The sequence below is a fragment of the Aedes aegypti genome, chromosome 3 (assembly GCF_002204515.2).
Source record: "Aedes aegypti strain LVP_AGWG chromosome 3, AaegL5.0 Primary Assembly, whole genome shotgun sequence".
Lineage (NCBI taxonomy): Eukaryota > Metazoa > Arthropoda > Insecta > Diptera > Culicidae > Aedes > Aedes aegypti.
The window spans coordinates 272478781-273055496 of record NC_035109.1 but is presented as its reverse complement, the minus strand read 5'-3'; the positions used below and the strand labels follow the sequence as shown (position 1 = coordinate 273055496).

Sequence of the window (576716 nt, the reverse complement as noted above, 5' to 3'; positions counted from 1 at the left end):
TGATGAGTCCGGGTAGTGGATCCACTCTCAAATGTCGGTAGGGGCCTTCGTTGATCTTTTTCGCCATTTGTTCGTCGTAATCCGTCTTGTCCATGATGACGACTGCGTTGCCTTTATCCGCCTTGATGTAGAATACTGGTTTATCCTTGAGTTCTTTCACGATCCTCGTCTCGTCCTTGTCTGCCTTGCTTCGTTGTCCTGTTGTAATGGCCTTTGCTACGATGTTCCTCGTTGTGTTCTGGTCCTTTATTGGTATGTTTTGGATGATTGCTGTTTCCATGTCTACGATTATTTTCTCCACATCAGGCTTCGTAGTCACCGCATATCCTAACCCCTTGTTGAGGTGTGTCAATTGCTCTACTGTGAACTGCTGCGTCGAACGGTTAACTACGAAATCTTCAATGGGTTCTATAATCGGAGCAGGAACGCAGTTAACTTCCGTCGTCTTGGATCGCATGGAGGCTAGTTTTTTCCGATGTAGCCTGTTCTTCCTGTCGGCTTCGCATTCTTCCGCTCGTTTAACCTTGGTCAGGAATAATGGGAATCCTTCCGGATATTCCTGAGCCAATTTTAAATGCAGAAAATAACACCTCGTCGTCAGCTTGTCCAGTTTCGCATAGTGCGAATTAATCGATGCCCTGATGTACTCTTTCTCTGCTGTCTTCTTGATATGTTGTGGGATATGGGGGCCCATCTTAATCCTATGGCTAACGGGTGTTAGCTTTTCCTTCAGACATTTCTTCAGAAATGCCACGTCCTTTTGGGTGCTTACGATAGATCTCTTCAGGTCGATGAATATACTGTGCTCCGTCCGCTTGGTAGCCATGATGATAATAAATCTTCGAGCTGTTTAGTAGAATACCTATAAGTAGATGAAAAAACCGAATTTAGTACTATACCATTTAATTCCACTAGAGTTTGTATCCTTTGACAGATACGCGTATTTCGACCTCAACTGTAAGGCCGTCTTCAGTGTCGTGTACTAGACTCGACTTGAAGAAAACCATCGTATGCACACATTATATATTAACACTACGTTTATACCTAGTGTTAATATATAATGTGTGCATACGATGGTTTTCTTCAAGTCGAGTCTAGTACACGACACTGAAGACGGCCTTACAGTTGAGGTCGAAATACGCGTATCTGTCAAAGGATACAAACTCTAGTGGAATTAAATGGTATAGTACTAAATTCGGTTTTTTCATCTACTTATAGGTATTCTACTAAACAGCTCGAAGATTTATTATCAAAATGTGTGGCCTTTTCATGATTCTTATTCCGGACGCTTCATCACTTTTGCCTCATATTCGGACACTTTGAATCGAATTCCGGACAGCTCATGATAATCATTAATGGAACAGTCAAATCATCAATCGAAAAGGTTAAACCACCAAAGAGACATCTAAGGTAGTTGGGCATTATAAATTTTCAAAGATATTTATGGAAAAAGTTTACTAAAACGAGCCTCGAAATTGAGAACTTTTGAACAGCAAAAATTGAAACATTTCGCGTGAAATGTTTCCCATACAAAGTAGAGTGTCCGTAATATGAATCAAAACGGTATACAGTTGCGACATCCGTTTGCTTAAGCCACTTTAGGTCATATCGGGCGGCCGCTAGTACCGTACGTTGTTAACGACGGATAGTTTAACCATCACCAGATACTTAGTGGTCAGATTCGATGTAAGCGGCACGATAAGTCCTGACGTCGATAACACAGCGCAACAAAAATGACATCTTTGCGTGTCCCAAGAATCAAATTTTGTGTCTCTAGTAGATTTGGGGTTGCTGAATTTGAAGCCGTTCTCATAAATTTTCCAGCACGTCACAATTTTTAGCTACAGGTCGCCAAAGTTGTATGAAATATTGGTTTTATTGATGTTTACCTAAAATTTAAAGTATATTCTATCAAACTTTTTTGTGCTCTTATCCACCAAGCATGCAAAAGAGGACTCAAACTTTTGTTTTAGATATACTTTGGTTGAAATTTAACGATTTAGTTTGGATTAAACCGATTTTTTCAACATGCTTGCAGTCTCCATACAAAATTATATGACAAATTACAATACTTCTCTAGACCATCAAAAAATAACTTTTTCGCATCAAAAGTTTTATAAACTTCGATAATAAGTATTGTTATACACATAAAGTTTGAATTCTGTGGCAAATTAAGCAAATAAATTGCCTTACAAGCTGGCAAACTTGCATGCAAGTTGGCTGAAATAGTAAATTTTTGCATTTTCAACAACCAATATCTCAAAAACTAGACGTGCTATGATATATCTGCAAACGGCAATGGATTCAGCAACCCTTAATTAAGTAAATAGAGGTATTTTCATGCTGGAGACAAAAACGTGTTCCGCAGTGTAATGTCGGAGAAGTGCCGTCCATCAATCAGAACGTGGTCGATTTGCGATTCTGTCTGCTGGGGTGATCTCCAGGTGTATCGGTATGGAAGGCTGTGCTGGAAGGAGGTGCTACTAATGGCCATATTCTTGGAGACGGTGAAATCAATTAGTCATAAGCCATTTTCGTTCGTCAGCCGGTGGGCGCCGAACTTTCCAATAGTCGGTTTGAACTCCTCCTACACAGTGTGTTCCGTAGAGCAATTTCAAAACAAAAAATTCGGCATGTCTAAAATTTTGACACAAGAAAGCCATGATTGTCCCCTTTCATTTCGCAACCAAAACGAAAATAATCGGTCGTTATTGAGTTTGGGATATAACTTAACCTTAGTAAGAACTTTGGGTCCCATTTCAAAATTCAAATCATTGATTAAAATAACCTAGCAATTTGAGGTTTGCTGACAATTAGGTGTTTTTTTTGTGGGAACATTCATTTTTGCGGAAGCATAAGTTTTGAATGGCCTCTTAAGGAGCTTTCATGAAAAAAAAAGTTACAAATTGTGACTTAGGGTCGTTTTCGACCCGAAAATTCAAACAGCTCGAAAAAAATAATCTGTTGACCGAATTTAGTTCTGTTGGACTTAAATGAAAGGTACACATGTCGATTTTCGGAAACTCTTCCGGAGATCCGGAATTGCGTCAATGTGGCCACCGAGAACCTGCTACATCTGAAAAAGTACCTTTGGAGACCCTTACTTTGACAACCTGTAGTTTCGTAACTAAACAAGTAATCTAAACCGACTTCGTATTGTTGAATAGGTATTCACGTGGACTATGAATAGAGATTCTCAAATCATTTAGTTATTCATACCCGGTGCCGGAAATCCGGAACATCCGAAAAGTTGGTTTCCATCGCAGTTTCGTATATGTAATTCACATCGGTATTATTCGGTTGATGGATATTTTGGCATACAATTTCTCTGTAATAAGGAACCAATTACAGGTGCAAATCCCTTGAAAAAATCGGTCCAGTATGGTCCATGCGGAACCGGTTCCTGGAGTCCTGGAAGCTGGCCAATCTGGACAATTCAATGAAATTACTCGGATTCCTGCTTAAAAACTAAATGAATTGTGTCCAACTCATAACGATTTATTATGTTTAAATGTATTTTGACAAAATAATGAGTTGATGGTTATTCTGGTCCTTTTGGAGCACCGAAACGACCACCTGAAAACCCGTAATATGGAACCACTAAGTTTTAGCACCAAAAACTAGACATGCGACGGCTCAAACTTTATGATTTTGAATCCCTGTGATTCTTCTAATTCAATTATAGCGCCAACTCGAACGTCTTTCGATGGAAGATTAGCAACAAAAGTCGTTCAAGTTGGCGCTTTTTTAAGTTTTGAGCACAACACAGCTATACGGAACATACACACTTAAAGAATTTTACGGATTCCTGTAAAATCTTAACAGGTGAGCAGTTCGGTAAAATAATAATTTTTACAGTAAAAGTTTCGACGGATTTGCGGTGTTTTATTTCACCGAACTGTTCAGCTGTTGAGACTATGGTGAAATTCACCGATTTCCGGTAAAATGAGCTTGGTGTGTAGTATCTGAGATCGCAAACAAAAGCAATGTTCTGTCAATTCTCACAACAAACACATGGACAATAGTGTCAACATTGCACAGCTATTGCAATTGGGTTGGAATATTGGATTTATGAAATGTTAAACTGCTTCTATCATTGGAATAAATGTGAACTTGTCAATATTCTGGAATCTATGACCTAAGGTCGATAGGGCAAAAGATCGAAGAAGAATAAAGAGGGCATAAAAGGTCAAAAATCGTCGTTCAAAGATGATTTAATTTCCCATAATGCAAATTACTTTCAACCTTTTGTCCTTTTGACCATTTTTGACCATTTGTCTTGTCTTCCTTTTGTCTTTCGACTTATTGTCATTTCGACATTTTGTCTTTCTATCGATTGTTCCTAAACTAAGTCAGAAAGATGAATGTTGCTCCTGAGTTACAAACCAAAATTGAATAGAAGTTGTTTGACATACTTAGTTGTAAAAGCAATGCAAATTTCAACAATGGATGAAACCAAGAGAGAGGCAACTTGAAAATTTAAATTTCGGCCTCGGCCTGTCAATTTAAGGTCTAGAGCTATCTTGAATATAGTCTACAAGATATTGACACTAGATTTTTGCAACATTTTCATCTAAATCCGTTTCATCAGTTCACCTCACCAAAATTTATTAATTTATGGTGCATTTAAAATGATATTACAAACAACAAAATAAAAAAAAAGTTGCACTAGACCCCCCGATGGATTATTTTCATTTTAGCAGCAAATGAAAAAGGAAGGTCTTGTCTTTCGTTGGTCCAAATTTGAGACCTGCCGAATTTTTTGTTATAAAGTTACATGAAAAAGACACCGTGCCTATGATGATGATGCCTTGGACAGCTGTCGTAGTCGCGTTCGAGCTGCACGTAAAAAGCGTCCTTATCATCATCAGTGCTTCCGGAGTGAAGGCTGTGTTCGTTTATTATGCTGAAGTTGTAGAACCGGCCTTTGAGCCTCAACTTGCACAATCTATCATTGATTGGTCACCACCCGATTACGCGCCTCTGCATACAACCCATCACTATAAAAGCTGTTCCCAGCTCATGTGTGTTACCGCAGCTCAAACGTTCGCAGCTAAACGTTCGCACCAACTCTGCGATGACGCTACGATGTCGAATCCGCAGTCCTTCAGCACGTCGCACAGTGGTTCCATTTGTTCTACGAAGCGGTCATAAATCGTTTTACTCAATATCCGATGATAAATACCATCAGAAATTGCCAAATTAATTATTTTTGACTGTTAAAACTTCATCGAGGTTGATGCCGTTATTAATATCACTTCAAAAATTCTAATTAGGATGCAGAGATAATATTAATGCTCTGTTATATGAATTATTATTTTTGTGCAAAAAAATTACTTGCAATCATCCGTGTCAAAGATTAACAAAAGTATTTAATATTTTATTGATAACTATCAGAAAATCTATAGTTTGAAAGTAATACATTAGGATTGATAATGTCGAACTTGAGAAAATTCCACTCACAGGGTTGCTTCACATGCTCAGAAGCTTACTTTTTTGGTATGTGGATGTAAAAAGCTAATGAACACTTTTCTAAGTGCCGAAGATGTACATACCAAACAAATACTTGACATACTTATTAATTAATAATGCCAATTTCACATCAAATCTCTACCAAAACCAAATAACGAACATGTCACTTAATGTAATTAACCTTAAGTTTCAAATATTTACAACTGAAAAATAACTAATGAATTATTTGGTAATATTTTGTTGCTTCTTAATATTTTTTATCCTCACAATTTTATTTTTTAGCACTGTATATAAAGATGCTGGAATGTCGTTGAATATCTTTTTGTATGCTCAAAATAAATACAAGAACAATTTCATGTCATTCCTCCCATACTTTGGGAAGTCATATCATACATATTAGAATGGCTGTTGTACCAATACTAATATAATAGGATTTTATTGTCTCAGCGTTCTCACTAAAACTACTTGTTTAATCAATATACTATGTTGCATGTGCATTCATATTGAATTGAAGTATGAGTAGTGAAAAATCAATTATTTTGTATATTCATTCTAGTTAGCTACAAATATACTGGTATGCAATCAATTCTATGAATATTTTTACCATTGCCTTTATTGGTAAAAACTCTAAACTTTGAAGGCACGCTGCTAACTTATTTGCAAATATTTGCAGCTAGGACCTTCACAGGTTCATTTTCCTACTCAAACATGATCATTTGGTGGCGGAAGTTTGATTAAATGTGATTAAGAACATATTTAAAAACGTACTTCAAATAAAGTGATGTAGTTACTAAGTGAGTATATTTCTATCGTCATTACTCACATGAATACTGACTCCTAAATGTCAAATAACACTCTAAAACGCATCGGAAGTGATAGATATAAATCTGTACTAATGTTCTGTAACCTTAACTGATTAAAAAATCATTTGATTCTGATTTGTGAAGACAATGAACAAAGTGCTGAAATTGCTTAATTTTTAACGTATTTATCACATACGAAAAATACACTCAATCATTCATAGCCTTACTATGCATATTATACAGGAACGTCTATAATATTCCTGTTTTTACATTCTTGAGATCATAATTGATCCATGAAAAGGTAAAGGAATGAAAACCAAGACATTTTGTTTTTCGATTTATGACCTATGGGCGGTACCACTGTGCGTCGGTGAGTAGGCGTATGTTCCCGATAAGTTGAGAGATTTACAGTTCCACGTACTGAGCTTCCAATCGCTTGTCCCTTTATTTCACTGTGGTCTTCGCCGATTGTTCCGGTTCGTATTCTCTCGTTGATTATGCGTTGCTTGATTTGTTTTACGGCTGGCTTGCAAGGCCTGACACCAACCCCCTAGATTTCCGGATGGTTCAGAAATCTAAATGGGACGGTAATATTGTTTGAAAAGTGCTACTTACAAGTTAGAAACGAACGATATTTTCTTTACGTAATATTTGTATGGATGTAAATATTGTATCAACGATATTGTTCTTGTGGCCACGACGGGAGGTAGCTCATACAAAAATATGATTCTTGACACCCAGCGAACAGTATATTTTTCTCTTGAAAGTGGCAATAGCAAAAGGGTTTCTGCAACAATGAAAATTTAAAATGTTTCATACTAGTCCAAAGCTCTGTTAAGGTGAAGATGCATCGAATCCAACCCTCGGATTCCCAAGAGCCGAACTCTAGAGAACATAAAACCGTTTGCGCTGAAAATTTGATCGTATGGTTATCACCAACGAGTGACCAGTGAGGTAAATTTGCAGCACAAACGGTTATCTGGTTCTCTAGATTGCACACTGGTCCAGGGAGCTAATTTAGGCGGACATGAGGTTTTCGTCAAGATTTATTGATTTTAGAGTCATAGTTTATTCTGAGAATATGTTCAGAATTTTCAGTACTACAAAATGTACGGAACAAAAATTTTTTTACGGTGATCGCAATAGTGACGTATACGCCAACTTTTTTATTTTAACGAATCGAAAGTTGGTATGTTCAGCAAAGTTGTAGCAAATGATCATAGAAACAACTTTGCCGAACAAACTTTTTCTCGGTTTCGCTTCAGAGTTGAGATAATTAAGTATTTTTAATAAAAAATCGTTTTTTGCTCTTAAGTGTTTTATTTTTTAGTTTTATTGGCCTACTATGTTCTACAAGGTTTTTATACTTATCATTTGCCACAACTTTGCTGAACATACCAAAGTTGTATTTCTTATGGTTTTCATGTTATTTGAGTTTTTCATCTTAAAATTAGCTATTTTATATGCCTTGTATCTCAACTATGAGCACCTCAAAAAAATATATCTTTCCACCAAATGATTTTGCAGTCTTTCAAGTACTTGTGAGCAAAATTTGGAGAAGATGATATTTTTCTATCTCGTTTAAAATCGATTTTACTAATAGACAATATGAGATAAATCCATATTTATTGAATATTAATACATGCTCAACTCACAAAAGTCATGGCTACCTAAGCATATCAAACCAAAGGTAACACGTGTATTTATATAGAAATATAAAGTACATCGTTTTTCAGCTGTTTTCGATTAACTTGGAAGCTTCTGCAAGAAATTCATCGTCTTTTCCTCTACCAGTATTTAATCTATTCCTAAGCAAGATCACCGGGTTGGAAGTCAACATAAGCCGTATAAAATACATATACAAAATTTACAGTCCGATTGAATTCTGTGGCATGATTTTCCCAGAATCTTCTGATGGATTCCACGTTTCAAGTTTTTCTTTGGTAATGCGGCATGCCGGACAACACCACTTCCGTGCAATAGTTGTAGACGTATCAGTAAGTGTAACAGCATTCTAAAGGATCGCCACGAAAAGCCCTCAAAGGAAGGTCAGGGCTGAGATTGTACGAACCTCTTCCAGCTGGTAGGAACTCAAATGGCCGTAACACGGCATGCCGTGGGAAGTAGATATTGTGTATTTCTTTCACTACTGGACTGCGAAGTGCGGCCTCATAAGTCCGAAAGTGTGAATAAAAGTGAGGGATTGCATTGAATCAGCAATGAGCACTTATTCTTCGATTTACGAAGAATAAGTCCCCCGAAGACACCTACCCGATTTGATTCAATTGCGCACTTTTATTAGCGTTTCCGTACTTGTAATAACTTTTTTTCGCGGATCTCAATCATTTTAAAAGTAGTCAACTTTAATCGGAAGATTAACGAGGAGGCATTTGAACAGTTTTTCTCAGAAACGTACTGTTAGTATCGCCAGTTCTACGATTGGTACGGTGCAAAAACTACTTTCGCATGTAGTAATGTTGTCCGGCATGCCGCCGAAGAAGCATAAAAAATGCGGAATAAATCCATCAGAAGATTCTGGGAAAATCATGCCACATAATTCTATCGGACTGTAAATTTTGTATGTGCACTTTATACGGCTTATGTTGACTTCCAACCTGGTGATTTTGCTTAGGAATAGATTAAATACTGGTAGAGGAAAAGACGATGAATTTCTTGCAGAAACTTCCAATTTAATCGAAAACAACTGAAAAACGATGTACTTTATATTTATATATAAATACACGTGTATCCTTTGGTTTGAAATGCTTAGGTAGCCATGACTTTTGTGAGTTGAGCATGTATGAATATTCAATAAATATGGATTTATCTCATAACGTCTATTAGTAAAATCGATTTTAAACGAGATAGAAAAATATCATCTTCTCCAAATTTTGCTCACAGGTACTTGAAAGACTGCAAAATCATTTGGTGGAAAGATATATTTTTTTGAGGTGCTCATAGTTGAGATACAAGGCATACAAAATAGCTAATTTTAAGATGAAAAACTCAAATAACATGAAAACCATAAGAAATACAACTTTGGTATGTTCAGCAAAGTTGTAGCAAATGATAAGTATGAAAACTTTGTAAAACATAGTAGGCCAATAAAACGAAAAAATAAAACACTTAAGAGCAAAAAACGATTTTTTTATTAAAAATACTTAATTATCTCAGCTCTGAAGCAAAACCGAGAAAAAGTTTGTTCGGCAAAGTTGTTTCTATGATCATTTGCTACAACTTTGCTGAACATACCAACTTTCGATTCGTTAAAATAAAAAAGTTGGCGTATACGTCACGCTTGCGATCACCGTAAAAAAATTTTTGTTCCGTACATTTTGTAGTACTGAAAATTCTGAACATATTCTCAGAATAAACTATGGCTCTAAAATCAATAAATCTAGACGAAAACCTCATGTCCGCCTAAATTAGCTTCCTGGACCAGTGTGGATTGGTGCTCTTGAAAACTCGAGTATTGGCTTCTAAATTACTCTGTACAATAAAACCACTATATCTTGTTCCATAAGCAAAGAATATTAATAATTTATTATATTCGTCTGTTATCAGCAAAACATTGGATCGATGAAGAGGTAACAGTGTCGACATTATCTCGCCTTTTCCATTTTTCAGGACGATGCTACTTTACTCTAAAGTCAAAAGTGACTCTCAAGGGCATGGTATTCGATAGAAAGTCCTCCTGAAGGACTGTTGCACTTAATAAGTAATCGTAACAATGTGATGAAATTTGGGCCCATATAGCAGTAGCGGTAAACGTGCAGTCATTCAGCAAGACCAAGCTGAGGGTCGTAGATTCGAATCGCACCGGACTGTTTTTTCGTAATTCGAATATTCTTTACCTCTCAAGGCATAGAGCATCTTCGTACCTGCCACACGACATACAGATGCAAAAATGGTAAATTGGCAAAGAAATCTCTCATGTAATAACGATGGAAGTGCTCATAAGAACACGAAACTGAGGAGCAGGCTCTGTTTTAGTTGGGACTATTGTATAGTACATTATCGTATTGCATAATTATTGTTTAGTATTTTTGTGGTGCATTAAATCAGCTACCAATGATGAAGAAGAGCGTTGGTTGCTTTTTACAATCTGTGGCTATGGTGAAGGTGCGATGCAAGCATTGCAATTGTAATAGTACAAAGCATGAAAAGCATTTGAAACAAGTTGGAATACCTTTCCGCATTGTGTTTCAATGAACAGCATTCAGTGGGTCATTATGAGGTTATGCTTTTCATACCTTTTCAAAGTATCTTCTTTGTTCTTTAATAGCTTTAACTCCGTTCAAGTATAGAGCAGAAAATGTAACAAACAATGATCTGCAAGCATTGCTGTGATGCTTGATTATTAATGAAGGACGAAATAATTGAACACTGCATAGATTTGAACGCTAAACATACTAAGATTCTACGGCTGAGCCTAATGTGTTTTATGTATATTGGTCTTGGCCACAGACCCTTTTCGCAGCGGAACCACCTTGCGGTATTTCTTCGGGGAGGGGCCAGTGCATATAGCACTTAACACATATAGCAGAAGTAACAACTTGACTTTCGATGTTATATTGGAAGCTGTACGAAGTCATGAGCTATCTATAATGATTTCCAATTGAATTAATCAAATGCTTAAAAAGTGAGATCTCTTTTTGATATTGCGTCAAATATTTAATGTTTGCGGATGCCCCCAGAGGGGAGTCTGATCACCACTTTTGTGTAATCTCGTGGCAGTTACCAAGGTATACTGAAGAAAGGTACAGCAATCTAAGCAGTCAGTGGATGCGGGGAGTGGGGGTTGAAATAGACAGCTGGCCAATCGGCGAGCTGGCGAGTTCGTTGATGTGATTTTCCCCTCTAGTAATTGCCTGTGGTTGCTGTCGTTTCCATAGGATTGTTTAATATTGATATTAGTGCTTTGGTAATTAGATGAAAATCTCAAAGCATTTTCAAACATGTCAAATGCAAACTTCCAATCTATATTGTGTATGTGAAATATCGAAATAAAGCTAAAACCATTTTTTCGCTTTGAAAATCTCGTTGGTCAATATAGACCACCAGAACCAGTTTTGGCCAGAGATTGAACTGCGGTTCCTAAATTGACCAATCGCATTGATTTCTTATGATATTGGCCAAATCAGGTTTACCCTGGCCAAATTAGGTGCATTGGAATTAAAATTATAAGGGAAATGAATTGTTTTTCTTACGTTTCGAATCAATTTGGACGATCAAATGAATGTAGCTCTATCATGTGAGTTATCTACTGAACACAAAAGGTTTCATGCTAATTGACTATGTAAAACGGTGTATAATCCACTATGGCTACAACTGGCGTATGGCCAAAACCGGTGCTTCTGCCCTACATGGCGAAGGTTTACGATAGTAAGAGAAAGTTCACCGAAATTTGACGGTATGGCGTTTGATCGGTTGATCGACGGAATCCCAAGGACGAGAAGAGTTATGAAATTATTGACGATACCATTTACTAACCATTATTTTTATTCTTAGCAAACAACACTAATCGTAACAGATAGATTGCAATGTAATACCGATTGAGCTGTCGAATGCGCTAGTTCTCTCTCTAAACGGATGCCGCATACATGGATGCCGTTTGACTGTAAAATTAAATGAAAGCTTTTCTAATCTTGAATATGTTTCTTTGTTTCAGAAATTTGGTTTAAATAAAAGGCTTTGACCTGTAATACAGATGCACCTCAATCAAATGCAATCAAATTATGTATGAAGTTGTTTGGATTTTTGAATGCATTCCGGTTGTTTATTCATTAACATTCCATTTGTCGTTGTCACCCCGGTGGTGGATGTTTATTTTTTTGTGTGATACCGTTTTGATTCATATTACGGACACTTAAAGCCTCAGTGAAGTGTAACTCATCAGAAAGCATATTAAATGAATCCTTCTGTATGATTTCTCCGCGTTATCGAGCCTTTAAAACAATTAACTTTCGAATGGTGGAAGAAGATTTTGATTCTGCAGCATGAATAATTTTAAATAAATCGAAATGTGTGGACTTTTCATGATTCTTATTCCGGACGCTTCCTTACTTTTGCCTCATATTCCGGACACTTCGATTCGAATTCCGGACAACTCATGACAATCATAGACACAAAAGTCAAATAATTAATTGAGATTGGCAAACCACTAAAGATGCGTCTAAAACAACTGAGCATTATAAATTTTTATAGATATCTAAGGAAAATGTTCACTAAAACGAGCCTCGAAAATGAGAGCTTTTGAACGACAAAAATTGAAACATTTCGTGTGAAATGTTTCCCATACAAAGTACAGTGTCCGGAATTTGAAGCTGTCCGTAATATGAATCAAAACGGTATTTCTACTGTTTTTGTATGAGCCGAAACTTGAGGACACCCCCACCCCCTTCAGCGTTATGGGATTTGTGAATCGGCTCTTGTATTTTTTTCAACTCTGTATTTTCCAGTACAGCACCTGCGTGGTGAAAATCCACTGTCAGTCGCAGTTATTTTGTAATTCGAGATTGGCATGATGTTGAGTGTATACTTTGGAAGCATTCCAGAAAATTTCAAACATAACTGACATTTTCGAAAGCAAAATGAATTGAGGGGAATTTTTTTTTTTTCGTTTCATGGCTTGCTGGCCTACTCGAGCATAACAAACCAGTTAGCTGTCATCTTTTTCTCCAATGGACCGATGCACGAGTTCACTAATTTGACGTTTCAGCGGTGCCAAGTTCATTCGTTACCATGGCGACATAAATAACACGGCACCGCTCAAACGTCAAATAGTGAACTCGTGCATTGGTCCATATGGCAGAATACTCTATTTTACGCCTCTAACTACCTCTCTTCTAAATACATTGGCAGTTACGCAATTGAGAAAATTAATAACAGCGGTTGTCCAACTGTGGTCTCACAATTGATTTATTTTTCCTTACAGGAACATTTTTACACTATTCCTTTCTCGAAGAATGTGTACGTTTGGTTTTTGGAAAGGAGTACAGAAATCAATATTGTGTCTTTAACTGGTAGCTTTATTCTTGAAGTTAGGCGCTGGTGCTGGTGTACATTCTTGTAAGCTTGAACTGTATTACTCACTTGGTGGAGAATTGCTTCAATTTTGAGCAAAAAAACTGGTTTTGAGCATGTCGTAAAACGATAATGGTTATTTTCCTCTTAACCCATACAACATCTTAATTTTTTTCGGTCTTCAAATTCGTCGGAATACTGAACTATTAGTCTATAGCTCTTCAATCAGTGGACACCACTTTCTGAAAAATAGCTCTTCCCGGGATCACACAATGTTATTATTTCCAAGAAAAAATTATTATAAATTCAGAATAACCAACCTCAAATTACGTTACTGAACACAAATAATCAGGTATGAAACAGAAGTTTCATTATATGGACCAATGCATGAGTTCATTATTTGACGTTTGAGCGGTGCCGTGTTATTTATGTGGCCATGGCAACGGGTGAATGCGGCACCGCTCAAACGTCAAATTCGTGAACTCGTGCATCGGTCCATTGTCATTGAACTGTCAAGATAATCAAGATGAGTTCATTTCAATGCACTCTTCGATTAGGGATAATATCTTAGGATCATACGGAGATGATCTCTTTGATCAGATGTGATTGCAATGCCTGCGCAAAACAGAAGCAAACCGTGGATAGAAGTTGGAAAGAAGAAAATAAAGACCCGGAAACGGCGACCAAGGAGAAATCTGGACCTAAGATCCTGAATCGTAGAAACTTAGACGAGGCCCTCGTTATCAAAATGGAGGAGACGAAATACGATGTAGCCTATAAGCAACTAGCACAAGAAGTACTAGGTGATGAGGTTGTTGTGAGATTCATGTCTGTGAAGCTGTCCTAAATAGCAAACATCTGGTTGAGATCACCGATACAGCGGAAGTCTCGGCTGCCATCAAAAAGCAGTATGATATCGACGTAGCCAGTAAGACCATCCACCTTAGAAAGGGCCTGCAAGGCACCCAGGTTGCGGCGGTTAGGCTTCCAGTTGCAGAGCCCAACAAAGCGAAGAACTTGGGCATACTCAAGATGGGCTGGTCGGATTACTGGACAGACGAAAAATGCAACGCACACACACACACACACACACACACACACACACACACACACACACACACACACACACACACACACACACACACACTCGGCGGCACTGAAGACAGGACGAAATCGTGCCCAGTTGAACCGTACGTTTAGGCTGATGGCAATGCGTGTAGCGAGTGCGTATCGAACGATATCATCGCACGCCGTGCACGTAATAGCCGGAATGATTCCTATCTGCCTTCTACTGGAGGAGGATAGCGAGTGCTACAGGGATCGAGCCACAGGGAGAGGCCGGAACAGAGCGAGAGCCAACACGCTTAGTAAATGGCAGCAGCAATGGAACAACGCAGAGAAGGGCAGGTGGACTTACCGACTGATTCCAAACGTGTCGATATGGACCACTAGAGCGCACGGCGAGATTAATTTTCAACTGACGCAATTCCTGTCTGGTCATGGCTGCTTTAAGCAGTACTTGCACAGGTTCGGCCACGCAAGGTCACCGTTGTGCCCTGAATGCCGAGACATAGAAGAAACACCAGAGCACGTAGTCTTTACTTGCCCACGGTTTGCACAGCAGCGAAGCGAAATGACTGCCATCGTCGGAGACGACGTGAACGTGGAAAATATCGTCCTAAAGATGTGTAGTAATGAAGATAAGTGGAACGCGGTGAACCGATCTGTTGTTCAGATTATGTCAACACTACAGCGGACATGGCGAGAGGAGCAGCGTCAGATGACGTAGGCAGCCCTGCCGAACGAAGAAGGGCGCCGGACTGTTTTCGACACTCTAAAAGAGCGGACGAAGGGAAAGTGATACTGCTCGGTTCCGGGAGATATTCCTTTGCCGGGGAACTCTCCGCCGGAGTAGGCTAGATCCACCGCCGGGGACTAGCTGAGTAGACGCGACGTAGCACCGGTCCCGGGTCGTAGGAGCACCAGTGAACCGGAAGTTAGCCTCCACCGGAATCGCTGGACTGACTCCGGCACCCTACCGGTCGGCCCGTAAAAAATTGAAGAGCAGCAGTAGCAGCAGCAGAAGAAGAATCGGTATCGGAAGAACTTCCATCGCCGGGGAATTCTTCGTCGGTGTAGGCTAGGTTCACCGCCGGGGACTAGTTGAGTAGACGTGTCATAGCGACGGTTGAGGGTCGTCGGGGCGCCAGTGAACCGGAAGCTAGGCTCCACCGGAATCGCTGGACTGACTTCGGCACCCCTCCGGTCGGCTCGTATCGTAGAAGTAGAAGAATCGGTGTCGGGAGAAATTCCACCGCCGGGGAACTCTCCGTCGGTGTAGATTAGGTCCACCGTCGGGGACTGGTCGAGTAGAATACGTCGGAACGCTGGTATTGAATAGTCGGGGCGCCTACGAACCGGAAGTTATGCTCAACCGGAATCGTTGGACCGACCTCGGCATCTTACCAGCTGAACTATGGAAAGGAGATGGTCGCCGTAACCGTACGAGTGCGGGCTTTGTATGAGCTCAGAGTGGTGCACAAACTGGAGCCGAAGGGCTCAGAATGTTGCATGTAGGTACTAACAAATTGACGGGTCGCCAAAGGGCGAAAATAGGTATTAACAAATTACTAACGAGTGGAGCCGAAGGGCTCAGCATGAGGCACGTCGTTGAACGGTTTTAAAACTGCTAACAGGAGTCGAAGGGCTCAGGAGCCAAAGGGCTCAGGAGCCGAAGGGCTCAGGAGCCGAAGGGCTCAGGAGCCGAAGGGCTCAGGAGCCGAAGGGCTCAGCATGTAGAATAACAAATTGAAGTGGTGCGCTCAGCACGTCGTCCTCCCCTTCGAAGTAATACCGGAAGGTAGTTCCGGAGGGTGATGGTGATGGTACTAAACCTAGGAGAGTGTTTTTAGTGGGGAAGGCACTAAGTGGATCCCACACCGCGCCAAAAATTACACTGGCATGAGCATGAACATATACAGGCCAGTCTATGAAGATTTTTAAACTCCTAGTTGCATGAAAAAAAAAAAAAAAAAAAAAAAAAAAAACACACACACACACACAGAAGAAAGTGATGCAGCATCCAAAGAGGCAAAGTTATCTCTCTATAAGGAAAGCAACAGTCGTAAACGGGCATGCTTTGATAGTCTATGCCAGAGTGCCAACTCGAGTCGTTGGGATGACACCTACAGAGTGTTAATGGCCCAGACCAGAGGGACCATGGCACCCCAATAGAACAAGTACAGTGCATGGGCTGGTTAAAGTGGGTCGTCGTTGAAGCGGTAGGCGTCTTTTTGCCGATTTCCCTCTTGTAAAAAAGGGGTGCATAACTACTTGAGTGCTTCCATGATTCACTTTGGCCAATGGTGCGGGAAGTGGATAGGACAGGTAAGACATATACTACGCACGGAAACACCTATTTATTGTAGATTCTGAGCGATAAAACATTTTTCAAGCATCTTCAGATTTTTCTGAAAACTTCTGCAATAGGGTCCTAAAGCCCTGACCCAATTTTAGTGCCAAACGCTGAAGTTTAGGTCAAAAACACATGTTTACTCAATTTTCTAATGTTTTCCATTTGTTTAAGTCCAAGTTATTTAAGATTTTGTCACACCCTTTGGCTTAAACTCAAATTTTGAGTGAATTTTGTTTTCCGTGTCTCTTCCGAAATGTCAGATAGGAACCACCCCAGTGTTATAACTAAATCCCCTGTGTTGTTTTTGTCGACTAAGCGAACGTCAAACATGATCAGCCCTGTCGTCCTGCTTAGTCGCGCTTAGTCGACGACTAAGAAGCTTTTTCTCAGATTTTTGTTAAAGAAATGTCCATCCAAAGTAATAAAAAAAAAATGATGGTAATGTGATAGAGCTTAATCAACAACAATCTAACGCCCCATAAGATATCAATCGAAATTTCCAACCTGTACCATCATTCTGGAGAAAACTTACCTTATTTCATATAGAAATTTGTGAGGATCGTCCTGTAGGATATCAATCAAAATTTACGTATCAACGCCCCAGTATAATTTGATCTTATCTTCTTTAGATCAGTTGTATTTTGACGCTCTGTAGAACATCAATTGAAAACTCCAGGCTTAACAACGCCCTGGAGTAAATTGCCCTTATTCCACGTAGATCAGGTGCATATCAATCGGGATTGTCAAGCTATATCAACGCCCCGGAGTAATTTAACCTTGTAATGTAGATCAGCTGCAAGTTAACGCCCTGTACGACATCAATTGAAAATTCCAAGCTGTATCAACGCCCTTGAGTAATTTGACCCTGCCTTACATGTAGGACATCAGTTGAAAATTCCAAACTAAATCAACGTCCTGGAGTAATTTGACCTTGTCCCATTTAAATCAGCTTCCTCTTAACGCCCTGTGGGACAAAGAATGGAAATTGTCAAGATGTATAAACACTCTAGACTAATTGACCTTGTCTCACGTAGATCATTAGCCCTGTATCGTTTAAAAATTCCAAGCTGTGTCGACGCCCTGGAGTAATTTGAACTTGTTCCATATATATCAACTGCATCTTAACGCCCTTTAGGACAGGGTTTCTCAACCGGTGGTCCGCGGACCCCCAGAGGTCCGTGACGACTTCTCAGGGGGTCCGCGAAGCCATGGACAATAAGTATAGTTTTTTTTTCTAGATTGATGTATAAATGTCAGGAATCTCTTACCTATCTTTTGTTTTTTAAGTTAGAATTATTACTGGGCTGTAGATGTTTGATATTCCAAATATTTTTAAATTGTAACTCACTTTGTTTATATTAACCATACAAATACTGATAAAATACTTCCAATATTATTTTGTGAATGAGACTTTGAAGGCCAGGTTTACCTAATGCGCGTCCCAAGATGGTTGAAGGAGGTAGTCATACATAATTTCTTAAATGTCTGTGGTTTGTCTTTGGTTTAACCCTTGGCAGATTCAATTACCTTCCTATCGAGATCTAAAAACAATTCTCGGGATCCTGGTGATAATTGACAGGATTAAAAACAAAACGAAATGTTAGCCTGTTTCATCAGGATTTTTTACGAGATTTTCGATTGATAACGACGTAGTGATTTTTGCGAAGATTCTTAACGGATATCCGACAAAATAATCGGATAGTTCTAGATGAAAATTATATACGAATTCCTCACAACGCCGATAATTTACTCTTAAGAAACTTATTCTTAAGTGGTTTAAAATATTCAGCAGCTTTCAGAGGTGATTTTTGAAGAATACCTGGCAATATCTGGTACTTTGATTGATAAGATTTTCTTGGATGGTGGAATCTTTGAGAAATACTTTGAGATTATCTTCAATTAACTCCTGAGAATTTGTTTGCCGAATTGCTGGCGGTATTTTTGATAGAGTTTTTTCAAGTAGGGAAGCGTATTTTATTCCAGGCACTTTGACTCATTTTGGCAGTATACAGTCGACTCTCCCTTAATCGATATCGATTTAGAGAACCAGAGTAAAAGTTGGTTTTCTTGGCTAACTTGATGGTTCCTGCATATGCACTGGTTTTTGTGTTCTAACAATCTACCGATGATACCTTCAGTATTGAGCGTATTGAGTAATGGAGGGTTGATTTTAATTTATTTCGTTCTTCATTGAACAGGAAACTACATGTCTCAATGGTAATAAATCAGTTAGTACCGTTGTTTTTTTCGTTATCTGGACATCAACGCCTTCCATACACAACGTAGGCCTCCTTTCTTGGACGAAACATTAGTGCCGTGATCAGGATTAACGCACCATTCCTTCTTCGCTCAAACATTTTATTCTGAATATTTTCCAAAAAAATTGTCTCGTAAAGCGCATATTCCGTCCAAGTTCAATCAATTTTACCTAGAAACAGACCATAGAGCTGCCAAAGTGTTTTTAAGGAAGGTTTTCATCGCAATTCTGGCTCAATTCTCAATGGACGCATCCAAGTGATTACAGTGATTTTTAAACTCTGCATGCATAGGATATCTATTGAATCGTCGTGTGATCTTCTACAGATTTCCATGAACAATGATTTCAAGATCTTTAGGGGTTAGATTTTAGGTAAGATTTTTGGGGTCCACGAGATGTTTGTAGATCCTCAAAGGGGGTCGCAGCTTCAAAAAGGTTGGGAACCACTGCTTTAGGACATCATTTGAAAAATCAAACTATATAAACGCCCTGGATTCATTTGACCTTATCCTATGTAAATCAGATGTATATTACGCGCTGTGCGACATCAATAGATTTTCCAAGCTCTATGATTGCCCTGCAGTAATTTAACATAACCCTATGTCAGGTGCATCTTAACGTCCTGTAGGACATCAATGGTAAACTCCGAACTGTATCAACATACTGAAGTTATTTGACCTCATTGCATGTAGATCAGAGCAGTATCAACGCACTGGAGTAATTTTACTTTCTTCCCCATGTAGATCCGTTGCATCTTACGCCTTGTAGGACATCAATTCAAAGATTCTACCCCATTACCCCGAATGCTTTTTCCTCGAATCCCATCACCCCGAATTCCATTACCCCGAATGTACCATTACCCCGAATTCCATCACCCCGAATGCTATTTTCCCGAATTCACAATTATTTTGACATGATGATATTGATGACATTTCCCCATGATTTTGATAGTGATGGGTCGTTCGGGGTTTTGGAATTCGGGGTAATGGCGTTCGGGTTAATGGCATTCGGGGTAATGGGATTCGGGGTAATGGGGTAGAATCCAATTCAAAATAAAAGCTTCATCAACGCCCTGGAGTAATTTGATCTTATCTTATGTAAAGCTGGAGTGATTTGACCTTGCCCCATGTAAATCAGTTGCAACTGAACGCCCTGTGGGGCATCAAAAGAAATTGGCAAGATGCATGACACATTAATACCCTATGTCGATTCAAATTCTAAGCTGCATCGAAGGCCTGGATTAATTTGAATTTATTTCATATATATCAGCTGCATCTTAACGCTACTATATCCTATGTGAATCAGGTACATCTAACGCCTTCTACGACATCAATAGAAATTCCAAGCTTTATCAACGCGCTGGAAATTTTGACATAATCCTATGTTGATCAATGCATCTTAACGATTCTACAGGACGGAGGTTCAAATGTCAATTCCAAGTTGTATCAACACCCTGCATCTTAATGCCCTGTAGGACATCAATGAAAAATTTCAAGCTCTAACAACGCCCTTAAGTAATTTGGCCCTATGTTACGTAGTTCAGACACATCTTAACACTTTGTGTAACATTAATCGATCATGCTTTATTAACGCCCTTGAGTAATTTTACTTTTTCACATTGATCTTTGCTAGATCTGAAGCATATCAACGCTCTGTTGAAAAGCTATTGATATTTTCTAGCTGTTTAGACGCCCTGGAGTTATTTGATTATCCTATGTACATCAGGTGCACCTTAACGCCGTGTATGACAATAATAAAAATTGTTGATATGTATCAATTTCCTGGAGTGATTTGACATCGTCTCACGAAGATAAGCTGCATCTTGATGCCCTGTTAACACACCACCCCCCTGGAATGTTTCAAACTGTATCTACGCTCTGGAGTAATTTCACCTTTTCCTATGTAGATCAGTTGGATCTTGATGTCTTGTATGACATCAATAAACACTGTGAAGCTGTATAGTTTTTCGGCAGACAATTAATCGTCCCATAAAAAATTATAAAATTTCCATAAAAAATGCAAAATTTGCCAGTAAAGAAACAAGGGTAAAATCAACAGAAAAGTTAAAAAATTCCATAAAAAAATAAAGAAGTGCATAGAAAAAACAAAATTTTCCATAAATAAAACAATTTTGAGCAATAAATAGATTCAAAAGTGCAGTAGAATCGACAATAATATCACTAAAATATATCAAATTTTACATTTAAAAATCTCAAAATGTCCCTATTTTCTTCACAAAAAGCAAGAAATAATTATAAATTTTCCACAAAAAAAGTCAAAATTTGCAATAAATAAATAATAATTCACCCACAATATATCAAAAATTTCCATTCAAAAAATCAAAAAGAGCAATAGCAGTAAATGCAAAGTTGCAATAAACAAACCCAACTGAGCAATTCAAAATGACAATCAATACATGAAAATGTTGTAGAAAATTCCAATATTTGAGTAAAACTTTCCATAAAAATAACGTAATTTTCCAGTAACACAGCGTAACAAAAATGACATTTTTGCGTGTCTCAAGGATCAAATTAAGTGTCTCTAGTAGATTTGGGGTTGCTGAATCTGGTGCCATTCTCAGAAATGTTCCAGCACGTCACAATTTTTAGCTACAGGTCGCCAAAGTTGTATAAAACACTAGTTTTATTAATGTTAACATGAAATTTAAAGTACAATTAATCATACTTTTTTGTAATCTAATCCACCAAACATGCAAAATAGAACTTGAACTTTCATTTCAGACATAATTTGATTGAAATTGCGCGATTAAATTTCGATTAAACCGATTTTTTCAACATGCTTGCAGTCTCCATACGAAATTCTTCGTTTCTTCTATATGGCAAAATACAACAATTCTCTAAACCATCAAAAAATAACTTTTTCGTATCGAAAGTAATACAAACTTTGATGATAAGTATTGTTATACACATAAAGTTTGAATTCTGTGGCAAATTATGCCAATATATTACCTTACAAGCTGGCAAACTTGCATGCAAGTTGGCTGAAATAGTCATTTTTTGCATTTTCAACAGTCAATATCTCAAAAACTAGACGTGCTATGATATTTCTGAAAACGGCAATGGATTCAGCAACCCTTAATTAAGTGAATAGCGGTATTTTGGTGCTGGAGACAAAAACGTGTTCCGCAGTGTAATGTAAATAATGTGTGTAATGGATTTCATAAATTTTTAGTCAAACTGAAGCATCGTTTTCACAATTGGAGCTAATTAGTCATCGTATGTAGATGTATTAATTGCATTTTAGAGTTCGATAATTAATTACGTAAGAATTTAAGGGAGGGGAGAGCGGGGAGATTAACCGTTTTTGAAAAAATATTTCTTGTCATATAGAAAAAAATAATGTTTCATACAAAAAATCATACATGGAGAGGTGGCGAGGTTTCGAAAAATCACAAAAAATGCTTTTTAATACACCCCATCGTTTGGCGCTACAATTTTAATTGTTTCGGCAAAGTTGAAATGAAACATGGAACATGGGATATCTTATCTTCCAATATTAGGAACACTAATGCCACTGCTTGAGTTATGTCCAACTACATTGATGGTAGAAGCTTATGCTCTCATGCCCCACCAGCCAGGGAACTGGTGTTTACAAAACTAAGCATCATTTGTGGCAACACTTTATGCGGCATGATGGAACTCTGCCGAGCGCGCTAAGTGTTGTTAGACCACTGACGTAATTGCATGAAGTGGGTGATGAGGTACAAAAATAGCGTTACAGCATGCTTAACCATATTTGTAGTACTGAGACAACCCATTAGATCTAAAAATGAACCTATTAGAAAATACTTTAAAAAGCGTTATGTTCGTATGCAAATGAAAAACATATTTAGGAAAAAACTCATCAATCGAAGTATACACATTTCTGCAACTGCTGTGGGCAGTTACACCAAAGATGAAAGTGAATTTCCGTATTATGAGTCCGTATTATGTTTAAAATCACTCGCCACTAGCTCAGTAGAGAAACCTATCGAAGAACAGAGACTTACCTTACCTAACTCGTCTTACGTACCTTCGCCAACTCTGGTTTCTGAATCGGGAATCGTTAATCAACGCATCTACATACGACGACTAATTAGCTCCAATTGCGAAAACAATGCTTCAGTTTGACTGACAATTTATGAAATACATTACACACATTATTACATATTATTGGAAAATTACTTTATTTTTATGGAAAGTTTTACTTAAATATTGGAATTTTCTACAACATTTTCATGTATTGATTGTCATTTTGAATTGCTCAGTTGGGTTTGTTTATTGCAACTTTGCATTTACTGCTATTGATCTTTTTGATTTTTTGAATGGAAATTTTTGATTTATTGTGGGCGAATTATTATTTATTTATTGCAAATTTTGGCTTTTTTTGTGGAAAATTTATAATTATTTCTTGCTTTTTGTGAAGAAAATAGGGACATTTTGAGGTTTTTAAATGTAAAATTCGATATTTTTTAGTGAGATCATTGTCGATTCTACTGTACTTTTAAATCTATTTATTGCTCAAAATTGTTTTATTTATGTAAAGTTTTGTTTTTTCTATGCACTTCTTTATTTTTTTATGGAAATTTATAACTTTTCTGTTGATTTTACCCTTGTTTTTTTACTGGCAAATTTTGCATTTTTTATGGACATTTTATATTTTTTTATGGGACGTTAATATTTTAGCCATAGTTTTTCTAAAATAATTTTACATTGTCTCACGTAGATCAGCTGCATCTTCACGCCCTGTATAACATCAACCGACATTATCAAAATATATCAACGCCCTGAATTAATTGATCTTGTCTCATAAAGTTCATCGTAACGCCTCGTTGGACATCAATTGCACATTCTGAGCAATAGCCTGCTGGAGTATATCAACCTTATCATATATAGATCAGGTACATCTCAACGCTCAGTACGACATTAAATGAAAATTCAAAGCTTTATCAACACCCTGCAGCAATTGAACCTTAGTCCACATAGATGACGTTAATCTTAACGCCCCGTAAAGAATCAATCAAAATTTTCAATCTGTTTCACAACGCCCTGGAGTAATTTAACTTGGTTTCACGTAGATCATGTGCATTTTAACGCCCTGTAGATAAGATGTAGATTTTTTTTTGCTTCATTATCTAATGTAAATCAAGTTAAGATCTTACTTGAGGTGTGTTTGATCCTTCAATTATGTCATCTGATCTTGCGGGAACGAACGATGAAATCAGGCTCAATAGTGATCAGCGTATTGTGTATGCCGATAAAATTATTTATTATAATGGTGAGTTAATTCTGGTTGAAGAGTGTTTTATATATTGTTTTATAATATCTATATTTAGTTGCATATTATTTTAGCGTATTTTACACCAAATAATTGTGGAACTTTTCTTCGAATTTTGACTCCGTAAACGACAATTCCCCGAATACCTCTATTTTAGAATATCTCGTTTCTCCAAAAAGTGATTCAGTTCATAAAGGTACAGGAATAGTTCTCAGTGAAAGGGTGGTGAACTAGAAAGAATGATTAGCAATCAATATAAGGAGATGTTTGATAATTCTTGACCATTTGCCAAGGACGGTGAAACTGAAACTGGAAAGAACCGCCAATCGAATGAATAAAAGTACGTGAACACCAAATGACTGATCCGTTTAACTGCTCTGAAATGTATGAAGTTGTGATAATAAGGCGATAAGAACTGAAAAGGCAATAGATGGCTCTTTTTCAATGATAGTAAAAACGAAATCCTGAAGCAAAGAAAGCATCACGGAAGATGAACTAAACACAAAAAGCTATGTATTCACTTTACACTTGATTTCTAATCACTACTTTTTTGATCCAGTTTCCTAATTGCAAGCAATTTACGTTTTTCATTATTTTTCATACATTTTGACAGTTTTCCGACTACCATTCTTCCATGCGCTTGTGTTGAAAGCTTGAGAAATCTGAGAATCCAGCGTAGCGCAATCAATGAGTGGAATACAAACATCAGTGTCGCCGCTCGGTGGCCAGTAAGAGAAACTAAATGTTCGAAAGGTTGTTGTCTGTTATTTTTGCCGCTGGCGCCAACTGTTAGCGTTTGAGAACAAAATAAACAGTCATTACCCTATTATGAATATCAATTTTTTTTCGGGAATCGGACTTTTCGGGGAAACTGGGTATACGGAGAACTGACATTCGGGGAACTGGCGTTCGAGGAAATTTCGGGGAAAAGTAGCACAACTCGTAAAGTAAATGGATATTACGATATTGAAGAATTTGCCTGCAGGGCGTTAACAGTATGCACCAGATCTTTTGAAAAATATTTTAACAAATAGAACGTTGCCTGAATTTACACAAGAACGCAGCAGACCAGTGTTTCCCTTTTTTTCGGACTATCGCTCCATTGTCACCAATAACTTCCGGAATCGCCCCTGGATATGTAAATCACCTTTTTAGTGCGGAAAGCTAAATTATGTTCAATTTATCACGTACACTTGGCATGAGTGAAACAATATCAATCGAATTGTATCAAGCAATTCTAGAGTTTTGATATTCTTAAGACAGTCAGTTCAAACCTTTGTTCATTTTTAACCAATAATGAACATTTGATAGTGATAAAATATTCATTAACAAGTATGCACAAAAAGCAGAACTTTCGTGTTCTCTAAAATTGATAACCTTTGGTAATATGTAGTTGGCAATTCCAAGATTCTCTTATAATTCTAACGCAAAACTACAATAGATAAAACTATATAAAGAAATAAATTTAAATCCAGACCAATTGTCAACTATTTTTTTTCATTTTGACAGCACCTGAATAGCGACATTTTGTTTCAAATTGAGCCATATATTTGGATGAAATTTGAACACCTTTTTGAAGACAAAAAAAAATCAAACGTTCCGTTTTGTCTCAAATTCCGAAAAGACTCATATTCCGAGCACTCGGTTTTTGTATGGCGATTTGGTTGAAATGTTTCGTTGAAATATGTCATCAAATTACTAGGAAATGGCAGTCAACTGTAAATCAATTTTAACGTTTTTCGATTTATTTTAAACTACCGAAGTAGTGGTGGTTCTCTAGTTCGAGATCAGTACAACTAGCTCAGATGGATTTATTTGCGAAATTATTCATTTGAGTACGATTTATTCGTGCTGTTCGGAATTTGAATCAAGGTGTTTGGAATATGAGACAGAATGCACACAGTGTTCGGCATTTGAATCAAATAATTGTTTCACACTTTTACGTAAAAAGAATACTAAACAAGTTTAAATTAACATTTTTATTGGCACACCCAACCGATAACAGTTAGACTTGGCGAAGGAAATAAAATTTTCACAAATATCATCTAATTTATGCCAATCAGATGCATTTGAAGTCACTGTTGGCCTGAAGTGTTCGGAATATGAGTCAAAACTTTTAGAAAAGTCAAAAAAAAATTGAAAACTACATTTTTTGATTCCATTATTTTTTGGAAGAGAAAATATCATATACTTCTCCAAGTATGCTTTATATATTACTTCACTTTCAAACACAATCAAACGTTCGTACATCGAATCTCATAAAATAAGATTTTGTTTTTTTTTGCATACTTTTATAAATTTTCTTTCTACATATTTTCCTAGTGTGAAAGGACTGAGAACACGCATAATATTTTGTTAAAAAATGTGTTTTGTTAGTTATGGTTAAAAAATTCGCTGATACCATGTAATCATCGGTATAGGGTAGGTGTACCTGTTATGGACATAGTGGTTCCCTATATCGCCATACGGCCATGTGTGTTAAAATAGTTTGATATTAAATATATCTTGATGTTGAAACAAACAAAAATATTCAAAATGTGAAAGTTTTCGAGAAAACACATATGGCCAAATAGGGAACCACTATAGCCATAACTGGTACACTTTCCCTATATCATGAGAATTACATTTTTGTTGTAGTTTGCTTGAATTTTCCAAAACTAGAAGAGAAGCGTTTTGGTTAACTCAGATTAGTCGACCCCTCATACGCAAGCTTGCTCAACAGTTCGTTATCATATTTGCATTTTTTTTTCGAATAATGTTATGTATTTCTTCACGTATCTCATATATCTCTTCAAATATCCCCTGAAAAACAAAGCAAATTCAGTGGCATATAAAAGAAAAAGGCAGTAGCATATAATAGATCTGACTTAGATCAGATGCTTAAACTGAGCAATGATATTTACCGAATGAACGATTTTTGAAATCATTGCTAAACATCATATTTCACAATAAAGTAACAAGTATTCAATCGCTGGTTCTTTCGTAGGATCTTAACTGGGATTATATTTTTAAGTGAAACAAACAATTTGGTGGCAATCTTCAGTTTTGAATAAGTTTCTTAAAACTAATATAAGGTACCGTGGGGGAAGTGTAGCAGTAGGGTAAGTGGATCATTTGTCAGAATAATACTTTAATATTTCGAATCAGAATCAGAATAAATACTTTAATATTTCGAATGTTTTCACACCTTTGCTTAATGAAAGATTATATTCTCACGTACACACTGATACTACTGCAAAACTGGTACTACACGTGCACTAACACAAGCAAACTTGCTGAATGCAAAAATCAATTCATTTAAAAGTTGTTTTCTGTCGATATAAAATCCATTGTATCGCTGCCTAAAATCGAAAACTAATAGTTTTTTCAACACATGATGAACAATTCAGTTCTAATTGTATGAATCACAATGAAAAAATGTAATTTTTGTAAATAAATACAGATATATTGGTCATGGTACACTTACCCGCACTTTTTAACGGGATGGGGTAAGTGGATCAACTATTGTTATCGAATATTGGAAGACTACTTACGCGGATTTCAATAATCTTTAGTGTCATCAAGTGTTGTTTTCCTTTTACATTTTTTATTCCTAGCCTAAATTTGCCAAATTGACCTGAGAAAATTTAAGTTAATCCACCTAAGAGTGTTGTACAATCTTTCTGGTACATAAAAATGAAAATTGAAAAATTCTAACAAAATTTTTCGTGGTTTTCTTAAGCTGAAATGCATAAGAGCAAAATATACAAATTATCCAGCGAAAGCATATTATCGTACGTTTTTTGACCATATCAATTGTTCTAGACAGATGATATAAATATTTCCATAAATAGAATAAAAAGATTTCAGTATGTTGAACAAAAGTAAATGTAATTAATATTTTCAAACTACGAGTGTCTTTCGAAAACATCGTTTGAATAATCCTCAATTATTTTGTATAACTCATGTGTATAAAATGGATGAATTCTCTCCAAAATATTCTAGTTACATCGTTTGTTTTTGTTCGAATAAGTGTAAACTAATATACAAATATTTCACATGATATTTCGATAAAATTAAGATTTTTTTTTTAATTTTAAAGCCATCAAAATATATAACATAGCACTTATAACAAGAATGACAGTAATATCATTTTTACTATACATGATTACATCACATTTGTTTTGAGAATAGAGTTTTTTTTTATAGGTGATCCACTTACCCCACCATGGTGGAGGAAGTTGATCATTTGACGCATTTTCAAGTACCTCATGCTCAATACATAACAATCAGAAAAATCAAAATAATTGACGATTTGATGTATAATAGTCCCTCATTTGTCATCCACAGAAAATTATTATTAACGTTAGCTGTACATAAAAATGAAGTTGACTATTGGTTTTTCTGTATCCACTTACCCCACGGTACCTTAGTACTCATCATGTTGAATTGAAATTGGGATTGAATTAAAACAAGTACACCTTTTTATTCTGAGAATCTACATTAAAATTGTTGTTATTTTTTGTGAGACGATATCATTGACGCCTGGGAGTCGAAACGCCCTCTGGACTATAGCAATAGCCCCCTCAAAAAGGGACGACTAAGAAGCTCACATTTTACGACGACAGGGCTGAACATGATCAAAAGTGTCAAGGTTCATTTATGGACCCAATTTTTAAATTAAAGTTTAGACATGATATAGCCGTTATTAGAGCGGGAAAAATTGCTAAAGTAATGGCAATTACATGCTTTTTCGTGTTATTAAATAAAAAAACAAGATTTCATTACAAATTTTAGGACTCTATTAGCGCAAAAATAACAAAAACTACACGAAATCACAGAATTTTTTTTGGTTCATCCATTTGTTACCTAAAAATAGATGAGGAAATTATAAGCCTGACAGGTTGTAAGGGCAAGCAGTTTGGTCGATTTTTATTTTCATTATTTTATTTAATAAAGTTGATTTAAAATATATATAAAAATAAAGAATATTCTTTTTTAAATGAATGATATTAAAAATTGATCCGATGAATAATGCCAAAGGCAGCACTGGTATAAGGTTTCTTTTTAGAGACTTGGTCTCTGTTTAATTGCAAGTCTCTAAATAGTCTTTTTTTTTAATGGAGAGTCTCTCAAGTATCTATTTTATCCAAAATGGTCTCTGAAGTCTCTCTTTCCTTATCCTGCTTGCATTAAATCCTGATGCAAAATTGTAAAGGCTTCAAGAAACCTTCGGAGGCTATAACGAGTTCAATAGGCTCTTCAAGAATTGCGTCTTAGATTCCCCAAAGAAACGCTTCAGAAATTATCATAGTGATTTTATTTAGTATACTTTCAGGGTTTCCTACAGGAATCTCTCCAGAAATACTTCTAGAAATTTATCTACCGATTCTCCCAGAAATTCTTCCAGCGATTTTTCAAAGGATGCTTCAAATTTTTTTTCTCTTTTTTTGATCCAGGAAATTCAGAACTGAAAGGCAACTACCAAGAGTAGTATGCCTTCGCCTGTTCATGTAGAGTCCTTCAAAAATTTATCTACTTTTTCCCTCAAAAATCAAAAATTCCTTGACGGGCTCTTCAAATAACATGTTTCAACAAGCATTAATTAAAAAAATATCTCAAAACATTTCCATACAATGTTCATAACTTTGTTTAAGTTTTCCCAGCAATTTATACTATAGAAATTTTCCCAAGGTTTTTTTTAGATTATTCCTACACAAATTCCAGTAGGGATTCTGTCCACTGTTTTTCGAGAATTTTTGTTTTTAATCCTGAGGAATACTATCCCGAGACTCGGTTATTTTTGTTTTTGATTATCTTGGCAAACTATCTAGGAAATATTCCTCAAGAACCCAAAAGATATTTTAGAGAACCGTGTTCATCATGGATGACTTTAAAATTTACCCCAGTTTTACCAGAGGTTACTCTAGGATTTACTATAAAATACCACACAGATGAATTTTCAGAAAAAAAAATCCGAGGCTTTTCCCTAATGACATTCCTGGAAGAATTCCTGAAAAAAAAAACTCTCAAGACTTAAGCAAAGTATACTGTTTCGTTTAAGAAAAGTAAAAAAAAATCCTTTGACTGAATGGGTCAAGAAATTTCCTCATGAGAGGCCTATTTGAAATAACATTTCTTCTAAACTGTTCTTACTTTTATTGTTATCAGAAAACCAGCTTTTACTTGAGAAAATCTCAATGAATTGCTCTGGAGCAATTGCTGAAGGTATCTTTAGAGAAATTAATAGTTGAAATCTTAAATAAACCCTGAAAAACAACTTTAAAAGAAATACCTAGAAATTTGAATTTTAGAAAATGTTCTGATCGGGAATATTGGAGGATATCCTAGGGAAATCGATGGATAAAATCAAAGATAGGTTAGGACTTTCGATTGATAAAATCTTGGAGGAGTTAGGAATTTTTGGGGAATTCAGATGATTTGATGATCCTTGTTGAATTCTTGAGGTATCCAAAACAAAAATTTTGGGAGAAATCCCCTAGTAAAATTCGCGGAGAAATTCAATGGAAATTCAATCCGGAGTAATAACTGAACATTTAGTTGGTGAACGATTTCTGATGAAATTCCTAGAAAAAATCATGAGAAAACATAATACTTGTCGTAATGTCACAAGGAATACAAAAAATAAAATGATCTATGGCTGCTCTGATGCTATGAAGAATTAAGCTCTCATCTCCTGGCTCCCATTAAGCTTTGTTAAAAAAAACTAGTCAGTGTACAAAGAATTATGTGTTTTTTTTTCTGTTGAACGCTGAAAATATCGTTAGAACGCTTGGAAACAGTACAATTGAATCAAATCAACTCTAAGCTGACCAAAATGTTACTTACACTCTGTGCGTTTGAGCCCCTCAAATATAGTCACTTTCAATTTCCAGTCTATTGTTAATTTCTTTTTTTGCTTTATCGTGCAAAAATAATTGTCAATGTTTGTCCTACCCATGGTTACGAACGTGGACGCGCCTCTGACTTTGGCATAGAGGACCGAGAAAAAGGTTGAATTATATGTTACTTTTCATTAAAAGCATTTCAATACGACGCATATTGTGGCTAAATATTATCTCAGTAGTTTTCGAAAAAAAACCCCTCTGCCGAAGTGAATCATAACTGCAAAGAATAGGATCCGGCTCCCTACGATGATTTTCGTTTTTTTTGGGCATGCTTTGCTTTTTTCCCCTGTTCAAGGGACTCCACCCGTATTTACTCCCCTTTTTCCTTTTCCTTACCTTTCCCATCCGGTGGATGATGGAATAGGCTCAAATATGACGATGTCACAAATCTCCCAATTGGCGGGGAATGCTCTTCTGGAGCCGGACTTCCGAAACTTTATACCCAAACACGAATCATACTTACCTACCAATGCTTTTCATGATTTCGGATATTGACAATGAATTCCCAACAGACCAGCTTAGTTTTATTATTCAACTGAAGTTTCTATATAGTTTTATTTATACTCAATTCATTTATTACATGCTCTATTTACACTTCTTTATCGGTCTAAGCATTCCATTCAATATATACACAATTCGGTATTAAATATACTGCCATCTCTTTGTTTCTCGCGTTCGGAGTATTTTCTGTTACAATGTCGCTATTTGCTGATGAATTTCGGTGCCGGTTTCACACATTGAGATTCACAACTGTAGTTTACATACATTATACATTGCGCTGATTGTATGTATTCTTCACTGTCCCCCGGGAATCACGCAATTTACTCTTCAGCCGTCAACGAATTGCAGTTTCGGAAACCGAGAGGATGATTTTCGCATTATTTTGTTTTTCTGCGTCCGATTGTGCCGCAGTATGAACGAGTTTGTATGTGGGTTACGTGTACGATGCGTTACAATTATGGCATTTTTTTTGTGTTACTCTTCAGTATGGCCCGTATTCGTGTCAGTATATTTGTCGGTGAAACGGAGTGTTGAAAAAGTTGAACAACATTCGTCTGCTTGGCCCGGGTTTGGTCCTCCGTGAACGAACACGTGCCGTATTCCCCCAGGGGGCTACGGTTTCCAATATGTATTCGATTTTACTTTCGCCTCCAGTGGTCAACAATGGGGGATCGTTTGTTTGCGGAAAATGTTGAAACTGAAATTGTGTTACTTTGCAATTGTGTTCATCGTTTATTGGGAAATATTTTGCAACGGAGAGGAAATTCAGTGGCACAGTGGAGGTAGAAGAAGTTCAATGGGTTGAACTATTTCAGCAATGCAGCATCACGGAGATTGCTCAACGAGCGAATTGATCAAATATATTTTGCATTTCTCCCATGTATACAAAATCACTATATTGTTCAGATATCGGTTAAAAGACACTTACGTTTAATTTCATACTTCATTCCCTGGCTGTGGGCTTCAACGGGTTTTACGAATTTTTCGAAGTTGTTGGTACCAATTGCAGAAGCCAATCGTTTTTAAGATGTTGTAACGAGAATCTGCAGAAGTATAAAATATTGTACGCTGTCAGATAGACGTCGCATTCATTCATGCTTTGGGCTCAGTATTTATATATAAAGTTAAAAAATATTTAAGTAGGCTGAAACACAGTACTACTACTGGGAAAAACGAAAAACCAATATGAGACATCGAGAAATGCCCATCATGATAGAATAGACTCATAACTCATAAAAAAAAACAATTCTATTCAAGTACTTTGCGACGGAATGGCCATGCTGAATCGCTATACAAAAATATATCCCATGCACAGATGATACATAGATATGGAGATCTCTGCAATGGGTAGCAACAAACGGTTCAAAGTGGAAGAACCGTATACTGTCAACGGACTAGAACTACCCAAGCAATACTTAGACTTCGAGAGACTTAATGATCAGTTCTAATACCTAATAAAGACACCAGAACAAAGCTTTTAATCAGCAACTCCAGGAATATTGATTTTCATGACGTTCAAACTACGAGAAGGTCGTATGCGAGAGCCAATCGTCACAAAAACTCGCATTGTGGTTGGGCAGTTTTTGGTCGAATTGAAGCAAAATATCAACTAGAACAGGGATTCTCAACCGGTGGTCCGCGGACCCCTAGGGGGCCGTGACGAGCTCTCAGGGGGTCCGTGAAGCAATTAAGAATAAGTGTCGTTTCTCTTGATATGAGGAATCTGTTCCTAATATATTAGGCACCATCTACACATTACGTAACTCTCTAGGAGGAGAGGCTCAAATGTTATGGCTCATACAAAAACTTGAAATTTTTCAAACAAAAAGCGTTACGGACGAGGGTATTAAATTTCGAATTTTAGCATTACGTAAGAAATGAACGCTGCCTTATTACCCAGTTGCAAATTTTGCGTCTTTCAAATATTTTTAAGTCGTAACCTTTTATGTTTTTTTCAATTGTGATAATGCTGGGATATTACCTTCAATGTCATTCTGTCGGCTTACATAGCAAGCCAGAGATGGTCACTTAACGCTGATCCGATCCAGTTCAATTCAGTGTGATCTTGAAAATAGTATATTCTTGGCAGATTTTACCAGCTTCCTGGCAAGATCCTCCAAAAATTTCTCAGAACTTTGTTTATTATTGGAAGTAGTAAACAAAGCAAGTTTTTAACAGCTTTTTCAAATACCATTAGCGGAAGTCTTATGAATCTTTCATTAAATTTTCAAGTAAAATTTTCAATCGATTTTTGACGCAAAGATCTTTCGTAGATTTCTGTGAAGATTCCTAACGGATATCTGACAAAGCTTCCAAAGATTTCCTGGCGAAACTTTTGACAACTTCTCCCCACAGCAGAATAAAGCAGAACATATAAGCATTTGCAAGTCTCTTAAGCTCTTAAGCTGATGAAATCTTCAATTGGGTCCTAAAATTTTTGAAAAAACTCATTTTTATTAAAACACGGTAGGGTGGGCTCTTGTTACTGTTTTCACAAATTTTCCCGCGCAAATAACAGCTATATCATATTTAAACTTGAATCAAATAAATGGGTTCAAATTTGAACCTTGACCGTTTTGATCATGTTTGACGTTCGCTTAGTTAACACACACTTAGTTTAACACTGGGGTTGTTCCTATCTGACACTTCAGAAGGGACAGGGGAAACAAAATATATCCAAAATTTAAGTATAAACCAAGGGGTGTGTTAAAATCTCATTAATCAGGAAAAAGGGTTTTTTGACCGTAAACCAACGAAATGCATTTAAATATTGAGTAAATGGTTTATGGACAAAAGGTCGAAAGACAAAAGGTCGAAAGGACAAAAGGTCGAAAGACAAAAGGTCGAAAGGACAAAAGGTCGAAATCGATTTGCATGGTGGGAAATTTTTCCTTCTTTGAAAAAAGATATTCGACCTTTTGTCCCTTATTTTTTGTTCTTCGACCTTTTGTCCTTTCGACCTTTTGTCATTCGACCTTTTGTCCTTTCGACCTTTTGTCTTTCGACCATTTGTCATAGATTCCCATCTTTAAGTGAATCGTTGTTGTCCCATGTTTTTCTTTACTATATTCTGAAACCTGACATAAATGCGATTTACTGCAGAGTTTCAGACCTTCGGATGGATAAAAATCCACAATGTTTAAGTGAATATGAAGGTTCCCAAGAAGTTTATCTTACTTTCCCTGCTTTTTTTTGTTGGATTTAGTCAACATTGTTTATGGAGGCTCCTTGTTATACTTTTGAAAAGATGGAGTGCTTCGTGAAGCCCAAGCAGGACAGTTCGGTTTTGCGTCGTCCGATAGATTTAGCTCACAATTTCGCGCATGTTTTCGTCGCCGGAGATTTTTTTTCCTGTTTTGGAGCGTCTTGCTGGGTAGTGCTTCGTGAAGCCCAAGCAGGACAGTTCGGTTTTGCGTAGTCCGATAGATTTAGCTCACGTTTTCGCGCATGTTTTCGTCGCCGGAGGTTTTTATTTTGTTTTTTCCTGTTTTGGAGCGTCTTGCTGGGTAGTGCTTCGTAAAGCCCAAGCAGGACAGTTTTTACATTTAGAAATGGAATAGTGAAAAGTGAAAAATGAAAAAGTGATTTGTTTGATTTGTGTCCTCAGTACTGTTGGTTTTTGGCTGCCCTAAGTTCACCGAACCATCCGGAAGTGACAGGCAGCACATAAATTTAGTGAATCAATCCGGTGAGTTTGTTCCAGTATGATACTTTTTCTTTTGTGAGCCTTCCGGATCGTTTTTGTCCGCGTCGTGGAACTTCTGATCGTTTCTTGAACGGAAAATGTTATTTTCGGAGTTTGATAATTATGTTCAGATTGCGCATTCTGTTCGGGCGGGTGTTACGCGACTAACAATCGGTTGTGGATGCTTTTTAACCGTTCGATGACCCTGGATCGATTCTGCTTTTCGTATAATTTTGAGCAGAAAAACCGACTGTGTTATCCCAGGGTGTTTAGTTCGAACGCGCTTCCTTTCGTTTTTCGATTATCTAAAAATACAGTACCACCCAGTACAGTTTTTCAATGGGCACAGTACAGTTTTTCAATAGGCGTGATTTTTTTTACGCGTATCGTTATTTTATACAATCCGATGACCCTGGAGGGATCGGTTTTGCTTTTTACTGGTTATTGAGCAAAAATATTACTGCACAATCGACAAGCATTTCGCGAAATACTATTTATACTATAAATAAGCTATTGTTTTCTCTTTTGATTGCCGGCATTCAAAAGATTAATTTGAAAACGCTTAAACAACAAATATTTATGGTCTATCGCCAGCTTTCTAGGCGAATCCTGACAATATACCTTCCCCAACCTCCAACTCCGTAGCACTTATGAGGGTGTCGCTGAGTCGGTGGCCTCTCATTAAGTAAGTGCTACATCAACATTTCCTTCCCCTATCCCAAGTTACGGTAAAGATGGGCGTGGCCGGGAATAGCGATATTCATGCTTTTAGTATTCTTGTTTATGATTTGAACAAGGTATACTCCCCTGCCTTGTTCTTGAAAGTAGTCAGGACGAGATTATTAAAAAGAAACATGAATGTTGCTAGTATCCAATCTACGAAGTATACCGTAACTACGCTAACGCTAACGCTAACGCTAACGCTTGTTATACTTTTGAAAAGATGCTAGAAGTCAGAAATCTACATTCCTGGCTCAATTATAAGTAAACTCCTCCAAGAATCATAGTAGGATTCTTGCATTTGGTTGATTGCATTTGATTTCAAGAAAATTCACCTTTAAGGGTCCGCGAGACGTTTATATAGCTTCAAAGGGGGTCGCAATCCATTAAGCTGTGGCAACAATTCCAGTGGATGATAAGCTCGACAAATGGATGAGTCACTGGAAATACTTTTCGCTAAAGCAGAGTTAATGATCAACACTCGACAACTTACATTCGTATCTTTGCAGACAACAGATGTAGAAGTTATAAGCCCCAACCATTTCCTATGATTGAGCTCCATTGAAGTGCAACAACTAATTAAAAGCCCGATAACGAGATAAGTTGGACCATAATGTAGACAATCTTGGACAAAATATGGAAGAGATGGGTTATTGAATAACTTCCCATGATTACAAGAAGAACGAAGTGGTTCCACCATGTTCGTCCGATAAGCGAAGGTAAGTTTGTGATCATTGCACATTAGAAGGCGAGGAATAGATGGATAAGAGGTCGAGAAGTGCGCACCTACCCTGGGAAAATGGCATAGTACGTCAAGCATGTTGGTTGGTAAATATCTGGGCATGGCGTACCATTGGTACTTTGAGTACCTGAAGGAATAAAATAGACCCTTCTGTGCGGTCCTTAGCCTCCTGCTCAGCAATTCCTATTCACACCTCCTTGCGGTACTGGCCGGGGTACAAGTAACCTTAGGGAAGATCTGGTAACCAACACCGGTGAGAACTTTGGTCGTATACTGACAAGAAAGCGGTAGTTTGCTTCAGCAAACCTGGAGCGTCTGTACTCTATGTTAGAAACGGCTCACAACAGCGTCTGTTCCCCATGTTAGAGGCGTCTGATCATCGTCCGAGTGCCAGAGAGGGACTCGAAGCTAAACTCTGCACTATGGCCCTCCGAACATTTAGGGAGAATGGTCCTCTGGAAATCTAGGGGTTGGTGTCAGGCCGTGCAAATCAGCCGTAGAAATCAAGCAACGATCTGGGGAAATTGGCGAAGACCACTGCGACATGGAGGACTATCGATTCGAAGCTCTCTCTACTTCATCGGGAGCACACGCATTCTTACCGACGTGCTGAAGGAGTGCATCGTAGCGTTGCAGGAGGTGTGTTGGAAGGGATCAATGGTGCGAACGTTTAGAGGTAACCATACCATCAACCAGAGCTGCGACAATACACACGAGCTGGGAACAGCTTTTATAGTGATGGGTGATATGTAGAGGCGCGTGATCGGGTGGTGGCCGATCAATGAGAGAATGTGCAAGTTGAGGATCAAACGCCGGTTCTTCAACTTCAGCATAATAAACGTGCACAGCCCTCACTCCGCAAGCACTGATGAAAATAAAGACGCTTTTTACGCGCAACTCGAACACGAATCCGACAGTTGCCCAAGCCATGACGTTAAAATCATCATAGGAAATCTAAACGCTCAGGTTGGCCAGGAGGAGGAATTCAGATCGACTATTGGAAAGTTCAACGCCCACCGGCTGACGAACGCAAAACGGCTTATGACTAATTGACTTCGCCACCTCCAAGAATATGACCATTCGTAGCACCTACTTCCAGCACAGCCTTCCATACCAATACACCTGGAGATCACCACAGCAGACAGAATCACAAATCGACCAGGTTCAGATTGATGGACGGTACTTCTCCGACATTGTCGACGTCAGGACCTATCGTGGCACTAACATCGGCTCTGACCACTATCTGGTGATGGTCAAACTGCGCCTAAAACTCTCCGTCGTTAACAACGTACGGTACCGACGGCCACCCCGGTATGACCAAGAGCGGCTTAAGCAACCGGATGTCGCAGTGGCATACGCGCAGCACCTCGAGGCTGCATAACCGGAAGAGGATGAGCTGGATGAAGCCCCTCTTGAGGACTACTGGAAAACAGTGAAAGCAGCCATCAACGATGCAGCCGAGAGCAATGTTGGGTACGTGAGACAGAGTCAACGTAACGATTGGTTCGACGAGGAATGCTGCATGCTACAGCAAAGGACCCGGCAGAACGTGGAACGTTATGGACGGAAATAGCAACAGCAGACCCGTATATTTCGGGAGAAAAAACGTCATCTGGAGGAGACGGAGTGCGAGGAGATGGAACTGTTGTGCCGGTTTGAAGAAACACGTAGGTTCTATCAGAAGCTCAACGCATCCCGCAACGGCTTCGTGCCGCTGAAAGAGAAGGATGGGAATATCTTGAAGGACGAGCGTGAGGTGATTTAAAGGTGGAAGCGCACTTCGACAAACACCTGAATTGCGCTGAAAACACAGGCAATGAACAACGGAGCAAATACCACTATTCGCCAGTACTGCGGGCGAAGAAAACCAACCAACCCACACTTTGAGGGAAGTTAAGGATGCCGTTCACCATCTCGAGAACAATAAAGCTGCTGGTAAGGATGGTATCGTTACTGAACACATAAAGATGGGCCCGGAGAGGCTGGCCTTTTGTATGCATCGGCTGATAGGCACAATCTGGGTAACAGAACAGCTACCGTTGGAGTGGAAGGAAGGTGTAACATGCCCCATCTACAAGAAAGGCGACAAGTTAGATTGTGAGAACTTTCGAGCGATCACCATTCTAAATGCAGCCTACAAACTATTATTCCAGATCATCTTCCGTCGTCTATAACCTATAGTAAGCGACTTCGTGGGAAATTATCAAGCCTGCTTCGTTGACGGCCGATCAACAACGGACCAGATCTTTAATGTACGGCAAATCCTCCAAAAATATCGTGAATACCAGGTCCCAACGCATCACCTTTCAATCGATTTTAAGGCGGCATACGATAGTATCGACCGCGTAGAGCTATGGACAATCATGGACAAGAACAGCTTTCCCGGGAAGCTCACGAGACTGATAAGAGCGACGATGGAAGGTGTGCAAAATTGTGTGAAGGTTTCAGGCGAACATTCCAGTTCGTTTGGATTCCGCCGGAGACTACGCCAAGGTGATGGACTTTCGTGTCTGTTGTTCAATATTGCGCTAGAAGGTGTTATGCGGAGAGCTTGTTGAGTCCGGATCGAGTTTTACGAGATCCAGTCAATTTGTTTGCTTCGTGGGTGATATGGACATTGTCGACCGAACATTTGAAAAAGTGGCAGACCTGTACACCCGCCTGAAACGCAAGGCAGCAAAAGTTGGACTGGACCAAGACAAAGTACATGCAAGCTGGTGGGGCCGAGCGCGACAGGGCTCGCCTAGGTAGCAGTGTTACGATAGACGGGGATATGATCGTGGTGGTCGACGAATTCATCTACCTTGGATCGACGATCCAGTGGAAATCGAGCCCACTATGGCTTCCAGAAGAAGCTGCAGTCAAAAAATATTCACACCTGCACCAATGTACCATGTACCATGTACAAAACGCTCATAAGGCCGGTAGTCCTCTACGGGCATGAATCGTGGACGATGCTCGGAGAAGGACTTGCAAGCACTTGGAATCTTCGAACATCGGGTGCTTAGGACGATCTTTGTCGGTGTGCAGGAGAATGGTCTGTGGCGGCGAAGGATGAATCAAGAGCTCGCCCAACTCTACGGTGAACCCAGTATCCAGAAGGTGGCCAGAGCTGGAAGGATACGACGGGCAGGGTATGTTGCAAGAATGCCGAACAGCAACCCTGCAAAGATTGTGTTCGTTTCGGATACGGTTGGTACAAGAAGGCGTGGAGCGCAGTGAGATAGGTGGGTTGATCAAGTACGCTTCGAATTGGCGAGCGTGGGGCAAACCGATGATAGAGAGATGCGGCCTCGAACCGAGTATTATGGCGTGAAATTGTTGATTCAGTGTTATCTGTTTAGATGTTAACTAAATGAATGAAATAACGTCAAGAACATGGGTCTACAGCAGGAAGAGTTTCAAGAAGAGCTGTCGCTTATCTTGCATTGTTGGATGTAGTAGCAGATCATGGTGGGTCCAAAGAGGATGACGTACTCGGTTAACCCCACTATTGGCAGCTTCATTTTTAACCGCTAAAAATATTCAAATCGCGATAACTTTTTTGTACCTCGATATTTTTGCACATTATTTTTGAACGCATGCTCCAACAGTCGAGAACGTTCGGTAAACGTTTTGGCTAACAAATGGTTACTATGTTTGCATTGACTGTCGATGGGAACAAACTATAAAATCTAGTAGCATTTGAACAAAATTTATTAAAATATCTTAAATATATTTGTAGCACTATAGTTTTAAGAGAATTAGTGGAAATTTTCCATGATTGATAATGGCCTTCGGTTAGTAACCTTTGCTGCTGCTAGAGGGATGGCAATCAGCAGTATCTACTTCGCACGCAAGGTCACGATGGTGTTACACGGGGTTTCCAACCGGACTATTTTTGTTAGATTCTACATGTCAAAATATGAAAAACCCCAAAGCCTTTCGGGTGATGGACCAGTGGTGTAGCCATGAGGGGCTCTGAAAGGGTCGATTTTGTACGAATATTATATTATTGAGTCGATTGAAAATGTTTCAAAAAGATTTTTCTCAGTATTTAGTACAATAGTAATGAACAGAACTGACATTAATGTATGTTTATTGGCGTCACTAACATGGAACGGACACCAAAACAAATTTGGTTTCATTAGAATAGTATATCAATAAGGAACCCATCTCGATTGCACCTGTGGCATGGAAAAAATACATTTTAAACATACAATAATGTCAATTCTGTTCTCTACCATCATAATAAACACTAAAAAAAATTTTTTGTCAAATTTCTAATTAGCTTAATAATATAATAAACGTACCAAATTGCCACTTTTAGAGCCCCTCCTGGCTACACCACTGGTCCATCACCCGAAAGGCTTTGGGGTTTTTCATATTTCGACATGTAAGATCTAACAAAAATAATCCTGTTGAAAATCCCGTATAACACTATCGTGACCTTCCCTCGTCCACCCTAGACATACATTTCCATATAAACTAACTCCGCTAGCCAAAGGGAATATGTTGTACCTGGCGAAATTTTTCAAAAGTTTTCCTACGGACGGTGATGGCAGATAAAAGAACTTTCGGATTCGAAAGAATATTTCGTTCTTAATGGCGTAGATTTTACTTCTAAAGCATGATTGGTTTAACGAGACTACAATATTCTGTTATCGATTCATTCCTTCGTAGTATGTTTGAAAGATTATCCAGGCTACATGAATGCACACACATTCATGAGCGTGATAGCGTTCAATCACTCTACGCCCTCTAAATACGTTTCCAAGTTTTTCAACAAACATTATGATCTTCAAGTGCAATAGGTTGTAATGAGACGAAAGTTTGTGATTTTTCAGCTTAGGATCGGAACCGCTCTCTACTCTAATTTCTCTCAGAGTTTTTAATTGTAATCATTAAAAACTACCCAGCAAACCAAAATGTACGCATAACGAAATCACCTGGAGGCTTTGTATGTGCAACATTTCACTTATAAGATGTCGCGAAAAGGCCTTCTACGTACAAAAGTGGAGGCGATATGCGTACATATATTATGTGATGATTAATAACATACAATGCGAGTGTATACATATTCTCCCGAACTAACCTGTTATCTTATGCGACTTAATTTATGATAACAAATGTTGATTTGTCAGCTGCTACAGATTGATTCGACTTACTTTGTACGAGGTACGGGACGAAACAAAATGTACAAATGAACTAAGAAAAAAAAAATTATGCGAGGAAATTCATCAAATTGACGAGTTTATCCACGGTGCTTAGCGGGTTTGATGTAATTAACATGAATAAACGAGTTACAACGTGAACTTTCATGCGATTTCTGGTTGTCTGGGTAAGGTATTGCTTTTCCTGTGATTCACGTGCTCCGAATGCTTTGAAATTCGCCTAAATGCTGAGCCACCTTTGAGATTTTTTAGGCATCGGAATTTGCATCAATCATCTGTCAATACGGTCAAACGGTCTCAATATGCATGAGAAACTTCTCGTCAAAAACCTGTTTACACCCGATTCTGTTTTTGCACGGATTTTTTTACACGGCCGTGCAAAAAAAGTTTCCATACAACATTTTTTACCAAAACCTTATTTTTGCATGAAACGTCGAGAATTGATGTTACTTTTTTTGCACGGTTTTTGAAATTTTGAACTGAAAACTTTGTTTGCACGGTACGCATCCCCCGTGCAAAAACAGAATCGGGTGTAATGCGATTTCTGACGACAGAATAATTCTTCGACATATCTTCGAATTCAGTAATAATGAATAAATAAATTCAATAAATGAAAAACGTCCAAAAACATTGATTGTATTAAACAAACATTTTTTTTTACCATATGCATTGTTGTTCATTGAATGAAGTTTAAAGATTGCGCGTCGGGACATTAGTAAGTCTTGTAGTAATATCTGTAGTTTTAACGTAAAACATTGACAAAAGTGCGTTAATTCAGAATGGAAATCTTAAATTTTGAAGCATAAACAACATCCTTGATTTTCTGAGCCATAAAGTATCGTTTTAAGTACCGCCCAACATGCATGTGAAATATAGCGAGATTGAAAGATTAGAAGTAGGTTTTGTTCTAATCTGGACGTAATGCCGAAACGCAGGTGTATTATTTTGAGGTTGTAAAATATGGTGGCCATCTTGAATTTCGACGCCATCTTGGTTTTTAGCAGTTGAATGATTTCTTACTATCTCAGTGCTCATCATGTTAAATTATGAGGCCTCCGTTAAAAAAGAACAATCAGATTCTATTTTTCTTATCTTATCTCAGCTGTTCAGCTGATTGTTCATTTCTATCAATAGTTTTAGACCAAATAAATGAAAGAAATAATGCTATTTTCAATTCGAAGATATGCAGAAGAATCTTTCAGGTAGCAAATAAGCGTTAAGGTGACATGGGAGACCGTGTTATTTCCTTATCTTTTGTCGCACTTTAACAATTATCATCAAAACTTTGTGTAAGCAAATCTCGAGTCTTAGTGAACCGATAAAGCTGAAAACTTATTGGGTTGTGCACTACATATATAGAATCACAGTGATACATTTTTCGCATCGATATATGGAGTGGTTCTTGGGATTTGCATCTTCAAATGGAAAGGGTAATTATGATGACGTCCCATGCGGCCTTAAAAAATCATATTTGATAATTTATTTTCAAAGCTAGTTAAGCTGAGGGGCTGGCTCTGTTCTAGTTGGGACGTAACATCAGGAAAAGAAAAACAAGAAGAAGAATAAGTTTAACGGTAGCATTAAAATTCAACATGTTGAGTGCTATCAAGGTGAAAACTCATTCTACTACTTAAAAACAAGATGGCGTCAAAATCCAAGATGGCCGCCAGATTTTTTCACTCAAAATAATACTCCTATTCTTCATTTGTCTCAAATAATTCACCAACGATTGAAAACTTGTTCCTTTGTAGTACGAAAAAAATATGTTTGTATTGATTGCACTCGCCATATACGTCAAAATAGTAGAACATGATTTAGAAAATCGTTCATATCATAGGGTAAATACCATTGCTCACCTAGTTTTTGTAGCCTATCTTACGCAATTTTTCCTCAGCTTTCTGATGGTGATCTCAGAATTCAAAACTAGCGGTGCGCTAATGGTGAAAAAACGATTTTTCTAACAAAATTCAAGATGGCGGCCAAATTTAAAATGGCCGCCAAATTTTTTTCGAGTTTAAATGAAAGCTATATCTTTTCTCTATACGATGCCACTTAGTTTGCTATGTGTTCCAAACGAAATATGAGACATATCCCGTGAAGAAATACCCAAGATTTATCGAAAAATGGGCTTTTTCGCAAACTGTTCAGGTAGCTGGCGTACGAGGGGTCCACCAATTTGAGAAAACAGAAAGGATCACCCTTAAGTTTTATCGAAAACTAGCGATCAGTGACATAACATTGGAATTCTAACGATGGGTGCCGATGGCGGCCTGGTTTCAGCGAGAATTGCTCATTTGGAAACAATTCTTTAAAAAAATCTGCCCTGTTAGGGGTTTTAAAAAATGGAAAAATAGGATGAACATTGCTGATGCCGATCGAGCTGTGGACCTACCAACCATAAGGGGCCGTCCATAAATGACGTAGCATTTTTTCACTGATTTTTTCCACCCCCCTCCCCCCTTGTAGCATTTCGTCACAAATGCTGGTACTCCCCTCTGGAAAATACGTAGCATATCGAGCAAACCCCCCCCCCCCCTATATTTTTTTTTGTTTTCCTTAGTGACTGGGTTGAAACAAAAAACTGGAATTCAGAAGTTCAATACAAAGTTTGACATTAATTACTGACTGAAATGAAAGGATAATCTATTCTAACAGTTTGATATACAGTAGCGCTCAAAAATAATTTGGAAAAGTTTTGAATAAACATTTTCCTTGGTTTTGGATTTCAGTTTCTTATAGACTAAATTATATTACTTTTGCTGTTCTTACCATAAAAAAAAACAAGTTTACTATAAAAAATGTGAAAAAAATTGATTGGATTGATGAATCTCGTTACTGTCGAGTTGAAGTCCAATATATTTTATAATATATTAAACAAAAATTTCGTTATATTAGAGGATTGTTTTTTTAAATTATTCGTTGTTAGGAAATAGATTTCAATGAAGATGATCAAGAAAAATATTTAATTGAAATGAATCATCGTTAATATTATCCAATTTCAAATCATTTTAGCAAATTGTGGCCAGATACATAAAAGATTACACTTGAATTATTTGGAATGTTTAGAAATTTTTTGCGATTATTATACAAATACAATAATCTCTATTGATATTTCAGTTGATTTTTATTATTGTTTCCATACTGAAATAATCTTACACAACATATAATGAAACCGTTGAATAATGAAAATTCTTCAAATTACCGAGTTATTAACAAAACTTAATGATAGGGCAACTTTGTTAACACTCGCATCTATTATCCTCATTAATGTTCAGGCTATTCCATCAAGAGCATTGATATATCAAAACAAATGATTAGTTGATTGGGTGGAGATCTCCGGCAACATTGAAGGCATAATTCACGGAATAAATATCTTGCTTTAAATGTAATGTTTGCCAAGAAGAGCATATTTTAATATGGCTATGAAAATATGGATAAAACTAAGACGGCTGACTTTATGTCATGTTAACAAATGGCTAAAATATGTACTCCAAGTAGTTAGAGCATTGATTTTTATTCAATTCATTAAACTTATTTTTTTATTTATAAATTTATTAAGTTAGACGCGAATATAATATAATATTCACATAATTATTTAAAGCTTCAAAACATCTGTTTGATTGCATTTATCAAGAAAATCTAAAGTTTCATAGATATTTTTTCAATCTTGTCATATGAATGTTTTGAAGCTTAATCATAATTTCATAACCCAAGTTTATAAGTAAAAAAAATAAGTTTCATAAAAAAATAATTGTATGCAATTTTTTTCAGCGCCTTTCTTTTACGGACTTGATTAAAAATGCTACGTCCACTAGCTAGGACCCCTCCCTCCCCCTCGTCACACTTCGTCACAAATTCGTAAAGACCCCCCTCCCCCCTAAAAAGCTACGTCATTTATGGACGACCCCTAAGAGAGGTTGAAAAGGCAATCAGCGAGCTGAAGAACTGTAAGGCTGCTGGAAAGGACGAGATCCCGGTCGAGCAGCTTTACCAATCGATCCATTGGGTACTTCTAAAGGTATGGGTGGACGAAGAAAAAAAAGAAGAAATGCCCACCGACTGGTTGGATGGCCTCAAACGCCCAATCTACAGAATAGGGCACAGGGGACTGAAGTGTGCTAATTACAGAGAGATTAATCTGCTAAATTCGGCCGCACATCATGTTTAACAAACTGAGACCGCTCGAGGAGTCCTTCGCTGGTGAATACCAAGCTGTTTTTCGTGAGGGCCGCTCGACAGCGGACCAGATTTTTACCTTGCAAATGATCCTAGATAAATTCCTAGAGTATATCACCATCTGTTTTTGATCTGAAGGCGGCGTACGACTCAGTGAAAAGAAATGAGCTGTTGCTGATAATGAATACGCTGGTTCGATTGCAAACGAGGTGTCAACCTCGTTTGTGATATTAGACGGATTGAAGTAGGGACTTCCGAATTTATTGTTCAACATTGCACTGGAGGGTGCTATCTAGCGTATAGAGAAACGGCACTACTATCAAACGGACGCTCCTTGGCTTTGCGGACTACATCAGCCTTCTTGGATTGCATCGTACGTCAGTAGATGAAACAATGATGTTCGCCCAAGACCGACGAAGATGGAGCTCTACAATACGCCTGACAATTAGTTGACGCTACGCTGTAGCTATCAAGATATCAAGGTAGGTAATGTTACATTATAATGCTGTTTAAATTTTTTTTGAATAAGACCCCAATGCCTTCAATTATAATAAAAAATAATCTCTTCTAACGTAAAGTCATAAATCAATAATATGACATCATGCATTCATTTTACTTCATTGATCAATGTTAATTAAGTAACATCAGGTCATGATCAGGATCCGCTCTGTCAAACCTACCAGCATTATACAACATAACCCATTTTACGAATCTCCTTATAGATACTCGCATAATAAGTATTGATTGTCAATTTAAAACTAGATATGCAACGGTTTGCCATAGTGTCTATTTATACTTACGTATTTGCATTGCCGTATACAACTTCTCATTCCTAGTAGAGCCTATGCTGGCCGCCTGGAGGATTTTACGTCGGCAACTTGAAGTGAGAAACCCACTTCACACCTCATTACACAAACAGTGTTATTTATTTTCCGCGCATGCCAATCGGCAGTTATGCATCTGTAGGCAGAGGATGTGTGATTCCGGACACCATTGGAAACAACGGATTTTTCGCCCATGCATAAGCTGGAGGCTACGACACTTTGCTCGGTACAGTGCCTTGGAAGAGTGCAATACAGTTAAAAGGCAATCTCATTATGGAAAATACAGTGGAATCCACTGCGTGTGAAGTAATAGTTTCGCCATATTATTTTTTTTTTTTCAATTCCAGAATGACAATTGAACCAGGCCGTACAGAAATCACTCAGGAATATGATTTCAACAAACGAATACATTTGTATGGCTTAGTTTGAATTCGAAGATGAGCTGCAAGTATTCAGACGATTGTAGTTCTCCTCCTTCTAGATCACCGTTTCACCAATGCAATTAGATTGATCGTTTCCGATTCTCTCGGTTGTGTGTCAGCGTGAGTTTACATTAAAATAACAGTTTTTAAATTTTCGTTGAATTACACTATTCTGCGCTGTAAACGTAACACTAAATGCTTTACATTTTCCATTGCATCCTCATCTTGTGCATTATTTACAGATTTTTTTTTTAAAACCAATACCAACTCCACTAACTTGACTCTTCCGTTTTCAAAAACCTTCCCAGTTCGAGCGGAACAGTTTTATATAAAATTTCCTATTTGATTTTTCTTTCATTATCCCTAATGTACAGTTTCTATACATAGGTTCTCAAAAAAAAATGTACACGGATGCAGTTTCATGAAATGTTTCGCGATCATTTATCACTAATCCAAATATCATTTCTTATTGTTTATACTTATAGGCTAAAATTTGTTTTACTTTATCTAAATTTCCATATTTTCTTTCATTTAGATGTGTACGATATCTCTGTTTGCATTCAAAAAAAAAAATATTAGTCGTTTTGTAGTGCTTTCGTGTTTCCTTACCGGTACAAGATATTTCCATTGCGTTCATAGAACATTTCGTACCATTATATGGTGACCTTTCATTTAACATTCTTCAAAGCTTATATGGTCAATATTATTCATCTCATCAATTACTCATCACAACTGCTCGATGCCAATAGTTTTTCGAAGGCATTTTCGGAAATTTAAAGGCATTCATGCGTAAGTTATCCGTCGTGCTTATGAATGGTGGTGGTTTGGACAATCTTCCTTGGCGTTTTTTATAGTGGTGATTATGTTTGAAAGAACACTCTGAATGAAAATAAATAGATAAATATTAATTGCAAAACCAACAAAAAAGACAGTTCAAAAAGTTAATATGAAAAGGCTAAAGCAAAACTATTCAATTCATCATTTGTGTGATTGGTTTAATCATATTACTACAATGAATTAATTTTTTGGTAAATTATTTGGTTAAAACTGAGTGACTCGTATCTTGCATTTGATAACATCAAATCAAAATCAGAAAACTGTCAAGCAATTCATTCAAGCATAATCTGTAACGCCATCGGAAAAAAGAAAGTCTGCTCCATTTGCCACACTCCATTCCACTATCTCCCGAGCACGTTCCAATGCACTTTGGATAACTTTATTGCACTACTCGTACCTTCATTGCATAACTCAAAACTGTGAACACAAATCGCTGTATCTCTCTTTCTCTATGCATAGCAGGTTCCTATAGAGCTTCGCACCAATTCATTTTATCTGCATCCATTCCATCTACTACACGCGGCCGTTAGTATCGACAGGAGTGGGAAAAAAGTAAACATTTTTCCTCTTCCACCTCCAAACGAACGCAAACACTTGTGAGCATATCGACACTAGGGTGTCCCTGAAAAAAAAAATCTACGTTCGAAAAGTCATGGTGCTTAACCCTAGTATGAGAAATTTGCTTTTGAAGTTTTTAGAATTTTTGTGTAACAAATCAACTATAAAAAAATTTTTTAGAGATTCTTCTAGATCGATTTATGAAAAATGATATTTTCTTATCAACTTACACGTTTTGTGCAGAAATTTTCAAACGCTATACTGTTGGCTTATTTTTTATATAAGTAATATTGATTGTTCTTGTGTTTTTAAAATCTAAAACATCTAACCAAAAGCATTATTTATAACCAGGCTTCCGAATTCTCACTCACTCTCACGATAATGGATTTATCCCTCACAGCAATTTTCAGCGATCAGCTGCCTTGTGATAATTCTCGGGAGCAGTTGGTGAGCGAAGATATGATGGAGTGAAAAACAAATTATCCACAGAGTAGAATGATTTTCGGTTATCCTCCATCGTAGCTCCAGGGAAAATTAGTGTGAGCGATAAAAGATGTTCACGCGAGGAAGCGAAAAAAGCATTCTCCTTACGTGCGAAAAATCGTAGATTTCGCATCATTGATACGAAAATTCAGAACCCTGTTTATAACGAATATTTTCATGAAAAAGATTGGAATAATATATTGACCTAAATTATTGCTGGTTGAGTATATGATATATATAGTAAGTGACAAACCATTTGTCGTTTTCCATACAAAATTCCCAAGTTTTGGACTCTAGATCTCAGCTCCTGGTAGTCCGAATCGGCTGAAATTATAATGACAGACTTTAAAAACCAAAAGTTATTTTTGTAGTAAAATTCTACGTTCCAGTTTTTTCCCAAAAAGTTCAAAAAGTTTGTTCAAAGACAAAAGTAAATAACCAAGAGATTTTTTTATTCAATTAATAAGTTGATGGCGGTTGGTATGTTCTGCAAATTTGCGTAACATCTGAAAATGAACAACTTTACAAAACAAACCAATCATCCACAACTTACCGTTTCTGAATAAATTAGAAAATCTCTAAGTGACTTACTTTTGTCTTAGAACAACCTTATTAAACTCTTTGAAACGTTGACGTAATGTAACACATCCACTGAAGGAAAAATTTTGTAGAATCTTCATTAATTCTGTTCAGGTAATGCATTATTTGTAGTTTGTCATTAAAATTTTATCCAATTTGAACTACCAGAAGCTGAGATAAAGACCCCCCAAACTTGGGAAATTTGTATAGAAAAACTGGTTACTAACTTTTGTCACTGACTCTATATACAGTATCGGACATATAAAATGCACCAACGCCGTTTTCTCAATCAAAATGTTCAACTTTAGATAGCTATATCTCCGTCGTTTCTCAACCGATTCTTTTCATTTTTTCTGTGACGAATATTTTATTAATATTGAACACATATGTGCAAAAACTATTGATTTGAAAGTTACAGATAGGTTGAATTTTAACATTAAAAATGCTCCAAGACAAAAAGTGATCTAGCAAAAAAGGTATGCTTATAACCCAGACAACCAAAATGTACGTATAATGAAATCACCTGGAGGCTTTGCACGTGCAACATTTCATTTATAAGATGTCGCGAAAAGGCCTTCTACGTACAAAAGTGGAGGCGATATACGTGCATATATTATGTGATGAATAATAGCATACAATGCGAGTGCATAAATTTTATACCGAACTAACCTGTGATCTTATGCGACTTAACATATGATAACAAATGTCAGTTTGACAGCTGCTACGGATTGATTCGACTTACTTTGTACGAGTGTACGGGACGAAACAAAATGTACAAATGAACTCAGAAAAAAAGCGTTTTATGCGAGGGAAGTCATCAATCTGACGATTTTATCCACCGTGTTTTGCGGGTTTGGACTGATTTGTATGAATAAACGAGTTATTACGTGATCTTTGATGCGACTCCTGGTTGTCTGGGAATCAACTTGGTGTCTTCAGCACATTTGTTTATTAAATGTTAAGGAAAAAAATGCGTTGAAGATACCAAATTGATTCGACGCATAGATTTCCTGCAAGATCAACTGTTGTCTTGGTGTTTTTTTTTTTGTTAAAATTCAATAGTTTTCGCACAAGTTTTTAAAAAGTTATCAAACATTTAGATAATTTGTAGTTCGTAACAGAAAACATGGAAAATGGTTGAAAAACGACGGATATCGTGAACATCAGAGTACTGATTTACTCGCAATTGTCGTGCTCACGAGTTACCGAAGAGGGATTCCACGGAGGCATGCAAGTCGATTCTGATCGACCATTTCAAAAATATCTGAAACTTTGCACAGTTTTTCAGTTCCATCTAAATCGTCATTTTCCGATATCAAATCTTCAAGTTGAGTCACGACTAACTTTTCAAAAGGGTGTATGTGAAAATGGTTCAAAAATATTCAAAAAGCTGCACAGCAAAAACGGTTCGTTCGATTGTTAGACAACTAAAGAAACAAAGTTAGACAACTAAATAAAGATTCCAAAAAAAAATACACACAGTTAAAAAAAATTTTTTTTGCTTTAAAAAACATCATTTTTGTCACAAAAACTCAAATATCTCAAAACCCTATCGGAATACCAACGTAATTTTTTGAGGGAAAACGGTCCATTATATTAGCTATCTACCATAAAAATTTGGTGATGGTAAGCCAATAAACAAAAAAGTTATGACATTTCAAATATTTCACAAATTTGTCACTTAGTGAAAATTTTATACATTTTTTTCATTGTTAATTTTTTTTAGGACCGCAGTTTGTTGCTGAATTTTTTGTTAAGGGTACCACATGAGGTTAACAAGTTGTTTTCATGATATTTTATTTAATTATTCATAACTATTATAGCATCTATTAGAAAGTTAGACGCGATCCAGTGTTGTGATCTAAAGTCTTGATAGTGTCATATTTTTTATTGTACGTAACTGAAGAAAAATTCTCTCAATAGTGTTGAAACCTTTTGATAAAAGAAACCTATAAGAAATCTAATATTGAAGACAAAAGCTACAAAAAGAGTTTTCTATACAGGTATACGACTAGTTTACCTGCAAAAAGTTTACCTCGTAGAGAACAAGGCGGGTCTATACCCAGGTGATCTAGTATACGTAAAGCAGGTCGGTTTTCTCGGCGCTGGTTTTCTCCACAAAGTTAAAATCTGATTACACCTGGGTATAGACCCGCCTTGGTAGCGAATAGACTTTGTTAATCATATTTGGGAGAAAGCGAGTAACTTCAACAACATCAAAAACATGATAGGTACATACCATGAACATACTCACGAAAAAGCTAAAAATATACTACCACTATGGTTATAAAAGATTTAATTGTAAAATTTTTCTTCAGTCAAGCAAACGACACCAAACTAGTCAGTAAAAACTTAAAAGTGATTTTGTTTATTAAAATCTAGCAACATGAGTAGTCGCTTTCTCAACTGTTGCAGGCCGTTTGCAGAAAAAAAGTGTTCGAAAGAGCTACATTTGTACGTCCTGCCGTTTAAACGTTGACAAACGGGCAATCTGTACATCATCGGTGGATCAGGTTGCAGGAAGTTCGAAAACAACAACAACTGAGGAATTACTAGATGCACCGACAACAACTGAGGAGTTACCAGAGGTACCAAGTGCAGATAGTCTTGCCACGGTACCATCAGCGACATCTGTTTCAACAAATCAATCAGAAGATGAGTGCATCCAGAAGGTCAACATCGAACGCTTCAACGAAGGGATAGCTGGAATAAAAGTGACTCCGATTAAATGGACGAAGATGGGTTACGTCAATTATCCCAAGAAAAAATACCGTGAAATCAACGAAGCTGTACGAAGAAACCTCTTCAAATTAGGACCTGAGGATGTGGGAAATACAGACTACGATGAGGTAATTATGAATATGAAGGAAAGGTTCTCGAATCTAGCCACGACAAGGAAAGAAAAATTATTGATTTTGTCGATGCTGCCAAGCTCGTGGTCTATTCAAGACGCCATTGATGAGTTCAAAACCAATAGAAATACAGCAAAAGAGGCAAAACAATTCAAAAATAACTGTCTTGCAACCAAAAATGCTAGGTCGAGTACTTCATTAACAGATGAGACAAAAGAAAAAATAATTCAATATTTTGAAGACGATGAAGTAAGTAGAGCTATGCCTGGCCAAAAAGATTATGTATCTGTAAAAAAAGATGGAAAGCGTCAAGCAATCCGAGAACGATTAATGATGACTACTTTGCAAGAAGCGTATACACGCTTCAAGGAAATTAACGAAAATATTAAGGTAGGTTTTTCCTCATTTGCAAGCCTTCGTCCAAGGCAATGCAAGCTTCTATCCAATTCAGGAACACATAATGTTTGTGTGTGCACAACACACGAAAATATTAACCTAATCTTACATAGTTTGAAAAGAATCAATTTATCAAAGGATATTAAAATGTTAACTGGTAGTCTTTTGTGTGAAAATACAATATCAAATTGCTATCTACGATCTTGTTCGGATTGTCCAGATTCTTCATCATTGGAAAATACTTTATTCGCTGAGTTTGAAGAAAATTATATTGATCAGTTATCATTTGAGCAATGGGTGACCACGGATAGGTGTGACCTAGAAACTATTGTAAAACCTGTAGATGAGTTTGTGTCATTTTTTTGCTTGAAATTAGAAAGTTTAATTCCTCACGACTTTATTAAAACAGAGCCATCCCGCTTTTTAAAAAATACGAAAAATACATTACAAGATGGTGAATTTTTAGTCATTTGTGATTTTTCTGAAAACTATAGCTTTGTATTGCAAGATGAAGTGCAGTCCCATCACTGGAACGTACAACAAGCTACAATTCATCCATTCGTTATTTATTTCAATGGAAGTACGCAAATTGAACATTTTAGTTTTATTGTAATTTCCGAAGATTTAAGACACGACTCAGTATCTGTAAATTTGTTCATTGCCAAAATGATTAACTTTTTACGCGTTGATAAGGATAAAGAAATCAGAAAGATATATTTCATGTCTGATTGGAGCAGCATCGCAGTACAAAAACCGTAAGAATTTTTCGAGCCTATGTCAATTTAAATCAAAGTACGGAATTGATGCAGAATGGCATTTCTTTGCTACGTCACATGGCAAAGGTCCTTGTGATGCTATTGGAGGAACCATAAAGCGCCTGGCCACAAGAGCAAGTTTAGCCAAAGAACGTGAGCATCCAATTAAAACTGCAAAAGAACTATTTGATTGGGCGAATCGCAGAAAAGAAGAAGATTTAACAAAATTATCATTTTGTTTTACTACTACTGAAGAGTACGAATTAACGGCATCAGAGCTCATCGAGCAATATAATAACGCGAAAACGATCCAAGGAACCCAAAAATTTCACTGTTTCATTCCATTGTCAGAAAATAAAATTAAAGCAAAACTATACTCGAACTGTACTGATAATGATGCAAAAGTGTTCGATATTGTAAAAAAATTGAATAACAATAAATAAATAAATAAGTACTAATAAAATGTTTTCATGATCTCATAACGCATACCCAAATCCAAAACTTTTAAAGTTTATATATAACATTTAGAAACTCATCGATCATACTCTAAAAAAAAATATCCTGGTAAAAAAAAATTTATTTTCGTGTAATCTGTTAATTTATTTTAATTTATACATATATACATATACATATAATATTTATACATATACATAATATTTATACATATAATATACATAATACTAATGAATACATGAAAACGACTTGTTTAATTCACGCAAGGCCCTTAACAATAAAATCAGCAACAAACTGCGGTTCCCGTAATAATTTACACCGAAAAAAATTTGTTTTTTTCTACTAAATGTGAAAATTGTGACATGTTTGAAATGTCATAACTTTTTTGTTTATTGGTTTACCATCACCAAATTTTTATGGTAGATAGCTAATATAATGGACCGTTTTCCCTCAAAAAATTACGTTGGTATTCCGATAGGGTTTTGAGATATTTGAGTTTTTGTGACAAAAATGATGTTTTTTAATGCAAAAAAAAATTTTTTTTTGCTGTGTGTATTTTTTTTGGAATCTTTATTTAGTTGTCTAACTTTGTTTCTTTAGTTGTCTAACAATCGAACAAACCGTTTTTGCTGTGCAGCTTTTTGAATATTTTTGAACCATTTTCACATACACCCTTTTGAAAAGTTAGTCGTTACTCAACTTGAAGATTTGATATCGGAAAATGACGATTTAGATGGAACTGGAAAACTGTGCAAAGTTTCAGCTCAATAGAAAAAAATGAATTAAAAAATTTACCAAATTTTGGTGCTGTTGCTTGGAATCACTCCGAAGCTAAAGTGATTCTTGAGCGCCGTCGGAACTGTTCAGAGTCAATTGCGCTTTTGGTATGAAAGCTATATCCTCTTCGAGATTTCTGATTTTCAACTACAAACTGGTAGTTTACTATCGATTTGATGGATATGAAATTATTTTATCTGTCAAAACCACAATAAATCACACCTTGTTCGGTTGTTCGCGAGTAAATGTTCGCGAACTTTTTGCTATTCCTTTTGGTGTGTTCTCCTAGCAGGTGGTACAAACTTACTCACACCAAGTCTTTTCGCAAGTCTGTCATGTTTGTTTTGCGTTGGTTTATACTCGTTAGGTGCTCCATGATGCGAAAATTTCCTCTACGGAATTCTGTTTGAGCTTTCTCTGTGCACATTCTATAACGACAACTATAATTGCGCATACTTTATTACGGAAAATATTGCTAAAATTTTCCCTGAAATTTCATCCGCTACTTATTTATATAGTTGCCCCAAGTTTCCTTCAGGTATACTGCCGTGAATCGCAAGTCAGTCCCATCTGAAAAAGTAGGCTTTTAGAAAATGGGCTGTTAAGCTTCCATACGAATATTCAAATTATTAAGCTTATTACGAATATTTAAATATTACATACGAATATTCAAATAATTCCAGAGGATTGGGATATGTTCAAATCATAATGAAACTTTCACAATGTGTTTTTTTTACTACAACATCTTTCCTAGAAAAATAAAAAGATGAAAACACGGTTCATTTTTAAGTTACAAGGTGCGAAAATCTGTAGTGGGACCGATATGCGGTTACTTTTCAGTATGGGACAATTTGACCTGCTGTTTTTTTCTCAATTTTTCCGAATAGTATCAGCTAAATTAGGTAATTTATCTTATATATTTAGTTTTTCAGAGACAAATCTATTTAATGTTCAGGTCTGGGAGGGAGAAATCAATACAAAATTTATGTACGTCATAGTGAGCCGGAATTCCGCTGTCACGAACTGTCTCTGTGAGCTCAGATCTCAAACATTGGACTAACATGGAAAAAGCGCGTAACTGATTAAAACACATATTCGCATTTCATCAAAAGCAGTCTTCAAAATCTCCTTTGCATTACGTTGCTTTGATCTATAAATCAGGGAGAAGGAAAATGCACACTCCTCTTATCCCAATCCAGCATTGCTTTGATTTGTTCCTATCATTTCGAGAAAATACTGCATCAATGATCTAGAAAAATATTAGCTCCTTCCGTTGGGCGAATATGGATAGTAGGCATAGCAACCATACAATTATCGTTTCATTGCGTGGTTGAAAAATTTGAAAACTGTCAGACTGCAGTTGTCTGCAGGTGCAAATGTCCATTGTTGGAAACTGGTGGAGTATTTTATAATGCGAAATTTTAGTTTATTTGGTTTTATTGAATTTATTTGTTGATCTTTTTTTTCTTATAGAGAACACCCAATGGATGGTACGGGCATACAAAAGCCAACGATAAACGACTCTGTCATAAAAGTCCCATTACATTTGGTCGAGGCTTGTCCGATGAGAACCTAAACCCCCAAAAACAACCGAACCCAGTGACAATCTTCATACCCAGCAAGTGCTTTTTCACTCCAAGTGTTTTTTTTACTATGAACTATAAATTTAATCTTATTGCAAAAATTTCCCTCATGTCTGTTTTTCGGTTAGCGTTTTAATCTGACTGTCCTAAATCCGACTGTCTTCGCCATTGGCCATTGGTTCTATCAGGAGCAATATGGAGCATATTTTTTTACTACCCCGCCTATACTGACAACATTGGGAATTTCGTGCAGCGAGCTTTAAGGGGGCAGAATCCGTCATCAATTTGGGAATTTTGAACTGAGAACATTCTACCTTCAACTGAATGCGACTAGACTCTGCAGCTCTTTTTGACGATTGAAAGCATCTATTCCACTACTAATCAGTTTTTTATACGTCGTTTCCGGGAACAGTTCACTTAGTTATTACATGCGACATTTTCACCTAAAACTACCCTCTTATGACATGTATCGAATCTTAAACCAAAACTCCTCCACATCCCAGAAATCTTTACGGGGCTATGTTCGATTCAGATTTCGCTACCAAGATGTCATGGGCAATTTATTGTAAGATTACATGGTGAACTCAACAAGGTGCTTCCTTATGAGCAACTACCCACTTCATTCAAATTATTCTTTCTTGATGTTCTCCCTGCTAGACACTTTCCTAAAAAAAGCGTGGTTATCACACATACTCTTCCGTCGAAAAAAGTTATTCTTTCGTATGGGATTGTTATTCGGATATCAGAAAGTTTCTGTAGCATTTATTTATTAAAGCGATCACTTTAAATCATGTGATGCTATATCCAAACGACAAAAAACGTTCTAATCCAGATCAGCTGAAATGATTTGCATCAATGATGCAATATTCTAGATCAAATGATCATAGGAGCATTGAAATGCGAGGATTGAAATTCATCATTAGGAAATGAAATTTTTCAAGGCATGCTTTTTAAATCTTTCTTGCACAATGATGGTTTTGGAAGACTGATCAAAAGTGACACAAATTGAATGAAAATCAATTCATGCACACAATGCAAGTAATGTCACGTGAGCACTTTTCAATCTGATTGAATATAAAGCATTGAAAAACGCATCGTTTTACTTATTCCAATGAAAATTAATATTTAGTGCATAGAACACTGTGGCCCTTTTTCCATGTTTGTCAGGAAAGATAAAAAGTACACAACGAAAGAAAACTAGCAATTTTCCCCAAGCCTGCCTTGATTACTGTTGGCAAGCTGGAGTTATCTTGCAGTTCAAACAAACGTTGTTATATATTTCGTGTGTAGTATCTGTGCCTCCCTCCCAGGTTCAGGTGATTCTGCTCTGAAACCAAAGTTAGTTTGCTTTAAAATTCAAACTTAATGTATATAACAATACTTATCAGCAAAGTTCATAATATTTTCGTCGATCAAAAGTTATTTTTTGATGATTTTGAAAAGTATTGTTTATTTTTCATATAAGAGAAACTAAGAAATTTGTATGGAGACGACAAGCATGTTAATAAAATCGATTTAATCTAAATTTAATCATGCAATTTCATCCAAATTATATCTAAAATTAAAGTTGAAAACTCATTCTGCATGCTTGGTTGATAAGGTCACAAAAAAGTTTTATAAATCATACTTTCATATTTATGTGAACTCCAATAAAAACAGTTTTTTTCAAAACTGTAGCTGTAGTGATCTGTAGCTGAAAATTGTGACGTGCTGAAACATTTCTGAGAACGGTATCAGATTCATCAGCCTCAAATCTAGTAGAGACACATATTTTGATCTTTGAGACAAACAAAAATGTCATTTTTTTTACGCTGTGTAATTGTCGATATTTGAGTAATCTATATAAATAAAAAATGGAATGGTGTTTGCATGTCACGAAATGACTTACGAATGGGTCAACGGATTTGAATGATTCTTTCTCAGTTTTGTTCGTCAGGGGTTCCGACGTGTTCGTGTGTATAAAAATCCCAGGATATTCACCGGGAAAGTTGAAAAAACGAGCGCGAACGAAACTGTCATTTTATATGGGATGATCAAAAGCGTTTTTCAACAGCCTACTTGATGGCAAGACGAAGTTTGCCGGGACCACTAGTAAATAATAAAAACACAATATGTAGTCGGTACTGCACAATACTGACGTTTTTCTTTTTCAATTTTCGTTAGGGTCCTTTTGAACACCTACCGTAGTTCAGTAAAATGTTCAAAACATATTCCGAAGGTCAGCAGTTTCCAACAAAAGTTCTGGATTTCTCGTATTATTTTTTATTTATATTATTAAAAAAACACCAAACACATGAATTGAGTTGTTTGGCCATGAATAGGTTACAGTTTTTTTAGCTTCATCGAAAGAACTCATTTTTCGAAATATAACACAATTGTATTGCTCTTCAATATCACGATTTTGATATTATAAACGATAAAAGAGGAATTCAATCTGTAGACAATGTAAAATTTGCCGAAGGATGATTCAAAAGTGATTTCCATACGCGTTTCAAATATAGTTCCAGGGCACGAAACATTCTGTAACTTCGGGTTCTAGTTCAATTTTCAATGTCGAATCAGAATTTGTAAAAAAAAACTAGATGCCGTTAAACAAGCCAATTGTTTATTGTGTTTTAAATTTGATACTACAAATATGACTGTGTCGGAGTTAACACTACTAAAATGGATACACTGCCAAAATCTTGAGAATGCGATATTTTTCTCAGTTATTCAATCGGATGGATCTCAGCACCTCGACAAAAAAAAGATCTTTTTCACAAAAATGGTAATGTTGATGCTGTAGTACAAAGATTTTACATGTTGGAACCAATCAAAAAATTACCTGAAAATTTATTTTTACTAGATTTTTCAATGTTTTGTCGCAAGAAAAACCAAAATTTCTAAAAACTTAGCCGCATAAACTACTAAAAATGCTCATGGTAAATACAGGCTTAATAGACTTCTGCACAAAACGTAAAATTATGACAACTTTCATTCAAAAATGACCATTTTCCATAAATCGATCTGGCGGAACATCTAAACGATTTTTTAGGTAAAGATAAATTGAAGCCAAACTTTAAATTGTCAACAGCATGAATCTGGAGAACCGAACACCCGTTTGAGCTGAAAGCTTAATCGATTGGTCACCAGCTGGGGATGAGCAATCGATTAAGTTTTCAGCTAAAACAGGTGTTCGGTTCTCCAGATTTGTGCTCTTGAAAATTTAAAGTTTGGCTTCGATTCATCTTCATCTTAAGAGAGTCCAATTGTTCTACAAACATGCTATAAATAATCATATCTTCTATTATAGGGTTGAGCACCATGACTTATTAAACATTGATTTTTTTCTGGGACACCCTAATCCACATTCTTTTCATCCCAGTCTGATTGCACATGCGACACTCACTCCATTACACTACACAAGACGATGGCGCTCTGGTTCTGCGCTTTTTTCTTCTTTGTTTATTACCCTATTTCTGTCCCCTATCCCGCGCTCTCTCTCTATCTTTGCGTAGAGCGGCGCGCTTTTGTCAAAGGACTCAACTTACGTTGTTCCGGTTGTGTTGTCGGTGTTTTTACTACTACTGGCAGCCCTCGCCTTCGCCATTGCTGCCGGTGGGGTGCTTCTTGTGAATGGATGGTTTCGAGTAGGACTTCACAACGGTCTATCATCTCCTGCAGCACCGGCACTCGATTGGACAGGTGTTGTTATCGACGGAAGGTCCAGGCCGAAGTCCTGTCGATAAACTGTGGTGCGAAGACAGGTGATTGCTGCACCGCACTAGTGAATATCCTGTCCAGACCGAACTGCCAACAGATGACGATAGCGAAGAAGAGATGCACCCGTTCTTTGTTTGCCATCGAATCAGCAGAATCCAACTGACCATGGCCGATGTGAAGCCCGCCACCAGTAAACGCCACGGTGGATTGCCGTGGCGGCTGCTGGGAGGTGCAGTTCCGGTTTGCATGGCCTCCGGATGTTCACCTGAAACAACCGCCCGAACTGATATGAGCGTTAATAAATACACGATGAAGCGTGACAGGGGGAGGAGTGCAGCGATCCTGCACCGAGGGGTTTTGTAAATGTCTGATGTGGTTTAAATGAGTGATTATCCATTTTTTTACTTCGATGAACTGACCGTAAAAGCAAACTGTCCCATATGAGTTTTTAAAATTACAATTGGTTGAAGACAAATAGTGTGACTAAGCAAAAATATATTTTACGTCAACGTGTATGATTTGAGCGAGTTATCCGATATTTAACGTCAAAGTGATCCGTAACTGTGCACAGTGGTTCCATTTGTTCTACGAAGCGGTCATAAATCATTTTTCTCAAGATCCGGTGGCAAATACCATGAGCAATTGCCAAATTAATTATTTTTGACTGTTAAAACTCCATCGAGGTTGATGTCGTTATTCATATCAGTATAAAAATTTAGATTAGGATGCGGAGATCATAATGCAAAGGCTCTGTTATGTGAATGATTGTATGTGCATAAAACCGACTTTGCAATTATCTCTCCTTCCGTGTTCAAAATTAACTCAAATATTTAATATCTTGAAAAGGACCATGAAATCTATACATTGAAAGCAATATATCTGGTTTACTTTTTTTTTTCAACTTGAGAAGATTCCCTGCTCAGAGTTGCTTCAAATGCTCAAAAGCCTACTTTTTAGTATGTGGATATAAAAAGCTATTGAACATTTTTCTGAGTGCCGGAGATGTATGTACCAAATAAATATTTGAAATATTTATTAATCAATAAAGCCAATTTCACATCAAATCTCTATCAAAATCAAATAACGAACATGTCATCTAATGTAATAACTTTATGTTCCAAATACTTACAACTAGGAAATAATTAATGAATTATTAGTTAAAATATTGCTGCTTCTTAATATGCTTTTCATTCCCACAATTTTATTTTTTTAGCTCTGGTCATATAGATACTGAAATTTCGTTGAAAATCTTGTTTTGATGTACAAAATAAATAACATTTTCATGTTGTTTCTCCCACACTTTGGGAAGCCATGTCATATATATTAGAATGGCTGTTGCACCATTACGTATATATTAGGATTTTATTATCTCAGCGCCCTCACTAAAACTACTCATAAAATCAAAATACAATGTTGCAAGTGTATTCATAGTGAATTGAAGTATTAGTAGTGAAAATTTTATTATTTTGTGCATTCATTCCAGTTAGCTACAATTATACTGGTATGTAAAAAAATCTATGAATATTTTTATCATTGCCTTTATTGGTAAAAACTAACAACTTTAAAAGCACGCTGCTAACTTATTTGCAAATATTTGCAGCTAGAACCTTCAAAGGTTCATTTTCCTACTCAAACATGATCATGTGATGGCAGACGTTTGATTAAATGTGATTAAGAACATATTCAAAAACGAACTTTAAAAAAAGTGATGTAGTTACCAAGTGAGTATATTTGTATCCTCATTACTCACATCAATACTGATTCCTAGATGTCTCAGAACACTCTAAAATGTATTGGAAGTGATAGATATACATCTTTACTAAGGTTCTGTAATCTAAACTGATTGAAAAATCAATTGATTTTGGTTTGCGAAGACAATAAACAAAGTGCTGAAATCGCTCAATTTTAAACGTATTTTTAAAACATGAAAAATACACTCCTTCATTCATAGCCCTACTATGAATATTATACAGGAACGCAATAAATGTTTATGTTTTAACAATCTTGAGATCATAATTGATCCATGAAAAGGTAAAAGATTGATTTATGACCTATGGGCGGTACCACTGTGCTGTGTGTGCATGGTATATATGAGATTTAGTGTTAAATTAAAAATGATCTCTTAGCTCATGAACAAAGCTAATTGTCTTATTGACTTTTATGATCATATTCTACTTGGTAATGTGTTAAACTAGGGGATAAAACTATCCAGCATACTTTTGAAAGATATAAAGGCATAAACAGCTATCTCTTGAAAGTTCTTTAATTGTAGCCAGTTCAATCAAAGGTAATGTCTATTAAGACAAATTAAATTGTGTTCTGCTGAGTTGGGGATTGAAGAAAAAAGTTGGAGATTATCAAAGAACTTCTGAAAAGAAAGGATTAAGTTTGAAGATCCTGAAACGTAAGCAATTATGTATCTTGGAGCTTAATGAATAATAAGGTTTATAGTTACGAAGAACCACACAGAACGGTTGTAACATTTTTTAGTTCAACGAATGTGTAGGGTCACACAAGTACTCCGTTGAGTATAGGTCGTGAGTCTATAGTTCTTCTAGAAATAAAAGAGAAATGTTTCAAATAGCTAAGTGCAATGCAATGATGAATTTTCATTAATATTGCTTCGATTTCTTGTGAAAAAAACTGGTTTACAAAATATTCCAAGAACTAAAAGACAATTATATTCAGCTTTCTAATTTGACTCATAATTGTTACGTAATATATAGTAAATAAACTATCTTCAAAATGAAAATAATTTATGTGAATGAATTTTAAATTGTGACAGGTATTCTATGAAAATTATTTTTTACATATGAGTCAATAATGATTCTATGGGCAGTTTACTCTGGATAGAACGCATTGGTCAGTTTAACGGTAAACGACAGTTGAGAAACATGAACTCCACCAAGAAAAAATAGCTCACTCTAAGTAACCCCTCGATGCAGGATACCCTCAAGGCGGTCACGAATGGAACCTACCGATTAGCACGTGCACCCGCACACTGGCCACGTCCGCATTCGATGGCGAGCAGCTGTACTTTCCCGAGTCGTCCAGGTCAGCGTTCTGAATCAGCAGGTGCGATGTGGTCACATCGCCTTTTTCGGTGATCACCGAAACGCCACCTCGGCTCGAGTCGTAGCTGATGACCTCATCGTGATGGTACCAAAAGATGTACGCCGGTGGCTCCGGGCTGTACTTGACGGCACAGGTCAGGTTGATGGTGCTGCCCTTGTCCACGTGCAGATCTGGTCCACCGATGATGGTCGCCGTGGGAACTGGAATGGGAAGCAAAACGAGAAAGAATGAGATAAGCAAGGAGTTTTTCATCCGAGGTTTTCTTTATGCGGCGGAAAATGGCACAGCACAGTTGAATCGGGTTTGGAAAATTATGATTTTGGGAATTCTGCGAGTGAGTCGTATTGAAGAGTATTGCTTTTTATTTGTAGGTACACGAAATTTACTTGCTTTTTCTAAAGCTTTAATATTATTTAGTTCTTTTTTGTTAAAGTGAACTAAATAATATTCTTGAGAAAGCCCTTTCCGAACAATGCCAGATTGGGTTCTCTTTTTCATAATGATTACTTGGACTGGGGAAAATCCAAGTAAATCATTTATTCCAGTTTTGATCTCTTCAGGTGACTTATTTTTTTTCTTATAGTCACTTGAGAGACCTTTCAAGACAGCTTTGAACAAACGTCCAGTTTTGTCGTCATATGTAAAAAAAATGTGCTTCTTCTCATCAAGATGTTTGAGAAGAAGTTCGCGATCTTTAAGAGTTTCCAGCAAAACGCGACAGTCTCCTTTCTTTGCGATTTGGAAGGAAATCTTGATTTCCCTAATAGAGTTCACGATCTCCTGCCTAAATCCCCCAAATTCAGAACAACTGACCACGATAAGCGGCACTCTTTGCTTGCTCACTTGAATCAAAAAGCCTGGGCTAGAGGCTGCTTCGATTTGGTGTTGGAAAATTTGTTTAAACAATCGAACTGATTGCTTATTTTGATGCAATGATCAACAATAATCATTTCACTCTCGGAAGAAAGTGCACATTCCAGAGAAACAACCTTTCTTCTTTTCTTGCCACATTTAGTGACAGTTTCAAACCCCACTTTTTTGGAAGGAAGCAGTGAATTCAGAGATTCACCCTTCCTTTTGTTTGTGGTTGCAACCAAAAAAAAAAATGAAATAGGAAGTGGCATATTTACTAAAAGGTTTTTTTTTCCCAAGACGGTGTCTTAAAAGGATTACCACCGCTAGCTTTCGCCAACGGGCCCAACGAAAAATCAAAGGCGCGGGTCCTAACAAGTATCGTAAAGGGATCAAAAGTAGAAAAATAGTACTGAAAAGTACTGTTTTTGTAGCACTAAAAAGTACTGTTTTTGAAGTACTGAGAAGCACTGTTATATTAATTTAGGAAGTTTTAAAAACTTCTAAGAGCCTGTGTATGCACAGCACGAAGGTACGATACGCACTGCCAGTTTGCTTTATGTAGTGAAAGCTCATGTTCAAAAGAAGTACTTACTACATGTTCGAATGTTTTTTTAATGCTCTCTAAAGAATTGTCTAAAACGTCCTGTTGTTTGAGAAAGATTTCGAAATCCTGAACGATCTGAATTTCAATTGAAATCAGACGAACTCTTAATTATCTCTTATTACAGCATTCGGATCTTATCAAATTGCAGTCGTTTTGTTTCTAGAACTGTAATCTGCATAAGACAAACAACTGGGAACCATTCTCATTTTAAACGAATCTAATTCGAGTGAAATCTTTCAACTGCAACCTGCCACGACCGCAACCAACGGAATATAATTTTCCCGGTAAAACCTAGACAACTTTCGCAGCTTTCCCCAGTAAAACAATTTGCAGTGGTTTTTCTAGCACCTTGCACATCATCGCTGTATTGCTTCCGTGGACCCAGACCCAGAAGAAAGTGATAAACCTTAGCAATGTAAGCTATGTTCCAATGAGGAGACTATGATGACGAACATTTTTCGGTGGTTGCTTCTTGCTTCTGAAACTAACGCTTGTCGAATAAATTATTCGCTGCGGTGCTGCAGAAGTTATTATACCGAAAGTGGCGCTTCACTATTGCCATCGCGGCCATTCTCTCTTCAGTTTTTGTCAGCTCATCGTGGCTTGGGTTAAACTTGGACGATGAGCGACTTCAGTAGTAACAGCAATTAACTCGCCCTTTTGAAAATTTCCCCGGTGCTACAGTGGTATCGCCCATAGGTTAAACATAAAAATAAAACTTGTTTTTAATAATACCTATATTTGAAATTAAATTTACTGCATGTAGCAACAACCTCGAAAGTGTTTTGGTGGCCAAATCATAATTGATTTTGTTTTCTCTGATGATATTTTTAATTTTGATTCATAACTGTCTGCGAAGCAGTTATACCAATGGAACCACTGTGGATCGGTGGGGTGAATGGGGAGTGGATGCCGTCCGGTGCCGTTAGTGATCTGTTGTAAAGTTTGGACCCCCCTATTACATTATTATGTAAGTTGATTGTGAATGTGACTTTACCGTGTGACCAGGAGTCCGAGGCAACGGTCCTTAACGGGCATGCGAATGGCGTTGAAACGAAGTTGATTAATTAAAAACGTGTTCCCAGTTTAGCTACAGGATGCTTGCTTGCCTGTGTGCAAAGGACCACCCAGATTGAGTGGAAAAGTTTTTTCCTCTATTAAGAGCCATTTCTTTTTCCTTTTATTTTTGCTCCCATGAGCTGACGTCGATGTTTTTCGTTTCAAAGTAATTTAATTTTCTACAACTTTTTTTGCCCTTCTTAGAACAAGAGTTGATTTTTGAAAGAGGTTCTGGACGTGCTGGGCAATAGAGCAATAACAGGTCTTAATTGAACGCCGAAGAATGCGTTTCACGAGAAGAGCTCAATAGTCACTAGATGAAAAGTAGTATCTTTGATGACTTTTATTGTTTACCTGGTTATTTTGCCCTTCAAATGCAAGAAACATGTTACTTTAATTTATTTCAGCTTGTTTTTCACAAATCATCATTTACATATATTTTATAAAATATTGTTTTTTTTTCTAAAAAGAATATCACAATTTAATTTGGAACCTCATTTGCAATAATTGTTTGATAACGTTTTGTCTCAATTTTTGAACACAACTTATGTCGACTCTAGTACACGAGCATAGTGAAATATATTTCAAAAGTCCCTTTAAAGACTTCCAGAATGGGTTCTGCAAAACTGCATAGAAGAATTGTTGAAAACAATCCTAAAGGATTTTGAAATACTTTGAGAATTTTATAGTACATATCTTTAAATTCAGATACGTGAATAGAGGCATAGGTCGGTCATTTTACGGCCGCCTTTGGATGCCGAGATGTTTTACCTTAAAGTGTTATATCTTGAGATTGAAGTCGAGATCTATAGGTTTGACCATATTTAGCATGAATCGGATATCGGTACCCGCATTACACCATTTTACTTTCACTTGTCCCACCACCTTAACCATGCTCTACTAGCCCCATCCAATGTGCCAAGCTCATTAAATATAAATTAAAGTCTTCCACGTTTAATTAAAAGAAAATCATGTGCGATGAAAACGGAGCCTACTTCATTATGGTATGTCCTTTGTTTCGCACCGCGCACACACACCGCGTACTGCACTTCACAACTAAGCTTCGAGCGCTCGTCCTAACCTAGATACAGGTGATATGGCGGCGGTTCCCAACAACTGTGACTCACACTGCACTCAACGCCAACTATGGGTCAGAAATAAAAGTTTCGCGAAAAATCAAATGAACTTTTTTTTAATGAATATCAATTACAATTATGTACCCTTAACAAGTAAAAATTAAAAAATTTAAGTGTACGCCTCGCAACGTTATTTTTTTCAAATTGGATGCAAATAAATCCATGCTGAGCAAGAACAGCAGTTATATCTTCGCTCAGGGACTTGATCAAAGTATAGATTCAACTTCCGGAATCCAAATCGCGCTTCAGTTCTACTTCTATTGAAAACAGAAGATTCAAACTTTATCATATACTTGAATGCTTACTGCAAAAAAGTAGTACTCATTCTACTGTAATTAAGTTCATCTTCAATCGAATTTTATTCATTTCTAAGCGTTAACTGATTACACACATATTGATAGAGGCTCTAAGCTTCAAGTAGGTTCACATCTAAAAGTGAACTGTTCCTTCTTGTGTGAAAGTTCATAAATTGGATTTTACAGTACATTTAAGTGTTTTTTAATTGCATCATAGCTTTATGATGTTTGTAGAACGTGTCAGATTTGTTTTACGCTGATTTCCATTGCATTCTCAGAATTTATTGGCAATTTCATAGAGTCCGGATTTCGAAGCAGAAGTGTCCGTGATTTGAAGCATGCTTTATTCAGTGTCCGGATTTCGAAGCAAGACATGTCACACAATTAGTGTGTTTTAAGTGGTTTATATCCTATCGCTCGCTATTTTTAATTCATTATATGTTTGCTTGTTTGCTAACCTGTGTGATTTAGGTCCTTGTAAGGTTCTGGCAAGATTTTTTAAGGATTTTCGCAGATTTTCAGCAAAGTTTTGTTGCTATTCTCAGGGTACGGCTTGTGAGATTCCTAATGAATTCATGGAGAGTTTTTTCATGAATAAATAAATGGTATAAATAAATTCCTAGGAAGAAGTTTCTTTGGAGTTATGTCATCATTTTTTTGCAAGAAAGTAGTAGTTTTGCAAGATATCGTTCCTGTCATAGAGATCTCTCCTTAGATCCAATGAGAGTTGGATTGGCTCAGGGACGAAACGTCGAGCGAAACAAAACTTTTAAATAACAAAACGCCGAAAGCATTACATTTACAACACCGATTTGGAGTTGTTTTACAAAAAACTTTTACCACATTTTTTTTGATTGTATATGCTATGAATAACGTTTGGGACATAAAGAATTATTTATTCTTTCGAAAAGGAATCATTCTTAATCGAATCCTCCGGATAATCGAATCACTAAAAAATAATTAAAATCTGTGATAAAAGACCTTAAATTATACCTTTTTTCCTTGTTTTTTTTTATATGATGCAGTGGCGTAGCCAGTAATTATTTCTAGGAATAGTAGGGGTCCTGAGGAGAAAAATAATTTTTTGACCGGCGTACACAAAAAAAACCTTTTTTGGACCTCCCTTTCCTACCGCTACTACTACTGCTCATTCATATTGTATATTTCAATACTAAATTTTCGCAAAATTATGCATAAAAAATGAAAAAAAAAATCCAGATAATCGAGTTTAAAATTCCAGATAATCGAATTCCGGATAATCGAGTCACCGGATAATCGAGTCTCCGGATAATCGTTTCCAACCTGTATTACACAATAAGAATAAAGTTCAAGGGTTCTTAATATATCCGCTAGTAATAGCATATCATGGCTACAAAATTCAAGTTACATACTTTATGATGCAGCAACTAAATTCTAATAAAAGCAAACATTTTTGATATCGGTTGAATAACGAAATTGTCAAGTGCGAAATATCGTCGATACCAATGTTGCAATAATCACAGTTAAAAAAATAATGTAATTTTAAATTTATTTTCATGCACATATTTGGAGCATGAAAATAAGCTCAAAATTCCATTGAGTTTTAAATTTACACGACTGTAGTGTTCAGTAGTGTAAATTTAAACGCCATTTAATTTTACACGTACACGATTTTCTTGCGTGGTTCGTTTCCGTTTCGTTTGCTCTCTTGAAATGAAGCCTCTCCCTCTCAATGTGCGATCGGCGAGTCAAAATAAATATACGATGCTGCATGTCAGGTTTCATTTCAAACATATATTTACACTTATAACACTATTATCTTCACATTTCAATCATGATCGATGCAGGGTAGACAATCGTCACCGTCAAATGGAAAAAGTCGTCGATGAAACTAAAAGAAGCATCGTCATCATCACTCCACCAGCGTTGGATGACGATTTGCTGCAGTGGTCCGCCACAAAGGCTCGACGTCATGACGAACAAATAAACCTCCTTCGTTATGGTCGAATCTTCGTTCGGGAGCTCTGAGCCGACTAAAAATATGAACCGTGGCGTCGATAGATTATGAGCCTTTTTTGAAAAAATAAAACAAAAAACAAAACGTGTCCGGAATTGAACAAACGATCTCTAAATCGTCAACATCACGCGCTTACCAACAGAGCTATTGTTGAAGCTTGAGGAGTACAGGTTAAATCGCTAATACAAGCAATTCTGGGATGGCATTCGCCGTTTTGTGCATAGCAAGCGAATATACGATAAATGCCTCCTTCGTTTGAGAAAGGGGAGCGAACCCGACCAGAACCACGTAACAAGATTATAACACATTCCTATCAGCAGCAGTTAAAAATAACAGAAATTGACATAATTTTGTTATCAAGATGGCTTTGTTCTCATCTTGTTACATTTTTTGTAACACATTTATAACAACATTTGTTATATTTTAGACATCGCATTTATAAGTTTGTTGCAAATAACATCCGATGTCATAAACAGTAACATAGTTTGCAATAATTTTGTTATTTTGTAACATCCTTGCAACACACTCTGTAATAACACAGCGGAACATGATTTTGTCTCAAAGACCAAATTATGTGTCTCTGAAGGTTTTTGATCCGCTGAATCCAAATCTGACCTCCGATTTGCTCCAGCACGTCACAATTTTTAGATATAGCTCGTTATATGTAGCAAAATTAGCGATTTCAATGATTTTTGACAATCAATCTATGAGTAGGCAAAACGAATTTTATGACAATCAATGTCAAAATTAGTTCATTTACATCTAATTTATCGATTCATGTAAAAAAGTTGTTCATTTTAATATAATTTTAAACAGTTTTTAGCATTTTGTGTAAAGTTTGCTTTTCCGAAAAACATAATATGCAAGTCAGCCTTTAAATGTTGCATGCAAGTAAGAAGGTGAACGCGTTAGTTTTAAATTGACTAAAAAAATTTAAATTACAAATGCTAGCGTTGTCTCAAGGATAAAAATGTGTGTCTCTAGTGGAACCACCACCCCTGAATCTAAATCTGTGGTTGTAATGACTCCAGCACGTCACATTTCATCGAAATTACTGTATTTTGATAGAGTAACAAACGAGAACAATGTGAAGTAAATCTATATTTCCGTTCAGCTTTGGAACTTTTATATTATTTATTTTATTCTATTACGCTAACATCAGTCTACCTTGATAAATGATCTGGTATAATAACATTTTTTTACAATAATTACTTGTAGTGTAATAAATTTCAATGGGACACAAAATCAGCGCGTTGATTTCAAATCAGTTGCATGCGACTTTGTTCGTATGCCTTTGCATACAAGTTGATAGGAATTTTGACAGCTTTGCAAGTCGCGCAAAATTGGTGAACCGGAAAATCGTTAATTGTCCGTTCTTTATCAAACTATTTTCGGTTTCAAATCCCACCAAAATGGCACGTAAGTGTCGCAACGATCCAGACTCCTTTTGTTTTATCTGTGGACAGTTTATTACCGTGAAGCAAAAGCGTAAACTCACGAGTTTCATCAAATTATGCTACGAATTATATTTCAAACGCAAGTTGATACACCAAGACAAAGAATGGGTTCCGCATGTTTGCTGCTCTACATGTGCTAGACTTCTTTCCGCTTGGTTCAAAGATATGATTTTTTCATTATTATGAATGTTGGTTTTGTATTTATGCATTGAAAATAACAAACACATATCAACTTGCTTAGGTGCAAGACACATGCATTTTGCTGTACCTATGATCTGGCGAGAGCCTACAAACCACGCCAAAGACTGTTATTTCTGCCTCGTCACTGTTCAAGGAATTTCAACAAAGAACAAGAAAATGATCTGTTATCCAAACGTACGGTCAGTTGACCAACCAACTCCACATTCAAATGATTTGCCGATACCAGTTTCACCCAATTTCCAGGGTGAAGAAATGGATGGCGTAGAAAAAATATCCGACATATTAACAGAATGTTCTTCCGTTGCAACTTACTCTTCCAACGTCGACGTTCGCTCGATGAGTCAAGCAGATTTGAATGATTTAGTGAGGGATTTGAACTTGTCCAAGAAACAATCGGAACTACTGGCTTCTCGATTGAAAGAAAGGAATTTTTTGGAACGCGATGATCAGATTACATTCTATCGACAAAGGCAAAAGGAGTTTGAAAACTTTTTTTGTGAGGAAAATGGACTTCTCTTTTGTCAAAATGTCGACGGAGTTATGGATACCTTAGGACATTCGCATGTCCCAAGTGAATGGCGACTTTTCATAGATGCGTCTAAGTCAAGTCTCAAAGCAGCATTACTTCATAATGGAAACCAATATCCTACCATTCCAGTGGCCTATTCCGTTACTATGAAGGAAACATACAGTAATCTCAAACAAGTTCTGAACAAAATACACTATGATGACCACTGTTGGCCAATTTGCGGTGATTTAAAAATTATTGCGTTACTTCTCGGCATGCAGTTGGGCTTTACAAAGCATAGCTGTTTTCTATGCGAATGGGACAGCAGAGATCGAAAGAAGCACTATGTGAAGAAAATCTGGCCAAAACGACAAGATTTCACACCAGGCAATAAGAATGTCATACATTCACCATTAGTTGATCCTCTACTCGTCTTGCTGCCTCCGTTGCATATCAAACTCGGATTGATGAAAAATTTCGTAAAAGCGATGGATCAATCTAGTTCTGGTTTTGATTACATAAAAACAAAATTCCCTGAGATTAGCGAGGTGAAGAAAAAGGAAGGAGTTTTCATCGGTCCACAAATTGCCAAGTTGATGAAGGATCAAGAATATGACAAAACTCTCAGCAAAGCTGAATTGCGAGCATGGTATGCATTCAAAACAGTTTGTCGAGATTTTTTGGGAAACCAGAAAGCGGAAAACTATCGAGAAAAATAAGCGAACTTTTGAAGGCGTATCGGTCGATGGGTTGCAATATGTCTCTCAAAATTCATTTCCTCCACTCACACCTTGAGTTTTTTCCTGATAATCTTGGAGACGTGAGCGACGAGCACGGTGAAAGATTTCACCAGGATTTAAAAATTTTTGAGAAACGCTATCAAGGACAAAACAATACAAACATGCTGGCTGACTACTTGTGGACACTACAAGCTGGTTCTTCTGAAATTCACCATCGAAAATCATATCGTAAAACATTTTAGATGTATTCATAATAGCCGATACATGTATCATGTACAAACATATAAAGAGAAAGCTCCAAAGTAAATAAAATTTTATTTGTTCTTCATTCATACAACCGAATAAAAAAACACTAATCTTTACTTCAGAGATACTGTTTCCCAATCTAAGAAAAAGGGACTGCAAGGTGATCTTTTCAGCGAGCTTTCCACATGGTCAGTGGTTCACCGTCACTCGGATGGGAAATTTTTGCTTTAGAGGGTATACCTCTCCCAACTTGTACGCAATCAATTTCGCATGCAACTGCTTTGACTGCGCTGATTCCGTTTTTCATGAACATTTTTCATCGCTGCCGGAATTATTCAAACTATGATTATATGATCGTAAGTAAGTTATGAATTTATTCCAAAGGTCTACATTGTTTTGGCTATGTAAAGATGTTCTTTAAAGGAAGTAGAAAATATATTGAGTTAGTATTAATTTCGTCTGTTTACTTTATCAAAACAAAGCTTTTTATAAAAAAAATAACGTGCTAGGGAAAATGCAATGGCAGATTCTGATTCAGCAATCTTTCTTCTACTATAGACACGCATTTTTGTCGCTGAGATAACGCCAACATATAACATTTTCGATTTATGATGTCAAAGAAGAGCCATGCTATCGCCGTTCAACTTGCATGCAACATCTTCAGGCTAGCTTGTAAGGGATTTATTTCGATAAAGTTGACTTAATCTAAAATGCTCAAAACTTTTGGAAAAAAATTTATAATTCACAAATTTTTACATAAGTAGATAGAATAAATGTTGATTAACTGATTTTGACATTGATTGCCATGAAATACAATTTGCATGCTTAATGGCTGTCAATTAAATAGCCCCCAAAATGGTAATATTGTTATATAAATCGAGCTATATCTCAAAATTGTGACGTGCTAGAGCAGATCTGAGGTAAGATTCGGATTCAGCGAGCCAAAAACTTTCAGAGACACATAAAATTATCCTTGAGACAAACCAAAGGCTATTTTTTGTTCCGCTGTGTAATTTATTATAACAGGGTTTGTTATATTTTATTTTAGTATGGTGCAAATTTTGTTAGAATTTTTGTTATTTTAACTACTAACGGTACATGTTTTATAACAACTGGTGATGCAAAAAAATCATATCACTGGAACACATTCTGTTATAATCTTGTTTCTTCCTTCTGGTCGGGAACGGAATGAAGACAAAGTTGTTCGTTGACGATTTTGGATTGACGTTCGTCGTGCATTCTTTCGTCGATGACGAGATGACGACCTGCCAGCGTTATTATACCGGATGACGATGTCTTTTTTTATTGCGTCATCGTACTGTGACGAATCTGACGATTGCCTGCCCTGGATCGATGCTTTGAATCCTGGAGAAAGGCATATTGGTGGCTGGTAATGGACGACAGTAACAACAATCAGTTTGATTGTGTGAAGCGGTAACTGAAATGAAGCAAATTGCGCTTCCTGTTATAATTGGCACAAAATGTTTGTAGGGAGTCGATGCCGGTTATGGACCCTTTGCGTTTTATGGACCCCCTACAGAAAAACATAAAATTAACACTCAAAGCAACTTTATTCCTATGAAAATCCACCGGAGGAACTTCGATTACATTGCTAGTCAGCAGTTCCAGGTAAAATATTTGGTTTGAGACGCATAAATACAGATATTTGCCCAGTTTTGTAAATGAAACCACACAAGAGGGTCCAATCCAATGTGTATTTCCAGGTGGGTCCATAATAGGCTCGTCGGCAGCGAGCCGGATTACATGGGAATCAAATGGAGGGTCCATAATAGGCATTCGGACAACAGATTTTCAAATGCATATTTCGATGGAAAAATCGAATGATTTTGTATGTTTCATAGACGTACTATGAAGTAAAGACATTGAATTTGTTGTTAGACTCCACAAAACGTATATGCGTCTGAGATATCATTGCGGAAAAGCGTCTAGAACGAATTTCAGCTACTAAGGGGTCCATTACTAGCATTGAAACCCTACTATAGGCTTTCCTGGAGATAAAATGCATTCCTTTAAGCTTTTATCTTGCACGGATCTGTGCAAAAACAGAAGTTTTCTCAACACTTAATCAGAGGCACAAATAAATCGGCACAACAGGTCGGCCATATTTATCTACTGTCAACGAATGCTTCTGTACACTCTTAAAAATAATGAAAATTACTCTGGACGTAATTCTGGTAATGACTGAATGACACATGATGTAAGTGATGGAATAACACAAAAACGTGTCCATGAAGATGTATTGAACAAAAAATGTAATTTTACATGTTAAAGGACTCAAAAACGATGGAACTGTGATCGACATTTCCCGAATCAGACACTAACGTATTTTAAATTTGAAACAATTTTACGACATTCGGCTCGCTTCTTTTATGTGCATCCCAAAAGACGCAAATCACATTATTTTTTGGTACTGTGTAAGTTAACATGGTAATTGAAATTTGTGGTTTAATAAATTGAAAAATCAGTGTTTAAAAATTTAATTTCGCGTGAAGATTGAGAAATACATTTTGCTGTAAATCCATGTGAATAAATATGTAAAATTATATGTTTTTTTTATGCTCGATATATGTGCAATGAATTTAACTCAATTTTAAATCATTTTTCAAATTCAATCAATGTCAATTAACAAGTTAATTGGTTTACATGCCGTTTAAATTTACACATTTTTTTTTCTGTGTATGCAATCAAATAATTAAACGAAAAACCAAATTTATCACTATACCATTTAATTCCAGTAGAGTTTGTATCCTTTGATGAATACGCGTATTTCGATCTCAACTGTAAGGCCGTCTTCAGTGCCGTGTCTAGTACAGGTATACGACACTGAAAACGGCCTTATATGTATTCCACTAATTAGCTCAGAGATTTATTATCAATATGAAATGGCCGACATCGATGAATATATATTATGCTCAGTCTCACTGTGAAACATCGATAAATATATCTTATAAACATTCGTCAAAATCTTCCAAGCAATTATGATCTTCTGATTTTAATATATTTTCAAAATAGTTAGATATGCTTGAGACATATTTTTGAAAATTGAAAACGTATAGTCAAATTTGGATTAACAATACCATAGTTGATTTTTTTTCTTAAATTCATCATGCTTACAAATATTTTCAAACCAATTCAAGTGCATCTTAGTTTGTACAGTGGACTCTCCATTTCTCGATATTTCTTCCCATGTTGATTTTTTCTTCGGTTTCTTCATCCTGCATAAATTTCAACTCTCCTAAACTTTATATCCCTCTTATCTCTAAATCTCCCTATCGCTGTGTGTTCTCGATGATTTTCATGCAAAATTTTCTATCTGTTTGTTGATATGCGCATCATCAAAGCTTACTGGACAAGGTTTTAGCATTTCAAAACCAATATTGTTAGATGTCACCTTACTTTGATAGTTAAATATTGCGAATAGGGCATATAGTCTAGTTACTGATCCAGATACTCGAGCTGATAATTAGCTGGTAATGGAGGATTTTCAACCTAGGGGTCATCATAAACTTGTTCTTTGTATTGATCTCTTCCTATCTCGATGATCATTTCGATATCAAAATGTGGAGAGTTATCTGTATTACTTTAGGTTGTTCATTACCAATATTCTCTGGATTTTATCGCTAAATTTGGATTTCTAGCCCACAGTGAACAGCAGGCGAGTTGGCCGAGTTGGCTTTTTCCGCAGCGCTTTTCTCTTTTGTGCACCTCACCTCGGAAAACGAATCGGTGGATACATCTGTCTTCACGCCTTGCGAGAGCTAGGAAAAGCTCTTGCACACACATACACGGACAATACAGGATAATGCACAGATATGTGCATAATTTAATTGCAGTCTCATCAGCTCCAGCGACGACGACGACAACGACGAGGACCATGGCCGTGGAGCTGCCGCGCCTTCAAGGTGTAGAGTACCATGCGATTATCGCCCCACGGATGTTGGTGTCGCACGACCCATATGTATGCTGCAGCATAGTCTACGGTTAGTCCAGGGGTTTCCGCCAGTGGTTCAAACGCTGAAAGCGTTTGCTGATGTTGCTGTTGTTGTTGTGTGTCTAATAGCGCGATGGAATAACATCGGTAATGCCATTGCTAAATGAATGAAGCTCGTATGAAATAATCACATTGTAGGAGCAGCTGTCGTACAAGGTCAATATAACCGAAGAGGAATTCAACCACCGATTGTTGCTCGTGAAAATTTAATGCAGGAAATTATAGCAATGGCAATTGCATTTGAAATTAATCTAAGGAAATAAATTATTACAAAAGATTTGAACGATTTCTGTTTATGTTATTTTTAATAATTTTATTCCATAATGGTTCCAATGTGTCTATGCTTTATATTCTAAGTAATCCAATTTCCAAAAAGGCTTAAAGCCAGCGTCCAATTGAGAAATTTAATTTTAATTTTTTTGTTTCGTAATTGAGAAAACGTGTCCTCTCATATAATTTTCATAGCAGGATCGTGAGTGCGTTGAAATTGCCCATTCCACACGTTTATAATAACGGATCCGAATTTTACTTCAGGGATTTTATCAGAATCAAAATCAGCGTGAGTAACCAGTTTGCTACAAAGGAGACTAGAGTCGGTTAAAACTAAATCAATAGTAAAAAACTTTCCAGTTGATAGAATTCTTCTTCTTTTTCTTCTTCTTGACATTAACGTCCTCCCTGGGATAGAGCCTGCTTTTCAGCTCAGTGTTCTTCAGTGTAGCACTTCCACAGTTATTAACTAAGAGCTTTTCTTTGGCAAGGTTGCCATTCTCGCATTCGTATATCGTGTGGCAGCTACGATGATACCATGCCCAGCGAAGTCAAGGAAATTTCCATTACGAAAAGGTCAAGGAACGGACCGGAAATCGAACCCAGACACCTTCAGCTTGGCTTTGTAGCGGCGGACTCTAACCACTCAGCTATGCAAGGTATTTGATAAAATCTGTCATCCGAAAATATTCTCGACCAGCGAATTAGCTGTGCGTTTACCGCTTTGGCTATTAGGGCACCTCGATTGTTTAACACGTTTGTTATAAATCGTTCCCCTTGGAATGTCTAGGATCACGACAAACGGCATGAACAGCATGAACATTGAAATATTTTCACTTTCCCAAATTGCAAATCCCAACTCCGGATAATTCAATCGCAACCGTGTTTGTGTGATTCTCGTTAAGTTATTTTCCCGCCTGACCACAGCCATTTATTGTGGTTGGATATTATACCCACTGGGGATCAACAATTGATTATCCCCGGTGCAGTAATTATTTATACCCATGTCAAACAGTTGTTCCCGGAAAATTACATTATCGCAAACCTCCATTGCACCCGACGTAACCGAACCACAATTCTATGGAAGCACGCGTTGTCGGAGCCGTGAGCAGGGCAATATGATTGGTGAACTTATCCGGCATCCTTTCAGTTGCCCGATTAGATATGGCAACGCACAGTGGTTCAGCAGTAAACATACGTCTATGTTGAGAATAGTTCTTGAAACTCGTTTCGTTTCATCTGTATGCTGGATTTCGGACATGGTGCATTTATTCAGAGTGGTCGAATAAAAGTACCATGTCCGAAAGATAAGACAAGACGGTCTTAGTTTTAGTCTATGTTTAAGCTAATTTAAAATTGTGCCTCGAATTGTTCGAAATTTTAAGAAACTAGAGAACGCTTTGAAGGCTCAACAGTGGTCTTTTTCACTGTGTTTTTGAACAAAATTCTGATTTTTTCCATCTAGAATCCATAAATCCTTCCACATTATCTTCGCATATAAGTCGTCACATGTTGCTCTACAACTCTTCTGAAGGTAAAATAACGGTTTGAGCGTTTTTTGAGTTTATAAAACACTCCTGAATAATGGACCGAATACACAAATATCATGGTCAAACCAAAAGATGAGAAAATTCAAAATCAAAAGAAGATTTTTCATTTTTTTCAATAATGCCCAGAAGAAAGCTGAGAAAAAAAATCTAGAAAAACCGCTCTTAGAAAACAATATTGATTTTGAAGGATTTTACCTCCTTGGAACCACTGTGATCGGTCGGTACGGCCAACCGTCAGCTTTTGATAGCCCTGCTAAATACAATCACACGGGCATTCGATAATTGTCTGCGGCTTCTCACCTGGCAGTCAGGGTTTGGCCCTTATCAGCCAGGCTCCATCGGGAGGTTTCGAAGCCAACACCAAGAGATGTTTCAATCCGCATGAACGGTAGCACTATCGAGTAATCAATACGGACAGCGTAAATTATTTGCACCAAACATAATTACAACTGTTGTTTACAAGGGCTACGAATCCATCTAAATAAATTCAATTTAGAGTTCGCCTGAAGCTTGGTGTGTTGCTTTGGAAACAGGTTGTTTCCTTGTTCGTTTGTTGGACGGGAAATCGAATCATGTCGCTATGGATCAAGCTGATTTTGTCTATATGTGTTCCTAACCCAATGAAGTTTTGCCTTTTAGCCTCAAAAGAAGTTGATGATCAATATAAATTTCTGTACTCAATTAGACTTGGCTGCTTAATAGCAACCACTTCTGCTTTATAGACTCGTCCCGTTCCTCGTACTTTGTACATACGTTTTTGCAATAAAAAAAATGATGAATTGTGAAGAACACATTATGGAATGCTTTTAGTTTAGAAACCACTCCTCTACGATAAGGATAGTAACTGCAAATGATCAGTTTTTGTAATCGCTCTCGAAAACACTGTGAGAAGTGTGGGAGAAGGGAGCGGAAAGTGAAGAAGAAAGTAAAGTGCCATACTAGAGGCCATTTTGGTACTCAAGCGAATATGTCCTTAAACATATTCGTTCAAAGCAATCGTTAGAACCAGAGGCGGACAAGAAACGCTTCCATTCCTTCATCATTGTAGTTCATTTCACGGAGAAATTCTCTCTCTTTCGTTCTTCAGCAAAATTTGAAAACAACGGTGCCAGTTCCTGTCAACTTTGTTGTGGAAGCGATGCGGGCATTATAGGCAAACAGTTTCAACACAAAATAAATCACACTCGCTTTGCGCGCGCGTGTGTAGGTCTCCTGCTCGATTGGAACGCGGATTTGTATGGAACTGACAGTTCGCCGCTGTTCCAATTTTGACATTGACGCCACTCTTATCTAAATCCACTCTGGTATACATGAGATGGATGGATGTGAATTATGAAAAGGGTCTGCGTGATATGTGGAGATATGAATTTGAAACTTGTAACCATCTAAGATATTGGGTCACCAAGTGGCTCGGTAGCTTAGCTGGTAAAGAGCTCGTCTAGCCTAGAAGATCCCTGGGTTCGAATCCCAGCCGAGCACGTAGATTTTTTTCATAAATTCACCCATTATTTATCCATCTTTAACACGCATAATGAGTGAATTAATTTAATAACCATGCTGATTGGGTTCCGAAAAGCTCAATATATGCGGGTCCAAAGGAGCTATTGCTGTTCTCATTTTTTCATTGAAAATTTAGAAAATTTTACATTTACTGTTAAATTTCCAGTGATGTATGTGTTTTAGTTTTTGAGATATATTTTTCTGAAAATAAAAAATCAGTCATTTTTTTATTGGTAAACACTGTAGGTCTCAGCGCATTAGATCTTTTATTTTTGAAAAATCATCACTTATGAACAGCTCAACGGATTTCCAATCTTTTTTTATGGAATAAAAGCTAAATATTAAAACTTTTCAAAAAAATAATAAACACTGAAAAAAAAAAATTGCAAGAAAATATATAAATTTTTTTAGTTGTTTCTTCTTTTTTCTTAGAGTTTTATATTTTTTCTGAAAAGTTGAAATCTTAAGCTTTCATTCCATAAAAAAGATTGGAAATCGGTTGAGCTGTTCAAAGTTATGATTTCTTTCAAAATAAAAAAATCTAATGCGCTGAGACCTACAGTGTGTGCCGATAAAAAATGACTGATTTCTTATTTTCAAACAAATATATCTCAAAAACTAAAGAATATCAATAGCTCCTTTGATCCCGAGGCCTTCAAAACACGAAAAAACGGATTTTTTTTTTTTCATGTAAAAAAAACAATTTTTGTGAAATTTTATATTATTCTTGAAAAGTTAAAATTTTTAGCTTAATTTTTAAGACCACAACATATTATTTAGCAAGCTAGATCTGTATGGAATAAGAGATGTCGTTAATAATATTATTTGTAGCAACTTGAACAATAGAAAACAGTTGGTATCAGTTGATGGGGTGAACAGTTCTTTAAAAGAAATATCTTCAGGAGTTCCACCAGGGAGCAACATTGGGCCTCTTCTATTTCTAATTTAGATAAATGATATTTGCAAAATTAATCTGAAAGGAGGCTATTTGCTGAAGATACGGCATTGTTTTACCCTTATATAAATCCCGAACTAATAACAACAAATATGTGTGAAGATCTGCGTTTACTTCAAAGTAATTTTGCCTGCAATCTCCTTTGTTTGAACCTGAAAAAAACAAAGTATATGATTTTCAGATCATCAAGAAAAGCTCAACCGAATACACCTAGCCTCATTATTGATACTGCTACTATCGAAAAAGTTGATTCCTTTAAATATTTGGGTCTTACCCTTGATTGCACATTATCTAGGGATCAACATATTAAAACGGTCTGCAATAAAATTTCAGCACTGTGTGGAGTCCTTAAACGAGTAGTATCCTACCTTCCACGCAAAGCTTTACTTCTGTTTTATTATGCCCATATTCATTCTCATCTGAATTATCTTACTCTCTCATGGGGTAGAGCATGCAAATAAAAAAACTTCAAACCCTTCAAGATCGCTGCCTCAAAATTATCTTCAATTTACCAATCCTGTTTTCAACTGTCTGTTTGTATACTGAGCTACCCCATCGCGCTTTACCAATTTTAGGAATCTGCAAAGAGCAAACGCTGCAAATGGTTCATAATGTTCTCCACAATCCGTTATTACATCATAACATAACCCTCAACATTGCTTCTCGTATTCATTATACTAGACAATTCAATACTCTCTCTCGATCTCAAGCGCATTCCAATTTTGGTCAAAAACGTTTTTCCTTCCTTGGTCCTTCGAAATATAACGTCTTACCTAGACATCTCCAACAAATTACTAACAACTTGTCCTTTAAAACTAACCTTGAAGAATTCCTGCGGCGAAGAATTCCACATTTACTTATTTGAATTGAAACTATGTCGTTAAAACAAAAGATTGTTAATCGTCTGCAAACAATTAGTTTAACTGTTTAATAATAATAATAATTCGTATTTGTTTATAATTTCGTATTTGTAGTGTAAAATTTTCTTTTTCATATATGCTTCTTTAAAAGAATTTACAATCCACTAGAAGCACTTAGGGGACATGCACAAATTACGTCACGCTCCAAGGGGGGGGGGGGGAAGGGTCAAGCCAAGCGTGACAAGCCTTACAAAATTTTCAAAGGACTCATACAAAAAACGTGACAAAGGGGGGGGGTAGGGGGTCGAAAAAGTCGAAATTTAGCGTGACATAATTTGTGTACCATCCCTTAGTTTAGTTGTTTTGTTTCAAACTCCCTGTTGTTGTCATTTTTGATTATTCTCAGCCTCTTATAAATATATGTTTTCTTAATTTAGTGTTGCCTGTGGCTGAGAATTGAGTGTCCATTACCAAGGGGCTCGTCATGAGCTTTTTGGTATGGGGGAGAGCGGAGGGTCACTCAAAAAAAAAGTGATGTAATCTATGAAATTCAATGAGATCCAATTCGCTCCCAAGACGACAATTCGTCCGGTGGGGTGTGCTGCTGTCGTCATGATGATGGTTGACGAGAGCAGTGTCAAACTCATTCATGGTTTCAAAACATTCGGAACAAAATATTTATTTTTACCGCAGTGAAATAATGTATGAAATAGAATGAAATTCAATGATAGAGAATTCATTTCTCTACCCAATGGTATTTTTAGAGGCAACGGACAATGTTTCGAAACGTGTTTTATTCAAGTGCAAAAATCGCTCAGGCTAAAGTTCCAATGAAACTAACCTCACATATTCTAGTTTTCCAACCTCAAACTAGTGCTCCTACCAGCCGGATCTCATTTTTTATGAAAGTGGTGGAATAATATAAAAAAACAAACGTATGTAGAACATAGAGAATGGATATTCCTACCTTTTCGCCTAACTGTTTCACTGTAACCGTCTTATATTGGGAAAATTAAACATTTTTCCCCACAGCGGCATGTGATGGATGCGTGAAAAATCAAATCTCTCATCATCTGACTAGTTGCGCTACCAAAGTATAGATGGCTAACAGTATGTTGCGTTTCGCGATTGGAGGCGTATGGTAGAGAATTGATTTATCTACTCAATGGTATTTTTAGGGGCAGCGGAGAATGTCCCGAAACGTGTTTTATTCTTGCGCAAAAATCGCTCAGACGGAAGTTCCAATAAAACAAACCTCACATATCCTGGTTTTCCAACCTCAAACTAGTGCTCCTACCAGCCGGATCTCAATTTTTATGTAGGTAGTGGAATAATATAAAAAACAAACGAATGTAGAACATAGAGCATGGATATTTCTATCCTTTCCACTTAGCCGTTTTACTGTTGACCGTCTTTTATCAAGAAAATAAAACTTTTTCCCCCACAGAGGCATGCGATGAATGCATAAAAAATCGAATCTCATCCACTGGCTAGTTGCGCTACCAAAGCATAGATGGCTAACAGTATGTTGCGTTTCGCGATTGGAGGCGTATGAGCTATGTTGCGGTGACAGTTAGGTAGGAAATTTTTCCACAAGGTGGCGCTAGTAACATTTTTTTGATCTTCAATATATCAAGATGATGTGATGAGCTAGCAGGTTTGTGTTTTCGTCATAGCTGTTCAGCAGGCTGTCTGATTCTGATTAAGGTTTTTCCGCTAGTTGACGCTAGGGTTTTGGTACCAGTAGTATCAAATTTTGGTACCGATATACCGGTACTGGAAATCATTGAGTACTGATATTTACGGAACTGATAAAAAAATAATTGCTTGAATCAATAGGATTCACAATAAACGGTACGTAGGTTCGTAAAGCTCATTGATGGCGAACTTCTCTGGTCGATCGAGGAACGTATTACCAAACATCATTAATCTCAATATACCCCACTTCTGCAGTTTCCATATGTAACTACCGATGACGCCCACGCGTCTATGGCATGGACGTCCTCACGTCCCGAGCTAGCTCACCTGTAATTTTGCCTCTCAGGGTCGGCACACGTGTTTGGGGAATACTCACCGTAACAGACCTCGATCGTTCTCAACCTGCGAATCTTTCTTTCGGTTTTACAAATTCTAAACACCAAGCTTTCGATTTAAAATACAATCTATCTCTATTAAATCTCTTTTGAGGAGGGGGGGGGGGGTTCAATTAAATGTGATTTTGATTATTCTAGGCCTAGCTCACTGCTCGAGTTACCTGGACATTAAGGGCTGGAACCGATGATTGCCGGATCTTTCTGGAGTGCTTCACCCGTACCAGGGCTGGGTTTTCGTTCCAAACCGTAGAACGAAGTTCCAAACCGTGGAACGAAGGCCACGATCGTTTCGTAACGTTACGACCGGCTCAACGCACCTGGGAGACACTGTTCACTGCACTGTCGTATCTTCTCGTTCGCGAACTTTGCACTTTACCTTCACGGACAGTTCGTTTAGTCGATTCACACTTACACACCGGATTTTCACTACAACTAGCCCCAACGTGGCAATAAGGGGGTCCAGTTTTCTCGAATAACAGACCGGATGGGTGATATAATCGCTACCCACGAATCCACTGTCCGGATTGTAGCACTTCTCGTTCACTGAGGATTACAGAACACTTTAGATTACGATACTTGCACCAGTCTTCTTCGTCAGCCAGGATGTTCACCAAAAGAGACCTGCTCTAGGGTGCGAGCTCCTTTTATACCCTTCCAGGTAGTTGGGATTCTATTGTGCGACGTTCATCCCATTGTCTCGCGCGAATCGGCTACAAGCTTGTTCACCTCGGCAAATGAACTTCCGCCGCTCAGGCACTTTCGAACAGTGGCAACACTGAGTTACCCTAAAGATCTACTATGCTAGTACCTCCCTTGATTTTTTTATTATGGTGTTTAATATTGGTCATGAAATTTACAATTCTATATACAAATTTTTTTTATTTTTTTTTTACAATCAGAATAAATTGCAAAATAAAAATAACCGAAACAGATTTTCCCTGTTGGAACATTTGTCACGATTGTTGACGGGTTATTGTAAAACTCTTCATATTTTTAAAGTCTCCGTGGTTACAATATGAAATGCTTATTTTAATCATTCTTTCTTTCCGAGAAAACATCTCTCTCAAGTGGAAATTCAATTCTACTCCCTCAACCTTTGGGGAACAACCTTACTTTGGTGGGTTTCTAAACTTACCTATTGATTCAACTCTCTCATACTTTCATTCACCAATCATTCAAACGGGATCCCTCTATTTCCATTCACTCATTCCATTCACTCTTTCTCTCTCTCTCTCTCTCTCTCTCTCTCTCTCTCTCTCTCTCTCTCTCTCTCTCACACACACACACACAGCCCCAAACACGTCGCAGCAGAGCAACGAAGCGTAGCAATGACAGAAGCGGTAGTAGAAACATGGCCCTGGCGCGATGCCAGCAGTACGAAGAGAGCAAGGGAAGTACAGGAGCGTAAGAAGGAGCAGTGCAGTGCTTAGCACAATAGCCTCCCCCATGAAGTAATGCCAAGAGGCAGTTCCGGGGGGAATGGCTCGTGGGCGAAGGTGGACTTTAGTCGGTATAAAGGAGTCCGACACTCTGGCGCACGATGGACGAATTCGATATGACTAGCCTCCATATCGAACGTGAAACGCTGGGTTAGTTCGTAAATGTAATTTACCACCTTCTAAAAGAAAAAAAAAAAAAGAAAAAAAAAAAAAAAAAAAAACACACACACACACACACACACATGTTAACCTAGCTTACTACTAACTGTACAACCCTAAAACAAAATATTTACAAACCATTCAATTTTCTACCCTAACAATATTTTACTCAAACAGATCTTTAAACTTTAGACGCAACTGTCTAATAGTAAAACTCAATAATACTTCAAATTAAGTTTTCCAGTTTTCCTTTTAATAAAAATGTTCACGGTATGACCGAGAATAGAAAATTATTCGATCATCGATTTGCAGACAGACTATTTAGAGCTACGCTGGTTTTAAGTGGGAACCGTGCCATATTCCTAAAGACTTCCCATTTGAGTCTTCAATCGCGTATGACGAAGATCCAAATTTGGACTTTATGCACCCAGGCAGGTATATTGGACCATACTTCGCGTTGTAATTATTTATTGCGCTGGACTGCTTCATGTTCCTGTAGTAGACGTCTTGACCGATCTCAAATTCTTTGGCGTGCTGACGATGTCTTAGGTTATAGCGATGCTTTCCTGACTCGTGAGCTAGTTTTAAATTGTGTTCCACCACATCATGAATCTTTTCAAAAAGTTGCTTTTGCTTTTCTGAACGCTGTTCAAGAGTTTGATCTTGTTCAGAAGGAAGATCCTTGTGATCAGATCCTTTCACGAACAATTCATGACCGTGTGTTATGAAGTACGGGGTCATCTTTGTAACTGAATGCCCCGAAGAATTTAATATGGTTTCGATCTCCGAAAGCTTGGAATCCCATAATCTTTGGTCTTCTCTAACATATGTCCTTATTGCGGCATTCACAGTGCGATTGACCCTTTCTACATGAGGGAACTCACGACCCCGCAGCGCAATTACCATGCGTGCGAGAAAGATACCCTTGCGGCGTTGTTGGCTATTGAGGCATTTCGCGGGTACATTAAAGGAGCCCACTTTACCTTGATAACCGACTCGTCCGCCTTATCCCACATTCAGTGTTGTGAAAAACTCAATTTCTCACAACTCACGCTTGAGATTTTTCATGCGTGAGTTGTCAATCATGCAACTCAGCAGTCAAAAAATCATGGATGAGTTGGCTCAACTTTTTGACTCGTTGTCTCGTATTTCCACAGTTTACTCACACACGGCAATAATTTCTTGTTAGTCTGGTAAAATTATAGTTATCCTTTCTAACGTAAACAACAACATTCGGGTTTCAGAAGTTCTTGCCGGGTTTTGCGACTGAATCATTTTTTACGGTTTGAGTTGATTGAGTTGATTTTGCATCAAAATCTCAAGTGTGAGATTTTCGAAGCAGATCTCTAATGAGTTTGCTCTCACGGGAGAGCGTATTGATTGAGATTTTGAGCGTGAGTCTATCAACACTGCCCACATTATGACCACTAAATGGAAAACTTCATCCCGTTGTAGTCGTTGGTGCTTAACACTGCAACAGTATGACATGACCATAATACATAGGAAAGGAAAGGACAACATAGTCCCAGATGCTTTGTCCAGAAGCATAGCGGTAATTGAAACCCGATTTTCCTCGGTTTGGTATGACAAAATTATGGAAGAAATTGAAGCCAATCCGGATGATTTCGTAGATTACCGTATTGAGAATGGAAATCTTTACAAATTTGTTTCAGTTCCTCATTTACCATATGACCATCGGTATGAATGGAAATTCGTTCCGCCAGTCCCAGATACACCCAAAAGTTGAATCCGTCATTATAGGCGTTTTCTGCGTCTATTGATGACGGAAAAGTGTTCTTCTGAGCGACATGACGTTTTTGAGCGTCTATTGATAGGCAGATAATCCGGTCATTGAGTCGAGCAGTTTTTGCGGTACAAATGGGGAAGTACAACTTGATATACTTTTTGCACCTCGAATACCAACAAGTGCGTTTAGGGCTGTGGTATAGTATTCGGCTCTCACGCTCATGATCAGGGATCGATCCTGAGTGTTATCGCATCTGTATTTTTTTTTCATGTGCGTGCATCACCAACACATGTATTAAAAAATAAAACTTCCACACATATGTCTTTTTAGTCATGTATTGGAAGTATGGAAATACGCAAAAAACAGAAAGGGTGCAAACCAGATTTGAACCATGATCATCGGATTGACTAGCACACTATGTATCTACTGCTCCAAACTTACTACTGATATTACATGTAACTAAAGTCGATCTGGTTTTACGTTTCATATGCATGATTGCTCATGCTATTGATAAACATGTGAACATGTGTTATCCCCAGCAAAATAAAGATATACAGTCAAGTCTTCTGTAAAGCGTTAATCATCGTATGTTGAACAAGTTTAATGTATATTCATAATAATTTATCACCTACCAGAGTAGCCACATTCTCTATTGTAGAACTTACTTAAGGACTGTTCATTTTATAAAGTGGACACCTTGTGCATGCTATATCTTTATAATTTATCAATAAACTTGTAATCGGTTTTCTGTGTACAGTATCATTCGACTATTATATTATTGCACGATGGTGTTATAATAAAAAAGCCATCAAAATAATTATAATTCACACGAATAAGGAACAATGTTTAGAATGGTCAACTTTAACAGAGATTGGTAGGTCTGGAGCCAAGTATAATAGTTGAGTATACCAAAACACAATTCATTCATAAAAATTGGAATTTTTGGTATGTGAAAAATATTCACGTTTAAAGAACAGCTTTTCTAAGAAGTTTTTGTAAAAACTGTTTAGTTCGTTAACCAGACATGGCTAGTCTCGTTCCATTAGAATTTTCAAGCGAAATCCTCTTCCAAAGATTAATAATGTTTATGTTCAACTGCAAAATGATGACATGGAGAGAGAAATTTCTCTGTTGATAAATATGCCATTGGTGTATGAATAATAAGCTGAGACACGCATGATATTAATGAACGCAATATTACCCAAATTCATGCTCTAACCATACTCCATAGAGCACGTTGCTATAATACCGTTGTTCTGATCTGAAATAATTACAGCCTTAAATGATGTCGTGAAATATTTCAAAAGTTCCAGAAGCTTCTATGAATAAGAGAGAAGAATCTTACTGAAAATTCTAAAATATTCTACTGAATCCCGATCAACCAGTGCTACAATTTCATTATAGATCTTTGTGCTGCGGTGGCGCTTGCCAACGATTTAAATCGAATCTAATCGTAATGAAGGGACTATCGACTAATGAATATATCTAGTCATCGAACAGGAATGCTTTGGAAAGCTGTTTTAGAAGACCATCATAGTTACCATTAGAAAAATATTTTTAGTTTGCCTTCATGAGTCGATATCGAACCATGGAACATCAACTCAAGAAGGTTTCACCGTAAATTAAAAAAAAAACTCGAATGTTCGGCCTACATTCATGTTTATCTTTCCTTTGCATGTATCTTATTTGTTTTTGAACCTTAGTTGGAAATGGCGAAACCCGTTCTGAAGCACATTTTCAACTTGAATCGGGATTCAAGTTCGGTCGTACAATTTGCATCAAGTTGGTTTGTTTACATTTTGATCACCGACCAATTTTCTAAAACCGAAAACTGCAATGATGAAAAGTTCGTGACTTTTATACGAATTAGGAAAAGCAATGTTCCAGAAAACTCTAGAACATCCTGTCAAAAAACTGTTGTAGTGATCCACAATTTGCAATTGTAATGTTGTAACATTCAAATTGACTTTTGTAATGCTCTTAATTTAATTGTTGTAGTGCTGTTAAATTGCTGTTCTATGCTGCTCAATGAAACATTTCGGTGAAACCCTTCAAAGCGTTACTGACAGACAGAAAACTCTGGGATTTCATATACATAATAAAAAAATTAGCATAAACAAGGTGTCCACTTTATTAAACGAACAGTCTTTAAGGCGAAGTAGCCCGTCATTCGTTTTGGCAGCAATGATGACTTTGCTGCGTGCACTTTCAAAGTGATAAAACTAATTCTTGATAGTTATACTTGAAAAATATCACTGTGCGCGCCAACATACATAAAGCATGCTGATACTTTTTCAGCTGCGTCTGTGCAAAAACAACTGATTTTCTTTAATTCAAAATCGTGAGATTAATTAGCAACAATATTCAACGGTGCGTACAAATTTCAATGACGGACTACTTCGCCTTAAAACATGAAAACTCTGTAGAATCTTATACCAATTATATACGCCCCATTATTTAGGTTTAAATCACCCACATATTTTTGAAATCGTTTGAAGAAACGGCAGAGATATTGACAAAAGTTATTTGCATTCGTCTCAGATGATTCCAAACTTTTGAATAATACATATATTATGATAAGGGATTACCCCAAAATTTTGCAAAATGGCTTAAATGATTTGTAATAGATTGGAGATTTTTCTGCCGAAGTTTTGCTGGTGTGAATATAAGATCACGGTTCTAATGTCACATTGATTAAAAAAAAATCTGATCGATCCAATGAATTGATCGAAGCTGATGAATGCTATCCAGAATGAGTAGAAATTATTAGAAACCGTGCCCCATTTATGGGATTACATTTTACTCATGTTTTCAGTATAATAGAAATTTTTTTTTCTATAGATCAATCATTATGTTCAATCAATAGATCATGTTACACAAAAATCCTATTTTTTTGTTTTAACCGTCTATGAATCGTGATTGGAATTAATTGTGATTAGAATTAGCACATAAGTTTTTTGAGAAATATTATTTATATATATGTGTATCAATTCCAAAAATATAGAAAATCTGGCTTAGTGCGTGCGATAATTAAGCCTTACTGTGATTGTAAACTCTAGTATCGTACTATTGTACCACTATACAAAAAAAGGTAAATGTAAATGATTGGTAATAGGGGCAGTTCAAAATTTAAAAAAATGAAATTCTAAACTACCATATCATTCTTAGGGGTCGTACATAAACCACGTGATCATTTTATCTTACTTTTCAGACCCTTCCTTCCCTCGCGTGCTTTTGCGTGGTTTTGGCCAATAAACCCCCTCTCCCAATGATCACGTGTTTTTTTTAGGAATGAAACAGAAATTTGAAAAATTAGAAAACAAAGATCAAACAACAAAATGTACTGGTAGGGTAGAGGCCAATTACCATAGCGCCAATTGTAGCCATAGTGAATTATACACCGTTTAAAACAGCAAACTAGCTTGACACATTTCGTGTTAGTTAGAACAATATTCATTTATTCGTCCAGTCTGTTACAAAAAATAAAAGAAAAAAAATGTCCTTCAGAATTAAGCTTTCTTACACCTTATTTGACCATAGTATTTGGCCACTCTCATGAGAAATCAATGTGATGAATGAACTCGAGATAAAAATGTGACCGAAACTGCTTTTGGTGGCCTATATTGACCAACGTGATTTTATGCGAAAATCAGAATTCTTCTCGTTTCCGATATTTTTCGTACTTAATTGGATTAAAAGCTCTCATTTGGCTTTTTTTCAGAACATGCAGTTTTTTCATATATTTTTTTTATTAATATTTTCCCTTAGGCTTAGGCCAAAACCGGTGCTTCTAAACTAGTTCCAATCAACACCACCACAAGATTGCACTCCTCCAATGTGTCAGGTCTCGTCTACCCATTAGACAAGTAGTATCTTCCAAAATGTTTAGCAAAATGGGAATTTTTGATAAACATTGAAATACCTTTCCTTCATTTAATAAACTGAAAACCAGACATTTTTCTGAATATTTCTCGAATAATTCTTTTTGAAATTAGTCCTGAAAAACTTCAAGCAATTCTTCCACATCATTTACAGAAATTTATCAAGATTTAAGGTACCGCGGGGGAAGTGTATCAGTGGGGTGGTATTAAAAATAAATAAACGAATAATAATTTCAAAATTTACACGAAACTTTTCGTGGTTTATCTAAGCTGAGTTGCAAAAGAACATAAAATACTTATTCTGCAATTCAAACCATAGTATCGTACCTTATTTGATCACATAAATTATTCTAGGCAGATGATACAAATATATTCATAAATTGAATAAAAGGATTTTAGTTTGTAATTCAAAAGTAAATGTAACTGATGTTTTGGAACTACGAGTGTTTTTCGAAAACATCGTTAGGGATAATCCTACAATACTTCTGTATAACTTATGTGTATAAATGGATGAATTTCCACCAAATTATTCTAGGTACAATATTTTTTTTATATTCGAATAAGTGTGAACTAATGTATACAAATTTTTCATTATATTTTCATTAAATAAAGATACTTTTGTAATTTTTAAGTATTAAAATGTGACATAACCAGCACCAATAAGAAGAACGAGAGTAATAACATTCTTACTATACATAATTACACCACATTTGTTTTGAGAACAGATTTTTTTTATTGATGGTGGGGCAAGTGGATCATTTAGCGTCATTTTTAAGTCTCTTATACTCAATACATAATATATTAGTAAGTATATTGATCCCTCGTTTGTTATCCACAGGAAAAAGTTTGAATTACATTATTCCCGTTAGCTGTACATAACAATGAAATTGACTATTGATTTTTCTGTATCCACTTACCCCACGATACCTTACCTAATTTGTTCCAAGTTTGGTTTCTATAGCGTTGGTTGAAACTTCCTTCCTTCCGGAAGGAATATTACTAAACTCTAAGATATGTTCTGAATCATTGGTGATTTCTAGCAGAACATATAGGGAAATTGAAACTGCGATAAAAAAAGCTATATTGTTGGTGGCAGCTTATGACTTGAAAAAATATCATTCAAAATAAGACTGTTGGAGGACTGACAGAAAATGCTAAAATTGTTTCAGAACTATGAACATTGTTATAAAAAGATATGTTAGCAAATATAGAAATAAAATAACCAGGCCAAATAGAACAGTGTGAAGATGACTGGAAATTACCGTTTTTTTGTGCATGTCAATCACTTTTTAGAGTAAAATAATCATCATCGTTGCACAAATTTTCAGAACCAGTTTTTTTTTGCTCAAAATCGGAGCAATGTTCATGAAAATCTATCATTGCATTGCACAAGCTATCTTTATTGCGATGATATTCTTGTATGAGGATGTTGTTAAATTTGTGGGCCTTCCTTAGCCAAGTGGTTAGAGGCCGTGGCTACAAAGCAAAGCCACGCTGAAGGTGTCTGGGTTCGATTCCCGTTCGGTCCAGGATTTTTTCGTAATGGAATTTTCTTGACTTCCCTGGTCATAGAGTATTAGTGTACATGCCACACGATATATACGAATGCGAAAATGGCAATTTTGGCAAAGAAAGTTCTCTGTTAATAACTGTGGAAATGCTTATAAGAATACTAAACTGAGAAGCAAGCTCTGTCCCAGTGAGGACGTTATACCAAGAAGAAGAAGAAGATGTCGTTAAATTTGAACAGAAAAACTGATATTTCATTTTTAATGATTGCTGATGATTGAACGATGGATTCTTGAGCCTTAAAAGAATATATACTTCAAGAAAAAAAACTGTCTGATATGAGAAATCTCTGGATTTCAAGTTAATAATTGGAGATAGCTGAAGACGTTTGTAACTGTTTGTAAATTTTGAGATTATTTCTAGACAAATGCCTTCTTTCATTGGATTTATTTTTAGAAATATCTACAGAAAATTAGTTGAATCCTCCACAATTCTTAACACAACTTTTCAATTATTCATCCACTAATATCCCCCATAAGTCTAGTGAAGATTTTTCGAGGTTTACTCACTTTTTTTCAGAAACTTCTCGAGTACTACGCTAAATTGAGATAATTGTATGTAGTGGTTTTAATCAAATCAAAACTTAGCTTTACCCACCCTATTTTACAGTTAGCTACTAAAATTCCTCTTACTTTATCGAACTTATCGACTTTATCGAAAGGATTATGTTAGAGCCAGATCGAAACATCTGAAGATGACCCCGAAGAGTTGTAGGTCGAATAATTAAACTGCATAACGAAATTAAGCTGCTATCGTCCTTTTTCCAAAGACCACGTACGCATTTGGATTTTTTTTCACGAGCTCGGCTGTGTGAATCTTTCCCAATTTTACCGAGATTCAGCTAACAAAATGGCCGGTTGCTTAGCCATGAAGCATGATTAACTGATACTCGGCTTTTATTTCCTGAGATCCAAGAAAATTTGTTTGCCGACTACTCGGCTGTGCAAATCGCGGTTAAAATTAGCCGATATTCGGCATTTTAAATTAAGTGTGTAGTTTATGGACGGCTCCTTACCATCTGCAATTTTATATTTTTCGGTAATGATTTGAGGGTGGCCCAAAGACGATAGATGTTTCAAAGGATATTACTATGAAGAAACTTGCAAAAAATTTCCACACAGTACTAACTGTAGTGTAATAGTAGTTTACGGAACAAGTTGCAGAATGATGATTTTTACAGCACCAGTCGTAAATTTATCCTACGAGGCTTGCCGAGTAGGATTATCACGACGAGTGCTGTAAAAATCGAGTTCTGCAACGAGTTACGTACAACATTTTTTGCAGTTTCGTAGAAGACCACTTGAGGGTATCAGAAATTGTATCAGAATGCATTCACCATTATTTTACAATTTCTGAAAAATTGTTGTTTTATGATTCATTACGCAACTCCAAACAGTTGCGTAATGAGAAAGCATTGGGTAATTAGGTAATGACTATTCCCGCACTGCATACTTAAGGCTAAGTAGCCCGTCATTCATTTTGGCAACAATGATGACTTTTCAGCTTGCATTTCAGAGTGATAAAACTCAGTCTTGATAGTTTGACTTGACTTGAAAAAGTATCACTGTACGCGCTAACATGCATAAAGTGTACTGATACTTTTTCAGCTGTGTCAGTGCAAAACCAACTGGTTTTCTTTGATTCGAAATCGTGAGATGAATTGGCAACAATCATCAACGATGCGTACAAATTTCAATGACGGCCTACTTCGCCTTAAGTGCAGGAAAATAGGCCGTTTCATGACAGATTGGCGTGATGAAAAACAGCCTATTACGATGAGAAATTGCAAAAACTCAGTTTTCAAACCATAATACAAAAAAGATACTGAAGAGAGTAATTCATTCCGACAGATAGGAGAAGAGATATTGATGAATTTGTTTGCTATTATTTGGTGAAATGTCTGGCAAACTACTGCAAAAATCTCAAACAAAATTAGCTCAAAAAGGATTTGTTTCTTCTGCAGTATTCCTTATTATTGTTTGAAGAATTTCACTATGAGATAAGTTGTATTTACATTACAGTACTAACATGTGTTCCAAATGTCAACACTGTTATTTCCATAGAAACCTTAATCGTCTTTGGGTCACCTTTAAATCATTTTTCACAGCGCACTGTGTTTTATCATAAAGATGAAATGGAAGATTGGATTTTATTTTTTTTTAATTTTGGACCATCCTACTGCCAATGAAAACTTTTAGGATTAGTTGATGGTGGAATTTTCTTTGGGAGAACAAAATAAAAAATTATGTCGACCGTGGTCTTTGGCTAGATACTCCCTCCCTCTAAATGACCATATAGTTTATCAACCGCCACTATTACGATTAAAAAAAATGTTAAAAGATACATGAAACACAATGTCATATATAACAGGTCCGGCCCTTAGTATGTGTTTGCTTGTATTAGTCACGAAAAAGATGTAAACAAAACGATCAGCTGATGGTGACGACAAGGCTGCGAAAAATTTTGTTCGCAGCTTTCTCAACGTGACGTCATCTTCGGCTACTTCGTGAACTTTCGGCTCGCCGAAGTTGGCATTACACAACTACCACTTAAAAACTGATGTTATCACAAATACTAATTTCGATGTTCGCCCACACCTCTGAATACCCCACATCGCATAAAACATCCATGTCGTGACAGTTGTTCCACTTCTAATAAGACAACATGTATGAATTATGGTAGTTCAGGTTGCTGCATGCACCCTTAGATGTGCGATAACATCGTCAAATTAACCCTTCTACCGGCAGCTTCATTTTTCATCGCTAAAAAAATATTCAAATTGCGATAACTTTTTTGTTTTCCAATATTTTTGCACCTTTTTTTAACAAGACCTCAAAAAACTCCTCTAATTTAAGAATCCGTGTCGATATTAATCATTGGTGATCTAGTTCTGATGATATTCCGATGTTCCTTAGGGGACCGACATTTTCCATATAAAATGTCTTTGGCGGCCATTTTGTTTTTGGTTAATTTTTCAAAAAAAAAAAAATACAATGCGTACTAAACAATGCGAGGTAATGGGGAGCTGCTCTGAAAAAATCATACAAATCGGTTCAGTATTTTTGGAGAAATCTGAAAATTACGATATGAGGTTTTTTTTAGAGTTTTCAAGATCATTATTTGTCCAGTGTGGTACCAGAAACATAAATGCTCATTACTCAAAGACGGCTGCACCAAATTGCTTCATTTTTTCACAACATACTCGCAGCAATATATCATTCCGAGGAATGAGAATCCGAATACGACAAATTTTCTGAAGCCTGAGATATTTACGTGAGTTATGGCTACGCCTCGGTCCCCCAAGGAATTTTGAAATATCTTTGGATCCAGATGACCAATGATCACTATCGACACGTATTCTAAAAAAAGAAGAGTTTTTTGAGAGCTTATGAAAAAATGGTGCAAAAATATCGAGAAATAAAAAAGTATCGCGATTTGAATATTTATTAGCGGTAAAAAATGAAGTTGCCGGTAGAAGGGTTAATAAAATCCCACAAACCCTGGGTCTACTACTACGTGGAGTCTGATACCATCCCCAACTATGCGACTAATAGGAGACCTAAATGTAAATAAATGAAAAGTTAATCAATTCACTAAACGTCAATAGCGATAAAATTCTGCTTATGAAACGCTTGACTGTTATAGTCAAATGTGTTTATTTGTATCTCCCTAATATATTACACAATCCAACACGCACGGCATGAAATGCTGTTTCCACTGCAAATGTATATATGTCAGTGTCGATAGTATAGATATAAAAACATATAGATTTAGACTCTGGTATAAGTAAGGAATTTCCGCAGCTTGGTGCTTTAAATATATTTATAGAACGTATCATCTCACCCCTTCTCGCACTTGGCTGTCCAACGGGTGTTGTATTTTGCTCCTCTTGCAGGTTGTCCTCCGTGACGAGATAGTTCCATTTTTTCTGATGTAGAGAACAGTATTAACAAGAGGCGATGATAGGCGTAAGGTGTATGCTTAAGTCTATGGATCTGAAGGTTGCGGTATCAAATCCGGTTGTCGACGTTGTTTTTTGTTTTTCATATGTTGGTGTCTGAAGGCAAATTTCTTGTGGCGGGGCCTTGGGGCAATCGAGTATATGGAGTAGCTAAGTGGAAATAACATGTGCATCGTAATGTTCTGAATAGCTTCAATGGATTACGCATGAGTTTGGAAGCTAAGTTCACATAACGACTTTTCACCGGTGAACTGAATTCAGTAGGTACAAGAATTTTGACACTAGAGCGCGCATGCTTCTGAATGCTCCCCATGTGTTTAGGCCCCACTCAAGTGTCTATCCGCTCGATAAAGGCAATAAATGCATTATTTCGAAAGGCAGCATCGGTTAAGGCCGCACGGGACGTCATCATAATCACCCTATCCATTTCAAGAAGCAAATCCTAAGAACCACTCCATATATCGATGCGAAAATGTATCACTATGATTCTGTATAAGTAGTGCACAACCCGATAAATTTTCAGCTTCATCGGTTCACTAAAACTTGAGATTTGCTTCCACAAAATTTTGATGATTATTGTTAGAGTGAGACGAAAGATAGGGAAAATAACACGGTCTCCCGTGTCCCCTTAATGACATAGCATTTTTTGGCATATTATTGGCACCCCCTCCCCAATCGTAGCCTATTTTCCCATATCTAACACATGGTTCGTCGCAAAATCGTAGACTCCCCCTTCCCCCTAAAATGATACGGCATTTATGGACGGTCCCAAAAGAGATTTCTCTCACGGATTTTTCAGATAATACACTTGACTTTTTATAAAATGAGAAGCAGAAAACCTGTAAAATAGAATGGTGTTTGCTTTTCAATGATGTTAAAAGTAACATTGTTGCTTAACTTCAATAAAAACTTAACTAAAGAAAATTGTTTTGAAAAGAACAAAATGTTTATTATTATTTCTATGTGTTATTTTTTAGTATTCCTACACTTACAAAAAGGTTATAGAAATTACAGATCTGACTGTATTTTTTTCAATTTCAGCTCAATCATTTAAAACGACAATATTTTCACTTGTCCCACTAGTTTTCAAAATTTTCAATATTTTTTTTTGAACTTTGGCACAAATATAAAATTTAAAATATAGCATAGATTTATTAGGAATCAATCTAAAAAATATAGGAGATCTTATTCATTTTAATTTTTTAAGAACCCGCTCTATACGATTTCCTTTGCCCATTTGTCTCACGGTACCTTAATTCGATGGTCACTCAAGCAAATGGACTATCAAAATACAGGGACCTGAATCTATTATGATAATTCGCCACAAGAAATCGGGTTGAATTTCCTAATTCTGCCTGAAGAACCAAAAAATAAAAATAAAATAGATACCCGCGCGCCTACTTGGAACCAAACCAAGGACCTCTCGATTGACAGACCAGTACTAACTCCACGCACCTATAAACGGCTTGATGGGTGAAGTGACAAAAGCAATATATAAAGCGTTTTATATTGCAATATTGATTCCATTCCTCTGACATGTCCACCATCCATTTGCCGCGTGACCATTTGCCTAAGTGTGCGTTTCCGATGCCATCATTCGTCTTCGGATTGATTGTGCAATTGTGTGGGTCGGGCGTAAACATTTAGATTGCTCGAATTTTCAAGTCCAATGTGCTCGATTTCAATTGACGGGTTTGCCCGTCTACGCTTAGGAGGCGAATCTTACCATCAATAGGTGGATTTAGCACCTAATACGCTAGGAGGGAAATCCGCCATCCGATTAGTTTTGGGTGTAGGGAGGACATTATCCGTGAGAATCACGATCGATCAATGCATCTTGGCGTAGATAAGACGGTTGATCGTATTAAGCAACGATACTTTTGGCCAAAGTTAGTCGCCGAAGTGCGAGTTATTTTGAATTCCGTTGCAAATGACAACAGACCCTATGCTAAAGTTAAGCTGTATGGTTTCCTACAATCAGAATAAAGTGCAAAATAAAAATAACCGAAACGGATTTTCCCTGTTGGAACATTTGTCAAATGTCACACATACAACACAAAAAAAGACACAAATGTAACGTCATCTCTTGACATAAAAGTGCGTGAGCGATTACTCTTAGCTATTTTCAAATTAGCGTGCATTGAAGAACGAAACGTGAAACATGCAAAATCAAAACAAACAGTTCCTTTATTGACGAATGAGTGAGGATAAATTTTGCAAAATCTGTTTTGAAAACTCTAAATTGGTGTTTTCCAGACAACTTTAATTGTGCTGAAAATGTAGGAAAAATGTGTTTTATTAGAATTTCGACAAATGTTTCATCGTTTTGGCGACAGCAAGTCAAAATTAGCTCATTCAATTTCCAAATTTTCAGAAACATCACCCAACTTTTATCCGTCAATAGCGCCGTCGGTGGTGTAGTGGTTAACGTGACAGTCTCCTACCCCAGTCGGTCGACGTCGACGGATTTTTTGAGACATAAAATCTCTGATCATGTCTTCCTTCGGAAGGGAAGTAAAGCAGTTGACCCCGGCCCATGAGCTGATGGGTTCGATACGTGGGGTCCTAGGTGTGTGTGAGGAGGTCTCTCTGGGCGTCCATGTTCAGGCATATTGACAGAAATGGGCAAAAGTAAAACTGCAACTGTTGCCGAAGGATGTCGGCAAGCAAGAAAAAATAAGAAGAAGAAGAACAACCATGACACAGAGTTTGTAGTGTGTTAGTATACTTTTCTGTCAGCGTGATGCTAGTGTGATGTCTTCGACGAAACGGTGAAGTGGGGTATACTGCGATTAACAGTATTTTCTTCAGGTTTATTCTAATTATCATTTTTCAGCACTAAGGGTGGTTTATCTTCGTGCATAAAAATATTAGAAGCACGCTGTTTGTTTTTTATCGTTTCATCGGTTGCGCGCAATTTGCGAGGCAGTGATTCGGAGAAGCCCAGGAGGAAATGTGTACTCCATGATATTGTTCCATGTTCCTGTGGAGCGAGTGAAGGAGTAAGGTCAAACGTATCTGGTTCACGTCGTGCGATTGCGAAAAGATGTTCGGGTTCAGTAAGCATCGAAGCGTTAGTTTTAGGTAAAAGTCGGTGACTCCCAGATCTTTTTCCTTCCTCACTAATAAACACCCTTCCTGTGATGATTGTGGAGATGCAGAGGTATTCTCGATATCTAGAAGCAACATTTATTACACCCTAACATTCCTTCCCCATACTAACTGACTGTAAGAACTTGGCCGGCGCCGTTATTGATCAATAATATGAGATCTGCTAAAATTGCACTCCGAGAGTGAGAGCGAAAACTCCCATCCTCTATTCATTTGGATCGATGTGCAATTCTTACCAGTTCCGATCAATCACGGAGAAGCAATCATTGACATGTTCAGTCAGTATGCTATGCTTAAAGGGTGGGAAACTAGGGGTGAAGTTTTTGAACGGAAATAATTCAGCGGATGTTGTGATCACCAACAGAATTGTTCAATTATTGATGATAATGAAGCTGCTGTGAGTGAGTATCAAACTTTCTAGACAACTAGGTACAAATATAAGGAAAGGTGTCAGGATATTGAAGCATTTAAAGGTGCTTCAATATTGATAGAAATTGTTCAGTAATAGGTGTATTACCGGTACTCGTTAAAAGGGGTCGGTACTAGGGACCCTAGTTGATGCTAGTAACAAATTATTTTCTAGTTTTCTAGATATGTGTCTTCGGTAGAGTTGTTCAGCAGGACAACGTTTATCTAGCGGTGGAAAATCTGATTGAGGATTTATTTTGCAGAAGGTTGGAGACTTCGGCAAATATGTGCAGACTGCTACGGTGTAGCTGATGCTCATCAATCAGATTCAAAATATTCTTGAAAAATATGGTTGCGGCACTAATCGAACAAAATTTTAACAAATTCAATCGCTTTCAGGTAGATTGTAGCCGCCTGAATATTATTTGTCGAAGATATCAACCTTAAAGCTCATGAGGATCTTGAAACAGAGATAACCCTTCCTACTTTTTCAGATTGATTTTTTTCATACAGAAGATTGAAGCTAGTTTGCTGCTTGCATTCTCGAGCAGATGATTATCTCTTCAATTTAACACCGCAAATGGCTTTTGATCTGCCGAAGACATCAACCTTCTACCACACGAGAATACCTTGAAAAAAAAATTGTAGTAATATTACTAGCACTATCTAGCGATTAAATTTCCAATCAAACTTATCAGAATCTCGAGCTACAAGAGATTCGACAGAATCTATTACTTGTGCCTCCTTGTGGACAATTACTCGCTTACTACTGCCACCAAACTTGTAGCTTATCTGGATCTCGAAAACTAGAAGATTAAAAAAAATGTTACTCTCGCTAATTAGTGGATGAATTTTCACTCAGGTGTATAACTTTTCTGAAGACACCAAACTTCTAGCTTATCAGGATCTTGAGTAGGGCTGTGCACTATGAGGATTTATCGGTATCGGCGATATCATGTTCAATCAATATCGGTATCGGCGATATATCGGATTTGACATTATCGATATCGAACCGATATTCAATAATTTTCAAAAGAGATGTTTAAAAGTGAAACCGACAATATCAGCTTCGTTTGACACCAACTGTTGCATTATGGAGTTCATTGCATGAATTTCATGATGATACTTTGCCATATGAAATGGATTTTTAAAATTTATTGAACAATTTTCAATTATGTAGTATAAACAAAAAATGTTGTTCTGATTTATCGGAACTGTTATCGGACCGATAATAGCTTTATCGATATCGGAAAATATCAGGCCGACAGATATCGGATATCGTATCGATAAAATCGATCCGATAATATCGATTTTATCGATAATATCGATATTTGCACAGCCCTAATCTTGAGATACAGAAGATAGATGACAGTTTGTTACTAGCAACACCTAGCGGATGAATTCCCAATCATTTTTACCACTATAGCTCTTTATATGCTGAACAGCTTTTCCGATGACACTAACCTTTTAACTAACTAGGAACTTCAAATAACTATTGAGTAATACTATATGCATACACTAAGGATACGAGTGATGTCATAATAGATCTAAAAACTGGTCGCAATTTTGTACCCGAACAGGAATAAAATGGTAACCAAAAAATCACTCCCCAAAAACAAACCAAAAATAACAAAATAAAAAATAAACTAGACATTTAGCAACACTCCGATATCTCAATAGCTAACGAGAAAAATGCGTGTGAAAAGTTTATTGTATGAGTAAAAAGATATTTGATGTGAACTTAGCCTTAAAAAGAAGAATCACAGCTGCAAAATTCACAAGACACAGACACCGTGTCTTCAGCCATTTAGTTGCACAGACTGTAACTTAACATTAGACAATGGACAAAAATTGTCCAGTATAACAGCCGAGAAACATTCCTGAAGAAAAGTTTCATTGGCTGAAGCGGGAATTGAACCCACACCCCATGACACGAAGCGCTGAACTACCTGACGACACTATTCGCACGGCCACGAGGCCTACACAATAAAGCGGGTAAAACCAATCCGCATTAGATTTCAAAATGAATAAAATCGTCAGTTGAAGAAACGCCCATACTGTTCACTCTTAGAAGTATTTGACGTTCCTGCATCAAGGTTATAAATTATTCAATGAAAATATGTTGCAGGAAATTCAGCAGGTATTAATTAAAATACATCGCCTAGCGAAATGAACTAAATCAAATATTGTGGAATTTTCCACGCATAATTAAAAAATGACATTCTTGCAAAGGTTATTAATTAAAGCAATGCATTCCAAGACTTTCTCCTGAACGGGTCAGCAACAATGAACGGATTCTCTTAGTCAATTCTTATCATTCGAGCCATTCAGACAACGAAGACAAAGCTGCTTAGAATCGGTAATATCCACAGAAAAGGTGGATCTTGGAAACATGGAAAGAATCCGTAAGCTGGTTGCTCAACTACAAATCTCTGTGCGAGATGACGAAAGTGATTATTTTCGCACGATGGACTACTTCCTGATCCTGGGAGGCATCCAACTGCTGTCGAAAAATCCCGTCCACCAAGTGTTGTTTCTCTGCTACCGAATGCTAATGACGGTCCAGTTCTCCGTTTGGTTTGACCGAGTATATGTGGCTTACTCGGAGTGGAACTCGACCAGCGAGCTTATTGGAGTGATTAGCTTCTTGCTGGGACTGGTAATGATCGTGGTAAGGGCAATAATTATCCGATTGTATCTAGAAGACATCTATGCGGCCAGAAAGTATTTAGGGGCACAGCTTAATGGCCTCCGTATGTCAGAAAGTCGAATCCAATCGTACCGTTTGCTGCGTCGTATTGGTCTAGTGCTGGAATACACTTTTTTCGCTGACCAGATTTTGTTCTATGCATTCGGAATCTATCAGGACAAACAGTACACGGTTCCAGATAATCTTAGCCGGTTAGGCTGGCAAATGAAGTTACTCTTCAACATCATCATTTCCACTAACCATTTCGTATTTTCGTCCGTTTATGCGACAATTTTAACAGTTCAGAACACATTGCTCATGGGCATTGGGGCTGAGCTGGATGTTATTCTGGCACAATGTGATGGGATCATGGCACGGGTGGACGAAAAATTGAAGAACGCAGTCGATCGAGATGGGGATCAGAGAATGTTATATGATGTACGGGGAAGTAGAGCGGAGTATTTTTTCTGGAAACTCATGAAGAGAGAATTGAACGTGACAGTTGCTCGACACTCTCGTCTGTTGGAACAAATTGACATTCTTGGAGGTTTCTTTAAGATGAACTTCCTGGTGATGTTCTACATGGCGATCGTGATCATCGGTTGTGCTTCATTCTATGTCAATATGCTGGGTTTAACGGTAAACACCGTCATCATTCTCAGTTACGTTGGAGCAATTCTGCTGGAGTCTTACTGGTTCTGCAAAATTGCAGACAACATGAATGACACGGTATGAATCTCATTTGAATTGCAAAAAACTTCCCTTTATTAATCAAGATTTAACATTTCAGAACAGTCAAATCGGTGAATCTCTGTACAACTTAGGTTGGTCCGAACGGATGCCGGAGATGCCTGAAGCGAGGAAAGAGTACTTTGAAATCCGGGAGACGCTGCTGATTGTGATGACCAAGGTGCAGCAAGATCTGGGCATCAGCTGTGGAGGAATGTTTGGACTGTCGATGCAGGCGTTTCATGAATTGCTCAAGATGATTTACTCGTTTTTGACGTTTTTGCTGAACACCACTTCTTAATTTAACCAAATTCACTTATCTAAGTATTTAGAGAGGCAATGGGTTAACGACAGACAGAAATATCCGTGAAAGTTTTAACTAGATTAAATGGGTCTTCGGGTAGTAAAACTTATGCTGAAACTAAAATTACGTTAGTTCTGATGAAAATGAAAAACTTGAGTTTTAAAACAAAAATTGAGGTTTTTAATGATGTATAGCTATTTAGGGTCAAAGCGTGAAGAAAAGCAATTTTCTTTTGTTATTACCTATTTAATATTGCAGATGAATGTTTGACTTTGTTTTTCAACTAAAAACAGGGTTGGAAATTGGATTTTGGACAGCTATTTTGAAAACAGGACCTATGTGCACTGTAGTCATCCAGATACCTTTAAATATGAGCAACGTTTCATATTTCCACTAACAACCGTCCTAGAAACCACATTACCCAAAAATCTTAAAGACAGCTTACTCTTTCACAAAGGTTGCATTTCACGCGTGGGATATGTGCCGCAAACTAGGATATTTTTCAACATCAACCACAATCCCTCCATCCCTTACACAATGCCCAGTGCATTCTTAACCCAGTTAGTCGCCTGATTCTTGTTTGCCATTGCGGTTTCAAATTCTGGCAAAAAAGGAGGACGAACGGAATTTAATTTTCGGCAAATTTCCAACGAGATTAAACTTAAATTGGCCAAGGCTTCTGCTGATGCTTCGTCTTCATACTCCAAATTTCAAATTATCATGACGATGGCGACAAAGACGGCACTGCCAAAGGGACGACGGCGGCGGCTTGCCAAGAGCAGAAGAGCGAAAGTCTCGTTTCGAAAAATGGCCCCGGGGTGACAAATTTCCGTTACCGGGATCCTGCAAAGGCTGTGGAAGCAGGACTGAAGGAGACCGAGTCGAAAATTCGAGAGCATTGTGAACGAGGTTTCTGATAAAAGGGCAATTTAGGCGAACCCGCAGGGCCTCTTAGAAATTGTGTATCTCTCGTCGTTGGACAGTCGTTTATTCAACGTTTGTTTAGGAGCTGCTCTGATGCTGAGCAACATGAGGAATTTGAAAGGATGATTGGAATACAACTCGGCATGTCGTCGCTTGTTTACACGATGGAGACGTTGTGCTAGGATTTATGTTTGCGGGAGGGATCGTGATTTCTGGTTTACATGTGAGAAAATGGTGCTTAATTCTTGTGGTTAGAATGAAATTCAATTAGTTGGAGAGAACCCAAGAGAATCGAGCTTCTTGTTACAAAACCGCAATTTTTGTTATCAGCTGAATACGAACATTCCACATCTGAATATAATAACTCACCAAACTTATATTTTGGAAATGTTGAGACAGTACTGGACATATGAGACGATAAATTCGTATTTCCTAATTTATTATTATCATGCAACCTTGTTATTCATTTATGATGAAGATTATCATTTTTGTAGCGTGCAAGAATCAAATTAGATATATAAACACGAAATTGGACAATGCATTTTATTGACGTATTTCAGTACCTAATTGACCAATCTCAGAATGTGGCCTCCAATGCCAGACGCAACCCAGATATGTCTTGAATATGGTAAGCTTGTACATCGTGTAATATTTTTGACTCCTGGAATAATGACATATAACTGATAATAAATCTTCGAGCTGTTTAGTGGAATATTTGTAAGTAAATGAAAAACCAAATTTAGTACTATACCGTTTAATTTCACTAGATCCTTTGATCCTTTGATACGAGATTGATTGAGATATGCGTATTTCGACCTCAACTGTAAGGCCGTCTTCAGTCGAGTCTAGTACACGACACTGAAAACGGCCTTACAGTTGAGGTCGAAATACGCGTATTTGTCAAAGGATACAACTTCTAGTGGAATTCAGTGGTATAGTACAAAATTCGGTTTTTCATTTACTGACATATAAATGTTTCAAATCATTTGCAACATTTTCATGAATAAGTTGAGTTCTACTGCACCTGCAAGATGTTAATATATGATGAAAAATAAACGCTTTTACGATGTTTTTCATAAAATTCATTCTTATTATTTTTTCTACATTTGACAACCTTGATTGTTAATATATATTATTTATATATTTATTTCAAAGTCGAGATGATAAGGGTAGCAAAGCAAAATTTATACGTAAGTAGCAGGCTTGAAAGATGTTGAATTATTAAACTAAATGTTTGAAAACTTTTGATGGAACCTTGAATTTTAAATGAATAAACCTTTTTCGGAAGCATATTCAACAAGACCAAGCCGAGGGTTGTGGGTTCAAATCTCACCAGTCGAGGATCATTTCGTAAAAGTAAATTTTCGATATACGAATGCGAAAATGGCAATTTTGACAAAGAAAGCTCTCAGTTAATAACTTTGGAAGTGCTCATAGGAACGCTTAGCTGAGAAGGCAGCATCCATTTATTACGTAACGCTAAAATTGGAAATTTTCGACCACCTCCCCCCCCCCCTCCGTAACGCTTTTTGTATGGAAAATTTGTGTATGAGCCGTAACGCTTGAGCCTACTCCCCCTCCCCTAGAGCGTTACGTTATTTGTGGTGCCGCCAAAGTAGACAGGAAGTCGAGAAAATTTCCTTTTACGAAAAGATCCTCGAACGGTGACATTCGAACCCACGACCCTTCAGTTTGGGCTTGCTGAATAGCTGTGCGTTTACCGCTAGGCTCCTGAGATGGGTTAGATGACCTGGATAATCAAGCCGTTAAATGCCTAGCTTTGCAATAGCTCTCTTATAGTAATTCTTGAGTTACTTCGGTGGCCGAACGAACTCAATCATCTTATATTGATCTAGGAGAGTCACAGGTACCTATTGAAAACCATGAAGATTGAGCCGTTGCATAGTTAGTTTTGGTGTTAAAACTTAGCGGTGCCATAATACGGGTTTTCTGTTGCCCTGCATAAAATTTGCTCAATCCTTACAAATGATTGATAAACAATCGAGTATTTCTTGACATTAAGCATAAAGAGAAGTTTTCCCCATCCATCTCGTAATCACCTCATAAAACTACTTCACTTCAGTTTATTCAATGTCTTAATGAGTCATAAATACATCCGAAAATGAAAACGAAAATATTCCTTGTGATGATGTGCACAAATATTGTTTTCACGAATTGGGAAAACACATTTCTCCGTCGACGCCGAACTTTACACGAATTGCCATTGTAAACAATCGGAAACTTCTGACACGTCATGTTCGCCATAACGAGAGTTAACAGTTCCATAATAGAATTACAGCACCGAAGTCAAATGCACACACACTCGGTCGCTCCGAAAAATACCCATTCATCTCTGCGCCAAGTGGAACCTTTTCCTAGCCCCGCATTCGACCCGACCACGCCTTCTTGCTGCAGAAGCAGTCGTCCTTCTCTACAGCTTGAAAGAGGTTTGTAATATTGGGAGGCTAGTGCACTGCCATCACACACCGTACCCACTGGCAAACGAAACTGGTCCAACTTTTCCCATAATTTAGTTTTAATTGAATTGTTTCTCGGAGATCCTTGGTGCACTCACTTTTTTCGCATTGCGACTTCTTTGCACACCATCAGAAGCAGCAGCAGCTATAGCTACTAGTTCACAAACAATCGTTGGTATAAGCTTTCGTCGACCGACATACGTCTATAGCCTAGCCTCGAGGAGTAGTCTGGTGAACCGGCCAAGTGCTTATAATTCCTTGAACTTGTGTGTAAGTGAGTGAGGGAGGCTGGGTTATGGAGTGCCACTTTAGAAACTTCTTCTTGACATATTTGCCTCCTACCTACCTACAGGGAGACATGAGCTATGAGTGAGAACGGTGGTTGATGCTGAGCAGCTAGAGTGCCGTAATATCGCCGACGTGGTACCAATTTAACATTTCGTGAAAAACAACAATAATCATCGGTACCATATTTCACATTAAAAGCCAGTTAGAATGGTTTGAAAACCGTCCAGTCTGATAGGTTGGTCTAAAATTGAAAGCAAATGCAAATTTATTTCCGCCTGTCGTTAACCCCATTAAATTCACAGCTTTTATTGTAGGGACTAAAATCAATAAAAGGTCAGCTTTTCAATGTCGTACAAATCGCTCCCCGCGGAAATATCTTGCCTAAATGCTCTTTTAAGTCTAAGGAATCGATTAGAGAAGATAATTCTTCTTGCCTAAGTTTGCCAGAGGTCGCCCATTGACCTCTATAAAAAATCTGAACACAAAACTCGATATGTATTTCTACGATAAACAACATTGCCCAAGACCGTAAGGCAATCCGATGCTTGTGAAAAAAGTTATTAAGCATAGACTATTCGGAAATTTTGCCTGATTTTGTAATTATTGTTATTCCTTTACATGTTAATCAACGTCGCCTTGCCAATATGTTTTCATTGAATTACTTTTTTCACAAGCGTCGGATTGTTTCGCGATCTTCGGCAATATTCTTCATCTTAAAAATATCTATCAAAGTCTGTGTTCAGAATTTTTATAGAGTACAATGGGCGATCTCTGGTAATATTTCTTTGCAAAAGTAAGTTTTCCCATCGTAAATGCCATACAAACTTTGAATGGCTGGCGCTAAAATATAGTTTCTCCGATCGAGCTGAACAGTATGGGACCTAAATGCAATCCAAAAAGTGGACTGGAGCGTGAATTTAATTTGTTTCCCACGCTTGTGCTCCACTTCTGAACGAAACAAAACCAAATGACAAAAAAGCTTGTCATAATCGACAGTCAATGGAATAACCTTTTCACTGAAGTCTAATGTGTACGGATCCACACCGTCGACTTTCTTAATCTTTTCACGATAACGTTTAATATTTTCAGGACACAATCTGCAAACTTTCGCCAAGAACTGGTCGGAATTGTTCCTTAAATTAAACGAATGCATGTTGAAGAATTGAAAATTTTTCAACTGTCAAAACAATTTGATAATAATATTATTTTTATTTTAAGGCTTACTTAGATGTTACCATAAAAACTGTACCCAAGGAGCATAATAATCGAATCATCCCGGATGATTTATATAGGGTGTCCCAGAAAGTATGGGCACAATTTTGATAACGAATATCACAATATTTTTCCAAACAAACGAATATTTCTATATTTTTGTGTACACACTTAAAAAATATTCGCGAGCTCGGCATTTCAAATTGCTGAACTCTCTCGGCATATATACTCTTTGCTGATAAATCAGCTAAAACCTTGTCGTAACCGAGTTTCAGAAATCCATTAAACTGATATCTCGGTTAATTTGATTTTTAACCCGTAACTCGGCAACTCCGCATGCCGAGCACCAACGTTTACTATCCTTTCACCGAATACAGTTGTCGAAAGAGCCGACATATCGGTTTACCAATAAGATTACTGAGATTATCAGTATTTTGTCAACCGCCATATTGTTTTGTCTTATGTAAACGAAAACATTCATCGGTATTAGGTTTACCATTGAAAAGTGTAAACATATTGTGATTCGGTAGCGAAAACATTGATAATTCAGAAACGGGATTATAGAGGCTTGCATCAAATTATACGTAAGTATTGTATAGGTATATTTTTATATTTTATTTTTAAAGACAATAACTTGTTCTTCTATCGCATCCGGAACAGGCAATTCAATTGGATATCAAAGTGAAGATGCATCATTTCAAGTCTATGAAATGGCATTTTAACGAACTACACCATTGGCCACTTCTTTCTGAAATACCGAGGACACTAGGATACTTAGAAGACACGGTTACCAAAAAAATAAATGATGTGGAATCAGTAGCTCAAAAAAGATTGTTTTGATTTGTTTTTGCTGATATTTCAGTTTTGAAAATACCGAGATTGTCAGTTTTCATCAGTAGTTGAACTCTTAAACGCAAACCGAGTTTATCAGTTTCAACTTGTAAACCGAGATCAATGCCGAGCGGTCGGCTGTGCGGATCTCGGTTTCAGAAAGCCGAGATTCGGCATTTAATTCTAAGTGTGTATGTCCTTGATGCATTTCTAATGCTGCTTGTGAAAACTTTGTTTTATGAAATAATTTTTCACTTTGTAATTTTTAACATTAGAAAATCAATTCTTATCTAGCCAGTACAGACCGTACTTTTGTGTTTTGTTGGAACTTAACTAATTATAAATGCTTATATCGAAATCCTTCGATGTGGTGAGTTCAAGTACATTGTATCCAAGATGATCCACAAGAATTTTTGTTTAAAGTTTTATTCGGCTTTGCTAGAAATCATTTAACAAATTGATAAAATTCTGAAAATTCACTCATTTTTCTCTCCACACAAGATAAATTCACAGAACCATAGCTCCTCAGGTATTTTCTATATAAATAAAAATAATTCATTTCATATTTACTTACGTCAAATATATATATCCTTTGGGATAGACAACAAAAATTTTAGACTTTTACATGTTTCAACGGACATTGGTTTTGATCCTTATAAAAATAGACCACTGCAGAAATCGAAATTTTAGTTTCTATCCAAATCTCATAGACTTAAGTTTAAAATTTCCAATAAAATAATTGATAGTCTAATCCTTTATCCTATCGCCAATGATGAATATTTTGTACAAATTTTGTACAACAAAGTCGCTCAGATATAACGTGGTTTGTGCAGAACTGATAAGAGGAGCTTCCAGAAATTTTACATCATAAACAAACAAGTAGCGAAAAAATCACTCAAAATTCAAAATCTGCTCTTAATAAGTGCGAGAATAAAATGTGTGAAAATCAGATTTGTATATGCATTAGTCTCGAAATGGTAGTATGGTAAAGTCGTGCCCATACTTTCTGGGACACCCTATAACTAGCGTTAAAAGCTGGATAATAAATACTCATCTACCATAAGTAACAGTAGTGCTGGTGTAACCTCTGTTTTGATTTTGCATGGCATTTTGAAGTTTACTGGCCTTGTTGTTTACTAATTTCAAGGAGGAATGAAAGAAAGCGAATGACTCTTGTTCAGAGTCCCATAGTTACCGGCTCAATGAGAGTTGAGAGAGCGTTCGTTCATGTTTACGCTCTCAATCTTGAATGATTGCTGATCACATTCATCTTCTTGGTGTCTGTTGTTAAACGCTCCGTTAGGAAAGCAGTTGTGTGAGTTTTTTTTTTTGTCTCGAGAAAATGGAGCCCAGTAGCAGCAAAATAAGAAGAGCGGCTGAAGAAGGTCGTGTTTTTTAGGAAAAGTGGTGCGAAAAGTATTTTTTCATACGCGTAAATCAGAAACCAGTTTGTTTGATATGTAACGAAGCCGTTGCAGTTAAAAAAGAGTTCAATGTGAAGCACCATTATGAATCAAAACACTCGAAAATCGACAAATATGTTAGAGAGGCTAGAACTGAGGAATTTGCTTGAAAGTTACAGATAGGTTGAATTTTGACATAAAAAATGCACCAAGACACAAAGTGATGTAGCGTTAGCGTTAATAATTTTACCCAGACTGCTTTCAGGAACAAGGCTGGGGAGTAAACCTTGGCCCAATCTTGGACAATATTACCAAAAGCATGAATATTGCTATTCCCGGCCACGCCCATCTTTACCGTAACTTGGGATAAGGGAAGGAAATGTTGATGTAGCACTTACTTAATGAGAGGCCACCGACTCAGCGACACCCTCATAAGTGCTTGGAGGAGGAGAATGGGAAAGGTTTGACGTCAGGATTCGCCTGAAAAACTAGCAATAGACAAAAAGCATCCTTTTCATCCAAAAAGCAAAAGAGAACCTTTTTTTTTCACTGGATTTATTATTAGGCACTTGTTATGATGATTCGGGTGTTTTTTTCTGCTCAGAAGTAAATACAAAGCAGAACCAATTCCTCTAGGGTCATTGGATCGTAAAAAAAAAAGAAAAGCGAAACGCGATTAAAACACTTTTGAATATACGAATAATACTCGGCCAAGCATCGTACTATCAGCAAGCTATCATCAGGGTGGAATGCGCGAACCGAACAAAAATGTTTATCTCCGAAGATAGGCGAAAAAAAAAGTTCCCGTAACGAAAACACGCAGCAAGGTCCGTCAAAGCAAACCCGTCAAAAGGCAATTATCAATACCTTCATAAAATTCATAAAATAATGGAACAAACTCACCGGATTGTTTCATTAAAACATGTGCCATCTGTAACCTCCGAATGGAAAAATGTGTTCCGGCCCGAGCACCACGGCATCCAAAATCAAGCTGGACTGGATCACGGCACCCGAAACACAATTCAAATCACTATTTATTGTTTTATATGACACTTCTTTTCACTAAAACTTTTGATAATAAAACTACAACAATTAAATACATTGAATAAAAAAATTGACATTTTTGACGGCAGCGAAAACTTTTCACGTCCGATTTTTAGCACGGCTCACTTCGATCCTTCGACGAAAACACGCGCGAAACCGTGAGCAAATCTATCGGACGACGCAAAACCGAACTGTCCCGCTTGGGCTTCACGAAGCACTCCACCAAGACACAAAGTGATGTAGCAGTGTGTTCATTGCGTGATAAGGACCAAGTGCGCTGAAGAGACCGAGTGGATACGACGCATAGTTTGTCTGATACATTACTTTTCGTCTTGGTACATTTTTTATGTCAAAATTCAAACTATCTGTAACTTTTAAACCAATAGTTCTTACACAGCTTTTTCAATAGTTATCAAAATTGAGGTTATTTGTAGTTCGTCACAGAAAAAATGAGAAAAATCGGTTGAGAAACAGCGGAGATATAGCTCTCTGAAGTTGACTATTTTGTTTGTCCGATACTGTAGATTTATAAAAAAGCTTTTGAATGGTAGGCTTTTACTATATGACACAATGAAAGGACAGAAGAGCGTTGGACTTATCTCGGGACTACCTCAAGGTTCAATGACATCACCCTACTGGTATGTATATGACGAATCGATGTAGGAAGTGGAGTTGACCATACCGCACTATATCTGTACTGCCGTGGAATGGGTAAGGTCAAGGAAACTGAGACTTTACTAGTACTAGTACTAGTCAGCCACCACAAGTCTAAGCATAGGGCGCTTATCTCGGTAGGTGGTACATCACCGAGTTCAAGCGATCCCTTAGGCATCTTGGGGTAATGATCGACAACACGTTGAATATACTTTTTTGGTACAATATACAGTTGACATTTAGTTCTCATAGCGATCAGACGTGTTTGAGCATCCTGCTAAGTGAAAACAATTGCTATTGTTTATACTATTTTGTCACGAGTCGGCGCGTTTGTCGATACCACGTTCCCCGTGGAAGTGGCCAATCCATCGTCAAGATGAACGACCATCGCAAGGATTCCCTCTTCTTGGACTTTAGTGCCATGCCAGCCCGCCCCAAGCTAAAAAAAAGTCAATGAGCTCATCAGCAACAAAATCAAGTTAGACATGTCCAAGGTCAACTGTATTCAACCGAGCATCTCCAAAGAACGAGTCATCATCGAGCTCAAGTCGCAGACTTATGTGGAAGAGCTTGTCACTGAGCATAGCCTGAAGCATACTATTGACCTCAACAACAAACAGTATGCCATTCCGCTAGTACCCTACGACAATGTAATCGAGGTTAAGGTAGCTGATATGCCGTCATACATATCGACCGAGATTATTGCAAAACACCTAGCGCCCTACGGCGAAGTGTTTTCCACTCAGGACGAGCTGTGGAAAGACTTTTGACCTGGCTTACCCACTGGGGTAAGACTAGTACGGATGAGAATACAGAAACCCATTCCATTTTACATCTCTATCGGAACATACACTGCCTATATCGCATATCGCAACCAGGTTCGCACCTGTCGTTATTGCGTCCGACCTCTCCATATTGGTCGTACCTGCAATGAGGTGCGGAAAGAGATGGGCCTCGACATCAACAGCCGACTAACTGCTGCCCAAGTGGTACAAGGAATGCTGCCACCACTGGCATCATCCAGTACTAATGAGCAGTCGCCATCTTCCAAGGACACAATCAACGAAATCGAAACATCATCCGGAAGCGAAAGAAACACCAACGTTCTCAAAAATGCAATTTCTACGGATCGAATCATGGCGACGGCTGAACAACAATCAATCAGGACCAGATCTTCTTCCCGTCCTCTACTAGGAAACTCGCGAGTAGGACCAGCTCACCATTCGTTAATAAAGAAATTGAAGAAGACCCATCATCCCGATCTGTCGATTCGGATTTCGTTATCTCGGATGATGGCGAGGAAGCAACAACTCAAGCGTGTGCTAGAATAAGGGCGTAAGTCGCATGATCGATTTCTCTTCATCGATCCTCTCTTCTGTGAATAAAGGTGACAAGATGCGGGTTTGTTAGCATTTTTTCACTTCAGGACGTTAGACAGCGATGCAAGCTTGCGTCCTGAGGTGAAAAAATGCTAACAAACCCGCATCTTGTCACCTTTATTCACAGAAGAGAGGATCGATGAAGAGAAATCGATCATGCGACTTACGCCCTTATTCTAGCACACGCTTGAACTAACACAGCTGCCCCGAAACGTCAACGGTCACCAAAATCAACTACTGCACTCGAAACACCCTTCCTAGAGGTAAAGCGCAAGAGCAGGAGCCGGACGAACAACACTTCCTCTTCTCGGTAAGCTATACAATGGGTGTATGTCACGCCGAAGCTATACAAGATACTACCACTCGTCTCAAAAAAATTCCACCTCTATCTTCTGCAACATCAATTCATCACTTACCTCAACAACCGAATCCATCAATGGAACCTTGTCGGAAGAACAACACATCGCAAACAATCAACAACCCATTCATGTACTCCATCGAGCGCCTTATTCATGATCAGCGGAAAAATCAACCAGCTACCACGTTCTTCGAATATGAAACACATCTCATCACTACAACAAAGTCGCACAACTCATTCACCTTCAGCAATCGCATCACTATCATCGCGGGCTATACTCTCTGCGAGGTAAGCAACATTGGATCTACCGAAGCAACATCGGATACTGCCACACTAGAAAAACGATCACTTTTTGCAGAATGCACACTGCACATCTTGCGGAAGAACTCCAGGTCGAACCTATATCGGTCACTGGGATCATCGTCTTTCCTAACGACGATTTCAACACCGCAACTGGTTCAACTCACTGCTCTTCACTGGTACAGCACCAAAGGCAACACTATGAAATCCGAGATCACAAACACCAGGTGAGCGAAAACGAAATCTGCTTGCAAAAACAAAAACAATGTTATGGTTTAAGAGGCGGCATGACCAAGGGTGGAGGGCGGCTGTCAACTGGGAGTAAAATTGAAAAGCCGCCAACCTAAATCCAGGACCAGTTTTAAGGCTTAACGCGGAAAAATAAAAATCATTCTTCGCAAAATTACAGGTAATCAATGCGCTTGAAAGAAATTATTTGCAAGCAGTTATTTGCTACATGCTACTGCAGTGCGCTGTTGGCAATTTAATCAGAAAATTCGGCTAAATTCCCAAAAAATATGTTTGCGAGAAAATTGATTACGCCGTCACCATTGTTTGGTCGTTATTTTGTATGATTGTTTACATTTAAAAAAAGACACGGACACCGTCTTCAGCCATTTAGCTGCACAGACTGTAACTTAACACTAGACAACGGACAAGCATGCTCCAATGGTACAGCCGAGAAACATTCCTCACGAAAAGTTTCAATAGCTGCAGCGGGAATCGAACCCACACCCCATGATACGATACGCTCATTGCCTGACGACACTAACCGCACGGCCACGAAGCTCAGAACCAGCGACACGTCGGGGTAGCAATAAAGAGCCGCCAGTTCCACCCTTGGGCATGACAAATATCTCTCACACTCGCATGTCTTTACGACTGCCAGAGACAGAGAACGCAGCCAAGGTTTGCATAGTTTGCAAGGTAGCTTTCTTCTAACTTTAGGGTGATGGATTTGTTAAGTTATAAAGTAGCTCAATATTTGCAACATTTCCAATCAGACTAAACTGGACGCATTGAGGTCATTTATTCGTGCTTAGGAACTAGACGTTACCTATTACAAGAAGTATCTGGTGAAGAATTAGAAATACCAGGATATTTGATCATGTTCAACGTTGATGCTCACGAGCGTGGTACAGCGGTGGCAGTTAGAAATCAGTACAACGTTCATAATGTAGAGAAAAGCCTAGACAATCGGGTAATTTCACTGAGGATAGGATCTACTACTTTTATTGACCTCTATGCTCCTTCTGGCGCTTTGATGAGAAATGCAAGAGAGGAGTTTTTCAATTCAACTGTGGCACATTATCTACATCACTCAACTGATCATGTAGTGCTAGGAGGTGACTTTAATGCAGTTGTAAATCCAAAAGATGCAACAGGTAGTAGCAGCATCAGCCCAATGTGCAAGCGACTAATGACTGCAGCGAAATTAGTAGACTCGTGGGATACATTAAATGGTAGCAGAATCGAATTCTCCTATGTTAGATCAAACACTGCATCACGTCTTGATCGCATACTGATCTCAAACGCAATGAAAGCTCAGCTACGTAGTGCACACTTTGCAGCTACGGCCTTCTCGGACCACAAAGCGTATATAGTGCGGATTGTTCTTCCCAATCTGGGCACTCCTGTTGGACGGGGTATTTGACGGTTTCAACTTCATATCCTCGATGATGTGGAAGTGATGAATGAGTTTGGATAGAATGGTGGCTCTCCCATACCAAACCAAAGCTTATCTCTTTTTTGAACGTGGAAAACGTCAATCGTTCATTGTGACTTCAGGGACATGATGGAATTATATCGTCGGTTGTTAAAAGAAGCCTACGACAACTATTTTGGGAATTCAGAACAGCTTGGAACAGAGTAGTGTTTGATCCTTCGACCTTGACACTTGCTCCTGCTGGGGCGGGTGATTAGGGCAGGATCAAACATGTCGCGCGTCGGTAGTGAAGCGGTGAAAAAGTGATCGGTTCGTTAGTAGTGTTTGATCCTTCGACCTTGACGCTTGCTCCTGCGGGGGCGGGTGATGAGGGCAGGATCAAACTTGTCGCGCGAAGTTCGCTCAGAGCAATGAAAAAGCGCCGCGGATCGTTAGTAGTGTTTGATCTATTGATCGCGTCGCTTGCTCTTGCGTGGGTGAGTGACGAACACTTGTTCGGCGTTTAATGCGATTATCGAATTATTTCGCGAATCCGGTTAGGCGTGATTATATCATGGATCGCATCACCAAACATTGGTGACTCCCAGATCTTTACCTTATCCCACTAACCCAATATCCTCTCCATGACAACCGTGGAGATGCAGAGGTGATCTCGGTCTCTAGTAACAACGGTAGTCACACTAACATTCCTTCCCTTCCCCGATGACCGTAAGGACGTGGCCGGCGCCGTTATTGACTTTTAAATTTGAGCTCTCGATTTGTGCACATTGAAGAATGGTAAGCTAATCCCAAGCCCCATTCATTAATTCCCTGTGCAACTTCGATTGTTCTGGTCAATCACGGAGTAGCAACTACGAATTGTACGGTCATCTATGCTTAAAAAAAAAAAAAAAATCAGAACAGCTTGGAACAATAAACCAAATCAAATCACAGATGCTACGTCACCAGAAAAAAATTTCGGAGTACTTCAGAAAGATCAACGAAACTTTTCTAGCAGGGGAATCAACTACACTTTTTCATGTAGCCCAAATTCATGGAAGAAAAGCTAAAAGTACGATCACTACGCTTCAAACAGAAGAGGGTAGTGAAATACATGCCCACAATCAAATTAGTGATATGATACAATTAGACTGTATTTCGAAACGCTGTACTCTTCGACTGAAGCTGGCAACTTAACAGACTTCGTACCAGCCAGAGTAATTCCACAAAACAATCAGCAGAATGAAAACCTCATGGAAGCAGTGACGCAAGATTAGGTCCTCGCCGCAATCAAAGGTAGCTGCTCTAGGATGTCACCAGGGGCCGATGGATTGCCAAAAGAGTTCTTTCTGACAACATGGCGGATCACTTGCTATGAATTTACGAATGTAATCAACGACTCTTTTCAATGAAATTCTTCGAAACAGTTTTTCGATGGAATCATTGTCCTCGTGAAAAAGAAAGAATCCGACAAAAGTGCTAAAGGGTATCGTCCAATCTCTCATCTGAATTACGACTATAAAGTCTTGGCTAGGATTCTTAAGCAAAGAATGAATGGCTTGCTCCCTCTTGTGCTCTCAGATCATCAGAAGTGTTCGAATGGCAAAAGAAGTATCTTCGAAGCAACATGTCACATCACCGATAAAATTAGTCAGCTGAAACACTACCGCAGAAGTTCTCTTTTAGTGTCCTTCGATCTGGATCACGCTTTTGGCAGAGTGAATCATCACCCAGCCAACAAATTTGTTCACATAACTGAGATTCAATTCAGTAAAGTGAACGCATATTCGGAAATAGAAGATTGTTTAAAATGCATAGATTCCCTCTATGTGCACAAAAGTGGAGGCCATATACGTATATTCCAGAAAAATCAGTGTGGTAAATACAACTTCAGAAGAGTTCGTTTGGTGCTTTCTATGATTTCGTGTATAATGATGTTTTGCATTTTATATGACTTCGTATAAGCAAACAAACGTAAAATAAAAAATGTAAAACAAGAAGGAATTAGCCTCCATGCAATGATCTTCAGATCGCTAATCATATAGGCTACCACTGTGCTGTTCAGTCGCTCTTGAATGACACGGAAATTTGGAAAATATAAATCCAACATCTGCAACACCTACTTCTACCCATCCATACTGCAAAGGTGGCAGTGCCACCCACCTTCAAGAGAATTTGTCGTTGGCTCATTTCATTAACACATCATTATCTATTTGTTCCTCATTTGACAATGATAGCAATTATAATTATTACCCAGCCTAAAATTATGTTTACAAATTGATATTAAAACTTAATAAAGTGAACGCTCATTATTAATAATTCATCATGATCAATACAACTCCTAACAAGTTGATTTGGTGTTTACTGCAAACAACGTGTATGACATTGCATTGCAGTTTGTATGATTTAATTTTTACAAACAAACCAAAGACAAGTGAAGAAAATAAAGTTATACAAGCCGCAAATTTCTGATCATCAGTTATTGAGTTATTACAACTAGAATAGCTGGCTATAAGAAGCAAGTGAAACGCTGATGGAACTTTCTGTGTAGTTTAACATATTAATCGAATAAATTTGTGCAGCTGTAACAGAACATTATAAGAGTGAGGAACAAATACGGTCCGATTCGTGACCTCAGCCGCTCCCCCAGTACGTCCGGTTCAAAGTGAAGTGATTATCATTTAGTACAGTTTGTAAAGAAATTGAATTGAAATTCGTATGCAAAGTGATTTCATTGTGTTTCGGCGAATCTTTGAAGTGAAATTATGCAGTTTTTAATTTGTTCATGAATGACTCTTGTTTCGATTTTTGCCTGGTTTAGCGAATCATCCGGCGACATGTAATCTTCCCCTGTATGATTTTACACATACATCATATGAACTTATATCTAATCTCTTATTGAAGATTGTAATATGATCAAGTCAAGCAAATTAGAAATCGTAAGGGAATGACAACTTGAAGTTATATATTTTGTCAATTGAATTTTGAATTTGATAAGATGCATATTCAAATCAGATTAAATTACTGGCTCCATAAACAATTTCAATCAACTCAGTTTTGCATCATATTCGATTACAACGTTAATTGAATATTTATACAATTTTAAATTAACATCCTTATAAGATCGCTGGTTTGCTGGGCAGTTTCTGTTAAGAACAATGTTGAGAATGAACTTCAATCCCCAATTCGTGGAATTTCTTGGATCAATCTGGAATCAATCATTTTCAAGGATTCTGGTGAATTGTCGTTTAACACCGGAATTGAAAATTGGTCGATCTGTGAGGCAAGGCGACCCATCTATGTACTTATTCGTCTTATACTTGCAACCTTTGCTAGACGCTATGTCGCGGCGATTCCCAAATGCTGTTATCAGTGCATACGCCGACGATATATCGATGTTTCTTGATAATGAAGAATCAGTTTATCAAGTTACTGCCATATTCCATGATTTTGGTTCAATATCTGGTGCAGTTCTGAATAAACACAAAACAGTTGCAGTCATGATTGGTAACATTAATCTTACAATCGACACGGAGTGGTTGAATATCGAAAATATTATAAATATTCTCGGTGTACGTTATGCAGACAATATTAGACAAGCCCAAAAACTCAATTGGCAAGCGGTGTTAAATGGTTTGCGTACTCGATTATGGCGTCATCACCCAAGGAAACTGAATCTAATCCAGAAAGTCATCCTGCCGAATACCTACATCAATTCCAAGCTGTGGTATATGGCCTCAAATATTCCACTCACCAAGGGGTTCTGCAATGCAATAAAGACGGAGAGTGGTAAATTCGTATGGCATGGGCAAACTCTCCAACGAGTAGCGTTTACTAATTTTTTGCAATTTCTCATCGTAATAGGCTGTTTTTCATCACGCCGATCTGTCATGAAACGGCCTACTTTCCTGCACTGAACTATGGAGTGCGGGAATAGTCATTACCTAACTGAAACCAGTGCTGTAATGATTCATTACGCAACGCTTTCTCATTACGCAACTGTTTTGAGTTGAGTAATGAATCATTACCCAACAATTTTTCAGATATTGTAAAATAAAGGTGAATGCATGCTGATATAATTTATGATACCCTCAAGTGGTCTTCTACGAAATTGCAAAAAATGTTGTACGTAACTCGTTGCAGAACTCGATTTTTACAGCACTCGACGTAATTATCCTACTCGGCAAGCCTCGTAGGATAAATTTACGACTCGTGTTGTAAAAATCATCATTCTGCAACTTGTTCCGTAAACTACTATAACACTTCCAAAAAATCGTGGGGGCCTGAACTTACATTGTCCTGAAAATAAAACAAAAGCTTTTTTGATGAATCGTATAATAAGCATGGCACATCAACTACCGTTCTTGAGCAGCCTTTTGGAAAATCCAAATCAACCGATCCCGCCAATGTTCAATCACATAGTGCTTCTGAATGCAGAACTACATGATTTGCCGGATCCACTTCAGAACACTCCATCATCATAAAGAATTTATCAACACTTCTTATCGCTGAAACCAGATCCAGGATTAGTGTCAGCAGCTCAACGAGACTGGAAAGCTGTTTTCAAACAGATTCATAGCAAAGTATTACCTTCTTCACAACAATCTAACTGGTACATGATAATCCACAAGAAGATTAAACATCGAAAATTATTGTTTCAACGGGGCGTTGTTGATAATTTTTATTGCGAATTGTGTCCAGGCGAACCAATTACTGCCATGCACAAGCAGTTCCGTTGTAAACGAGTAACTGAAATGTGGAGGTATTTACGAAGGCAGATTTTGCAACACGAATCTAGCTTGCGTAGACTAGAACCTGAGGCATTCATGTATCAAATTTTTTACAGTTTAAATCGTATTGTTAGGCGTTGCATAAACTCTTAGGCAAATACTATAGCTATATAACAGAAACCCAAGAAAATGATCTAAGCGTAGAGAGTTTTATATTTTATCTCAATGTAAATACTAATTAATGGACAAAATATAATTTAACAAAAAAATATACCTGATGGCATTCATAGCTATTGCGGAGCTTTCGAAGATTATGTCGAACAGTTCTGCAGTCAGTGTCAGCAACGTATTTACAAAACGGTTACCTGTAACAACCCAGGTATTCAAGTAAATTTTGCATGTTTGAAGTAAATTAAAGATAAAATTGTTCATGTTGAACGATTTGCAAGAAATTAATATTTCCACATATTAAACTAGAATGCGAAACGCTCAAGCCCAGAACACTGCAGAAGAACTCAACACCAGATTCGCATAGGGAAAACAATGTAAAAGAACGTAAAATATATGCTTCAGCACAGCGTTCGCTACCGGCTAACATTGCCGGTTTCATTGAAACAGTTGCTTTGTAGTTGAATAGAAAACCCCGCAAGCGAAAAATAAAAGCGAACGGGAACCGGGCAAGAAATTGATTAAATCTAAACTGCATAATTTACACCTGCTGCAACCGCACAGCAGCTTCGTACTACCCAGAGAAAGCAAGTTTCCATCCAACAACAAGAGTGAAGTATGTGTGACAAAACCCTGCCGGTGGAATCTAGAGCCTTTCGGACTACGGATCTCGCCGCATATTATGCACAAAAGGTGCTGAATTATGCATCCCCTCAAGACGTCCGTTGGTTGTCGTCGTCGCGGTATACAGCATTCCAGTCCAGCTGCTTCCGGATGACGTGCGGTGCTCGGCTTTATGGCCCAATGTGTAAGAATTAAAATGCAATTAAACATGATGATTAAGCATGCCTCTCTGGTTGCAGGGCCGTAGGGTGCGGTTTGCCTGGAAAGATCTCGACAAGGGCACCCGTGTTTGAGGGGTCCTGAAATGAGTTATGCATTTTGCCATTTGTTTTTATCTAAATGTAACACTATTTTATAGTGCTGCAATAGATTTGTTGCGGCAAAGGATGAATCATGAGTTTTCCCAACCCTACGGCGAACCTAGTATCCTGAAGGAGAGTTAAGCTGGAAGGATACGCTGGGCAGGGCATGTTGTAAGAATGACGAAGTATAGAGTATACATACCAAAATTCGGGGTGTAGTGTGGATCAAAAATTTGTGTTTTTCTTTACAATTTTCTTTTTAAATGTTATATTTTCCTTGAAATGTTGATTACATCCCGTAAGTTCAAACTTTTGCCCCTTATTCTACAATTTAAATCTGTTTTTAGTGTACGGACGTTGTTGGGCCTATCATAAGGATGCTCTGATGTGTATTATTTGATGCAAAAACATATGGAAACCAGCGGAAATTTGCCACCAATGTGGCTCTTGCTTCACCGAAGGATTAAGTTTTGCTCAAGACAATAAACTTAAAAATTGTTCAAGCTGAATATGCTGTTTCGCCCACGAAAAGTAGAAATATTTCTTGTCTGAATTGGTGAAGATATTTCCTACAGAAAGCTCTATTTAAAATGTCATATATTTTTAACTGCGTACAGCGTTCAAAGAAAACCGATTGTCTTGAGCATTTCTGGCAAGAAATTTCCCATGCATCGAGATAGGCGATTATTTTTCTGTTTAAGTGCATACTTCCCATTAAGATAAAAGTTGATTGAGAAACTAAACATACTGATGCCACCCACTCGAACCACCCAAGAGCGCCGGCAAAACATAAATCATCATGTTCCATGTATGGACGGAAGTCCACAAAATGAAGTAGGCATATTACTTGTAAGTGTTGCAAACAAAGGTATCATTGCCGATATGAATTCATCTACACATACAGACAAGCTCAAAATCATTTATTTATTTTACTTTGTAGTGGAACTATGTTTTTTGATGATTTTGAGCATTTCTCACACCATGCGAGTTTTGTTTACATTTTTGTTTTATACTCTCTTCTCTCTTCTCTTGTACGATCAATTGTAGTGTATGATATCTAATATTCATTTTTGCTGTTTTTTGCTTTATTGTTTTTCTCTAAATATGTCACAATAAAACAATTGTACACCTTTTGAGTGTTGTGAAATTGTGGAGTAAGTTGTTGAAGCAAGCGTATGAATATCCAAATATTTTAAATTCCATACATAAAAACTGACATCTCTTCCAATCAGTGAAAGTTGCACACCAATAAAATTATTTATTCAAACTTGTTAGGTATTGTTTTTGCATAAAAGTGTAGAACAACATTTTGATTCAAATGCCGAACACAGTGTTCATTCAATCTCATATACCAAACACCTTGTTTCAAATTCCGAACAGCACGGATGAATCGTATTCAAATGAACAATTTCACAAATAAATTTATCTGGGCTAGTGGAACTCACCTTGAACTAGAGAATGATAACTACTTACTAAGCATAAAAATGATTAGAAGACGTATAAAATGAATTGCAACTAACTGCCATTTCATGATAATTTGATGACATATTTAAGCGAAACATTTCAACCTAGTCGCCATACAAAAACCTAGTGATCGAAATATGAGTCTGTTCGGAATTTGGGACAAAACGATACTATGGAATAATTTACTAAGTACGGTTCGAGGCATCGAAACAAACCGCTAGATCGGACGAAAAATCGTTAACCGTTGTAGGTACTGTCAAACGCTGAATACAAATGCAATGCGAAAACCTCTGCTGGCAGCTATTACCCCTAACAGAGAAGTGAATAATTGCTTTTATTTAGGATATTCTTCTTTCAGCACTGACTGTTTCTTGAACTAACACTAAAGGGCTCTCTATTTCTCCTTCCTTAAGAATAAGCTGTTCTTTTAAATTCATTACAAATACAACAACATTCAGCCAAATGACCCTTTCGGTCCAATGGTGTTTAGCCAAACGGCATTCGACCAAATGGAATTCCGCCAAATGACCCGGAACCATAGTTTACATCACAAATCACAGCAATGACTAAGTTTTTGCATCCAAAAACTAAAAAATTGTGAAAAAAATAGAATGCTTTCAGTTAAGAAACTGCCCCTCAATATAAGTAGGTAACTGCAAATAATCATTTCTTGTGATCGCTCTCGAAAACACTGTGAAAAGTATGGGAGAGAGAACGGGGAAGTGAGTTGTCATAACAGAGGCCATTTTGGAAGAGAAAATATGTCCTCAACTATGTATAGGTAAATATTATGAAAAAAGTTTGTTCTGCAAAATTTTAGCCATTATATTGAAGGTTCAGTGAGTGGTATCGATTTCTTCTCAACTATTTTTTTTTTTCTAGGAGAAATGATTTTTTAACTAAGATCAAACTTTTGCATCAACGTTCTCTAATTTCTTTCAAAATATAGGACTATGAGAAATTCAAACTTATTGCGACCAATAGTTAATTTTATTTTAAATTTTAGTTAATACTAATGCTTCATCATGATACCTTTGAGGATTTGCTTCAAGACAACCGAAGGAAAGCATTAGCTTTGACTAGAGGGTGTACAAATAGAGGTTCACCAAGGACGCCATGAGGCAACGCTACGGCCCTGGTTGCATGCTTCGTGGCACAATGTAAGGGCTGCTGCTCCACAAATAGGATGTAGATTCAACGGAAGTTGATGCAAATGGATGAATAATTTGTTCGGGTAGAAACAGAGCAATCCTTATTTTTTTTACCGTGGAGGGCTGTTATGTAGCTCCTGACACAATGAATGGGAAATATGGAAGGGAGCAGGCTGAACACTGACTGCGTTTACAGGATAGACGGGCGTGTGAAGCATGGCAACAGTAATTAAAGTTTGTATGCAATTTAGATTCAATCGATGGTAGGTTTAACGTGGGAGGGAATAACATGAAAAGGTCGCGATTTGAAAAACATGAGCTGAATATAGAAGGGGCCTTACTTAGCTGAGTGGTGAGAGTCCGCGGATACAAAGCAAAGCCATGCTGAAGGTGTCTAGGTTCGATTCCCGGTCGATCCATAATCTTTGGTTTTCTAGTTTTTAGTAATCTCAGTTTTTAGCTGTGAAAAAGCTCATTGAACAATTTAGCTGACAAGAAGACTCTGGCTCAGTGAGGACGTAGTAGTTATTTATACTAGGTAGTGCAAAAAACATAGAAAACATATGGTCTTCCTTTGCATAATGTAATCGTCCGCGACTATGAAGCAAAACCGCTAAAGGTATTTAGGTTCAATTCCTGGATGATCCACACAGTAAAAAAAATTGTATTATCATGTCATTCAAACTGCACATCAGGCGCGTTGCAAATATGATGTAAAATTACATTTATTAAATTAATAGAACCAGCCCACTGCTTGAACCGGGGTTTAGCAATCGATTGAACCGGTATGAGAAGTTAGTAAACGCGTCTAGCGACGCGTCATCTCGTTTATCTCACTAGTGAGTTCAATTTGCTAGTTTATGATGGATTTGTCGATATAATCTTTGGATCATTCATCTCTTAAGTCAATCAAGTTAATACCACATTTTGAACGTCAGTACTTCACATCGACCCGGATTAAACTTTCCGTTATGCCTGCCTGTTATCGAAACTAGCACCAACAACAAGCACTCAAATCGAGAGTAATCCGGTTTAGCGATTCTCATTTCAACACACCCACACACACACACACACACTCAGGTTGCCACTCTATAGGTACCACAACAACGCGCAGTGCACCTGCGAACTTCAACCGCAAGAGCATAACGTCAAGAGCAAGTTTCTATTGACGACATCCGATTCCGTTCGCGACTCAAGAACCATACGGTGGGCTTGTGGGATTATGGGGGGAAATATTATTATGTCCTAGGAAGGAGATAACAAGTCACTAAGTTATCTAACAACTGTCAATGAAATGATTCGAAACAAGTAATAATATTGAGCATAAATTAGCAAATACCACAGATAAGCATTTAAAATAAATTATTGGCAAAAATCGAGAAAAATCAGCAAAAAAATAAAATAAAATTAGTGTTTAAGAACTAAAAATCCTCTAAAAAATAAGGAAAATTAGCACAAAAATTCCCAGATTTGACTAAAAATTTTTTGACTTTTACAGGCATATTTTTATTTCATTTTCGACGTTTTTAGAATTTTTAAGTACTTAGTTTTAATTTTAATTGGAAATTGTTGGATTATTGAGTGCCTATTTCAATTTATTTTGAGTGTTATTTTTTTAATTTTTCAGTGCTGATTTTCATTTCGTATTGCTTATTTTTATTTTTTCATAGGAACATCGATATATTATTGCTAGTTTGCATTTTATCATTGCTTAGTTTTATCTTATACAAGGTAAAACATATTTCTTTTATAGCTACATTTATTTTTTATCGCTAAGACTTTTGAAATTATTACTTATGTCTAATAATTTTGTTGGCTACTTTTTGGTACGACAAAGCATGTTCCCCTCCTTTGAATGCTTGTTAACTTGGCTGCCTAGGGCTTAAAGGGCTCATGGGAAATTCCGCCGAACTATCAGTCAGCGATGTGCCGTCAAGTGGGTACCCACTTGGGATGCAACATTAATGAAGGTGTAAATTACTGCCACTGCGCTTTCTCGCTACTCAATGCATTGATTTTCTCGAGCCTTCTGGGAGAAAGAAGGAGGCGCCTGGTGGGGTGGGATTTTGTGGTTCGCTCGCACATAATCCTGTACTTACGGCAGCGCTAGGAAAATGCAACGATTCCATGGGGAAAGTTATGATAAGTTACCTATCGGAAGCTGTGAGTGATACACGTCAGTGAAGCACGTTCGGGTTTGATATGACGATATTCTGATAGCTATTGAAATATGTAAATTAGTATTAGTGGCGTTTAATCGTCGGTTAGAATGTGATGTAATCGCATTTGGTTGCCCAGATCAAGGTTTCCGAGGACGTGTATTTATTGAACGATATACTTTTAATTACATTCTGAGTGCAATAAACATAAGCTTTTGATTGGAATTCCAATGGCTCCCTTCTAGACAAATGCATTGGAACAATAGCTACAATCTATTTGGCTCGAATTGGTAATGACATTTCCATTACTATTGGAAGTAATGAATTTTTTTTAAGAGGGAAGGGAGTGAGGAACTTTTAAGCTTGTCCACATATTTTACGCAAAATAATCATTTCGACACGACTGTGAACTTGGGTATCGATCTATTTCGTCGCAAGCGCCAATTCCCGTCGTATCAAACTCTCAAATAATATCCACTACGGCGGACATTCGAACATCATTTTCCAAGTATAATTTTGTGAAAGTTGTATTTTTCCCTACACAGCGAAAATACAATCAAAGTAATGTATTTTATTTTATTTTTCGCATGGACTAAAACGAACCGAGCGAAATCAGATAAGCGATTCATATTTTTTACCGCCCCCTGTATTACTTACTACACCTGGCATTTAATTACACTATGGAAAACCTTAGTACAACTTCACTGAAAGATTTCATTCCAACCAACGCCGTACAACTACTTCAATTCACGAAATTTGAGAAATTTCCACTATTGAGAACGTAAACAGAGTTTTTCATCGTCCGTACAGTACATACTGCCGATAACATAACCTGTAGGCAACGTGCATAAATTCCAGGGTGATAAGTTAGGTTCTGATAGGTTCCTAATCCTGCCATTGGTTGAACGTCTGCCGAACATCTCGTGCAACAAAGTTTACAGCTCCCGGCAGTGCCCTAAAGAAAGCTTGTTTTTCTTCCCAAAGCCAAAGAGAGATTCCGAAGAGTAGCGCAGTAAATCTAGGCACTAGGGGAAACTTTCCACTCGATTCGGCACAGCTTACCATCAGGCAAGGTAGTCACGCGGCGGAGGATAGTCCTGGCGCCAGGTTGTGTCCCTCGTTGTCGTCGTCCTCGCCTTGCTCACTCCAGGGATAGAGATCGAAAGCACTAAATTTTCTTCGCATCGTTGGTATGGAACACCAGTTGGTAGGGTGGGTGTACCGGTATTCGCCAACTTACTAACAAGCATTTTTAACAAATCAACCATGGGGTTTTATTCAGCCGAGTGGTCAGAATCCGCAGCTACAAAGCAAAGCCATGCGGAAGGTGTCTGGGCTTGATTCCCGTCGGTACAAGATATTTTCGTAATGGACGTTTTCTTGACTTCTCTGCCACACGATATACGAATGTGAGAATGGCAACTTTGGCAAAGAAAGCTTTCAATTAATAACTGTGGGAGTGCTCATAAGAGCACTAATCTGAGAAGAAGTCTTTATCCCAGTGAGGACTTAATGCCAAGAAGAAGAGTAATAACAAATCAATCAAGAGACTTTTGAATTCTGGCAATACGTAAGTTCACGATAAGCGGGAAAAATATAAACACTGGTCAGAAACTATATTTTGTATTGAAAATTGGGATGACCAATGCTGGAACACCTTCAAAAGAATTCCTCATTTTTAAAATAACGGTTTATGAACGGTATATAATTCGAAGTGAAGAATACTGGTACACCCACCCTAACAGCAGAGCAGACCACACTAGCGTAAACATCGGCCAAGCTCAGCGAGAAAGAGCAGAACGTGTGACGAGAAAAAAAAAACCGGTCAAAATCACGATAAACACAATTTATCATAATAATTCAAGTGAAATTGCTGGTGATATATTTTGGCACGGAAAGAGCGTGTCCACTTGCGCTGCGGTTTGTGTCTATTTGTATGGCTAGGTAGGAGCGTGATAAAGAGCAGAGCAATGAGATACGCGCATTTTGGACAACAGGAGTATCACATGTAAGGGGTTATGATTGAAGAAGGTTTATCGGATGAAAACCTAAAATAACTTGTTATGAGTATTCAAGAACAATTTCAAGTTGAAAGTTTTCCGTGGGAAGTTAGTAGGTACCGTAATCCGGGGTAACATTGATCAGCGGGGCAACATTGATCGGGATGACTCATCTCGTTGAAAGTTCAAATAAAGATTTATCGATGACAGATTTTGGAATCATGAATGGTGTCTCTCTTTCGTATATTCATAAGCTAATGGAAATTAAGGTTTTTGTCAAAATTGCGTTTGAATCATGCGTAAATTTGTCAACACTACCAAAAATGTATGTCTCACATGAGTTCTGCAGACGATGTGATCAAGAAAAATTCGGTTGTTACTAAATATGGTATCGCCGAAAACGATTCCGTTGTCAAATCTTTTATAAGTTTATTCAATTAGGCAACATTAACTAATTACTATTAAGAATGTAGAATTTTCTTAGGAAATTGCCTACTTTTAGGCGTATTCCGCGGTTCAAGGTGTTTTTAAATTTGAAATAACTCAAAAACCAAATGACTTGTGAGAGTTTGGTCTTCATATTCGGCTTCAGGGGCTATGATTTTAGTAAGAAACGACATTTCCAATATTACCGAACGTTGTTTACTTAAGTGATCAATGTTACCCCATATCAGCTGAATCAAAAAATCACTTAAAACATTTATTTAAACATGTTTAAATCTTTAGAAAAACTAAATAAAGTATATAGTTAGGAGAGGTGGGTGCCAGTACTTGTTTTAAAAATATAAAACTTCTAACATTTATACTGTGAAATGAAAAATTTAAGAAAAACTAAAAAAAAATGATCAATGTTACCCCGGATTACGGTAACTATAATTCTTAAATTCCGTATTCAGGAACAAGTATTCAAGAATATGGATGAGTCTTACGGAGTTTATATGTATATAAAATTACAAATATAGATCCGAGCATGTGCGTAGCCAAAAGGAGGTAGATATTCTGAGAATATCTGGAAACTATAAAAAAACGATCAATTGATGGAACATACACTTCACAGTTGCTACTCCGCAATCAAACGGGATGGTGATATTGCACAAATAACCACTCAGATGGAGCTTGGGTTTTTACTTTTTACCATTTTTAATGTACAATCATACTACTCTTCTTATTTTTAGATTGATAACGGCGCCGGCCACATCCTTATGTCCATCGGGGATAGTAAGGAATGTTAATTAGACAACCCTTGATACTAGAGATGGGCAAACAGAATCGAAACCGTCCAAAAGATCCGGATCACTCAAAAGAACGAGTGATCCGTGGCACTTTTATGGCGAGAGTCGGTTTATATGATCAGCACGGATCAGACAAAAAGTGACCCAGTAAAAGAAAGTACCGATTATTTTCCCCTATGCTTCTTCATTCATTTTCCGGCTTTATTATAAAGCTTGACAGGTGCCTTGCTTTGCGCGCCACGGCGCACATGCGAAAACAGTTTGCTGCAGCTCAGCACTCACAACATATACAGACAAACAACTAATCTGCCCGCCCACTTGCATGCAAGTTAAATGGCAGATGGAAGATAGAGAGAAAAAGTGCACATTTGAATGGCAAAGCACATTTTGCTTCTTCCTTTTGGTTCGGGTAGGGCGGAGTATATCGTGAGTTTCTGAGAAAGAATGAGAGAGCGAAAGATACGGAAGGTGCGACGCATTTCGCGCAACAGTGAGTGGACCGCTTTTTCTTCCGTTTGCTCAGTTCACATTCGCTCTTTCTTGGCGAGCCGTTGAGCCACTAAACCGTTAAAAGATCCGGTTAACTGAAATGAGTGATTCGGATCGGACCCGTTCACTGAAATAAGCCGTTTAGCCCATCTCTAGTTGATACTAGGAAACCGGAGAATTTCCTGCATTTTCCACAGCTACCTCGGAAGTAGTAGTGTTTTGTTAGTGAAGGATGAGGTAATCGACCATATCGATTCCACTGTGATAAGGGGTTAAGTCGATTTATTCAATTCTATCGATACATAAAACTGAATACGTTTGCGCTATTTTTACTGACTGATTATGTTTGCGCTGTAAGCTTCTATGAAGAATGTTACAAATGTGATAAAGGGACGGGTCTGGGATTGAACCCACGGATGCAGAAGCGATAGCCATTATTTCTTTTTTTATCTATTTCATTTATTTGGGGCTCAATCGCGTTTAACGCTCTACGGAGCCGAAACTCATTTTTTGTACTTTTACAATTTATTTACTTTTTAGTACCAAAATTAGTAAGGAATGGAGCCAGGGTACTCGTGGCAACTCGAGGTTAGTGGTCACAATTTTTTAAGGAAGGACATGGTAGGGATTGGGATCAGGGTTCTCTGCTGCTCATCCGGGAGGTATATTGTGGTAGCTCGATTAACGTATCATGGAGTTGGTACCAAATTCATGCCGGTCTTCGTCTGCCGGATGGCCAGGATCCTCAATCCAACACAAAAGGGACAACACAAAAAAAAAAAAAAATCTGGAGAAGAGAACACAAGAGAATTAAACTTTTATACAAGACAGGCGAAGGAAATCGTAAATTGCGACCATATAAATGAAATCGCGGGTGTCCAACACATCTCTAACTGAAACATAGGGTTGTCTACCTCGGGCCACAAGGGTATCCAAAAGTTGCGCTCTGGAGGCGTCCATATCCGGGCACTGCCAAACTACGTGGTCGATGTCATCATAACCGGAACCACACCTATTACAAACATTGCTCAGCGCGAGGTTAATTCTGTGTAGATGTGCATCTAGCGAGTAATGGTTGGACATAAGTCTTGACATCACGCGAATGAAATCTCGACTTACGTCCAAACCTTTCCACCAGGCTCGCAAGGAAACTCTAGGAATTATGGAATGTAACCACCGTCCCAGTTGGCCATTTAGCCAATCGCTTTGCCAACCGTGAAGAGAACTTTGACGTACTAAATGAAACAATTCATCGTGTGAAATTCGTCTATCATAAATCTCACCTTCCTCAGCGCCCACCTTTGCGAGAGAGTCCGCCTTCTCATTGCCATAAATTAGGCAATGTGAGGGGACCCATACAAAGGTAATCTTATATGATCTTTCGACCAGTGCACACATCTGCTCTCTTATTTTTGTAAGAAAGTAAGATGCATGCTTAACAGGTTTCATCGATCGGAGTGCCTCAATAGAACTGAGACTATCCGAGAAGATGAAGAAGTGGTCTGCGGGCATATTTGAGATCATCCCCAAAGCGAAGTTGATTGCTGCCAGCTCAGCAACATAAACCGTGCAAGGTTCCTGAAGTTTTCGGAAGGCGGAAGAGTTTTCATTGAAGACACCGAAGCCAGTGGATCCATTGATACGGGACCCGTCAGTGAAATATCTCCTGTAGGAATCGACATTCTGGTACTTTGCATTAAAAATACGTGGGATAGTTATACATCGAAGTTGATCTGGAATTCCATGAATAGCTTGTTTCATGGTCAGATCGTATTCAACAGAGGAACTGTCATTGGTGAAGCGTACACGTGGAGGGTTATAACACGGAAGGCTAATGTCAGACGACATATAGTAGAGATATACTCTCATGAATTTCGACTGAGTATTCAGTTTAAGCAATTCTTCGAAGTTTTCGATGACGAGTGTGTTGCTCACTCCACACTTAATAAGTATTCTTTGCGAGAGCTCCCAGAATCGGTTCTGTAGTGGTAAAACCCCTGCCAGAACCTCTAAGCTCGCATTATGTGTCGAGTGCATACACCCTAAGGCGATACGCAAACAACGATATTGAAGTCGTTCCAATTTAATCAGGTGGCAGTTTGCTGCTGAGAGAAAACAGAAAGAGCCATACTCTAGAACAGAGAGAATGGTTGTTTTATAGAGTTTTATGAGGTCATCCGGGTGAGCACCCCACCATGTTCCGGTAATTGTTCGTAGAAAATTGATTCTTTGTTGGCATTTTTCCGTTAAATACCCAATATGGGTTCGCCAAGTGCCTTTTGAATCAAACCAGACCCCAAGGTATTTTGTAGTCAAAGATTGGTCGATGTCTGTTCCCAAAAGCTTAAGCTTCAGTTGGGCTGGATTCCGCTTCCTAGAAAATACAACCAGTTGAGTTTTTTGCGGCGCAAACTCGATCCCTAAATTTCTAGCCCAAATGGATAGATTATCAAGGGAATTTTGCAATGGTCTTTGCAGGATTTCCGCTCGTGGGCCCTTCATAGAGACCACAGCATCATCTGCAAGTTGTCTAAGCGTGCATGGTTCTTCCAAACAGTTGTCAATATCTTTAACATAAAAATTATAAAGCAAGGGACTTAGACATGAGCCTTGGGGAAGGCCCATATAGCTAATTCTGGAAGTTGTCAGTTGACCGAGAGTGAAGCTCATGTGTTTTTCTGACAACAGATTGTACAAGAAATTATTCAATGTTCCAGGAAGTCCACTATTGTGCAAGTTTTCTGACAATATTTCTATGGAAACTGAATCAAAAGCGCCCTTAATATCCAAGAAAACCGAAGCCAATTGCTCCTTGTCAGCAAAGGCTAGTTGAATATCTGATGAAAGCAACGCTAGACAATCATTTGTTCCTTTGCCCTTGCGAAAGCCAAATTGAGTACTGGAAAGCATATTGTTTGATTCGACCCAGTGGTCAAGTCGCGAAAGGATCATTTTTTCTAACAATTTCCTTAAACATGATAACATAGCAATCGGGCGGTATGAGTTGTGATCGGACGCTGGTTTCCCAGGCTTTTGAATAGCTATTACTTTGACCTGTCGCCATTCAGGTGGAACAATGTTGTGTTCCATGAATGAGTTGAACAGGTCAAGCAACCGTCTTTTAGCGATATCGGGGAGATTTTTAAGAAGATTGAACTTAATCATATCGCGTCCCGGAGAGGAGTTGTTTGATGAAAGAAGAGCCATAGAAAATTCCAGCATAGTGAATGGTCTGTCCAACGCATCGTCTCTCTGGGTTTCCCAGAATGGCGGTTGAGCTGGAACTGAGTCTGGACAGACCTTTTTTGCGAAGTTGAATATCCAACGATTGGAGTATTCGTCACTCTCATTTGAGGATGAGCGGTTTCGCATGTTGCGAGCCACTCTCCAAAGCGTCGTCATTGAAGTTTCTCGTGAGAGGCCATCGATGAAACGTCGCCAATAGCTACGCTTCTTCAGTCTTTTTTCGAGCTTCGAGTACTCTAAATAAAGTTCTGAGGTACCATATCTACGAAAAGCTTTAAAGGCATTAGATTTTTCTCGATACAACTGAGTGCATTCATCATCCCAACCAGGTGTGGCTGGTCGTCTTTTGAAGGATGCACTTGGAACTCGTTGCTTTTGGGATTCTAATGCACTTTTATAAATCAATTCTGTTAGGAATCGATACTCATCCAACGGTGGGAGAGTGTTGAATGATTCGATACCAAAGGTTACCGCTGATGCAAATTTTTGCCAATCGATATTCCTAGTGAGGTCAAAAGGAACCTGAATTGACTGTTCTGACCTTTCAAAATTATTTCTGATAGAAGTTATTATGGGCAAGTGATCACTACCATGGGGGTCATCGATCACCTTCCACATGCAATCGAATGATAGTGAACTTGATCCCAAAGACAGGTCAAGACGGCTTTCTTTGCCGTCGGATGAAATACGTGTCACTTCACCTGTGTTCAAAATGTTCAAGTTGAAATCGTCGCATAAGTCATAGAAAATAGCCGCTCTGTAATCGTCATAAGATTCGCCCCATCCAGTACCGTGTGAATTCATATCACCCAGTATTAAAACCGGGAATGAGAGCATGGAGACCGCGTTCCAAAGATGACGGTGGTTTATTGAAACTCTTGGAGGAATATAAACAGAAGCTACGCAAAGATCTTTACCCTTTACGTTTATTTGGCAAGCAACGATTTCTATGCCTGGATGAGTCGGGATGGGAATTCTGTAGAATGAATGGCACTCTTTGATCCCTAAAAGCACACCCCCGTAATTATCATCTCGATCCTGGCGTATAATGTTAAAATCGTAGAAGTTGAGATTATCTTCGGAAGAAAGCCATGTTTCACAAAGTGCAAATATATCACAATCGGAATTGTGAAGCAAAAACTTAAATGAGTCTAATTTAGGTTTTATACTATGACAGTTCCACTGTAGCACAGTGATCATATCTTTTACCTCACTTGATGAATTATCCATCGAAAGATATGATCGAAGCAAGGAGGGGCCACGAGATAGTCAATTCCCTGAGATATTCTTCTATTGCGGGGAGAAAAAGGTCGAGTATGCCTCTGAATGAGTCTGAAACTCCGAGAGCATTACATATGCGATCCACAAGGGCCGTAAAAGTTATCAGTCCTCGCTTAGCCCGGGGGGTTTTCGAAGAAGAGCGAGGGACTTCAGTAGCTTTTTTCTTGCTATCTTGTCTAGAGCTTCTTTTCGAAGTGTATTTAGTCGGTGGAGGCAGGGGCGGCAGATCTTTGCTGCAACACGGGACGGAAGCATCAAAGACCTGGTTTTTCGGCAATTTCAAATTTGCCCCACTTCCTTTGGGATTAGGCAAACCTTTGAGGGAAGATTTCATTACCTTACGACGCAGTCCTGGAGAAGATGGAGACTTCCTTTTTCCGGGTGCGTGTACCTCCGAAGAATCTCCCCCATCGGTTTCGTCGTCGTTCGCTTCATCGGAAGACAACTCTTGAAAAGAGTTACCAACTGGGATGGCTGATGAAGACTCTTCTGCGGACGTTTTTAAAGATTTTACCATTTCCGCATATGTCTTCTTGGAGCGCTTCACAATGGAGCGACTCTCATTTCGAATGCGCCTTTTGTATGCCGGGCACTTCTGCAAGTCATGAAGATCCTCACGACAGTAGCTGCATTTTTCAGCTTCCTGTGTGCAATCATCTTCCAAATGAGCTTGGTTGCATTTGCCACAACGGGGCTTGTTGTCGCAAAAGCTAGCACTATGACCAAGCTGTTTGCAGTTGGTACAATTGAATACCTTCGGCACGTAAAGGCGCACTGGGTAAAAAACACTATCAATGCAAACAAATTTCGGGAGAACGGAACCAGGAAAAGTTACACGAAACGAGGCTGACGGCGAAAACACTTTCTTATTTCCTTCCATGGAAACTGATTGTAATTGTTTACAATCCAGTATAGCCACATTAGGAATGGACCGGTTCTCAAAAAGGCCTTTGCCAGTCTTAATGTCTTCGCATGTCAGACTCGCGTCGATGATTTTCCCTTCCACCTCAACCTCTCTGGCCAAAATATACACATAATATTCCACAGTAAAAGCTTCATGCTGAGCAATCTCATTCGCTGCTTTGTAACTAGGTGCAGTTACACGCAGCTTGGATTGCTTCACTTGGTGAATAACGGTCCCAGGATATTTACGCGTCAGCTCTCTAGAGATCGAGAGCACATTCAAAATCTTATTTTTGCGCCGGAAATAGACAACCCAAGGCCCAGCCGAATATGGTTGATAAAACCGCGTTCGAGCAACGAGATCTTTAGGAGGCGTATCGCCTCCATCCGATTCATCCATGCGGGATAAAAATCAACCGCAACCAAATAAACAAAAACAAAAACAAAACAAAAATAACGTTAAAAAAAACAGAAAAAATATGTGAGAAAAAAAAAACTTAATTGATTAGTGGACTATTTTGTACACACCTCCCCTATTTGGTCGAAAGAATCACAACACCGGGAGAGAGACAAAGGCGAAGCGAAAAACAACCTTGAACTTAACAATCTTTGTTCGGTGATGCAAAAGGAATATGTGGATTATTGAATTCAAAATAAATAAAAATAACCACAAAAAAAATAAATAAAAAAAATATATATATAAAAATAAACCGAAGAAAAAAAAAAAAAATAAAGCGAAAAAATAAGTTGATCACCTTGGTCCGTAAACCTTAGTTTGGAAACCACTGGGAATTTAGGCAGAAAAACAACAACCACGTGATACACGAGGAATGGGGGAAACAATAGAGCGAATCGAATATACTTAACGAAACTACTGGCGTGCTTGGATGCTCTGGCTGCTGTTGTTGCTACTGTTCGTCGCACCCGTTGCCGCCGCCGCCGCCACCACCACCTTCGGTCTCGCTGTAGTGTGGTTGGTTTGGCTCAGAATTGGCGATGATTGATTCTGATGATGATGATGCTACGTTGAAAAGTACACCTGTAACCCTTGTTACAAGTGTCTCCTTCCTTCACGGCGATCACGAATATCGTTTTGTCCTCGGTGGGATGACTTGGGATATAAAAACCCACTAATTACACTATTAAGTGGGGAAAAAACTCCACCAGCTACAAAGCGATGCGGTAAACACAACCGGCTGCTGTAAGCGATCGGTAAGGAATGAAGCGATAGCCATTAAACCAGTCCGTCTCTAAAACTGCCAATATCAATTGACTGTTTAACTCTTCCATGGAACATAAGGGATTTTGCTAAGAATATCATCAGCAGAACAACTCGATATTATTCGATTTGGCTGCAGAGATACCTTTACGTATTCCCTCGGAATTCAAGAATTGCGTCGAGGATTGTTTCAGGATTTATTTCAGGAAGTACCTTGAATTTCTCCAATAGTTTTTCAGCGATATATTAAAACCTCAATTTACGAAGTATTTTATCACGTGAGCTCAATTTACGTATTTTTCACTAAATTGATTTTATACATTCAGTTGAAAATTTATGTATTGGAAAGATGAGTATCATGTAAAAAATCTTATTTGTTTTCAGCTTATGGTTGGTAGTGTAGATGTAGTTGTAGTCAGATGGGTTAAATCTATGCATTATTATTACATATCATTAGTCATATCTGCCATAAACTTCAGAAAACTCTGGAATATAGTCTCCAGATCTACAAGCGTGATCTATGAACCTTTGAAATCTTTGAATATGTAGAGAAGTTCAGAACAACATGTTGCTTCGATTTTATTGTTGTATTGATGTGCTGCATTTAAGAAATGTTCTGAGTCATCCAAGAACTTCTTGGAATATAGGTTTTAGATTCTATATTCGTAATAAGGTACATAGTGAACGATTATTGATGCAGTATTCGCTACTAATAATTCAGTAAAGTATGTTTCATTAAATCCTAAACGGATAAAAATCTGATTCCCACTACATGATTTCCAAGTCATGAAATTCACAACTTGATTAGGCCATGATATCAGGACGACAAATCATGGTTCCTGGAGTCAAATCATGATTCTTCATAAAACGTCAAGAGCGACAACACAAAGTGGTGCACTTTGCTTCCACTCATTCGCATCGATCACCCGTCATTCATCACGATAATTTGGTACTGTGGTAAAGAACGTGGCTCTCAATCGGAAGGTTCTTGATTCGAATCTTGCTACATCAAATTGTGTTTTTTTTGTTTTGATTTTATCGGGTTGACTGACATAAATATAAATAGATCCGAAATGGATGCGCGAATCATGATTTTCGAGCATTTGATGCATGAATTCAAACACTCAGCTGCAACATGTGTCGCGTTACGACAATTTGACTCATGATATCGTGAGTCCAAATCATGGTGTATTTTCATAAGATGAAAACACACTGGAATCATGATATCCGAGTGCATAATCATGATTTTGGATTCTAATTTCTACCCGTGTAATAGAGCTTCTTAAAAAAATTTGCAGACAATCACGGTCATCCGAGAACTTCCTGAAATATAGTTCTTCCATTTTACGAGCATAATTTGTTACTTGTTGAAGACACAGTCTACTTTGCGCTTTGATCGTGAGTGGTGGCATAAAGCGTTGCTGCGGTGGTTACGTTTTTAATCGCGGATTTTTCAATCTAGTATGCAGTGATTCAGCATATATTTCGAAAAAATGTGAATAAGGTTCAATTTTTGCAGATTTCGATTAAATTTGTATGTAATTTGTTAAAATGAATGAACGGTGACGAAGTGATGATTGAAAAGAAAAGATTCGTAATGGCCGAGGAGAAGCTATTGAGGAGGGTTTGTTGTAGTGACCCGTTGAAGGACGTGAAAGATTGCTTGTGTGAATGAATTAATCCTAGAAAATCGTAGTGAATACAAATGCTTACAAATTAAAAGTGATTGATGTGATTTGGAAAGAAAATGTTTGGATGGGCGAAAGAAGATTGCATTTTGAAAGTGAAAAATGTGAACGCGTGTGTGTGAGTGTAAGTAAAAAATAAGTGCTTGTGGTACAGCATTCACACACCACATAATCACTGATACCATACGAAGTTTCGCCGGGCTGCCAGTTTCTTTCAAAATTCAAAGCTAAGTATCTTTTTAATTTTTTATTATATTCATTTGTAGTGCATGCTAGACTAAGCAATGTATGATATAATTTATGAACATCAAATAATTACTTTAAAACTTTCAATGTTTATCAAACTCTATTGTAGATACCCCCATAGTATTGAATTTGTCCGAATGTAATTTAAATTGCTTTATGTGTTATTGTATCATCGTTTAGCAATATTCGGCAACACTGACTGCTACAATTAAACTGCAACATGTGACATTGTAGTGCAACATAATCAACATCAGTCTTGTCACATATGGCTGTATTCTTCCACCCTCCTCTCTCTTCCTCTGTTGAAACCATTATTATTGTTGCAGAGATAGCGGGAGACAAGCTGCTCGAGCATTTCGAGTTGATGATGTGTCAATGGGACAGCGAATGTTGCAGTGATTTGATATGGTAATCTAGAGTGATCAATGATTTTTTCCATTATTTGTATAGATTAGTATTCAAATAAGTATAATGACTGTTCCTTAGGAGTATTATATCTTCATCGCATTTGTATGAAAAAAAAAGATAGTAATAATTACGGTGATTTGGTTGGCAAAGGAGGGGAGGGTTATTCCATAATTAGTTCCTATGTGTGCATGCAGAAAATGAAAATCTAGCATTCCTTGGGACCTGTCGTTATACTTGTTGTAAAAAACTCGTACGGCATCATGGTCATTTCGATAAATAATGCTTGTTTTCCTATGAACTCCATTGCAAATCTGATTCTTGATGAATATATTGCAGCGCTTATTTAAATCCACAATCGGCGGTAACATGCAGATATTAGGCGCGCTTCAAACGCATCGTCAAAATTCAAGTAGAAGCTGGATTTTTTCCTTCATCAAGGACACGAAAGTTCCAAAATTGCTTATTACTAAACATTTGATGATTTTTATTGTCATTGCGACGTTATATCGACATTTTCAAATAATCGCATTCTGTAAAATTTCCTTGCAGAGAACAGTAATACTCATAAAAAACCGTTTCCTCTGGAACAAGCTCCCAAACAGCTTACAGTAAATTTGCATGTATATATTCAGTAGTTAAACCATGTTTGTTTTTATGAATCATCATTAAGTGCATGCTGATTATTGAAAATAACCATTGATTTCAGATATAAAGACCGAAGTGAAATGCAATGCGGATACGTTTTAAATAATTTGTTCTTTATTTTCCTTTGCGGACGCTTTTCATATAATATTGGGTTTTCAATTGATTCAATAATTCGACTTTAGCCCATTTTTTCCAGGTGATATGTGTGCCACATGCAGGTTTGTTGTGGTTGAGCTTAATGGTACTCCCCATATCTTGATATTCTATATCCCGTTTGGTTCCCATGGCTCTTCCGATGATTCTTTAAACTTTTACCACTACGATCATGATCAGATTGACTTCTTTCTATTATTTCTAAATTGAATGTTTCATACCAGACTTTTTCTATGGTTTTACTTATTTTCCTAGTTAGATTTAAAACAGATAAAATCACGATAATGCACCTTATTGTACGTATAATTTTATATAAATATTAGGAACGCATTTTTTTATTCATTTATATATTAATAAACTTTTTAATGGTCTTAACTTCTAGGAGCATCATGGAGCCTGCATATCGTAGATTCTAACTTAATTATTGCTTTTCATATTTCAGCTAGTCATTCGTCTGATAGCATCAGGGCAGCATTGAAGTTACAACAGGAGAAAAATGTTTATTGTTCGCGACGTTATTAAATGGTACATTTATAATCAACAATTATATTACTTATAATATCTTTCTTCAGGATAAGCTCATGGGCTAATAGATTACCAAACGAATACCATAATTTCTTTTTTTTTAAGTTTATGAAAAATGGACCATGTTAAATTTAAAAGTTGTCTATGATAAACATTCAACCGCAGGACGCTGGTTAGATGGACACCCATGATACTGGAGTTTCTACAATGTATCACGTTGATTAATGTTACATTTTATTGTGATTATATCATATAATATTGTGTTATATTATATTCTACTGTGTTATATCATATTGTTGTATAATCAACTCTCCTTTAGTCGATATCCCCTTAACTTAATTTGACGAATCAATCAAGCATGCTTTCAACTCATAATAAGTCGATACTTCCGAATTTCAGTATTAATCGATTGAGGGAGAACTGATTATATTGTATTACATTTTATTATATTATTTAATATCGTGCTATATTATATTGTATTATAATTTATTACTCTTTATTCTTCATTTTATTGTATCATGTTGTATCATATTACATCATATTGTTATAAATGAACCATATATTGGGAAGGGAGGGAGCATCAGGGCATCATTGAAGTTACAACTGGACAATGAAGTGGAGTGCCAATCGGAGTCAGGAGGAAAAATGTTAATCGTTCGCGACTAATACTTTTCTCTCCAACAGTTGTAAAAGATTTGACGCGCCCTTCTTCTAACAAACCATCCCGTGGAAAGCTCGACAAGTAATGCAAACTTCAATATTCAATCTGTAGGATCATACTGTTGGAAGGAGATTCTCTTCTTCCCGCGGGTTTCGCGTAAGTGTCTCTGCTTACGGGTCCGCCACCCCCCTTTTGGCCCTTCATACAATGGTATGTTGAATTCAGATCGGTAATGAAATTTGACTTTACTGTTGAGTGGAGCCGCAAGCAGAGCAAGACTCAAGCAAGGATGGTGGCTATCTACATACATACATACATACATAATTTGTTACTTGTTGAAGAACTTTGAATTTGGTACATGCTCATGTACATATGAAGAAACAATATACAACTGCTTATACATATATGTAGATCTCATGGCCTGTACTTCACGGAGTCCTAGTAGGACCAAGATCCTCGGTATGATTAAAATCGATACCGTAAAACGGGGTAACTTTGATAATGCGGATAACTTTGATAGTTTGAGACCCACAACATATCAAACGAAATAACGAAGTTTCTGTTAATCAGTTAAGCAAAACGAATGCAAAATTATTAGTATAACACTTCATGTCAATGCTGTTTTCAATGGATTCAAGTGAGATTGAGCATTTATATGCCAATATTGAAAAAATACAAGATTTTAGCATTTTTGCACCGCTTACAAACAATCTGTTCTACGATCACTATTTGATGAGGTCATAATGAATTTGTCACTTATCCTTGACAGCCTAGTTATAGTAGAACATGAATTCGGTCTCAAATCTCTTAGCGGAACCCATTTTTACAAACTGGGACCATTTTTGTACTCTGTAGTCACAAATTTCCATATAGCGTTAAACGCCTTGAGGTATGCAAAGCCCTATAAATGTTCAGAAGTTCATTCCATTTTGTTCGATTTATACTCCATTATCAAAGTTACCCCAAAACAGAAAACCGAATTTCGATTGTATGAAAAATAATATATCCATTCAGAATAAATCTTTTGGCAATCTATCAAGTGCAATCGATAGCTAGGATGTCAGTACTTGTTTTAAAAATATAAATTGTAATTCTTTGAAACAGCATGCACAAATATTGAAGTTTTCTTCGAAAAAACTATCAAAGTTACCCCGTTTTACGGTACTCTAATAACATATGTGCATGGTTAAAGGTCTGTATCATAATTAAAACCCATCAATACACAACTGGTAACTCTTATATTTCCTGAGGCCTATATAGGATGTTGCCCTTGAAAGACCAAGCACATCCGTACAAATCAATTCCATACTCCGTTTAGTTATATGCAGGGTTAAACGTCTATGCCATTTATAAAATCCATCAATTTACAACTGCCTAGGCTTGTCGATCTTTAAGCCTGTATTCCACTGAGTCCTTAGAATACCAGGAACATCGATACAATTCCCTTTTTACTTATATGAATGGCTAGGGGTTTGTGAGATATTGAAAACCATCAAGAGATTGCTTACACCAGTCGATTGGAGTTTTTTTTTTTTTGAAGTTTTTGGATGAACTAGAACCCTGCTGTACTCAGTAAGTTACCATAACGAGGATCTTAATGAAACAAACGGTTTTTCAATATACTACAATTTTCTAAAATTGCGAGATATTCGTCCACTTCGAAATGATGAAGGAGTCTTCATATACTCTTGTACCGCAAACTTCAAGGAATTCTTGGAAGATCTTAACACATTCTAGTCAGGCTAAAAACCAAATAAATCAATATAATGCTTAGGATACTGAAAAGCATAATTTCTTGGAAAAAAAAGTTTCTATCAATAAGACAATTTCGTTTTACAAACTTATTCAATTAGCGACCCAATTCAATTTATGAACCCAAAATCTAGTTCGTAAATTGAGGTTACAGTGTACCTCCAAACATGTTATAAGAAATCCTCCGAACATTAAATTCACTAAGAACTTTGAACAAATTTTATCAGATATTTCATAAAATCTTCTCTTAAGATTTTTGAAAAATCATTTAAAAAACTTTTCAAAATAATTTCAACAAATCACTTCTTGAACTTTTTCAGGAGTTCATGCAAAGAAAATACCCTTGAAGACTCATCTTTGTTGAAAAATTGCTCTAATTACATATATTATTCATTGATTTTACATGGATTTCCTTCCAAATTCGTTCAGAAATTACAACTTATTAATTGGAATAATAGTATAATGCCGGCAAATCTAAGGAATCACTCTAAGATGTATTTTATTTTAATAGATGAAAAATTTTAAATAGAAAATATTTTCAGAAACTTCTTATGACATTTCCTCAGATATTTCCAAAGATATACCCAAATTTTCTCTCGAAAAAATCTCGATAAAATGAAACCTGAGACTCAAAACAAAACATCACATCTTCAAGATTTTCTCCAAAAATTCTCTTTGAGATTTTCCCACCAATTACTCTAATTATTTGTCGTAAATTGTTCCAGTAACAACATTTGCTTAAAGGGTATCCACAGAAATATCACTATTATTTTTACAAGGATACAACGGAAACATTTTCAGTAGTACAATAACTTCTTACTCACATATGTAAAAATGTTATTGAGGTTATAATAACCTTTCAACTGTTCATCTAACGACATCCTTTGATTTTGTGAAAGCACTTTGCAAGGAAATTCTTGAGATATCTCGAAAATACATCTAATATTCTGATCTTTTAGGAGTCATGCTCACAATTTGTTATTGGTTTGACAAAATATTTCATTGATTTTTCTTGTATTTTTTATATTTTGAATTCTTGCTTTAATTACTACTCCGACTTTAGTACTTTTTAAATAAAACTCAGGGTACTTGGGCATTGGTTTTTAAATGGAATTCCTTAACGAAATTGGCAGAATAACTTCGATGAATAAACTTTTCGTCGGAGAATTTTTTGGAAATTTTCTCAAGAGTTCCTCCTTGAGCACCTCCAGCCAATTTTGAAGGGATTTTAACAGATAATCTAAAGAAATAGGTAAATAACTCATTTTTAGAGTTTCGGCATGCAATATTTTAAAATTGCGATGATTAATTATTTACCATAGCCGACGTTTCGGTCCGGCTTTTGTGCTATCTTCAGGGCCCAAAATGTATTGACACAAAATAGTATCAACATATTACAAACAGACAAAAATAATATTAGGCCACTACTCAATCGATACGGAAATACACAAGTTAAAAATATTTTGTTAATATAAAAAATGTTGGGTATAGAAGGGTCACACTGCCTGGTACACTTTGGGGAATTCCGTTTTGGTAAGTTTGGGAAAAATCTAACTAGTGCTTAACACGCGAGCAGGTCCGTGGATTATTTTCTCCTATTGAATAGCCATTACATGGTCCCATGTGAAGTAGTGTTAGTCAGTGAGGTTTGTGTAGTGTTTCTTGCGTCTGTGTGTGTGTTTAATATTGGATTTGGGTAGAAGCTCGTTTCCTCTCTGGAAATCGTTGTGAGTAGGTAGTTATAAGTAGCACTTTTGCCTTCAGTATCGCTACGACTGTTCACTGTCTTTGGAGTAGTGAATATGTGACACATTTCTAAAACCGGCAAAGCCTGTGGTTTGAAACAGCAATCGACTAATTTGTGGTTGTCTATGTCGAATCTGTGCTGTTGTGTTATGCAGCCCTCAGACGCTCAGACGGTTTGACCAACATTGACTCCGCCTCAAGTTAGTCAAACCGATTTATGTTGATACAACCGTTTGACCGACTGTCAAGGTTGGTTGCAGCAACACGATATTTGTTCGCATGTTTTTAGACTTGCCGAGAGTCTAGTGAATATGTGATTGTTATTTTTTTCGAATGCTGTGGCTGTGAGGAAGAATCTTTTAGCGATTTTTTTGGCAATAATCGCAGTAAGGAAGAAAAGAATTTTCAACATTTAAGTACCGAAAGAAATAAACATTCATGAGGAATTCCAGTTATAATTCGTACGAAATATTCAGGCAAAACTCTGAAATCATGAGGGGTCTCTTTCGTGAAATATTGTGATATAATATGGGAATGGCGATGGGATTTTTTTTAACATTCTATCCAGAATCTGTTAGTGGTTTCCTCTAGTTATTCTGCTTTGAAGTTTTTCCAGGAATCCATAAGTTAAACTGAGAATTCCACCAAAAGTTCTTCCTGGGATTCTACCACGAATTTTATCAAAAATTCCTCTAGAAATTTATCCTCAAATTCAAATAGAAATTCCTCCGGAAGCATTCTTCAGGCATACCTTCAGGTGGAATTTTTCCAAGGATTCCTTCAGAGGTTCCTCTACAAATTATTGTGGATTTCCTCCACTGATTTTTCAAAGATCTGTCCAAAAAATCCTCAAGGAATTTCTCCAGTAATTCTTCAGGGATAACTTCAAGACTGTCTCCTAGAATTCCTCCAGAGATTGTTGAAACATTTTTTTCATAGATTTCTTCAGAAATTTCTCTAGAAGTTAGTTCCAAAGACCCAAGAATCACATCACGTACTCTTTCAGATACTTCTCAAGGGATTTCTCAAGAAATTTATCACCAGAAATTCCCTCAAGGATTTAACCAGGACTTTTTCAAGGGCTTGCTCCTAGGACTCCTCCTTAAATTCCACAAGGAGTTAGTTCAGAAAATCCACCAGGAATTTCTTCAGCGATTCTTTCTAGTAATTTTTCAACAGATTTCTCCAGGGATCTATACAAATACTTCCCAAGGGATTTCTCCAGTTGTTCCTCCAATGCTTCCTTCAAGAATTCCACCAAAAAATCCTCCAAATATTTATTTAAGAATTCCTTCAGCGATACTTCAGGCATTTCTATACAAATACTACCCACATTTTATCCAAGGATTCATCAAGTTCCTCCAGAGATTCCACCAAGAACTCCTCCAAGGATTTCACCAGAAAGCCTTCAAAGATGCCAAGAGAAATACTGCAAAAGAATTCATTAAAGCTTTGTACACGGGATATCAGCAGGAATTCCTTTAGAGATTCCACTCGCAATTTTTTGAGAGGATATCCCAGGTTATCCTTCGGTATTCCTCTAGGGAGTGTTCCATAAATTCTATTATAAACTCCACCAGTGTTTCCTCCAAAGATTCTTCCTTGTATTTCTGAAGGGACCCTACGAGGCATTCGTCCTGGGATTTCTGCAAAAATTACTTCAATTAGCTAATATAAATTTCTCCGAGGATTCCTTAAGGAAATTATCCATCAATTCCGTTCAGAGGAAATACGATTTTTTCTAATGAATCTACCAGGAATTACCCTAGAGAATCTTTCAGAAACTCCTTCAGGGATTGCTTTAAAAGTTCTTCTAGATATATATATTAAGGAATCTATCCAAGAAATTCTCTGGGAACTTTTTCATTGATGCCCCCAGGTGATACTCTATTTGTAAGGATTTGTAAAGAAATTTCTTCATGGATTTTAATCAAAAATTAAAAAAAAAAATCTTCTAGGTCCACTTTAGAGGCATTCAGAGAAATTTGTTGTTTGATCCTCTGAGTAAATATCAGTTAACTCCCTGGATGAGTTTCTGATAATCCTGAAGCACAATCCTAGTAAAACCTTTGATGTATTTTATGGTTGAACTTCTGGCAATTTTTCTGGTGGTACTTATAGCAAAACTCTGGTGCTATTCCCAGTGTTAACTCTAGAAGAACTCCTTGTAACATTCTTTAAAAAACTTCCTTTGCGAAAAATTACAGGTGAAATAATTAGGGAAAATACTGTTGAAATATATGAAGGCATTACTAGTGGACAAGGATGGAGAAAAAAACGTCTCTAGCGACAAACAACACGGTATACGAACGATCTAAGGGGGCCGCCGCTCTTCCAGCAAGCATGATTTGAACACCTCACCACGCGCGCACTCTATCGACATATGGAGCATCCGATGCATTGTTTGTCGTGGGACAAAGAGTTTATCGGATGTTGTTACAAGTAGCGATCAACCTGAATCATGGCACATTCGTGCCATTATTTTTCACTAAAACAATGGCCGAATGATTTTAGAATCACAAACAATATATCTAAAGATAAAAATGGAACAATCCTCGGAATGATAAAACTCTGACTCGCGAACACTTAATCGCTAGTATACAGGGTGATTACTATATCCTGTCAGTAAATAAGTAATCATAGAAAAAAAAATGATTAAATGAATTTTAATTACCAGTGCATATCCAGTTTAGGACATCTATAACATTTGTCTTTGCTATACATGGATAACAAATTAATTTTTTTACCTCAATTTCCAGCCACAAGCATTGTTTCAGAAGCATTACAGTTAACACGCACGTTATTCAAAAGCATATTTTTAACCAAAAAATACATATTTTTTCGCTAAAATTTTCCATAATCAGTCTCATTCTAATCCCTAGTAAGTTTAAAAGATTGTGGTAACATGCTGTTTCAATCAGGCAATTTTTTCAGCGAAGTTTAGTCAAAAATACATATCTGTGGAAAACGTGCGTGCCAGGTGCAATGCCTTTAAAACAACACAAATGACTAAAAACTAAGGTAAATGAAAAAAGATTTTATCTTTACTTTGTCAAAACAAACTTTATTGATGTGCAAAACAGGATGTACACCGGAAATTAAAATTCATACACACATCTTTTATCTACGAACATTTACTTTACTGACAGGAATTAGTAATCACCCTGTACATGCAGAACGATGCATTAAGGCCCAAGTAAAAATGGTGCAAAAGTCAAAACTGAAAAAGCAGTTTTCTCTTTTTAAATAGACAAATCGAAGAAAATAAAAGTACACAGCTCTTTTATTTGCCAAATAAAAAGGCTGTGTGTTTTTATTTTTATCAATCTATTGTTTTTAAAGGAGAAAACTGCTTTTTCAGTTCTGACTTTTGAGTCATTTTTTCTTGCACCTTAATCGCAGAGCGTAGTTTGTTGTGATATCTTAACGACATAACCTTTTGTCGTTAAGATATCACGAGATATCACAAGATATCGTTATTGCTATGATCGAACGATAAAGAACAACCGCGATGCATCGTGGATTTTGTCATGACCACTAGATTTCCATCCTTGCTTTTTCGTTATTGGATCATTGGACTTCATCTGGGCGGCATCCACGACGGAACCTCTAGTGAAATTCCCAGAGGAACACCTAAAGGAATTCCTGTATTGCATCCCAGGAGGAACTTCTGATAGTCACTGGATGATATACTGGTGGATTCCAAAATTACAGGTAAAACTATTATAATAAATTTCTGGTAAAATCGCTGGAGAGTTTCCTGAAAGCCCCCAAGAATCCCTGGAGTTATTCCGCGAAAAATTCCTTGAAAAATCCGGAGGAATCCCTTGAGGATTTCCGGGATTGATTCCTTAAGAAAATTTGGGGGGAACCCTAGAGGGATTCTTGAAGGAACCTTTGAAGAATTCCTGATAGAATCCCTGACAGTACTTCTGATGGAATCCCAGAAGGATTTTATAATAAATTCTTATAAGTTTTTCAAATATTATCCATGAAAGAACTTCCGATGGAATCCCTGCAGAAACTCCCAATGAAATCTATTGAAGAACTCGTTTGGATGGAATACTTGGAAAAACTTGTGATGTAATCCCTGGAGTAATTCTTGACGGAATCATTAGAGAACCTCTTGATAGAATTCCTGTAGAAATTCCAGTGCTGTTAAATATAAGTTTGGAAAAATTAAAATGCTTATAGGACCCTCGCATGCGAGGGTCACATCAGCAAATATTGGCAATCGATAGTAATTCGGAAAAAGTCACCGGGAAAACCATTTTACGATGACCTTTTCCACTTACAGCGATGATATTAGTAATATTCAAATGTCAAAGTCACGTGAAATTCATGACATTTAGCAGCCCTGGTAGAATCTCTGATGGAACTTCTAATGTAAATCCTAGAGGAACTCCTGATAAAGTCCATAGAAGAACTCCTGATGGAATCCCTTGAGAACCCCTGATGAACTTTCAAAAAGGACTTCTGTTGTTTTCCCAGTAGGAATTCTTAATTGAATCCCTTTAGGAACTCCTGATAAAGTTCTTAGAAGAACTCCTGATGAAATCCCTTGGGAACTTCTATTGAAAAACCCAGGGGAACTCTTGATGGAATCTTAGAAGGAATTCCAGGTGGGATGTCTAAAGGAAATGCTAATGAAAACCTCGGAAGGAACTCTTTTTGAAATCCCCAGAAGAACTCCTGATGTAATTTTCTGAAGAGTTCCTGATGTTATCTTATTCTTTATTCTTTTTGAATTAATTCAACGGACTTATTGTAGTCTAATTGAATATAAACTTATAACTAAAACACAGCGATTTGAATACATATAACATCATTGATAATATACAAAATCAACAAATAACATAGAATAAAAAGACAAAATCCTTCAATTCAACTCATATGCAGATGGCAATAATTCACGATAACAAAACTACAACGTATCAGGCTTCCATGTGCATTGTCTTCTTCTAAACTCTCGGAACTTAATATTCCTTGGCTATGTAGATGATTCCATAGCAACAGTCTTATATTAGCGGTTCAAAACAATTTTGAAAGATATGTAGTCAAAAGTACTGGTATCAGCCCACTGTGGAACGAGCTTCTTCACTTGTTGGCATTCAGCATCACAGGCGCCCAAACATCGAGAAACCATCGTTTGCACTTCATGTTCAGAAGCGCTGCTATTGATGTTTGACAACAACAAAGCAAAGCTCTCATTTCGGTCTATTGTATTAGAAAACAGTTCCGAACGTTCTAATTCACTGGCTACGCATGAGGTTTCACTGCGAGGATTTGCTTCCCGTATCACGTCATCAAATTGCTGTGAAGAACTTGGCGTTGAATGATGTATCACAGCGTCCAAGGAGCGGGTTGAATTCGTGGCTAATACAGTCAATATGGAGTCAACTTTTGCCTTCAGCTCATCGACATCACGTTGGAGTGTGGAATTTGGCTCAACGTCTTCTGGGATGATCGATGCCTTTTTGTTTCGTTTAGCTCTCCAATGCACGAATTCAGTCAAACAACCATCGCACAACCATAAGCTGTTACGTTTAGGAGGTGACACAGCAGCAAGGTCAGTTTTGTTCAGCCCAACGCAATTTGCATGGAAAAGCGCAGTACACAGTCCGTTGCAATAGATGAAAGGCTCTTCCTTTGTTCGAGCTAAGCACTTCTTGCACTCCATGGCGGTTTCGTTGATCTAAAAATTAATTAATCTCTAGTAGTAACTTCTGATGTAATCCCTGGAGGATCCAGGTGAAATATCTGAAGATACTTCTCATCTCTAGAGCGAACTCCTGTTAAAATTTTTGAAAAATTTAATGATGATTCCTGAAGGAATTCCTGATGGAATCCGGAGGAACTCCTGATGGAACTCTTGTAGGAATTCCTAAAGATATTCTTGCAGGAACTTCAGATGAAATCCCTTGAAGAACTCCCTATGGTATCACTATAGGAACTCCTGATGAAATCCCTTGAGGAATTCCTGATAAGATTCCTGTTGGAACTCCTGATAGAAATCATGATAGAATTCGTAGGGGAACTCCTGATATAAACTCTGGAAGAACTCCTAATAAAATCTCGGAAGAAATGCTAGTTGGAATCTCTGAAGGAGCTCCTGATTAAATCCTTAGAAGAACTCTAATGGTAACCCTAAAGGTACTCCTGATAGCATCCCTATTGGAATTCCTGATAGAATCCCTGGAGGAACTCCTGATGGAATCCTTAGAGGAATATAAAGCTGCTGATGGAGGAATTCCTGATAGAGTCATTGAAAGCACTCCTCTAGATGAACTCCTCATGAAATTTCAGGAGGGATTCCTGATAAGTTTCCTGAAGAAACTCCGGCTAGAATCTATAGAAGAATTCTTTATGATATTCCTAGAAGAAGTATTGATAGAATTCCTCTAAGAACTCCTGATATGATCTCTAGAGAAACTCATGATAGAATCTCTTGCGGAATTCCGTGTTAATTCTCAGAAGACACTCTTGATGGAATCCCGTGAGGAACTCCTGATGAAATCCTTGGAGGAAATCCTAAATATATTGTTGAAGGAGCTTCTGGTGGAATCAATGGAGGAATTTCTGATTCAATTCATAGCATAATTAGTAATGGAATCCCTAGAGGAACCCTTGATAGAATCTCTGGAAGAATTCCAGGACCCATTGGAGAATTCCTTATGATATCACTAGAAGAAGTCCTGATGGAAGCCCTAAAGGTATTGCTGATAGTATCCCTATAGGAATTCCTGATGGAATCCTTGGAGGTACTTCTAATGGAATCCTTGAAAGAATATCTATAGATATTCTTGAAGGAACTCCTAATCATTGGAGGGACTTCTGATGAAATCCCTAGATGAACTCCTGATGGAATCCTTACAGGAGCTCCTAGTGAAATTCTTGGGGAACTCCTGAAGAAATCCTTGGAAGAATTTGTAAGAATATTCTTGAAGGAACTCTTGATGGAATCATTGGAGGAATTCCTGATGAAATCTCGAGAAGAACTCCTGATGGTATTCCTACCGACAGAGTACATGGAAAAATTACAGGTGAAATCTCTGAAACATCTCCTGATATAATCCCTGGAGAAACTTCTGATGAAATCTGAAATCCCTAGATGAGTTTTAGATGCAACCCCTGAAAAAAACTCCTGATCGAATCTCTGGAGGAATTCCTGATGAAATCCCTAGACAAACATCTTATGAAATCCCTAGAAGAACTCCTGATGGAATTCCTAGAGGAAGTTCCGTGGAATCCCTAGAGGGAGTCCTGATGATGATTCGTGAAATTTATGATTGAATATTTAGAAGTTCTCCTGATGGAATGCCTGCATGAAAAAGGCCTAAAGGCCTTCCTTAGCCAACCACACTCCAATGGCTCCACGGAGTCCGCGGCTACCAAGTAAAGCCGTTCTGAAGGTGTCTGGGTTCACCAGGATCTTTTGATGAAATGAAAATTTCCTTGACTTCACTGGGCATAGAGTATCATCATACCTGCCACACGATATACGAATGCGAAAATGGCAACTTTGGTGAAGAAAGCTAAGCTGAGAAGCAGGCTCTGCCCCAGTGAGGACGTAACACCAAGAAGAAGAAGAACTCCTGATTCTCAGAGAAATCACTGATGGAATCCCTGTAGGAACTCCCGATGAAATCCCATGAGGAATTCCAGGTGAACTTTCGGAAGGAATATATAAAGAAATTCTTACATAAATTTCTTGTTATATTACTGGACAAAATCTTGAAATTTATGGAATCATGAAGGATATATGATAGAATTCCTAAAGATATTCCAAGAGGATCACCTGGAGAAATTCCTGGTCAAATTCCTGATGGAATCCCTGTAGTACAAATCCTGGTACAATCCCTGGATGGATTTTTTGTTTAATTTTTGATAGAATCACAGGTAAAACTGCTCACGGGTTCTCTGAAGATATTTTTGGGAAAATTGGTTGAGGAATAATTAAAGAATCCCTGGTGAATTTGCTAAAGAAAATGGTTAGAGATTGTTGGAAACTATAGTGAAATATATAGAAACAACTCAACATCGCGCATTTGATAGATCACTATGGCACCGACGCTGCGTAAATTCACGCATTTTGACTTTCCACCCATCTGCATCGACAGTTCATGGGACGTTAGGGTGGGGCTTATTTCCAAAAATCTTCCGTAGTCAGGATTTACAAAGTGGAAAATGATCATCGGTCCCAAAATAACATCCTGTGAAAAAATGAGAATTTTTGGTGAAGGTTTAGAGGTGGCGCAAAGGGCGTAAGTGCAGTTTTCCCATTTTAGTGAACTCTGAAAAATTTAGGTATGCTTTTCAGCTTGTTTTGGTGATTTTAGGACCCTTAAGGGCAAAAAATCACCTCAAAATTGCGATATCTCCACTCCTTTAGATGATATTTGACGAAATATATTTTATGCATGGGATTTTTGGCCCTTGAATAGGTTACGCTGACTGATTACTATGGACCCAAATAAGCATATCAATAGCTGGGGAGGATTCGTATGCTAGAAGAATGGAACAAAGAGCAAAGAAGAATGAGAGAAAGAACAAAGAACACAGAAAAATGTATGGTGGAGTGGGTTAAACAGGTGGGAGGGTGTAACTGATGATATTATATTAGAATCAATTACGGAACTGTGAAAATATCTCGGTTGGATGTATGAGATGAGATTATATGCAAGTTTAACACTAATTTAGTATTTTAGAATGTCCGTTTGATATAACTCCTGCAATTGCTTCTGTAATCTGAAAGAAATAACAGAGGAGGCTGAAATCCATACAGGCTCAAAATTCGTACACTTCATACAAATAGAAGGAGTTTTTTATGAAGTGGAATGGCTCAGATTCATTTCTTAGGTGTTCGGATTTGGATCCCGCACAGTATATCCTTATTAGGTAAATCCATAAACGATTTCCGCTTTCAAGCAATAACCCTTCCTCTTAGAATTTCTGAATGAATGAATGAATTGTCTTTATTAACGAGACTTTCAGCCCTAGGAATTTCTGGATTAGGATGCCATTTCAGCAATTATTTGCGTTTGGGCTTCCAATACATCACTTTCGCCACAACACCTTCAACACAACTCCAGACAAACGAAAATGCAGTTGAAGTTCAATACAGTGTTCTACATCTGTATTTGAAATCGATGTATATAAGTGCACGAACTTCTAAAGGGTGCAAGAGATAAAGCACTTCAGGTTGAAAACCTTTTGAATAAAACCAAAATAAAGTCTTCACAGTTCTGAAACATTTTTTTTTTAGGAATTGCGACAGAGCTACATGAAGGAATTTTCACAGGATGTCCTAAGTATATATAAATAATTATATAAATTAGTTATGAACTTAATAGATACTGCGTGAGGCTGAATTTCCAGGATGTATAATTTTCTACGTTCGCTTTCGATAAATGCTATCATCAAAAAAAACATAATCAAACGATTATTGAACTAAAGCAGTAAAGTGGATATGCATTGATCTACCATGAAAATAGTGATGAAAATTCGCATGGAGTTGAGGACATTTTAGCCGTTACTGCAATGTTTCCATAAGGAGTAATCTAAAATCGTATGCATGGGTCGAAAACTAGAGATGGTTCAAAAATTGGTGCTCTTCCGCTACTTGAAGAAAAATTGATCAAAATATTTCTGAACTAGATAATAATAAAAAGAAGTCAATATAATCATCGTTTTCTACTGGAACTTTTATCCATTGCGTAAAATCGAGATTTTTTCAAGATTCCTCAGTTACACTCAAGATATCACTAGTTTCACCTTCCCACCTGTTTAACCCACCCCGCCTTACATTTTTCTGTGTTCTTCGTTCTCATTCTTCTTTGCTCTTTATTTCATTCTACTAGCATAGGAATTCTCCCCAGCTATTAATATGCTTATTCGGGTTCATAGTAATCAGCCAGCGTATCCTGTTCAAGGGCCAAAAATCGCAAGCATAAAATATATTTCGTCAAATATCATCTAAAGGAGTGGAGATATCGCAATTTTGAAGTGATTTTTTGCCCTCAAGGGTCCTAAAATCACCAAAACAAGCTGAAAAGCATACCTAAATTTTTCAGAGTTCACTAAAATGGGAAAACTGCACTTGCGCCACCTCTAAACCTTCACCAAAAATTCTCATTTTTTCACAGGATGTTATTTTGGGACCGATGAACATTTTCCACTTTGTAAATCCTGACTACGGAAGATTTTTGGAAATAAGCCCCACCCTAATGGGACGTCGAAGCTTCAATTTGACATGATGACGTCGATGTTCGTGCAACATCCCTACAGACGGTACGATCGGTTCGTCAAATATTTGGCGCCGTCCACCGGTGGTTTGAGCAAAATCAAACTCCTTTGATTTTGGCCGACCGATTTGTCCATATAAACCTACATTTCCTTTGGGCCACCTTTAAATCACCACCTAGAAAGCTGAAAATTTCACAGAACACTATTTTTATGGTAAGGATGGTAAGGAGCATATGGGATACCGGATGTTCAAACATTTTTAAAATTTGAATCGCCCTAATGAGCATCAACATGAGGGGCGGAGTCAATGTTGGTCAAACCGTCTGAGCGTCTGTGGGGTGCATTATGAAACGCGATGTTCTTCTTCTTCTTGGCATTAACGTCCCCACTAGGACAGAGCCAGCTACTCAGCGTAATGTTCTAAGAGAACTTTCCTCTATGCCCAGGGAAGTCAAGAAAATTTCCATTACGAAAGATCCTCCACCGACCGGGAATCGAAACCAGACACCTTCAGCATGGCTTCGCTTTGTAGCCACGGACTCTAACCACTCGGCTAAGGAAGACGATGCACAGTGGCCCAAAGCTGGCCAAAAGTCAAAAAAATTAAGTTTGCAAATTCCTTCTCGAATATTTTTTCTTGATTTCTTCAGTATTGAATAACAATTTCCCAAAGTTTCAGATCAATCGGTGTATATTTCGATTTTTCACAGCATGTGACCTGGAGAGATGTTAGCTGAAATTGACCCTCTTGAATTCTTCAAATTTCGTGAAGGTTGTTCTATAGAAATTGCAGTTTCTGTACTAAATCATGACCAAACCTTTCTCAACCGGTCTCATTCGAAAAAATATACCTTAAGCTTTGTTTCGAAGATATTTTAAACCATATTTGACATGTTTACCATTTGAGAATGTCAAGAAGTGTATAACATAGAGCTCCTTCATATATAAGGCATTTTTTCAAAGGTAGTGCAAGATATCTGGGAAACGCTCTGAAATGATCATTTACCCCTCAATGTGTGGCAAATATTCCATAGTATTCGATGTACTATGGCTTCACTTGCGCTTTTTTGCGCCAAGATAGGAAAAAATATTTTTTATTTACACTACGAATCAGCCCATTAGAACATCATACTTGATATAAATATCGCATTTTTTACCTTTATAAGCTCCCGAATAGATTCAAAAACCACCTCGAGCTTGCCCACGATATTTAACTTCAAATTGGCATCAAAAGAATGACGTTTCATTTGATTCTGATCTGGATACGGATTTCATTGATTGAATTACAAAAATGTGCTATTTTAAACAAATTCTGTCAAATGTACCGAAAATATCGATTTTCTGTTTCAGCGACTATTTCTATCAAATTACCTCTAAAAATCATGTTTTGTCAAATAATTTGCATTTTTGAACGTTTTGAGTGAGAATTGTACTTTTGGCCAGCATTTGTATAGGATGCGGCCACTGTGCGATGTATGGTGATGTACTTAAGCTGCCCGTTCCGACGGGTGCTAAGAATTAATGTGAAAAGTCGTTTTTGCAATTCCAATATTACAATGGCCTACTTTTCCTGTCAAAAGAATCAGTACTGAAAAGTGCTACATTTCAGCACTCTTATAGGTGCTGAAAAGTAGCACTTTTCAGTACTATTTCCGAAAGTCTGAGTCTCTTCAAACGCCATCGTTACGTTGGGTGGTCCGGATGCGACTCAGGAGATTTATATTTGTAAGCGGAACATTTAGCGGGCGAAGAAGAAGCAGAGTCAGCTTTTTGACTTATAAGTAAACCCGATGTTTTATGCTACAGTTTGCGCAGTTTGGCACATTAATAGCAACAAAATAATTGGAAATTAGTCGTGGCAACTCACCTGGTCTGTCGTTCCATGAGAATTTCGATCAGTATACCGTTTTGACTCATATTCCGAACACTTAAGGCCAACAGTGACTTCAAATGCATCTCATGGGCATAAATTAGACGGTATTTGAGAAAATTTCAATTTCTTCACAAAGTCTGACTGTTAGCTGTTGAGTGTTACAAAGTCTGACTGTTAGCCGATAAAAATGTTCACTTGAACTTGTTTCGTAATGTTATTATGCTTGCTGAAAAAATCATACTTTTACAACTTGTTGCATAAATAAATATTAATTATGCGATTAATATCACACTCGCAAAAAACGGTGGTTCAAATCGTTTGAGTGACGAGTTTCCTCGCATAAAACTCTATTAGTGCATTTTGTTTCGTTCCGTATACACGTACAATGGTATACGAATCATTCCCCAGCAGTTGTCAAATCAACTTTGTTATTATCAATTAAATCACATAAGATTACAGATTTATTGGCAATAAAATCTATACAGTCGCATTGTATGCACATATATCGCCTCCACTTTTGTACGCATAAGACCTTTTGACGACATCTTCTTCTTCTTATTCTTCTTCTTCTTCTTCCTCTTTTTCTTATTCTTCTTCTTCCTCTTCTTCTTCTTCTTCTTCTTCTTTCTGGCGTTACGTCCTAACTGGGACAAAGCCTGCTTCTCAGCTTAGTGTTCTGCAGAGACGAACCAGCTCAGGGCTAAAAGTCTCTATAATAAAGCAAAAAAATAAAGCTTAGTGTTCTTATGAGCACTTTCACAGTTATTAACTGAGAGCTTTCTTTGCCAATTGACCATTTTTTTGCATTCGTATATTGTGTGGCAGGTACGAAGATACGCTATGCCCTGGGAATCGAGAAAATTTTCTTTACGAAAAGATCCTCGACCAGCGGGGTTCGAACCCACGACCCTCAGCATGGTCATGCTGAATAGCTACGCGTTTACCGCTACGGCTATCTGGGCCAGTTTTGGCGACAGCTTATATGGAACCTCGACACATGAAAGCATCGCATAACTTGAAAGGTGATTTCGTAGTACGTACACTGGCCCTTCCCCGAAGAAATACCGTAAGGTGGTTCCTGTGAGATGAGGGTCTTAGGCCAAAGGTAATATCGGTGCACACTATACACCACCTGAGCAGTTCATCGAGAATTGTTCATGTGCAGTGCATACGTTGGTTTTAGTGGGTCGTCATTGGTGCGGCATCCCCACAACTCCCTGAGTTACCTTCTCAGGCGTCTGATTGCAGATTTCCCCCTTTTTAAAATAAAAACAGTTATTAACTGAGAGCGTTCTTTGCCAAAGTTGCTATTTTCGCATTCATATACCATGTGGCAGATACGATGATAATTTTTGCCCAGGGAAGCCAACAAAAATTCCATTACGAAAAAGTTTTGGACCGACCGGGAATCGAACATAGATACCATTAGCAAGGTTTTGATTTATAGCCAGTTTTGCTTTATAGTATAACCACTCGGCTGTGGAAGCCCCTTATTTGCTTACGTCTCGGAAATTAACTGTGGAAATGTTCTAAAAGCACTGAGTTGAGAAGCAGGCTCTGTCTCAATCGATATGTTTTGCCAAGAAGAAAAATATTGGTGTATCAATTACCTAGTTCATGCTATCAGTAATAAACTGTTCGATTTTATTTAATCAACTTTCACAAATTTCAGAAATTTGTTTGTGACATTCTTCATCAAATATGCATGCAAACCCGTAACATATGAAAGTTATCAATTTTGGTAGAATGAAGGAGATGTGCAGCTTCTGTACCAAAGCTCTGACGTTATCCTCAAATGTTAATTAAATGTATGCCATCGCTTCGGTTCATCGAGCCTGGATAGCCATAACTAAGACCGCATCACATGTCAACATCGCTCGCAGGACATGGAACTCGATTCAAACGACGACCAGTGCAGTCAAACAATCAAACATCAGATACACTAAAACCTCCATTTATGATGCCTTTATTCACCTGATTCCATTTACGTAATATTACTTAAATGGAATATGTGTTTTAAATATTTTATTAATTTTGCTTCAATTTTCCGTGCATAACCAAAAGAACATCTTGAAGAAAACTGTATCCTTCATGATTATCTAAGACCAAACCAACTTTGTGAACGCTGTCACATCCAAAGACAAGATTTTTGTAATGTGTGCTTTTTCTTATTACTTTTTATCTTCTTCCCTTGCTTTGCATCGAAATGTATTAACTATCTAGCGAACGTAAATCGTGTGTTCGCTAAATTTTACTTAATTTTTTTTAGTGAAATTTGGCATCAATTTATTTATTTAATCCGATTGCAAATTAAAAGTAATGCTTAGTTTTTCGGTTAACGTCTCATTTGATACCTTCTATTAAATTTTATGCAAACTGAAATTCGACGACGAGAATTAAATTTACGTAACATTTCGTAAATAGATGCTTCAATGTACCTACAGTTGATGGGTTCATCCCCAATACATCCGTACTTACCGACAACGCTCAGCGTAACGAAATAGCTGCGCACCGGTTGCGTCGAAATCTGGCACTCGTAGATACCGGCATCCCGCTTCTGGGCCCATTTGATCTGTAGCGTCCAGTCGTCGGTATTTTTATGATGCGTCGCCTGGAAGCGCTGGTCCGAGGTGTAAGTGTAACTCCCGACGGTCAGGATGTGGATGTCGCGATGCCGTATCCAGGAAACCTATGGTCGAACGAGAAACAGAGCGAGAGATAGAATGTTGAACGTGGGATGCTGATGGGAATCAAACTGTCGTCGGTGGAAAATAGGGTTTCGATTTTTTGGCTAGTGGAGGCAGGAGTAGCAACTTGTTGTGGTTTGTATATTTTGCAACAGAAAATGGAAAATACCGTTATTCGCATTCCCGCTCCTAGACGTCATCCGGGGTATACCGTTTTTTAGCAATGCTGTTACCGAAAATATTTCCCATATGAGGCTGAAATAAAAAAAGGCAAATAATTGGAACGACGGGCAGAACTTCATTGCAAAGCCAACCAACGAGATCGCTTGTTAGTTGTTCTAGTGGAATATATTTTCGGATGATTTTTTTTCTCTACATTCTACTTTGCTTTGTGCCGGTCAGATGTTGACAAGATACGATGAGTGTTTTGTGAAATCATTTTTCATATCGCCAATCAGGTCGAAAACGTTTTTAAGGTTGTTGACAATGGCAATTTACGTTATTTACGTGAATTTTGATCACAATACATTATAAATAACCTTTTGCATTTTTTTTTCTACGCGATAAACTGTTTTTCATTTCACATCTGTTAAAATTTGGCAGAATCTCCGGCCTAAATACTTTTTTGAGTGGTGAATCAATCCTACATCTACATCTGAGAATCCGCAAGCTGCAGTCGTTTCTTCGTAGATCCGAATAAACATCGGCCAGTCTTCCGGGCTACCGTATTGTGGAATGTGAAGAATTCAAAGCAAAAAGCATTGATGATCGCCTGAAAATAGTACGACAGAACAACTTGTGCCGTACCTGCTTAAATTTCCACCAGAAGTGGCCCTGTCGAACATGGAATGGCTGTAACATCGAAGGCTGTCGCGAAAAACATCACTCCCTGCTACATTCACCAATTTCTTCTAACTGTGTACACCTTTCGACAAACCACAACTATATATTGGACGATGACTGTGTTCGTTATCCATATTTTCGCATACTCCCAGTGGTTGTATCCATGGACAATAAGCGACTGAACTCGTTGATATTTGCGTTCATTGATGAAGGATCCTCATCTACACTTTTGGACCGATCTGTGGCAGAACAACTGGGATTAGAAGGACCAACAGAGCCTGTGAAGTTGCAATGGACGGCCAACGTCTCTCGACAAGAATCGAAATCGAAAAGGGTGAACTTACAAATTTCGGCGGCTGGAAATACTAGTACATTCCAGATCAATGGAGCTCATACGGTTGAGCAGCTTCTATTGCCGAAGCAATCAGTCCCATATAGCGCATTAGTAAAGCAATATCCACATTTGGGCGGATTACCCATCGCTGATTATGAGCAGGCCGAGCCGAAAATGTTGATTGGACTTGATAACCTTAGTCTGTGCGTACCCCTTAAAATACGCGAAGGGCGTTATAACGAACCTATTGCTGCGAAATGTAGGCTAGGCTGGGCGATTTATGGGTTCAGAACTGGTGCACCGATGCCTACGGTGTCGATTAATTTCCATGTACCAGCCGCCCAAGACGCAGACCACGAATTGAATGAGCAACTGAATGACTTCTTCTCATTGGATAAATTGGGGTCTACATCTACGTTCGAGATACCTGAGTCCGAAGCTGTTAAAAGAGCTAGAAAGTTGTTGCAGGAAACGACGCGTAGAGTTTCCACTAGATTCGAAACCGGTTTATTATGGAAATCTGACACCATTGAGTTTCCTGATAGTTTTCCGATGGCAAGCAAACGCCTTGAATTGTTAGAGAGAAAGTTGTCTAGAAATTCATCTCTTCAAGGTCAAGTTCATCAGAAAATAGCGGAGTATGTGGCGAAAGGATACTGTCATCGGGCTAGTCTTGAGGAACTGAACTCGTCGGACAGTAAGCGTGTATGGTATCTCCCGTTGTGCGTTGTTGTAAACCCAAAAAAGCCAAATAAGGTTCGTGTTGTGTGGGACGCTGCGGCAAAAGTAAACGGTGTATCGTTCAATTCCGCGTTGCTAAAAGGCCCAGACCTATTGACGAGCCTTACCTCTATTCTATACCATTTTCGTGAATACAGAATTGCCGTGACCGGGGACATTGAAGAAATGTTTCTCCGAATTCTCATCCGACCAGAAGACAGTAGTTCGCAACGGTTTCTATGGAGGGAGAATCCTGGCGACAATCCTTCGGTATACATTATCGACGTGGCGACCTTTGGGTCGACTTGTTCCCCAAGCTCGGCGCAATTTGTTAAAAATGCGAATGCAAAAGACTATCAAGAGAAATTTCCCCGGGCTTCCTCAGCAATCATCAAATATCATTACGTAGATGATTACCTTGATAGTTTTGATACGGTAGAAGAAGCCATCGAGGTAGTTAAGCAGGTGAAGTCAATTCACTCCGAGGGAGGTTTCAACCTGCGCCATTTTTTGTCCAACTCCAATGATGTTGTATTGGCAGTCAGCGAAGCAATTGGCAATGATAGCGACGAAGATACTAAGCAATTCAACATAGTACGAGATGAGAAGATAGAATCCGTACTAGGAATGAAGTGGAATCCATCCAGAGATGTATTTGTCTACACGTTATCGCTTCGTGACGATCTAATCGTCATTATAAATCCCTCACACACTCCTAGTAAGCGAGAAATGCTCAAGCTCGTCATGAGCCTCTTCGACCCTCTAGGTTTCTTGGCATTTTACCTGATACACGGGAGAATTTTAATTCAAGATGTTTGGGCTACTGGCGTTGATTGGGACACACCAGTAAACAGTGAATTAGCTCAAAGATGGTGGCAATGGATCAGCTTCTTGCCATCGCTCAACAAGGTGCAAATCCCCCGCTGCTATTTTCATGGTTATATGGATAATTCAAAGCAGCTTCACGTTTTAGTGGATGCGAGCGATGCTGCGTATGCTTGTGTCGCCTACCTGCGCGCAGTTGGAACAGCAGGAGTGGAGTTGGCAATTGTGGGCGCGAAAAGTAAGGTAGCGCCTCTCAAAGTTCTGTCTGTCCCTCGCTTAGAATTGATGGCAGCGGTAATCGGTGCTCGGATGGTAGAATCTGTCGTTACTTCTCATTCATACACCATAACCGACGTATTCCTCTGGTCTGACTCATCAACAGTTCTTGCCTGGATCAATTCGGATTACCGAAAGTACCATAAATTCGTAGGAGTCAGGATTGGAGAAATTCTTGCGTTGACAAAAATAAATCAATGGAGATGGTTGCCCACCAAACAAAACCCAGCTGATGAGGCAACCAAGTGGGGAGATGGACCCGAATTCAGTTCCAATAGTCGATGGTTTCGTGGGCCGCCTTTTCTCTACCAAACAGAATCTGAATGGCTCGAAAGTCGGATATCGTCTTCTACTGAAGAGGAATCAATAAATGGTCGCCATACCGTCCATCAGAACAGCCACCAAGCAATCCCCACATCAATAATAGACTTTTCGCGTTTTCATAAATGGGAACGATTGCTTAGAACGCAAGCTTACGTAATACGGTTCGTCAACAATGTTGGTAGTCGCAGAAATGGGAAACATGTTGAAAAGGGAACACTAACGCAGAATGAGTTAAAACACGCCGAACGACAGCTTTGGAAACAGGCTCAAGCAGAATTTTACTATCAGGAGCGAGGTGTACTGCTGGAAACCCAAGGGAGTCCGGCCGCTCGTCATAATGTGGTACATAAAGCAAGTCCAATCTACAAGTTGTGGCCATACATTGACGAAGACGGCGTAATGCGAATGCGAGGAAGAATAGGAGCAGCATGGTACGCTACACCCGATGCCAAGTATCCAGTTATACTTCCAAAAACCCATCCTATTTCTTCACTACTGGTAGATTGGTATCACCGACGTTATAATCATGCCAATCATGAGACGGTGGTGAATGAAATGAGACAACGCTACGAAATACCAACGCTACGAGTGCTAGTGAAACAAACTTCAAAAAGTTGCTTCAAGTGTCGAATAGCAAATGCGACTCCTTGTCCACCACCAAAGGCACCACTTCCAGAACAACGTTTAACACCCTTTGTGAGACCATTCACATTTGTCGGTTTGGATTATTTCGGTCCTTTAATAGTCAAAGTCGGTCGCTCTGAAGTCAAACGATGGGTGGCTCTATTCACGTGCCTCACGGTGCGTGCTGTACATCTCGAGGTAGTACATAGTCTATCCAGCGAATCATGTGTGATGGCTGTTCGACGCTTCATTGCCCGCCGCGGTACACCGGCGGAGTTTTTCAGCGACAACGGGACGAGCTTTGTAGGTGCAAATAAACAGTTACAGCGAGAAATAGCGTCAAGAAATGAAGTTCTTTCCAGCACTTTCACAAATACCAACACAAAATGGCATTTCAATCCGCCCGGTGCCCCCCATATGGGCGGAGCATGGGAGCGATTAGTTCGCTCTGTCAAAAGTGCCATTGGAATGATTATCGACACACCTCGTCGTCCAACAGATGAAGTGCTGGAAACGATCCTATTGGACGCCGAAGCTATGATAAATTCTCGGCCTCTTACCTACATACCTCTGGACACTGCAGACGAAGAATCTTTGACTCCTAACCATTTCCTTTTGGGGAATTCTTCTGGCGTTAAACAACCGATGATGGAAATGAAGGAGTATCGAACTAATCTGCGAAGCTGTTGGGCACTAGCTCAACATATCACCGATACTATTTGGAAGCGATGGATAAAAGAATATTTACCCGTTATAACCCGTCGTTGCAAATGGTTCGAAGAAGTCCGGGATATCCAGGAAGGCGATTTAGTGCTAATGATTGGAACAGCGATGAGGAACCAATATATAAGGGGCCGCGTGGAAAAGGTGTTTATCGGACGAGATGGTCGAGTGCGTCAGGCTTTGGTGCGGACCGCTACTGGAGTATATAGGAGACCTGTCGCTAAGCTTGCACTACTCGACGTTGAAGTATCTGGTAAACGTGGTCCAGACACATAGACCCGCCTATTCTTGACCATCCTTTACGGGTGGGGGGATGTTACGTCGCATAGCAAGCCCCTCGACTGGTCACACTGTCCGAATCGTGTGAGTGATCAGCAGAGCCCGATGACATTGTACAGTATAGAAGGAGAACACAAAAAAGGAAGAACTATATGTCAGATGATAATGATTTGCAAAAGTAAAGGTTGAAGTGAATTGAGAAGAATTGATGCTAGAATTGATTTATTATAATTATTGAAGTGCCTATTGATTACATATTATTATTAACAGATAAATACGATTCGTATTCGGTAAGATAATTTAATTGAACTTTTCTTTGTTGCATAATTAACGTGGCCATGAACTATATTTAGAGTTAGCAAGTTGCAAACATTTGCCCACATTGGATTTAGCTTTTTCGAAGATTACTAGGAGATATAAGCCCAAGAGTAAGTCAGATAGTTAGTATCCCTAAAATTAATAATAATTGAAATTAATTAACTAAACTGAATTCAATTTAACTAGGCAAAATCTAATTGCCATAAGGATCGTGCCGTACGCAACGGAGAAGTGTATCACCTAACCTGTTTTTCGCGGTAGAACACCAAAATTGTAAGCACAATATAAATGTAACTTACTTGAATGTAACCACTAATATAATCAAAATATATTGCAGCTTAAAGCGGTTAACTTCCAAGACTGAGTTTCGCTAAAAAGATTGGTGATCTTCTGAACACAATCCCTACAAATGATTGACGACGCCTTCCAAAACGCCTTCCGCTAATTGTTATCCGAGCTTCAAATGCTCGACATCTGGAGCAAATAGTAATTCGAGAGGCTATCTTCTGATATAAAACTCAATAAAAACAGATATTTGGATTGTGTTAGACATCAACGTCTTCTAGAACAAAATCAGTTATGAGTTAACGAATTGGCATATAAAGGATGAGAACTTTCAAAATGACCACCGCGACACCTATTTTGAACACTTAAATATAACTTCGCACCCTTGCGTTTTAGGAATCTAAGGTCAAAAAACTGGAAATCTTATACTGAAATAGTATGAGCCACATTCATACTCTCATTAATTAAACCTTCAAATGAACTTGGCCGTTGATATCGCATATGATCGTTGATGATTTTACATCCTGCAGGGCGGTGCAAATCGATTGTCCTCGTTCCGAACGGAGCAATCGATAGTGAACCACCTGTAGATTCGCTTGTGCGGGCGATGATCAGTTTGAAGGTTTCCAATTTTTTTTTGCGATGATACCGTGGTGAATCGAAATCCGGACAGTACCAATATCCGGACACTCTGGTTATATTAGTCAATTAGAGTTAAATTAAATGGCAATATGTTTGGTTTTTATTCACTCCGTTGATTATTAACAATGCTTGTAACTTTACATTTATTTTTAATCTAGTAACCATCGTCAAATAATTAATAAAAATAAAAACAAATAATTTGTTCGTGTAGAACGTCATTTCGCCTCGGTCTGACTCCAACTCAAGGTTTTACGAGCGATGACCGCGCGAACATCGTTTGATTGAAAGAAAAGTTTGTGAACTGTATTTTATAGCAAGTTTTAACCATAAGTGTTTAAGAAAAGATATTTCAAAAGTTTGGTGACTCCTTTGTGTGTGAATACGTCAAAAATACATATTTATCGGTGCTTTTAGAGACTGTCCGGAATTACGAGCCAGTGTTTAAAAATCCGGACATCTTCTAAAAGACCCTGGGTTAATTAGTGTAGGTGAGTTTTATGCAAGAAAAAATAAGAGAAAACTTGAAAAATAACTATTTGAAGCTTTGTGAGTATTCAAAATTTAACTCGATGTGAAATAAATAGTGTTAACTTTCATAATAACAGTTCGAGCCGCACCGAGTGCAGTTCAAGTCACACGCTCCTCGGCCCAGGTAATCAAACCACTAATATTACAAACGTGCTATTCTTTTTGGCATTATAGGGCAAACACAGACATCAAGCTTTTTAAATATCTATATTTTATTGTGTATTGATATGATGTTCATTAAAATTAAACGAATATTATGTGCTATTACACAGATGTCCGGATTTTGATTCATAAGTGTCCGGATTTGAAGACATCGTTTGCATCAGTTGTCCGGATTTAAGGACAAGACATGCTCAAGTATTTGAATGGTTTTCATGTTGAAATCATGATTTTTACCAAAAAGCTTAACAGTAGCGTGAAGATCTTGAGTGAAACACGGTTTGAATCAATTTTACATTAAAAGTATTCTAAAACAACACCTTGATATTAGCGTTTGAACATTTGTGTCGATTTAAGCGTCCGGGTATTGATGCACCACGGTAGTTGGAACCATCGTAATAGCAGCCGGTACAGTACCTTCAGCAGACCGGTACACCTCTGCTTCAGTTTGTCCGTGTAAGCGCGAAAGATCCTCTTGTCATCAAAGGTGATGCCAAGGTAGTCCACCTCGTTGGTCCACTCGACGGGGTAGCCGTTCACCCGAATGACACAGTCGGGTGGAGATTGAGCTTTCGCGATGACCAGTGCCTGAAGAGAATGGCCCGACTCTTCGCCTCGGTCATCTTGAGTCCGCCAGGTACGTCGTGACTCCTTGGCCTTGATTCCGCTGTCATCGGCATACAGAGCGAGGCTGCATCCAGCGGGGAGCTGTGGTACGTCCGAGGTGTACATCTTGAAAAGAATCGGACCGCGCAAGGTACATTAAGCGGTTGGCGAAGCTTCTTACCATCCTCCTTAGATTACTTGGGATGTTTGCCTGCTTCAAAGGCTTTCTCGACGTCTATTATGATTGACCTGTAGTTGGTTGGGGCTGTTGGATCCTTTCCAGGCTTTGGGACAGGGACGATTCTCCCCATCTTCCATCGGGTAGGAAAATAGGCTAGCTGGAAGCACCTGGGCTGGGACTGCTTGCGGTCGCGTTTTGAGGAGTTTCGCCACAGTATGGCCCTGAGTGGTCACCCATTCGCTGGATGTCGTTTGAGAACTGTTGATTCCTGATTTTTGTTATTCGCCCACTGATCATGTTGTTGAGGCCAGAGAGCTTCTTTCTGAGACATCCGGTCCTTTTGAACTGGCGCCTAACGGTGTGGATGAGACTCCTGGTGTCGGGTTCGATTGCGGAGTATTGTCTTTGCACCGGCACCCTACGGTTGCAAACAGAGGCGCGTCCACGTTCAGAACCATGGGTATGACAAACGTTGGCAAATATTTTGTGCACAGTGAAGCTAAGAAGTATTTTAACTCTATGGAGTCCTTGGCTGGTAATTAAAAATTACTTTATTAAAGAGGCTGAAACAGAAAGGGTGTTGGTCGTTACCAGTAGACTAGGCAAGCTTTTCGTCTTTACAGGACTGGTAACGACTGAGTACCTTAACAATAGGAAAGAAGTCTTTATCGCCTGAAAAAGAGATTATAAAAAATCGAAAAAAGAAAAAAGAAAAGCAACCAAAACGAGGACGAAAAAATACCAAACAGGAACCAAGAAAACAAAACGAAACCTAATAGGAGCCTTGAGATAAGAGTTTGATTCTTAATACAATCAGAGCAGATATTTATCTAAGATCCAACACATTTTTTAAGAATTCCTCGTGACAATGCGACAAGTATTACTGATCGTATATCTGTATGTGTTTTTTTCATGAAATTTTTTAGGATATTTATTAAAAAACTATTTCAGGTGTGTTTAGATAGTACTAGGGGAAGTGGTGGTAAAATGAACACCGTGCCTTTTACCGAGAAAAAACAAATTTCGATGAATTTTTATCACGCACGGACGATTAAGAACATAACAGGTACAGGTAAAATGAACATTTGCACCGTTTTTTGCCAGTAAAAAATATATGTGCAAATTTAGCTATTTTATTCTGAATTCGTGTCGCTGCTGGGGATTTTATTTATATCCGTACAAAGTGGGCGGAAGGGTCTCAGATTTTCATGAAACATTTTCCACAGGCAGGGCTCATCAATATATGAATAAAAAAAATTGAGAAAAATTCAGGGGCGCTTATTTTCCGGAAAACTCAGTTGGAATTTTTTTGTTTTCCTCTGACACTACTTACTTTGAAAAATCATAACTCAAGAACGAAGCATCGTAGAAACAAAGTTTTTTTATGAAAATGAAAGCAAATTTTCTCAGGAATAAAAAAAATATCAACTGGAAACAGTTTATCACAAAATTTTCCACCGTTGAGAAAATTCGTAAAGAAAAGTCGGAAAAGCTATGCTCCAAAAATATTTTTGAGAAGATAATTTCATAAGCTTTAATCGCTGAAATTTTTGAATTGTACTTTTTTCCGTTTTTGAGCTATGGCCAATTTTGTGGAAAATGACCATATAAGCCATTTCTTTGAAAACCCATATTTCAATCGAAGCATCGGAAAAACAAAGATTTTTTATCAAAGCAATTGCAAATTTTCTAAAACATCTGAAAAAAATATGGGATTGATTTTAATGAAGTATATGTCGGAATGGATGATATTTTTCATGAAAAATCACACCGCTAAGAAAAACTGAAAAAAAACTGTTTCTGCCTCAATATTTCATTACACTGAAAAGGGATTGTTTCTTTTCTATGTAGCAAATAAGATTATTATTATTTTTTAAATTTTATTTATTCAATTATTCAGTATATAACTTACATTTTCATCTTAATACTATTTTTTTTTCTACCGGGAAGATTGTCTTTGGTTGCTAACACCAGAAGATTTTCGTTTCTTTGTATTTTTAAGAACAAAGCATTTTGTACTTTCTTGGTTTTCATGTGCATCTGAGAATTCACAAGCAAAAATGCTTCGTTCGTCTTTTGGCATGAATGAATAATATTTTTTTGTTCCAGGAATTGGAACAAGGTTAGAAAATTTTTCCTGAAGAAATTTTTCAGCCTCTGAATAGTCATTTTCAGTTGCATAGATAAATTCCCAATTTTTTTAAATTGGTCTTTCACCTTTTGCGACACAGTCCAGTCGAAAAATTGTTTGGCGTTATTGATTTTTGCTGACTTTCTAATACTAGCATCTCTAGCCATTCGCTTAATGTTGCCACCGATACCATCACAAGGACCTTTTCCATGTGAGGTTGGGAAAAAGTGCCATTCTGCTCTAATTTTAAAATCATTTTCATGGTTGCATACTTTTTTGAAATTTGATTTATTTTAGTATTGCTCTCCGCAACCATCAGAAAGATAAATGAGTTTTTCAAGCTCCGGAAATTTGTTCTTCAATCTTGAAATTAGTTTTGTTTGAAAAGCATAAACTGATGTCGTGTTATGATTTTTAATGTCAGCAATTACAACAAAATTTAAGACTTTGATCGAAGATTTGTCTTTGTAATAAATTACAAATGGATGTATTGTTACTTGAGGTCGTACGAAGTAATGGCTTTGAATGGAATCTTGTATCACGCACGAATAATTTTCCGCGAAATCCATCTGGCACATTATTTCTTTTGTTTCTACAAGTGATTCCTTTTTAGATCTTATAAATTTATTTTGTTTATCTACTTTCAATTGATGCACAAGAAACTTCTCGGTCAGATTTTGCAAGTTTTCAATAAAATCCTCTTTGTTGATAATGTTTAAATAACGAAAAATGAGCGTATTTAAAAAAATGTTTAGGATTGGATCTAATTGATCGCTCTTTTCAAATATACTTTGTTTGTAAGCTGGAATAGCTAATCGGGTTATCATTATTTATTTTCCTTTACGGTGAAAAATGTCCTGGGAAACTTATTCCATTTCAAAAAATCTCAAAGTTTTGAGAAAATTTGATTCCGATTTGACAAAAAAATGATTCTGTGACGCTTTTATCTGCAGTTATGATTTTCGAACGAAAAGACTTGTACGAGAAATCTGGGCATTTTTCACAAAACTATGACCAAACGCAAGAATTTAAAAGCAGTACTTCTTAAAAATTTCAGTGATTGAAATTTATAAAATTCTGTTCTCAAAAATATTTCTTTGAAAATCTTACACGAGTTGGAAAATAGTTTTCCTGGCTTTTCTTTACGAATTTTCTCAACGGTGGAAAATTTTGTGGAAAACTTTTTCCAGTTTTTTTTTATTCCTGAGAAAATTTGCTTTCATTTTCATAAAAATAAACTTCGTTTCTATGATGCTTCGTTCTTGAGTTATGTTCCCGCGGATAAGATCCGGTAGGGAATAATTACTATGAGAGAGATACGTTCTAATTCACGGTTTATTTCAGACTGATGTGATACATAGAATTTCGCCCTATATATAGTCCTCTACCCTATTGTACTTGCATAGAATATTCTCGATGTGCATTGTTGTATACAATAATGAGCTGTGTCTAAACTGTTATACAATTGACGGATTGAATATTCTCGAACTGTCAGACAATGACACAATGCAAGATAGATAAACAATAACAATGCAAATTCAATGTTTGGATCTGGAATGATCTGGATGGTGAGTAAATGTTCTAATTAATATTGATTGTCTTCTAATGGTTTGTTTTTTTTCAGGTATGTTCTATGCGCGTATTCATCGGTACAGGTGGGTAGAGTGTTGCCAGAATGGCAGGGAATTTATAAAGTGTTTGTGGCTTCAACATGAGGCATGTTCGTCCACCGGTGTGGTGCGGCATGATGCACCCCGGTGGCTTGTTGTTGGCCACAACAAGTTATGATTTTTCAAAGTAAGTAGTGTCAGGGGAAAACAAAAAATTTCCAACTGAGTTTTCCGGAAAAATAGGCGAACTTTTTTCAGTTAACACTTTTTCTATTCCTTAGAAAATTTGCTTTCATTTTCATAAAAAAAATTGTTTCTACGATGCTTCTTCTTGAGCTATGATTTTTCAAAGAAAAGGCTCAAAATGGCACATTTGCACATTTTTTACAAAATTGGCCATAACTCAAAAACGAAAAAAAATACTATTTAAAAATTTCAGCCATTAAAGCTTATGAAATACCTTCTCAAAAATATTGTTTCCAAAATTTTCCTCGAGTTGGAGCATAGTTTTTCAGCTTTTCTTTACGAATTTTCTCTAGGGTGGAAAATTTTGTGGAAAACTTTTTCCAGTTAATATTTTTTTTCTGAGAAATTTTGCTTTCATTTTCATAAAAAAAAACTTTGTTTCTACGATGCTTCGTTCTTGAGTTATGATTTTTCAAAGTTAGTAGTGTCAGAGGAAAACAAAAAAAATCCAACTGAGTTTTCCTGGAAAATAAGCGACCCTGAATTTTTCTCAATTTTTTTTATTCATATATTGATAAGCCTTGCCTGTGGAAAAAGTTTCATGAAAATCTGAGACCCTTCGGCCCAGTTTGTATGGAAATAAAAAAAAATCCCCAATACAGCGATTTCAGGCAATACACGTCTCTAAATTCTTTCCCTATCCGAAAGATGAGTTCAAGATTTATTGACGCCTTCTCAGTTATGTAGGAAACATGTTGCCTGAAAGTCATTTAGAAGTTCAGTATCACACCAAGATCTTTCATATAGCTTTCTCTGCTTTAGCTTTCGGCGGACAACCTGTAATCGTAGAAAACTGGGTTCTGACTTCTAGAGAAGGAAACTACAGCGCACTCCTTAGCATTCAAAACCATCCGATTCAGATCACACCAATTTGCAAATATGAGTAGAGTAAAGTGGGGCAAATGTTCGAGTGGGGTAAGAGTTTCTTTTTAAGATTTCTAGCTCAAATCAAAACAAATCTTATAAATGTCATGGTGGTTTGAATGCTATTCAAGTAAGAGACTTTCAATCCAAATATCATAAAAATCGATTGATATTTGGAAAAATTATGGCTATTTGTTGTTTTTCGACGTGAATATTGTAATTTTTGGTCAAACTTTCGTTGCAAGGGAGCAATTGAAGATAAAATCTTTTTCAATATTTTATGTGAGGGCGTTTCTAGGCCTATCATAAGGTTGCTTTGAGGTGTATTAGTTTTTGCATAAATGCTTGAAAACAATTTTCGGCCCATAGTGGGGCAAAAGTTCGAATCAGCGGGGCAAAAGTTCGACCCATGTATAAAATCACGGAAAAATTTGCAAATTGCCTAAAATCCACATAATATCTTCAAATTTAGTTAAATTTGTCTGATCGTGTAAAAACTGTCACTAAAATTTTACATTTCCACTTAGTTTTGCGAAAAACTGATATTTTTGGGTATATTGCAATTAACCCAGTTTTGGACAATTTTTTGATGAAAATTTAGTGTGTATTTTTCGTCAAACATAAGTTAACAACTGGTGTAAAGTATGCCTGTCATAAAATGATCGATATTTTGTGTTTTAGCCAGCGAACTTTTGCCCCACACTAGATTCGAACTCTTGCCCCACCGGTGGGGCAAAAGTTCGAACAGGACAATCAATTTTGAAACTGTTATAACTAAAAATGGGTAAAAATTTTGACACAAGTTTGTTCAGCAAAATTATAGCCAATATGTTGAAGGTTCACTGTATGGTATTTGTTTTTGTTTTGTTTTAACTGCTATTGTTTTCCTGGAAACTTTGATTATACCACTAAGGTCGAACTTTAGCCCCACCTTACTCTAACTGAATTCTGCTTAAATGTATGTCCCGTTTTGCATGCGCAGTGGATATGGATACCACACCTATTATACTAGCGTTCTTATGGGCATATTGGAGCTAACGGCTTCGCATTTAAATCATTTTCAGGAAAACTATAGTTTGTTATGTGTTAATAGTGTTTTACACATATGTGTTGACTAAAATTAATAAGTTTTTTTTCATTGTGGATTCCTATTCCTACTATTAAGAAACAGTTGAAACCAATATAAAAGGGCAAATCCATCGCGTACTCTGAGAAGAACGAAAAATTTTCTAGAAATGACTCAATGGGAACAACCAGGAGAAAAAATAAGAAGAAATTCGTTTCGTACTAACATTCTAGATATACAAGAGAAAAATTCTTGAAATGCCTGATAAAATGTTCTGAAATTTCCTGCAGAAATTGCATGTGTATGTGCCTTGTACATTCTCTTAGAAATGTTATTGGAAGTTTAGCTGTCTTAGGAAAAATATTATTTAATATCATTAAAAGTGTTTTCAAATAAGCCCAAAAGAATTTCAAGTCAAATCCTCTAATGTAATTCAGAAATATGTTTTAAAGAATCACATGAGTAACTTCCCAAGAAGATTTTTCGGTTGTGCTATTCGAGCATGCTTTTTCATTATATAGTGCCAAGTTATAGTTTTTGAAGCCTCATGGCTGAGAAGATGCACGTGTTTTTTTTTCAAATACTACATAATAAAGTTTTGAGAACTTGTTCTCGAGCAAGTTTTTGAGTTGCCTTTGAATTAAATAAATTGTGCAATTTCCGAAAGTATACCAAGAGCACCTCATGAGTGATTCCTAAGGATATTCAATCGAAAATGCTACAGATGTAATTGAAGAAGCTCAAAGACAAATGTTTAAAAAATCCTTGAGAAAGTTTTGTAAACATCTTTGCAAACTTGATGAAACATCTAGAGTTTTTCTTAAAATTATCTTGAAAAGTCAAGAAAAAGTTGGAATATAGTATTTATTATCGACAGATATAGATATGATTAACAAAATCAGGTATTATTGTAACTAAAGCTATGCTATGGTGGACTGAACTATTTGAGCAATGATCACTATAGCATCTTCAAACGACACGATATTTTTGCCCAATATACCGCACTCATTTCTCACAAATAGGATACACTGTAACTTCAATTTACGAACAAGATCCGGGGTGCGCAAATTTAATTGGTGCGTAAATAAAATCAGTGCGTAAAACGAGGGAGATTAGTTCGTAAAACGAAGTTTTACCTTTTGGAGTTTAATGGAAGGAAATTTGTTCTTAAAAATTTGAAGAAATTATGCACTTTTAGTATCAATAACATATTATTGATATATCCGATCCTACATCAGGCTAGAATGTGTGAAAGTTATGATCTACCAAGAATTGTTTGGAGTTTGGAAATATGATTCTACATGAATTAATAAAGATAAATTTATCATTTCTATGTAGAAGAATATCTCACAATACTGGATTGGTGGCTCCATCCCATTACCCCGAACGCCATTACCCCGAACGCCACTACCCCGAATGCCACTACCCCGAATGGGTCACTACCCCGAAAGCCATTACCCCGAATGGGTCATTACCCCGAACGCCACTACCCCGAATGAGCCATTACCCCGAATAGTATGAGATACAGTGAAATATATTGTTTTGCGGGCAAAAATGCGTCTCTAATGAAAACTGGTAATTAATGGCGCGTAAAATTCGTCGGTAAAATGTTCATCATACATTTTCCCTTCTTTTTTATGCCAGCTCTTCTTTCGAAATATATTGTTGGCAACTCTTCTCATTCTTTCGGAGACGGTACCTTTTTATCAGCCCAGTGGGCACTTTCGCAGTTCAGGGGTTCATTTACAAATTTCATAACGCCAAAATTTACTATTTTTGACACCTACCCACCCGTTCGTACCACTTTTTGCATGGACAACATTTTTTGTCCCCTTCAGCGTTACGAAATTTGTGAATGGGCTTTTGATAAAATAAGCCGTTTAATGACTGAGAGCTCTCCTTGTTAACTTACCATTATTATACATGTTCTATTGTCCCTGGGCATAGAACGTCAAAGAAATGCTCAATGCATAAGATCCATCACCGGAGGAATTTGAACCCATAATCCTTAATATGGTCTAGCTTAACAACTGCGTGAACACAGATTTTTGAATTTCTTGGTGGTGTCCATATTTCAATTTTGTTTTAAAGCAAATATTTTCCTTTCTTGTGTATATATGTTGTGTCATAGCATGATATGACATATCATATTGTTACATATCACGTTGTTACAGTGATCATTCACGTTATAGCTGCAAACGTTTCACCAGAAATTTCTCCTTCTTTCTTAAATAGACTGTTCTTTCAAGTTTTCGTTGGACAAGCTAGTCATTAATATTTCCATATAGAACAGCTTTTTTTGAAGGAATATATCCTGAAGGCATTCACTCAAGTGAATCCTCCTATAATTCTAATCAGTAATTTTTCCTTTCTTTCATCTTCTTGTATTGAAACAGACAGGTCTCTTATGAATTTGCTTACCGCTTTACTGTCATCATCATTTCTTCATTGTGCTGAATCGGAAAAAATGTTGATTATCTCATCGAAATTCAAATTAATGATCCCACAAACCAACGAAAGTTTTTACTGTAGCGGCAATCAAAGGCCACCGTTTTTCTAACATGTACAAGTGTATTAACGTTTCCTTGCTTTAGTGGAACGGTTGTCTATCAGGTTGGTTTTTAAGCGGGTTCCATAGACGAACACTTGCAGCGATTATCTCAAAGTGATCTTCCATTACCACCGTTTACGAAACAAAATCTTTAAGGAGATCTTAATGCTAGTAGCCCGACACCTATAATAAGTAAAGGAAGTGGGTTCCGACGTCCAATAAGAAAATGTACTACATCCTAATTTTGTACATATTATAGCTATCCTTTGCATAATAAATTCACCCTTTTTTCGAAATAGGCTGTTCTTCAGAGCATTGCAATGTGGCTGTGTGAATCTCACCAAAATTAGAGGACAAATCGAAATAAAACTTAGTATTCAAAAATTATTAGCTAAAAAACTAGCTGCTTTTATATCTTCTAATGTTTGAAATATAAATTGTTGAGCCAAACTCGTTAAATACTCATAAGGAATCGTATAATTATCTCCCCACTATCTCACTAGAATAAGTTCCAAATTTTATGCATTCGGGGTAATGGCGTTCGGGGTAGTGACCCATTCGGGGTAGTGGCGTTCGGGGTAATGACCCATTCGGGGTAATGGCTTTCGGGGTAATGGCGTTCGGGGTAGTGGCATTCGGGGTAGTGGCGTTCGGGGTAGTGTCATAGAATCGGATTGGTATATTTTGAAGAATCGTCTGTTTTGTCAGATCCGTGCTTTGTTAATTAAATAAGTACAATAGGTTAGAACACCTGTTCTAGACCTATTCATTTGTCTGGGAATTTCCCAGTCAACCAATACTTTGATTTTTTATGACAAGATGAACTTCTGGTCAAAATTTCAGTCATTTTAGGGATAATTCAGATGTGCTTTATTGAAAGTCTCTATAATAAAGCAAAAAAAATTAGGTGTGCTTCAAATCAATTATGTGCTTCTGAGCTAATTTCAAGTTTTAAAAGTTCATAACTATCGATATGAACACCAAAAGTAATCGAAAATACCTCTTCATAGTAGTTGATTCAATTCTACAAACTTTTGTTGAACACCCTTTTTTGTATTTTTTTTTTGTATTTATTTATTTATTTATTTATTTCGTCAAGCATAGGTAGACTACATACAATAATTACAATACTTTCTTACATGCTATGGATTACTTCTATTGTTCTTTAGCTGTGTTTTAAGCTGCTCTTTGGACATTGTAATGCCAATGAATTCGCAATGTACATTATACTGACGCATCATACGGTTTATTGGTCCGTTTAGAGCATAATGCGTTCTGCATGATTTTTCTGAAAATAATTTTCTTGTTCTTAAATGCCGAGAGGGTTTGTAGAAGTTAAGTTGAGAAAGAAGTGCAGCAGAGTCTACACGGTTCGAAATAATGTTGTTTATAAAGAGAATCATTGCGAATTCCCGGCGTTGCTTAAGTGTTTCCAAGTTGATGAGCATGCAGCGTGCTTCATACGACGGAAGTGGCAGTACAGTCCAATTCAATTTCCGAAGGGCGTATAAAAGGAATTGCTTCTGTACTGATTCTATGCGTTCTTCGTGTACGACATGATACGGGTTCCATACTAGGTGACAGTATTCCAAAATTGGTCTTACATATGTAGTATACAATAGTTTAATAGTATATGGGTCTTGAACATTGTTGCTGAACCTCTTAATGAAGCCAAGCACGCCCAAATCCCTTACAATTTTACACTTCTGCACTACTTGATTTCCTAAAAATACTTCATTTGGTGGTGTTACATATTTTCGACTAAATGCTATTGAATTACATTTTTTGATATTGAGCTGAAGTAAACTTTTTTGGCACCAAGTGAAGAATAAGTTAATGTCATTCTGGAATTCTTCTGCTTCGCTATAATTACTTACTTCCATGAAGAGCTTCATGTCGTCTGCATATATAAGAAATTTTATTTTTCTAAGTAAAAAGGAAATGTCGTTTACATACAGAATAAAAAGAAGTGGGCATAAATGAGAACCTTGGGGTATTTCAGAGGTTACAGAAATGGGTGCTGATAATTTATTTTGAAAGCGCACAATTTGTTTCCTATGTGATAGATATGACTGGATCCAACTCAAGAGTCCTGGCTCCATTCCTATTTTTTGCAATTTGAAGATTAATAATGGTATGTCGATTCGGTCAAATGCCTTACTGAAGTCAGTGTAGAGGGCTTCTACGTGCTTGCCATTGTCCATTGCGTTGAGAATAAAAGATACAAATTCTAGCAGATTGGAAGATGTTGAGCGGCCTTTAAAAAAGCCATGCTGCATACAAGTAATTTGGTTTTTTACTTGCTGGAAAATTTTGTCGTTTACGAGAGATTCAAAGAGTTTGGGAATACATGAGATAATGGCAATTCCGCGATAGTTCCGTATGTCAGATTTTGTACCTGATTTGAAAACAGGCACCAAATATGAGGATTTCCAAGCTACTGGGAATTTTCCATTATTTAGAGACATGTTGAAAAGGCGTTCTAAGGGAAGGGTAAGTTCTTCTGAGAGATTTTTGAAGAACACGGGTGCAATGCCATCCGGTCCTGCTCCCTTAGTTGCGTTCAGGTTTTTTAGTGCCGATAAGATTTCTTGTTGTGATAGTTTTTCAATAGATATACTATTAGAAATTTCTGGGAAAAAAGAAAAGAAATTGCGGTCGCGGTCTTCTTCAGAGTAGGTGGTATACACTTCTTGAAAGAAATCTGCAAAGATGTTGCAGATATCGGAAGAGTTTTCACCTACGTTTCCGTCAAAATGCATTCGCGAAGGGAAATTGCTACTTTTTAATTTTGTGTTTACATAATTAAAAAAGTTTTTAGGACATGATTTGACTTCGGATTCGACCTTACGATTATATTCTTCATGTGCGGAGTTAATGGCAGAGTTGAGTTGGTTACATATGTCATGATAATTTTGTAAGATTGGAGCAAGTTTCAACATAGTTTGGTTGAGATTTGTGCTTCGAGGTTCTTGAAAATCACTATTTTTAGGGAGTGTTTTCTTTAAAAAAAAACAAACCTGTATGTTCATCCAAAAACTTCCTGGAATATATACCTGCAATGTTCTGGGGTATTTAGCAACCCTTTCATGTTTTTTTTTTATATGGCACAGGTTCTTATCTATTCATAGCAATAAAATAAGTATTGTTATAATTTGTACCCGTGTCCTAGGTCCTCCAAGGATTTCATCGAATATGCGTGATCAATGGTCTATTGATAGTTTTTTTTCTAATATGGTATAGACTCTTAATCGAAGATCGTAGTGTGCTGTGCTCAACATAGGAATTGAAAAAATTTCCGTCCGTCAAATTCAAGATTTTTTATGTGTTTGTAATGTTTAATATTTGATTATTTGCTACATTTATTACGTTGTCAAGTCCAATTTTGAAGTGTGTGCATCAAGCAGATTTATCAAGCGCTGCTGTTTTTCCTGCTGCCGAACTTCCTTTAATGTGCGAGCCGATTCAGTTGGAGGAAGTTGCGTTGGCTTTGTGGATCAACAAGAAGCAAAATTTAGTATGAATCTTAGCATCCGAGTACCGTTTTGTCTCAAATTCCGAACAGACTCATATTCCGAACACTCGGTTTTTGTATGGCGATTTGGTTGAAATGTTTCGCTGAAATATGTCATCAAATTACAAGGAAATGGCAGTCAATTGCAATTCAATTTTAAAGTCGTCCAATTTATATTATGCCTCGGAAGTGTTGATGATTCTCTAGCTTGAGACCAGTAAAACTAGCTCAGATAAAATTATTTGCGAAATTTTCCATTTCAATACGATTTATTCGTGCTGTTCGGAATTTGAATCAAGGTGTTCGGAATATGAGACAGAATGAGCACAGTGTTCGGCATTTGAGTCAAAATGTTGTATCATACTTTTGCGTAAAAACAAAACTAAACAAATTAAAGTAAATATTTTTATCAGCACACCCGACAGCTAACGGTTAGACTTTGCGGAGAAATCAAAATTTTCACAGATATCAATCAATTTTATACCTATCAGATGCATTTGAAGTCACTGTTCGCCTTAAGTGTTCGGAATATGAGTCAAAACGGTACATACGTAGCAGACGGAAAAATGCACCAATAGACCAATGCTCCTAGAAGTGAAAAATGCTGTTTTTGCCGACCACTACAAAGCTACTGTTGAGTGCCGCAATACAAAGTCATTGGTGGTAACAGCGGGATCCACAATCCAGGAGTACAAACACACCAGACCACTGAAATTTGGTGAGATCGTTTTTAATACTCAGTGTTACAATTTATGATTAAATTGCACACATATTTGGTAAAATGAATCAAGTATTCATATCCTAATCTATTTTTGTATCTACATTTTGAACTTATATTCTTGGTATCATGTTTATTATTTTGCACAAATGTTTTTATGATTTTTGGGAAACAGTTTTGCTTCCTTTATTGCGGGAAAGGGTCAATAAGTTTCCATCTCGTTTCAGAGAGCGAGCAAAGGCGCTTAAACCAAGGCTCTTGAGCCAGGATATGAGGAAGAAATACCTATGTCCCAACCCAGGAGAACAACAATGGAGTGTGCATTAACTTTCTTAGCAACGCCACTCCCAACGATATTACCTATAACCCTGAATCGAAACGGTTGGTACGGTTGTCCCCGTTTCTTCTTTCCTTGAATTGAAATTTTTTGTCTTTTAGTTTATTCATGCGTGAATAACCTTATCGTCATGATTTTTTTAATTGTCTCGAACCCCAAAGTCTGCACAGTGGGCCTGGCCATTTTAATATTTGTATCATATTGCTGATATTCTGCAAATATTAATACTGACAAGAAAATATCTGAAAAAATAGGTATTTCCAGGATGCTTTTCAATATTGGCTGTGCAAGCGCTTAGAATAGAATAGAATAGAATAGAATATGGTATAGACTCTTAATCATATATTTAAGTCATCGAAATATGTTTTTGGTTCGTACAGATGTTTTTGGTCTCCAAGGACTCCATTGAATATGGACCTTGGGATCTACGACCGTAGTAATTAAAGGTTAGTTTTCAAATACTCCAATGGCCCCCAACCATTGCTGTGAGTAAATAGTGTATTGTGCTAATTTGTGTGGATGTTCTTGGTCATCCAATATCTCTATCGGATATAGACCAAGCGTAACCAATAATCAATAGATAGTTTTTTTATATTTCGAAGGCCCCTAACTACTCATATTAGTAAACGAAGAATTGTATTGAGTTGAGTCGATGTTCTTGGACCTCAAAGGACTCCACGGAATATAGGCCTTTGTATGTACAAACGTGAGTAGTTGTATATTGATGATACTTAGTCATGGCATAAAATATTAATCTCTATGAGTATCTCAACTAGAGTTACAGCATCTTTTCTTAGGCATGCACGCTGTATGACCAGACCATTTGAGTATGCCGGTAGGTGATTCAGTTAATAAAAGTCAGTTCTCTTCAGATTTGGAACAGCTCGTTTGAACAAAGCAGTATTGACACAAGAAAAAAAGTCTTTGAATTCATATCGCTATTTTATTATTGTGGAATTGCATGCATCGCATATTTAGATATCAGTAGAAGCAAATCAAGCAAACATCCTGTCTCCCAACAATTTATGGAATCTCATAAAATAAATTGCGTATTTCAAGTACATTTTATAAGTATCAACATATAATCCATAACTAACTACCTAACACCTAGAGAAATAAATTACCAAACCGCTTCTTCCATACACCGTTCATAGCGCCACCATGACAGATGTGTGTCAACAAGTCTAAACTCCATTTTATTGGGGTGTTGTTGTTTTTGAAACCTTTAAAAATTATGGACGTCATACTTGAATCGTCCCTAAGGTCGCTAAACCGTGCGAAGAATATGATACATACTCTGTACGCCGTTTTAAGAAATGATCCAACATTCTATACCAATATTGCTCAGGCTGGAGTTATCAAGATTTTAATTCAAGTATGCGGCCCGCTTGAACTTATCAAAATGTGTCTTGGTGACCCATGAATGTGTCTAAGAGTTCTCTAAGTGGATTCTAGAAAATCTTTATGGGATCATATGTTTTTGAAATTGGCTTTTAAGAATTTTCAATTAATTCTTGAAAGTACTGAAAATCTGGGTATTCCTACCGAACATTATGGGTTTATTGCGAGATCCTGAGATTGTATATTGGGTATGCTGTGCAAAATCTGTCGATTCCTTGTAAACTCCTAAGATTCTAAGGTAGCCTGTGAATTTTTAGCGGAATACTGTGGGTATCTAAGTGTATTTTGAATATCTATGGCAAGATCTTGAGGATTCTGAATAGGTTTTCCAATGGAATTTTGAAATTGCTAGTGGCAGTCTGGATAGACCTGAGAATTTCGATCGAAAACTTGAGAATTTTTAGCAAAATCGCAGCGGAATCTTAAAATTCTAGGCGATATCTTCAAAATTCCTAGCAGATCTTCGATAGATTTTAATTCCTATCGGGCTCCTAAGCAAGATCCTAAGAATTCTAAGCAAAATTCTGCTGACTCCTAGCGAGCTACTTCAGAGTTCTAGCGGGTTTCTATAGTTCTCAACGGACGTTTGGAGATGCTTGTCGGGCGCTTGGAGTTTCATTGCAGGATCCTGCGAATTCCTGTTTCAAGCCCAACTTCTAAAATACAATTATAAGTAATTTCATCCTATAGTTAATATGCTGTTCTAAATCAACATAGTTTTTGTGTACAGCAATTGATTTCAGTTGCTTATTGAAGTCAATTATTTGATATTAGATGCCTTACTATGCAAGAAATGTAATTTATAAGACCCATTTTCAAACTACCGAGTATTGTCAAATTTGTCGATTGGGCTTAAAAGATAAACTATTTTTTAAGTTTATTGATCTAGAATCATTTAGTTTTGTAACACCTGAAACTTTTTTTTGTTAAAACGTTTCCAAAGAAATGTGATGCATTTCGGTTTTTTTGAGTAATTGTCCAGTTCTTGAATAAAAGTCACTTAAGCGTTTATTTTTTTTACATGACCCATGTTTGCAAATAATATTTATAACGCTTACAAAACATAAATGAAGATTACTCTTTTTAATGTATTCGAAATGAAGATTTCAGCAATAAAAAGTGTGTGGAACGCCTATCACAATCAGATGTATAACTGTATCCTACGGAAGATGTAAGATATATCCTACGGAAATTTGCTTCGAAATGGACCGTTTGGAAGTCTGGCCATCTTTTGGCTCCATAATGATGATGGAACAACGTTCAAAAGATATTCTTGAAATTAAAAAAATGGGTTCCGATTTTGGCACGGTTCCGTTTTTGGCAACTGAAAATTTCGGCTATGTTGTCAAAAACGGAATCCCACTGTATTACATTTCATTTGCCGTAGATTTTGAATCCTCTGCAGAGCTTTCTTTCTGGTATTACAATAACTAGTCCATATTGGTACAGCATACAATATGGCTGGCCTGAAAATTGGTTTGAAGATTAAAAGCTTGTTTTTCAGCAAAGTTTCGATTTTCTGTTAATAAGTGGATACAGACATTTTATAAATTTGTTACAATTTGCTTGAATGCCCTCAATGTGATTTTTGAAAGTTAAATTTCTATCTAGCATGAGCCCTAGATACTTGGCTACATCAGACCATTTTATTTGAACCCCTCTCAACATGACAACATGTCTACTTGAAGGTTTCAAATAAAGTGCTTTTGGTTTATGTGGGAATATTATTAGTTGAGTTTTGGAAGCATTAAGAGAAATTTTCCATTTTTTGAAAATATTAATAAAAAATGTCCAAACTTTTTTGTAATCTCCTACAGATGACACCCACGGTCCCAAAATGCTGCATTGAGGAACACCAGCTCTTACAGGAAGTTTTTCTGACTTGGAGTTCTGATAAGACAGATAACTTTGAATTATTCTAACAATGTATGTTGTAAAATTAAAGTTTTTTTTTATTTTACAATCAAGCCTTTATGCCAAACACTGTCGAACGCTTTTTCAGAGAAGCCTTCAGATTTGTTGGAATGGATCAATTTTGTTACACGTAAAAGTTGATGAGTGGTCGAATGTCCGGCGGAATCCAAACTGTTTATTGCCAAAAACTGAATTTTCATAGGTGTGGACCATCATTCTGTTCAAAATGACCTTCTCAAAATGTTTACTGATGGTGGAAAGCTGATAGGACTTCTGCAGGATTTTTTACGGTTTTAAAATTGGAACAACCTTTGCATATTTCCAGTTGTCAGGGAAATATGCCAACTTAAAACATTTGTTAAATACAGTCAAAGCTTGTTTTAACGACATCGCAAGGGACCGTCATAATAGAGAAATGTCACTATAGGGAAAAGTTATAACATTAAAATATTTTTCAAGGGACCAAAAAATGTCGCTATAGAGAACTTTTGTCGCTATAAAAGTTGTCGTTATAACGAGCTTCGACTGTATATCAACCAAGAATGATAAGCTACTTTCTGGAAGTTTCTTGATGAGGATATAAAAAAATCCATCATCGCCATGGGCTTTCATATATATGATTTATTTTTAATAATAGTTCTCACTTCTTCCAAATCAGTCTCCCAGAAATTTTCAAAAACGTTTTCTTGATTGAGAATGTATTCGAAGTTCTGAGAAACTTGATTTTCATTTATACTAGTAAGACCTTAAAAAAAATTGTGAGCGCATTCAAACTATTCCCTTTCCTTCTTAACCAGAAGTACAAAACGTCTTCCAAATAACATTCATTAAAAAAAATCTTTAAAATCATTCATCCCATTGAAACCGAACGAAGATCCAAATGAGCAATTCCGGAACAGAACTTAACTTTTCACCAATATTTGAACTTCAATCTGTTGAACGTCTGCTCCGTGTCGACCCATTGGACCGAAGAAAGAATAAATGGTCCCGAGTCCCATAACCCCCATATCCGGGTTCCGTAACGGTTGACAATGGCCATGCCATGAAATATCTTCAACCGTCGTCATTGCAGTCGTTGTCACACGAAGCTCCTGGACTCGACTCGGAATAGACTCTTTGGCGTTGAAAGGAAAGTGGATCTCATAAATTTTTAAAATCCATTTTAATCTAAGATTTTGATGAATGAGGTTTGCCAGCGCTGTTGGCTCGCTTCCCTGCTCCCATCGTGGCGAACAACGGAGGAGCTAGTTGGGGTTTGGGTCATCTCTCGCAATCCTGGATCCACCCACATCGTCATCGAAATTCATGGGAGTAGCCAGGGTTTCTGTCAGCGGAGATGAACGATCTTTCATGCAAAATTTATCTTGTTTTGGCACACTCTTTACTGAATCTATGAATATCTGGTGGACGGAAAAATATCGTTGGAAAGCTTGAAATCAGTAGAATTTTTTGATAAACATAACTCAAAGCCGACCAAAATGGTACACACCTTTGCGGTTTTGTCCCTTAATTATAGCTGGATTTGTATTAAATAACAAACAATCGTGCAATTATATAACAATTTTGAAAGGTCGTGATATAGTTTATCTAGATTAAAACTAAATGAGATATAATAAAAGCGAAGTTTGTTATAAACTAGATTATTGATAAAGATGTGAAGTAATGGTGCATATTACAATCATAACATACTTTGTTATAATTGTATCAGGAAAAATGGCTCAAGCGGCACGTTCCCCTCCAATTGGGAGATTTGTGCCTCGCAATCGATCTATGTAGCCATTATCATCATTTACCTGTGTCCGCACATAGCATGTGCGGCCTCCATATTGGTGTTACGAAAATAACTGTTTAGAAATAGCGCATCATTGATGGCACATGTTAGCATGTTGTTCTTCAAGTCTTCCAAAGACACTTTATAAGTACGTATATACAACGACTGGTCTACTTCAATTCAAAGCAGCTGTAAGAGCTGAACACCTTATGGTTTCATCTGGCTTTTCAGTCGCTGAAAAGTATTCACTTATAGTTTCCATTGGGTTTCCATATAGGTAAATTAAAGTCGATTCGTGATACACTTTGAAAGAATTATTGCGCATTTCAATCACCATTGAGTCATCGCAGCGGACTTATACATCGTAAATCAATGAATAAATTTACTGAAGACACCAGCCCCCTTCGAAACTCCCACGTCTACGCACGCATGAAAGCTGGTTGCGAAGTCCGTTGGTTGATTCAAAAGCTGTTATAGATTACATGTTGTTCAGTTTGTGAACCCCTGGCTAATACGGATAATACGGATCTGATAATATCTAAATAATTCAGTAACGAAACGAGACGATTTAAATTAGTTCAAAAGTGTTTTTATTCAAACGAATCCATTCATAATTATCGAACAATTGTTTTACTGTTGCTTCGGGTAAACTCTGACAAAAACTTGTGACATAGCGTAGAATATTTTGTTCTTTTGAGCTTCTATTTGTACCACCGAGTCTTCATCAACTCCCAGGACCACTGATTGTTTTCCATTTACTGGATTAAGCAAACGGAACACCTTCCAGTACTTGGTGTTGAGATTTTTATTCAATTTAGTAATGAGACGCAAAATGGTTTCCTGTGGGTGTTTTCCAAGCTTGGGTACCAGCGGAATCGAAATTATTACTCTTCGGAGTGGAACGGGTGTTGAATCTAGTAGTATCTCAAAAGAAGGCATAACAGTGTTTTCAGATATGGCTACCAGAACAGCCTTGAGCCAGTTATAACTAAAGAGGTCCTTAGCCGTAAACCAAGCGACCCCTTGAGAAATTCCTGAACCAAGAAATGTCGGTTGCTGTTGATCCGCCGGTATTTCCATTTGCTGTGTCACTAATTCGGACATTAGTTTCTCAAAGAAATCGCCGTCAACGTCCATTTCAGGTCGCTTGATGACTAATTTCATTCCATTGGCATCGTCAATACGTCCTTTTTTGTCTGCATTAGTAGCTGGAGAACTTGCCGCACGCTTCATTGCTTCAGAAGATTTCGACGTGGTCGGTTCCTGTGGAATATCATCTAGCTGCGAAAGTAACAGAAGATCTTCTTCGAGATCCATCACCCTGCATGAGAGTAATCAATTTGTAATCAAATGAAAAAGATTGAAATTTACAAAATGAATACCTACGTACCTGATTCAGCAAACAGACACTATAAAGTTATCAAAATCACTAGAGTGTATGCATTAACCGACGTCAAGCTTTCAACTGTTTGTTGAGTAAGAGAAGAATTCTTTTTCCGAAATACGTTTCAGCATTGTGCATTGTGGTATTGTGTCAAGTATTGCGAACGGCATACACATAGATGGTAAACAGATTCGTCCAAAATTATCGCTACAGATTAAAGATAGCTGATGCACAATTGAATTGCAGTAATGTAAGGCAAGGCTGTAAACTTAAATTAGTATCGGAATTTTGTAAATCATAAAATAATATCGCAAATAATTGTTGTAATACAATCTAAATAGTAGCATCTAATAGTTTGAGATAAAAATAATGTTGATACATAAATTGCGAAAATTTCACAAAATCACCCATTTTTGGATACCGCCGATTCTCTTTGAATGTGTGAAATAAAATATTTGAGGGAAAAAAAGCATGCACAGAGCAATACATATTGAATCATCTTTGTTCCTGTGGTAAAATCATTATAATTGTACACATATACGGTTCACATGGTTACTAATACTTATCCTGAAACAGAATATCCATTATGGTTCCATCTGATGTAGCTGAACAAATTGACCCCGATAAATTGTTCACCAGCTTCTAGTAGTGGCACGAAACGGTTGGTTTAAATCAAATAACGATTGATCTACTTTGATGATCAATTTCCAATGGTTTGTAATATTTAATCACATTTGTTTCACTTAGAAAAATAACATACTTCGATGATCACTAATATGCCACTGTATAGTCCACTTCCACCATCTTCCGTTTTCCGCGCTGTTGGCTCGCTTCCCTGCTCCCATCGTGGCGAACAACGGAGGAGCTAGTTGGGGTTTGGGTCATCTCTCGCAATCCTGGATCCACCCACATCGTCAACGAAATTCATGGGAGTAGCCAGGGTTTTTGTCAGCGGAGATGAACGATCTTTCATGCAAAATTTATCTTGTTTTGGCACACTCTTTACTGAATCTATGAATATCTGGTGGACGGAAAAATATCGTTGGAAAGCTTGAAATCAGTAGAATTTTTTGATAAACATAACTCAAAGCCGACCAAAATGGTACACACCTTTGCGGTTTTGTCCCTTAATTATAGCTGGATTTGTATTAAATAACAAACAATCGTGCAATTATATAACAATTTTGAAAGGTCGTGATATAGTTTATCTAGATTAAAACTAAACGAGATATAATAAAAGCGAAGTTTGTTATAAACTAGATTATTGATAAAGATGTGAAGTAATGGTGCATATTACAATCATAACATACTTTGTTATAATTGTGATATGATTAATAAGGATTCACTGATAATTATTACGCAAAATAACGGTACCGAATCTAACAAAAATGGATATAAACATTTTGCTTTGATATAACTAAGCTATTTTCTTGCCAAGCCTTTCTTTTAGGGTATTTATCGAAATAACTGAAATGAATACATGGAAGTAAACCTTGACGAATATATGAAGAAGGTAATAAAAAAAGATTATGAAAATTTAAGCCCCCTCTGGTAACGCCCATATCATCATTCATTGTCAGTGCCCAGAGTGGTGGCGGCCGGTGGAAGCATTTAACGATTGAGTGTCCGGTTTGCGCTGTTGAGTGGTTGCGAAAATCGTTTCCTCTCCAGCACGCAAAAAAAAAGAAAAAGAACGGAACACGGAACGACCCGAAATGAGTTTTCAGCGCTCGCGTGGAAAACGGGCGGTTAAAGGAAAATCCTTTCTTTTGTCATCGTCTCGTTGGGATATCCTTTCCCAGTGTCATCTATCAGCGACGACGACGTCCATGACGACGAAGGACGGAGACTAACCGAGAATGCAAGTTTATAAATGGCATCCATTTTTTTATAATTTACTAACGGAGGTTCTATTTTATTTGATAGGTAACCTTATTCCGGTTGGTATATAAAAATCTTCTCAGGAAGTGGATTAAAACCCATTACTGGGAAGATGCGCAGAGCAGGGTTTATTTCATTTGAATTTGAAATCTGAGCTGGTTAACGTGAATTATGAGTGGCTTTCCGGGATGTGGACCAGTATATTTTCAGGTAAGCATCCGATATTTGTTTTTTAATTGAACGTGAGCTTAATAAAATAAAAACTTTTGTGAGTATTTTTATTCTCCAATTGGAACTCATTGATCCACCCCTAGATCAAACACAAAATTTCAAAAAAATGAAGAGAGTGTAATATTCAAATGTTTTGAGATTCTTCATCAACAAAACCTACACTGTTGGATATGAGTTTCGGAGGCCCGGGTCAAATCTTTTGAAACGGTCCAGAACGCAAAACGAAATAGAAACATTAAACATAGGAGTGATCAATTTCCCAAACTATGTAATTGCTCTGTACTTTTGTTTAAGAATTTGCTGGGGTTTTTCCATCAATTTCATGAAGTTCAGAGTAATTTTAGAGCACATTACTTCTAGAATATTGCATTGAAAATCATCTGGAAAATCCTGCAGCGATACATAAATTACTCTTAAATTTCTAATGTTTATAATTATTCGGATAGGTCGTGAAATTCACAACAAATGTGGAATGAATTTTCATGGAACAACAATGGCTCCTTTGCACCAAAAGTCACCGCCGTGTTTTAGTAATGGATCAACTGATGGAAGCAGTTTTTCTGTATGGCGAAATTGTGTCAGAATTTACTGCTGTACCGTAAAACGAGATAAAGTTGGTCAACGGGGTAACATTGATCAGAATGTCTCTCCTCGTTAAAAGTTTCAATCAACGTTTTTCGTTAGGAGTTGTTGAAAGCACGAATGGTACTGTTTTTTAATTCATAAAAACAATGTTCTACGGAAATCTAAATTGTACATGCATTAATTTTCCAACTACTGAAACAATGATTTTCTTGATTTTGAATGACACTACAGAATTTCAAGCAAAGTATGGGTTCCTCAAAGAGTATAAGCATGGATTTCTTTTTTGTTCCAATTGTTTCAACTAAGAATGGCTTCGTCGAAACCGATTCCATTGTCAAAATTTTTAGATGCATGTTCAAATCAGCTTAATTGATGAATTCCTTTAGATAATGCAGTAATTCTATAGAAAAATACCTACCTTTATTAATATTTTGTGGTACGAAGTGTTTATAATTTTAAGATAACTTAAAAAGCGAACTATTTGTAAGAGTTTGTCTTCATATTCAGCTTCAAGGGCATGATGTTAGTGAAAAAACAGCATTTTCAATATTTTTCCCACCTCCATTTACATAGGTGATCTCATATTGGCTGCATAACAAAATCTTTTTAAACATTCTTCTCTTTATTTTTTTTTTTTGATAAACCAGTTTGAAGCTTGTATCAAAAATAAAATCGACTTTAAAGGAAAATAACCATTATCGTTTTATAAATTTTCTAATACAGTTTTTTTTTTGCTCAAAATAAAAGTAATATTCAGGAAAATATTTCATTGCAATACACTTGCTATCTGGATCAGGCATTGAAGATGCGAGCGAGCACTGTGAGCGCGATCCTGCAATCCACTGTATCCACTCCCTGTGAGCGAAATGTGCTGCTCGCTCAGACCTCAATGAATGATCACAAGGGTTCATTGCTATGATAAACAATGAGCTGAAATTTTGCAAGACCTAATCGAAATGTGCTGCTTCGAATTACAATATGACATCAGGTACATGAAAAACGGCAGCGTACGTTTTTAGTGGCTGCTTGGGCACGTCAGGAGTTAATCATCAATATTAACCTCCTTTTCCCGAGCAGCCTAGATAGCCGCGTAGTGTCGGTAGCGGTAATTTCAACTGGCTAAGAATTAACACTACGGATTGCCTGTTCCGGTGGTAAAAGTCCACCTCACAGGTGACCCCTAATTTATGGTGTGATGCGTACCGTGCCTAAGAATGAATGGTTAGGGGGGTCTAAATAAAACCTAACCGCAAACGGAGCCTGTGGGGTACCAGGGCGCCCTCCACAGTATTGAGTCCTTCCTGTGCTACCCGGAGCAATGGTGCAGGTGACCTTGTGTTTCTCCGAGATAATCGGCTGCCCTTCTTCAGTCTCTATCTTGAGGCTTAATAAGGGTGGGATTATGAATATGTTGACATCTAATTTAAATTATCACCTATATGGATTCGCATTATGCGTTTTACACAGTGTATTCTGTGCTCTTTCGCCTTTGGCGACTTTAAATAGATACCGATCTGGTTTTTTCGTTGCTGGTCTTTTTCGTGCTGAGATTGCAAAAAGCTTAATCCTGCCTAGTTTGGGTAGTGGCTACGGTTAGGTTAGCTCAGATCAATCTTCAGCATAAAAGAACAGCAACGATCAATCTTTGCAGACTCATGCAAAATGGTGCAGCCCAAGTGGCGCTAGTTCAAGAACCCTACTTTCGTAGAGGGAACTTCTATCTAGGTAACCTTGTGGACCCAGTTTTTGCTACTTTTAGCAAGCTTGAAATGTCAAACTCGCGCTCCATGCCCCGCGCATGCGTGCTCGTTAATAAAGCAATCGTTGCTACACTCATTTCTGAGTTAACTACCAGAGATGTATGTGCTGTCACAATCGATGTTTCTGTTGGTGACCTCAACAGGAAATACGTCTATTGTTCGGTATATTTACCACATGATGAACCATCCCCAACGGATGACTTCAAACGAGTTGTCGTACACTGCGTAACAAAAGGCCTTCCGCTGATTGTGGGCAGTGATGCCAATGCTCATCACATCATCTGGGGCAGCTCGGATATCAATTTGAGAGGCTCCAGTCTGATGGAATACTTAAGTAGTACAGACCTTGGATTACTTAACATAGGCAATCGCCCAACCTTCATGGTTTCTAATAGAGAAGAAGTGTTAGACATAACGCTCTGCTCGAATAGAATCAGTCACGAGTTGACGAATTGGCATGTATCAGATGAGGAATCATTATCTGTTCATCGCTACATCTTCTTTGAACATTCAAATGTAACTGCGCAGACTTTGCGTTTTAGGAATCCCCGGTCAACAAACTGGGAACTCTACATTGAATTGGTTGCGACCAAATTTCATGGATATTCTCCGTCCATTGAAAATCCAAGTGATCTGGATGATGCCGTTGATACAACAACATCCTACATTATGGAAGCTTTTGAAGAAGCATGTCCTCTGCGGTCTGTAAAGACTACAAGAGGGACCCCATGGTGGAATTCCGATCTGACTAGACTCAGGAAACAATGTAGAAGGAGTTGGAACAGACGCCGTTCAGCTGGATCAGAGTCGTTCAAGTCAGCTCGCAAGGCTTACAAGAAGGCTCTTCGTTCTGCTGAACGATCCGGCTGGAAAAACCTTTGTACAAATGTTTCCAGTTTGAGTGAAGTCAGTCGGTTGAACAAAATTCTTGCTAAATCTAAGGATTTCCAAGTGAACGAAATTCGCTTACCTAATGGTGACTTTACTTCTTCCGATGAAGAAGTTTTAGAATGTTTATTCAATACACACTTCCCCGGATGTGTGGACATAGCATCTACGGATGAACCAAATGTCTTTTCATGTAGTTACGAGTCTCTGGCCTCGGCTCGCAGTATCGTAACTACTGAATCGATTCAATGGGCACTTAATAGTTTTGCTCCTTTCAAATCTCCAGGAGCGGATGGGATTTATCCTGTTCTGCTCCAAAAGGGGTTTGAGTTTATCAAACATGTTTTGAAAAAGCTACTTGTAAGCAGTTTTGCTACCGGGTATATTCCCAAATCCTGGCGTGATATTACTGTAAAGTTTATCCCGAAAGGAGGACGTGCGTCGTATGAAGAAGCGAAGAGTTTTAGACCAATCAGTCTGACCTCTTTTCTTCTGAAATGTCTGGAACGCATTATCGATCATCACATCCGTGATGTTTATTTGGCAAACATGCCTCTTCATGTGAATCAACATGCTTACCAATCTGGAAAGTCCACTGTGACTCTTTTACACAAAGTTGTATACGATATCGAAAAAGCATTCGCTCAGAAGCAATCCTGCTTGGGTGTTTTCTTGGATATTGAGGGTGCCTTTGATAACGTGTCTTTCGATGCCATATTGGAAGCAGCACGAAACCATGGGCTACCTACAATGATTACCAATTGGATTCATCAAATGCTCAAAAACCGACATCTCTTCTCGACATTGCGTCAAGCAGCGATTCGAAAATTGAGTGTTTGCGGATGCCCCCAAGGGGGAGTCTTGTCACCACTTTTGTGGAATCTCGTAGCAGATACGCTATTGAGGCAACTCAATAATTGCGGTTTTCCAACTTATGGATTTGCCGACGACTATCTAGCTCTGATAGTTGGTATGTGCATAAGCACCCTATTCGACCTGATGCAAAGTGCTCTTCAGGTAGTCGAGAGTTGGTGTCGCCAATATGGCCTTTCGGTTAACCCGAATAAAACATCTATTGTTCTTTTTACGGAAAGACGAAACCGCGATGGAATTCGACCTTTACGTCTTTTTGGCACTGAGATTAATGTGACTGATCAAGTAAAGTATGTCGGAGTCATTCTAGATTCCAAACTTTTATGGACAGCTCACATTGATTTCAGAGTCAAAAAAGCTTGTATGGCCTTCGGTCAATGCCGGCGAACCTTTGGTAAAACTTGGGGACTCAAACCCAAATATATCAAATGGATTTACACAACAGTTGTTCGACCAATATTGGCATATGGATGTCTTGTGTGGTGGCAAAAGGGCGAAGTGAGAACAATCCAATCAAAATTGGGCCATCTCCAAAGGATGTGCTTGATGGCGATGTCTGGTGCGTTCTCTACAACTCCCACAGCAGCGCTCGAGGCCCTTTTCGACGTTGCGCCACTACACATACATCTTAAACAAGAAGCACTTTCTTGCTCTTACCGTTTATGGGTACTGGATCTACTGGAGAAAAATCCAGTGAATCGTAGATCTACACACACTTCGTTGTTTCCACTTTTGGTGAATTGGGACAAAATCGTCCTTGCTCCAAGTGATCTCACAATTGCTTGTCACTTTCCTTACAGGACATTTACCACACAATTCCCTTCACGGGAAGAGTGGACGTCTGGCTATTTGGAAAGAAGTATATCAAACAATGTAGTATGTTACACTGATGGCTCCCTTCTTGAAGGTAGAGCTGGTGCAGGAGTATATTCTCGTGAGCTAAGGCTGCATCAGTTTTACTCACTTGGTAGAAACTGCACCGTTTTTCAGGCGGAAATATTTGCTCTTATGTGTGGAGTGCAATCAGCACTTCAACAGCGCGTAATGGGTAAAGTCATATACTTCTGTTCAGATAGTCAGGCTGCTATAAAAGCTCTCGCTTCGGCCAACTCAAGGTCGAAGCTTGTTATCGCATGTCGAACTCAAATTGAGGAACTGAATTCAGTCAACTCTGTAAACCTTGTATGGGTACCTGGCCATTCTTCCATCGCTGGAAATGAATTGGCTGATGAGCTAGCTCGCGATGGAGCATCGCATGACTTCATTGGCCCTGAGCCGGCTATTCCAATTTCGAAGTGCTGGGTGAAGCTTCAGATAAACTCTTGGGCGGCAACTCAGCACAAGCAATATTGGAATAGTTTGGAGTCGTGTCGTCAAACAAAATTGTATATTACTGAGCCATCTCCAAAGGTGGCGAAGTATTTAACAAATCTGTCAAAGCAGAATTGCAGTCTCTTGGTCAGAGCGTTGACAGGCCACTGCCGACTCAACTATCACATGGCAAATATTCAGCGTGCTGACTCATTTGTGTGTGATAGTTGTGACTCCGATTATGGAACTTCGTATCACCTGATATGTAACTGTCCAGTTTTTGCGCAAATGCGATTCCAATTACTTGGTAAACACTTATTAAGTGAAACTGAATACAGAAGCCTGAATCTTCAGGATATCCTGTTATTCTTAACCCGCTGTGGTAATGAGCTATAGGCTCTCTTTACGCTCATGCGTTTTGCAGTGCCCTTTTTAGGGCGCTGTTCGAACCCATTGTGGTATGGAGCTACATGCTCTCATTTCGCTTATGCGATCTTCCCTCTTCAAGGGACCCCACTCCTATTTCCTCCCATCTTTCCCTTCCCTTTCCTCTCCCATCGGGTAGATGATGAAATAGGCTCAAATATGGCGATGGCACAAATCTCCCAACTGGTGGGGAACGTGCCTTTGGAGCCGGCCTTCTGATACCTGATACCTGAATGTGCTGCTTCGAATTACAATATGACATCAGGTACATGAAAAACGGCAGCGTACGTTGTCAAAATCGGTTTTGTTTGATGCTTAGAATTGTGCCTGCAAATGCCTGTTCGGAACGCTAGTAGTCCTAGAACCAAGTCATATGGATCGATTCAATAGGGGACGTTGGCCGGTAACCGGAACGGTACAAAAGTAATTGTGATTGTTGCCATTGCGATATTCGAACTTTCTAAAGATTGAACTTTTTTGTGGATTGCGATGATTTGATTGTGAATTTGATTGACAAAACTGGGTTTTCGTTTTTCATGATTGAATGATGCATGTTTTTCATGCATTGAATGATGATTTTTAATATTTGATGATTGCTGATGATTGAATTTCCAATCCATGATCCTTAATAAGGACTGTTCATTTTATAAAGTGGACACATTGTGCATGCTGTACCTTTTTAATTTATCATTGAAATTGCAATCGATTTTCTGTACATCGTTCGACTAATATTGTGCAAAGTTGTGATAATAAAAAATCCCCCAAAATAATTAAATTTTTCACGATAGTATAAAACAACGTTTGGAACGGTCGATTTTTGTAGGTAATCAAAATCAATGATTGTTAGAAGTTGGCTGAAAAACTCGACAATCTTTATTTTTTATTTTGAAAAGGCTTGTTATTCGAAACCGTCATCAATCAGAAAACTGCTAAAAGATATGAAGTTATTTTTGAAGCAACAATTTTACAGATTAATAAAATTATTTTTAATCGATTTTTAAGAGAACAAATATTTGAAATTTGAAGGGATCTGATATGAGTAGAATTTTTCGGATTAAAGTACCTCCTGATGGAAGTGCTAATATAGTTTTAATATGGAAAATAGCTCACGCTTTGATAGAGTTGCTTATTTAGTCCCTAAGTCACATTTAAAGCACAATAGAAAAAAATGCTGAATTTTTAGAAGACATCTCAAAGCACAATGACAATCATCAAAATTGGCAACACTGCTGTAATAAAATCGATTTTATTTTCCACATGTTATTTTCATAATATGTTATACTGAGATTTTCGATTGAAATATTTGAAGGGGGCCTTCCTTAGCCGAGTTGTTAGAGTCCGCGGCTACAAAGCAAAGCCATGCTCCATGTCTGGGTTCAATTTCCGGTCGGTCCAGGATCTTTTCGTAATGGAAATTTCCTTGACTTCCCTGGGCATACGCATAGTGTACCTTCGTACCTGCCACACGATATACGAATGCAAAAGTGTCAACTTTGGCAAAGAAAGCTCTCAGTTGATAACTGTGGAAGTGCTCATAAGAACACTAAGCTGAGAAACAGGCTCTGTCCCAGTGTGGACGTAATGCCAAGAAGAAGATTTGAAGAAAAACGTTTACAGTTTGCTGTAGATTGATAAATATGAGTTCATGATTTTAAAAGTATGAGCCTTTTTAGTAAAACGACCACACGACTGCTGTTAAAACTCAAGATTAAGCTAAACTAGTTTTGAACATGCTTTTGACTTTTCTTTTTTGTTGGGAAAAGAAGTATGGTGTAGCAGCAAATTTGGCCATAAATGGGTAAATCAATAAAATTGCCTAATATCAGAGAATGGTGAAATATTATTGATATGTTCAGAGCTATACCTTTAGTAGAATAGTAATGGATACCATACGCATACAATTTGTTCATAAAAATTTAAATTTTTGTTTTGCGAAAAACAATGTTTAGCTTTGACGAACAGCTTTTCTTACGAGTTTTGGGAAAAACTATTTAGTTCTTCAACCAAAAGCATTTTTTTAGGATCTTATATTGTCATAACATTATAAAATAATAGTTGGACGATGCACAGAGAACCGATTACGGTATTATCAACAAATAAAAATCTGTAAAGTTTACTATATTTGGTAAAAATCACTTAGCAGAGCAGTTATTGTGACCATGTACATAGTAGCATCCATAACAAAGCTTTGCACTTCGATCCGTTACACCCACCGAACAAGAAAGTGTGGTCAAAAGTATAATACCAAACTTGTCAAATGAAGAATGTTTCTAGTCATAAATACTGCAACTCTGGTTAAATAGATCGAATATATTTTATTGAATAGTGATGTAAACTATATTTTGGTAGTGTTAACAGATTAATGAAGTCGGTTGAAAATCTTGGTGCAGTTCCTAATTTTACCGTAGATTCAGTAGTTCTACATTAAAATTCATTTCAGTGTAGCAAAAACTTTCTTCTGAAGAGTTGTTCCTTGGGGCATTTTTGACATTTCTTTATGGGGCTTATTTTGCTAGAACATTTTAAGGATCGAAAAAAAAAGTTATTTCAAAATGTAATTTAAAAATAAGAGATGTATGACTAAGTCGGTTTTCAGAACTAAAGAATAATCAGATACAGAAAAAAACCATATATATGTTCTATTAATTCAGACCAATTTTATTTATTTGCATCATATAAAATGATTTGTATTAAACATAACACAATTCCCTTAATAAAAATCAAAGGGTGGTACATATATAGAACGTATGACTTTGATTTTCGTTTGAATGTTTATTGAAACATAAGTTTAGTGATGACTTCTTGAAAAATCTTTGTTAACATTCAATATGATTTTTTTTTGTACATTTGAATAATATGAAAGTTTTGTTAAGCTCTCAAAACTTGAGGACTACATATTTTTAACAATTTTTATTGTACTAAAAATGGCCAAAATCGATTTTTGGCTGTTTTTTCTAAAGTGTCATACAGCGCCATCTTCGTCAGTGATAGGGTTTAAGTGTCTTCAGAAGAAATGTCAAAAATGTCTCAATGAACAGATTTGCAGGAGAATATTTTTTGCTCTTTTCAAAAGATAAAACTGATCTAGATCGGCTTTAACTTATCTAGATCGAACCTGAAGGAGTTAAAATTATGTACAAATTATTCCAAAATACTTTGTCCAAGACGCCAAACCTCTAGGATGCATATCCAGAGTATTAGAGGTTTTGGCCTTCAAAAACAGCGATCTGCCCCAGTTTGTGCTGTAGTTATAGAATTTGTTTCATTATTCACAAAAATCGCTTTATCACGTAGTAAACTTAAAATAATACTAAACTATTCATATAGGAGTCGTACACAAATTGTTTCACGCTCTAAGTGGAAAAGGGGAAATAATAAAGCGGGCTCGTGACAAAGGAGGGACGAGGGAATCGAAAAAGCTGAAATTTAGTGTAACATAATTGGTAAAATGTGTCAATTTTCTTCCATTATTTTTCGACATTTTCCGTGAAATTCCTTTACTTTTTTATAAACAAACACGCCGGAACCAGGCATTGCAGAATTCGTTCTAATTTGATTGAATCACGATCAAAGCAAGCGATAATACACCAATAAATTGGAAACGATTAAGAGAACGGTGATCAAAACCACAGCAAGAACAAACACTTTTTCAAATTTCTGAACTGAAAGCATCGATTTTTTTCGGTTTTCCATTGTCAATCGATTGATTTGACCAGGGTTTCCCAACCGGTGGTTAGCGGACCCCTAGGGGGCTAGTTCTCAGGGGATCCGCGAAGCCATTGCACACTAGGTCAGGAGCAGAATTCAGCCAATAAAAGCCTCTAGCGCTTTAGGAGTGCATTTTTTCGAGTTGGTGTCAAAGAAGACTTATCTTGGATTTGTTTGTTCATTTATTTGACGATAAAAGTTTGTTGGAAATATCACCGCATAGGTGGCACCGAAATACAAACTATTTTATTTCACGTCTTCGGCAAAGAACGTGTAAAAAGATGAAAAAATGTTGAAAACACCAAAGTTCTAGGACTTCAAATAACAAAGTTATGATAAAAAATGTGTAAATCATTTAAATTTTACGTTTTTTATACCTTCTACGTCAAAATCGAAAAATGTTTCATTTTAAACACCATGCGGCACTGAAATTCGATTACATGCATGTATTGTTCGAAAAATATCTTGTTTTAATTTAAATATTTTAATTCATGAACAAATCATTGAAAATATATCACGCAAGAGCTCTAGGACACGAAATAAAAAAGTTTGTATTGCAGCTCCACCTATGAGGCGATATTTCCAATTAACTTTTATCGTCAAATTAAAGAACAAATAAATTCAAAATAAGTCTCCTTTGACACCATCCCGAAAAAATGCACTCCTAAAGCACTAGAGGTTTTATCTGGCCATATTCTGCTCCTGGCCCAGTGTGCATTGAGAGTAAGTGTCATAATGACTGATCAATGAACAAATGTGAGGAATCTTTTATCCAACTTGGTATCAAGAGAACATTATTGTCGATTTCAAAATTTTTGATCTTTGAAGTGTTTTTAAACTGAAACCTATTTTGTTTCTTTCAACTGTGAAAAATCCTATTAGTTAAGGATTACAATTCTACTATAATTACATTCATTCTTATTCTATCCAGTGTGATCTTGAAATTTTAAACTATGATAGTTTCTGGAGGTAGTTGCATACAATTTCAATCGGCCTTCTTAGAACGCTTCCTGGGTAGTAAGCGGTTGCATTGGTGAAAATATTATAATAAATGATTGATTATCAGCTGAGATATCGTAGTGCATAGTTTTCGGTTTCCACCGTTTTTGACCTTGTCGGTACTTAGCATGAAAATAGTACAACATTTTTCTATAATTATCCACGCATAATGCGTAGATGCTTCCAAGCGTTTGGCATTTCCAATTAGTGGTGCAAACGATTTTCCACTACTTCACCTGTATGAACAGTAGCCGAAATATCACGTTCATTTTTCTTAACAGAATACGGATCAAGATCACTGAACTTGGGGTTGATTTCCAGGTATCTTTTATTGAAAACCTCAGTAAGCGTTGCATAGCTAAGTCGCTTCATCAATCAAACAGAAATTCTCTAAGTTCTTCTTCTTCTTCTTGGTATTAACGTCCTCACTGGGGCAGGGCCTGCTTCTCAGCTTAGTGTTCAAGGAGCACTTCCACAGTTATTAACTGAGAGCTTTCTTTGCCAAAGTTGCCATTTTCGTATTCGTATATTGTGTGGCAAGTACGATGATGTTTTATGCCCAGGGAAGTAAATGAAATTTCCATTGCAAAAAGATTCTGAATCGACCGGGAATTGAACCCAGACACCTTCAGCATGGCTTTGCTTTGTAGCCGCAAACTCTAACCACACGGCTAAGGAAGGCCCCTAAATGCAAACCATAAACAACAAGGCCACGAAGAATCAAACACTTAGGAAATTTTACCTTAGCAACTGCAGTGTGCAATCTCCTATACACGGTGTACTATATTAAGAAGGTGATATATTCCGAAAACTGACAGCTACTTGACGACGCCATTCCTATCCACCTCGAACAAATTTGCGAAAAAAAAAAATGATCTAGTGGTCCGGATGGTATATGGTACGGTAGGAGTGACGTCACATGTTTACAATCAAACTTGATATTTACATCAGTAAAGACCCTGCCTTGTTAATATTTATGGCGTGTCCCCTATAGTAATCCTGTCCATTGGCGTAGCTAGGATTTTTTTCTGGAGGGGGCCTAGGGGGAGCCTAGAAAATACTTGTTTCACAGAAGTAATGTCGGTCACAATAATCACGATTTTCCCAAATTCCGTAGTTTTACCAGAATTGTATTGATTTTATTTGTTTATTATTTTGTCTCATTTCACGGCACATCAGCGATAGTTGTAAATTTCAATCTTCGCTATTGGATTCTTTTTGTAATCCAGTCAAAAATTCTTCAAGAATTTTAGCAAAAAAAAAACTTACAACGAATGTCCTTTGTGGTACTTCCACGAGCTATTCAGGTATTCAACTATGTGCTTTGAAGAGATTACTTCTAGGAGAAGAAATTCCTTCCTCAATTATTTTCGTAGTTTTTAGTTCTTTCTCCAAGAATTCCTTTACCGGTTTCCACTGAGCTCATCCTGGGATTCTCACGAAAAATCATTCCTAGACTTATTGAACACCAGAAAATTTCTCTATCAAAAAGCTAAAATATAAAAAAACACTTGAAGAATTTCTCCAGAGAATGCATTAAAAATTCTTTCAATACATTCTCCTGGAAGGCCCTCTACATACTTATTACATATAAATTCCAATTGTTAATTAAAAGTATCCTAGAGTTGTCCATTAAAAATTTGATTAGGATGTTCAGGAAAAACTGAGAATTTCATCAAAAAATAATACAAAAAAATCTATGACTCTCACTAAAAATGTCTTCAAGATCAACAAGCAAGGATTCAATCCACGAATTCTTCAGATAGTTCATCAATAGTTCTTCCCACTTTGCTTTCGATGTTCTTCCTAAATGTCTCTGCAGGATTGTTAAAAAAAACCGCACTAAAAATAATCCGGACTTCCTGCAAAACAATCTAATGATTATTCCAAACAATGCTCTAAGAATTCCTCGCAATATTTCACAAGAATTTCATGAGCCATTGTAAAAAAAAATACAATTGAGAAAATTTTATTCATTCCGAAAAATTCACCAGAGATACATCTGAATATTTTTCAGAGATTTTTTTGTTTAAACCGCACTAAGAAATTTTTCATCAGATTTACTAATATTTTGCAATTTATTCTTGAACTTTTTAAAAATTTCTCTAGAAATTCCATCAAATATTCTTTCTGGGTCTAGAATTAACTCTATTTTTTTGGTAATGGTAACCTCAGGATTTATCCATGAATAAAATTTAAAAAAAAATATCCATTCTCAATTTTTTGGTTCAAAAACTACTCCGGGAATATCACAATATTTTTAGGGATTGCTCTACATATTCCGCTACAAATCACTCCATATCAGATTTCTAGAGAAACACGTACACAAAAGGTTTGAAAGTACTTTGTTGGTAATCTTTTGAATAAACATTATTCGGAAAAAATACAAAATTCCTGTCGTAAAATTCAAGAATTGACAATGTACCTCATAGAAAAATTAAGTGGTCCTTGTAGGATTTACTACAAAAAATCTTGTTTTTTTTTCCTCGTATCTTATAATAGAAAACTATTGGTGTTTTTACTGGAGGCATTTGTAACTTAAATCTTTGATAAAATTTTGTATCAACTCCGAAGTTTTATGGTACTCTGGTGAACATATTGATGTAGAATTTTTCATACGTTCAGAATTTCAAAACAAACTTTTTGAAGGGTCTATTATTCTGTAATACTGTAAGAGTTCAACGCGAAAACATTGCCAGTATGTTTTTAGATCATAACCGTACGTATAAAAATTCAAAACTCCTATAATTCACCATTTTTTAAATTCTTTATAATATTTCATTTTTTTGGAGTGTGGACAGATTTTTGTACGAAGTTCCTTAAAGCGTCATGCGAAGGAAGGAGAAACAAAAGCAGGTTGAAAGGTTGAAGCAGGTAGAGGAAAAGATGGTTAGTGGTAAAATAAAAGTCAAGTGATTATTTACCTTATTTCTAGAGGTAAATAACAGGATAGTTAAAACCTCTCTAATTAATTGACAAATAAAATAAATTTCTCAAGAAGTTGCATCAGAATCTTCTTTAGAAATTATTCTGAAAAATATCCTTCCGGTTTTCTAGAATTCTACCAGCGAGCCAAAAGTTATTCCGCCCTAGTGGATTCTGCTAATAATTGATAACATAATTTCCAAAGAAGTGTTTTAAGGAAGATCAATACAAATTGTTTTACTCTTTTACTTCTCAGTTATTTTGTTACATATTTCTCTACAGATTCCTGAACCGCTATGCCAATTTCGGAAGCAAAACTTTTTCTGGGGTTTTCAACAAATTTCCTCTGAAGCATTCGCAAGCAAGCGACATCTAAAAACCTTTTTTTTTAATTCTAGAATAATCCGGGGATTTGAAGAGACATTCCTCGAAAAAGAAATCATAGAAGAATGTTTGACGCATTTTTTATGTATTTTGGAAATATTTGTTAAGGACTTTTATGAACTTTGCGGAAGAATTTGTAATAAAATTTATGGAACAAATAATTAAAGGGATTCGCAAAAGAATTTCTAGTAGAACAATCAGCAAAATATCTCAGTATTAGATTTGACAGAATAAACTTTTTGAGAAATTGCGAGAAAAAACTGAGCTTGAGAAAGATTTAGTAACATTTTTTAGGTAAATCCGGGAACATATTCCAAAATCAATTTGCTAATGAAAAATAGACAAACAACCCGAGGATGAAAGAATAACTCGCAATAACTTATGCATACCATATTTTGGTATCATATCATAATTAGGTATTGTTCGGTTTTCAATACCTAGTTTTGGTTAAAGGTATTCAAAAAAAATGTTTCAAAAATTTAGAAATACTTCATTTTGGTATTCGAAAGGTATTGAGGACTGCTGGAGGTGAACTATTATTGAAAAAAATTCACTTTTATATGAAAATTCATCAAGTATTATTGGGGACGGACCTGGTGTAGTGGTTAGAACACACGCCTCTCACGCCGAGGACCTGGGATCGAATCCCATCTCCGAGATAGTCACTAAAAAATTCAGTGACGACTTCCTTCGGAAGGGAAGTAAAGCCGTTGATCCCGAGATGAACTAGCCCAGGGCTAAAAATCTCGTTAAAAAGATAGGAAAAAAAATCAAGTATTATTTAGGTATTACAATACCTGATCTAATTATCAGCTTGGCATTTGTAGAATATGCTGAAAGTATTATTTGAGGTATTTTACCTCTTATGCAGGGCTCATTCATACCTCATTCAGGTTGTAAGTATTGAAAATTATCTGGTATGGAATACCTCAATTTGGTATTCAGTAGTTATTTTCTTCTGCTCGGTAAGGAATGAATGTCAACAAGGAGGAATTCACTATGAAAATATGAACAAGTCCCACAATAGTATTTGACTTATTTACAAGACATTTTCAAAAGTTCTGAAGCCACCCTTCAATATTCCTTGAGGGATTTGTTTATACTAAAATTCTTTAAAGAATAGCGAAGTTATTTAAAAAATTCTACAAATCTGTTGAAAATAATCAAATTAAAATTTATGAAGTAATAAGTTTTCTTGAAAAACACATAGCTTAAGCGACAATTGTGTTACATGTTTTCACATCATCTAAAGAAAACTTGGATACGCCAAAATTCCATGAAAGTTATTTCTTAATTTTCAACAAGAATTTTCGCTATGCATTGTCTTAAAAATTTCCTTTAGAAATTCTGTCTATATTTTTCAATTATTTTTTTCGGACATTATACGAGTTGGAGTTAATGTATGGATTTCTTTAGTGAATTCTCATTACCGGACATCTCGAGCAGGGTATCCTCCAAAAACATAATAAATCAGAATGCAGGGAACATGCTGCTTTATGCTGAAACAGTATTAATTGGATTTGGAACGAATTTTGGGAATCGAATTTCCAGGATATTGACGCTTTCATTGTTGAAAAATTGCGCTTATAGCATACAACAAAAAGTTATTTCTAACAATAACCATTCGATCGACAGCAACGGTTAAGCTATCGGTTGTTGCGCGATTCACCGAAGTCAGAACCACCACGCTGCTGCTATGTGAGACAAGCGAGGTTTCCTCACTTCAGTTGTTCAACATAAGAAAACGTAACTACTGAAGAGATTTTTGTCAATCACCATGACTCTTGTTATTGACAAAAATCTCTTCAGTAGTTGCATTGATTCTGCTACGTGTTAATTTGTTGTGTTTTTTTTTTATTATCATCAAAAATTCTGGAGGGGGGCTGGATGATTCTGGAGGGGGCCAGGCCCCCCTGGCCCCCTCTGTTCCTACACCAATGATCCTGTCACATTGTCACATTGTCGATCAAAATAACGCTATGTTACAAAAAATTCGCTTGACACGGCTCTGTCACTCGAGTTATTTAACAGAGAACTCATATTACCCAAAAAAAAGTTCTTTAAACTCAGATTTGGGTAAACTGCATTTAGTTTTTACCCACTTTTAAGTTGTTTTGCTACTCTCACAACAGCACTGTTGTCAAAAACAGATAGAGACGCACCAACCCATAGACGTCGGATGTTTGTGGAATAAGATAAATTTGGGTTCTTTCGAGTTTACCTATATCACTATGGGGCCTTCCTTAGCCGAGTGGTTAGAGTCCGCGGCTACAAAGCAAAGCCATGCTGAAGGTGTCCGGGTTCGATTCCCGGTCGGTCCAGGATCTTTTCGTAATGGAAATTTTCTTGACTTCCCTGGGCATAGAGTATAATTGTACCTCCCACACGATATACGAATACGAAAATGGCAAATTTGGCAAAAAAGCTCTCAGTTAATAACTGTGGAAGTGCTCTTAGAACACTACACTGAGTAGCCGGCTCTGTCCCAGTGAGGACGTTAATGCCAAGAAGGAAGGAGGAGGAGACTTCGAAAGCCAACGCTGGGTAGATTTTTTGTTTTGCGCTGAGTTGGTTTTTTCGCTGTAGTCAAACGAATACTACCTAATGAGAGCTATATTCCAGTCAATCCAAATTTGGGTTATTCCACGGAAGAGCCGAATTGAGTCCCCTGTAAACATAGGATCGCATACTATAGGATATAAGAGTACACATGTGGAGGCGATACACGTACATTTTGCATACAGTCTAATGGCGCATGTATCTATATAGCCTCCACATTTGTACTCTTATGAACTATACGTAATATAGTATATACGAGTTTGTGTTAACTGAGTCGAAAAAGTCAAAGTTAGGTTGATTTGTGACTCCGTGTAGGATTGTGGTCACCATGGGAGTCGACGGGTGACATCTGAAATCTGTATGTTTACGACAGTGACTACAAACGAGTCACATGAATCTGCTCGGTTTAAAACCCTTTGAAACTGGTACTCCAAAAACGTATTGGCTTTTATAAGATCATTCAGTGTGTTCTACAGGCGTGTAAAGTAAACGTAATCCAGTTATCATGATAAATTTCAGTGGTATCTTCTATTTATAGTGTGTAATGCAAATGCGCAGATAAATATATGATTCTTTTACCGATTGCGATTGTTGCCAGAATGGTAGACTATAATTCGCTTGATTGCATAAAGGCTTTGTTCAGATCAACGCCAATATCGGTACATAATTGATTATCACTGACCATGGCCGATTGGTGGGCTGTTGTGGTTGTAAACAAGGTAACACGATATGTATATCGCCATCACCCGAAAACAACCGCCGTCCGATAATCATTGATACGCTTCCATTGATACTCCCAAGGACCAATATTTGCACACCATTAGCTTGGCAAGTGGCAATCGCATTCCGTGTCACGGCACGACCAAGGAAATTGTCTCATTAATGTGGTCCGCTTGTTGCTCGCTCGATGAGAACCGCTCGCCAAGTGATAATGCTTTTGATGTGAAAAGTTTTAGCGAAGTTCGGTCATTTCCAGAGATTTATGTAAGGTGAATATGAAATTCAATCTTACGTACCTCAAGCTGAATGTTGAGATACTTTTGTGCTATTCCCCAGGCCAGGAGTCTTCTTATAAGTTTCATTAAAAATCATTCAGCTTGACGTTCGTTTGCACAACACAAGTCGCATCACCTAAAATTTGCGAATGAGCCCATCAAACATAAAAGATATGTTAATAATATTCCAACAGTATATACAATCGTACTCTCAGTATAATGAATAGAATTGCATTATTATACGAAAAAAGACTTCTGATCAGTACCTTGGTTGAACAGCGGAGTGCAAATCAAACCTTTTCTCCAAACAGCCTCGTTGGATAATCAATTATTTATTCCCAGCAGAGAAGTAGCAGCATGCTCAAAGCAAACACGAGTAGACCAACACAAAACTAGCATCTTGGAAACCCAGCATTACACACCTAATGGACCTTTCAGAAACAGTGACAACAAGCACACGATTCGACGCCTTATTCCCGGAAGGCAAATACATCTTCAGCTGTCGCTTCCGCCACTATGACCCTTAGGGCTTCCAATTCCATTTCCTATACAGTTCATTTCCCCGTTTATTCATCTGGAAGAAACAGCAGCAACGAACAGCAATGGGAAATGATGAGATGAATCTATTTGCGTTAATTAATTTGTTTGCTTTTATACACGAGAATACCCCCGCCTCTAACGACCCCTCCCAAATTATCAGCCTCTTGATAAACCCAACGCCTTTATCCAGCAGGTTATTCTGGAAGAGAATTACGCGACACTGATATAGCAAGGCTGCTAATGGTATACGATTTTTTTTTGACTCCTAGCACTCCTGAGGAATTTATGAATTGTTGAGTAAACCTCAAGGAAATAGTACTTAATTATCATTGTGGGTATTTGGAGAGAAAACGCTGACAGTTTAAAAAAAAATAAATTACACATTTTTTTTTATAAAAATAGGTTATAAAATTTTCAAGTTCATTGAGCACCGTTGATTTCGTTCAACTTTCCAAAGCAGCTTTCAGGGGTCCAAAATATTCAATAACTGAAAAAATATTTAGACTTTCTTCTCTTTACAACACTTTGCTCCATATTAATAAAGAACGTCAGAGCTCCCTATCGGTAGGTGTGGTTTGAAATTCAGATCAATATTCCGCGAAATTCCGTTTTATTTCGTTTGTAACTAAAAAAAACCTTCCGAAATTTGTTCAGTGTGGCTGATTGAAACGAAATTAGCAACCTAAATTTTCAAAATATCGCGTACCCTCAAAGAAACAGCGGCTGCTGTTGCTCCGAGTGGAAGACAATTAGATGGAAACGCCTCGCTTTGAGATGTCTGACTGTTGGACGCTTCTTGGCACTTGGCGGGGGAGAGAATGGAGAGTTTGCGGAAACGACGGAAATATTCACCCAACACGAACATCAAAGGGAGTTAGAGAAACATGCGGATTTGAAACATTCATAGACGGAGAACGAGGAGAACGATTGTGCAAATCAGCTGGAAATGATAGACGTTCATCCTTTCCACTGTCCATTTTGGGGGATGGGTTCGTGGCGAGACGCGTGGGGTTTGGGAAGGAGGGTACGTCTGAGCCTCACCGTTTGCTAAGGAGCAACAACAGAAATGTGTCAAATTAGCATTCGCTAATGGGATTTGATGTAAATTATTGGTTGATTTGTGTCCCCGCGTGCAATCGGATTATCATCATGCATAATGTATCTTTGCTCAAAATGAAATGTGTTCTCTAAGTTAGAGATGGAACCCAAGTAGCATAGTTTGTTTCAACTCAGAAATAATAATATCTCTTGAAACCTATCACAGTTTACAATTAGTCCAAAAACACGGCAAAAAAGCGCGTATCCGCCTTTCGAAGCGTCCGGCAATCCGATGCAGCACGGTATCTGTTAATTTCAATTTTTACCACGGAAAATAATTTGTTTAATCTAATAATAAAAATCCTCCCAGAATACATCCAAAGAATACAAGAGGAATATTCCTTGTGATTTTCCCACGAACTTTTCAAATATTCAACCAAGTTCTTTTGAGAGGTTTTTCTGAGAACTTTCACAGGGATTTCTTTTTTTATTATTTCAGTATTATTTCGGTGCTTTTTTCGAGAACTCCTTTAACAGTTTCCACTGAGTTCCTCCTAGGATTCCCATGGAACATTATTGCCGAGATTAGTAGTTATTATTTAACAGATTTTCACTGAAGCATGGCTTTCTGTTCCTGCCAGAAAAATTCTCGATTATTAACCCCTCTAACGGCAGCTTCATTTTTAACTGTTAAAAATATATTCAAATCGCGATAACTTTTATGTTTCTTCATATTTTTGCACCATTTTTTCACGAGATCTCAAAAAACTGTCCTAGTTTTAGAATTAGTGTTGATATTACCTGTCACGCTACTTTGAGAAAATAAAAACCGTAGACGACGGGGACCCCAAAACAGCGTTTCATGGACGTTTAAAAAAATCATAGCTTAACAAATATTTGTCCAAATGCTGAAAGTTTTTCATTAACAAAAACATTTTGGTCAAACGCTTATAGAAAAATAAAACACATGGTCGTAGCAAGGTAGACAGTCCGTGAGGTGCTGAGCAAAGATGACCAAGCTAAAAAAAAATAGCGTTACAATAGTTCAGAGCTCATATCTCAGCCATCAGACGAAAATATTATAATTTTATTTCACCGTTGGAAACATTGAAGACCAGCATTGCAGGGTAAAATATCAAACAGAGTCGTAGCAAGGCAAATGGAGAATGGAGGGCTCCCATTTGGAATGTTTACCAAACTTATAAATCCGCTATGGAATCAATTTTTGATTTTGTTTCACGATTCGACACTATTAGTGTAGATCTTCAATAGAAAAATAATAAAAATGGTCGTAGCCAAGAAAAACAGAAGTAAGGGGCTTCCATTAAAAAAATGTTCAAAATTTTCAAAATATCAAAACTTTATCATGACCAAACCGATTTTTTAGTTTATTTTACAATTTGAATGCTTAAAATTATGTCTATAATATTGTACATAGACGTAGTAAGATACAAAGGGTACGCACCATTTCTTGGTCTCATTTGCCTATAAATCAATATTCAAAGCAAAGCCATCATGATTATTTTGTCCATTAAATTGATTGTAGAAGTCAAGTTAATAAATTAGAATAGAAACAAAAACTTATGAAAGCACTCAAAATTTATTTTACCTTAAAACTAAAGAACAATCTTTTTTCCCTGGGCTTGGGATTATATTTTCCAGGGAGCGATGAATTTTGATAATTGATCGCTGTTGTTAGTAGCTTTGATTAGATGTTGGGTGAATTTCAAAGCAATGGCAACCTTTTTATTACAAAATTTAGATTTTATCTTCTGACCTTAAAATTCTGGTTAAACTACTGTACTATGCAGTTGGGCTGCACTAGGCTTTCACTCATCAAAATTACTTTCACTTCGGGAAAATATAATTTCAAACTGGCGAGAAGATTACCAACTGAGGGTGGGTTAGGAGCACAATCAGACCCTTGAATGTGCAATGTGGGGTAGTAATTGGGAATGCCATTGACGGTTTGTAATCTTCTACGAGGTTTTCGAAAACCAACAGGGCGCGTGCACCGGGTTGCGGATAGGAGCAAAGGGAGATCAATAGCATCTACCTAAAATAATAGAACAAAAAGCCGTTCCATGATTAGGTAATGTTTAGCGATCTTCTATGGTGTTCTAGTGTGTGTGTGTGATCCATCTAACTCCCACTGTCCGGCAGTGGTATTATGGAAAAAAGTTTTCAGCAAAAATGTAGTACATTTTTGCAAAAAGCTTCAGTCCGGGAGTTAGAAGGTGATAGCTCTATTGCAGATCCAGTGACCCATTTCAGAATGGCTGGAGAGACACGTCCATTCAGAAGTCACTTTCACTGACAACAAGCCCCGCATGTATATATAACCGTTATCAAATGGATAATGATAATACATACACACTTCCTGTTTCGAAGATGTTTACTTCGAAACTGGCGCGTATTTAATTTTTAAGTAGCAATAAATATGTAATCAGAACAATCTCACCAAAATCCATCCAAGGCGGCGGTGTCATCAAATCCAATCAGCAATCGATTTTCTTCTTCTTCTTTTTTCCTCTGGGTGGCATCCATTTCCTTCTCCTTGTGACGCATATACCATTTGTCGTTGCCAGATCACATTTCGAACATGTTTTATCACCACCATTTCTAATTCTTACTTTCACTTATTTTATATAACGTAACCACTTAACATCATTTGTTTTTATTCTCGGACCATCTGTCCTTGAGACGTAGTGCCGTCGGCCGCGATACAAGCGCGATGGCGAAAAAAAAACACGAGGGTGCACAATGTTAGCAAACCTTGTAAGAATCAGCCAAATAACATCACTCTGAACGCGCCTGGAAGGATTATTCACGTTGTTTTTCCAATATATACTTCCGAATTGAATCTGGATGGCGTGGCACCAGCCAAATCATCGGCCAAACCGCAGAAAAAATAAAAAAAAAAAAAAAAAAAAAACGAGAGCACGAAAAATAACGCGGAGCAAAACAAAACACGACCGTTCGCGGGTAACGCCTACTGCGATCTCTGTTTCAGCATCAAAGTTTGTCTTGCTCAAAACTGATCTGTCAGACACTCAGTGTACATTTATTGTAGACTGTGGTTCTGATATATCAGTGATCAAAGCGAAATGTGTTAAGCCCACCAAAACATACTTCCCAAATCAAAATTGTAATATAGTAGGTATAGGTGAAGGTACAATAGCCTCTCTAGGTAGTACCAAAAGTACAATAAATATTAGTGAACATATGATAGATCAAATTTTTCACATAGTTGAAAACGACTTTCCAATACCGACAGATGGTATAATAGGAAGAGATTTTTTTGTAAATTATCGTTGTACAATAGATTATGATTTATTTGCTTAATATCAGTATAAGTAACGAAGTTTTTACCATTCCCATAGAAGATAACGTAGATGGAAAATTTATTATACCTGGAAGATGTGAAATGGTGAAAAGAATTGACGTTCCAGATAATGAAGAAGATGAACTACTTGTTTGCTCACAAGAAGTTCAGCATGGAATTTTTATAGGAAACTCCATTATAAATAAGAAAAATCCTTACGTAAAATTTATTAATACATTAAATGAGCATGTAGTAGTAAAACCCTTCAAACCTACTTTAGAACAACTAAGTTGTTATAAAATAATGAACGTCTCAAATTCGAACATTAAGCATAGTAATAGGATTGAAGAATTAATTACTAAAGTGAAAATTGGGAATATTTCACACAAAACTCAGAAAAATCTTTACAAATTGATGATGAACTATAATGATGTATTTCATATATCAGAGGATAGGCTAACAGCAAATAATTTTTACGAACAATCAATAGAATTAATTGACAATACCTCCGTTTACATTCCTAACTACAAACAGATTCATTCCCAACAAACTGAAATAAATAGCCAAGTTAAGAAAATGCTCGATGATGGTATCATTGAACCATCTGTTTCGCATTTTAACTCACCCATATTATTAGTACCAAAGAAATCTGACTCTGGTAAAAAATGGCGTCTAGTTATAGATTTTCGTCAATTGAATAGAAAAATCTTACCCGATAAATTTCCACTGCCAAGGATTGAAACCATTCTTGATCAACTGGATAGAGCACGCTATTTTACTACATTAGATTTAATGTCTGGATTTCACCAGATACCTTTGGAAAATAATTCAAAAAAGTATACTGCTTTTTCCACTAGCGATGGTCATTATCAATATACAAGATTACCCTTTGGACTAAATATTTCTCCTAATAGTTTTCAAAGGATGATGACTATCGCAATGGCTGGACTATCACCGGAATGTGCATTTATTTACGTAGATGATATTGTTGTGATAGGCTGTTCAGAAAATCATCATCTTAGAAATCTAGAAAATGTCTTCGAACGTTTAAGAATGTACAATTTAAAATTAAATCCTGAAAAATGTGATTTTTTCAAAAGTGAAGTCACATATTTAGGTCACAAAATTTCAGATAAAGGTATAACACCTGATGACGCAAAATTTTCAATCATCGAAAAATATCCAGCATCACAAAATGCTGATGAAGTTAGAAGATTCGTCACGTTTTGTAACTATTATAGGAAATTCATTCAAAATTTTGCTTTAATAGCACGACCGTTAAATAAATTATTACGAAAAGATGTAAAATTTTAATGGACATCAGAATGTCAGGAGTCATTTGAAAATTTGAAGAAAAAATCTACTTTCACCTCAAATTTTACAATTTCCCGACTTTTCGAAAGATTTTACTTTAACCACTGATGCTTCATCCTTCGCATGTGGTGCAGTTTTGTCTCAAAACCACAATGGAAAAGATCTACCTATAGCATTTGCTAGTAGAACTTTTACAAAAGGTGAAGAGAACAAAGCTGTAATTGAAAAAGAATTAGCTGCTATACACTGGTCTATAAATTACTTTAAATCATATTTATATGGACGTAAATTCAAAATTAGAACAGACCACAGACCATTAGTTTATTTCTTTGGAATGAAAAATCCAACTTCTAAACTAACCAGAATCCGATTGGATCTTGAAGAATTCGATTTTACAATTGAATATATGGCAGGAAAAGAAAAAATAGTCGCTGATGCTTTATCACGAATAAAGTTGAATTCAGATGATTTAAAATCCATGTTCGTTTCAACTAGAAGCATGGTCAAAGAACAAGACAACCCAAACCCAAATCAAACAGTCACCTTGCAGCCTGATCAACTCAAGATGTATGACTCGTTGTCAAATGAGGAGGTTAGAGGTATTCCAAAGCTTGAAATCGAAGTTATAAAAAGAAACAAGAAATTCGTACAATGTGTAGTATATATTATGAATAAAAACTACAAGAAGTCTCTTCTATTAGTAGGAGAGTACAGAATTTGTCTCCAAGAACCTGTCGCATTAGAGTACATGGTTCGAGATATTGAAATAGCTGCTGAAAATAAAGGGTCTACCACAAAAGGCCGAATCACAAAAGGCCGAATCACATAAGGCCGAATCACAAAAGGCCGAAAGCACAAAAGGCCGAAACATACAAAAGGCCGAATCACAGAAGGCCGAATCACAGAAGGCCGAATCACAGAAGGCCGAATCACAAAAGGCCGAATCACAAAAGGCCGAATCACAAAAGGCCGAATCACAAAAGGCCGAATCACAGAAGGCCGAATCACAAAAGGCCGAATCACGGAAGGCCGAAATTTTAAAATAAATTTTAGTGAAAGCCACAAAACTAATAGAACAAAAAGCCGTTCCTTGATTAGGTAATGTTTAGCGATCTTCTATGGTGTTCTAGTACTATAAAATTCTTCACTCACTGGGAATTTTGTCCTTGATAATATCAATAGTGATAAAAACATAAAATAATACCTAATACATAATAAGTACAATGTAGCTTCAATGTAGTAATAAATGAAATAAAATCAATTTTCTATACTTGACAAGGTTTTGAAGACAATCAATGAGTGAAAGAACTACCTATTAGAAAAGCCACATCAGCTAAGGCTATACATATACAAATGTTGGTCATAGGGTCATGGCGAGCATTCGGTATGTATGTCTATGACTGATTCTTATCTAATAGGGGCACTAGAAGACCACGCGGACAACTTCGAAACAAACTATTTTTATACATCGGTCTTACGATCCGAAAGGCTCAGCTATGCTGCAAAGTCATTTTAAAAGCTATTCATTACTACTGTTTAATTGTTTATAATTCTAACAAAACTACATAATTAACTCATTACTAATCACTATTCCTATATTCTCTTTTTCTCTCCTTCTTATCTGTTGCATGATTATGATCATCACTAATATAATGCATGAGCATGCACAATAAGAATAATTTCAGGATTGAAAGCAGTACATGGATACCTGGATAGAATAGCTTCGAAAAGGGTGCTCAAAATATAATATTTCTGATCAGGGAAGTATTATTATAAAGGGTATGTATTTTTTTTCCATTATTAACACTTAGATCACACAAACAAATGAACTAATAATATCAAATATTTTTATATAAATCAGCATCGTCAATCAGTGCAAAAACAGATAAAGTTTGTAAAGTTATCACCATCGATTGAATTGCGCTCTGTATAGTAATTTTCAATCAGTATCAAAATCTCCTAAAGCGTCACATTGTGCCATCAGCAGCCCTTAGCATCACTCTCATATTGTTATTATTTTGTTGTTTATAAAATTTCTAGAAAGCGATCAGCATATTCTTTCTTACTTGTATAATGGCCGATCTATTTGGAATTTTAATAAGTCAAATCTAACTTCAAAACTCAAATTAAATTGCTTTCAGCACATTTACATTTTGCAGCATTAATCGCATTACCGTGTCAAGCCTTCTCCATTCCCTATACCCTACCCCAACCCTTCTTATCCTTTCCGATGGTGTTCAAGTGGTCCGCATAGACTATTACGGCCATTACCTATCCCTTCCCCCGGCTTTGGACTGACTTGCGCTCTCATTGCCCCACCAAACGCTGCAAAATGAAAATGAAAATGAAAATGAAAACTAAAGAAAAATCTTTTTTTCTCCTCTTTGTTTGTACCTTAAAATTTAATGCAATTACATGTAGAGTTGTGTTTGATCTTCCAACCTTGACGCTTGCTCCTGTGGGGCGAGCGACGAGGGCAGAATCAAACATGTCGCGCGTCGGTCGCATAATGAAATGAAGAAGCGCCGCGGATCGTTGGTAGTGTTTGATCTATTGCTCGCGTTGCTTGCTCTTGCGTGGGCGAGTGATGAACACTTGTTCGGGGTACAATACGATTATTGAATTATATCGAGAATCCGATTAGGCGTGATTATATCATGGATCGCATCACCAATCACTCTTGACTCCCAGATCTTAACCTTATCCCACTAATCCAATAGGTATACTCGGTCTCTAGTAGCAACGGTTGTCTAACTAACATTCCTTCCCTTCCCCGATGACCCTGGCCGGCGCCGTTATTGACTTTCAAATTTTGAGCTCTCGATTTGTGCACATAGAAGAATGGTAAGCTAATCCCAAGCCCCAGTCGTTAATTCCCTGTGCAAGTTCGATTGTTCTGGTCAATCACGGAGTAGCAACTACGAATTGTAAGGTCATCTATGCTCATGCTCATGCTCATAAAATTCAATGCAATTACATGTAGTTTTTAACATAAATCTGATTGTTAAAACCAAGTGAACCTATTCGAATAAGAAAAGAAAGTTATGATTACACTCAACATATATTTTACCTAAAAATCTGCCTAAAACCCCCTTTCATGAGTCTGTTTGCCTGTAACTAAATCCAATAAATTAATTTGCTTATAGAAGTTAGAAGAATATGTTTAAAAAGAAATATAAGTATCTGATTACACTCAAAATATATCTACCCTAGAAACTACGTTAACCTTTCAGTCGTCGCGCGGTTTGCTACAGCCAGAACCACCACGCTGATGCCGTGTACGATAAGCGAGGTTTTTCCACCAATGTTGTACAACTTACAACAGCGCGACGACTGAAGTGTTAAACCCTGTTTAATAAACACATTTGTCTGTGAATAAAAATTTGAACCGATAGTTAGTTATTTTCTCTACATGAAATTGATTGAGAAATTAAATTAATTAACTCATTACGCGTGGTAAAGATGGACAAATTATGAGTGAAATTATGAAAAAAAACCACATGATCGGCTGGGATTTGAACCCAGGACTCTTGTATGCTAGACGAGCGCTTTACCAACTAAGCTACCAAGACACTTGGTGACCCAATAACTGAATTGTTTACCAGTTTAGAATTCAAATCCCTACAGACCACGCGGACCCCTTTCATAACCCATATCCATCCATCTCATTTTACTACATTGCTTAGCATACATCTTCATTTGACTTTTGCAATCAATTTTATATCGAAAAAATACACATGCGATTGCTTTGAATTTTAAGCTACAGGTGAAAAAGGGGATTTCTTTTGTTTTTAGGTAATATAAATTTTGAGTGTTTCAAAAAATGTATATCTCAATAAAAAAAAATAACATGACTTCTAAAATGAATTTGATGAAGAAAAAACTACATATTATCGCTTTAAATTTTGATTTACAGGCAAACGGGACCAAGAAATAGGGTATACCCCCTTATAACTCATATCTTACTATGTGCAATATTATTTTTCCCTGGAAGCTATTATGTTAAGCAATTAAATGGCAAAAAAAAATCAAAAATCGGTTTGTTCATTGTAAAGTTATGTTTTTTTTTGAAAATATTGAATATTGAACATAAATGGAAGCCCCTTTTATCTGTTCCTCCTAGCTACGACCATGTTTAGTATTTTTCTATTAAGGCCGCACGGGACGTCATCATAATCACCCTATCCATTTCAAGAAGCAAATCCCAAGAACCACTGCATATATCGATGCAAAAATGTATCACTATGATTCTATATATGTTGTGCACAACCCGATAAATTTTCAGCTTCATCGGTTCACTAAAACTCGAGATTTGCTTCCAAAAAGTTTGATGATTATTGTTAGAGTGAGACGAGAGATAGGGAAAATAACACGGTCTCCCGTGTCCCCTTAAAGATCAATACTAGAAGTATCGAATCGTGAAACAAAATGAAAAATTGATTCCGTAGCGGCACAGAAATATTTTTTTTTTGTAGGTTTGGTAAACATTCTCCATTTGCCTTGTGACGACTCTGTTTGATATTTTCCCTGCAATGCTGGTCTCGAATATTTCCAACGGTGAAATAAAATTACAATACTTTTGTCTGATGGCTAAGATATGAGCTCTGAACCATGGTAACGCTGTTTTTTCAGGAAGACATATTTACCCTTCTTTTAAGACTTTTTGCACCTTGCTACGACTATGTAGAATATTTTTATTTATAATTTAAAGAGTAAATGAGTCATAAATGTGAAAGAAGAGTCGAAATCGAGCTCACCTTCGAAGTTCTTCCTAAAGTTTATCTTTAGATTCTTTCAACAAATCTTTCAGAATTTTTTTCGGGAATTGTTCCAGGATTGCTTGAAAAATTCGCATCAAAGTTTTGGAAAATGTATAATGAATTTTTTTTGGATAATTTCGACTTAAATTGATTTTGGAGAACATTACTAAATTCCTGTCAACAATTGCAAAAATTACAATTCAAACTGTGTCGAGAGCACAACGAGCAGCAACGGAACGAGTTTAGCCGGAGGTGGAATTCTCAGAGATAGTAGAGGTCACAGGAGCTTCAAATTGATCAGTCTCACAATAGTAATTTTACTAAACAATTCACGCACTTTTATTCAAACAAATATCACTATATTACACTAATTCAACATAACTTTATTTCAACTTATTCTCAAAATAATTTCATTAATTAACTTTAAAGATTTTTTTGGTGTGTTCAACGATTCACTTCTTGTGATGTCGCCGAGATGGAGCTTTGCGGCAAGAAAGAGAACGATATTTGTTGCTAGTTCTCCTTTTATAGAAGAGTGTCCTGGAAGATGGTTGAACGCCATAATAAACTTAAATCCTCTTTTGAGATTTTATCGCTGTAGACGAAGTTAATTGCACTGTTGACGTATAGGCTTGCGCGCTACTTCTCCTTTTCGTGTCAAGCAGAGCATACACGAACAAACTGAATGTCAAAAGTACATTTGGTCGAATGGACATTTGGTCTAAGAGAATAAAATTGCTTCATGAAGTATATAACATTTGGTCGAAAGGACACTTAGACGAAAATTTAGTTGAATGGGGATTTTTCAGATTATTTTACATATGAACATTTTGACGTTAATTATGTCATTGAATAAGTTGAAAGCATGTATGGTAGGTGCTAATGTGATTGTGTCATTGGAAAATAGGACAAAATGTATAGTAGGTACTATTACCGGGAGTTATATATGCTAGAACAACATTATATTGTGCAAGAAATCCGCATTGGTGTAATAGTATTCCTTGAACAAACTTTAAGCATTTGATATGTTACGAGCGATAGGATTTCATTTGATTACCCGGACTCACCCTCAATATTGACCCCTTGCATTGTTGCCAACACATAATGCTTCTTTTTCCGGCTAATTCGGCAGATTGAATGCATCGTGACAAACTGATCTCAAATGGAACTAAGTCAACTTTCGTCACCCAAGTCGACCTCACGTGCAACATATAATAAATTGATTCTCTTGTTGGATTATTTTCGACTGAAATTATCATCTTTTATCAATCGAAGCCATCAACTCTGCTAAGCATTTTTTTTAAAGAATGTAATTTAGCTCGAAGTCACAACAACAATTCACCATAAATAGGAGACCGTATCCTACAGCCGGAACGTTTGATGCATACCAAAAATGGCTTTTTTACGTATAAAAGTGCATTAATGTAGACAATTCAATGTGACCAAGTTGTTCTATGTTCAACCGTATGAGGTCTGGTCCCCACATATCAAATTCTTGCCCGCGGTCGTACGCTGATACTAATAAAAGTTCCGAACATTCACACTGGGAGTTGTCGTCGGATGAAGATCGGCCGTTATATATAAAGAACGATTTTATTTTGAATGAATAATACTTTCATCTTACTGAGCAACGAAGATATTTAGAAGGTTTTTGTTAAAGTATGATGATATTTTCAATGAATAATAAATTCAACATATCATTATGTTTCCAACGTCGAGCAATAAACAGACATGATTACTTTTGAACTCCTTCCTGTTTTCAAATCCAAAAATTACTGGTCTTTCGACCAAACATCCTAAAGCCCTCTTTTTTATAGGTTACAGGATAACTAACACCTCTCTCATAAATAAACTAAACTTCTCAAGAAGTTCCATCAGAATCTTCTTTAGAAATTATCCTTGAAAACTATCAGAATTCCTTCCTTGACTTCTGGATATCCTAGAATTCTACTAGAAAGCATATATGAATTGCACATGAACTATTTATAAGGAAATGATTAAATGAAGATCCTTGAAAATATTTTAAAAATATACCCGTCCCCCCTCAGTAATTTTGCTAAATGTTTCTCTACTGATTCCTTTAACGCTATGTTAATTTCAAGAACAAAAGTATTCCTGGTGGTTTCCAACAAACTTACTATGTAGATTTGAAGGAAGGCTGCCATCAAACGTAGCAGACATAAGAAATATCATCTTATGTCTTATATCTCCAAAAACCTTGAAGTCCGATGCCCATATTGATATGGTTCCGGACATGAACGAAATTGACCACTTCTCCCGGGGTTCTTCGAACCTACTATAGAGTGGTCATTAGAGTGGTTCAAAAAATCGTTTTTGCTCCACACCGCTCATTCGATTCTAGATCAAATTCTGAGTGTCCTCCCAAAATTTGAGGTTATTTGAATGGAAACTGAGACTGCACAAACCCTTTAAAGTTTATAGAGTAAAGTGGGGCAAAAGTTCGAGTGGGGTAAGAGTTTCTTTTTAAGATTTCCAGCTCAATTCAAAACAAAACTTATAAATGTCATGGTGGTTCGAATGCTATTCAAGTAAGAAACTTTCAATCCAAATATCATCAAAATCGATTGAGATTTGGAAAAGTTATGACTATTTGTTGTTGTTCGACGTGAATATTGTAATTTTTGGTCAAACTTTCGTTGCATGGAACCAATTGAAGATAAAATCTTTTTCAATATTTTATGTGAGGGCGTTTCTAGGCCTATCATAAGGTTGCTTTGAGGTGTATAAGTTTTTGCATAGATGCTTGAAAACAATTTTTGGCCCATAATGGGGCAAAAGTTCGAATCAGCGGGGCAAAAGTTCGACTCATGTATAAAATCACGGAAAAATTTTCAAATTGCCTAAAATCCACGTATTATCTTCAAACTCAGTTAAATTTGTCTGATCGTGTGAAAATTGTCACCAAAATTTTTCATTTCCACATAGTTTTGTGAAAAACTGCTATTTTTGAGTTTATTACAATAAACCCGATTTTGGGCAATTTTTTGATGAAAATTTAGTGTGTATTTTTCGTCAAACTTAAGTTTACGCCTGGTGTAAAGTATGCCTATCATAAAAATATCGATATTTTGTGTTTTAGCCAGCGAACTTTTGCCCCACACTAGATTCGAACTCTTGCCCCACCGGTGGGGCAAAAGTTCGAATAAGACAATTAATTTTGAAACTGTTATAACTAAACATGGATAAATATTTTGACACAAGTTTGTTCAGCAAAATTATAGCCAATACGTTGAAGATTCAATTTATGGTATTTGTTTTGTTTCAACTGCTATTGTTTTCCTGGAAACTTTGATTATACCACTAAGGTCGAACTTTTGCCCCACCTTACTCTATGGGAATTACTATGAGAAAAGTGACCAACTCATTCAATCGGTCATAGTCTTTGCCCATGTGCTTTTGGGGATTAGAACTACGTTGATACTGTGAGATACATTCATCAGCTACAACTTTGCCGAAGACCGTTTTCAAATCGGACGCCCCAGTAATTAGTTATTGATTTTTGAATGAGTTGTAAAACTTTGGCTATAATTACTGGGCTGTTCTGCACGCATCACATGGATATATGCAGTAAAACATAGTACACACCAAATTTTTAGTTAGCCTTCCAGCAAAATGAATTGCTGAAAGGACCTCAGCAATTCAAGTTTTACTGATAATTCAGTAAAGCAAATTTTATTTGCTGGATATTCAGTAAACTGATAGTTTACTGAAACAATCAGCAAGACATCTGTCAAAAAGGTGGTTCGTTTTTTCTCTCTCTCTGAAAAGAAGGTTCTTTCATCCACAACGGACGATCGTGAGTATAAAAAATCATCAAAATAAAGATAAATAATATAGGTAAAAACAATTGCTTCTGTTTTTCAGGCATTGTTTTAGATATAAAGCGTTTTTCGACACATCGAAGGACAAATCGGATTATTTTTTAATTGCCGGGTGTTGCGCTAAATATTCACTCCCCGTTGTCCGGCACATCATTTCCACAAAATGAGATGGGCGATTCGAAGCAGATTAATATGGATGAATTATAACGGCATGCTAGAGTTATAGAAGAACATTTTTCGCAATAAATATCCAGTTGGAAATGAAAACGTAAAGTATTTTATTAATGAAACCGAATTGACTGATTACTAGTAGTCCAGCAAACAGTGTTTATATTCAAATTACTGGTTAACCAGCAAACGGGCTGAGCCATCGGGCCTGTGTATTTCTGAATGTTTAGTAAAAGAGCTGTCATTTTCTGACGATTCGGTTTGCTGAACGATCAGCAAATTTTATATTGCTGGATGGATTGCTGGAAATACAGCACAAAAAAAATCAGCAAAAATTTTGCTGGTTACCAGCAATAAAAATTTGGTGTGTAACCATGATTCGTGCATGCTATCTTTCGCGCCAGGTGTGGCAATGTTGCCTGTTCAGAAGATAAACGATCACTGCTGAAGAATTTGTAACAAGGTATAAATCAACCACTGGTCATAGCAGCCGGTGGTTCTGAAAATGCTTCCGGAAGCCTCAGTTTCATAATTCTTGTTGTTTGTTACCTACGTTCTGAACATGTTTTGAATTGGCCACATCCCCCGGGAAAGTTTGCAAACAAATGACCATCCTGCAGTTAAAAAAAACTGCGGAGGGTTCTCAAATAATTCGGAGGATTCGAAAAAATAAGACAGATCTCCGGAATACGATTGGCGTGATGCTGGGCTGCCGTTCCGAACAACGAATCAAGAAAACATGACGATATTTACGATAAAATACAAATTTTCATTGCATTTAAAAATGTTGCCAAAAATGGACCTATTCAATACAAAATAAAAATAATGTTTCTACAGTTAGATTTTCGAACTCACTTAGCAGAGGTGAAAACCTGAATAACTAAACATGCTGTTGGTTTAATAGACTCAAGAATCATAAAAACTGAAATTTTCAACTGAAATAATTTGACAATGCCAAGTTAAGTTTTTAAGTTACTCATCAATCCCTTGGTTTGTTCGTTGGTTTGTCCTTGTCATACATAACAAAAGTTGTTTTTTTTTTATGCTAGTTTATGAGAAAATTACAGTTATTATTGTCAGATATTTGAACTTTCAATGTACCCAAATCAGGTTCAATTATCAGTAGCGTAACCAGAACTTGGTTAGGGGGAATGGGGTTTGCAAACTGGAAGGTAACGCTTTTTAAGAAGGTATTTTTTTAATATAATAAAATCAAGTTGAAGAATAGAAGGATATTTCCTGTTTTAACACGCATAGTGATAATGAATTGAAAAATATAACAATACTTTAGTGCGATACCATTCAAACGTTTTCCTTCTGTGTTGTTCGTTAGAAATGTTTTAAATATTTCAGAGAGTAACCTTGCTTTCATTGTGAAGATTTCATTGCTAATTATGTGTCAAAATCTCAATAGCAAATTTTCAATAGGACGATTTATTATTGTTTTTTGCTGATATTCCCTACTGGGACGCTCAGGCAAGCATGGGAAACATTCACTCGAATATTGCGTTTCTCTCGCCCACTTCCACAAGCAGTCAAGAGCGAGATTGCCGTTTCTCCAACCAAGCGGAGTGTTTCAATTTCCAATGCGCTTTCTTCTTGTTCGCCGAGCGACAAGTTAGACAAAAACGGCGAATGATTCACTACCGACTCCTTGCCATAATTTGTCTATCTTTACCACACGTAATGAGTTAATATTTTTAATAACCATGCAGATTGGACTACCAAACGGCTCAATATAAGTGTCAATTTAAAATTTTAAAATTTATTTTTTGAATATGAATTTTTGCATAAATGAAATGTGATTTACGATCAACGAAAAAAAAACTAGAAAACTTCTAAATTGGCTCAATGGCTAAATTCTGATCCGATTGTAAGACTTTTGATACTTTGGATGCTGCATAAGTTAGCTGTTGAAAAGTTCACAATATATATGAACATTTGTTAGACATTTCACAAAAAGCCTTCAGTTTATATATCAAAAGGTAAGAAAATTATGTAGTATCTTCAAATACTGTACCGAAAATAGTACACTTCGACCTTTTTTTATACAACATTATTATATTCAAACAGTTAGTTGAAATATTATTTTAACGTTTAGTCAAACACAAAATATACGTTAAAAATGTTAATCTTGAAAATTGTTAAAAATATTTAAGTCTCCAGCGCTTAAGATATGAGCCAGTGGCCTATTGGGCCACACTGTAAATCGATCCACTCTGTATTACGTATCGTACGACTTCAGAGATGGAAGTATGGAACGGTCAGGACTGCCTCAATATTCCCTCTATTAAATGTAATCTGCAGAAAACCCATTAAATAACATTTAGTTAATGCATTAGACAGCAGGCTCATTCCCTAGACCAACAAGCACGTGAATCAATATTCTACTCCAGCCTCCAGAAACGCGATAGGCAGGCACAAGTGTGGACGTGCAAATCCAATATAATGGTTTTTTGGCGGTCCTGCTAATTCACCTACCGTTTTGTTGCCCAGGTTCTTCACCCGGCAGCTGAGGTACGCCGACTTTCCGACCAGGGCCGTCACGTTGTGTGGCGTCGTATCGTCAAAGTAGGGTTCGTCCCACTTGCTGACCGAGCCGATACCCACACCGGTTGACTCGGGCAGGACCCCGCTGTTGGCCACCGGACTCGATGAGGACACAGACTGTGGGTTACCTCCGGACGAGGCCGCTGCTGCCGCCACGTACGCACTCAGCTGATGGGACGAACTGCTCGCCTCCAGTGGCAGTGATTTATGGCCATCGATTGGGTGGTTCTGCTGGATGCCACAACTGGTGATATCTGTAATTGGAGCACAGATGGAAGGGAAAATTGATTTCAGAAAATGTTTCGCTAGCATGTTTGGCTGGTTTAGGAAACTGAACGATGGGGAAACGTTGCACACTGGATCAGAATCCGGAAATCGTGCGTTTATTTTAGTTTTCGATGCATCTCATGAGTTTCATTCTAAAATAAGAGTATAAATTATCTAGCCACCTAGCAGCGCAGTATGAAAATCTTTTTTTACATAATACCGTCGATGGGGGTGACAATGGGTCTAGGGGGTGAGATTGGGTCAAAACGGAAAAATATGTTTTGTGAAATATTTCAGCTAATAACGCTGATATTACTAAAATTAATAATTCATATGTTAGGGAACATATTATTACACATAATTCATAACAATATACATTTTTAGAAATAGTAGTTTTTGTGTACTACATCAATAAACTTGCATGTTGAAACTAGATAAAATTTACAACATTAAATTTCTCCTGTACAAAGTATCACGCATGTACTCTAGCCTCTATCGTTGTATTAGTAGAATGTTGAAAGTCTTTTCATTACACATCACAGGTATTTTCCGGAATTTGTTTGATTTTCCCACAAAAAAAAAATCATTTTTTTCGGTACGATGTCTAAAACATTGAAAATGGGAGTGAGATTGGGTCAAGCAAGAACGATAGTAAATGAAATTCCAAGTCCACTTTTTTGACATTTTACGGTGCCGGGTGTTCTCTTTTTTCATTAAGATGTGTTTATTCTTTCTAAATACAGCATCTCTGAAACATCAAACAAGTCTACTTGAGTATTCCGTGCATTGAATAACAATACAACGCATTTTGACAACTTCTCAAACCAGCAACTGTGTTTCGTGCGCAGCAACATCGTACATTTTTATTAAAAGGGTGTTTTTTTCTAAATTTGATTATTTATCACTGTTTTCATATTATAGAAACATCTCACGGAAGTACAAATGAGTTGGATCGCTGAAATACTGGGATTATGACGTCAACTTCTGCCTGAAATTTATTGATCGTGGAATGTCGCACCGAAATTTAACTATTTGCGAAGGTTTAAAATAATCACTGTTTCAGTACACCTTTGGGGAAACTGAATGGGCTTTATAGCAATGGGGATGAGACTTTGAAGACAATTTGAGGGAAAAACCAAGAAAATTTATGTAAACTTGACGATAAATGTTGGGTTTCCATATTTTTTCTCATAGTTCTTCAATTTTCAGTATAATCTTTCTTTTAAGTGGGTTTATCATATTTGTGAAACATCTTAGATATCTTTTTGTCTTGTTTGCATCGTTTTTTGTCAATATTTTTCAGTTGTGAATGATTTTGAAATCATATTCTCAAAAACAAGTTATTTCAATTACAGTGACCCAGTGTCACCCCCTCTATGGGGTGACATTGGGTCATTTTTCATTCACTTGTGGTGCCGCTGTGAATAAATATTTGCCTTTAATTTTTTGAACAGTTGTTAATGTACCATCAAAGTACAAATACACCAAATTTGAAGTTTATTGGAGTTAAATTGCGATAGTTATTTAAAAAATAAATCGCACATATCCCTTTTTGACCCATTGTCACCCCCAACGACGGTACTCTCAAATCGGGTTACTGCTTCCAGTGGAGTTGAAGATAATGCTAATAACATTTTGTTCTGCTCAGACACCGACTTTGTACAAAAGTTTGTTCACGAGTTATAGATAACTTTGTATAAAATAACTCAAAACAAGATTTTTCAGATTTTTTTTTTTTTTTTGATATTGATTATGGCAAAAAGTTTATTCTAAAAAGTTGATATATTGCATGAGTATGGGCATGATTGACCACCGCATTTACTACAAAGTTATTGCAAGAACAGCTGTTCTTACACAGGGAAACAACAGACGCTACTCGGGGTCAGTAGCCACCGTAATGTACAAGTACTTGTGCTTTTATCATCATTATACAAATGCTGGTCAATTAGAAGGCAATATTGATGAGTTACTTACTTAACCTTCCGTCAGTCGCTCAAAAAAAAGTTACACCAGCGGTCGCATCGTGTACTGAGTACACGCGGAGCAATTTTGATTGACAATCTAAAGCTAGGCAAGATAGAGTATTGATGTCTTCGGCAAATTTCTTCAGTGCAACGGTACCAATCGGTCAATGGACAAATGAAACTTTGAAAACATCTTCACTCTTCAGTGGCCATCGGAATGTGTCCCGGGGGAACCGATGAAGTGGACATTTCGCAATGCAACATCTCGAACACAAATATCTCAGGATCTAGATTTTTTGGCAAGATGGTGTCTTCAGCAAAGTTGTTCAGTAAATCAAGGACTAACATGTGATAGGCTGCTTGTTTCGGAATTCTGTCACCAATTGGCGCTAGTGAGCATGTAATTTTTTAAACACGGATATCTCAGGATCCTGATTACCTAGAAAGATGCGGTCTTCAACAAAGTTGTTTAGTAGGTCAAGAACTATCATATCATAGGCCATCTAACATGAAATTCTGCCATCAGATGGCGCTAGTGAGCATGCAATATTTCAATCACGAATATCTCATGATCCCGATTTTTTAGAAATATGGTGTTTTTGGCAATGTTGTTCAATAGTTCAAGGAGTAATATGTGATGATCTATTTAATTCGGAATTCTTTCACCAGATGACGCTAGTGAGTATGACATTTTTTGAACACAGATATCTCAGGATCCCGATTACCTAGAAAGTTGACGTCTTCGGCAAAAGTATTGAGTACGTCAAGGTCTAGCATGTGCGCTAGTGAGCATGCTGTATATTGATCGCGGCTATCTCAGGATAGCAGTATCATACCGAAATACCGTAAGGTGGGTCTGGGGAGATAAGGGTCTGAGGCCAAGGGTTATATCGATGCACTGTACACCACTTGAGCAATTCAACAAGAATTGCTTAAGTACAGTGCATCGGCTGGTTTTAGTGGGTCGTCGTTGGTGCGGCAACCCCATACTGCCTGAGTTACCTTCTCAGGCGTTTGTTTGCAGATTTCCCTCAGGATTCTCAGGATAGCGATATTATAGCAAGATGGTGTCTTCAGCAAAGCTGTTTAGTAGATCAAGGACGCAGATATCTTTGAATCCTGATTCCTAAAAAAAATGATCCTGGGATATCCTCATTACTAAGAAATATTACATATTCGGCAAAGTTGTTCATTAGATAGAAGCCTAAATGGGAAGGACCTCAAGTTTTAAAAATCATCCAACAGGTGGCGCTAGTAAGCATGCACTGAGACGAGACTCGCGAAGATGGTCTTCTTTTTCTGTGATTGCTGAGTTTTTTTCTTATTCCATTTTGTGTTTATACCAATTATGCGCAAGCCGTTCAAACTTTCACATGAACCTCTCAGCAAAAAATGATTGAGTTTGCATCACATCGAATCATAAATCGCCGTTTGAGTGAAATTTCATGCCAGCAAACGTAGCAGACATTAGAAATAATTAATCTTCTGCTTAGATTTATCAGCAAATTTGGAAAAAACTGCTCCGCTGACTGAGGTTTTTAATAATAGTTTAATTTGTACACAATACTTTTCACTTTTTCAGCCACGAAAATGGTGGGCTGCATTTGACGTTTTGTGAGAGGGGAATCTGGGCTGCATATGACGTTGATATTTTTCCTCTTCGCGAGTCTCTCTCAGAGCATGCATATTTATGATTAATTATATATGAAGATCCCGATTACATCGAAAGATAAGGTTTCGGATAAACGGTTCTTTAAATCAAGTACAAATTTGTGATGGGCCTCACTTGGTTCGGAATTCTTCCGCTAGATGGTGATACTGAGTATGCTGTATTTCCAACCCAAATATCTAGGATCGTGATGGGATAATCATGAAAATGATGTCTTCAAAAAAGTTGTTTATTCTGTCCAAGGCTAAAGTATGTTTAACATGTTATAATCCGTTTGATTCGAAATTATGCTACCAAACGGCGCTATTCAGCATGAAAATTTTATAAGTAAATAATTCAGAATCTTAACTACAGTCAAATTTCCAGTAGATATTTAAGGGATCATCGACTAATAGAAGGGGGGTTTGCTTTTGCTTTTGCTTTTGCTTCTGCAAACCTTGAGCGTCTGTACTCCATGTTTGGAGCGGCTCACAACAGCGTCTGTTCCCCATGTCAGGGGCGGCTGATCATCGTCCGAGTGCCAGAGAAGGACTCTAAGCTAAACTGCGCACTATGGTCCTCCAAACATTTAGGGGGAATGGTCCTCCGGAAATCTAGGGGGTTGGTGTCAGGCCCTGCAAGCCAGCCGTAAAAAAATCAAGCAACAAATAATCAACGAGATAATACGAACCGGGACAATCGGCGAAGATCACAGCGACGTAAAGGGACTAGCGATTGGAAACTCGGTACGTGGAACTGTAAATCTCTCAACTTCATCGGGAGCACACGCATACTCGCCGACGTGCTGAAGGACCGTGGATTCGGCATCGCAGCGTTGCAGGAAGTCTGTTGGAAGGGATCAATGACGTGCGAACGTTTAGAGGTAACCATACCATCTACCAGAGCTGCGGCAATACACATGAGCTGGGAACAGCTTTTATAGTGATGGGTGATATGCAGAGGCGCGTGATCGGGTGGTGGCCGATCAATAAGAGAATGTGCAAGTTGAGGATCAAAGCCCGGTTCTTAAACTTCAGCATAATAAACGTGCACAGCCCTCACTCCGGAAGCACTGATGATGATAAAGACGCTTTTTACGCGCAGCTTGAACGCGAGTACGACAGTTGCCCAAGCCACGACGTCAAAATCATCATAGGAGATCTAAACGCTCAGGTTGGCCAGGAGGAGGAATTCAGACCGACGATTGGAAAGTTCAGCGTCCACCGGCTGACGAACGAAAACGGCCTACGACTAATTGATTTTGCCGCCTCCAAGAATATGGCCATTCGTAGCACCTACTTCCAGCACAGCCTTCCATACCGATACACCTGGAGATCACCACAGCAGACAGAATCGCAAATCGACCACGTTCTGATTGATGGTCGGCACTTCTCCGACATTATCGACGTCAGGACCTATCGTGGCGCTAACATCGACTCCGACCACTATCTGGTAATGGTCAAACTGCGCCCAAAACTCTCCGTCGTTAACAATGTACGGTACCGACGGCCACCCCGGTATGACCTAGAGCGGCTCAAGTAACCGGATGTCGCAGTGGCATACGCGCAGCAACTCGAGGCTGCATTACCGGAAGAGGGTGAGCTGGACGAAGCCCCTCTTGAGGACTGCTGGAGAACAGTAAAAGCAGCCATCAACGATGCAGCTGAGAGCAACGTCGGGTACGTGGGACGGAGTCGACGGAACAATTGGTTCGACGAGGAGTGCCAGGAGGTTTTGAAGGAGAAGAATGCAGCGCGGGCGGTCATGCTGCAGCAAGGGACCTGGCAGAACGTTGAACGCTATAAACGGAAACGGCTACAGCAGACCCGTCTCTTTCGGGAGAAAAAACGCCGCCTGGAGGAGACGGAGTGCGAGGAGATGGAACAGCTGTGCCGGTCTCAGGAAACGCGTAGGTTCTATCAGAAGCTCAACGCATCCCGCAACGGCTTCGCGCCGCGAGCCGAGATGTGCAGGGATTAGGATGGGAGCATTCTGACGGACGAGCGTGAGGTGATCGAAAGGTGGAAGCAGCACTTCGACGAGCACCTGAATGGTGCTGAGAGCACAGGCAATGAAGGACGGGACAACGGAGGAAATGCCTTCGTCAGTACTGCGGAAGATGGAAACCAACCAGCCCCCACTTTGAGGGAGGTTAAGGATGCCATTCACCAGCTCAAGAACAATAAAGCTGCTGGTAAGGATGGTATCGGAGCTGATAGGCACAATCTGGGAAACAGAACAGCTACCGGAGGAGTGGAAGGAAGGGGTAATCTGCCCCATCTACAAGAAAGGCGACAAGTTAGATTGTGAGAACTTTCCAGCGATCACCATTCTAAATGCGGCCTACAAAGTATTATCCCAGATCATCTACCGTCGTCTGTCACCCGTAGTAAACGAGTTCTTTTTTTCGGCAATGCAGTCTTAGGAGCAATTAAAACGATAAAATTTTGTTCTATGCCCGACGTTTCAATGGTCTATGCCATCTTTCTCAAGGGTTCTATTAACGAATTGAAAACAAATTTATACATTAAAAAGGTCACAAAGATGTACAAACAAGAAATGAAAAACTTACAGAAAAAGGTCGTTCTTCGTCAGGTGGGACGTTATACACATTCAATATCGTCAAAGTTTTACAAAATGCCATCAATTTTCTACAATTTAACAATTATATAAACAATCAAACGTACAAAAGACAATTCAAAAAAATTACTTACTATTGATTTAATCGAAAAAAAAACTAACAGGAATTTTTTTTATATGGTGGGTCACTGCTCTAACTAATTCGTCACTTACTCTCTAATCAACAGTCATTTTGTATTTACATATAAAAGTTTGAATAGAATGTTGTGTGAAAGTTATGTATGTTTATATTCTCTATTGGGCGTCGTTATCAGTAGTATTAGTGTTGTTCATTATTTGTCTATCGATATTGTTTGTTTTTGTTTTTTGATTTTAGTGTGTGTAAAATGCCTGCATATGTTGTACTAAGGCTGTCGCAATCGCTTCGCTTGTTGACCGTCTTGTCTGTGGTAATTATATGACACATTTCCAAGATAGGGAGAGCAGAGAATCGTCGATGGCAATCAAGTATCTCTGTTTTCTCTAAAGCGAAGCGGTGTTTGTTATCGGCTGTATGCTGTAGGAGAGCTGTTCTCTCTTTTAATCTGCCGAGTTCATAGCTGTTGAACTCGGCAGATTAAAAGAGAGAACAGCTCTCCTACAGCATACAGCCGATAACAAACACCGCTTCGCTTTAGAGAAAACAGAGATACTTGATTGCCATCGACGATTCTCTGCTCTCCCTATCTTGGAAATGTGTCATATAATTACCACAGACAAGACGGTCAACAAGCGAAGCGATTGCGACAGTCTTAGTACAACATATGCAGGCATTTTACACACACTAAAATCAAAAATCAAAACAAACAATATCGATAGACAAATAATGAACAACACTAATACTACTGATAACGACGCCCAATAGAGAATATAAACATACATAACTTTCACACAACATTCTATTCAAACTTTTATATGTAAATACAAAATGACTGTTGATTAGAGAGTAAGTGACGAATTAGTTAGAGCTGTGACCCACCATATAAAAAATTTTCCTGTTAGTTTTTTTTTCGATTAAATTAATAGTAAGTAATTTTTTTGAATTGTCTTTTGTACGTTTGATTGTTTATATAATTGTTAAATTGTAGAAAATTGATGGCATTTTGTAAAACTTTGACGATATTGAATGTGTATAACGTCCCACCTGACGAAGAACGACCTTTTTCTGTAAGTTTTTCATTTCTTGTTTGTACATCTTTGTGACCTTTTTAATGTATAAATTTGTTTTCAATTCGTTAATAGAACCCTTGAGAAAGATGGCATAGACCATTGAAACGTCGGGCATAGAACAAAATTTTATCGTTTTAATTGCTCCTAAGACTGCATTGCCGAAAAAATCCCCCAGTGCGAAACATACCAGTCGAAAGCATCAAAAGGGTAAACGAGTTCGTGGGAAGTTATCAAGCCGGCTTCGTTGACGGCCGATCGACAACGGACCAGATCTTTACTGTACGGCAAATCCTCCAAAAATGTCGTGAATACCAGGTCCCAACGCATCACCTTTTCATCGATTTCAAGGCGGCATACGACAGTATCGACCGCGTAGAGCTATGAAAAATCATGGACGAGAACAGCTTTCCCGGGAAGCTCACGAGACTGATAAGAGCGACAATGGAAGGTGTGCAAAATTGTGCGAAGGTTTCAGGCGAACACTCCAGTTCGTTTGGATCCCACCGGGGACTACGACAAGGTGATGGACTTTCGTGCCTGTTGTTCAATATTGCGCTAGAAGGTGTTATGCGGAGAGCCGGGCTTAACAGCCGGGGTACGATTTTTACGAGATCCAATCAATTTGTTTGCTTCGCGGATGATATGGACATCGTCAGCCGAACATTCGAAAAGGTGGCAGACCTGTACACCCGCCTGAAACGCGAGGCAGCAAAAGTTGGACTGGTGGTGAATGCGTCCAAAACAAAGTACATGCTAGCTGGTGGGGCCGAGCGCGACAGGGCTCGCCTAGGTAGCGATAGACGGGGATACGTTCGAGGTGGTCGACGAGTTCATCTACCTTGGATCCTTGATGACGGCTGACAATAACGTTAGCCGTGAAATACGGAGGCGCATCATCAGTGGAAGTCGGGCCTACTATGGCCTCCAGAAGAAGCTGCGGTCAAAAAAGATTCACGCCCGCACCAAATGTACCATGTACAAAACGCTCATAAGGCCGGTAGTCCTCTACGGGCATGAAATGTGGACGATGCTCGAGGAGGACCTGCAAGCACTTGGAGTCTTCGAATGTCGGGTGCTTAGGACGATCTTCGGCGGTGTGCAGGAGAACGGTGTGTGGCGGCGAAGGATGAACCACGAGCTCGCCCTACGGCGAACCCAGTATCCAGAAGGTGGCCAAAGCTGGAAGGATACGATGGGCAGGGCATGTTGCAAGAATGCCGGACAGCAACCCTGCAAAGATGGTATTCGCTTCGGATCCGGTTGGTACAAGAAGGCGTGGAGCGCAGCGAGCTAGGTGGGCGGATCAAGTGCGTTTCGATTTGGCGAGCGTGGGGCAGAACCGAGGATGGAGAGATGCGGCCACGAACCGAGTATTGTGGCGTGAAACTGTTGATTCAGTGTTATCTGTGTAGATGTTAACTAAATAAATGAAAATTAAATGAATGACGACTAATGGAAATATTGAGTCATGGAACAGATATGCTTTGAAAAGCTGATTGAAGGGTGCATCATAGTAACCATGATTTTTGTTTTTGTTTCAAGTATGGTTTCATGAAACGATATCGAGCTATGGAACATCGATTCATGGAGATTTGACAGTATTTAGAAATATGGCGTTTTCTGTTCTCTTTACAAATTTGTCCTCCTTTTCATTTTAACATATTTTTCTTTTATAGAATCACTATCCGAGTTGAGTTTTCGTTGAGTTTAGTACATGATATTGAAGACGGGCTTACAATGGAGATCAAAATACGCGTATCTGTCAAAGGATACACACTCTATTGGAATTAAATGATACAGTACTAAATTCGGCTTTCATTCACTTCAAGGTATTCTACTACACTACAGTGGGGATTCGTTCGTTGGGGGTCCGCTACATGGAATGACTCGATGGTTGGATGTTCGCTGGTTGGAAAATATTCCAACTAAAAAGCACTCAAATGTCAACCGAAAATGTCGAACTGACTTTGACGTCTGAGTACCGTCGCATTGCAGTCTCCATATATAGAACAAATGCGTATGTATATGTGCGTTTCGTGACGATTTGCTCTCCAGATGTGTTAGTGTGGAGCATATTCACCAGCTGTCAGTTGTTCCAACTAACGGATCGGATTCACTAGATGGAAGGCAGTCGTGTTCCAACCAGCGAATCCCCGCTGTACTTGAAATTTAAGATTATAAAGAAAGTAGGGTTTATCCACAGAATTTGTTAATATAGAGAAGCGCGAATACTGGAATCAAAGAACTGTCAAACGCGGTTCCAATCGAGCAATAGGTCTTTTCACGAGATGTTTCAAATAAACTAATTCGGAAGGTCTTTGACAGTCTTGTATGGAAATGACGATTCCGTGTATACACCAGTCCTCCACGGATAGAAACGAATGGAAACACGGACCTGTCTCGTGAAAAGGCCTATCTAATGGGCGGCAGAAAGCTGTTACATAAAAACAATTGGGTGTGAGTTAGTGCAAAGCAATATGAAAGTGACGTCATCGGCTAGCTCGGTCTATTATGGCAACTCACAGGATGACCCGCGCACTACAACGATTCACCTCGAATGTGATAGAAGAGTGCATGGTGACGTCACGAATAATTCCCCTACTCTGTCCCTTTCTCATCACGCTCAATTGACTGTCCTGCTCTTTGACATTCACTGCTGGAATTGTTTCGATTTTTTATATGTCATTGACATTCACTGCTGGAATTGTTGACATATTTTTATATGGAGTTTTGAGGTTATGTCAGACGTGCAACGATCTATTGTTATTGCCTGTGTTGTTTATAAATAAATTCAAAATGCTCTCAGCGCTTCTCTAGTATAATCACATTCTTTGGGTTTATCATTTTAGTCAACGCTCCATGATTGCTCTGATAATTGAAGCGATGATCGACTCATGGTATTATCGCTTTATGTACAGTAATACCTTGGAAAGCTGTTGTTGGGAATAATTACAATGACTCATGGAGGTTTCACAATATACCAGTGCAGAGAAAGTTCAATGTTATTTATGTTGTTATAAACCGAAGCATGTTGAAATTAAACGATCTTTTCATGACTCATTTTTGTAGTCATATTATTTAAACAATAAAATAGAAAATCATCCTTCAACATTGATTTTATTATACACTTTGTTCTTTATTGATGCTATATCATAACAAATTTAGGAAACACTTTGGCATGGTGTCGAAAACGAATCTTACCAAAATCTAACAGTAATTATGTTGTGAAAAATTCGGTTAGCCGGCATTTCGGTAGATTATGTTCCGAGATTCGATATTTTAAATTACCGAATTCTCAGCTCTTGGGTTCTTGGCGAAATGTTTCGCTGAGGTCGGAGACCTAATATAAGTGTGTATGGATCTTCATTCACCTGTATATCGCGTAGATATAGTGCGTCTTATGTGAGGAGAATTGCTTTGCGTTTTACGAAGTCTTTTCACGCTAACATAATCAATGTATTCATCAGAAGTTTGATTAATAGGCTAAATATAAAAATAAGATTGATCAATTTGAATCTAGATTTTGAACGATAATGAACCTTATATCCCTTGTATTATTTTGTGCTTGCCTATCAATTCACTGGTAGCGAAATATTTTAATATTTGACAAAACGTGCACTGATTGCCTAAATGATCAGAATCATAAGATGTTCAGAAAATAAAATGCTCACTTTCGCCGGGTTACATTATTCCAAATATAATTGCCATAACATGTCAGCACTTGCTTACTGAATTACTTTGAAGAAGACGTCAACTTTAAAATGATCGGGAACTCGAGATTCTGCATTAGAAAATTTTGAATTGGGACCTCTTGCGTAGCCTGATGGAAGTACATCTAGCATCCCATTGTATTTTACATTGAATGTGGAAGAATTTTGAGTACATTTTACCCCTTACACGTTGGCCCGTGATATACAGAATAACTTGATCAAAGACGTCATCTTTTTAATCTAATTTTATTTTCAAAATGAGAAATACAAATATGTTTGAAAATCCAATCTCCCGCATCTTCCTTATCATCCGTACCATAAAAATAGTGTTCTATGAAATTTTTAACTTTTTCGGTGGTGCTTTAAAGGTGGCCCAAAGACAATGTAGGTTTATATGGAAATAACTATGGAAAATTTTTGAGAAACACACTTAATCGTAGAATTTCATTTCGGTAAACTTAAACGACGAATGCAGTCGGTATTATTCATATTTTTACTGAAATCTCGTTCATATTTGACAGATGAACGACATTGACAGATGCAAATTAACGAAAATCGGTAGTTTACATAAATTACTAAGACTCGGTAATCTGTTTTGCCACAAAAATCAGCAAACATATTTTTTACTTAATTTCGGCAAAACGCATCTGTCAAAATCGTAAAAACAGAGCTGCAGATATCAACATGTGCTCGGATTGTATTGAAACGATCTTCGGAAGAGCGCTTACATGTAAGTATGAACATAATGTATTGTATTATGGCATATAACTTTGCCTATAAATTAATCATTCATTCGATTCAGCAATAATTAAAACGTTTTTTTTACATTTTTAGGAATATTCCTTGGATCTTCTACTCTTCACAATGAAAGTGCGCAGCGAAAATGGTCGTGTCGTTACTCGGTATTTGCTTCAAACGGAAAAGCCCAACATTCCTCATATTAAATAAAAAGTGAGATGTGTACAATGGCGGCGTTAAATATTTTTTTTACTCAATAAAACATTTAGTTCCAATAAATTTGTTTTTATTATTTAAAATTATGTGTTGCTTTTTCTTCTTGTTTTTCTTCCAATCGAAAAATAATCATTTGCCGAATTTTGGTAAAAGTGTGCCGAGATTTTCGGCAATGGATTACCGATCTCTTCGTCGAATTTTGACAGCTGGGTTGATTTAACATTTTACAGCACGATCGGCACTTTGAACTTTTACCGAGATTTTCGCCGAAATCTCAGCTGTTGGGTTCTCGGCGATTATTTTTACCGACCTCGGCAAAACATATTAAGTGTGAATGTTCCAGACACGTTAGTACTGTAATGTAAGTACACATTTATCATCCCATAGTGAAAACTCATTCTTCAAACCCTAATGAAGGATGTTGCTGAACAAAAAATCCCTTTTGAGCTAAATTGTTTGGGAATTTCTTTTTAATGTTTGCAGGGCTATAATCCCGTATGAAGCTAAATAAAAGCAAACAAACTCATGAATATCTCTTCTCCTATCCGTTGGAGTGAATTTATCTCTTCAGCAAATTATTTTATTATAGTTTGAAGAATGAGTTATTACTATGTGATGATTGTTGTTTGTACTAACAATCTAGTATTAACGTGTTTGGAACATTTTTTTAAAATTTCTCCATAGTAATTTGCATATAAACCTACATCGTCTTTTGGCCGCCTTTTAATTACCACCTAGAAAACTGAAAATTTCACAGAACATTATATGTATGGTAATTATAGTAACGAACATATACGAGATTGTATTTTCAAACTTTTTTATATTATAAACTGCTCTAATAATCATTAACACCGTGTTGTGGAAAAATTGCGAATCTAACGTCACATCACATGTTTAGTCCTTGATCTACTTTACAGCTTGCCCCGATCAAAATACAGCATGCTTACAAGCGCCATCTGGTAGTAGAATTTCAAGTTGGGTGGCCTATCACATGGCATATCACCTACTCAACACTTTTGTTGAAGACGTCAACTTTCTAAGTAATCGGGATCCTGAGATATCTGTGTTCAAAAAATGTCATACTCACTAGTGCCATCTGGTGAAAGAATTCCGACCAGCGTTAGTTAGATGGCCTATGATATGATAGTCCTTGACCTGCTAAACAACTTTGTCGAAGACCGCATCTTTCTAGGTAATCAGGATCCTGAGATATCCGTATTCAAAAAATTACATGCTCACTAGCGCCAACTGGTGACAGAATTCCGAAACAAGCAGCCTATCACATGTTAGTCCTTGATTTACTGAACAACTTTGCCGAAGACACCATCTTGCCAAAAAATCTAGATCCTGAGATATTTGTGATCGAGATGTTGCATTGCGAAATGTCCACTTCATCGGTTCCCCTGGGACACATTCCGATGGCCACTGAAGGGTGAGGATGTTTTCAAAGTTTCATTTGTCCACTGACCGATTGGTACAGTTGAACTGAAGAAATTTGCCGAAGACATCAATATTCAATCTTGCCTTGTTTTAGATTTATAATCAAAATGCTCCGCGTGTACTCAGTACACGATGCGACCGCTCGTGTGACGGGCCCGGTAAAAATAAGTTACACGAGCGGTCGCACTGGGGTACTGAGTACACGCGTAAAAACTTAGGTTAGAAACACGAAGTTTTCGAATACTTTTCGTTGAATTTTTCGAAAAATTTCTTCCCTACAAGCAAGAAGAAGTGTAGATTTTTGAATAGAATCAACACCCGGATCAATTTGAAGGGGTTTTCATCGTGTTTTTCGAGTTTTCGCAAAGTGCGTGTACTCAGTACACTAGGGCGACCGACGGTGGGTTAAAAGAAGCCTTTAAATCCTCTGCACCGCCACAAGAAAACACTAGGAGTTTGAATATGGGAATGTGAATGGGTTGTTTAAGGGATTCGTTTTGCAAAACGATAATAATATAATTTTTATTGAATGCATGAGCCTGAGTCACGATATCACACGATAAATGCTGTGCATTTGCACTTCTGTTACGCTCTTGACGTTTTCCCACCCAGAGCTCTAGCACTCTGCCTGCGTAGTCTGCCAGTGGTTTGCTCTTGCATGTTGTGCAGACTGCCTTTTCATCTTCCTTTGCTTCTCTGTCTCCTTCCGTCTCACACTCTTCTTCTCTTTTTGCTTCCTTCTCATTCTGACTTCCCCCGGTATCGGAGGTTGTCACCTGGTCACCCGGTTGGCAAGACGTCCGCACTGATAGTTTGGCATGATCCTTGTAAGTACGTTGGTCGCCTTTGCCGCCTTCTCCCATGTATAGGCGACGTGGCTGTTAAAGTCTAGCCAATCGTCTATCATCATGCCCAGGTGTCTGAGTCTGACGGCAAACTCAGCGTGTTGAACCAATTTGCGATTTCTGACTAGAAGCATTGCTGTAGTGGGCTATCTTCAGCATGACTCCATTTAACGATCTCAGCACCCATGGGTAACTCCAGTGATAGGACCTCGTCGTACATGCCATTCCACAGCGTCGGACGCAGCGGAACTGCCGCCGTTACTTCTAACTATTTAACTCCTTTCGACCAGCTGCGATTACATACACCAACACCCGATTCTCAAAGTAGTTCTAGAGAATCTGGCACAGATAGTCAGGAACCCGTCTTCTTTGCAGCGTTGCAGCGGCGTTACTACGGCGCAGTTTTCTCTTTGTTTTTGCTTCGACGCCTTCTCGGCCCTCTCCAGGACCGTCGGAATTGCGTCTACCGACGACTTACCCTTCCGTAATCCTAACTGCCTTTCTGATAATCCGTGCTGGCCCTCCGTACATTAAGTCACCCTGTTTAGGATGACCCGTTTCAGGAGCTTGTCCAGTGTATCGAGCAAGCATATAGGCCTGTATGATGATGGATCACCGGGTCGATCATGGCTTCGGTAGCAGCACAAGTTTTTGGATCTTCCATATATATGGGAAGTGACCTTCGTTCAGGCATTTCTGCATCACCTTCTGGAACATACCCGGGTAAGCTAGGATTGCCGCTTTAAGTGCCAAATTCGGTATTCCTTCCAGTCTTTCAATGCTTTCGCCGCTATTACAAGCTCGTCACTGGAGACCTGACGATCTTCGACGTTTGCTCCTTCCTCGTTGACATACGGTATGGGTGGCCACGGTGTCTGATCATGCGTTGGGAAGAGACCCTCGACAATAATCCTCAGCCTTTCAGCACCAGTTTCAACCGGCATTGATGGACCCTTGACTTTCGCTATGACCAATTGACCACAGCTCCTTGTAGAACTCAAACTTGCGCAGCGTTATCTCGCGCGTGAAAGCAACTTTGGATGCTTGAAATACGACCTTTCGCTCCTTTTTGACTTCTTCGTTCCTTGCTCTCTGGTAACGCCTCCTGGCTTTAAAGCAAGCAGCGCGGAGGGCGTTGAATGCCTCGTTCCACCAGTACGTGGGACGTCGATCGTTGCGAGTCCCCCGTTTTCGTGGCATCGTTGTATCATATGCCCTTGCCATCGCTGTTGTCAGCCCTACCGCATCCAAGTTCTGGGCATCGCTGTCGGTGCGAAGTGCCTCAACGAAGAGATCTTTGTAGAAGGCCTTCGTCTTCCACTGCCGGTCACTAATTGTGTTCCTTCACACTGGCGCAATGTTCCGTTGGCCAATCCTGTTGCGAATCGCCTGGTGATCGCTATTGGTGTACTCTTCGTTTACCCTTCAGTTCATGTCGCCCGCCGGGGATGGGCTACTGAACGTTAGGTTGACTAGTAGTAGGATCGACTCCCATCCGCCTTTCCAAAATGTGCAAACGGTGCCTTCGTTGCACAACCGTACGTCTAGCTTTGCTAAAGCCTCCAGTAGGTTGTAGCCTCTGGCATTGGTTACCCTGCTACTCCACTCTAATCAGCAGTGGTTTTCGACCAACTAGGTCGACGGTCAACTCCTCCTGCATCTGACTAAATTCTTCGATCGTCCATCTTGGAGGCGCGTAGCAGATGCAAAAGTAGAACCCCGCGTTTGCGATGGAAACCACTTCCTGGATAGCAAACTTACGCGTCACTCGTATCGCCGCTGCGCTTGTACTATCTGCCTCTAAATTAGCGTTATTGAGTGGTACTCGATACGGTTCAGATATTATCGCATCGTCGCCTTTAGTTTCTGTTGTCAACTGCAACAACAGTTGCTGTGCGGTGTCGCAGAGATTCAAGTTGATCTGCGTTACCTCCGTTACTGTTGGGCTGCCATCGCCTTTTGTTACGCATGGAAATTGAAGCTGCCCGTCGAATGAGTGTTTCCTTCCAGCAAGCACCATGATCGATTCTAGCAGTCTTTCCCAAAGGGACCCCTTTCTCTACATTTCCTACACAGTTCGGTTCTGCCCGGGCCTTCACAGCTGGCCGCCGGGTGTCCGAAGTCCATGCACTTAAAGCATCGCATTGGTGGCCTATCTCCCAGACAACCAAAATGTACGTAAAACGAAATCACCTGGAGGCTTTGTATGTGCAAAATTTCACTTATAAGATGTCGCGAAAAGGCCTTCAAAATAAAAGTGGAGGCGATATACGTGCATATATTATGTGATGAATAATAACATACAATGCGAGTGTATAAATATTTCACCGAACTAACCTGTGATCTTATGCGACTTAACATATGGAAACAAACGTTGATTTGACAGCTGCTACGGATTGATTCGACTTACTTTGTACAAGTATACGGGACGAAACAAAATGTACAAATGAACTCAGAAAAAAAGTGTTTTATGCGAGGAAACTCATCAATCTGACGATTTTATCCACGGTGTTTTGCGAGTTTGATGTAATTAGTATGATTAAACGAATTGAAACGTGATTTTTTTTTTGCGATTTCTGGTTGTTTGGGCTGCTCATGTGACGAGTCTCAGTGGGCATATCGACCAGCCAATTCTCATCTTGCCTTTCTCCATCAGTTCGTTTGACGTGTCAACAGGTAGCCGAATCGTCGCTGACAGTGTGCCGTCGTACGACTTCCTCAGATGGATTGCCATGGCCTCCTCTCCAAGACTGCATTGCTTACGCAGCTTATCGCTCACCTCGTCCACGGTTGTTATTTCGTCCAGATATCCGCACTTAACAACTGCTTCCTGAGTAAGTGCTCTTACGTCCGACTCGTTCGCCAAAGATTTCGCGACTAGTTCTTGATAGTCCGAGCTCTTGATCGCTGGGTTGCTTTTTGGCTGAAACAGCATCTCCCTTTTCTGGGTGCGTCCAACCACGTTTTCTCCGAGGTCCTTCAGGTTCGGATCGTCCTTAACTTTTCGAATGAGATCAGCTTACGTTGTTTGGTCGTTTGCCTTAACAAGTATGGCATCCCCTTTCGATCACTCACGCTGCGGGCTACGACGATTTGCCATCCGTCATCGTTCCCGTCCTTTTCCTGGTGACTCTATGTGTCGTTTCTTCGTTGATTTGTCATCTCGTGCCTCCGGGGTCCTAAGTTTGTCAGCCGCTTCTTGCAAAGTAACCTTCTTCTGTGCCTTTTCGGCTAGCTCTGCTCTCATTCTCAGCGCTTTCGGCTCGTTCATGGCAATGCCAATAGATAATTTGATGCTCGTCAGCTTGCTCTTGATCGCGGTATGCACATTGTGCCGGTCCTTGATGAACTGCATGAGTTCATCGACCTTATTCTTCACCTCCATCAACTTCGAGTTTTCAGGTTGTTGCCCTCCTTGAGCAGCGTTGTTGCTCGATTTCGATGTGTATACTGAACTCTGAATCTCTAATCCTCCATGTTGCCTTTGTATTTCACATTGCTTTGAGCTACTGCTATACGTCGATAGTTTCTCCGTGGTATGCACTGGCGATCGTGGCACCTTACCGGTTTTTCGGAACGCGCTCGCGTCCTTCTTGGCAAATCTACCAGTAGTTCTGCCTGTTATTCCATTAACAGTTTAATAAGAAATTCTTCCAGGGATTGTAACAGGAATTCCTACAAGGATTCCATCGGAAATTTCACCAGGAATTCATCCAGGTTATGGGATTGCTTTTATTGTTCTTCCAGGGATCCCATCAGGAGAGTTTCTATCAGAAGTTGTAGCAAGCATTACACTAAGAATTCTATTAGAGAACTCACGAACGCCATCAAAATACATAAAGGGATACATCTAAGGATTCAATCATGAATTCCAATGAAGGATTACATCAGGAATTTCTCTAGGGATCCTTTCGGAAGTTCCTCCACGAATTCCTGGGTATTTTAACAGGAATTTCTTCAGAGATTTCACCTGAAACTTCTCTAGGAATACCATCAGAAGTTTCTCTAACAATTCTATGAAAAGATTCTTCAGTGATTCCACCAGGAGTTCTTACATAGATTCCACCTGGAATTCTATCAGGAGTTCCTCTAAAGGTTCCATTAGAAGTGCTTCTACGGATTTCATCAGAAGGTCCTCCAATGGTTCCATCAGGAGTTCCTTCAGGAATATAGGGATTTTATCAAGAGTATCTGAAGGGCTTATATCAGAGTCCTTCAGGGGATTTCCTAAGGAGTTCTTCCAGAGATGCCATCAAAAGTTGCTTCTGAGATTTCACATGGAATTTCTCAAGAGATTCTATCAGGAGTTCCTCGAAGAACTTCATTCGGATTTTTTCCAGGGATATCATGAGGAGTTCCTCTAGGGATTTCATCAAGAGTTCCATCTGAAATCTTATCAAGAACTTCTTCAGGGATTTCATCAGGAGTTTCTATAGGATCAGGAGTTCCTCCAAGGATTCCATCAATAGTTCCTTCAGAGATTCTACCCAGACTCCCTCCAGGGATTGCATCAAGAGTTCCTCCATAGATTATATCAAGAGTTCCTCAAGGAATTCTATCAGGATTTCTTCTAAGCATATCATAAGGAATTCATCTAGGGATTCCATCAAGAGTGCCATCAGGAATCTTATCAGGAATTCCTCTAGGGATTTCATCAGGAGTTTCTAAATTCTAGTTTCTAATTCCTATAGCAATTCCAGAAAGAGTTTTTCTTGAGATTCGATAAGAAATTCGTACAGGGATTACACAGAAGTTCTCCCAAGAATTCCATCAGAAGTTTCTCTAGGGATTTGATCAGGAGTCTTTCAATATATTTCATTGGGAGTTTCTGCAGGGATTCTGTCAGAAGTTCTTCCATGGATTCCTTTTGATATACTTCTAAGATTTAATTACAAAATCTTCCTGGAAGTCCATCGTGAACACCTTCAGGGATTCCATCAGAAGTTTTGTCAGAGATTATATCAGGAATTCTTCTAAAGGTTCCTTCAAGAATTCCTCTAAGGTTTTTCTGGGTTCCATCAGACTACTCTCGGTAGCCTGATCTGGGTTCCATCATGGATTCTTCCCAGAATTTTTCAAGGGATCCTATCAAAATTTTCTTCCGGAGGTTTTTCTAGGGAATTGTTCAAGGGATTCCTCCAGAAATTCGTCAAGAGAGTAGTCCCGGAATCGATCAAGGGATGCTTCTGGAAATTCTAGAAGGAATAAATATCTCCAAGGATCCTCAAGGGATACCAGGAATTTCTCCTGGGATTTAACCATATATTTCCTATGAGAATTTAATCAGCGGAATAACTCAAGATATATTCTTCGAAATTAGGTTAAAATTCATTAATGAATTAATTTTAATAATTAAAAATATAAAAATATATTTAATAAAAAAATAATTAATAAATTATTGAAATTAGGAAATTAGCAAAATAGTTTCACAAACAATCCAGTGAATCTATAAGGAGTTTCTCCTGTGATTCGAAAATATATTTTTTTCACGAATTCTTCTGAGAATTCCTTCAGTACTTCCACCAAAAAATTTCTTCGAAAATTCTGCTAGGATTCCAACAAAAAATACCCCTAAAATTCACTAAGGATTCCAACTAAAATTTCTCCATGGATTAATCTAAGGACTCCACCAGAGGTTTTTCCATGGATTGCATCTTAAATTCTCCATGATTTAAAGCAGGAAAAACTTCAAGAAATACTGGAAGGTATTGATGGATAAATTCCTTTAGAAATCGTTGGAGAATTTTTTGGTAGATTCTTGAAGTAATTCCTTCATAAATCCCAGGTCGAATGCCTCGTAGGGTCCCTCCAGGGATACAAGGAAAAATCTTTGAAAGAAACACTAGAAGAATTTATAAAATAATTTGTTGAAAATTTCCTAACAGAATCCAACCTCTTAAAAATGCAAGCGGAATCTCTAAAGGGATTCGTGGTGCAATTCCGTGAAGGAAGTTTATTGAATTATTTTGCAGTTTTTCTTGTGGAATCCCTCTCCTCCAACTCTTCAGACAACATCGCCCTTCTAGAATCACGTTTAGATACAGCATACCAAAAACCGCATGTTTTTTGGGTTCTAGACCTGTGTGCATTGTTTAGGATGGGAAAGCCGCGGAAATTCATCCGATGCTATAGGTTTCTGATTGGTGCATTAATGGCACCGTGATCAAATCGTGCTTTATCGCTCTAAACCCTTTGGGAATGATGCAACGTTATGGTGCACTTATGACTCGTATGGAGCGATCAAATATTTATGGTTTAAATTAATGCCTTTCATAAGCTGGTGTTGACTGATTATAATAATGGATTATTAACCATTCAGAATGGTTTGTGGAGCCTTTCTTAGCTTACTGGTAACGTTCGCGGCTACAAAGCAAAGCCATGTTGAAGGTGTCTGGGTTCGATTCCCAGTCTTTCCAGGATATTTTCATTATGAAAATTAAGAAGCATGGTTTTATAACATCAATTAAATCGCAACATTATGGTGCTCTTCATTACTTCGACCTTTGAAAAATGCATTTCAAGCCATTTCAACCATCCAGCCCAGTGTATCATTTTCAATCTTCCTAATCCAATTAATTAGCACAACAAAGGCATCGCATTTTGCATTAAGTTAAGTTCAGACTGAAATCATAAACAATTTTCCCGTCGCTTTGAAATTACCGAGGAAATCTGTCCTGGAGGAAACACCGATGAAAAAATTTACATAAAGCTATTCACAAACCGTCCTTGCTTGCTAGAAGACCAGAGCAGCCCTTTCCTTCCACGACGCGTTCACTCCCAACTGCTGCTGCTGCAGTGTCTAGTGTAGAACAGGCATCATTACAAGTTAATGCACACAGCTCCACTCCGGGCATCCTTCCTAGCGCCAAACTAAAGGACGGGGAGGGGATTAACTCAAACCGTTGTTGGAAGCATTGAGATCGGCGAGATAAGCAATGGACTGTCCTTTCAAATTATGCTGATTATTTATGTCACTGTCACCCTGCGTCGTGCTTGTGGCACGGTGGTTAAAAGTTTTGAAAATATGGCCAACTCACAGAGATGATCAAAAAAATCTTTTTTTTAATTCTTTATTAGTATCATTCCAAATATTACATTCATTTCTTATATCCTGGTGTTCTGTGTTAGACAGCACTATCATCCTAAATTTAAGCTTTAATAAACATTTTGTTAACAACATATCGCATTTCATTTGCCATAGCAGTTCAGATTTTTTACAGGTGAGTTGATTTAACCTGTCCATAAGAGAAAAAAAAAATGTTTGAAGATCAAAAGCTTATTCTTAAGAGAAAGTTTTGATATTCTGTTAATAAGTGGATTAAGACATTTTACATATTTGTTACATTTGGCTTGCTTGCCCTCAGTATGATTTTTGAGCGGTAGTTGCTAGATACTTAACTTTACCGGACCAATTTATTGGAACCCCTCTAATCGTGACAACATGTCTTCTTGAAGATTCCAAGTAAAGTGCTATTGGTTTATATGGGAAAATTATTAGTTGAGCTTTGGAAGCATAAGGATAAAACTTCCATATTTGCAAGTATCAATAAAAATATTCAAACTTCTTTGCAATCTACTACAGAACACGCAGGCTTCGTTCTTTGCCGGAGAGGCCTGTGTCATTCGCCAACAAAGAATTTTGACATCCCTGAGGTAACTCAGGCAAGTCAGATGTAAAAAATATTGTATAATATTGGCCCCAAAATTCTGCCTAGAGAAACCCTAGCTCCTACAGGAAGTCTTTCTGACTTGGAGTTCTGATAATTAACCTGAAGTGATCGATTGGACAGATGACTTTGGATCATTCTAACAAGGTACATTGGAAAATTGAAGTTTATAATTTTACAATCAAGCCTGCCAAACACTGTTGAATGCTTTTTCTATGTCTAGAAGAGCAATACCAGTAGAGTAGCCTTCAGATTTGTTGGAATGAATCAAACTTGTTACACATAAAAGTTGGTGAGGAGTCACATATCCATGTCAGAATCCAAACTGGCAAATTGGCAAAAAATGAATAGGGTCCTAAAGCCCTGTCCCAATTTTAGTGCCAAACGCTTAAATTTAGGCCAATAACACATTTTACTCAATTTTGTAATGTTTTCCGTTGGTTTGAGTCCAAAAAAACATTTATTAAGATTTGTCACACCCCTTGGCTTAAACTCAAATTTTGGGTATATTTTGTTTTCCGTGTACCTTCCGAAATGTCAGATAGGAACAACCCCAGTGTTAAAACTAAAACCCCTGTGGTGTTTTTGTCGACTAAGCGAACGTCAAACATGATCTTAAGTGTCAAGGTTCATTTATGGACCCAATTTTTAAATTAACGTTTAAACATGATATAGCCGTTATTTGAGCGGGAAAAATTGCTAAAGTAGTTGCAGTAAGATGCTCTTTCGTGTTATTGAATAAAAACAAGACTTCATTTAAAATTTTAGTACCCAATTTTCGTTCATGTGAACCATCATTCTGTTCGAAATGACTTTTTCAAATAGTTTACTGATGGATTAGCTTTTCGAACTGGTAAACCTTGATTAAAACAAAAATTAAATTGAAAAGTTTTTGACAATTTTTCCAACACTTCGAACCGCTGTCCGGTGTCACTTCGGTGCATTCTTACATAGAAGTATCTCCTTGCAAACTTGTCACTTTCTCCGAGGTCGAACGCTTCTCATCTTCCTCCGCGCGAAAAGCAAGAAAGCATCCGAGCTGGCAAATTGCATTTGTATGCGCTGGTCGCAGTGTCCGTCCTTCCCAGCTCCAGATTGCAGCTCCAGATGACGACGGCGGAGAACGGATGCTTTTTCGCTTGTATTACACTAATTTAAGTGCATGTTAAACTTCGGCATTCATTATTTCCGCGCGTTCATGGCATTCTCGCTTTTAAACGCTTCCACACCGCCGCGCTTCCATGGGGGAAATTGTGCGATTCAGCTGGAACAGAAACTTTTCGACAAAGGCTAGCCTAGCTTTTGCTAAACGGAATTGACGAATATGAACCCGAACAATGTATATAGTCTGAGTTGCTCATTGTTGGAAATTTTGTACGTTTTTGAGGAATGCGGCAATGCACCTCGAATGGCAAGTAACTACGTTAGGTTACTGATTTGTGCAATTTTCATTCCACTCGGATTATTGCGACTTGGCTTGAGTGTGCAGACGAAAAAGAAATTATTCTCCAGAACGTGCTTGAGCAAAAATATTCAGTTTTAATGGCTGTGAGGTACTTTTTACTCTCCGGAACGATAATGTGCAATAATGTTAATTAAAATAATGGGTTTGTCTTGCATTTTCAACTGCATTTTTTGTTCTTTTGCAAAAGTTTTATGTTAGCCAAAAATGTCATTATAATACTTGCTTCTACTGGTTAACCCACATTTTTAATGGTTAATTCATGTATGAAATTGGTTCTAAATAATTGGCTATACTGCAATCCGGGTTTCAAATGTCGGCTGCAGTGCTATCAACAAATTGTTCAGTTCCATATTATTTTGAGATGTTTCTTTATTCAACATAAAACATGCTTAGGCAAGAAAGCAAAACTTCTAGCAACCCAGTTCTAGTTGGGTGTCTTTCATGAGCATAAATGCTTTTTCACTTATTTTACACAAATAAAATAAATGTTTTAAGAAAAGAGCAAAAATAACAACAGGTACGAAAAAGAGTATATTTTTCAGGTAAACTGATCTCTTTATAAAAACCATGGTCGCTATTTTAAAGCAATGCTCTTAAAATTTGTTTTTACGTATGGTTTCTAAAATATCTATTACACTGTTCGACAAAAAAAAGTCGATATGAATGCACAGAGACCGGACACCCCGGGCTTGAAAGCATAAAAAGGCGTTTTCAGAATGTTCGTGTCTGCCCCAGGTCATTTTTAAAATATACTTGAACTTTTTGCATTTTTTATTTAAAAATCTAATCTAATCAATAAACCGACACAGTGTTTTATATTCAGGACAGGGGAATTCATGTGCCATATAATGTTTTCAACTTTAAATACAATATGAAGAGTTGTAATAAGGCTTGCAGGGAGCCCTCCCCCCTTTTCTGTACCCTCCCCATTTTTAAAGTATCGCAAATGATGGAATATTTGATATACAGGGGGTTGTCAAAATAACTGGGACAGGCAAAAATTGGGCCAACTTTGGAATGCTGTAACTTTGACAAAAATTGACCGATTTCAATTCTTTAAGAAGTAATGGACGGGTCAACTAATCTAGTTTTGAGGTGCATCCACGGAGATGAACTATGACCACCGGATACCGGTGATAATCCGGATTTCCGGAAGCATGTCTTATGCAGTAAAATTATGACGTGTTTTCAGCAAAGGTCTCGGCTAAAAAATCAAAACTTTACTACACATAAAGATAGAAGATCTAATTCTGAAGCGATTGGTGCGCCAAGTATTAATATTGGTCCAGAAACAACCAATATATGGCCATTTCCCCGGAATCGGTGCCGGTAGTGGATCCGAATTGGGATCAAACAATTTATTCACTCAAAATATGTCGCGCAATATTGTTTTCTCCCTAGCTTATCATAAAATACCCTATTATAAGTTGAAAATGAGTCTTGTACAGATTTGGCCACTCATGGCGCCGCCCAGTGCCCCGGGGGAACCTTGAATAGGGGACATTTCGATTTTGACACCAAAGCATATCATGCGACGGCTCATTCTTCATGTCTTGTCGTAAATAGGGCAACTGTAGACTCAAAATGGATAGTTGACTACAGTGACTACTTCCGGGACCACCGGATGTCCCCGAGGGAACCTATAATTAGGGACAATTGAAATTGAACTCCAATACATATCGTGCGACAGTTCATTTTTCATGTCTCGTGCTAAATAGGGCTATTGTAGACCTAAAATGGATAATTGACTACAGTGGCCAATTTTGGGACTACCGGAATTTCCCGGAGGAACTTGTCATTGGGGACATTTCTGTTTTTACACCAAAACATATCATGCGACGGCTCTTTCTTCATGCCTTATCGTAAATAAAATAACTGTAGACTCAAAATGGGAATTTAATTGAATTGGCCACTTTTGGGACTACCGGGTGTCCCCTAGGGAACCTATGATTAGGGACAATTGGAATTGAGCTCCAATACTCATCGTGCAACGGCTCATTCTTCATGTTTAGTCATGAATAGGTCAACTTTAGACCGACAATGGATATTTAACTAGAATGGCCACTTTGGGGACCTCCTATAGTTCCCTAAAGAACCTATCACTTTTGGGACCACCGGAATTTCCCGGAGGAATCTGTCATTGAAGACATCACAGCCTCCCTCAGGGATATCCGGTGGTCACAAAAGTGGCCACTGTAGTCAAATATCCTCTTAAGGTCTACAATAGCCCTATTTAGCACGAGACATGAAAAATGAACTGTCGCACGATATGTATTGGAGTTCAATATCAATTGTCCCTAATTACAGGTTCCCTCTGGAACATCCGGTGGTCCCGGAAGTAGTCACTGTAGTCAACTATCCATTTTGAGTCTACAGTTGCCCTATTTACGACAAGACATGAAGAATGAGCCGTCGCATGATATGCTTTGGTGTCTAAATCGAAATGTCCCCTATGCAAGGTTCCCCCGGGGCACTGGGCGGCGCCATGATTGGCCAAATCTGTACAAGACTCATTTTCAACTTATAATAGGGTATTTTATGATAAGCTAGGGAGAAAACAATATTGCGCGACATATTTTGAGTGAATAAATTGTTTGATCCCAATTCGGATCCACTACCGGCACCGATTCCGGGGAAATGGCCATATATTGGTTGTTTCTGGACCAATATTAATACTTGGCGCACCAATCGCTTCAGAATTTGATCTTCTATCTTCATGTGTAGTAAAATTTTGATTTTTTAGCCGAGACCTTTGCTGAAAACACGTCATAATTTTACTGCATAAGACATGCTTCCGGAAATCCGGATTATCACCGGTATCCGGTGGTCATAGTTCATCTCCGTGGATGCACCTCAAAACTAGATTATTTGACCCGTCCATTACTTCTTAAAGAATTGAAATCGGTCAATTTTTGTCAAAGTTACAGCATTCCAAAGTTGGCCCAATTTTTGCCTGTCCCAGTTATTTTGACAACCCCCTGTATATCAAATATTCCATCATTTGCGATACTTTAAAAATGGGGAGGGTACAGAAAAGGGGGGAGGGCTCCCTGCAAGCCTTATTACAACTCTTCATATTGTATTTAAAGTTGAAAACATTATATGGCACATGAATTCCCCTGTCCTGAATATAAAACACTGTGTCGGTTTATTGATTAGATTAGATTTTTAAATAAAAAATGCAAAAAGTTCAAGTATATTTTAAAAATGACCTGGGGCAGACACGAACATTCTGAAAACGCCATTATTTTTGTTTATTTTTATACTTTCAAGCCCGGGGTGTCCGGTCTCTGTGCATTCATATCGACTTTTTTTTGTCGAACTGTGTTATAATCAAAATGGACTCCTAAGTATTTTTTTTATTTTTTTCATAATCTACTTCCAGTGAATTCTGGTGCAAAATTTTGGAAGCTCCAGAGAAACCTTCAGAGACTATTACGCGACTATTCCACAATATCTTAATGGTATTTTTCTCAGAATCCAAGGAATTCTATCCGAGAGATTCTTTCCTTTTCGGTTTTCGTTGGTTTAGCTAGACAGTGTTTTGCGATTGATCGTTTGCGATACGCATTCTCGCAGTGATTTTTTTCTTTTTGAGTTTCGTTCGATTAGCTGGGCAGTGAATATTTCGAGATGATGCAAGCAATCGTGTCGATTTTTGCGGTAGCGTGCGTTTTGCTGGACAATGATTTTGTGATTTACTATGGTTGTTTATTTTGTCCGTGTTTGCTACGAGTGTTGGTGAAGAACTCGAAAGTGATTAGCATTTCGCCTGTCAACAATGGATTATCAATTGGTAAGCTTATTGCAAGCTTTTATTTTAAATGAGAAAAATGTGTAAACACATATCTATTGTGACAACGGCATAAATGTCACATTAATGGATTTATTCAAAAACATTTTGGCCAGGAGGAGGAGTTCAGACCGACGATTGGAAAGTTCAGCGCCCACCGGCTGATGAACGAGAACGACCTACGACTAATAGATTTTGCCGCCTCCAAGAACAAGGCCATTCGTAGCACCTATTTCCAGCACAGCCAGTAGCGTAGCTAGGGGGGTGCGGTGGGTGCGGTCCGCACCGGGCCCCGAGCTGCTAGGGGCCCCAAAATCGCAGTACGGATATCTCATAGCATTAAAAGATCGACATAGCTTGTGAGAATCAGGCAATTTGTAAGATCCAAAAAAAAAAATGAGCATGATAAGCAGACTTGGATCCACGATGTTCAGGGGCCCCTTTATTATCCCTTATTTTTAATATTTTAGAGTGGGCTGAGGGCTCCGGGAGGACCGTGACTGAGGGCCCCTAAAATGTGGGGCCCACAGCCACGGTCCTACCGGGGCCCACAGCCCAACCTTAATCCCCACATTTTACACATTTTAGGGACCTCCTCCTGTATAGTTATTTTTCTTGTTGTTGTTCAATCGATAGCACGCATGAGAAATCTGAGTCTTCTAATAGCTAAACGGGGCCCTGATGTAGATACTTAAGTAGGCTGAACTACCTATGTTGAAGATGTTAAGTCTAATTTCGGCTTTGGATTCATAATTATTTATATTTATATAATACTTCATGAATTCTGATTTCCAATCAAATCTAAGTTTGTAGGCCTCCCGAATTTTGGAGCATTGGTGAAATTTTAACCTGTATATATTTTTTTACGATATTAGCTATTCTCATTGTCACTCATTTTAGAAATTTGACAGATATGTTTGAGATATTCTCAAAAGCATGAATTTTGTAGAATGAGTAAGTCAACGACTTTAGGTCAACTATTTATTTTCATTTAAATCCGAGACCACAACGGAGGGCGCGAAAAAATATTAACGTTCAACGCTCCGTCATCGTAATCATCGTGATCATCGAAACTTCAAATGCAGTTTTTCTGTTCAAAACACGAAATTAATCGATGAAAATGTGTTCACTGTGGTTCGGTTGTAGAAAAGAATACAGTAAACACATTTTCCTGATAATTTTGTTGATTTTGAATGTAAAAACTGCTGTAAAATTCCGAAATCAATGACGGATCCTGCCCCCTGGTAAGCCTACCCACCAGACGGTATCCTTTGGGAGGACATGCCCTCCTTTTTGATCATATATCCTCCCGTCCTCCTTTGCGCTGAAAATGTCCTCCTCTTAATTGAATAAATAATTTGATATCGATTAGTTTTCTAATTATTTATTTGTTAGAATCTGTAGGTATTTATTCACTTCGAATAAGGATGAAAGATCTTTCACTTTAAACCCAAACGAGTTTAGAATTGAATGTGAAATAGTATTTTGGTGTCTTATCTAAATAATGTTCGATTATTCCTTTAAAAGTATACCTTTGAAAACTCTATATTGTCCCCTCGCTGTGCATGTTGAGCGACCTTTTCCATGCTGTTTGAAAACTTATTAATGGGTTGAAATGCTTTTGGATTTTTCAATACACATTTTTTGCACTCAAATTTAAAGTATATTTCAATTATCTTATATTGGGATTGAATTCAAAAACAAACTTATCAATCATATAACCAACCTTTATTTTAACTTAAAAAGTGATATTGAAAAATGCATACCACGGGTCCAATTATTTTTTTTAAGGAGAAAAAATAATTTTGAGTCATTTTATATGAACATCTATTTCACAGAGGCACAAACCGTCTTCATCTTTTGAAAAATATATATAATGTAACAAATAAACTTTAACTCTCGTATGAAAAAAAGTTAATTTATTTTTTCAGAATTATTCACCAAAAATATATTTTTTGGAAAAAAATGCTCTATTAAATGAAATCAGATTAAATTCGGTAAAAAACAGACCAAAATTCTTTGCTTTTCTAAGCCCAGTACAAAATATTTTTCTTTAAGTTTGTTGTTGTCTTATGTTCTGTATCAGAGAAAATAGAACACTAAGGTTTGTTGCTAAGGATTTTCGTCATAAATGAGTTCACCGCTAAGATTTTTTTCGGTGCAGATACACGGCTTTTCACAGTTTCAAGGCAGCAACTTTTTAGTTTATTGGTTTTTCGAACAAATGACAAAAATGTCAATTAAAAAAAAACTGTTTCTTTTTTCTTAAAAAAAAAGCTCTGGTTTAACACGTTTTTGAAATGTCTTCCTTTTTCAGAGTCAGTGAAGCAAAATGTCCTCCTTTCTGAAATATTCTTCTGGTAAGCCTATCTTAAGGGCACAAACTTGAGTAAAACCAGATAAAATACAAAAAGTTTACAAATTTTTATTTAATTTATTATTTTAAACATTGAATATATATTGAAATTTTTCAGATTTAATTTTTAAATCATCCAAAAATACCTACCAAAAATCATCCAAACTTATTCTCAAATGACCGTGAATAACTCATCAGGGCATTTCTTAAAACATTTCTCCTGGTAATTTATATAAAACTATGCCATGGATTTTATTTTCATTAAACGTATTCAGAGATTTCTTTAATGTTACGTTGAAAAAAACGAGAAAATATTTTCAATTATTCATTTTGGAATTTTTCCAGGAATTTTTGCAGAAATTCTTTATTTTTTTTTTCAGAATAAACACAAGCAACAAATCCAGGGAACTTTTTCCAGCGCTATCATGTAGAAACTGTAAGTAATATTCTAAACAGTGCCAGTTTCTAATATTTTGCAAAAAAAAAAAAACAAAACAATATTGCTAGTAATAATAATCTATCTGGCTTTCCTATATGGTTGTAAGTTTATGAAGGTATTTTCAATTAAATTGTCACATAAAATCCGAAAATTTATACCCGGATTTTCTCAAGGATCGTTCAAGAACTCTTACAGAAATTATTCTAGAAATTTATCAAGGTTTTAACCACAAACTCCACTGAGAAGGCCTCTGAAAACCACTAGAGGGATTTCTTGACGTAGCGTTGGCCAAGAAATCCCGTGGTTTTCCTAAGTATTCCGCTACCATTAGCTTCAGGGATTCTTTGTTTTATTTATTTCAAATATACTTTCTGAAATTTATTTGAAAATTTTTCATCTGGTATAAGTAAGTTTGAATTTCTCAGATAATTTGAAATCCTTTTAGATACGTCCCTCATTTTTTCCAGGGAGCTCTTCATGGATTCATCCATTACTACAATAAGTCCTTCAAGTGATAAAAGCAGTAATATTCCCAGAAACTTCTAAGCGATTTTACCAGTTTCTTCAATATTATTTTTATATATTCTTACAAGACTTCTGTTATAAGAAGTTTCTCAAAAGTAAAAAAAAAAGAATCCAAAAATTTCAGGAATTTTGACAGAGTTCCAGGAAAATATTTTAACTTCAGCAGAATTCCTGCATGTTTTTTTAAGGTATATTCCAAAATTTTATATCAAGATACCTCTATGAGTTTCGCTGGGATTCCTCATAAAATAATATCAATAATAACATCAAACATTTCATCTTGATTGCCTCCTAGATCAGCATAAAAAAACCACAAAAAAAAATTCAATGATTTTCACAATACTAAAATAGAGCCGTTTCATCAGCTATTTTCCTATGAATTGATATATTTTTCCACGGGCCTTCAAAGCGTTCATCTAGATATAACCGTAAGCAAACTACTAAATACCGTACATCATACAGAAAGTTATCCAAGAATTCCTTCAAAGATCGAAAGAGATGATCCAGCCTCGGGCTGCAAATCTCTTAAATAAAGATGTCTATCCTTCAAAGATTCTTTTAAAACCGAAATTTATAGGAACTTCTGCAGCAATTGCTTCATATATATGTTTTTATTCCTAAATCCTCGTACGGGTTAATTTTTACTAGCAGAAAATATTTTGACCTTTGATTCACGTTTTTTTTTTTAATAATCAACGTTTTTGACAAACATTTGTAGGTATGTGTAAGCTAATAAGACATATTTTGCAAACCTCTATTTGAGGGGCCCCCAAATCTACCTCCGCACCGGGCCCCAAAAACCCTAGCTACGCCACTGAGCACAGCCTCCCGTATCGGTACACCTGGAGATCAGCTCAGCAGACAGAATCACAAATCGACCACGTGTTGATCGATGGACGGCACTTCTCCGATATTACCGACGTTAAGGGTATGCGAAATACCGAATGATTCCGTCAAATACGCTTCGAAACGAAATTCCGCGGAATTCCACGGAACTCGCACAGGCGAAATTTTTATTTTGCTATTTCGTTTCGTTTCGCCAAATTGTTAAAATATTTCCACGGAAAGTTGAAAACAAACGGAATAAAACGGAATTTCGCGAAATTCGAGTTTAATTTCGAACAAACAAAAGGCAAAGCGTTCGCTTCTACTCCTAGCTATAAGACAAAAATGTCCGCATTACGGATCAAATCGACTCATATCATGGATCAGAACATTATAACAGCAAATTATCTGCGAGGCAAACGAATGGTGTGCTAGTGAAAGCATACGTTTTGGCGTTCCTTTAGGAATCGTCTTATCTTAGATTAATAATTGTGATATGGGTTTCAATGCCCCACATATATGAATCAACGCTTCTAGGCATATGTATGACATTTTATTTCCTACGAATAGAACAAATGTGTTTAAGCATTTTTTTTGTTGATTGCGATGCTGTATAGATTTATGGTTCGCGTAGGTAAAATGGGTTCTGCGTAATTGCTACTCTATTTGATGAGATATTCTCCGTTTAATCCAACTTTGATCCATATCCGTGTGCTATCCATAACTGTGGGATGACTGTAGTATTGACTTGTCCGCAGGATAATATGATAAACTGCACTGCCGTTGTAAAGTTTCCAAAAACGCCCATTTGCCCTAAATTCCTCGTGGCGAATAGCCCAGGAAAGGAACAACTGCGTTTGATGAACTACCGCAATGTTATCTTCATTCTTCCATAAGAATGAAGAGAGCAAAACCACGATTTCCCCCGGGATCATCGCGTGTCCTTTAGAGCAAATCCGTTAATATATTGCAAAAATTGTTTGTACACAAATGTCAAAAAAGCTGCGGAGCATGAGTCCTTGATGTTCTGGATTTGCTCAGGTGGTGCAGATTATTGATGCGCGCATTAGTTTTCTCTTACTTTCCCGCTATGATGTCACTTTTAACTCTGCATAAGAACAGCGTGAGAATAGAAGAGAAAAATAATAGGACGCATCAATGATTGAATGCTCTCCCAAATCAGCGCGATTTTTTCCGCGATGGCGACGAAAAATCGCCGCGATTTTGATGTTGTGTCATAAAACTCTACAAGTAGCAGCGAAATCGCAGCGATTGTTTGTCGCTGTCGCCGTAAAAAATCGCGTTGATTTGGGTGATCCAAAGCCACACCTTAAATCTTCAAGAGCACAAATCTAAAGAAACAGACGTCCATTCAAGCTGAAAACTCTATCGATTGGTTACTCGATGGCCAATCGATCAAGTGTTCAGCTTGAACCGCTGTCGGGTTCGTTAGATTTGTGCTCTTGAAATTCTGAGGTATGCCTTCGATTTATATTCACCTTAAACAAGGAAGATGCATACATTGAATGTGTAATGTACATACATGAACATTATTTTCTATCAAAAAATGAATCTAGGTTTATTCACGCTGTACCACACCACCAACTCCTTGCTCCTCTTATAACGTGACATAATTTGTGGGCTTCGTGGCCGTGCGGTTAATGTTACCAAGCATTTAACCGCATCGAGTCAAGGGTGTGGTTTCGATTTCCGCTTCAGTCCGGAAAACTTTTCGTCAGAAATGTATTTCGACTGTGCCACTGGGCGTTGCATGCTAGTCCGTTGTCTAGTGTGGTGCTTCCTTCAAAGGGCAAATCGTCCACTGGAAGCATTAACTTGTAAATTCCTCACGACCCCCAATTAAAAGAAAAAATGCGAATATTGATTATATATCATTACAAGTACCGTTTTGATTCATATTACGGACACTTAAGGACTCAGGGAAATATAACCCAGCATAGAGCATACATAATAAATCATTCTGTATGATTCCTTAGCGCTATCGAGCGTCGGAAGCCCTTTACTTTCGAACGGTGGGTGAAGAATACGCTTCCGCAACTTCAATAATTTTAAATAAATGGAAATGTGTGGCCTTTTCATGATTCTTATTCCGGACGCTTCTTCACTTTTGCCTCATATTCCGGACACTTTGAATCGAATTCCGGACAGCTCATGATAATCATTAATGGAACAGTCAAATCATCAATCGAAATCGTTAAACCACCAAAGAGACATCTAAAGTAGTTGGGCATTATAAATTTTCAAAGATATTTATGGAAAAAGTTTACTAAAACGAGCCTTGAAATTGAGAACTTTTGAACAGCAAAAATTGAAACATTTCGCGTGAAATGTTTCCCATACAAAGTAGAGTGTCCGGAATTTGAAGCTGTCCGTAATATGAATCAAAACGGTATTGGAAGCCAAATGCCGCAAGGCAAAGATCTTAACCTTTTCAATACCGACATCAAGTTTCAAAATTCTCTAGTTTCGCCATTTTTCGATCGATTTTGATGATTTATTTTAGGAAAAATCACAATCAGTTATAAATTTGATTCACGCATTGCATGCACCATCAAAATTGGTTCCGGATTCAGATTCAAGTTTGGTGGGGTACCTAGGGTATTTCACAATGGAAAAGCGCAACAATTTTTTTTTTCGATTTTCGTACATCTAAATCTCGAGAAAAAAAAATTAGCCAAACATTAAACTTAACTCATTGAAAGACGCATTGTCTGAACTAACATGGGTGAACTTGTCAATCTTATTTGCGGTTCCTCTATGCTATGTAGTCCAGGTTCAAAACTTTTTTTATTCGAAATTTTCAAATATATATTTTTTAAAATACTCTCAAGGCTCAAAATTTAGTGAAAATTTGATTTTGTAGTCAGTTTTAAAAAAAGAATCTGAACATGAGATAATATCAACAATCCTTAATTCTTCCAGAAATTCCTTCACAGATTTTGGAATAGGATCATTTCTCCAGTATTTGCTCTACAAAATAATAGAAAAACCTTCAGTATTTTCTACAAGGTTTACTCTAAAAGTTTCCATTCATCCAGATTTGATCCCTCCAAGAATTAATTCACAGTTTATGCAAGGCTTTTCCAGAAAATTTATTTGGAACTTCTTAATTAACCCCAACAGGCAATCCTGGTTAAGTTGCTGCCGCAATATCTCTTGGAGTCTATTACTTTTGCAATTCTTTTAAATTTATCTTGATTGGTTTCTTAGGTATGTGTTGATGGATTCTTTTAAATTTAATTTAATTCAATACTCCAGCAAATACTAAAGCAAATATTCCAGTGATTCCTTTGTTCTACTTATTTTTCTTCTTCTTTCTGGCGTTATGTTCTAACTGGGGCAGAGTCTGCTTCTCAGTTTAGTATTTTCATGATCACTTATCGACTTGTGTCCCCAATCACATTCATTCAAGCCACAAAGCATAAAGTACAGCAAAAAAAATGAATATCATTATTTTATGTTTTATGGTATATATTAGCACAACATCACATCCACATGATTAAAAAAAATGTAAGGTTTTTCTAAAAATCAAATTAATTTTGGGCTCCTCTCAATATTTTTGAGATTGTTTTGAATGTTTGTAACTGCTTACACGAAACATTTTTAAATTTCGTTTCGTTTCGTCATTATCAGCGCAAGATATTCCGCGTATCGTTTCGTTTCGTATCGACAAGGAAAAAATCCATATCGCATACCCTTAACCGACGTGACGCTAACATTGACTCTGATCACTATCTAGTGACGGTGAAACTGCGCCCAAAACTATCCGTCATCAACAATGTACGGTATCGACGCCCGCCTCGGTATAACCTAGCGCGACAGGTCCAACCGAACGTCGCTGCCGAATAGTCTTTGCGGGATGTGTTGAACTTCTGATAGAACGTCTGCGTTTCTTGAGAACGGTACTGCAACTCCATCTCTTGGAGTTTTGCTGCGTACTATGCTGCAGCATTGCAGTCTGCACTGCAATCTTCTCCTCCAAAACCTCCTGGCACTTCTCGTCGAAACAATCGTTTCTTGATCTCCGTTCCACATATCCGACAGTACTTTCGTCAGCGTCGTTAATGGCTGCTTTGACTGTCTTCCAGCAGTCGTCAAGAGCGGCCCTATCGAGCTCGCCCTCACCCGGCAACGCTGCCTCAAGATGCTGCGCGTACGCATTGGCGACATCCGGTTGTTTCAGATGCGCTAGATTGTACCGAGGTGGGCGTCAGTACCGTGTATCGTGCATGACGGATAGTTTTGGGCGCAGTTTTATCATCACCAGGTAGTGGATGGAGTCAGTGTTAGCGTCACTATAGGTTCTGATGTCGGTTATTTCGGAGAAGTGCCGTCCATCGATCAAAACGTGATCGATTTGCGATTCTGTCTGCTGAGGTGATCTCCATGTGTAACGATACGGGAAACTGTGCTGAAGGTAGGTGCAACGAATGGCCTTATTCTTGGAGGCGGCGATTTCTATCGGTCGTAGACCGTACTCGTTCGTCAGCCGGTGGGCGCTGAACTTTCCAATCGTTGGTCTGAACACCTCCTCCTGGCCAACCAGAGCGTTCAAATCTCCTATGACGTTCTTGAAGTCGTGGCTTGGGCAGCGGTCGTACTCGCTTTCGAACTGCGAAAGAAATCGGTTTTTGATCCTCAACTTGCACATTCTTTCACTGATCGGCCACCACGCGCCTTTGCAAATTGTCCACCACTATAAAAACTGTTCCCAGCTCACGTGCCGCAGCTGTAGTAGATGATATAATTACCTCAAAACGTTCGCACTATTGCTCATATCCAGCACACCTCCGCGGACCTTCAGTACTTCGTACCGAGTTTCCAATCGCTAGTCCATTTCCATCGCTATAGTCTTTGCTGGTTGGTGTGGTCCGTATTCTCTCGTTGATGTTGCTGTGCTGATGTGTTTTTACGATTGGCTTGTAGCGCCTGACACCAACCCCCTAGATTTCCGGAGGACCATTCCCCCTAAATGTTCGGAGGACCATAGTGCGCAGTTTAGCTTAGAGCCCTTCTCTGGCACTCAGACGATGCTCAGCCGATGCTCAGCCGCCCCTGACATGGACAACAGGGGCTGTTGTGAGCTGCTCCTAACATGGAGTACAGACACCCGAGGTTTGCAGAAGCAAATCCCCCCTTCCTTTTACGTTTTGATGATACAATAAGATCCTTTAAATTATTCTTAATCTTAGTGAGCATCATGATCATGTCTCTAGAAGCAGATATTTTCGAGTTATCACGTGTTTAATGCAAAAAATTACTACAGTCAACTCTCTATAAGTCGATATTGAAGGGACCATCGAGTTAGGGAGGTATCGAGTTACAGAATACAAAACCAGTGCGACTGCGATCCAAGGGACCATCAAGTTAGCCATGAGAACCAACTTTTACTACGGTTCTCTAACTAGATATCTAGATACGGAATATGGAGTAAGGGAGAGTTAACTGCAATTAAGTAATGAAATGGAGTATTTTCATTTGTTAATCGTGATTCTCCATCAAGAAAAATCAGTTAGCAGAGTGATACGGCCTATACTCTCAAAATAAAAAAATGTTGTTCATAATGAAAAATCGTGAATAACAAATGAAAATCGTCTATTTTATTATATAAATAATACATCTGTGCGTTCGACTTGGAAAAACTCGAAAATGGTTACTTCTAGAGGGTTGATTATTGTAATCATTATGGTTGAAATTTTGAAAAGCGATCAAAAGTTGTTCTTAGAAAAACTATTTTATTAAAAATTACTCCACAACATATCCATCATGAAACTGACCGAGTTGACGTGGAATTCATCATGTGCTACATACTTCAGTCTGCAATAAAGCAGTGACCCTGATCCAGAGTTGTTTCAATATTGATGGTTTGAATTAATTTAAGGAAGGTTAAAGAAAACGCTGAAAGTCAGTCAATGAGAGCCATACGCTTACATAAATTAGAAACAAATAATCCTGTTCCATAAAATAACAACCAGTGATATTTGAACAATACTTAGCTTATCTACGACTTAAATATCTCCATCTCAAAAGATCCACAAGTAATACGATAATCGTCTTCAAAGCGATCAGATTTTACAAAAGCACAAAAACGCCAACGGCACACAAAGACTTGAAAATTATGTCAAACCGTGTTCATACCTCGTTCAAGATTCCATCGACTAAGCTATAAGGACCTTTAATGGCCCATTTGCTTCGGAATCAATGTAATCAACTAAGCTACTCATCCGAAGAATACATGGCTAAGAATCGTAAGAGACCGAAGCATACAACCGTATGCTTTCATCCACCAAACATTCCTATGGAGGGAAGGGAAACCATAACGACGGAATGCCAAAGGCGGCGGTACATTTATCTCGGAATAATCTTTCCGATTTCTTTCAGCATGATTGTTCAAAATCCAAAACATGCTAGTACATATGCGCACACGACAACGTACGTGCAATTCAGCAGAAACCGAAAACCGAAAGGTACACACGGCTTCTGCTCGATTTGGAGTTGGTTCTGCCGCTTTTCCAAAACGGTAGCACACAAAAGCGCGGTCACACAATTTGAATTTGTTTATGCAAATTCGGGCTCGTTTCCGACTCTATTCAATCAATTTACTTTTCAAGACCTGACTGGAATGGAACATTTGGTGATCGGGAAAAATGAACAACAGGATCGGGATTATGCACTGCATATGTGTTCGGGTGGGTGGGAGTTTACCTTGCACATGGTTGCGAACTGTATCAACGATGACGAATCAACTCTTCATTTTTTGTCTTTAACCGAGTCGCGGGGAAGTTATTTTTTGTGAGATAGGTTTTGAATATTTTCAATGATGCAGAAGACAGCATGAATTACGGAAACGACAAGAGCGGTATTGACAGAGACTCGTATATCCAAAAAACCTCTTTGGAATTTTAACAATTTCTTGACTATCGCACGCCATCCAAAATATTCACAATATCAGACCATGAAGATCTTTAGGATCCAAAAAGATTCTTATTATATCTACACTTGTATTATGAGTTAATTTCTACTTTTTCCCCGTTTAAAAGTTTGTAATGATTGCAAGCCAGCACGCAGAAGAATTTATTTTTACATCATATCTGAAGCAAGAATTGCAAACTCTAGTTCCACTTCGTTTCACCAGAGCCAAACATTTTCCCCGCAAATGTTTTTTTTTATTTCTTGGAAGTTCTATTTTAGGTGAAAATTATTCCAGTCCAAGGGCAAAGTTTCAAAACTACATTTTTGCGACAGGAAAAAGCCTCATTCAACTCGGACCGTCTGCCATTTTCCGGAAAAGTGCAAATGAGATTATTCCATTCGACTCGATGTGACTGTTTTTTTCAGCTTCTTCTTCTAGTGTGGTCTAGGTTGCTAATGGAGAGTCAGAATATGGCACTTGAGACATCAGGTCGACCACAGCAGTGACACAGCTGAGTGGTAGGATGCTTGGAAGCAAAAAAAAAGTTTTAGGATTATAGGTTCCGGTTCGAGTGGGCCTATGGAACTATGTTGTGGTTGATTAAAATTTTATGGAATTAGCTGGAAACTTGTGCTTTTGGGGTTTTGAATTGAAATTCGAAATCAGAAGCCTATTCACAGATCAGGCTCTTATGGGATTAAATCCGATTTGAAGAAAAAGGTTTTGGGGTAAGCAGTGGGATTTGTTTGTAAGCGAATTATCTGTGAGGTGGTAATAACTGGATGCCATTGTACAATTGAAAATCAATACATGGATTGGCAACTAGAACAGTACAATAATTGAAAATTTAATCAAAAACACGTTCTTAAGTTACCCAGAAAAAGTCCTACATGAAATTCTTATAAACTCTGCACATTGCAGTAGTAGAAATTCGTGATATAAATTAAACAAAATAATAAATAGCCAGAAAGTCTTGATAACACCTCTGTAAACATTTAAGGAGAAATAAATGATGAAATTCTATGCACAATGGACTGATGCAAATTTAAAGGTTTTGCTATGCTTAAACGATGTCAATTATGGTAAAAATCATTCTCCTAAAATTTGAAGTGGTTTGTAAAAAAATTGGTTGTGCACACGCCATTTGAAGTTTATATGAAAATTACTATGGAGAGGGCAAACCGTTTGTGTTCAGGTTTCTAACTGTTCGTAATAATAATCTATGGAAAAGTGAAATTACCCTTTTTATGTGAAATCTTCCCAGCTACAACTTTGCCGAAGACCACATTTTGATGGGACGTAAGGATAATTTGTTATTGTTGATAACAAAGTATATATCATGCTAGGATAATCTTTCAATTACCTTCAGAGCAACACTGCTTTTTTGCTGTAGAACATAGTAGCCTGGATTGCTTTGATCTATTCTACCCACCAGGAGCACAACTGTTGCCTGCCGGGCAGTTGGTTCAGCATGCAAAATGCATACCCAGTTTATGATAACGAATAGCAATTTTTCGTGACGTCCATTCAAAATGGAGTCTTCGGCAAAGTTTTTAAGAAAAGGACCTCACATAAGAAAAGTTTGTTCACTTTCACAAACAATATTATGACGAAGAGATAGAGTTTTCCATAGTTATCTCCATTTAAACTTAAAATGGTGTGTGCACAGTCAAATTTCTTCCAAATCATTTCAAACTTCTGGAGGATACTGTTTACTATAATAAAAATCTTTTAAGCACAGGGGAGCAGAAATTTCAAAATTTGCATCACTTTAATGCACAATCTTTTAAAGAATTAATTTCCGTTTTGAGGTGAACCCTTTTTTATTCAAAATTTCACTTTAATAGTTCATGTTTGAAGATTAACATTGAAACTTTGGAAAATGAGACTTTAATGAAATGTTGTAGTAGTTGTTACTTATGTAGCTTGACGTAATTATGTTGAGCTTTCCTATATCTTTAATAACAAGTGTCTGTCTAGGCTAATTTTGAAATATATTTCAAGGATTCTCTTAGAAATGTGAATGAAATCACATTTCTTCGCTGCAATGAGTAATCTATTATATATGCGAGGGGCATTAGAAGCAAATCGTCTTCTGCTAATTTTATGTTGAAATTTGATACTACAATTCCATCGAGATCTCCAGTTTCATAACGATGAATTACATTTCTAAGACTAAAATTATGGTGTATATCTCGTGTGCACATCGCATAGTGCGTTATTATGGAATCTGATAATCATGAATTGCGTTTATTGAAACTATATTCAAATTTGGATCATTGTCTGATGTCTGATGGAGGAATGGAAGCTTGTGTTTTTCAGTTGATTCCTGCCTACTAAGCCCTATACAGAGATACTATATTGGTAGCGGCTGTTTATGAGAGCATGGTTAACATTCAACAATACATAGGGGAACTTACGTATTGTCGGCAGCCTAAGCAGTTGAATTTTTAGGAAGGCAATTATACACAACAACAAAGCACAACAATTAACAGGAGACACCTGAACTACACTTGAGCACACTTAATTTATTAATTATTATGCACAAAACACTATTTTGTTCTCTAAATCGACTATTTTTCCTCACCAAAGTCACGAGACACTTGTTCTTTTATCGGCAATGCAATTACTATTGTCGGCAACAAAATTGTTCTCTTCGGCAATCCAAAAATGTACAAAAACTAGGTTATGTATTGGTAACTTTTCGTATTTGTTGACAATGCCTGAAATTGAACGTCACTCATTATGTTCTACTCGTTGAAAGGGCCAATGCAGAATAACACAGACTACACTGAGAACAGCATTGCACAACGCCACTAAATATGTGCAGACTAAGGCGCACAAAACACAAAATTTACTTTTTCATACAAGGACCGTTGCGGAGGGGGGAATGGTCGAACACGGTTCTCTTGATTTGTTCTTATTGCGTATCAATTCTACATGCGGCGATCTGGACTATAGAAATTCATACATTTTGCCTTAAGAAAGATGGAACGATTGCAATACGAAAGCTTAATTTATCGTTTTAGAATCACCCCACATCAAGGCGTCGATAGACGGAATCTATGACAAAAGGTCAAAAGGACAGAAGGTCGAAAGACAAATGGTCGAAAGGACAAAAGGTCGAAGAACAAAAAGGGGGAGACAAAAGCTCGAAAATCTTTTTTCAAAGAAGGAAAAATTTCCCACAAAGCAAATCATTTTCAACCTTTTGTCCTTCGACCTTTTGTCCATAAACCCGATAGACGAGGGGAGTGCGCACGAGCCTATCGATCACAAGGTTCTTGGTTCGATTTTAGGTAACATGCTTCAAATTTGTCCCTCTTATTTACCATTATAACGTCTATCTTTTGATACTATCACTATGGGTAGTGATAGGGATACTATCACTTCTTGAAAAATGATGAATAGAAGATAGACTATATTATCTCTATCAATTGATAGACGGATGGAGATACTATCAGCATTTTTTATCACTGTTGGATCAAGCATATCTTTATCATCTATCTTTGGGGAAAAATATACTACAGGTCGGACTCGATTATCCGGAGTATGGATTTTTTTTCATTCCGGATAATCGAATCCTCCGGATAATCGAATCACTTAGAAAAAAAATGGAATCTTCGATAAAAGAACTTAAATATTATGTTTTTTTTTTTTTGTTGTTTCATTTATATGATGGGGTGGTGTAGCCAGAAATTATTTCTAGGAACAGTAGGGGTCTTTACAAGAAAACAAATTTTTTGATCAGTATACACAAAAAAAAACACTTTTTCAAACCCCCCCCCCCTTTTCTTAAATACGTTCAAAACTGCAAAACCATTCATATTGTATATTGCGACATCAAAAACCAAATTCCGGATAATCGAGTCTAAAATTCCGGATAATCGAATCCCGGATAATTGAGTCCCCGGATAATCGAGTCCGACCTGTATTTGCAAAATTCTATAACTATCTCTATCTATTCTATCATTGATACAAATACTGAAACCAAAATCTTGCGCATAATGGAGAAAAGCCAATAAAAATAAATCAAGGTAAGTTCTCATGGATATTTTCGAAACGGGCGCGACGAGGGGATGACGGAAATCGATGTGCGACGCCATTTTGAAATCTAAGATGGCGGGCTCCGGTTCGGTAAATTCATTGAAAACCCATGCAATATGGGTATTTTCTGTACGAGCACGATGAGGGGCTGACGAAAATAGATCTCCAACGTTATTTTAAAATCCAAGATGGCGGCCTCCGGTTAAGGGAAATCGTTGAAAACCAATGCAATATGGGTATTTTCGGAACGGGTGCGACGAGAAGATGACAGAAATCGATGTCCGACGCCATTTTGTAATCCAAGATGGCTGCCTCCGGTTTAGTAAAATCATTGAAACCCATTCAATATGGGTATTTTTGGAACGGGCACGATGAGGGGATGACGGAAATCATGAATCATTCATAAATCATGTTTTTGTTCATGTTATATTGAGTTACGTTATAAAGAGGTTACGTTATATCGAGGTATGATTTTTCTAATCTGGAGGCCGTTATTTTGGATTTCAAAATGGCGTCGAACATCGATTTTCATCATTCCCTCGTCGCGCCCGTTCCGAAAATGCCCATGTCCAACAATTCTTACACTCCTGAAGCCGCCATATTGGATTGCTAAATATGGAATTTAGTTCATTTTCTATACCCATCGTCCAACAATTTTTATTCTATTTTTATCAATTGATAAAGAAAGAGCCTCTATCATTGTTATATGAGAGATGTTGTACTAATAGTATCATCATAGGATTTTTTTCGGATAGGGATACTATCACTCTATCTTCTATCTCTGATAGGAACCATTCTCTCAGTGATACTATCAGGATGGACAAGAAGAGATAGTATCATCTGGCTGAACTGGTAGTATCAGTTGTCTATCAGATAGATGATAGTATCATCGTCTATCTGATAATTTTGATGCCTGCCTGAGGCTACCGTGAAATATATTTTTGCAATGAGAATACATATTTTTTTAGCCGAACACATCAAGTCAAATTGCGAAATTTGTTCAAAAATAAATGAGGACTTACGCCTTTTTTGTCAAATCTCACCCCCAACGACGGTACTTGCACATTTGTTTTCAATGTTCCACGATTTTTTTCTGGGTTATGAATATTTTTGATCCATTCGGATCAAAATCCAAACTTTGCCAGAAAAATTGATTTGCGTTCCCATTATTCTCAGTGTATGAGAAAATCAGAATAGGCCCTTTGCAAATCAATTCACTTATGACTTGACACAAAAACATCATCCTCTGATTGCCCGTAGAGCAACAGGAGTGTTGCCAAAATAGTTCAACTATTAAAAGACGTATATTTTATATGTTTCTCAGTATATTGAAGATTATGCCCTACAATTTACTAATGAGAATGTATTAAAAGGCTCAGTTGTTACCAATGCATGCTTTGTTGGCTAATTCCAATAAATTGATTAGTTGTGTTCTATTTTTTCGGCGAATTTAAATCGTGAATAATAAGTACACCGCAATTGAATATGGTTTTCTGGCAACCTAGTCCAGTAATAAAAATTGATTGCCGAGGAAATCAAAGTGCATTAATTTCAATTTGTGATTTAAAGCATAAAAATTAAGTATTTTCGAGTGCTTTATATACAAATCAAAAGTTCAATAGTGCATAAGTGATCGGTGTGTAGCTTGTGTGAAAAAATTGGCATTGTAGATGAGAATTGGACCTTTTAAAGTGGTGAGTTTTTGTAAGCTGTTCTTGTGTTGTTTTATTCGGCAGCTCACGAATGACGATAATAGTGTAGAACTAGCCCTAGTGCGTTAAAATACACTCTAATAAAGAAATAAAAAAAAAAAAAAAAGAATGACGATAATTTCGTAAGCATTTATTTGATTTAATGATAAAACCCATGTTATATAATATTTCTGTGAAAGATGTGATTTACATGGAAGATTATAGTTCAAGGAATATGTTGAGTACATTGAAGTTAACTCTTGTTCCATAGATAAATTTAAACAAGGACGATAAGTTAGTGCTGCCGAAAATACCCTCAGGGTGCCGAAGCCATCATTTACCCTATAAAGGTAAGAATTAATTAAATTTTTTTAGTGGAATATAGTTATGAAATATGTGTCAAATGTCCCAAAAGTTTGAAGTTTTCAACTTGATATATTTTTGAATACTAATCAAGAATAGTTGATGCAGGTCTTCCACCATCTGGTTAATGATTTCTTGTAGATCATTGCTTGGTGTAGGAAAAGACAGTATGATCAGATAAGTCGATGGATTCCGTGAAGTTTATGTTGACTTATGTCGTTGATTTAAATAACGAATAGAAGAGGTTCAAGATTACTACCTCGTGGTACTCCGATTTTAATTTTACGATCATCGCTCCGATGACTGTTTACCAATACTGTATGTTTCCATTCGTTTAGAAAGCTTCGAAAGAGTTCTTTGGGAGTCCTCGAACACCATACCCATCCAGTTTTCTCAGAAGAAACTCACGATCAATTGCGTTGAAGGCTTTCAGGCTTGATAGTTTCAACATTAAACTGCCAAAAATTTTCTTTTATCGATCAATGGCGTCTGATAGTTCCTCAACTTATTCAAGCACTGCAGTTTTAAGAAGTTGTTCATGACAAAATAATTTAGTTCAGCAGTGTACGGAAATTGGACGATAACTGTTGGATAACTGGTAAAACTACAGCTTTTTTTTCGACAGTTAGTGTAAACTCCACTACTAATAGAGTCATTGAAAGTGTTGCATAATATAACAAACTATCAGTGCCGGGCCCCAGGTTCCTAGGGGCCCCGAAATCATGATTTTCTCATAATAGTAGAAACTAATTTTGAACTAACTAAAATGTGAACAGGAAGGGAAAATGAGGTTTGGAGGAAAACTGAATTGATAATGTGTAGGGGCCTCTGTAGCACCCAGTTATGTAGATCAATGTAGCGTTCATTTCAATCCTATGGAACAGTAGTTTTTAACAGAACATCGTGTTTCTGGATTCAAATATACATTATTATGTAAATCATTGAATATCCGGGGCCTTCTGTAACTTGAGACTGGGGAAGCCAGGAACAGATTTGATAACATTTCATTTTTGAACAATATTCTGAACAAAGCCGGTCTCCAAGCCTTTTAAAAGGTATGTTAGCTCTCCAAAGATTACAACGCGATTATCCCATAGGAAAGCTTTCTCTAGGAATACAAGCTATGCTAAGAGAAATTTCTTCCGAATTTGCCAGCTCATCAGTTCAAAAATGGGATTACTACGCTAATTCTTCCAGAAATGCTCACAAAATTTCCTAGCACGGTTCTTTCAGTTCTACCGATTTCTTTAGTAATAACCTTCTCAGAATAAAATCTAGAGAAATACAGGAATACTATCGAGAAACTATACATTGGTTTATTCTAAGGTTGAAAAAATCGTGTAGAATTAATTTTTGAGAAATCAGACAAGAATTCCTTGAAGAGCTCTAAAGATATTTTTTCACTATTATTTTGTGTTATTTTAGAACCACTCCTCACTGCCGTAATCTGATGAGGTAATGTTCGTGCCATTGTAAATTTCGGATCATTTTACAATATATCTGCAGAAATGACGAAAACGTTGTAACTCTTTGACATGAGATTTAAAAACTACTAAGTACTCATTGCCCGTTCAAGAAGATAAATTTCCACAACTGTTTAATAACCCCATAGATTATCACGGGAAAAATCCATCGAATAATTTCCGACGGTATCTTTGAAAAAGTTCCTGGATGATTTTTCAAATCCTGAACGAAAATCTAGAAGGGATTACTTGTGAAATTCTCCTGTACTCCTGTAAAAAATTTGCAAATTACTGACTAAAGGAAACTTTATGTGAACCTGAATTTTTTCAATAGACTCTCTGAGAGATGGCTGGTTGGATTCTATAGAAAATCCTTATTTTAAAGTGATTCCTGATTTATTTCTTTTTATCACGTATTTCAAGCTTGACGTCTCTAAATTCATAAAAACCCTAGCTACGCTACTGCAAACTGTTCATACCGATGATGTTTGATGCTAAATATTGGCAGACCATTATAGCCAGTGGCCTTCGCGCTGCTCAGATTAGAGATGACAATGGCTACTTCCTTCGAAGTAGCAGTTCGTTTCTTCATAATAGTACGAAGCAGGTTGATATTACCCGAAGAGAACATGTTTTTAGCTATTGCATAGATTGATGTTCAGGTAAGTTTTTGTTATTGCATAGATTGTGTGATAAATGAATTCCTAAAATAATTAAACCCAAACTTTTACACGATGACTTATTTTGAATAGTTTTCAGATTTTTCCGCCAAAATTTCGGGAGCGCTCTTCGAAGAATATACGATTACGAATCTAACGACACATTGATTTAAAATTTTGGTCAATCCAATGCTGAGTAAATCAGCCATGTTTTTAGGTGTGTTTTTTGAAAAATGTCACAACTTCAAGTAATAATTTAGTAGAGTAAGGTGAGGCAAACGTTCGACCTTAGTGGTATTATCAAAGTTTTCAGGAAAACAATAGCAGTTGAAACAAAACAAATACCATACAGTGAACCTTCAACATATTGGCTATAATTTTGCTGGACAAACTTGTGTCAAAGTATTAACCCATTTTTAGTCATAATAGTTTCCAAATTGATTGTCTTAAATAAACTTTTGCCCCACCGGTGGGGCCGGTCCGTTTATCCAGGTAAGAGTTTGAATCAAGAGTCAAGCTTTCATCAAAAAATTGCCCAAAACAGGGTTTGTCGTAATATATTCAAAAATAGCAGTTTTTCGCAAAACTCAGTAGAAATGTAAAATTTTGGTGACATTTTTCGCACGATCAGACAATTTTATCTAAATTTGAAGATAATATGTTGATTTCAGGCAATTTGCAAATTTTTTCGCGAGTTCACACCAGTGTTGACCAGACTCATTTCCCCGAAATTCGAATTGTGAAGCCATGAACTGTTATAACTGTGCTTTGTATTCCTGAGATGGAGGGGGAGGTGGTTGGGCTTGAGTGTTGCACATGGGATCCGACAGTTTCGATCTCGGTGGGCCGCAATTCAAGTTTCGGTGAAATGATTCGCACTCACTCACTCACTCATTTCATTTCATCGAAACTTGAATTGTGGCCTTCTGGGATCAAAATTGATCGATTTTGTGTGCAGTACTCAAGCTTAACCATCTGATTTTCTATCTTAGGAGGATGGAGCATGGTTGTAGTAGTTCGTGGCTTCGTAGTTCGGAAAATGTTATTTTCGGGGAAATGAGTCTGAACAACACTGGTTCATACATGGGTCGAACTTTTGCCCCGCTGATTTGAACTTTTGCCCCACCATGGGGCAAAACTTGTTTCCAAGCATTTATGCAAAAACTAATACACCTCAAAGTATCCTTAGGATAGGCCTAGAAACGCCCTTACATAAAATATTGAAAAAGATTTTATGTTCAATTATGCAATTATGCAACGGAAGTTTGACCAAAAATTACAATATTCACGTCGAATAAAAAGGCTATAACTTTTTCAAATCTCAATCGATTTTTATGATATATGGAATGAAAGTCTCTTACTTGAATAGCATTCAAACCACCATGACATTTATAAGTTTTGTTTTGAATTGAGCTTGAAATCTTAAACAGAAACTCTTACCCCACTCGAACTTTTGCCCCACTTTACTTTATATAAAATAAAGATAATTATTTTGGAAAACCACCTACGAAGTTAGATTTACTCATTGCCTTTCAAATGAGAGAGTATTAAGTGAACGTGTGATCACAGATATAGAAAACATTTTTGTATGTTTTTGAGGGGGTGAACCCAAACTTTTGCATAGGAGTGTATAATCGAAAATCATCAATTTTATGAATCAATTGTCAACTACATTACCATGTCGGCGAAAATCATTGAAGCTCGGTTGTCATATTAAGAAAGAGTGGTTCTAATAAATCAAACCAAAAATACATTCCTCATGAACGTCATGTAGAACGATCCTAGGACAATTCACCGACGCAATTAAATAGCTCCCCAATGCTCGCCATAAAGAACTTCTCTAGCGAATCGAGCAAACACCGAAACACACATCCTTTTTCCGCCTTTCGTCCAACAGTCGGATGCATGTGACTCTAGTTTTTCACTATTTTTTCACCCCCTTACCTGTACATGTTCTTGTAATTTATGGAAAACTAGCGTAATAATTCAAGAACAAACGAAAAACTTTTCCCCCGAAACTATACACCGGCTTCACCTGGGCGTAACAATAACACACACGAGTGCAACTCTCAACAACGGATCTGGAAACGAGAAAATCCGTTGGTTTCGGCGGTGGTGGTGGCGGGTAGCGTTAACTCACGAAGGATTTCCTCGGAATCAACGAATTCTACGTGTGTCCTTTTGAACACACTGCCAGTACACTGTGGGTGATCAGGTGGTCGAAAATCGAAAAATGACTTGATCTGATAAAGTTTTCTTGATCATAATAATATTGTCAATACTTCAATGAGGATTTCCATGGAACAGAACAGTAAGATCTTCTGAAATTAAGTCAATATATACAGTTGTGTTCAGAATAATAGTAGTGAAAGCCGATTTTCATACAAAATGCTCAACTTTGGCATGCTGTAACTTTGTTTCCATATGAGCAATCGGCATGAAATTTTGGCAGTGAACTACAAATATGCTCAATTTCATTATCACAAAATTTTAAAATTTTCACACTACCGGCTAAAAAGTTAAGCACCAGGTGAAATCGCTCAAAATAATAGTAGTTTTAATAATTTACATATCTGCTGTATTTTGAGTTTTAGAATTTTTCTTTACACATCGTTTTAACCATTTCCACCCAAGCTTCAAATGTATAGACAATACAATTTTTTACTAAATTGTTGCTGAACAAAAATTTACAAAAGAAAAACTACTATTATTTTGAGCGATTTCACCTGGTGCTTAACTTTTTAGCCGGTAGTGTGAAAATTTTGAAATTTTGTGATAATGAATTTGAGCATATTTGTAGTTCACTGCCAAAATTTTATGCCGCTTGCTCATATGAAAACAAAGTTACAGCACGCCAAAGTTGAGCATTTTGTATGAAAATCGGCTTTCACTACTATTATTCTGAACACAACTGTATATAAATAAGCGGAGTATTGTATTGATTTGCACAGATGTTTTTGGTCCTCCAAGGACTCCATCGAATGTAGGCCGCACCAACCAAAAGTGACTTCCCACTAACCCAATATATGTACTTTCCATGACAAATGTAGAGATGCAGAGGTATACTCGGTATCTAGTTAAAATGGTAGTCTAAATATCCTTCCCGTCCCCGAAGACCGTAAGGACGTGGATGGCACCGTTATTGAGTTTTGAATTTAGAGCTCTAGATTTGTGCACATTGAGAAAGGTTACCTACTCTCAAGTCATTAATTCATTGAATATTTGTGCAACTTCGATTGTTCTGGTCAATCACGTACTGCGAATTGTACGGCATCTATGCTTATGCTCATGCTCATACTTATATTTGGCCTTTTCTTATTTGGGTCTATTGATTTTTTTTTTCAATATTCTCAACTATGTTCCTTCGAAAAGGCTAAATATTACTTCAGAGATTAAATAAATGAAAGAAAGAACTATTTTGGCCTCCAGAATACACGAAAAATGCCCATAGTTCGGTCGAGGTCCCTACAGTTGGTGATCCCACGTGTTATTACCGGGGCCATACGAAACAACGACGATGCTGCGGGGGAAATTCGCTACGGAAAAGAAGAAAAGCTCCAGGTTTCAAGTGAACCCAACCGTTCGGGGAGTATGGGGAGAAGTTTTATTTTCACTTTTTAGAGTGGTGTATAGCACTTTCAACAAACAGGTATTCGATACGGAAGCCATTCAAGCAAACAGCGTTGAAGTGAATTTACTTCCAAGAGCGAGTATAAACACGGCTGAAGATTGTTCAACTTTGTTGCGAGGCTCAAGAGTTAGACGGTGTTGTGGGGAGTTTTGAGAAATGCTACCTGGGAATAATTATTCCAAAGAAAAAGTCTTTCACTCCTAAAATACAAATCACGAAAATAAATTCTTTGGATCTTTTTCGTCCCATTCCTAATTTTAACCACTGTATCTTTTAAAAAGAATGCTCATTTAATTTGAAGTTTTCTGGCAAACGCATCGTTTGAAGCTAGTACCAGGTAAATAAACGGCTGAATCTCCCTTAGTTCTCATTTTTCAGTTAACGATCGCTTGTTAAACATCATAGCCATCAGGTAAATTATAATCAAGCTCATTCACAGTTGTTATCTATCATCCACTCGGACCAGACGTGCGTTACTGTTTTGGCAATCATGCTGGTATCGCAAAAAAAAATGTATCGTTCTGGATACATCGGTTCTCCCGAGCCGGCCAAGTATTGCTGATATTAAAAAGTTTATCGATGAGGAGCTTGAAGTTGACATGAGTGAAGTCAAGTGTTTGCAGATGCAAAATGTTAAGAACATTGTTTACCTCACGATGCAAAATGAGGAAGCTGCATCTAACTTTACGTCGATGCACCATCAAAAACATTTTATGGAGTGCAACGGGATAAGACCAAAAATCCCGCTACCTATCTACGTCGATAGCACTGCCGTTGATGTTCGTATTCAAGACCTTCCGCAGGCTTGATAATGCTCCTCTTCATCATAAGAGTTCGGTGAAATACTCTAGAGCAGCGTGCTGCCTTTGCTTCTTTATGAGGGAGCGAATAAATGCTAAGCAGGGAGGCAACGAAAAATGAGCGAAGAAGATGCAGCACAAAATAGAACAGAGCAAAATTCCATTGAAAAGGGGGGCCCTCACAACTCCCCGAGGACTGTTTGTTCGGGCGGCAGATTCAAGAGTTCTTTTAAAGTGTGAGTTAAGGTGAGCATCGCAACAAGAGAGAGAGAGAGTACCTGAAAAAATCCTCGCGTTTTCTTGCACTCTCACTCGAATCGCTTGAGGATCTGAGTTGAAAATTTTGAGTACATAAAAACGGCAAAATCGCCTCCTCTTTGCCTCGCAGAGAAGTTTCTATCAAGCCTGACCTTCCGGAGGAAATCGACAACGTAGCTATCATAAACCATATGAGTCAATATGGTACTGTTTTCAGCATCCGAAATGAGGTCCGGAAAAATTACTTTCTAGGACTTCATAATTGTGTAGAGTAAAGTGGGGCAAAAGTTCGAGTGGGGCAAGAGTTTCTTTTTAAGATTTCTAGCTCAATTCAAAACAAAACTTATAAATGTCATGGTGGTTCGAATGCTATTCAGATAAGAGACTTTAACTCCAATTATCATAGAAATCGACTGAGATTTGGAAAAGTTATGGCTATTTGTTGTTTTTCGACGTGAATATTGTAATTTTTGGTCAAACTTTCGTTGCATGGAATCAAATAAAGATAAAATCTTTTTCAATATTTTATGTAAGGGCGTTTCTAGGCCTATCATAAGGTTGCTTTGAGGTTTATTGGTTTTTGCATAAATGTTTGAAAACAATTTTTGGCCCATAGTGAGGCAAAAGTTCGAATCAGCGGGGCAAAAGTTCTACCCATGTATAAACTCATAGAAAAATTTGCGAATTCCCTAAAATCCGCATATTATCTTCAAATTTAGCGAAATTTGCCTAATCGTGCGATAAAAGTTACCAAAATTTCACATTTCCACTTAGTTTTGCAAAAAACTGCTGTTTTTGGGTAAATTACAATTAACCCTGTTTTGGGCAATTTTTTGATACAAATTTAGTGTGTATTTTTCGACAAACATAAACTCATGGCTAGTATAAAGCATGCCTGTCATAAAAGTATCAATATTTTGCGTTTTAGGCAGCGAACTTATACCCCACACTAGATTCGAACTCTTGCCCCACCGGTGGGGCAAAAGTTCGAATAAGACAATTAGTTCTGAAACTGTTATAATTAAAAATGGGTAAATATTTTGACACAAGTTTGTTCAGCAAAATTATACCCAATATGTTGAAAGTTTACTGTGTGGTATTTATTTTGTTTCAACTGCTATTGTTTTTCTGGAAACCTTGATTATACCACTAAGGTCGAACTTTTGCCCCACCTTACTCTACGTATAGTGCGGATGCAAATCAGTAATCCGATTCCATCGTACTTGACCATTCAAGACAAGATTACTACAGTCGCACATTTTCAACAAGTAAAAACTGTAAAACTTGTAAAAACTGCGGTGGTAAATCGCACCCGAAACTCCGATGCTCGGAAACAACATCCAAAACCAACTTTCAAGCAAAGTCCAGCAGCCCACTACTCGTGCAAGAGCAACCAATTAAAACAACAGCAAATCCAGACGGCTAACATCGATGAACAATGGCCATCCCCGTAGAAGCCGGTGGCTGCTAGTGGGGTAAAGCAGCAAAACTAAGCAAAAGCGAAACAAAATGACAAAGGTCAGTCGACTCGGACATATCGTGCATCCAAACAACCAAAAACCCGCACCGTCAACTTCCACTGTTAGTGATAGCAGCGATGTTGTTGTTTCTGATGCTTCTACCGTACGCTCACGGTTTAGACCAAGGCTGGTTCATTGTACTCTGTAGCCTGTAGGAGGAACTGAATCCGCCTTGGTTTAGACGAGTTTCGTACTCGTGGATCGAGGATGCAGAGTTGCGGAATCAGTATATCGAAGAAGATGAAATCGCACCTTTGAGACTTTGTAATCAATTCACAACAAAACCGGCTCCGTTATGCCTTTCGGCGGTTGAGCCTTCTAAATAAACGATTAAGAAAAAAAAGGTCATTCACAAGCTAATTTTCCTGCTACGTTGTAATTGTTTCAAATCAAATGGAAACACCCATACTTATACCGCCGCAGGTAACTTCTATTTCGTCTTTTCATCCACGTATAATTCCAACATAGAACGTATCTTTTTCTACTAACATGTTTCTTTCTTATTTTAATTTTTATACTGCACAACATATGATTAATGCAATGTTGAAAACCACTACAATGGCTGAGTCCAATATGGTGTAAAATTTACTAATCAAATCGTTATCGGTTTACGTTCCAAATCCAAATATTGTTTTTTAATATTTAAATTGGAATGCTTGCTCTTTGATAGTAAAAAGGACGAGCTGTTAAGTTTTCTAGCAGCTAATAATATACATTTAGCAGTTATTACTGAAACTTATATGAAACCTGGATCCAAACTCAAAAGAGATACAAACTTTTTTGTTTATTTTTAGTGATTGACTGGGGGCTGTGAAACGGTGAGCCGAGTTATCGGAAGAAGCGTCCAACATAGCTCTGGTCCTCACAAGTCCCTACCTCACGCTTCCACGGGTCAAACGATGACAAAGACCGCCAGCTAAGGGTTGCGTACTTAGCTGGTAGTACAGCCTGGGCAATGTGATATAGAAAAAAATTGAATAAGCACTACAATCACAAATGCATCATCTAACGCAAAGTGTTAGTGAAACGCATGCACATCCATTATCTGTAAGTATTTTGCGGCTCAGCCTACGTCTCGTTGAAAATTCCATCCTAAAATAAAACAAAAGTTAAAACTAAATTACATGCATTACCTCGAGAGTAGAGTTTTCAAATTTCCCGGGATTTGATTTCCCGGGAAACGGGAATAAAATTATCATTTCCCGAATCAATTCTGAAAAACGTTAAAATAATGAAAATTTGGTGGAATTTTATTTCTCAAATTATTCGTATTTCGTGTAAGGTCGGTGTTCCCTTAGTAGACAGTCCCCTATTGTCGCACTAGAGCTTTTTACGGCCGTTATGCTACAAATCGTTGCAAAATATGTTTAACATGAAGCTCAGGAACCATTTACCATTTGATTGATACACAACTCGATATTGTTAAGAAAATGATAGAAATATAGTTTTGCTTATAATTTAAGCTCCCTTGAATCTATAGGAAACTTATTGTTCCTATAGTAGCACTACTAAAAAAACTATCATAAAACAAAATAATTAATTAAATTAGAACTTTTTTTATCAATGAAATCAAAAGTTTTGTAAAAACACGGTTTTGATTTGTATTTTGCTTTGTTTTATAGGCTATAGTAGCACAAGTAACAATAAATACAAAAAAAAATTGTTTTCGTATTTTTTGTGTTTTTTTCTCGCAAAACCGCTTCCAAGGAAAAATGCCTACATTAAAGCGTTTAATGTGGTTCATTCTTTAATTTATAAACTTTTATTCCAAAATTGACCAATTTATCAGCAAGATGTAGGATTTTTTAGACTTGATTCGGATTCAATGACCCCATAATGAGTGAATAGCATTTGGAAACCTATCACAATAAATGATCAAATTCACCCCGGAACCAAAAATTTCATTTTTTGATTTCAAAAAATAATTTTATTTATTATTTTAGCATTTTCTCAAAACTTCTCCTACATAATTTGATGAACATTCAAGCAGTACTGGTTTTAATATTTGGATTATAATAACTGCATTCCACCAGATTTCATTGAATAAAATCGCTCAAAAGTGATCAACTTCACCCCATTTTACAGTAACCAAATAGCACTAAAATTCTCTCTCCGTGCTGATATACGGCTTTTACAGAGCTGACATGCCCTACAGCAGCCGTATAACAGCCCTATAAGCTCCAAAAGGTGAATTAGCGGGCTAGTGGTTACTTGGGGTATCTGTGTATTGAGATTTCTGCAAACAAGTAGACCACGTTTTGTGTGGACGGCCGACATTATTCGAATTTCATCGATGTGAGAACCTTCAGAGGTCCTAAGATCGGCTGTGATCTCTATCTCGTATTCAGTAAGATTCACGCACATTTGTCTACCGTGGCGAACACATAAGCACAGCGACCGTTGCGTTTCAATATTCAGCGGTTATCAACAGACCGTGTAGCAGTTGAATACCGCCGGAAGCTTGATGAGCGGATAAGGGGAATCAACGTAGACGATAACCTAAAAAATCTGTGGGAGTGTATCCACAGAGCGGTGAGCACAGCAGCGCGATGATGAGATTAAAAAGAAATCAGAGAGTTGAAGAACAGTAAGGCTGCTGGAATCCTGTTCAACAGATTGAGGCCGCTTGAGAATGCTAAGCCGAAAAAAACGGAGGAAACGAAGTACGCCGAGGTTCTGAAGACGATGCGAAGCACGGATAAGTTATCGCTATTGGGCGCAGATGTGCGGAGCATAAGGCGGACTAGGATTGGCGAAATGATCCTAGTCTTAAAGAAGGACGCCTAACAAAAGAGTGCAGCCTATAAGCAACTGACACAAGAAGTCCTTGGCGACGAGGTTGATGTAAGTTTCCTGACTGCAGAAGTGACTCTCCAGTGTAAACATCTGGATGAGGTCACCGATGCTGGTCTTGGTTGTCCTCAAAGATCAGTGTGACATCGAGGTCATCCACCTTTGAAAGGGCTCGCAGGGCACTCAGGTGGCGGCGATCAGGCTGCTGGTTGCAGAGGCCATCAAAGCGAAGAACTTGGGCATACTCAAGGTAGGCTGGTCAGTTTGCCGGCTGAGCATACTACAGCCCCCTGAAGTTTGCTTCAAGTGTTTTGGGAAGGGCCATACATCGTGGAATTGCAATGGTCCCGATAGAAGTAACATGTGCAGAAAATGCGGCACCGAAGGCCATAGGGCAAGCGATTGTGAGCAGGTCGCTAAGTGCCTTATATGTGTCAACAGAGCAGACAACGGACACTTAAAGGGCGGACCAAAATGTCCGGGCACAAGCGGAGTATCAAAGCACCCAAAACGGAAGTAACACAGTAAAATTTAAACCACTGTAAGGTAGTCAAGCAGCTGCTTTGGCAGTCAGTTTCGGAAACCAATACTGACGTGGTGTTACTATCGGACCCATACCGCATACCAGTCAACAACGGGAACTAGGTGGCGGATAGGTCTCAACAGCTAGCAGCTATTGGGACGATAGGACGATACCCAATTCAAGAAGTAGTCTCTATCTCAAATGACGGTTTTGCGATAACCCCAACGGCGAGTTTTATTGCAGTTGTTCCGCGCCCCCAAGGAGGTCGACTGAGGATTTTTCCAAATGGTCTACTCTATAGGATGGTAGCCGAACCAGCTAATCTTTATTTATTTTTTTACTTATTTATTCTACGTCTTCAATTTAATTGTACAGACTGAAACTTATTTTAATGTCTTATCCTATTACGTCCCGACTGGGAGAGAGCCTGCTTATCAGCTTAGTGTTCTTATGAGCCCTTCCACAGTTATTAACTGAGAGCTTTTTTTGCCAATTGACAATTTTTGCATTCGTATATCGTGTGGCAGGTATACGAAGATACTCTATGCCTAGGGAAGTCGAGAAAATTTCCAACCAGTCAAATCGTTGGCATACAATAACTTTTCTGATTGAATCAGATTGCATAGGTCTGCAATAGATAACACGAATAGCAGTGATCCGAGGTGACTGCTTTGAGCGCCCCAGACAGTATTGTAAACCGAGCAGACTCACACCCATGTACTTTAACGAAAGCAAATCGTTAGGTTAGATAGGATTCTAGTCACGCAATTATACATTCCGGAAGTCCCATTTTCCATAGTTTTGCCATTGTTAGGGTATGCGGTACTTTATCGAACGCCTTGGCGAAGTCAATGTCGTCGACTTGATGTTTTTTCTCTATCTTGTTTTTCACACATGTAACAAAAGACATGAGGTTCGATGCAGTAGATCTACCTTTGACAAAGCCATTCTGAAATTCCGGAATCACTGAACGTACAGTTCTATACAATGCCTCGTAAACGAAACTCTATATTACTTTTGAAAGGCAGTTGAGGATAGAAATGCCACGGTAGTTTTCTGCGTTGTTCAGGTTTCCTGCCTTATGGATAGGAGTGATGGACGCAATCCTCCATAAAGTTGGGAAAACTCTACTTTAAAGTGATCGATTGAAAATTATTTTTGCAGGAAGAGAGAGCGCTACCGCACAATGGCGGAATTCCATCCGGTCCTGGACCTTTTGAAGCATCGATATCAGAGAAGCGCCTGAAAACTTCTTCGACGGTTACATTGAGGGATGGCATATGCATCATAGGTCACAACACCATCAAGTACCTCCTGGGTAACTGGTGTTGGTCTGTCATGGTAAACGCTCTTCAGAAAATTGGCTAATAAATTTGCTGTGATTAGCTAGCGACTTTAATGAATGGGCAGTGGACTGGGGTAGCCGTTGCATCAACCAAAGAGGCCAACTACTGTTGGAATCCCTGGCCGCATTAAATGTAGAGCTGGCAAATGTGGGTACAGTGAATACCTTTCGCAAAAATGGTGTCGAATGGATTATCAACGTGACGTTATCTAGTCCTAACGTTTTAGATACCATGAACTGGCGTGTTAATGTCGGCTATACTCAACGCGATCATCAACTGATTCGCTATAGGCGGACGGAGGGCAGTACGATGTAACTCGACCCAAGCCCGAAATTGGAAAACAGCGTTGAAGCGGCGAAGTATTCACTGAAGCCCTGAGGCGAGAACAGAGCACTCTGGACCTACACGCTTCCATGCCTAGAAAATCCCCTCTCAGAGAGAACAGGGCGTCGGTGTACTGGTGGTGTGAATAAATTGCAATCCTTCGAACAATCTGCCTTCGGGCTAGACGAACATTTCAACGTCTTGCTGTAGTTTTTATCACCGTTCTCTTAATCGTTTCCACTTTATTGGTATTTTTTGGTGACGGGTAATGATTTACGATATAGAAATTTTACGTTTCAACCTACTTTTTTGTTTCGGTCATCTTCAGAAAGCTGTTGCATTTTATTCTATGTTTGTGCAACAGTTTTCTGAAGATGACCGAAATAAAAAAGTAGGTTGAAATGTAAAATTTCGATATCGGAGATCATTACCCGTCACCGAAAAATACCAATAAAGTGGAAACGAATATTTCAACGTGCACGCATGTTATGGAATGCGATATACGATTACGTACTAAAGCTGCCGACATCACTCTAGCGGTCTTTACCGAATCGATGCAGGAAGTAAAGTTGACAGCAACGCACTCTATCCTCATTGTTCAGTAATGGATGAAGCCTAGGAAACTAAGAGTGGACCGTCACAAAACTGAGGTTGCTGGGCAAGTCAGAGCAAAGGGCGCTTATCTCGGTAGGCGATTTCGCCATAGAGTACAAGCGAACCCTTGGGAACTTTGGGGTAGTGGTCTATTACAAGTTCAGCTTCGTTAACTACGTTGAATATGCCTGTAAAAGGGCATCTACGGCTATAGCAGCGCTATCGAGGATGACAGCTTTGCTGTAATTGACAGCAAACGCAAGCTCCTGTCGAGCGTGGTGCTATCCATACTAGGGTATGGAAGACCAATCTGGTCAAAAGCGCTTAGAACGGGCAGAAACATAAAGCGGTTGGAAAGCACGTAGGGTAAGTGTACCAGTTTTGGCCACCCTAAGGAAAAATATTGTTTATTTATAAATCAAAAGACCTTTGGTTACTCTCTGGACATTAAACGAAAGCTTTCAATCCATGCTCAGCAGGGAAAATATAAAAACTAATCAGAAACTTTGTTTTTGTATTAAAAATGGTGGTGGCGAATACTGGACCACTTGCACCAGTATTCGCCACGATTTTAATTTCGGTTCCTGAATTCGCCACTTACGTTGATTTCTTATGGAGGGTGGCGAATTCAGGAACAGGTGGCGAAAAATAGGTGCAAAGGAGCAAAAAGTTTAAAGAAAATGATTTTTTTCTATTATTTTCTGAGAAAATTTTGCGGTTTCCAAGAATGTTTCCGTATCATTTCAAAGCAATTTAGCAAACACTAAACAATTGGCAACCATATATGAAGTAAAACGGTATAAAATCTGGGGTGGCGAATAACTGGTACATGGCGAATACCGGTACACCTTCCCTATAGGATTATGTGCTTAAGAGTAGCAAGCACATACCGTACGGTTTCTAAAGAGGCCGTGTGCATCATAGTCGGGATTGATCTCATCGAGCTCATCACCAAGGAAGATGTTCAATGCTAAACCAGAGGAGTCTGCAACACGTGTCAAGGTCTGCAACTCCACTGAAGGTAGATGAACCCATCGGCTTATACCAAATGTGCCAGATTGGTATAAAAGAAACCATGGGGAAGTGAACTTCCACCTGACGCAGTTTCTGTCAAGACATGGTTGCTATAGGCAGAACCTGCACGTCTCCGGACAATATAATCCAGAGAATGCGTTTGGATGCTGAGTGATCGAATGCAGTAACTATGGCCAGGCTACTTACAGTTTGCCCAGGCTACTTCTGTTACATGTATTAAGTGCTAAATGCACTGGCCCCTCTCTGAAGAAATACTGTGAGGTGGTTCCGGGGAGAATAGGGTCTGAGTCTACATTCTGTTCACCACTTGAGCAATTCAACGAGAATTGCTGGTTTTAGTGGGTTGTCGTTAGTGCGTCATCCCCACGCTCCTTGAGTTACCTTCTCAGGCGTCTGTTTTCAGATTGCCTCTTGTTTAAAATGAAAACAACAAATACTCATATGTCGTATGGCAGGCACGATGACACTTTATGCCCAGGAATATCCATCACGAGATTTCCATTACGAAAAGATCCTGAATCGGCAGGGAAACAAACCCAGACACCTTAAGCATTGCTTTGTTGTACATCTGCAGCTTTTACCACTTAGCTAAGGAAAACCTCACAGAACCCATTGTGACTGAACAGATTCAAAATAGGGTAAAGCACTGATTTTGCAAACATTGATTCAAAATTGTAACTTTTTTAAGTGACTCAAGAAAACTACACACGCAAACATTCAAGCTTCTTCATCTCATCCCAAGCAAGTAACACCCAAGCTCTCGGTAAACATTCTCATTATTAGTGTAATTCAAGTGCGGCATCCTCCAAAGTACTTGCAGCAAAAACCAATTAAAATTGCAATTTAATTCCCATGCTCACAGCTCCGCCCGCCGTGGAAGAGAAAGAGAGTATCATCTTCATCCAATTTAATTTGGATGACTTCTAGTCGGTTCGCTTTTTGACCCGTTGAGATGGTTGAGATCTCTGTCATTCTCATGCAAATCGGGCACACATACCCACTTACTCAGTCTCCCTAACCCTACCGAAAACAAGTGGAGCCTGTCAGGACAGCAGCGCGCAGCGTTGACATCACGAGCCCGCAGATGGAAATAGAATGTAGTTACGTTATCAACCCCACCCGGTACTGGAACTAATTGGAATATGTATGCGCTTTGGATATAGATATGTGTTCATTGCGCGGTGGTGTCCTAGAAAATGGTAACAGCATCAACCATTCCAGCCAACCGTGTCACTGTGGGCTCGAAAACATAATTTGTGCCGAAACTGCAAGTATTTTTATAATAAGCAGAGATAAATTTAAAAGTTATACAATCTCAAGTAAATATGGCAGCATATTGATTGAAGTGATTAAGTCCTCTACTGGCAGCTTAATTTTTTACCACATAAATAAAAAAAAATCAGAGGGACGTTAACTACGCCATGTGATTTGCTGCATTTGACCTATTGTCATAATTGCAACCTTCCTTTAGTTATAATTAAGAATGTAATGAGCATTTAAGAACAGCGAGAAGCTCTCCGTTCCGAGAAGTACCCCAGTCATTGATATCGTCATCGCCACCGTAAATTTCAATTTGCCGTATTGTCAATTATTCATGAAAAGGGCCGATTTTCGAGTAGCACTTAATTTTCAATAGTTTCTCGTCGAAAATCAATAGTTTACTCCATATGAGTAAAATATTGTATATATTTTGTATCCGACCGATTGGTGGGAAATATTGAAAATCTATCGATAAATGGCTGAGTTTAAAAATCTAACATAATTTCGTGACGGACGCAACATTTTAGATTTTCTTTTGACACCCAGTATATTGCCGTAAGACGTAGTTAACGAAAAAAAGGTTTTTTGAACTTTTGTTGCGTAATTTCCATTCTTGGTCCATAGTGCGTGCGGATATCAACCAGCACAGTGGTAGGAGCTCTCAATGTTCGCTGGAGTACGCCCTCGAGGGAACTAGAATGGGATTTTGACGATATGTTCAAAAGGTGCACGAGAAACTGCGCGAGAAAACGTCTTTAGCGTACCTTACAACACAGTTTCCAACAGCTGCAATTACTGCGAATCTGTTTGACGGGGGTCTGACGACTTCTTCGGTTTGCCAGCTCATTGTCTGAATCGTGTGCAGAGTACAACGATGTGCAATGGGTCTGACACATTTGCCTGGGACAGTTGTTTGATGTGCGAGAAACCTTTGAATTTGCTTTTTCATCTCAGCTAGTAAATTAACAGCCACCATTGTTCAACATTTTGAGCTCAGTCAGTCAGAGCAAGTCAGTCCCATCTGTATTTTTGTCAAAATTGAGTTGAGTTCAGTTTTCAACATATCTTTCAATGATCTTTCAGCTGCACTAATAAGATAACAAAATTTGTTCGGAAAAAATAGAAAAAAACAGCAAGTCAAATTGTCCCATAATGAAAAGTAATCGCATATCAGTCACACTACAGATTCCCGCACCGTGTAACACAAAAATGAACCGTGTTTTGATAATCTTTATATTTTTCTCGGAAAGATATCATAGTAAAAAGCAAAATGTGAAAGATTCATTAAGATTTGAACATGTTTGAATCTTCTGGATTTTTTTGAATATTCGTATGGGAAACGAGTTTGAAAACTTCACAGCCTATTTTCTCAATGCCTACTTTTTACAGATGGAACTGACTTGCGATTCACGGCAGTATATTGATATTAAATTGTCACCCTATTTCTTCACATTATTAGACACAACTTTCGTGATAATGCGCCTCTTCTTTTCGCTGCTTACGTTAATCAGCCGTCAGCAAGAATCCAAGATAGCCTACTGGCGGGTGTACAGATCTGCCCATTGTTTCAAATATTCAGCCGACAATGTCCATATTATTCGTGAAGCAAACAAATTGACTGAATCTGTTGAAAATCTTATCTTGGCAGTCAAATCCTGGTCACCGCTTAACACCTTTTAGGTCAATATTGAACAACAGGCAAGAAAGTCTGTGCCTTTGTTCTTCTTCTTGGCATTACGTCCCTACTGGGACAGAGCCTGCGTCTTATGTTTTTATGAGCACTTCCACAGTTATTAACTGAAAGCTTTCTTTGCCAAAATTGCCATTTTTGCATTTGCATATCGCGTGGAAGGTACGATGATACTCTATGCCCAGAGAAGTCAATAAAATTTTGCTTTGTAGCCGCGGACGTTAGCACTAGGCTAAGGAAGGCCACTTATGTTACAGAATCCAACATTCATCATACCTAATCCTCCACATATCACCATAATCACGACGTTCCACCATCATTCAGTCTCCGAACCAGATTTGGAAGAACAATTAAGCTGAGTGGTGTGTGGCAAGCTCTGATCAAATACTGCAAAGTAATGCCATTCACTTTGGAGCTTTCTTTTCTGCAGCTTGGCAATGTTGCAGCAGCTTGCCCTTATGTTTTCAACGATATTGGAATCTTTACGGATGATTGAGAAAATTTCATTTGTGGTCTTCGTCCTTCTTCTCTGGAGCTGCGCTCATCGACTTTTCATTAACCGAACAATAACCAATAGTTTTGCTTGACTGAGTTTCGAACTGATTGGCGTTATGTATGGTTGACCTTTTTTCTGGCATGGATTTTTTTTCGAATCGTCCAGCATGTGAACGTCAGTCATTCCTTAAAATCACTGAAAAAATATTTTGACATGTTCATTTTGGCATGCAATGTCCTACACAAGAGAACGATTCTGAAGTAAGGTTCGAGGCAAGGAGAAGACACTGAAGCAGATGCATTTTTTGATGAACTAGATTCCGATATGGTTGATAATGTTTCGATAAACGTCGAAAACTCTGAAGGAATTCCGGAAACATTCTAGGACCCTTGAGAAACACTCGGAGGAACTCTGGAGGATTTCTTGGAGGATCTAGGACAATTCTCGGAGCAACTCAGGAGTATTTCTGAGGATTTACTGAAGGAACTCTGAAGCATTCCTGGAGACACTCCGATAAAATTCCTGGATGAACTATAGGAAAAATTGGAAGGAATTCTCGGTGGAGCTTTAAAGGAATTTTTGGGGGAAATTTGAAGGAACTCCCAAGAAAACCCAAGTAGAAATTCTTGAAGCACGCCTAAAAAATTCCTGTGGCAACTCCGAAGGATTTTCTGGGGGTACTGCTGAATTATTTACAGAGAAAAGCCGTAGAAATTCACGAAGAAACTATGAGGGACATCCCATAGAAACTCTGCGGAAATTCCTGAATGATCTTCAAAAGGAATTCCTGGAGGAAATCCGAGGACTTGCTGGAAGAATTCTGAAAGAAGTATTGGAGAATCCATGAAAGAAATGCAAAGGAATTTCCGGTGTAGCTCCAATGGGATTCCCGTAGAAATTAATTAGTGACGGTGTTGCGACTGGGAGGACAATTGTAATTTTATGGCTTTCTCAGTCTAATAAATTAAAACGGCTTGTTTGGCTAAGCCCGACGTTTCGGTCCCGTGTATTGGACCTTTTTCAAGGGATAAGCAGTCAACCGTCTCTCGTCACCTAATGTACAAATTTTTAGGAGAGATGGAGCTTCTTGTAGTGCCATTTAACATTGGGTGTTAAAAATCTAGGGGGTGGGACTGACTACACTACGCACTACTCAACGATAACACAATTCTGCAGGAAATATCCGGAGAAACTCCTGGTTGAAATCCCCGGATGAATTCTTGAAAAAATCCCCGAAGGAGTTTCTGGAGGCAATTCCTGGAGTAATTTCAAGGAATTTCACAATGAAATCCCCGAAGGAAATCCTGGTGAAAATTCTCAAAGGAATTCCTGGACGAAATCTCTGATGCAAATCCTCAGATAAATTCCTGGGTTTCTGGGATTCCGTCGGAGAAATTTCTTAAAATACCCGGAGGAAATCTCCGGAAGGATATCTGAATGAAATCTCCGTAGGAATTGCTATTGAAAATCCAATGATTTATTCCTAGAAGAAATTATCGGAGGAGTTCTTGGGGGATATCCCCGGAGGAATCCCCGTAGAAGTTTCTGGAGAAAATCTCCGTGAAAATTCCCGGAGGAATTCTCTAAAGAACTCCCCAAAGAAAATTCCTGATGAATTGTCTGAAGAAATTTTATAATGAATTCTTCAGGGGAATTCCTTAACGAAAGTCCTGCTGTAAATTCCCAGAGAAACTTTCGGAGGAAAACACCAGATAAATCGTTTGAAAAAAAACCCTCAAAGGAATTTCGGGAAAAAATATCTGAAATCCCCGCAATAATTCCTAGAGCAAATTCTTGGAGAATTCCTGAAGGAAATCCACGGAGTTATTCTTGGTGAAAATCCTTAAAGGATTTTCTGGCGAAAATTCTGAGAGGAATTGCTGGAGTTTATCCACGGAGAAATTTCTGAAGAAAACACATACCCAAAGGGATTTCTGGAGCAAATCCCTGGAGAAATTCCTGCAGTAAATCCCAGGACGAATGTCTGAAAGAATTCCTCAGTGGGTTTTCTAGAGGAAATCGAGCTTGGCTATTTGAGTAAGAAAAATCTGAACTGGTAACCAAATATGTGTCCAACCAGATTTGGAACAGCTCGAATTTTGTGCCAAATCCGACAAAAAATTGACCAGGCAGTTAGTCTGTACAAAAAAAAACAGAAAACTGGTATAAAATAAAAAAGAACATCATTTGCAACACCGGTGCAAGCTCCAATTTGGAACATGGTCCAAAAATTTGGACCAAACCAGTGATTTGGACCACCGTGAAGTTGCCCTTACTTTGAAATAATTGTGAGCTTGAGCTTGATTGGTCGCCCGTGGTTGCTACTGCAGTATCGCCAGATCAGCTGCACTTACACAAGGAATCAACCGGATGAATTCTTGGGACTAACAAACACCCTCAGTGTATAAGTGCTGATGATCTTCTTTTAGGCAACAATGGCGCCTGCCACGTCAGAATGCTGACCAATGAGGGGAAGGGGGAGGAATTGATGATGTAATAAACTGGCTCCCACGGTAGACCGTATATACCACTGCGTCTACGCCAGTTCATGCGGGAAAGGTGTAGAGGGGCGGTAAATTGTATGGCAGAGAGGCTCGGGGCCTTCCTTAGCCGAGCAGTTAGAGTCCGCGGCTTCAAAGCAAAGCCATGCTGAAGGTGTCTGGGTTCAATTCCCGGTCGGTCCAGGATCTTTTCGTAATGGAAATTTCCTTGACTTCCCTGGGCATATAGTATAATCGTACCTGCCACACGATATACGAATGCGAAAATGGCAACTTTGGCAAAGAAAGCTCTCAGTTAATAACTGTGGAAGTGCTCATAAAGAATACTACGCTGAGAAGCAGGCTTTGTCCCAGTGAGGACGTTAATGCCAAGAAGAAGAAGAAGAGGCTCGCTGTTTGGTTAGCTATAATGATGGAAGAATGGAAGCGTAGCGAAACGGTTTTTTTTGTTCGTCCCTGGTTCTAGCAAATGCTATGAACGAATAGATCAACAAGCAAGTAAAATATACAACTACAAAGTACGGTGAAAGGGACGGGCCTGAGATTGAACCCACGACATTCCGCTTATGGAGCAGAAGCGGTAGCCATTAAACCACCAATCTCGTTTGCCCTTACATTGAAATATTTTGTGATATGAAACAAAATATTTTTCAGCATATTTTTTTCCTATAACCCAAACAGTCACTTACAGTTCATTAATCAAACGTTTTTTATTCACTCTCAAACCAATAGTTAAGAAGAAAGGAGTTTACGGACAAACCACTTTAAAAAAATCAAAGATGTTTTTCAGAAGTTAATTCTGAGTCAAAATGACCGTTTCACATATGGAAACACCTAGGGAGCCGGATCACCTATTCTTGGCACTTTTTATTCACTTCGGCAGTGGGATTTTTTGGAAGCTACTGACTTCATATTTGGTCAAAATATGCATCGCATTGAAGTGCTTCTGCTGGCAAACTGTCAGACAATTCGGCAGAAAAAAAACCCCTAATGCCAAAGTGAATCATGGAAGTGCCCAAGTAGCTCTGCACCCTTTTCTATCACACTGAAAAAGTAAAATTTAATCCTTATCGAAGATTATCGGGCACATTTTTTTATAGTTTAGACATATTCTGGATGGAATCTGCCTATATGGTTCTGAATTCGATGCATATTTATCACCTTTCTACACAAAGGCCGTGGGAGGAAATGTTCAAAGCATTTCTATAGGCCTAATTGCAATCGAGAAACATTTAAATCTCTTTCTGGAAGAACCGTTACCTATCACTGCGTGCTTTCACTTGAGCGTGATACTGGATCTGCACTTTCTTGCGAAACGAGAAACGAGACGAAAAGTTTGCTTTGCGTTCTGGCCGTCGAAGAAACTTTGTATCTTGCTGGTTCTCGGTTTCGTTACGAGATGTATGAAAAACTATCCCTTTGGAGGAAAGTTAATCCAATAATTACATTTTGCGGTTCATTTTTTCTTTCCTTTGAAAACTGGAGAAACTTGTTGAGGATGAATTTGGAGTTTTTGTCGGGCGGGTTCAGGTCTGGGATCCTTTCACAGGAATGTGTACGGAGGCGAGTCTCAGACAACTGATGTGGAACTTTTGTAAACCGAAGCAGCGAAAGCAAAGCTGCTTCTAAGAGCGTGTACAATTTGTAAATCGTTTAGTGTATGCTTGAGATGGTTTAGTAAATTGGATTCAGCAAAGGATGAAGTGGTTACTTTTTTGGTTACCGAAAACCACAACAAAACACCTGCGCGCTGGATAAGAAATCATTCTTTTTGAAGGTAACCAAAGAAAGATGTGCTTTTTTGTGTATGCTGAACGCAAAGGGAAGATCTCTTTTTAAACTTTCATCGAATTGAATTTCAGCTCTTTTTTGTCAGAGCACTTATAGCGATAGTAAACAACATCAATGAGAAGCATTACATTGAAACATCCATTTACGTAATAGGTCTGGAGTACGTGAATAGAATTTTGTGGAAATAGAATTCTCGAGTTTAAGGTGAACATGAATCGTAGCCAAAACTCCAAGTAGTGTTTGATCCTTTGGTCGCATCATGTTTTAGTTTTAAGATTTTTTGGAGATACTTCAACCGATTTGTCTGATTTTTTAGATAAGCTCCTTATTACCTAACATTACATAGCCTATATTTTATTTTTTTGATAAATTGACTAAAAACAAAATGGCTGCCAGAGAAATTATGTATGGGAAATTTCGGTCTTCCAAGGAACATCGGAATATCTTTAAAACCAGATGACCAATGACCAATAACAAAACAGATTCTGAAAATAGAGGAGCTTTTCAAATACTTGTGCAAAAATGGTGCCAAAATATCAAAAAACAAAGAAGGTTTTGGCAATATGGATATTTTTTGTGATAAAAAAAAAGCTGCTGGTAGAGGATTTAATATAAAAATATACAATTAACAATTTGTATATTATAGTAAGTAGTAGGCGAAATGGATACCTAATACCTACATATGATGAAAACAAGTGAAGAATGGTATTTTTTATATCGGTCGTCCTACAACCCGGCGCATCGAACCGCGTGAATTTAAAGCAGCCGCAAGAGAAGCAATAAATCATACCACGCAGACGAAAATAAATCGCGAATATTTGCCAATATTGATAGGCTCACTTGGGGCTTGTTTATCCAGCAAAATGGATGCAATCAATATCTGCCATTTGGGCTATTCGAAAATTTGTTTTCTGCTACTCCAAATTCCATTTTCAATCCACCATCCGAAACCCTTTTGACCCGCGGATAAAGGTATTTATTCTGGTTAAAAAACGTCGGAAAAGTCACTCTGAATAATGGGCTTTAACTCTTTACTGCCACCGCCACTACAGAACCTGAAACGGAGGCTGGCTGGCTGCCTTGGAAAGGAAAATTTCTTACACACGGCATGCAAATTTCCACTTGGTTTCCTTGCGAAAAGAAGCACCTGACGTCATTTATCATACACACACGTTTGTAATCGCCAGACTCAAGGCAGGCAGAAGAGGACAAGAAACGTGACATCTTCAAAAGGATTGTTCTGCGACCAACCAACCAACCCACGAAGGTACCGTAGACGGGGGGGTAAATTGATCTCTGTTTGTACTTTTTATTGTAAAGCTATGCTTGTAATGCTGTATGGTTTCAAAAATGAGTTCAGTAGTTCACACTTAAACTTACTAAGCATTGCAAACACTCAATGTTTGGAGGGAGGCTTAGCACTAGCGATTTTTTTAGTACTGGCTTTTCCTACTCTCTTTCTCAGACCCTAAAAAAAACCATTAACTGTAAAACAATAACATGATTGATAAAGAAAGCTAAAAAAATAAGAATCACCATTAGATATCTATGAACTTGGAAACATAGAATGTCTGTGACGTCAACGGGACATTCAACATGATTTTATATACCGATCTGATCAAAATCTGCCCTGTGATCAATTCGTCCCCGGATTACGGTACCTTTGGTGAGTGGGGCCGTGACTTGGGAAAGACTCGTTCCAAGCTGAGCGGCATTATCCGGTGTTCGTGTTTTTGCTTTGATCCATAACAAGAAGTATTTTTATCCTTTTTCCTTTGGTGCTACCGGTGACGAAACTTGAGGAATGTTGTCTAAGAAAACAAGTTTTAGCATAAATACACAGTTGTCGGTGGTGAGATGGATGTCAATGACAGCTCAGAGCAACAAATGATATTCTCGTCGCGGGTATCGTTTTCTGTCATGAGAAAGAACAAAGCATGAGTTTAATGAATTAGCAAAGAGAGAATTTAGGGTTTCAATGCTAGTAATGGACCCCTTAGTAGCTGAAATTTATTCTAGACGCTTTTCCGCAATGATATCTCAGACGCATATACGTTTTGTGGAGTCTAACAACAAATTCAATGTCTTTACTTCATAGTACGTCTATAAAACATACAAAATCATTCGATTTTTCCAGCGATATATGCATTTGAAAAACTGTTGTCCGAATGCCTATTATGGACCCTCCCGGGGTCCATAATAGGATTGTTTACAAATTTGACGTTGCGTATTATGGACCCTCCATTTGATTCCCATGTAATTCGGCTCGCTGCCGACGAGCCTATTATGGACCCACCTGGAAATGCGTATTATGGACCCTCTTGTGTGGTTTCATTTACAAAACTGTTCAAATATCTGTATTTATGCGTCTCAAACCAAATATTTTGCCTGAAACTGCTGACTAACAATGTAATCGAAGTTCCCCCGGTGGATTTTCATAGGAATAAAGTTGCTTTGAGTGTTAATTTTATGTTTCTCTGTAGGGGGTCCATAATACGCAAAGGGTCCATAACCGGCATCGACTCCCTAGGTAAATGCAAACTTTGATAAAAGTTTCAGAACAGTATTGCGTCATCCATGTGTGTAATAAGTATGAATCCCGTATTCAGTATCATAACAGTTTTTCTGAAGTAAACGATTTCTTTTAATCGATTGTATTTTTGCTAATAACTTTGCCAGACGCATGTTCTTTAATGTTAGTTTTACTTCAGTAGGAACTTCTTATCGTCCTTCTTTGTAGGGTGCAAAGCTACTTGGTCACTTCAAAGATTCACTTAGGCATGGGGGGGGTTTTCTTGGCCTAATTGCCCATTGCACGGTGACGTCATCAGAAAATCGTTCACTTTCCCTCTTTTGGGAAATCTGATGACAACGGTGCCAGTACCTGTCAAAGTTGACAGGTGGAACCATTGTTTTCAAGTTTCATTAATGAGCGAAAGAGAAAGAATTTCGCCGTGAAATGCCTAATTGTCTGAAACTTTGTAGAAGGAGCCCCTCTATATGATGCGTATTGTGGTCAACTATGAGCTCAGTAGCTTTCGGAAACCCCACTGCCGAAGTGAATCAAAGATGCCAATAATAGGATCCGGCTCCCTATTGCATTGAAAACTCAAACGAAAATTTACTACATGGCGTAAAATCTATCATGGCAGATACGCCTTTATGAAGCTGAACGCTACTCTTCTCTACAGTATCCTTTTTTTTTACCAAAAAACAAAAATCAATCAAATCACGAGAACTTTTTTTTTCGATATTGTTCTACTTTTTTTAGAAATAAAAAAAAACTCCGCCATTCTTCGAATCTATGTCGATTTTGATCATTGGTTATTTTGTTTTGTAAATATTCCGATGTAAAAATTGTTTAAGCATCTTAAAAAAATATACAAATCAGTTGCCTTGACTCCAAGAAAACTAAATATTACAAAATAACGTTTATTTTTTTTAAGTTTTCAAGAGCTTTATAAGACCAGAGTGATAATTACCGTAAACTGGGGGGAAGTTGATCACTTTTGAGCGATTCTGTGCTATAATTCCTAGCGTGATGCATGTATTAGCATCTAAATATTTTTAAAACCTGTACTGGTTGAATGTTTAACGAATTATACAAACGAAATTTTGAAGATTTATTATCATACTAACGAAAACATTTTTTAGACATCGAAAAGTGGTGTTTTTGATTCCGGGGTGAAGTTGATCAATTACTGCGATAGGTTTCCTAAAATAAAGAAATATGCTATTCACTAAATTTGGGGTCTCTGAATCTGAATCAAGACTCAAAAATCTTACAACTTATTGATAAATCGGTTAATTTTTTAATTGAAAGTTGTGGATTACAGATTACACCACATTAAACGCCTAAGGGTAGGCAATTTTCTTTGAAATTAGCAACCCACTTGCAAAAAGATCATTTTTTCTCTAAAAAAAGAATTTGTATCCTCAATACAAATTCAAAACTGGGTACACAGAACATATCTGGAATGTATGAAACAGTTTATTAAAATTGTAGATTTGTATAGTCGTGGAAATAGTCGATTGTTTGGAGAAGAACCCTTCAACAGTTCATCAAACATTTCTTAAAAAATCTGTTTTTCCATGAAACAATTACCCTGAATGCTAAACCGAATTTATGAAAATCAAGAGTAGCTATCATGTAATGCCACAACTCAGAAATTGTGATAATTGAAATCAGGTCATAGCTCTTATAACAGTCTATACATGTCGGTACAGGAATGATCAACTTCTCCCCGCTGATCAACTACACCCCGAATTACGGTACAAAAAATGGTCACTAGCGGTTGCGCTGATTTGCTTATTTTTCCATATTTTTTATAATGGTAGCTTACGCATTAAGATACGTAATCAAAAAAAAAAACAATTCTTACCTTTGAAAGCACCAGTATTCGAAATATGAGGCAGATTCGGAATTTGAAACAATTCGATATGTATCTCTTGCAGATTTCTGGCAGCTGAACCTTATGTCGTTCTCAGAGCTTTAGGACGTCAAAGTTGCATAAAATATTTTCAATCAACCAAGCGATTGTGCGATATTTGCCAGAAAACCATTCGTCTAAATGTACCGTTTACCAGATAGCCATGTGCCAGAATGTACCTTTCGCCTGAAAGTACCTGTTTAACACTTAACAACTCTTCTCGCTCCAAATGATCGTGGGAATGTTTCCCAGCGCAAAAGATGTTTCTTTCGAACCCTGTTCAATTTCATGGGGAACTTCACCCACCACTGCACTACACAAACGGGACAACGTAGGGAATTCACCCACGAGAACTATTCGGACGCCACAGAACCGAACGAACAATGTGTGTGCAAACGCGGCGGGATGACGATTTCAACTGATTTTTTATTTATCTTTCTTATGCTACTATTTACAAAAGTTATGCTGCGTTATTTGACAGTTGTCGTGTTGCACACTGGGTGCGGTGTACGTGTCAAGATGGTTATTATAATTTTCAATTGTATCTTGTAATTCAATTAGTGTTGTGTGAAAGTATTAACATGTTTGTTGTGGAAATTTCATTCTGAATTCATGTTGGTTTTAAACAGTACCATTCCCCAGAATTATTTTTCTGGTCGATTTTGATCAATTATTTTATGGTGTAACAATCCGTTATCCAAAGATGGCCGTTACAATAGTTGACTAGTGCCCCAATTCACATCTACAAGAGTACTAAATTGATAATAGTACCGCCTCATTTTAAGCTTTTTGCTAGAGCACAGAGCAGAGACAATATAACACTGTTATTTTTGCTGCCAACACTGCCTTGCCGCATTATTTTTGTATGAGATTGACTGTTCCCACGGAGCTAAACGATCTCTCACTTGGACAGTTGAAACTCATAGAATCTAGGGCTTGAATGTGCTATAAGATACTTAGTCAAATTATTGATTTTTCCCTTATTATCTAATATATTTGTGAATAGATAAAATATGTAACACGATCAATCTAAACTTTATGAACTATTGTATCACAGTAAGTCATCACAGTATGCCAATAACCCAAAAGCCTTTCCATGACATTTGTAGAGATGCAAAGGTATACTCGATCTCTAGTAACAACGGTTGTCTAACTAACATTCCTTCCCGACTAAGGGTACATAACACAATTATATCAGCATATGTTATTATGTTATAAGTTTTTTTAGAACATAGGTTGTTACAAGCTTGCAGGATGTTGTTAAAATAACTAAAATTATAACAAAAAGTGTATGAATAGTAACATAAACATAACAAAATGTGTTTTAATTCTATCAAAAACATATCAAACCAAGTTATAATGTTTGATACAAAGTATCAAAATTATAATACTGTTCGATATACGATAATATTGTATATTATTGAAATGCAAAACTATCTATTTATTTTGTTATAAAGTTGTTAAAAATGAACAAAAAAATATCGTAAAGGAAAATAAAACACATTATGTTATATTTCTGTTTTATTATGTTCTATGGATAACGGAGCCTAACAAAATTATATCATAATATGATATGCATATCATATTCTGATAAAATTTTATAATATTTTTGTTACAAGCCTCTAGTCGGGTTCCCTTCCTCGATGACCGTAAGGACGTGGGCGGCGCCATTAATGACTTTTAAGATATTTTTTCATTAAATCTCTGTGCAACTGAGATGCACAACTAAGATGAAATTGGTTTAGATTCAGATAATATACAGTTGTTTGAAGTGAGTAAAATTTAATGTACATTGATAAAATGTACATATTAAGCAAAAAAATAATCATTCGTGTTTATTCCTGAATTCTGTCAAAAATAACCAGTTTTTAACGGTGAACAGAGTCTGGTCATGCATTACAGAAAACATAGTGAATTCTAAACCATTTCCTTCCCACCCACCAAAATTTTTAATATCTAAGAGAGCATCGGTGAGCTAAGTAGATACCATGACATAATTTTCCTTTCCAATTCTAGTAACGAAAAAGATGAGCGTTGCCGGCAATTGAAGCTTTCATATCTTCTCAACTCTGAACTCAGATCGGACGACTATTCACTCCAAAATAGCTCTGCCTAAGTAACCGATTTATGATTGAGAAGGCAACACCATGAAAGCTCTCAGTATGCACTCTACGAATTACTATATAACTACGCAACGCACTTCCGGAAAAATTGATTTGTTTGAATTCCCACTGATACTTTGTGACATTATTCATGAAAATGTGTAGAGCAGATTGATAAGATTTTCTGACAGATTTTTCCCTTTTCGAAATGTTGAAGAGATTCCAGCAAACGATTTTAAAAGAGTTTCTGCGCGATGAAAAGTTTTTGAAGAATATTCTGTTAAGAAATAAATGAAGAAATCAGATCAAAATCTATTTTTGGTCAACTTCTGCCAAACTTGTGTAATAGACTTGATTATAAACATAAACGAACTTTTTTTTTCATTCTGTACAAATTAAAAAGTTGGTCGGTTTTTCAAGAATTAAGGGGAAGTAATTGGCAAAACAATGTGAAAGGTGTAAAACAGCTTCATTTTCAAAAATTTAGCCAACATGTTTGAGGAATAAATGAAAAAATTCTAGTCAATAACTTTTTTCACCATTGAATGAACAGAACTCAATTTATATCAAGTTCGAACAAATGTTGTGGACAAAAGGTGCAAAGCCATACAGAAGAACGATTACAACATATATGAAGCAGATCTAAAGGCAGATTGATAGAATATAAAATGTAATACATGTTTCCCTAATAAATTTAAGGCGACGATGAATCGAAGCCAAACCTCGTATTTTCAAGAGCACAAATCTAGAGAACCAGTCACTGGTCACTCGCTGGTGGTGACCAATCAATCAAATTTTCAGTATGAATGGTTGTCTGATTCTCTAGATTTGTGCTCTTGAAAACTCGAGGTTTGGTTTCGTTGCATCTTCACCCTAACGGCAAACTGGTACAGGATTCTTACCAAATGTAGAGCGAAATTTTACAAAGTTTCTCATATGATTACACAAAATCCTAGGCAGGTTCATTACAGAATCAAGGACATTATCCTGTGAAAGTTTCTCACACAATTCCCAGTGATCTTACAGAATCCTGAGCAGGACAGACTTCTTCATATTCTAAACGGTTTTTTGTGGTATTCTGAAGGAATCCTTAGGACAATTTTCACATCCGGAAATCCATTTTTAGAAAGCTCTGAAGAGGAGGATTATCAAATAATATTAAATGAGATCCTGACACAACTCTACGAAAATTTTTGATAGTACTCTAAGAATGTTTATTTTTTTCTATAAACTACTTTACAACATTCTCACAAGACATTTTTTACAAGAATGCTGGCTGGGCGTCATCATGAGCACAATTCTTACAGAATCTTTGGGAAGATTATCATTTTTTTTCCGTTCGGAACATAAACCACTGCGACCAATATTTGATCTATTGTAGTATATCCCGTGTCCTTTGTGTAGTGCATGTCGTTTTACTTTGTCACTATCGAGAAGTGATAAAGCATTCGGTTTTCTCACAGTTGTAATTCCTAACTTGATCACAGGAAAGGATTCTAACTGAAAGGTTCCTACCCTTCGAAGAGTGTGGTGCATGCACTCTCCACAGGCGCGCCCCTTTATCAGGCAAAATCGGATCCCTCGATAAAGCCAAGAAATTACACCGATATTGTCCATGCATCAGAATCCTAGTTCTTACTTCTTCAAACTAGAGAACAAAATAAATAAAAGATTAGAAAACAAATTGTTGAATTCGACTCATTTTTTTCCTTGTCTCAAGATCATTCTCGGCAACTGGGAAAACCGAGACTTGTCACTTTCAAAAAGGTTTAAAATGTAACAAGGACTAAAAGTGTTCCTTTGATTACTATAACATCCTGTTCTCTTCGTTTGAAGCAGTCAGGACTAGGGTTCACTGGTAGATCTTTACCCCATAACGCACCACGAAAAGGTGATCTACCCGCGTTATGGGTAGAAGTGAATACCTATTTTCAATTTCAGAAAGTTAACACTTGTATTTGATTTTGCCCAAAAAAAAAATTGTTGCATTAAAAAAAGTTTGTTCATTACCTATATATCATCCTTATATGTATAATAATATCTTTTCCCCCATCATCAACGCTTACATTATTGTTTGAGATTTCAAATAAAAAAGGTGAAATGTTCATTGTTCTCCATACATAAGTAATATTTTGTAATTTTTACTAGCTTTTTTCTTAAGGTCTAGAGAAACTTCCTGTGATAGAGGTACATGAAAGTTGCATATTAATCCTCTTTGGATATAGCGTGCATTATACATTATAAATAGGTAAGGTGAAGTTCAGGATCACGACGATAAGGCGAAGGATTCCATATTAGTCTTATAGATGAAGGGAGAGGCAACGGTATTTATCAAACTCCGAATCTTGCAAAGGAAGTTTATCCTTTCGTTACTTTTTCATTCGTTGAAATGAAACGTGTGGAAACTAACTCTCGATATTCATTTGTTCTATTGAAACGATACAATTTTCCTGTTTTCGATCATGTTGGTTTGCCTAAACCAAGTGTTCTTTCAATTATTTCATTGTCATGAACCAGCGTAAAATGACAATACCTGTTAAGCGTTTTAATGATCAGTGGAATCATTGTTACGATGTTCCCGTATGTACCTGGAAAGAAAAGAAAAAAACATCGTTGTTAATCAAATTGAATTAAAAACATGTGGTGTTTCCATAGCACAATTTAACTCCAGGAAGCTAAAAACTGTCTTGGTAAGAACATACACATGCCTCTCAGATCTCCTTTTTCATTTCGCGTTAGGTCCTAACTGGGACAGAGCCTGCTCAGTGTTCTTGTGAGCATTTTCACAGTTATTAACTGAGAGCTTTCTTTGTCGATTGACCATTTTTGCATGTGTATGTCGTGTGGCAAGTACGAAGATACTATATGCCATGGAAAGTCGAGAATATTATCAACCCAAAAAGATCTTCGACCGGCGGGATTCGAACCCACGACCCTCAGCATGATATCTGGAGCCTGGCTTCTCACCTGCGATGGAATTTTATCTCCGAAATCACACATGAGATAAACATTTGAATAGGGGAATTGTATAAGTGAAAAAGAAAACTTTAAAAAGAAGAATATTTTCAATCACTTACATGTATCGCAAATTAATGAATTCCCATCCACATTCTTTCAATAACTCACAACCCAAATCATGATAAATCGACAAACATTAAATTTATCTAACCAATCAACAGCCGCTTCTCCCACACATCACCCACAAACGCCGCGATCTCTCTTCCGGTTCAGTAACCCATGACAGCTTCGATCCATCAATAATTCATCTCTCATCTGCTGGCATTCATAACTGTCCCTTTTTCTGACATCCAGTTTTATTGTTTTTTTTTCCTTTCTCTCTCTCTCAGTTATGAATAAGATTGCTGATGTCAGTTTCGCAAGCACATTCCTTCCTCTATCTCTTGAACTTGGATTGCTGAAAAAGCGGTCCCATTTTTCCTTCCAAGTAGAACTTTAAATCTCATGCGACAATGTGAGTGTCTTCTCTCTCACCTCGTCAGCAGTAGCAGCAGCAGAATCTAGGGCAAAGAGTGATTCTCGGTCATAAAAATGACTTATTTCCTCATTCGCCATGGCAGTGAAATTGATGCTTACTGGCGAAAAAAAAAACGTAAAAAAGAAATGAGTAGGACGTTTGGATTTGTGTCACATCTTGCAAACCTTATCGTAACGGATCATGTGCGTGCGGCGCGTGTGCTTTACTGAATGGAGAAAGTCTCCACTTCTTCATGTGGGGGGTACTGTGTGTCTAGAACCGTTATTAACGAAAAAATGATCATCCATCCTGATTCCACCATCTAAATGATATGAAAATGTTTGCCAGGACATCGCAAACATTTTCATATTCATGGAAAGGATCATGAATTTGAAAATGTTTTATCGGAATTAGGAGTTGCGGTCTTTCTAATTTCTCGACATGCTTCTTCCTTAATACAGCCATATCTCATGAACTATTGGGAATTTGTTAATGTAATCTGAAAACCAACTTATAATATGTTTCTCTGAATGGTATTTTTACATGAAAATATATTTTGAAAATGGACCTTTATCTTCAAAACACTATAACTTCCATTTCTCTCTATGAAAACATTTTCAAATTAACTGAGAAGAAGCTAGAATATCATATATTTTCAATTGTCAGTGCAGAATAAACGGTATTTTTCCGATAATAACGATTTCAGACACACCGTGTGGGGCTTTGATATCATCGATGTGGGATTGCGAAAGCTCAGGCATGTCATTTTCTCCACCGAAAGCCATCATCAACAAGGGGTTAGACATTGGGGCGCCTCGGCGGCTGAGAAAGTGCTTCTCAAAAAAAGAAACGAGACTTTTAGCATGTTTATGATCTTGAAGAGTGTATGTTTTGCGCTCACATTGGACTGCAATAAAAAAGCAATTATGAGCGACTGTTTGGGGGAATTTCGGTGTTTGTAGAGTTGAGCGGCACTTTTGAGTGATGTTTTGCATGCTTCAGTCGGAACTGTTGTTGATTTCAGGTTTTATTGTATTGAGTGATAAAATCGGAATAGAACACTGAATTCGGAAGGCAATGGATATTTTTTGGATAGTTCCTCCAGCATTGAAATTGATGAGCTTCTAGAGCAGGAAATATGAGAAAAAAGTTGTCAAGTTCGATAGAATGAATTGGAGAAAAATTAGATGAAATGGTTTGAAAACAATAAAAATGTAGTTATTTGAAGTTGATACTTTTGTAGGGAGAAATGGCTAAAGTGTATTTTTTTATCGATAACAAAGCCACGAAGATAAAGAAATGAAGAAAAATCAAAAGCGTAAAAAGCTGGCTTAGAACATTGCCTTTCGATCTATAGTGAAACATTTTAGTATTGCACTGTTATAATCGGTTTCAGGTCATTAGACCGAAGTTTATTAGGTCATATCGATCATTGAGTCCAAACATTTAAAACTTAGCAGGTACCAGAAATGTTTCCTTTTTTTATTATAGGCTGTTCATATAAGTTTCGTTGCAATAGTGATTTTTGAGATTATAGCTACAATCACAAACATAGAAAATTTTTCTTCCTTCAAACATTGGCTGTTCTTGAGAGCTTTACGTTAATAGTTTAGAGCTATCTGTGGTAACTTTGGCCTTCCATTTTGCAGAACCGAAAACTGCGACACCGAATTTAACGCTTCCGTTCGCTCTAAACTTAGTTTTCCGAATGATCAGGAACGGATCAGTCCAAACACTCTCAACCGTCTTTTCTTCATCCATTACACGCACACACTCATCTGTTCATTTAACTCTATATTCACTTTTTAAGGAACGCAACTTTTTCTGACCTTGTTTTCGAATTAAGCTCCCGAAAGCGTTTTACCTTAAGTTCATATTCTAGTTTCTATGCAAGCTTTTCGAAACTTCTAAGCATTTCTAAGCAATAATCGATAATCGATTATTGAAATCGAATCGATTAATGCGGAACTATTCGTGCTGTTCGGGAAATGTCAGTTTTCATTAATTTTGTTTTGATTCAGTTTTCTTCACGTATTAATCAAAACAGTTCTTCATCGGATTGGGTTTCAGAAGTGTCAGTCATCGAATAAGTAGATTCTGGAAAGTTTAATTGACATTGTTTGTTTTTATTTATATGTGCTCTTCTTATCTACTACATTTTTTTCCATCTCTACTCATATATTAAAAAAAAAACATCAATTTCTTCAACAGTTATTCGAAAACCGCATACACAAATCTGTCCTCGAATCTGCGTGGCTTTTTGATAATTTCTCGCCGTCGCAGTCCTTTGGGTAGAGATTGTGTACATCCTGCTGCATCGTTGTTTCCAAGTGATGTATCTACGGACAATGGATATTTCGAAATGTTCATCGTTTCTCCCATACAACTTTCCGGATTAGTTGACGATTCAGTATCTGGTTGTGCACCGTCCTCGGCCGCTTCATTTGGAAATTCGACAGCCTTCTTCACGTCCTGTATGTTACGAGCGTACTGGATACCATTTCTGCTGATCACCACAACCTTTGGATCGTCTCTAGCTACAACCCTGAAATGCTCTTGCGAGAAAATAGGATCCGTTTTGGACTTTTTAAATTGTGCGGCTTGGAATGGGGGACCGTTATCGCTCTGTAAAATGAGCGGACAACCCCATTGTTGAAACACGGCACAGAGCGCTGAATTGGTGCTAAATCCATCTGCTTCATTTCAACAACAGAAATATATCTCGAGTAAATGTCAACGACCACCAAAAATTCTCCAGATCCGAATCCAGGGACACTCAGGAAATCTATCTGTAATATTTGCCACGGGCCATTGGGCAAATCTCGGCTACACAGTGGAACGGGTGGATTCTTCTTGGAAAGTCGAAGACACGTTTCGCATTTTTGAACGAAATTTTCCACGTCGGAAGACATTCTCGGCCACCAGAAATATTCCCTAACGATGCGCTTCATGGCCACTTCACCTATATGACCACCATGCGCAGTCTGCATGACACGGTGACGTAGAATCTGTGGTAATACGACGCGATTTTCCTTTGAGATTAGTGATCCCAATGTGCGAAGGTATTTCCTTTGAGCTTCGAATCTACGAAGCTCTTGTGGTCACGAGTCCTGCTCGATAGCAGCTTTTTATGCTAGCTCGCTATAAACTTTGAATCACCCCTTTTTGACTTTTGTTGTCAACACTATAATATGTTTATGGTTCGATCAAAGCAAACCTTGCGATGTTGAAATTTTTTCTTGTTGATTTTAGAGAAACGTCAAAAAATATATTGGTTGCAGGAAATGGAAATCTATAAAATTATTTTCTCAATTTTCTATTCAATACTAATGTTTTTGCCATTTAAGGTCTACGATTTGCAGGCATCATTGGGATTGGATCCTGTTAATTCTCGAGATGATTTACTATCTGAACCATGCAAATGAGTGTTACAAGCAAAACGACGATGCCAAAGTGATTGATCTAGTAATTACCTTGTGTTTGTGCAAAACGTCATAAACATCTACCACCACTCAACTCAGTTATACTACCACATACACCTCACAAATAACTGTAAGATTGATTGAAGAGAAATAAATAGTATACCGTAAACCTCCGCCATGGCAGGATGGTTAGAAACACCACTGTCTTTCAATAATATCCGTACTATCACACAACGTATTACAAGGGTCCTACTCGCTGTGCAAACACCTTGAAAGGCCTGTGATTACTATTTCAGAAGACAATTTTGTTTCACATTATTGCTGGAGTGACACGATTTTTTGATGGAATATATCTATCTTCGTTTTTAACTCATACGGCCTAATAACACTTAACTCATACGGCTTAACACACTTGTGCCGTATGACCCAGTACCGTTATGATTGAAAGATAGTGAGGGAGGAGAGGCCTGAGTGAAAGTAAAAATACTCAAACCCTCTCCATTAAATTAAAATATTTTTTGTCAGTTTTCTAGTACACATATCTTGTTTCTAAAAGCGGTTACAGGAACTCAGGAATATTCCTGTGGCTGGAGTTATTCCGGTGGGTCACTGGGTCAGATCGAGTAAAAAAGGGCTGTTTTTGGGACGTGCCAAATTATCTCTATTTATTTTCAATGACAATAATTCAGATTTGTATAAATCATAAAGATATGATTTTCAGCATTATAAATGAAGAGTTTTGCACCATTTAGAAAGTACCGGAGGAGGCCACTCGGACTTAAGGCCTTGAAGAACCGACTACAGATTGTACTCGATTATCCGGTGACTCAATTATCCAGAACATGTTTTTGACATTCTTGTCTTTCAGTTGTTATGCATAAACATAAGATTATTTTACATTGCATTACAGTAGGGTGCGGCTTATTTTTCAAAAGTTCTCAAAACCAAAAATTCGTGTGCTCTACTAAATTCAAATCACATTAAAAGAGAAACCTCAAAATCTGAGCCAAAAATATTAACATTTAGGGGTGGCGCAAGCTTCTTGAAGGTGAATTTTCAAGTTATAAAAAATATCCTTCAGTGAAGTAAACATAACTTTGTTAGTTCTCAAGTGATTTCAAAACTTTTAGCATCAAAACCTTCAAAATTAAATTTACAAAAACTCTGTAGAACATCAAATTTGTGTAAAATCAAAACAAGTTTAAGTTAAAAGTAATTTATTCCAATTTTTTCCTCATTTCACTAAAAATTTCAACTTTGTTTGACCATAACTTCATGATTACTCAACCCATTCCAAATCTTTTTACATGTTTTTGAAGCTATTTTAATTGTTTTCAAACCTTTTATACAACACATCGCACTAAATAATGTTTTGACCAAGTTATTCAGCAAAAACTGCACAAAAACATGATTTTTTAACGAAAAATGACAGTTTTTTTATTGTTTGCCAATTAAATGTTATCTCTAAAGCTGAAACTGGTTATTCTCATTTGTAAAACTTTTGAGAAGGACTTTGCAACAATTTTTTAATATTTTTGAAACAAAAATATGTCTGCATATGTTAAAAAATATATGCACTATTCAACTCGTAGTAAAAGCAAGATGCTTCATAAATATAAGTCTCTCGAAAAAAATGCTATTTCCGGCTAAAAAACTTCAATAATCAAAAGAATTTTGATTTTTGCATTAAAAAATCATGTTTTTAGATAGTTTTTGGTGAAAAACATAGTCAAAACCATTTTTAAGAAAAATGTGTTAAATTAACAGTTTGAAAACAACTAAATTTGATTCAAAAACATGTAAAAAAATTCGGAATCGATTGAGTATTCAAGAAGTTATGGTCCAACTAAGTTGAATTTTTTAGTAAAATGAGAAAAAAATTGTATAAAAGTATTTTAAACTAAGACTAGCTTTGATTTTAGACAAATTTGATGTTCTACAAAGTTTTCATAAATTAAATTCTGAAGATAATGATGCTAAAAGTTTTGAAATTGGTTTGAAAATAACAAAGTTATGTTTACTTCATTGAAGGTCATTTTTATAACTTGAAAATTCACCTTCAAGACGCCTGCGCCACCTCTAAATATTCATATTTTTGGCTCAGATTTTGAGGTTTTTCTTTTAATGTGATTTGAATTCAGTAGAGCACACGAATTTTTGGTTTTGAGAAATTTTGAAAAATAAGCTGCACCCTAATATACAGGTTTAGCAGTTTTGTTTTTTTTTGTGTATGTTAGTCAAACAATTTTTTTTTTCTCAAGATCCCTAACGTTCCTACAAATAAATTCTGGTTGCACAACTGCATCATATAAATAAAACAACGAAAAAACATAATATTCAAGTCCTTTTATCGCAGATTTCATTTTTTAGTGATCCGATTATCCGAAGATTCGATTATCCGGAGTGAAAAAAACGATACTCCGGATAATCGAGTCCAACCTGTTGACTTATAAACCGTTTCAATTATCGAAAAGTAGATATAAATTATAAAAGTTCACTAAAAGGCGTTCCCATTAGCATGGCACACAGGTGTATAGAAATAAATTGGCTAGTTAATCATCAATCCGAAGCGTTTCGGGACCCGAAAAGGGTCATTTGTAGATTCAATCAAATAAAGGAAGCATGGCTGTACATTTCAATGGTTTTCTAAAAGGTTCCGCTACGTTTTTCTTTAAAACTTAATGTGACATGAAATTTGCCTTCGTTCAGGGACTCAAAAGCACAGTACTCTTTTCTCTGACCTGACCCAGTGATCCTCCGGATTAACCCGTATAGGCCTGAGTGGAAGAAAAATGACTAAATCTCTCACCGCTCAGCGAATACTTAACGGATATAAATTATTTTTTGACAGTATACTGTCACACATATCTGGTTTCTAAAAGTGGCCAAAGGATTTCGGGATTGTTCATGTGTCCGGAATTATTCAGGTGGAATACTGGGTCAGGTCGGCTGAAAAGGGTGCTGTTCTCATGTGTCCCTGGAGGTAGGCAAATTTCAAGTATCAGATAGTTTCCTGAATCGGCTATAATGTGGCCACTATATCAAGGAATTTTAAGAAAAACACATCAGCGTAAACCTTTCGTGAAATGATTGAATTGGATACCCTTGTGTCCTGCATTTGTTTGACCCTTGAAATAACCATTTTGATTCCCCAGGATGCCTTAAATTTACGACAAAGTGACAAATTTGTATCTTAACATATGTGTCAAGCCCAAGGGAACGTATTTAGTAAATTATTATGTTTGATCTCTACTGTTAGAGAATTTAAACGGTTTAGCATCCAACAAATCTATAGCTGGTTCTTTAGGGCAATAAGCCCGATTGACCACATCCAGTACATTCTAAACTGTGCTTACCTCTTCATTTATGATGTTGAATATCAGATCTTCATGATTTATGCAAATTAAAATGATTGTCATTGCAAATAAATAAAGACAACTTGGCGTGTCCCAATAAATAGCCTTTTTTTACCCGACCTGACCCAGTAACCCACTAGAATATCTCCGACCACAGGAACATTCTTGAGATGCCTTGGTGACTTTTAGGAACTAGATATGTGGGCCAGTATACTGACAAAAAATTATTTGCATCTGTTAAGTATTCGCTGAGCGGTGAGGGTTTTAGTGCTTTTGATTTCACTCAGGCCTATACGGGTTAACTCTGGTCAAAGGAACATTCCCGATATCCATTAGCCACTTTTAAAAAACTAGATATGTGTACGAGTAGAATGACAAAGTCATAATAAACATTCATTAAGTGTTCGCGGAGCGATGATAGTTTTAGTTTTTTGGCTCTCACTCAGGCCTATACGGGTTACTTAAGTTCAGCTATAAATCTCCAATCGAAAAGAAGCACGGTCAGTGGTTTGAATCTACAATTTCATATTTGATTAAAAAAATGGCTACATTTGTATGTGTGTGACGACATAGTCGTTTTTAGGTTTAACGAAAATTATTGTTTTTGTTTTAATTGATTGTGAATTGGATGCAAATTTGAAACGAGATTTTTCTAAGAAATATACATTGAACTCAAAGCTCATAACACAAATGTTCAAACGATTTGAATTAGAGTGCCTCGAAATGCGACAATATTTAACAGTACTTTTTCTCTCTTGCTGTGATGCTCATCTTTACTCACACATCAAAAGAACTCTTGAGTGACCCGTCCGAACAAATCAGGCCTTGCGGCGTTGTGAAGGCATTCTGTGTTGACGGAATTTTGTGTTAAAAGGGGTTGAATTCTGAGAAAATTTAAATTATCTCTTACTTATCACTCTCTGTAACAATCATGATCCGTAACACATCATGAGAGTCTGTTTATCACCTTCTGCTAAAGCTCTGACTTGATCAGGAGAATAGCAGTCCATGAACCGAACCTAGAAAGCACTATTGCTATAGGATGCTCGGGGATTGTCAGTAAAATAAACACTTACTCCCAATGGTGAATAAACGAGAACAATGGGTTTTCTCTTTGGGGTTCTCATTCGCTGCTGTTATTGATCAAGCTTGCTACAACTTGCAAATCTTTGCCACTCATGAACCTATACAGATGCGACGTTTTGCTTTGCTTGCTTACATCGTGCTTCGAAACAAATTAAGAACAAATTCTGCAATGCCTGGTGCCACATTTTGCTAGATCATTTTTGCTCGCTCGAAACGAGTAAAGGCGTTAGTGCATGTTATCAAACGTTGGTGATGTTTATAAGTATTATCAAGCCTGGGCATAACGTGGCTTAAGAGAGCTTCAAATGCGGGCCGTATTTTTGAATATTTGAACATATTTATTTTGTTTTTAAACATTTTTGCACCATGTGTATACCAACTTCTCCTCTACTTTGACAACCAATCTCCTCTGCTTTGATCAATTATGATCATTGGTAATCTTGAGCTGGGGATATTCCAAAATTCCTTGAGAGGCCAACGTTCAGCCAATACCCACATAAGCATCTCAGGGTGCACAGTTTTTGACATGCTTGTATATTCGCTGTGAAAAAGTTCAACAAATTGATACAACTCTTTTTGAGTAATAAACATTCATGTGTCTAGTATCACTCTGGCTGCATAAAGGTACAACTATGGCCGTTGATGGTCTTGAAATTTTCAAAAAGCATCTTACAGTAATTTTCAGATTTCTCGGAAACAACTCAACGGATTATTTTTTTTCAGAATAGTGCCTCATTAGGCAGCGTAGGGGCGGACCTGGTGTAGTTTTTAGAACAAGATGAACTAGATGAACTAGCCCAGGGCTAAAAATCTCGTTAATAAAGATAAAAAAATAAATTAGGCAGCGTGCATTTATTGCATAACGCTAAAATCGGCAATTTCCGATCTCTTCCCCTACGTAACGCTTTTAACATGAAAAAATCAAATTTTTGTATGAGTCGTAACGCTCGAGCCTTCTCCCTTCCCCCCTTAGAGCGTTACGTAATTTGTGGATGGTGCCTTACCTTTCTTCTTATTTTTTGATGAATTGACTAAACACAACATGCCTGCACATTGACACAAATTCTAAAACAAGGATTGGTTTTTGAGAACTTTTTTTTTGTTATTGGAGGAACATTATTTAAAAAAAAATAGCAATATGCTTCAATTTTATTTTGTGTTAAAAAAGATACAGGTATACCTAGATTTGGGGAACATTTCAATTTAAAAATTATCCTTAAAATCGAAACAAATTAATTCTATCATTTTTTGTTTTCTGTTCAGCTCAAAGTTAATAAAACGCATCATTATCGCTGAAAAACTAATTTTCGACACAAAGTCATTAAACACTTTCTCATATCATTTTTCTTCTTCTGGCGTTACCTCCCAACCAAAGCTGAACCTGTTTCTCAATTTACTAATTCACGAGTATTTTCACATTATTGCCCTGAGAGTTTTCTTCAAAAAATGCCAATTTTTTGCATTTTTATGTTAAAGTCTCCAAACTGTAACAGGTGATGCATTCTGTTAAGTAGATCAATTAACAATTATTTTTCGAGGTTTTGATAATGATTTTCGCATTTTCCAATAATTTTCGATCAGAAATACCCCCTAGGTACCTCAACAAATTTGAACCTACAATCGAAAACCTTACTGAATCCAAAATTTACACGAATCAAAAATTTATCTGATTTGTGATTTTTCCTGAAATTTTCATCAATATCGCGCGGAAAATGACAGAGTTACATGGATTTGAAATTTTGATGTCAGCACCCAGTACTGTAATAATAGTTTACGGAACAAGTTGCAGAATGATGATTTTACAGCACGAGCCGTAAATTTACCCTACGAGGCTTGCCGAGTAGGATAATTACGACGAGTGCTGTTAAAATCGAGTACTGCAACGAGTTACGTACAACATTTTTTGCAATTTCGTAGAAGACCACTTGAGGGTATCAGAAATTGTTTCGGAATGCATTCACCATTATTGTACAATTTCAGAAAAATTATGTGTTATGATTCATTACGCAACTCAAATTAGTTGCGTAATGAATCATTACAGCACTGGTTTCAGTTGCATACTTCAGTGCAGGAAAGTAGGCCGTTTCATGACAGATTGGCCTGATGAAAAACAGCCTATCACGATGAGAAATTGCAAAAAGGTTAATTTTCGTTTTTTTTTCTTGGGCCCTGAGTGTTGCATAAAAACAGATTGAACAATAGCGAGTATATTATTGATATTTTGATGTCCTGCACTACAGCTGCAGCGCGAAGAATCCGTTGAAAAATTAATGATAAAACACTAAGGGGAACTTCTGAAAAAAAAAATACCGGAATAATTACAGTGGGATTGCTTGAAGAATAACAACCGTTAGAGTAAACTGTTGAGATATCCTTTGCTGGACCAAATTATTAAAAGGATTTTTCGACAAAACTTTTGAAGAGATATCAGATAAGACCTATAAAGCATGAGCTTGAGCTTGAGCTTAATTGGTCACCCGCGGTTGCTATTTCACTATCACCTGATCAGCTGCACTTACCTACCTTGATACCTTGATGGCTACATCGTAGCATCACGCCATTGCCGGGCGTATTGTAGAGCTCCATCTTCGTCGGTCTTGGGCGAAACTTCTCCAGTTACCCCGAACGTTTGGGATCGCCAGGTCGTCTTCCACTGCGTACAGCCAGCGTATTCGTGGTCTTCCCCGAAGCCGCCGACCTCTACCTGGTTCCCTGCTGAATATTATTTTCGCAATTCTTTCTTCCGACATTCGCACTAAGTGACCAGCCCACTGAAGTCTGCCGTATTTTACACGATTGATAATATTCGCATCTTTGTACACTTGATACAACTCGTGATTCATGCGTCTGCGCCACACACCATTTTCGAGTTTCCCACCGAGTATTGTCCGCAGCACTTTACGCTCGAAAACACCGAGAGTTTTCCGGTCTGACTCTTTCAACGTCCACGCTTCGTGCCCGTAGAGAGCCACCGGAAGAATCAATGTTTTATACAGGGCGAATTTTGTTTCGGTTTGCAAGCTGCGGGACCTAAGCTGGTCCGTAGTTCGTAAAAGGCCCTATTCGCAGCCGCAACACGTCTTATCACTTCGCGGGAAACGTCGTTGTCACATGTCACAAGTGTTCCAAGGTAAACAAATTCTTCAACAACTTCAAACACATCCCCATCAAACACTACCTCAGCACTTACACCACCATGCCTGACTCTATCTCTACCTGCAACTATGTACTTCGTCTTGGTAGAATTGATGGTCAGGCCTATCCTCGCTGTCTCCCTCTTCAGAGGCACGAAGGCCTCTTCCACTGACCTGCGATCGATTCTAATCAGGTCTATATCGTCCGCAAAGCCAAGGAGCATGTGCGACCTTGTGATAATAGTGCCATTTCTTTGCACGCCAGATCTCCTAATAGCACCCTCAAGTGCAATGTTGAACAGTTAATTCGAAAGTGCGTCTCCCTGCTTCAATCCGTCTAATGTCACGAACGAGGTTGACACCTCGTCTGCGATCCGAACACTTGATTTCGAACCATCCAGCGTAGCACGTATCAGCCTAATTAGTTTCGCCGGAAAACCATTTTCAGACATTATCTGCCAAAGTTCATTTCTTTTCACTGAGTCGTACGCCGCCTTGAAATCAATAAACAGATGGTGAGTCTGCAAGTTATACTCCCGGAATTTGTCTAGGATCATTCGCAAGCTAAACATCTGGTCCGTTGTCGAACGGCCCTCACGAAAACCAGCTTGGTATTCGCCGACGAAGGACTCCTCGAGCGGTCTCAGTCTGTTAAACAGGATGCGTGACAGAATTTTGTACGCCGAATTCAGCAGGGTAATTCCTCTGTAATCAGCACACTCCAGTCTGTGCCCTTTCTTGTAGATAGGGCGGATGAGGCCATCCAACCAGCCGGTGGGCAATTCTTCGTCCTCCCATACCTTCGAAAGTACTCGGTGGGTCCACAGCTTGATCGTCATCATCTATGTTCATCCTGTTCCTCGCTACATTTCCATTCTCACCGTTCAACAATTGCTGAAAGTGCTCCTTCCACCTGGCAGCCACCGCCGTTTTATCGGTCAGCAAATTCCCTTCTCGATCATTGCACATGGCGGGCACTGGTACGGTATTGTGCCGCGCACCATTGACCGTTGCATAAAATCTCCGCATATCATTCCGGTTCATGCTTTCTTGTGCGTCAGCTACCACACTTTCTTCGTGCTGCCTTTTCTTTCTGCGGTGGATTCGCTTTTCTTCGGCTCTCGCAGCATTGTACCGCTCTCTGTTCTGTCGGGTACCGGCCACAAGCATACGGCTTCTGACGGCATTCTTCATGTCTGTCACCCTCTGGCACTCTTCATCGAACCAGTCGTTCCGTCTTCGTCGTTGACCAGTGCCGATCACTTCCCGCGCCGTTGTTGTCACAGCTTCGTGGATAGGGTCCCATAGGCTGTCGACGTCTCCAGCAACGTTGACTCTTCCCAACTTCTCGTCTAGTTGCTGACGGTACTGCGCAGCTACCCCATCAGTCGACAAGCGTTGTATATTGAAGCGTAGCGTTCTGTGTGTTGCGGAACTCGTGACGCTGGATAACCGCGCCCGAATTTTAGCTGCAACGAGATAATGATCCGAGTCGATATTAGGGCCTCGGAAGGTCCTGACATCAATGACATCTGAGAAATGTCGCCCATCAACCAGCACGTGGTCTATTTGGGAGCAGGCATCGCCACTCGGGTGTCGCCAGGTGTGTTTGCGGATATTCTATCGCGCGAAGTATGTACTGCTGATTGCCATCCCTCTAGCAGCAGCGAAGGTTACTAGCCGCAGGCCATTATCATTGGTAACGGAATGAAGGCTTTCCGTTCCAATGACGGGTCGGAAGAAATCTTCTTTCCCGATCTGCGCATTTGCGTCGCCGATGACTATCTTGACGTCTTGTTTTGGGCACTCTCCGTAGGCCTTATCCAGGCTCTCATAGAACTCATCCTTCATGTCATCGGGCTTATCGTTCGTTGGCGCATATATGCTGATCAGGCTGTAGTTGAAGAACTTGCCCTTCATTCTCAACACACAGATTCGGTCGCTTACCGGTTTCCACCGAATAATTCGCTTCATCTGCTTCCCAATCACTATGAAGCCAACCCCACGTTCTGCTCTGTCGCCACCGCTGTAGTAGATGTGGTACTTGAATGAAGTGTTGGCGATGGGGTCCACCGCTCGGAATTCGCGTTCTCCGGTTCTCGGCCAGCGTATTTCCTGGATAGCTGCCACGTTCACGCCGACATTCCGCAGTTCACGAGCCAGGAGCCCAACACGCGCGGGTTCATTCAAAGTTCTCACGTTCCAAGATCCAACTTTCCAATCGTTGTCCTTCATTCGTTGCCGGGTCTGTTGCCGTAAAATCAATCCGTTTGCTCTACTTTTGCCTTTCTTGGTTGGTGAAGAGTCTTCGATAGGCCACCTAACCAGGGTTGCGCTACCTACATCGTGCTAGAGGGGCTGCCTCCTCGATGCTGACACGATACAGCATCGTCCGCTTATTCTTTACATGATGACCACGGTCATAGTCATCACAACCATCCACCTTTATCAGGGCTTTGGACCTGTAGCTCTGGTTCTCAATAGTTTCAAGTTCTTTCGGACATGCTACTATGGTGAGCCGTCATGCGCTAGCGGTGATCAGCTGCACTTACACAAGGAATAAACAGGATGAACGTTTGGGAATGACAGATACCCTCAATGTATAGGTACTGGCGATCTTCTATTTTCTGGCAACAATGGCGCCTGCCACGTCAGAAGGAAGAATTGATGATGCATCTAACTGGCTCCTACAGTTGACAGTGTATACTACTGCGTCTACGCCAGTTCATACGGGAAGGTGTAGAGGGATGCTAAATTCAGGGCAGAGAGGCTTGCTGTTTGGTTAGCAGACTGTCATCGGGCGTAAGGAAAGGTGTGCTATAATGCAAATGCTATGAACGAACAGATCAACTGTGATAGATTAAGGGTGGAAAATGAAACAAGTGAAAGATACAACAACAAAGTACGAGGAAAGGGACGGGCCTAGGATTGAACCCAAGACCATCTGCTTATGATGCAGAAGCGGTAGCCATTTGATCATTAACCCCGTCTAGGCATTGGATCAGACCTATAAAATCCAAAAACGATAACTTCGGAATTCTGTGATTTTCGAACAGTCATAATAGACTTAGTTGTAACAATATTTATTGCGATAAATGGCAATAAATCAAAAGTTGTTTTTCGTTTATGTTACGATACCTAGAAGAGGTTTACTGGTTGAAACAAAACCTAAATAAAAAGCTCGAATATCAGAAAGGTGCTGACAACGTCGTTTTGAAGTCTCCATATCCTTTTGGGACGAACGATTTTTCACCTTTATGATTAAATTTATCATGCTAAGTGACAAAGCTTCAGATTGAATTGTAGTCTAGATGATGTGTTTATTTAATTCATTGGCTATGGAGAATTGAAGACGGAGAGAAAGTATATATGAAACCAGCCCTTAATGAATTATTGCAAAAAAAAATCAAACAGCTCAAAAGTGATTGTACTTATAGAACCTCCTTTTAAAATAGATTTCCGATAGTTAATAAATGTCATGAACATTTTGAGCATTTCCAAACCCCAGTTTTCATAAAGAGGATGTTTGCAAAATGCTAGAGAATGATAATTGTAAATATAAAAGAACGACTTTTCCATTATTTCTTAAAAGTAATGGAGTAGAATGACATGCATTAAACAAAGAATAAGGATATACCATAATAGTCCGAAAAAACAGGTCGGTGTGGTTCATCCTAAACAGAAATAAAGCCCTCGGATCTTGCAAGAGCTTTGGACTCCACTGCTTATATGTTAAAGACTGGTTTGCTACTGACAAGAGTAGGAATCGCCTATCTCGATGCGTGGAAAATTTCTTCCCAGAAATGGTATAGAAAATCACATTTTTCTGATCGCAGTACGCAGACCAGAAGAAATGTCATTTCAAAGGGAACCTACGGAGAATTTCTTGACTCATTCTGTCAAGGAATTTCTTAACTTTTCTTGAGCGAAACAGCATACTTAGCTTAAGGATGTATTTTGATGTGGCTAATGAATTGTGAAGGAAATCCATATACAGTTAACTCTCCTTTACTCGATATTTTGTATCTCGATATCGAGTTAGTGAAAGATAATAAAAGTTGGTTTACGTGGCTACCTGATGGGCCCTTGGATCGCAGTTGCGCTGGCTTTGTGTTCTGTAACTCGATACCTTCCTAACTCGATGGTCCCTTCAATATTGAGTTACGGTTATGGTCGTTGACTGTATTTGTAGAAATGGAGGGGGAAGCCCGAAGATCTGATTAATCTAGTTAATCATTTTATCATATCGTTGAAGTGTTGCATTTTGAGTACTCACTAAGTCACTCACTTTCTTAGTTGTATGACGGAACAAAACTAATCGCGATCGAAAAAAATGGAAATGACGGATGAAGTCAACGGAAAGTGATACTATCATTGCATTATTACCAATAAAAGATCAACATTTATCAAAATTCTTATTTCACAATGCGAAAGTCGTCTTGGGAAAAAGATTTGTTTGACATCGCTTTGTATCAGCATAATTCACCGTAAAACTGGGAAAATAGCAGGTTCTCACTGATCGAAATTAGCGCATCACCATACTGCACTTACTTATTGTAGTATTTAACAGTTGCTGGAGTAATGGCTGAAAAGAATTTAAACTAGTTGAGCAATTCTCGCTGAAACCAGGCCGCCATCGGCACCCATAGTTAGAATTCCAATTTTATGTCACTAATCGCTAGTTTTCAATAAAAATTAAGGGTGGTCCTTTCAGTTTTCTCAAATTGGTGGAGCCCTCGTACGCCAGCTAACTAGACAGTTTGCGAAAAAGCATTTTTTTTATAAATCTTGGGTATTTCTTCACGTGATATGTCTCATATTTTCCTTGGAACACATAGCAAACCTAGTGGCATCGTGTAGAGAAAGGATATAGCTTTCATTTTAAATTAAAAAAAAAATGGCGGACATTTTTAATTTGGCCATCATCTTGAATTTTGAGAGAAAATCGAATTTTCACCATTAGCGCACCGCTCGTTTTGAATTCTGAGATCACCATCAGGAAGCTGAGCAAAAAATGCGTTAGATAGGCTACAAAAACTAGGTAAGCAATGGAATTGACGATTTTCTAAATCATGTTCTACGATTTTGACGATTATGACGAGTGCAATCAATGAAAACATTATTTTTGTACAACAAAGAGACAAGTTTTCAATCATTGGTGGTTTATTCGAGTCGAGTGAAGAATAAGAGTCTTATTTTGAGAGAAAAAATCTGGCGTCCATCTTGGATTTTGATGCATCTTCATTTTATGTGCATAGTAGTATTATTTTTTCACCTTGATAGCACTCAACATGTCATTCTTATAGGCTGCCAATAAAAACAAGGTTACGTATACTCTTCTTATTATTATTCTTCATTTTCCTGACGTTACGTTCCTACCGGAACCGAGCCTGACACTTGGCTTAATTAGTTATAAATACAGGTTATTAAATAGGAATTTTCTTTTATAATGTAATTTTTGATAACAGAATAATTCTATGTTTGAATTCAGGAATATGATTAAACAAATTCAATACATTAAAACCATTCAAAAACATTGATTGAAATAAACAAACTTTTTTACCATATGCATTGTTGTTCATTGAATGAAGTTTATAGATTGCGCGTTGGGACATTGGTAAGTATTGTGGTATCTATTGTTTTAACGTGAAACATTGCCAAAAGTGTATTAATTTAGAATGAGAAAAATAAATTTTTGAGAAAAAAATGTTTGATTTTCTGAGCCATAAAGTATCGTTTTTACTACTGCCTAACTTACATGGGAAAAATAACGAAATTGAAAGATGAGAAGCAGGCTTTGTTCTTATGTGGACGTTATGCCGAAACGCAGGCGTATAATTTTGAGGTTGGAAAATCCGGCGGCCATGTTGAATTTCGATGACATCTTGGTTTTTAGCAGTTGAATGATTTTTTACCATCTCAGCGCTTATCTTGTTGAATAATGGCGAAGTAGGCCGTCATTGGAATTTGTACGCGTCGTTGATGATTATTGCTATATAGGGGGAGATCCCCCAGTACCGGACACTTAAGCCACTTAATTCATATTTCGAAAAATATTGATTTTATGGGCTCGTGTTACCCATTTATGATAAAAATTATCATTTTTATAGTGTACAAAAATAAATTTGAAAATATAAATATGAATTTTGATATTGCATTTTGATGATGAGTTTTAGTACCAAATTGATCGATTTCGAAAGGTGGCACCCAATACCGGACAAGATCTGGAAATGCCTCGAATTCTGTAAATTTGAACATCATCGAATGTGTACACTATAGGAATAGTTTATAATTACCAATTCAATGCATTTGCTACATTTACAAGAATAATTTGAGTTTTTCTTAGTTTGCAAGATGCCTATCAAAAACCTCTTTCATATATGATGAAAAATAGCACATTTTACGATGTTGTTCTGAATGTTCATTATTCTTAATTTTATTGCATGTTTGATACCATGATCGACGGAACCCATGAAAAATTAAAGTATTCTGAGACACAATCACACGACGCGACGCGAGACAGGACACAACACTTATGGTTCTTACAAACGTTAATTAATAAATTACCTTTCTTTAACGACCGGTTTCGGGCTTGATGCTGCCCATCATCAGGACGATGTCCAACTGATTGTAGAAGGAAAACGCACATATACAGCTTCATACTTGGCTAAGTACACGTCGAATGTAGGGGGGTAAAATCATTTGATTTTTCGTCTGGTCAGGTAAAATAAGGGTGATGTTATTGGGGCTTCATCTTCGTTCATCAATGGTTGCTCAGCAGTAGCGATGTACATTGATTCCCAAGCGTTTAAATGCGAAGTCTTCCTCACAGGTTTCAAGAGCTTCGCATTATCCCAGTCTACGGAATGATTGAGTTCCACCGTATGTACTGCAACGCTTGACTCATTTGTTCTGCCGTTTTCAGCCGCATTCTTGTGTTCTCTCAAACGCGTTTTGAATTTTCGGCGAGTTTGGCCGATGTATACCGCAGGACAGCTTTTGCACGGAATTTGGTAGATCCCCGACAAATCTTCCTTCGGTACTTTGTCCTTCAAGCAACAAAGACGGTCTTTAAGAGTGTTGGTACTCTTGTACACTGTCTGGAAGCCATGTTGCTTAAGGGTGTTCTTAATCCCATTGGTCACCTTCGGGTAGAATGGTAAACTAATCCTTCGGATATCCTCTCTCTCTGCTTCAAAAGTAGTCGCGGCTCGCCTGTGTTTCTTCCTCTCATGCTTGCGTAGGATTTTATTCACAAACACCTTGTCATAACCATTCAACTCAGCAGATTCATGAATTCTATTCTTCTCTTCTTCAAACTCTTTCTTTTCCATTGGGATGTTGTACAGTCGGTGAACCATCGAATGGAAGGCTGCTTGTTTTTGGGATCCATGGTGATTGGAATCCGACGTGAAGTAGCGGTCTGTTGATACCGGTTTGCGATAAATGCCAAACTTCACCTTATTGTCCTCTTTTCTGGATATCAGCAAGTCGAGGAACGGGAGCTTACCATCCACCTCTTTTTCAACAGTGAATTTTATCGAATCGTGACGAGAATTGAGTAGATCGAGTGTTTGGGATAAGTACCGTTCTTTTACTACAGCAAAAATGTCATCAACATAACGACGCCAAACCCGAGGAAAGAGCTTTTCTTTTTCTAGTTCTAATTCAAGATCGCTCATAAAAACTTCAGCTAACAGAGGGGAAAGTTTACTGCCCATGCTGAGCCCGTAGGTCTGTTTGTAGAACTTACCCCTAAAAGTGAAGTAGTTTTGCTTCATACATACTTGTTCTATCGTGAGGTAAGCTTCGATGTGATTCAGCGGTACTCGGTGACGTTCCAAATGCCTACGTAAGCTTTCCAGCGCCTCATCAACAGGTACGTTTGGAAATAACGAAACAACATCGAATGAAACTAAAACTTCACCTCGTCGCATTTCCAAACTATTCAGCTTTTCGGCGAATTCGACGGAGTTTTTAACGCTTTTTCCATGGGTAACGGGGTACTTTTTTATTTCATTTACCAACCATGCTGCCATTTTCTCCGTTGGGGTGCAGATGTTGGATGAAATAGGACGCATCGCTACAGGGGTTTTGTGAATTTTAGGTAGGCAATAGAGTGAAGCCACTTTCGGATTCGGGACTAGGAACTTCCTTTCAAGTTTTTCTTCCCCCAACAGAAGAGCTACTTTTTGTCGCGTGCTATTCGCTTCCTCAATCAGAAGGCCCCGAAGATGAAGCCCCAATAACATCACCCTTATTTTACCTGACCAGACGAAAAATCAAATGATTTTACCCCCCTACATTCGACGTGTACTTAGCCAAGTATGAAGCTGTATATGTGCGTTTTCCTTCTACAATCAGTTGGACATCGTCCTGATGATGGGCAGCATCAAGCCCGAAACCGGTCGTTAAAGAAAGGTAATTTATATGTCCTTTTAACGTTTGTAAGAACCATAAGTGTTGTGTCCTGTCTCGCGTCGCGTCGTGTGATTGTGATATAGTTCTTACGTTGCACAAAACCCAAAATAATGAGTATTCTGAGACACTGATGCAATAATTTCAAAGATATCATATAACAAATCAAGCTGTCCGAAACTGAGGGACAGGAGGTGCTTAACCAAAATTGTAATTTGTCCATATTTAGTTCAATTAAGGTACAAAATACATTCATACTGTCAAATTACGATTATGTTCGATCATGCTTGCGGGATCCAAAGTATTTTTTCATATTCAAAATAATTACTAAATTGGCTCAACATTAAGTAGATACGTCAATTTTTTAAAGATTTTCAAACTTTTCTACTTTTTTAAAAAGGCATGCATATTTCAAGGATGTGTTATTCTACGCAATCATTAGTCTCCATAATACCTTCCTTTTCTATTAATACACCATCTTGATTGGACCACGATTTCTCAATGTTTCGGCTTTGTCCGGTATTGGGTGCTGTCCGGCACTGGGGGATCTCCCCCTAATGTTACAATTTCGAATTAAAGAAAATCAGTTGGTATTGCAAGAAAACATATGAAAAAGTATCAGCATACTCTCTGCATGTCAGCGCTAATAGTGATACTATTCCGAATGAAAATGAACTATGAGGACTGAGTTTTTTAATTTGAGTTGTTGAGTTAAGTTGAGTATCAGGCTCGGTGCCAGTAGGTACGTTACGTCAGGAAACAGAAGAACAAGAGGAAGTGTGAGTGTAACTATAGCATTAAAATTCAACATGTTGTTTGCTAACAAAGCGAAAACTCATTCTACTACTTAAAACCAAGATGGCGTCAAAATCCAAGATGGCCGCCAGATTGTTTCACTCAAAATAATACTCCTATTGTTCATCTGAATCGAATAAAACACCAACGGTTGAAAACTTGTTTCTTTGTTGTATAAACGAATATTGTACTCGCCATAATCGTCAAAATCGTAGAACATGATTTAGAAAATCTTTCATTTCGTAGGGTAAATACCATTGCTGACCTAGTTTCTGTAGCCTATCTTACGCAATTTTTCCTCAGCTTTCTGATGGTGATCTCAGAATTCAAAACGAGCGGTGCGCTAATGGTGAAAAATCGATTTTTGCAATAAAATTCAAAATGGCGTCAACATTCAAAATGGCCGCCAAAATTTTTTTATCTTCAAATGAAAGCTATATCCTTTCTCTATACGATGCCACTAAATTTGCTATGTGTTACAAGGGAAATATAAGACATATCACGTGAAAAAATACCCAAGACTTATCAATATATGGGCTTTTTCGCAAACTGTTTTGCTAGCTGGCGTACGAGGGGTCCGCTAATTTGAGAAAACTGAAAGGACCACCCTTAAGTTTTTTTTATCGAAAACTAGCGATCAGTGACATAAAATTGGAATTCTAACAATGGGTGCCGATGGCGGCCTGGTTTCAGCGAGAATCTCTCAGTTCCTTACATTTTCCATTCGTTAGGTTAAATAATATTTGCAATGGCATACTGTATTGCAGAATGCCTTGCTACCGTGTTGTCTCAAATTGTATATATGACTCATACCGTTGAAATGAGCAGGCAGAAATTGTACTTCGCCAAGAACAGAAAGATTTAAATTGCCATCTTTTTAATCGAATTAAAAATTAACTCATTCTCAAGTCTGCGATGATACTGTATCCTACAACAGAAGTATCATGCTGCATCGTAATCTCGAGCATGCTCCGTAACCTTACGTGTATCCATCATATTTTCATGCAAGTAATCTTAGGCTCCAGCAGAAGACGTCGTCATTGGCTTGGATGATGAGAGAGACATGTCAGTTCGTTCCGGAACTGACGCTAACTCTGATGGTTGCAACCTGGTGAAGCCAATGACAACGGCAACGACACCGTGAAGATGCCGACCAAGACGGAAGAAGGAATTACTCATTCTAATTTACGATCTCAAGAGACCAAGGAGCCGTAAAAAAGTGGTTGGAGTAGTAGTAAATGTTATCGCTGCCTTCCACCAAGGCACTGACACTGGTGGATGAAGAAATGTCTCTCATCAGCACAGGTTTTACGAGACTAAACGAGGATAATTTGTCTAGCTTCTCACAAGTAATTTAGCAGTAACGACAATAAACAAGTTTAATTGGCACGTTCAAATATCGTCGTTGAGGTTGTCATCGTCGGGCTGTGGACTAAAAATCAAAATTTCAAGGCGAAATTGCATAAACTTTAATAATACACGGATAAAAATCTGATCCCCACACCATGATTTACAAATCATGAAATTCATAAATTGGTTAGGTCATAATATCAGGATCACAAATCATGGTTTCTGGAGTCATAATCATGATTCCTCATAAGCGTAACATCCAGTGTGAAAACACTAAGCGGCGCACTTTGCTTCATCTCATTCGTATCGATCACTCTCAATTCGAGATGACGAAGCGGTTGAGTGGTAGAGTATGTGGCTTACATTCGGAAGGTTCTTGGCTCGAATCTCAATGTATGCTATTTTTAACTTTTTTTTTTATTTTGTCGATCATAAACGGATGCGCGACTCAGCATTTTTGGCATTTGAATCATGATTCCGAGCAATCAGCTACAAAAACCTAACGCGTGCGTTGCGTTACGGCAATCTGACTCATGATATCATGAGTCCAAATCATGGTGTACTTTCATAAGACGAAAACACGCTGGAATCATGATATCATGAGTCATAATCTTGTTTTTGGATTCTGATTTCTACCCGTGTAAGCAAAAATCAGCCAAAAAAGCATGAGCATTGATGACCTTCAATTCGTAGTTGCTACTCCGTGATTGATAAGAATAATCGAAACTGCACAAGGAACCAACACACGGAGCTTGGGAATAGCTTACCATCTTCAGTGTATAATTTCGAGAATTCCAAATATTATAAAGTAAATTACGGCGCCGCCATGTTCTTACGAGTGGGATAAAAAAGTAAAAAATCAACCAAAAAGTAATAAAAACTCAAAAATTCTAAATAAGTTTTGTTTGGAGTGTTTTACATGCATTTTCAATTGTACTAGGAAAAATGTTAAGATTGAATTTTCGTAAAACTATGTAAATCTTCGTATGCTTCATTTAACTTTTCGTATAATTAATATTATTGCAAAAAAAACAACAGTGGAAATTTTATCATTCCTCAAAATGAATGAATATTTAATCTGTAGTCTGGATTGTTTTAACAACTATTTCTTACACATATTGTTTTATTATAATATTATAATATTTTTGGCTTTTATCTTGAAATTTCCATTTCTGGCCCACAGTGTGCGTTTGTGATTATTACTTTCGCTTAAGGATAATGAATCGACTTCCATGGGCCCCTTTACTTCATTCACCGTATGACAAATATTTCAAAGCACTTGATTCTCGACTGTTGACTAATCCTGTTGGCACCACGTTTGAGCAAACAGGAAAATTGTTTGCTCTCTCTCGCGTCACCATATTGAAAGTTGTATTATTGTTTTTAATATTTGATAAGCGACAATTTGAAAACATTGAATATTTATTCAGGTCGTGTGCGCTGACACTGACTGGAGGCATCATGAAGCGTTTGTGAAATTGCTTACTTATATATACATTGACATTGTTTGACAGCAGAGCTAAATATTTCGTTGATATGATATGGGACTGTGCTGACGGAATTGTGTTGATGTTCTCTGAATAAACGAGAAAAGCTGCTGATAGTTCTATGCAATCATCAAACTAAAAGTAGGTAATGAGTTAAACATGCGTGCAAATGAATGATTGCGATTGTTTTAGTAATAGTGGTAGCTCTAAAGCCGATTTGTTACGTTTGATTTACAATTGTTAGATGACCTGCCGTAAAACCGTACCGCCTTTTCATCAATTTTGAAGCAGTGAACGATATTATTGCCTGCGCAGAAATATGGGAAACATGGACGACAATACCTTCCCTGTGGAGCTTAAAATATCAACCAGAGCTACGTAATTCCAGGCAAACATTCAACATCGTTTGAATCCTATTATCTGACATAGAAAAATACTTAAGTGCCTATCATTTAAGGTTTAGATGAAAGGGGTTTTGAGGTGAGCAGGGTATAACAGCCGAGGAACGGTTTTCAATGGATCTAGTCAATTTGTTTGCTTAGCGTATGATATGAACATTATCGACAGAACGTGAGAACAGTGTTTGTCGAGGGGTTTGAGGACAAAAAGGTTGAAAGATTAACGGTCAAAATGACAAAAATCGGAAGGCAAAAGGTCGAAAGACAAGAGATCGAAAGGACGAAAAGTCAAAAGGTCGACTGTTATTTGCTTGGTGGGAAATTTCTCCTGCCTTTAAAAAACGTTTTAACTGTTTGTTCTTAGTTTTTTTTTCCTTTCAGAACTTTATTCATTTGGATGCTGAAAGTAGCTTTCCGATAAATTTCAGTTGGTAAGTCGCGATCACGTTCGTGCGCTATTCATTATCCTCATCAGCATTTTGGCTGATTAAGGTTCCCGAAAGCGCACGGTTTATTAAAAATCCTTCATAATTAATTGATGATAAATTACACAGAAAGTTGCCTTCACCCAGCAGAGCACCAATTAATATATGTATTTCGTCGTTTCCGTTCCCGGGCGCTAACACATTTTCGAAAACTCCACCCAATAATTAACAAAACGTGTTTACCCTCCACAAGTGCTAGCTGAGGTTGGTAGACGGTGCGGTGCGGTGGTCCCCATACCCTAGTCTCTCAAGAGCTCTTCGCGAATTAACAATGTGGAAAGTGTCGCAACTTGGAAATTCAATGGTGCACGCTGTTTCTAAAAGGGGGTTATTGTGCAACTTTCTCGTTTTTTTTTCACAGGAAGAGTTTACATAATTTGTTTATAGCGGTAACCTCAGAATTCAACATGTTGAGAGCCAAGAAGATGAACAATCCTTCTACAACTTAAAATCAAGATGGCGTCAAAATCCAAGATGACCGCCAGATATTATCACTTAAATTAATACTCTTATTCTTCACACGACTCGAAGAAATCAGCAACAATTGAAAAATTGTTTCTATGTTTTACAAAAAATTTCATATTCATTGATGGCGATCAAATTCAAAATGGCCGCCAAAATAGTTTCAACTTCGAATAATAGCTAAATTTTTCCTGTAGACGATGCCAATAAGTTTTCTATGTTTTCCAAGGGAAATATGGGACATTTCGCGTGAAGAAATTCCTAAGATTTATCATAACAGGGCCCTTTCGCAAACTGTTTAGCTATCTGGCGAACGAGGGGTCCACCAATTTGAGAAAACCGAAAGGACCACCCTTCAGTTTACGCTTATACAGACTAGCGATCAGTGACATAAAATTGGAATTCTAATAATAACCCCCTTCATACATAGCGTAGCAATCGCTTGGTAGAGACGCGCTTTGGCGGTGGCAGAGAAATTCAATTGAGCAAGAGTCCTGTTCATTGATTTGCGAGTATGACGCAAACCAACGCAACGCTCACTGCTAATGGAATCCATTATTCTGCGCACGTGTGCCAAGGTAAAAGTGAACTTCGTATAGTGGCCATTACTTAAATGAGGATAGCGGCTGGGTAACAGATGTTAGGTTCATACGGGCTTGCAGCAGCTTGGGGAACAACCGCTCTAAAATATCGCCGGTTGTTTGAATTCTAATTGTATTGGCGGTGAAAAATGCGTATGAGAGACACTTGTTCCATTAGAAGTTGAAATTATATTGAAATTTGATCATGATTAGTTTTTTCGATACGTATAAAGTGGATCTCGACAATTGAACGACAATAATCAAACATGTTTGATGTACCGTGTTAGGCAACACTATCATCCTTGTTTGAAGAAACTAAATTAAGTTTTATTAAAATTTTGTTAACAACAGCTAGTCCCAATCGGTACAGCATACAACAATGCTGGCCTGAAAATTTGTTTGAAGATCAAAAACTTGTTCCTAAGGCAAAGTTATTTTCTATTAGTAAGTAGATAAATAAATTTTACATATTTGTTACATTTGGCTTGAATGCCCTCAATGTGATTTTTGAAAGGTAAATTTTTATCTAGCATGAGCTGTAGATACTTAAAATCTGACCAATTTATTGGAACTCTTCTCATTGTGACAACATGTCTACTTAAAGGTTTCAAATAAAGATTTATGTGGGAATATTATTATTTTAGTTTTGGAAGAATTAGGAGACATCCCTGAGGTAACTCAGTTGAGAGGGATCGCAGCAAGCCGCGACCGCGAACGGACGTTCGTGGGAAACCAAATAGGGGAAGTGGTGGTAAAATGAACAGGGGTGGTAAAATGAACACCGTGCTTTTTACCGAGAAAAATCAAATTTCAATGAATTTTTATCATGCACGGACGATTTAAAGCACAATTCGGTGTGTTCGGGTTGATACGGAGGTCAATTGAAGTGAAAATTTCAACGAAAACTAAGAATTTAGAGAATCGCGTTTGAAAATTAGAACTGACGTAACTTTTCGCTCGGAGGTCTAGAGGTTTTTCAGTGAGGTAAATATCGTTATGATGTGATGCCAATTCTGATATTTTTAAATTTCTTTTTGAATGGGTTACAATCCTTAAAGGATATATTTTCGGATATGCAATGATAAGTTTCAAAAATATTTGTTTCGCTCACGTTTTTTACATGATGTTCATTTTACCACCAACAGATGTTCATTTTACCCACATAGTGCAGGTAAAATGAAATATGGATCGTTTTTTGCTAACGATAAAAATATGTGCAAATTTAGCTATTTTTGTCTGAATTAGTGTCGCTGCTTTAGATAACACATCTACCTTTGATGTTGTGCGATAGAACTACAGAAATTCCTCGTTTTTGTATTAGAAACAAGATGATATACTTAAGGTGTTCATTTTACCACCCCTTCCCCTACCCTTAGTGGAACCGGAAGCGTCGTCTTTACCAACTGATATCTAGTTGGAAGATTTTGTGAGTTTGTTCCTTTTTTTCGGCATTCAGTTGCAATTGCAATAGCAATTTTGGGAACTACCACCGGAATGATTCGATTTTTGTTTTTTTTTTTGTGATGTGTATCGTCGGTTCGCGGAATCTAGAGGTCCACTCCTGAAGTAGTGTTTCGTCATTTCGATTCTATTGCTTCTTCTACGAGGAGCAGGAGACGAAATCGTGGTCGATTTCATTTTATACGGATAAGAATAAGCATCAGTTCGTTTTGTTTGTCAGTAGTGTTTGGTTATTCGATTCGGGTGAAAGACAAAGTCGATGATCAGTCGATCGCTTGTTACAAAGTTGGCCATGCATAAAGTATTTTATTTTTGTTGGGCCGTTCGGTTTTTACGTTTAGGACAGTAGGGGTATTCTTTTAAAGTTGCGTAAAGTGTGTAACAAGTCAAGAAATGTTTCAAATGAAATAATTCTTCTTGGTGATAAACGACAAATACATAACCTAGCAACCCATCAGGATCGTCCAAAATTCTTCGTGACATTTGTTATTCTTTGAACTCAGATTTTCCCGTCTGTTAGATTTTGTTCGGAAAAAATACCGTTTTCCTCACGATATTCGGACCACCTTTCAATGCCAACATTCTTGTGCAGTTTGGACAGTATTATGTTGAAAAAGTAAGTGTTAGGCGATATGTGGTTGAATATGGAACAAATCAATTCATACTGACTTTCTTTAGATACTCGAAACCCTGGTCGATTCATCGATGGTCATTATGGTGAAGATGCATCGAAGCCTAACCTTTAATGACAATTGCTGGAAAATAAAGCGTTATTTGAAGAACCACATAATTAGGATTTTGATTCTCAGAACTATAGACCCTCCTACCCCTAAAGGTCTCATTCGGTAGTAACCTGAGAGTAGTAATCATTGTTCCATTTCCAGTATTTGTTACTTATCGAGTAAAATTAAGTGTTTTAATATGAATGATTACATTTTAATACATGCATAAACAGTATCACAATCGATAACTTTGGGACAAAAGCGTAATGGAAATGAAACAGAACGCATTTCCTATTGACCTGGTCGCCCATGGAAAGCTGTTGATATGACCTTTCCACGAACTTTGCTATTGGATAGGTCCACGCTTATCATTTGTAGTTGCATCACCGCCAGACACTTCTTTCAAAACTCTGCCTAAATTCTGCTCTTACAATGTGTTGCATCTTTCAAGCCATTTTCCGCAAAGTTTCAACAATTGAATTCACGTACCGTTCTGATTCAAATTCCGGACAGCTTCAAATTCCGGACACTCTACTTTGTATGGGAAAGGTTTCACTTGAAATGTTTCAAAATTTCCCGTTCAAAAGTTCACAACATTCAGGCACGTTTTAATATGAATTTACCATAGCAATCCATGAAATATTATAATGCGTGATTAGTTTTGACGTTGCTCTAACGGGTGAGAAAGTTTAATTTATAATTTAACCATTTTAGTTTTGCTTTTCGTGAGCTGTCCGGAATTCGAAACAAAGTGTCCGCAATATGAAACAAAAGTGAGGTTGCGTCCGTAATAAGATTCATGGAAAGTTCACTAATTTCTATTTATTTCAGGTAATTCAAGCTGTAAAATCCGAATCTTCGGCCGCCATTTGAAAGATTAGTGTGTTGAAAGCATGATAACGCCGATATATCATATATTATGGTTTAATTTATATGCTTTTCGATCGGTTATACCACACTCAGGCCTTAAGTGTCCGTAATATGAATCAAAATGGTATATTTTCATCAAAATTTGTTATCAATTTTTTTTTATGACAATCCTAACGATGACGGCCAATGTATGCTTAGATTGAAAATGTGTCGAATTTTGACAGTTTGAAATGTTCTTCTCGCAGTTTACTCAATGTCGTGAAACATTTCAGGTAATAAAAATATACAGCGATGTACGCTGTTAAGTGAATACCCTTAGTATTTTGTTCCGAGACTTGTCGGCATGTGCGTATTTCTTTTTTTTTCGATTGATTCCGATGACCCTGGAGGGATCGGCTCTGCTTTTTACAGAGCAGAATGTCACTATCACCAAACAAGTTTTTTTTTTTTGGAAAATAATATTGTTCATACTGTAAAAAAGGAATAGTTTCTTCCTTTTGATTCAAAAGTTTAAATTCAAAACAATTAAATAGGTATTAAATTCTCTGGGTCCATCGCCAGCCTTTCGTGCGAATCCTAGCGACCTACTACCTCTCCCAACCCCCAACTCCGTACCACTTATGAGGGTGTCACTGAGTCGGAGGCCTAGGTTAAGTAAGTGCTACATCAACATTTCCTTCCCCAATCCCAAGTTACAATAAAGATGGGCGTGGCCGGGAATAGCGATTCATTGTTTTGGTATTCTTGTTTCAGATTAGATCAAGGTTAACTCCCAAGCCTTGTTCCTGAAAGCAATCTAAATGAGTTTATCAAAGAAAAAACATGAATATAGCTAGTATCCAATCTACGAAGTATACCGTAACAACGCTAACGCTAACATCCCTAAGGTAACTCAGTTGAGTCATATGTAAAAATATTGTATTATATTGGTCCCAAAATGTTGCCTTAAGAACACCAGTTTTTACCTCCTGAACTCATAGTACGTTCAAAACTCGCCACCTCAGGCGGTGGAAATGAAAATTCCTGACTAGCGTTGATCTGGCTCTGAACATGGTACCCCATGAAGGACCGTGTCAACCCCTGCATGGCCTCCCTGCTCGCAAAGCCAACCATGGGATCACTAAGACGACTACTAACGACGAGTGGAGATAGCGGCTCGGAGGAGGGACCCTGAAAGCATGGGAAAAGATAATTCATACAACACCAACGGAGAAGATGCGACGAATCCGTTGTAAAGAGTGGTTTGCCAAGGTGACTGACAGAGCGAAAAGAAAGGATACAACAGCATCAGATGGAGCAACAGAAGCGCAAACAAGAGCTGAATGAGTAGCAACACGAACAAGAACAGAGAGAGAAGCAACAGCAACAGCCGTTGCAAAGCGTACGGAATTTGACTCCGAAGCAATCGAAGGTGGAAGCGGCGAAAATTTTGGCAGATGAGCTACGCGAGTACATCGATAAGAGGCATAACGTACACAAGGACATTAAGGACCTCGTGACAAGCACCCAAGGTACTCTTGGATTAGCCATCAAGGGGTGGAAAAAGGAGGTGCAGAGAGCAGAAGCTGCTGAAATCAAATTAGCGACGTCCAGTGCTCTGGCGGCGGCGGTACTGCATCAAGAAGCATCCGGAACATCCACCGGAAAAGGGAACAAGGAGAAAGGGAAGTCTGTGGGATCAACAACCACCACCAGGTTTCACTCCCAAAAGAACTCGATCGTCACGACGAAAGATTGGCAGCATCCAAGAAACAAAAGAGCGCAGATCTAAGACCGACATACAAAGCAACCGGCGGGGAAAACAGGAGAAGGACGGATAGTGCGAGAAAGGAAAAGCCCATCAGGAAAAAATGGAAACGTGAAGCGGCCGTCATTAAAGCAAGCGAAGGTACATAAACTAAAGTCTTGCGGGCCATGAAAATAGACCCTCAACTCAAGGAGACGCACCCAAGCACGGAACATGATTATCGAGTTGAAAAAGGGCTCGATGAACAGAAGCTCAGCATTTAAACAGCTTATGGAAAGAGTAATGGGCGAGAAGGTGAAAATGATAGCCATGAGTCCTGCACTGATACCCCAATGCAAAGATTTGGACGAAATTACCACCGAAGACGAGATGGGGACCGCGGTGAGAGACCAATGTGAACTGGATGGTGTGGAGATGACAATACCCTTGAGAAGAGGACCGTGCGGAATGCAGAGAGCGCCCTTCCAGTAGACGCAGCCAACAACGCTGAAAACCGACAAAATCAATACGGACGGTATGCCCATTTAGGCGGCATCCACAAATTACGTAACACTCTAGGGGGAGGGGGGAGTAGGCTCAAGCGTTACGGTTCATACAAAAAATTGAAATTTTTCATACAAAAAGCAAATTCCAATTTTAGCGTTACGTAATAAATGGATGCTGCCTTAGCGTCTCTCAGCGATTTGAAGGGTGCTACAGGTGCCTAGAATATGGTCATCTGGCCCGGTTCTGAAAAGGTGTCGACAAAATTAAACTGTGTAGACGGTGTGATGAGGAAGGTCACAGGGCACAAGATTGTACCAACCCACAAAAATGTCTGATCTGTGCCGATAAAAAGCGTAACAAGCACGCGACGGGAGGCCCTGGATGTCCGGCGTTTAAGCAGGTGAGAATCACTAAACCACAGTGGAGGTTGCTCAACTAAACATCAACCACTTTGTCACATCCGTAACGGAATCAAAGTGTGATGTAGCTATCCTGTCTGAGCCGTATCGCATACCACATGGAGACGGTAACTGGATCGCAGATAAAGCGAAGACAGCTGCAATTTGGACGATGCGGAAGTATCCTATCCAAGAAGTTGTGTTCCAGGCGATCGAAGGCTTCGTAATCGCCAAAATAAATGGAGTAGTAGTGTGTAGCTGCTACGCACCACCACGATGGACGAAAGAGCAGTTCAACCAGATCCTGGATGAACTAACTGATCGAAGACCAATTGTAATTGCCGGCGTTTTCTATGCTTGGGCGGTAGAGTGGGACAGTCGTCTTACCAACCCAAGAGGTCGAAGTCTGCTCAAAGCCGTGGTAAAGCTAATTGATGACCAAGCAAACGAAGAAATCACTAGTACGTACCGTAGAGATGGACGGGAATCGATAATCGATATGACCTTTTGTAGCCCAGTGCTAGTGGGAAGCAAAGAATATACCCACAGCGATCACCAGAAGGCCCGCTACACGATCGTGAACGGATACAAAATACCCAGAGCGAAAGGCAACCATGAAAGGATGTGGAAGACGAAGCAGTTCTATAAAGAGTTTTTTGTTGAAGCATTCAGAAGAGAAGATCCGATACTGAACTTGAGTTCGGAGGAGTTAACGGCTGCGCTGGTGCGTGCATGCGACACAGCCATGTCAAGAAATATCGAGTCGAAACGAAGACGTTGCCCAGCTTATTGGTGGAATGAGTCAAATCGCAGACTCCGTGGAAGGTGCCTCAGAGCCAGGAGGCGAATGCAAAGGTCTAAAACCGAAATCGAGAGACAAGGACGGAGAGTAGAGCTACGAACAGCAAAAGCCACATTGAAGCAAGAAATCAAGCTGAGCAAGAAGACTTGCTTCAAGGAGCTGTGCCGTGATGCTGATGCAATCCCATGGGGAGACGCTTACAGAACTGCGATGGCCAAAATCAAAGGATCAGCAGTACCTGCTGAAACATGCCCAGAGAGAAGTTGAAGATTATGGTCGACAGATTGTTCCCACACGGCCAGGAAGACGAGGACATAGTAAACATTATTGATGAAGAGCTATAAGTGGCGACCAAGAAAATGAAAGCGAAATATGCGCCCAGCCCAGATGGGATCCCCAACGCGTTGAGAGCAGCTTAGAAGCCAACCCAGATATGTTCAGAACATCACTGCAGATCTGCTTACAGGGATGGGAATTTTCCGTACCACTAGAAAAGGCAAAAACTAGTACTGCTACCAAAACCGGGTTAGCCCCCCGGTAAACCAGGGTCGTTCCGACCGGTATGCTTGCTGGATACACTCGGTAAGCTACTGGAGAGGATCATCCTTGATAGGCTGATGACACTCACAGAAGACGAAAATGGACCGTCGGCGATGCAGTTCGGCTTTCGGAGAGGGTAGTCAAAATCAAAAGGGTGGTAGACACAGCCTACAAAGCAAGGACGACAAAACGACGAGGCAATCGCTTTTGTGCAGTCGTTACGATTAATGTGAAGAATGCATTTACTGGAATTTCACACGGACATCGAATAAAAGTCTTGCTTTAAATTAAAGCTTTAGTAGTATTCATATCACTTTTATTAAAGCAGCCCTGTCGTCGTAAAATTTGAGCTTCTTAGTTGTCTCTTTTTGAGGGGGGCGTCACTATTACCCAGAGGGCGCTTCTACTCCCAAGCGTTAAAGGGGCTTCTCAAAAGAAAAATTTCACAGAAACGCCAATATTTGGAACAAACACACATATGCACGATTGTGTTCCAATCCAATTATAATAGGGAATGAAGAGATCACCTGAGCTTAAACATTGTTTAGTTAAAAAAAAAATAGGTCTGAGAATTTACCACAACTTATTTTAACTGATGTACGCCATCTCTATTTGCCAATGTTATATAAGAAGTACTCAAATTCAAAAGAAGTGTTATAGTTTATTAATTTATTGAATTGGGAATTATCGAATATTTTTTCATTTTCCTGAAAAAGTGTGCAATAACTAGCTGGAACAGGTTCATCCAACAAAAAAATTATGAAAAATTGAAAAATATGAAAAAATTTCCCATCACCTGACGATTAAATATGGTAAGAGGAATATTGGGTAAGGTCAGAACTTTAAACATATATTCTTTATTCTAGAATCATTATGATATCTTGCCATTTAAGATCTTATGACTTCATCATTTACAAGTATGATTGAAATATTATAAGCGACTGAAAACTAAATTCTCAACGGAGTTTGTGCTGAGATTTGTGTACAAACTTACGCAGGATTTTAAGAAGTTGATAGAAATGAAAAAAAAACCTCTGATCTACAACATCATTTTTGGCCACCAAAAAAATTGTTAAAATTGCGATAATCTCTTGTTGTTCTTCGAAATTTTTGCATCATTTTTTACATGTTATATTAAGATGTATTAGTGGATCTTACACACATAAAAAATACGGATTATGGTGAAATTTCGCCGTAATCTCAACAGCTGAAGGTTTGGTGAAATATCACTGAACAATCTGTCAAATCCTTATACAAAATCACAAGGAAAAACGAAAACGGCTCTAGAACTACCGACCTACCGATCTGGAAGCAGGTTTGCTATCACTAAGCTAGCTTTCAATGTTTATTAGTGGTGTGTAATCACTGAGACAAAAGGAGCTCGTACCTGCCAGGGCTGCTGTCAAACGATTTCATAGAAGTTCGGTGAAAATAATGCTTCAACCGAACTGTACTTAGTATTTCACAGGGTTACAGTAAATATGTTTGTTTGACGGATTTTTGTGATAAAATAGTAGATATCACTAATGTTGTCGGTAAAATAGTAGATTTCACAAGGAAAATTTGTAATTTAGTTGTTTACTCTTCAAATTTAATGAAATAAACAGCCAACTGCGATATATTATAAGTATTGCTGTGTACATTTGAAATGCAAATATCAAATGCGGGAACACCAAACGCGGTAAGATTTTTAACAAGGAAGGCGAAGTCAAAATTTGAATTTCTTTGCTGGGTTGGCAGTGACATGGATCATGGTTGCTAAGTATCCTTTGGTTACTTTGTGTTACCGCAATTAAAGCTCAGTTAGACTGGATTTGCACTTCAAACGCAAACAGCAATACACTCATGTAATTAAATGTCAGTCGTCGTACCGCGTAACAAAACCGCGTTATTGAAAAAAAGGCCTGAACAAGTCTTCATGGTTTTCGACATTGCATAGTCGTACGAGCCATAATGTAGAACATTATTTGGTGTGGAAAAAAAATCTGATGCAAAATTTTTACGTGTTTTTTTAACAACGTAGTTCTTTCATATATTTTGTTAGTTGAATATGAGCTGTGGTTTTTGGTCCCTTTAATGCACACATGTTTCTATCTACGGATTTCTCCAAATAATTTAACCATAAAATTCTTCAATAATAACGAATATTAAAGGATCAGTAGGCAAACTTCGGCGAACAAAATCATCAAAGCAAGGAAATTTTCTTCTATTACTCACTAGGAGATTTTTTTTTCTTTTAAGAAAATACGGCACGAAATCAAGTGCAACAATATTTCTACAAATTTCTACGTCGTTTATGAAATAATGTGTTTACGCGTAACCTTAATGTTTTTTACGTGCTTTATTTTTCAGAGGTTGAAAAATAAACCACGTAAAAACATTATATTAGCTTTTAAACAAGTTTCATTAAATTCAGAATTAAAGTAAATGCTGCTTCTAATACAAAGTTGATAAAATAAATGGTCACTTTCTTATAGAAACATCGGCTAAAAATAAGCAACGTAATAAACTCACAGTGCTAGGAATGTATAAACATGAAATTTGAATGATTTTTTTTCAGCTTCAAACTGTTATATATTTTTCATCAAAGCTCATGAATTGCTTGTAAGCTAAAGTATATGTAAAAAATTCAGCATTCCATATCGAAAACGTTGTTTTTTTTTTATACCAGGATTCGACTCCTGAGTTTCTACGAAGCAATTAAGGGCTATCCATAAACCACATTAATTAATGTTTGAAGTTAACAGACCTATCCCTCCAAAGTGTGGATTTTCATCAACACGTTTTTTGTTAGTTGAATATGAGCTGTGGTTTTTGGTCCCTTTAATGCACACGTGTTTCTATCTACGGATTTCTCCAAATAATTTAACCATAAAATTCTTCAATAATAACGAATATTAAAGGGTCAGTAGGCAAACTTTGGCGAACAAAATCATCAAAGCAAGGAAATTTTCTTCTATTACTCACTAGGAAGATTTTTTTTTCTTTTAAGAAAATACGGCACGAAATCAAGTGCAACAATATTTCTACAAATTTCTAAACTGTATTAAGGCGTCAACATGTTCATGAGCTCACAAAAAACTCCGTGAGGTAGGAACAAATTACTTCAAGGCGTTGCAGCACATTGGTTTAGCTTGACAATTTCTATTGATATTCTACATGTCGTTCAGATGCACCTGGTTTGCCCAAAATCTACGTAAGATAATGTTATTTTATTCGAGGGCGCTGATATAGCTCGGACATTTCAAATGTTGTTCAACAGGGCGTTGGGAGGCATCTCATCTACATGAGACAAGCTCAAATTACTCCAGGACGTTGATACAGCCTAAGGTTGTGCCTCATGTCATACAAGGCATTCAGATGCACCTGATATTAATAGGGTAAGATAATTTTGATATAGCGTATAATTTGGTTAAATTACTCCGGGGCATTGATACATCTTGTTTTTTTTTCTTTTAATGTTCTTCAGAACGTTATGATACACCTGATCAAAATGTGATAAGGTAAAATGTCTCCAGGGTGTTAATACAAGCTGGAATTTTCAATTCATGTGCTAAAAGACGTTAAGACGACCTGATCTACGTAAGATAAGGTCCAATCGTTCCAGGGCATTGATACAGATTAAAATTTTCAATTAATATCCTAGAGGGCGTTAAAATGTAGCTGATCTACATGAGAAAAGGTCAAATTACTCCAGGCCGTTGATACAATTTCCTTTTGATGTCATACAGCTGTACCTGAGCTAATTAAGATAAGCTGTATTTCTTCAGGGCTTTAAAAAAGCTTGTAACTGATGTCGGAAAGGGCGTTAATATGCCTGGAACTACGTGAAACAAATTCAATTATTCGATAGCGTTGATTCGTTTTATCAAATTTCTACTGATGTCATACAGGGCGTTAATATGCATGAAATTACTACAAGGCGTTTATAACACTAGAAATTTTCTATTGAATTCCTACAGGGCGTTAAGATGTAGACCTCATCTACATAAGATAGGATCAATTACTTCAGTGCGTTAATACAGCCTATAATTTTCAATTTATGCCTCCAATTTATGCGTTAAAGTGCACCTGATCCAAATGTGATTTGGTAAAATTTCTACAAGACGTTCATAGAGTTGGAATTTTTCAAACGTGGAATATAGTCAAATTACTCGCGGTCATTACAGGGAGTTAAGATGCAAAGTAGGATGAAGTCACATTACTACAGAGCGTTGATACAGCTAATAATTTTAAATTGATGGCCTAGAGGGCGTCAAAATGCGCCTAATCTTAATGAGATCAGCTCAATTTCTTCTGGACGTTGATACAATTTGAAATTTTCAAAAAGCGTAATTACAGGACCTTAAGATGCACCTGATTTTGAAAGGATAAGATGAAATTGATCCAGGGCGTTGATATATTTCCAAATTTTATATTGATGTTCTACAGGGCGTTAGGGTGACACTAATTCTTATGAAAAAGGTCTAAAGGGCGTTGATACAGGTTTGGAAATATCGTTTTTTGATTGATGGCTTTGAGAGCGTTAGAAGATATCTGATTTCGCAATACTCTATCACATTACTTACATTTGTTTATGAGTTTGGGTAAAAATTGCGAAAAAAAATCTAAGAAAAGCTTCTTAGTCGTCGACTAAGCTCGACTAAGCAGGACGACAGGGCTGTATTAAAGTGAACAAGATAATATTCTTGAGAAAGCCCTTTCCGAACAATACCAGATTGGGTTCTCTTTTTCATAATGATTACATGGACTGGGGAAATCCTAGTAAATCATTTCTTCCATTTTTGATTTCTTCAGGTGGCTTATAGTCATTTGAGAGACCTTCAAAGACGACTTTGACCAAACGATCAGTTTTGTCGTCATAAGTAAAAAATGTGTGCTTCTTCTCTTCAAGATGTTTGAGAAGAAGTTCGCGATCTTTAAGAGTTTCCGACAAAAAGCGACAGTCTCCTTTCTTTGCGATTTGGAAGAAAACCTTCCCATTATGGAGTTCAAGATCTCCTGCCTAAATTCCCCAAATTCGGAACAACTGACCATGATAGGTGGTACTTTTTGTTTCCTCACATGAATCAAAGAGCCTAGGATTGAAGCTGCTTCGATTTGGTGTTCGGGAGATTTGTCTTAATCTTCGAACTGATTGCTTATTTTGATGAGGCTATCACCATTAACCCTCGTTGGAAATGGAAAACAACTTTCCTCATCTTCCAGCCATTATCACTTTTGAGACAAATATTGACCCATTGATGCCTACGCACAGGTTTCACCTCAAACTAGCAACCAAAATTCTCAATTTCTCAATGTGCCACCAAAGTTGTGAGTTATTACCCACTAAGTACCATATTTCTTCATTTTCTACCAAGCTCGACGACAGCAGGTCTCGAGCAAACTATCAAAGTAAATAAACTTTTCATCATCGCTATAGGATAAGCAGCAGCAAAACCCCCTTTGACAAACGAGCTCATCATTCTTATTAATTATTTATCGCCTAATAAAGCCGTCAACCCTTTCGTCGCTGGAAATGGCTTTTCTCCGGAGAAAATCCCAACCTCAACCTCGTCTCGGTCGCTGCGCTTCAATCGAACCTAACTTTGGCCATTTCCCAGAATAGAAACACATCAACTGCCCGAGGTCCCCCCCTCATCCTTATAATATGTGCGTCGATGAAGCATGCAAGGCACATCAAGCTTCCACCAAAACTTCCATTAACATCAAATGGGGGAGTCAACTAAAGTTCAGCTAAGCATGAAAGATTGACGACGGCCGTCTCGGTTTCTTTATCGGGATTTTCTGGAGTGTTGCAAAGTTGTATCCTCGCACTCACAGACGGAGCCACGTGCCTCCGCAATAGGGTGTGGCTTGGTTTTCGAAAGATTTTGAAATCAAAAGTTCGGTTGCACATCTGACCCAGACAACCAGCAGAGGAGGGACGGATTGGGGTATTATGACTCTTATTCAAGAGGACGCCTTCAATTTCGACTTTAAGTAAAAATTATTTGTTTTTGTAATAAGAACAACTTTGTATATCGTGTGGCAGATACAATGATACTCTATGCCTAGGGAAGTCATCCATTACGAAAAGATCCTGGACTGACCGGGAGTCGAACCCAGAAACCTTCAGCATGGCTTTGCTTTGTAGCCGTGGACTGTAACCACTCGGCTAAAGAAGGGTTCTTTTTTATGTGAATTTGAATTTAGTGGAGCACAAGAAATTCTGTTTTAAGAACTCCCGAAAAATAAGCCGCACCCTACTCGACAAGCTATACTAACTAGTGTTCTCGGAAAGAACGAAACGGTTTAGTGATCAGTTCAAAGAAAGGCACGCCAACGAGAGCTGCACAAACTAGCTTCTTCCCGTTCAAAGCGTAATGGGAGCACAGCCGTCCCATTACGCTTCGAAGGCACATGCAGAAGCCCATGGAATTTCCGTGGCGGAGTCAGGTGAGGCGGAATTTATAGCGATTAAAATATCTCAACCTTAAGGGTCCTGTGGGATCTGCTGCCTTCGCATGGTTTGCTGGATAATTCTGGAAACTGTTGCGTTTGGATTGCTCGGAGCAGCGAGCTTCCGAAGGGAGTTCGATGTAAAAGCATGGAACCGTAATTTGTAGGTTTTACGATGTAGCTCGTGAACCGTAAAAAAATCGTTCTTTACTATTCGGGAGGTATTAAGGAGAATGCTGAAAAATTATGACTATATTAGTATAATGAGATTTATGGAATAATGAATCTAATTTATTTTCGGTGGAAGATAATGTATAAAAGCTTTTCAATATATTGTTGAAACTTAGAAGTATTCTTGAAGCTATTTCAAAATTAATTTATGGAGAAATTATTGGAAAAATCTTTGGAAGCATCATCGGAAGACTTGTAGATGGAATCAGTGGAGGAATTCCAGGACGAACACATTAAGAAACTGTAGGAGAACACCTTTGACGAATTTATCTAAGGTTTAGTAATAGTAATATCTAAATATTTAATAAGGTATTTATTTAGAACAAAAAATCATATGATTCCTCTCCCAAATGTTAGCCTAACTTCAAGGGTTTGACATTTTGATCAGGCCTAATTCATCATAAACTAATTCAAATAAGTGAAAGTACTTCTTCTTCTTCTTCTAAGCATTACGTCCTCACTGGGACAGAGCCTGCTTCTCAGCTTAGTGCAGCTTATGAGCACTTCCACAGTTTTTAACTTAAGGCTTTTTTTTGCCAAACTTGCCTTTTTCACATTCGTATATTGTGTGGCAGGTACAATGATACTCTATGCCCAGGGAATTCATGGAAAACTCCATTACGAAAAGATCCTGGATCGACCGGGAGTCGAACCCAGACACCTTCAGCATAGCTGTACTTTGTAACCACGGACTCTAACCAGTCAGCTTAGGAAAGCCTCAAGCGAAAGTACAGTGGTATTTGAATCAACATGTGATTTAAATCTACATCACTTATCAAAATCCTGTGTGATAATTAACCCTTCAACTCCTACCTTCATCTAATGCGACTAATTCACTTAATCACCGACAGTTCATAAGCATTAACCCACAATATCTGTAAGCACCCATCGAAAACGGTTAACGATATGATCTTCTTCTGGAACCCAATGACCTCTTAGCACATTTAACTAATCCCTTCAAAAATGGGAGACATTCCATTGTCCTCCTGCGCTCCCATCTCCCAAGAGTGCGTGTAATGACTCCCCTTGCCCCGGAGCGATGAAACATTGCGATGTCCCCCAATCCGCTCGGAGATGAAATTACAAACTTCCATTCCGTTTCGGGGACCGAAGCAGCATCAGCAGTGACACACTTCGCAAGTCGTGCAAGTGAAAGTAAGCCGAAACGACCTTCATTAATATTAATTTCGTAAATCACGGTTATGGTTGGTAACCAGCAGCATGGTCAGTTGGAAGATAGGTCAGGAGAATTCAACGTCGTTACTGGCAGCAACTGGATCCGCAATGATCTTCTTCTTCTTTCTGGCGTTACGTCCCCACTGGGACAGAGCCTGCTTCTCAGCTTAGTGTTCTTATGAGCACTTCCACAGTTATTAACTGAGAGCTTACTATGCCAATGACCATTTTTGCATGCGTATATCGTGTGGCAGGTACGAAGATACTCTATGCCCTGGGAAGTCGAGAAAATTTCCAACCCGAAAAGATCCTCGACCGATGGGATTCGAACCCACGACCCTCAGCTTGGTCTTGCTGAATAGCTGCGCGTTTACCGCTACGGCTATCTGGGACCCTCAAAAAAAAAAAAAAAAAAAATCCGCAATGATGGCGACTTCAAATTTGTAGGTCATCTACGGGAACGGTGCCGTCACAACCAGTTACAAACAGTCAGAGCGGCGAAATTCATACCACAGAAAAAGAACTTTTGCATTCATGTTCTCTTCCAGGGGCGCTATGAAAGGACCATCATCCATCGGCAATGCGAGATGATGATGGTCTTTTCATAGTGACATCGTAAAATAAAAATTAAATTGTCATTTTATGTGCGCACATAATCCATGAGGCTCGGTGCGATGATCACTCAGCAGCCGGACAGAAATTACCAACCATTAAAGGTGATGTGCAACGGGACAGAGGGAAGCATTCTGGGAGATTGGTGCAAGCTTTGTTAGCTTTAACAAGATGCCTTAAAATTCATTGAGTTACTGCCAAATTGCCTTGATAAGAAATTACTTTGGGGCCTTCCGTAGCCGAGTGGTAACGTCTGCGACTACAAAGCACAGCCATGATGGAAGGTTTCTCAGTGCGATTCTAAGTCGGTTCATGAAAGTTTCGTACTGGAATTTTCCTTGACTTCTCTGGGCATGGAGTATCATTGTGCTTGTCACACGGTATACGAGTGCGGTGGGAGCTAGGGACTTGTTCCCTAGCGCCAATGAAAAACCACCAGTTGGTTCAACCGGGCCCTGGATCCAGTTCAATGCAGGGCTCTGTTAAACTCCTACAAAACCCCACAGATCTGCAAGCACATCTCCGTACACCAGGAGTGCCAACTGGCGCATTAGGATCCAGGCTAGTGAGATCCTGGTTATTGAAAACTGGCAGCACAAATTCATGTATACGACTACGGATCACGCATAGGAACCGCGCTACAGAGCTGTCAGCCGTGCTATTCTACACCCTTAGTCACGACGAGTGGGTCAATGGTACGGTTGCCCTCGTCCTGTTAGAACCTTGACAGGCCTCCAAGCACATTCTAAACTCGCCACGAATCTTTGACATTTGGTCGAAAGGCATTTGGTCGAATGACATTTGGTCGAAAGTACACTTGGTCGAAAGTACATTTGGTCGAATGGACACTTGGTCGAAAGGTTTAATTGCAACAGCATTTTGTCGTTCATACGAAGGGTGATTGAGAGTTCTGTTTGATCCTTCGACCTTGATGCTTGCTCCTACGGGGGCGGGAGATGAGGGCAGGATCAATCGTGTTGCGCGCCGCTCGCGTGGCAAGGTGGAATAGTATCACGGGTCGCAGAATGCGTTAGTGGCGTTTGATCCTTTGATCTTGTCGTTTGCTCCTATGGAGCGAGTGACGAACACTTGATCGGCGTTCAATGCGTTTATCGAGTAATATCGTGAATCCGGTTAGGCGCATTCATTTTAAATTGTATCTTTATCGTTTACCAAAACGACCCAGTCAACATTTTGGCTGGTATATTTTTTGCTATACATCATTATATATGAATCAAATCACTCATATAAAATGCATGAAAACGCTATATACACACCAAAGTGGAGGCCATATACGCCCTTCCCACGACTTTTCCAGACTTTCCGTAGTCAGCAATACGATGCCACAAAATTGCAATAAAAATTTAAAAAAAAAGTTTCCAGCGAGATTCGAACACCAGACCTTTGGATCCCTAACCCAGTGCCATACCACTACACCGCAGACCGCTTCATGAATGAGGAGTGATTATTTGCCAATATGAAAGGAAGTTTGCTCTACACACATACGCTTTGTTGTTCTTTAAAGCCCACCGCCAGAAGATACCAACCAATTTTGCTAAGCTATTGCGATTTCATTTGATGCTAGTCTGCATTGATATATGATCTGTCAGTTTATACAACTTGACGCGATTCTAGATTATACTATTTACGGCATGGTTTGTTGTCAAAAAAGTTTGTCGACAATGAATCGTAGTGGAGAATTATATACAATTTGTGTTAACATTTATTCGTTTTGATTTGGCATATTGTGCGATTCTGATTTTCGACGTATGAATGAGATTTTTTGCACACATTCTTATACGATATGTGGTTCACTGGGGAATCCCTCCCCCATATCCTAACTCCCAGTGTTTACTTGTGGAAGTGCAGAGGACTCCTCGGCTTCCATAAAGCAAGTAACACGTCAACATTCCCTTCCCATCCCCAAATTGACCTGCATTCGGACGCAGCCGGCACCGTAATTGTTTTTTATAATAATGAGAGCACCAGTACTTACACATTGAGAATGCCTGCCTCGGGCTGCAAATCTCGTTAATAAAGATAATAATAATAATAAATTGAGGATGCTACTGATCCCGAATAGCGTCTGTTAATTCCCTGTGTAAGTACAGCTGTTCTTGCAATAACGGAGTAGCATCTGCGGGCGGTCAAACATGCCCATGCTCATGCTCATGCTCATACGCAGGGTGATTGAATATTGGAAAAAAAAAGTACAGGTACAGGTAGATCTACCATTCTACAAACAATCTATATGCGGTTAGCAAAATTTTGTTATTCAATTTGATGGTCCCTACTCTCTCAACGTATTGATCAACCTATTGCGTTTTTGATATTTCATATTCCTTCTTCATTCAGGCATGCTCTGCGGGTCGAGATTAGCTGATCTTAAATGGAAGTAAGCCGACTTTCATCACCACCCGGTACATGGTACAATTTTCTCGTTTAATTATTCGAAGCGCTTCTAACGCAAACTGTGTTATTCACTCGAGGTCATCAACACCGTCAGCAAAACCATATACTTGTTTGACGAATTATTAATAATAAGAGTTACCGGCATTTAACATGCACTTCGCCATAAAGGTTTGCTATAAAACATTTTTTCCTGCCATTTTATTCAAAAATCTAACCCACATCCTTAAGCTACATAACCCGGAATTCAAAGAAAGATCCCGAAAATACTTCCCAAATGCTTCCATTAGACGAGGATTAGCAGTTCATTATGAAGAACGATGAAATTTTAAAAGAATAATAAATTCAAAATATCATCATGTTCACATCGTTGATAAAAAAAAACAGCTTCTTGAGTAGTCTTCAAAGAATGATGATATTTCAAAAGAATAATAAATTCACTAGAGTTAAATATTTCAGTAAATGTAATGAAAAACTACTTCTAAAAAGTTCTTTTGAATTATTATCTAAACCCTAGATATCGACATAACTTCCAATCACAAACAAATAGAAATTTAATCATTCAACAACAGTCAATAAGTCAGATTATTAAAACAAAGACTCCATCTTACCAGCTTTGCAAAACATAGATAACAATTATCAATTTTACCAAATGATCTTTCAATAAACCATTTCAAAATAACCTTTTCGTCCAAATTTCCGTCCAACTAAACTTCATTCGGTCAAATGTTAGTCGTTGAATTGTTCTAAAGCCATTCGACCAAATGTCCATTCGACCAAATGTCCCTTCGACCAAATGTACTTTTGACCAAACGTCATTCGACCATATGTCTTTCGACGAAATGTCCTAAAGCCCCCATAAGGAGTCGGGTCAACCCTAGAATGGCGTCACTGCTTGCATACATCACCATGGGACGAAGGCGACAACTTACGACGGGGGAGAATAGCGGCTCAGAGGGGGGGACCCACTAAAATGGAGAATTTCCAAAACAATGCCGATACAATGGAGTTCAACACATCAGGAGTCGAGGACGCGAGGGCGTTCCAGAGAAGCTATAGGGTGCCAAAATTGCCGGTTAAGGACCGGCACAATGTGGATACCGCTATCAAGAGCAAGCTGACGAGCATCAAATCCATTGTCAACGCTGCCATGAACGAGCAGAAAGCGCTGAGGATGAGGAAGAAGCACCGCTGTCCATCCAGCTGAGGAGAGCGTACGGGGGTATGCAATCCGATTACTAGTCACAGCAGCCAAAATCTCGTCGAGGCTGGTCAGGTCAAGGTGGGATGGTCGGTCTGCCCGCTGAAACTGATCCCTCGGGAGACAAATTTGGTGGAGAGATGCTTCAGATGCATGGACTTTGGTCACCGGGCATGAAATTGCCCGCACAGGTCCGAACACTGCAGGAAATGTGGTGAAAAAGGTGACGTTGGCAAGGACTGCCTGAAGACACCTAGGTGCATGCTGTGTAACGCCCATACGACGGATGGCATTAAATGCCCCAAATATCAGAAGGCGAAGGCAGGGCAGAAAAGATTATGTATATAACGCAGGTGGACCTCAATTACTGCGACGCCGAACAACAACTGTTGTGGCAGTCGACTACAGAAACAAAGTGCGACATTGCGATCATTGCAGAACGGTATCAGGTTCCTCCCGATAACGGCAATTGGGTAGCATACGAGGGTTTTGTTAACGGAAGCTTCGTGTGTAGCTGTTACGACCCCTGGACTGGACACTGGAGCAGTACACCCAGATCTAAGATGTCCTTACCGACAAGCCGATCGGTCGAACGCCGGTAATAATCGGAGGAGATTTCAATGCTTGAGCCGACGTAACGCGAGAGGATACAGTTTGCTGGAAGCTATAGCGAAGCTCGACGTAAGGCTGTGCAACGATGGTCTCGCTAGCACATTACGCAAAGACGATAGGGAATCCATCATCTACGTGACCTTACTACCTTACTCCGAGCAGTAAGCGACGCTCCAAACATGGATGCAGGAGAGCTGACAGAAGTGTTGGCGAGAGCGTGTGACGCAACTATACCGAGGAAATTGGAACCAAGGATCAGTGGCGTCCTGCATACTGGTGGAACGACAGACTCAGCACCCTTCGTGCAGCCTACTTAAAAGCCAGAAGACGCGTGCAGAGAGCTAGATCCGAAGATAGCGATCCGAAGATAGCGACGAGTAAAATGAACTGCTACAAGGAGATGTGCCGGGAAGCTGACGCAAATTCCTGGGGCAACGCCTATCGAGTAATGATGGCGAAGATCAAGGGCCCAGTTACACCAGCTTAAATGACGTAGATGAAGAAAATGTCGGTATCCAAGTGTATAACGCCGAGCTGATAAGGGTTGCGATAGGATTGAAGCTGAACAAAGCTCCCGGACAAGATCGTCCCTAACGTAGCGCTAAGGGCAGCAATCTTGGCGTTCCCAGACAAATTCAGGATACCGTTGCGAAAGTGTGTAGCGGAAGGCTGCTTCCCAGATAGATGGAAGGTGCAGAAGCTGGTGTTGCTGCCAAAACCAAAAAACCGCCAGAAGATCCTGCTTCATATAGACCAATATGCTTGCTGGACACTCTTGGAAAACTTCTGGAGAAGGTTATCCTTGACAGGCTGACGATCTACCCGGAAGGCGAGAACGGATTGCCGGAAAGGTAGTTCGGATTCCGTAAAAAGACTTCGACTGTGGATACTATTCGGGCAGTCATTGCGTGCGTGGAGAAAGCGTCGAAGCATAAGAGGAGAGGCAATCGATACTGCGCAGTGGTAACAAAAGACGTCAAGAATGCGTTCATCAGTGCAAGTTGGGAGGCTATCGCCGCAGCCCTACACAGAATGCGGGATCCCGAATATCTGTGTAAAGTTCTGCAAAGTTGGTTTCAGAACCGGGTACTGGTTTACGACACAAACCAGGGACGGATGTCAATTGAAGTCACGGGATTTCCACAGGGATACTTGGTCTAACATTGTGGAACATTATGTACGATGGAGTGCTAACCTTGTTACTGCCGAATGGAGTCGAGATCGTCGGGTTCGCAGATGACATCGTTCTTGTGATAACTGGCGAGACTGCGGAAGAGGTGGAGATGCTGACGGCGGAATCGCTAGACACCATTGAATCGATTGGATGACTGGAGTCAAGCTGCAGTTGGCTCATCACAAAACGGAGGTGGTGCTGGTCAGAAACTGCAAGGCGGTTCAGCAGCTCGAGATCAACGTCGGAGGACACGCAATCTCATCAAAACGCTCTGTAAAGAACCTTGGAGTAATGGTCGACGACAGGCTAAACTTTAACAGCCACGTAGACTATGCCTGCGAAAAGGCAGCGAAAGCAGCTAGCACCGTAGGATCATGTTAAAAATTGGAGGACCGAGAAGCAGCACGAGCAGCTTCTAGCGACCGTATCATCGTCTATACTGAAACACGGAGTCCCGGCTTAAGCTGCAGCGTTGGGAATCAAACGTAACCGAGATAAGCTGGCAGGTACGTTCCGGCTCATGGCTATACGGGAGGCGAGTGCCTACCGCGCTATATCGTCGGAGGCTGTGTGCGTTTCGCCGGAATGATCCCCATCTACCACCAAAGAGACACAAGGAATGTGAAGAATACCATCAGAATGGATACAATGGCGAGGTGGCAGCAGGAGTGGAATAACTTGAAGAAAGAAAAGTGGACGTACAGACTCATTCGTTACGTGTCGGTGCGGTCGTCGAGAAAACATGGAGAAGTTAACTTCTTCCTGACTCAGTTTTTGTCAGGCCATGGGAGCTTCCGGAAATATCTACACATATTCGGACACGCAGATTCTCCACATTGTCCGGTCAGCTCAAATATCGAAGAGACCCCGGAGCATATTATATTCGACTGCCCTCGGTTCAGGGATATAAGACGCGAGATGATGCCAGAAACCGCCAGCGTCCTAAATCCGGACAACATCGTGCAGAACATGTTCCAGCACGAAAGCACTTGGAATGCGGTGAACAGGAGAATAACGGCGATTATGTCGTTGCTACAAAGGAGATGGCGTGAAGACCAGAGAGCTCCGGGACGCGATCGGAGTAGGCTAGATCCTCCGTCGGGGACTAGACCGAGTAGAGTGGGCGTAGTGTAGTATCGGATAAAAGTCGTCGGGCGCCTGCAAACCGGAAGTCATCCTCCAACCGGAATTACAGAACCAACCCTGGCACTTGGCCAACCAACGTCGAGTCGGAGTAGGTTGAGTCTACCGCCGGGGTCTAGCTGAGTAATTCGCGAAATAACACTGGCAAAAGAATGTCGGAGCGCCTGTGAACCGGAAGTTTCCCTCCACCGGAATCGCAGGACTGACCTCGACATCTGCCCGGATAGCATCGGTTCGAGAGATCTTTCGCCGCCGGGGAAATCTTCGTCGGAGTAGGATAGATCCACCGCCGGGGACTACTTTGAGTAGTACGTAGCGTATCACCGGCTTGAGTAGTTGGAGCGCCAGTGAACCGGAAGCAATCTTCCAACAAAAATCACTGGATCGACCTCGGCATACAACTGGTCAACCAGGAGAGCTCGAACAGCAGCTGCGCAGAATGAGTCGTCGTAAAGCAACGAAGTGCACATGAGTGTTTAAAAGAAGTTCAACTGGGCACTAACGCTAGGCCATCCCAAGGGAATTATGCGTCGTTGCACAGAAAGCTGTCCAAAGCCCCGGTGAGAACTTCAACCGCCAATTGGGCAAAACGAGTAGTCGCAGAGACACCGTAGAAATTTCGTAGTGAACAGCGTTTTTGACGACATTAAGCTCCAACAGCGAACTAGCAGAACAGCTAGAGGCTGAGATTGACGAAGTACATAAGCACAGCGCTTCCCCGATGAAGTTGCTTGATGTAGTTTCGGAGGGGACCGAGACACAGGAGCAGTAGGGAAAGTTTTTTAGTGCTTAAGCACACGTTAGGCGTCCTAACGTGAGTCCCACACCGTGTCAACACACAACAGGCCAGGCTTTTGAAACTTTGTGTACCCTACTATAAATAAAAAAAGAGTTACAACGTACTGGAAGCTCTAAAAAAGCTAGACGTACGATTGTGCAACGAAAGCACCGTTAGCACATTTCGACGGACGGGAGTCGATCATCGACCTAACATACTTGTTTTTAATTATGAAACGTGGTTTACGGAATTGGTGGTTTGCAATTGGATTAGATGGACAAATTGATGTGAAGATTTGCGAAAAAGTTACACGTCTTCTCAGTGAGAATCGAACTTACGACTCCCCGATCTCTAGTTGGGGCGCGTTAACCACTACGCCATGAGAGGACTCATGAACGCAGAAGTTAACCTGAATTCGATTTCAGCTCAATAATCACGTGGTCCTTTTTCGCAAAGTGCACCTCTTTCGGAAGAATTAGCGCAGTTGCTGGCTAGTGTAGTGTGCTATTCCTATACCTAAAAAACAATGCGCTCTCGGGCTAGGCATTGGATATATATAGAAAGCGTTGTGTTTGGATGGGCATCTAATTCTTCCGAAAGAGGTGCACTTTGCGAAAAAGGACCACGTGATTATTGAGCTGAAATCGAATTCAGGTTAACTTCTGCGTTCATGAGTCCTCTCATGGCGTAGTGGTTAACGCGCCCCAACTAGAGATCGGGGAGTCGTGAGTTAGATTCTCACTGAGAAGACGTGTAACTTTTTCGCAAATCTTCACATCAATTTGTCCATCTAATCCAATTGCAAATTATATGTAATGTTTAGCTTTTCGGTAGTTATCTACCTAACATTTTGTACTACATCACTGGCAAGCAACATGAAATGGATGGTAATACGCTACAGGATTGGCCAGCGGAACACTACGGCAGTGCAAAGGAACACGATTGGCAAATGGCAGTGGAAGGCTTTCGACAAAGATCTCTTCGTTGAGGCACTTCACACATCACATGGCAAGGGCATGTGATACAACGATGCCACGAAAATGGAAGCCCGCAACGATCGACGTACTGCGTACTGGTGCAACGAGGCACACAACGCCCTTCACTCTGCTTACACTAAAACAAGGAGGCGTTACCGGGGAGCAAGGAACGTAGAAGATGAAGAGGAGCGAAAGGTCGTATTCCAAGCAGCCAGAGCTGCTTTCAAACGCGAGATAACGCTGAGCAAGTCCAAGTGCTATAAGGAGCTGTGCCATGCAGCTGATGCCAACCCCTGGGGGGACGCTAATCTAATGGTCATGTCGAAAGTCAAGGGTCCATCAATGCCGGTTGAAACGTGTGCTGAACAGCTAAGGGTTATCGAATGTGGTACTTAAAGCGGCGATCCTAGCGTGCCTGGATATATTCCGGAAGGTGATTGAAAGTATTTATCATTTAATGACTCTCCATGGTATTAACTCCAATTTGTCAAAAATGTCAAATGTGACTGTTATGCAGTTATGGGCAGTACAGCTACCGAAGCCAGGAAAACCATCCGGTAATCCATCATCATACAGGTCTATATGCTTGGAAGATACACTGGGCAAACTTTTGGAACGGGTCATAATAATAAGCTTTATTAAAGAGATTTGCAGCCCGAGGCTGGCTCATCTCGGAACCGGGTCATCCCAAACAAGGGTGGCAAAATGTACGGAGAGCGAGAATGGACTATCAGAAAGGCAGTTTGCATTTTGTAAGGGAAAGACGATGGTAGACGTAATTTTGACGGTCCTGGAAAGGGCCGAGAAAGCATCGAAGGAAAAACGAAGAAGAAATCGGTTCTGCGCCATAGTTAAGATTGACGTTAAGAACGCGTTGAATAGCACCAGTTGGGAGGCCATCGCCACAGCGCTGCATGAAATGCGTATTTCTGAATATCTGTGCCGGATTGTGCAGAGCTAATTTGAGAATCGGGTGTATGCAACCGACTCCGGCCGAAAGGAGTTAAGAGTAACGGCGGGATATACGACGGGGTCCTATCCCTGGAGTTACCCATGGGCGTCTAGATTGTCGGCTTTGCAAATGACGTCATCCTAACAGTAAAAAGCAAAACGCTGGAGGAAGTGGAAGTGCTTGCCACGGAGGCAATGAGCACGGTCGAGAACTGAATGAATGGAAGCAAGCTGAAGATAGCCCACCACAAAACGGAGATGCAACTAGTCAGCAATCGCAAAGCGGTACAACACGCTGAGATTGCCGTCGGGGGACAATGTCATAGCATCACAGCGGTCGCTCAGATACCTAAACGTGAAGATAAATGATCGGCTAAACTTCAAAAGCCACGTCGACTATGCATGTGAGAAGGTGAAAAATGCGAACAACGCACTTACAAGGATTTTGCCGAACGCTCGTGACCCGAGAAGCAGTACAGGCGTCTTTTGGCTAGCGTATCATCGTCCATATTGAGATACGGAGTTCCGGCCTAGAGTGCAGCACTACAAACCAACCGCAATCGAGACAAGCTCAACAGCACGTTCCGGCTCAAGACCATGAGAGTAGCAAGCGCATACAGAACAATATCATCGGAGGCAGTATGTGTGATCACCGGGATGCATCACCCTGCGAGAAGGCATCGAGTGTTATCACCGGGGAGGCAATAAACAGCTGAGGAAATTGGCGAGGATTGGCTCGCTGGTCAAGTGGTAGCAAAAATGGGGATGCCCTTAAAAAGGTAGGTGGACCCAAAGACTCATCCCGAATGTGTCGACCCGGGTAAACAGGGAGCAAGGCGAAGTAAACTTCCACCTGACACAGTTCCTGTCAGGTCACGGTTGCTCCAAACAGTACTTGTATCGGTTCGGCCACGCGCTGTCACCGTTCTGTCCCATGTATAATGAGAGAGAGGAGACGCCAGAACATGTTGTTTTCGAATGCCCTAGGTTCAACATGGACGAAGTGTGGCGGTGGCTGCTTCAATGCAGGCAGAATGGTAAGCGAACCTAACCTTTGAAATCTGGCGAACAATATGGTGGAAACTGGTGGGAAGAGTAGCGAAACGAGAAGCAGTGCCTGGCATCGAGTCGCCGCGCTAATGAAATGAAAAACAACCCCCAACCGGAATCGTTTGACCGACCTTGTCACTCAAGTTAGCCTGACGAAAAGAGAAGACGAAGAGCTCCACTGCGATAGCTGCTAGTAGTCGGAGAACCATCAGTGCGGACGGCTCGCTAACTGGTACTGGTACAGTCACCCCACAGTTATGGATAGCACACAGATATGGATCAGAGTTGGATTAAAACGGAAATATCTCATCAAATACAGGTGCAATTTCGCAGAACACATTTTACCTACGTGAACCATAAATCTGTACAGCATCGCAATCAATTCAAATATGCTTAAATATATTATTCCCGTCTGTAGGAAATAAAATGTCAATCGTTATCCCAGAAGCGTTGATTCATAACTGTGGGGCATTGAAACCCATACCACAGTTATGAATCAAAGATAAGACGATTCCGAAAGAAACGCCAAAACGTATGCTTTCACCAACACACCATTCGTTTTCCTCGCAGTTAAATTGCTGTTATAGTGTTTTGATCCATAATATGAGTCGATTTGATCCATAATACGGATCCTCCTCTTCCACTGATCCACATCTGTGGGGTGGACATTGTTTGGAATTTCAATTTAAATCGACACTTTTTGGTAAATAACCGCAAATTTTGACGTGTATTCTCAAAAACGACTATATTCTGCAGTGTCAGGAAGGTAATTTTGATTTGTACAGCGCCACCATGTTGTTTAATCATATTTTGTTCTGAAAAATGACCCTTAGTTGATCCATAACTGTGGGGTGACTGTACTGGTGACAACCTCCGACGCCGGGGGAAGTCAGGAGGAGAAGAAAGCATGAAACGAAGAAGAGGATGAACGACGGAAGGAGACAGACAAGCGAAGGAAGATGAAAAGGCAGTCTGCTCAACATGCAAGAGCAAAGCACTGGCAGACTGCGCAAAGTGCAAGAGCACAGAGCGGGAAAACGTCAAGAGAGTAATAGAAGTTGATTGATGGCCTTATAGGCCCAATATACAAGAAAGGGCAAAGATAGGAGTATGTCGTGCCTATTACAGAGGAAATACCCTGATGAATTCCGCGTACAAAACACTGTCACGCATCCTGTTTAACAGACTTAGGCCACTCAAAAAGTTCTGCGTCTGTAAATACAAAGTTGGTGTTCATGAGGGCTGCTCGATGACAACGGACCAGATGTTTGCCTTAAGAATCATCTTTGATGAAATTCGGAAGTATAATTTGCAGACTCATATGTTTATTGATTTCAAGGCAGGCTACTACCCAGACAACCAGAAGTCGCATGAAAGTTTATGTAATAACTCGTTTATTCAAACAAACAAAAACAAAACACGGTGGATAAAATTGCCAGATTGATGAGTTTCCTCGCATGAAACGTTTTTTTCTGAGTTCATTTGTACATTTTTCGTTTCATCTCGTACACTCATACAAAGTAGGTCGAATCAATCCGTAGCAGCTGTCAAATCAAATTTGTAATCATAAGTAAAGTCGCATAAGATTACAGGATAGTTCGGTAGAAAATTTAAACCCTTGCATTGTATGTTATCATTCATCACATAATATATGCACGCATATCGCCTCCACTTTTGTACGTAGAAGGCATTTTCGCGACATCTTATAAGTGAAATTTTTCGCATACAAAGCCTCCAGGTGATTTCGTTATACGTACATTTTGGTTGTCTGGGTATTCCGTGAAAAGGAATTAGCCAGTTTACCACACAATATTTGAACATTGTAAAACTGATGAAGTTGATATACGTATTACGATGGATGGATCGAAATCAAGGCTTCGGATTACAGACAGATATAGAAGCATGAACGACGAAGCTCTACAATACGCTCAGCGTGACGCAACGCTGTAGCCTCCAAGGTACAAGTTAGGTTTGGTTTTTCAAGGGATCAACTCATCTTATTTGTCTTAATAAAATACAAAATAAACTCTATGGAAGTGTCAGTTATCGATTACATACTATTAAGACATTTATTTGATTCACTCCCTAGCCTGTTTATTTTTTGCTGAAATTATATTTACTCATGCGACTTACAACAGTCCAATGGGACCTTCCTTAGCCTTCCTTACCACAGCCGGCTTCAAAGCAAAGCCGTGCTGAAAGTGCCTGGGTTCGGTTTCCGGTTGGTCCAGAATCTTTTCGTGAAAGAAATTTTCTTGACTTCCCTGGGGATAGATTATTATCGTACCTGCCACACGATATACGAATGCGAAAATGGCAACTAAGGCAAAGAAAGCTCTCAGTTAATTACTGTGGAAGTGCCCATTGAACACTCAGCTGAAAAGCAGACTCTGTTCCAGTGAGGACGTAATGCTAAGAAGAAGAAGAAGAAAAGTACAATTGTGGAATAACTTTGGCGTTAATGGATTAATATTTCAACAGAATCAAAACTGGCTACCACTGCCAGTCAATACAATTTGATAAGCATAAGAAAAGCCAGAAAAGATTGGCTGCCACAACCAAAACCCCAACTTCTCAGAAGCAAATGGAAAAATTGAATTTTCATTTCCGATTGCACCGGCCGCCCGTCGAAGTGGATCGCTGGAAAATATGATAATTGAAAAGATAAACTCTTGCTGTTTTCCATTTGCACCAGGAATCATCATCAATCAAGCATATTTTCCGCAAATGTATAAACCCTCGGCGTCCGATTACCGGAACAGTCGAGCACCACTGTTCGAGACGTAATCCTCATCACCAGGAACGTTGGATCTCTTCTAGCCGAACCGTACGAAAACCGCCATCAACGCTGCCAGTTCATCAGTTACCACTCGACTTGGGGGAAAGTATCAAGATGCCACTCGCAGGAAGAAACCGGTTGGTCGGAGTTTAAGCAACAGAGCCGCTACAACCTGCTTCGTGGCCCGATCGGAAGAAAATAGCAAGCCTTTAACAATTACATACTAAACCTTAACTTCCCAGACAACCAGAAGTTGCATATAAATGTATGTGAATCGTTTACTTGTTGGAATTACATCTTACTCGCACGAAACGGCGACTTTTAAGAATCTACCACAGATAACACGCGGGCTTCGTCCTTTGGCGGAGAGGCCTGTGTCATCCGCAAAACAAAGATTTTTGACATCCCTGAGGTAACTCAGTTGTCAGATGTGAAAATATTGTATAATATTGGTCCAAAAATGCTGCCTTGAGGAACACCAGGAAGTCCTTCAGACTTGGAGTTCCGATAATCAACCTTAAGGTTACGATTTGAGGAGTTTTGCCTCTTATTATCACTTTATGAAGAGCATACAATAGCACGCCGGTATCATGGCCGATATTCCAACTTAAATTTTTGGTATGGTATTCGTTTGCCATGTTTTTCTGCTCGGGAGGGAACCGACCGACCACTGCAGCTGTGTCGGAATAAAAATAAATTTTTCATTTCCATTTTAAACGAATTCACCACAATCGATCATGTCGGAATCCATTTATATACAATTTTCTCCCATTGAGATCGTTGTCGACTGTGGGCGGTGGCGAGGGTGGTGGAAATGGTGATGGTCGACTGACAGGGCGAACAGTTGAAGGATTGAATCTCTTGTTGGCCAAGCAGAAGGTGCTGTTGTATGGATTGCGAGAGCGTAAGGGTGGCTCAAGTCAAAGATGTGCTCCAGTGGATGAAATTTGCACATCATTATAATATGACTTGAAATTTTCTTGAATGAATACGTCATTGGAATGAGACGTGGAAGATATGAAGCGGGTTTATCAACACATTTAAATAGAAGGTAAAATTGATTGTAACAGTTTTAATAAAACTCCAAAATCTGAGGAATCCAAATTGCAAATGCTAGAATGTCAACGAGATTCAATATTAAAGTGTAATTGGATTTATGTATGAATGAGAATAACATTTATGTTTCCCTTAGCATTATCGTTCAAATACTAGTTTTTTTTTTAATCCAGTAGACATTTAATAATTAAATCGCCAATAGTGCTCGAGTTGAGCCTTCGTTTGCCTTATAAAACAAAGCCATGTATCTACTGCATCCCTGGTCAAAATTAAATGGTTATTGTTCACAGGATGAACCATGAAATCTGTTCGGATCAATCTATACTTACAAACAGTCAATCTATGTTAAATTGTACAATTGACTTATCTGCCATACCATCAGTTCCAAGACATTATTGCTTGCAATGATTTGGAATTGAAAATGATTGATCTTGTCAGTTTATAATTTGAGTTGAATCATTCAACATTCTTTGCCGTGTGATTGATTCCAATTAAATACAATTTAAATAAGTTTCAATCAATCCTGCATTCCCAACTCTAGCTTATCACAAAATACAACCAGTAGAAAGATCAGAGAAACCATCAATCAATCAACGAATCATACCAATCCAATATCTATCGAACGCACAGTAAATCAAATTACGATCGTTCTCGGCCACTAACTAGGTCACCGTATCAAGAGCGTCCATTTTAAATTGAAATTTTAATCGTTCTGCATTTCTCCCGCAAATTCTCATCACAAATCGAAAGGGGCATTTCTAAGAGCTACGCCGCACATCCGTCTGTGACATCCTTCAATGAATAGCTACTGCCAGGCCCACATCAAGAGCCCTATTCGGCCAAGTGTCGGTTTTCAACTGTCCCAACCGCCAGCCAGCTCAGACAAGCCCTCACAGGGGGGTGATCCTTCAACTGCAATCCCATCTCTTTCTCAAGGCAGGCCAGCTTGTGGTGGTGTTTGTTAGGCTTGCATTTTGCATCACAGCCCAGAGGCTTGAGGATACAATTTTCTACTGCTGCCATTCGAGGTCTGCATCTGTGTCACATGCTGGATTTTAATCCAATGTAGCACTTTATGTCACTGTCAACTGACTGGAAGGACAAGGAAAAGCCCTTTTGTATTGTTGCTGCGGAGTTGACTTTTTCCTCTGGACAAGCAGCCGGCCGGTCTCTTGGTGCTACGCCACGGTGCGGTCAGTTCAGGTTGCGTTTTGTCTAAATGCTTCTGGTGCAGGCATGGGCGTGACCAAGGGCCCTTTCTTCCCTGACCAAAGAAACAAAATGTAAAATCAACAGGTTTGCTACGGAGATTAATTATTAGTTTCAATAAGTTTAAATTTTTTATCTGAAGAATTTATATTTATGTAGAATTGCGCCACACAGTTAAAAATAATGAAGATTACACGTCATGTAAACTTCATTTATGCGATGTAAACATGACATCATGTAAATTTAAGTCTGAAATCATGTAAAAATGTGTTATATGTCATGTAATCACAAAGAATCCTGCTGGATTACATGACATATAATTGAAGTTTACATGACATATCATGTAAATATCCATGATATTTCACGCTCCAATTATGTGCATTATATGTCTCACAAATTTACACGTTTCGTTCGAGCTGTGCATGTTGAACTTTTACTACATTTCAAATGCACTTTTCATGCTTTTTCACATCACTTTCCGACACACCGTCTTGACCGGTTGTCATTGTGCGTGCTCTCGATATATACCAGGCCATTTACCTAGTTTTCTGAGATTTTCGCGGTCAAAACGTGCGCGAACCAGTGGTTGCGGCAGTAAAGATGCATCGCACAGTAAAGGTTTCGTACAAATTGAAAAAAAAAAACGTCTGAAAAAAGTGGTTTCGTGTGTGCTCCACGTGCCTAGATAGAACAAAACAAACCACCGTTGGTTGCCGACCGATTTTCAGTCAGGTGGGTCACAGTGCTGAAGGAAACCTATTGAAAAAGAAAAAAGTGTCGAAAAGTTTTATAAATGTCGAAAATTATCGAAACTCAGAAAGTGGTTAAGTGGTAACTGAGGTGTGCTACAGTGCGTTCCGTGTGAGTGTGCCTACAGTGCGGCACGAAATTGTTCGAACACTCGTACTGTTTTCCCGTTGAAGGAACAATTAAGGTAGGATCTTTCCTTTTTCTACTTCTTGTTCGTTCATTTGCGGTAGGTAACGGGTGAACGTTGCCAGTGGGAGTAGCTCCAACGTGAGCAAAAAAGGCGGCCGCTAGTAGCGAGCCAGGTGGGTCTGCCAGACGAAGATTGCCGAAGTATATGGATCCGACCAATCAATTCGGCGAGTTAACTTTTTTGCAATTGACGGAGAAGAATGGTGTTGTTTGAAAAAGATCAATCCGTACATTACCGGAAAATAGGTCGAGGCTTGTGCTGCTGGTGCAATGGAAAGTGCGAAATCTGAAGCCCAAGGTACTAATGGAGTACTAATGTTCCAAATGGAGGAGAAGGATATCCTACAAGAGATGATATGCGAGAAGGTTATCCGTGTACAATGGAATACTCGTTAATTACCGGCGTTAATTCATACTTTCTGTAAGACTACATACCCGGAATACATCAGAGTCGGCATTCTGCGAGTTTCAACCCGTCCTTATTTCCCCACCCCCATGTTGTGTTACGGTTGCTGTCCAAAACCCCAACGCTGCGTAAACTGCTCGCAAAACTTCTTTGAGGAAGATGGCGGCGAATCTTCGTCGTGCCGGAACTGTAAGGGTGACCATCATCCAACCAATCGCCAATGTCCAGTTTATAATAAAGAAATAGAAGTGATTAATGTGAAGGTGTACGAAAATCTGAGATTTCCAGATGCGAGAAAACGAGTGGAGCAACAGTCAGGTAGCTACGGCCAAGTAGCCGCAGAGTGTGATCGACAAAAAAACTGAAGGAGCTGGAAGCGGCTATGCTTGCCAAAAATAAAGAGATCGCAAAACTGCAGGAAGAAAGCAAGCAGAAGAACGAGAGGATCCAACAGATGATGGCCTTCATCAAACAAGTGAAGCAGCAGACGAACCCAGAGCGAACACACCATGCCAGTGAAACCATCGTCGCAGAAAAGCCTCGTCACGGCCGAGTGCAACCAACGGCTCACAAGACGAGCGGCCCTGTAACTCGGTCGAGGAACAACTCCCCGGCCGTCCAAGAGACCAAGCGTGGAAGACCTGCGAAATTCAACTTCGTCAAACTGGCTACTTCGCCAGATACGAGCCAACAACCACCATAGAAGACCATTGCACACGATCTCACGCAAATGTGGTATTCCGGCGAAGAGTCTGAGGTATCGGAAGCACCACCTAACCAGCGTCTTCGATAGTTCTACTCTCAGATCCCGTTTGGACAACATTGACGACCATCGCACGAATATGGACAACAACATGAATCGGTTTGGAAGCAGGGAAAGTGTAGTACCTCTTCCGACGCAAGTATGGTAGGATGAAGAAGTTTTCCGGGATGTTTTACCTCAACCCGTTGATGACGAATTCTCCTCCGTAGCCGATGGAATCTTAGACCACACCACCTTATCAAAAATCCGCCAAAACATCAACCACCCTGCATCAAAATCGACCAATAGCAACGCAAGCAACAACGAGAACCCCGACGATGCTAGACAAAGTCTTTCCCCAGTGCCGGTTGTTGCCGGTGTTTCTGTAAGCAGTCGTGTAGTAGTTTCGGCAATGGCTGGCACTGTGTGGCAAGACGTCCCACAGGTCAGTTCTCGTATTCCAAAAACAAACAGGTACTGCCGTGTCTGAAATCCTTCCAGATTCCTGTCAACTCGCACCGTCAAAAACACACACCGCTCCAACAGCAACTAACCACCTTGCATTCAACAACCAACTCACCGAAAATACCACACAAAGTCTTTCCCCGGTGAAAGCTGTTGCCTAGAGTGATGCAAATTTTGAAATGCTGGCTCCCCTATGCTTAAACGATTTATATTATGGTAAATAGCATCCTCCCAAAGTTTGAAATGATTCGGAAGAAATTTGACTGTGCACAAGCCATTTGAAGTTAATATGGAGATTACTATGGAAAACGCCAACTTTTTGTGTTCACGCCTCTATCTCTTCGACATACTATTTTATGGAAAAATTAACAACCTCTGCTCATGTAAAATCTTTTCAGCTACAACTTTGCTGAAGACCACATTTTGATAGCACTTAAGCATAAATTGCTATTCCTAATCATAAACTAGGTTTGCATGCTTAACCAACTGCTCGGCAGGCAACAGTGGTGCTCCTGGCGGGTATAATAGATCAAAGTAATCCAGGCTACTATGTTCTACAGCAAAACAGCAGTGTTGCTCTGAAAGTAATTGAATGATCATCTAGGCATGATTAACACTTTGTTATAAATAATAACAAATTATCCTTAAGTCCCACCAAAATGTGGTCTTCGGCAAAGTTGTAGCTGAGAAGATTTCACATGAGTAAAGTTTGTTCACTTTTCCATAAATTATTATTACGAGCGGATAGAGGACTGAACACAAAAGGTTGGTCTTTTCCATAGTAATTTCCATAGAAACTTCAAATGGCGTATGCACAACCCAATTTTTTTCCAAATTACTTCAAGTTTTGGGAGAATGATTTTTATCATAATTGACACCGTTTAAGCATAGGGGAGCAAAAACATCAAAATTTGCATCAGTCTACTGTTGCCGGTGTTTCTGGAAGCAATAGTGTAGTAGTTTCGGCAAGACTGCCAGCACTGGTTTCGGCAATGACTGTGGAACAATAATTCTCATAGATTGTCCGACATTTCCCCGAAAACCATTTCCCCGAATGCAATTTCCTCGAATGACGTTTTCCCGAATTAACTATTTCCCCGAAAATTATTTTCCCGAATGTACCATTTCCCCGAAAAAAATCGTAGTGTAAATGACATACTGAAAGCTATACATGTTTCTGCTGCCAAAAAGTATTTAACGTGTTAGCTGATGGAAGATAAGACGAAAATTGATTTATTTGTTATAAAAATCCATGTGTTTAAAGTTACAGATGTTTAAAATAATGTTCCACGAGCCTTTGGCCCAAAACAACTAAGATTAATTTTTGTGATACCCTGATGAAAAAAGCGCAGACATATTTGGCTTATGAACATTTGGACGAATGACTATTCGGCTTCTTTTTGCCTTCTTAAAATAATATGCTGTTCTTTATATTTATACTGTTCCAATATTCAGTGACACGTAGTTGATAATCTTAAATTTCCGTTCTTTTAATAATAGGCTGTTCTTTCACAATGATTCGCATTATTACACAAAGGTGCCTTATTTGGCCAAACGTCTCTATGCCATATGTCCACTAGGTTAAACGTAATTTCATTACACTTAGTGACTAGCTACAGTGAAACCATTGATCCTTGGAATTAATTATATCTTGCACTACATAATTAAACCTTGAGTCTCCCTTCTAGTCTTTCTTCTCCCCCTCACAGTCAATATTAGTTTTCCAGATAAAAATCTTTGTTTATGTCTTGGATAGAAACAATTTTCCCGAACGTCAATTTTTCCAAATTGTTGGGTCATCTAGTCGAAAATGTTAAATACAGAGAACATGTTAGTAATGAATACTAAAAATGCTAATAATCACTAATTAAACAGAAAAAAAATCGTCTATTTGAAAAAAAAACTCCTAATTAAGTTAAGTAATTAAGAGTAATTAAGTCTTAATTAATTAAATAGATCGAAAGCATTGAAAATGTTGGATCAACATATTAGAATCTGTTGTATTCGTTCTCACAATGACATTTGAACTAGTAGCAACCAGAACCGTTGAACCAGAGAAAATCTGATTAAAGTTCCAGAAGCTCAGTTAATTTATATTGATATATTTATCTTTTAAGAACATCCTTCAAATAAAAGAAGGGTAAATTTATGATGAAATCAGTAGCAGCTGCAAGCAGAACATAATCAAACCAGCAAGGCTTTAAAGAACTAACTACGATGATAAGAAGGTGACAGTTTTAAAATTATCAACTATTTTGATGCCAATGATTATTAGACCAGTAATATAAAAAAGAACAACTTATGTTCTAAAGAAGAGATTTTTATAAAATTGAAAACAAGCCTTTTACATTCTCAGTTGTAGTTAAAAGAACATAAGAAACACAATCTACTAACGCAGAAATAATAATCGAATGATAGTCTGGGCACTGAGTGCTGGACTGTCAAATGCGTCCCAAATCAACTAATGTCGAATTCATTTTTGAGTCTAGGTTGGAACTGGTCGCTCTGACTCACAATTACAAATCCAACCCTATTCAGGTTCGACCGAGCTACAATTTGCTTGACGTTGGTTTGTTTATGTGTTGATCACTGACCCAGTTCCGACATTAGTGACTCATTCATTCATTAAGCGTCATTAAGCAACATTAAGCGTCAGATTTGTTCATCTTTTGAATGTTCTTTCGAAACATTTTATGTATTTTTATTACGATTCTTAGCATAATAAAATTTCAATACCGAACTTAACTTGATTTAACATATTTTTAAAAGCAGCCAGTAAAAACTGTCATCGATTTTCGTTCCAAATACTTTATCTTTCTTTTTTAGATTCAAATCATTCATAAGAGAATCATTCGTTTGAAGCGATTATCGAGCTTTCTGAATATAGTTTTAGGCAGAATTGGAAATTTGCAACCCCCTCTCCTCATCCGTAACGCTTTTTGTATGAACAATTTCAAATTTTTATGAAATCCGTAACGTTTGAGCCTACTCCTCCCTCCCCCTAGAGCGTTACGTAATTTGTGGATGCTACCTTGCCCGATATTTTATTTTAATTAAATAAAAATGAATTTGGAAAAAGCTTTCGGGGAAATGGTACATTCGGGGAAACAGTTCATTCAGGAAAATGGTTTTCGGGAAAAAATCCTTCGGGAAGAAATCATTCGGGGAAATGTCGGACAATCATTCTCATATATCACAACCACGGTTGTGCTACTTTTCCCCAAATGCCGGTTCCCCGAATGTCGTTTCCCAGAACGCCAGTTCTCCGAATATCCCGTTTCCCCGAATAGCCCACTTCCCCGAAAAGTTTTTGGCACTCATACTTGTCATTACTTTATACATTTCAGGGTTGTGAACGGTACTGGTCACCCTTCTTTATATGATTGGCGATTCTTACGAGTTTTAACGTCCTTATCGTTTTTGGCAACATGTGTACAGCCAAGAATGACCAAATACCTTCTTCTTTTGATTGCTTATCGTTTATTCTAATTCACCATTCTGCCACTGAAAACTATTATAGCACCTATTTGAACTGCTCCACTTTTCGGGGAAACGTGGCATTCGGGGAACTGGCGTTCTAGGAAACGACATTCGGGAAAAGTGGCACAATCAGATTGTACCGAGGCGGGCGTCAGTACCATACATCGATGATGACGGATAGTTTTGGCGGCATTTTCACCATCATCAGTCAGTAGTCGGAGTCAATGTTAGCGAGGTCGATTTGCGATTCTGTCTGCTGAGGTGTTCTCCAGGTATACCGATACGAGAGGCTGTGCTAGGAATAGGTGCTACGAAAGGCCATATTCTTAGAGGCGGTGAAATCTATTAGTCCGTTCTTCAGCCGGTTGGCGCTGAACTTTCCAATCGTCGGTCTGAACTCTTCCTCCTGAGCGTTCAAGTCTCCTATGATGATCTTGACGTCGTGGCTTGGGCAGCGGTCGTACTCGCGTACAATGCATCTTTATCATCATCAGTGCTTCCGGAGTGTGGGCTATGCACGTTGAATATGTTGAAGTTAAAGAATCGGCTTTTGATTCCTGACTTGCACATTCGCTCATTGATCGATCACCACCAGATCACTCGCCTTTGTATATCACCCATCACTATAAATGCTGTTCTCAGCTCACGTGTGGTGCCGCAGCTCTGGTAGATGGTATGTTTACCTCTAAACATTCGCACTATTGCTCCTGTGTAGACACTTCATGCAGTCTTAAGTACCTACGAGAGTATGCGAGTACTTCCGATGAAGTTGAGGGATTTGCAGTTCCACGTACCGAGCTTCCAATCGCTAGTCCCTTCAGGTCGCTGTGGTCTTCGCCAATTGTCGCGGTCCGTATTTCCTCGTTGAAGTGCCTGTGCTAATATGTTTTTACGGTTGGCTTGCACGGCCTGACACCAACCCTCTAGATTTCTGGAGGATCATGCCCCCTAAATGTTCGGAGGACTTTATTGCGCAGTGTAGCTAAGAGTCCTTCGCCGGCATTTCTGTTTTTTTTTTGTCCGGAACTGAGGAATCTCCCCCTACTTGAAACTTTTCTGCAATCTTCAACCATACTATCGGCTTTAAACTTTTCTACTAGCATAAGGCAAACGGCACTTTCACCACCTTCAGTTACTCATACCAACAATATTTAAAGTCTTTTCCAGCCCATGTGACTTTTGCCACAGCTAATTAAAAGTTCACAATTACCAATATCCTGACGTTTCTGTGAAAAACCTCACTCTCTCGCTCGAAGTACGCCTTTTTGTGTGTTATGAATACAATTTCCCGACGACGTGCAAATGTTTCATACGAAACCGATTCTTGGAAAGCACCTGCCGTAAACTGCTGCTGATTAAAGTCAGCCGAGAAGCTTAACTCGGAGTCAGGTTGCAGAAGAGTGATTGCAATTAAAATTGCGTTTCACACAAACGATGAAACAGCGGTCCCTCCCCCCACTTTTGGCTGATTTACCATGCGCATTAAGGGTATGCGAAATTTTGGATGACTTCGTCGAATATCGTTCGAAACGGAAGACTGTGAAATTCTACGGAATCCAATGAAGAAATCTCCAAGATCTGAAGAGATCTCCATCCTCCGAAGCGATCTTCAAGATCTGAAGAGATCCAAGGTATGAAGAGATCTATAGAGATCTATTATAGAACTATTGAATATTTTATGAGACGAGCTCTCTATGTTAATAGAGACCAAGTCTTTAAAAAGAGATCTGCTTCCATCCCAGACCATGTATCATCTCATTTCGTATCAATATGAAAAAAATGCATATCGGATACCCTTAACTCCCATGCACGTTTACCGGACGGGTGTGCGGTGAGAAAAGCTCAGCCCATAATGGGTGAAAAGTGTTTCCTGTAGCCGCAGGAAGTAATTCTCGCTGAATTATTTCATTTTCGAGTGGCTGGCTTGTTATAATTATGCCGTTTTCGAACTCGTTATCTCGATATTGATTATCAGCGGGAGGGAGAGACTTCGCTTCTGGTTGGAAAGTCGGTCAGGATGTGTTTGCTCATCAATGGGTGGTAATGCAGTTGCTAGATAGGTGTGAAATAATAAATACCTCATAATATGCAATAAAATTTACATTTTTTTTCCCTCTAGTGGTCGTTGGGTCAGTGGATGGCCAGGTAGCGGTGGGTTTGCCCTCAGACAGATATATAAAAACATAATCATCCGCCTGTGACAGGGGGCGATGAAAAATAATAACAGCCATTGGCATGAAAGCTGCCATTATCGTTGCGCGAGCTGCCATAATCAGGCTCATTTGAGAAAATTGAAGCCTGCTGGGCGATCAGTGAAGGAAAAAAATGAAGGTTAGTACATGTTACCAATGAGCAGTTCCAAGTCAAAACGTTAATCGCTTGGACGAAAAATAAGTGAAAAATTTGCTAATTTTTTTGGACTACGTTTAAAAAGGGGCCGTAGGATTTGAGAATTTATACCTCGCTTATCGTACACAGCATCAGCGTGGTGGTTCTGACGGTGACAAACTGCGCGACGACTGAAGGGTTAAAACGATATCTTCGAAGAAGTTACAGCAAATAAAAAGCAACAAATAAGTACTCATGAAAATTAGTAGAAATATACAACAATATTTTATCAATAAATCAATTCAATTGTTCAGTTGAAAAATCATAATAAAGAGAAGACATGTTACTAGAAATTGGTACATTTTCTGTTAGTTTTCCGTTGATGAAGAGACGGAATAAAATTTACATGTGGCGGCATAAGCAAGGGTATTTCCATTTGATTTGAAACAATTTGAACGGTTACGGTAGGAATAAAAGAGGAGGACTTGAGATTACCTGCGAAAACATTAGCATACTAATTATCTCGGGTATTTCCATTCGAATTGGAAACCCGAGGAATACCGGCTACGAAAAACGTTGCCGTTCATCTGCCCGGTACGAGTCTGAACGATTCGTTTTCGCGAAGTGCAATCTCAAAAGTTAGACTTATGGTTGCCACCGCAATTTGCGCATACAAACTTTTTGGTATCTTCCTTCACAGGACAGACGTCCTTAGCGTAAGACGAACCTCCTCATGCATTTAAATCCATGCCGCAATATTTTGTGCCATTACCTCAATTTTGGCACCGATGGCACTGAGTGGGGTTCTGAAAATTCCCTCCAGGTTTCTGGAAATGTTCCCATGTCACACGGACATCGAACTTATTCCTTGCACTTTTGTAAAATTGAACTAAATATTCTTGAGAAAACCTTTTCCGATTAATGCCAGATTGGGTTCTTTTTTTCATAATGATTACTTGGACTGGGGAAAATCCAAGGGAATCATTTATTCCATTGGAATAACCACCTTACAAACTTGGGTCATATCGAATACGTACTAGAGCATGTGAAAAGTTTTATTTGCATTGGAAATAGTCAGTATGAAAATCCCATTCTCTCTGCATTTTGAGCTGGAAGCGCTCCAATGCTGTTGTTGATAATGACAACGATAACGGTGATAAGTGGGGGGCTTTCCATGAACGGTTTTTTTTTTCTGTCGCTGTGCACCCCCTGACTTCCGACTCGAACCATCATTAGGCTATCAGATGGCTATCTTGTTCGTCGTGCTGAGATCGGAACTGACAGCGAACATAAAATGAGGCTCAATTTAAATTGGATCAACGTGGTGTCGGTCAACCGCGATGTACAAATAGGACTTTGCACCACCGATAGCTGACAGCTTCGGGGGGCAATGAATTCGGGAAAATTGAAGTGTTTAACAGCGGCGCTCGGAAAAAACTAAAAATGTTCAAGCTTCCTGTTGAACTGCTGACATAATGCTCAACAAATTGTGGCTTGAACCGTTTAATAAATTTAATAGCTAATGGTGTACCTAAAGTTTTCTACTTTCTCCTTTCTAGATCCCACTATCGAGGCTCAAAATTAATTGAAATTTTTTTTTATTAGTTAGTTCTAAACCAAGAATCTGAAAATGGAAAAATCTTACCACGTCTCAAAATCCAATTCTCCGATACATCGCCCAGAAATTTCTTCATAGGTTTTGAATAGGATCATTAGTCCAGTATTTGCTCAAGAAAACCAATGAAAATACCTCCAGTAACCTCCACATGGATTACTTTAAAAATTTGGTCCCTTCAGGTTTTTTTTCCATTGATTCTACCAGTCTTTTATAGAGTAATTCCTCCAAAAAATTATCCACAGTGTTTCCAGAAAGTTTATTAGGAATTCCTGAACAAACTCGACCAGGGAATCCTTGTTAAGTTCCTCCATTAATATCTCTTGGAATTTATTACTCTTGCAGTTCTTTCAAAATTATCTCAAGTAAAATTAGGGTGGCTGGATTCCCCAAAAATAAATTTATTTAATACTCCAGTAAATACTACAGCAACTATTCCGGCAGTTCCTTCGTTTATCTTTTTTCTAGCGTTATGTTCCAACTGCCACAGAGCCAGCTTCTCAGCTTAGTGTTCTCATGGGTACTTATCGACGATTCCATTACCTCGAATGCTATTATTCCGAATGACCCATACTTTGGATTCCAAGTATGATGGGGTAATGACATACAAGATAATTATTCATTTTGGGAAAAAAGTATTCGGGGTTTTGGAATTCGGAGTAATTGGGTAGACTCTTATTTCATGTTTTATGGTAGTTATTACCATCACCACTACATGATTTTTAAATACATTGTTAGACATTAAACATTAAATTGCTTGTGGGTTCAACTCAATATTTTTAGAATGTTTTGAATGTTTGCGACTACTTTTCGATCCATTCCTTAGCTGTAACATTTAAGAACACTCGTCCATCCCCTTGGACGTTATGAAATTTGCGAATTGGCTTTTATCAAACAAGTCCTTGAAAGTCAGAAAAATGTTCAACACGAAAAGTATCCCAAACCGGACCAGGATTCTAACCTGTCATCCTCAGCATGGTTTGGCTGAATACCGTTTACCCACCTTTGTTTGAATTTTTCAATGTTACTTACTAATAAGGGTCTAGTTCTTCTATGAAATAGAAATTAAATTACGAACAATAAATATATTTACACTATATGTAAAACGAGTGCAAAGTTAGGCCCTAGGAACGCAACGTATGGTCTTCTTTTTCTTTCTGGCGTTACGTCTCAACTGGAACAAAGCCTGCTTCTCAGATTAGCGTTCTTATGAGCACTTCAACAGTTATTAACTAAGAGCTTTCTTTGCCGATTGATCATTTTTGCATGTGTATATCGTGTGGCAGGTATGAAGATACTCTATGCCCTGGGAATAAAGAAAATTTCCTTTGCGAAAAGAACCCCGACCAGCGGGATTTGAACCCACGACCCTCAGCATGGTCATGCTGACTAGCTGCGCGTTTACCGCTACGGCTATCTGGGCCCCAACGCAACGTATGGTACGTGCACAATTACTACCGAAAAAGAAACTTATGTATTTTCGGCAGTTAATTTGTTCGTCATAGGACATATTTGTCATCTAAATCGAAAGCATATTCTGGACACTTAAGGCCATTTATTTATTTAAACCTATTAAGTATTGTTTTTACGTTAAAGTATAGAAAACTTTTTGGTTTAAATACCAAACACTGTGTTCATTCTGTCTCATATTCCGAACATCTTGATTCAAATTCCGGACAGCACGAATAAATCAAATTTGACTAAATAATCTGAGCTCGTTTTGCTGACCTAGAACTAGAGCATCATCACTGCTCCCTATATATAAAATAGATTAAAACACATTAAAATTTAATTGCGATTTTCTGGTAATTTGATGACATATTTCAGCAAAACATTTCAACCAAACCGCCTTACAAAAACCGAGTGTTTGGAATATGAGTCTGCTCGGAATTTGAGACAAAACGGTACTAATTATTGTACAAGGTAACATGTTGCAAAATAAGTGGAGCTGCTTTCAAAACAAACTTTTACATCGATCAACCAAACCATAGAACATCCAATAGCGGATAAGTAATATTCAATAATCGATCGTTTTAAATTGAGCCGACTGGCGCTCTTTCCTTGCGTGCACGCTCTCTGCAGAGCTGTCAAAACAGACTTTTGTGCCTACCGTTTTTCGCTCTCCTTCAACTCAAAAACTCGGGATGCATTGGTGAGCTGTCTGGTTGTTGCAGATGAACACTTATCGTGTAGCGCGACATCGTCATTGCAACCAAGATTGGTAGTTTTGGTAGTGGTAGGTCATTTGGCATAAAATCGTTTGGCATAAAGCCGTTAAGCATAAGCATAATAAGCATAAGCATAGATGACCGTACAATTCGTAGTTGCTACTCCGTGATTGACCAGAACAATCGAAGTTGCACAGGGAATTAATGAATGGGGCTTGGGATTAGCTTACCATTCTTCAATGTGCACAAATCGAGAGCTCAAATTTAAAAGTCAATAACGGCGCCGGCCACGTCCTTACGGTTATCGGGGAATGGAAGGAATGTTAGTGTGACTACCGTTGTTACTAGAGACCGAGATCACCTCTGCATCTCCACGGTTGTCATGGAGAGGATATTGGGTTAGTGGGATAAGGTAAAGAGATAAGGTAAAGAGTCACCAATGTTTGGTGATGCGAGCCATGATATAATCACGCCTAACCGGATTCGCGAAATAATTCGATAATCGCATTAAACGCCGAACAAGTGTTCGTCACTCGCCCACGCAAGAGCAAGCGACGCGATCAATAGATCAAACACTACTAGCGATCCGCGGCGCTTTTTCATTTCTCTGAGCGAACGACGCGCGACAAGTTTGATCCTGCCCCCATCGCCCGCCCCCGCAGGAGCAAGCGTCAAGGTCGAAGGATCAAACACTACTTACGAACCGATCACTTTTTCACCGCTTCACTACCGACGCGCGACATATTTGATCCTGCCCTCATCACCCGCTCCCGCAGGAGCCAGCGTCAAGGTGGAAGGATCAAACACTACTAACGAACCGATCACTTTTTCACCGCTTCAATACCGACGCGCGACATGTTTGATCCTGCCCTCATCACCCGCCCCAGCAGGAGCAAGTGTCAAGGTCGAACTCTATTCAAAAGATGTTTTTATTAATGACGAAAACTGAAAATTACATGTATATATTTTAAATTATATGAAACAGGAATAATGCCGACACTTGTAGTGACGAACTATACATAGTTTGTTTGAAAATTACATATTAGTATTACTGTGCATTTTGTCTCGATATGGTACAAGTTTTAAAATATACGTCAACATTCACAATGTCGAACAATTCAAAAGATAATTTTTAATAACGTATAAAAGAGACAAATATATGTATATTGAAATTGTATAAGAAAAAAACATAATGCCGACACTTATAGTGACGAACCATACAAAGTTTGTTTTAAAATTACTTAAAAGTTACGCTTTCAAGAAAATATGTGTTATCACAAGAATGAAACGAACTCACCAGTTGGTAATCCATCCTCGACTGAACACAAAACTGATAATGTCAGCAAAACTTCTTGGCGTCCCGAAAACAAACCGTCTTGCTTGTGCCTTCCAAATACCTACCCAGCAAGACGCTCCAAAACAGAAAAAAAAATCTTAGGAGCCGAAAACACGCGCGAAACCGTGAGCCAAATCTATCGGACGACGCAAAACCGAACTGTCCTGCTTGGGCTTCACGAAGCACTACCCAGCAAGACGCTTGAAAACAGGAAAAAAAAAATCTCCGGCGACGAAAACATGCGCGAAACCGTGAGCCAAATCTATCGGACGACGCAAAACTGAACTGTCCTGCTTGGGCTTCACGAAGCACTACCCAAAAATCGTTTGGCATAAAGCCGTTCGGCATAAAGTCGTTTGGCAAAATGGTCGTTTGGCATAATGGTCGTTTGGCATAATAGTCGTTTGGCATAACCAGGTATCAGAAGGCCAGCTCCAAAGGCACGTTCCCCACCAGTTGGGAGATTTGTGCCATCGCCATATTTGAGCCTATTTCATCATCTACCCGATGGGAGAGGAAAGGGAAGGGAAAGATGGGAGGAAATAGGAGTGGGGTCCCTTGAAGAGGAAAGATCGCATAAGCGAAATGAGAGCATGTAGCTCCATACCACAATGGGTTCGAACATCGCCCTAAAAAGGGCACTGCAAAACGCATGCGGGTAAAGAGAGGCTATAGCTCATTATCACAGCGGGTTAAGAATAACAGAATGTCCTGAAGATTCAGGCTTCTGAATTCAGTTTCACTTAATAAGTGTTTACCAAGTAATTTGAATCGCATTTGCGCAAAAACTGGACAGTTGCATATCAGGTGATACGAAGTTCCATAATCGGAGTCACAACTATCACACACAAATGAGTCAGCACGCTGAATATTTGCCATGTGATAGTTGAGTCGGCAGTGGCCTGTCAACGCTCTGACCAAGAGACTGCAATTCTGCTTTGACAGATTTGTTAAATACTTCGCCACCCTTGGAGATGGCTCAGTAATGTACAATTTTGTTTGACGACATGACTCCGAACTATTCCAATATTGCTTGTGCTGAGTTGCCGCCCAAGAATTTATCTGAAGCTTCACCCAGCACTTCGAAATTGGAATAGCCGGCTCAGGGCCAATGAAGTCATGCGATGCTCCATCGCGAGCTAGCTCATCAGCCAATGCATTTCCAACGATGGAAGAATGGCCAGGTACCCATACAAGGTTTACAGAGTTGACTGAATTCAGTTCCTCAATTTGAGTTCGACATGCGATAACAAGCTTCGACCTTGAGTTGGCCGAAGCGAGAGCTTTTATAGCAGCTTGACTATCTGAACAGAAGTATATGACTTTACCCATTACGCGCTGTTGAAGTGCTGATTGTACTCCACACATAAGGGCAAATATTTCCGCCTGAAAAACGGTGCAGTTTCTACCAAGAGAGTAAAACTGATTCAGCCTTAGCTCACGAGAATATACTTCTGCACCAGCTCTTCCATCAAGAAGGGAGTCATCAGTGTAACATACTATATTGTTTGATATACTTCTTTCCAAATAGCCAGATGTCCACTCTTCCCGTGAAGGGAATTGTGTGATAAATGTCCTGTAAGGAAAGTTACAAGCAATTGTGAGATCACTTGGAGCAAGGACAATTTTGTCCCAATTCACCAAAAGTGGAAACAACGAAGTGTGTGTAGATCTACGATTCACTGGATTTTTCTCCAGTAGATCCAGTACCCATAAATGGTAAGAGCAAGAAAGTGCTTCTTGTTTAAGATATATGTGTAGTGGCGCAACGTCGAAAAGGGCCTCGAGCGCTGCTGTGGGAGTTGTAGAGAACGCACCAGACATCGCCATCAAGCACATCCTTTGGAGATGGCCCAATTTTGATTGGATTGTTCTCACTTCGCCCTTTTGCCACCACACAAGACATCCATATGCCAATATTGGTCGAACAACTGTTGTGTAAATCCATTTGATATATTTGGGTTTGAGTCCCCAAGTTTTACCGAAGGTTCGCTGGCATTGACCGAAGGCCATGCAAGCTTTTTTGACTGTGAGGTGTCCATGAAAGTTTGGAATCTAGAATGACTCCGACATACTTTACTTGATCAGTAGGGTGCGGCTTATTTTTCAAAAGTTCTCAAAACCAAAAATTCGTGTGCTCTACTGAATTTAAATCACATTAAAAGAGAAACCTCAAAATCTGAGCCAAAAATATTAACATTTAGAGGTGGCGCAAGCGTCTTGAAGTTGAATTTTCAGGTTATGAAAAATGACCTTCAGTGAAGTACACATAACTTTGTTATTTTTCAACCGATTTTAAAACTTTTAGCATCAATACCTTCAAAATTAAATTTATTAAAACTTTGTTGAACACCAAATTTGTCTAAAATCAAAACAAGTTTTAGTTAAAAGTAATTTATTCCAATTTTTTCCTTATTTAACTAAAAATTTCAACTTTGTTTGACCATAACTTCATGATTACTCAACCGATTCCAAATTTTTTTACATGCTTTTGAAGCTAATTTAATTGTTTACAAACCTTTCGTATATCACATTTCACTAAAAAAATGTCTTGACCAAGTTATTCAGCAAAAACTACACAAAAACATTATTTTTTAACGAAAAATGCCAGTTTTGTCAAATCTTTGGCAGTTAAATATTGTCTCTTAAGCTGAAACTGATTTTTCTCATTTGTTAAACCTTTGGGAAGGACTTTGCAACAATTTTTAAATAACTTTGAAACAAAATTATATTTGCATATGTTAAAACATACATGCACTATTCAACTCGTAATTGAGGCAAGATGCTTTACATATTTAAGTTTTATAGAAAAAATGCTATTTTCGGCAAAAAAAACTTAAATAATCCAAAGAAATTTGATTTTTTCACTGAAAAATCCTGTTTTAGGGTAGTTTTTGTTAAATACCTAAGTCAAAAATATATTTTAGAAAAAAATGTTGTATGTACAGTTTGAAAACAAATAAATTTGCTACAAAAGTATGTTAAAAGATTTGGAATCGATTGAGTTTTAATGAAGTTATGGTCAAACAAATGTGATTTTTTAAGCAAAATGAGGAAAAATTTGGATAAAAGTATTTTTAACTAAGACAAGTTTCAATTTTAGACAAATTTGATGTTCTACAAAACTTTCATAAATTCAATTTGAAAGAAAATGGTGCTAAAAGTTTTGAAATCGGTTGAAAAATAACAAAGTTATGTTTACTTAACTGCAGGTCATTTTTTATAACTTGAAAATTCACCTTCAACACGCTTGCGCCACCTCTAAATGTTAATATTTTTGGCTCAGATTTTGAGGTTTCTCTTTTAATGTGATTTGAATTCAGTAGAGCTTACGAATTTTTGGTTTTGAGAACTTTTGAAAAATAAGCCGCACCCTATTGATCAGTCACATTAATCTCAGTGCCAAAAAGACGTAAAGGTCGAATTCCATCGCGGTTTCGTCTTTCCGTAAACAGAACAATAGATGTTTTATTCGGGTTAACCGAAAGGCCATATTGGCGACACCAACTCTCGACTACCTGAAGAGCACTTTGCATCAGGTCGAATAGGGTGCTTATGCACATACCAACTATCAGAGCTAGATAGTCGTCGGCAAATCCATATGTTGGAAAACCGCTATTATTGTGTTGCCTCGATAGCGTATCTGCTACGAGATTCCACAAAAGTGGTGACAAGACTCCCCCTTGGGGGCATCCGCAAACACTCAATCTCTGCTTGTCGCAATGTCGAGAAGAGATGTCGGTTTTTGAGCATTTGATGAATCCAATTGGTAATCATTGTAGGTAGCCCATGGTTTCGTGCTGCTTCCAATATGGCATCGAAAGACACGTTATCAAAGGCACCCTCAATATCCAAGAAAACACCCAAGCAGGATTGCTTCTGAGCGAATGCTTTCTCGATATCGTATACAACTTTGTGTAAAAGAGTCACAGTGGACTTTCCAGATTGGTAAGCAAGTGATTGACATGAAGAGGCATGTTTGCCAAATAAACATCACGGATGTGATGATCGATGATGCGTTCCAGACATTTCAGAAGAAAAGAGGTCAGACTGATTGGTCTAAAACTCTTCGCTTCTTCATACGACGCACGTCCTCCTTTCGGGATAAACTTTACAGTAATATCACGCCAGGATCTGGGAATATACCCGGTAGCAAAACTGCTTACAAGTAGCTTTTTCAAAACATGTTTGATAAACTTAAACCCCTTTTGGAGCAGAACAGGATAAATCCCATCCGCTCCTGGAGATTTGAAAGGAGCAAAACTATTAAGTGCCCATTGAATCGATTCAGTAGTTACGATACTGCGAGCCGAGGCCAGAGACTCGTAACTACATGAAAAGACATTTGGTTCATCCGTAGATGCTATGTCCACACATCCGGGGAAGTGTGTATTGAATAAACATTCTAAAACTTCTTCATCGGAAGAAGTAAAGTCACCATTAGGTAAGCGAATTTCGTTCACTTGGAAATCCTTAGATTTTGCAAGGATTTTGTTCAGCCGACTGACTTTACTCAAACTGGAAACATTTGTACAAAGGTTTTTCCAGCCAGATCGTTCAGCAGAACGAAGCCTTGCGAGCCGACTTGAACGACTCTGATCCAGCTGAACGGCGTCTGTTCCAACTCCTTCTACATTGTTTCCTGAGTCTAGTCAGATCGGAATTCCACCATGGGGTCCCTCTTGTAGTCTTTACAGACCGCAGAGGACATGCTTCTTCAAAAGCTTCCATAATGTAGGATGTTGTAGTATCAACGGCATCATCCAGATCACTTGGATTTTCAATGGACGGAGAATATCTATGAAATTTGGTCGCAACCAATTCAACGTAGAGTTCCCAGTTTGTTGAGCGGGGATCCTAAAACGCAAAGTCTGCGCAGTTACGTTTGAATGTTCAAAGAAGATGTAGTGATGATCAGATAATGATTCCTCATCTGATACATGCCAATTCGTCAACTCGCGACTGATTCTATTCGAGCAGAGCGTTATGTCTAACACTTCTTCTCTATTAGAAACCATGAAGGTTGGGCGATTGCCTTTGTTAAGTAATTCAAGGTCTGTACTACTTAAGTATTCCATTAGACTGGAGCCTTTCAAATTGATATCTGAGCTGCCCCAGATGATGTGATGAGCATTGGCATCACTACCTACAATCAGCGGAAGGCCTTTTGTTACGCAGTGTACGACAACTCGTTTGAAGTCATCCGTTGGGGATGGTTCATCATGTGGTAAATATACCAAACAATAGACGTATTTCCTGTTGAGGTCACCAACAGAAACATCAATTATGACAGCACATACATCTCTGGTCGTCAACTCAGAAATGAGTGTAGCAACGATTGCTTTATTTACGAGCACGCATGCGCGGGGCATGGAGCGCGAGTTTGCCATTTCAAGTTTGCTGAAAGTAGCAAAAACTGGGTCCACAAGGTTACCTAGATAGAAGTTTCCTCTACGAAAGTAGGGTTCTTGAACTAGCTCCACTTGGGCTGCACCATTTTTCAAAACAAACTTTTACATCGATCAACCAAACCATAGAACATCCAATAGCGGATAAGTAATATTCAATAATCGATCGTTTTAAATTGAGCCGACTGGCGCTCTTTCCTTGCGTGCACGCTCTCTGCAGAGCTGTCAAAACAGACTTTTGTGCTTACCGTTTTTCGCTCTCCTTCAACTCAAAAACTCAGCACGATCCACCTCGGGATGCATTGGTGAGCTGTCTGGTTGTTGTAGATGAACACTTATCGTGTAGCGCGACATCGTCATTGCAACCAAGATTGGTAGTTTTGGTAGTGGTAGGTCATTTGGCATAAAGTCGTTTGGCATAAAGCCGTTCGGCATAAAGTCGTTTGGCAAAATGGTCGTTTGGCATAATGGTCGTTTGGCATAATAGTCGTTTGGCATAATAGTCGTTTGGCATAATGAGTCTGAAACCAAGAATGTTTCAATTTTTTGTTTTACGTTCCTATTTCTGATAATCATCAGGCTTGTTTTGGAATCAATTGATACAAAATGACACTTTATTCAACAATTATTCGCTCTTGAATAAATTTAAGCATATAAGCAAAGTTGATGCTAATAGTATTTTAATATTTATCCAGAAATTAGCCTTCTTTCAAACATTAATTCTTCTTTTGAGTTTCGCTTTTGGAACAAATTTTTGCACTGAAGATTTTTATATATTTAGCACAAATTCACCCTTCTTTAATTGTTCTTTTTTTTTCTAAATATGATGAAACCATAATTATAGGTATGAAAACTGTTGATTTAAAATTTCAATAAATTTCTCCTTCTCTAATGCATAGGCTGTTTTTTGGAGCTATATTTTTTAAGTATATTTTTGTTTACCAACTGACAAGAGGGCGGCAATTGATAAAATTGATATGCTCAAATTATCAGCGAAAAGAGAAATCGATTGCTGCAGTTACTTCGATTCTGCTACTTTTCCCCGAATGTCCTTTCCCCGAACGCTAGTTCCCCGAATGCCAGTTCCCCGAATATCCCGTTTCCTCGACAAGCCTACTTCCCCGAAAAGTTTTTAGCACTCATAATTGTTGTAACTTTATACATTTCAGGGTGGTGAACGAACTGACCATGTAATATGCACCCTTCTTTATTGAATTGGCGGTTCTTTCGAAATTTACCGTCCTCAGCATTTTTGCCAACATGTGTATAGCCGAGAATAACAGAATACTTCCTTCTTTTGACTGTTTATTGTTCTTTCTCGTCACCAGTTTTCGGGAAACCAGTCATTCGGGGAAAAGTAGCACAATCACTTCGATGATTCTGAACGCACTTTTTTATGTCTTTTCGTTTCATTATGCCGCAATAATTTTTGGCGTCCATTCTTCTATTTAGTTTAATTATAAATATTACCTTCTTTTAGAAATAGGCTGTTCTTTTAATTTAATCTGTTTTAAATTTTATTATTTAGTAGAGCTTAATTTTAACCATTTTTATATTTTTGTGTTATATCAATTCTTGCCAGATGTGTTGTTAGAATGATAATTTCTCGTGCCAATATTCAACATATGCTTTATTGGGGCAAACGCGTGATCTCCTTCCGAGATATGCTGGAAAAATATTATTTCAGTCACAAATTCCCTTCTCTCGATAATAGACGGTGTTTTCGATTACACTTCCAAATTTAGAATTTATATTTAACCGTTGAAAAGTTCGGCCAACAATATTTTCTTTTAAACATGTGTTGTTCATTTCAGCTATGCTGTGAGAAGATTTTTTTGCGTTAGAGCCTTAAACATTTGAAACGAAAAATAATCTGCTCTCCTACATAGGCTATTTTTTGCGTTAAGTCGCATTGATAGATATTTGGATTAGAGCTTTTGATATTTTGCAAAAAAAAAATCCATTCTTTTATTGAGTAATTTTCATCAAGTGTTACGTCCAAACTGAGACAGAACTTGATCTGCAGCGAAATATTGTATATCGCGACAAGCTCAAAGATACTCTATTTTCTGAGATGTAGAGACCCGTCACGAGTTTTATTTAGTAAAGAGAGCATTACTCACAACAATTTTTGAAATTCTTAGCTTGGAAAATCTTTAAACGGACACCACGATTGTTTAGAACCTACCAACATTTTCTGCTATGGGCTCGGTGGTGTTGATCTCGGTAAAAGCTTAAAAAATGCCGATATTTCTTTTAAGTCAATCATTATTGCAAACGGCCATTATGCCAAATGACCATTATGCCAAAAGACCATTATGCCAAACGACTTTATGCCAAACGGGGTACAATCGATTGCAACTCAGCAGAAAACGATAGGTTGGATTAACAACAGCCCTAAGGTGTTCAGAATATGAGACGGAACAAACACAATATTCACCATTTGAATCAAAATGTTGTTCCATTATTTTAAATTAAAACAGAACTGAAATAAATTCAATAGACATTATCATTAGTACACCCAACAGCTAACAGTTAAGTTTTGCGAACAATTTATAAACTTCACAAGTATCAGTTAATTCATGCCTATCAGATGCATTTGAAGTCAATGTTGACCTCAAGTGTTACGAATATGAATCAAAACGATACACTGCTGTCAATCGAACATAAACTTCATGCACATATACACACTTGTGATTTAGCAATCTATATGTAGCCTAGTTTGTTATTTACTTCTGTGTAACCAAATATTCACCTACAATGTAATTAATTCATTTTGTCAGCTCTAGGCTTTGTAGCTAAAATTGATAATCGTGAAAAAAATGTTATCTGAAATACAATGGCAATGTAATTTGTTTTATTTTTCCAAAATATTGCACTTCCCAGTGCTACTTGGGAAACATTCGAGAAATGTTTTGAAGAACATTAGAATGAACATGATACTTAAAGTATTAAAAAAACTACTCAGTCGCCGCAATTTTCGTGGTATTGAAGATTTTATGATCCCTGCAACGAGTCTTTCAAGTGGATTTTTTTTCTTAGGTTCGCATCATAGTTGAGTTATTTAAGTTGTTATAAGCTTTTTGAATTGGTGGACTTACTTGTATTATTGTTATTATTTCTGTTTTCAACATTGACTGATCTTGTTGAAGATTTACCTGAAATAAGAAGAAGAAGTAATATTAAGATCAAAAATCTTATTATAAAAAAATGAGACAAAATGGGTTTGGATAAGATTTTCAATAAATGTAGTGCACATGCTAACTTTTTTTCGCAACTGTTAACCTAGATTTTTAACATTTGTAAAGATACAAGTTAACGACGTAATGGTTGATTAAAATAGTTGTTTTTGAATGGGATTTCCTTTTAGAAAACACCAAATATGTGAATTTATTTTTGGAAAATAATTATCATCCTCAAACGGGGTAACTTGAAACAATTTTCAACTTCAAAGCTATATGGATGAAAAATTTGAGGATTCAGATGAGATAAAACCATTTGTTACCCTAATCGCCACGTAAAGAATACCACGCGGTATCAATTTTATCAGTATTTGGTTATATGCAACACACAGCTCTTCCTAGAGAACACTGTTAAAAACTGATCATTTAATAATTTTCTGCAGTAAAGCATGGAAATAATCAGAAACAGACTACTCTTTTCTTAGAAAACTAATTATTATTAATTGAATATGAGTATTGAACTAGTTTGATTGAAATTCCATTCCATTGGCATTACATAGGATGTCCACACGAGGAAATGCTAGCATATCATAAACCTTGACAGTTATTGGAAAGCCAATAAAACGTTTTAATTCAATTTTTCTACAAATACGATGGTATTTCAGGTTTTACTTCACACAAGCTTATTTTTTATACATATTTAAATCAAAGCGACGTAGCACATATATCAATCTGTCTTAAAATGGTCTATGTTGGTGTTTTCACATAACTTTCATCGTTTTTCATGCAGAAAGTTCGCAATGGCAGATCTGCAAGTTAATTTTTATACAGAGTATAATATTCATTATTTTCATGAATAAAATGAAACCTTATCTAATTATAATGCGATTTATGTAAATAGTTTAATATTTAGTACCGAACGTGCATTCAATTGATTGAGGTTTGAAATTTGTAATGTTACTGAACAAATATATGTTCAATTTTGCCTTTTTATGTGTTTTTAATGACAAACGGCAAGAAATATCTATGTACTGTAACTGATAGCAAATGCCTCGAATGACATATACAAACATACCGTTTTTCAGCGTAAATTTCATACAATCCAATGTGTAATTTGATTTTCATCTCCAGTATACCAACCAATAAAGAAACAACCCTCGCCAAAATCTTCAAACGAAACTAGAACCTTAGGTCAATAAACGGCGGAATAAATTATAATAATTTTACACAATGTTGAACGAAACGACATTTCGGTTACATGCCGAAGTGTTTCAAGTTTCACCACTGTTGCAAGATACCCCGTTTGACGGTACTAAACTTTTTGATTATTGCGAAAATCATATACATCATAGATCAAAAATCATAGGAGTTATGAACATAGTGTGTTCAACAAATTGTTCAATATTTCCTTTCGATCAACTTTGTTGAATACACCTTATAACTATCCGTATGTTGTAATAAATTTCAGTCTCACATCTATTGACATTGATTGATCATTCTTTTCTTTTCACACAAAAAGTCAAAAATTGTTGTTCAAAACACAAAAGCAAAAGAATCATCATAATGTTCTCACACATCGATAAACTGTAAAAAAATGCGTCAATCCAAGAAGCAACCAGTACATTGTTTTTGGTTTTTACTACAGAGCGTTTTTTACCGTTGCATAAAAATCTTTTTAATCAAGCTTGATGCTTTCAAAGGTAGGTGAAGCGGAAGTTTATTTTCATCAACTTTAAATGTTCTCCAACAAACTTGCCTGTAAGGCAAGCTTTTCCAAGCAAAAAGCAAAAATAACTAAAGAAGAGTAGAGTTTTTATTTCAAGGAAAATGTAGAAAAGAGGTTGAGAAGATAGCAAGATGCGTTTGTTTTTCTACTGATGTCTTCCCTTCAATAAAGAACTTTCATCACTATGCTTCTTAGTTGATTCATTCAACAATCTTTAGATAAGGAATTACTTGGGCACTTACACGATTCACTTTAGCATGAGGGAGTTTTCTAAGCCGAATTGTCTGAAATTCTACAATTCCAATTGTCTACAATTGCTTAGCTCAGAAATACTGAAAATTCACTATATTTGATTATTTTCCATTTAAAAATATTTTTTTTTTAAATTATTATCATTTTCGTCAAAATTTGAGATAAACGGTTACTCAAAAGTTGGTTCATGAAAAGATTTGAATTTATAGCTTAACATATTTGACACTGCGGTGAAAATTTCAGTTCAATATCTAGGAGCCGATATTCAAAAACTTGAACATTTTGTATGAAAAACGGCCAATTCGTACTTTGTCTTGTCCAGTACTGTATATTATGGCATAATGTGAGTCCAGCAGCTCAAAACACCATTTTTAAAGTTAAATACATTTGCCGAGAATAGGTTCTGGCTCCCTAGTTTACCAACTAGGGAATTTTCAAATACTATGACAATACATACGTTTCACTCTCATTGCTGATGAAGATTAGTCATTTTCTCTCTCTCTCTCTCTCCTGAATCCTTCCCTAATGCTTGATCAATTTTAAAAAAATCTCATAATAGCATCATCGAAGAATAAAAGTTGAGCCAATCCTTTCACACAATAATGCAATGAAACATCTGCCCGGTAACCTCTGGCCTCTTAAAAAATTAAACTTCTCGGAAGCTTTTCCGGATTACGTTTACTGCTGCCGCCGGGATGCAGGCAGCGAGGGACAAATCGAACGGGAAGAAAGCAAGTCTGGAAAACCATCTCGTCGACAGTAAAATATGGAATCCAATTATAAACTTTCAAGCGCACTTTCCACCCCCCGCTCGGGTGGCTTTCCATCCCCTGGATAGGAACTCGATCAATTTCTTCGTTATCCGCCATTATTGTCCCCAAAGTCAGAATATGTATCGATTTCGATGGTGCTTCTTGGTTGCGTCATCCCCTTCTGCAACCACTATTGACTGCCTCGGTGGCGGAGGGGTGACTACATTTTCGATGTTTCCCACTTTCGTGTCACTCTCTTTTCAAGGAAGTGTGTTACCGGAACATGGGCGTAGTCAGAAATGGACATTACTTCCTACTGGCTTTCCAAAGAAAAAAAAAAACAAATATGCTATATAGGGGCTGTCCATAAACCACGGCGTCATTATTTACGGATTTTCAGACCCTTTCCCTCTTCCCCTTCCTCAAGCCTTTTGTCCATAGAAAGAATAAAAAAAATCGTAGTTTTCGGTCAGCCCCTCTTTCCCTCTAATATATTACTATGTAGTTAATAGAGGGCCTTGTGGATAGAATGTTGGGTTAAAGTTCCCAAGTTTGCTTGCTAGTATAAGTGCTATTATAGAGCTGAAATGCCCTATATTAGCCTACAATATGAGGTTAAGATGGCTAATGGTTGCTTGGGTGATGGCTCCGCTTGAAATTTATGTAGAAATTTACGGAAAGATTTTTTTCTCAAACATTAGGAAAGAAGTTCATAATTTCATTCAATAGTTTTGCAAATAATTATTAGAAACATTTCAAGAATTTTTAAACGATTCCAAGTATTGGTTCAACAATTCCACTCATTCATATTCTACACAGTTTTTTCAGACTTTCTATCTGAAACAGATCCATAACTTACAACCGGAACTCATTCAGTTATCACTTCAATTTTTTTTTTTCAATTAAAAATGTGTAATTTTTACTACATTTTGAGACGACCGTCAATCGAACACTTACAAAACTCGATCATCTTCTTTTCGGAGTACTCGCATGTTTTCTGTAGGGCAGAATAAATTTCCATAGGAATTGTTGCGGGAACAGAGAAGCACGTCGGCACTGAATTCTTTAGAACAGCTCGCAAATTCGGGGTTGTTGGTGCGAATCAGTAAAAAGCTGTTAAGTTTATTTTCATTCGATTTAAGAGTTCATATTGTTGTAGGTATTCACATTTTTCAGTATGATTCATGTTTCAATAGTAAACTTATATATTCATGTAGCGTATGATTTATAATATGTGTAGAAATTGCAAGTTAGCTTAAGCGATTTTACGTATAACTGTGGTTTTAGGTACCACAACTTACTGTGATAATCTGTGATAGTGTTTAGATTTAATTCACGTAGTTTACTTTATTTTTGATTAATTATTGCGCAATTCTTTCACCACTGGACTATTGCAGAAGTTTTTACAAGTGCGGAAACGCTAATAAAAGTGCGCAATTGCATCAAATCGGGTAGGTGTCTTCGGGGGACTTATTCTTCGTAAATCCAAGAATAAGTGCTCTGAAGACACCAACAGAATTCAATGCAATTTCACTCTTTTATTCGCACTTTCGCACTTATGAGGCCGCACTTCGCAGTCCAGTAGTGAAAGAAATACACAATATTAACTGTAGAACAATATTTAAGCTAGAACAATTATTTTTTTACTATAGCGTACTCGATTACAAACAGGTCGAGTTGTTGTTGTTTTTTTTTTTTTTTAATTTTTTTATTAGTATCATTCCAAACATTACATTCATTTCTTATATCTAGGTGTTCTGTGTTATTTGACAACACTATCATCCTAATTTGGTAAAACAAATTTAAGATTTAATTAACATTTTGTTAACAACATATTACATTTCATTTGCCGTAGCAGTTCAGTTTTTTTACAGGTGAGTTGATTTCACCTGCTTATAAGAGAAAAAAAAACGTTTTTAATATACTTAACCTAACTTAACCTAAACATATAACGCATTAATCGTGGCAATAGAAGATTGTAACGATTTTTGCCTGAAATTATTAATGATTGTATTTGACATTTGTTCCAATGTTTCAACATTGGATATTCTATGTAACTCATTGGTACTATACCAGGGAGGAAGCCTCAGAATCATTTTCAAAATTTTATTTTGAATTCTCTGCAGAGCTTTCTTCCTGGTATTACAACAGCTAGTCCATATTGGTACAGCATACAACATGGCTGGCCTGAAAATTTGTTTGAATATCAACAGCTTGTTCTTAAGACAAAGTTTTGATTTTCTATTAATAAGGGGATAGAGACATTTTACATATTTATTACATTTGGCTTGAATGCCCTCAATGTGATTTTTGAAAGTTAAATTCTTATCTAGCATGAGCCCTAGATACTTAACTTCATCTGACCAATTTATTGGAACCCCTCTCATCGTGACAACATGTCTACTTGAAGGTTTCAAATAAAGAGCTTTTGGTTTATGTGGGAATATTATTAGTTGAGTTTTGGAAGCATTAGGAGAAATCTTCCATTTTTGCAAGTATGAAGAAAAAATATCCAAACTTTTTTGCAATCGACTACAGATGGCACGCAGGCTTCGTCCTTTGGCGGAGAGGCCTGTGTCATCCGCAAATAAAGATTTTTGACATCCCTGAGGTAACTCAGGTAAGTCAGATGTGAAAATATTGTATAATATTGGTCCCAAAATGCTGCCTTGTGGAACACCAGCTCTTACAGGAAGTCTTTCAGATCTGGAGTTCTGATAATTAACCTGAAGTGTACGATTTGACAGATAACTTTGAACTATTCTAACAATGTATGTTGGAAAATTAAAGTTTTTTAATTTTACAATCAAACCTTCATGCCAAACACTGTCGAATGCTTTTTCTATGTCTAGAAGAGCAAGACCAGTAGAATAGCCTTCAGATTTGTTGGAACGGATCAAATTTGTTACACGTAAAAGTTGATGAGTGGTCGAATGTCCATGGCGGAATCCGAACTATTCATTGGCAAAAATTGAATTTTCGTTGATGTGGGCCATCATTCTGTTCAAAATAACCTTTTCAAAAAGTTTACTGATGGAGGAAAGCAAACTGATTGGACGATAGCTAGAAGCTTCTGCAGGATTTTTGTCTGGTTTTAAAATTGGAACAACCTTAGCATTTTTCCATTTGTCAGGAAAATATGCTAATTGAAAACATTTGTTGAATATATCAACTAAAAATGATAAGCTACTTTCTGGAAGTTTCTTGATGAGGATGTAGAAAATTCCATCATCGCCAGGAGCTTTCATGTTTTTGAATTTTTTAATAATAGTTCTCACTTCTTCCAAATCAGTCACCCAGGCATTTTCGAAAACGTTCTCTTGATTGAGAATATTTTCGAACTCCTGAGTAACTTCATTTTCAATTGGACTAGTAAGTCCTAAATTAAAATTGTGCGCACTTTCAAACTGCATAGCAAGTTTTTGAGCTTTTTCGCAATTAGTTAGTAATAATTTGTTTTCCTCTTTCAATGCCGGTATTGGCTTCTGAGGTTTTTTCAAGATTTTCGATAATTTCCAAAAGGGCTTAGAGCCAGGGTCCAATTGAGAAATTTTATTTTCAAAATTTTTGTTTCTTAATTGAGCAAAACGTTTCTTGATTTCTTTCTGCAAATCCTGCCATATAATTTTCATAACAGGATCGCGAGTGCGTTGAAATTGCCTTCTCCTCACGTTTTTAAGACGGATCAAGAGTTTAAGATCATCGTCTATAATCACGGATTCAAATTTTACTTCACATTTTGGAATTGCAATGCTCCGGGCTTCAACAATGGAATTTGTTAAAGTTTCAAGAGCATTGTCAATATCAAGTTTAGTTTCTAAAGAAATGTTAACATCAAGATTGGAGTCAACATACGTTTTATATATATTCCAGTCGGCTCGTAAATAATTGAAAGTGGAGCTGATTGGATTGAGAATCGCTTCATTGGATATTTGAAATGTAACAGGGACATGATCAGAATCAAAATCAGCATGAGTAATCATTTGGCTACAAAGATGACTAGAGTCGGTTAAGACCAAATCAATCGTAGATGGATTTCTAGAAGAGGAAAAACATGTGGGGCTATCAGGGTATTGAATTGAGAAATATCCTGAAGAGCACTCATCAAATAAAATTCTGCCGTTGGAATTAGTTTGAGAGTTATTCCATGACCGATGTTTGGCATTAAAGTCACCAATGACAAAAAAATTTGACTTATTGCGAGTCAATTTACGCAAGTCAGTTTGGAGCAAATTAACTTGCTGCCCAGAGCATTGAAAAGGCAAATAGGCAGCTATGAAAGTATATTTACCAAGTTGTGTTTCAACAGAAACATCTAAAGTTTCAAAAACTTTAGTTTCAAATGATGAAAACAGTTGATGTTTTATACGCCTATGAATGATGATTGCAACTCCCCCACATGCCCCATCAAGTCGATCATTACGATAAACAAAAAAGTTAGGATCTCTTTTGAGTTTAGATCCAGGTTTTAAATACGTTTCGGTAATAACTGCTATATGCACGTTATTAACCGTAAGAAAATTAAACAGCTCGTCCTCTTTACCATTCAGAGAACGAGCATTCCAATTTAAAATATTTAAATTATTATTTGGATCCATTAGAAAAACGTAATCCAATAACAATTTGATTTGTAAATTTTACACCTACTTGGACTGCTTCAGTCATAGTGGTGGCTTTGAACATTGCATCAATCATTAGATTCAATTGTTCAGTTAGAAAATTAAAATCAGAGGCAGACATGTCATGTGATTTCCCATTGGAATTTCCGGCAGACGCAGAAGCGGAGTTACCTGTGGCGGTAGGGTTTTTTCCATTTGATTTGAAACAAGTAGAATGGGTACCCATGGATCGAACAGGGGAGGAGTTCGAATTTCCTGCTACGATATCGGCAAAGGATTTACCGTGGGTAGATACATTCGAAATAGAAAGATTCGAACGGCTACCCGCGGAATAAAATTAGTTTGTGAATGAGCATGATTATGATCTTCCTGATGGGTATGATTCATGATCAAGCGATCGTTAACTGAAAAATGAGCATTGTTCGATACTCTACCAGGCAAATTCCGGAAACGACCGTTATCGTAACGGATATTATCTTTCATCTGCCTGGCACGAGCCTCAATGACCTTTTTGCGTGAAGGACAATTCCAAAAATTGGACTTATGGTTAGCCCCGCAATTACAACATATGAATTTGGTGGTATCTTCTTTCACTGGACAGACGTCTTTGGCGTGAGAAGAACCTCCGCAAATCATGCATTTAGCATCCATGCGACAATTTTTTGTACCATGACCCCACTTTTGGCACCGACGGCACTGAGTGGGGTTCTGGTAATTTCCTCCAGGTTTCTGGAAATGTTCCCATGTCACACGGACATCAAACAAAAGTTTTGCTTTTTCTAAAGCTTTAATAGTATTTAGTTCTTTTTTGTTAAAGTGAACTAAATAAAATTCTTGAGAAAGCCCTTTCCGAACAATGCCAGATTGGGTTCTCTTTTTCATAATGATTACTTGGACTGGGGAAAATCCAAGTAAATCATTTATTCCATTTTTGATCTCTTCAGGTGATTTATAGTCACTTGAGAGACCTTTCAAGACAACTTTGAACAAACGTTCAGTTTTGTCGTCATAAGTAAAAAATGTGTGCTTCTTCTCTTCAAGATGTTTGAGAAGAAGCTCACGATCTTTAAGAGTTTCCGGCAAAACGCGACAGTCTCCTTTCTTTGCGATTTGGAAGGAAACCTTGATTCCCCTAATGGAGTTCAAGATCTCCTGCCTAAATCCACCAAATTCGGAACAACTGACCACGATAGGCGGCACTCTTTGCTTCCTCACTTGAATCAAAGAGCCTGGGCTAGAGGCTGCTTCGATTTGGTGTTCGGAAAATTTGTCTAGAGCATCGAACTGATTGCTCATTTCGATACAATTATTCATTTCACCCTTGGAAGAAACTTCGCATTCCGGGGAAACGTCCTTTCTTCCATTCTTGCCACGTGTAGTGACAGTTTTAAAACCCACTTTTTTGGAAGGAAGTAGTGAATTCAGAGATTCACCCTTCCTTTTGTTAGTTGTTGATACCATGTTTAATTAATAAACGAAAGAAGACGTGACCTTCGAAAGGTTTTTTCCCAAGACGGTGTCCAAGAAGGATTACCACCGCTAGCTTTCGCCAACGGGTCCAACGAAAAATCGAAGGCACGGGTCCAAACAAGGATCGTAAAGGGATCAATAGTAGAAAAAATAGTACTGAAAAGTACTGTTTTAGTAGCACTGAAAAGTACCGTTTTTAATTTTAGCACTGAAAAGTACTGTTTTTGTAGCACTGAAAAGTACTGTTTTATTGCTTTAGGTAGTTTTTAAGAAAACTTCCAAGAGCAGAGAGAATTCGTGCACGCACAGCACGAAGGTACGATGCGCACTGGTCGAGTTGTTGTTGTTCTCCTTTTCTCACTGACATTTCTGAACCTATCTGCGGATGCTATCATCCGGTCGCGGTTACATTTCGCGGCAGTGCTTGCAGCAACAGGGATATTTCGGTAAATTTTTCATCGACTTGAAACATGTAAAGAGCCAGTTTTTTAAGCCATTCGGACAAATTTTAGCTATTATTTTTGATCTTTTATCGCTTATCTACAACAAACCAATACTTAATAATAATCTTCAGCAATTCATTTTAGAACAACATATTATGATCTGGTTCAGCTTTTTGCGTTTCCTCGGGGTGGGATCAACCCCGGTGATTGCAAGTTTGACAAAACTCATGATTTTGCTTTCATCTAAGAATAATTATAAAAATATGAAAAAATAGAAGAGAAAAAAATCACATCCAATATTTTTGAAGGAAGTCTAAAAAAATTGTTTGTTAGATACAGTGTTACCATACATACTTATTATTCATTTTAAAACTTCAAATCGACTTTTCGTCGAATGAGTAAAATTTTTATATGAAAAAAAAAAATGATTCAGACATTTTTTTCAGACCTTTTTAAGTCGAATGCAACTCCTCGAGGTGTTTTGAGCTAATCTTGAGAAATAGTGTTTTTGATTAGAGCCCGAATTTTCCATATAAAATCTCAAATTATTTTGGCCTTCGACTTAAATTGTATTGTTCAATGCCAATCAGGTATTCTGGTACAGGTCTGACTCGTTCATCCGGAGTAGCGATTTTTCTTCACTCCGGATAATTGAATCCTCCAGACCAGATAATCGAATCACTAAAAGAAAAATTAAAATCTGCGATAAAAGAACCTAAATATTATCTTTTTTCGTTGTTTTATTTACATGATGCAGTGGAAAAGCCATATTTTTTTGCTAGGAATATTAGGGATCTTGAAAAGAGAATAAAATGCTGTATGCTGAAAAAGTAGGGATTAAAAAACTCCTTTTTTAAACCCTACTTTTCCTACATACGTCCAAAACTGCCAAACTATTTATATTGTGCATTGCAATACTAAATTATCTCAAATTTATGCATAAAAACTGAAAAACAAGAACATCAAAACACATACTCTGGATAATCGAGTCTAAAATTCCGGATACTCGAATCCCGGATAATCGAGTCCAACCTGTATTAAGAATTAAAGAAGCAAACATAATAAAAGCTCTTGTTATTTTATAATATATTTGAATGTTTAAGTTCCAGTGTTTCCTACTATGCGAAGTATTTCTTAAAAATTAAAATTTTATCATAATTTAACTATACATATATTTCAGTTATGGTCCGAAAAGATAAAACGCCTGTTAATTATTCAAAAATTATCAAATCTGGCAGCACAGCTATTCAATACATGGATAGAGTGGATATTTTGTCTATTCACATAACGATAGATAACAATTGAAAAACACCGATGATCTAGAAACATTATTGTGATACTTTTTTATTGGCGATTGTTTGTTTAACATGCATTTATCAATGAATTGTTCGTCAAAATCTAAGATTTCTTTCTATAAAAAAATCAGATTTTTAAACTTAAAAAGCAGTTTTTCAAGCTTGGCTCGAAACACCATGGTAAGTCAAGTGGTTTCAGCTGAAATTTCACTGCATCTATCCAAAGTATAATTTTATAGACTCATCAAACGATGTTCTTTAGAAGCGCCGATGGCCATTTTTCTCTATGCATAAGGCTGATACAAATATTAATTTTCTTTTATGTCACCCCCTTCGAAAATCCGAAAATTTTGAAGGGGAGAAAAAAAAAAGAAGATTCATCATTTTTTTGACATCAGTTAGGTTTTTTCAATTTACAAAGTAATAAACAAGTAAAATAATGATCCAGAGGACGATTAAAAACAGTTTAACAACTATCATTAAAAATAAAAATTCGAAAAAATAACTTTTTTTCATTTTTATTTTTTTGTTCCTTATTTATTTTTATCACCCCCCCCCCCCCTCGTACCTTCCAAGTGGTCTCGGACATAAAAGAAATGTAATATTTGTATCAGCCTAATTGTTTCGAAGATAGGCAAGAGAATCAGCAAAATCATGTACAGTGCTGTTCTGAATAAAAGCAGCGCATGTCGATTTTCATACAAAATACTCAACTTTGGCATACTCTTGTTTTGTTCCCTTTCAAGCAATCTAGATGATTTTTTTTCCACAGAACGAAATATTTGTTTGAAACCACAAAATTTCAAATTTTTCTGAGTCCTTGCCGGAAAGTGAGACACAAGGTCAAATTTTTCGAAAAAATAGCATATTTTCATATTAATTGTTTTCTTCTACACATATTTTTAACATATTTGGTTTGGGTGTATGTTTGTCAATTAGGTGGAGGTTGTTCAAATAGTATGTGATATAAAATTTAAGAACTCAATGCCAAGCAGAAATTTAAATTTTGAATACTGTTTTTTTTTTCAACAATTTCACCTATCTCACTTTTCGGCAGGGGCTTAGAAAAATATGAAATTTTGTGGTTACAAAATTGAACATTATTGTAGTTCTGTAGAGAAAATTTCAGCTCCATTACTTGAAAGGAAACAAAACTAGAACATGCCAAAGTTGAGCAGCTTGTGTGAAAATCGGCATGCGCTGCTATTATTCAGAACGGCACTGTAAGTATGATGAAGTATAGAACAACTTCTTATTATGATATTATAAGATCTAAATATTATGTTGCAGGTTTATTGATTTGCCAACAAATCAATGTCAAAATATGATCTGACACAGGCGCATATAATTCGGCTATGCCTGAGGCTGCTTGTTGCTCTTAGAGTGACAACGTTACATCTCTTCAATATCAGATTGAAATATGAGATTAAAATTTGTTCAGTTCGAGATATAATTAGTATATTTCTATCTGCCTTGAATATAGAGGTCCGATTTGTATAAAAAAAATGACTTTTAGCATATTCCAAGTGAATAAACATTTGACCAAAAACCAAAAGGTTCGTACTTTTTTGTGGACGCTTGGTTTGAAATGAATCATAGATAATTCAATCATTATAAATTAAATTTATTTTAAAATGGGTTTTGAATTTCTGTATGCAGTTTATTTGAAAAATCTTAACTTAAAAATTGTTGATTTTGGAGAAAAAACATTGTTTGGAAAAGTTGCAGTGAACCATTTTTGGATTAGAATAATAATCATGATAAATTTTCAAAAATTAACAATTTTGGAGTCATTTGATGTTTAATTCAAACATTTTTCAATTAAATGACAAAACAGGTCATCATAATTTATTATTTGCGATGCTTCACCAAGAACAATGAATGATCTATATGTACGAAGACCTATTGTTCTTGATAGAAGATCGCAATTGGCAGATGAAAATTTGCAATTTTATCATATAATACATATATTTTTGCAATAAATCTAAAATAACTCGAAAGTGGCCACTTCTTGAGAAGTAGTCAATATTATCATTACCATTAAAAATTCTTTAATATTCATTTTTCTTCACAAAAACGTTTTGATTGATTATAAAATACAAAGTTTACTAAGTCGGCTAAAACAAATCAAAAAGCATACACCATACAAAATGTTGTCCTTGTCTTTCCTATCAACATTGTATGGTAAAAGTCCGAAAAAATGGGGTTTTGAGCCACAATAAATTTATTAGTAGCTCGAACAGTTACCCATAACTCCTTCATTGAACGTTTTTGTCTAACACCAATAGTTTCGGATCTGGAATTAAAAAAAAAACACTTGCGAAAACTTATAGGCCCTTTTCAAAAAATTCTATTGTATCAAAATAGCCACATAACTCATTTAGAACACTGGATCTATCACACCGAAACATATGTGAATTGTATTCCAAATCGGACAAAATTTCTAATAATTTCTACTCATTCTGGATCGAATTCGGCTTGAAAAATTCGTAAAAATACATTTTTTTATTTTACGCTATTTTTTGTGACTTTGTCTTGAACAACCCCATCAATCTCCTCTAAAATCACTTGATTGGTCTCTTTCTTGCAAAATAAGTTGTGAGAAAATGCAGTCTGTGATTCATGAAAAAATCGCATAACTTTAAAAAATCTTCTAATAAGTCTGAAAGAGATTTCGCCAGAAATTCTAATTATTTTGAATTCATCAAAGCATGTTGTAAAAAATCATATCTAAATTCCGGAAATAGCCTTAAAAATCTATTAGAAATTATTTCGATGAAATAATCTGAAAGGTACAGTACTAGACAGAATAAACTACGCATTAGTTGTTTTTTTTTTTTTAATGATCTGTTTGCAAGCTTGGAGATCGGCTTCTAGTTCTCCGACTTACCAGAAACATTAAATGTAGCTTGAAAATTAATTGCGATTTTTGACAAGCTTTTTATCGTTATCGGAAATGTAGATTTTTGACAAATACGAATAAATGTTGAATTGGAAATGCTCGGAGCTGTGGTTGTTAATAAGCTGAGAAATAAGTCGGTTCAAAATTTCAAAAAAGGTTTTTATATCTAACCTGGGGCCCAGATATTCGTAGCGGTAAACGCGCAGCTTTTCAGCATGACCATGCTGAGGGTCGTGGGTTCGAATCCCGCTGGTCGAGGATCTACTGAGAAAACTTAAAGTTAATTTCGGTGAGGATTTCATCTAAAGCTGAAAGCCAAAATGTATGGTTGCTAACTAAATCTTTTTGTTTTATTGTTTTATAGCTATAGCGGTCATGCGACTCAAAGCGAAAGGGAGTCTATAGAAGCAAATGATGGAAACGAATAGCATTCAGGCGTCGCAAGGGAGCGACAAGATTGAATATTTTATAATTAGGTGGTGAAAATTGAGCAAGCCATTTTTAAAGTCAGTAAGCATCGAAGCGTCCTGTATTTTGCCTAGCTTCTCTACTGGAAAAGGGTTGGCTCAAAGCTTTCAATTACGTATTCCTCTAGAGATATCTCAGGAATAGACCGAAAGCAGGAACAATCTTGAAATATATTATTTGGAACCCATAACTTGTGATTTCTGTAATGTTGGGGCTATTTTATGAAAAATTCCTAAAAAATTCCTTTCAAATGTGTCAACTGGCGTATGAGAAAATTCATGTAGAAATCGATGAATGAACTTTTTATTAACCTTTCTGGAAGTATGCTTGACGGAATCATGAGAGAAGATTATAGGAAAAACGTTGTTAGTGTTTTGGAGGAGTTTCTTATGTTAAGGACTGTTCATTTAAGAAAGTGGACACGTGTTTTTTACAGTAAACTGTTTATTTTCGAACAAATTCATGAGTTTACCTAAAATACATGGAAATCAACGTAATTTCGATCAAATTCACATAAATTTGAACATTTATTGAGCATTGCTGGAGAATGCTCTTACTTTTCTTTTGATACCTCCCATAAAATTCAGCACAACTTTTTTCGGAACTTTTCGATCTGCTTTTTGAACTGCTGACCACATTTTCTTGAAAAAATCGATGGAGCTTGCTTCTCTTCCATCCTTCTTAAGATGCCGTTTGATTATTGCCCAATATGTTTCAATGAGGCGTAGTTCTGAGCAATTTGATGGATTTGATCATTTTTCTACAAATTCGACTTATTCCTTCTTGAGCATCTCCAAAGTAGCTGAAGCATAGTGAGCCGATGCTAGGTCTGGCAAAAACAATGGAGGCATGGTATGCTTTCAGTAGATGGGCAGAAGCCATTTTTTAATGCATTCAGTTCTGTAATTTTCGCCGTTGATTGAACCCGTCGTGAAATATGTAGTACTTTCATACCGCAAGAGCAAATTGCTTGCCATACCAAATCATTTTTCCCAAATTTTTCTGTTGGGATGTATCGTACGTCGTCAGGAATATCTGTTTTGGCCACAGCGTTGAAAAAATTCAATTTGGACACTTTTCGATTTAAGCCAAATCTCGGAACGGCAGTTTTTCTGTACACCATTTGTGCAGAAAAAAATTGAGAGTCGCCATGTCAATTCGACCCATCGTTTAGAATTTATAATTTTTTTATGTCAACTTTTGTCTGCTGTCAAAATAAACACTTGAGATCACACTGAAACAAAATTTTATTTGTTTTTATGAAATTTTTACACCAAAATGCAAATATTTAGGTGTCCACTTTCTTAAATGAACAGTCCTTATGCTTGTAGAAATTCTTGAACGAGCCTTATTATAAGTTAAGGGATTTGAGAAAAGCATCTGCTTCATCTGAGTAGTTGCTGATGTTATTTTTGAAAGAAATCAAAGAGAAAACTCTAAATAATTTTCTAAAAGTTTTCTCAGATATATCACTGGACTAACGTTCGGATTAATTCTGGGATGCATTTATTTAACACTTTCGTAGCCACGTTGTTATGTTTTGTGCAACACTGGTGAAAAATCCAAGCTTTTGATACACAGCATCAGGAAACGAGTTCATTGATAAAAATATGGAGTTAACATTCATGAGACTGAAATGTAACAGGAATAATAAATTTTAAATAATATTAAGGAAAAAATCAAAAATCTTATGATTCATGAAAAAACAAGACAAAATAAATACCGTTCCGATTCATATTACGGATAGCTTCAAATTCCAGACACTCTACTTTGTATGGGAAACATTTCAAACGAAATGTTTCAATTTTTGCCATTCAAAAGTTGAATGATGATTTGACTTTCCTTTTAATGCTTTTCAATCAAACATCACCCATCATACGAAAGTTAACTATTTTGAAGGCTCGATAATGTGGAGGAATTATACAGAATAATTTATTTGCAATGCTTTTTGATGAATTACAGGCCTTAAGTGTCCATAATATGAATCAAAACGGAAATTAGTGACAGAATTCCGGGTATGATTCCTGAAAGAATTTGAAACGAAAGGTGCTGGGAAATAAGGCCAACTTATGTAAGGCAGAAGTTCGTTAGGCTGAAGAAGGCCAAATGGATCATTAGACCAAACGTGTCATTAGGCCAAATGAGTTTAAATCCAATAAAAAAATTTATAATAAAAGAAAGCTAATTGTCTGATTCCGGTGAAGTTTTTCAATTTTCTGCTTAGTGGCCCATTCGGCCTAATGAACTTCGGCCTAGTAACCTGACACCGATAAGAAACACCCTGAAGTGAGAGAATCCTTGCTACAATTTCTGGAAAAAAAAATCATGAAGCCATTCCATCGATACCTTTGTTTCTAGAAGAGGCTTAAATTCCTGAAAGAATGCCTGAAATGATTCCCCAAAAATACATATAAGTTATGGATATATTCCTTGGAGGAATCCTTCAAAAAAAAAGTATTGCAGAATGCAGGCAGAAATTCTGGAGTTTTTACTACTACAATAACGCTAGAGGTATTTCCTTTGAAACTTCTTAAGAATAATTTTTGGCACTTTTCATTATTAATTGAATCTTCAGACTTTTGCAATCCGTCTCAAACCATAAGGGTGAAGATGAATCGAAGCCAAACTTAAAATTTTCAAGAGCACGGATCTGGAGAACCAAACTTCCGTAGAAGCTGAAAACTTAATCGATTGGTCACTAGCTGGTGAAGACCAACCGATTAGGTTTTCAGCTCAAACGGATGTTTGGTTCTCCAAATCCGTGCCCTTGAAAATTTGAACTTTGGCTTCGATTCATCTCCACCTTAACTGAGCCAGTTAACTAGCCGAAAATTTTAAAGAAGTAATATTTTGGACTTAAATTGGCCCACTGTAACAAACGTAAGGGCTTACATCCTTTATAAGTTTACTTCTCATGCAGAAGTTCAGCATAACCATACACAATAATGAGGAAGTTGTCAACAAGTGTTATTTTCAGAGAAACTTATAAATTGCGTCTTTAAGGTCGTTTGCACATCCTCCTTGCAGAGTAAATCTTGGCTACGTCTCTGAATACAAAACTTCAGCCACCCTGTCAGCTCTCCATCGAACATGGGGTACCAAGAAACCACAGGGAAAAATCCATCGAATGAAATTTTTACTCTTTCTTATTCGCCATCGAACCAAGAACAAAATGATGTGAATGCCGGAGCTAAAATGTTTCCGATCATTTCCGGCAAAAAGAAAAACTTCCCACGGAAAAACCAACGAAAATTGAGCTGATAAGGGGCGGTTGGATTGGTGGTAAGAGCTGCTATTTCTGTTTGTCGAACATCGAGGGGGGTGCCATTCACATTATTCTCCTATCTGAATTGGCCTACAAGCAAATAACAAACTTGGACGACGAAGATGGCAACGTCAACGCCCTTCAAGCAGTGTAACTCTTGAAGGATTGGGTGACATGTTTTTAATATTATTCTCAGAGGCCTTGATGCTTTTATCTTGCGGCACGGCTTGTTTTCCCTATGTGGATGTACAAGGTAGGTATTGGAAGACTATTTTCCTCTTCCGGTAGGCATCACATTTGATTTCGCGGAAGGCAGGGGCATAGTCCTCGCTGATGTGTAGTATCGGTTTTCTTCAACGGGGAATATTGTTTTGAACTTGCAGAGAGGATATTATTACGCATTATAGGGGGGGAAAGTTTTGTGGGACTTGGAAAACAAATAAAGTTTTCAGAAGAGAAATGAAGACGAGTTCTTCGAAAATAACGTGTAAGAAGAAGGGATATAAATGAAGCACCGTATACTATTATTGGACATCTAACTCTCTGAAATGCTTCCTCCTTTACGTAGAAGTTGTCCATGACATATTTTTTAAATGAGAAACTCATGAAGAATATTGTATTTGCTTCTTTTAAAATTAATTTATTTTAAAATTATTAAAAACTTCTGGAAAAAATCCTACTTAACTTCAATGAGGCATTTCTTGGAGACATTCAGATTAAATTTGTCAAGACATTCCTCAAATAGTTTTCAGTGTTTCATTTGAGAACTTTTTAAACAATATTTCTCAAAACTTGCTTGAAGAAATTCCCGGAGAAATCCAGAGAAGAATGTTTTTCATGTTTCAGACGAAATCATGTTAACAGCACTCATATAGATCCGGATAACCAACAATATTCGAAGAAGTCTCCAAATAATGCGTACGCAAGGGGCACCGCCCAGAGTGGTAGATCTCATTTATCTTAATGAGCACCCGTAGACTTTGGGGAGCTTTGCGTGTCACGCTGCCAGCCGCAAATCTTTGCGGTTTTTATGTTGGTGAGATCCTTGATTACTTTATTTATATTTTTCAGGCCAGTTTGGGACTCAGAGGGGGGAGGGGGCGACTGGGTTCACTGGACAGGTGTTATAAATTAAGCTTAATTGCTTCAATAATTTATTAACTGGCTGCTCACTGTAGAGCATTTATCTACTGGTTGTTGGTGTTTGCTGCTTTTTCCCAGAAAACCGAGTGCTGCTTTATCAGATGGAAGAAGCGATGCTTGCTGGTAATTTTCCATTAAATTTATGGAATTTGATGCGATCGTTGAACTTTTTGAAGATAATTGGTTCAAATTGTTAGTCTAAGTTCAGCGGCAATTATCTTCAACAGATTGGTACGCAACAGACAGTTAAGTGAGTTAATCGCGTTTTATTCACATCGGTGAAATTCAAAATTTTCAAATGTTAGGCTTATATTGCGTCTTCACAGCAAAAACGCCCAGGGATTATCATTCTCTGCGGCCAGCCATAATGAATCGAAATTCGCCAATCAACTCATGAATAATGCACAAAACTTTTGGTGACGATGGGATCAGCAGGAATTTCCATCATCAATTTCCTGGGTGAACTGAACCCAAAGTCAATCGGCCCTACGACCGGTGTAATGCAATATAGCCTCTGCTACTGACGGTTAACGGAAGAAAAACGCATTTCAGCATTTGGAATCGTTTTGGAACGTTTCCGCACCGCTATTAGCATAATTTCCAGTAGCGCTTCTGCTCGAAAGCACAGCTGATGACGAAAAGGAGCCAGTCAGCCAGACAGGCATCGCACCGCATCCGACAGTGTATGCTAATTTCTTGGAATCCTGCTAGCCCACTTTTTGGGGTAGGGATAACCCACATCTCTGTCAGACTCGTCTGGGGAAATGGTCTGTGAATTTTGTCGAGTGAGTGCCGAAAATGTTCCGAACCTTTGGCGATGGGTGTTGTTTTTAGCACTATACAAGCAAAGTTGTTGGCAGAAGTTGTCCGAAGAAAACTATTGCTGTTGGCAGCTTTAAACATTTAAATTTAGGCTGATACAAATATTAATTTTCTTTTATGTCACCCCCCCCTTCGAAAATCCGAAAATTTTGAAGGGGAGAAAAAAAATAGATTCATCATTTTTTTGACATCAGTTAGGTTTTTTCAATTTACAAAGTAAAAAATAAGTAAAATAATGATCCAGAGGACGATTAAAAACAGTTTAACAACTATCATTAAAAATAAAAATTCGAAAAAAGAACTTTTTTTTCATTTTTATTTATTTGTACCTTATTTATTTTTATCCCCCCCCTCGTACCTTCCAAGTGGTCTCGGACATAAAAGAAATTTAATATTTGTATCAGCCTTATGGCTCACACACAAAAGTTGTTTTTTAGATTTCAAAACTTGTAATGATTTTATAAGCAAAATGTTTGCAAATCAAAATCAAAACTTCTGAATTTCTGCTCATAATGCTGAAACTCTGGTAAAATTTGCGCAAACTTGAGCAGTCCTTAAAAGTGTGCAGTTGAAACTAACAGACAAGAAGACAAGAAGACAAGAAGACAAGAAGACAAGAAGACAAGAAGACAAGAAGACAAGAAGACAAGAAGACAAGAAGACAAGAAGACAAGAAGACAAGAAGACAAGAAGACAAGAAGACAAGAAGACAAGAAGACAAGAAGACAAGAAGACAAGAAGACAAGAAGACAAGAAGACAAGAAGACAAGAAGACAAGAAGACAAGAAGACAAGAAGACAAGAAGACAAGAAGACAAGAAGACAAGAAGACAAGAAGACAAGAAGACAAGAAGACAAGAAGACAAGAAGACAAGAAGACAAGAAGACAAGAAGACAAGAAGACAAGAAGACAAGAAGACAAGAAGACAAGAAGACAAGAAGACAAGAAGACAAGAAGACAAGACAAGAAGGACAAGAAGACAAGAAGACAAGAAGACAAGAAGACAAGAAGACAAGAAGACAAGAAAGACAAGAAGACAAGAAGACAAGAAGACAAGAAGACAAGAAGACAAGAAGACAAGAAGACAAGAAAACAAGAAGACAAGAAACAAGAAGACAAGAAGAAGACAAGAAGACAAGAAGAAGATAATGAATCTGAATCGTGTTGTCAAATTGCCGCATTCATGAACCAAAGTTTCTTCGCGAGCTTAGGCCATGTTTAGGGGTTCATGAATTTAACAAAAAGAAGGATTACCTGTCTTTCAACCTAAACTCATTGCGGTCAGTACAATTAATTGCTTGATTTTGCGATGGTAATGCCCTTATCCAGAAGCTAACTCCCGCTGGTTTAAGATTGACAGCATTTTCAGGAGGAGACAAATGATTGAATTAATAGACGAACCGTCATTAAACGAGAATCAAAGTAAAGTTTCAGGTGATTTTACGAGAAGTTTAGTGAGATGGGTTCAGGTACCAGGAAAACACGGTCAGGTTGTTGTAAAGGTTGCTTCGAAAACATGCTACGGAAATTATGCAAAGACGAGAAAAGATTAAATATCGTAATTTGTAAGAGTTTCCTTGATTTGGGCTTAGGGAGATGTTGTGCAATAGCACCTGCGATTGAATTTCGAAGGTCACTTTTATTTTTCTGTTTTGTTTAGGTAAAATTTCTGCTCAAAATTCTTCTTCTTCTTCTTCTTGGCATTACGTCCTCACTGGGACAGAGCCTGCTTCTCAGCTTAGTGTTCTTATGAGCATTTCCTCAGTTATTAATTGAGATCTTTCTTTGCCAAAGTTGCCATTTTGCATGCGTATATCGTGTGGTACGATTATACTCTATGAACAGAGAAGTCTAGGAAAATTCCATTACGAAAAGAACCTGGACCGACCTTGAATCGAATTGAAACACCTTCAGCATGGCTTTGCTTTGTAGCCGCGAACTCTTACCACTCGGCTAAGGGTGGCCCCACTGCTAAGAATTATACGAATCAAATTTGCAGATGTGTGATGTTAAAAAAAAACACGTTATTATTAGGCAATTTTTTTGTGATGGCTGAATTAAATTATCATTTTTTCTCAATGACGATTTCACACAAGTGTTTAAGATTTGTTCAATCCATTCATTTGGAAAAAAATAATTTAAATACTTCAAAATTTTGCCTGGAAATACTAACGCAAATCAGTTGATTATCAAACCATCGGACTGTCAAATAGCTCAGTGGAAAGAAAGCAAATATTTCATTTACCGGTGCGGTTGATAAACTCCGATTAAATCAATGGTCCTACTTTACGATAAACATCCACCAAAGGCCAACTCTTACCGTTTCGAGCGGTAACTTGTATCCGCCGAAAATCATTCCGAGTATGGGTCTGCCTCTGGCTCGTCCTGCTGGCAGTTAATGGTGGCGGGGCCGGGTGTTTGTCCGCCCAACGGTTAGAAACTTACGAAGCAGAGAATCACCGCCATCGTCCGGCTCCGCCATAGCTACACGGAAAAAATGAGTCTTGATTTCTGGAGGAACGTGCGATTCCATGACACGAAAATATAAAAGTTATAAAACCATAAATTTATTAAATTGTAATGATAAAAATTACCAATTTAACTCAATATTCATGAAAAAAATTCATGAAAATTTGAACACTTATCATAGATATAGATACCTGTCGTTTGTGATTCCTATTTTGGATATGAAGAATAGCAATTTCAGTCATGAAACCATGAATACAGTTCAAGCAAACAGGTCCAATCATCAACTAATCCTTCCTGCGACGGCGCTGAAGGTGAGAACAAAAACGCAGGACGTAGCCGGTAACCGCTAATAGTCGTCGCCAACAGGAGAATTTGCCCACGTTTTTTTAGTGATTATGGAACTTTGAAGTGGAGTAGAACACCAGGTCTCATATCTTCCTCCGTGATGAAAGGAGTATGTTGAAGCGATGGCCAATACTTTTCTGCTTGCATCAGGAATTCTGGTCCCTTGAACCCTCTGCTTTCCGCTGATAAGTTTGGATGATTCTGCCATCTAGTTCCGTCATCGGCAACGTTTGAACGTGTTGGGAACCATCTTTACTCGCGGGTCTCCGTAGAATCTAGTATTTCACTTATTCTGGATCCAACGAAGGCACTGTATCGTTTGTGATCAGCGCGTAACCAACAGAGAACATTTCGTGAGTCTGTCCTCTGAATGTAAGTACAAACTTATCATCCCATAGTTAAAACTCATTCTTCAAACCTTAATGAAGTATGTAGCTGAAGAAACAAATCCATTTTGAGTTAATCTTGTTTTTGATGATGTTTGCAGAGCAATAATCTCATATGAAGTTAAATAATAGCTAATTAGCTCAAGGATATCTCTTCTCCTATTTGTCGGATTGAATTGTGCTCTTCAGTAAACTTCTTTATTCTTTTAAGACTGAGTGTTCACCTTGGGGTGATAAGATTGTGCTCACATTCCACTACGATTGTGTTTGGAACATCTTTCAAAATTTTTCTATGGTAATGTCCATATAAACCTACATTGTCTTTGGGCCACCTTTAAATCACCACCTAGAAAGCTGAAAATTTCACAGAACACTATTTTTATGGTATTGGTGGTAAGGAAATTATATGAGATTGGATTTCCAATCGTTTTTAAATGTTGATCCGCCCCTATGATTATCAATTTAGATAATACACCTCCTTTTTTTCCTAGACTCAATTTTTTTTTAAATTGCGCAGGAAAACCGAAATCCAAATTCGTTTATTTGATTCATGATTTTCGATATTTTAGTAAAAACTTCATGATAAGAGTCGTAATTTTATAACTTGAAGTCATGATAAGTTGAAACATAATGTAATATATCTTAACGACTTTTTGTTCATGAATCCGTCAACGGATTTTTTTCCGTGTAGAAGCACGGATAAAGAGAGAGCGATTAGGAAGGAAACCATCGAACGGAGCAATTAATTTAGATGCTTGATTGTAAACGGCCCAACTTTTAACCGAACCGGCTACCGAAGGGATCAAACGCACGCGCCACCGTTAAAACTGAAACTTGCCGTGGGAGTTTCCTTGCCGGATTTCAAGTTTCCTGCAAATGAGAATGGATCCGAAAAGTTTTCTTATAGGTGCCTATAGCAAGGAATCGACTGTGTTGTTGAGAGTGGAAAAGGACAACAGAAAAAAAGAACCTGATTCCGAATTAATTAGCATATCTACCATGGACGTGGGCGTTTGATCTGTTACGAATCTCAAGAAACTTGACAATGAATTAAAAGCTGATTCGATTCAATTGCGAAAGTGAATGACGACAATTTTCATTGGGGATGCGCGCCGGACGGGAACAAGCAGGCGAGATTTTCCAGTCCGTTTCCTACGGCGGCCGGCCAACGTGAAGCGAAGGAGTGTGGTTGATTAAATCATTTTATGTTCGAAAAATTTGGACTTTGTCTGATGGGTTGATAGAAGTTAAATCTTGGCAGGGGCTTATGCAAATTTGGTAATGGAAATGATTTAATTGATGGAGAAACATAATTTTAGAACAAGTTCTTGTTGGGTGTTTTGAGTAGGGCGGTAAATGATATGGTAGATTTTCATGTTTTTCTAATAGCATAGCATAGACTGACTGTTCATGTTAATCGTTGCTACTCCGTGATTGATCGGAAATTTTAAGAATTTTACTTCGATCCAAATGAATAAAGGATGGGACTTTCCGGTTATTTTCGAAGTGCACATTTTATCAGATCTTATCAGGGGTAGGAAAAAATCTGAAATTCACACTACAGTAGTCAAACAAAGCCAATCACAGTCAGCGAAGCCAGTGAAACTCACGCCCATCGCTGCTGTAGGCAAAAAGCCTTGAAAATTGCAAAACACCCGTTTCTAAGAGCAACCCAAAATTACTGTAGAAAAATGTTCTATTTCCCGCATTTAGAGCCTTCAATGACACTACTGATTTAGAGAAATTCATGTACCCAATATGGACCGATGCACGAGTTCACGAATTTGACGTTTGAGCGGTGCCGAATTCACTCGTTGCTATGACCACATAAATAACACGACACCGCTTAAACGTCAAAGAGTGAACTCGTGCATTGGTCCATAGGCTACTTGATGAGATTCACGAGTTTAAACTACTGTAGTGAGAGAGACACGTGATTTTCGCGAAATTCAAGCCTACTACTATTACCATTCCCAGCACTGGATCTCATATTATTGATTAATAACGGCGCCGGCCATGTCCTTATAGTCAGTTGGGATAGGGAAGAATGTTAGTGTTTATTTATTGTTGCTTTAGGATACCGAAAATACCTCTGCATCTCCACAATCACCACGGGAAGGGTACTGATTAGCAATGGAGGAAAAAGATCTAGGACAAAAGAAGTTGAAATATTAAGACTTTTTTATTCTAATAATAATTAATCGAGTGCCTTCGATGAAACCCAATTAAATAAAGAAAAATATTTTAAAAACAACAATTCGAAAGATGTGGCAGGTGATAATTGGGTTGAGTCCTATATTCCTAGAAGTTCTTGGAACATCCGTTGAATCAGAAATTTCGAATTATCAAATTTCTTGGAATTATATGCGCAAAATCTTAACTTAAAGATGCTGGATAGAAAATAGAGAAACCCAATTTACAGAATTCAGAAGCTCAAGACAAAAATAACGCGAAAGCAAAAAAATCGGTTTACAAATAAAACATCCAAAAAAGTTTCAATAATACCATGGAAATCTTTTTTTGATGATTGTCCCTTTTTCACATCCAGTCGACTAGCGAATCTTTCGATCAATATTCACTTCCGTAGCTCGATTTACATTTTCCAAAATGTTTACTTTTCACTCTTTTCAAATCATATCCAATGCTAATTCTATAGCTTTCCGATACGGCAAAAAGTGACGGAGAACTGTTTAAGCATGATGATGAATCTTTCACGGCGAAATTATTCACAATCGGTTCGCTGGATATGCGGCGGGAAAATCCGGTGAAACTTTGTTTCCCCGTTTCGTGATAGGGAAAATGATAAAAAAGAACCTCATCATAAATATCCGGTAATAGCAGTTTATGGCTGTTGTGAAAAATTTGATCTACATGTTTGGCTGTGATTTTTATTCATGAAGCTTATAGAATAAAAAGTAAAATTCAGTTTTTTTCATTTGCTGCCTACCAAATTTGGAGGCAGTAGGTGTATACCTGCAAAAACAACATTTGTGATTCGTCGCTTGGCAAGTGTGACACTGTCTGTTTACACGACCAGGCGCACGGTGTGCTGGAACATACATATTATCGAACTTGCATGAACCTCCGATATTTGTTTCCCTTAAAGTTTACCTTGATAGTCAAGAAAAGTTGACAGAATATTAAAAAACCTTTCATCGTTTAAATTGGGAAAAAGACGATTTTAGTCATATCTACTTCGTCGTCAGGACTATTATTCGTCGTATCAAACTTAAAATGTTCCACTATAGCGGATATTCGAACTTACCTAAAATAGAGATTTATTTCGTTTTATGAGTTTACTGTATTTCGTTGAATAATTTCAGTTCAATTTGCATTCTTCATTCGTCCATTTGCTCTTTTTCACCGAATTCGCATGAACGAAGACGTACCAAGCGGAATTTGGTTACCGATCGATTGAGCCACATCACATTACGATCCATATTTCTTCCCGCTCCTCTTTTTGACTTACTACACCTGGAGCTTATTAACAATAAAGAAAACCTTCGTACATCTTCACTGTAGCGTTTCATTGCATTGCGTTGAAATTCCCTCAAAGACCGCATTTGATTGAGAAGGTCAACAAAGTTTTCCTTCGTCTGGACTGAGAGAAAAAGCTTGTGCGCATCAATGTGTACGTGATGCTCGCCATAGAAAACGGTTACTTTGATTGTGGCGTGAAAGATTGTTTTTGCTGCCCTGTGAGCAACTGTCATTATTTTTTTGATCAACAGATATTGTGGTTGTATGTTTGGGCTGTATTTTGATGACTCCAATGAATACTAAGGGAATTCCTCATAAAGGGGAGATCCTTTTTTTTACTAGTTCATTTATTTGAGGCTCAATCGTAAAGGGGGGAATCTTATAGATCTGAAAGTTCTGAGTTCTGAGGTGTTGTATTTTGACCACTCACTATATCACAGTGAACCGTTAGTTGTGAGACGAATCAAAACTGATTGTGACCAAAATAAAATAAGGTACGATGGATACAGATAACGGTTTCATTGCATTAAATCCAACAAATGGTCAAGATTTATCAAAATCTTATTTTATAATGCTTGGGAAGGAATTGTATGGCACCGGTTTGTATCAGTATCTTTCAATGCAAAACTGAAGAAAAAATTCAGATTCTTACTGATCGAAGCTTAATGCGATGAAAATTAGCATATCACCATGAATGAGAAAAAGGCAATCATACAAAAAACGACAAATTATCGCCTACGAACTTTTTTCTTTATATTTTCCAGCTAGCTTTACTTGACCATCAAAATTAATTTTTGGTGATAAAATATCGAAAGTCCTTTCAATTTCGATAATTTGCGTAATCCAGCACACCGTGAGGCGGCAGCCTGGCCAGAACAGAACCGACCACACCGGTGTGTTATTATAGAAGGCTTCAAATATTCATTCGATTTATATGCAAATGGTAATACGAAATTCAATTCCACACAAATTGCATTTCGACTACGCTTTTATTGCCTCTTTATTAACCGGCGATCTGCAATGTATAGGAGGGACTTCAACTAACTAGTCACATAGAGAGAGGGCAGTGGTGCGACATGCCCGATGGATGTTCACAATGTACATGAATGAAAACCAAGTTTCGAATTTTTGTTAATTAAAAGTGTCACTCCATTGGTGCATGGAAACTGCACTTTCCCTTCTGGGCCACAGAACCAGAGTCTGTCCAACCATAAATTACAATCATACCTATTAGCAATCACATGCCATTTACCATGTCAAACAGTTAATTTCCAAAGTGGGTCGAAATGGGGCTTCCAGACATTCCCTTTTTATGCAAATTGCCGGCGATTATTGGGACTTTGGAGCATTTTGTTGGTCGGTTGTCATAGAGTACTCTGAAATGTCAGCAAAAGCTGGTAGGAAAATATATTCGTTTGAAGCCTAGAATTTATCCTTATTGAATGAGTACAGCAATGATGATGTTGTCTTTTTGACAATGATTTGATGTTTGAAAATTATGCAATAACTCTGTTTTTTTTTTTAATTAAAAGTGGAACATTTCTAGCTCCATATATACTTACAAATAATCATTGAAATTTTTGCTAAGCCAAGGGAACATCTTGGTGGCAATATCCACTGTGATGATCTAAGGTCAGGCATTGCAGAATTCGTTCTCATTTGAGTAGGAAGCACGATCAAACCATGCAAAGAAAAGCATCCCATCTGTTGCGGTCCACGATCGTCATTGTATCGCAAGGTGTAACAAGTCTGATAAATGGAAGCAGCGAGCGAGAGCCCCAAAGAGAGAGCGATGATAAAATCCATTTTTTTCGCTTGTTTACCGTTGGGGATAGGTGTTTTTCTTTACTGGCACGATAAACAATTCACGAACTTCCAATAGCAATAGTGTCCCCGAGGTTTGGAGCATGTGTAGAGGGGTTTTATCGTGCACTACTATCCCCCCAATCTGATCAAAGTTGTAGCAGTATACGATAAACAGTCTCTCATAATGTGCAACATGTTGTGATAGTTACAGAGAGCGATACGTGAGAGATTCTCTTAATTTTCTCAGGATTCAATCCCTGCCTAAGGTATGTCTTCTTGAATTCACGTACTCCTTGGAGTGTAGGCATTCAGATTTATAGAGGTAACTAGTGCTCATCGGAAGCTGTATCATTGCAGTCCATGTTTATGTTAGATCAAACTATTATGATCTAGTATGTTTTCAATTCAACGCCTATTCAATATTACCAATGAGCTCCTTTGAATTTAGGACTCTCAATCTACACACATAACCAGTGACTTTTCTGACATTAATTATTAGAATTAGATTTACAATATTATGGATCTGACAGAAATAAGGACAAACTTTTTTTATCTATAGTTTTTCTCAATCTCCAAACGTCGCGACTAATATTTGAATAATGCGCTGTGTTCGTAAACATCGTAAGAATGCAGCGTAACACATGTCATAATGACAGTTACAGTTACCCCACAGTTATGGATCAACTAAGGGTAATTTTTCAGAACAAAATATAATTAATAAACATGGTGACGCTGTACAAAACAAAATTACTTCCCTGGCACTACTAAATATAGTTGTTCTTGAGAATACACCTTAAAATACCCGGTTATTTACGAAAAAGTGTCGATTTCGATGGAAATTGCAAACGATGTCCACCCCACAGATGTGGATCAGTGGGAGAGAAGGATTCGTATTATGGATCAAATCGACTCATATTATGGATCAAAACACTATAACAGCAATTTATCTGCGACGTAAACGAATGGTGTGCTAGTGAAAGCATACGTTTTGGCGTTTGTTTCGGAATCGTCTTATCTTTGATTCATAACTGTGGTATGGGTTTCAATGCCCCACAGTTATGAATCAACGCTTCTGGGAATACGGATGACATTTTATTTCCTACGAACGGAAAAAATATGCTTAAGCATATTTTAATTGATTGCGATGCTGTACCGATTTATGATTCACGTTAGTAAAATGTGTTCTGCGTAATTGCAACTATATTTGATGAGATATTCCCGTTTTAATCCAACTCTGATCCATATCTGTGTGCTATCCATAACTGTGGGGTGACTGTATGTCGGGAACGAGTCACACGTCGCGTGTCCCACACGCGCGTTCCGGTATGGTGGGCGCGCGACAATAATAATTACACTCAAACAGGCTCCACCAAATAAGTCCTTTGGAAATTCGCAATCAACGAATGTAACCATTACATTTTGCATGTAGCCTTATGGTACATGTACTTATATTACCTTCACGTTTGTACTCCTATTTGTAATATTGGAGACAGATCTAGTTAGCCTTGATATGATAATGTACAGGAGCTAACATTTACCACATCTACATTTACATGTTTCCACACGACCATCAAAATCCAAAGCAAACGATGACCGTGCAAAACAAAAAAATGTCACGGCTCTTCAAAACTTTAATCTTTTCCTCCCAAAGTTTTTTCAAAGGCGAATGCGAAATGACTCGAGCACAGTGGTGCCACGATTTTTCCGTTTCATGGGGTTTTGCCATTTTTGCTCGATAAAAGCAGCATGAAATTGAACTTGTTTATATATATATATATATATATATATATATATATATATATATATATATATATATATATATATATATATATATATATATATATATATATATATATATATATATATATATATATATATATATATATATATATATATATATATATATATATATATATATATATATATATATATTATATATATATATATATATATATATATATATATATATATATATATATATATATATATATATATATATATATATATATATATATATATATATATGTTGCACTGTCAAATGTTCAATGGGGGATGTAAACAAAAGCATAGACAGACCTGTCACATGGAAAGGCCTATCAGGAGTCAATCTCTCAACTACCTGTCTCAGATGTTTGTAAACAAAACGGCAACCCCTTCCTCACCTACCCTATCTGGTTTTTATCACAAAGTGTGCATAATGAGTCACCTTAGTAAAGTGAACCCGCCTTGCTGAAAACAACGGTACCAGTACCTGTCAAAGTTGACAGGTACTGGCACCATTGTTTTCAAGTTTTATTGTAGAGCTAAGGAGAGAGAATTTCGCCGTGAATTGCCTAATTGCACGGTGATGTCACCAGAAAATCGCTCTCTTTCTCTCCTATGAGAAATCAACTTTGACAGGTTCTGGCACCGTTGTTTTCAAGTTTTGTTAAAAGCAAAAGAGAGCGAATTTCGCCGTGAAATGAGCTATAGATCACATTACAGCGATATTATTTCTCTTTCGTTCTTCTAGAAAATTCATTCGGCAGGAGCTGTTTCTTGTTTCTTAGTTTCCCGTAGAAAGAGAACAAAGTTTGACTATTACAAGCGATCATTTTATCCATGATTCAAGGAAACATTGTGCGCTTCTTGGGATATCCGGATTTTGTTCGATATGGTCACAAACCATCTCAAATGTTTCCAATTTCATCTAAACGAAATGAGGTACACACGAATGGTTTAGGAAAATCCGAGCTAATGACCACTTCTCTTGAAGCAATCAGATTTTATACAAAGGAACCCGTTCTGATTTGTCCTGAAATCGATTTAAATGCCGCAAAAAAATGGATGGATCTGAGATTTCTGAAATAAAAAAGATACTCAAAGGATAAGATTTTATGAAAATCGTCTCAATATGGTATCTGGTGAATCCATGATATTTTTTCTAAGTGTCGGTATCATTTTGATATAAAATATACTTTTTTTAATGTTTCATTTCAACTGGACTTCCTTCTCAGAATTAAGCAAGTGATTATTTTGTTTTTTTTGTTATTCAAAACGCAGTCTACACACAAAATTGTTGTTTCCCTCACAACAAACATGTTCTACTGAAATTCAGCAATTTGATTTGCTAAAAATATCAGTTCTGCAAATTTCAGAAATTTGATGTGTAGGATTGCGATAATGTTCTAATGCAGGTTTTAGCGTTTTTGGCACGCAGAGCACTTTTTGAAATACAATTGTTGCTCAGTTTTAAATCTGGATTTTTTATCAAACTTAATGTCAGTGTTGGTCTATCTATAAACAATATATTTGAATCCAATTCTTTTGTTCAAAACAAAAATAAGCCACCTTTAAACTTTTAGGAGTAAAATTTCAGATAACAAAACAGTGGTCTGAAAAGGAAATATGATCGATATGTCACAGGAGACAAGTTACAAAACTTCCAAATTTGTTTGGCAGAATTAATAACGAATTTTAGAGTAGAAAGTAGAAATATTTTAATTTAAAGATACTAACTTTCGTATCTGCAAGGCTTCGTGGAGCGAATCGATGCTTCCAGCAACAGGAATTCTGATCAGGGTGTAATTACTAAAGCTGTTGTAAACGCAGTTTTGCTGAAAGATAAGCAAAATATTTCGCACATCAACGTGCAAATTTTATGTACACGCAGATTTAGTAAATTTGCGGAGTCGATAGACAGACATCGCTTGTTTCAACTCGATGATACATATTCAAGGCTTCGATTTAGTTAGAAATGGCAGCCACAGGCTTGGCGGAGAAATATGTATCTATAAGAAAAGAGTGAAATTTTGAAATTTGCCAAGAAACTCATCAATGTTACCTTGGATTACGGTACATAGAAAATGGAAGTGAAAAAAATTATTTTAATAAAATCATAAGACTAAGCCCTTAAGTTAAAATAAAACTTGAAACCTGTCGAAAATGTTTTTTCCGATTTCAGCTCTTTCCCCATTTTGTCAACCCTAAATTTATCTTGGGGTTGACAAAATCGGGACATTACTGTATACCGTTTAATTCCACTAGAGCTTGTATCTTTTGACAGATACGCGTACTTCAACCTCAACTATAAAGCCACCTTCAGTGTCGTGTACCAGACTCGACTTTTCATCTACCGTGCACCCCCGCTAATTTGAACGGTACCTCATGCAAACCATCGGGGTTCATTTTTAATTTGAACTTCTAGTCACCCTAGAATCGTGTTGCTGGTTACCTCTTTCACTGTTTTGTTTTGATTCTGCGTTCCGTTCCACAGCGTTCCATTTCACTTTACTCCGTTCCATGAGCTAAATGACGTTTGAACCATTTTTAATCTGAACGATGTGCAAATTAGCGGGGTACAAATTAAAAAGTGTTCAGTAAATGTGGTCAAACCAACGGGGGTACCCGGTACTTATAGGTATTCCACTAAACAGCTCGAAGACATTTTATTATTTTTTTTTTCTTTTTCTTTTTTCCATGAAATTAAATCTATCTATCATTCACACTTGTGACGAAGACCGTTGTTCATACTTTTGACGAAAACCGCCTTTCATTGTTGAATCACCGTCTCTCAAATTTGTGATGAAAGTCGTCTTTCAAAATTTCGGCGAAAGCCGGCTTCTTCAGGATTGACGCATATTGTATTTTCACCCACTGACGAAATCCGCCTATTCTAATAAATTTCAAATAATGTTCTAATTCTAATAAAATAAAACAAGACGGAAAATACAAGTTTTTAGGCAAAAACATCTTATACCACATGTGCTTAATACTTTATTTTATTTTATTTCCATGTCACTATTTATTCTAGTGTACCATCTAGATGACTACTTTGTTTTGCATAACGGTACTTGGGTCATCTGCGCCATCGTGTAAAAATACTGTTTTCAACACCACTTTTGGTCATGCCCAGTACATAACGAAATCAATCATCGTATATGACTCACCTAATGTACAATCATTCAGTCATCAACGAACCCATCCATTGCAGCACTTTTAATTTACGTATACATAGTATCCATCCATTCCAAAAAACTTTTCATCATCACTAACAAAATTTAATGATATTCACAATCCTCTGCAATAATTTTTTTCATTGGGCCATTAAAATCTTCTACTTTTCCGATGTAATACGAAACAAAACAATCACACGCAGTATGTGAAACGATGAACCAAACAGTAAATATTGCTAATCGAATCACCGTCCATTCATGGAAAAAAGTGGCAGATAAATACATAATGTACATGTGTTTATTTTCGTTTACCTTTTCGTCGTCATCATCAATAACATCAATGACGATATTTCGAATGAACTCTGCATAGCGATAACTATAGCAATCGCAAGGGTCTGATTTTTTTCCAAGCACGTGACCAACCGATCTCGTGTTCGGTAGGAAGAAAATAAACATTTGAATGGTGCATGGGTCAAATTTGATAATCTTCACTTTTAGCATAATTGGACATTGTTGGATTCATACACTCCATTTTTTTTTATCGTCGCAAATGTAGAATCTATGATTCGGAAATACCGGAAGACACAATAACCACTTTCGGAAATAACAAGAGAATATTAAACCCGATAAGGAAAAGCACAACTCGTATGTTGACCGGTTCGTGTTCAGCACCTGATTCAAACTGACTCTCTTGCAGGCTTGGGAACTGTGACCACAATTTACCACAGTTCATCGATTCTGTCAGTCAACCAAAACACAAAGCAGCAGCAGCATTAATACCATCAGGCGTTGCGCTGCCAACGGTGTACACACTGGTTGAATGTTTTTGATCGTTTTCGGGCAGCCATGTTAAATAATTCAATCGCCAATAGTGTTTTCAACTAATTAAAATCTTTTAGCGTTTATGGCAAGAGCGCAATCATTCCGTTGCGAAACATATTATATATAAATATATATATATATATATATATATATATATATATATATATATATATATATATATATATATATATATATATATATAAATAAATATATATATATATATATATATATATATATATATATATATATATATATATATATATATATATATATATATATATATATATATATATATATATAATATATATATATATATATATATATATATATATATATATATATATATATATATAATATATATATATATATAATATATATATATATATATATATATATATATATATATATATATATATATATATATATATATATATATATATAATATATATATATATATATATATATATATATATATATATATATATATATATATATATATATATATATATATATATATATATATATATATATATATATATATATATATATATAATATATATATATATATATATATATATATATATATATATATATAAGTTAAGATCGAACCCTTACCGATCCTCAACAATCATCCATACACCAATCGCTTTATTGGTGTATCATCATTTTCATCATTCCCGGCAACAACAACAACAATGACGACGTCCACCACACCGACGACGATAGCCCAGCTAGTAGAACGGAAACAGTAGTCTAGCATCAGCATTTCATCACCCGACAACATAGGTAGCATTTACGTGAACAACCACCGAACGAGACCACTAAACGAAGCCACAGCCCTTTGGACCCGCGGCATCAGCAGTTCTTCCACAGCAACAGCATAAGCATTGCAATAGGTAGTGAGGTTTGATCGTAATTAATAATTGAATAAAGGTTCAGTTCGTTTTAGGCAGTGGATCGAATAAGTTCTTTTTTAAAACTTAGTCTGGGTGACACCCTTCTTCACTGGCGCAGTCGGCAGTTCTAGCGTGGAGTAGTTAAAGTGTAGTGAAAAGTGTTCTTATCCGAAATCATCGGCGGCTTACCGAAGAGCAAAGGAGGAAACACCTAAACTACAGATTCTAGTGCACCGGCGGTTTACCGAGACACCAAAATCATCTTTAACGAAGCTTCACACCTGCTAGAAGACATCGAACCATCCGAGGGAATATCGGGCATCGAACCATCCGAGGGAATATCGGACAATTTAACCATCCGAGGGAACATCGGATAAAACCGTAAGTAGAATTAAGCTTTTTTATATAAGTGATTATCAGAGTGATTTAAGTGAATGATCAAAATAACAAAATATAAGAAAAAATATCTATTACAGTGATAGAAAAATAATTAATTTAGCTTTTTTTATTTAAAACAAAAATCTTAGAAAAAAAAAATTCTCTTCACCTGTATTTTTTTTTTACCATTTTTTGAAAGGATTTTTTTTTGAAATCCTAGAAAACATAAATTCTCTTCACCTGTATTTTTTTTTTTTTTTACCATTTTCTGAAAGGATTTTTTTTTATCAATTTTGACTTCAAGTGTGAAAAATGGCAAAGTTTGACGAGAACCGCGACTTGATCACTATCCAAGTCGAGGAGTTAGAAACCCAGATCAGAGAATTAATAGGCATAATGCAACAACGCGACTCTAGAATAGCAGAGTTGGAAGCGTTCGCTACGCACCAACAATCAATTGCAAAAGAAGCCGCTGTTGTTCAGCAACAAAATTCAGTAGAAGGCGCCTTGCGAGCCCTTCAGACCCCCCAAATTATCAGGATGTTGCCACCATTTGATGGTAACCCCATTAAGTTACACTCATTCATAAGATCTATTGATGATCTTATGCCTGAAATTTCAAAGGTCAAGAACACTCCAGCTTACACTGTATGGCTTCTTGCCATCAGATCCAAAATTATAGGAGACGCTGACAATGTTCTAGAATTTTATGGCACTAGCACAGACTGGGACGAAATTAAAAACAGTCTGATTACACACTACAGCGACAAAAGAGATGAAGTATCTCTCACAAAGGACCTGTTTAAAATTACACAAGCGGATAAGGAGATTGAAGATTTCTATAAGGAAATAACTTTTATGTTGTCTCTTATGGTAAATCAATTAAATTTAAACGAACACAACAGTGACGTAAGAGCCGCGAAAAATCTATTTTACCAGGAAATAGGCCTGAAAGTGTTTCTTGCAGGGCTCAATGAACCGGTAGGCACTGTCATCCGTGCTCAATGTCCCACATCGTTGAAAGACGCTTTAAGACGATGTATTGAAGAAAGAAACTTTTATTATCACAAACAAAAATCTTATACCCCACCTGTCCCTACTAGGAACAAATTTCAAAACAAATTTTCAAACCCATTTTCAAGATTTCAGCAAACTCCGGTAACACAAAATTCGTTTCCAAGTTACCCAATCCAAACTAATCCATTCCAACGCGTTGCACCAATCCAACGTCCACAACAACTACAGCACACCCCTCAACAGTTCTCTCCATTCCAACCTCAAGTACCATTTCAACGTACATTTTCTCCCAGTCAACCAAATCATTCTCAAAGACCACAACAACCTGGCCCATCCAATCCATTCAACCGAAATCCTAACCAATTTAGTAAACCTCCTTCCGGAACCTATCGTCCTCCAAAACCCACTCCAATGGAAATCGACCAGTCATTGAGAAGTTTAAAAGTAAATTATATGAATAGACCAAATTTTCATGAAGTATATTGGACAGAACCAATCGATTACTACGGTCAATATAGTGAGCCATCTAACTGTTACCAATATGATGCAACTAATTATGAGCAAGTTAATATCAATAATAGTTCCGAAGAACAACCCGTTACTGAACCAGAGGGTGATACCTTAAATTTTCAGATGGAATTGCCCGAAATACCAGAAACATGAACAGTAATAATTTTCTACCCTATATAAAAATGAAAACTAAATTTGGCGAACTAAAGTTTTTAGTTGACACTGGTGCCAACAAGAACTACGTGGATCCTGACAAAATTAGTACATGTTTTTTGAAAAACTGTACACCTACAGGAGTCAAAAATATCAATGGGAAACACAACATTAACAAATGTGTTGAAATCGAAATGTTTAACCAACCACTAACCTTTTACTCTTTGAAATTGCATCCATACTTCGACGGACTGATTGGATACGAATCACTCAGAAATCTAAAAGCAGAAATTTTAACCTCATCTAATACTCTCAAACTTCCTACTACATCAGTTAACATGCTTCGAAAATACCCCGATTCATTTAGTCGCAATCTAAATGCATATGAAGAAATTCCATTATCTCTAAAAACGAATGTACCGAATGGCGACTTTTTCGTCGAACATCCACTTCCTCTAACAGACGAAGTAATGATTCTACCAGGACTCTACACAGCAAAAGACAACAAAGCTACAGTTCTTTTGAAAAATTGCTGTGAAGTTCCAGTGAAAATCAGCCCTAATCGACTCATTTTCTCCGAATTGAATAATTTTGAAGTAGTGCAAAAAGTTGAAAATTATGAACCTGGATACGTATTTGATAACACATCAATAGATCCTAGATTGAAAAATCAGCTTCGAATCGACCATTTAAACATAGAAGAGAAGCGAAAATTGATCAATTTGATTTCGAAATTTCCAAGTGTTTTCTATTTGGAAGGTGACAATCTAAGCTTTACGAACGTCATTAAACATAGAATAGAAACCAAAGACGATCTACCCGTTCATGCAAAAAGCTACAGGTACCCCTATTGTCATAAAGAGGAGGTACAAAAACAAGTTTCTAAGATGCTGTCTCAAGGCATCATACGTCCCAGCACGTCTCCTTGGTGCTCTCCAATTTGGATCGTACCAAAGAAATTAGATGCATCTGGACAACAGAAGTGGAGATTAGTAGTCGACTATAGAAAACTTAATGAAAAGACTATAGATGACAAATACCCACTACCCAACATAACCGAAATATTAGACAAACTAGGAAAATGCCAATATTTCACAACATTGGACCTAGCATCTGGCTTTCACCAGATCGAAGTTCACCCAGATGATATCCAGAAAACAGCCTTTTCCGTAGAACATGGATTATACGAATACTTAAGAATGCCATTTGGACTGAAAAATGCTCCAGCAACTTTTCAGCGTGTCATGGATCACGTACTCCGTGACCTAATTGGAAAATGTTGTCTTGTTTATATGGATGACATTATTATTTTTTCTGTTTCTCTTCAAGAACATATTGAAAATTTGACAAAAATATTTATGGCATTGGAAAAAGTAAACCTCAAAATACAGCTAGATAAAAGTGAATTCCTTAAGAAAGAAGTGGCATTTCTAGGCCATATTGTGACAGATAATGGCGTTAAACCAAATCCAAGCAAAATCGAAGCAATTCAAAATTGGCCTATCCCCAAAAACCAGAAAGAACTAAGAGGCTTTCTAGGTATTTTAGGATATTATCGTAGATTCGTTCGCGATTTCGCCAGAATAACAAAACCTCTCACTGCTCAACTGAGGAAAGGCGAACACGTAGAGCACACAGATATTTTTTTAAAAACATTCGTTGCATGCAAAAAACTTTTAACTCAAAGCGATATCCTTCAATATCCAGATTTCGAAAAACCATTCGTGTTAACCACAGATGCTAGTAATTTTGCTCTAGGTGCCGTTCTATCCCAAGGTGCTATTGGACAAGACAGACCCGTAGCATATGCGTCTAGAACATTGACGAAAACCGAAGAAAGATATTCAGCAATAGAAAAAGAATTATTAGCGATCGTATGGGCAACTCAATATTTTAGACCCTACCTTTTTGGTAGAAAATTTACATTATACACGGATCACCAACCTTTAACATACGCACTAAACCTCAAAACACCCAATACAAAACTAGTTAAATGGCGTCTACAGTTATTAGAATATGATTTTGAAATAAAACACCGACCCGGTAAGCAAAACGTTGTCGCTGATGCTCTATCGAGGATAACACATGATATCAACGTGAACGAAGATGATTCCGACTCAGACGACTGTTCAGTGCATTCTGCTGATAGGGGGAGATCCCCCAGTACCGGACAGCACCCAATACCGGACAAAGTCGAAACATTGAGAAATCATGGTCCAATCAAGATGGTGTATTAGTAGTAAAGGAAGCTATTATGGAGACTAATGTTTGCGTAGAATAACACATCCTTGAAATATGCATGCCTTTTTTAAAAAGTACAAAAGATTGAAAATTTCAAAAAATTTGACGTATTGCCTTAATTTTGAGCCTATTTAGTAATTATTTTGAATATGAAAAAATACTTTCGATCACGCAAGCATATTCGAACATAATCCTAATTTGATAGTATGAATGAATTTTGTACCATAATTGGACTAAATATGTACAAATTACAATTTTGTTTAAGCACCTCCTGTCCCCCAGTTTCGGACAGCCTGATTTGTTATATGATATCTTTGTAATTATTACACGAGTGTCTCAAAATACACTCATTTTTCATGGATTCCGTCGATCATGGTATCAAACATGCAATAAAATTAAGAAAAATGAACATTCAGAACATCATCGTAAAATATGCTATTTTTCATCATATAAGAAAGAGGTTTTTGATGGACATCTTGCAAACTATGAAATACTCAAATTGTTCTTGTAAATGTTGCAAATGCATTGAATTGCCAATTATATACTATTCCTAGAGTAAACACATTCAATGATGTTCAAATTTACAGAATTCGAGGCATTTCCAGATTGTGTCCGGTATTGGGTGCCACCTTTCAAGATCGATCAATTTGGTACTAAAATACATCATCAAAATGCAATGTCAAAATTCATACTTATATTTTCAAATTTATTTTTGTACACTATAAAAATGATAATATTTATCATAAATGAGTAACAGGAGCACATAAAACCAATATTTTTCGAATTATGAATTTAGTGGCTTAAGTGTCCGGTACTGGGGGATCTCCCCCTACAGATGACTCTGAATTCATCAAATGTACAGAAAAACCAATAAATTTTTTTCACAACCAAATTATTTTAAAAATTGACCCTAACGAATCTGAGACATACGAAGAAATTTTCCCTCGTGTGTACCGAAGAACTATTACGAAAATAACATTTGGTGTACCACTTTTAATACGAATTTTGAAAGAATACATGGATCCCAGACGATCAAACTGCATTATGTGTCCTGAAAACGTGATACAATCCTTACAAATTGTATACAAAAACTATTTTAGTAGATGCAAAACTTTCAAACTCTGCATATCACAAAAAATTCTCATTGATCTACCAAACTTAGAAGATCAAAACTCAATTATCGAGGATACCCACGAAACAGCTCACAGAGGTATTCGTGAAAATCTGGAGGAGATAAAAAGGAGATTCTTTTTTCCTAATATGAAAAGGAAAGTTAGGAAGTACATCATCCTATGTGATACTTGTAATAAAGCAAAATACGAGAGAAAACCTTACAAAATTAAACTTGGTGAAACCCCTATACCGAAACAACCCATTGAAATTATTCACATAGATATCTACATCGCTCAACCAAATTTGTTTTTATCTGTAGTAGACAAGTTCACAAGGTATGGAACATTAATCCCAATAAAATCAAGATCAATTGCGGATATACGAAAGGCGATAATAAAATACATAACACTGTACGGCACTCCAAGCTTGATTGTCTCGGATAACGAACCAGCAATTAAGTCCATCGAAATTCGAGGACTACTCTCAGATCTCAATATACAACAATATTTTACTCCTTCGAACCACAGTCAAACAAACGGAATAGTCGAAAGATTTCATTCGACAATAACCGAAATTTTTAACGCTAATAAACACAAATACGGTGAAGTGTCAAACAAAGAAAAATTTTTAATCGCATGTTCTTTATACAATAACAGCATCCATACAGCTACCAACATGAAACCACGTGAAATTTTATATGCAGCCAAAAATGGACAGGAGAGACCGATAGAAATGGAACGCCTTGTTGAACTTCGTGACAAGTTGTACGACGAAGTTCAAGTACAACTAACCAAGACACAAAACTCACAGAATCTGTACCACAACAGGAAGCGAGAGGATCCGCCAAAACTAAAACAAAACGAATTGGCATACAACCGCATCCAAGGAGTGAAGTCGAAAATTAAGGACCGCTACCAACAAGTGCGAGTACGATCTAACCGGAAACACACGTACAAAGATATCCTAAGTCGAAAATTGCATAAAGAAAAACTGCGACGAATCCGAAAGTAACACCACAGAATCTCTAATGTTTTTTTTTTTCATTTGTTTTCTCTTTTTAGATGACGTTTATTTGGAATATCCTGATAACAACCACATTCCTTACTCAGCTATCCCAACCACAATCCATCCACGTCATTAATCTCAAACAAAACCCCGGTCTTTTAACCATAGAAACTGGCAACAGTTTTATAAAAATAGGCAATCACAGATTGTTTCATATCCTAGAACTGGATAATTACGAACCTATTTTTAGAAAAATGCTTGCTAATATCCAAGGAATACGGACATTCTCAAATTTTACCGATATGTTTGAAATCTTAGAATCGAAATATGGAACCGTTCACAGTTTATTCAATAATCTTCGGCCAAAGCAAAGAAATAAAAGAGGATTATTTAATTTTCTCGGAACTGGAATAAAAAGAATTACAGGAAATATGGACCATAACGACTATGAACAAATTTCGAAAAATATTTTTGAACTGCAGATCAAGAACAAAAGACTTATTAACGAAAACAACGAACAGCTTAAAATTAATCTACAACTCCAAAATAGAATCAATTCCATTATCAACCGTTTAAATCAACAACAGAGTGAAATAACTAAAAACATTATATCAGCTAGATTTGAAAACGAAACCAACAAAAACTTTAAATTATTTAGAGAAATTTTGAAAATCAATTACAACTTAGACAACCTTAAATCACATTTAGAAGACATTTTTGAATCAATTCAGTTAGCAAGAACTAACATTATTCCCAAACAAATACTTTCAATTGAAGAGTTAGGATTTGTTTCAGATATATTAGAAGAACAAAACATTAGGACGAACAGTTTAGATCAAATTTATGAATATTTAGAATTGTCAGCATTTTATAACCATTCAAAACTAATATTTGTTGTGTCAATTCCAAAAATAGAAAAAGCTATGTACACACATTTTTTCCTAGAACCTCTTCCAGTAGTAGATAAAATTTTAAAACTTCCTGCTAATGCTGCTTTGCAAAGCGACAACAGAACATATTTCATCAAGAAGGATTGCCTGCGAATCGAAAGGACAAGACTGTGCAATCTAAGCAGCCTAGAGGACATTACCGGCGACCTATGCTACTCAAACCTACTAAGAGGACTATCAGGAAACTGTACTTTCGTAAAATGCTATCAATCAACGGAGATCAAAGCGATCATGGACAATTACCTTGTCGCTAAAAACATCAATAACACAGAAATCGAATCGAATTGTGGTCTTTCAAAACGAAACTTATCTGGAACGTATTTGATAGAGTTCCACAATTGCTCTGTCATAATAAATGGCACCAAGTTCTCAAATGTCGAAGCAAACAAATCAGAACCGACATTTGTTATGCCATTAGATGGTTTACATATCAATGAACAGACCCTGGAAATCCAGAATAATATAGAAGAAATTCACATCCATAATAGACATCGGATTGAAGCATTAACTAAGGAACACAAAATTCAGACATACACATCTCTAAGTATGTCGACCGTATGTTTTCTCCTAAGTATCGTTGCAGGTCTTTCATGGATTTCGAGAAAACGCAGACAGATATCTCTTCATATTGGAGCATCCATGGAGTCTAAAAGCAAACCAGAGATTATACCTGAGACCAGTACAATTCGGGACGAATCGTCTCCAAAAGGGGGAGTAGTTAAGATCGAACCCTTACCGATCCTCAACAATCATCCATACACCAATCGCTTTATTGGTGTATCATCATTTTCATCATTCCCGGCAACAACAACAACAATGACGACGTCCACCACACCGACGACGATAGCCCAGCTAGTAGAACGGAAACAGTAGTCTAGCATCAGCATTTCATCACCCGACAACATAGGTAGCATTTACGTGAACAACCACCGAACGAGACCACTAAACGAAGCCACAGCCCTTTGGACCCGCGGCATCAGCAGTTCTTCCACAGCAACAGCATAAGCATTGCAATAGGTAGTGAGGTTTGATCGTAATTAATAATTGAATAAAGGTTCAGTTCGTTTTAGGCAGTGGATCGAATAAGTTCTTTTTTAAAACTTAGTCTGGGTGACACCCTTCTTCACTTATATATATATATATAAATATATATATATATATATATATATATATATATATATATATATATATATATATATATATATATATATATATATATATATATATATATATATATATATATATATATATATATATATATATATTATATATATATATATATATATATATATATATATATATATATATATATATATATATATATATATATATATATATATATATATATATATTATATATATATATATATATATATATATATATATATATATATATATATTATATATATATATATATATTTATTTATATATATATATATATATATATATATATATATATATATATATATGTATATATATATATATATATATATATATATATATATATATATATATATATTTATATATAATATATAATATATATAATATGTTTCGCAACGGAATGATTGCGCTCTTGCCATAAACGCTAAAAGATTTTGATTTTTTAGTTGAAAACACTATTGGCGATTGAATTATTTAACATGGCTGCCCGAAAACGATCAAAAAACATTCAACCAGTGTGTACACCGTTGGCAGCGCAACGCCTGATGGTATTAATGCTGCTGCTGCTTTGTGTTTTGGTTGACTGACAGAATCGATGAACTGTGGTAAATTGTGGTCACAGTTCCCAAGCCTGCAAGAGAGTCAGTTTGAATCAGGTGCTGAACACGAACCGGTCAACATACGAGTTGTGCTTTTCCTTATCGGGTTTAATATTCTCTTGTTATTTCCGAAAGTGGTTATTGTGTCTTCCGGTATTTCCGAATCATAGATTCTACATTTGCGACGATAAAAAAAATGGAGTGTATGAATCCAACAATGTCCAATTATGCTAAAAGTGAAGATTATCAAATTTGACCCATGCACCATTCAAATGTTTATTTTCTTCCTACCGAACACGAGATCGGTTGGTCACGTGCTTGGAAAAAAATCAGACCCTTGCGATTGCTATAGTTATCGCTATGCAGAGTTCATTCGAAATATCGTCATTGATGTTATTGATGATGACGACGAAAAGGTAAACGAAAATAAACACATGTACATTATGTATTTATCTGCCACTTTTTTCCATGAATGGACGGTGATTCGATTAGCAATATTTACTGTTTGGTTCATCGTTTCACATACTGCGTGTGATTGTTTTGTTTCGTATTACATCGGAAAAGTAGAAGATTTTAATGGCCCAATGAAAAAAATTATTGCAGAGGATTGTGAATATCATTAAATTTTGTTAGTGATGATGAAAAGTTTTTTGGAATGGATGGATACTATGTATACGTAAATTAAAAGTGCTGCAATGGATGGGTTCGTTGATGACTGAATGATTGTACATTAGGTGAGTCATATACGATGATTGATTTCGTTATGTACTGGGCATGACCAAAAGTGGTGTTGAAAACAGTATTTTTACACGATGGCGCAGATGACCCAAGTACCGTTATGCAAAACAAAGTAGTCATCTAGATGGTACACTAGAATAAATAGTGACATGGAAATAAAATAAAATAAAGTATTAAGCACATGTGGTATAAGATGTTTTTGCCTAAAAACTTGTATTTTCCGTCTTGTTTTATTTTATTAGAATTAGAACATTATTTGAAATTTATTAGAATAGGCGGATTTCGTCAGTGGGTGAAAATACAATATGCGTCAATCCTGAAGAAGCCGGCTTTCGCCGAAATTTTGAAAGACGACTTTCATCACAAATTTGAGAGACGGTGATTCAACAATGAAAGGCGGTTTTCGTCAAAAGTATGAACAACGGTCTTCGTCACAAGTGTGAATGATAGATAGATTTAATTTCATGGAAAAAAGAAAAAGAAAAAAAAAATAATAAAATGTCTTCGAGCTGTTTAGTGGAATACCTATAAGTACCGGGTACCCCCGTTGGTTTGACCACATTTAATCTGAACACTTTTTAATTTGTACCCCGCTAATTTGCACATCGTTCAGATTAAAAATGGTTCAAACGTCATTTAGCTCATGGAACGGAGTAAAGTGAAATGGAACGCTGTGGAACGGAACGCAGAATCAAAACAAAACAGTGAAAGAGGTAACCAGCAACACGATTCTAGGGTGACTAGAAGTTCAAATTAAAAATGAACCCCGATGGTTTGCATGAGGTACCGTTCAAATTAGCGGGGGTGCACGGTAGATGAAAAGTCGAGTCTGGTACACGACACTGAAGGTGGCTTTATAGTTGAGGTTGAAGTACGCGTATCTGTCAAAAGATACAAGCTCTAGTGGAATTAAACGGTATACAGTAATGTCCCGATTTTGTCAACCCCAAGATAAATTTAGGGTTGACAAAATGGGGAAAGAGCTGAAATCGGAAAAAACATTTTCGACAGGTTTCAAGTTTTATTTTAACTTAAGGGCTTAGTCTTATGATTTTATTAAAATAATTTTTTTTCACTTCCATTTTCTATGTACCGTAATCCAAGGTAACATTGATGAGTTTCTTGGCAAATTTCAAAATTTCACTCTTTTCTTATAGATACATATTTCTCCGCCAAGCCTGTGGCTGCCATTTCTAACTAAATCGAAGCCTTGAATATGTATCATCGAGTTGAAACAAGCGATGTCTGTCTATCGACTCTGCAAATTTACTAAATCTGCGTGTACATAAAATTTGCACGTTGATGTGCGAAATATTTTGCTTATCTTTCAGCAAAACTGCGTTTACAATAGCTTTAGTAATTACACCCTGATCAGAATTCCTGTTGCTGGAAGCATCGATTCGCTCCACGAAGCCTTGCAGATACGAAAGTTAGTATCTTTAAATTAAAATATTTCTACTTTCTACTCTAAAATTCGTTATTAATTTTGCCAAACAAATTTGGAAGTTTTGTAACTTGTCTCCTGTGACATATCGATCATATTTCCTTTTCAGACCACTGTTTTGTTATCTGAAATTTTACTCCTAAAAGTTTAAAGGTGGCTTATTTTTGTTTTGAACAAAAGAATTGGATTCAAATATATTGTTTATAGATAGACCAACACTGACATTAAGTTTGATAAAAAATCCAGATTTAAAACTGAGCAACAATTGTATTTCAAAAAGTGCTCTGCGTGCCTAAAACGCTAAAACCTGCATTAGAACATTATCGCAATCCTACACATCAAATTTCTGAAATTTGCAGAACTGATATTTTTAGCAAATCAAATTGCTGAATTTCAGTAGAACATGTTTGTTGTGAGGGAAACAACAATTTTGTGTGTAGACTGCGTTTTGAATAACAAAAAAACAAAATAATCACTTGCTTAATTCTGAGAAGGAAGTCCAGTTGAAATGAAACATTAAAAAAAGTATATTTTATATCAAAATGATACCGACACTTAGAAAAAATATCATGGATTCACCAGATACCATATTGAGACGATTTTCATAAAATCTTATCCTTTGAGTATCTTTTTTATTTCAGAAATCTCAGATCCATCCATTTTTTTGCGGCATTTAAATCGATTTCAGGACAAATCAGAACGGGTTCCTTTGTATAAAATCTGATTGCTTCAAGAGAAGTGGTCATTAGCTCGGATTTTCCTAAACCATTCGTGTGTACCTCATTTCGTTTAGATGAAATTGGAAACATTTGAGATGGTTTGTGACCATATCGAACAAAATCCGGATATCCCAAGAAGCGCACAATGTTTCCTTGAATCATGGATAAAATGATCGCTTGTAATAGTCAAACTTTGTTCTCTTTCTACGGGAAACTAAGAAACAAGAAACAGCTCCTGCCGAATGAATTTTCTAGAAGAACGAAAGAGAAATAATATCGCTGTAATGTGATCTATAGCTCATTTCACGGCGAAATTCGCTCTCTTTTGCTTTTAACAAAACTTGAAAACAACGGTGCCAGAACCTGTCAAAGTTGATTTCTCATAGGAGAGAAAGAGAGCGATTTTCTGGTGACATCACCGTGCAATTAGGCAATTCACGGCGAAATTCTCTCTCCTTAGCTCTACAATAAAACTTGAAAACAATGGTGCCAGTACCTGTCAACTTTGACAGGTACTGGTACCGTTGTTTTCAGCAAGGCGGGTTCACTTTACTAAGGTGACTCATTATGCACACTTTGTGATAAAAACCAGATAGGGTAGGTGAGGAAGGGGTTGCCGTTTTGTTTACAAACATCTGAGACAGGTAGTTGAGAGATTGACTCCTGATAGGCCTTTCCATGTGACAGGTCTGTCTATGCTTTTGTTTACATCCCCCATTGAACATTTGACAGTGCAACAGCCGACTAAATTGGTTGAAAAATCGGTCGATTGTTGCACCGACGCTTATGGAAGTTTAACACAGCGATCAACTGACTAATCGCCAGATTAAATCGGGTGGCCGACGAAATCTGGTGTTTAGTAGGTCAACTTGCTTGGATTTTACTTAAAACACCGATTTATCCACCTATTTAGTAGGATTACGTCGGCCCACCCTATTAAATCGGGTGATATTCGGTTGATCCCTGTGATAACCTTCCCTAAGCGCCGGTGCAACAATCGACCGATTTTTCAACCAATTTAGTCGGCTGTTGAACTGTCAAATGTTTAATGGGGTCGGTGGAGGACCGGTGCTAACACGGGCCTGTCATTTTCATAGAATAACTGTCAAAGAGCTTCCGGATCAGCTGATTTGAAACGTCTCGTGAAAAGGCCTATTGGTTGGAGAAGGAGTGTTGTCAAGAATTATTATAATCTGTAGAGTGTACATTCCCGGGATTTGAGATTTCCCGGGAAATGATTTTCTGTTTCCTGGGATCCCCGTTTTCCCGGGATTTTCATATTTCCCGAGTAACTCTTTAAAAAAAAAAGAATTGACTATCTATTTTCAAACAAAAACCATTGCACAGTTTACTTTTCATATAATTCTAACCAATGAACTCACTACATCACTAGTTATATTTCGATGCTAATTTTTGTTTTTTTTTTTCGTAATGAAATAGTTGTTCATGAAAAAGATATCGTTTTTGGCGAAAGAATATATGCTATATAAAATAAAGGAATTTTCAATGGATCTTTGCTATGAACTTCTTCTACTTGGCATTACGTCTTCACTGGGACAGAACCTGCTTCTCAGCTTAGTGTTCTTATGAGCACTGCCATAGTTATTAACTGAGAGCTTTCTTTACCAAACTTGCCATTTTCGCATTCGTATATCGTGTGGCAGGTACGATTATACTCTATGCCCAGGGAAGTCAAGGAAATTTCCATTACGAAAAGATCCTGGACCAACCGGGAATCGAACCCAGACACCTTCAGCATGGCTTTGCTTGATAGCCGCGGACTCTAACCACTCGGCTAAGGACGGCCGAAACTGAACTGAGTAGGCTTATAAAAGTTTCATTGATGTAACAGTCACAATTTGCAATATAAAGGCTCTCGTTGGATTTTATTCTAATTTCATACGATTTATCAAGAATGAACTTCACGTGGACCTTTGCTTTATGCTATAAACTTTGTTGTTTTGAAGCCTAGTGTTCAAAATGCAGCTATCATTTTTTTTAGAGAAACATGAATAAATTACTCACAAAGAAGTGAAATAACCAACAAATTTACTGGTATATACACAACTGTGCAAAAGTTTGGGTTCACCCCCTCAACGACATACAAAAGTGTTCTGTCCATAACTCTGTGATTACACGTCTAATTGTAACTCTTCAAGCCGCATTCGAAAGGCAAAGAGTTTTTCTTACTTCGTATGTATTTTTCCAAAAACATTTTTTGAATTTTATATACCAAATTTTTACTTAAATTTGTGACATTTTTCAAAAAACACACTGAAAAAACATTTGTAATTTCCTCAGCATTGGATCGACCAAAATTTTAAAACAATGTGTCATTAGAATCGTAATCTTATATTCTATTTCACGATATTTTTGCGGAAAAATCTGAAAACTATTCAAAATCATTGAAATAGCCATTCAAGTCATCGTGCAAAAGTTTGGGTTCACTCAACAATATGATGCAAAACGTGCAAAAGTTTGGGTTCACCAGAAATAAAAGATTTGCTATAGATGCAGGGGAGCTTAAATTATAAACTAAACTATATTTAGATCTTTTTTTTAACAATATCGAGTTGTCTATCAATGGAATTTAAATAAATAGTTCCTGAGCCTCATGTCAAATAATATTTTCCAACGATTTATAGCAAAACGGCCATGAAAAGCCACTAGTGTGACCTTAGCGGACTGTCTACTAAGGGAGCACCGACCATACACAAAATACGAATAATTTGAAAAAGAAAATTCCACCAAATTTGCTTTATTTACAAGTTTTGCAGAGTTTCTCGGTATTCCGGGATTTCCCGGGAAATGGTAATTGTATTTCCCGTTTCCCGGGAAATCAAATCTCGGGAAATTTTGAAACTCTAATAATCTGGTCGCACTTGCTCCTTGTGTGCTCTACTCCTTTCTTTCTTTTTTGACAATTTCGTCCATATTGATGGCAGCACAGTTAGCTTTAGTTTCAGTATCATCCGAGCCAGGCAGTAATGACTTTTGATTGTGTTGTCAAGAATTATTTTGAAACGGTCCAACCTGTGCGTAGTGTACTCTATTTTTATCTCTCTTTTTACAATTTTGACCACACTAATTTTTGATGGCCATTTCCACTGATTATTTGACGAGTCGTGGTTTTTGAGGTGTTGTACGAATTGTTTTGGAAAAACTTAGAAAATGGACATTTCTCTCGAGGTATCCGGAATATGTCCGGTGTATTCCAGTCCAGAATGGTCATGGATATCCAGAACATTTATTTTCGTTCTTGTTTCCATAAATCATGAAGTTTGATATGTCGCACGAACGGTTTGTACAGCATTGTGGAATTGGCCACTTCCGCCAGGATGTTGGGAACATGTCCGGTGTGACCAGGTCAATCCCGAATTGTCGTTGAACTTTCTTATAACCATTTCCACTCATTATTTGACAATTCATGAAGATTGAGGTGTCGCACGAATGGTTCTGATAACATTGTGGGAATGACCACCTCCCCCAGGACTTCCGGAACATATCTGGTATATATTGATAGTGTCTTATGTAAAAAATATCGAATAGCACGAGTAAGGAAGTTAAATTGTTTGAAAATTCGTAATTCGACGGGTTCTGACCCCAACGGAATCCGGAATAACTCCGGAATCATTAGGTGAACCGGTTCCGTTTTGCGGCCCTTGCAAATGTAAACAAATCTGGATCGCATGCCATTGGTTTCAAAAATATCGGTTGTAAAATGGCTGATTGGAGATTTGAAAATCCTCAAAAACATACGTTGGGTACGCATAGGTGAAATGATAATTAATTTAATGATTGTTTTTTCTTCAGTGTATTCTCCTGATAGTGCTTGTTATATCCAGAAACACATACTAATATAACATTTTAGTCAAATGCACCATATATTTAGTAGTATTTAGTAGAAATTAATACAAAGTTTTGATGGGGAATGTCAGACAGAAAAAAAAATTCGGTTGTATCTGGAATAGCTGGTAATTATCGTTATTTGAGAAATTAACAACCGGAGGCCTTTCTTCCTTAGCCTGATGTTAAAGTCTGAGGCTACCAAGCAAATTCATGCTGAAGGTGTCTGGGTTCGATTCACGGTCGGTCCAGAATCTTTTTGTTATCGAAATTTCCTTGATTTCCCTGGGCATAGAGTATCATCGTACCTGCCATACGATATACGAATGCGAAAATGACAAGTTTGGCAAAGAAAGCTCTTAGTTAATAACTGTAGAAGTCCTAATAAGAACACTAAGCTGAGAAGCAGGTTCTGTCCCAGTGGTTACGTAATGCCAAGAAAGAAGAAGAAGTAGCTGTTTTGATGATCCCTTCGGAAGCGATTTTCATTGCATTAGTCTTAAGCTATCCATCGATCGAAGCCTGCAGCGTTTCGCAAACACAATGACACCAGTCGCTTAGAAACGATTGCACCACCACCGGTTGAATCATGAATTCGGTTTCACCGTGGCAAAAAATTGCAAAACAAAAACCATCAGCTTGTTCTCTCGTTTGAAAAACGCATTTCTACTCGAACAATGAATATCCTATAAATCCTCCGGTGCCTCTGGCGCATAAAACTGCATCGAACTGGTATAACCAAGGGTAGGGTAGACGCTCCGGTATCTGTCATATGAGGTACCAGTATTCGCCACACCAGATTATATATCGTTTAAGGATGCATAATGGTTCAAATCGTAAAGGTAGGTGTGACAATATGCTAAGATTGACCTTTTTGAAAAAATCGTTAGAAAAATAATTTGCCTGTAAATTGTGGCACCAACATGGGTTGCTAAACAAATTATGCAACGATTCAATTTTTTCGACCCCCTCCTTCCCCTTGTCACACTTTTTGTATGAGACCTTTTAAAATCTCGTACGGTTTGGATTGATTACACCCCCTTGGAGCGTGACATTGTGCATGACAATCATGGTGTTCCTGAATTCGCCAAATTCCAAAAGAAACCAATGTGGGTGGCAAGTTATTTCTAGTACAATAACAAACTTCCCGACCGGAACAAAGTTTTTTCCTTCCAAACATGGATTGGAATTCTTCAAGTCCTAGACTCGACAGACCACGCTGAAGACGGCTTTACAGTTGAGGTCGGAATACGCGTATCTGTCAAAGGATACACATTTTAGTGGAGTAAAATGTAACAATATTGAATTCGGTTTTCATTTATTTACAGACAAGTGGTTCCCGAAAGCTTCGTCTTGCCATCAAGTAGGCTGTTGACAAACGCTATGGATCGTCCCATGCAAAATGACAGTTCACTCTCGTTTTCCCTACTTTTCCGGTGAATATCCTAGGATTTTTATACATGCAAACACGTTGGAACCCTTGAGGAACAAAACGGAGCAATTATCATTCAAATACGTTGTTGACCCGTTCGTGAGCCATTTCGTGACAAACAAACACCACTCCATTTTTATTTATAAAGAAGATATGCCACTAAACAGCTCGAAAATTTATTTTCATAGATTGAAAGCTTTCGTTCAACTTTTTGACAGTCTTCATATATCTTTTGAAAACATTTTCTAGAAATAGTTCTCCTTAGGTTGGCGAACATTGGTAAACCTCCCCTACGTCACGATTTCCGAAAGCGAGAGGCACTGGAAAGCTTTATTGGATGCATTATTCTGTCTGGGTGCTATTTTTTCTCCGCCGTATCTCTATCCTTTGCTCTATTCAAACCCGAAATGTCACATTAGTTTCCAATATGGAGCGTGATGAATGATACAGTAGGGACGTTGATGCGGGTGGCTGGTTTCTATTCTATGACGGAAAGATTGGCAAAACGAAGGCGCGGCGTGACTTTAAGCAATTGTTGAACGAAAAAATAAGGCAGTTTTAGTACTAAAATAACTTTTCAATTTGAAGGATTTTGAATAAAATCTTACCCTTTGGATTAGCTCATTAGCTTAGAGAACAATTCTATATTCCTACGGTAAAAGGAATTTTGATAAAATGTAAATAAATTGATTATTTAGTTACCACTTTTATGAGGATAGTGTTTCCTAATGCAGAGCATATTGATAGAAAAAAAAATATTGTAATGTGTAAAATAATACTAATGAAGCAATTAAAAACAGGTTATTTGAAAGCTTAGTTTTAATTTTACAAGCAATTGAATTTGTCTTTAAAAATTCTTAACTTCTGCGTTACATGTTCTTATCAAAATGTTTGTAATAGCTAGCTTAAGTTTTACAAAATTAGAGTACTACTGTTGCTCAACACTGGATAACTAGATAATCGAAATGAATGTAATGTTTGAAATTATGCTTCTGCAGAGATTAGTCATTCTCATCCTTCACAGTTTCCCATCCCATCCAGTTCCTGGAAATCCAAATTTTGCTATTTTCGTTTCCAAAACCTGCACCGCCATTCGAGCCGAAATTGCACTTGATATGAGACTGATGCAGTCCCATCAACCGTCCGTATAGCTGGCTGGCGTCAGTGTCATCGTAGTCGTCGTCGTCGCAATTGTTCCGCGCGTTTTCCTCCCGCAAGGGAACCCTAACTTCATTCTACGGTTCATTTTATGGCAATATTATCACTATAGGTACCGCAGAGTGGATACAATGGCGGTGTCTACTGCAATAGCAATGACACCAAAGACCCAATCCCGGCATATTCTACATCACAATCGAAATAAAAAAATACTGCCGCTTCGGAAGAAACAACGCGCGATGGAGATTTCGCCCGGTCCCTCTCCCTATATCTTTCCGATAAAAAATGGAGCTGTGCGGTTTCGAGTTCCCCATTCGCTATTGATATCCTGTGAGCTGCGAGCGCGCGATCGTGAAAGCAAAACGTTGTAAATTTTTATTGTAGTGTTATATCAATCCGGGTCTCAGTTTCGGGACAATGCTGAAGCACTGGGTTACAATGGCACTCTCATGGTGATGCACAGTGGTCCAAAGCTGGTTAAAACATCAAACAATTAAATTAGGGACCTTCCTCAGCCGAGCGGCTACAAAGCAAAGCCATGTTCGAATCCCGGTCGGTCCATGGTTTTCATGATTTAATATTTAGACATTCATGTTTGTTTCACATGACAACCTAATGTTGATACACATGTTATTATACCATGAAGTCAATGACGAAATCCATATGGCTACCACACTCAAGTCATGTGGTTTTCCTCATTGCGCAAATCTATAAGTGAAACACATGACCTTGGCGAGTAGATTTTTCTCAGTGTAGCACTACACACTATCAAACTGACACCTTCAATTGGGTGATGGTTGTTCGATGTTGAGTGGTACGAACATTAAGGGTGAAAAATCGGATCGTCAATGTACACCCAATAAAATTGATCAATCTTATAAACAACATGACGATCCCAAGTGACTTGAATATATTTGATATTTATTCTATGAAAATTAATTTATCTGCATATTATAACGATAGCAAGTGATTTTTTTTTCTAGAATCTTCTCATCCTACCTACTTTATCAAACCAAGATAATTCCGACGGCGATTGCTAAAACAAACAAAATTATTTTCTAAATGGAAACTCATTTTACCAAAATCAACAATCTGAACTTTTAACAGTTAATTTCGCCAATGACAGGGTTCCAATTATCGTCTTGCGTTAGTATGAACAGCCCTTTTGTCTATAAAAGTACACAAGCTCTAGTTGCAACTTTAAAATCTCTATTTAGTGGTATATAGAGTGAGTATAAATTTTGACATAGTTGATATTTCCCCACAATTTTTACATGAACAATTATACCTGTATTGAATCGCTAAAACTATTTTATTTTTAAAGGGTGAATACATCGTGATTTATCCTATTGCAATCTTAACTTTTAAGAACACAACTTACTATCATAATTTATTCTGCCCGAATTCTAACTTTTAAGAAGCTTAGGGGAATTCGGGGTAAAATCGACACCCTAAGCTTATTGATAGAATTTATGTACTTTCGCTTGTTAAACGAACCTCAAATTGTTGTAGATTCACATATTGGTTATAAATCTATCAATCCTTGCGATCGCTGGATGATATATTAAGCTTATATAGTGATTTAAATCAAATTGAAATTTCATCATTTTTAGGTGAGACAATTTAGGGTGCGGGTAAGATCGACACCCTGTTGGGGTAAAACCGACACTTCCATTTTGAGTAGAATTTATACGTTGTGAACATCACAATCACAATGCATATATGAAAGAATGCTTTTAACGTGACTTTCGACATTTATGACCCCTTACTCCAAAGGATTAATCACATATTACGGAAATTATTGAGGAGAGGCCAAAGATCCACTAAATATATGTGAAAATTTCAAATGTCCAATGCTGAGGTTAAAAAGTTGGGGTGAATACACATGGATATTATCAATTTGTGTGCATGGAATGCTTACGAAGATGAAGTTGTAGCGAATGATTGGTTTTGAAAATAAATACTGTTTTATTTTAACAAAACAGAAAAGTGTTATTATTTTTAGATGATAAAAACTGTCGAACCTCATAGTTTGTAAATAAACAAAAAGATTAATTTATGTGAGAATATTTCTAATTCTATCAATTATTCAATTTAAAATGAGAAAAATTTCTTCAAGCTTCATCATATTAGTTGAAACGTGATAACATAGAAATATTTTTTTAATACTTAATGTTAGCTTGTGGCAAGTATTATAGTGTCATATTTTACATGTTAACAAATTCGCCGTCCGTGAACTTCACTGTAATTCGAAAATAATTATTCACATAAACTACAGAGATAATCTTCCGATTAGAAAGATTCCCTGAAGTTGGATTATGAAGCAAAGAAAGGTGTCGATAATACCCCAATTGAAAGTGTCGATCTTATCCCGAGTGGACATTTATTTTTCAATAGCGTTTTCAGCTGTCGAAAAACCAAAAATTAATTCCTCCTTCATGTTGTATCAACGTAATAATAGTAAATGATGATGTAGACACAGAACAAAAAATGACATTATAAAAATTTCACATGCGAAATAGTTAAAGAATAACAGCGAAATATTGTAACTGCTGTTGCTTCTATGTTATCCAATATGGTTTTGTTATTTATTTTGGCAGTTTATTGGTTGCGTCAGTTGTAATGTCATTCGAAACACAACATTTCACAAGTTAAGATAGAGCGTGGTGGAAATTGCATAAAAATCTGCTCAAAACATGAAAAATCAAAGGGTGTCGAGCTTACCCACAGTGTCGGTTTTACCCTGATTTCCCCTATTGGCCCTTTAAATTTTCTACAAGGGTAAAAACGATTCGTTGGGCTTGTAGTGCAGTCCTTTTTGATTGTTGGAGAATACTATCGAATGGTATCAAAATCCAATTTGCTTACAGTTGGATCTTTGGCATTTTAGAATGTTTATGCCAGAAATATGCTTCTTAATCATGTTTGATCGACTGATTAGTGTTTCAAACAATTCAAGCACAAATTTATAGTTTTGGCCAACTTGTGTATGAAGTGCTGCCACTGTGTACTTCGAGAGTAGGATTACGAAATGCATTTATAAAGGGGATTGGTTTCTAAGCTTGATTTACCGGGAAAGATTTGATTCGAACCAAAGCGGGCGAGGGGACAGAAACGCGAGATGTTGTTGAGGATGGGTGCTATTGAACGATTCGAGTACTATTTTGTGACTGGAAAAGTGTAACTATTGTCGTGCATTGAATGATGGATACACTTTTGTTTGATTTTACTATGTATGCAAAGTGCACATCCGACTGCCTGTACATTGTAAAGAGCACTTTTCGTAAAAGCTATTGGAAACTGCGATTCGATATGCGTTAGAAAAGTCCAATCGTTCCAAAGTTGGATCGCTTCACATTTACCTTTCCATAAGGGCTTTTCATTTCCGTTTCCTGAGGCACCTCCAAGCAGACGGAAGTTCATTGTATGTTTCCCCGTTCCTTTCTTGCATGCCAATAAGTATGCCGCCGCTCGTACCTTTTGTGTGAAGGCTATTTTTTCGTTATGCTGATTGACGAGGTAAGCATGAAGACTTGATGGGGCAGTGGTAGAGAATGGGAGGCTGCCCTCGGAAAAAGAAATATTGTTCCGAACAGAGTTTATGAGCTTTTTATGCTGTTAATGATGCGATTCGTTACCCCTTTTTTCTCGCTCTCTTACGAGCAACATCGCAGTCGAATTTAGGTTGTTTTATTTTATGGCTGATTTGGGTTGCAACTTTTTTCACCAGCGCTCCTCGTGTGGAAGCGTTAGGATTCTGAACAGCCATATAAAGTGTCGTAATTTTCGGAATGCTTAGTCAAAGTATACTTGCAGGGTTGGATTTTCTTGTTCTGTTTTTTATGCTTTCTATACAGATGATTAAGGGTACTAAAATGAAGAAACGGAACATTTTCGCTAAGGACATGTTCGTCTTCCTTGGTAGATAATTTTAAATCGTTTCATTTTTCGTTAATTTCTTTAAGCAAAGCGACTCAGGTGCGTTTTCTTAATTTCTTTACAATGTATCATTTCAACCATCACATTCATTTCTCACGGTCAAGAGCTGGGGCCTTGGGATAAAGTTTTGAATGCCCTTTATGCGATTCTTGGAAACTAATGTTTGATCTAGCATGAGTCCTAAATGTATAACTTCATATGACCAATTTATTGGAACCCCTCTCATCGTGAAAACATGTCTACTTAATATCCAAACTTTTTTGGAAACTACTTCAGATGACACGCAGGCTTCGTCCTTTGGCGGTGAAGCCTGTGTCATTGTTCCCAAAATGCTGGCTTCACGAACACTGGTTCTTATGGGAAATCATGTAGACTTGGAGTTTTGGTAATTAACCTGAAGTGCACGGTTTGACAAATAACTTTGGATTATTCTAACAAAGCATTTTGTTTTTTTTTTTCATTTTACAATCAAGCCTTCATACCAAACACTGTTGAATCCTTTCTATATTTCTTGAAGAGCAAGATCAGTTAAGTAGCCTGCACCAAATTTATTACCCGTTAAAGCTGATTAGTGTTCAAATGTTCATGTCGGAGTGCGAATTGTGAAAATTAAATTTGTGTTGATGTCAACCATCATTCTGTTTGAAAAGTTTTTTTTATACAGAAAATCAAGCTGACTATAGTAGTTGTTTGCAAGTGTCTAACATTTATTGTATGCAGATTTTGTCGAAGCATGATATAAGTTGTCACAACGTTCACGAAACAAACCATCTAAAAGCATTATTTTTAACTTGAAAAACATCTCATTAAACATATCTGAAATTATTTTTCTGATGCAAAGCAATCTCCAAGAAACAATTTTTGTCCTGGCCGTCAACTAGGATGGCTCTTTATTCTTCCATCAGATGATAACAGCGCAACAGCTCAGCTGATTGGTAGCTTTTCTATCGCTCCAGGTATTCTGATGCAACGATTTTCTGAACAGAAATACTGACAGACAGGAAGGAATCCTGTTTGATGCAAAATAAATTCGCGCTTTCATTCCTTCAAATTATTTTATTGTTATTTTACGATGTATTAAATTGTTCTGAATGGTCATGATTCCTCCCAAAATACAAATTTATAATTCGACGTAGATGTTGAATCTTGCATTTGAGCAGATATGAAGGTATCCATACTTTGCAGTGCTCGTTCAATCTTCCCTAAATTTGTTTTGAGTTTATTTAAATTTGATATTTGTTGAATTTCTCATATAATCAGCGTAGGAAACGTTATTGCTGAATTATTGTCCAGGAATTGATCAAAAGCTTCACCCTAACCCGCAGAATTGGGAATACTGGCTAAGGGCCAATGAAATAATGCGATGCATCTGTTCTACATAGAACATGGTTAAATTATTTGAGAGCGTTCATACATCTTGGCCTTTTTAGTCGATGTTCTACAGGGCGTTAAGATGTACTTGATTTACGTGAGACAAGGTCATATTATTCCAAATACAGCTTGACAATTCCGATGGTGACATGCGTTAAGATGCACCGGATCTATACGAAATAAGCGAAAATTACTCCAGGGAGTAAGTACAACTCGGAAATTTCGATTGATTTTCTACAGGGCGTTAATATGCTCTTGATCTCGCAAAGATCTATGTAGAGTAAAGTCCAGGGCGTTGATACAGCTTAAAAATGAGATTGAAGCCATACAGTTCGTTGAAAGGCTCTTGATCTACATGAGCTAAGATCAAACTACTCTAGGGCGTTGATAAAGCTTGGAATTTCATAATGATGTTCTATAGGGCGTTAAGATGCATCTGCTATACTTAGAAAAAAGGTGAAACTATTTTAGGGCGTTCATACAGCTTAGAATTTTCAATTTTTGTTCTACAGGGCGTTAAGATGTACTTGATCTACAAGAGACAAGGTAAAATTTCTCCAAAGAGTTAGTACAGCTTGATCGATTGACGTCATATAGGGCGTTAAGATGCCCCTTATCTACATGGGATAATTTCAATTTAAGTCCTACAGGGCGTCAAGATGCATCTGATCTGCATAGGATAAGGTCCAAATACTTCTTAAGACGTACTTGATCTACATGAAACAAGGTCCAATGTCTCCAGAGCGTTGGTATAGTTATGATTTATGTCAAACTTCTATCAGATTACAAACGATTTCAAGTGAAAATTGTAAATCCAATTCGAGAAAAGCTTCTTAGTCGTCGACTAAGCACGATTAAACAGGACGACAGGGCTGGGCAGAACTCCTTGCATTTGAAGTTGAACTTTAAAGAAAATTACAATATAAGAGAATATTATAAGCTGAGTTTCGCAAGCATCACGAGAAATCTTCCATTTTTGCAAGTATGGAAAAAATATCCATGCTTTTTTGCAATCAAGTACAGATGACACGCAGACTTGGAGTTCTGATAACACCAGAAACTGCTCTATTTCTGAATCGCTTGAAGCAAAGTCGATCGTGGTTTCGTTCAGTTTGTGCATTGAAAGACACTTCATATAACACTTTCAATATCCAAGAAAACATTCTGAGCGAATGCTTTACTACCGTATACAACTTCGTATTAAAAAAAAATCAGAAGTGCATGCATGGTGATTAACATGAAGATGCATATTTGAGAAAAATCATTTAGTCACTATAGGTGCATCACTCAAATCTTCTTCAGTATCATACAAAGCGCTAGGCAGACTGACATTTATAGGATTTGCATTCCGCTGTGCGCGCTCTGTTCATTCGTTACCTATTTATTATATTTTTGTGTTGCAATAATTCCTGCTTTCATCACTCAAGCAACGGCCGGCGCCCAAGTTCCGATTCCGACTTCTCGTTTCGCGACGACGAAGCTTACGGTTGCTACAGGCAAGCAGCAGCAGCAAAAAGCAACAGGATTGAAAATTGTGTACGAAACAAAAAAAAAAAAAGAGAGAGGCGGAAAAATCAAATGAATAGCGAGTTTTTCGGTCCGGATGCACAGGTCGGCCTGGCGAAATATGACACTTGGCTTGGGAGATGGTGAAAAGCTTACTAAGGGAACAAGGTGAAAAATGCACCTTCTAGGTAAAATGTGGCATAGCAATATATCCAAGATGAAATGTATTTTAGTCAAATTCGATGATTTCATACGATAGTTTTAACGTATATCACGGAAAAACATATCTAGATCGTTACATCAAATATATGAAACTTTTCAAAAATTAATATGGCAGTCTTGGGAGCAAATGACGTGAGGAAAAATGTGAAAATTGAGTTTTTTTCCGTTGAGGGCGCATAGAATCCCATCATCCCGTTACCAGGTTGGGTAAGGTGAGGTAGGATCACAAGATGGCAAAGGTTCTAGCCGAGGTGAAAATCCGTGTCATTCGGGTTTGGATTTCAAGCGTTTCGATGAGGGTGAAAAGCGGAGAACTGCGGAGAAGGTGCGGAGAGAAACGACAATCTGGTAAAATTCGAGACGCAAGTCTGGAGGCTAAATCTGCACTGATGCCCCGACTTGTTATGGTCGTGACTTTTGGTTGCAATGGTGGGTGTTATATTTTTTTTGTGTCTGTTATATTTTAAGGCGATAAGATAAGCGCAGGTTTGTCGGGGGGAGGGAAAAAGCGCTGTGCGGGTAAATGACGAGGTTGATTTTGTGGAATTAATTTGAATGCTGATGACACTTGACAGACGGTTGCATCTTTTGACGGGTTCGGCTGGAACTGTGTGAAGTACAAGGAGGGATATGGGGGAACGCGCCAGAAATGAATGGATAATTTGGCTGATTGCGGGAGCAGTGACTGAATATAAATGGGTATTATCAGAATATTATTTTGAGTTTTTTATTGAATGTTGGCAATGTTGGATGTAGGAATTTCATTGATATTAACATGTTATGGTTACAACGAAGCTATGGATGCTTTCGTGTATGAAAAGAGAGAAGAACAGGTGTATTGTAAGAAAACATGTTACGTAGATGTGAGTCTTAAGACAAATTGAGTGCCGATGTAAATTCTTCAGAGATAACATCCAAAAAGGGTGACATACAACATTCCTTAGCCGAGTGGTTAGAGTCCGCGGCTAGAAAGCAAAGCCATGCTGAAGGTGTCTGAATTCGATTCCCGGTCAGTCTAGGATCTTTTCGTAATGGAAATTTCCTTGATTTCCCTGGGCATAGAGTATAATCCTACTTGCCACACGATATACGAATGCGAAAAATGGCAACATTAGCAAAGAAAGCACTCAGTTAATAACTGTGGAAGTTCTCATAAGAACACTAAGCTGAGAAGCAGGCTCTGTCCCAGTGAGGACGTTAAGGCCCAAGTCAGTGACAATTAAACAAGCGCAATTGCTATACGCAAATACAAACCACGATTATTGCTATTAAGAGCATTATTAATCCGTACAGATTCTACTACATACCCTTTCTGGTTCATGAATCTTGAACAAATTCCATTGTTGAAACCAGGAGCATTGCAATTCCAAAATGTGAAGTGAAATTTGAATCCGTGATTATAGACGATGATCTTAAACTCTTGATCCGTCTTAAAAACGTGAGGAGAAGGCAATTTCAACGCACTCGCGATCCTACTATGAAAATTATATGGCAGGATTTGCAGAAAGAAATCAAGAAACGTTTTTCACAATAAAGAAACAAAAATTTTGAAAGTAAAATTTCTCAATTGGACCCTGGCTCTAAGCCCTCTTGAAAATTATCTAAAATTTTGAAAAAAAAAAACCTAAGAACAATTTTAATTTAGACTTACTAGTCCAATTGAAAATCAAGTTACTCAGGACTTCGAAAATATTCTCAATCAAGAGAACGTTTTCGAAAATGCCTGAGATACTGATTTAGAAGAAGTGAGAACTATTATTAAAAAATTCAAAAATATGAAAGCTCCTGGCGATGATGCAATTTTCTGCATCCTCATCAAGAAACTTCCAGAAAATAGCTTATCATTCTTAGTTGATAAATTTAACAAATGTTTTCGATTAGCATATTTGCCTGACAAATGGAAAAATGCTAAGGTTATTCCAATTTTTAAACCAGACAAAAATCCTGCAGAAGCTTCTAGCTATCGTCCAATCAGTTTGCTTTCCTCCACCAGTGAATTTTTTGAAAAAGTCATTTTGAACAGAATGATGGTCCACATCAACGAAAATTCATTTTTTGCCAATGAACAGTTCGGATTCCGCCATGGACATTCGACCACTCATCAACTTTTACGTGTAACAAATTTGATCCGTTCCAACAAATCTGAAGGTTATTCTACTTGTCTTGCTCTTCTAGACATAGAAAAAGCATTCAAAAGTGTTTGGCATTAAGGTTTGATTGTAAAATAAAAAAAAAAACTTTAATTTTCCAAGATATATTGTTAGAATAATTCAAAGTTATCTGTCAAATCTTACACTTCAGGTTAATTATCAGAGCTCCAGATCTGAAAGACTTCCTGTAAGAGCTGGTGTTCCCCAAGGCTGGATTTTGGGACCAATATTATACAATTTTATCACATCTGACTTACCTGAGTTACCTCAGGGATGTCAAAAAATCTTGTTTGCGGATGATACAGGCCTCTCCGCCAAAGGACGAAGTCTGCGTGTCATCTGTAGTCCATTGCAAAAAAGTTTGGATGTTTTTTCTTCATACTTGCAAAAAATGGAAGATTTCTCCTAATGCTTCCAAAACTCAACTAATAATATTCCCACATAAACCAAAAGCTCTTTATTTGAAACCTTCAATTAGACATGTTGTCACGATGAGAGGGGTTCCAATAAATAGGTCAGATGAAGTTAAGTATCTAGGGCTCATGCTAGATAAGAATTTAACTTTCAAAAATCACATTGAGGGCATTCAAGCCAAACGTAATAAATATGTAAAATGTCTCTATCCCCTTATTAATAGAAAATCAAAACTTTGTCTTAAGAACAAGCGTTTGATATTCAAACAAATTTTCAGGTCAGCCTTGTTGTATGCTGTACCAATATGGACTAGCTGTTGCACGCTATGTCTGAACCAGACGATTATGAAAATCAAATGTACATCGGGTTTCTTCTCGCTAAGGTTCAGTATTTGGGTCATGTTTTCATAATTGGAAAGTTTCAAAAAAATCCATCGGTGAAATTTTTATTTTTCCACTTTTTAGCTGTTTTTTATACTAAAACCTATGTCAACCCCATTTTTCAACGCATTTCAGCCCATACAAAATGTATGGGAAAAATTATACTGATAGAATATTTTAAAACCTTCCGTTTATGAAAATATGGACCAAATACTGATCCCTAGCGTGAAAAAATCCGATGTACATTCGATTTTTATAATCATCTGGTTCAGACATAGCATGTGTTATAATACCAGGAAGAAAGCTCTGCAGATAATTCAAAATAAAATTTTGAAAATGATTCTGAAGCTTCCTCCCTGGTATAGTACCAATGAGTTACATAGAATATCCAATGTTGAATCATTGGAACAAATGTCAGATAAAATCATTAATAATTTCAGGCAAAAATCTTTACAATCTTCTATTGCCACGATTAATGCGTAGGTTACTATAGGTTAAGTTAGGTTAAGTAAATTCAATGCGTTTTTTTTCTCTTATAAGCAGGTGAAATCAACTCACCTGTAAAAAATCTGAACAGCTACGGCAAATGAAATGTAATTTGTTGTTAACAAAATGTTAATAAAGTCTTAAATTTATTTAATCAGATTAGTATGATAGTGTTGTCTAATAACACAGAACACCTAGGTATTAGAGATGAATGTAATGTTTAGAATGATACTAATAAAAAATTCAAAAAAAAAAAACAAGTTTGTTGTTGGATCCGGCAAACGTGTTCAAATCGTTGCTAGCCGCCAGAAAGCCTCCAAAAGTTCAATCAGTAAAGCACGTTTCGATGTTTCAACACCTGCTGGTAGACGACAATTCTTTGATGAAAATGTTTAAGCCACCGCTTCTCATGGCAACAGCAATAGTATCGAAGAATGCACCACAAACCGTCACCCTCCAGCTATCCACGGTTCCAGCGAATCGTTCTACGTCACTCCATTTGAGCCGAATCAAAGTGAAGACGATGTGAAACATCATGTTATGGGCAATCTTTAACATCTTTCAACAAGTCGCTCCAAAGCAGAACTTTTCCGATGATTTGGAAGACAGCCTCAGTCATCCCGATTTTTAAGGCAGGCTCTACTCGTGGTGTTGAAAATTATCGAGGAATTTCAATTCTGTGCTGTCTGGCGAAAATTTTCGAAGAACTGGTTCATAATGTCCTGTACACTGCATCTCAACCGCTGATATCTCAATTCCAACACGGATTTGTTAAAAAGCGGTCAACGACAACGAATCTGATGACGTTTACAAGTTTCCTCTCGACGGAAATTGAAAATAAGCACCAAGTTGATGCCATATACTTTGACTTTTCCAAAGCATTCGACAAGGTACCCCATGATCTCGCCATTTCTAAGCTCAGACACTTGGGCTTTCCAAATTGGATAGCTGATTGGCTGCGGTCATATCTGACAAACCGAAAGGCATTTGTTAACATCAATGGCACATATTCTCGCGTCATCTCTGTAACGTCTGGTGTGCCGCAGGGAAGTGTGCTTGGGCCTCTGATTTTCGTTTTGTTCATAAACGATCTGTGCTTTCGTCTGAAATCCGGAAAGCTGTTTTATGCCGACGACCTAAAAATTTATAGAACCATCGTATCTCACCTGGACTGCTGCGCTCTTCAAGCTGATGTTAATGAACTTGAATTGTGGTGCCAGGAGAACGGAATGGAGCTCAATATAAAAAAATGTAAATCCATCGCTTTCTCCCGTCGGCAATCACGCAACGAATTCGATTATAAGATCGGATCGGAACCGCTTGAACGCGTGGAATCAATTCGTGATCTTGGAGTAATCATCGATACAAAAGTGCGTTTCAACGATCATATCTCTGTAATTAATGCTAAGGCGTTCGCGGCCCTTGGGTTCGTTCGTCGCAGTACAAACGATTTCAATGATATTTATGCGCTCAAATCGCTGTACTGCTCGTTAGTTCGCAGCATATTAGAGTACGCAGCATGTGTATGGGCACCGCATCACACCACTCAAATCGTCAGGCTGGAGAAAGTTCAACGGAGTTTTATTCGGTATGCCCTTCAACAGCTGCCTTGGTCAGATCCCGTCAACTTGCCGGATTACCCAGCACGATGTATGCTCATCAATCTGGAGATGTTGGACGCCAGACGTAACAACCTACAAAGGCTCTTCGTTTTTGATCTCATCATGGGAAATATCGATTGTCCTGCACTTCTGGAAGACGTTCAGTTCTACGCGCCGCTTCGTCAACTGAGGGAACGTGATTTGCTGCAGATAAGGCGTCACAGGACTTCTTACGGATTCAACAATCCGTTGTCTAGATGTTTTCGTTTGTTCAATTGTGCGAGTGCGTTGTTTGATTTTAATGTGTCTAAGTATGTCTTTAAGAATAGGCTTAAGGATTTTTAGCTTAAGAAACAGTCTGTGGAATGTTACGCGGCAGACGTATTGAGGATCTTTCATTTGTATCGTTCAAAGTCACTGTTTGCCAATCAGCTTCAGCCGTTGTTGGAGACTTTTTGTATTGGTTGGATGGAATTTCTGTAAGATTGTTCCAACCCAACCAAAAAAAAAGGATCTGCTGTACTTCTTCCGAATACACAGTAAAAAAAGTCCACTCTTCTACATCCGGGACGCACGACGACTAGCTCTATGGATTATTCTATAGGGTTTAGATCGGCCAGCCAGCGCTCATCAGCCGTCCCATTCCTGTGCTTGGGTCTGGTGGAGGGGTCTTCCAACCCTTGTCGTCAGGCAAGTTTGCATCATATAACAACTTTACTAGCTCTGATGATTCTACCTTCAACAGCTCAGGGAAGTTTTCCCTACCGGACCTTTCTACCCGGGACGCACCACATTAAGCACTTTGGAATCCTTTATGCCTACCCACACAGTCTAGACCCTCCTGCCAGCGCTCATCAGACGTCCCGGTCCTGTTTTGGGAATAGGTAGATGGGTCTTGTATCCTGTGCTATCAGCCAAGTACACATTGTGTAAGAATTGTATCTGCTCTGATGATGTTCCGTCCAACAGCTTCTGTGATGACTTCGACCGGTTTATTCAGTCATCAGGGTTCAATCGACCATTTCAAATTGTTGCAATCAATGAATCCGATTATCATCCGGGACGCACGACACTCGACATCATGGAAGCCCCAAAGCCCCCCATCACAGTCAGGTGTGAGGTATGGGAGTAGGGTGGGGCTTATTTCCAAAAATCTTCCGTGGTCAGGATTTACAAAGTGGAAAATGATCATCGGTCCCAAAATAACATCCTGTGAAAAAATGAGAATTTTTGGTGAAGGTTTAGAGGTGGCGCAAAGGGCGTATGTGCAGTTTTCCCATTTTAGTGAACTCTGAAAAATTTTGGTATGCTTTTCAGCTTATTTTGGTGATTTTAGGACCCTTAAGGGCAAAAAATCACCTCAAAATTGCGATATCTCCACTCCTTTAGATGATATTTGACGAAATATATTTTATGCATGCGAATTTTGGCCCTTAAATAGGTTACGCTGACTGATTACTATGAACCCGAATAAGCATATGAATAGCTGGGGAGGATTCCTATGCTAGTAGAATGGAACAAAGAGCAAAGAAGAATGAGAGAAAGAACAAAGAACACAGAAGAATGTAAGGTGGGCTGGGTTAAACAGGTGGGAGGGTGTAACTGATGATATTATATTAGAATCAACTACGGAGCCGTGAAAATATCTCGGTTGGATGTATGAGATGTGATTATATGCAAGTTTAACACTAATTTAGTATTTCTGAATGTCCGTTTGATATAACTCCAGCAATTGCCTTTATAATCTGAAAGAAATAACAGAGGGGGCCTAAATCCATACACGATCAAAATCTGTACACTTTATACTAATAGAAGTAGTTTTTATATGAAGTGGAAGACTTAAGATTCATTTCTTAGGTGTTCGGAATTTGATCCCGCACAATATATCCTTATTAGGTAAATCCATAAATGATTTCTGCTTTCTAGCAATAACACTTCCTCTTAGAATTTCCACAGGAATATCTGGATTCCAATACTTCACTTTCGCCACAACAACTTCAACACAACTTCGGACGAACGAAAATGTAGTTGAAGTTCAATACATCGTTCTACATCTGTATTTGAAATCGATGTATATAAACAACAGCAGAAAAAAAATTAGTGCACGAACTTCTATAGGGTGCAAGAGATAAAGCACTTCAGGTTGCAAACCTCTCGAATAAAAACAAAATTAAGGGGTCTATTTTATAAGTCGAGTCGATCAAAATGACTCGACTGGAGTCACTGTCGACCGAAAAATTCGCTCGACTCAGCTCTGTCCCTCGAGTTTTTCGACAGTTGTCACTCTATGTGACTGGATTACTATGGGAGTCGACGGGTGACATCTGAAATATGCATGCTTGCTTTGATCGACAATGAATACAGACGAGTCACATAAATCTGCTCGATTTATAAAATAGGCCCCTAAGGGGTCTATTTTGTAATTCGAGCGATTTTACGTGACTCGTTCGTAGTCATTGTCGATCAAAGTAAGCTTGCATATTTCAGATGTCACCCGTCGACTCCCATAATAATTCAGTCTCATAGAGGGACAACTGTCGAGAAACTCGAGTGACAGAGATGAGTCGAACGATTTTTTCGGTCGACAGTGACTCCAGTCGAGTCATTTTGATCGACTCGACTTATAAAATAGACCCCTATATCTACCAGGAGAATAATGATGAAACTTTGCATGGAGTTGAGGACATTTTAGCCGTTACTGCAATTTTTCCATAAAGAGTAATCTAAAATCGTATGCGTGGGTCGAAAACTAGAGATGGTTCAAAAATTGGTGCTCTTCCCCTACTTGAAGAAAAATTGTTCGAAATATTTCTGAACTAGATAATATTAAATAGAAGTCAATATAATCATCGTTTTCTACTGGAACTTTTCTCCATTGCATAAAATCGAGATTTTTCAAGATTCCTCAGTTACACTCAAGATATCACTAGTTTCACCCTCCCACCTGTTTAACCCACCCACCTTACATTCTTATGTGTTCTTTGTTCTTTCTCTCATTCTTCTTTGCTCTTTGTTCCATTCTACTAGCATAGGAATCCTCCCCAGCTATTCACATGCTTATTCGGATTCATAGTAATCAGTCAGCGTAACCTATTCAAGGGCCAAAAATCGCATGCATAAAATATATTTCGTCAAATATCATCTAAAGGAGTGGAGATATCGCAATTTTGAGGTGATTTTTTGCCCTTAAGGGTCCTAAAATCACCAAAATAAGCTGAAAAGCATACCAAAATTTTTCAGAGTTCACTAAAATGGGAAAACTGCACATACGCCCTTTGCGCCACCTCTAAACCTTCACCAAAAATTCTCATTTTTTCACAGGATGTTATTTTGGGACCGATGATCATTTTCCACTTTGTAAATCTTGACTACGGAAGATTTTTGGAAATAAGCCCCACCCTAGTATGGGAGGGCAAGGAAACGCCCATCGGCTGCTTGGATGGCCTCGTACGCCCAATCTACAAGAAAAGGCACTGACTAGAGTGTGCTTATTACAGAGGAATCACCCTGCTGAATTTGGCGTACAAAATACGGTCGTGCATCCTATTTAACAGGCTGAAACTGCTGGAGGAGTCCTTCGGCAAATACTATGCTGGGTTTCGTGAGGACCGCTCGACATCGAATCAGATGTTTACATTGCGATTGATTCTCTTACATTCCGGGAGAATAACTTTCAGAAATTTATTTAAATTGTTTTACATCAATTAGTTTCAAAAAGCCTCGTTAACCATGATATCATGTCTTTGTCCCTCCAACTCCGATTTTGACCCACGCTCCCAGATCTTGTTGTATATTGTACGAACTGGATTCGTTTTGCAGGGTTGTTGTCCGGTAGTCCTGCAACATTCCCTGCCTAATGCACCCTTCCGGCTGCTGGGTTCGCCGTAGAATCTAACACGCTGATTCATTCTCCACCGTTCTCCTGTAAAGATGGTCCTAAGCACTTGGCGTTCGAAAACCCCAAGTGCTTGCAGGCCCTCCTCGAGCGTAGTCCACGATTCATGCCCGTAGAGGACTACCGGTCTTATGAGCATTTTGTCCATCGTGCATTTGGTGCGGGGGTGAATCTTTCTCGATCACAACTTCTTCTGGAGCCCATAGACGTTGTTATCAACCGTTAACAAGGATCTGAGGTAGACGAACTCATCAACCACCTCGAAGGTATCGTCGTCTATCGTAACACTGCTTCCTAGGCGGCCTCTGTCGCGCTCGGTTCCGCCTATCAGCATGTACTTTGAATTTGATGCATTCATCATCAAATCGACTTTTGTCGCTTCACGTGACACCTTCTAGCGCGATGTTGATTAGCAGGCTCGAAATTCCATCATCCTGTCGAAGTCCCCGTTGAGATTCGAACAAACTGGAATGTTCGCCTGAAATCTTCACGCTATTCTGCACACCGTTTATCGTTGCTCTTGTTAGACGTGTGAGCTTCCTGGTAAAGATGTTCTCGTCCATAATTTCCCATAGCTCTTTGCGGTCGATGTTATCATAAGCCGCTTTAAAATCCATGAACAGATGATACGTTGCGACTTGGTAATCACGACATTTCTGAAGAATTTGCCGTACAGTGAAGATCTGGTCCGTCAAAAAGCGGCCGTTGATGAAACCAGCTTGATAACTTCCCACAAACTCATTTGCTGTTGGTGACGACGAAAGACAATCTGGAATAGCACTTTATAGACGGCTTACAGGATAGTGTTCGTACGATAGTTTTCGCATTCCAGTTTATCGACCTGCTTGTAGATGGGACTTACTTCAACTCTTCCAGTAGCTGTTCTGTCTCCCAGAATCTGTCAATCAGTCAGTGCAGATAGGCGACCAACCTTTCCGGGCTGATTTTGATGACTACAGCTCCAATACCATCCTTACCAGCTGCCTTGTTGTTTTTGAGCTGGTTGATGACATCCATGACTTCCCTCAATGTGGGAACAGGTTAGTTTTCTTCATCCGCCGTGCTGACATAGTCACTTCCTCCGCTGTCGTGACCCTCTGCACCTGTGATCTCCGTGTCATTCAGGTGTTCATCGTAGCAGCACTCCTTTAAATCACCTCACGTCCATCAGTGAAGACACTTCCATCCTTATTCCTACACATTTCGGCTCGTGGCACGAAGCCGTTTCGGGATACGTTAAGCTTCTCGTAGAAGTTTCGTGTTTCTTGTGAACGATGCAGATCTTCCCATTTCGCTTCTTCCAGGCGGCACTTTTTGTCCCGGAATAGGCGGGTTTGCTGCTTTCGTTTCCTTTTATATTGCTTTACGTTTTGCCGCGTTTATTCTCCTCCAAAACCTGCCTGCATTCTTCGCCGAACTAATCGTTACATGTCCTCCTTTCCACGTACCCGACGATGCTCTCAAGGCATGGCATGTGATTCGGTGAAAAGTAATGAACTGTTGACCGGTAATGTCTGATCATAGTTTTTCGGCAAAACTTATGAGGCTGATATCTGCTACGCTGGATGGTTCGAATTTAAGTGTTTGTGACGTAGACGCATGAATCACGAGTAGTATCAAATGTATAAAAATGCGAATGTTATTAAGCGTGCGATATACGGCAGACTTCAGTGAGCTGGTCACTTAGTGCGAAAATCGGAAGAAAGATTTGTGAGCAGGTAGTGTGTAACGAACTTTCAGTTCGATACATTTTGTGTAAATATGTAGATATAAATATAGCTCAAGTTAATGAATTATTAAAATGAAATTGAATTTATATTAAAGTTTCCCCGTCACATACACCGCAATTTGGTTTCCCCATAAAAGCTCTTCTGGCTATAAAATAAATGCACGCTCACGGAAACGAGCAGAAGCGAACTCTCCAACTATAAGCCGATGAGTAACATAGGAAATTGGGAGCATATTGCATATCCTTCCACCAGGCGTGGCGATAACAAAGTAGCGTCGGTTGGTGGCCATCGACCTCTGGGAAACCCTTTTCAGGATTTATTGACCTTTAGGCTCGTAATTGAGAGAATTTCGGTTAGGCTCGGTTGGTGACATTCGTTGCAACCCGAATGATCTTTCTCTTTGCCACAATAGACTGTTAGTCGGGGCAAAGGCAATTTAGAGACTCGGGAGGTCAATTCCGGTAGCGAAGACTTTCAGAATAATCGCACCTTATCTGAGGGTTTCTGATTGTTACATGTTCACTTTGATCTGTACAGTGGAAGAGGCAGGAGTAGTCCAAGTTAGTTCCGCGTCGTGAGGTGATATAATAGGTGTGAACAGTGACATGGAGTTTCTCCGAAATTATTTATTCAACTTCAATTTCTATTCGTAGATTAGCTAGTTAGAACGCGTAAACTTTACTACGCTTAGATTAAACCGTGCAAGAGTAGAAGTGTGCGAGTGGATTTTGGCAAAAGGTAATCACGTGCTGTGTGGTGTTATAATTGGTATGTTTAATACGGTGGCATTTCTCTACTAGATTTGTGGCAAGCGTGCCTAGCCCGTCACCTCACAATAGTGTTTAGGAAACTATTCCTGACCCCACTCTGCAGCTTCGAAGAAGCCCGGTGGTACACGTGGCCGGAAGGGGGCCGCTTCTGTCAATTTCGCGCCCCGGACAGGGCCAAGAGCAGCATATCGTATTCACCAGAGTCAGTGAAGCCAGCAACCAGCGTTTCCCGTTTCGGTGACGACCGTAAGGACAACGGCAGTACCCCGTTGAAGCCCACAAATCATCGGTGAGGCGCCGTCGGCGCATGAAGCAGTGAGGCGTAGAAGTCGGCAGGAGTGCGCATCGCGCGCGCTTTGAAGAGGACGGACATCGCAGAGATGGGCCGTAAGTAAGCGTCAACCCACCAAACCACCCGTTGAACGAGCGATCAGTGTCAACCGATGCCGTAACCGTCGACACGGATCAAGCCACCCACCGATCAGCAGCGCCCCAATCACACCAACAAGACCCCAGCGTCGTCGTCCGGCTACCACCCACTTTCGTCCTGCTGATATGGTACCGTAAGTAAATGCATGCAAATCAGTAAAAGTCCCATGCGCATGGTGTAGAGATTTTTTGCCCGCTCCCGATTGATAGTTGGAGACGCGTGGCGGCGGCTAAGCTTTTTTGTCGGACACTAGCCGTTCCCCCAATGTGAATGCCCACACCGCAGAAGAGCACGTGAAGAGATATTAGAAAGAGAGGTAGAGGATGAAATGGAAATTAATTTGTAAATAGCTAGAGTAAGGAAGGAAGAGAGAATGTCGATAAAGTAGGCCTACGAACTAAATATAGAAATGAACTCGAATAATGAAATTGCGTTACGTTTTGAATAAATGCATTAGAGTACCACAGACAAACCGACCTGTGTTGAAGTTATTAGCGAACGAAAAGAGGTAATGTAGGGGAGGTTTCATGTCACTCGGGTTCGTTTAGTAGTTCCTTGTTAGTTTATTTTATTTTACTGGGGAGGTTGGCTCCGAATCCAACCAAGGAACACTCTCTAGTCTTTCGGGTTCAGTTTGAGGTTTACGGATACAGCCAGCCAGTGATGAGAATTGGTGCGGAAGTATTCTGGACTATCGGCTAGGTTTCCTTTTCTCGGACTAACAGTCTACGGTATTTTAAAGGGGAGTCTTCTTGTTGCAACAACGTAGCCAACCGTGCTTCGTGCTTTCCTTCCACTATTGGACCCCAAAACCCTTTCCCTTGAGAGGTCTCAGGCCGGGCAACCCTGAAAACCAGGCATTACATATAATCTTATCTCTCGATTATCTGAGTAAGATAGGGATCGAATAAAGAGGTATCATCTAAGAGCTCTGTTCACGCCAAACGTGATTCATAAATGTGTATCCATGTTTTGACCACTATTTCTTCCTCCTTCACCCATTGTTCAAATCGATGCCCACTGCATGATATCCAGTGCGGTATGTAGTTGGCAATAGCTACTATCAATAGCAACGAACAGTATCGTTCGATCGAGCGAATCTGCTTCTAGACGTTCGTATACACAATATACGAGAGAGCAGACGATGCAAACCATCTATCGGCTCAGCAGTAAAAGCCTGATCAGTACAATCGATGACTGCCGATCAATACAGTACGGTCCTCATCACAGCCATGCTGTGCCCCGCGCGCGTTCGCCGCCTTTCGCACCCTCAGCCCACAGAACGGGTCTGGGTAAAGTGAATTTTTATAAAAACTCTAAATGTATATAATGTAAATACACGTTCATCACTTAAATAAAGACTGTTTAATGTGAACTAGTCTTGCCGTTTTTAAATATCAAACTACGTGGAAAGTGCTGGTGTCTATGCTACCTTTGCACCACAAATGACGGAAGATTGCAGTGATTTCCTACGTGAGTTTGTGTCGTCACTTCTACCGCAGGCTATGAGTACGACCAGCCTCTCTCCGGCGTCAACAAGCTCTTTGATCGAATTTATACCAAAATCTCTCGCTCTTTTGATCGTCGATAAAATCTTTTCAACTAAGCAAGCATGCGTTGTATTGTTTGTCAAATGCAAAAAATCATGCAGGGGAAAGTTCTCAGATCCAGCGCAAACGGAAAACACTAGTATTAACGAATAACAAGTAAGTAATATCATGTTTATGAATAGGTTTACAATTAATTTTCAATCATTTTTCCATCATTTTGAGATTTCACTACAGCAGAAAATCCACAATATATGTGCCCTCTAAACATGCTCTGGACATATTGGCAACTTAAAACACTTCCTTCGGATCAATCGGTGCAATATACACAGTGTTACAGCGTCAAAAGTATAATAACATCAAGAAAGGTTTGAATTGGTTGCTGACATATGCATTGTTATGGAATATGTGAATTGCTCAAATTGAAATAAATATATTTGTTATCTTTATTATAATTGTGTTTCTTATTTACGGATTGTGTGACGTTCTCAGAATGATGGCGGTTACATTTTATGAGGCATATATAAATACATTATGACATATTTAAAAATATATGTTTTATTTGTTGCATACATCTGAATATACGGGGAAAAAGGCATGAGGCCAAGGGTCATGTCTGTGCCTTTTGTACTCCTCAATGACAATGATTTTAGTGGATCGTCATTGGCGCCACATCCCCACATTATAAAACATAGTTGTAAAGGGATCAACGTCGGGGTAAATTAAGGTTTGCATTAAAACAAAAACACTCACTAGATTTATCATCATACTTCTTTTTCAAATTCACCTATTTTACGGAGCTGTCAAAACTATTCGGATCATCGATTGTCTCAAAGATGGAAAGATATTATCTTTTCAATGCGCTCTTGGCTTGAAGATAATATCTTTCTTTGTGGAGAGATGATCCCTGCGCTCAGATGAGATTGTAATGCCTGCTGAAAACAGGTGGATGGTCTCCAACCGGAGTGGCGCTCAAGCCATCCGCTAATTTTACCGGAAAGCACATTCGGACGTCCGGTTACAAGTGGTAGGCGACTTCGTGGAAGATCACGAATACGCTGGCTGTACGCAGTGGGAAAGGATCTAGCAACTTAAGAGCCAGTTCGCGAGAACCGCAACCCCCTTTCCAAGGGAAGTTGTATTGATGTTCTCCGATCAGGCTGAAATTTTCAGGGATCGTTCTTCTATATAAAAGAAGATGTTTTGCAAAATATTAGATTTTTATATTAGGGGAAAGTGGGTCAAAATGACCCTCAATGATTTCATGTCACTAAACATGCAAAATCACAAAAACTTATATAACTTTAGTAAAAGTGCACGGATTATGTTGAAATTTGGCATGCTTACTCTACGCTATATAAAATTTAAGGTAAGCATGGTATATGAATTTTGAAAGTACTTCAAATCGAGAAAAACAAGTTTTTTATAAAAAATTTAGTGATTTTCAAATCGATTTTTTTCTTGCCAACCGAACTAGGTCAAAAAACTAAATATGACGTTTTGTAGGGCAACTTATGGGCTTTCATTTGAGGTATAATCCAAATATGCCGTTTCACAAATTTTCGAAAAAAAATTTTTTTTCGGGGTAGTGGTTGAACTTGAGCCATTTTGCGAGTACCGCAACCCCCTTACCTAGAGAGGTTGTATTGATGTTCTCCGATCGAGCTGAAATTTACAGGAGTTGTTTTCCTATACAAAAGAAAATATTTCGCAAAATTTCAGATTTTTATATTAGGGGGAAGTGGTACAAAATAACCACTAATGATTTTTTGTTTATACAAAATCAATTAAACTGCTTATAGGTATAGTAAAAATGCACGGATTTGTATTAAATTTGGCATGTTTACTTTACGTTAAACGAACTTTAAAATAAACATGGTATTTGGATAAAAAAATGATTTAAATCAAAAAAATATCTTTTTTATTGTATTTTTTTCCAAATCGACTTATTTTTTGTCAACCGAACTAGTTTTGTAGGTCAACTCAAGGGTTTTTATTTGAGATGTACCGTGGGAAATCAAAATCCTGACGGTATAAGTAGCGTATGGAGGCCTCTTATCTGTAGTTGTAATACCGGTTTTATCATACCGTGTTGCCGCTGCCATATCTGAAAGAAATGACACTTCCTTGCGAAAGTAATGATGTGGATAACATTTAGACATTGCACCAATGTTTTCGTTGGCAGCCTCGGTGGTTTAGTAATAAGCGTTGTTTCTTCTCACACTGTTTGGTTGGGAATCAACTACAGCATTTTTTTTTTTGGGTAATGTTTTGATGGGATCGATTGAGAGGGCCACATGTGTGGGTACCTTATATGATGATATGTCTGCTAGAGATCATTTTGTAAATAATTGAGTTTAGCTAAGTTTAGACTGACTGCACATATGCCTGCTATGAGATACTGTACTGTTTTTATCTGAATGAAATTTTGACTTTTAATGGCCTTGATGTTTGCAAATTTCACGATAGAGTGAAAGAGAGAGGAAGATTGTTAAAAATTGCATTTTTTTACTTGATAATTGCATTTTTTTACGAAAATTGTGTATTTCTACAAAAAAAAAAACATATTTTTGAGTAAAATTCGTTTATACATTACAGTAGTTCTTGTGATTTTGTGTATTTTCCAACACAAACATATTGGGGGTCATTTTGACTCACTTTTCCCTTAAGAAAAGTATAGTTCTGCAAAATGGGTCTCTTTTTAAAAAGTAATAAATACATCTTAAAAAAACTTAGATTATTATGAGATAGTTGACAAGCTTTAATTTGTGCTCATTGTAACTTGGTTACCTGATTAAGTTCAAACACTACAACGAAAAATGTAGTTAATCATAAACCCGGACACTTTTGAATCAAAATACGAACAACTATGTTTTAACATGAAACTGAACCATGCAAAGCTTTTCAAAATTAACTAAATATATCACGCCTTTAATAACTAGTAAACTATAACTTTGTATATTATTATGTTACAATAACTATATAAAAATCATATTTTTCATTCAATATAGTTGTATAAACGTTGTGGGTGTATTCGTCTACACTTTCACTAATATAAGTTCACCACGGAGAATAGAAGTTCGTCTGGAGTAACCTATTCGTTTTTTTTTCAATTAATTGTTAATGGTAACTGATTTATAAATGCGTGTATAATGATCAATCATGTTTATAACAAGGAAAGAATTAAAATAAACATATTAACCTTGAATTAAGCATCTTATTGGTAAATATTATCAGAGTGTCCGGATATTAGTACCGTCTGAACTTTGATTCACCACGGTACACCGCGAATGATAGCTCTAGAGCAGTGTTGGGAAAAATCTTAAAATTCACTCTACAATAGCCAAGCAAAGCAAATCACACTCAACGAAGCATATGAAACTCACACCCATCGCTGTTGTAGGTAAAAAGCCTTGGAAATAGCAAAATACCCGTTGCTAGGAACAATCCAAAATTACTGTAGAAAAATGTTCTATTTCCCGCAGCATTTCCCGCATTTAGAGCCTTCAATGACACTAATGATTTAGAAAAGTCGTGCACCCAACGTAGGCTACTTGATGAGATTCACATTTTTGAACTGCTGTACTGGGAAAACTCAAATGAGTTTCTCGAAATTCAAGCCTACTACTATTACCATTCCCAGGACTGCTCTTGAGCTGAGACGAGACTCGCGAAGAGGAAAAATATCAACGTCATATGCAGCCCAGATTCCCCTCTCACGAAACGTCAAATGCAGCCCACCGTTTTTATGGCTGAAAAAGTGAAAAGTATTGTGTTCAAAGTAAATTGTTATTAAAAACCTCAGTCAGCGGAGCAGTTTTTTCCAAAGTTGCTGATAAATCTAAGCAGAAGATTAATTATTTCTAATGTCTGTTACGTTTGCTGGCATGAAATTACACTCAAACGGCTATTTATGATTCGATATGATGCAAACTCAATCATTTTTTGCTGAGAGGTTCATGTGAAGGTTTGAACGGCTTGCGCATAATTGTTATAAACACAAAGTGGAATAAGAAAAAAAAACTCAGCAATCACAGAAAAAGAAGACCGTCTTCGCGAGTCTCGTCTCAGCTCTTGAGTTGTCCTACAAAACTTCATATTTAGTTTTTTGACCTTGTTCGGTTAACAAAAAATAAGTCGATTTGAAAAAAAATCTGAATTTATAAAAAAAAACAGTTTTATTTTTTCGATTTGAAACATTTTTTAAATCCAAATACCATTTTTTTTTAAGTTCATATAAAGTAAAGTAAACATGCCAATTTTCATACAAATCCGTGCATTTTTACTATAGATATTGCAGTTTAATTGATTTTGCATTTAAAAAAAATAAGTGGTTATTTTGTACCACTTCCCCCTAATATAAAAATCTGAAATTTTGCGAAATATTTTCTTTTGTATAGGAAAACAATTTCTGTAAATTTCAGCTCGATCGGAGAACATCAATAAAACCTCTCTAGGTAAGGGGGTTGCGGTACTCGCAAAATGGCTCAAGTTCAACCACTACCTCGAAAAAAATTTTTTTTCGAAAATTTGTGAAACGGCATATCTGGATTACACCTCAAATGAAAGCCCATTAGTTGCCCTACAAAACGTCATATTTAGTTTTTTGACCTAGTTCGGTTGGCAAGAAAAAAATCGATTTGAAAATCACTAAATTTTTTATAAAAAACTTGTTTTTCTCGATTTGAAGCACTTTCAAAATTCATATACCATGCTTATCTTAAAGTTTATATAGCGTAGAGTAAGCATGCCAAATTTCAACATAATCCGTGCACTTCTTCTAAAGTTATATCGGTTTTTGTGATTTTGCATGTTTAGTGACATGAAATCATTGGGGGTCATTTTGACCCACTTTCCCCTAATATAAAAATCTAATATTTTGCAAAACATCTTCTTCTATATAGAAGAATGTTCCTTGGAAATTTCAGCCTGATCGAAGAACATCGATACAAGAAGGGGTTGCGGCTCTCGCGAACTGGCTCTTAAGAAGTATCGCCCAAGACCAACGAAGATGGAGCTCTGTGGGCACCATAGTAACCAATAAGCAAAAAAAAGCATTCATTTATCAGTATATGCGTCTTCACGACATGGCATTTAATGCTCGTTGGACCTATAGCTGCCAGTAATGGTTTTTCGTAGACCGATCCAATTGCTTGCGTAGTAGTGCAATGTTGGCAAAATTTTCTTTGTTTGCTGTCAGAACTGTCACAACATTGCTTTTCCTTGTTGCACTGACGTTGAACGAAAGTTCAAATGTTATCAAACAAACATCGATACGTTTTCATTCTGAGGAAATCGACTTGTGTGAGATTGATCGTGTGCTGGTGTAGACCTCTATGGACCAATGCACGAGTTTACTAATTTGACGTTTAAGCGGTGCCGAATTCACTCGTTGCCATGGTCACTTAAATAACACGGCACCGCTAAAGTGTCAAATAATGAACTCGTGCATCGATCCATAGTCCATTTTACGAAACGGCAACACTGATGATATTGCTGTTACTTTTACACGTTACGACACCGCCTACTCTCAAAATTTCATTCATAAAATAAGCGATCAGCTGTTCAAAAACGCCTCGTAAAATGGACTATAGCAGGTTTTGGTGATATAACCAAGGGAGGTACTGGCGGCTCTTTACTGCTAGGCCAACGTGTCGCTGGTTCTAAAATGTAAACAACCCTACAATATTACGACCATACAATGGTGAAGGCGTAATCGATTTTCTCGAAAACATCTATTTTGGGAATTTAGTAGAAATTGCTGATTTAATTGCCTACAGCGCACAGCAGTGGCACGTAGCAAATAACTACATGCAAACAATATTTTTCAAACGCATTAATTACCTGTAACTTGACGAATAATAATTTATACTTTTCCGCGTTAAGCCTTAAAACTGGTTCTGGACTAAGGTTGGTGGCTTTTCAATTTTACTCCCATTAACGAAATAACGAATAACGGGCTGTTTTAATGCTGTACCTTCAGGAACGTTGCTTTTCACTGTCAAAAAGTGTAACACCTGTGAGAAAATCAAACCAAAACAAAAATATGTGCATCCTTTTTCTCTCCTCCTGCCGCTGCTGTCTGGAATATTTGAAGTTCTTTTATATTTTATTTATTTATTTCGTCAACCAAGGTACACTGGTACATTTTACATATACATATTTTTGATCATATTTTCTACAATACGCCCGGCAATGACCTACGCTGGTGCCATCAAATTACAAGGTTTCAGTCATGACTCGCGAGTGCCATGATCAGAAAAAAAACTGTGCGATTTACTCATTTTTTTTAATTTGAGGTCGGCAATTTCATTGCCGTTTGCAAAAAAGTCACTGCACGTATGGTTTCTGAGATATTGATTGTACAAAATGTGTCATTTTTCGATTTCAGTCAACTTGCATACGAGTTCAAAAGCTAATATGCTGATTTATCTGCTTATGTGGCACAGAAATCATCTTTTATGTTCTAAAGAACACGAACTTACTAAACTAGAAACGATTTTAAGCTTTTCAGGTGGTTGCAAATCAAGAATAAAATCATCTCTTGAAAATAATTAGAGTTGTCAATTGTTGAAAATACTTAAGAGAAAAAATGAAAACAAAAGTATGAACGAGAATCGAACCTCCGATCTCAAGATCATTAATCTTCTTCTCTACTCACTATTTCACCAGCTCTTCGAACAATTGCTTCGCTAATGCACTATAAATGCAACCACATGGCCCATCAATCAAAGCTTGTTGCTTATAACTTAACTGCACTCTTCGGAATACAAGTTCATTACTGGCGAAATTAGGCCACGTCTGAAATAATCTAAACATTTCGCAAAAACTTCCGCGCAACACACGAGAAACATCTTCAAATCAAACAAACTGTTGCTAAACCACGTTTTCGTTGTTAGATTATACGTAAGGTGCAACTCAACCATATTGCAACTGGATTGAAACAAACTTCTAGCTGTCATATACGTAGTTTAGTGCAACTTTCTCGCAACTGCGATGAATCTTCTTGAGTTGTGGGTATGGGAACGAAAATTGAATTCAAGTTGCGGATGCTTAAATGAAAATAATTTGAAACAAACATTAAAACCGGCATTTTGGGAGAAGTTTCAAGAGATGGGACAGTTGCTGAAAACTTCTTGATAAACTTGACTTCATTGCTATTTGCGAAGGACATTTGCAGCAAATCACGTCGTTTCAAAAATTTTGAACGTCAAACAAGGAGTGAAATGCATGTTCATTGCTACGACAATGAAACTTTATGAGCCATGATATTGATATGCATCCGAACTAGAACCAGGTAAGTTACAGATGTTTTTATTGATACGTGATTGAAACCATTTTTAAAAAGCATCTCTTTGGAAGATGTTTTGCGTGCTACTTGGGATGCCATAATACAGTTACATAATAATACTGGTGTATTAGTTTGAATTATTTATTATTATGGACCATGTGGAGAAAAAGAAGATTTTGGATGTTTTTTTTTATCACGCGGATACATATGGATGAGTCTTCTCACTTCATTCTAAACTGAAAAATGGTTTGAACCCTAATGTCAGAGCAAACAATATAAATAGGTCAGAGATCTTCCCACTTAGATATCTACAAATAATGACTGAACGATGAATATAAATCATTTCCACATCATTATTTCATATCAAAAGTACGATCAGCTCTGAAAACAATTTCCAACGATGTTTATTTCAATGAATCATTTATCACAACTTTCCTAGCCCAAATGACTCTTCATGCGAGTCAAAACTGGCGCTTCTTTCGCCGTTCTTCCACATAAATTTGATTTCCCTTTTACTTATATACAGAACAACCGCCTCGTTTCATTCATCCTCTTGGAACTACCATAAATTACGGGGGACGCCTGTCAAACGCGGTAACCCACAGTGGAAAAGTGGGAAGCATTGCACCACAAAGCGCGCCATTCAAAACAGTTTTAAAACACTTTCAAATCCGTGGCACCATGCCATCATCGTGTTTCAATTTCTAACACAAAACTCAATTGCAACCTTTGCGATTATGTACGGGTCACAAACGGGCAACGGGTTCATAGAGAGTTTTCCTTTTGCGGGTGCTCCCCCTTTTCTGACGATGATGTATTAACACTTCAGTCGTCGCGCTGTTGTATTTTGTACAACACTGGTGAAAAAACCTCGCTTTTCGTTCACAACAGCAGCGTGGTGGTTCTGACGGTGGTCAACCACGCGACGACTTTAACCTTCCAGTGGTTGGGTTCAGAGCACCATGGAAAACACAACAAAATCTCGCGCAAAGTTGGTAAATAATAATTAATTTTTCGTCTGGTACAGCTTCATTTATCAAGAAACTTTTGTCAGCTTTGGGTTTGCTTCCGATGCAGCGTTGACGGTGTGGTGGCATAACTTTGCGGTTTGACCAGCCAAAACCGAGGCGAAACCGGCGCCGGTTTTGTTGTGAACGCAACTCTTGGGAAGAAGGAGGATTCTTCCGGGAAAACGAACCTTTGTCTGGTTGAGTTGATACAATGCTGCTATAATGTTGTTTGGTGGTCTTGTTTCGCTAGATAATAATAGAACTCAACGAATGGAAATATGGGTCTTGTATCTTGAAACTTTCTTGTGATGATTCAAAAAAATCAGAACGAATGGAGAAAATACAAAAAATATTGCTGTACGAGGTGATATTGGATTTAACTAAAACCCATCAAAATAAAGAAAACGGAACATTCGTGATTCTTAATTTCAGTAACTAAGAAATAGTAGTAAGCAGAACTGTTGTAAAAAATGATGATTTTTTTTTCAGTTACAGTGTAACAAGCAAATCTTGCATACCCAACATTGCTTCTTGAAACTACACGTGACATCAACTTGATTCAAAGGATACATTTCCCATTTCGCTCATCCGGTACGTGATCTGTCGAGTGCGCACCTAATTCCATATTCTTCACAACACAGCTGTACACCTGTGAATATTTCTGTTTCTGAACAAAATCATAAGACGTTCGAAAAACAAAATCAAAAACTGAAACTAGACAAATTCCTTGCTCATACAACTGTCTCTCTCTCTTTCTTCTTCGGTGCAGATTGTCGCACAACTGCAATTTCGTTTGGCAAATAGTATTTTTTCTACGTTTGCGAATGCTTTGCTCAGAATTCCGGTTTCCTCACGAACAAATCGAGAGCGAAAAAAAACCGGCACTTCCCCCTGATGCAAAACTTCCACAAACAACCCAACATTTGTATTGAGGCGCACCTGATGGTCTGCACAGTTTGCATGTACCAAGAAGCCGAGCCTCCGAAAGCGCTGTGCAGCCCGGTGCATATTTTGTTCCTTGCCACCTCTCAGCAAATGAAAAATAAGTTTTCCCGGCTTTTGAATCGAGCTGGGTGCCGGTAGTGCTTTTTTAATTTGATTCTCCAATTTCCAATCAATAATCTTTCCACCGACAGTTCGCAGCTGCATACAGATAAATTGCACCTGGACTGGGAAGGAATAATTGAGAGTTGTTTTCCGTAATGAATAACACATCACTCATGTTCACTCAATGTTGAATTGAACACTGAAAAATAAGATTCCATAGGCATCATTATGAATATCAACGTAACCACAATTTCTAACAACTAACAACATGCATATAGCAGTTCTTACTGAAACTTATTTTAAACCTGGATCCAAACTCAAAAGAGATACAAACTGTTTTTTTAAATATGCTTTCATAGGCCTTTTTGCTGTATGCTGCAATAATAGATCTATGGATAAGAGCTTTTAATATTTTGAAAATAAATTTTCCCTTCTTTTACCAAGTAATTTTCATCAAGAGTTACGTCCAAACTATGACAGAGCTTGATCTGCAGAGAAATATTCTATGCGCGTTCCCTTTATTAATAACTGCGAACTTTTTCCGTCAATTTACTATTTTCAAATAAGTATATCGCAACAAGCTCAACGATGCTCTTTGTTTTGGGATGTTGAGAAAATTATTATTCCCAAAAGATCTTCCACCATGCCCGTCCCGAGCTTTATTTAGTTATGCTCTCTACAATTTTTGACATTCATAGCTTGGAATATCTCTGAACGACCACCATGCTTATTGAGAGCCTACGAAAAATTTTTGCTATGGGGTCGTTGGTGTTGATCTCGGTGAAAGCTTCGAAAATTCCGATATTCATTCTAAGTCAATAATTATGCCAAACGGCCATTATGCTAAATGACGGCTCTACCCCATTTGGCATAAAGCCATTTGGCATAATGCCGTTTGGCATGTCATTTGGCATAATAGCCATTTGGCATAACGGCAATTTGGCATAATTAAACGAAATATTATTTTTCACTCACATTTCAAAACAATTATTTTGGTGCTTGACATATTTGTCTTAGACAAGTTAAGTTTACTGGAGGAAGGGGAACATATTGACCATGATTTTTAGTTTGAATAAGTAATGTGAAGTACAAGGAAACACATTAAGAAAGACTCGTTCCCAGTGAACCACGTATCGTATAAGAATGAGCATCCAAAATCACATATTCGTACGTCTAAAATCAGAATCGCACAAGATGCCAAATTAAACGCTATCAATGTCAACACAAGTTGCATATAAATCCCCAATACGATTCATAAATGACAATCTGTGTTGACAACAAAACATGTCGTAAATAGTGCAACATAGAATCGCGTTAAGTTGTATAAACTGACAGATCATATATCAACCCAGAAAGCATCGTATGAAATCGCAATAACTAATAGCAAAAATTGCCACCCAAACTTGATATCTGCTGACGATGGGCCTCAAGGAACAACACAGTATGTGTCGCTGTATATGAAACATGTATTATTATCGGCAAATAATGACCTGTTCACCTTGAAACCCTTGGTGGTGCAGTGGTGAGGTATCCGATTCCTAATCCAAAGGTTTAGAGTTCGAGACTTGCTGGAAACTTTTTTTTATTTCTATCCAAATTTTGTGGCATCGTATATCTGATCGCAGAAAGACTGAAAAAGTCGTGCCAAGTACGCATATAGCCTCCACTTTGGTAGGTTTATAGGCTTTTCATGCAATCTTTACGATTGAATTGATTCATATAGATGGATGTATAACAAAACTAATACCAACCAAAATGTTTACGGGTTTGTCACGAAGTGTGCATTTGAGACTGATGACAAAAATATCAGCAATGTAAAGTCACATCAGCGGTTGAGCATATCGCTGGAGAGGTATCGTGTAAATGGAGATCCAAGCATATGGGATAATTAATTTCAGTACAGCATCATTAGAAAAGTTTCAAGTTTGAGTGTATTGAAACGCAAACACCGTTGCGTAACCTTAAGCACATGTTGAGTCATGGGAATGTCAACATATCCGGAGGGTTTTTTGTTATCGCAACTAGATAAAAACGTGACACTATCGTAGTGCGAACCGGTGTAGAATATAGAAACTTTCCGGGCCACAGGGGCTCCATTTGAGTACTCCCGGAAACGATCGATGCGCTCATCCCAAACCGTGATACTGATATTGTACAGTTCACATGCAACGGATAGACACTCTTCACCTCCCCAGAATCGGTTATCAGCCAGCAGGTTTAAATACTGCCAAACACGATCGTATTCGTCCACGAATCCGTGCTCAACGAAATCCTCAGCGAACGGTATCAAATAATCGAAATACCGCGCAAAGTTTTTCCGCAGATGGTCCACAATCAAGGCACGCACATGCAGCGTCGTGGAGGCAAAAACCTCATCATCAGGATGAATGCCCAGAACCTGGTGGACAATGCTACCGAAGAGACAACTACCATTACCCGGGATGGGTTGAAGCCACAAGTCGTACCCGCAAACTTGACGACGAACTAGACGAAAATACTTATTGTGGTCCATTTTCGTAAGGCGCGGATGGCGTTTAAGCAAAGACTGAAACTGAGCAGAAGTATACAAATCTTGTGCTTTGCAGCAAAAACTATTTCTATTCCTACACTGTGCCTAAACACCATTTGTATGTTATGTGTTTCTCCCTCTAAAATCTGTAAGTGTCTGTCTGTCTATTGTCTATATTATTTCGGTTTACGTTCGAATAAAGCCGCTAAACGCAAAGTGCAAAGCCGTGGTTATTATTGTAATTATTATTATTATTTACATATATATATATATATATATATATATATATATATTTTTTTTTTTTTTTTTTTTTTTTTTTTTTGTTTTTTGAGTTTGTTCCAGTGTGATACTTTTTCTTTTGTGAGCCTTCCGGATCGTTTTTGTCCGCGTCGTGGAACTTTCTTTAACGGAAAATGTTATTTTCGGAGTTTGATAATTATGTTCAGATTGCGCATTCTGTCCGGGCGGGTGTTACGCGACTAACAATCGGTTATTTTATACAATCCGATGACCCTGGAGGGATCGGTTTTGCTTTTTACTGGTTATTGAGCAAAAATATTTCTGCATAATCGACAAGCATTTCGCGAAATACTATTTATACTATAAATAAGCTATTGTTTTCTCTTTTGATTGCCGGCATTCAAAAGATTAATTTGAAAACGCTTAAACAACAAATATTTATGGTCTATCGCCAGTTTTTTTTTTTTTTTTTTTTTTTTTTTTTTTTTTTTTTTTTTTTTTTTTTTTTTTTTTTTTTTTTTTTTTTTTTTTTACGCGTATCGTTATTTTATACAATCCGATGACCCTGGAGGGATCGGTTTTGCTTTTTACTGGTTAATGAGCAAAAATATTACTGCACAATCGACAAGCATTTCGCGAAATACTATTTATACTATAAATAAGCTATTGTTTTCTCTTTTGATTGCCGGCATTCAAAAGATTAATTTGAAAACGCCTAAACAACAAATATTTATGGTCTATCGCCAGCTTTCTAGGCGAATCCTGACAATATACCTTCCCCAACCTCCAACTCCGTAGCACTTATGAGGGTGTCGCTGAGTCGGTGGCCTCTCATTAAGTAAGTGCTACATCAACATTTCCTTCCCCTATCCCAAGTTACGGTAAAGATGGGCGTGGCCGGGAATAGCGATATTCATGCTTTTAGTATTCTTGTTTATGATTTGAACAAGGTATACTCCCCTGCCTTGTTCTTGAAAGTAGTCAGGATGAGATTATTAAAAAGAAACATGAATGTTGCTAGTATCCAATCTACGAAGTATACCGTAACTACGCTAACGCTAACGCTAACGCTATTGAAACGCAAACACCGTTGCGTACAATTTGATCAAATAATATCAAATCTAATGAAAGTAATGACTCCCATAAGTTATGAAATTCCATGTGCGGCTGAGTACTCACTTGGATATATTTGGATTTCACGTATACGTTATATATCTAGAGTAGAAGTTGAAGTGGCAGAACCTGCAAAATAGTGCAGCCATATTGATTCAATATTGAAGAAATGAAAATTACGCGTTGGTGCAGAGCAATTAATAAAGATTAGTAAATTTCATCTTCTTCCAAACATGAGCTGTTCTTTTGAGTTTGCATTTAAGCTAATCTTTACTTTTATATCGTGCTTCTTCTAATTGATAGACGCTTTGAAAGCCGGACAGTAGCTTGTTTTTAGGTGTTTTTGGACTACTTTCTGGTAGCGGTGTCGATGGTGTAGTGGTAAGCGTGATTGATTATCATCCCAGTCGGTCGGGTATCAATTTTCGTCGACGCCGGCGGGATTATCTGAGACATTAGCTCCCTGATCGCGTCTTCTTTGGAAGGGAAGAAAGTACTTCGTCCCAGCCCATTTGCTGATGGGTACATATCGTACCCCAGGTGTGTGTGGCTGTCTCTCTGCGCGTAGGAATTTTAAGGCTTCGATCCTAGATCCAGCCAACATTTAACAAATAACTGGCCCAGAGAAATAAGAAGTGTTTTTTCGTGTAACACCATAATTGTAACTTCTTCTACATTATCCATGTAGCCGAAAAAAAAAGATTTTTGTGTGAATTAAGGCCAGTATCCACGATTCGAAGCGTCCGGACAATTCGAATCAACACGATACCAAGGCAATCCGATGTAATAAACTTCGATCTTGGCGTGCCTATGATTCGTTACGCTGCAAACTAAAAAGAACAGTTTATGTTTGAAAGAAGGTATAATATCTAATTGAGTGATTCGCCAATTGTTGAATGTCCGAAGTCGCGCTAATTGTAGAACACGTTATTAGGAATACACGTACTGTTATAAAATAGGCAAGATTTTCAGCCGTTCAACGATAGGTTAATTGCCCTACTGAATAATTAATCATTATCAACTGATTTTTGTAGCATTCATGGCAAAGCATCTCTCTTGAGATTGTCCTTCTTTAGAACATCGGCAGTTCTTCATATTTGGTTTCTAAGCCCTCAGAAAAAATCAGTATTTTTAGAGGCTAAGCTAAACGGCTTCATATAACTGCGTTTCTAGCTGCGACAAAATTGTGATCACTTTCACAAATAAAAGAAGACAGACGTTCAGAGAGCATTATAAGATTGATTAAAGCGAGTTCACTCTATTGTGCCAAATTTTATACTTTTCATATTACTGCTTCATGAATGTATCGCTTCAAGTACTCGCATCTACAAGTGTGACTTGGAAGGCGCTACTCGGAAGTGATTCAATTCTATTGTCTGGAGTCGAATAGGACATATTAGATTTATCGAGTGCAAATCTGAGATTTTTTGTGGAAATGTATTCTTCCAATTATGCCAAATGGCCGATATGCCAAATGGCCATTATGCCAATTAGCCATTATGCCAAATGACGTTATGCCAAACGGCATTATGCCAAATGGCATTATGCCAAATAGGGTAGAGCCTATTGACTCTAACCTTGATGTTAACAATTCTTTATAAACAAAACTTGATATTGACAATGCTCTTGAAACTTTAACCCGTATAGACCTGAGTGAAAGGAAAAATTCTAAAATTCTCACCGCTCAGCAAATTCTTGATGGATTCAAATGATTTTTTGTCAGTATACTGGCACACATATCTAGTTTCTAGAAGTGGCCAGAGGAACTCGGAAATATTCCAGTGGCCGGAGTTATTCCGGTGGGTCACTGGGTCAGGTCGGGTGAGAAGGCTACTGTGCGTTTGTGCCCCTGGAGGTAGGCAAATTTCAAGTCACAGATAATTTTCGGAATCGGCTATAATGCGGTCACTACATGACGAAATTTGAAGAAAATTACATCACTGTAAACCTTTTGAGAAACGATTGAATTGGATAACTATTAGTTTTGCATTTGATTGATCCTACAAATGACTATTTTCGGGTTCCAAGACGCCTCAAACTTATGATAAAGTGGTCAATTTGTATCTGAACATCTGTGCTAAGCTTATGGGAAGGCATTTCAGTGCACAATTATGTTTGATTTCTACTTTTCGAGAATTGAAACGGTTTAGTATCCAACAAATCTATAGCCGGTTCTTCCGGGCATTACGTCCGAATGGCCACATCCGGTGTATTTTAAATGATGCAAAACTCTTTATTTATAATGTAGAATATCAGATCTTAATGATTTATGCAAATTAAAATGATTGCCATTGCAAATAAATAAAGATAACGTGGCATGTCCCAAAAAATAGGAGAGAACTAAATCCAGTAAATATCTCCCAATTAATTTGGAACTTACTGTATACAGTGATTCAACAATAAGTGTCATATGAGGCAACTCATTGTTTAAGTTTTTCAATAATAACAATCAAAAGATCAAGGGTGTTCTGTTTGATCTTTCGACCTTGACACTTGCTTTTGCCGGGGCGAGCGACGAGGGCAGGATGAAACATGTCGCGCGTTGGTCTAGTAAGTGAAAAAGTGGCGTGATCGGTGAGTTCGGTTGGAGTAACTGAAAAAGTGCCACGATCGGTTAGTTCTGTTTGATCCTTCGACCTTGACGCTTGCTCCTGGGCAATGCGTCAAGAAAGCCCGAACAGTTTTTTTTTTTATTCTTTTTGGGTCGCTCGCTTATTTTTTTTTTTCCTGAGTGCTATTTTATAGCCGAGCAAACGAGTGATGCCGAAAGTGGATTGTGGCTGCTCAGTCAAGGATAACGGATCAATTGGTGAGCTCGTTTCATGCTACTATTTCTAATCTATAAAATATGTATGACTGCACATTCAATCGTTACAATGGTGGGATGTAAATATGATTTTTCAACAAACTATGGATGGTTCGTCACTGTGAGTGTCGACACAAACTCTGATTCATGATTTATTTATGTTTAACATTTTTTTTTCAGAACACCTCTTATATACCTTTATTTTTGTAATTAAAAAAACTTTGAATGGTTCGACACTACAAGTGTAGACTTGCGAAAGGTTCACTTTATTCAACAAACTTTGGATGGTTCGCCACTGTAACTGTCGGCATAAGAATAAGAGTGTTCTATGATGTCCCAACCAATCGAGTTTTTTGTTTCTTTTCAAATAAGTAAAATATAATAACACATGCTTTCGTCCTGACAGCTGTAGGAATGTTACATTTAGGTATTTGTTCAACAAACTTTGAATGGTTCGTCACCTCAAGTGTCGGCATAATTTTCCTCTACATAGAAATTGTTCATATCAAATGAAAATATTATATTTACGTATAAGCATGTATATATCTCACAAATCATTGTTTATCATGGTCTAATCGCTTATCAAAGTGAATCCTATGACCCAACGATCCTCCCCATTAACAAACATCCCTCCCAGTAACCTTTGTGGAGATGCAGAGGCAAACACGGTCTCCAAAAAGCAAAGGTTACACACTAACATTCCTTCCCCCAATCCCACCTGATTGCAAGGACGTGGCCGGCGCCGTTATTGACCCTGTATAAATAGAGGCACTGAATTATGCACACTGAAGAAGATTATGGCCAATCCCAGCCGAACTTCTAGTTGATTCTTTGTGCATTTTCACTGACTTCGGTCAATCACGGAATAGCAACCATTGATATGTGTAGTCAGTCTAAGCTAAGCTAATAACGTGGCATGTCCCAAAAAATAGCTCTTTTTTACCCGACTTGACCCAGTGACTCAAGTCGAAATAACTCCGGCCACAGGAATATTTCCGAGTTCCTCTGGCCACTTCTTCTTCTTTCTGGCGTTACGTCCCCACTGGGGCAGAGCCTGCTTCTCAGCTTAGTGTTCTTATGAGCACTTCCACAGTTATTAACTGAGAGCTTACTTTGCCAATGACCATTTTTGCATGCGTATATCGTGTGGCAGGTACGAAGATACTCTATGCCCTGGGAAGTCGAGAAAATTTCCAACCCGAAAAGATCCTCGACCGGTGGGATTCGAACCCACGACCCTCAGCTTGGTCATGCTGAATAGCTGCGCGTTTACCGCTACGGCTATCTGGGCCCCAACTTCTAGAAACTTCTAGAAACTAGATATGTGGGCCAGTAAACTGACAAAAAATCATTTGAATCCGCTAAGAATTAACTGAACGGTGAGCGTTTTAGTATTTTTGCTTTCACTCAGGCCTATACGGGTTAACAAATTCCATTCTTGAAACCAGAAGCATTGCAATTCCAATATGTGAAGTAAAATTTGAATCCGTGGTTATAGACTGTCGTGAATTCGGCTTCCGGGATAACAAACGCGCATCCATTTCACACTCCGTTGCACTCATCACATCGAACATCTTCGTAAATTCGGCTCATTGAAATGTTCGGAGCCAGAAAGCACACACAACCGTTCTCGTGCAAATCCGTTTTAAAACTGATTTGTTTACTAGAAATCAATCGTGTGCAAACCCTTCACGGGCCTTGTGTGCATTCGAACCCTTTACAGGCCTTGTGCACATTTAAATCATCGTAATTCCAAAAGCCTTTTTATTTATTTTTCTATACTGTTATATCTATTCCCTACATTCACCTTCTCCTATACTCTCTTTGATAATGTAAATAATATTTCCACATGAATGGAAAGCTCACTTCACAAAATATGACCAGAAAATATGTTTATGTATTTAAAATATGTTGTTTATCTTTTTTATGATATCTTGTATTAACAAAGTTTATTGAATTCAGTGAGAAAAGGTATTTTTAGCATTCATAAATGCTGTACAATCGTCTCTTATTAGCAATTTCAATAACAAACTCTTTCGTAAATAGGTACTGATTTATGCTCAAAACATTCAATAAGCAGCAAAATCCTTAAATGTTCATGAATATCCTCAAATAAACTAATTTTACATGTTATTGATTGATTGAGCTTACCAGGCTTGAACCATCCCTTCAGCAGCAAAATCAGAAAATGTTCATTAATTTCCTCAAATCATCTCATTTTACATGTTCTAACGCCCTTCAGCAGCAAAATCAGAAAATGTTCATCAATTTCCTAAAATCATCTCATTTGAACAAATAGCTGAATCTGATTTCAATCATGCTATTGAGCTTACGGATTGAGCTTACCAGGCTCGAAGCATCCCTTCAGCAGCAAAATCAGAAAATATTCATCAATTACCTCAAATCATCTTATTTGAAATGTTCTAACGCACTACAAATAGCTCACTCTGATTTCAATCATGCTATTTCGGATTGAGCTTACCAGGCTCGAAGCATCCCTTCAGCAGAAAAATCAGAAAATGTTCATCAATTTCCTCAAATCATCTCATTTGACATGTTCTAACGCACTACAAATAGCTCAATCTGATTTCATTTGACATGTTCTAACGCACTACAAATAGCTCAATCTGATTTCAATCATGCTATTTCGGATTGAGCTTACCAGGCTCGAAGCATCCCTTCAGCAGCAAAATCAGAAAATGTTCATCAATTTCCTAAAATCATCTCATTTGAACAAATAGCTCAATCTGATTTCAATCATGCTATTGAGCTTACCAGGCTCAAAGCATCCCTTCAGCAGCAAAATCAGAAAATATTCATCAATTACCTCAAATCATCTTATTTGAAATGTTCTAACGCACTACAAATAGCTCACTCTGATTTCAATCATGCTATTCCGGATTGAGCTTACCAGGCTCGAAGCATCCCTTCAGCAGAAAAATCAGAAAATGTTCATCAATTTCCTCAAATCATCTCATTTAACATGTTCTAACGCACTACAAACAGCTCACTCTGATTTCAATCATGCTATTTCGGATTGAGCTTACCAGGCTCGAAGCATCCCTTCAGCAGCAAAATCAGAAAATGTTCATCAATTTCCTAAAATCATCTCATTTGAACAAATAGCTGAATCTGATTTCAATCATGCTATTGAGCTTACGGATTGAGCTTACCAGGCTCGAAGCATCCCTTCAGCAGCAAAATCAGAAAATATTCATCAATTACCTCAAATCATCTTATTTAAAATGTTCTAACGCACTACAAATAGCTCACTCTGATTTCAATCATGCTATTTCGGATTGAGCTTACCAGGCTCGAAGCATCCCTTCAGCAGAAAAATCAGAAAATGTTCATCAATTTCCTCAAATCATCTCATTTGACATGTTCTAACGCACTACAAATAGCTCAATCTGATTTCATTTGACATGTTCTAACGCACTACAAATAGCTCAATCTGATTTCAATCATGCTATTTCGGATTGAGCTTACCAGGCTCGAAGCATCCCTTCAGCAGCAAAATCAGAAAATGTTCATCAATTTCCTAAAATCATCTCATTTGAACAAATAGCTCAATCTGATTTCAATCATGCTATTGAGCTTACCAGGCTCAAAGCATCCCTTCAGCAGCAAAATCAGAAAATATTCATCAATTACCTCAAATCATCTTATTTGAAATGTTCTAACGCACTACAAATAGCTCACTCTGATTTCAATCATGCTATTCCGGATTGAGCTTACCAGGCTCGAAGCATCCCTTCAGCAGAAAAATCAGAAAATGTTCATCAATTTCCTCAAATCATCTCATTTAACATGTTCTAACGCACTACAAACAGCTCACTCTGATTTCAATCATGCTATTTCGGATTGAGCTTACCAGGCTCGAAGCATCCCTTCAGCAGCAAAATCAGAAAATGTTCATCAATTTCCTAAAATCATCTCATTTGAACAAATAGCTGAATCTGATTTCAATCATGCTATTGAGCTTACGGATTGAGCTTACCAGGCTCGAAGCATCCCTTCAGCAGCAAAATCAGAAAATATTCATCAATTACCTCAAATCATCTTATTTGAAATGTTCTAACGCACTACAAATAGCTCACTCTGATTTCAATCATGCTATTTCGGATTGAGCTTACCAGGCTCGAAGCATCCCTTCAGCAGCAAAATCAGAAAATGTTCATCAATTACCTCAAATCATCTTATTTGACATGTTCTAACGCACTACAAATAGCTCAATCTGATTTCAATCATGCTATTTCGGATTGAGCTTACCAGGCTCGAAGCATCCCTTCAGCAGCAAAATCAGAAAATGTTCATCAATTACCTCAAATCATCTTATTTGACATGTTCTAACGCACTACAAATAGCTCAATCTGATTTCAATCATGCTATTTCGGATTGAGCTTACCAGGCTCGAAGCATCCCTTCAGCAACAAAATCAGAAAATGTTCATCAATTTCCTCAAGTCATCTCATTTGAACAAATAGCTCTATCTGATTTCAATCATGCTATTTCGGATTGAGCAGCTTACCAGGCTCGAAGCATCCCTTCAGCAGCAAAATTAGAAAATATTCATCAATTACCTCAAATCATCTCAATTGACATGTTCTAACGCACTACAATAGCTCAATCTGATTTCAATCATGCTATTTCGGATTGAGCTTACCAGGCTCGAAGCATCCCTTCAGCAGAAAAATCAGAAAATGTTCATCAATTTCCTTAAATCATCTCATTTGCCATGTTCTAACGCACTACAAACAGCTCACTCTGATTTCAATCATGCTATTTCGGATTGAGCTTACCAGGCTCGAAGCATCCCTTCAGCAGCAAAATCAGAAAATGTTCATCAATTACCTCAAATCATCTTATTTGACATGTTCTAACGCACTACAAATAGCTCAATCTGATTTCAATCATGCTATTTCGGATTGAGCTTACCAGGCTCGAAGCATCCCTTCAGCAGCAAAATTAGAAAATATTCATCAATTACCTCAAATCATCTCATTTGACATGTTCTAACGCACTACAATAGCTCAATCTGATTTCAATCATGCTATTTCGGATTGAGCTTACCAGGCTCGAAGCATCCCTTCAGCAGCAAAATCAGAAAATGTTCATCAATTTCCTTAAATCATCTCATTTGACATGTTCTAACGCACTACAAACAGCTCACTCTGATTTCAATCATGCTATTTCGGATTGAGCTTATCAGGCTCGAAGCATCCCTTCAGCAGCAAAATCAGAAAATGTTCATCAATTACCTCAAATCATCTTATTTGACATGTTCTAACGCACTACAAATAGCTCAATCTGATTTCAATCATGCTATTTCGGATTGAGCTTATCAGGCTCGAAGCATCCCTTCAGCAGCAAAATCAGAAAATGTTCATCAATTACCTCAAATCATCTTATTTGACATGTTCTAACGCACTACAAATAGCTCAATCTGATTTCAATCATGCTATTTCGGATTGAGCTTATCAGGCTCGAAGCATCCCTTCAGCAGCAAAATCAGAAAATGTTCATCAATTACCTCAAATCATCTTATTTGACATGTTCTAACGCACTACAAATAGCTCAATCTGATTTCAATCATGCTATTTCGGATTGAGCTTATCAGGCTCGAAGCATCCCTTCAGCAGCAAAATCAGAAAATGTTCATCAATTACCTCAAATCATCTTATTTGACATGTTCAGGGATTGAATTCTGAGAAAATTGAGAGAATCTCTCACGTATCGCTCTCTGTAACTATCATAACATGCTGCACATTATGAGAGACTGTTTATCGTATACTGCTACAAGTTTGATCAGATTGGGGGGATAGTAGTGCATGATAAAACCCCTCTAAACATGCTCCAAGCCTGGGGGACACTGTTGTTATTGAAAGTTCGTGGATTGTTTATCGTGCCAGTAAAGAAAAACACCTATCCCCAACGGTAAACAAGCGAGAAAAATGGATTTTATCATCGCTCTCTCGTTGGGGCTCTCGCTCGCTGCTTCCATTTATCAGACTTGTTACACCTTGCGATACAATGACGATCGTGGACCGCAACAGATGGGATGTTGTTCTTTGCTTGCTTTGATCGTGCTTCATTCTCAAATGAGAGCGAATTCTGCAACGCCTGGACATGTTCTAACGCACTACAAATAGCTCAATCTGATTTCAATCATGCTATTTCGGATTGAGCTTACCAGGCTCGAAGCATCCCTTCAGCAGCAAAATCAGAAAATGTTCATCAATTTCCTTAAATCATCTCATTTGACATGTTCTAACGCACTACAAACAGCTCACTCTGATTTCAATCATGCTATTTCGGATTGAGCTTACCAGGCTCGAAGCATCCCTTCAGCAGCAAAATCAGAAAATGTTCATCAATTACCTCAAATCATCTTATTTGACATGTTCTAACGCACTACAAATAGCTCAATCTGATTTCAATCATGCTATTTCGGATTGAGCTTACCAGGCTCGAAGCATCCCTTCAGCAGCAAAATTAGAAAATATTCATCAATTACCTCAAATCATTTCATTTGACATGTTCTAACGCACTACAAACAGCTCACTCTGATTTCAATCATGCTATTTCGGGATTGAGCTTACCAGGCTCGAAGCATCCCTTCAGCAGCAAAATCAGAAAATGTTCATCAATTTCCTTAAATCATCTCATTTGACATGTTCTAACGCACTACAAACAGCTCACTCTGATTTCAATCATGCTATTTCGGATTGAGCTTACCAGGCTCGAAGCATCCCTTCAGCAGCAAAATCAGAAAATGTTCATCAATTTCCTTAAATCATCTCATTTGACATGTTCTAACGCACTACAAACAGCTCACTCTGATTTCAATCATGCTATTTCGGATTGAGCTTACCAGGCTCGAAGCATCCCTTCAGCAGAAAAATCAGAAAATGTTCATCAATTTCCTTAAATCATCTCATTGCCATGTTCTAACGCACTACAAACAGCTCACTCTGATTTCAATCATGCTATTTCGGATTGAGCTTACCAGGCTCGAAGCATCCCTTCAGCAGCAAAATCAGAAAATGTTCATCAATTACCTCAAATCATCTTATTTGACATGTTCTAACGCACTACAAATAGCTCAATCTGATTTCAATCATGCTATTTCGGATTGAGCTTACCAGGCTCGAAGCATCCCTTCAGCAGCAAAATCAGAAAATGTTCATCAATTTCCTTAAATCATCTCATTTGACATGTTCTAACGCACTACAAACAGCTCACTCTGATTTCAATCATGCTATTTCGGATTGAGCTTACCAGGCTCGAAGCATCCCTTCAGCAGCAAAATCAGAAAATGTTCATCAATTTCCTTAAATCATCTCATTTGCCATGTTCTAACGCACTACAAACAGCTCACTCTGATTTCAATCATGCTATTTCGGATTGAGCTTACCAGGCTCGAAGCATCCCTTCAGCAGCAAAATCAGAAAATGTTCATCAATTACCTCAAATCATCTTATTTGACATGTTCTAACGCACTACAAATAGCTCAATCTGATTTCAATCATGCTATTTCGGATTGAGCTTACCAGGCTCGAAGCATCCCTTCAGCAGAAAAATCAGAAAATGTTCATCAATTTCCTTAAATCATCTCATTTGCCATGTTCTAACGCACTACAAACAGCTCACTCTGATTTCAATCATGCTATTTCGGATTGAGCTTACCAGGCTCGAAGCATCCCTTCAGCAGCAAAATCAGAAAATGTTCATCAATTACCTCAAATCATCTTATTTGACATGTTCTAACGCACTACAAATAGCTCAATCTGATTTCAATCATGCTATTTCGGATTGAGCTTACCAGGCTCGAAGCATCCCTTCAGCAGCAAAATCAGAAAATGTTCATCAATTTCCTTAAATCATCTCATTTGACATGTTCTAACGCACTACAAACAGCTCACTCTGATTTCAATCATGCTATTTCGGATTGAGCTTACCAGGCTCGAAGCATCCCTTCAGCAGCAAAATCAGAAAATGTTTCATCAATTTCCTTAAATCATCTCATTTGACATGTTCTAACGCACTACAAACAGCTCACTCTGATTTCAATCATGCTATTTCGGATTGAGCTTACCAGGCTCGAAGCATCCCTTCAGCAGCAAAATTAGAAAATATTCATCAATTACCTCAAATCATTTCATTTGACATGTTCTAACGCACTACAAACAGCTCACTCTGATTTCAATCATGCTATTTCGGATTGAGCTTACCAGGCTCGAAGCATCCCTTCAGCAGCAAAATCAGAAAATGTTCATCAATTTCCTTAAATCATCTCATTTGACATGTTCTAACGCACTACAAACAGCTCACTCTGATTTCAATCATGCTATTTCGGATTGAGCTTACCAGGCTCGAAGCATCCCTTCAGCAGCAAAATCAGAAAATGTTCATCAATTTCCTTAAATCATCTCATTTGACATGTTCTAACGCACTACAAACAGCTCACTCTGATTTCAATCATGCTATTTCGGATTGAGCTTACCAGGCTCGAAGCATCCCTTCAGCAGCAAAATTAGAAAATATTCATCAATTACCTCAAATCATTTCATTTGACATGTTCTAACGCACTACAAACAGCTCACTCTGATTTCAATCATGCTATTTCGGATTGAGCTTATCAGGCTCGAAGCATCCCTTCAGCAGCAAAATCAGAAAATGTTCATCAATTACCTCAAATCATCTTATTTGACATGTTCTAACGCACTACAAATAGCTCAATCTGATTTCAATCATGCTATTTCGGATTGAGCTTATCAGGCTCGAAGCATCCCTTCAGCAGAAAAATCAGAAAATGTTCATCAATTACCTCAAATCATCTTATTTGACATGTTCTAACGCACTACAAATAGCTCAATCTGATTTCAATCATGCTATTTCGGATTGAGCTTACCAGGCTCGAAGCATCCCTTCAGCAGCAAAATCAGAAAATGTTCATCAATTTCCTTAAATCATCTCATTTGACATGTTCTAACGCACTACAAACAGCTCACTCTGATTTCAATCATGCTATTTCGGATTGAGCTTACCAGGCTCGAAGCATCCCTTCAGCAGCCAAATCAGAAAATGTTCATCAATTACCTCAAATCATCTTATTTGACATGTTCTAACGCACTACAAATAGCTCAATCTGATTTCAATCATGCTATTTCGGATTGAGCTTATCAGGCTCGAAGCATCCCTTCAGCAGCAAAATCAGAAAATGTTCATCAATTACCTCAAATCATCTTATTTGACATGTTCTAACGCACTACAAATAGCTCAATCTGATTTCAATCATGCTATTTCGGATTGAGCTTATCAGGCTCGAAGCATCCCTTCAGCAGCAAAATCAGAAAATGTTCATCAATTACCTCAAATCATCTTATTTGACATGTTCTAACGCACTACAAATAGCTCAATCTGATTTCAATCATGCTATTTCGGATTGAGCTTATCAGGCTCGAAGCATCCCTTCAGCAGAAAAATCAGAAAATGTTCATCAATTACCTCAAATCATCTTATTTGACATGTTCTAACGCACTACAAATAGCTCAATCTGATTTCAATCATGCTATTTCGGATTGAGCTTACCAGGCTCGAAGCATCCCTTCAGCAACAAAATCAGAAAATGTTCATCAATTTCCTCAAGGCATCTCATTTGAACAAATAGCTCTATCTGATTTCAATCATGCTATTTCGGATTGAGCAGCTTACCAGGCTCGAAGCATCCCTTCAGCAGCAAAATTAGAAAATATTCATCAATTACCTCAAATCATCTCATTTGACATGTTCTAACGCACTACAATAGCTCAATCTGATTTCAATCATGCTATTTCGGATTGAGCTTACCAGGCTCGAAGCATCCCTTCAGCAGCAAAATCAGAAAATGTTCATCAATTTCCTTAAATCATCTCATTTGACATGTTCTAACGCACTACAAACAGCTCACTCTGATTTCAATCATGCTATTTCGGATTGAGCTTACCAGGCTCGAAGCATCCCTTCAGCAGCAAAATCAGAAAATGTTCATCAATTTCCTTAAATCATCTCATTTGACATGTTCTAACGCACTACAAACAGCTCACTCTGATTTCAATCATGCTATTTCGGATTGAGCTTATCAGGCTCGAAGCATCCCTTCAGCAGCAAAATCAGAAAATGTTCATCAATTACCTCAAATCATCTTATTTGACATGTTCTAACGCACTACAAATAGCTCAATCTGATTTCAATCATGCTATTTCGGATTGAGCTTATCAGGCTCGAAGCATCCCTTCAGCAGCAAAATCAGAAAATGTTCATCAATTACCTCAAATCATCTTATTTGACATGTTCTAACGCACTACAAATAGCTCAATCTGATTTCAATCATGCTATTTCGGATTGAGCTTATCAGGCTCGAAGCATCCCTTCAGCAGCAAAATCAGAAAATGTTCATCAATTACCTCAAATCATCTTATTTGACATGTTCTAACGCACTACAAATAGCTCAATCTGATTTCAATCATGCTATTTCGGATTGAGCTTACCAGGCTCGAAGCATCCCTTCAGCAACAAAATCAGAAAATGTTCATCAATTTCCTCAAGTCATCTCATTTGAACAAATAGCTCTATCTGATTTCAATCATGCTATTTCGGATTGAGCAGCTTACCAGGCTCGAAGCATCCCTTCAGCAGCAAAATTAGAAAATATTCATCAATTACCTCAAATCATCTCATTTGACATGTTCTAACGCACTACAAACAGCTCACTCTGATTTCAATCATGCTATTTCGGATTGAGCTTACCAGGCTCGAAGCATCCCTTCAGCAGCAAAATCAGAAAATGTTCATCAATTTCCTTAAATCATCTCATTTGACATGTTCTAACGCACTACAAACAGCTCACTCTGATTTCAATCATGCTATTTCGGATTGAGCTTATCAGGCTCGAAGCATCCCTTCAGCAGCAAAATCAGAAAATGTTCATCAATTACCTCAAATCATCTTATTTGACATGTTCTAACGCACTACAAATAGCTCAATCTGATTTCAATCATGCTATTTCGGATTGAGCTTATCAGGCTCGAAGCATCCCTTCAGCAGCAAAATCAGAAAATGTTCATCAATTACCTCAAATCATCTTATTTGACATGTTCTAACGCACTACAAATAGCTCAATCTGATTTCAATCATGCTATTTCGGATTGAGCTTATCAGGCTCGAAGCATCCCTTCAGCAGCAAAATCAGAAAATGTTCATCAATTACCTCAAATCATCTTATTTGACATGTTCTAACGCACTACAAATAGCTCAATCTGATTTCAATCATGCTATTTCGGATTGAGCTTACCAGGCTCGAAGCATCCCTTCAGCAGCAAAATCAGAAAATGTTCATCAATTTCCTTAAATCATCTCATTTGACATGTTCTAACGCACTACAAACAGCTCACTCTGATTTCAATCATGCTATTTCGGATTGAGCTTACCAGGCTCGAAGCATCCCTTCAGCAGCAAAATCAGAAAATGTTCATCAATTTCCTTAAATCATCTCATTTGACATGTTCTAACGCACTACAAACAGCTCACTCTGATTTCAATCATGCTATTTCGGATTGAGCTTATCAGGCTCGAAGCATCCCTTCAGCAGCAAAATCAGAAAATGTTCATCAATTACCTCAAATCATCTTATTTGACATGTTCTAACGCACTACAAATAGCTCAATCTGATTTCAATCATGCTATTTCGGATTGAGCTTATCAGGCTCGAAGCATCCCTTCAGCAGCAAAATCAGAAAATGTTCATCAATTACCTCAAATCATCTTATTTGACATGTTCTAACGCACTACAAATAGCTCAATCTGATTTCAATCATGCTATTTCGGATTGAGCTTATCAGGCTCGAAGCATCCCTTCAGCAGCAAAATCAGAAAATGTTCATCAATTACCTCAAATCATCTTATTTGACATGTTCTAACGCACTACAAATAGCTCAATCTGATTTCAATCATGCTATTTCGGATTGAGCTTACCAGGCTCGAAGCATCCCTTCAGCAGCCAAAATCAGAAAATGTTCATCCAATTTCCTTAAATCATCTCATTTGACATGTTCTAACGCACTACAAACAGCTCACTCTGATTTCAATCATGCTATTTCGGATTGAGCTTACCAGGCTCGAAGCATCCCTTCAGCAGCAAAATCAGAAAATGTTCATCAATTACCTCAAATCATCTTATTTGACATGTTCTAACGCACTACAAATAGCTCAATCTGATTTCAATCATGCTATTTCGGATTGAGCTTACCAGGCTCGAAGCATCCCTTCAGCAGCAAAAATCAGAAAATATTCATCAATTACCTCAAATCATTTCATTTGACATGTTCTAACGCACTACAAACAGCTCACTCTGATTTCAATCATGCTATTTCGGATTGAGCTTACCAGGCTCGAAGCATCCCTTCAGCAGCAAAATCAGAAAATGTTCATCAATTTCCTTAAATCATCTCATTTGACATGTTCTAACGCACTACAAACAGCTCACTCTGATTTCAATCATGCTATTTCGGATTGAGCTTACCAGGCTCGAAGCATCCCTTCAGCAGCAAAATCAGAAAATGTTCATCAATTTCCTTAAATCATCTCATTTGACATGTTCTAACGCACTACAAATAGCTCACTCTGATTTCAATCATGCTATTTCGGATTGAGCTTACCAGGCTCGAAGCATCCCTTCAGCAGAAAAATCAGAAAATGTTCATCAATTTCCTTAAATCATCTCATTTGCCATGTTCTAACGCACTACAAACAGCTCACTCTGATTTCAATCATGCTATTTCGGATTGAGCTTACCAGGCTCGAAGCATCCCTTCAGCAGCAAAATCAGAAAATGTTTCATCAATTACCTCAAATCATCTTATTTGACATGTTCTAACGCACTACAAATAGCTCAATCTGATTTCAATCATGCTATTTCGGATTGAGCTTACCAGGCTCGAAGCATCCCTTCAGCAGCAAAATCAGAAAATGTTCATCAATTTCCTTAAATCATCTCATTTGACATGTTCTAACGCACTACAAACAGCTCACTCTGATTTCAATCATGCTATTTCGGATTGAGCTTACCAGGCTCGAAGCATCCCTTCAGCAGCAAAATCAGAAAATGTTCATCAATTTCCTTAAATCATCTCATTTGCCATGTTCTAACGCACTACAAACAGCTCACTCTGATTTCAATCATGCTATTTCGGATTGAGCTTACCAGGCTCGAAGCATCCCTTCAGCAGCAAAATCAGAAAATGTTCATCAATTACCTCAAATCATCTTATTTGACATGTTCTAACGCACTACAAATAGCTCAATCTGATTTCAATCATGCTATTTCGGATTGAGCTTACCAGGCTCGAAGCATCCCTTCAGCAGAAAAATCAGAAAATGTTCATCAATTTCCTTAAATCATCTCATTTGCCATGTTCTAACGCACTACAAACAGCTCACTCTGATTTCAATCATGCTATTTCGGATTGAGCTTACCAGGCTCGAAGCATCCCTTCAGCAGCAAAATCAGAAAATGTTCATCAATTACCTCAAATCATCTTATTTGACATGTTCTAACGCACTACAAATAGCTCAATCTGATTTCAATCATGCTATTTCGGATTGAGCTTACCAGGCTCGAAGCATCCCTTCAGCAGAAAAATCAGAAATGTTCATCAATTTCCTTAAATCATCTCATTTGCCATGTTCTAACGCACTACAAACAGCTCACTCTGATTTCAATCATGCTATTTCGGATTGAGCTTACCAGGCTCGAAGCATCCCTTCAGCAGCAAAATCAGAAAATGTTCATCAATTTCCTTAAATCATCTCATTTGACATGTTCTAACGCACTACAAACAGCTCACTCTGATTTCAATCATGCTATTTCGGATTGAGCTTACCAGGCTCGAAGCATCCCTTCAGCAGCAAAATTAGAAAATATTCATCAATTACCTCAAATCATTTCATTTGACATGTTCTAACGCACTACAAACAGCTCACTCTGATTTCAATCATGCTATTTCGGATTGAGCTTACCAGGCTCGAAGCATCCCTTCAGCAGCAAAATCAGAAAATGTTCATCAATTTCCTTAAATCATCTCATTTGACATGTTCTAACGCACTACAAACAGCTCACTCTGATTTCAATCATGCTATTTCGGATTGAGCTTACCAGGCTCGAAGCATCCCTTCAGCAGCAAAATCAGAAAATGTTCATCAATTTCCTTAAATCATCTCATTTGACATGTTCTAACGCACTACAAACAGCTCACTCTGATTTCAATCATGCTATTTCGGATTGAGCTTACCAGGCTCGAAGCATCCCTTCAGCAGCAAAATTAGAAAATATTCATCAATTACCTCAAATCATTTCATTTGACATGTTCTAACGCACTACAAACAGCTCACTCTGATTTCAATCATGCTATTTCGGATTGAGCTTACCAGGCTCGAAGCATCCCTTCAGCAGCAAAATCAGAAAATGTTCATCAATTTCCTTAAATCATCTCATTTGACATGTTCTAACGCACTACAAACAGCTCACTCTGATTTCAATCATGCTATTTCGGATTGAGCTTACCAGGCTCGAAGCATCCCTTCAGCAGCAAAATCAGAAAATGTTCATCAATTACCTCAAATCATCTTATTTGACATGTTCTAACGCACTACAAATAGCTCAATCTGATTTCAATCATGCTATTTCGGATTGAGCTTACCAGGCTCGAAGCATCCCTTCAGCAGCAAAATTAGAAAATATTCATCAATTACCTCAAATCATTTCATTTGACATGTTCTAACGCACTACAAACAGCTCACTCTGATTTCAATCATGCTATTTCGGATTGAGCTTACCAGGCTCGAAGCATCCCTTCAGCAGCAAAATCAGAAAATGTTCATCAATTTCCTTAAATCATCTCATTTGACATGTTCTAACGCACTACAAACAGCTCACTCTGATTTCAATCATGCTATTTCGGATTGAGCTTACCAGGCTCGAAGCATCCCTTCAGCAGCCAAATCAGAAAATGTTCATCAATTACCTCAAATCATCTTATTTGACATGTTCTAACGCACTACAAATAGCTCAATCTGATTTCAATCATGCTATTTCGGATTGAGCTTATCAGGCTCGAAGCATCCCTTCAGCAGCAAAATCAGAAAATGTTCATCAATTACCTCAATCATCTTATTTGACATGTTCTAACGCACTACAAATAGCTCAATCTGATTTCAATCATGCTATTTCGGATTGAGCTTATCAGGCTCGAAGCATCCCTTCAGCAGCAAAATCAGAAAATGTTCATCAATTACCTCAAATCATCTTATTTGACATGTTCTAACGCACTACAAATAGCTCAATCTGATTTCAATCATGCTATTTCGGATTGAGCTTATCAGGCTCGAAGCATCCCTTCAGCAGCAAAATCAGAAAATGTTCATCAATTACCTCAAATCATCTTATTTGACATGTTCTAACGCACTACAAATAGCTCAATCTGATTTCAATCATGCTATTTCGGATTGAGCTTACCAGGCTCGAAGCATCCCTTCAGCAACAAAATCAGAAAATGTTCATCAATTTCCTCAAGTCATCTCATTTGAACAAATAGCTCTATCTGATTTCAATCATGCTATTTCGGATTGAGCAGCTTACCAGGCTCGAAGCATCCCTTCAGCAGCAAAATTAGAAAATATTCATCAATTACCTCAAATCATCTCATTTGACATGTTCTAACGCACTACAAACAGCTCACTCTGATTTCAATCATGCTATTTCGGATTGAGCCTACCAGGCTCGAAGCATCCCTTCAGCAGCAAAATTAGAAAATATTCATCAATTACCTCAAATCATCTCATTTGACATGTTCTAACGCACTACAAACAGCTCACTCTGATTTCAATCATGCTATTTCGGATTGAGCCTACCAGGCTCGAAGCATCCCTTCAGCAGCAAAATCAGAAAATGTTCATCAATTACCTCAAATCATCTCATTTGACATGTTCTAACGCACTACAATAGCTCAATCTGATTTCAATCATGCTATTTCGGATTGAGCTTACCAGGCTCGAAGCATCCCTTCAGCAGCAAAATCAGAAAATGTTCATCAATTTCCTTAAATCATCTCATTTGACATGTTCTAACGCACTACAAACAGCTCACTCTGATTTCAATCATGCTATTTCGGATTGAGCTTACCAGGCTCGAAGCATCCCTTCAGCAGCAAAATCAGAAAATGTTCATCAATTACCTCAAATCATCTTATTTGACATGTTCTAACGCACTACAAATAGCTCAATCTGATTTCAATCATGCTATTTCGGAATGAGCTTACCAGGCTCGAAGCATCCCTTCAGCAGCAATATCAGAAAATGTTCATCAATTTCCTTAAATCATCTCATTTGACATGTTCTAACGCACTACAAACAGCTCACTCTGATTTCAATCATGCTATTTCGGATTGAGCTTACCAGGCTCGAAGCATCCCTTCAGCAGCAAAATCAGAAAATGTTCATCAATTTCCTTAAATCATCTCATTTGCCATGTTCTAACGCACTACAAACAGCTCACTCTGATTTCAATCATGCTATTTCGGATTGAGCTTACCAGGCTCGAAGCATCCCTTCAGCAGCAAAATCAGAAAATGTTCATCAATTACCTCAAATCATCTTATTTGACATGTTCTAACGCACTACAAACAGCTCACTCTGATTTCAATCATGCTATTTCGGATTGAGCTTACCAGGCTCGAAGCATCCCTTCAGCAGCAATATCAGAAAATGTTCATCAATTTCCTTAAATCATCTCATTTGACATGTTCTAACGCACTACAAACAGCTCACTCTGATTTCAATCATGCTATTTCGGATTGAGCTTACCAGGCTCGAAGCATCCCTTCAGCAGCAAAATCAGAAAATGTTCATCAATTTCCTTAAATCATCTCATTTGCCATGTTCTAACGCACTACAAACAGCTCACTCTGATTTCAATCATGCTATTTCGGATTGAGCTTACCAGGCTCGAAGCATCCCTTCAGCAGCAAAATCAGAAAATGTTCATCAATTACCTCAAATCATCTTATTTGACATGTTCTAACGCACTACAAATAGCTCAATCTGATTTCAATCATGCTATTTCGGAATGAGCTTACCAGGCTCGAAGCATCCCTTCAGCAGCAAAATTAGAAAATATTCATCAATTACCTCAAATCATCTCATTTGACATGTTCTAACGCACTACAAACAGCTCACTCTGATTTCAATCATGCTATTTCGGATTGAGCCTACCAGGCTCGAAGCATCCCTTCAGCAGCAAAATCAGAAAATGTTCATCAATTTCCTTAAATCATCTCATTTGACATGTTCTAACGCACTACAAACAGCTCACTCTGATTTCAATCATGCTATTTCGGATTGAGCTTACCAGGCTCGAAGCATCCCTTCAGCAGCAAAATCAGAAAATGTTCATCAATTTCCTTAAATTATCTCATTTGACATGTTCTAACGCACTACAAACAGCTCACTCTGATTTCAATCATGCTATTTCGGATTGAGCTTACCAGGCTCGAAGCATCCCTTCAGCAGCCAAATCAGAAAATGTTCATCAATTACCTCAAATCATCTTATTTGACATGTTCTAACGCACTACAAATAGCTCAATCTGATTTCAATCATGCTATTTCGGATTGAGCTTACCAGGCTCGAAGCATCCCTTCAGCAGCAAAATTAGAAAATATTCATCAATTACCTCAAATCATCTCATTTGACATGTTCTAACGCACTACAAATAGCTCAATCTGATTTCAATCATGCTATTTCGGATTGAGCTTACCAGGCTCGAAGCATTTTCAGCAGCAAAATCAGAAAATGTTCATCAATTTCCTTAAATCATCTTATTTGACATGTTCTAAAGCACTACAAACAGCTCACTCTGATTTCAATCATGCTATTTCGGATTGAGCTTACCAGGCTCGAAGCATCCCTTCAGCAGCAAAATCAGAAAATGTTCATCAATTTCCGCAAATCATCTCATTTGACAAGTTCTAACGCACTACAAATAGCTCAATCTGATTTCAATCATGCTATTTCGGATTGAGCTTACCAGGCTCGAAGCATCCCTTCAACAACAAAATCAGAAAATGTTCATAAATTTCCGCAAATCATCTCATTTGACATGTTCTAACGCACTACAAATAGCTCAATCTGATTTCAATCATGCTATTTCAGATTGAGCTTACCAGGCTCGAAGCATCCCTTCAGCAGCAAAATCAGAAAATATTCATCAATTTCCTCAAATCATCTCATTTGACATGTTCTAACACAGCATTTTTTTTTGTAAAAAAAATAGCATTATTTTTCAATGTAAGATTACAACTAGCAGCTTTCTAAATTAATGAAAACCTATACTTTCAGTTTAAAATTAATTATCATTAAAAAAAAAATTATGAGTAATTTAAATAAATCTAGGCGTTTTAGGCGTTTAAAAACCCTGGATTTCAAACAAAGATGCGATAATAGTCAGATGTTTGCGGAACAATTTAACTTTGGAGGTGAATTTTCGTTTTACCCAACTAGGTCCGATGGTGCCTTCAAACCACCGACCAACCCACTCCAGAGTTGGATTTTCGTTTGACCCAACTAGGTCCGATGGTGCCTTCAAACCACCGACCAACCCACTCCAGAGTTGGATTTTCGTTTGACCCAACTAGGTCCGGTGGTGCCTTCAAACCATCGACCAACCCACTCCAGAGTTGAACTTTCGTCTGACCCAACTAGGCCCAGTGGTGCCTTCAAACCATCGACCAACCCACTCCAGAGTTGGATTTTCTATGACCCAACTAGGTCCGATGGTGCCTTCAAACCACCGACCAACCCACTCCAGAGTTGGATTTTCGTTTGACCCAACTAGGTCCGGTGGTGCCTTCAAACCACCGACCAACCCACTCCAGAGTTGGATTTTCGTTTGACCCAACTAGGTCCGATGGTGCCTTCAAACCATCGACCAACCCACTCCAGAGTTGGATTTTCGTTTGACCCAACTAGGTCCGATGGTGCCTTCAAACCATCGACCAACCCACTCCAGAGTTGGATTTTCTTTGACCCAACTAGGTCCGATGGTGCCTTCAAACCACCGACCAACCCACTCCAGAGTTGGATTTTCTTTGACCCAACTAGGTCCGATGGTGCCTTCAAACCACCGACCAACCCACTCCAGAGTTGGATTATTGTTTGACCCAACTAGGTCCGATGGTGCCTTCAAACCATCGACCAACCCACTCCAGAGTTGGATATTCGTTTGACCCAACTAGGTCCGATGGTGCCTTCAAACCATCGACCAACCCACTCCAGAGTTGGATTTTCGTTTGACCCAACTAGGTCCGATGGTGCCTTCAAACCATCGACCAACCCACTCCAGAGTTGGATTTTCGTTTGACCCAACTAGGTCCGATGGTGCCTTCAAACCACCGACCAACCCACTCCAGAGTTGGATTATTGTTTGACCCAACTAGGTCCGATGGTGCCTTCAAACCATCGACCAACCCACTCCAGAGTTGGATTTTCGTTTGACCCAACTAGGTCCGATGGTGCCTTCAAACCACCGACCAACCCACTCCAGAGTTGGATTTTCGTTTGACCCAACTAGGTCCGATGGTGCCTTCAAAACCATCGACCAACCCACTCCAGAGTTGGATTTTCGTTTGACCCAACTAGGTCCGATGGTGCCTTCAAACCACCGACCAACCCACTCCAGAGTTGGATTTTCGTTTGACCCAACTAGGTCCGGTGGTGCCTTCAAACCACCGACCAACCCACTCCAGAGTTGGATTATTGTTTGACCCAACTAGGTCCGATGGTGCCTTCAAACCACCGACCAACCCACTCCAGAGTTGGATTATTGTTTGACCCAACTAGGTCCGATGGTGCCTTCAAACCATCGACCAACCCACTCCAGAGTTGGATTTTCGTTTGACCCAACTAGGTCCGATGGTGCCTTCAAACCATCGACCAACCCACTCCAGAGTTGGATTTTCTTTGACCCAACTAGGTCCGATGGTGCCTTCAAACCACCGACCAACCCACTCCAGAGTTGGATTATTGTTTGACCCAACTAGGTCCGATGGTGCCTTCAAACCATCGACCAACCCACTCCAGAGTTGGATTTTCGTTTGACCCAACTAGGTCCGATGGTGCCTTCAAACCATCGACCAACCCACTCCAGAGTTGGATTTTCGTTTGACCCAACTAGGTCCGATGGTGCCTTCAAACCATCGACCAACCCACTCCAGAGTTGGATTTTCGTTTGACCCAACTAGGTCCGATGGTGCCTTCAAACCACCGACCAACCCACTCCAGAGTTGGATTTTCGTTTGACCCAACTAGGTCCGGTGGTGCCTTCAAACCACCGACCAACCCACTCCAGAGTTGGATTATTGTTTGACCCAACTAGGTCCGATGGTGCCTTCAAACCACCGACCAACCCACTCCAGAGTTGGATTATTTGTTTGACCCAACTAGGTCCGATGGTGCCTTCAAACCATCGACCAACCCACTCCAGAGTTGGATTTTCGTTTGACCCAACTAGGTCCGATGGTGCCTTCAAACCATCGACCAACCCACTCCAGAGTTGGATTTTCGTTTGACCCAACTAGGTCCGATGGTGCCTTCAAACCATCGACCAACCCACTCCAGAGTTGGATTTTCGTTTGACCCAACTAGGTCCGATGGTGCCTTCAAACCACCGACCAACCCACTCCAGAGTTGGATTTTCGTTTGACCCAACTAGGTCCGGTGGTGCCTTCAAACCACCGACCAACCCACTCCAGAGTTGGATTATTGTTTGACCCAACTAGGTCCGATGGTGCCTTCAAACCACCGACCAACCCACTCCAGAGTTGGATTATTGTTTGACCCAACTAGGTCCGATGGTGCCTTCAAACCATCGACCAACCCACTCCAGAGTTGGATTTTCGTTTGACCCAACTAGGTCCGATGGTGCCTTCAAACCATCGACCAACCCACTCCAGAGTTGGATTTTCGTTTGACCCAACTAGGTCCGATGGTGCCTTCAAACCATCGACCAACCCACTCCAGAGTTGGATTTTCGTTTGACCCAACTAGGTCCGATGGTGCCTTCAAACCACCGACCAACCCACTCCAGAGTTGGATTTTCGTTTGACCCAACTAGGTCCGGTGGTGCCTTCAAACCACCGACCAACCCACTCCAGAGTTGGATTATTGTTTGACCCAACTAGGTCCGATGGTGCCTTCAAACCACCGACCAACCCACTCCAGAGTTGGATTATTGTTTGACCCAACTAGGTCCGATGGTGCCTTCAAACCATCGACCAACCCACTCCAGAGTTGGATTTTCGTTTGACCCAACTAGGTCCGATGGTGCCTTCAAACCATCGACCAACCCACTCCAGAGTTGGATTTTCGTTTGACCCAACTAGGTCCGATGGTGCCTTCAAACCATCGACCAACCCACTCCAGAGTTGGATTTCGTTTGACCCAACTAGGTCCGATGGTGCCTTCAAAACCACCGACCAACCCACTCCAGAGTTGGATTTTCGTTTGACCCAACTAGGTCCGGTGGTGCCTTCAAACCACCGACCAACCCACTCCAGAGTTGGATTATTGTTTGACCCAACTAGGTCCGATGGTGCCTTCAAACCACCGACCAACCCACTCCAGAGTTGGATTATTGTTTGACCCAACTAGGTCCGATGGTGCCTTCAAACCATCGACCAACCCACTCCAGAGTTGGATTTTCGTTTGACCCAACTAGGTCCGATGGTGCCTTCAAACCACCGACCAACCCACTCCAGAGTTGGATTATTGTTTGACCCAACTAGGTCCGATGGTGCCTTCAAACCATCGACCAACCCACTCCAGAGTTGGATTTTCGTTTGACCCAACTAGGTCCGATGGTGCCTTCAAACCATCGACCAACCCACTCCAGAGTTGGATTTTCGTTTGACCCAACTAGGTCCGATGGTGCCTTCAAACCATCGACCAACCCACTCCAGAGTTGGATTTTCTTTGACCCAACTAGGTCCGATGGTGCCTTCAAACCACCGACCAACCCACTCCAGAGTTGGATTTTCGTTTGACCCAACTAGGTCCGATGGTGCCTTCAAACCATCGACCAACCCACTCCAGAGTTGGATTTTCGTTTGACCCAACTAGGTCCGATGGTGCCTTCAAACCACCGACCAACCCACTCCAGAGTTGGATTTTCGTTTGACCCAACTAGGTCCGATGGTGCCTTCAAACCACCGACCAACCCACTCCAGAGTTGGATTATTGTTTGACCCAACTAGGTCCGATGGTGCCTTCAAACCATCGACCAACCCACTCCAGAGTTGGATTTTCGTTTGACCCAACTAGGTCCGATGGTGCCTTCAAACCATCGACCAACCCACTCCAGAGTTGGATTTTCGTTTGACCCAACTAGGTCCGATGGTGCCTTCAAACCATCGACCAACCCACTCCAGAGTTGGATTTTCGTTTGACCCAACTAGGTCCGATGGTGCCTTCAAACCATCGACCAACCCACTCCAGAGTTGGATTTTCTTTGACCCAACTAGGTCCGATGGTGCCTTCAAACCATCGACCAACCCACTCCAGAGTTGGATTTTCTTTGACCCAACTAGGTCCGATGGTGCCTTCAAACCATCGACCAACCCACTCCAGAGTTGGATTTTCGTTTGACCCAACTAGGTCCGATGGTGCCTTCAAACCATCGACCAACCCACTCCAGAGCAGAACTTTCGTCTGACCCAACTAGGCCCGGTGGTGCCTTCAAACCACCGACAAACTCACTCCAGAATTGGATTTTCTATCACACCAACTATATTTATCACAGCATTTTATATTGTCACATTTGCAAAACATGATTGAAAATCAATCTAATCTTTTCTCACATAATAATCTTTAGAATTAGATGCTTTTATCACAAGTTTTTTTTTTCTTTTGTTTTTGACGAAAAGTTCACTCGGACTGGAGTGCAAACGGGAATCGCTAAACTACGCGTGGCGCTCACAATATGTCTAAACGACTGACGCCGCTAATCGCACGGCCGTGAAACCCCATCATGCTATGTATTTGGTCATTCATAATACGCGCAGTACATCAATAAAGCAGTAAACGTACAATAATCTTTCGCTGGACATCCACCACGAAAAGTTGGCAATCGCTAGCAAGTTGTTAAATATTTATTTTACATAAACACGGTGGACCACTTCAAAAACCTAACTGTGAAAAAACAATTGGTCCGTTTCAAATTCAATTCTTGCAATAAAAATACCTTTGCTTTTTTATATAGAAGATGTATAGAAGATAGAGCCAACTCTAAGCAAATAGTATACTTTTCACTAACGCAACCTTTTGTTGAGTAGTTTAACCTCATTCTTTTTTATTTCAATATAATAAAAATAATAGTTTGAATACTTCTTTTTTTTTGCTTACTTTTGTGCATCCCAAAAGTAACTCAAACCTCATAATCTAATTGCAAACCATTGGAAAAAAACAGTATTCTTTGCTTTTACAATGCATGAAAGTAGGCACAAATGAGTTGTCGGGGTGTACTACAACCTCTACTGTTCCGTGACCTAAAAATGTGTGCCAGTACATGCATTAAATCAAGACATCATATGCTGCTTTATGTTAAGCAGAACAAGAAAACGATTCGTTCAAACTTTCGTTCATTCAATACCGTGGATACACTTTTCTACCTCTAAATAATAAGTGCAATCAAGATACTCGATCAATTACCACCAATTACCATTGACATCATAAGAAATACAAGCGCAATTAGACAAAGACAGTAAAAAACATTTCGTTTCATCACGAAGTAAAGTACTACTTACCAATCTAAATTGTTTCCAGTTAGCGCAGACATACGGTGCCGCGCACAAACAAATCAAAATACTTCTCCGGAGACACATTGTAAGCATAACCTCCATTTGCATACATAAAATCTCCGCTTTAGCAAGCAGAGCATCACGGAGGAGGATGTTTGTAAGATGACATCACATGAACAACGAAGGACGCTCCGAGGGAAAACTCATGTTTACCAACAAAATGAATCAATTCAAATAAATCACCTTCGTGGCCGAGCTTTTTTTGTTTTTGGTGTCACTTGGACGGCTAATGTGGCCGAACTTTGCAAGTGAGGAACAAAACAAATCACTCGATTACCAGAGCACACATCACAACATATTCGATCAATGATCACTTTTACTACGGGAACGACTCAAGTTCCCCACCGACCACGTCATTGTCGTGAATTCGGCTTCCGGGATAACAAACGCGCATCCATTTCACACTCCGTTGCACTCATCACATCGAACATCTTCGTAAATTCGGCTCATTGAAATGTTCGGAGCCAGAAAGCACACACAACCGTGTAGGGAATAGATATAACAGTATAGAAAAATAAATAAAAAGGCTTTTGGAATTACGATGATTTAAATGTGCACAAGGCCTGTAAAGGGTTCGAATGCACACAAGGCCCGTGAAGGGTTTGCACACGATTGATTTCTAGTAAACAAATCAGTTTTAAAACGGATTTGCACGAGAACGGTTGTGTGTGCTTTCTGGCTCCGAACATTTCAATGAGCCGAATTTACGAAGATGTTCGATGTGATGAGTGCAACGGAGTGTGAAATGGATGCGCGTTTGTTATCCCGGAAGCCGAATTCACGACAATGGTGATCTTAAACTCTTGATCCGTCTTAAAAAAGTGAGGAGAAGGCAATTTCAACGCACTCGTGATTCTGCTATGAAATTTATATGGCAGGATTTGGAGAAAGAAATTAAAAATCGATTCTTAAAATTAGGAAAAAAAAAATTTGAAAATAAAATTTCTCAATTACATTGGAAACTTCTAAAATTTGAAAAAAAAACTTCAGCAGCCAATTCCAGCGTCGCAAGAGGAAAACAAATTATTACTTAAGCAATTACTAACTAATTGCAAAAATAGCTCGAAAACTTGCTATGCAGTTCAAAAGCGCGCATAATTTTAATTGTTGTCTTACTAGTCCAATAGAAAATCAAGTTACTTAGGACTTGGAAAACATTTTTAATCAAGTGAACGTTATCGAGAATTCCTGGGAGACTGGTTTGGAAGAAGTGAGAACTATTATTAAAAACATCAAAAATATGAAAACTCCTGGCGATGAAGGAACTTTCTACATCCGCATCAAGAAACTTCCAGAAAGTAGCTTATCATTCTTAGTTGATATATTTAACAAATGTTTTCAATTAGCATATTTTCCTGACAAATGGAAAAATGCTGAGGTTTTAACGATTTAAAACCCGTACAAAAATCCTGCAGAAGCTTCTAGCTATCGTCCAATCAGTTTGCTTTCCTCCATCAGAAAACTTTTTGACAAGGTCATTTTTAACAGAACGAATCAACGAAAATTCATGTTTTTCTAATGAACAGTTCGGATTCCGCCATGTTTGGAATGATTTTGAAGTAGAATAAAAAAAAAGAGGGATTTCAGGCATTATTTTTTCCATCGAAGGGATAAATTGAATTGTTCTGAACGAAGGAATGTACTTCGTTGAAGCTTGTTGCGTAATTTAATTATTCCTCAGATTCTTCAATCAATTTACGTAGGTAAATTTATTAACTTTCCCGAAGACTCACGCCATTCGTTTTAATTTGCTACTGAGCACACATTTAACTTCACACCGAAGGTCGACCGGAACGCCTTCCAAACAAGTGGCCGGTTAATGGCGCTTGGAACGTAGCGGGAAATTATGAAGATTGGAACTCAGGACCTAAATACCGCTCCGCATTCCCCATTCTCGGTAATAGGCACCTGCTTGTTACTCAATTTTCTTTCCGTTCAATCCCGACCCGGGTGCGCTTCCAATTAGCATAATGTTTGCGTTTCAACCTTCTCGAAAGAGTCGAAGGCGGTTCATGACTTCTTCTTCTCCTTGGAATTACGTACCTAGAGCTTTCTTTGTCAAAGTTGCCATTTTCGCAGTCGTATATCGTGTGGCAGGCACGATGATACTCTATGCCCAGGAAAGTCAAGTAAATTTCCGAACCCAGACTCCATCAGAATGGCTTAGCTTTGTAGCCGCGGACTCTAACCACTCGGCTAAGATAAGCCGCCGGTTCCGGGCTTGGTCTGTTGTTGAACCACCAGTAAGCAGCTGCTACATTACTATACTATTGGTTGTTTGCCCACACGTTGGACGTGACTTTCTAGTAGCTTTCGGTACCCACATACTTCCTACCACTCGTTACAACTCTGTCAACGTCAAAGGTGAAATCCTCAACGAAGGTTTTCCTTGGCGCCACATCCTAGGTATCTGAAGAGAACATTCCATTGTTTTTATTTGTGGGTCACCTGAGCAAGCTCTCGTCCTCATTACCCAAAATAAACAGCCCATTTTCGAACTTTTGATTGCAATTTGCCTCCGGTGAAAGCATGAGGGTTTTGCACCGGAATTGATTTCTGAACACTTTGGTAACGATGAAATTGAAACTTGTAGCAAAGTGGTAGTAGAGAGATAAACAGATTTTCTTCATATACTTCCTGTTTCGATGTTTGATCGAAAAAGGTTTCAACATTGGATTTTGTATGCAATGTATTCCTAGCAGAAGAAAAGTGCTACTGAATACCAAACTGAGGTATTCCATACCAGATAATTTCCAATACTAACAACCTGAATGAGGTATGAATGAACCCTGCATAAAAGGTAAAATGCCTCAAATAATATCTCATGCATATTTTACAAACACCAAATCAATAATAAGATCAGGTATTGTAATACCTAAGTATGATGGATTTTCATATCAAAGTGAAATTTTACAATAGTAGTTCAATACCTCCGGCAGTCCTCAATAGCTGTCGAATACCTCAATGAAGTATTTTTGATTTTTTAAACAAATCTGTTGAAGAGATTGGATTAGAGTTTATTTCAATAATTCATCCTGGAAGTATCTATCACATATATATTCCAATTTTTAGTTTAAAGTATCCTCCAGTATTCCATCTATAATTTGTTCAGGATTTTCATAAACAAATGAGGATTTCACCAAAAAAAATAGAATAAAACTTTCCAGGAGTCTCATAAAAATATGTCTTCAAGATCACCAAGCAAGGATTCATTCCACGAATTCTTCAGAAATTTCACGAACAGTTTGTTTTTAAAAATCTTTCCAAAGTTTCTCTATATAGGATTGTTTGGAAAAATTATCCAGATATTTGCCAAAAAAAAGAACATGATTCTTCCATCTGTTAGTCGAAAGATTCCTCGTAGTATTTCATAAAAATTTTATGAGCAATAAAACAGAATTCAATTGGGAAACTGTTATTGATGGTTTCTCAGTACAATTCTCCGCAGATCTATCTGCATTTTTTTTAACAGATAATTATTTTTAAGATTTCTTTCAAAACAAAGAGCATCATTCCTTCAAAACTCCCTCGATTTTTTTTTAAATGCCTAACTGATTTTGAGGTGGCAGAGATAAAAGCGATTGAATCAGTTTTTCCTAAATCGGAGAGGAAAGGATGTTTCTTCTACCTGAGTAAACATTGATGAAAGAAAATTCAAGAATATACACTTACAACGAGCGTTTTGTCAAGCTGAAGCATCGGCGTTTTAAACCATAAAGACGTACCAAAAGGCCTAAAGTTTGTCCGGAAATCGTCACCTAAGTCCATGCAATCTTTGTACCTTCAAAGGAAATATGTTTTGGGCACGGCTAACAGGAAACAAAAAGTACTGCCGCATTTTCCCTCTACATTTTGTTCAGTGCGTCAGAGTACATTGGATGGTTTGCTTCGTACCACAAATGCCATAGAAGGGTTCCAGAACAATTTCAACGCGTTATTCAAACGACGAGGTGATTGAAAATTCTTTGTGGATCTGAAAACATTCCAGGAAGAAGAGCGGAATACATGAGATACTTGCAAGGCGAATTTTGTGTGCGACGAGTGAATAAAGCGTTGTTGATTAAACATGAGAAATTGAAACGAGCTATCCAACGCAAAGCTGACGAAGGGTTAAGTGTTCAAGACAACATTCAAGGTATCGCATCCATAGAAAAGTGAGAAGGTCAGCAAACATATACGATTTGTGCATGTTTTTACGAAAATAATACTACATAAAACCATATTTCTTTATTTTCTTGCACTTCAAAAATGTATCAAACCGATTGTGAGGAATGTCCTGTTCTGGGGAATGTCCCATTCTGATTTCTGGCAATGACTGTAGATGTAATCAAATGTATGTTTGGTCAGATTCAAAATATATGATGACAAAAAATGTCACGAAATCTTAGACGGGACCCACAGAAACGATAGCAATTATACCACTAAATTGCTATCGTTTCTGCTTCATAAGCAAAAGGTCCTGGGTTCAATACCAGGCCCGTCCCTTTCTGCGTACTTTGTTATTGTATCCTTTACTAGCTTATATCTACCACTTTTTATCTACACTCGAACTATTCATTCATAGCAATCGCAAGAACCAGAGATGGACAAGAAACCGTTTCTCAACGCTTCCATTAGAGGGGACGAACCTGGTGTAGGGGTTAGAACACACGCCTCTCACGCCAAGGACCTGGGATCGAATCACATCCCCGAGTCACTTATGACATTAAAGTTATAGTGACGACTTCCTTCGGAAGGGAAGTATAGGCGTTGAATAAACTAGCCCAGGGCTAAAAATATCGTTCATAAAGATTGATATATAAGGCTTCCATTCTTCTTCTTTCTGGCGTTACGTCCCCACTGGGACAGATCCTGCTTCTCAGCTTAGTGTTCTTATGAGCACTTCCACAGTTATTAACTGAGAGCTTACTATGCCAATGACCATTTTTGCATGCGTATGCGTGTGGCAGGTACGATGATACTTTATGCCCTGGGAAGTCGAGAAAATTTCCAACCCGAAAAGATCCTCGACCGGTGGGATTCGAACACGACCCTCAGCTTGGTCTTGCTGAATAGCTGTGCGTTTACCGCTACGGCTTTCTGGGCCCCAAGGCTTCCATTCTTCCATCATTTTAGCACGCCTGATTGATAGGTAGTCCGCTAACCAGCAAGCGTGTTTCCCATAAAATTATCTTACCCTTATACCTTACCTCATGAATTGGCGTAGATACAGAGGTATATCTGGTCTACTGTGGGCCAGTTTAGAATGAAACATCAATTCCTCTCCGTTTCCTTCATTAGTCAATTCTAACGTGGCTGACGTCATTGTTGCCTTAAATAGAAGATCCCCAGCACTTACACTCTGACAAAGCCTGTTAGTAAGTCGCACGTAGTCATCTAGTAGGTTCATTTGCTCCGGCAATACTGGAGTAGCAACCACTGTCTGGGGGAAACTGAACACGATTAAAAACACGAAATTCTCTCAGAATCAAGTAAACATGATGGTTCAAAGATCATTGAAAGAAAATCGAAAATCAATTCACAGATCGCTGAGAAACAGCTGCTTCAACATTAAAAAATTTGGAGCAATTTTTAGTAATATGGAGAAACAACCCTACATTAATCCAAAAAGTCATTGCTTTAAAGCTCTGTCTGCTGAACCCCAACCTACCAGATTAAAGCAAAGGTCATCCGTTGATTTTTGGTGTCAAACCACATTTCATTTCATTTGAAGCGGAAACATAAAAACAGTCCAAAGAATGTTGAGAGCCTACACACTCGTTCCGTTTTTCCAATAATGCCTCGATTGTGTAACCTCATCGTAAAAAGGATAAGCGTCGGAGTAAACGCAAAGGTATGTACCAACTCTTCGTTATTGTAGACCTGTGGATGTGAATTTTTGAGTATCCCAAAAGCAGAGTACTTGTGCAGGGTAGAAGTCACCCTACCGGAAGCCGTCATAAATATTCAATTTTAGGGCGCCCATTAAGTTGGCTTACAAAGGGGCTTGTTTTCGAATGCCTAGGGCAAAATGGTCCAAAATGCCACTTTAAGGATTTGTGTCGTTTTCCGTCAATTAGATCTACATTTTAACACCATTCTAAGTCATAACAGTAACTTTACAATATTTGCTAGCTTCCACATTGAAAACATTTTCCAAATTTGAGGTTTTTAATAGTCTAAAATCGTGTAGAAAAGTTGGTTGAAAAATGGGGGTGGTTCAAAACGACCGAATGGGTGGGGTAAAATGCCATTTAGTATGGAGAACTAGGAGTAAGCAACCATGTTACTCCATGAGTTTGCTCTGTGGTATGGAAACGCTTATTCGTTAATAAAATCATCGAAAAACCTTAATATTTAGGCAAAAAAATGAAAAATGTTGAATTTTACCGGGAATTTAAGGAAAAATTTATGAGTTTATGTTCAAAGGTTGTAGCGGCAACTCTTGGGAAAACATATTTTAACATCGTTTGGCAAAAAATACAAATGGAAATGCTGTAGGAATGATTTAATGAGGTGAGCCATTTTACCCCATCAGTGCGTCTTGGACCATGTTCCCCTACTTGCGACGACGACGGACGGGTTGAATAGCGTGGCTGCTACTCGAAAGTAGGGCAAAATGGTCCAAAATGCCACTTTAAGGATTTGTGTCGTTTTCTCTTAATTAGATCTACATGTTAACACCATTCTAAGTCATAACAGTAACTTTACAATATTTGCTAGCTTCCACATTAAAAACATTTTCCAAATTTGAGGTTTTTAATAGTCTAAAATCGTGTAGAAAAGTTGGTTGAAAAATGGGGGTGGTTCAAAACGACCGAATGGGTGGGGTAAAATGCCATTTATTATGGAGAACTAGGAGTAAGCAACCATGTTACTCCATGAGTTTGCTCTGTGGTATGGAAACGCTTATCCGTTAATAAAATCATCGAAAAACCTTAATATTTAGGCAAAAAAATGAAAAATGTTGAATTTTACCGGGAATTTAAGGAAAAATCTATGAGTTTATGTTCAAAGGTTGTAGCGGCAACTCTTGGGAAAACATATTTTAACATCGTTTGGCAAAAAATACAAATGGAAACGCTGTAGGAATGATTTAATGAGGTGAGTCATTTTACCCCATCAGTGCGTCTTGGACCATGTTCCCCTACGTTCCGATATAGAGCGCCGGACACGGAAGCTCACTTCGGTTGGTTGGCTGCCGCCGTGAGCTTATCGAAAACAGGTGAAATGAAGGCTTTTTCCGTGGTGGCTCGCGACGTTTAGTCAATGAGGGCAGCACTTCAGCGAGGGCTTTGCGTGAGAATCAATTAGGCGGCCAAAGAGGATTTGTTGCTACCTTTCCTGTCGGGTTATTATTAACTTCATTCGTTTGACTCGTGCAGTAAGGGGTCAAACGCTGGTAATATAATTATTCCAAGATGGAAATTCCGATGCGTTAAAGATTAAATTACATTGTTGACGAAGAACTCGTCAATACTTGTGACCTTGAGATTGTGCTCTAGTGCAAGAAAATAGCATATACAGCGTGAAGTACTGAAGGCTACACGTGTACTATTCTACTAACAGTTTGCTATGCAATAAGCATCCGTACGCGTTGCTTAATTCATGCTCGTTAGCGAGTAACATTTGCTGCAGTGCGTCGCTTCCAAAGTTATATTTGTTATATTCTGCATTTCTTTGCCTTTGTACAATATCAGTTGACGAAGTTAGCAAGAGAGCATAAACATACGATCACACACACTGCTTTTGCTATTTGCAAAGCTACGCTGAAGATGACTGGATTCAATTCCCGGTCTGTTCAGGATCTTTTCGTAATGGAAATTTCCTTGACTTTCCTGGGCGTAGAGTATCATCGTACCTGTCACTCGATATACGAATGTGAACAATGGCAACTGTGAGCAGTGTTTTGGCAGTGCGAGAAAGAAAACTCTCAGTAATTAACTGTGGAAGTGCTTATTGATCACTAAGCTGAGAAGTAGGCTCTGAGCCAATTGGGATGTAACGCCAGAAAGGAGAAAAAACAGAAAATGTAAAGAATGGTGTTAGTTCGCCATGTTTTTCTGTTCAGGTTTTTGTCTCTGCAAATGTAGATAATTCCACTAAGGTCGAAAATTTGCCTCACCCTACTCTATACGAAGGCAAAACAGGCATTTTTACCTCTCAGTTGATAATTGTGAATGTTCTCATGTGGTAAAACATTTATGAGGTTTATCAACAGGCTCTTTCCCAGTGGGAATGTAATGTCAAGAAGTGAAGCAAGAAAAAATGATTAAATATTGTGGGAGCTGCTTTAGGTTTTGCTTCTAGCTGGAAAAGCATCAGTCTCTGTTTTGAACAATAATTCTCTAAATGTTAATGTGTGTTGTCCTCTGAGTGAACGTAATTTAGTTTCGAGAGTATTTACCGCAAGAAGTTCCAATATTCAAACCTTATGCAGATTTATTGATTTTCCAGGAAACATACCTCATTATCATATAGATGGCCTTGCAGTGTTCCTCGAGTAGTAGTCGGTAATCATCGAGTCCAATGAAACAGGTAGGTGGGTACCTACGTCTTGAATCACGCTTCTGTCTAACCGCAAGAGCGCATTCGTAGTCAAAAACAGTTCAATCCGGGAAGTTCGGCATAGGAAACGGACGCGCACACGTCCGGATCTATAGTTCTGACCAATGGCTGTTAATCTTCTTATTTCAGGCGTTACATCCCAAATGAGACATACCACACCCTAGCTTGGACTTTTGAGTACTTCCACAGTTAGTACATGAGAGCTTTAATTGCAAATTGATCAATGTTGAATTTGTATATCCTGTGGTAAGCGAAGATACGCCAACGTGGGATTCCGAACCTGCCAACCCCAACTTGCTCAATAGCTTCTTACATACCGCTACGGCTATGTGGGATCCGATGGATTGACGGTAGATGCTGTTATTGGAGAGGGATTTTAACCTTGCGGTTATTCCTTCCCTTGTGAACCAGTAGTAATAACGGCGAACGGACACAGGAATCAATACAATGATGCTTGCTTGGGGTCATTCCACGGTGCACGCTTGAATGGTTTAGGAATGGCCTATTCTTCCGAGAATGTTCATATTGCGAGAGGTCTTAGAAGTGTTGGTTTAACGTGATTGATAATGTGAAGGTGTTCAAGTTTTTTCAAGGAGTTCTTTATATTGATATGTTGTGTGATTTGCTTTTCTTTTGTCAAACGTGAGTTATTGTTTGAAAAAATGATGTAAGTGTATTATTAGTGGAATTAATAATTATTCAAACAAGACAGCTAACATGTACCGTATACACTTAACACATATATTGAGTTGTTCGGTAATCAAATTCGCATGATTTTAAAATAAATTAACTCATTACAATATATGTGTCAACATATATTAGAATTTTCTGCCTCTCTGTAGTTATCATGTCATCACTTGAATGGGAACGACACGTTGATGGCTCTCCTTTATCTATACACTTCTCCAATAAAGTTGTTGTGGAAGCGATTTGGGTAAGATAGGCAAACAGTAGCTGTGTTGTTATATTTCCCAAAATGGTTTTGATGAGTGAATTTGTTGCATAGGATTCATCGAATGTAGCGCGGTCGTTGCACCAGGACCAGATTCATTTCTCGAGCGCGTACACGAAAAAAAAACACTAAGATGAAAATAATCATCAAATAACTAAAGTTTCTGCGTTAATGACTATTTTTTAGTGTTCTTTTATTAATTCTGGAATTCATCTAAGATAATAAATTGAATCCCATTAGGATTCTTCAATAAATTCTGATAAATTCAATAAATTCTGAAATAATTCTGAAAATTCTGCTGGGATTTTTTGTAAAATCTCACTGAGATTTTTCCTGGAATCCCTAATCAATTCTTCCGTAAATTTCTCTGGGATTATCCCTAAAATCTCTATGTTGTTCTTCCGATAATCCTCATGGAATCATACGAAATCCTTCTGAAATTTATCAGCAAATCCCTCTGTAGCTCATTTATAAAACTATCTCGAGCTGTTCCGTCCAAAAATCCTTTTTGGGTTATTCTGGAAAAGCTTCTGGGATTTATCTTGCAATTATGATATTACAGAAAATTCTTTCAGTGAATGTTCTAAGAATCCCTGAGGGATTCTACAGAATTACCCTTCTGGGATTCTTCCAAAATCTCTGGGATAGTCCTCTTAGTATCATCGGAAATCCTTCTGAAATTATTATAGTTTTTTCTCTGATCGCTCTGTGATTCTTCCGAAAATCTTCTTGGGACTTTCTCTTGGATTGTTTCGTAAATTTCTCTTGGATTTTTATGGATATCTTCCGGATTTCATCCGTAAAATTTTCCAGCAATTCTTCCGAAAATGTCTCTATGATTGCTTTCCGGAGGGATGGAATTCTTTGAAAAGATCTGGAATTCTTCCGAATATCTTTTGAAGATTTTCCAGAAATCTTTCGGGGTTCCTTACAAAAATCCTTAAGGATTTCTTCTGGAAATCCATCCCAAATTATTATATCAAACCATCTGATTTTTTTTCGGATAACCATCAGTAATTCTTTCGTGAATGTCCGTGGGACTTTCTGTCTTCTGGGGTTCTCCCGGAAATCTGTCTGAAACGCTAGTTAAAAAACTATTCTTTTACTGTCAGATAATTTCTTTCCAATTCTTAGGATTCCAGATATCTCTCGACAATTTTTTTTATGGATATCCATCGGAAATTAAAAAAAAAAATCAGAAATTCTTCCGAAAACTCATCAGAAATTGTTCGGAAATCCTCCACGCCTTTTTCTAGAAATCCTTCTTCAATTCCTGCTTAAGTTTTTCCTGATATCTTTCTAAGATGTTCTCGAATATCCGTTTGGAGTTCTGATATTCTGGTACAATCTTTATGTGATTCTTCGGGAAATGTATTTGATCTTTTTTTGTGATTTTCAGTTAATTTCCTTGGAAATCCTTCTTGAGTTCAAAGGGAAATCCTTTAAGAAAACTTCCGGACAGCCCTACGGGACTCTTAAAAAAGGATTTTCAGAAGAATCCCAGAAAGGTGTTCGGAAAACTTCTAGAATTATTGTCTAAGGGTAAGGGTATGCGAAATACCGAATGATTCCGTCATACACGCTTCGAAACGAAAATCCGCGGAATTTCACGGAACTCGCACAGGCGAAATTTGTATTTTGCTTTTTCGTTTCGTTTCGCCAAATTGTTAAAATATTTCCACGGAAAATTGAATATAAACGGAATTTCGCGAAATTCGAGTTTAATTTCGAATTAAAAAAAGCAAAGCGTTCGCTTCTACTCCTAGCAACTACAGTCAAAAATGGGTCCGTATCATGGATCAAATCGACTACAGCGGGAATTCGCTGGTTGGAACACGACTGCCTTCCATCTAGCGAATCCGACCCGTTAGTTGGAACGACTGACGGATGGTGAAAATGCTCCAGACTAACGCATCTAGAGAGCAAAACGTCACGAAACGTACATATACATACACATTTGTTCTATATATGGAGACTTCAATGCAACGGTACTCAGACGTCAAAGTCAGTTTGACATATTATTTTGACATTCGAGTGTTTTTTAGTTGGAATATTTTCCAACCAGCGAACATCCAACCATCGAGTCATTCCATGTAGCGGACCCCCAACGAGCGAATCCCCACTGTATCATGGATCAGAACACTATAACAGCAAATTATCTGCGAGGCAAACGAATGGTGAGTTAGTGAAAGCAAACGTTTTGGCGTTTCTTTAGGAATCGTCTTATCTTAGGGATTCATAACTGTGGTACCGTAAAACGGGGTAACTTTGATAGTTTTTTCGAAGAAAACTTGAATATTTATGCATGCTGTTTCAAAGAATTTTAATGCATATTTTTAAAACAAGTACTGGCATCCTAACTATCGATTCCAGTTGATAGATTTCCAAAAGATTTATTCTTAATGGATTTCAAATTTTTCATATTACCGAAAGTCGGTTTTCTGTTTTGGGGTAACTTTGATAATGAAGCATCACTCGAACAAAACGAATTACAGAACATTTGTAGGGCGTTGCATACCTCTAGGCGTTTAACGCTATATGGAAATTTCTGACTTAGATTACAAAAATGGTCCCAGTTTGTAAAAATAGCATTCGCTAAGAGTTTTGAGACCGAATTCGAGTTCTACTATAACTAGGCTATCAAGTATAAGTGACGAATTCATTATGACTTCATCAAATAGTGGTCGTAGAACAGATTGTTTGAGAGCATTTCAAAATTGCTAAAATCTTATAAATTTTCCATACTTGCATATAAATCCTCAAATGTACTTGATTCCAACGGAAATAGCTTTAGCATGAAGTGTCATACTAATACTCTTTACTTTTGCATTCGTTTTGCTTAACAGATTAACAGAAACTTTGTTATTTCGTTTAGTGTGTTGAGAGTCTCGCATTATCAAAGTTACCCGCATTATCAAAGTTACCCCGTTTTACGGTATGCGTTTTAATCAGCCCGGTGCTAGGCGGCCATGTTTTCGAGGTCAGCATCAAACTCGAGAACAACAACGTACTTACATTGGCATACCATATTAGGGATTTTTTCTCAGATATTTAAATGTGTAACCATAATAACTCTAATTAACTTGCTGTACTGCAATCAAATAGTTTGCAACCGTTTGTTTGTTCTAATATAACTGTTGTTGTGAGAAAATAGATTTTTCAGCAAAATAGATTTCGCCTTCCTCGTTTGTTCGTCCTTAAACGACTATTTGTTTACAAACATTGAGTTGTCAGTGGGAACCACTTCACAGTGGGAACCAGAGATGTTTGCTCGTTATTTTCCCTTGGGGTTGTATGGGCGGTGTCAGGAGGCTGGTTTTAATGCCCCACAAATATGAATCAACGCTTCTAGGCATATGTATGATATTTTATTTCCTACGAATGGAACAAATGTGTTTAAGCATGTTATTGTTGATTGCGATGCTGTATAGATTTATGGTTCGCGTAGGTAAAATGGGTTCTGCGTAATTCCTACTCTATTTGATGAGATATTCTCCATTTAATCCAACTTTGATCCATATCTGTGTGCTACCCATAACTGTGGGATGACTGTAGTATTGACTGGTCCGCAGGATATGATAAACTGCACTACCGTTGTAAAGTTTCTAAAAACGCCCATTTGCCCTAAATTCCTCGCGGCGAATAGCCCAGGAAAGGAACAACTGCGTTTGATGAACTACCGCAATGTTATCTTCCATAAGAATGAAGAGAGCAAAATCACGGTTTCCTCCGGGGAACATCGCGTGTCCTTTTGAGCAAATCCGTTTATATATCGCAAACATTGTTTGTACACAAATGTCAAAAAAAGCTGCGGAGCGTGAGTCCCTGATGTTCTGAAATTGCTCAGGTGGTGCAGATTATTGATGCGCGCATTAGTTCTCTCTCTTGCTTTCCCGCTATGACGTCACTTTCAACTCTGCATAAGAGAATAGAAGATAAAACTAATAGCACGCATCAATGAGTAAAGGCTCTCCGCGATTTCGTTGTTGTGTTATAAAACTCTACATGTAGCAGCGAAATCGCAGCGATTGTTTGTTAATATCGCCGTAAAAATCGCGTTGATTTGGGTGATCCAAAGCCACACCTCAAATCTTCAAGAGCACACATCTAAAGAACCAGACTCCATTCAAGCTGAAAACTCTATCGATTGGTTACTCGATGGCCAGCTTGAACCGCTGTCGGGTTCGTTAGATTTGTGCTTTTGAAATTCTGAGGTATGCCTTCGATTTATATCCACCTTAAACAAGGAAGATGCATACATTATTTTATATCAAAAAATGAATCTAGGTTTATTCACGCTGTATATCACACCACCAACTCCTCTCTACTCTTTTAACGTGACATAATTTCCTCACGACCCCCAATTAAAAAAAAATGCGAATATTGATAATATATTATTACAAGTATTGGAATTTGGCCACAAGGCAAAGGTCTTAACCTTTTCAATACCGACATCAAGTTTCAAAATTCTCTAGTTTCGCCATCGTTCGATCGATTTCACAGCGTAACAAAAATGACATTTTTGCGTGTCTCAAGGATCAAATTATGTGTCTCTAGTAGATTTGGGGTTGCTGAATCTGGTGCCATACTCAGAAAAGTTCCAGCACGTCACAATTTTTAGCTACAGGTCGCCAAAGTTGTATGAAACACTGGTTTTATTAATGTTTACATGAAATTTAAAGTACAATTTATCAAACTTTTTTGGAATCTAATCCACCAAACATGCAAAATAGAACTTGAACTTTCATTTCAGACATAATTTGATTGAAATTGCGCGATTAAATTTCGATTAAACCGATTTTTTCAACATGCTTGCAGTCTCCATACAAAATTCTTCGTTTCTTCTATATGGCAAAATACAACAATTCTCTAAACCATCAAAAAATAACTTTTCCGTATCGAAAGTAATACAAACTTTGATGATAAGTATTGTTATACACATAAAGTTTGAATTCTGTGGCAAATTAAGCCAATATATTACCTTACAAGCTGGCAAACTTGCATGCAAGTTGGCTGAAATAGTCAATTTTTGCATTTTCAACAGTCAATATCTCAAAAACTAGACGTGCTATGATATTTCTGAAAACGGCAATGGACTCAGCAACCCTTAATTAAGTGAATAGCGGTATTTTGGTGCTGGAGACAAAAACGTGTTCCGCAGTGTTTTGATGATTTGTTTAAGTAAAAATCACAAATCAGTTATAAATTTGATTCATGCATTGCATGCACCATCAAAATTTGTTCCGGATTTAGATTCAAGTTTGGTGGGGTACCTAGGGTATCTCACAATAGAAAAGCGCAAAAAAAAAAATTTTTTTTTTTGATTTTCGCACATCTTAATCTAAAGAAAAATTTAAATAAGCCAAAAATTAAATTTAGCTCATTGAAAGACGGATTGTCTGAACGAACATTGGTGAACTTTTCAATCTTATTTGCGGTTCTCTATGCTATGTAGTCCAGGTTCAAAACTTTTTTTTTCGAAATTTTCAAATATTTTTTATGATACTCAAAATTTAGTGAAAATGTGATTTCGTAGTCAGTTTTAAACAAAGAATCTGAAAATGAGATATTATCAACAATCCTTAATTCTTCCAGAAATCGTCCAGAAATTCCTTCACAGATTTTGGAATAGGATCATTTCTTCAGTATTTGCTCTACAAAATAATAGAAATACCTTCAGTATTTTCTACAAGGTTTACTCTAAAAGTTTGCATTCATCCAGATTTGATCCCTCCAAGAATTAATTCACAGTTTATGCAAGGCTTTTCCAGAAAATTTATTAGGAACTTCTAAATTAACCCCAACAGGCAATCCTGGTTAAGTTGCTGTCGCAATATCTCTTGGGTTTATTACTTTTGCAGTTCATTTAAATTTATCTTGATTGATTTCTTAGGTATGTGTCGATGGATTTTTTTTAAATTTAATTTAATTCAATACTCCAGCAAATACTAAAGCAAATATTCCAGTGATTCCTCTGTTCTACTTATTTTTCTTCTTCTTTCTGGCGTTATGTTCCATCTGGGACAGAGTCTGCTTCTCAGTTTAGTGTTTTCATGATCACTTATCGACTTGTGTCCCCAATCACATTCATTCAAGCCACAAAGCATAAAGTACAGCAAAAAAAATGAATATCATTATTCCATGTTTTATGGTATATATTAGCATAATATCACATCCACATGATTAAAAAAAATTGTAAGGCATTTCTAAAAATCAAATTAAGTTTGGGCTCCTCTCAATATTTTTCGAGATTGTTTTAAATATTTAAAACTGCTTTTCGACCCACTTCTTAGGTTTAACATTTAAATTAAACGCACTCATTGTCTTGTGTGAGTGTCAGATATGTTGAAATGAAACTTTATAAAGTTATTAAGAAGATTTCAAACAAACAGAAAGGGGTCTTACCAAAACATGTAAGGATTCCGCTGAGCAACGTCAAGGTTTCCATATGGTAAAGAATTTAAAAAGACGTTTTTTATGCCTATTGCCAAATTTCAAGCTTTTGACTAGAAAAAAAAACAACTTAAACGTGTATTCCGCGAAACAAATTCAAAAATTTCGTTTCGTTTCGAAAAATTCCGTGAGATATTTGATTTCGTATCGAGTTACACGAAACATTTTTAAATTTCGTTTCGTCATTATCAGCGCAAGATATTCCGCGTATCGTTTCGTTTTGTATCGACATGGAAAAAATCCATACCGCATACCCTTATCTAAGGGATCCCTATGGTATTTCCAGAAGAATACCAGAACGATTCACAGTAGAATCCCAGGAAAACTTCCGTTAGCATCCTTGAATGATATCTGGATTATATGGTATTTCCGAATGAGCAGGAATAATTCCCAAAAATAATCCGAAAGAATCTTTGAATATATTGTGAAACATTCCTGCCAGATTTCCGGATGAAATCCAGGAGTATTCCAGAAGAATTTCCGAAAGGATCCTAGGGAGATATTATATAGAATAATCACACGAAGATTCATTTTAAAATCCAGAAGGAATGCCCAGAAGCATCCTAGAAGTAATTCTGAAAGAACTTGTGAGAGAAACTTCGGAAAAATCTAGTAGGAAGTATTCAGAGGATCCTAAGAAAGATTTCCGAAAGAATCCCATGTTTTTTTTTCCAAAAATTTATCCAAAGATATGCGGAAGAATTCCAACAGGATTTTCGGAAGAATCCCAGATGTATTATATAAGGATGTTGACGAAAACATTACAGAGGCATTTTAGAAGAATTTCAGAAGAATTTTAGAATCGAGAATTCTCGCAAGGATTCCAGGAATATTACCGAAATAATCTTAGAAAAAAAATAGGAAGAATCTCAGAAGAACTTCTATCAGAACCTAAGGAAATCTTCGGAAGAATCTTTTAAAAATATCCACTAGAATAGCTAGGCTGACCATACGTCCCGTATTTAACGGGACAGTACCGTTTTCATCATCATAATAAGCTGTCCCGTCGTTTTATTGGAATTGCACAAATTGTCCCGTATTTTTGAAAGTTGAGAATAGACACAACAGTGAAAATACAAATTCAGCAGTTTATTGACTTCGCAGCACTAAACCGTAATCGCACCTGCTCATGCGATGCGAAGTTTTCTGGATGCGAAGCTAATGTCAACGTCGGCAAACAATAGGCCTTTTCATGTGACAGATCCGTCTATGCATTTGTTTACATCGGTGGAGGACCGGTGCTGACACGAGCCTGTCATTTTCATAGAAGAAATGTCAAAGTGCTTCCCGATCAGCTGATTTGAGACGTCATTTGAATAGGCCTATGGGATGGCGGCTGTGACAACTCCGGGCGGCTTTCACAGATGTAAATAAGCGGTTAAACTGACCTCTTGCACACTTAGTCATTATTGACGAACTTCAATGAAATGTTATACAGCTTATGAAATTAATATTTCTGACGTCGAAGTTTCACTGAAAACTGTTTAATTTTTTTATCAATGATAATGTGCATTACTCTAATTTGGCAAGGAATATTGATCATCTTTTGCTGCCTGTGGTGTAAGAAATCAAGGAAGTTTTTATCCTTTGTTCTGAGCAATTTTCTCTCACTGTGTGAATAAGTTCGCAGCTCCAAACAGAGCTGCGATCGCATTCTTGATTTTGTCAAAAAATACAATAGTAAACTGTTATTCATTTTGAGAGTTTTACGGCTTACTCATTTTTTTCCAGTAATTATCAGTTTCTCATTCAAAGTTAAACTAGACGGCATATGCTTCTGATTTACTTTTTGTGTTTTATGTTTATAAATATACCAATTAATGGCCGATTTTTAGAGCATGATTGGGTCAAATTGAGATATTTTTTGTTTTTATAAGTTAATATAAGTTTAAAAAACAGGATCAATAAAACATTTTTGGAATATTTTGAAAATTACATATGAAATAGCAACAATTTTAAAAAGTCGAGCATGAAATTGAGGCTGCACATAAGAAGATTAATTTGGAGAGAAATCCAGCAAACGAACTTTTATCCAAAATCCTTCCGATTTTTTTTTACAAAAGTTATTTATTTAAATCAATCTTCTTAAACCACTTACTTTTCCTAAGAGCAAATTATGCTAACTCACGATCTATTTTTCTGCAGCAAAAAATGTATCAAATGTTAGAAAGTGAGATTCTCAGAAATCATTAAAAAAATCCTACGCAGTTTCCAAATTTATTCCTTTTTTTTTAGATCACGTAGAGTTACTTTTATACGCAATTGATTTGAAAAGAGTGTCCCTATTTTTTCAATAAAATCATAATGTATTAGAACAATTTACGTTTATGATTTGTCAGCATAACTTACCGTTTTGCCTTAAGTTCCGAAAAGCAAAAGTTGATATTTTCAAATTTGAGTGGTTTTCTTGAAAAATCGCAAAAAAAAGACTCAAGTGTTCGGAATATGTGTCATGTTTCGGATTTAAGACAAAACTGTACTTTTTCTAAGGGTAAAACCAGAATCAAGTTTTTCGCATTGAAATTTGTAACCATTTATAGCCAAATTTTTAATGATCGATGTTTCCCAGAAATCATTAAATAAATTTCTAGGCAGTTTTCAACGTATAAGCACACCGTTTTGTTTCAACAGACTTATACTCCGAACACTTGATTTTCGTATGATGATTTTATTGAAATGTTTCGCTGAAATATGTCATCAGATTGCCTGGAAATGGTATGCAATTGCAATTCAATTTTAACGTCTTTTAGTCTATTTTATACTCTGGGACTAGTCTCTAGTTCGAGATGTTCGTAATATGAGACAGAATGAACAAATCATTTGAATCGAAATGTTGTTTTATAGGTACTTTTACTTAAAATCAATACAAAATAATTGTAAATAAACGATTTGGATTTTGTGAAGAAATTTTAGCTTTTACAAATATCAGCTAATAATTTATGCCTATCAGATTTAAAGTCACTGTTGACCTTATGTGTTAGGAATATGAATCAAAACGGTATTATTGTAATTAAATGATGTGATTCATCTAGGAGACAATTATCTTCGTCTTTAAAGTTTGTCCTGTTTTTTTTCTTCATTTGTCCCGTTTTTATCCGGTCAACTTATGGTCAGCCTAAGAATAGCATGAAGATTTTTGGTAGAAACTTCCGTAATGTTGCCGAAAAAAATCTCTGAATTTGATTTCCAGGATTTAAAAAGAAATCCCTGGGAGATACATGTAAAAACCACACATAGATTTCTGCAAAAACCTCAAAAATATGTTCAGAAGTATCAGAGAGCGATGTCTAGAAGAATCCTAGAAGTGATAAAATTGTTTGGAAGAATGTCAGGATGCTATCTTCAAGAAGAACTAAGAGAGATATCAGAAATAATCCCAAGATTTCCAGAAAAATCCCAAAGGGGCTTAGGCGGCATCTATTTATCACTTAACGCTAAAATTGAAAATGTTTCACCCCCTCCCCCAACGTAACGCTTTTTGTATAATTTTTTTAATATTTTTGTATGAGCCGTAACGCTTGAGCCTACTTCCCCTCCTCCTAGAGCGTGACGTTATTTGTGAACGGCGCCTAAAGTGAAATTCAAAAGAAATTTCAGGAAGGAACCCAGCGGAGTTTCCCAAAGGATTCTAGAGCAATTTCCTCAAGAATAGTTAAGGATTTTGTTTCTAATGATATGTATACAGCCATTCCATGAAAAACCGATCTTGTGGGTCACCGAATTCCGTGAAAATTTCCTTATCCGTAATAAGGATACACGTGTTTTTGGAATTTTCAATTAGGGTGAGCATTTCCGAAATAAGGTGACCAAAAAAATCACGACTTTGCAAAATTTTTATTTCTTAAAATATTATAACTTTTGAACCGCTTGAAGAGTTCGAAGTTTTCTTGGACAAAATGAAAGCTAATGATTTTGACTCTCCACGAAAAATATAAAATTACACAAAAATTGTTCTTTTACATAAAAAAAAAATCAAAAATTTCCGTTTTTTTCGTGTTTTGAAGGCCTTGGGACCAAAAGTGTAATGCTGTTGTCATTTTTTCTTGAAAGTGCAGAAAAAATTACGTTTACAAATTTCAAATTTTCAGCGGTGAATGTTTTTAGTTTTTGAGGTATATTTTTTTTGAATATAAAAAATCAGTCAATTTTTATTGGCACACTCTGTAGGTTTCAGCGCACTAGATTTTTTTATTTTTGAAAAACCACAACTTTTAAACAGCTCAACCGATTTCCAATCTTTTTCATGGAATGAAAGCTTAAGATTTTGACTTATCAAATAAAATAGAAAAATCTGAAAAAAAAATATAAAATATAAAAAAAAAAATAGATTTTTTTATATTTTATCATGAAAATGTTTTTTCAGAGTTTTATATTTTTTTTTTCTGAAAAGCTGAAATCTTAAGATCCCATTCCATAAAAAGATTGGAAATCGGTTGAGCTGTTCAAAAGTTATGATTTTTTAAAAATAAAAAATCTAATGCGCTGAGACCTACAGAGTGTGCCGATAAAAAATGACAAATTTTTCATTTTCAAAAAATATAGCTCAAAAACAAAAAAACATACACCGCTGAATATCTGACAGTAAACGTAAAATTTTCTGATTTTTCATTGGAGAATGAGAACACCAAAAGCTCGTTTGCTCCCGAGGCTTTCAAAACACTTAAAAAACGGATATTTTAGATTTATATTTTCATGTGAAAAAAAAACAATTTATGTGAAATTTTTATTTATTTTCTTGAAAATCTTTAGCTTTTATTTCGTCCAAGAAAATTGAAAATCGGTCAAGCTGTTCAAAAGCTATGATTTTTAAAAAAATAATAATTTCGCGGCGTAGCGATTTTTCTGGTCACCTATTTTTGAAAATGGTCACCCCTATCAATTTGGATATATTAATGTAAAATACATTATGAATTTTTCTACGGATAAGTGGTATAACTCATGGAAGTATTTGTGGAGTTATCCCTGGTACAAATGATTCCTCCAAAAGTCATAAAATGGAGGAATTTATAGGGTAATACTAAGTAAATTCACAGGTACAACCCGTGGAGTAACCCTTGAAGCATGATTGAGTATATTCATATACGAGCTCTTATAGTTTTTTTAGACGCTGCTGCAATTGCAGAAGCATTTCTAAGGAATATATGCAATATTGCTAGAATAAGTTCCTGCCTAAAGAAAGTCCTGAAAGATTTCAAGATCAGACGTCCCTGTTTTTAAATTATTTTTTTTTCTATCTTTATTAACGAGATTTTTAGCCCTGGGCTAGTTCATCTCGGGACCAACGGCTTTACTTCCCTTCCGAAGGAAGTCGTCACTGAAATTTTTAGTGACTATCTCGGGAATGGGATTCGATCCCAGGTCCTCGGCGTGAGAGGCGTGTGTTCTAACCACTACACCAGGTCCGTCCCCTGTTTTTAAAAAAGAAAATCTATGAAAGATTGCTAATTTCTGAATTACTGATTCTTGCACACTTCTTTCTGGAGAAATGTCTAGTGGTAATTGGTAACAAAATCCTTAACAGATCGTCTCAGGAAATCATTGATGAGAAAGGCTAAAAGCTGTACTTAATAAAATCCAGGTTGAATTCTAAAAAGTTATCGCAGGAATGCTTGAAGAAACTTTATCGAAAAACATACTGTTGGAGTTAAAAGCATGGCTGGTAGTAGGTCTCTTTTTTGAGACTTGGTTTTTAAGTCTGTAGAAGACTCTATTTCAAATGGGAACTCTCTAGCGCATCTTTTTAAACAAAAATGGATTCTTAAGTCACTATTTCCCTTTTCTTTGCAATGAGTTCTGAATCTAACTACCTGACCAGGAATTTCCAAGGAACTACTTCACAAAGTTTCCAATATGCTATTTTCTTTGGCAGATGTTTCAAAAATTCTTATAGAAATATTTTCATGAAAATTTTCAAGGATTTGTTCCAGATTTTTTGAAGAAATTCGTCAATTATTTATCCTAGATGAGAATTTTTTGAGTCATTGCTTTAGTAATTTTCATATAAATTCCTTTTTGCATTTATCTGCGGTTTATCTCAAGCATTGTTCGAAAACTCAACCGGGAAATCAATTGACAACTCTTTTCAATTGAGAAACTCAAAGAATTCGACCAGTGATGCATCGTTAAGCTCCTTCCTGCTGATATTTCAGAAGAAATCATAGGATGAGTATGTCACGTAACATCTTTAAGTATCCTTAGAGAAATACTCAGTTTAAGTTTTTAAGCAAATTGAATGAAAATTCTGAAGGAAGTTCTTCGAAATCAGTGGAGGCATCTCTGGAAATTTTTTTCTTTAGTTTTGAAAAAGTCCTAAACGGAAGTTTTGGATGAGTTCCTAGCGAAATCGATTGAAGAATCTTTGGATGAACTCCAGGATTTTCTTGAGAAATTTGCGAAAGAATTATCCGGCAGTTCATGGTGGAGCCTTGAATAATTTGAGTTCTTGGTCTATACTGAGCTATATTCATTTTGGAGTTCATTGAAAAAGCCATTAAAGAGCCAGGTGGTTGATGAAAAGTATACCAGGCTGAAACGTGGAGCAGAACGAGTTGGATTGAAGGTAAATACGTCGAAAACGAAATATCTGCTGGCTGGAGGAACAGAGCGCGTTAGAGTTCGAATTGGCAGACGCGTGATGGTCGACGGAGATGAGTTCAAAGTGGTGGATGAATTTGTCTACCTCGGATCATTGGTAACGTCGGATAACAACTGCAGCAGAGAAATTCGAAGGCGTATCATTGCTGGAAGTCGTGCTTACTACGGACTCCACAAGACCTTGCGATCTGGTGCTTAAACTTCACCTCCGTACTTAGCGTACCATGTACAAGACACTGATAAGAGCGGTAGTCCTCTACGGTCATGAGACGTGAACAATTCTCGTGCTAAAAGCGTTTAAACGACGTGTGCTTAGGTCGATCTTTGGCGGGTATGTGAGAACGGCGAAGAATGAACCACGAGTTTGCGCAACTCTACGATGAACCCAGTATTCAGAAAGTCGCCAAAGCTGGAAAGGTACGATGGGCGGGGCACGTTGTGAGAATGCCGGACAGTGATTCCACAAAAATGATGTTTACCTCGAATCCAGCCTGCAAATGATGAATAGAAGCCCAAAGGGCTAGATGGTTTTACCAAGTGGAGCAGGATCTTGGAAGACTGGACGATCGAGAAACTGGAGATTAGAATCCATGTATCGAGTTAGTTGGCGTAACATTGTGGCGCAGGTCATGTATTGAAAGACGAAACGCCATCAAACTAATAAAAAAGAAACTAAACAAAGAGAACCTCTCAGTGTAAGATAGGTCCTTTTGAAAAGTTACGCGAGAACTATTTTGCATGGTACATTATCAATATTCCCATCAATATGGTAATTGACTTTAAGTTCTATTCCTGAAATGTAGCAACTTGGTCATCATTCAGGTCATGGACCAATTCGCACCATCGAAACTCAAATGATGCGTTGCCAACTTTAATTACAGCCACCGCGTGAGAACCAACACTCGGACCTCTGACTGCTGCTCGAGAAAAAGGGCACTCCGCTTAGAACAACAGTATGTATGGCACGGATGTTCACTAAAATAAATAAATAAAAATACTTTTCCAAACACGACGTCCCGGTTCGAGTTTGGTGAGCGGGGAATATGCAAACCACAGCGTCGGAAAGTTGTTTGATTACACACCGAATAAACGTTGAAGCGCAACTGGCTGACCAACAAGCGGGCAGCAAAGCACACTTTTTATGTGTGAAGTTTGGTGCCATTTGGCATAAAGGTCATTTGGCATAAAAAAAATACTTTAAATACTAATTCAGCTGATTTCCACGTAGGCACTTTATATTAGACTGTTTTTGAACCATCAGAATGAAAACTATTGAGAGTCCGTCATGATCAACGTACTGAAATGAAGCTTTATGCATCAAATCATGAACAGAACACAACACAATCTTTATTTTAGAAATTGGATCCAAAATTAGAAAAATCTTTAATTGTAGTGGCATAAGACCTTGAATATCTTACGAAGAAATCATTGTATTGTACCATTGAAACATTTTGTTAGCAAACACGGAATCTATGATAAAATGACAAAAACAAAAAGTCGAAGGTCAAAAGACAAAAGGTACAAACACAGAAAGTCGAAAAAGAAAAATGAAATGACAAATAATCTAATATTTTTTTCAAAAATAAAAACAATTATCAGACAAATCAGTTTCGGCCTTTCGTTCTTTTGTCCCTAAACCAGTTTAGATGTGCACATTAGGCCAACCGGCTCTATTCCAAATAGTTCCACCCCAAATGACCTACAATCGCAAAGGGCAGTCGCTGGAAGAGAACTTCCTCTGTTCCAGCTCACTCACTTGAAACGGGTTGAACCTACAAGCCTTTCCCCAGTTTTTCTCGTTTCATTTTTAAACCGAAAAGTAATAACTTTCCGCCGACTGTGATTGTGCCGAGCTGTTGTGAATCAATGCTTCCATATACGACAACCCACTCTGAAGGGACGGACTTCCACCGGCCGAAAACGAAGGAAATAGTAGTTTACGGAACAAGTTGCAGAATGATGAGTTTTACAGCACGAGTCGTAAATTTATCGTACGAGGCTTGCCGAGTAGGATAATTACGACGAGTGCTGTAAAAATCGAGTTCTGCAACGAGTTACGTACAACATTTTTTGCAATTTCGTAGAAAACCACTTAAGGGTATCAGAAATTATGTCGGAATGTATTCACCACTATTTTACATTTTCTGAAAAAATGGTTATGTTATGATTCAGTACGCAACTCAAAACAGTTGCGTAATGAGAAAGCGTTGCGTAACGAATCATTACAGCACTGGTTTCAGTTAGGTAATGACTATTCCCGCACTGCATACTTCAGTGCAGATAAGTAGGCCGTTTCATGACAGATTGGTGTGATGAAAAACAGCCTATTACGATGAGAAATTGCAAAAACATTTTTACAGGACCAAAAACCGAAACAACAAATTCGGCAGCGTGGGAAAACAACTTGCTTTGTGTGGGTATATACCGAATGAATTTGATTGTAGTGCTAGAGTGCTGGGCTCTGTAGATTGTGCCGGGGTTTCAAATTGGATTGCGATGAGAATCGTTAAAATAACACGGGTGAAAATATGAAAGTGGTTCCCAGTGGTTTCTTAAATTGGAGTTGAGTTTCCAGTAATGAATCTTAATTTCCGAAGGAATTCAGTCATTTACAATTTCGTCTCTCTGGTGGCATAACAGATGAACTAAGATAGAGATTGCTTAGGGTTCCGCTCTACTTCATCGTAGGCGCTAATATTCGTCTTATCAAACTTAAAATGTCCACGTCGGCTATTCCGTCATACTTGCAATATTCCGTCATACTTGCAATATAAATTCTTTTTCCAAGCAAAAGCTGTTATGGTTCATCATGTGCACCAAAAATGCAATGAAACTACTTTATTTGGATAACTAACTTCAGTTAAATTATCCATTTTGCACTTGTTTGCTGAAATCGTATGGACGAAGACGTGCCGAGCTAAATCTAAGCTACGCCACATTCCTATTTATATTTCTTCCCGCCCTTCTATGTGACTTACTTAACCGGGCATTTATTTACGCTATGGAAAACATTCGTTCATCTTCACTGAAGGATTTCATTCCAATCACACGCCGTAAAACTTCGTGAAATTTTATGAAATTCTCTCAACGACCGCAAATAATTAAGAATGCAAACAAAGCTCCCATCAGGACTAAGGAAAAACTTTTGCGCATCAATGTGTGCGTGATGTACGCCTTAGAAAACGGTTTGTATGATTGTGATGTTTTCACTGCACTGTTTGTAATTATTTTTATTTTTATTATTTCCAATAAACGATCAAAATGTATCGATATTTTGTGTCAGCATCATTCACTGCAAAAACTGGCGAAATTGCAAGTTCTAATTGATTAATCTTTAAAACGAAGGAAATTAGTACACACCTGGTCTATGAATGTTTTTCAATATTAACCATACTCAAAAACGTTCCAAAAATTGTGACGTCAATTTTAGCTACAGATCGCCAAAGTTGTATAAATCGCTGTTTTCATTGATGTTAACAAACAATTTAAAGTATGATTTATCTTTTTTTGTGATCTAACCCACCAAGCATGCAAAATATGATTGAAATTTCAATTTCAGATATAATTTGCTTGAAATTGCACGATAAAATTTGGATTAAATATTTTTTTCCAACATGTTTGCAGTCTGCAAACAAAATACTTCGTTTCTCTTAAGGTGAAGATGGATCGAAGCCAAACCTTAAATTTTCAAAAGCACAAATCTGGAGAACCATACACAAGTTTGAGCTGAAAACTTAATCGCTGCAGGAGGTGTGCTGGACAGGTTCGATGGTGCGAAGCGAACGTTTAGAGGTAATCATACCATGTACCAGAGCTGCGGCAACACACACGAGCTGGGAGCAGCTTTCATAGTGATGAGTGATATGCAAAGGCGCGTGATCGGGTGTTGACCGATCAACGAAAGAATGTACAAGTTAAGAATCAAAGGCCGATTCTTTAATTTCAGCATAATCAACGTGCATAGCCCACACTCGGGAAGCACTGATGATGACAAGGACGCATTTTACGCGCAGCTCGAACGCGAGTACGACCGCTGCCCAAGCCACGACGCGACGCCAAGATCATCGTAGGAGATTTGACCGCTCCGGTTGGGCAGGAGGAGGAGTTCAGACCAACGATTGGAAATTTCAGCGCCCACCGGCTGACGAACGAGAACGGCCTACGACTGATAGATTTTGCCGCCTCCAAGAACATGGCCATTCGTAGCACTTATTACCAGCACAGCCTCCCGTATCAGCTCAGCAGACAGAATCCAAAAATCGACCACGTTTTGATCGATGGACGGCACTTCTTCGACATAACCGACGTCAGAACCTATCGTGGCGCTAACATTGACTCCGACCACTACCTGGTGATGGTGAAACGGCGCCCAAAACTATCCGTCATCAATGATGTACGCGAGCGACTGAAACAACCGGATGTCGTCAACGTGTACGCGCAGCATCTTGAGGCAGCGTTGTCGGACGAGGGCGAGCTCAATAGGGCCCCCCTTGAGGATTGCTGGAGGACAGCCAGAGAAGCCATTAACGACGCTGCCGAAAGCATTGTCGGATATGTGGAACGAAGCTCAAGAAACGATTGGTTCGACGAGCAGTGCAAGGAGGTTTTAGAGGAGAAGAATGCAGCGCGGGCTGCAATGCTGCAGCATGGTACGCAGCAAAACGTGGAACGATACAGACTCAAGCGGAAACAGCAAACCCGCCTATTCCGTTACAATAAGCGCCATCTGAAAGAGGTGAAATGCCAAGAGATGGAGTTGCTGTACCGTTCTCAAGAAACGCAGAAGTTCTATCAGAAGCTCAACACATCCCGCAAAGGCTTCGTGCTGCAAGCTGAGATGTGCCGGGATAAGGATGGGAGAATCTTGACGGACGGACGCGAGGTGATCGAAAAGTGGAAGCAGCACTACGATGAACACCTGAATGGCGCAGAGAGTACAGGCACAGAAGGTCAGGACAGCGAAAGCGATGGCTACGTGAGCACAGCGGACAGTGGAAACCAACCAGCTCCCACGATGGGGTAAGTTAAGGATGCCATTAAACAGCTCAAGACCAACAAGGCCGCTGGCAAGGATGGTATCGGAGCCAAACTCATCAAGATAGGCCCGCTTGTCTGCATCGGCTGATAGTCAGAATCTGGGAAACGGAACAGCTACCGGCGGAGTGGAAGCAAGGCGTTATATGCCCTATCTACAAAAAGAGCGACAAACTGGAGTGTGAAAATTATCGTGCAATCACCATCCAAAACGCCACCTACAAAGTGCTATCCTAGATTATCTTCCATCATGTATCACCTATAGCAAACGAGTTCGTGGGAAGTTATCAAGCAGGTTTCATCAACGGCCGCTCGACAACGGACCAGATCTTTTCCGTGCGGCAAATTCTCCAGAAATGCCGTGAGTACTAGGTCCCTACGCACCATTTGTTCATCGATTGCAAGGCGGCTTACGGCAGTATTGACCGTGTAGTGCTATGGGAAATCATGGACGAGAACAGCTTTCGCGGGAAGCTCACAAGATTGATCAGAGCAACGATGGACGGTGTATAAAACTGTGTGTAGATCTCGGGCGAACACTCCAATTCGTTCGAGTCTCGGCGGGGACTACGACAGGGCGATGGACTTTCGTGCCTGTTGTTCAATATTGCGCTTGAAGGTGTCATGCGGAGAGCCGAGCTTAACAGTCGAGGCACGATTTTCACAAGATCCGGACAATTTGTTTGCTTCGCGGACGATATTATTGGGAGAATATTTAAAACGGTCGCAGATTTGTTCACTAAGGATATGCGATATGAGTATTTTGCATGGCGATACGAAACGAAACGATATGCGGAATTTTCGGCACCGTTCGTAGCGAAACGAAACGAATAATTGAAATATTCCGTAAAACCCAAACGAAATTCTAATTCTCACGAAATGTTTCGAAACGAAACGAAATTTTTATGAATATTCCGCGATTTTTTTTTGTGTAGTGATGATTTTGGTATACATACCCGTAGAGTGACTTCGTGTACTCTGACAGAGCTTTTCAATTTTTTGGGAAGATGGGGGGGGGCGGGCTTTATGACCCATCGGGCTTGAAATATTTGTATCATATTAAGAGCATAAAAATGAAAAAGAGAACTAAACTGCCAAAAATACACTGGCTCCTTTATTTGCAATAAGCATTCCGCGCGTTTTTCTCTAAATTTCCGCCCACAGGGCCCAACTTTGCGCATTTTTGAAAAATTTTGCAAGCAACTATGGAAAGTTCAAACATTTTGAAAATATTGCAACATTATATTTACTGCTTCAGCTATATGCGCAAAATTTGTCGCTGCGCAAAGTCAGTTGCGGTATTCAACCAAACCTTGCTGATGATGACAGGTTTGAATCTCGGTCAGATTAAGGATCTTATCGTGTTAGAAACTTTTCTGACTTTCAAGAACAAACCTTCTGTCTTGTGTGATTTACTAGAAAAAATCCCTAGAGAAACTGTGCATTAATTTTTGGAGGAATCACCTCTATACATGGCAGTAGTAATAAATGGAGAGTAATGATACAATCAAAAAATCTGTGAAAGAATATCCGACGACTTCAAAGAGAATTGGGTTTCTTAGGAGTGCAGATTTTTTTTTTTATATTCTTAAAACTGCCTACAAAATAAAGTCTTCAATGAATGTTGAACCTCGAAAGTATTTTAATAATTATTTGAAAGTTTTGATAAAAGTTTTGAACCTGAACAACGTAGCATAGAGTAACTGCAAAATAGATTGAAAAGTTCATCTATGTTCGTGCAGACAATCTGTCTGTCTATGGGCAAAATTTCATTTATGTCTTGTTTGTTGTTTTCCTGCTATTTAGATGTGCGAGAAATAGAAAAAAAAACTATTGTGTTTTTCCATTTCGAAACACCCTAGGTACCCTAACAAATTTGGATATAAATCCGAAAACATCTACGAATTTAAAATTACAAATTCATGAATCAAAAATATAACTCATTTATATTTTTTTCCTAAATATTTCATCAAAATCGATGCCTAAACTAGAAAATTTTGAATTTTTGATGTCGGTACCGTAATCCGGGGGCAAATTGATCACTATTTTACAACTTGTTGTTGTCTTGTCCTTTGGAATTGGAATATTGTCAGAAAAATTTCGACAAAAGCAGTACAGTATGGCCCATAAAAAAATGCGAAAAAATTTTGATCGTGAATAAATCATCCACAGGCGTTATTTTCATTGTTTTTGATAGTGAATGCAATTTATGATTATTGTAGTATATTTTGACACAACTTTGCTATCCAGGACAATTTTTGTCTTATTTTTCTTACTGTCCTAAATAATGTAATAAAGCAAATAAGTTCAAAGGTTTTGTCCGCCAAAATCTGGAAATAGCGTCTGATTGTTGTATACTCTGGTGATAAACTTTCCACCTTCAAAAATCACACTTTTTGTTGAAAATTTTAGTTTGTTTGGTATCAGGGGATGGAGGAGTTCTTAGTGAACGTGTTTTTTTATGATCACAATAAAATATTTTGCCAGGGTCATAGTTTTGAGGGCATTTGCGTCTTATAGGTTTGATATGCCTTTATTTTTTGTCAAAGTTGAATAAAAAATAAATACGGAAGCCTATAACAGATTTTTGAGGACGAAATTTGTTCCTTCAGAGACAACTTATATCAATACTAGCTCATAGGTTTTGAGCAAAACGGAGCCGCTAATCACACTTATATGAAAGTTCAATCAAAGCTCTCAATCTCAAAATGAGACGTTTTTTCGAAAATATGTTTAAGTCTCCAATTGCCTAGGTATGAACCAATTCTATCATTTGATATAGGCATATGACAGACAAGGCCTGTGAAGAATGTCACGCCATCGTTGATGTTTTAGAAGCTTTCATCACACAGATATTGAACTCGACGTCCGCATGATAAAATTTGAAGGTGTGCTTCCAATTCCTCTCTGGTAAGGTGAAAGTAACAGAAAAAAATCATGTCCAAAGCGAAAAACTGAGTCCAAATTGATTAATCAATACAAGTAATGAATTATATTTATGTTTAAAACACATTTTCTGTGTTAAAACTTCCATAAAACATGATATGACGAATTTCGCATTTTTTTATGGGCCATACTGTACTGTATTGATCTTTATCAGTTTATGTAATTGACTGTTCATGAAATAATATTGAATATATCATAAAATTTGTTTACATATTAAAAAAATAAAATGACACGCTGGGGCGAAATTGATCATAATACAAAGAAGCAGGTTTAAGGAAAAACAAATTCCCTCTCTACTAAATTTGGGTCTCCTGAATCTGAATATGATGTCAAAATTCTTACAACTCGTGTACTTCATCATTTTATTGCAAACATAAATTTTGAAAATTTGCTTAAAACGCCTAAATGCAGGCGATTTCCCTTGATATAGGCACATTATTTGAGAATAAACGGTTTTATGAGCAAACAACTAAACTTTCTGTGCTGTATGATATCAAAAATGAGTTCAGTAGTTCATACTTAAGCTTACACAACATTTTAAATATTCAAAGTTGACATGTAGACATATCACCAGAGGATTGTTTAACGCTGACATTACACCTTGAAAATGTGTGATTATTTCTATGCAAAACTGACCCTGCTAAAAGTGAAATAGTTTGGGGGGTCCCGTAGCCTCGAGGTTACGCTTTCGCTTCGTAAGCGGAAGGTCATGGGTTCGATTCCCAATCCTCCCTTACAAAAAACTCCGTCCAGTCACCAGAAGACGCCGCACGAAGGACCGTGTATTGGGGAAACACATCCATCCTCCGTCAGTAACAGATGGTGACTGAGACAAACTGACCCTCTTTGTAGGCTGTTGTCTCACACGACACGGAAACATGGCAAAATGAACCACCGCACACCAATGGGGACTACGTATATGGATATGGATTGGACCAACGGCAGCTCTCTTCTCTACCTACTCGGTATGAGAGAAATAGCAATAAGGACATAAATAGATATGATAATCGGCATAGTAGTGGCTAAGTGCACATAGTGCCTGATAAAAAAAAAGTGAAATAGTTTTTTTTTAAAGACACCGACACGTTAATGCTTCCAGTGGACGATTTGCCCTTTGAATGAAGCACCACACTAGACAACGGACTAGCATGCAACGCCCAGTGGCACAGTCGAAAAACGTTTCTGACGAAAAGTTTTTCGGCCTGAAACATGAATCGAACCCACACTTCTTGGCGCGATGCGGCTAAATGCTTGGTTACACTAACCGCACGGCCACGAAGTTCAAAATCATCATTAGACATCTATAAACTAGAAAAAATGGAATGTATGTGGTTCCAACGAAACATTCAGCAATCTTAGGAGGAAATTAATATGCTTTGGTACCGACCTGATCAAATTTGCCCCAGTGATCAATTTGCTCCCGGAATACGGTACTTAGTAGTGTGAAGGTTAAAACAATTGCAATGGTATGGCATCAATAAGAATATATACCAATATGTGGAAGAAGAACCAATGGCTATGTATTTTTATTTTTTTTTTTAACTTTTTTATTAATATTACAACAATCTTAAATCTATTTTTTAACATATGTTCATATACTTTCCGAAGTGTTTTTCAAACAAATTACGACTATTCCATCTCTTGTCGCGAATTATGCTTTGAAAATGGTAAATCGGTCCTGAGTCAAAATATAATAAATTATATGCTATGGCTTCGGTACAAAGGTATAATCCTGCTTTTTCATTGGGTGAAACTGTACTACGTATGTTGTGTCTAAACAATTTATCTTTGTAAGGAACAAGATCGTTAAGCGTCATAAAAAGTGCATGTTTTCCATTGGATGTTAGAAAACTATGATGCATGTTTAGCCAGATGATATCCCAATTTACTTCCGGCAACTCTTTTTCTATTTTTGGAACTATATTTAACTCATTTATGAGGCTTTTGTATATCAAACTGCATGTGTTAGATCGATCAAACTGCCTCTTTTCCTCTGCCAAAATGATCCATTCGCGAGTGTTACGTGTGATTGATTTGTTAGTTTTTTGTGACAACATAAAGTTATCCACCGGTTGTTCACCTGGTGAAAAGATCAAATTCTTTATAAACAAAGCTTTCATTTTAGACTCTGCGTCAATAAGAGACAGACCCCCGTTTTCCATGGGAAGATATAACTGTTGCATTTGGACTTTAAAGATGTGGGAATGAAATATGAATTGCTGACAGATATATTTTTTTTTTTTTTATTTCGTTTATTTGAAAGGCTCAACCGCCATTTTTAGCTTTACGGAGCCGAACTGCTTTTTGTAAAGAATTCCCACAATAAAAATCCCTTCCCGTTTTTATTAATAATCAGGTAATCAAATTACACCAAAGGATCTGCGTTGGAAGAACACTGGTCCGAACAAACTTTTTTCTTCTCATTCGCTTTTCGAGCTGACAGCCGTCGCTTTGCCGATCCTATACAATCGTCAATTGTGCCGGCGCTGGATGATGATGAATTGTCGGTAGAGTCGTAGTGCGTGTTGTCCATAAGTTTGGTGCCTTCTTCTTCAGCAAGAGATCGTCTAGCTCGAGCTATTATTTTCCCGAACGTATCGGGGGATGATGGCGCTTGATCGTCGGTAAGCGGTGGAAAGTCGGAGGGACGAAGTGTTGATTCAGTCGATAGTGGTGCTGGTGTAGGTAGTGTTGTTTTTGCGCTTGGTGCGGCAACCGTTTCCAAGCATTTCTGCTTAGGATGGGCGGCTTTGCCACACAGCCGGCACGTTGGTTTTTGGCCATTGTACACACAAGAGGTTTGAAATCCGTTTATTGTGATGTACGAAGGTATTGGTTGTCGCAGCCTGATGTGCAGAACTCGCACACCATTGAGCACTCCGGGGAAGTAGTGCTTCCAGCGTTCCTTTGTGATGGAAGTTACCGTACCAAATTGTTGCATGTAATTATGCACGGTGGCGTTGTCCACAGAAGGAGGGAGATCTTGCACTCGGACTACCGTTATTCCACTATCAACATAGACGTGGATCGCAAATTTCTTGTCACCGCACCAAAAAAAGTGCGTTAAATTATGTTCGGTTTCATACCAACAAGCAGCTTCAATACTGGTCAACTCGATGAAAACGCATTTTCGGATGTGATGGAACTGAATTTACTTCACCTCCGATAACTGCAATTTCAGTTCTTCCATAATAAACTTATGCACCTTTGCGGCTTCAGGTCGGATTGGAAGCACACTGAAATCCACAACAATTGTGTTCGGTCGATCCGGATTCATTGCCACTATTGTTATGCGAGAAACGAGCAAAGCAAAAGAAACGCGTCCGTTCGGTAGAAGGTTTGGCTATCAACTCCAATTGCTGACAGATAGTTCTTATCTGAGCTATGTGTTTGTTGTCGGCCGGAAAAATCTGAGCTACATACCAAATTTTGGAAAGTATGTAGCAGTTAAGAATCTGTACCCTTTGTATGAAATTCAATCTGCACTTTGTATGATTTTAGACAGCAAATTTCATCTTTCGAATAAGATCATCATAATTTTCATTCACAATGTTTTTGAAACTAGGGGTGAAAACGACGCCAAGAATTTTTAGTTTATCTACCTCAACTAGCTTCTGTGGACCTGATATACAGTTGTTGATTCTCAAGAACTGCGATTTTTTTAAATTTAATCTTATCTTGGAATAAATACTGAAGTAGTGTATTAGTAAAGAGAAAAAAAATAGTAAACAAAAATAACTACTTCACTAACTTACACGGTTTCTTATGGGAGCTCACTCGCTTGTAGTTGTGAAACATTTTGCACCGTACACGGATGTAACGCACACTAAATGTCTTCTTCTTCACCTCGTTATATATTCTCATTGGTATTGCATGCCTTGCCGTGTTTTGCATCCGATACTTGTAAATGTACAAATTACATTCATCTGTTCTGTCTTCGTCCATTAGTTGGCTGCAAACCAACGGCTCCATCATATCATCATAAGTTAGCACACTCGTGGACATCGCACGGGGTTTCGTAATAATTTTTATTTTTGTGAAATACGACACCAATCACCCGGAATCTTATTCGTGTATTCCGACCGTACCGGCTTGCATTTTACTAGCACTCTTTGTCTTTGTACAAAATTATTATGGATTTACTCAGGTGGCGGAAATCTTCGATGCTTGCTATTATGCCGTTTTTGTTCGAAATAAAAATCGAAATTTCGCGAAGTTCCGTTTTATTCCGTTTGTTTTCAGTTTTCCGCGGAAATATTTTTACAATTTAGCGAAACGAAACGAAATCGTAAAATAAAAATTCCGCTTGTATGAATTCCGTGGAATTCCGCGGAATTTCGTTTCGAAGCGTGTTTGACGGAATCATTCGGTATTTCGCATACCCTTATTGTTCACCCGCCTTAAACGCAAAGCAACAAGAGTCGGGCTAATGGTGAATGCGTCCAAAACAAAGTACATGCTGGTAGGCGGAACTGAGCGCGACAGGGCCCGCCTAGGAAGCAGTGTCACGATAGACGGGGAAACCTTCGAAGTGATGGACGAGTTCGTCTACCTCGGATCCTTGTTGACGGCTGACAATAACGTTAGCCGGGAAATACGAAGCCGCATCATCAGCGGAAGTCGTGCCTACTATGGACTCCAGAAGAAACTGCGGTCAAGAAAGATTTACCCCAGCACCAAATGCACGATGTACAAAACCCTCATAAGACCGGTAGTCCTCTATGGGCATGAGACGTGGACTATGCTCAAGGAGGACTTGCAAGCTCTTGGGGTTTTCGAACGCCGAGTGCTAAGGACGATCTTCGGCGGTGTGCAGGAGAACGGCGCGTGGCGGTGTATGATGAACCACGAGCTCGCTCAACTCTACGGCGAACCCAGTATCGTGAAGGTAGCTAAAATCCTGAGCATGGTATACTGGCTCATGGACACGATTATGGAAAACGTATGGAAACCGATGATGCAGCGCTAACAGCCGTGCTATTCGACTTTCCTGGTAAGGATGGATGACACCTCCCCGAAACGGCGAGTGGACTTATAGTGTGGTGGCCCCCATTACATTAAAACTTTGACCAGTCACGAAGTACGTTCCAAATTCGCCACCTTAGCTGGTGGAAGTAGGCACAGTTTAACGTTTCCAGTCTTGCGCCAATCTGCCTCCGGAAACGGTACCGCACGAAGGACCGTGTCAACCCTAAAACTGCTTGCAAAGATCACTATGGGATTACAGAGGCGACTACTTACGAAAGAGGGAGATAGCGGCTTGGAGGGGGGACCCAACAACATGGAGAACATCTCAGACAATACCGTAATGGAGGTTGAAGCAACAGAAGATGAGAACGCAAACAAACGCGTTCGCGCGAAGTAAAATGCTACAACGTTCACCAACGCTGTGGAATGCGATGTACAACAGAGTCCTATCGCTGAAGCTACCCAAGCAAGTCGAGATTGTCAACTTCGCCGATGAAGTCGTCCTACCGGTAACAGGTGAGACGCAGGAGGAAGAAGAAATTCTGGCATGGAGCTGAAGATAGCTCATTACAAAACAAAGGTGCTACTAGTTTGCAACTGCAAAGCAGTCATGCACAGCGCGATTTTTATCGGGGGGCATGCCATAGCATCACGCTGAAACACCTGGGCGTAATGTTAGACGATCGGCTGAATTTCAACAGTCACGTCGATTATGCTTGTAAGAAGGCGGCGAAGGCGAGCAATGCGATGGCGATGAAGTTGGCAAGAATTCGTTCGCTTGCTAAGTGGCAGCAAAAATGGGATGCCTGCGAGAAAAGAAGGTGGACCCACAGGCTCATCCCGAATCTATCGGCCTGGGTAAATAGGGAGCACTAAGAAGTAAACTTCCACCTGACACCCTGCCAGGTCACGGCTGCTTCAAGCAGTATCTGTATCGATTCGGCCATGCGTTTCCATCATTTTGTCTTGAGTGTATGGAGATTAAAGAAACGCCACACCATGTAGTTTTCGACTGCACGAGGTTTACCAGAGCACGAAAGACGGTGGGGGTTGCTTATGGAATATTATGACCAACATGGTGGTGCAAATGTTGGATAATGGCTTACAGCGCAACTGACGAGTAGAGCAGCGCAACGAGATGCACAGACCAGCGCTTGACGTCGAGTCGTCGGGCCGCCGATAAACGGGAAGCCATCCTCTTACCTGATTCGTCGGACCGACCTCGGCACTCGACAAGTCAGTCTGCTGAAGAGGGAAGACTACTGGGCACGTTTGGAGTAGGCCAGATCCTCCGTCGGGGACTAGCTGAGTAGATCATGATACAGCACCGGCAAATGGTCGTCGGGGCGTCTGTGAACCGGAAGTTTCCCTTCACCAAAATCGCACTTCGACATCTGCCTGGATAGTATCGGTTTGGAAGATCTTCCGCCGCCGGGGAAATCTTCGTCGGAGTAGGATAAATCCACCATCGGAGGCTATTCTGAGTAGTATGGGCTTGAGTCGCCAGGAACTCTCCTTCGGAATAGGCTAACTTCACCGTCCTGAGCTACGCCGAGTGTATCGCTCACGACGAATCGCCGGCGTTGGGTCGTCGAGGCGTTTGCGTACAGGAAGTCACCCCTCACCTGGAATCGCAAGACCGACCTCGGCATCCAACCGGTTCGCCCGAAGAGCATAACGAGCAGCGCAGTGGAGTCTAGAGACAAGCACAGGAGCATCTATAAAAAGTCTCACATGGTACAGGCGTGAGGTGGGTCCCAGAATGTAAGTGACGTGGCAGAGACAAATCGCAGCCAGAGCGAATAGAGCCAGGGGTGACGAAATGGTGTAGAGGCATCAACGAGCACTCAGCCCCCTGAAACAAAACCATGAGGTAGTTCCAGGGGAGACATTGGAACTGTAGCCCAAACCAAATAAAGGTGGCGTGGTACAGAGTTGTTTTCCCCTTTTTTTTATATGTACCACACTCGAGACGTGCATTCGTAATAGACCGTTGAGTGAGAATCTCAGAGCCTAAACCTCCTGAACATACCAGCTGAGGTAGGTAAAAGTTTCTAACTTCGCTAAAAGTGCAAACATTCTAGTAGAAAAAACATACTTGCACATGGGTTTTCTCTAAGATTTCAACAAGTGTCTCCACAGGAAATGCTGAGAACAGGTTTTCACAGTAATCTGCACAGTGGCCTCCATTGTAATCATCACAAGAATACCACCATGGGTCTTCATGGGAATCTGTGGAGATCTGCATAGGACAAGTTTTCACAGTGATCTTCACGCGAATTTCCACAGATGTCTTCAAAAATGTCTCCACAGGGCTTCCTAGATAGTTCTCCACAGAAGTTTAAACAAAAGTAATCACCAAAGTGCCCACAAAATTATCTCAATGTGGAACTTTGAAACTATGAAATAAACTATGAAATTCAGAAGAAACATAAGCTAGCTTATTTCTGTACCAGAATTAACACTTTTTATTACGTTCATAGAACGTGCTTCATTTAGATCGGGCTCGATCATAATAATTATTTATAATCCTTCTTTTTATAATGTGTTGTACTAAAGATACAATGTCTATACTGCATTGAATTCGCTCCGAAAAAAAACTGGAATCCCATCATCATGATAATAATGATTTTTTCCAGCTCTTCCCATAACCAGCTGGTGATCCATCTTCCGCTTAATGCCTCCTGCTGGACTCTGTAATAAATGCCCATTTTCAATTAAAACCATCCTCATTGTTATTGAGCTGGGCTTTCATTTGAAGGAACCAAGCACAAAAAACATCTTATACTCTGCACCATCAGGAAGATCCTTTTCTCTCGTGGGGCCCCTCCATGACTGCGTCGGGATTATATGATTTAATTAATTTTGATGATAATTTTATGATGGCTATTTATTACGTTTAATAGTTTCATTGAGCATTTTCTCTTCCATCGAATCTATTTTGCCACACGGATGCATCCTCCCAAACCAAGAATGCCAGCCGGTTCATAATCCTTCTTCATTACCAACAGCAGGTAGGGAGGAGAGTGTTGTACGAAGCATTATGAAAGCTATTGTAGTAAGTGCTACTTTAAAAAAAAAACATTTATTAAAATACAGTGGTTGACGAACGCCAATTCATGAATTGAAATACACATCAAAATTTCAAGTTTAATTCATTTTCCAAGAATGTTCCATGCCCATTGTTTCGTTCTGTCCCATTCTCCCCCATAGAAAAAAGGTTTCCAGAGAAGTCGCCTACCAGGAGACTTTGGGAGGGGCTCGTTAAGAAGCGGGAAACACACCGGAGCCGTAGAAAGAAAGCTTCCCGTCTCTTATTTAACGTCTCGTTACAGCAAGCACAAGCTCAATCTTTCGGAATCACGCTCTCGAGCTGAGTGGAATTGCACACTCACGGGCACACCTTTCATTCACGCTTGAGCTCGGGGATTTCGTCTGGGTGCTTTCTTTTTCAATTAGGCCACTTTAAGCACTGACAGAAGCGGAGTTTTTATTAATTTCGAACCTGAGAGCAGCTTGACAGCAAAAATGGCAAGCGACCAGATGGGATGGAAATTTTCGCTTAAAGAACATTGCACTTTGGGCCAAATTGCGAAATTGGTTCATTTATTTCGTATTGAGAACGATCATTGAAACACAATGTACAAATCCATTACAAGATTCAAGATCTTTGATGAATTCGTCAAAATGGGTTCATGCATTTACAAAATATACGGCTTGAACTTAATGTTGGATTATCAAAAAGATGAGAAAACAACAAATCATTTTGTTGAGCAACTGACTTCGTAATATTCATAAACAATTTTCATTCAGTGTAAGTGAGGACTGTTCATTTTCTATAGTGGAAACCTTGTTTATGCTTCGTGTTACTCATTTATTAATAAAATCGTAATCGGATTTATATGTATTTTTTTCAACTACTATTAGTCTAAGTATTAGACGATGTTCTTGCAGAAGGACTAATATTTTTTCCAAAAACTCCTAACAAAAACTGTTTTTCAAATTAATTCACGGCTCCCAGCCGAGCACGTGGAATTTTTTTCATAATTTCACCCATAATTTGTCCACCTTTACCACGCGTAATGAGTTAATTAATTTAATAACCATGCGGATTGGATTACCGAACAGCTCAATATAAGCGTCACTTTGTTTTTAAAAGTTAAACAATATTTCTCGCATAAGAGCATTTTTCCTGAAACCAGACCGCCTTGATAAGTCAAAATATGTATTTCTCATCTAATTTTGCGATTTGGCCCAATGTGCACTGTTAGACTTTTTGACTATTTGATGTACGTGTAAAAAATAAATATAAAATAATTCATCAAATTATAAACCACTTGATCAAAATAGTTACAAATCGATCAATACGTTCAAAATTTTAAAACCCAATTCTCCAACAAAGTCATCGTACGTCGCTGTCAATCGGCTAATGAGATCTTCTTCTGAGAAATTACAGGGAAAGTACTGAAAGCTGGAAGGGATTTTAGGATTTTTTCCTCCAGCTTCATTGGGGCTCATGTTGAGCCATTTACAGCACACCTTAGTGAACGGTACACCTGCAAAGAGCTTCAATAAGAAAGCATAATTATAAGCAAACTGATATTGCTTCGGGAAACGATGGTCGCTAATGTTGGAGGATGATGGTAATGATGGGATCCTTCGTTGGAAGCCGGCACGAGTGCTTTGCTGTGCTGGCCTCTAAGCTCTCCGATAAGACTTTTGCAGTGCTAGAACATTTTGATTTCGGTAGCTTTGGAACTGCAACTGTGGGTGGGGCTATTCAAAAGAAGGTTCAGGAAAGTATCATTTCGAGAGAGCGAAAAACACCTGTAACCGCGGCGACTGGCTTCGAGAAGATAATATTCCTGTGGGAGCAATTTTGGAAACTTTTAGTTAATAGTGTTGCTCTTTCAAAGTACTTTGGCTTACTGTTATTAGCTCAACTGTTGGATGGGTCTTTTCTGGTGCTTGCTCAGAATGAAGCAGCTTTAGTCACTTTCGCAAAATGACATTTTGAATCATGACTGCCAACCGTGATTACCTGTAATGTGAAGGAACAGACAAAAAAAATGGTTAGTGCTAGTGGTAGTCTATTTAAGAAACAGAGAAGATTACGACAATATTTGAGTGGAAAACTTTTAAAAAAACGTCTGAGCGTTATTAATTTTAACAGACCAGCCTACAAATGATATGCTATTGATACTTCATTTTTTTTTCCTGTGATTAAATCATTGACATATTTTTGAACATCATATTCAATTCTTATATTTAAGAGATCTTTGTCAAGCATTCCAAGGTACCTTTACGACCCACTTTCGATACTAAACTACGCCTGCTCTAGCCCCCGCGGAGAATCCAGTCTACTCCGATCGCAGCCCGGTGCTTTCCGGTCTTCACGCCATCTTCTTTGCAGCAATGATTTAAGAGCCTTCCATTTTAGCTTATTGTTCTCATGGGCACTTCTACAATTACCGTAATCCGGGGTAACATTGATCATTTTTTTTTTATGTTTCTTAAATATTTCGTTCGAAACTGCAAATGTTGCAAATTTTATATTTTTAAAACCAGAACTGCCACCTATAGCTCGTGACTATGTACTGTATTTTGTTTTTTGAATGGTTTAAGCATGTTTAAAAAAATGTTTTAAGCGATTTTTCGATTAAGCTGATATGGGGTAACATTGATCACCTATGTAAACAATGTTCGGTAATATTGAAAATTTCGTTACATACTTAAATCATGGCTCCCGAAGCCGAATGTGAAGGCCAATCGCTTACAAGTCATTTACTTTTTGAGTTATTTTAAAATTAAGAACACCTCGAACCACGGAATACGCCTAAAGGTAGGCAATTTTCTAAGGGAATTCTATATTCTTAACAGTAATTCGTTAATGTTGCCTAATTGAGCATACTTATGAAAGTTTTGAAAACAGAATCGTTTTCGGCGATGCCATTTTTAGTTGGAACAGCATTTTCCTTGCTCATATTGTTTGCAGCACTTATGTGAGACATGAATGTTCAGTAGGGTCATCATTACCCATTGAAATAATTGTTTCGAAGAGTTGACAAATTTTCGCATAAGGTTAACTCAATTCACGCAAAAATTTTCACTTTCATTAGCTTATGAATATAAAAAAGAGAAGCACCCTTCATGATTTGGAAATGTTCCATCAATAAATGACGATACGAGCTTTTTACGAGATGAGTCATTCCGATCAATGTTACCCCGCTGATCAATGATACCCCGGATTACGGTAATAATTGAGTTTTTCCTTTGCCAATTGACCATTTGTGCATTCGTTTATCGTGTGGCAAATACGAATATTCTCCACACCTTGGGAAGTCGGAAAAATTTCCATTACTTACAGATTTTGGACCGGTGGGACTCGAACCCACGACTCTCAGCTTGGTCTTTCTGAATAGCTGCGCGTTTAACGCTACCGCTATCTGGGCCCTGCAACGACGATATGATCTACGTTATCCCTCTGACACCACATTCCACGTGCAAACACATTTTCTTCACAATGTTCCAGGTTCATGGTTTCAATTTCTGACATCATCCCGCTCATATATCCCTGAATCGAGGGCAGTCGAAAATAATACGCTCTGGATTTTCTCGATATTCGGGCATGCAATATTTATAAAGGAAGACGGGCTACTGCTTCTGCTTTACACGCCGAAGGTCATGGATTAAATCTCAATTGTGGGCTGACAAGCAGTGTGTACAGTTGCCTTCTCCATATTTTCTGGTTGTATAAATCGACACATTAGGAATGAGCCGATGGATTCAACTTTTTTTCCACACCTGCTGCCACTGAGTCATTGTGTCCAACCTGATCATGTTCTTCATATGTTCTGTGTCCTACCGCTGGTAGCATTCCATGTCCGCAGTCAAAGTATTGAAGCATATAGTGCCTTCAACAATATGGTGTGAAATTCTACAAGAATTTCAAACTGTCCAGTACTTCCTCCAGGGATTCCAACTTCCGAGAATTCGTCAGTAATACTGACATGAATTCAATAATGATATTTTTGAGGTTTTGAAATTAATTCTTCCAAAGATTTCATAAGAAATTATTCTAGGGATTCAAGCCGGAGTTTAGCTAGATATTGCACTAGGAAAACTCCGATAATTTTCCCCAGGAAATCTTTGAACATTACCACCAGGAGTTCATCCAGATATTGAATAGGATAACTGTTCTTCAGGGATTTCAAATGGAATTCCACCAGACATTTTCGCCTGGAATAAACAAAACAAATAAGAGGGATTACACCAGAACTAGTTTCAAGGAATTCCTGATATTCAAGCAAGAATTCTTCCTTAAAGGAACCCATCAGAAATTCTACAAGGGATTCTACCAATATTTTCTACTTGGCAACCAAGAGTTCTCCAGTAATTTTTACTACGAATTCCCACAAGGATTTTTTCTGAAATTTGCATCAAAATTTCTTCCAAAGATTTCACCAGGAAATCACTAGCGATTCCACCAAGATAAATCAATTGATTCTCTCTGAGATTCGACAAGGAATTCTCCCAGGAATGTGACCAAAAGTTCCTCAAAGGATTTTACCAGGAATTCCTTCAGGGAAACAATCTAGAATTCCTCCAATGATTTCACCCAGGAATTCTGAAACAGACGGGGTTGGTGGTCTGATGGCTACCGCTTCTGCTTCATATGCAGAAGGTCATGGGTTCAATCCCAGGCCCGTCCCTTTCCTCGTACTTTGTAGTTGTATATCTCTCACTTGCTTCTATCTTCCATTCTAAATATATCACACTCAAACTATTCGTTCATAGCAAACGCTAGAACCAGAGACGGACAAGAAACCGTTTCCCTAACGCTTCCTACTTCCACGCGCACGCCTTTCTTACGCCTGATACATAGGCAGTCTGCTAACCACAAAAGCAAACCTCTCTGCCATGCCTTTCCCCCCAATCCATACACTCCCGCATGAACTGGCGTGGATGCAGTGGAATATACGGTCTACGTGGGAGCCAGTTCAATGCATCAACAATTCCTCCCCTTCCCCTCATTGGTCTGCATTCTGACGTGGCAGGTGCCATTGTTGCCTAAAAATAGAAGATCACCAGCACTTATACACTGAGGATGCCTGTTAGTCCCAAGCAGTCATTCGGTTGGTTCCTTGTGTAAGTGCAGCTGATCTGGCGATACTGGAGTAGCATCCACGGGCGGCCAATCAAGCTCAAGCTCAAGCTCAAGCTCAAAAATTTCACCCAGGAATTCTGAAACGTATTTCACAACGATTTTTTCAAAAATTACTTCAGAAATTTCTTGTGAAATTCCACCAACGTTTAACCACGAATTTCTCCAGAGGTTCCTCTCATATTTTTTCTACGAACTTTGACTGAAATTTCTCCAGATTTTCCACTAAGAATAATCTCAGAGATTTCATTTGTAAATCCTTCATCGATTCCACCAGAAGTTTTATTAGGGATTCTTTCAGACATTTTACCAGTATTAATTTTAGAAATATCATTAAGAAATCTTCCAGACGTTCTATCAGGAATTTCTACTAAAATTCCAGCATGAATTTCATCAGGGATAAAGAATTTCCTCCGGGGATTTCACCAGGAAGTTCTCCAAAGAATCCATCAGAATTTCTACAGAAAATTACTCAAATCTGTTATTAGAATGCTGGGTGGAATCTCTGACGGAATTCCCTGAAAAAATTGTCGAATACCGGTCGGTAATCTTGATTAAATCTCCCTTAGAATTCCGGAAGAAATTCCTTGAGAAAATACTTTGGAATAGGCTTGGTGTAAGCCCTGAGATTATTCCTATTGGAACCTATTAGTTAATTCCTGGAGGAATTCCAAATGAAGTTCTAGGGGTATCCCTGGAATAGTATTTGTGAAACTGCTGGTAGAATTGATAATAGGAAATCCGTAAAAAAAAATCAGGAGAAATATTTGTAGGAATGGCTGGAGCATTTCCTGGTGTAATCCCTAGAGATATTTCTGATGAAATAATTGTCGGAATTCCAGATGTAATCTCTGTTGGGATTCCATTCCTGGTAGAATTAGAAACGCTGGTAATATTGTGGCTTCGTGGCCGTGTGGTTAGTGTCGTCAGGCATTTCATCGCATCGTGTCATGGGGTGTGGGTTCGATTCCCGCTTCAGCCATTGAAACTTTTCGTCAGGAATCTTTCATATCTGTGCCACTGAACCATGCTTGTCCGTTGTCTAGTGTTAAGTTACAGTCTGTGCAGCTAATGGCTGAAGACGTTGTCCGTGTCTTTTTTTAAATATCAAAGGTGAAATAAACACGTTCATGCCTCTTGTAGATGCCAAAAAATGTATGGCATCTGAGGCTCTAGAGCAATATCTAGAATGCTGTGAAATGTATACTGCGGTATGTAATTTGCACAATGTGGTGAAAGTGCCAAAAACTCTGATGTGTTTTTTTATTTTGTATCGATTAGGTATTGTATGGATTTCATCATGAGGATTTGTACCTCAAATATTGTTACTTGTACAACAAAATTTGTGGCAAAAAAGGTAATCACATTCGTAATTACATTCAAAATTCCTGGTTTAATCTCTATAAGAACACCACGGTTTTTTTTTCTGAAGAAAATAGTAGTGTGACGCCTGGAAACATTCCCGGTAGTCTCTCCGGGCTCAGTCGCTTGGAGTATTCCTAGTGAAATCTCAGATGGATTTGTTGATGGAATCCTACATTCAAAAACTTGTGAAAATCCTAGCGAAATTATTTATGAACATCCTGTCAGTCTTCACGGTGTGATTATTGGCGGATTCTCTGGTAGAATCTCTGAAGAAAATACTAGTGGAACCTTTGGAGAAACTGGTGATATCCCAGGATAAATTTTCGGTAAAACTGCTGGAGAAATTCCTGGTGGAAATGTTTAAGAAAACTCCTAAAAAGAATTCTGGAGGATTTTTTGAACAATTATCTGATAATGTTCTTGAGGGTTCCCTGGGCAATCTCTGTAGGAATTTATTGAGTAGTTTAAGTGGTAATTATTGGTGAAATCCCTGGAGAAAAAATTGAAGAAATTCTTGCAAAAATCTCTGCAGGAATTTCTGAATGGATCCCTGAAATAGTTTTTTGGGGAATCCCTGGAGGAATATTATGATGAATCTATTGACGAATGTCTGTAGGTAAGGGACGTTGAAAGAAATCTTTGGAGAAAATTCTGAAGGAATTTTACTGTATTCATTGGGATGAACTTGTGGAAACTAATAAAAGAGATGTTACGAAGAGATTCTGTGAGGAGTATTAGAGGTGTCAAGGACGAATCTCTTATGGGAGCATCTGAATATAATGAAAATAACCTTGGGGCCCAGATAGCCGTAGCGGTAAACGCACAGCTATTCAGCATGACCATGCTGAGGGTCGTGGGTTCGAATCCCGCTGGTCGAGGATCTTTTCGTAAAGGAAATTTTCTCGATTCCCGGGCATAGAGCATCTTCGTACCAGCCACACGATATGCATATGCGAAAATGGTCAATCAAAAGAAAGCTCTCAGTTAATAACTGTGGAAGTGCTCAAAAGAACACTAATCTGTGAAGCAGACTTTGTCCCAGTTGGGACGTAACGTCAGAAAGAAGAAGAAGATGCTTATTATTGCTTGAACGTATTTTTCAACCGAAGCTGTTTTTTAACCATGAATTTCTTCATAAATTTCATGTGAGATTCGAAATTTCTCTGGCGAATTTCTCTAGGGATTCCACCTGTAGGTACTTTCTCCAGGAATTCTACCAAAGACATACATCCAAGAATTTCACTGGTAATTCCACGGATTTCTACCTCATTTTACCAGGTATTCATACTGGGATTCTACTAGGTATTCTTGCAGGGATTCCATTAAGATTTTTGTCAAGAATTTTATATGAACATCAAGGGGCCCAGGTAGGAGGATTGAGGGTTGTGCGTTCAAATTCAATCGGTCGAGGATCTTTTTGGTTGAAAAATTTCTTAAATCCCAGAGCATTGAGCATCTTTGTACCTGCCACACGATATACAAATGCAAAATGGCAAATCGGGAAAGAAAGCTCTCAATTAATAACTGTGGAAGTGGTCATAAGAACATTAAGCTGAAAAGTAGGCACTGTCCCAGTTGAGTCATAACTCCAAAAAAAAGTAGAAAAAGTGAAGAAATGAATATCAACTAGATACCTTCAAAAGATTTCATCAAGAATTTCTTCAAGGAATCCACCAGGATTTTTTTTCAGAGACTTTTTTCGGGGAACACACCATGAACCGCTCTAGGGATTCCATCAGGAATTCCTGTAGGGATAGGCATTACCGCATGGTCATGGATTCCAAAAGGATTTTCTCCAAGAATTCCACATCAAGCAGGTTGCCACCAGAATTTTTTCCAAGTATTTTAGGCTTTCTGGAATTGTGGAATTCCTACAGAGATTCCATTTATAACTTCTAGGCTCTGTCGTGCTCGGTTCCGCCTATAAGCACGTACTTTGTTTTTGACGCATTCACAACCAAGCCGACTTTTGTCGCTTCACGTTTTAGGCGGGTGTACAGGTCTGCCACCGTTCCAAATGTTCTACCGACAATATCCATATCATCCGCGAAGCAAACAAATTGGCTGGATCTCATGAAAATCATACCTCGGCTATTGAACCTGGCTCTGCGCATGACTCCTTCTACCACGATATCGAACAGCAGGCACGATAGTCTATCACTCTGTCGAAGTCTCCAGCGGGATTCGAACGAACTGGAATGTTCGTCCGAAATCTTCAAGTTATTCTGCACACCGTCCATCCTTGCTCTTATTAGTACTGTGAGCTTCCCGGGAAAGCTATACTCGTCCATGATTTTCCATTCCTCTTTGCTGTCGATGCTACCATAACCCGCTTTAAAATCAATGAACAGATGATGCTTTGGCCCAGATGATTAGGTGATTAGAGGCCCAGATAGCTGTAGCGGTAAATGCGCAGCTATTCAGCAAGACCAAGCTGAGGGTCATGGGTTCGAAATCCACCGGTCGAGGATCTTTTCGTAATGGAAATTTTCTCGACTTCCCAGGGCATAAAGTATCTTTGTACCTGCCACACGATATACACATGCAAAAATGGCAACTTTGGCACAGAAAGCTCTCAGTTAATAACTGTGGAAGTGCTCATAAGAACACTAAGCTGAGAAGCAGGCTCTGTCCCAGTTGGGACGTAATGCCAGAAAGAAGAAGAAGAAGAAGTGATGCTTTGGCACTTGGTATTCACGGCATTTCTGGAGGATTTGTCGTACAATGAAGATTTGGTCCGTCGTCGAGCGGCCGTTGATGAAACCAGCTTGATCACTACCCACAAACTCATTTGCCATCGATGATAAACGACGGAAGTTTATCTGGGATAGCACTTGGTAGGCGGCATCAGAATAGTGATCACACGATGGTTTTCACATTTCAGTTTGTCGCCCTTCTTTTAGATAGGTCATATGACGCCTTAATTCCACTCCTGTTCCATTTCCCAGATTCTGACTATCAGCCGATGCAGACAAGCGGCCAACTTATCCGGGCCCATCTTGATGAGTTCCGCTGTGTTGACGTAACCATTGCTTTGCTGACCTAACCATCTGTGCCTTTGTTCTCTGCGCCATTCAGGTGTTCACCGTAGTGCTGCTATCACCTTTCAATCGCCTCAAGATGCTCCCATCTTTATCCCGGCACATTTCAGCTCACAGCACGAAGCCTTTGCGGGATGTGTTGAACTTCTGTTAGAACTTCCGCTGTTCTTGAGCACGGTACAGCAACACCATCTCTTGGCATTCCACCTCATCCAGGCAGCGCTTTTTGTCCCGGAATAGGCGGGTTTGCCGCTTTTGTTTTCTTTTTATATCCACGCTTTGTCACGTTCCTTGCTGTAGCATTGCAGCCCGCGCTACATCTTTCTCTTCCTAAACCTGTCTGCATTCTTCGTCGAACCAATCGTTACATGTTTTCCTTTCCACGTACCCGACGACGTTCTCGGTTGCGTTGTTGATGGTTGCTTTTATGGTGCTCCAGCAGTCCTCAACAGAGGCTTCGTCAAGCTCGCCCTCTTCCGACAACGCCACCTCGAGATGCTGCGCGTATTCGGAGGCGACGTTTGGTTGGGCCAGTCGCGCTAGGTTGTACTAAGGCGGGCGTCGATACCGTACATTGTCGAAGATGGATAGTTTTGGGCGCAGTTTCACCATCACTAGATAATGATCAGAGTCAATGTTAGCGCCACGATAGCTTGTAACCTGCTCCTATAGCTTGGTGGCTGTAGCGGGTGATCACTACTCGGGTGTTGAGCCACTGATGGTGCTCAAAGCCTCACCAACCAACACAGGAGTTTTGGTTAAAGATTTACCATGTCGAATCATCACACTCTCACAACACCAACAACAGAACAACTCATCAGATTGATCGTTGCCAAGTGTCGATCAATTGCGCCGCATGCCTCGAATGTATGCTCCGCTGGGCGCAAGCTGCTTTGCTATCAGATTAATTTTTATCCGACATCACCCAATTGATACCACCCAATAATCAACCCAATAGTTTTGATCCACATTATTATAATAACCACCATAAAAAAATCCAACACCGGTATTAGAAACCCTAACAGCAACCACTCATTCTCTGATAAGATCGATAATGATCTCCCGTTGACGATCAGGCCGATCGTGTTTGAGTACCTAAAAGCTCACGCATCACTTCGTAGCGCATTCAATTGATACCGATAAAACCATTGCACAGGTTGCTCTGAGCCATCAGTTATCGGTTAAACACTAAGCAGACCGTTTGTGTGCCAAGTCAAGTGTGATTTCCAGTGCGTCTCATCAGTTTTATTGGTCTGACCGATGTGAGTTGTGTGGTGCAAATATCTATACCGTTGAACAAGTGATTTATTGTCCCTCCCTAGAACGTAGCATGAAGTTGAGGATGGATGAGATTACTGTTTCGATGCATCGGCGGGAGTAGAAGCTTCAAATGAGATCGGTAAGAGACTGAATTTTTGAACACGATTCCGACATTGATTATTAGTGGAATACTAATGTTCCCTTGCACGCCTCAATAGGCCTTTCTTTAATCCAACAAGCACGCTGCCCATAACTGCATATTTGTAACATTCGACAAAAGTAGGCATTGAGTAAATGGGATACCAAGTTTGCATATTACTGCAGTATGGGATGAAACTAAAATTTCAAAAAATCATTAAGAATTCAAAAGCGCTTATTTGAGGCAGAAATTTTGTACAACTCAAACCGCATATTGGGTGAAAAGTCAGAAAATAATTCTGATAGAAATTTCGTTGCTACTACATTATGAGGCTCATGTATAATCTCAATGTGACTGTTATGCGGTTACAATTGCCAATGTGACAAAACAACTTGGTATTTTTTTCGAATTTTCTAGAACAAACTCACAGATTTTAGTAAGTTGACCGAAAGTATTTATCATTTGATGACTCTCCCCGGTATTAACTCCAATTTGTCAAAAATGTCGAATGTGACTGTTATGCAGTTATGGGCAGCACGGTGGTGCTTCGTTTAAGTGGTGATGTCGTGGTGGTGCAACGCTAATGGCGTGCGAAGCAGCGGGGCTGGCCAGCATGGCGCTGGTAGTCTTTCCCCCCGACTGTCCGGACAGGATTCACTTGAAGAGCCGCCGTGGGATACACTTCCACACACCCACCACACTCAACAGAACATTAGGCTAAGCGCACTTTTAGGATAAGTTCATCAATAAATGTAAGTACACCCTAATTGATCATTCCATTTTTATATGTAAAGCTGTAATTTCTTCATTGGTTTGGGATGGCTCGCTTAAGTCAGCGTTGTGGTTCCGCTTTTGATCGAACCAGATTGCTGCTAAGGGTCAAGCGTTAGGGTCGGGGGACCAATGCTCGTTACCTTTCTATTTTACTAATTTTTGTCTCCAAGTCTCATGCGCCCTCTGCGGAGTGGTGACAAGCTTCTGACGTCGGTTATATCGGAGAAGTGCCGTGCATCGATCAAAACGTGGTCGATTTGTGATTCCGTCTGCTGTGGTGACCTCCAGGTGTACCGATACGTGCTGAAGGTAGGTGCTACTCATGGCCATGTTCTTAGAGGCGGCGAAGTCTATCAGTCGTAGGCCGTTCTTGTTCGTCAGCCGGTAGACGCTGAACTTTCCAATGGTCGGTCTGAACTCCTCAAATCATCAACCAAGTTTCCAATCGCTTGTCCATATCCGTCGCTGTGGTCTTTGCCGATTGGTCTAGTTCGTATTCTTTTCTTTTTTTTATGGCCCATAAAAAAATGCGAAAATCGTCATATCATGTTTTATGGTAGTTTTTACATAGAAAATGTGGATGTAACATAAAAATTATTCATTACCTGTATTGTTTAATCTATTTAGACTCAGTTTTTCGCTTTGGACATGGTTTTTATCTGTTACTTTCATCTTACCAGAGAGGAATTGGAAGCATACCTTCAAATTTTATCATGCGGACGTCGAGTTCAATGTCTGTGTGATGAAAGCTTCTAAAATATCAGCGATGGTGTGAGATTCTTCACAGGCCTTGTCTCCAGCATACGCCCATATCAAATGATAGAATTGGTTCATACCTGGGTAAATGGAGACTTAAACATATTTTCAAAAAAATGGCTCATTTTGGAGAGCTTTGATCGAACCTTCATATAAGTGTGATAAGCGGCTCCGTTTTGCTCAAAACCTATGAGCTATTATTGATATAAGTTGTCTCAAACCAAAGGAACAAATTTCATCCTCAAAAATCTGTTATTGGCCTCCATAATTGTTTTTTATTCAACTTTAACAAAAAATAAAGGCATATCAAACCTATAAGACGCAAATGTCCTCAAAACTATGACCCTGGCAAAATATTTTATTGTGATCATGAAAAACACGTTCTCTAAGGACTCCTTCATCCTCTGATGCCAAACACATTAACATTTTCAACAATAAAGTGTAATTTTTGAAGGTGTAAAGTTTTTCACCATAGTATACGACAATCAAACGCTGTTTCTAGCTTTGGGCGGACAAAACCTTTGAACTTATTTGCTTTATTGCATTAATTAGGACAGTAAGAAAAATGTTAAAAAAATTGTCCTAGATAGCGAAGTTGTGTCAGAATATACTACAATAATCAGAAATTACATATTCTATCAAAAACAATGAAAATAACGCCTGTGTATGCTATATTCACGTTCAAACAATTTTCGCATTTTTTTATGGGCCATACTGTAGTTCTTCTCTGGAACTCGGACGATGATCAGCCGCCCCTGACATGGGGATCAAACGGTGTTGTGAGCCGCTCCTAACATGGAGTACAGACGCTCCAGGATTCCAGAAGCAAAAGCAAACCACCCCTTCCCTGTCAGCATACGACCAAAGTTCCCACCAGGGTTGGGTACCAGATCTTCCCTAAGGTTACTCGTACCCCAGCCAGTACCACGAGGAGGTAGGGATAGGTGTAGCTGCAAGATGTTAATTCTTTGTTCAGGCTACAGCTCATATTACGTAATATAGGCTCTCTTGAAATCAGATATTATACATCTAGCTTTACTGGAAATAACAAGTATGACATTTGATATCAAGTATACCTATATTACGTAATATCAGCTCTAATTTGAACGCGAGGTACCAATGGTACGTGTGACGGCGAACAGCTCTAACTGCGGATACTGCTTTCGCGTTATTTGCATAGGACCTTCAGAGTCAATATTTCATCGACGTCAAAGGATGATGATGTAGCGTTAATACCAAAACAATCGTGCAAGTGGCTGAACGAATCTCCGAAAATCCTATAATTACTGCAATATTTTTCTCCAACTGAACTCTTTAAAATTAGTTAATTTCGCTGAATTCTAATTAATAGTTTTCGAAACTGTCTATTCGTGAGTAAAAATTTGTTGAACTAAACATAAAACAACTAGTTTACTAACTTAATTTTTCTATTTTCATGCATACAGAATTTATTATCCTATTTACAAGCGTTAAGCGCAAACACATTAAAATACCATTTTTTTAATCACGTTTAAACAAACACTCTAAGTAAATCTAAAAACTATTTGCTTAAAGTACGTCAAACGCAATTTTTTTGTATCATAGATTTCGACAAAATTACTAAAAAGATATACAAATAGTCTTGAGTAGGAATGTAATACAATACCTACTGGACGTGAATTCTGAGAAGAAATTTTATGTGTATTTCAGGTAGTTTTCTTCTCAGTAATGGTATTCCTTGCAGGTGAAGTCTTCTTATATGTGGCTAAAAAAATGTACAAAGATGTTTATTTTTTCGAAAAATTCGTTGAACGACAAAAAATGAAATTATAAAAATTATACTTTGTGATTTATTTTTACGGGGTCCTAGATAAAATTGTTACAACATTCTGATAGTTTAGCTTTGACAGTCCATGGCAAGATATTTTATGCTAACTACAAAAGTTATGGAATAAGAAAAAATGATTTTGAATAACTTAACCAAAATTTACTTAAAATGACTAACAATTTACTTCTTGTTTTAGCCCAACAATGTTCTAAAATTAATACTATGTTCTAGAAAGTTGATGTCTACTGAAAAAATGTGTAAACGATCTACATAAATTTCGCAAAAATGAATGATTCAAAAATGTCCAGCAGATTCCATCAGGAATAATTAGAACAATTTCTGAGCTTCTAACTAACACTTAGTTTATGCTCAATGTATTTCATTAAAATTAAATACTAATTGTCTATGGTATCAAGAAGTTTCTGCAGCTTAGTTTTTCTTTCATTTAAACAAGCATCTAGTTCTAGGAATTTCGCCCTAAGACCTTTTTGATAACATGATCATTAGACGGTTCTTTTAAACAAGAAATTTTAACTTTTTGTGAAGAGTTTGATGTACTTCAAATTTAAGTAAACTTTTAAGACTCTCATGACACTTTTTCAGGCTTTAGGAAATAAGTACGTATTGAAGTCGCTTTAGATTCTCAAAAAATAATCTCTAGGAATTTTTATATGTTTAACGTAAAATTAATTACCCATGTGAACAATATTCGGTGACATTAAAAATGCCGTTACTTAATAGTATTATGGCTCACAAAGCCGTATATGTAGGCCAAACTTTTTACTTCTTGATTTATTCTAAAATTAAAAATAATCAAAAGCGTTAATTTAGATAATTTTAAATTCGTACGCGTTGAAATTCAGATCGATTTGTCTTCACCAGAAAGTCAGCAATCGATCATATATTTAGCGCGAACAGATGTCTAGTCCTTTAGATTTGTGCTATTGAAAATTTGAGGTTGGTTCTTCACCTTTAGACCATTTGAGGTTCAACATATCTATTGAAGGATCCCCATTGTGCACTCCACGAATTTCTCAAATAATACCGCTTCAAATGCAGACATATACTACCCCCGACATTAGTCATGATTAGGCGCACCGTGAACAATAGACTTCTATCGGTCTTTCACAATGAGATTCAAAAATTGAATGCATAAAGAACGAAGTGAAAAAGAAGCCATGCTTTCATTGCTACGTACCAACCTTACACCGAAATCTCGCACATAAACTGCTATTCTTTTCGACGTCACATCGTCAGTGATACTGTTTCAACACACCCCCGCCATCTTCTATGAACACTCTGATGAAAGAAATCCTCCTGAATAACGGGCCCCTTTATTCTAGGATTTTTTTACGTCTAGACGTTGCAGCTGAATCGCACAAACGTGTCGTCGTCGTCGTCGTTGTCGTCGTCGTCGTTGTCGTCGTCGTCGTTGTCGTCGTCGTCATCCTCTTCGGCGCCGTCATTTACCATTCATCCACTATTTAACAAGCAGCATATGAATGTGATATGCGATAGGTTGTTATGCGATATGTGGCAGCCTGCAGGAATGCCGCCACTCAAGCTCAAGCCAACAGAAAATGATAGGAAGGTTTCTACGAGTGCACATCCTTTACGCTGTGGATTAACGACGACGACGGGGAGCGACTAGGAGAAGGGGGCAGCTTTTTGTATGCCAAGCATAATTAATAGCGCCGTATGTTTGTGCTCAAGAGCAACATCGGGAGCCAGGTGATGCGGAGAGGATCTGTCCTAGCACTAATGGGTAGATGCTCTCGTTTGAATAGAGGATTGGGGATCTCCACCTTCCCTGCGCCAACCGAGATCTGTGTTGGGTGGTGTCATTTGTCATCATGATAGAACGCGGCCAATGCCATGACTACCTACTACAACAGTAGTGGTAGAGCAGACGGTCAGCCAGCAGTTGGGATTTATATCTCTCGCGTGGGTGAGCCACTAAGCAGAGGTAGGTATGTATCACTGGATGCACTCACGAATGTGGTGCATTTTATTGTGATCCTATGATACGAAGTGGCTGGCGCGGATAAATATGTTGCGTTCTATTGCACAAATATGCGAGTTTCCCTTCAAACCCGAACCGAAACAACTAACCGGCGGCGTTTAATGTGCACCACGTGGGCTGCGATAATTCGTGCCCGACTGAAGCTTTAAGTGGTAATGGTTTGATATAATTATACAAATTTACGGAAACAGTTCCCCAAACTGGAATCAGTCATCAAATATTAATTAGGTGTGTGTGCTTTACGAGCCACCGGAGGCAGCTTAAAATTGCAAATTGCGAAAATTATGACGATGAGTGGTGTTTCACTAAATTACCAAGGCTTTTGGCTTCTGCGAACGGTTGTTTCAAACTGCACTTCAACTGCTGTTGATGAGCTTTGGATGCTAATTGAAACTACGCGGAATTGAATATCTCACGATAATTGAGGAATTAATCCGATATGGCCAGCGCAGTATAATATGACCTAATGCGAGTTCTAAACTAAATTGTTGGAAACTTTGTGAACGAGTCAATTGAAATGATCATTGATTTAATTTCTATCATCTGAACACATCAACTGCAAGTTTGACAAATTTGCGATAAATGTTTGATTTGTTCTGGATAAACCACTTGTAGACTCGCCATGTGACTCGCCAACTGATTTCAAGGCGATAGAACATTGTTTTCCCAAGCAACAAATTAGCTAAATTGTACTTTTTGGGTAGTGCTTGTATCCAATCCTTTGCTTCCACTCTTTCGGCTTCCGACTCCAGATTTTGACTGTTAGTCGTAGCTGCCAAGCTCCGGGTCCATCTTGATCTTAAGCTTAGCTCCGATTGTAGCCTTGCCAACAATCTTTTTATCGTTTAGCTATTGAACATCCGTCATCGTTGGTTTGAACTGCACTCTGTATTGACGGAGCCATTTTCACTTTCCAGACCCTCCGTATCTATGTCCTCAGCGACATTCAAATGTTCATCGTAATACTTATTCCACCATTCGATTACCTCGCGACAGTACGTCTGGATGCTTTCGTTTTTATCACTGTACATTTCGGCTCGGGCCTTTGAGGGATGCGGTGAGCTCCAAATGCTCCTACCACTCTTTGTATAGCCATAGAGTTTCCATTGGACGTTCAATCACAAAGATACGGACAAAACACTGATGTATGTTTTCAAGAAGGTGACAACAAACTTTTGCACGGGAATGTATGCATTCCAAAACAGCAACTTTTATCAGAAAAACTACCAACTTTCCATCAACGTCATCATCTACCCTTCAAAACGGTACAAATCATGCATTTGTTTCTTGCTATGTCCGCACAAATGCACCTATTTTGTTGACTGCTTTCCGATAGTTCTTCACGTCATAATTTTACACTGCTGGTTAGGCCTCAATTTTTGACCTGGTCCTGTCAGATCCATAAATAATCGCATATAAAGTTGGAGCTGTTGGATAACGTGAGTACGCCAGTCGCTACCGCAGTCGTTTATCGGCATTTTGAAGAAACTCCAAACTCATATGCCTTCGTCGCACTTTTTTCCTCGTGCCATCGTCGCGCCATCAATATCGGTTATGATGACGATGATAACACGGAATGGAGAGGGGAGGGCGACATGACATGGCTTAAAAATGTTCCCTGCCTACAAGATATAGGGGACCTAGGTGTAAAATGCACCATTGGGTGGAAAACACGCCACCGCAATATCGCTAATCTTGGCATTACATCCTCACTGGAACAGAGCCTGCTTCTCAGCTTAGTGTGAGCACTTCCACAATTATTAACTGAGAGCTTTCTTTGCCAAAGTTGCCATTTTCGCATTGCTATATCGTGTGGCAGGTACGATTATACTCTATACTCATGGAAGTCAAGGAAAATTCCATTACGAAAACATCCTGGACAGACTGGGAATCGAACCCAAACACCTTCAGCATGGCTTTGCTTTGTAGCCGTGGACTCTAACCACTCGGCTAAGGAAGGCCCCTATGATGTTTTCGAATACAATTTTTCAAACAATTTTCAAAAATGCAAAAAAGTTTCAAAAGTCATGAAAAACTTTTCTTATATGCGTGTTATGAGTCAAGGTTTAAGCCAAAAATAAAATCATTTTGATTTCCGATCTACGAAAAAATACACAAAATTCCAAAGTGTACCCCGTCTAAATCTACATAATTAATGATAAAATAATTGTACTGCATTTGTGCAACATGAGAATATGACCATGATAACTTTACCACACCAGGTTTGCATGTTTTAGTGCATACTGGAAAACAAAATTAACATCATTCTTAGCAGTATAAGTAGGAAATTCCCGGCACATTTCCTTGGCCTAATTTTTGTCAGATTTCGCCAGCTTTCTGGTGTTAACCTCCAAAAAAAAATCTGGGAAGTTCCTTAGCAAACTATTGACGGAATTTAAAAAAAAAGATTTTTCACAAGTCCACAAGTCTTTTCAAAGTCATCAGAAAGTTTTTTATGAGGTTTTCCACAGACATTTGTATTAGTGATTCTTGAAAAAAACATAACAATTTTTGGCGGACAGCCAACAAGAATTTTGAAAAGTTTTTTGCTGTTAAATGGTTACTAAAAAGCTCATTAGAAAAGTTTTTAGGAATATTTAAAACAGCTGGTAGAGGTAGAATCCATACATATTTTAACTTCGCGGATTATGTTGCAAGCTTTGGGTATACCCGAAGAAAAATTTCAAATCTTGTAATAACAATTCTTTGGATAAATAAATAAAATAAAAAAAAATATCTTATTTGTTTCATAGAAAAGAAAGAATTCCTTTTCAGTGCAATGAAAAATTGAGGCAGAAACAGTTTTTTTTTCAGTTTTTCTTAGCGGTGTAATTTTTCATGTAAAATATCATCCATTCCGACTTAACTTCATTAAAACCAATCCCATATCTTTTTTTTTCAGATGTTTTAGAAAATTTGCAATTGCTTTGATAAAAAATCTTTGTTTTTCCGATGCTTCGATTGAAATATGGGTTTCCAAAGCTACTATGTTTTCGGATCACGTGGGTTGGGTTTAAACACTGGTTTAGGATTCTACTTACTATTTATTCCGTGCTGATGTTGTATGCTCGAGGAGTGAGCGAATAAAGAGAATGATACAATGGTTGATCGATCTTTTATATGGGTAACAATTACATGGTCAGGGAATTGTTAGCTTTGACCTTTGCCATACCTACTGACGAGTAAACGATATTATTTTGATATTTGCAAGGATACTATCTATAAGGTACACTACAAATTTCCCCTTTTTTGATTCTGAACTACATACTTATCTAATTACAATTCATCAAATCCAAATCTTACTGGAGGTCTACTTTCCCTAGCTGATCTTCTAAGCATTAGTTCATCACTCATTGATTCACTTCTTCTTTTCAAATATTTTGGTGTTGGTGCATGAATTCCGTTTCCTGAATCACTTCTTCTACGCTTACATCTAGACTGATCTACGAACTTTTCTGGCAATTTAGTCAAATTTGATTCGATAAAAGAATTCTTGTGCCGCAATTGATTTACATGTACAATTCTGATGTTCCCATTCTCAATAAATTTAATTTTATACAAAAATTTCCCTATCTTATCGATAACAACTACTGGAATCCATCTAACTATTTCCTTCAAATGATTTCTATACATTACTCTTTCCCCTTTTTTAAATTTTTTCTCGAAAATCTCTTTATCAGTTGCGATCTTTCTGTTGCCTGCATCATACACAATTGTCTCATTTTTGGACTCATCAAATCTTACCTGTCTGGTGTTTCGGTTTGATTGTTCAACCGAAGAATTTGCTTTCGGGTTAATCCCAGTTAAAACTGTACGGGGTCTGTAACGCAAAATCAATTCACTAGGTGATAAGGATGTGACGGTTGTTGGAGTACTATTGTACCAAGCGAGTATTTCATTCAATTTCCGCGACAAATTTTTAGAATTCAATTGTTGATCCAACAGGCGTTTTTTCAAGAAATTTTTAACCGTTTGTACACCGCGCTCAGCTGTACCATTGGACTGAGGATGGTACACTGGCGATTTAGTCACTTTCACGTTTCGCGTCTCCCAGTGATTTACAAAATCAAAAGAATTAAACGGAGGTCCGTTGTCGGAAACTATCTCCTTTGGCAGTCCAAAAAATTTAAAGAAATCCTCTAGTTTTTCATTAACCTGATCTGCATTAGTACTACTCATTAACTTTGCTTCGATAAACTTAGAAAAAGAATCTACTATTATCAAAAATGTTTTACCCTCGAACGCAAAGAAATCAATGTGGATCCTATCCATCGGACAACTCGTTTTCGGCCACTTTGATGTAACCTTTTCAGTTGGTACATTTCGCCTCTGATCACAAATCTCGCAATTTTTTAAATAATTTTCGATGTCACCTTGCATATTTTTCCACCAGAACAAACTTCTACCTAGCATTTTACCACGCACGATACCATCATGATTCGCATGTAACATCTTCAAAACGATTGACTGTAGCAATTTCGGTATTACTACACGATCACCGTAAAACAAACATCCGTCCTGCGAATTTAACGAATTTCGAAGGTTATAATAATATTTCAAATGGTCCGGTACACTTCGCGGCCAACCGCGCATCACGAATCCGTAAACTTGAGAAAGAACTTGATCCTTAGTAGTAAAATCTGCAACGTCTCGCGTTTTCAACGGCAGATCTGGACAACGTTCCAGTCTGTTGATCGAAAGTTCTTCAATTTCCGTACCTCCCGGAACCGGTAATCTCGATAACGCGTCCGCGTTCGCCAAACACCGATTTGGCCTGTATTCGAATTCGTATTCATACATTGATAAAATAACCGCCCATCTCTGTAACCGCGATGTCGCTACAATCGACGTACCTTTTCGTGGATGGTAAATTTCTCTTAACGTTTCACAATCCGAAATAAGCTTGAATTTATGACCGTAAATGTATTTGTGAAACCGTTTCACCGCAAAAATAATCGCTAAACCTTCTCGATGAAGTTGTGAATAGTTCTTCTCCGCTGGAGATAATGTACACGACGCAAACAATACCGGCTTTTCTTCACCATCAACGATATGCGACAAAACTGCTCCCACACCGTAGGGGCTAGCATCTGCCGCGACGACTATCGGTTTTCGCGAATCGTACAACTGTAACACATTATTGTTCAAAATCAGTTGCTTACTCTTCGCGAAACTGTCCTCACATTCTTGAGTCCAGACAAAACGTTCATCTTTCCGTAGTAGACGATACAAAACTCGCAATTCCGACGAAATATTCGGAATGAACTTCGCATAATAGTTCAGTAAACCGAGATACGACTGCAATTCAGTCACGTTTTTAGGCGCTGGCGCGTTCACGATCGCGTCGACTTTACTTTTATTCGGCTTTAATCCATCTCCGGAAACCGTATGCCCTAAATAATCAACGGAACTCGCAAAGAATCGACTCTTATCAAGGTTGATTTTCACATTGTAATGGTTCAAACGTGCTAAGACGACATCCAAAATTTGCTTACATTTCTCTAAGCTTTCTGCACCGATCAATGCATCATCCAAATAACACCCACAACCTTCAATATCACCCAATATCTGGTCCATTATGCTCTGGAATATGGATGGCGCGCTTGCCACTCCAAAAGGCAATCTCAAATACTGAAACAATCCAACATGTGTGTTAATTGTTAAGAATTGCTGAGAGTTCTCTGAGACTCTGAGCTGTTGATATGCACCCCGAAGGTCAATCACACAAAACACTTTACAATTTGCCAACTTAGCAAACAGATCATCTATCCTCGGTAGCGGATAGTGCTCTGACCGTAAAAACGGATTGATCGTTACCTTACAATCGATGCATAACCTCAATTTGCCATTTGCCTTTGGGACAACTACAATCGGAGAGGCCCATCTACTGTGTTGCACTCTCTTCAATATATTCTCATCACAGAGACGATTCAGCTCAGCTTCTATCGCTGGTCGCTGTTGGAATGGGGGAGAGTATGCCGCATGAAAAATAGGAGTCACATTGCTTTCAATAACGATCTCGGCTTCGAAATCACGGATGGGAGAATTTACATCTGAGACGGTATTTGGGTACTTAACGCGTATTGAATAAAAAATTGAGCGATCAAAAGAGTTTATACTCACATTACCTTGCTTAAGCGACGATCTCCAACTTGGCCATAGTACGTCCATCCAGGTCCGTCCAAGAAGCGGTCTGAAGGATTTTTCACTCTCGATCACCACAAGCACAAATTTTTTGCTCGGACCACTTCTATCCTTAGACACCTGTGCACTGATTCCACCGATAATTTTTAACCCTTCACCGGTTACGGTTGAAAAATCATTCTTCACACCAAACAATTGCAAATGAGAAAATTGCTTCCGATACAAGCTACTACTGATTACTGTTGCACAAGCACCACTATCTACCTCAAAATCTACTGGCTGGCCCTCAACATACAAGGTTTCTACCATCACACCACTACGTTCTAACAAAAACGACTTATCCTGGAGAGAATTCAGCTGCATCCGCAAATTGGCTAACTCCAATGCCAACTCGTCTCCGGAACCAACCGTCCCCAAAGGCTTATATGGTCATTTTCCACAAAATTGGCCATAACTCAAAAACGAAAATAAAAAAATACATTTCAAAAATTTCAGCGATTAAAGCTCATGAAATTACCTTCTCAAAAATATATTTTTGAAAGTTTTCCACTAATTGAAACATAGTTTTTCCGGCTTTTCTTTACGAATTCTCTCAACGGTGGGAAATTTTGTGGAAAACTGTTACCAGTAATTTTTTTTTCCTGTGAAAATTTGCTTTCAATTTCATAAAAAAAAACTTTGTTTCTACGATGCTTCTTTCTTGAGTTATGATTTTTCAAATAAAAGGCTCAATATGGCACATTTGCACATTTTTTACAAAATTGGCCATAACTCAAAAACGAAAAAAAGTACATTTCAAAAATTTCAACGATTAAAGCTTATGAAATTATTTTCTCAAAAATATTATTTTGAAAATTTTCCACGATTTAGAGCATATTTTTCCGGCTTTTTACGAATTTTCTCAACGGTGGAAAATTTTGTGGAAAACTTTTTCCAGTTAATATTTTCTTTTTAATTCCTGAGAAAATTTGCTTTCATTTTCATAAAAAAAACTTTGTTTCTATGATTTTTCAAAGTAAGTAGTGTCAGGGCAAAACAAAAAAATTCCAATTGAGTTTTCCGGGAAAATAGGCGACCCTGAATTTTTCTCAATTTTTATATTGATATATTCATATATTGATGAGCCCTGCTTGAGAATAAAGCTTCATGAAAATCTGAGACCTTTCGGCCCAAACCCGTATGGAAATAAAAAAAAATCTCCAATACTTATTTAAGTGTGTCCGTATTTATGACGGGTAGTGTATATCTGTTAAGTCATAATGCATCTTTGGCAAGTTTCCATAAGCTCTTGCTTAGACAGCTTCATTTTTTATGGTCCAAGGAAACTTTGTAAAACTTCAAGGCAACTTTAAAAAGGTTGGGAACCTAGGAATATTTACTAGATCGGCCATTACAGTGGTCACCTTCTACATCGAATTCCTGTCCCTATGAAAGATGCAGAGACATCTACAACATCCTCTTTGGGACCGTCCATTAAATAGTAAGACAATTTCAGCGCTTTTTGAGCCATCTGCCCCACTGATATGTTTTTTTTTTATTTAAAGATAATTATTATTTGGTAAATTTCACCCCTCCATCCCATTCTACCTTGTGTAATAAATGGACCCCCTACATTAGGCTGTCCCTTATTTTTTGAAAATGCGAAATGTTAGAAGTTCGTCATTGTAAAGTGCTTCATTTTGGTAAGAAAAAATCAGGTAAAAATTTCAAGTCCGTACGTGGACGCTCAGTGGTCCCCCAAAGACCCTAAAGGTATTTGGTATAAATGATCCCCGTGCGCCAAATCAAGCTCGCTGCTCTAGTGTACGCAACATGAGTACGAAAAGGCACTAGTGACAAATTGATAATCAGCATAGAATTCTAAGAAAAATAATATTTTACACTGTGAATATCTCCATAACACTGCACGCTGACATAAAATTCATAACTACAAAGGGATTGTTTAAATATTACGTAACGCAACAGGGGGAGGGAGGAGATCTTCCATAGTGTTACGGTCCATACAAAAATTTTAATTTTTTGCATACAAAAGCTGCTATGTGTGGGAGGGAGAGGGTCTGAAATTGTCAAATTTTGCGTTGCGTAATATTTGAATCATCCTAAAGAAAACAAACTTCTATGCTGATTATCAACGCGCGCAGAACAATTTGTTACTGGTGATTTTTCGTTCTCATGCTGCGTGCACTAGAGCAGCGAGCTCGATTTTGCACACGGGGTCATCTTCTCCTAATACCTTCAGGGCCGTTGGAGAACCACTTAGCGTCCACGTACGGACTTCAAATTTTTACCTGTTTTTTTTCTTACCAAAACAAGCACTTTACAATAACGAACTTATAACATTTCGCATTTTCGAAAAATAAGGGACGGCCTACCCTGGACTTTTTTGAATAAGAGCTTATCTTATCTCTCATCTTTAATTGAACTCATCATTGAACCTGGTTGGTTTTCTGGGGAATGTTATACAATCGATAAAAGTTGTCCGAGAACCACTTTTAGAGCCTTAAAAATGCGTAATGTGATGGCTGAAGGAACTCACTATCTTACCACCAACCTCGATAAAACCGTGAGTATTACGGTCCCCCAATGCTTACAAAGTATATAAGGGATCATACACAAATTACGTCACGCTCCAAGGAGGGGGGAGGGGGTCAAGCCACGCGTGACAAGCCCTACAAAATTTTCGGAGGACTCATACAAAAAGTGTGACAAAGGGGGGGGGGGTCAAAAAAGTTGAGATTTAGCGTGACATAATTTGTGTACCATCCCTAAGCACACATTATGGAATTGTTAAAGTGGTCAAACGAATTCGGCTCTGTAATGCCTAATGGCGCATGAGCCTTTTAATAATGATTTAGTAAAAGGACTCGCTTTCTCTGTCCATTTGAAAATAATTGTTGTTTTTATTGCAAAACAGACTACTTTGATTGTCAATATCTCTGTTTGGGGCAATCATATTTTTGTAATTTTATTAGAAAGATTTTTATCATGCTGTGATCATTCAACTCTCAGGGGCAATCATATAAGCATCTTGTGACGGCATTCAAAAGACAAAATAGTTTGTATATTATATAAAAAATGTCAGGTTTGTTATTTTTATATCTTTATTAAAATGCATTGTATAACAAAGATATGGTATTGCTGTGTGCGTTTGAAATGCAAATATCAAATGCGGGAACACCAAACGCGGTAAGATTTTTAATAAGGAAGGCGAAGTCAAAGATTGATTTTCTTTGCTAGGTTGGCGTTGATATCGATCATGGTTGTTAAGTATCCTTTGGTTACTTTGTGTTACCGCAACTAGGCTTCAATAGTTGAACTGGATTTGCACGCTAAACGCAAACAGCAATATATATTCTTAGGCAAAGTTGTAGAACGTCAAATGTGTTCCAAATTTTCAATTTAGAGCAATTTTTCCCAATTAACGTAGGATGGTCCAAGAAAAATACTAAGAAAATACTTTTTAAATTTAGTTTTTCTAATATTAACGTCTCGCCTAAGTAGAAAAACTCACATTCAAAGTAGGCGTGTTTCTCCAAGAAAAAAAACAACATCATCTCGAACGGAGAGAGATAGCAACTTTATTTCCTCACCAAATAAAGCCATTTTTGAAGCTCTAAAAGTGATTCATATCTCAGACTTGATTTGAAAAGGCTGGACCCTAAAAATCAAATATTTTTTTTGGCAACATAAGTAAACACTGAAAAAAATAAATCGGAAAACTTTGGAGTTACAAAAAAAAAACTCTTTTTGCAAAGTTGATCAAATTGAATGGTCTACAACATTGCTGAAGCATGTATACCATAATTTCTACAAATAAAAATATTAGATTGGTTATATTTATTTTCAGAGAGATCTGGCCTTGGGCTGAAAGTCTCTTACTTATTTTGAATAACACCAAGAGTATAATTAAAACAAACGACTTACAATTTTGTAGTAGACAGTATTCGTCTATATTTTTATTTTTAAAGTCTTCCTGCGTATATCCGCTTTCTTGACCTAAATTAAATGATTCTAAGATATGATTTTTTCAATTTATTGATTTTTTTATAATTGCGAGCTTGTTAATGTGATTTCCCAACAAACTCAATTAAAACAACGTTTTCGACGAAATTCACAGTTAAAATTGAGTCTTTCCTAGGGGGCGCAAATTATCCCGTCCTCTCTCAATGTCTGCCCTCGGTAGTATTCCGAAGCGACTGGTTCCTTCAGGCGGAAAAAGTGGGGGCAAAACACAAATTCCGAACACCGTCACATCTTCATGTTCACTTTTCCTGGCACACATGTCATCGTTTTTAGACTGCCACCCACCAAGCCAAACCAGCCAGTCAGCAGCACAAGTAGCAAGTGAGATTTACATTTTTCCTTAGTCGAACAACTTTTTACACATTATACAAACAACACGGCCCAACTTTAGCAGGTTTATTGGAGCGCAACGGCACCGTAAGAAATATGTTTTTCTTTCCGAACAAGTTGCTGCCAGGAAAAACAATGGAACCAGCCAGCAGCGGCACCTTCTGCGGCAGATCACACTTGAATTAAAAAGCAATTATGATGATGATAAGTTTTCGGTGTTTTTCGTGAATAATGCTTATTCCGTCATGAACAGAACAGAATATGAAAAAATGATCAATTAATAATGTGATCTGTGAATTAATACTTACTGTCTAGGTTTGGTCAAAGATCCGTCTGATTCAGAGAGAATCTTGTCTGAGATTCGGGCAGAATTCCGTCTGGGATTCGGACGTACTCCCATATTGGATTTGGACAGGGTCAAGTCTGGGATTAGGACAAAATCCCGGCTGGGATTCGTACAGAGTTTTATCTGAATTTTGCACAGAATTTGTTGTTCACGAAAGTTTGAAAAGAACCGTCGACCTTGGACAGTATCCTATCTTAGATTCCAACAAAATTATATCTGAGATTTGGACAGAATTTCGTTTGCCATTTGGTCAGAGTCTTGTCTGGAACTAGTATCGAATTTCGTCTGAGATTCGTACAGAGTCCCGTATGAGATTCAAACATAATCCCGTTTGGTATTCGAACAGAATCCCATTTGGGATTCGATCAGAATCTTATTTGAGATTTGAACAGAATCCTATTTGGGATTAAAACAGATTCGTTTCGAGCAGGATCCCGTTTGGAATTCGAACAGAATGCAATCCTCTCTGGGAATCGTATGGAATCCCGTCTATGATTCGGATGGAATTTCGTCTGTGATTCGGAAGGAATCCTGTCTAGGATCCAGATTGAATTCTGTCTGAAATTTTCAATCGAAGCATCCAATATATTCCCAACGACTTGAACCTCTTTACATAATTTACCGCACACGTGTCGATTTAAATTTGGCCCAATACTAAAGCTTTTAACCATCCGCATTTATCACGTGTGCCAATTTTGGCAAAATTGATTACCTTCCACATCGACTGGCGCGCTTTTCAAAGAGAACGAGCTCACTCACTGTCACCCTCTGTGCCTCGTAATGTTCCTCCGTCAATGACGCCATCGAAAGTCGAAACACATTTGAGCTTAAAAAATTCCATCAACGGTTGACCCAAATTGACGTCCATCTGCTCGTAAAGTGTAGCGCTGACTTATTGCTGGCTGGCAGACTTGCGATAAATTTAGTACAGAATAAAACGCGTGCCACAATTTGACTTCCAACCAATCCCGAAACTGGTGGCTCCGTCGAGCGCCAAAATCACGTCATAAATTCCGGTTTAGCCATAAATCGGAGCCGGCTTCGTCGGTCCAACTCTTTGGGGGATTGATTTTCTCTGGATGGGAAATTTTACCCACACCCCCCGTTGTATCGAATTTTTGCACTCATTGTTGGATCGCTGCCTTAAAAAAAATGGCAAGCCGAGCACTATTCTTTTTGGCTTGCACGTAAACTCGGGAAAATCAAAATCGCTCCACCCTGTTTTCCCACAGCTACTATTCAGCATGACCATGCTGAGGGTCGTGGGTTCGAATCCCGCTGGTCGAGGATCTTTTCGTGAAGGAAATTTTCTCGATTCCCAGGGCATAGAGTATCTTCGTACCTGCCACACGATAAACACATGCAAAAATGGTCAATCGGCAAAGAAAGCTCTCAGTTAATAACTGCGGAAGTGCTCATAAGAACACTAATCTGAGAAGCAGGCTTTGTCCCAGTTGGGACGTAACGCCAGAAAGAAGAAGAAGAACTTGAAAATTATTTGGTATAAGGGACAAGTGAGAATCGATGGCTAGTGGGACCTTTCGTCATAGCTCATTTAGATTTTTTTTTCAAGGGAGTCTTCTAGAAAGTTGAAGATACAATGATTTTTCAGTAAAACTATAAGGGTACATCCCTATGGGGTTGTACGAACTGGTGACGTAGGACCACGATGGTTAATTTAACTGAAGTTGATGTCTTTCTTGTTGCTCGTTTTGACTTCATATTGTTTCCAGTGCTCGAAACTTTCGTGAATATGTATGCATATAACGATTTGCAGCCAAGTGTACGTTTAATCATGTCCCATATATACATTATCTTTATCCGATGAATTCGTCATATTTATCTATGAAAATGTGAAATTTCACTTCAGGTTGTATGATCATTTTGAAATTATATTAGTAACCTCCTATGAAATATATGATAGCATTGGAAAGAAGTTATTCGAGGATTATAATGAAAGCTTCAGTCATCGCTTTGTTGATCTTATGGTTTGAGAAAAATATTATTCATTGCTTGGCAATGTGATAAATAAAGTCGGAAGTCTGTTAACTCTCTTACACACATTTGGTGGCACTGAAAAGAGCCAAAGGCTTTGTTAGCTCGGATGCTGTCATAGATGAATCGCACTACAGGATGTTATCAGTTGATTGCCATGGTTAAACGAAGAATCCCCAACGCAAGTGTAGAAATTTGTATAAGTTCTCTGCTTATAAGACGAACCAGTTGAATGTTTCGTGGTGTGGATGGCACACATCAGCAACAGGTATTAGATCACACGGCTGAAGTCGAAATCTGAAAACTTAAGTTTGAAATCTTGAGCGACTTGCTAAAGGGGCTTGATTCTTGACTACACCACAGATGAGTTTATCACGAGCCGAAATATCATAAACTAGATGCTGAGGAGCTCTTACCAGCTCGAAAGCGAAAATGGAATGAAACCGAATCCGGCGAAGGAAGCATGCTTTAAACGCTTAGATTAGCAGATGATGCTCCTCCCATTCGTGCTCTTCTCTTCTTGTCGACCAATCTGGAAAATGGGTATGTGCCAATAATGTGTTGGGCTTAGAATTACTTGGAAATTGCGAAAAATGATAATGCGTGAGAAATTGATCAAACATGAATAGTTGGAATGCTTGACATTTACTAAATATTCTATAGATAGCTATTGATAATCAATAGTTTTCCTTAGTATGAAGGTGAATTTCTGATTAATGCGTGCCAAAATGATGAAAATTGTTCTATCAGAATTTCTCTTCAAAACCATTCTAAATATGACGCAATTTTGTTACATGTGATAATTTTCATAATCGAAATGCTCCCATAAAATATGGCAAATCAAAGACACTGTTGGAAATGCCACTCTAGTTTACATTCGTTGTGAAATGTTGAGCACTCACCTCGACGGCACAGCAAGGCGTTCAAGAATAGTCTCAAATTGTCGTGCCATCAATTATTCATGACAAATTAAATTTTGTACGAAACTGTGAGATTGATTGAGGAATATAAGATGTAATAAGGTCGGGAATATTATTCTTTCAACTCTTTTCCACAAATTTAATGGCCCTGACAAGGGCCGATGGCTTTCTTAGCCTCGATACGGTCACAGATAAATAGCACTCCGGGATTGATCAGTTGATTGCCATGGTCCTTGGATGGCGCACAACAGCAACGGGTAGTGGATTACCGGGCACAAGGCGAAATCTGGAAACGATGCTCATTCTTGAAATCTTGAGCGATTTCATAAGTCCGACGCTTGATTCGCTGCTCTTTCCTCTTCGGATCAGCTTCTGGAATTTAACTCCTAACGGGCTTGCTTCTTGACCACCGACCACCAGACGCTGGATCGCTAGCTTGAAGGACGTCGCTGCGCAGGAACGGAGGAGCTCTTGCCAGCTCGGAAGTCGAAACGGAATGAAACCGTATCCAACGAAGGAAGCATGCTATAGGGTAAGTGTTCCCTTAGTTGTGGGTGTTCCTATAGTTGCGGTAGTTGCGTTTCGCTGCGTTTTCACTGATTTTATTGCATTAGCCACAGAAACGACACTGTCAATCAACGTATTGGCTTGTTGATACACGGAATAGTTGAAAAGAGCGTCCAAATTGCTTGAAAACTGATGAAAAATCACTATATTTTCTAAAACTGTTCTTGCTTGTACCAATAGTTGCGGTAAAGTGTTCCTATAGTGGAGGATCCCATTAGAGAACAACGGATACCGCAACTATAGGAACACAAATTAAAAATATACCGCAACTAAAGGAACAGTGTACTAATAGTGGAGGTATTATTTTTCACTAACATGCCGTGGATTACTACGATGAAATCATTTTTCTCATTAAGTCAATGGTCGTTACTTCTCGTTACAACATTAACATGTTCATTAATTACGCTTCTTGAATTAAGGCGGTTAAATGAAGTTCAATCGCGCTTAGTACCTCCACTATTGGTACATCTACCCTATACCCTTAGATTAGCAGATTGTGCTCCTCCCATTCGTTCTCTTCTCTTTCTAATCGACCAATCTGGGAAGTGCATATGTGCCACTAATGAGTTGGACTTAGAATTACTTGATAATTGCGAAAAATGATAATGCGTGAGAAATTGGTCGAACATGAATGAAAGGGTTGACAATTACTAAATATTCAATAGTTCGCTATTGATAATCATTAGTTTTCTTTAATATGAAGGTAAATTTCTGATCCATGGTGCCAAAATTATGAAAATTGTTCTATCAGAATTTCTTTTCAAAAGCATTCTAAACATGTCGCAATTTTGTTACATGTGATCATTTTCGTAATCGAAGTGTTCTCATAAAATATGGCAAATCAAAGACACTGTCGGAAATTCCACTCTAGTTTACAATCGTTGTGAAATGTTGATCACTCACCCCGACGGCACTGCAGCAGCGTCCACGAATAGTCTCAAATTGACGTGCCATCAATTATTAATAACAAATTAAATTTTGTATGAAGCTGCGAGATTGATTGAGAAATATAAGATCTAATAAGGTCGGAAATATTATTCCTTCAACTCTTTTCCACAAATTTGATGGTCCTGACAAGGTCCGATGGTAGATATATAGCACTGCGGGAAGTTATCACTTGATTGCCATGGTCAAACGGGAAATCCTCAACGCAAACAGCAACGGGTAGTGGATCCCCGGGCACAAGTCGAAATCTGGAAACGATGCTCACTCTTGGAATCTCGAGCGATTCCCTTTTAATGGCTGCTTGGGCACGTCAGGAGTTAATCATCAATATTAACCTCTTTTTCCCGAGCAGCCTAGATAGCCGCGTAGTGTCGGTAGCGGTTGTTTCAACTGGCTAAGAATTAACACTACGGACTGCCTGTTCCGGTGGTAAAAGTCCACCTCACAGGTGACCCCTAATTTATGGTGTGATGCGTACCGTGCCTAAGAATGAATGGTTAGGGGGGTCTAAATAAAACCTAACCGCAAACGGAGCCTGTGGGGTACCAGGGCGCCCTCCACAGTATTGAGTCCTTCCTGTGCTACCCGGAGCAATGGTGCAGGTGACCTTGTGTTTCTCCGAGATAATCGGCTGCCCTTCTTCAGTCTCTATCTTGAGGCTTAATAAGGGTGGGATTATGAATATGTTGACATTTAATTTAAATTATCACCTATATGGATTCGCATTATGCGTTTTACACAGTGTATTCTGTGCTCTTTCGCCTTTGGCGACTTTAAATAGATACCGATCTGGTTTTTTTCGTTGCTGGTCTTTTTCGTGCTGAGATTGCAAAAAGCTTAATCCTGCCTAGTTTGGGTAGTGGCTACGGTTAGGTTAGCTCAGATCAATCTTCAGCATAAAAGAACAGCAACGATCAATCTTTGCAGACTCATGCAAAATGGTGCAGCCCAAGTGGCGCTAGTTCAAGAACCCTACTTTCGTAGAGGGAACTTCTATCTAGGTAACCTTGTGGACCCAGTTTTTGCTACTTTTAGCAAGCTTGAAATGGCAAACTCGCGCTCCATGCCCCGCGCATGCGTGCTCGTAAATAAAGCAATCGTTGCTACACTCATTTCTGAGTTGACGACCAGAGATGTATGTGCTGTCACAATTGATGTTTCTGTTGGTGACCTCAACAGGAAATACGTCTATTTTTCGGTATATTTACCACATGATGAACCATCCCCAACGGATGACTTCAAACGAGTTGTCGTACACTGCGTAACAAAAGGCCTTCCGCTGATTGTGGGCAGTGATGCCAATGCTCATCACATCATCTGGGGCAGCTCGGATATCAATTTGAGAGGCTCCAGTCTGATGGAATACTTAAGTAGTACAGACCTTGGATTACTTAACATAGGCAATCGCCCAACCTTCATGGTTTCTAATAGAGAAGAAGTGTTAGACATAACGCTCTGCTCGAATAGAATCAGTCACGAGTTGACGAATTGGCATGTATCAGATGAGGAATCATTATCTGATCATCGCTACATCTTCTTTGAACATTCAAATGTAACTGCGCAGACTTTGTGTTTTAGGAATCCCCGGTCAACAAACTGGGAACTCTACATTGAATTGGTTGCGACCAAATTTCATGGATATTCTCCGTCCATTGAAAATCTAAGTGATCTGGATGATGCCGTTGATACTACAACATCCTACATTATGGAAGCTTTTGAAGAAGCATGTCCTCTGCGGTCTGTAAAAACTACAAGAGGGACCCCATGGTGGAATTCCGATCTGACTAGACTCAGGAAACAATGTAGAAGGAGTTGGAACAGACGCCGTTCAGCTGGATCAGAGCCGTTCAAGTCAGCTCGCAAGGCTTACAAGAAGGCTCTTCGTTCTGCTGAACGATCCGGCTGGAAAAACCTTTGTACAAATGTTTCCAGTTTGAGTGAAGTCAGTCGGTTGAACAAAATTCTTGCAAAATCTAAGGATTTCCAAGTGAACGAAATTCGCTCGCCTAATGGTGACTTTACTTCTTCCGATGAAGAAGTTTTAGAATGTTTATTCAATACACACTTCCCCGGATGTGTGGACATAGCATCTACGGATGAACCAAATGTCTTTTCATGTAGTTACGAGTCTCTGGCCTCGGCTCGCAGTATCGTAACTACTGAATCGATTCAATGGGCACTTAATAGTTTTGCTCCTTTCAAATCTCCAGGAGCGGATGGGATTTATCCTGTTCTGCTCCAAAAGGGATTTGAGTCTATCAAACATGTTTTGAAAAAGCTACTTGTAAGCAGTTTTGCTACCGGGTACATTCCCAAATCCTGGCGTGATATTACTGTAAAGTTTATCCCAAAAGGAGGACGTGCGTCGTATGAGGAAGCGAAGAGTTTTAGACCAATCAGTCTGACCTCTTTTCTTCTGAAATGTCTGGAACGCATTATCGATCATCACATCCGTGATGTTTATTTGGCAAACATGCCTCTTCATGTGAATCAACATGCTTACCAATCTGGAAAGTCCACTGTGACTCTTTTACACAAAGTTGTATACGATATCGAGAAAGCATTCGCTCAGAAGCAATCGTGCTTGGGTGTTTTCTTGGATATTGAGGGTGCCTTTGATAACGTGTCTTTCGATGCCATATTGGAAGCCGCACGAAACCATGGGCTACCTACAATGATTACCAATTGGATTCATCAAATGCTCAAAAACCGACATCTCTTCTCGACATTGCGTCAAGCAGCGATTCGAAAATTGAGTATTTGCGGATGCCCAAGGGGGAGCCTTGTCACCACTTTTGTGGAATCTCGTAGCAGATACGCTATTGAGGCAACTCAATAATTGCGGTTTTCCAACTTATGGATTTGCCGACGACTATCTAGCTCTGATAGTTGGTATGTGCATAAGCACCCTATTCGACCTGATGCAAAGTGCTCTTCAGGTAGTCGAGAGTTGGTGTCGCCAATATGGCCTTTCGGTTAACCCGAATAAAACATCTATTGTTTTTTTTACGGAAAGACGAAACCGCGATGGAATTCGACCTTTACGTCTTTTTGGCACTGAGATTAATGTGACTGATCAAGTAAAGTATGTCGGAGTCATTCTAGATTCCAAACTTTTATGGACAGCTCACATTGATTTCAGTGTCAAAAAAGCTTGTATGGCCTTCGGTCAATGCCGGCGAACCTTTGGTAAAACTTGGGGCCTCAAACCCAAATATATCAAATGGATTTACACAACAGTTGTTCGACCAATATTGGCATATGGATGTCTTGTGTGGTGGCAAAAGGGCGAAGTGAGAACAATCCAATCAAAATTGGGCCATCTCCAAAGGATGTGCTTGATGGCGATGTCTGGTGCGTTCTCTACAACTCCCACAGCAGCGCTCGAGGCCCTTTTCGACGTTGCGCCACTACACATATATCTTAAACAAGAAGCACTTTCTTGCTCTTACCGTTTATGGGTACTGGATCTACTGGAGAAAAATCCAGTGAATCGTAGATCTACACACACTTCGTTGTTTCCACTTTTGGTGAATTGGGACAAAATTGTCCTTGCTCCAAGTGATCTCATAATTGCTTGTAACTTTCCTTACAGGACATTTACCACACAATTCCCTTCACGGGAAGAGTGGACGTCTGGCTATTTGGAAAGAAGTATATCAAACAATATAGTATGTTACACTGATGGCTCCCTTCTTGAAGGTAGAGCTGGTGCAGGAGTATATTCTCGTGAGCTAAGGCTGAATTAGTTTTACTCACTTGGTAGAAACTGCACCGTTTTTCAGGCGGAAATACTTGCTCTTATGTGTGGAGTGCAATCAGCACTTCAACAGCGCGTAATGGGTAAAGTCATATACTTCTGTTCAGATAGTCAGGCTGCTATAAAAGCTCTCGCTTCGGCCAACTCAAGGTCGAAGCTTGTTATCGCATGTCGAACTCAAATTGAGGAACTGAATTCAGTCAACTCTGTAAACCTTGCATGGGTACCTGGCCATTCTTCCATCGCTGGAAATGAATTGGCTGATGAGCTAGCTCGCGATGGAGCATCGCATGACTTCATTGGCCCTGAGCCGGCTATTCCAATTTCGAAGTGCTGGGTGAAGCTTAAGATAAACTCTTGGGCGGCAACTCAGCACAAGCAATATTGGAATAGTTTGGAGTCGTGTCGTCAAACAAAATTGTATATTACTGAGCCATCTCCAAAGGTGGCGAAGTATTTAACAAATCTGTCAAAGCAGAATTGCAGTCTCTTGGTCAGAGCGTTGACAGGCCACTGCCGACTCAACTATCACATGGCAAATATTCAGCGTGCTGACTCATTTGTGTGTGATAGTTGTGACTCCGATTATGGAACTTCGTATCACCTGATATGTAACTGTCCAGTTTTTGCGCAAATGCGATTCCAATTACTTGGTGAACACTTATTAAGTGAAACTGAATACAGAAGCCTGAATCTTCAGGACATCCTGTTATTCTTAACCCGCTGTGGTAATGAGCTATAGGCTCTCTTTACGCTCATGCGTTTTGCAGTGCCCTTTTTAGGGCGCTGTTCGAACCCATTGTGGTATGGAGCTACATGCTCTCATTTCGCTTATGCGATCTTCCCTCTTCAAGGGACCCCACTCCTATTTCCTCCCATCTTTCCCTTCCCTTTCCTCTCCCATCGGGTAGATGATGAAATAGGCTCAAATATGGCGATGGCACAAATCTCCCAACTCGTGGGGAACGTGCCTTTGGAGCCGGCCTTCTGATACCTGATACCACCCCGACGGCACTGCAGCAGCGTCCACGAATAGTCTCAAATTGACGTGCCATCAATTATTAATAACAAATTAAATTTTGTATGAAGCTGCGAGATTGATTGAGAAATATAAGATCTAATAAGGTCGGAAATATTATTCCTTCAACTCTTTTCCACAAATTTGATGGTCCTGACAAGGTCCGATGGTAGATATATAGCACTGCGGGAAGTTATCACTTGATTGCCATGGTCAAACGGGAAATCCTCAACGCAAACAGCAACGGGTAGTGGATCCCCGGGCACAAGTCGAAATCTGGAAACGATGCTCACTCTTGGAATCTCGAGCGATTCCGACGCTCGATTAGCAGCAACTCCTCGGATCAGCAACTCTGGGGGCTTCTGGTAATTAACTCCTAACGGGCTTGCTTCTTGACCGCCGATGCTGAATTTATCACGGGTCGAAATCTGGGAGCGCGGATAAATTTGCGGCGGTGACGACGATGGCTTGGGCGCTTCTCCGAGCGCATCGCCGCCGCAAATCAATCTTGCGTCTTCCTCTTCCGACGACACAAATTGGACTGTGACGCGGGTGCAAAAGCAAAGCGAGAATGACTCGCCCGACCGTGTTCACAGTCCGACCGCAAAAAGAAGACTGAGGTAAGAAGCAGGGACCCATTTGCTTTTATAGTGGGAAGCGACACCGTCGAAAAGTGCTCGAACGTGATTGGTTGGATAAGAAAGGGTTCAACATTTATCAAATTTTCAATAGTTTAACAACAAAATTCACTTATCGGATATATTACTAACGATGCGTAGATACATTTCTGATCGAATGATACTAAAATCGTAATAATTGGTTCATAAACAACTGAGTTATTAAAGTTCAAAATCTCCCCTAATTTCGTTACATGTCTCATTTTCCGTACTTTTAAAGTGCACCCCAATATAGAAAACAAAGACGTAGTCCTACGTCAAAAAAAGCTTGTAAATTTTATTATCATGTGCTCCATGTAACAGATGCCGGGCTCCAGCAGGACGCCAAGTAAACATCGTGATGTCATCCGACAGCTTACGAACGAAGATAGTTCCGTTGCGGCCCGTTGTCTGTCCGGCCCCGATGTGGTGGACAGATGAATGGTTCAGTGCGAGCTTTGCGAGAGGCGGTTGCACCTGCTCCAGGGTTGACGAAAGTATCAGAGATCGCAGCTTTGTGTGTGCGTCACATGCGCACTACAGCATGGACTGGAATTCACCAGATCAACTACGTCCAGCACTAATTCGGCAAGTGTAGGCGGCTCGAGCTTCTTCGATTAGACAAAAAAAAAGAACTGCAGGAAAAACTACCTACCAGTGGAGCAAATGAAGAAGGAAGCTGCTCTACAGAAGAAGGTAATAGAAGAGGTAAGGGAGCGAAGGAAAATAGTTGGATAACCGTTCAACAGTTCAACCTCTGTCGCCAATGCTTGATTTCACACGGCAAGTGCCCATGCAAGGCCACAGTTTATGGTGTTGGTAGCTGCAAAGCACGTCATCCCAAGTTGTTGCATCCAGAAGATCCTCAATCGTCGACAACCGGAATAACAGAGTCATCGAGAAGCCAGCCTACATCGACAGCAACTGTGAACGTCCACCACCAGCTTCTGTGTCCGGTACTCTTCCGAATACTTTCCGTAACTCTCTATGGGAAAAGTGCATCAGTCAACACGTTGGCGTTTCTCGAGGATGGTGTTTCGCATACGCTCATAGAAAAGGACCTGGCAGATGAGCTGGGAGTTGAAGGCGAAATAGAACCCCTGTGCCTACAATGGACCGGAATTATTAAGCGAATCGAGAAGGGATTAACAGAACGTGAAACTTGGAATCTCGTGGGTACGGCCGACAACTTAGATCTTCTCCACAGTCGTTGCATTACGATGTATTGGCGCTTATGTTTCACTATTTTTGCATTGAATTCATGTTTATTTTTATTTTTTTTGTTTTGGTGTTACAATTTTTTCCAGATAATTTTGGTAATTGTTGATAATTAGAGTGTCCATCCCGGGACATCCCGGGACAAAAAATCCCGGGATTTGACAATTTTCGGGATTTCCCGTTTCCCGGGATTTCATTTCTGACATCCCGGGAATCCCGGGATTCCCGAAATGTATGTAGAATTTAATAAAAAACACTAAATTTCAATGAAAAACAATGACATTCTTCCTTACTATCAACGTTTTTTTTGATAAAGTAGAAAAGCATAATGAAAAAGAGAATAAACGAGTCATTATTTTCATGAAAAGATCAAGTCACCAAGCAGGTCACACACATTTTTATTTGTCTAGTTGCTAAGTTTTAATTGTTTTCTTTTCAACATTAGCCGTTTTAATAAGCCTATGCTGAGATAACAAATTTGAATGTACACCTCAACTGCCGCAAATCGCAAGTCAGTACCATCTGTAAAAAGTAGCAATGCCTACTTGACTAAGAAGTTTTCAATCTCGTTTTCCATACAAATATTCAAAAAATTCCAGGAGATTGGAACATGTTTCGATCTCTATGAAAGTTTCATTTTTGTGTTACACGTCTGCAGTGGGACTGACATGCTGACATTTACTTTGCATTATAAGACAACTCGACTTGGTATTTTTTTTCCTAATTTTACTGAACAAAACGTGATTTCTCGTTAGTGCAGCTGAAAGTTCATTAGAAGATATAATGAAAACTGATATCAACTCAATTTTGCCCAAAATGCAGATGGGACTAACTTGCGATTCACGGCAGTAAATATTTTTCAGTAATTGCCTTTTAGCATGATGTGCAAAACTTTTAATGATCTTTAATCGTTTCTTTGGTTCTAAAGTTTTTATGACTTTTCAAATGTTTGAAGCAAATTGCTTTAAAATTATGACTAAAGTTTTTATCATACTTCCATGCATAAGTGTCATAGAGAATTTGAAAAAATCCATAGCAAACCCGTAAATAGTCAAGCTAAGTTTTGATTTTTGTTAGGTTACTTCATCAGAATAAGAAAGTGTTATCTGAAATGTGATTGCTATAATAAACATATTATTTTGAAAAGTTACATTATCTGTTTATTTCATAGAAAAAAAATGTATTGTTAAATTTGTACTTCCATTTCAACCGAAATGCTGGTTTTATTGAAAATTTGATAAATCCCGGGATCCCGGGATTTCCCGGGACAAACATAGATTTTTGTCCCGAATCCCGGGACGAGCAAAATGGCCGGGAAATGGACACTCTATTGATAATGGATTTAATTTAGTTTTAACAACTCAACATTTTGGCTGTTTGGAGCGCCGGTAATTTACAAACTTGATAACCTACTTAACTGCTATTTACAACACAAAATTGGATAATGGGGGGGGGGGGGGGGGGGTGAGCGCGGACGACCTGCTGGTCTGACGTGCGGCAACGAGCCCTGTACCCCTCGATAGACTCACTAAAGCGATCCTCGAAAGTCTGTAGCTCGGCCAGACGGTGGAACTCAGAATTTCGCATTCGCCTATGGGCGTTCAGAGCCATTCTGAGAAACTTGTTCTGAACCTCCTGGAGCTTAAGATGTGTTTTAACGCAGCTTTCCCAGATCGACATGCCGTATCGAATGATTTGTTTGTAAACAGCAAGCTTGTTCTTTCGAGACAGTGTCGACCTACGGTTTATGAGGGGATACAACATTCGCAGCATCGTGCTGCACCTCGTGGCCGTTATTTCAACTTGTTGTCGAACGATCAGCTTCTAGTCCAAAGTCAAACCTAGATTATCGGCCTCGTTGGACCATTCCACCACTGGGCCGTTTAGGGTGATTTTGCAATCCTCAACCGGAACAAGTCTGGGGGATTTGGAGTGGGGGAAGAGGACCTGGTTATTCGCCGTGTTCCAGCTGGTAAGGTATGCTGTCAGGACATCGAGGCCTCGTTGGAGTTTTGCCGTGAGCGCTCTGATCACTCTTCCGCTGTAGACGATAGAGGTGTCATCTGCGAACAGAGACAACGCGCCGCCTCCTTGGAGCGCGGGTATATCGGAGGTAAACAGGTTTAATTGCAGAGGCCCGAGGATCTGCCCTGGGGAACGCCTGCGATGATGTCGTGCGCATCGGAAATTGCTCCGTTTCGCGAGACCCGGAATGTCCTCGCTGACAGATAGTTATGCAATATTTTCAACAGGTAGCTGGGAATGTTGTATTGGTGAAGCTTGAACACCAGGCCATCTTGCCAAATATTGTTGAATGCTTTTTCAACATCGAGGAGAGCCATGACTGAAGCTTTGGATAAGGACTTGCTCCGTCTGCGGATGTTGGTGACCCGGGACAGTTGGTGCACGGTTGATCGGCCGTGTCGGAAGCCAAACTGTTCATCGAGCAGGATTTCCTTTTGCTCAACAGAAGCAAGAGGTCGGCGATTAACCGCCCTTCAAAAAGCTTCGATAACGCTGAGAGAAGGCTGATGGGGCGATAGTTTTTGGGAGAGGAAGGATCTTTGCCAGGTGTCCTGATGTGGACGACTTTAGCTTACTTCCAGTACAGTGGGCAGTAGCTAAGCCGGAGACACTGGTTGAAGATCACCGCGAGGTGATCGTTGAACTGGACACTCAAGTACTTAAGTTCCAAGTTCATGATGCTATCGAAACCTGGGGCCTTCATATTTTTGGAGGATTTCAAATAGGTCGAGATTTCGTCAGCTGTGATTTCTAACTCCTCCGAAAAGTCGTTGGGATGGAGGTTGTTTGCATGCTCATTAACAGCAGCTTCATGCGAACTGATGATGTCGCGTCCTAGATTATGTGCACTGACGAAATGTCGACCTATTTCAGCTGCTTTCTCAGCAGGCGTTAGGAAGCGATCTACGGGGCCATTTTTATCTAGTGGTACCAACGGTGGAATGGGCATAGGCTTGGTTTTTAAAGATTTTTTTTAGTTTCCAGAATGGCTGAGCACAGTCTGGAAGAGCGCGGATCTTATTAGCATTTTTTTTTTGTTTCTGAGGTCCAATATTCTGGCCTTGATAATTTTGTTCATTGAAATCAGATTTAATGGCAGGTAGCCCAATTTGCTGGTACTGCCTGCGGATGGTGTTACGAAGTTGGATCAAATCTTTAGTAAGTCTATCAATTGATACATTGTTGCTCATCTGACTGGTTGCCGGCACGTGCCATTCTCTGGCCTGGGAGATCGCCTCTTCGATGGCCTGCAGCTGCCGATTGATGTCATCAGCTGTCTCGGGTCGCACCTCGTAGCCGACGTGGGTGTCGACACACTGCCGGAACTGGTCCCAGTTGACACGATGATAGTTGCGCCGAGTCGTGGGCGATTGAACGAGGACCCAACTTCAGCCACCACCGGATAGTATTCCGAGCTGAGCTCCTGGTAGACGACCAATTGGTACAGTCACCCACAGTTATGAATCAACTAAGGATCATTTTTCAGAATAAAATATGATTGAAAAATATGGTGACGCTGTACAAAACAAAATTACCTCCCTGGCCCTGCAGAATATAGTTGTTTTTGAGAATACACCTCAAAATTCCTGGTTATTCACGAAAAAGTGCCGATTTCAATAAAAATTTCAAACGATGTCCACCCCACAGATATGGATCAGTGGGAGAGGAGGATCCCTATTAGCGGGATTTGGGGCAAGTGTGCCACCTTAAGCAAATTGTTCTCTAACTTTGTCTAAAGCTTAAAAAACCCGCCAATTCAGCCTCACGATGTTCGTTTCGCATCTTTTCATAAGCACTGTGCCATTTAAAAAGAAAATAATTTCAAAGAGTATTAGTTTTGGAGCTCCTCAAATATCATCCAAAATACCCTGATTTTCAACACTATGGGGCAAGTGTGCCACCCGTATGGGGCAAAACGGCCATCGAATGAACATTCATGTAATTCTACTTGTAATGAAATTTTCATTATTTCCTGTTAATATTGCTAACAAAGCAGAGCCTAATTGACAATTTCAAAAATATGCTTTATAACAAGGTTCATCACATGTGGAACTCTCTACTAGTCAATTCGAATAACTAAAATCGTTTTTTTTTTGTCTCCATTCAATGCGATATATTAATTACTCTTTCATTATGGAAGATCTGTATAATATTACACTAGATCAGCACTAAATAAAAATAAAATATTGATGAAAATAAGTAAAATAGTTCTTAAAACGCCTAAAACCATGTAATTATCGAAAATTTGGAGAGAAAAATCATTGTGGGAGCAAAAATGTTCGCTATTTCTTTTCTACACTTCAAAAACCACTACTGGTGCCTCATTTTGGTTCATTATCATGATTTTGTTGATGATGTTTACATTTTTATGAATTTCACCCCAACCATTTTTGTTTACCAAATAGGTGGCACACTTGCCCCAAAAAGTATAGATTTCAACCAAAATGGATTTTGTATGTAAAAATAAGTATTTTTTTCGTTCAAATGCCACAATTACTTACACATTTGAATAGCTTCACAATGTACAGTACGTTTGAAAAATTCGTTATTAATTTACCTCTCACCATGCTATTTAGAAACAACGAAATCTTATAAAAAATCACTGAAATTTTCTGGTTGTCACAAAAGTCAATGTAAATACGTGAAAAATAGAGCAATTTACGTCATATTTTGACCATTGTATTATGGACTATAAGGGAACATATTGTTAAGCTCAAATAAAAAATATAGTTTGTAGTTTTTACAAAAATCAGGAGTGGCACACTTGCCCCTATGGCACACTTGCCCCAAATTCCGCTATGGATCAAATCGACTCGTATTATGGATCAAAACACTATAACAGCAATTTATCTGCGAGGTAAACGAATGGTGTGCTACTGAAAGCATACGTTTCGGCGTTTGTTTCGGAATCGTCTTATCTTTGATTCGTAACTGTGGTATGGTTTTCAATACCCCACAGTTATGAATCAACGCTTCTGGGAATACGTTTGACATTTTATTTCCTACGGACGGAAGAAATATGCTTAAGCATTTTATAATTGATTGCGATGCTGTACAGATGTATGTTTCACGTGGGTAAAACGTGGTCTGCGTAATTGCAACTCTATTTTATGAGATATTCCAGTTTTAATCCAACTGTGATCCATATCTGTGTGCTATCCATAACTGTGGGGTGACTGTAGATGCTAACCATGTTAGTGATGAACAGGTCGATGATGGCATGGGCCCCGGATCTGCACAACTGGGTGGGAGTATCTGGGCCCAAGATGTTTAAGTTACCTTCCTCCAAGCTTTGCTGCAGGATGACTCTTTTTCTGTTTCTTCGGGGGTTCCTCCATGCTTCGTGCTTCCCGTTGAGGTCGCCAGCGATGATGTACCGCCTGCGCCGCCGAGTTAGCTTGGTGATGTCCTGCCGTAGGGCCGTTGCCGACCCGTCGTTGTGGTTCGCTTGCGTTGGGTAGTATGCAGCCATCATTGCTGATCGGGCCGTCAGAAGCTTGCACTTTTACTCCTACGGTCTCGACGAGTTTGACAGTTGAAGTTGTGGCGCAAAGCGATGGCGATTTCCTTCAGAGCCGGTCCAAACTAGCCGCACAAGTCGATGGTTGGGAATGGAGACGCTTAGGCTTGAGGTGCGTCTCCGTAATGATGGTAGCGTCGATGTTTTTCTTTTCGAGAAAGTCGACGAACTCGATGGCTTTGTTCCGGAGGGGACAAGCGTTCCAGTTTGCGATCCTGGTGATGGCCTCACGGGCCATATTTGGAGAGGAAAGCAAATTGGGCACCTGGTAGCGGGGAGTTGGAAAGTGCCTCAGTCAGCGGTGGGGTGGCCGGCACTGGCGCTGTCGTCTCTGCTTCTTGGCGGATGCTTGCTGGTGGATCGCCAGGAACTTCTTGTTTGTGTCAATTACGGCTGCTGTCCTCGTGGTTGGAACCTCAGTTGGCACACTTCGGTTCAATGCTCTCCTCCATCGGCTGACATGTCGTCGTGGCGTGAGCACCGGCACATTTGCCACAGCGGGGCTTTATGTGGCAGTTCTTCGTACCGTGACCGAACGCGTGGCAGTTGCCGCACAGCATCACATCCTTCTTCTTCGGGCGGTAGCGCTCTCATTCAACAATGATGTTGAAGAGCGTTCTCACCTTCGTCAGGCCCGCCATGGTGATGGATCCCTTCTCCAGGTGGGCCAGGTAGAGGTTGTCCCGCAACAGGCTCAGATCTCCTCACCTCGCTTCCATCAGTATTGTTTCGTTTTCGCCAACGACAGAATGCCAGCACCGGCGATATAAAAGAAATGTTCCACCAGATTATTATTCGATCCAAAGACCGGCAAGCTTAACGCTTTTTGTGGCGATAAATCCTGATGAACCGGTGCAGGAATACGTAACTGACGTGGCGAAGTTTGGGTCAACATGTTTGCCATGGTCTACCCAATACGTCAAGTAAAAAAATCGCCGAAGAATGGAAGCACGTTTACCCCGAAGCAGCAACAGTTATTGTAGAGAACACCTACGTAGATGATTACGCGAACAGTTTGGATACGGTTGAAGTAGCAGTTTGAGTTGCACTCGAGGTGCGAGAGATTCATGCAAGCACGGGATTTGAAATTCAAAACTGGCTGTCGAATTCCTAAGAAGTTCTTCGACGGATCAGGGAAGAGAGTTTGTAGGCTACAAAAAAACTTAACTGCGGTTAAGGCAACCGGCTCAGAACGAGTTTTTGGTATGACGTGGCTTCCATAGAGTGACGAACGCACATTCTGCTTCAATTTTCGGCCCGAAATTCAACAGCTGTTGGCCGGAGAGGCAATCCCAACGACAGCGTAAGCTTGCACCGCTTATTTCAAGATTGTCGATTGTGGGCAAGTACGATGTACACTTGTTTCCGCCAAAACCAAAGTAGCCTCTGTCAAACCAATGTCGGTTCGATAGAGTTGCAGCCTGCAATGATTGGAGTTCGTTTGATGAAATCAGTACAAGAAAACCAAACGTGGGTTCTTTCAAACCAGCGCGCGGAGCTACCGACAATCTGTGGCGTACAGAGTGAACGAAATTCTGAGTGAAAAAAGTCTACAAGAGAGGCGAAAGGTTCCAAATGGGACAAAGGACCTAGTTTTCACGATGGTTTGTATCTGTATCTGAATGGACAATCCAAGAGTGTTCACCAGCGGGTACTCCGGAAGAATTGCGATCGGTTCAGACTCATCATCGAGCGGCTCCACAATCTTTGTTACAATAACATCGTATCTCCAAATATCAACGACTGCTGAAACTGTGGGTTACGGTCTTCACTTCAACCAAAGACAAATTAAAGACCTTCATGTCCCTTGCAAATGCCCAAAATTTTATGGCTCATAAGGTAATCTAGAATGCCGTGAAAAGTGTACTGCGATATGTCAAACTTGGGTACCT

General features: G+C 38.2%; 2 protein-coding genes across 2 annotated transcripts; one reads left to right on the top strand and one right to left on the bottom strand.

The window, feature by feature from the left end:
- The first annotated feature begins 102285 nt into the window (after window positions 1-102285).
- Window positions 102286-105416, top strand: LOC5578075. Its single transcript, XM_001663645.2, has 2 exons — window positions 102286-103441; window positions 103503-105416. The coding sequence occupies exons 1-2, from the start codon at window positions 102416-102418 to the stop codon at window positions 103740-103742; spliced, it is 1266 nt and encodes a 421-aa protein (XP_001663695.1). The 5' UTR covers window positions 102286-102415; the 3' UTR covers window positions 103743-105416.
- Window positions 105417-159505: 54089 nt separating this feature from the next.
- LOC110678170 lies at window positions 159506-401013 on the bottom strand. Its single transcript, XM_021850793.1, has 3 exons — window positions 400977-401013; window positions 224025-224347; window positions 159506-159859 (listed from the first exon to the last, which is right to left on the bottom strand). The coding sequence occupies exons 1-3, from the start codon at window positions 401011-401013 to the stop codon at window positions 159506-159508; spliced, it is 714 nt and encodes a 237-aa protein (XP_021706485.1).
- Window positions 401014-576716: the final 175703 nt, after the last annotated feature.

What these genes read in the sequence shown, in the direction of transcription:
- LOC110678170 (XM_021850793.1), bottom strand. Translation starts at nt 401,013, where the DNA reads ATGGCGGAGCCGGACGATGGCGGTGATTCTCTGCTTC. An exon ending in TGGCGGTGATTCTCTGCTTC is followed by an intron (nt 224,348 to 400,976) that starts GTAAGTTTCTAA and finishes CTCCAATTACAG; the next exon opens with ATATCACCAGTTGTGGCATC. An exon ending in AGAACCTGGGCAACAAAACG is followed by an intron (nt 159,860 to 224,024) that starts GTAGGTGAATTA and finishes GTTCGACCATAG; the next exon opens with GTTTCCTGGATACGGCATCG.
- LOC5578075 (XM_001663645.2), top strand. Translation starts at nt 102,416, where the DNA reads ATGGAAAGAATCCGTAAGCTGGTTGCTCAACTACAAATCTCTGTGCGA. An exon ending in CAGACAACATGAATGACACG is followed by an intron (nt 103,442 to 103,502) that starts GTATGAATCTCA and finishes TTAACATTTCAG; the next exon opens with AACAGTCAAATCGGTGAATC.